We start from the raw sequence: 576,716 nt of genomic DNA on the forward strand, positions 1-576,716 counted from the left end.
GCACGTTCCGTGTCTGCGTTGACCCCATGACGCCTGACACCAGGGTTTGGACAAGGTAAAACGAGTGGGGCACCGAGTGAAAAAGGGTGAGTGGAGGAGCTTGGCTCGCAAATCAATTATTATTGTGAAATTTTTTTTACAAAAACAAAGGGATTGCATGTGCATCACTTGTGTGTTCGGTAGTGCCGGTAGGGCTGTCGTGCGAACACGAACTCACGGGGCCAGGATGTGTCGAATTATCATGCTAGTACTGTCTACTTGTCTGGGGTCATGGAAACACGGACATAAGAGTTTGCGTTTCAAGTTTGATTAAGGGTCTGTGTCTTAACAGTTGGGACGTGTCTTTAGAGTTCAGGTCAGTGTCTGGAGTTAACGCACGTTAAAGTAGTATCGAGGTCAGGTATTTTAGAGCAAAGGTAAGTGTAGAGAGGATGTCGGGGTGTAAGCGTCTGAGCTTGGGTTAATATGTATTGAGTCTGGATCACGGAGAACGTACGGGTCCAAGTCGGGGTCTGTGTTTTGAGTCCTATTTTAAGGTTTGTTTTTAAGTTGGGTAGATAGGCAATCTGCATTCATAGTTAAGAGTTGGGCTGTGGTTAAGAATCATTGTTTATAATAATGTATATACATTCATGTATCCAGGAAAGTCACACCGAGACTCTCCCTAAGGAGTGTTTGGTAATTCCATACATGTTTTGAATGCGAAAAGAAACAGTAGTACTTGGAGAAACACCTGCATACGGAAGGATAACATTCGACATTCTGCAGATGAACCCATACGTGTACATCAATTTGCTATACTCCACTGCCATCTCCTGAGTTGAGCAGTGAACAGATTTGCATAAACCTGCAGTTATTTCGATACTGTACAGTCATCGACTTATGAACACCCGACTTACGAACATCCGCAGTTATGAACCAGCTTCCATGAGATTATGTTTTAACATCGACTTGCCAACACTTGCTAACTGAACCGCTGAGTGATCCTCCACGAGATGTAGTCACGACCTTCCGCTGGGAGTGTGTGCGCGCGCACACGTGTGTGTAAAAGTGAGTATGCAAAAGTGAGTGTCCATGTGTGTGAAAGTGAGTGTGCGCCTGTGCACGCCCATGCCCCCATGTATGTGTGTGTGGAGCGGTCGTGCACTACCAACCCAGCGACACAAGTTCGATTCCCGCTTATGACCAACACCAGTGGCTCCACTATGTCACCTCAGCCACAAATGCGTACCTGGTGGTGTGGTGTGTAAACATCGCCACTGGGGAGTCAAAGGCGGCCGGGCGTGGTCCTGACCACCCTTCCCCATCGTGTGCCGTGTCGGCTTGCATCGGTGCTGCTCTCTAACAGCACTTGCCCCAATAGTCTGTTCAGGCTATATGAGGAACCAATGTCATTGTGTGCGCACGCACGTGACCCCGTGTGTAAGGAAAGTGAAACTAAATTGACTCCTCTACTTAAGAACGAGTTAGGTTCCAGATGTCTGTTCGTAAGTCGATTTGACTTGTTGTACGGCATGCCCATTAAACACGGGGAATGGCTTTAAAAGTTGTATAATCTGCTGTAGATGCCACTGGTTTATCAACGCTTTATCATGTCCACTTTATTTTCCGTCGTAATAGTGTGTCTCTTACTACCACCTTCGACACTATCACCACTCATGCTTCGGAGACAGTGGGGGTTGATGTTCGTGAAAAGCGCAGAGAACGTCGTAGTGAACCGCACAGCGACGACACAACAACAATGATGGTGGTGACCTAGGCAGAAATGCCGGGAATGCTGGGAAATGACACCAAACAACCACCGCTATCCATTGAGCGGCAGTTGAACTTACGACTCTTGGGACGAACAGGCAACTGTACATACGAACAGGTTTGTTCGTATCTCTGAACGTTCGTAAGTAGAGGAGTTAATGTAAAACTCTTTTTTTCTGTTACTTTCTTGTTTTAGTTTCTATATACATGAAAATGTACAATATTTGCTATTCGTGAGTTTAACCATGCTTCCCATTTTTGTTAACACGTAAGACATTTTGTAACACTGACCTATGTACATTTTGATTATAGTGTGCTGATCTTTAAAGGTGTATTGGAACTTTTTGATTCTGCTCCTGATACTCCTGCTGTTATGAAGTGACTCATGCAGCCAGCTATGGCTGCAAAGTTTGGTCGTACATGTTATGCATATCGTTTATTGTTAAATTTGAATCACAGTTCCTATAATTACTGTTATTGCTTTTATAGCAAAATTTTGGTGATTTTGAAAACGTTTTGGTTTAGCCATGTTTGTTTGTTGTAGTACAGAGTTAGCCTGATAACTTTAATCTACATTGTCTTATGATTGTTATTGTTTGACTTGCATCCCACTGGGATTTTTGCACACAACGTTTAAATACGGTGTTTTTTCTGGAAGACTTGTTTTTCCTGGATTTTTCTGTTGTGTGTAGTCACTTTAAGATGTTTCTTGTTCATGTTTTTGTTTTGTTGCGGTTGCACCTGAGTCAAGAGCCGCATGGCTCACAGGGTTATACCTAATAAATGAAACTGAATATACAGTACATTATTGCGTTCCTACTTACGAACACTTCGACTTACGAACGTATCTCGAGAACCAATCTCGTTCGTAAGTCGATGACTGTTCTACTCGATTACATGTGCACGCCACGACGCCCTGGGTAAGTGTTCGCGTGTAAAAAAATAATCCATGTTTGTATTTACGTATACTGGATAGTCAGTGTTTTGAGTAAGAGTTGGTGTTTTGAGTTGAAGTACAGTGTTGTTAATGTTTGGTTTAACTTAACAATAGAGTTGGGGACTTGGGATTAAATGTGTGTATTGTTTATGAAGGTTGGTCACATTCGAGGCTGAGTCGCGGTATAGGTCAGTGTTCAGCCAAGGCCTTGGGGTAGTGTTTACAAACTGTGTTTAGTGCAATGGCCGTAGTCTGGGTCCGATGGTTTGTCTGGCTTGGCGATTCGCGAGGATTGAATAAGGTTATGAATTTAATGGCTCGGGAGTAAATCTAGAGTCCGTCTTTTAAATCACGTACCGAGTAAGGTTTCGATTGCAGTCGTTTCACACCGCTTCTGTGAAAAGTGTTTATAGAATGCGTGTTTATACCGCAGCCCGCGTTTAGGCATCGCCTTGCCAAGCCCGCCCCTACAGCCCGTGTTTTTAGTGCGCGCTTAGGGCTAGTGTCAAGTAGTCGCTGTTCAGGGGGGTTATGCTTCATAAGCCCGTGTTCATGGCGAGTATTGATGTGTAATTGCCCGACGTTGCCCGCGGACGATCTTTTCTCGCCGCCTCCATCCCAATGAATGGGGGCCCACACTGCGGCCTAGCGAAAGCCGCGGCCTCGCCTAGGGCACGCACCTGATCAGACATCGTGAGCGAGGCGGCGTTGAGAGCGAGTCCCGCTGCCGAGCGCTGGCGACGGATTTTCCCTCTTTGGTCTTGATTTGGAGAAAAACAAAACTCGACGACAACAGCAAAGAGCCGCGGCGAATCGTTCGCCGCCGAACAAACTCGGGGCTAGGAAAGACAACAACGACGGCGGAGGAGGAGGCGCGATGAGAAGACGGCCCCAGCGGCTCGCGACGGCGTGACGTCACGAGTTGATTTCTTAGCGCGGATAAGCAGGCCGACGTTGACCCCCCCCCAAACCGCGCGCCCGATTGGTCGAGATTAGGCCATGTGATGCGTGTATGGGGGGGGGGGTGTGTGTATGCGCGCGCGTCCGTTGTGGGAAGTATTATCGTACCCCCGCCTGGAGATTTCGATTCGATTCTAGAAATCGGTCTACTGGAGTAATCGATATTTTGAGAATCGATTATTGTTGTTGGTTAAATGTTTGTATTGTGCCGTAAATAATTTAGATTAATTCGAGTTTTTTTTGCCGCTATAAATGTCCACATTATAAGCCACTTTGTTGAGCTCTCATTTGTGACCAGGTCACTTCTGAAAAAGAAGTTAATATCTCAGTGGCATTTACCTGAGAAGATACAACTCAAGTTTACTTTTACTTGTATATATTTTAAAAAAGTGATTTATTTACCTTTCCTATACTTTACACTTCTACCATGTTTTTTTGTATTGTTTGTTGTTGTAACGTTCTGACCCGCCCCTCCTGGACACCTGTGAAAAAGAGCTTTATAGCTCATCGCATTCCTCCAGTATGAATATCCCAATTCTAAATTGTTGCAATTAGTCCGTCTGGACGAATAATTATACTGGTAGGAACCTCCTGGTTACACCAGCCCACAGGGGATTATTGTGTCCGTCGTGCAGGGAGGGGCAGGGTGGGGAGGGAGGGGCTGGGTGGGGAAGGAGGGGCTGGGTGGAAAGGGGCTGGGTGGGGAGGGTGGGGTTGGGTGTGGAGGGTGGGGCTGGGTGAGGGGTGGGAGGGGTGGGGCTGGGTGGGGAGGGGAGGGTGGGGATGGGCTGGGTGGGGAGGGGCTGGGTGGGGAGGGTGGGTGGGGCTGGATGGGGAGGTGGGAGGGGTGGGGAGGGGCTGGCCCCGTGGTGCCCTTATAAAACTCAACGTTTAACCTACTCACGCCGGCTTGTGCCCGCCCTCACAGTCGGGCATATTTGCGGAATACACCACGCCGCCGTTGACCCTTGCCATTGACCGAGCAACCCAACGTTCCTACCAGCTCCATCCGCAGGAATGTGTTACGGGATATGAGCGATGATAGTAATTCTATTTTCATGTAGGTGGCGCCCAAATGCCTCAGCAACTAAAAGCTATTGTCACAGCCAAAACTCAACGTTTCGAAGGGGAGTATGGTGGTGGTTGTTGCTGGGGTTGTCGATGGTGATCTTCATTACCTGGCCGTTATATTCTTGGTTCTTTCGGTAAAGTCACGTAGAAGGGAAATAATAAAATAATAAAAATAAAACATAATGTAAAATTATCACGACGTTTCGGCCACAACGCAAGCAGCCGTCCTCAGGTGAAGAACAGGTCTGTCGGAAAGACAGCGTCCTAATGAACACTGCTAAGCTTGGCAGCGTATTTTTGTTTTGGTTGATACGTAAACTCCTTTGTCAAGGCTCTCTCCTCCTCCGACCCAGCTTAAGAATACGCTGCCAGCTTAGCAGTTCATTTTTTACCGAAAAACCAAGAATATGAATCCATGCAGTCACGAAAGCTTTAAATCGAAATTTACCTGGCCGTTAGTTACTTTTCCTTTGGGAGTGGGGGGATGTATTTGCTTGTGCTTTCGACACGGAGCAGGTTTCACATATCCTGTGTCATTACCGACCATGATCTGCTGGATTAAGGCCCCTTTTCCAAAAAAATTATGGTTGTGAATTAATTGTGGAAGTTTGCCGGCCAATTGTGGAAGTGAGGCCCTCCCAGTGAGTGGGAACATTGTGGGAATGGGTCAAAAATTTAATGGTTTGTGTGACGTGCGTGTGATGTGTTTGGTGGAGTTATAGGATTTAAAGCTTTCGTGACTGCAGGGATTCATATTCTTGGTTCTTTCGATAAAGTCACGTAGAAGGGAAACAATACAATAATAAAAATATAAAATAATACAATTCTCGCAACGTTTCGACTACAACACAAGCAATCATCATCATGTGTGAAAAACACAGCAAGAACATTTTCTTGCTGTATTATATTTTTTATTACTTTATTGTTTCCCTTCTACGTGACTTTACCGAAAGAACCAAGAATAGGAGTCATAGGAGTTCAGGGTTTGCGTTTATAAATGTAAGTAATTCTTGAATATGAAGATTGTTTTTACGTGGGATGACCCTGGATTGTAAATATATCTCTTTGCGGATTGTATTATAGGGTGGTTCCTTTATTGTTAAGCCTGCACGTCCACATTTTCGAACATTTCCCCCGATCGTAAAGTACAGGGCACGTGTATGTGTGTGATGGGATTATTTTGGGAAAAATTAAGCAACCGTGTGTGGAATTTTGGATCCTAAGTATTTGTCTGTGGGGAGTGGAGCGTGAGTTTGCGGATGTAGGTTTTTATTCATTTTTCGTGCCTTTTTTATCCCTCCCCCCCGTGGTATATTCCAGTTGTGCTGTCAGCATCATAATGAAATGGAGAAATTTCCATTTGGGTGTTTCATTGCCGCTAGCATTGCATCAGACTGTCAAGAGAACCACTGTGAAATTTGAAGTTACTGTACGTCAATATACTGTAACTCTTGATTTAGATGTTAAAGGCTTCCACCGGAATTTTTTTATTTCTGTACTACATTATATTTTCATATTTCTCAATCCAGTACAGTGTCGAAACTAATGTCAATGCCTTAAATGTTATTTTGTTTGGATTGCAATGTTCTGTATATTTAAATGTGTAGTCTATATATTTTAAACGTGTGGATAGTTTCTTATAAACGTGTATTTTAAGGCTGTGTGTTCCATTTGTGTTCAGCCATAAAATCCCTTTGGCTTGCCACTATCTGGAGAAATGTGTTGCAATTGATTATGAACGGTTAAAGTATAGCTGTGGTCTACTGCAGAAATCTACTAAAATAATGGTCATCACAGAATACCAATTTAAGTACTGCTGCATCGCCATTCCTGTGAAGGTGCAAGACACTCACGGTACAAGAGCGTGGCATTAAAAATACACAACTAAACACATGAATTGGGTATAAGTATGTTGTTTACATGAAGGGTGCAGTTGTTGCCAACGATGATGTGTTGCAATGGGGTCATGTTTTGTTTCAGTTAAGTTGTAAGGTTCGGATTAATGCACTCAAGACTCGAGTATTATTCACAGGTATGTCCATTGTACGACACTCCACTGAAACAGGCCATCCTTTGCCAGGCAGGGCACATGGCTCAAGAAGGTCATTGACTTATACGCGATGTTAATCGGTGTGGATTTGTGACGGTGGAGAGCATAGACGTGGGAGCATAGTATAGTGCAATGGATTTTGTTGCATGGCCCCTGCTGACAACGGAGCCTTGCAGTAGCCTATAACGAGCACGCTTATATAAGCGCACAACTTTTTATGTCTGTGATGAACGCTGCACTTTCCGTCATTTTCATGCAGGGGGCGCTGCAAACCTACACGCCCCCTGCATGGACGACGGAGGCACAGGGACAAACGTTCAATTACGTTGGAATCGATCTGCAGACGGCGGTCTTCTCGCACGGCCAGCAGCTCTATGTCGCTTTATTTCGATCCCGCAATCCCAAACAGATGAAAGTCCGCATCAAACCGAACCCCCAGCAAGGCCATCGACTTAACGACGAGAGAAAATGCACACGAAATGTCCTTTTCAATTAAGTCTTCCAGATGTAAAATGATATAAGCTTTTAATGAAGAAATACAATTATCTAATACAAAACAATACAATTCAAAGATGTTTCATTTTAAAACTTCAAAACGGAGCATTGGGTGCTTGTGTGAATGCGTCGTTCGTGTGCAATTTTGTTTGTGACTTTCCTGGCCGAAGGCCGTAAACGATTGTGAGGGGTGCCATAGGCACCCCCGAACAACCCCTAGTTTTATACAAGGTGGCCACCCACTCAAGCACTACATATATATTCAAACATGCCTAAAGCGTCCGAAATTGGGTGCATTCCAGGTGATTTGGTCATTGGTTTTTACGTAACTAGCTTTATTTTGCAACTTTTGAAATGCTGTTTCCTTTCAAAAAGCTTCAATTTGTTTTAAGATCGGGTTTTTTCCATGGTTATATAATTGTTATTACGGACTATGAGTTGCACCGAAGTGAATGTTGAACGTTGCTCATTTTAGTTGACAAGCCAGAGCCAGCTGTAGAAACTCCACATTTGTATTGCTTGTAGGGACCATGACTACAAACAATGCCGGTTTATCACCAAGCAAGGTTTCTCACTTTAGTGGCGCTGGAGCAGGGCCACCAAGCGAGGGTAAGATTGAAAACTCATTTCTTTAGAACTGCTTTTTGTTTAGCTTATCCTTCACCTCCGATTAGCACGGTTAACTACGTAGTGTGAAATAAGTCCATCATACATACATACCAAACGTCCCGATTTGGCAGAAAATCCGGGTGTGAAAAACGAGATTTTGGCCCTGGTTTAAGATTTTCTGGCTTCATGCTCGACTTTCGATGCTGGCAAAGGGTGGGGTTGATGGAGAGGGTTCTGCGAGCGTACCACCTTGTGTCCTAGTTGAGCTGGCCAGTTAAGCCTGGCTGGTGTTTGGACTGAAGTATTCGTAATTTTCAGTCAATACATATTTACAATCAATAAAATTTGAACAAATAACTGGGCATGTTGTTTATATTATCACAACAATCAGGTACCTTACACAAACACCAGAACTGCAATAATTACGCATGAGAAATTCTATCAGTAGCACAAGTGTCGTTTGTTGTAGAGGTTCATGGTTCTAATCAAGAGGCTGCATGCTTACTGCAGATGTATTAACCGTGAAAATGATCTGCGCTGTCTTCTTCGCAGTGGACGCTAAAGCACCCCTGATATTATTCGCAAGAGTAGGCCATTGTGTTCCAGTGTCAGAGTCCAAATTTTCCATATTCCAAAATTACCCACGAATGGCTCAATTGGGATTGGGATTATACATTGCAAAAATCGGCAGACCAAATGCCCCAGGCCACTATCCTGGGTCTCTTCAGTTCTCACCTTGTTAAACAAAATAAAATAAACTTAAGAATGACAAGAACAATCTCACAAATAATAAAACACACTCGTGGTTCCAGTTTTATTTAATTTATTGCTTTCCTCATTAAAAACGGGTCATTTCACATCTTTACAAAATACGAACGTTTATGTTTGAAAGATGTAGCTCAATTTTTTTTAAACAAACTCCACTGCTGGGCCCAGAGATAATGAAGCTAGGAAATGTTGGCTTTTTTTTGTCACATACACAATGTTACTGTTCACTGCTAACAGCATGGGACCAACAGTGGCAGTCAGAAATGCTGCATTGTGTATCACTGTGGACCCTAACAGTTGTCCCAAGAGCCTTAAAACTGGGCTCTTTGTACTGTGGATATTGGACGTAAACATGCCTTGTGGCACATATTTTTGTTAACTTTTATTTATTGGGCCAGGTCATGAAATACTACAGGAAGGCCGAGTATTCAAAAACACAGATTTTCACGTTTCTTGTCAAAGGTAGAAATTACACGTAGAAGCTGTTGAAAAAGAATCTTTAAGTACAAACATTAAAAGGAAGAGTTATACTACTTCACAGCCTAATTAATTCAAAAGAGCATTATAGATCTGTAAAAATCAACACCGCTTGATTGCAAAAAGGATAACTGGTGATCTTCTCAGTCAGTCTGGGAGAAACCACATTCGGACTTCTCATGGTAACTATAAATGTGTTATTTCCCAACAGGCAAAATTACTCTCACAAATACAATAGTTCACTTTACCTGGTGGGTAGATTCACCTGCTAAAACACAGTGTCAAGTGAGAATTATAGCCCAGCTTGCAAAATGTGGGGAAAAAAACCCCATCCAGGTCCTTTTAGTACAACTTTAACCCAAAACAGCCGAAGGAGTGCTGGGTAACAAAGTACAGCGATCGTGAAAATCACAACCACTCTACATATGGTCATTCTTCATTATCAAGTTTTCCAAAATTGTCTGTGTTGATCACACTTAAGCAGAAATACAATGGAGATTTGTTAACAAGTAAACTGCATTTATAAGACTTGAGTTACCTAGAAGAAACATAATTAAGGCGACTGGATCAAATGTTGGCAATGACTATAACATTTCTGATGCGCAATGTATAAAACATACAGCTTACAACAAAAGAAATATACACACCACCGTCACACCAGTGAAATCTCTTAAATAAATTAATCCTTAAAGGAGCATTCATCATCATCTGATAAGCATTTTGTTCGACAAACATCTCCCAAAAGTACCATAACGGTTTTCACCAAAATAATGTCGATTGTAGCTGTTATCTAAATATACAAAAATTATGAGTCAAAATTAAATAATGTATGATCGACATGTGCTGTAAACAAAAGCATTAAACAAGTATTACTCAAGGACTACGAGTAAGTGCTATTGAAGGAAGTACTGGAACAAAATACAAATGTTTTTTTTCATCATACTGATGTTATTCAACAGTGAATCGTTTGAAATTAAAGATGCGCTTAATTACATGGCAGTTTTACTTCAGAAGGAACGTTGCAGTCTTAAGCGATCAATGCGAGTCCCTTGGGAAAGGTACCCCCTGTCCATAAAGCTGCATCGCAGTACTTTGCAGTGATTTTTAATTCAAGCTTCTGCATTGCACAATTAAACCTTCCCAATGTAAATCAATGTGCATCGTGATCATCGTGTTCATTAAAGGTGTCGGTTTTTTTTTCATCAGGGCAACAACCGACCCCTTTCTCTGACACCTTATTTCCTTCTCATTGTTTCACAAGATTCAACATTTTTCATTGTTGATGAACGTGTGCCGACGACAAGTTACGAAGCCATGACAAATGAAACGCCATGTTGCTCTTACACGCCGAGCAGGACGAGACGGCACAGCAAGGGTGGCCAAGTGGGACTGGAAATCACAACCGTGGTGGAGGTGGTGGTGGTGGTGGAAGCCGCTGACTGCGAGGCGTTGTGGGGGCACCACGCGATACACGAGTCATCACACCGAGGTTTCCGAAGGTGCATGATGCTCGACACATCCTGGCACCAAGTTCACCTTCTTGCCAGGGTTTTGCCCGGCGCTGCAAAGTTTATCACGCAGACATGTGATGAGGCTGTAATTAGATTGTGTTATAAACTGCGCTGGCATTTATGCCAGCCAAATATATTTTTTGTTTTATAACAGTTGGTTAGAAATTACATTCAAGTACGTTTCGGTAATGCCTTTTAAAGAAACACAAGCTGCTTAATGCCATTCAACGAGAGGCGATCCATGGTTGTTCATCACCGCATGTCACGTCTGTATTTTCTTAAAGTCTTTCAGTCATGGCCTTGCATAAAAATGAAATGTTTTAATGAAAGTAACTGCATTCCTTGTGTTCAATTGTGATACGCTTTAGTCGCTAGCAAGGACGTACTGGTCATCTGCAAGTGATGGACTGCCTGCTCTGAAAGTATAGCATTGACATACAAATCTATATTTCAGTATCAAATATTGGCTCTTTCGATAGAGCTTCATACGAACTATTTATTCAGATTGCAGATGGAAATGCAGAACCATACATCATTACACTTTTCACTGGGGGCATCCACTATGTGCTGGTAAACATGAACAAATAAGCCATCTTCTATTAATATTTCAATATAATATTAATAGTCTCTCCAAATTGAATGGCAGTTAATTATGTTGTTACATATACATCATTCTGGAATAATAATGCATGCAAAATTAACAAAATAGCATACATGTGAAAATGAAAGAAAAATAACGAAAAGTTCACCAACTGATGAACATTAACAGATGCTGTAATCGTGTATTACATGGCAAACTGTTTTATAAGAGGGCATGCATCAGAAACCATGCAAACAAACTCAACGTTGGCATTTTACAAAATCGACACGCGGTGGCAGACTGGCTTACCATTTGTTAAACAGGGGAAGGGGATGAGCTGATGACGGGGATGGGAATGAGAGTGTCGGTTAATGCTAAATATTAAAACACGTAGAAATGTTTTATTCCAAATTAAATCTACAAGATGATACCAAGTTTGTTGCAATGTTCTTATGAATGGAACCGCATGACTCCGCACATCGTCGTGTTTTAAAATCTTTCATAATAATAAATTACAGCCCTTCATCAATTCACTGCTGGATGAAGGTCTCTCCATGCCATGTCAGCCATACTTTGCCATGTTGCTCAGTGGGGGTTGATCGAGGCAACCAGGACTGGTTAAAATATCACCCGCCACCAATGTTAGCTGCGGCCAGGAATGAAATTCAGATCGGTGCGGTGCATTAACCACTGCTCCACTCTTATTAAAGAGCCTGAATACATTTCAATAAACTTTTTTGCACATTCCATAAAAGTCATCCCATGTTTACCAACAGCAAAGCCAATTTCTTCTTCAGCCTTATCTATGGGTTCCTTGTAAATTCTTGATGAATATTAATGCACAACGGTGATATCCCAAATGTATAACATTTATGTATTTCACCGTGCTAAAGATATATATGCTTAGTTAATTTGCAAAACATAGTGATGTGACTCACCTCTCAACATCCACGTGAGTGTTGTCAGTATTGCCAGCCAGAGTTTTCCACACCGCCGTCTTGGACATCTCCTCCGAGATGTTGATGATGGAAGGGTCACGTTGGCTGAAATTCAAAAGGCCGCAAAATGGGCATAACTGGATTATCTGGGCACGATGGTACATGCTTCTAATCCAGCACTTTGTAAACAAGGATTGGTGAATCATGCAGACCTGAGTCTTACAAGTGCTGCAATGTTGGCAGATGGCCAGGAGATAGCAGCACAGCAAATGGGTTTGTCAACCCATCCGTGCAGTTGTTTTGTGTGTTATTCCCTTGTTTATGTGGGGTTTTTCTCCCAGTACTCCTGATTTCTCCCATATGCAAAACGTTTCTTCAAGTAATTGGGCATGCATCACAATAAAAAGGCTCTCCGGAAAATGAGTCTTGAGACTTAATGATGCTCTCCTCTACTCAAAAATTGTAAATGTTGTGGTTTCACGCTTCAACACACCGGTGGGCTAAAGCAGTAAACTATTTGTCTTTTGTCAACGTGGTACTTTTTGCTGATTAGCCGTGTCGGGTGGTGGAGGGTTACGACACATTTATAAATAACGCGATCTAACCAAAAAACGTTGATTATGAATAATATTGGTCGCGAAAGCCTACGTGTTAAACCAATAATATTATTATTGAATCTAAAGATGCAAACAATGAATTATATAAACCATTGAAATAAAGTACACAATATATTAAAATATCCAATGATTCATATTAATGGATGCGATGTTTAGGGGCAAAAGTTTTTCTTTGTATCAGAGAATATTATATATCTTCTTACCTTTAAGGCAGTATTATTGGTGAATGTATTGAGTTTTTGTTGTGCTCATGCACCAATCTCAACGCAAAGCATGTTTTTGTAAGCAAATACATAGCGCTGTGCAGGAAATTGTGCCGCTTGGCTGTGTATTACATGCAGTGTCTATTCTGCATTCATAATACCGAGCTGGCAAATAGGAAAGATGTGGCGTCACCTGAACTTGATGCCCTTGACAGGGATCTTGAGAACGTTTCCTCCTTCCAGTGGAACCTGCACAGTGCCGACCTCGGCCACCTCCAGCATGCGCTGGGTCTCCTGAGGCACACGGTCACACGCACGTTGGGACGATTCAACGACGAACATTAACCACAACGCGCCACCGTCGATGCAACTGCCACGACAGATCGCGCCCTTACGACACGCGTTGCCATTTTGCATGGACACATTTTTATAATCCAACGGCTAATATAAAGTTCGTGAGATGTATTTCTTCTTGAAAGTCTGATAATTTAAACACATTCCAGTAACCGCATTACTTGAACATGTAGGGCGTCAAGCTAAACTGAAAACGAGAATTATTGCCTTTCAAATAAGCAACAGAGACAGGTGGGCATGCAATCATGCAAGGGCACGCTCGGACATCGCCGTACACGCTGGACGTTATAACATACCCGGCTCCGGCTGCCTCCGCTGTTCCTGAGCTATTTGCGTAATGTTTGTGATGGGCCCAGGAAAAAAAAACAGGAAATAATGATGAGGACATGAGCCGCTGGTTCCCTTGTGCTGTGCTTATGGAGACTTCATTGGTGGAACCTTTTTGATAGGCTTGCCGCAATATGTCGATACCACGATATAAGGGGTCCACAATAATCGCATCGTTTGTTTAGCAAATAATAGTCTCACATCACGATTATCGATACTCGTTTTCTTTTATAACTCTAATGACAATATTTGTGAAATAACAAACATCATTTAATATTTCTAAAATACTGCACCTATTACCCGTTTAAAAGAGTGGTTTGTAAACGAGTGCTCTTTGTGGAGTAATCGAGGGTGGGCTTCATTGCTGTTTGCCCACTGTGTGTTACGCGAGGGGCGGTGGTGGGGGCGACGCACACACCTCGCTGTCCTCCTGCTCGCGCAGAGCGTCCTCCAACTTCTTCTTCCTGCTCTCGGGCATGAGGTCGTCGAGCCAGCTCAGCTCCCGCTTGGTGAAGCAGAAGTCCAGCAGCTTGCGGATGAACACCAGCGCCAGGACCTTCAGCAAAATCAACGAGCGCACGGACGCGCGCGCGCGCTCAGGAGTCGCTGAAGCCTCAGCAGAAAACCAAACATCTCCGTCATCCAGAGGATGGCAATACCGAGTGTTGGTTTGCGAATCTATGCATGGATCTTTGAGTATTATCCCCCGTTTATGCCTGGATGGTTATCTCCAGGTACTCCGGATTTCTCCCATATGCAAAACACTGCCTTAAAATGTAATTGGCCAAACATCCCAATGCAGGACCTTCCTCAAAAATAGTTGCATAACTCAGCGGGGCCTTCCTGGATTAATGACTATTTATGCCTGTGTGTCCAGAGAGCGGGGGATCAGGCTGTTATGCATAAAACAGCTGTTATATAAGTTGTGAGCAGCAGAGGCCAATGCAGCAAAATCAAGTCGCGTATCGTGCTACCTGCCTTCACCAACCCGCACTGACCAACGTGATAAAATATTGTCAAATAGCCCCCAAAACTCACATACGTCTGGGCAGGCCCTCATCCAGCAGTAAATCGATAAAAGGGTTGTGCATAAACATTGGTGTTTTATTAAAATCGTGCTTTTAGAGAAGCATGGCCAAAGAGGGTGTGGGAAGGTCCTGCTCCAGACTGTGTGGACTACAGGTCACTTGAAGCGTTTGCGAAGGGTAGCTAATATGGCGAAGAGAGGCCGTCATCCGGCAGTGGATTGACAAAAGGGCTGTCCAGGTCCGTTAATATTATTGCTGCAATGGCTGGAAAGGGGGGGGGGGGGGGATAAGGCCGCCGAAGGTGCTCGTGCTCACGACGGTACCATCATGGGGAAGACGATGGCGGCGGGCGACGCCTTGATGACCCAGAGCAGCACGAGGCAGGTGAACTGCACGGCGGTGAACAGGTGCACCTTGCGCAGCGGCACGTGGCGCAGGTAGATGAAGTCAGGCTGGTGCTTCGCCGGCATTCCGAATAGCTTGATTCGGTCGAAGAACTGTCACGACGACCATTACAAATGAGCAACATTGTCAACATCAACATCATCATCATCATCAGTGTGAGCGTCACAATCATCCCCCCATGGCTCGAATGGATAGTTCATCTTCTTGGTTCTTTCGGTAAAGTCACGTAGAAGGGAAATAATGAAATAATAAAAATAAAACATAATAAAATAATTCTCACGACGTTTCGGCCACAACGCAAGCAGCCTTCCTCAGGTGAAGACCAGGTCTGTCGGAGAGACAGCGTCTGAATGACAGACCTGGTCTTCACCTGAGAACGGCTGCTTGCGTTGTGGCCGAAACGTCGTGAGAATTATTTTATTATGGTTAATTTTTATCATTTTATTATTTCCCTTCTACGTGACTTTACCGAAAGAACCAAGAAGATGAATCCCTACAGTCACGAAAGCTTTAAATTGGATAGTTCATTTGAACAGCTATGAGGTGCTTAAAGTCATGATAACCCCAGATACTATCCATCATTACTGTAATAATTATAAATATTAATAGGACGATTTGAACTTGTAGATGTGAAAAGAGCTAACGCACAATCATTGCTTGTGTTCGCAAAGGCCAATTATTTTTTATGTTTTATGGTGCCCCGTTGGATGACACTGGTGATGGAATTTCAGGCAGAATTAGAGAATGCGCCACAAAGGAGGTGTTGAGCAATAAAATCAGTTCATGTGTAGGAGTGAGTTGGATTGCAGAATTGCAGGACTGTGATAGATGGTGAAAACATGGGGACGACTTCATCCAGCAGTTTATGAACAACAGCTGATTATCACGATTATTTATACATGCTTATATTCACGGGTGGAGCAGTGGGGCTGTATGATTCCTGGTTTCCTCGAGGGTAAATAAAGATTTTGATTCTGATTATCATTTCCCTGCCATTGCTGCCAAACAGTGGCGAGTGAAATCCAATCAGTGGCGAGTGATCTCTAAACTGGCCCTGGGCATCCTCCTCCACCAACCTGCACTGACCAATATGGTGAAATATGGTCACACAAAACAATGACCGGCATCGACGTCAACCATCAATGGATTGACAAGGGTTTGTAAATAACTAAATTTATTATTATGTTTAATATAGAAAGTAGTACAAGTAGGCATCTTTACGCGCAATGCCACATTCAGCAGTGTAAGGCGACACCGGAGTGGCACGTGCCTGAAAAGAGTGAGTCAGCCCCTTGTGATATGGGGCCAATAGCGCAGTGAGTGCATGACTCACAGACCCAGCATTATAACTCCAAGTAGTGGCATACAGGGCTGTACATTTATTTTCTTTAGTCTGTTCTCTTATAACGCGGTAGTTGTGTTTATGAAGAACACCGCGCTATGGATATATTGCGTTATAATACATAATATAGGGTAAAGCAGTCCGCGATAACGTGTGAGATACGTATGCAGGCTAAACAAAGACTGAGGCGCGTGGGTAGCATCTAGCAACAGCATCCTACCTTGTGTTGATGCTACGACGAGGCAGACGTACGACCGCTGATTCCTACTCTCCCAATGAAGTTCTGTTCACTCAATCGTGTGATATGCAATTCGTATCCGCGTTATATCCAATTCGCGTTATAGGAGAGCAGATTATACTCTCAGAAACTCATGGGAACCAGAAAGATTGCTAAGTGAGTGTTCAGTGCAGAGGGTGAGATGCGTAATTTCTGCCAGCGAGTGGTACCACCGTCATACTTAAGTTTTGTCGTTTAACCAGGTGGGAACTAACGAAAGAGACCAAGATAGTGGCATTCACCTCACCTGGATTCCCTTCAAAGAGGAGGCCCCCATGTACAGGAAGACTCCGTACAGCACCGGCATTGGGATGAACTGTGGCACAGGGCGGGGTTACATCAAACTGTGAAAATGCGTTAATAGCGTGTTCTTAATGTTTAAAACACGACTTAGCCAGGAACATTTTCTGTAAACAAAAACACTCGTATTCAATGGTTATCATAAGCTCCTCAATGCCAAACGCCACAAAATGTTGATGCACGGTACAATGTTATTCAAACTAAAAATACATTATTGTGTTCAATGTGCTTTTTTGACAGTTTAAGTGTGAAGCATGATTGTTCCTATTATTGTATATACATTAACACAATAAACCAAGCTTATAGGATTTTAATACCCCAAGCGAGTGCCCTAGTTTTGGTGCAATTGTGGAATTAAGTGCTATTATTTTTGCTTATTTCAATTAGTGTTTAGCCATTCCAGCATAGCGCCATTTGATGTAACCAATAAAATGACAATGAGGTACTGTCCTTGATATTCCCAAAGCAGCCCGACTCTGTGAACATGCACCCAATATAAAACGATTGTGAAAAAAATATCTCAGCAATTAGAGGAGAAAATATCCCCAATTGTATCCTGACTGATGAAATACTGCAGATTGCGCAGTGACTTAAATTATTACATGTGAATCGGGTCACGTCAAAATGTACTGCTGCTCAGAGCAGCAATGGGGCGGCCAAACTTCAAATTCGTTAGATAGCTGTTGACTTCGCCACAAAGGATTACTAATTTTTTTTTTATCAACTATGGCTGGATGACAAGCTGAGTTAACCGCTGACCTAGAATTGACCTTCTAACATTTCAATCCATCAGTCAAAATTTACCCAGAGCCACTAGGATGAATAGGCATTAACAAACGCATACAGTACACATAGACCATCAATGCTAATTATAATATGACCCAATCACATAGAAAGCACCTGATCACATAAAGATGCATGCAGCATTACCACCATGCATGGCAGGTTGTCATAGGTGAAAGAAGGGCTTTGCTAGGTGGTGGTCAGCAGAGGGCAGTGTAGTAAAATAAATTATTGCACACGCCAATACATTCGTGCTCCCCCCCTCCAAGTCACCAACCTGTATCGACCGGCATGGCCGAGCACGGTCAAACAACCCCCCCAAGGACCCGCAACAGCATAGGGAGAGTCAAGTCACCTTAAGAACACCGGTCATGAAGACGGAGCAACCCATGAGCACGAAGATCATGAGCCCTGTGACGCGCTGCTCGCGGATGCCCAGGAACTTGGGCTGTTCGCCGGGTGCGGAGCACTCCGACTCGACCTTGAGGCTGTTGACGTGCGAGATGGAGAGCACCGTGGCCGCTACGAACCACGGCAGCCCCATGATGGAGCACACGGCCAGCATGATGGCCACCCACAGCAGGTCCAGGTGGTAGCCGCAGCCCTTCTGCAACACGCCACACACATGGACGGGCAAAAACCGCGCGCTCAGCAATCGGGCCCTAGAGCGTCAGGCTTTCCAAGGAAGACGCCAGGTAAGCAGGTTCTGAGCTGGCACCACCCAGAATCTGGGTACGAATCCAGGTAAATGTAGTGAGTTGGTCTCAGCTTACAAAACACATAATGAAATTGGTTTTTCACAATTTGTCAAAAATGACAGCTCTGAGAAAAAAAGTTAAATTAAGTTTGAATGCCATGTAATGAACACTTTTATAGCAGGGTTTGTGGTTAAGTGCAGCACCTATCGTATGGACAAGGGCTCACTCTTGAAGGTATATCAGAAGTAGTTATGTGATAGTAAAATCCACGGGGCTGTTCTCTAAAATGAACTGCTCTGCAAAAGTTCTAAATGGACACTTTTGGCTCATGATATGGAATCAATAACAACTGGAAAACTGAAATAAAATACCCAACATTTAAAGAATTCTTCGTGCAACTTCAGACCATGACTACACAAAAAACATTGTATTAAATTTGTCTTGTGATGAAATGTACTCTCAGTGGCAGACTGGGTGGGAATGTGCTGCCCCCTACTGTGTAGACGATATGTCACTTGAATGCATCTCAGAGGTAGTTGTGGTATCCACGTAAATGGGCTGTTCACTAGCATGAAGGGTTGGACTGCTCTGCGAGAGATCAAGGTGGGTTTTTTGCCTCATGCTACGATACCGATAGCACAATCAGGATAAAATTTTGGCGAAAGAATATATATTTTAAGTATGGGCCTCCTTGCTCAAACAAGTAGGCAATGCAACAATACAATTATTCATCGATTAAAAAAAAGATATTCTTATGCTCACAATGTCTATGCATTTAAGAATAATTTACGATTTGCGCAAATAATATGCAAACATTACCTTTAGGCCAATGGAATCACAAGACTGAGTAAATGAGATTAAAATACAATTTGGATTGATCTAACCCCTAAATGAAACAACGTTCCAAGGCAGTGTATCGAAACATTGTACATATTTAGTTTATAGAGGGAGGGAGTCTGTCATAGGCATAGTACAAAAGGGAGATTTTGAGCCTGGACTTGAACAACAGCAAGTAGTTGAACATTTGGATGGTTAGGGAAAGGGAGTTCCAGACTAGGAGGGCACCAGAGAAGGGTGACTGAACTCAAACCAAGAAAAAGTTGAAACTGCATGGCGACAGTACAAACAGTCGAAAAAAATTTGATCCTTGAATCAAATCTTGACCTCAAGTGTATTTGTTTAAGTTCAAGTTGATTTCATAATAGCGGTTGCTTGGGTTAGATCGCGTAAATATATAAATGTGTCGTTAAAACCCGCCTTCACCCGACACAGCCAACTAATAAGGGTTGTCACGTAAACAGAACGTGGCCAATTCGTCACTAGTACAGCACACCGGTGTGTTGGAGAGCCAAGCCATAACATTTACAAACTGAGTACGACGTTTAACCCAAAAACCTCTATTATGGATGATATTGGTAGTGAAAGCCTACGTGTTGAACTCAAGTGGATTTGTTTAACCAGGTTAGAACTCAAGAGACCAGGTTGGGTCCCCTTTGCAAGTGTGACCTCAAATCAAGGCAAATGATTGCATTGTGGTGGGGGTTAGAAGGGGGAGGGGGGTGGGCAGGTGAATCATTATACATCTACTCATGAATAAGTGCCGGGCAGCGCTCTCGTCTATCGATGACCCAGGGATAATGGAGCAAAATCACATTTTCCTATGATGGGAACCGAGTTTTCTCATCGGCTGACGAATGTTCATTTCCCACAAAGCATTGTTTATTTTATTGGCGCTGGACGCACGATGTGTCTAGTCAATCCCCAGCCAAGTCATGCACTCCAAACTCGAATTCTGAGTCAGGCACCTTAAAGGCAGTGCCACCCAGCCTGATCGTACTATTACATGTGCAAGTGAATTATAAATTGCAAAAAAAACACACTTTTTGCTTTTAATTAATAATCATTAACAGCCCTTCGTTAATCCACCGCTGGATGAAGGCCTGGTTGGACTTATTCTGATCATATGTTACCATACTAGCCAGTGTAGGATGAAGGGGGGGCGGGGGAGGGGTGCCCAGGATCAGTTCAAACACCACTAGTCACTGGTATTAATAGGCATGCTTGGGATGAGAACTTAGGGAAGGTTGGGGGGCACCTTCATAATATCATTGTAATTGTTTACGCAAGTCAAGCCACATTGAGTTTTGAGACTTATTTTCAGGAAGGTCGTTGCTGTTGCCCAACAGCACCGAAGCCACGAATTCCACCGTAACCTCTGTTTCAACCTCTCGCTCATCAACACAGTACTGAGTTCGGGCCAGGTTTTTATTTTGTAAAAAAAGTTGGCCAACATTGCACAACATTAAGTAATAACTGCAGTTTTATAAATATGTTTTGGTGTAAAAACTCGTGAATAATGGATTGCAAATCACATTTGGCTTATTTTACTGTGGCCTTTTGAGACATTAAATATTAACACAGTTTAAATATATTAAAGTTTGCTCTTTGTCAAGCTGTCTTGGGCTTGACGTGCACATTCAATCTGATTGAAAAACCAATACTCATTTGGGCCATGTTACACGCAAGAAAGGTTAAGTATATTAACACGTGGTTTTCAATATGTTTGACCGCCTCTTGTAAATATGCATGTGCAGACGATTTCACATGTCACACAGAAACACAATCACAGGGTGGCGCAAGGAAACGCACACGGGAAGGTTGGGGGGCACCTTCAGCTTGTGCTCCTTGCGGTTGATGATGACGGCCGTGATCTGCTGGTCCATGAAGACCAGAATGGTGCAGAGAAGAGCAGGGATGGCAGCAGCCAGGATCGTCCACCACGGGTTGCGCCCGATGGGGTCCACGATCCAGCCCCGGTCATCCCGCGTGGGCTGGTGGAATAGCAAGGATGGCCAGGTTAACGCACAACCACAATTCGTCCCAAGGCCATGAGGACATCAGCCAGGCTTGGGTTCATGGCCGGGAACCATTAGGCCACGGTCAATGCCAGGAGACACAAGGAAGTCGAGGTCAGGGACCTTTGAAGTCGAAGCCACTGTCACGGTCAGTCGAGGTCAGGTCCTCTAGGCTGGCTGATTGGCTACATTGAGCACAGCCCGTGGTTGCAGTACAAAAACTGCCAAACACTTTGAAATAAAAACTGATTAATTACATTTTGCCACACCCCACAGGCAAATGTCAAGGACGAGAGCTGATAAAATGTCTTCAAGGACACGATCCTAATAAAAATGTGCCTGCACGCACAGGCGTGCTTCCTGCTTCTCAACCAAACTTATGGTTTCCATCTTTCTTGATTGGCAATCACATCATGTCCATTTATGTTGTACACAACAATACATATATTTTTTCCCAACGGTTCTGAGACCGTAATGGGTGGATTTTTTCTGCATTAGACCCTGCCAAAGAGTAGTCTGGAGGACCCAAGCCTGTGCTCGACTGTTATATCTGCCGTGCAGCAAATTTCCTTCTGATTTATCCGTTTTGGCATGAGTGTTGGAAATATGTGAACAATCCAGAGTGTAGAGAATATGTGCCAGATGGGTTGCATAACTTCAGGTTGCATTGAGCGAGTTTATTTCTGCACCAGGAACCATTAAGCCATTAAACCAAACTCACGCAGGCCAAGATCCACACGTTTCACACAACATTTCAGAAAGTTTTAACAGCAGCTACAGGTCACACAATTAATCTGAAGTGGAACGTTACATAATTCCAGTTATATATTTTAAAATGTTTATATGTTTTACGTGTTTCAATGTAAAATTAACTTGGCAGCAAAGTTGAGACTATTGTGAAGGTAAATTGAAGTGTCTTCTGCTAATACTACAAAAAAAAAACAATAGGGCCACACATTAATTTCCAATGCCGGCTCTATACCAGTGGTGGAAATTACACATTCCCATGGCAATAGCCAGACCAGTCAATGGGTGATCACTGTCAACCTGTTACAACGTGGTCGTGGATGGTAGGTCAAGTTGACCCCCAGCTGGAATTTGAACTTGCAGCTGCTCGATCGCGAGTCAAATTTCTCGAGTCAAAAGGCGCCCCACGGCTGGATTTAGAAGGCACGTTACGAATGATGATGACGACGATGAACTGTGTTTCACACCTGGACTGTGCAGGGGCGTTGCGAAAATCAGCAACCATATCTCTGTACAGTAAATTACAGTAGATACGGCACTTAACACACTCAGCTCGTATTTGATACTTTAGTTATTTTATGTTTCTATGAAAAAAAAATCATTAAGGGGCGAGAGGTCCGGTAACCTTGGTGGCCATTCAATGGGACCTCACCCCCTCTTTTAGGGTCAATTTCAAGGCAATGTCTCTCCCATACATACAAAATAAAAATACATTAAATAAAAAGTACAGCTCTGCAACTACTCATTCACACCACTGCTAGCAGAAGGGTCTCCACTAGTGAGCTTTTGAGAGCCCCTCTAGAGTGTACGTTGGCCTACTCTTCCACAGTAGCCAAAATTATTTTAAGGAGGTAGAAATTTTCACAATTTACCACATCACACGCGATCGGCCGATCGACGATAGAGGTACCCATTTATACTGCTGGCTTGGCAAAAGGCAGCTGAGGAGGGGGAGCATAAGAAACTTTCCCCATTGTTTCAACTGCCGCGCCAGGAGTTCGAATCGAACCGGTGACCTGTACAGCGTGCAGTCCTGCGGCCACCGTGGTTCCTGTACGCACGTGAGAGCACACGGCCGCGAGTGGGCCCCATTACCTTGAATTCGCTGGGAACCTGGAGCTTGGGCGAGGGGATGCCCAGGAAGTAGTCGATGACCACCATGCTCAGGATGGTGAGGAACACGGCAAAGTCGCTCACCGTGGAGCGAACCTGCACCACGATAGTAACGTCACCACCAGCATCAGCCATGATCGCTCCACTGCTGGATGGAGGCCTCAGCAAGCCGTCGCCACCTCTCACAATCCTACGATGCAATAATACGCTTCGCACTTGCACATGGGCTGAGTTTTCTCACTCATTCTCCCTCAGTGTACATCCTCTCGGGAGCAAGTTTCCTCCCTTAGCTGCCACTGTTATTATTCTTGATCATCGGCCATCATTCCTTCTAGCAACCTAACCTGCCCAAGCCCACTTACTTTTCTCAATAGTCAATCTGATATCTATAACCTATGTACGTTCTCCGATCCATGTCCCTCGTCGCGATTCCAAGGATACATCTGTCCATGCTTTATTGCACACTTTTTAGTTTTTGTTCTTAAATGCCCCTGTGTCCGATCCACCCCACAGACACATGCGCAGCAAAACGGCCAAATCACGCTGAACGCGCTCTGGCTCGTCAGGTTTCAGAAGCTGAGCAGATTCAGTCTGGACTGTAAATGGAAGTTAGACTCTGAGAAATAAGAATACTGGCAAAAAGGTCCGATGACGGAAGCTAGACTATCTGGGAATACCAGGCATTATAAGCTTGGGCTGCGAGGTGGCCAGGAGATGGCAGTGAAACAACAGATACTTGAATCTATCTGTGTGGAGTTCTGAATGTTACTCCTTCGATCTTTGTCTTTGTGGTGGGTTTCCTCCGTATTCTTTCGTTACCTTCCACATTAATGCAGACATTCGGTAAAATAATTGTCCAAACATTCCAACATAGCAAGATCCTCTTAAAAAAGGGTCTGGAGACTGAGTGAGGCTTTCCTGGATAAACACAAAGAGTTATTATCAAAAGTTCAAACAATTAGGACCAAATATTATAACATCGTGCTGGTGGTTCGAAACAAAGGCCGTTAAATGATTATTGATGGACCCAATGGGAGTCACTGTCATGTTCACACCTTGGTGGGAAAGTAGCGCATGGTCTTGAACTGCTTGAGGAATCCGGAGAGGAAGAACGTGGCGAAGAAGAGGATGATGGACCAGAAGAGCACGTCAGGGATGTAGGGCCCGTGGTGGCCACACGCCGTCCCCACGAACTCACCGTGTAATTCTAAGCATTTCTGCACGACGAGAGTGGACGAGGACACAGGGACGCCAGGACACAGACAGATGAATAAAGTGACAGAGACCGATATGCAGAGCAGAGACAGAGATGTATCTGGCAGACCAGATACACAGAGGGAAGCAGAGACACAGAGACACACAAGACAGAGATACGGAGAGACACAAATATAGAGATGCACACAGTACATTGGAGTCAGAGATGCCTGGTACTGAGCAGCGCAGGGCACGAATGGTAAGCCTCATGCATCATCATCACTCTGCCGAATTCACCAAACAAAAACGAACCAGCAAAGTTTTAAAATTGTGTGAACATTAAATAATAATAAACTAAAATGAGTGAGGCAAGTTCTACATGTGCTGGTTCATGTGTACACACAAGCCTGCTGTTAAATATGAGCAGCTATGGAATCACTAAATATAATACCAGTACATACCGCACTTAAAATAAAACTTAGGCAACTCTGTATGACGTATGCACTCTCCGTGGTTTTTATAATGTATTTATAAACATATTAACGCAAGTATTCGCAAGGGTGTCAAATAGATACAAAAATTCAGATTTCATATGCTTAAGTCCAACTTCAGATCTTTTGTAGATTTTCAGATCACGTAAGAATTAATCGCGTCTTCGTACTAGCTGTCACCCGATGCCGGATGATACAGCTTTTCGCGGGAAAAGCACGAAAGTGATGGAATGTAAGTGACGTCATTTCCTGTGGGGTCAAACTTTCGGATCGGTCCGAAACTCAACATTTGTTTATTTGGATCATCTGAAAATCCGTTACTCGGCTCAATTTTAAGATTTTTTTTTTATTAATCTGAAAATTAGCCACACGTCCTTAGTATCTATGTATATACATAAGACAGATACTATGCAAGCAAGTATAACAATTCATTGACAGACATAACCGTATTACGGAAGGCAGTAACAAAAAAAAGATTTTAAAAATAATTCGAGAAAAGCAAGTTAAATATCTTGGATAAGTAATGAGATAACAAGAGACTGAATATCATAGTTTGACTTGGAAAATTATCGGTACAAGAATCCGTGGATGACTGCGAATTTGAACAATTAGGTGCAACAAGGAGTATCTTATGCCATGTTCTTGAGGAATATCATGGGCAGAGTTAAATGGAAGAATGCCACGATTTACAACGTCTTTGAGAAAGGGCAAAGCACACAGACAGGGAGATTATAACGGACGTGTTGTCACCGTTGGGTCCGTGTACACCGGGGCAATGGCGTTAGTCCGCCCCCGGGGATGAGTGAGATTTAATAAGACACCGCCAAGAAGGAACACTCACACTGACTGTCAGGTTTCCCCAGGGAATGCTGTCCGCTGTGTGGTTCATACTGTCCCATGCGTCCAGAGTATCGTTGCTCGGAACACTCGGCTCGACGCACACACAGCTGCAACAGAAGTACACGTACGGACATATGCACGCATGCACGTTAAAAACCCACGCCTACAAACCTGGTTTCGGTCCTCTGCAGGCCGCCGCGCCGGGTACACTGGTAGCCGTGTGCTTACGGGCGGCAAGCGACACGACAGCGGAGCAGGACAACGTGCACTCTCTTTTTTTAAGGAATTGATGTGCGCATAGCTTAGCATCACGTAACAGCAGTGTGCAGCCCGGACTAGGTTACACTTTGTTGGCGAGACAAATGGGCGGTGTTAAATCGGTAATGTAAGCACACGTCTCTCAGTTACGTGCGACGTGATGTTAAACGCAGCTCCGTTGCATAACACACACAACGGGTTCCCTCTCCCTACGACACGGTGCGAGTTTATGAATAAGTAAACAACAAGCGGTGGAGAAGTGCTCCGCGCGCTGCACTGTGAAACCGGCAAACTGAGTTTCATTCCTGGCCACGACTAACATGAGTGTGGCGAGTCGTATCTCAACCCGGTCCTGCACCACCTCCCCTCATCACCTTCACGAACCGGCACTGGCCAGCGTGGTGAAGTATGGTCGAGCGAAGCGACACGTCACAATCAGGTATTTACCCAGCGGTGGTTTGACCAAGTGGCTGTAAAATATCAAACGCAACACGGCACCGTATTTCTGTTTGCATGCACGCATTTATTTCCCCGCACCGTCGTTTTCATATCCTTTCAATTTTTTTCGCAACACGTCGCCCGCTAAAAATAATTCACAAGTGGCAAAAGGTGGCAGGGCTACGTGACGACTGGGAAATGAAAAGTCTGCCGACGTATAACTGTACGGGTGACCTTTCCCTTGATCTTCTTGGGATGGCAAATTACACACCCCACTACCAGTGGCAAAGCAACAGCAACCCCCCACCGCCTGCCCACCCCACCCCTACCGCCCCCCCCCCCCCCTACTGATTAGCGTGCCTGCCAATCACGCCGGCATTACAAGATTACATCCACAATTAAAACTCTCTCTGCCTGGGCGTTGGTGAAGTGGCGCTTGTAGACGCGTTCACGTAGGCACGAGCTTATGCACGCGCAGAGTGATTTCCGCGTAGCGCACCACTTCTGTCCGCGGGAGGCATTTGCGGCCGCGATCGTAGGGGATTGTATTTCAGCCGGCGCACTCAGGGGCTTAACCGGGGCAGACGGCTGTGTGCGCGCGTACGTGCGGGCACGCGTGCCCGTGTGGGCGTCTGTGTGAGGGATAACCTGTGTGGTGTGTGTATGCCTGTGTCTGACTGTGGGGGAGCTGTGGCACAGTGGTTAGTGCATTGAGTTATGAACCCTGGGTTAGATTCCCATTCACGACCAACGCATCAGTGTCGATGTCTGAAATCGCCCTGGGCCTCCCCCCAGGTCTACTCAACCTTAAATGAGTACCGAGTTCAGTGAATACACATCAGCAATGAGGAGATGATGGCGACCAGGCGTGCTGCTGGCCACACTACCCGCGTGTGCAATAGTATGGCCTTCAAAAGTGCTCAATAACAGAACTTGCACCAACAGCCTAAAAGGTCTAAGACAGTGCACATTTGTCTTTGTTTCTGACTACATGCCACAAGCCTGGCCAGGATTGCTAGGTGCACCCGCAGTGCATTAAGGTGAACGCTGCGATGGCCTTTGGCTCCATATTTGCATGCATATGTTTGTTGCTCAATTCACGACTATAAGCAGAGTACAACCGAGTATAATTTGAAAACAACTCACAATTGTAAGAGGCAATTATGAACTTCAGAGGGCTCTCAGAGGATGAGCCAGCAACTCCACTTGACCTCCAAGTCTGGCATTTCCGCCATGCTCGGCAATGTTTCAGGGTCAATTATAATGAACCAATGCTTTGTGTGTGTGTGTGAGCGCGTGTTTGAATCCATGGTGTGCGTGTCTGCATGTGTTTAATTGTGTATGGGGAGCATTGGCACAGTGGTTAGCGCAAAGCATGATAAATCCGGCGACTGAAGTTGGATTCCTGGGCATGGATAAAATTAGTAGCAAGTTGTATCTAAGGTCGACTTCACCTTAAATGAGTACTGTACTTGAAGCAGTGTGTAAAATCATAATTGGGGAGACAACGGCAGCTGGGTTTGGTGGTGGCCACACCAACTCCTCAAGCGCCGAGCCAGCCTTAAGAAGAGGTGGTCACTAACTACACTTGTTTGAAGAGCTTGTCGAAGGGTATTCACAGGATCTTTGTCCGTATAAATGTGTCAATGTGGAATAGTGAGAGGCCCAGCGGTTCCCCTACTGCCCACTACCACTGGGACCTTGACTTGTACATGAACAGCAAGTTCTAAACGAAACTTCCTGGGCTTCCCTTGTGTAAAAATCAGCCTTAAATAGATTGCCTGGCGCAGTGCGTGGACATCAGATGGTTAAACCAGCCACTGCGCGCACCGTGCTAGCCTTAATAGGTGCTCGCCAATAGAACTCATTTCCCCGCCTCCCGTCTCCCCAACCACAGTCTGCAGGGCTAACCAGCAGACTTCTGTCTCGATGCTCGCGTGCGTGCGGGCGGCTTACGAGTATTGGGTGAGCAGCTCGGGGTCGGCGTGCATGTTGACCTCGTACGTCTCGCCCAGGTGCACGAGCTTCTCCAGCGCCTCGTAGATGAAGATGATGCAGATGAGGGAGGCGAAGGCCTCCTCGGTGAAGCGTGTGATGTAGCAGACGAGCGAGCTGGCGTCCGTGGCCACGAGCAGGAGGCAGAAGAACGCCGTCCACAGGCCGATGCACGCTCGCAACGACAGGTACGAGAGATAGTAGTCCCTGCGGAGGGCGGCGGGGGCAGGAGTGAGATGGTTTATGAAAAATATACCCACAGGGCAGGTCTGCTCCTTGGAAAACCTCGTGATCAAAATTATACATCATCCTCATGATACAAACGGGGTGTCACTTTGAAGGTGCAGCAAAAGCTCTCGAAGCCGAAACTCGAGAAACTCAGAATGCGAGGTAAGCTGGAAGGCTACCCAATAAATACCGAAAGACATTTTTTAAAAATATAATGTCAAGCCAGGACTGGAGAGGGATGGAGACAGAAAGTTATTGAAAAATGTTTTTCAACCCGGCAATACTTGGGCACAGAGAACCCGATGCCAATGATTAAATGAAAATAATTAAAAGTTGCAAATAACACTGTCACTTACTGCACGCATTATGCATACCGTCGAGTTATTTATCCAGAGGTGTGTGTATCTACATTACGCATTTATCTGCCCTTTTAACACAACATGAGTTCATCTGAGTATCATGTGTTATTCATTTAGCAAAAATAATTAATGTGCATTGCATAACAACAGTTTTTCTGCTGTGCAAAGTCATACGTGCAAACCGCTACCATTTCCGTTCAGACACACAGGCTTGTGCAGCGCGTTTTTTCCCATCACTAAATTCCCAATTAGGCTTAGTGTGTGCAGACTGCCACACGATCTGGCGTGAAATGCCTTTAATCCATAAAGAAAAAAAAACCCATCGACAGGAAATCCCGCAATGAATGACCATGGCAGTTTCACCAACTGCTGCCGTCATGTCGCAATCCTGAACCGAACGATTCAGCGGCGGGAGGCTACGGAGTGGGCTCTTTTACCACGAGCAGAATTTAGACCCGCACCGACGCTGTGCCGCACCACCATCCCCTCCCTCCCCCCCACCTCCCCCTTCCCCTCTAATTCCTCGCTCACCCACCCTCCCATCCCCACCCATCCCCATTCCTCGAACACGCGGGCTAGCGTGTGCGCGAGCCCGTCGGCCAATCCAGCTGGCGGTGGGGGGAAGCCAAGAGGAGGCGTTGACTGTAACTCGTTGCCATGTTTGGTCGGCGGCTCGATGAACGGTTTCACTGGGGTTGTGATCGCCGGGTGCAACACAGACACGAGTGATCTGCGCTGTACCGCGTGCGTGCTCGCTCAGCCAGAAACCCCGTACCCTCGCGAGCCAAATAAGTTCCTCGCTCACCGCGAGCGCTGCACGTCCTTGTCGCGTCAGGCACGAGCACCCCAAGGGTACACGGGGATCGTGCACGCCGCAGCATTCAGCGCTCCCGTCGGGCCACGCCGCACGCACAGTGGCGGCGGTGGTTCATGGCTGTGAGTCAGCGGCTTGGATCGAGTTAGGGTTGGTGGATCACATAGTGAGGGAGCCATTAAACTGCACAGTAATGTGGTGCCCAGAAGAGGCAGTTAAAACACGTCTCTAGCAGGTTGTCTAAGGGGTTTGATGCCACGTTTCCACCAACACTGGGATACGAGCCAAAGTGGTTCGTGAACCGTGCAAGTGGGCTCATGCCGTGTCATGTGGCCCCATCGCTGTAAATGGGCCACGTGGCTCCCTTCATTAAGGGAGCTGCACACCTTCACCAAGGCCACCGTTGGGACCAGTTGCGATGTCGTCACGGGGGTTAAGAGTGAGAAACATGAGGTCAAGGGCATCTGTCACTTAGGTCAACTTCAGGGCTGTGTTTTTGTTTAAATATAGGTGCCGTCCAGAAAGGAGATGAGGCAGGGGGCAGGGAACAGGGGTCAGATAACAGGGGATATAAGAGCAGGAGGAACTGAGCCCATAGAGATGTACGGCTCTCAATAATGACGACGACTTCGATCGTGCCGTAACATAGCACGCTATTATAAGGGCGCTGAACAATAACCAAAGACATTACACATGAGTCATTGGTCCAGTTCAATGAGAAGTAGATGTAGTGCTGGCTATTGCAAAGGTCAGTAGTTTTGCGTGAGTGTTTAAAACACTGGAGTGATGTCGGACATTCGTGCTTCCCCCCACGTGGATAAACTAAAGCAAAAAAATGGCCACTTCAAGTGAAAACAGCTTTCGATACTCAGGGGTTCTCATGTGGTGAATAAATAAATGATTACACATTGAAAAAACAAAGAATAACGTAAAGAATGAGAATTGTCATTGTGTCTTATATAATTTTGCGTCGAACTAGAGGGTTTTTGCCTACAACATCTGGCAGTTCACCTGAATTGATTCGGGCAGGCCAGACTCTGCTGTTTGAGATACTGTTTTGCCAGGTTATGCGCTCACAGAAGGCTGTGGGGCTGATGGGTGTGTAGAACAAATACGTTTAAGTTTTACGTGGAGAAACAGATGCATGAAGTACTGCCTGCTTATGTGCTTTGTCAACGTGGAGTCGGGGGGCAGCACTCACTTGCAGAACTTATAGAGGATCTTCTCAAAGACGAGCACAGGCCCCGTGCTGCCCAGGATGGTGAGCGGCTGCCCCGCGAACAGTGAGTACGCGATGCCCGTCATGGAAGCCCCGAACAGCGACTCGATGGCGCTCTGCGGGGAAAGCACGCGTCACCGGCTCACCGAGATGCACGCGCCTTCTGAGTCGTAGGACCCACGCCGGAAAAGTTTGCACACAAACACGTGCCTCTCCCGATCTCACGCCGTGGTTTTTAAATGCTTCCAGGTGCAAAGCGTTTATGCGTTAGCTCTTTCATTCTGTTTGTCTGTCCGTCTGTCTGTAAGGAGTCCACGATAACCTCTCTTAAAGAATATCCACATTTGATGAAAAGTATAAAGTGCTTTAAAAAAATCTCCTCTCTGAATAGTATAGCACATGTTGCATTTGCAGTCTGTAGTACACTCCACTGAACCACTCTGCTTTTACTCGGTTGTCTTGAAGCAGAAAAACGTGCTTCCGGACACAAACATAGCCTTGCGTGTGTGCTAATGTTCTTCTGTGAACTCTACACAGTCACACGGCTGTAAGCGAGCTCAAAGGCATCATTAACAATTTCAATTACCGGATTTAATTTTGCAACCTACATCCACCCATTGCACCTGGTCATGGAAAAGTTCAATTATTCATTAATTTGACAGCCGCTCGTGCCTTCCTGCCGGATGAACAAGCTCGCAAGGCAAGGCAAGACGTTTATGCGAGTGCTTTTTTTCACTTTGTGACTTCTCTCCGTTCTGTGCAAGCCACAAGCCACAGCACAACTGTGGCCATACAATCTAAACTACGGAATGTATAAATTTTGATTTAAAGCTTTCGTGTCTGCAGGGATTCATCTTCTTGGTTCTTTCGGTAAAGTCACGTAGAAGGGAAGTAATAAAATAATAAAAGTAAAACATAATAAAATTATTCTCACGACGTTTCGGCCACAACGCAAGCAGCCGTCCTCAGGTGAAAACCAGGTCCGTCGAGGCGACAGAGTCTGAATGTCGTGAGAATAATTTTATTATGTTTTATTTTTATTATTTTATTACTTCCCTTCTACGGAACGTATCGTAAATAAACCACTGCAGTCTGCGCTCCTTCAACCGACGAGGAATAGCAAAACTACCCGGACGCTCTCCTGAAGCCCTCTCGTGGCCAGCAAGACCTTGACGTTGGTAATTTAGCTCCCGAAATGCATTTGCTGCCGTACGCTCGAATAAAATGGATAAGCAAACGTCTTGAAACTGCAGTGGCAAAACCAAGTGTCGCGCGAGACACCAAAACAATGCAACGATAAGGATGATAATATGTATGTGCTGCTGACGGTCACAAACGAGAACTGCCTGCTGCAATATTTTTACTAAAATATATATATGCTGCCCCCACTCATTTCAACACTTGCCAGCAACACTCGTAAGTATGCAGAATATAGCTCATGCTAATTTACAACTTGCTTTATTTCAGATAATGAAAAAAGAGGATAGATTCTCACATCATCAATTTTTTTAGCAAATGCTCACCAATGGCTCCTTTACCAACAATGGGGCAAAATCGCCCAGGCAATGCCATGCGATGCATTTGGCCATTTCATCAAAATGGGAATCGTATTTACCTACACTGCTAAACTTTTCAATTTTCTCCCGTCATGTCTTATCCCAAATTACTTATAATTTAATTCAAGAAACCCATTAACTCTTGTCTAATTACAACCTCAAAGATGACATTTTATTGCTGATCACTTTGCGTTTTGGACCTTTTTTCAGCAGCCGAGATAGATAAATCAACAACAAAAAAACCCTGGAAAGCAGATGAAGACTGCAAATCGCACAACTGCACTTGCTGCTGAATCCACAACTTGTCGGGAGTGCACTGCGAGCATCGAGCCACTCACGATGCGTCCCTCGGTGGCCTCCCCGAGCAGCCCCCCGAAGGTGATGACTGGAGACATGCAGGCGCAGTACAGGAAGAGGAAGGAGGCGATGCACTGCAGGTTCAGGGAATCGCGATAGTCGCTCCAGTAGAACGGAATTTTCCGCTTGATGTCGCGCACCAGACCCCCGAATATCCTGTCGCATGCACGCACACACACGCATGCATTCACACGACGGATATATGAACGAATGGAAATTTAACCCCCACTGACTGAGCCATCACTCGGGACCGCATTTTGTTGCTCTGTACGTACAACAACAGGGGATGGTGGAGTGGTGGCATAGTGGTTTGCGCACTGCGCTCAGAGGACAGCAAACAGAATTTGATCTACGGCCACGGATAACACCGGTGAAGAGTGAAATCCGAACCGGTCCTGGACACCCCCTTCCTTCTGCCTTCATGAACCAGCACCGACCATCACGGTGAAATATGGTCAAACCAACAGTTGAGTAGAGAGGCCTTCATTAAATAGTGGATTTGCAGGATTCATGAGACCATCCCATTCCCATTAACAGGGCTTTTCATTGGCTGAGGCTAAGGATTTCCAGTCCCCCAACGATGGATAAAATATCCATTCCCAGAACTGTCCACTGTGCTGTGGGAACAACATGGTCCACAAACACAAACAGGAAAAACGTCTTGCCGGCCAACTGAACGGCTAAAGTCTAGAATAACCTTAAGTTTTTTTTGTGTTACATTGTTCCACAGAACTTGATTTATGGAGCAAACACACAATGCAGAAAATATGTGAACTCTGCGCTGCAAGGATTTAGCAAATAAATGTGCTGTTCAACTCTGCTTCAGTTTTCACTTCACTGTAAGGTAAACTATGGGTCCGAATGGTGTGTGACCATACGTATAATCCGAGGCATGAATCGGTGAAGAAAAAAAAGGGAACACAAATAAGCTCTGAAGGTAAAAGACGAGTGCACGTCTGCACACACAAGGCACACGCGCGAGCGGACACATCCTCGCGCTACTAGGCCGCTGCTTTATGACGAGGCTGTGACGGTGCACGCCGCAACACGGGGCAGAGTCATTAGCGGTGACCCCGGTGACCCGACGGTGGTCGGCCTCTCGCGCTGCGTCAGCTCTGGGCGCAAACGCGGCGCGGAGCGTCGAGGGTCAACGGACGCTCGTCTCTCGCGCTCCGCGAGGGGCGATGTTTGAAATCGAGAGAAGAGCAAGCCGTACCACCTCCCGCTCCAACGTTACACTGCATCTCATGTGAAATGTTGAGTTCTACGCTCAACCCTTATAATGCTGACGTGGAAGCAGTCTCGCTACACGTAAAATTTATTTAAAGATTCCACTGTTTTGTTTAATATTCTGACCTTTCATGGCATAATGAAGATTTGTTATTGCTTCATAACCCAGGTCTCCCTTATAAAATCTGAATCTCTTGAGCTCTCAGCTGCTTCTAATTACATTTTAAGAATTAATGGATTGTGCGTGTTGGTGGCAATGGAGGTGTTGCAGGATGAAAAGGCTGCTTGTGTTGCGTCCTGATTTACAGGGGCATGTGGTGGCATGTGGAGTGCACAGGCGCGTGCGGGGATGTAGAGGGGTACACAGCGGCATGCAGGAGCAAGCAAGGGTATATGTGGGAGTGTGCAGGGGTGTGTAAACGTGTATCAGACTGTGCTGTGCTGTGTGAGGGTGTGTCAGGCTGCGAGGGTGTGTGTGAGGGTGTGTGTGGGGGTGTGTGTGAGGGTGTGTGTGTGTGTGTGTGAGGGTGTATGTGTGTGTGTGAGAATGTGCAGGGTGCGTGGGGGGGATGCTGGCGGCCGACCTGCCAGTCCTCTGCAGCTCGGGTCCCGCGCCGTGGCTCTCGTGCTCTGGCTCCAACGCCTGTGACGCGCCGTTGACGAGGCTCGGCAGCTTGCGCTTCTCCTGCCGAGGGGCAGCGCGGGGGGCAGCAGGTGTGTGTGCAAGGAAAGAAAAAACAGGAGGTAAAAAAAAACAGATGGACGTCAAAAGCATGCTTCTGAACTCAACATAATGGTGCCTGCAACTGCATCAACCTGCAAATGCAGGCAAAAGAACTGAAACAATTTAAAGAGAGGTTTAGAATAGATCTAAATTAGCATATGGGATAAAATAAAAAGCAGTAATGGATATCAGCAATGTATTTCTGTAAAAAAAAGACAACGTACTGCAGATGTTACCACTAAGATTATTATATTTCACTGCACTTTCCAAAACTGAAAAACTGCACTCTCTCTCACCAACTCCCCGCAAGTATGAATCATTTAGCATGGGTTGTAGCACCTCGTGCAAGAGCCCAACCACAAACTACTGTGGCGTGTCAGTACCACCACAGAGTCAGTACCACACACATCTGGAGTCAGTTAAAACATGACTGCTTTGAGAGGTGGAAAGAATGGCTCAGGGGTCAGATTGCTGATTTGGCACCAGAGAGTCCTGGGATCAAATCTCGACCACTGCCTGTGATTGCACCAGGTCTGCAAGTGCAGTGTCTTGATGGTGGTCTCAGAACAAACTTTAACCAATCACATTAATTTTGCTTCCGAGAGTTAAAATGTCGGATTGGTTGTCGTGTGACAAGCATTAATCTCATAACGCAGGCTGAGCGAGAAGTTGCTGCCCCCTACTCTGTGGACCAGAGAGGTCACCTGAAGGGATCCGAGACAGCTCTGGGATGTTCACTTTTGTGGGGCATCCTCTAACGCGAAGAAATGCACTGCTGTGTGCGAATGGATAATTCGTCTGGTGACATGACGCCGACAGCACAACCGGGAAAATATTAGGGGGTGGGGGCAATGACAAAAAATATCTAAGAAAAAAAACTTCTTTGCATTGTTGGTAGTATAAAATGCTGTGCAAGCAGGATCGGTGCCATCGGTCAGACATTAACTTTCCACTCTATCATTTCATACTCGCAGACATTGTCTTTTCAATGCAACAGCCATCATCGGCAGGAGAGGGTCCTCACCTGAGAGGGGACATTCTTTGGGGGCTCTATCCGGATGGAGGGGTCCCACTCCCCGGGGGGGAGCACTGTCACCTGGTCCAGGAACTCGTCGATGCCCGACAGGAGGTCCTTCCTGTCCTTGGCCTTGTACGCGACGTCACTGAATATCTGCGATGTCAGGAGGAGGAGGAGAAGAAGCAGCAGCTGCTACAAACTGACAAAACAATGCACGGCACCTCGGAGCAACAGATTCCTCCTCTGGGGAAATCCCGGGCATTTACGACTCGTCCCCGAGCCAGGTGCCCGTGGTCGTGAAAAAATATTTCATAGTACACCAAGTTATAACGGCCACATGCTTTAATCACCCAGGTCTACCCTGAATGAGACATTTAGTCTCAGTGGGCTCACATCTGGTTGTAGCTACTACTGCTACTGCTGCTGCTACCTCACCTAAACCTGCACACTTGATACCGCTTGCACTCTGCGCATAACCAAATCAACGAAGATGCGCCCGATCTCGCCAGATCTCAGAAGCTAAGCAGGGCTGAGTCTGGACGGCGTTTTGATGAGTTACCATTTTGCTCAAACGGGTTGTCACTGTGCTTGGGGGTTACGTGGTCAGCTGTAGACGGTAGTGCGGCAACATCCATTGCTGTACCGCAATGCTAAACTCCTGCATCTCTGCTATACTGCCTGCTTTCATAATCCTGCACTGACCGGCATGGTGCAGTATGGTCAAACAACCCTCACAACCAACCCGACATTGGGAAGGCCCTCATCCAGCAGTGAATTAACAAGAGGGCTGCACATGCTGCCTACCGACAGAGTGCTCCCATTGCAGAATAGCCCTCTCCCAACGTTACGCTCATTAGCATGAACCCACGGGTCGAGTAGGCACACTGCTGTAGCCTTTAAAAGCCGATGACCTACTTTGGGTGGTCCTTTGAGCCGTCACTTAACAAGCAATTATCCCATATCACTGCCCTGCAATTCTCGGCCCTAAGTTGTAGTTTATCGCACGCCAAGCGCCAGCGCTAATTCTCAAATGGCAGCGTGCGGTCACATTACGTGCTTTTGCGCAATGGTCACTCTGTTACCAGTGCACGATGGCACGTCACGGAGGAAACGAGGGTCAACAGAGGAATGGCCATGCAAGTACGCAAGTGTAAGAACGCACACCCCAGCGCACGCACGTTACAACCTCCCGATGAGGTTTCCTGCGTATGCCAATTTGGTTACTTTGCTGCACCGAACGCCATGTAAATCCAGGATTAAATTACATAATTCTAATCCGTCCAGAGACTTATTTGCCTTAAAACCGCTCATTTATAAGCCACAAAGAATGTTTATTCCTGCTCATCACCCTTCCAGGAACACAACCTCCCTCCTGAGTGGAACGGGCTCAGGGTCGGTGTCAGGCTGACCTCGTCTGACATGAGGGTGGCGATGGATCGGCCGATCTCGTGGTACTGGGTAGCCTTGCCCGCCGGTCCCAGCAGAATGAAGAGGAACCTGCACGAGAACCAGAGGCCACATTTTCAAACAAGTTCAGAACAGCTGGGCTTCCGACCAAACATTATCCAAAATGTGTTTTTGCAGCCCTCTTACTAATAACATCCGGTTATTCAGAAACATTTTGTAAACAAGCAAAGCTGCTGATGAGGTCAAAACTGGTCCATATTTTGCTCGCTTAAACAAATGTTTCTGGATACTATTGCTCTGTAAAGGCCATAGGCTGAGGGACAAACAAATATTTGAACGTATTTTAGGCGACACAGGACAAAGTTCTTATTCTATTTACATTGACACCAGGGTTTCTGTGGCATCGGACACAGTCGCAGAGATGTTTAAAGCCTTCGCAATCCCCAGAGTGGCCATTACGAGTCGAGTGCCTGGCCAGCATCCTGCTGAGCTTCTGTCAGTGCCCAATTAGCAAGCGGCTGGACGTGCAAAAAGTTCAGAAAGAGGGGGCAAGTGAGAAAGGAGACCCAACCAGTAGGAGGGGCCCAAATATAGTCAATATAGTCGCCCCTGGCCCATGGCCGAGGATGATGATCTCCACGTGCACACAATCCAACCGGTGCCAATGTTGAAACTGCGTTTGACCGAGCTGTGGAAACAGATGTTCCATTTCTTCCAAAAAAGGCGCCCCATCAGTCATTGGGGTTGAATGGACATGTATCACACATTCATACCAACATCAACGCAGGACAATGTCACATATCTGACTCACTGGGAACGGTGGTGTTATCGGTGGATATGTTAAATGGCTGAACATGTTAACATCTCAAGAATATGACGGTTGTACTCAGCAGGCATAGAATAAAATATATTGTGCAAGAAAAAAAAAGTGCCAACTGCTTTAAACGTGAGGAAATGCTTAAGAAGTCAGCGAATGAATACGGGAATAACAATAACCGTACTGTGTGTGAAAAGGTGTGATTCAAGAACATCGATATAAAATGACCGATACAGCATGCACAAATATACTGCACCGAGGTGTGGGCAGTTCGTGGGTCAGGCCAGAATGTGTGCGCCGTTGTGCTGTAATTTGGAGGCCACGTCTATCGTGCGGCAGCAGTGGGTGAGGCGTGGTGGCATCCACAGCTTTGGCCACGATGACACGCCTGATCTTGGCTTAATTTACGACCTGCTCTCGCATTTGATTGTACTTTGTTCAAAGTGGAACCCTCGGCGGATATATATTTTTCCCCCGCTTTGTTGAAATCGCGCACCGCGTGGGGATGGGGACCTCCGCAAGCCCGGAGAGCAGCACGGCCGGAGAGAGGCGCACGAACGCGATGACCGGGCGCTCCAGGAAGTCCACCTCCCCCACCAGAACGTTCGACGCTTCCGCTCCTTGCGGGATTTTCCGCAGGAAGTTCAGGTCCACCTGAATCAGCACGGAGCGAAACTCGGCCACTCGCCAGCGTACGCGAAACAAAACCCCGCTCGTTTATCCCTACAATAAACAGCTGCCAACGGGTATCACATTGGCTCGAGCACAGCAGGGCACTGGAATGGTAGGGATTAGTTGTGATTGCAAGGAGCTTCGAGTTGCAAAGGTGTTTAAGCAAGCACCCTATAAATGCAAATCCTGATGTCCAGGGCTCAACTTCTCACTGAATATTTTTCGGGTCACTGGTAAAACTGTAGATGGCATGTAACTGCTAGTTGTCAGAGCCATAGCGAGGGGTATACTGGATGTCATGCGCCGGGTGAGGACATTGTTCTGGGTCACCGAACTCGGACTTAAACCAGAATGAAATTAAACAAAGTACATGTGTCTAGCTTCATGAATGTTAGTCCAGGAAACAGTAATTACATATTGATATTTTGAATGACAACATGGACACTGATAAAGGAAATGGAACAAAGCTGAAAGAGAAGTGCATGCAAGTAGCAGGCGCATGCTCAGAATGAGAGACAAAAAGGGGAACATGTGGATCAGAGAATGTATGCAAGTTAAGAAAAGTCACTTCAGAAAAACAAATGGGCTTGGACAGAACACGTGGGAAGAAGGAATGATGGAAGGTGGTCAAGACTAACAATATAGCAGCAGCCAAAGAAGGGAAATGTGCCCAAGAGGACATGCACCATGGAGAGATGAAATCAGTTCATTTGGCAGGTGCTAGATGGCTTGCTGCATCAAGAGCAGTGAATTGATTATGGCTGATGATGAAATAGAACTAAACCCTTTTTATAAGTGCACAAATGATGCGCACACACGCGTAAAAATGTGCCCAAAAATAAATATTCCTTGCTCAGCCTTATAAATGCGGTGGCTGTTGGAAAGCACCTATTAAAGCTGGCACAACAAAGGCGGAGGTGGTATGGCCAGAACTATAACCCCTTGCTTATTACTGCCCAATACAGATGCTTTACATAAGACACCAGGTACTCATTCAAGTTTGAGAATATCTTGAAGCACGAGGTATGTCCATAAACTGTATAAAGCAACAACCGTAGTGGTGAGGTCACCACGGCGCTTGTGCCAGGCGAGGTGCAATTTGAGGCCACGTCAAGTTTTGAAGGCTCGCTGGCAGATCACGGGACAGATTCATGTGTTATGGGTTAACTTACTGATAAGACTGGCAGATAGACGCATGCCACATACATGTAAACATATATACACACGGAAATATGTTCATGTCATTGAAGTGACATTCAACAACATGTACTTGGGCGCTTTTCCGTGTGGAGTTTGCATGTTCTACCCCTGTTCTGCATGGGTTTTCTCCTGTTTCTCCGGTTTCCTCCCAACAACTAAACAAACATCATACAATGTAACTGGTATCAGCCAAACGTTCCGATTGAGATGTTTTTATTTATCTACAGGTCAATGAATTTGGGATTGCACATGGCAACATCACAACATCGCCCCCCTTACTGTGAAAACTTGGAAGGACCTGCCTGAAAAAGTCTTCAGAGTGGTAGTAATAATAATAATAATCGCCATATATCAAACATGAACCCTTCCCCAGCATTTGACAATGCCACTTACGACAATGCCAGGCCATCCTTGGTCTGGGGAGATACAGCCACAATGCCATGTGGCTGAGGGCTGCTGCTGGTATAGATGCAGCAATCAGCAGCACAGCAGTAAAAGAAGAACAAGGCACGCAGAAGACAGAGGAGGCATTAGAGGCATTAGGAGATTCACACAGCAGGAGGGACAGACAGGTCACGCACAAGGATGTTAGTGCGGTAACTAGCAGGGGTTTGACCGTTAATGCTGTGGTTGCTAAAAAGGCATACCGCGATACTTTGAAAACAAACACATGGGATGCCTCATGCTGCTTCAAATATGCACAGGCGGCTGTGCGCTGTAGAAAACTGTGTAACCAAGGCGGTTACGCCTTCTTAACTGTTAATTGCAAGGTCTTCGGAGCTCTTATCCGCGCGCTCGATTATAACGAGCGACGCAGGATTAAAGGCAGAAACCAATATGACACCTTTGTAAAAAAATAATGTGTTTGAAAATAAAGAGATTATTTTATGTTGTATTAAAAAAACACGAACATGATCACAACTACACTATTATTTACAACTAAGCCTATAACACATCTGACTGCACATTTTTACTGCGTTTATTTAACGGGTGGACCCCTACCAAGATTTTCTAAATAAATTCAACCGTTAAACTCTTCCATGACATTTATTTAAATAGCTGCAGGATTTGCATGGCTGGCTGGCTAGCGATCTTTCGAAAGTTAATGTCGTACATTTAAAACTCACGAAGCCAAAACACTAAGGAGACAGCCTTTGTGGCTTACCCCAAATTCTGGCTTCATCGAGTCCCGGCTTCGACAGGTTTTACTGCTCGCTGTGCAGTGGGCCAATTTACACGACGTTTGGGATTTTGAAGGAGATGGTCACAGGGCATTGCAAACATGGAAGGAGGAGGCTCGGAGTCGAACCTTGCTGAAGTCCACAGTGCTGGACTCCCCAGCACGGCCCTCGCACACCTTGTCTTCATCTGCCAGGTTCCCGGGAGCCGAATGTGGCGAGGTCAAGAAGCCTGGCCCACGTCCCCACACGAGCACACACGAGCACCACTTTGATGGACATGGTCATTATGTAACGCCCTCCCATCGATGCGAAGCATCTTGATTATTCAGGGATGAGACGGGAACCTTTTCCTTACCGAGGGGCCAAACAGGAGTTTAAAATACCTTTTGGTGGGCAACCATACATTAACCACACTCTCCAATAATTTCTCTCAATTCAAGAGGTTCTTGTTTTTTGCAGTGACAGACATGACTAGAGCGGGTAAAAACGTATAAATAGGGTTGATAGATCGAAAGTTTTCCCCTCAAGTGCCGTGCTCGCAGCGACAGATAAATATCATTTGCGGGCTGTCTGAATTATTAGGCCTTACGTGGCCGTGGGGGGCTGCATGAAATGAAGGGGGGGTCCGTAACCAGTCCACGGGTAGTAGGTTCGCCACCCTTGGATATATCCAGACAGAGCATGCAAAGTCTTAAACAGTCCGAAAATTGTTATCCATTGGCACACCATGCACAACGTGTGCGCACTCTCACGCGGAACGCATTCATGCCTGTCGGGTTCAAATTAACCATTCCTCTCGAGCGTACCATGGGCCGTTACGGTTAGTATTCACACCGCCAGGATCACAAAAACACAATAATGAAGGCAATCTACTCGTGTTAATTGGCAGCCATTACACGTTCATCACGTTTTCACGCAGTTGCTGAGTAATGACCAGCAAGTGCGTTTCAAGTGTTGTATATTTAGCCACCCGTCAACTGCAACGCATCGTAGAAGACTACAAAACATATTCCAGTTGCGCTACCGGCACAATGGCACAAGACAAACGATAAATGTAGACATTTCTCAGAGGAGCGCAAACCCCATGTGTCAGAGAAAGGCTTCCATGTGACTGTTTGCCACACGACAGTGAAACCAATATTTCAAATTCTTCGAGTTGGAATTTTAGCATTTTTTGTTATTAATGACCAGGCTCAGAACCATAAACTCGCTACACTTGAAAGTCCAGTTTAATTATGGGCGGCTGAAAGCCAGATGTCGAACCCTGCTCAGCGCTCTGCTCTCCGCAAAGCAAAATTACCAATTGTGCGCATTATACGCACACGCACTACACGGACAAGTCTACGTTCAGCTGGGAGTTAAATGGACTTCGTGAACGCGTGAAAATAATCGCCGTCTCATTCGCAGAACCATTTAAACCGCAGATTAAAGTGTCAAATGACAAGTTTTGTATTAAATACGAGGTCATTGAAGAGGTCATTTAATTGCTCCGTTAGGGCTGAAGACAACAGTAATAAGCCATTAAACCAGGTTCCACAATCTTCGTGGTAACTGCTCAAACACACGTGGGGGAGTATAAATGGGAGCCCATCAGCAGGTACGCGGGGTTAAATTAGGCGAGACGTAAACGAATTAGTTCAAGGAGAGCGAGGACGTAATGGGCAGCCAAACGAAGGTCGGGCTCTCGACCTGACGAGCACAAGATCCTCGCTCTGTTGACATAAGTGTTTAACATCTAGGACGACACGCACGCGAATTACATTTTACTGCGACCACACGGCAGGGCGCAAAGGCCAGCGATACGCCCGGCACGGCCACATTGTGTTGGGTGGAGGGGGGGGGGGTTTGAAACTGGCACATGCTTCCATAAGCTGAGATTGCTACAAATATTTGCTCTCATGTCACCTTGAGGCAAGTTCACGTGTCAATATAGCCTCAGGGCAGAGTTTTACAATATTGAACTGGAATTTGCTCTGCGTTCAAGGCTTCAACAGTCTTACGTTGAAGATTGATAGGCACCCATGACGTCAAAGGTGTTCCTGGGTGTTTCACCCGTTCACACGCTACCACGACTTGTCCTCTGTGACCGCGCTCACCGCTGATGAGGAGCAAGGGCACGAGTCAAAGTTCTGCTCGTCTGGGGACTGCCACAGGGTGACAGCATGGACCTCGAATATAACGCTTCGGAGAGTCATAGAGGAACCACTTGACACACAAAGTGAGTAACCGGAGCATCTTCAGATTCAATTCTTCAGTTAAGTAATACCTGATGCGAAAAGGGACTTGCATTTAACTTCCTCGTATTTAAAGTCTGTAACGAGAGATAATGATGGGGATTCTAGACAAGCCTAACTCGTCGGTTTTTTGTTCAGTCAATATTTTAATCTTGATCAAAAATATTTGGCTCTGCTCTTTGTACAAACAACACACACATGGTGGAGTTGAAAACGATTACTAAATAAGAAACCCATCGAAAGTCTTAATTTTTTACGTGGCCGTTAATAACCATGTATGCATGTTGAACTTCTTTCGCACCGTACATAGCAAACCGTGCCAACCAGGCCACGCTTCAAAGAATGGGGGCTTTTGACCAGTGGTTAAAATTAAAGCATCACTCAAGCCTCGTCTATTCCTTGGACTGTAGCAGCTACACCCATGCAAGTAGTAAATAATGCTCATGCATTTCTGTTAACGCAAGCAAAGCATTCGTTTTTTATTATTAATTTACCTCTGCGACACACTTAAATGCACTTACTATTGGCCCCGGCAGCCAGGCGGCTCGGCTCCATGCAGGCTCTATAGGGATTGGCCAGGCACTGGCCTCCACAGCTGCAACAACCCTGGTGGAGCGCGGCACGTGCCGGCAACTCCTCTAGCACCACGGGGAGCACCACCGTTGAGCTACGGCGCAGCTCGTCCCAACTTTCGTCGTCGCCGCCGCTACCGTCACCACAATCGGCTCCGGCCGTCGAGCTACGGCGGTCTCCGGCAGGGGCTTCCCGCCCGCGGGAAGGTGCCGCGCCGCCTTTGCCCGCGGCCAGGCTACGGGGCTGCTCGGTTGCGTACTCGGTGGGGGCGGTGCCATCGGTAGGGAGGGGGCTGGTGGGGATCGAGGCACGCTTCTGGAGCAGGTTCGCACGCGAGCAAGTCAGGGAGGCCCGGTGGGCGCCGAGCCAATGGCCTTGAAGGTGGCGCGGGTGTGGGCCAGGGATGGTGGAGAAGGGGTGAGCAAGGTGCGGACAAGCGAAGTAGCCGGGTAGGGAGCCGGGGGAAAGGACGGAGGAATAATGGGTGGAAGGGGAAAGGTAGGGGCCACATGGGAGAGGAAAACAAGGGGTTGGACAACGGAAGAGGAGAATAAGGTTTAGGAAGGTGATTGTACAGGCACTGTCACGTTACATCGACGCAAATAAAATGGAGGTTTATTTTTTTCAAGTAAGGTCACCGCAGGGCTTTGTTGGTGAAACATTAACAAACCGTATAGACATTATTTAGCTGTAAATATCGAAAGATATTTCCGTGGCAGCTGCGGCCCATAATGCGCTGGGGCTTTCACCACAAAGATGAAAATTACATAATTGCATGACCGTTAACTTGCACTGTTGAATTGCACCGAGGACGCTTTAATCTGGAACATACATTTCTGGCACTGGTATTTATAAAGCACTTAATCCAGGCCATGCGAGTAGGGATTTAAAAATGCTACAAAAAAGGAGCAGTGGATAACTCATTACCTCTAAGCCTCAAGGGAACTTCATCTTCTCACTCGGAGAGAGAAAACATTCACCTAAGTTCTATTAAAATCTGTTACGAATTACGTTATTTTAATGAAGTGCAATGTGGGATGTTCTCGACCCTTCATTTCCTCTGTGAAGGTCATTATGAGTGACCCCGTGCCACTTGCGTGGTATCAGCCGATATATCTGGGGTCAATTATAACAGCAATGACAACAACAATGGGGTGGATGGGTGGGTGGCTCAGAGGTCAGAGCACTGAACTGGCACCACTGGAATCCTGGGTTTGGAATGTAGGCAGCTGTCCGTGATTTAACCAGGTTCAACATTTTGTCCAATTACCAAAATATATGCACTTTATACATTGTATTCATTATTATATTATATTATTATTGGTCTCAGATCGGTAACCAATGACTGCACAAAAAAAACCCGCAAGCCATTCAATTTGGGTCTGCACTCAATTTGGCTTCAATTCCAGGTCTGAGAATTAAATATTGCATAACTATTTTACATACAAAAGTTGGTTGTAGAAATGCTGCTTTCTACGATGTGGATCATAGTTCATTTGAAGGGATTCCAGTGGTAGCTCTGTGATGTCGACGTATGTCAGCCACTATCTGTGAGACTTCGGAAAGGATATTTGAATATACAATGGACACCTGTGAATAAGAGCTCATCGGATTCCTCCAGTCTAAATACAGATTATGATGCCGATATTTTATCTCAAGACATGACGATAGCACAATTGGGATAAAAAAAACAACAACAACATTGTCAACTGAATTTACAATCGCATTGTGATTGCAATCCATTACGGATGACACATTTACATTTGGAATCGACCCCAGGTCTGCTCAGCTACAACCGATAGTGTTGTCTAACAGAGGAGAGTAAGATGAAGTATCAGTCAAACAGAATGCTAAACTCCTCCAAGGAATTTCAACACCAGTGTTTTTGGAAAATAAGAATATTCCCTTGGACATAAAACAAGGCACCTTTCTTGCAACACAGATGAGTGGAGATCTCATGAGTAAGATCTTTACAGTGCCAAGGGAATCCACACTGCCAGGCCATTACATATATTTGCGTGTACTCGAGCGGGGGAGTGAGGAGTGGTGGCACAGTGGTTAGCTCACTGCACTATAAACTCAACGACCTAAATTATATTCATGGTCACAGCTAACACCAGTGGTGAATGATATTGAACTGGTCCTGGGCCTCTTATCTAACATACCTTACGAACCCATACTTAGCAGAATGGTGAAGTATGGTCTGGTATGTATAGAAAAAAAATAACCCCATGACTGACAAGGCATGGGCAGTTCTTCATCCAACAGCGGACCAACAAAGTTTTGCAAGTTGTTTTAAATAAGATTCCTTCTGACGGACTCTAGGTGCAACAACAGCCTCATCGTTTTTGAAGGGTTGTGTTATGACACTTGCACCAATTAAGCCTGTCTCCGTGGTGATAAATCACTAGCACAGGGTCACGCGCCCTGCTGTTCTCACTGGCCGTGTTTACAACACAATTACTCCACTGAATTCTCTAGGATCAATTTTCCTTCCCTCGCAAAGGTCATCAATAACACCATCCTGGGTTCACTGTCCATTTCCAATCGCATCTTGCTCAATACGCACAGCCCCAGTGTGAACCAATCATTCTGCCAAACCGCAGTGCAAGCAAAAACACATTTCACTTATGACCTTCGCAATTGGAATTTAAGGACAACAGGCACGGAGTCAATATATTATGTTACAACCACAAAAGTGCTAAAAAAATTGGCTAGATTAACTGTCTAATCATCATGATTTTCATCATGATTTTCTTCATTATTTTCTTCATTATTTTATGGTATTATAGATATTACAATTCATTTCATGTTTTTGTTCGTATAAGTGCCGCTTATTCATTTTTTTTTTGGTAAAAGTCATGAGATAAATAAAAAATATGCAGGACCTTCCAAAACACATTATACTTCACAATTAGGATAACAATTATATTCTCGATCATCTGCAGGTGACAGATCCCATCCAATCAGAGTCAGTTAGAGTCAGAATCTTTATCCTGGAGAAATCAGGACACGACTGCAAACAACCAACGCATAAATCACAGCATACGATACCTACCGGCAGTGGCTGATACATTATGGAACACGAAAAGTTACTCAAATCGCACAAATAGATTTTTATGCAACAAAAAGTAAAATTTTCTAACATCTTATTGGCAGCCCAGCAACTGTAGGTATAAAAATAATCGGGTTGCAAAAAGACATTAAACATCCAGTTACAAACATATTAAACATCCTGTTACAAATACATTATAGTCCCCCTTACACTCTACGTAGCATCAAGACAACGAAGCGGGGTCAACCAAGACGAGGCGGGTGTAAAGAGAAATCGTCCTGGTAGGCAGGGCCAGCGAGCGGGCAAGTGCGGCAACATGTGGTGGGGGCAAGGGCAGGAGCGACTGGGCAAGGGGAGCAATGGGTGGTAGGCAAGAACAGCGGGAGGGCAGGGGCAGCAGGTGGGCATTGGGTGGGGGGGGAAGAGGGGGCGGCGGGGGGAGCTGTGTGCTCCGTCTCACCGTTCTTCTCCAGCAGGTGCGTGTCCGAGTACTTCTTGCCCATGTCGGCGAGCGAGCGCACGATGGGGATGCGGTGGCTCAGCTTCTTCTCGCTCTGGTGGTGGTGGCGCTTGAGCAGCGCCTGGCGCACGCGGTCGCGCACGGCCACGTCCAGTTGCCCCGACGCGATCTGGTTGTCGAGCACCAGGTCTGACGCACACACGGCGGCCGCGAGATGTTAACTCCCTCGCCTGGTATGCAGGAGGTTTTGCGTTCGATCCCGACCCCGACGCCTGCTGTATATTTGGAGTTTGCATGTTCTCCCCGTGGTCACGTGGATTTTTCACAAATGTACATTTAGAATCAACGTGCGTTTGAGATAAGCCACTTCATTGCGCCGCCAGATCGCTTCTGAAAAAGAGCTATATAGCTCAGTGGGCCTTACTTGGTAAAACCAATAAAATATTTTAGTTTTAGTTTAGAACACGCTTGGCTTTGGCCACCGTTCTTACGGCGCACAGGGGCTGTCGCGAAGGTGCCACCGCAGGCGATGGGTAGAGGTACAGCCAGCCGAGCGTGAGCTCGCGCGCCAACCGACTGCCTGGCCAGGGGAAATGTTATTGGCGAGCGCCTGTGAAAGGTGGCCAGGAGGTAGCCAGGAGATTGCAATGCAGCGATGGATTCTCGAATCCATCTGTGTGGGGTCTTGAGTATTATCTCCCTCGAACTCTGGTTGGCTTTTCACATACAAAACACCCATGCATGGAATTGGCCAAGCATCCCAATGCAGGAACAGCCTCAAGAAGAGTCTTGAGACAACAGTGAGGCTTTCCTAGATAAAGGGAATCATTATCATACATCATCATCCATCATCATTTTCGTGATCCACTATTGGATGACACTTCTGCAATTTGTCACCAAGTGAGCAGCAGTCTTACATAAATCTGAAGCTTCATTAATGAGAATCAAACACTTCAAAGTTATATTAAAGCTCATTGAGATATCACCAGCAATGCCACTTCATTGGCATATTGCAACATATCATTGTGACATCACTCAAGTGTTCTAATGGCAAAATTGACCTAAACTTGCAAGTATTTTTCTCATCCACGAAGCTTAAACGTCTTGTCAGAAAGCTTAGGACACCCAGCCTAGGTGTGTAGCTACAAGATAAGAGCGTGTTTGGTTTTAAGATTACTATTTCGCTTAAAGCACACGCAGTTAATTGGATGAGATAAGATTAATTTATATTGTCATTTGACAGATGTGGGTTGCACAAAATACAATCAAAGATATATACCGGCTTAAAAAGAACACTATTTTATTAATATTCTAAAAGTCCAATTGCAACAAGAACTTTGGCCCGACTTTCGAATGGCCTTGGAAAATAATGCCTATATTGCCATCATCATAAAGCTATTTAGTATGCACAGATAAAGATTGGTTAAGGTATCTGCCCTCCAAAAGGATTTGTTATTTTATTGCAGTGTGCCAAGTACAGGTCCAAAGGCTCAAAATCCCAAGCAGCCATCAACAAAAGCACCATTAAAGTTGTAATAGATAAGAGTAAATGGACTTCTTGAATTGCGCAAAGTTGTACGAAATTGGAAAAAGAAACGACAGGGTTATTCCAAAGTGGAGGCAGTGCGAGGCGGAGAAGCAGAAAGAGAAGCGGTTTAGACCTATGGTGTGGCGGTGATGGTTGAGAAGAAACAGTCAGTATCTGGTAGACCTTGTCCTTGATATAGGTGGAGGGATTTATGCGTACATTTCAGAGGAACTGTATCCACGATGGTAGCGATAGAAGAGTCAAAAGGAGGCACGAGAACGCCGGTGAGCGAGTGAACTTGAGGGAATCGGTAAGCTCTGGCTCATCCACCAACTTGACTGCCGAACGCCGATTTCTTCACAGCAGAATATCCCCGTGAACCGACAATTACCGTGGCACCAGAATAATAATAATAACGCTTCATCCTACAGTGTTTGCACGAGCGATAATCTCAGCCATCGATACAACGTTGAGAGCAGAACTGAACCCAGGAAAGCACAACTCCGTGGCGTGTGTAGGGGGTGCTGTAAACTTAGCTCTGAATTGGGGTATAAAGGCAAAGGACTACCACTGCAGCAAAAGTCAAGAACCCCTTGATAAACCGCATGTGCACACATCCTTTACGCGATAGGGCATTTTCATCCTACATTTGGAACCAGTAGATACTTCAAAGTACGTGCACTAACGTTTAAACTGAACAAAAACATTTAAGGATGACCAGAAAGAAAAACACGCACGGCCTTTTTGGCAATCCACTGTTAGATGAAAGGCCTCCCTATAGCCAAGCGGGTTTTGGGCGGTTATTTGAACATACTTCACCAAGCTGATCACTGTGGGTTGGTGAAGGCATTGAGCATAGATGTTAGCACGCAGTACAGCGCAACAATATATTTTTCTACCATATCATTTGCTGGCCACATCGCCCTGCCACAGCATATATTTAATTTTATGCACGGTGGCCGCCCATACAAGCACTATCCAGGCTCAACTCAGCTTAGCTTCCGACATCTGACGATACTGGCACATTCTGGAAAATGTGTTAAAAACAAGCAGAATTTGTATTATTATCATCATCATCCTTTAAGTTTTCACAGGAGATTTTAGTCAAAATAAATTCCGCTTCACATCATGAAGATAAATGGTGTCGACACAACCGTGAATTTCACGGCAGAACGGTGGCCGATTGTTGAAGCGCAATCAACAACCGTGTAACTCGTTACCCCGCGAAGCACACAGCCAACTCTTGCGCACAAAGAAAGGATTCTGGTCTCCTGAGTTCTCACTTGGTTAAACAAATAAACCTGAGTTGACATGAACCTCGAGTTCATTCACCCTTACTCCGTGAGCGCGTCTGGGGTCACCTTGGGCCAATGCGTCCCCCCCCCCCCTTCGCTTACTTACTTATCGATTTCAAATATTTTGCCAAGATACAATCCCGAGGTGTGACATCTCATTTACAGTGCCGTCCTGGAAACGACACACATAAGGGTCACATGACATTTGTTACGCTGTGAAATCGTTGTTTTTTCTCCGATTCTTTTGATGATGTTTTCTTTGTACGTTTCACGTGCACACAAGTGCACATTCAAAATAGGCTGCCTGCATACACACTTGCTTTGAGATTCGTCGTGGTAGGCCTTTGCAGTTGGCAAAAAATAGACATCACCCACCAAATGTTGAGACTTAAGAACCTAATTGGTCAGGCGAGTAATCCGATTAAGCGTGCCGTAACCTAAACGGGTAGTTCTTCACGTCTCACGACCCTACTTTTCGCCTTTGACCAAATAATCTGGAATGGGCCCAGATCTCGTCAGATCTCGGATGCTGAGCAGGATCGAGCGGGGACGACGGCGCTTAGATGGGATGGGCGACTGCTCTGTGCACAAACAGGTTGCCATAGGGCTTGCGGGTCAACGAGGTGGGCAACAGATAGCAATGCAGTAAATACACGGTTTTACTGTACTTCTATGATACCATGCCTAATACTCGAGGCCTTAACCAAACCGCACTGGTCAGCGTGGTAAATTACGATCAAGCAACCCTCACAGGTGTGTGGAGGCCATCATCCAGCAGTGGATTGACAAAAAGAGTCATACGTGTGCACCATGTTCTACACACACATGCACGCACACACACATGTTCGTGTTAATAAAGGCATTTTCAACAATTTCCACAACTTTTCAGTTCACCACAAAGGGTGCATTATTTCTAGCTGAACCGCGATATTGATAGAGCAGGAAACCTGCGCTACTGACAGAGGCAGTGACAGACGGCCAATGAGCGAACGCCGTTTCCCTGCCCCCCTCGCATGTCCCACAAGCTACGGAATCAGAAGGCCTAATAACAACGCAAGCCAAGTCGAGCTGTACCTTAACACACTAAATAAATAAATACAACCATAACAATACACACTAGCACCAAGGTTGAGATTACGGGATAAGCAACACCAAGCAGAGTTACTTTGCAACTGGACTTTCACGCGAGTCGATTCGTTATCATGCAGTCATATTCTACTGGGTCCAAATTCTGCATTTAAATTCTTTCCTAGTAAATTGCCAAACCACCCACAATGTGCACGATCTTGCAAGATCTCAGAAGTGGGAATGAGCCTGGATAGTGTTTAGAGGGGCAACCGCTATGCACAGGTGTTGTAGGCTGCTGCAGAGCTACGTTATGGACAGTAGGGTGCAGTGCAGTAAAACCTATTGTACGACACTAAGCTCCAACGTTAATGCTACTCACCTTCACCAACCTGCATTAACCAGCGAGGTGAAGTATGGTAGAAAAATACCCCATAACTCCCACGATGTGGGGAGGCCCATATCCGGTAGTTGACACCTCGCAGCCGCCCTCACCCAGCCCCCGTGATCCCAAACCCTCAACCCCTTGACCTTCCTCACCAGCGATCTCGTCCAGCGTGGTGGCCTTCATGTCGAGCATCACGGTGCCGTTCATGATGCAGCTGCGCAGCTCGAAGAGGCTGTGCAGAGACAACGTCGCCACGTACGGCTTGCTCCACCGCTCTCCACCGTCCTCCACATCCTCCTCAAACTTCAGCCACCTGTAGCACGTCAAACACGGGGGGGTGGTGTGGGGGGGCATATGCTTCTGCACCATCAAACAGACCATCGCCGCTGTGTGACCCAGCAAAATTTGGGAGGGGTCTCTCCCTGGGCCCCCCGCGGACACCAAGCATCCTGTAAACGTACGTAATCAAGGTCGCGTGTTCGACCAGTCCTGTTTGAGGCGCAGACGTTAACCAAAGTGTGCGGCGGGGTGCAACTCGTCCGCACGGGAAGCGGAATTAAAAGTGAAGATTACAACGATGTGGGCTCTGTCGGTAACAACTGCAGGGACACAAGTGCAGATGAAGAGACGAGCAAGTGGAGTGGTGGCCGAGGGGTTCAGAGGTCACAGCATGGAGCCAGCATTTCCTGCTACAGAGCGATTGACTACTAACTACGAAAATTCTAAATGTAAATTCCTTCTTTTCGTGATACATATATTTTTAAAACGCAAACGCTCGACCCTTACCTCGCCGTTTCCCTCCACTCGCACTCCTCACCGTCGCGCATGCACAGCTCGTCCATCTCCGTGAAGAGGTCGTGGGCCACATGCTCCTCATCGTCATCCTCCACGCCCAGGATGAACTGCACGCGCTGCGACGGCGTGTCTGTGCACGCAAGCGGTGCACAGAACGGCGGGATTCGTATTAGCGCTATGGTTCCCGCAAAATCATTTTTTTCCCAACAGCGATATCATGTCCCCATTGGGGCGGTGACGAGACCGAGCGGTAGCGCATCTGCCGCTTGTTGCAGAGGTTCAGAGGTCGAGCCCAACATCAACCTTCGTCAATACTGCGGGTGTTTTAACCCATTCCGATGACGGACGTGTGCATCAGTTTTTATTCTGGTTTCGTTTTGATGACGTATGGAACCGAAAGGAAAAACAACTAAAATGCATTTATCGGTACCGAGGCTCCCACAAGGCCATGCGGGAAGGCGTGTGGCACAGTTTGGTGCCAGCTATCATAGTGCGGTCGTGTCACTACAGTTCTCTGCGGTGAGTACAATGTCTTTAAAACCTCTAAAATAAAATTAACGCCAACCGCTTGGGCGTTCCCAGATTTAGCGGTGAACGGGACCCACCCTGCAACTTGCAGATGTCTCGGAACGAGAAAGGGTGAACCATATACACGCACCGTCCTCTTCACATTGGACGTTTAAGATCCTGTGGCGTCCAAAAAGTTTAGGCCATGTGTGACGGCGGCGTCACAGTCCAAATTCTTTAGTTTACTCACAAATTACCTCATTGAGTAAAGCCACAGAGCAACATCGCCCCCTACTGTGACAATACCTCCGACGCTAACCATGTGAAACATTGCACCTTCATAACAGCCTTGCACAGCAGGAATGGCACAAATACCAAATGTACGCATGATTTCATTTGATTCATTTACATGACATGGAGATTATCACAATATCAGTTTCCCATGACTTTACGTTGTTAATGTACTGTGCTTGAATGAACTTCTAGTAAGTATAAGTAGTTCTTCATCTGCAGATCACTTGATATTGGTGTGCAAAAGTTCTTATAAAATATCGGTTAGAACACACAAGCTAACCGTTATCACCACACCGTCAATTACTCCCGAAACGTTTTTCAAGGCGGCGATTTTATGGGAAAATGGTGCGACATGCTGCATCGGCAGTAGTGCTCTAAGCAAATTTAATAGGAAACAGCAATTGTTCAGAACTTAAATTATCGTGTTGGTACAGAAAATAAAACACTTAAAAGAATAAAACAAAGAAAGAAAATTACAATGATTTGTGAAACCTAAAATATGATTACCGTGGATCTTGTGTTGCATAATATATCACAGTATCGCCACATCACGGCATCCATAACACTGGTCTACAATTATTTTAGACGTCGTCTGCTTCAGAGATGAAATGTGCTGTTTATTATGGATTTTTACGTGCTGAATTCAAATATGACAATTATTAAATTAATTTTTTGGCTACTGTTCCCAAGATATTTAAGTTTCTTACATTTTACGTCTATGTATAGTGTAGATAGTAGAGTTTTACTCATAAATTGTAAACCTAGATCTTTTCATGTGTTTATGGTTGCTTTACATGATAACATGTCACCTGTCCTGTTCATGTAACACTTAAAAATCTGCAAAAGGGTTATATAAATAAAATGTATTATGAAACAAAAGGCCAAAAACTATTATTATATATAAGTACATAGTTTAGTCCTTATTCAGTGTCTACTTTTGGGTTTGTCTCTTGTATTCATTAAATGGAGCATTTCTTGTCTCTGTCCAGCAATAGTCTACAAGCATTGATAGGCTCCATTCGCTCTGATAGCATTTCTCCATTGTTGCAATGTCCTGGTGACATCGCTCACCATGCTCGCCGCTCACTGCTCCGCAGTTCGGTGGGAGATAATCTCGATGAGAGTGCAAAAAATGTATCTTTAGTGACATGTTGCAACCAAGGCTTTTGTATGCCTTGATGAGGTTTTCCACCAACTCCCTGTAGTTGTCTGGCTTGTTGTTTCTAAGAAAATGTGTTGCCACTAAATGGAAGACGTTCCATGCCCTCTTTTCCTTGCCACGCAGTGCACTGTCAAATGCATCATCTCGAAGAAGTTCCCGAATCGGAGGGCCAACAGAGACACATTCCTTTATCTTAGCTTCACTTAACCTTGGAAATTTTCCACGGAGGTACTTGAAAGCTGCTTGTGTTTTGTCCATTGCTTTGACAAACTTCTTCATCAGACTCAGCTTGATGTGTAAGGGTGGTAACAAAATCTTCCTTGATTCAACAAGTGGTGAATGCTGAACACTTTTCCTCCCAGGCTCCAATCACTGTCAGAGTGGTCAATCTATCTTGATGTAGTGGGGATCTTTCGCACGACTATCCCATTCGCAGAGAAAACTTTGTGTATCCAGCCTGCAGACCCAGCAAGAGAGCAACAACCTTCAAATCGCCACAAAGCTGCTACTGATGTTGGTCATAGTTTATGCACCTCAAAAGTTGTTTCATGTTGTCATAGGTTTCTTTCATATGGACTGCATGACCAACTGGAATTGATGGCAAAACATTGCCATTATGCAGCAAAACAGCTTTAAGACTCAACTTCGATGAATCAATGAACAGTCTCCACTCATTTGGATCATGAACGATGTTGAGGGCTGCCATCACACCATCCACGTTGTTGCAGGCTACAAGATCACCTTCCATAAAGAAGAATAGGACAAGATCCTTTTGACAGTCACGGAACATGGAAATCCTAACATCACCTGCCAGAAGATTCCACTGCTGCAGTCTGGAGCCCAACAGCTCTGCCTTACTCTTGGGTAGTTCCAAATCCCTGACAAGGTCTTTCAGTTCACCTTGTATTATGAGGTGTGGTTTAGAAAAGGAGGATGGGAGAAAATCTGGGTCATGTGACCATGATGGTTCAGGACCAGAAGCTGCATCCTCTTCCTCGTCTGACTCAAGTGAGAATGATTCTGGTGCATCAGGAACCGGCAGCCCTTCTCCGTGGGGTACTGGGCGTATAGCTGATTGAATGTTTGGATAATGCACAGTCCACTTTTTCTTCTTTGGCACACCTTTCCAAACTGGAGGCGCCATGCAGAAGTAACAATTGCTGTTGGCTCTCTCCAAATTATTGACGCTGCAAAAGGCATAGATTTCCTTTTCCTGTTCAACTACTGGCGAAAATGTGTTGCACAAATGTCGAAGCATACATGTGGGGCCCACATCGTCCTGATCTCCAATTTTGCAGCCAAAATAAAGGTGATAGGCTTTATTAACCATAGTGGTTATACTGCGCTGTTGTGATACAAATGTCACTTCACCCCAAACATAGCAGAAGTTATCTGCTACGTTTGTGTTATCGTATATACCGACTCGGTAGTATATCTTGAAAACTAGAGCCAATCAACAATCTTAAGCATCATTTTCATTCTCAGTGACCCAGAATTAGTAAAGTTGGACTACATTTATTTCGGAAGCATTTTGGCTGTAGACCAGTGTAATTAGCGCCGCGCGCCGTAACCAGCGCTGGATGAGGTTTGAGGGGGGCCCCGGGGCTGCTCTGGTTTAGCGAGCCCCCCCTCTCTCTACTCAATTCCTTCCCTTGACTGTTTTACTGCTACCGATGCTCGATGTCAAATGATCCACTGTTACTCACTTTGGTTTTGTCAATTCCAGTTTTTATATGCGATGTACGAAAATGTCAAAGCTGAAAGAAATTAAACTATTTTAATTATTGAACACACATACTGATACCATGATTTTAATAACCAAATTACCTGCAGGCTTTATCATAGGAATGCGGTATTGCGTTTCATCCACTAAAAAGCAGTGTGTAGATATTTTTTACGGGTGCCTCAAAATCTAAAGCCCCTGTGTTCATTGGGAGGCAGGGTGGCGCAGTGGCAACACTTGTGCCTCACAGCAAGAGGGGCCTGGGTTCGATTCCCAACTTGGGTGCCTTTCTATAGTAGGGAGTTTTATGTTCTCTTCCTGTTTTTCATGGATTCTTGAGTTTCCTCCCATAGCTAAAAAAAACAGGCAATATTACTGGCATTGTCTAAACATCCCAACGTGGAAATATTGCTTGTAAATGACTCAACTAGGATTATACATAGCAACATTTCCTCCTATTGCAAACAGTTGGCTGGACCTTCCTGAAAAATACGTCTCAAGTTTCCTGGGTAAAAAGACAAAATAATATTAACAGCATATTTTTTGCTGCTTTCCCACCCCACCGCAGGTGGGAGTTCGTATCACCATACTCCCATATCACACAACCTTCGGGGGTATGAGAGCACTTTGCTACAGGGTCAAAAGGCTGTCAAATATTTACACGTTCCTATGTTAAGGACCTCTCTCTGTCCCGCGATTAAATTCCAAGCATGTGCCTCTCCAAGTTTCTTCTGTGGACTTTTCAGATTTAGTTATGGGTAGGGTCAAGGGTCATTTTCCCGTGTCAATATTTTCTGATCCGTGCATAATAGCAGGCAATGTACACCAATTAAAAATGTTCTACTTGAGTCACATTGGAATTTTGCCTTGTCATGATCAAGTTAGAGATATGATACTGAGAGAGAGCAAGAAGAAAACATGAATTAGCGAATGAACGCAAGCTGGAGAGATCACATTGACTGTAAAGAAAAGTGAGCGTGCTTGAGCAGAATACATCGCTAAAAAAGATGACGATGATGGCGGTGGTGGGAGACTAACGAGGGAGTGACAGCCAAAGGAGGGAACATGCCCGAAAGTAGGCCAACCACAAAAACGGATCGATATTAGCAGGAGCTGGATTGATTATTACATCACGTGACCATGAAGGATGAGGACAGCTGGAGGAAGGCTTCATCCAATATGGATGATTATGAGAATGGTGATGACATCATAGTAAAATTTGGCAAATATACCAAGTAGGACTATCCTAAATAGCATGCAGGGAGACCAGTCTGGATAAAATAAAGGTCATTATTCAAATAAAATGTGTTATGAGGGCTGTTGATGGATTGCGGGTAATGATTAATTAATTAATAAGACCTCACAATCGGGCAAGATCAATCCACTGCTGGATTGTTGTCACCATCTCTTACGATTCTGCGATTAAGACACTGCGTGCTTCACATTTCATCAGGTCGCTCATATCCATGGTATCCATGGTAGTGGATAGCGTTACACGGAACAGTCTGTTCCACAAAACAATAAAGAGGTTTTCTGCAGGTGGCAAAGGGAAGTGAATCCCAGGGTGTTGTGCTGGAGCAGTGCGTCGTCATTAGTGTTCTCGGTGTGTCAAATTGAATATCAAACAACAATTTGCACGGCCATTTTTTGTTACCACACCATTGTTTTTGGCAGCAAAAGTGGGCGGTCTGTGCGTGCTCGCGCGACGAATGCGTTCATTAATCATCCCCAGGCGAAGCCACCTGTGCACACACACGAGTGTGTCTCGCACGCAAGAATAACGCAATCGTCCTCCGCTCCACGCGCTCTCTGCGTAAGCACCAGCTCAAAGTGTAACCCCCTGAATGCACACGGCCACTCCGGCCACTACCCATATGAGAGATAAATAAAAAAAATCACAACCAGTGGCTTGGCTATCGATTGTGCAGGGTGTGCAACTACATTGGGGCAGATGAGCCCAGGCACCGCACTACAAAGTAGGGAGGGAAATTGAACAGGAAGTCCCATTTCATTCCTTGCACCAGAGCCGTTGCCAACCACGCTACGCGAACTAGCACAATGAAACATAAATGAAGATACAATGGTAACTGTTATTTCGAAAAGTGTATTGGTTTAGCCATATTTGTTTGTTGTAGTACAGAGTTAGACTGATGGCCTTAATCTAAGTTGTCTTGTGGTTGTTGTTGGTTGTTTGACTTGCATCCCACTGAGATTTTTGCACACAGCGTTGGTGTACGGTGTTTTTTCTGCAATATTTTGCTGTCTTTTCTTGGATTTTCTGTTTGCACTCAGTCACATATTCACTTTAAGATGTATTCTTGTTTTTTGTTTGTTGCGGTTGCACCCGATTCAAGAGCCGAATGGCTCACAGGGCTATACCTAATAAATGAACTTGAACTAACTCACGAGAGGTATGCGTGCTTTATTGGCACTGCCTTGCTCGCGCAGTTGCAATTTTTAGATCCTCAAGGCACTTTCCTGGAAGGTGGATCGCTTGGATAATTACCTGGCACGGTCAAGCGGGACGGCTGTCAATGCGTCGCGGAGTCGTCACAAATTATTCACGGCGCTCCTTTCAAAAAGCGTGGGCCTGGTGCCCGCTGCCGGCTGACAGGGTGGCGCTGCATATATTTAGAGCTCGTGTGGGCCCTCGTGGGATTACTTTGGCTTTCTCCGCACGTCAGGCCACCTGGCAACACCACCGTCTGGGCGGGAGAAAACAAAACCGGCAAACCCCCGCGATAAACCGCGGGGGGACTGCTGCTCATGACATCCCCCCCTCTAGCATAGACTGGCCCTGCAGCGTGACCTTGTTCGAAAGGGAAGCATGCAAAAAAAACTCAAGGAGGGGCATGGCATAGACAATGTTGGACAAACTTTAAACAAATATTAATGCGGAACAGAATGATCACGATGAGATCTACTTTTGTCTGTCGTGCATTCTGCTCTAGCTATCACCCACCCCACCATCCCCCCACACCCCCCATGCATGTAGAAAGGCTGCAACTTCCATGGCTTAGTTTTAGTTGTGCGCTTGGTATCGTGTCCATTCCAACTTCAACAATTTAGAATGGGGGGCTGAGCCTTTGGCAGACGTGGGGGGCGGGTGAGAAGGGCCGACCCCTCCAACCACTTCCTCCCCAATGCTTGGAGGCTGCCCGAGACACTCGTTTATCTATATGCCAGAGCCGAGGGGAATGAATGGAGATGTACCGAGATCAACAAATAGAGAAACGAGCTACCCTCAAGCAGAGCAGCATCACATGGTGGGGCAGGGCGACCTCGAACGCAGCAACACATGGAGCTCAGAATGCCCCTACGTTTGCACGTCACCATGGACACGGGGGGGGGGGGGGGATAATATATATTTTTTAAACAGTTGAGGGAATTTGCTTTTGATGAAAGTTAACGAGTGCACCCCTCGTGCGACCGACGCGCACTCCCCGTGTCCGAGCCAAGATTGGCGAGCGTGACCGCATGCGATCGTGACGCGAGGGGTCTTAGCGTGGAGGAGGATTTGTTCTCGCGGTTTCCCAAGCTTCTGACAGTCGGCACGTGGAGCCACAGCGCCTGCGCTAAAGGGCAACGTGACGTGCCCTCGTGGCTCCGAGTCACTCAAGTAATGCTCCCTGTGAAATCTTAATGACCAGCCTAAAGGCCAACCTAAACTGAACACCCGTATGGAATTATGTATACAAAAGCAATCCGTACATATATGTGTATACACAGGATATTACCACATGCTGAATACCAGACATGCTTTGCATAAATATTCTATGAATAAATAGATACACTGTATATGCTACAATTTCTCTACAGCCCTTTGTCTATGCCATTTGCTGTTTTAAAGCCGCCCCATGTTGTGTTAGTGGGGATGGTTTTGACCATACTTCACTACGCTGGGTCAGTGCGGCCTGGTGAAGATGGGGGCCAGGACCGGTTCACATATCGCTCATCACTCATGTTAGCCATGGCGAGGAATCAAACTCAGGTTGATGGGTTTGTGGACGCAGTGTGTTGAACACGTTAAATGCAGTACCAAAATAATAACAATGATAATTATGTTTTGATATAGAGCTGCCAGATACCCTGAGGCGTATCAGATCGCTTTACATCTGAAAGGGCACTGTATCACGTATACATTACTATTCAAAGTGTAGTGAGTCCAACGGAGTCACAGACGTTGTTCTTCAGAGGCAACACATTTATTCACAACACGTATATACAAAAGGGGTAACTGCCCCTTTACCAGATACAGCCTAGGGTGGTGACCACCCAGCTAACTACACTACACACAGGAGTTACAGCGACGATGGACCGGTCCCTCACTCGGGTCCCGGCCACGTGTTGGTGCCTCTTCAGACGTAGGACGTGGAGCTTCCAGCTTGGAGAACGAAGCGACCCCGGTCCCTCTCAGGGACCCAACTTTTATCCTCCCGGGTCGGTGCCGGCTCCTCCCTCGGCCCCACCCACCTTCGCGAGCATTCCAGCTCCCTCTCGATCCCTCTCGAGAGCTCTCCCCGGACACGTGATCACCCCCTAGCCCCCCCATCTGTGGACACTCCGGATCACATGCCTCCGGGGTCAACCAGAGTGCCATGGCCCCGGGGCAACCCTGTCCCTGAACTAACACTCTCTCGCTCCCCCCTGTGGGAACCCGCACCGCACGCCATGCGTGATGCCTACGCTATTCCAGCGCACACCAAGCCCCGCTAGGGCTGGTACTACACCCACCTACGGGGTGTACGCGGTGGCGGTGCATCGCACGCCGTGCTCTGCTAGAGCCGGCATCACTCTGTAACACACACGATGCTTCTTCTTGGTTCTTTCGGTAAAGTTACGTAGAAGGGAAGTAATAAAATAATAAAAATAAAACATAATAAAATAATTCTCACGACGTTTCGGCCACAACGCAAGCAGCCGTCCTCAGGTGAAGACCAGGTCTGTCGGGGAGACACTGTCTTGCGTTGTGGCAGTCACGAAAGCTTGCGTTGTGGCAGTCACGAAAGCTTTAAATCAAAATTTACACACGATGCTGTCCGTGACGTAAGTACATTGCACGCCACGGCCCTCCCGGGCCGGCACCCCACAGTGACATCCCCAATATCACTACAAAAGTATACCCTATATAGCTGCGACAGTTTAAATCTCTGTTCCCACACGTCACCGTAGGCACCTAATATAAATGTCAAAGCGAGCTGTGATTTACAGGTTATTCATGACGGGCGTTCGTCTCGGACTGCACACATATTAAAGATATTCACATTACATATTAATACAGTGCATGGCTCATCTCAGTTCGAGTGTACACACGCGCGTGAGTGTACATGTGCGTGTGTACACTCACACGAGCGTGTCTGTGCGCGTGCTATTTTGGGTGGAAGTCCCCGTTGTCGGGCGTGCTCACGAGCGAACGCGTGGCTGTGAGGCGCCGGCTATGTCACAGCTGCTACCATCTTGGCCAACAGCTGCCAACTTAGTCTACTTGAACGGCGCGGCTGAGATTCTTCTCCCCGCATGAAACTCCACATTCCCAATGCGTTGGCGGCGTCAGTGATGGCGTCTCGTTTCGTGGAAAAGCAGCTGGGACTCTGCGACCGGCGCTTGCTGCCGTTAGACGAGGCCGTAAACTCGCCACGTGCAACGCAGCAGGGTGAGAGGAAACTGGAAAGGAAAGTGGGGCAGTGGAACTCTCCGGGCTGCCTCCTGGTGTTTTGCGACGCCAACCGAATGTAAATGTTGGACGTCCAAGCTGCTCGGAGCAACAAAGACTCTGGCGTCTGTTCCCGTTTGGCTTGGGTCATTGCCCCGGAGCTGTGATTGACATCTGAAGCAATTTCTGCATACATCCATTTCATTTCGCTCCACTGCCCAATTTCAGTTTCACTTGATAATGAAAGCAATGTAGCATTGCGATTCAAGAACAATGTTTCTCACAAGTACAATATTACCTGGATCAGATGCGTGGACACGAACAAAATAAAAGAACAAATAAGCAAGGAGAAGGCGCATGCTTGGAATTACACGGACGGACATAAAAAGGAACACATGTATGAGAAAACATAAGCAAGTTAGAGACATCTTTTGAACCGTTAAGGAAAGTAAGCGGGATTTGGCAGGACATGTTGCTAGAAGGGTTGAAGGCCAGTGGTTCAGACCGAGATGCCATCCTTCATGGAGATGGAGCGATGAAATCAGCACGTGTCCAGGTGGTGGGTGGATTGTTACACCGCAGTACCAAGAGAGCTCGTGATGGCTTCAGGAGGCTTTCACCCAGCAGTGGATAGATCATTGCTGCTAATGCACATGGTGATGACGTTGCAAGCCCCTGGTGTTTGAGGCATTGCCTTTCAAGCGTGGAAGCTTAGCCCCAATATCGGTGTGGGTTTCTATGGGAAGACTCCGCATTTCTCCATCATTCTGAATAAAGGGCTGTGCCTACCTTGGCACCCAGACTCCGAGTCGTCTGCGTTGGCCTCTTTGTCACGGACCCGGCGACGGTGGTGGTGACGGTGGCCTCCGCGGTGGCGGTGACGGCGATGGCTCCTGCGGCCCGAGGGCACGTGTAGGCCGATGTACACCGTGCGGTGAGCTGCAAGCGGGACCGACAAGGGACAAGTGTGTTTAGCGAATGCCTATTAGAATCAGAAGAATCAGAGTCTTTATTTAGACTGGAGGAATCTGCTGAGCGATGTCCAGTATGGGCGGGGGTCAACAAGTTACAAAAAACGATAGGAGTGAAAAATAGTGAATAAGGTAAGCAAGTCACTAATTATAAAAAAAAAAATATGAAAGTAATACATTTTTATGAGTCTGATTGAAGGCTGGCACAACACGCGAGGTGGGGGTGTGGAGAGTTCCGCGGCTAGCCGCCTTTGTCTTCCCAGTGCCAGGGATGCGCCGACACACCTTTCAAGTTATTTTAGGGCTGAGGTGGCATAGAGGAGGCTTCAGGCCAGGTTCTGGAAGCAATTGTCACCAGCAAACTTGAGGTTCCCAAACCCATGGTCTGCGAAACTGTTGCAGGCAGTTACATTGGGGAAACTAAGCGACATGACTCAGACCGTGTTCGTGAACATAAGGCAGATCTCAAAACACGGAAGGACCAATACCTCGGCCGTGGCTTATCATTGTTTAAATGCGGTGGGCTCACACGAAATTGATTTATCTAAGACGAAGGTACTTTGCAAACCCACTGGCTATCAACAAAGATTTGTTCATGAAGCCATCCACATATACAGACACAATTTCAATCGAGAAGATGGGTATAAACTGAGCAATCATTGGAAGGACGTTATCAACCAGTTTAAGTGACTGTGATGTTCACATTCTACCACCTTCCGATGTTAGCTGTTATTTTCGGCTCTCTGATTTTACATTAACAGGTGAAATTTCCCACACTAACACAGCCACCTCGCTCGCCGAGCTCGACGTTGCTGCTCTGTGATCACCCATTAACATGCTCATCTCTCACATTAACATAGCCACCTCCACGCCCTCGTTGTGGAGGTTGCCCTCCGATCTTACATTAACATGCTAATTTCTCACATTAACATCACTAGCCCCACCCACTTCGTTTATGACCCTTGGGCTACACCCATTTTAAACCTTTAAAACAGTCTGTCTCAGCAGCTTCCCCCTCTTTTTTTATTCCTGATGACGAACGCTTGTGTTGCGATCAAAACGTCATAGTTTTTTGTTATTTTTTTGTTATTTTCTTTTAACTTATCTACGTGACTTTACCGAAAGACCCAAAGAATATGTTGCAGGCACCGATTGTTTTTCACAATAACATATTTTTTATTAGATAATAAAAAAAAAATTGTCATAACTTTTTTAATGAAGATTTTACAGTACAAGCAGATTTAGCTTTGAAACACATGTTATTGGTACACCATGGTCCACAAAAGCTTTTGAGGGTTGACGTTGGTTCGCAGGTCCGGGAAAGGTTGGGTCCCAACTCGAGGGATCGCCACTCTGAATACTGCCCTTGGCGCAAAATAAAATATAAGCTGTGGTTTCTACGGTTCTCAATAGTGGCTGCAAGTTTCGTTAACAAGGGGGGGAAATGCGCATGGAGACACGACTACGAATACACGGGATATTTTTTGTAATGGTGAATAAATCACAATCACAACACAACTGTCATTGCAATTTTAGCAAACAATGTTGTTGTAACTGGCCCAAGGTTTGGTCACCGTTCTTGTGGAGTGGCGGCTGGCAGCCTTCACGCGGCCCACTCTGTTAAGTGAGAAATCACGACTAATGCCTGTGTTAGCCACGGAGGTCGTGACAGGTTGATTTTTTTCATTCCTGTTGCTTTATGCTCCCTGTACCGTTCCCGCTCTAATATATGTATATTGAACTTCTTTCGCATCATACGTAGCCAACCGTGCTAATCGGAGGTGCGGTTATGTGCACCGATGCCTACTTTATTGAGAGCAATATTGGCACATTATATAAAGATTGATTGTTTTTTTAATGCCATAATCAACACAGCGACCGAACATTGGTCAACAATCTCCCAATCTCCAGAGCAACTACTCAACCATTATTGTGTATTGCCAGGAATTCAACTTGAGTTGCTGGAATTGTGCGCGAAGAACTACATTACTGGTTCCAAGTAAACAAACAAATAAAGTCAGTAAAATAATACTTAAGAAGTAATTCTCAACACACACACCCAAATATTTTAACAAGTCCAAGACCGCAACAGGGAGATAAAACAGCTCGTGCGACCAACACTAGACACCATTCAGCCTTCTGTCATTCACAAAGAGTGACGACCTTAATTTTATCAAGACGTTTCATGTCAGCGACTTCTAATAATTTTTCTTGGCAGCGGAATGAATAAGCGAAAAAAGCAAAAAATATTGCGGTTCTCTCCCGCCACAGTGAGCCGCCATTCTGTTGGACGTGCAGTGGTGGCTGTGGCAGAGGGGGAGGCTCAGAAGGAATGTGACAACAATGATTCAGCACAAATGTATATATCCTCAATGCGGTAAGCACTGGGAAAGTTCACGCGAGTGTCCTTGGCTGGCCCTGTTCATTCTCCGTGTCGAATATAAATATTGAAACTTGAAGGGACAACTCTGGAAAGTCATGGAAAGTGAACCTATCAGCAGACCTCCTCCGTTGACGGAGATGCTGACCCTTGCCCTGCATTTGAGACCTAACCACTTCCATGGTTTTATAAGCAACACTGTGAAGGGTTGTCAATGGGCTGTGGCAGGGTCTGGCTCCCACAGGGCCCGGTGGAGGGGTAAAGGGGGATGGAGGTGAGAGGGGATGGGAGAAAAAAATGGATGTGACGATCACCAACTCTAATCCTGCCCTGAGAGCTATACAGGCCACATTGTGAGCTTGGGGAAAATAGTTGTGACATAAAATAGGCTGTGGTTTCCAGGGTGCTTAGCTATAGCAGTGAATTTTGCTGACAGGGGGGCGATGGCGCACTATAACATCACTATAAATACAAAGGATTATTATTTGTCCTAGTCAGTGTTAAAAAGAAACAAGCATTATATTGGAAGCAGGTCTTGCGACTGGTTGGTCGAGTTTTTTTTTACTCTTCACAAGCGTCATGGCATTTCTAACATCGACCTGTTCGGCAAACATTCGGCAAGTGTATGCATTTCAGTAGCTGTGCCAAGTCTTGCGTGTCTAATAATAATAACACAAAAAAACAAGAAGAAACAATATTTCACGAAATTATTTTAAATGAAAACACATTCCAGAAACATTTGAAAAATACAGTATTTTGGATTATTAGAGCTCGCGGATGCACCTACCGTGTGCTGTAAAACAGCCACAGGGTTTTTGAGACAGATGGCAGCTTTCAGCTGGGATTTCCACCTCTGAGGCACAACAACTGGAGCATATCATGAATAGAAGAATATCTCACATCACTGGGAGAGGGAAGAATGACATGTAAATGCATGGGCTTGAGTGGTGTATTAATACTTAACTGTACGGTCCCAGGAAAACTTGCAGCGAAGATTACACCAAAATCCTGCCCTCAAGGGGCCAAGCTAAAGTCACTGCTGTGCAAACCACGATTCCACAGCTACCCCTGTAGCCACAGCAATTGTTGCGTGCAGAAAAGAACCGGATGGAAGAATGAAAATTTTACATCTGGGGCCGTTATGGGGAAACACAAAGGTAGAAAAAGCAGACTCATGCTTACAATCCAGGTCAACACAATCGACGGGTGAGCTGCTGTTTCCATAAAACAAACTGAGGCTCTCTTATTTAGTTTTTGTTTTATCTAGATAAAAAAAAGATATCCTGGCACAACAGTTAACTTATCCCAGCTGCTTGGTCTAGACGGTTAGAGTGCACGGCTCACAGTTGTAAATTGCGAGTTCAAATCCTGATCAGGTATCAACTGAGCCCACTATCCTTCAGGGGTGATTATAAAAAAAAAATCTACATTCTACATGGCTATATACGGTGCGAAGGAAGTTGAACATACGTGTACATACAGCCACTGTCGTGCTGCATTGGGCTACCGTGTCACCCAGTGCTCTCAATGACCAAACCGTACCGTGACCACAAGGTGAGCACACGTGGCCCCTTTGCTCACCTTCCAGCTCCTCCTTCTCGAAGTTTGTCAAGAGGATGGCGCTCGTCTTGCCCCGGTCCAGCACAGCCTCATCATCGTTCCTCTGAAACAGAGGCAATGGTGGTGGGGGTAGGGGGTAAGGTCGCCACGTTAAATCGAAACACTGTGCAGCAGGAGTGGCACCCGGTACAGAGGGAACAAAAGACATATTTGTCCAGGACCCAAAGCTAAAGTGGCCCATGGAAAAAAATAACTTAAAAAAAAATTTGGGCTGTTTATTCATACTATCAAATATGAACAATATGAGCATTACTACCTTCATTATGTGCTGTTAGATTGGGTTATTTTCATGCCCTTGTGCAATTTTCATTGTAAAATTCGCAGATTTTTACTTGCATTGGAGTGCTTTCCAGCAGCGATGGTTGGGGATTGTGTGTGTTTAAGTGTGTAGGTCTACTCGGCCTCAAATGAGTACCTGGTGCATGGTGTAAACATCACCACTGTTGAGACAAAGGCGGTCGGGTGCGGTGCTGGCCACCCTTGTGTGCCATGCCGGCCTTAATAGGTGCTCACTGAAAGCACTTGCCCAACAGTCTGTTAAGGCCATGTGAGGGATCTTTGTCTTTGTATGTCTGGGGCCCGAGGTGGTTGGGGAGTCTCAAATGCCCACACCGCCTTTAATGCGGGCACCTCTTCACCTCTTCACCCTTTACAATTGTTCCATTCAGCCGATGGTGTCCTCAAGGCATTTCAGGTTTTAAGACTGGCCATATCAAGTATAACGTCGAACGTTTACAAGGTAGACAAATTGTTGAAAGATAAGGTGTGCTTGGATTTTTTTGAGTCATTGCCAACTGAAATAAACCAGTTCAACGCTTGTCTGATCAAACGAGAGAAAGTCTAAACACAAGGCGAAAGTTTTCTGCGCGAGTGTGTAAACTTTTACTTGAGAGAACCACAACATTGCCGAGCCCGAATTATCATTCCATATTATAGTCGCGGTAGGTTTTCATGAATAATATAGAAACAATCAGTTTTATTAAAGCCACGGCAATTCCTATCGACGTCGGGTGTCGATGAGGATTGAAAATAAAACGGCGTGAACATCCACCCTGGGTACACCTGTGGCTTAGCAGCGGTCACAAGGCTCAAGACTCCGTGACACGTTAAATTGAATGCCCTCGCATCGTCTGCCACAGCTCCACGTAGAACAATGCAGATGGGTAACGTGGATATCGAAATGTGTAAATCGAAATGTGTAAAACAAGTACGTTCATGTACCACCCTTTTTGTAAATCCACTGCTGGATGAGGACCCTCCCCTTGGTCGCACAAGTCGTGTCGTTTTATTTTAACGTACTTCACCACTCTGATCAGTGCGGGTTGATGAAGGTGGGGAAACATACAAGCTCAGTACAACAATGGATTGTTCTGCACTGCCTTCTGCCATCAAAAGCGTAGCCCCACTGCCTACAACAACCTGCTGTGCCTGGTGGTCGCCCATCCAAGCACAAGCCAGGCTCAACTTCACTTGGCTTACAAGATAATGATGAGATTAGGCAACATTCCAAGTAAAAACAGAAAAACGTTATGAAAGCAGAAAAAAATATGTGTTAAGCTAAATATATAAATTACTTTGTGGTTTGTGAAAACTTAACGGAAAAAAATGTTGGTTGTGAGATTAAGCAGTTACGTGTAATCTAATCTTTGACCTAAGGGCCACATGTGAGAAACTGTTGCATGTGAATGAACATGCATAACATTCGTGGCCCATGAGTGGTGCTGCACACGAGGCAAGACGACCCTTCTTTCTGAAACTGAACCCATAATTGGGCTGTTGAGCTCGCTGAAGTGACTTGCTCATTCCCATCTCTATGGACCTATTAAATCACACTAGAGCTACCGAGAGCTGTCTTTCATGAGAATCTGAGCCCGTATGTGAATCCCATCTTATCTCTAAATGCGAAAGAGGATCGGTGGTAAAGGTTAAGGTGCAGCTCTGCAATTGCTTGGTCACGCCACTGCTAGCAGAAGGGTCTTTACTAGAGGAAGCTGTAGAGAGCCATAAGCAATGTATTTGGCCTCTTCCATGCCGGCCTCATGACTTTGAATATGCGGGGGGGGGGGGGTACCCAGACCGCACGTGATTGACAAATAGTGGTGCACCCATTTATACTGCTTTCTGGAAATGGAATACAGAATTTCATTTCAGCTCGGTCTGTCTGCGTTGGCAACCAGAAATTGTTACGCGCCTGGCACACCACATCCAAAACCTCACGCTATGGCCGTGGCTACTGGTCCTGTACCATCTACACCAGTCTACTACCGACCTGGAAAAATTACGTGAGAAATGAATCCCTGGTAATGCTGGAAGCCAACATTCTGCATACAAGCGACGCAAACAGCTAACGGTGCAGTTTGCAGGTCGGCACAATGCCATTTGTGCACCGCTTTGGTATTCAGATTTTTGTCTATCATACGAGATGTACAGTGTTGCGTCCCGGTATTTTATTGGTATACTCCCTAGGTTTCATAAAAACTTTGCTCGCGAACACAATCTACCAGGGCATGCTGTGCTTCTTCAAAGGTTGCTCACTTGCTCGCACGTACTTCCACACCCGGGCAAACCAGTTAAGTGAGGGTTCTGTGACTCTACCTGATGGTCGGTTCGGTTACTCGACAAATAGGACAACACAATCATTGGTGATGGGCGGAGCTTGGTGACATCATCAGCATCATCATCACGTCACATTGGACGTTGGTTGCAGGGGGGGTTTCCAGCCTTCAAGAGACAGGCTGTGTTTTTTTAAAAGGGCCCGAGTAATCAACTACAAACAAGTAAGTCAATTATAATTGTTAGCCAGTTAATTGACATAATCAACCAAGTGCCCGAGCTCTAGTGCTTCCCCTTACCCCGACCAGATTCTGAGATTCCTCAAGGCATGTGCGCACGCGCTGCTATCAGTAATGCCTCTAAAAACAATCATCAGCCACAGTCATTTCACTGCTGGATTAAGGCCTCCCCAAGCCACTGCCATTTCTCACAATCCCGTGATGTAATAATCGAACTAGTGCTTGCACACGGGCTGATGTGAATGCTTCGAGTCCATGAAATATATTGATTGATATCACAAGACAGCACAGACAGCGCATCCTTTGTGGATTTTTGGATCAAGCCTTTGGGGCGGGGTGGTGGGGAGGGGAGGTTGGTGGCATTGAAGGTGGTTTGGGTTTCCGACGGGAAAACTAAACCTGACGTTAAGCACTTCCAAGAAGCGATAGGAATGAGCTATGACCGTGCTTGGCAAGAAAGGTTGCACCGCATGTGTAGTGGGCTCAAATGAACACTCAGACGTACTCTTGGAGGCAACACATTTATTAATACCAACACACTAACACAAAGGGGTAACTGCCCCTTCACCAGATAATAACCTATGGTGGTGGTCCATCAGGCTATTTACACTAACTGCACTGGGAGTAGCTACGATGGACGGGACCCCGGCTTGGGTCCCGGTCCCCGTGTTGGTGACTTGTCTTCGGACGCAGGGCGTAGAGCGTAGAGACTTGAGGATAACAACAGCAGCCGCTCCCACTGGGGGGCCCGGCTTATATTCTGTGTGGCGGGGCTCGCTCCGCCCCTAGCCACGACCACCTTCTCGAATGCTCGAGGAGGATCTCCAACGTCACACGTGGTCCCCCCAGTCCCCCTTTGGGGGTCCCCGGGTAGACGCCTCCGGTAACGTGTCCTCCAGGGTCAACCAGAGTGCCATGGCCTCTTGAAACCCCGTTCTGGGGCCGGCACCCCCACACCCTATCCAGTAGGGCTGGCACTGCATGCAGCGCCTGGTGCCACTGGTTGCTGTCAGTCAGTGCTCCTGGAGCCCCGCTAGGGCCGGTACTGCATCGACCTTCGGTGGTGTCTGCGATGTCAGTACATCGCGCGCCGTGCCTATCCCAGACCGGCTTCACACAGTGACATGCAACGATGTCACTACACATGTATGGGTACTGGCCAAAAGTCCAAGTGATTTGCACCTCAAAATGAGCATTGAGGAGGCGTTCATCTCCTGTTTACCAACCCTGATCCAGTGGTGAAAATTCTACACTCCTGTGGTGGAGGTGAGCCTCTCCACGGGACAACCAATTTACTTCTCTACAAAACGGTATTCATTTAATGCCCCCTGGAGGGATTGATGGGCTCCTACAATCACCAACCAGGATTTGAACTCGCAAACCTTGTGATCGGGAGCCGTTTGCTCGACCACTGGGCCGGTTTCACAGCTCTTGCATCGGACCTCAAAGCACATTCGGTGGCATGAAGAAGTGAGGATTTTTATTTTCTGTAGAAATACTTTAAGAATGATCATTCCAATGCAAGAACCTTTTTTTGTAAAACAATGTCAACAGTGACAAGGCAAATATTTTTTTAAATACCTCATGGTAATCATAATTTATACTCCTTTGTAAATCCACTGCCGTATAAAGGACTTCTCAAGATGTTGTCGGTCATGTGAGTTTGTTTGACTATACTTCACCACGTTGGTCAGAGTGAGTTGATGGAGGGGGCGGAGGGTGCAAGACCGGTTCAGATAGCTCTCGCCACTGATGTTAGCTGTGGCTGGGAATCTCAATGGGATCACCACGTTCATAGCACAGTGCGCTAACCACCGCACCGGCGGTCCTCCTCAAATATAAAACAGCTAAATGTAAATTATATTGTTTAATTTCTACAAAGGAAAGGTTAAATGTGTTATTAAAGAATAATCCAGATGGAGAGACGGTGCCACCGTGAAGCGAAAGCATAACGTTTCAGCCACCGTTGCCACATTGGCGCTCACGATGGAAGGCTAAGCCCAGGGCAACTACTTGATTCTTAACGGTGCCCAAAATTGAAATAGCGTCCACGCGTCGTAACATGGAGTTCCCGTCGCAAACCGCCGTGAGAATTCCGCACACATCTCGTAGCGTCTCGCGCCGCCCCGACCGTTAAATAATGCACGGCCAAGGAACAAAAGCGCATGTGGCCAATCTACGGCCGATTGAAGCTCCCGTTGAGAGCCAAGCTTTCCAAATGCCAAAGGTGCGTTTGTAAATTCTAAAGGTGTGTACAATATGTACAAAAGATGCATTCCTTTTGGGAATATTCCACAGGAAGGGATGATCATCAGCCGGCCGGTGGTCGAGACTAACTACGGAGTGGCAGACATAGGGAGGAGAATGCGCTCAAAAGAACGTCCACCGCACGGAGGTGGAGCAATGAAATCAGTCCGCGTGCAGGTGCTAAGTGGGTCGTTGCATCGCAGGACCGCGAGGGATGGTGACGAATGAGGCGGCCTTCGTCCAGCAGTGGATTGTTTATCATGATGATGAAAGAGAAAATACTCTTTACAACATTAAACCCGATTTCCAGTTCACAGGAGGTATTCAATATAGATGTGCACCCATTATATATGTATGCAAAAGAATAGACCATTGTGTATCGTCATCAAAGCTGAGCTAATCAACGTGATCAAGTATCACTTGCAGCCTTTACGTGCCCAAGTATGTCCCTTTGTGAATTAATCCTCCACTTTTGTGCAAGCGTATCAATGCTTGGGCCTGTAGCGTCGGTGTATAAATGAAAGCCAGGGGTGTCTCTTACTTATTAAGAGAAGGTAACAATGCCACGTGCAACAACACCTCTGCTGTGCTGGGAACCTAGACAGCATCAATCCCAAGTGTGTATTGACTTTCCAATACACTCATCATCAGCAGCCATTCAATCCACTGCTGGATGAAGGCCCCCAAAGTCGTTGCCACTCCTCACAATTCTGTGATGTAATAATCCACTTAGCACCTGCACATGAAGTGATATAATTGCATAAACTCCTCGGTGGACGCACTATTGGATGCGTTCCATTTTTATTTTGAAGGATTATAGGATGCGGAATTTAAGATGTTAAGAGCAGGGGTTGGAATTTAAGACGTTAAGAGCAGGGGTTTGCTCATATTCTTGAGGAGAGTCAGGGAGGTGAAACTTAGATGGTTTTGGCACCTGTTGAGAAGAGACAAATAACTAAACTATTAAACATTGTTTTAGTTTACCAGGTAGGACCCACTGAGCAATGCAGTGCCTATTCAGAATTGACCTGGCCACAAATGATAGCCCAATGAAGTGGCGTATCACGTGGAAATTTAAAGCAGCCAAATACTCTAAAAGCATGTTTCTAAACGTGGAGGGAAAAACCGGAGGACCCGGATAAAAATCCACCTGACTACAGGGAGAACATGCAAACTCCAAATACACAAGCATCATGGTTAGAATCGAACCTACGACTTCCTGTATACCGGGCGAGGTAGTTAACAATTCGCTACCGTGGCGCCCATGTTTAGTTTAAAGTGTTTTTTATTTAAATGAAAACTTTTCCGCTATTGCAATTGCGCAATCTTATTTTGCATTTTCCCTTCAAGTTCTCTCCCCCCTTTGCTAGAGACGTGCATTGTAATGGTGAAGGTACGCAACACACACCACAAAAATAGCTCTTATCTAGTAGCTTGCAAGATGCCTTTGCCAGAAGTATTCCATCTACGCAATGGAGGCCCGTTCAATGAAACAAATTCGATAGATAACTGCTCCGTTGAATATTTAAACGAGATGTACATTTTCAAGATTGAAGATTGCTGTTCGAGTCGTAAAAAACATATCGCCTGGTCCAACATAGTATATTTAACTGTGAGCATAAAAATACAGTGCAGAATCCTTTGTATAGCAGTGAGTTTGAATGCAATATCGACACGCATTATCATACAACATAAAAAGAGAGATGCTCATAAAGACGAAGACGGATACAGAACATATTTTTTTTATAAAATGAATATAAACAAGCGTGTGTACCGTCAGCGATAGTCCACAGGAAATGTGTTTACAAGCCGATTACAATACACACCGTGATACTTAAGGTTGCAAGCTTTTATTCGCAGCAACAAACCAGTGGTGTGTGTTGGTCCTGGCTGTCCAGAGCCAGCAGCACAAGGCTGTCTGTCTGCCGTTTGCGTTTGTGGTTCTTCCAATTCAACCAAAAGCCACGCATCCAAGTGTCGTTCTAGTCCTGCCATGCAGCTGCCATGTGTCAGGGATGTTCTGAAATCCACCTCAGCTGAGACCATCAAGCAGAAAAACACAGACAGATGCAGACAGAGGGAGATGCACAAAGACACACAAACACTGAGGCATACAGAAAGAGAGACGCACAAAGACACAGACACAAAGAGATAAACATAGAAACATACAAAGAGACAAATACACAGGCACACATATACTACATATGGAAAAATACAGAGACACTTAGACACACAAATGCACACAGACTGACACACAGACACTCGCATACAGAACGATGCAGCGCTGAGCAGAGCACCAGCAGCCTCCTCATCCCTTATGCGACAGTAATGCGATTCGCCGTGCCTAATGGATTTGGCAATCATAATACAACATACAGTACCATATATACATACACACCGACACATACACACATCCACTGCCACACATACAATGATACCAAGGCACACACACCGATATACACACACATACACACACAGGTTTGCCAGGCATGCATCAATCTCTGCCCGACCTACGGGCTCTCCCGGCTTTTTTGTTATTATTATGCATTACATAGGCATCGTGATTTTGTTGTGGTTGTTGTTATTATCATCATCATCATTACAATTGCTATTATTATCGTAATTAAATAGAGCCTCTCCGTTCACTTACGAGAGGCGTTGCAGCTGCTTCCATCGTCTGCGCTGCATCCATGCCCGAGCTGCTACTGCCTGAACGCAATGAGCGCAGGGCCGGGAGGAGCCCCACTCTCGTTGTCACATCCGCGGGAATTGCAAGAATCAAATAAAAATCCACACGGCAGCGGGATTCTACAATTTACGTAAAATGAAAAAAAAATAACCTACGTATTTTTGAAGAGGGCTGGTTGCCAATAGATGCCACGCCCTGCTGATGAGACTGAGAAAATCGAAACCAGTTGCTATACCATTATCAGTCTGCCTTCACTATCCTGTAGCCTCCGCTCCCTCCCCCTGGTCCCCTTCATGTGCAAGTCCCCCCCCCCCATTTTGTAAAGCCTCTTGAGATCCGGTTGTATGTAGATGCGCAAGATGTATTGTGTGATGGTTGTGACTGAGCCACTGGGCCACTGGGCCAGGCATGCTGAACACTGGGTTCAAGTCCAGGTTCTAGGTGTAGGGCTTTGTTTTGTCCTTATACTCAGCTGTGCCACTGGCGTGACATTTTCGAGAAATGAAGAAATGTTCGTTTGGAGCTTTCACACAAATTATAACTGGAAGATATCATCCAATTACTTCCTCAAGTTTTTGGCTTCCCTCGTAACCACACTAGATATGCTGTACTGTCTTACGCACCCGGCTACATTAGATTTTTAACACGTCACTTCGACTAATATTGTTTAGTCCACAGAGTTGGAAAAATAATCCGATTTAACGCCAGAGAAAAAGTGAAAAGGATGGGATTTGTGTAATCCTTCATGACAACTGTCAATAGATCACTTAGAAACAAGGTGAGAGCCCTTTAACAACTCTCTTTTGAGGTACGAGATGATCAACTTGAGAACCCGTTGTTGCATCACGAGTGGCTCACCAGCACCAATGGCATCGACAGTGGCGACCTCTCCCATTTTTAATTTGACCGATCATCGGCAGCCGAGATCCTTCTTCTGCTGGATGAGGGCTTCCCGGCGACCAGAATTTGATTCTGGCCATTGCTAACACAGTGGTGTTCTCAACCACCGAATTTAAACCGTATTTATTTAAATGTAATATCATCACCGCCTTGTCACCCCCTTTGCCAACCCCCACTGGCCAGGATGGGGAAGCGCGGTCAAACGTGGTGAGAGTCTTCATTCAACAAGCAGTCGATTGACGAAGGGCTTTGAATATATATTATTTTAAACATTATATATTCCTTCCAAAATCACGGATGTCAGGATGTGGAAGTGAAGAGATGGCAGTATAAATGCAGTAAATCATTACTTTCAGAGTGCGTGCTAGGAAAGCTTCATCACCTTAATTACTGTGGATGTGTAACAGGGGCCAGACTAATTAAACTTGGTAATTTCCCCGATTCAAATTATTGCAGTGTCAATTACAAAGACAGAACTGCCAACGCACGTGACGGCTCGGGAAATTATGCAAGGTTGTCTCTACCTGAATGCATTCGATCATTCAGCCCTGTAAACTCATGACAGTTTTCATTAAAAAAATTCAAATAACCCCATATATATACGCCCACATCTTGCAATGCATTGTCGGAGGCAATAATAGACGCTCAGAACAAATACATTCTCTGCACTATGAATCACTGCTGACATTCATGCAGTATTAATGTAAAAAGTAAACGAAAAGCCCTCTCTGCAAATTGCTTGCTCACGCCACTGCTGCCAGTAGAGCGTCCAATAAAGGAAGATCAAGGCAGCCCCCCTCTGCAATGGCATTTCGCCTCCTCTTCCATGTTGGCCAGACATCTCGAGGAGAGGTGTGAGTGCCCCACGCTTACCCCCCCCCCCCACCACTTAGAACCTGCCCGACCCATGGATATACTCGTGGGTGGACAGAGGCGGAGGGATTAAAGTAACTTGCTGTTTCGCAACTGCTACGCCCTGCGACCCAATTGAAGCTGTGACCTTTCTAGTATAGATGCAGTGAGGTCACCATTATACCTCGGTAAAATTTCCTTCGTTGTCAAACGCCTAAAACATTAGTAAAAAACTTGATAGGTGAATGTATTCTGTCTCCTTCATTCAGTGGTATAAACTCCATTAGCTGAAAACCTTTGCCGCTCATCTGCTGGTTCCCTCCCTTCACTCTCCCTCTCCATTTCCCCGATCACACTAAAACACAGCATACTTGTACCTATACATTAGATTTTGTCTGGCACCTGTTGTTCTCATTATTATATTTGCCCTGTGTTTTTAGACTCGCGTGCGTTTTTTTTATGACTGTTAAATACCTAGATTATTTTGTTGTGCAATATTGCATAAGGCCTCTATTCTCGTTCACTGCAATGTTGGTTTTTTGCCTTTGTTTTGTTGTATGTACATGTAAGTATTCTGAACTTCTTTCGCACCGTACGTAGCCAACGGCGCGAATCGGAGGTGCGGGGGAAGGACAACATACTAAACACAAAAATCAGTACTCAAGAAATTAATTGGCAATCTACGTGCTCGCGCAGCATCACGGATCTCCCATTTAAAACATAGGCAAGCAACTGGCTAAACGGGATCATCCGTGCAACAAATAAAATAAAACTTTAACTATTACAGCCATGTGTTCATTAACTGCTGGATGAAAGGCCCCCCCATGTCATATCAAGTCATAGGGGTTATTTGACCATACTTGACCTCACTGGTCAGGTATGGGGGGGCTCAGGACCGGATCTGATATCAGTCGCCACTGATGACAGCCAAATAACTCGGATCACCGGGTTTACAGCAGAGTGTGCTAACCACTGCTTCACAATTCCACAACAATTTGCATATAATTGCGCAAATCAGAGTTCAACTTTTCAAGCTTTATTTCAGACACTTATTGTCAGCGAAATTTGAGCTTTTAAATTATAAAGAGTTACAAATCAGATACCACCCTGACTTGGCGATGCAGTGAAATATACTTCCGCTGTAAGATATACGGATGCCACCACTACTGTCTGTAGTTTGGTATTTTTTGCAGAAGTAACAGTGGTTAGCACACTGTGCTATGAACCTGGTGATACGAGTTCCATTTCCGGCCATGGCTAACATCACCGGCGACTGATACCTGAAAAGATTTTGGAACTCCATCCCCTTCGTTTGCCCGCACAGTGACCAGAGTGAAGTATGGTGAAACAGCCCTCATTACTGATATGGCGTGGTGGGAGGTTTTCATCCAGCAGGGGATTGACAAGAGAGCTGTAAAATCTTGACTTAAAGCTTTCGTGATTGCAGGAATTGATATTCTTGAGTCTTTGGGTAAAGTCACGTAGAATAAGAGAGCTGTAAATTATTATTTCAGCATTATTAAACCTATTTCCTAACCCCAATCCTATCCATCCCACCCCCCGTGTTTCAGACACGTAAACATTGCACCCATTACCATGGTCACTACAGCCCCAAAAGCAATTCCAATTGGTTACTGTGACACAAAAGGCCCTCTCGTAAATCCTTGTGCCCGGGACTGGACATCGCACTTGTCAGTACTACTTAAAGATGCTGAACTGTAGCAGTACCTACCTCGCGACTAATGTAGACACGATATAAAAAAAAAATGCATTATCACATAACTCTGCTTTTTGTGTTTAGTTTATTGTCCCTCCCGCACACCTCTGATTAGCACGGTTGTCTAAGTATGGTGCGAAAGAAGTTCAACATACATGCATACAACTAGCTTGTATTGGTCATATGAAGAAGTAACCGATGCAATTCATGTTTTACCCCCTCAGGTGGCAACGATATCAGCTCTGGGCCATGCACTAATTTCTTTGGCACGACTCTACTCCCGGCCTTGTGCACGACACAGCTGCTGCCACTTCCCACAACGTTTCCATGGTTCCCTTCGTTTGAGCAAATTGATGGCGGCATGTTTCATATCACACAGCTCTTGCCGACGTTAATATATCTTTTTTTTAATGGGGGAATAAGCCAGCAGCATTCCTGGAATTTGCATTTCTCACGTTTTAATGAAACCTTTCCCTAGAGCTTTGGTGTTGTGTCAGTGCACCTCACTCCTAAATATTCTCCGGATGTTTTATTTAATTCAAGGTTATATAATGTCTTTCTGGGTTTTTTCGTGCGTGTGTGCTGTCGCATAAATGTATATATTTTACAACTTGGCGTATTAAATAAGTCTAATTGTGAATTAAATTCGTTCGTACGTACTTTCAGCACGTCAGTGCAGTTCAGTGTGAAGAACGCAAGACATTCCAATGCACGTAAAGATCTGCAAAAAAACCAGAAGAACTAATCCCCTCGTCCTGCCTGTGACAAAGCCACGCACGAAATGCATCTCAGAAGCTAAGCAGGTATGAGCCTTGTTGGCACCCAGATGGGGAACCTGCCTGGAAATGCATTACCATGTGTGGTAGGCTTAGGATACGAGGTGGTGAGCAGCTGGCAGTCTACCAAAAGATTATTGAATATATCTGTGCGTAGCTTTGAACGGTATCGCCTTGCACAAAAACATTTTCTCCGGATACTCCATTTTCCTTACACGCACCAAATACTCGCGAACAAAAATGGCCAAGCATCCCAATGCCAGACGTTCTGGGGAAAAATAAAGAGTTTGAGAGAGTAGGTGAGGCTGTCCTGGACCATAGGAATTCTCCACTATGACTGCAATGGAGGTACGTTAACACAATTCAGGGTAAAGTACCGTAATAGAGTAACTCCAATCCCTCCTCGGTATGCAAATGATTGCTTTATGGAAGCCAACAAACTCGGCTCTCACCTCAAGAGAGACGCATTTTGCTCTTGCAAACATTAAACTTCATTATTTTAGCGGTTTAATCTTTGGGTAATACGGTATTCAAATTATTGCTGGACCAAGTCATTAACATATTATGTAATTATCTATTTTACATACGTGTGGGTTTAAAGTTGCCAAACATTGGCGAATTGACACTTCTTTGCAAGATTGATATTGTGGTGAAAGAGCAATGCAAAATTGCTCAGAGCTTTTTTCAAAGTCAGTCTTTTAAACTTAAGAGTTGTGAAAGCCATGCTTGTTTTATACAAAACGGACAATAATCAATAAGTGTAAACCCTCTGTGATATATCTGTATATAAAATAATTACGTGTGCATTCCGCCTTGCTTTATACTTCATGTAATGCTGGTATTTCAACAGTAATACTAATTCACAGCTCATTGCATCCATCCACCACTGGATCAAGGGCCTCCCCACGCTGTGTTGATCATTAAAGCTTTTCCATACTTAACCATGCTGATCAGTGCAGATTGGCGAAGGGGGAGGACCGCTTCAGATAATCACTTGCCATTGATGTTAGCCATGCCCGGGAATCGAACCTATTTTTACAGGTTCATAGATGTAGTGTGTTAACCACTGTGCCACCACTCTACCCAGGGTACAGAATGAGACACAAATTTGTCCTGTAAATTATATTATTGACAAAGAAGCTGCATGTTTTCCTGGAGGCACAATGTAACACGTTCCATAACCGAATGCCTTAACGTTCCTCCTAACTTTCCGTATTGGAAGTCAAATGTCCTTAGCCGTTTTGAAATCTCAATATTAAAACTCATATTTATTCACTGCCCTTTCTAAAATGTTTTCCAGTTGCTATCGTTTTAAGTTATTAATTGTATTTTGTTTAACACTGTACAGTGCTTTGGCACATTTGTTCTTGTGAAAGGCACTATACAAATATATATTATCATTCTAAAAAGGCTTAAGCGATCCAGCTTATACAAATGAAGCTATTTTGTCAATCCACTGCTGCATGAGGGCCTCTGCATGCTCTGCAGGTAGTGGGGATTTTCTTTGACCCCTGCTTCACGCTGGTTATTGCAAGGTTGGTCTTCGAAGGGGAGCATAGACGTGGGAGCACATCACACCAGATATTTATTATGCATTGTTCTCTGCTGCCCACTACCCAGCACATTAAAGCTCTAAATCAGCTTCAACACTGATTAGCTTCCGAAATCTGGACGTATCCCCACCGATTTGGTCAGAGGCTGGTTTTCCATACCATGAACCAAATGTGCTAATCTGTAACATTTTACCATCACTTCTTTTAACTGAACGGACTTACGAGGTTTCAATTTACCAGTATCTAAATATCACTCTTTATCGTTAAATGACTCTGTGCTGGCTACAAATTAGTCACAGCACTGCAATATAATATAGAACACTCACTGGTTAGCGCACTCTCTGTGAACCTGGCAGCGAGCAGTTACATTTCTGGCCACGGCTAACATCAGTGGCCAGTGATAGCTGAACTTGTCCTGAAAGCCTGCCTCCCCAACCACACACTTATTTTTCCGCAAACCGCACTGACAAGCGTGATGAAGTACAGCCAAACTGCCCCCATGACTGACATGGCATGGGGAGACTTTCATCCAACGGTGGGTTGAAAAGGGGCAGTGATAACTTTTTTGAATGAAAATACTGTCGTAATAAATGAGACACAGATAGATGAAAACGTGGTTTAGAGAACATTAGGTCCAGACGTTATGCAATCTGTTAAGTGTGCATGAGCAGGACTCATCCCTATAAGGTATGATGCCTTGGTGGTCAAGAATAGTGATGGAGTGGCAGCCAAGGAATGGAACGCATCAGAGAGAGCCCATCCACCGAGGAGATGGAGCATTGAAATCAATTCATGTGCAGGTGGATAGGTGGATTATTACATCGCAGCACCATGAGATTGAGATGACAGTGGCTTTGGGGGATTAAACATGGGTGCATAATGAGGATGAAAAATATAGCAGGTAGCACACGTAGTCAACTTGAACTTGTAACGTCACATTCAGACGTGTAAGGCGACACTGGGGTGGCAAATGCGCCTGAAAAGAGTGAGCCCTTTGTGAAATGAGCCAATGAGTGAGTGTGTGAGTGCCGTGACTCAGGGGCCCAAGCCCTCTCACTGCACGTGGTAGCATACAGTGCAGAACTAAACAGGGTAAGCCACCAGATAACGTTAAGATACGGAGAGGATTACCGGACTTGTTCGGCTTCCCCACCCTCAATAACCCATGCTGACCCGTGTGGAGAAGTATGATCACCGTAACTCCCGTGACCTACATGCCATGGGCAGGCCCTCATCCAGTAGTAGATTGACAACAACGAAAATCCCCAAACACCAAATCCTCGTATCCTTGCGCCAATGAAAGATGTGAGGCTTATTCAAATATTGTAGTTTTCACCCCAGTCTGTAATGTTAACAACACTGTATGCTTAAGGTTATGTACATAAAATTACAAAATAAACATGAACTCATACAGCATATGTATTTGTATTATTGAAACACGTGTTTATTAAAATTTCCCTTGCCTTGTACATAATTAAAACGAATTCAGGTTTGGTCAAAGCGTGTGTACGTTACAGACAGCTGCTGTGACACAATGGACAAAAGAAATAACCGCACTTTAAATGTACACTTTAGTGTTGACGTATAACAACTCTTTTACAACTTGGGGGGGTGGGGGTGGGGAACAAAAACCCGACGGTCTTCCTCGACCGGTGGCCGAAGTTCATGTCAATAAGCAGCAGCAGCAACACAATTGTCGCCACACAACTGTGATACCACCACCACCAGAGTGTGTGGCTGGCACTATACCACAAAGCCAGCTAGAAAGATTTAAGCTGCGTACCGATTAAAGGGGGGCTCTTCCCATGTGGTAGAATAAGATTGGTGGGGGGGGGGGGCGGTGCACCAAATATCGGCTCGAATTCAGGTCCTGATAAAATTAAACGTTAATTTATATAAAACGTGAATTAATGCCTCTGATATTCATCATCTGTACATCCCTTTCTGTCATTGTCCCCCCCTCTCTCCAATGAGCCAGCCATCAACAACAACAACCACCACCACCACCTGCACTTCCAAACACGGCCAACACCAATGACGACTGTGTGGGACCGGTCCCTGGGCATCCTCTCGGTCGACTCGGCCTCAAATGAGTGGCCTGGTGCGGTGGGTGGTGAACATCGCCACTGGGGAGACGAAGGCGGCCGGCCGTGGCGTCGGCCACCAACACCGCCTGTGTTGTACCGTGCCAGCCTGCATATGTGCTCGTTAACAGCACTTGCCCTCGACGTTTGTTTATAGATACCCGACTGATTACGGAATGACACTTTCCTCTCCACGGCTGTTTGACTACAATATTGAAAGTCAAGTGGAAACAACGTGCATCAATCAGGAGCGTGCCAAGCTTTTTCATACGCGTATTGAGATTGGTGGGCAATATGTCGAGGCTTTGAAATACAATTTAGCTTTCTAGTAAACTTTCTCCCCATCTTATATGTTTCTATAAATGGACCACACTGCAGCAGACAATTAGGGCCCATGAAGACCACGAGATATCAGGATATCTTGAGCGATGTGGACATTTTCCTGAAGGGACCTCCGTGCCAGACGGCGAAATTGAAGTTTATCTGAATGAACATTATCAAGTAGTACACACACACTGTTGGGTGACCATGATGATGATACCCCCTCTTCCCACCCTACGCCGTGTTGGACATGGGGTGGTGGTTTTTGTTGTTGTTGTTTGACCCTAAATCACCAGGCAGGTCAGTGGGTTCAGATTGTAGCCGTGGCCAGGAATCGAACCCGGGGTCACCGGGCTCAGAGGGCAGTGCCCGAACCGCGACGCCACACATCAAGTTCAAGCTCACACATCACGTAAAGCTGAAAATAGTCCACGTCGGGTTAATGTTACCGAGCTACGGATGGATATTCCAGAAAGGCTTGCTCACATTTGGCTACAATTACAGTCTTTATAACAAGACATCCAAAATGTTCGAAGTTGTATGAGACACAAACAATATGGAAGGGCACCGTTCGTGAAAGAAGTCACCGACCATTGAGTGTGGCGTTTAAAGCCGATACAAAGTGGGCTGAGCTGGCTTGCAAGTTATAAACTTATACAGTTCAACATGCTCGTGTGGACTCATTCACACCAGGGTACAGTTTTACCGTCTGCACACACACACACCATAATCATAACTTCCAAAACTGCCGGATACGAGACATACACCAACCACGTGTCTACACACACACCACAAGTCACACATGGATAAAAGACACAACTACAGAATTACGCACACGACACATACCAAAGGCCACACTACACATACACACATTACAAGCGCACTATAATTAGTACAGTACTGTAGACCACACGATACACACACACACTACATACCACACACTATGCACACACCGCCGATGGAGGCCACATTGCCATAACTTCCCGTTCCAAGATACGCAGCCACACACGCAAACTACGTGTCGATTACGAAATACCACTCACACACAATATAGACCAAACTACACACACACACGTGCTATAAGATCACCGTACCTACAAGGCGCACGTGGCCACGTGTCTGCACACACTACAGACACAACCACACACACTATAGACTCCACTGCCTACAAGAGACACGCCACGTGTGTGCACACACTATAAAGACACTACAGACACAACCACACACACACTATAGACCCCACTGTCTACAAGACACACACTATAGGCACAACCACACACACATACTATAGACCACACTGCCTACAAGAGACACGCCACGTGTCTCTACACACACTATAAAGACACACACTATAGGCACAACCACACACACACACTACATACCACACTGTCTACAAGACACAAACTCCACGTGTCTCTACACACACTATAAAGACACACACTATAGACACAATCCCAACCCAAAGAGACCATCATCTCACCGTTGACAGGAGAGGTTCCAGCACCGGCGTTCCCCGATGCTGCGCGTCTCTCCGTTCATAATCCATGCCGCCCGCTGCTCGCCACCGACTCCTCTGAACCCTGAGCGGATGGTGATGATGGTGGTGGTGCTGCTGATGATGAGTAACGACGTCGGTGGAGATCGCTGATGACGATAAACGGAGAAGCAGGACAGCGAAACGGCGACTGGCAGCAAGCAGCGAGTGGCGTGACCACCACCACCACCACTTGAACTCACTGAATTCGCGGCTCACAACTGGGACGCTTCATGCACCGGCGTGTGAAGGACGCGCGTGTGTGTGTAGAGTGTGTAAGTGTGTGTGTGTAGAGTGTCTGTGTGTGTAGAGTGTATGTGTGTGTGTAGGGAGAGTGTGAGTGTGTGTAAGTAGAGCGCCTGTCTGTGCGTGTGCGCGCTTGAGAGTTCGGCTCGAGCGCGCCGTTGGAAATCGTGAAATGTGGAAGGCGTCCGTCCCCCTTATGACTGATCCGCATCCACCACCCTCGTCTCTCCTCCCCCTCCTCCGATGGGCGTCCTCTGCTCGCACCAATCGCCACGTCGTGTGGGTGGAGGCGACGCTCGTCTCACGCTCGCGTTGCGTAGAGAGAGCGGGGTGGCTGGGTGGGACGTGGGACAGAGGCGTAGCTAGAATATTTTGCGCCCGGGGACGAACTATAAAATTGGCGCCCCCCCGTTTAATCACATTTTCCTATTACATCGAATAAGGAATAACAATTTCAATGAAACATTGTATTTAAAGGAGCAAATTTATAGAAATTATATTACATGGCTCACTCAGTCACTGTCGTAGACTGGTTGACATAGTCTACAAAAGATAAATTTTTCTTGATTTCACTGTCGTAAACTGGTCAATCACGTAATCAAAATCTGTTTTTTCCAATGTTTATCTTTCAACGCTAAGAAGAGCAAGATCACTGAGACGATCTTGTCCCATAGAAGCACGCAAATACGACAAAATAAGTTTCAATTTGCTGAACGACCGCTCACAGCTTGCAATTGAAACTGCTATTGTTAATAAAATTTGCAGTGAAATTCGCAAATTCAGAAATATGTCGTCTCCATAAAACACAATAAAACCAAGAAGATCCAAAGGAGTTTCTCGTAGAACTTCATCCTGGTTACTGAGCAGCATTTTGCAATCTCCAATTTCTGTGAAAAGTTCGTGGCCATTGATGTCGGTGTCATAGAAATTTCCAAAATCTGTGCAATTTCGACGAATTGCATCGACATCTGTGTCGGATAGAAGAGTTTTGACGTCCAGCAGAAATCCAAATTTTGTGTTCAGGTCTTTTAGTCGTAAAAACCGTGTTGACATCTCCTGTTGAAGTCGATAAAATACACTTCATAACGCGCACAATTTCTTCTGCTGAAAGTCCTGCATCTCTTGCCAGTTCTCCTGGCATCTTCCGACGTCGCCTAATTCTTCTGTCCACATTGATCCCCCAGGCTGTGCATCTTGTTTTGGCGTTTTCTACAGCAACTTGGCTCAAATCATCACGAAGCTTGACAAATTCATGCTCCAAAGATTCAAGATCAGATGCTGCTTCCTTGAAATTCATAGTAGGATCCTGTAAGCGCTTCTGAACACGATCAATTTTTCCAAGAATGACATTCCAGAAATGTAATAAAACTATGAAGTAAAAATGTAATACGCATGCCTGTAACTGTTCTGCATCACTTCTGGTTTCAGGCGTCATAGTTACGTCCTCCGATAATTTGTCTAGCAGCCCTACTAGTTCATCCAGTCCTTCAAGGTAGCTTTAACAGCTTCTGATCGTGCACTCCAGCGTGTTTCAGGCTCCAGCTTTACTGTGATGGGCACAGCTTTTTTTAACTCTTCCCAACGAATTGTTGAACGAGAGAAAAACAAATATATACTTTCAACTGTTTAGCTGAGTGTACTCCTGCTAAGTTTAAGCTGTGGTTGTCACAGTTGACAAACAATGCTCTGTGATTTTTGTCACATATTCGTTGTTGAAGGCCGGATATATGCCCAGTCATCACAGCAGCATTGTCATAACATTGTGCCCGACAGTCGGCTAGAGGTTTGTTGTCAGATTTCAGTCTCTCGACGATGACTATTTCTAGGCTTGCTGCATCTTTGCATGTATCTCGATATAACCTAAACATTATTCTTTGATAGTTACTTTTTTAGTTTGAAAATCCACATCCACAAATCTTATGACCTGAGAAAGATGTTCCCTATGTCCTAGATCAGGAGTTGAGTCAAGTAAGATACCGTAGTACTTGTTTTTCCTGATATCACTCAACAATTGGTTCTTTACAGTCGACGCAATTATGTGGATAAATTCATTCTGGATTTCCGGTTACAAATAAGAAACTGATCCCGGATTTTCTCCTGCGTGCTGTACGTGTTTTGCTAACAATGGGTCATACTGCGCAACGAGTTTGATCAGCGCGAGAAAGTTTCCAACATTTTTTTTCATCCTCATTCAAATTTTCCTCATGGCCATGTCGTGCCAAATTTTGTGAAACCAGAAACTTAATACAGGTGAGTATTCTTTGCAATATATCTCGCCAACGTTGTTTTTCCAAATGAATCTGAGCTTGAACCACTGCGTCAATTCCAGTACCATCAATTATCCTTCGTTCGGCTTCCTTCCGTGCGGTGGCTAGGATTGTTTTCATGAGAATTTCGTTTTTCTGGCTTTCTCCACTTGTTGAAACCGTTTGTTAACTCAAACGAAGCTTGTGAGTTTGAACTCGATGATGTAAATAATAGATAACAGAAACAGTAAGCAGCTTTATTGATTGGTGAATATAATAGCCACGAACCATTCACTTCCTCTCCGTTCGCTAGTCGGCGTTTAAACCATGCTGATGTAATTGAACGTTCTCTGGATACTGATGATAGATTGTCTCTGTGCTGAAAAGGCAAGGATCCGAGAGTAATCATTTCATTGCAAAGAGGTTGTGATATTTTCGATAGCTTTGTCGTTTTATCAAATTCTAAGTAGCCAACATCGTGAAACATTAGTACAGCAGGATCAGCATCATAATGAGTATTTTCAGCGTCTCTATCAGAAGATTCTTCTATCTCATCTTCCCCGTTACTGTCAACAAGTTCATCATCATTTCGTAGTTTCCGCCACCAAAAAACAGGCCAGTGACTAAGGCTGAAAGACTGCGCCTGTTTGTTGTTTGGGACGTTCTTCCATGTAAGTTCTTAATAGGCGCGCGTACCAAACTGTAATTACATGACATGTAGGCTGTGTGTGGCGGGATATATCAACTTTTAGGTTGAGGTGTAGATTTGTGCAGTAGTTTCAGGCTGCCGCGCCCGCCGCAATAAGTTCTAATGTGACGTTGTAAGCCTCATTTTGGCGCCCCCTTTACCTTGGCGCCCGGGGACACGTGTACCCCCCTGCCCCCCCCTCGCTACGCCTCTGACGTGGGATGACTGGGTGGGACGTGGGATGGCTGGGTGGTGGCTGGGTGGGACGCGGGGTGGCTGGGTGGGACGTGGGGTGGCTGGGTGGTGGCTGGGTGGGACGTGGGGTGACTGGGTGGTGGTTGGGTGGTGGCTGGGTGGGACGCGGTGGGCCTGGGTGGGACGTGGGGTGGCTGGGTGGGACGCGTGGTGGCTGGGTGGTGGCTGGGTGGGACGCGAGGTGGCTGGGTGGGACGCGGGGTGGCTGGGTGGGACGCGGGGTGGCTGAGTGGGACGCGGGGTGGCTGGGTGGGACGCGGGCTGGCTGAGTGGGACGCGGGGTGGCTGGGTGGGACGCGGGCTGGCTGAGTGGGACGCGGGGTGGCTGGGTGGGACGCGGGCTGGCTGGGTGGGACGTGGGGTGGCTGGGTGGGACGCGCGGGTGGCTGGGTGGGACGTGGGGTGACTGGGTGGTGGTTGGGTGGTGGCTGGGTGGGACGCGGTGGGCCTGGGTGGGACGCGGGGTGGCTGGGTGGGACGCGTGGTGGCTGGGTGGTGGCTGGGTGGGACGCGGGGTGGGACGTGGGGTGGCTGGGTGGGACGTGGGGTGGCTGGGTGGGACGTGGGGTGGCTGGGTGGGACGCGGGGTGGGACGTGGGGTGGCTGGGTGGGACGTGGGGTGGTTGGGTGGGACGTGGGGTGGCTGGGTGGGACGTGTGGTGGCTGGGTGGGACGCGGGGTGGGACGTGGGGTGGCTGGGTGGGACGTGGGGTGGCTGGGTGGGACGTGGGGTGGTTGGGTGGGACGTTGGGTGGCTGGGTGGGACGCGGGGTGGCTGGGTGGGACGGTGACAGAGACGTTGACGTTGGGGCAGAGGCGCAGCGGTGAATGGGGGGGGTGAGTTGGTTATCTGATAAAGCGATCCTGGGCTGCTCTCAGCTCTCCTCTCTGAAACATTTTCCGAATAGACACACACTTGGTGGGTGAAGTATGGTCAAACAAACTCCAACGACTGACACGACCTTGGAAAGGTATTTATCCAGACGAGGGGGGGGGGTGGTATAAGGGCCAGGGCCAGTTCAGATATCACTTATCCACTCATGTTATCCGTGGTCGGGAATGCAACTTGGGCGGGCGGGTTCATTGCGGAATGCATTCACATATGTGCGTAACGAAGGTGTGTGTATATAGAACCTTAATGGGATAATCCATGGATATTTCATTGATTTATTTTGCTTAAACCAGGCACATGCGCAACATGTATATAATAAAATATGATGCTGCGCACACGCACATTTAGTGCGGGTAATTCATATTTTAACTGCAACGCTATTAACGTCAGACTCAGACTTTATTTCAGCCAATAAGGTACTTTGAGATAAGCAGCTCTTTTACAAGGTGCGACAGCAGTGAAAGGGCATTGCGGGGAGGTAACGCACAAACGAGATGCCAGTTTCGAATATATTCGAAAATATAAAGTAACAGCTCCTCTATGACGGGTAAGTAGGGTCGATGGTGTGGAGGGACATCACTATTTCGAGAACACTCCCACGACACACACACACGCCATTCTGTAACACTCACACCGAGAATTCCTGGCAGTGCCCTCTAATTCACCGGGCACTGACATGAGTCCTCTGGTCAGTTGAATGTCTCGTGGCCACCCCACCACCGCGTGCCCGCAGTAGCGGCGATCCTAAGAGGTGCTCGCAAACAGAACTTTCCCCAACACCATTGCATAAGCAACACAGGGGGGGGGGGTGGTCTTTGTGGAGATGCTGTGGTTTTTATTTGGCACTCCGGTGACGCGCACTGTGAGCGCACCAACCTACAACCCCGGTAACGTGGGTTCGATTTCCGACCACGGCTAATAATATATTATTGGCGAGTGATATCTTAACCGGTTCTAATCCCTCCCCTTGGTCTGTTCAGTCATTAAGTAACCTGGTGCGATGTGTAAACACGAGCAGTGGGGAGACAAAGGCGGTTGAAAGTGGTGATGGTCGTACCACGTCGCCCTTGTACGCCGTCCTGGTGGCCTTCATTGGTGGCCACTAATAACGCTTTCCACAACAGCCTGTGCGACTATACACGGGGACCTTTGTATTTGTTCTAGCTTTAAACGCACCACTAAATTGTGAACCATATCTCATAAATACTCTCTGTAAATGTTATAGAGGGGAGGCAGCATCAAGATGTAAACAAAGGAACACATCAAAGAGTGGGTTTGGGAAATATTCCGTACACAAGATCACCTATATTGCCTTGTGTTGAATCCCAATGTGTAGTCCTAAAATATTTACACTGTGTGTGCGTGACTGTGTTTTGTTACAAACTCCCATGGCCATTTGGTGACACTCATATTCATCACGCGGAATGCGCGACAGAGATCTTTGAAGCTAAATGAGGGTTGAGTCTGGATGGCTACCGGATGGGTTGACCGTATTGTGCAAAAGATAGGTGCAATAGAAATTACGGACGCAAGAAGGCATTGCAGAAAGATCCCACGGTTGGTTTGCATTCCCTTGTCCCAGCTTCACCAACCCGCACTGACCCATGGCTCGCAATGCGTGGTGGAATGGCCCCCTCTCTCACCCAGCAGTAGATTTACTAAATTGGGCCGGACATGTCATTCAAACCCAATGTGTCTTTTCGACAAAAAATGTAGTTACATTTTCTGGAGTGAGAAAAAAAACGACACAAAGCATTTGCAATTCACGATGTGTGCAAAAATACACAATTGCGCGAAAAAACTATACAAAGTCGGTTAAATTAAAGATGTAAAAATACAAGTTCCCTGACCGGGAATCGAACCCGGGCCGCGGCGGTGAGAGCGCCGAATCCTAACCACTAGACCACCAGGGATCCTGTACACCGTCCAGGCAGTACTCTATGTATACAGCATTCCAACGTGAGTATATGGAAAAAAAATCGTCATTATAACGATTACTGTAACATGTAAGACTGTTATTTTGCTGAAAGTTCTACAAGATACAGACACAGAGTTCGTAGCGCGAAGAGGAAATGGCAGCGTGAAGGGAGATGGAGGATCATGGGATAGTGGAGTTCAGTTTCGCCCCCTATAGGACGCCAAGGGTGATGATGACTCCAATAATTCACACGTGCATCCCTCCTGTCCGATGGATTGAGACCATTCTTTCTTCCTTCCCCACGCCATGCGAGTTATTGGGCCATATTTCATTCACCACGCTGGTTAATATGGGTTCGTCTAAGCGAGGGGGCTTATTACAATGTCCAATCCACCAGTGGAATTGATTGGGCTGCCCTCTGATGCGCACAAAAGCCTACAAACATTGACATAGATTTAACAACACACAAAGGCGCCAGGCATTGCACGTATCAAAAACTACCAGCTCAACGTCACTGCATGTATGTGGTCATTTATTCGCTTAGAATGTATCCCACCAACTTCAAGGAGCTGAGAAAATGTGGCCACATCCCAACGGGTAACAAAGACTTTAGACCCGGTTACACCCTCATTAGGACCCATGAGTAGGGTACATAAATCCATGTTGGCCACGGCCACTTGCCTCTGGGAGAATCCGCATGTGTGCATAATGGTTACATTGGTCTCAAAAACAACTTAGAAAGTGGAATAACTGAAAAAAAAATTAGACGAAAAAATCAAGTTCCCTGACCGGGAATCGAACCCGGGCCGCGGCGGTGAGAGCGCCGAATCCTAACCACTAGACCACCAGGGATCCTGTACACCAGCCAGGCGGTGCACAACATCTCTGCTGAGCTTCTGAGATTCGACGAGATATGTGTGTGCAGGAACTTCTTTCACGCCGTACGTAGTATGTATGTTGAACTTATTTCGTACCGTACGTAGCCAAACGCGCTAATCCGAGGTGCGGCGGCGGAGGGGGGGAGGGGCAAACTGAACACGAGCAGTTATAAAGAAATTCGTTTTATACCTGTGAACCAAGGCAGTAACCATGGAGTCAACATTGGGAGAGACCACATGTTCCAGGGGGGTCTGGGGGTCCCCCCCCCCAGAAAAAAAAAAATCGAAATTTGAAAACTCATTTCCTGCCTAAAATATTTTTACAAGAATGTCTAATAGTGTATTGTTTTACATTGCTCTGTTTTTCTTCTTTACCTTTTCTTGTTTCATTGTATGTAATGGCAGAGATTAGGGATTATTAAAGTACAACCATAACCACACTAATATAAACAGAAATCTATGCATTGTTATATGAAGACAAGTCCAGATATTGTGGACAAGGTTTAGCAAATTGTTGTTTTCATTTACATAGCATAGCAATTATCTTTTTATATTTTTGATAGCAATATATTGGGGGGAGACATTTTGAGCACATTTGAATATTGGAGGGCATGTGTCTCCCCCAATATATACTATAATTACGGCCTTGCTGTCAACCCATTCGGTTTATCAGTATTCTTGTACAGGGACATTGAGTTTTCAGGTCCATACGGGCAAACACATATTTATTTGTGTTTCTCCCTTGTGAAAAGACTTTGTAGGATGAACGTCGAGATTTATAAGGGCACGGGGGTGACCAATACGGTCTGAATCGGTCTGTAATAAGGCAGGCACTGATAAGGGGTTGATAGGCATGACGTTTTCAATCTAGATTTAAAAGTGCACAGCTCCAGTGACTTCCTAATAATCGGGTACATTCCGGGAGATTCTTTCGCAGATTGACAATACGTGTAACATCAAAACATCAATACGGTACTGTAATCGTGATCTTTGTCTCGGCAAAAAGCTTGCTGAGTCTCAATACATTTAAAGTGGGGGGGGGGGGGGGTGGTCCTGCTCCGTTGGTTATGTTTGGCCCTATCTATTAGTGTTTGATTGTTGGAGTAAACAGGAAAGGCCGGAGTAAACCCAACACGCACATGAGGGATAATACTCAAAAGTTGTACACGTGATGAAACATATCCGTGCGGCGACCTCCTTCTCCTTCTGCATATCCACACGCAAATAGAATTTGATTCCACCGGAGTACTCTATTGGCCTTCCACCCTTACCTTAACCAGCAAGATGTGTTTATGTCAGTGTCATAAGCAAGAGTCAGCCTTGCCGAACAAATACTGCTCGTTTACCAGATGTTACTGGTAAGAGCACTCCCTCAAATCGACGGACCCCGTCAGCGCAAAGAATACGTTTTCAGAACTACCACCTGGACACCTCACAGCCCAATTCTACAACATCTGGGACAGGTGCAACACTCATCAGTAGTATTCCTATCTAAAGTACAAACCTTTGCTTATCTCTTGCAATCTGACCGAGATCCGGCACTTTGTGTAGGAGCGCCCCCTGCCTGCATACAGCTGTCTCATTGCGCTGATGTTTGATATTTATGGCCACAATCTTGACAACATTTGAGATGACGATCTAAAACAAGGCTTGATGCATTATACATGCAGTATCCAGCACTCACCCATTCACTCCAGTAACTCGCTCACAGAAGGTCAGTCGCATCCTTATCACTCTTCCCATGCCGACTGTCATGGTTACTGTTCCCGTGAATTGAGTTCATTGATTCTTCCAACCCGTCTCGGGTCGACCAGACTGCTTCGTCTCATCCGCAGTGTTCAACCACCATCACTGCAGGTCACAACGCTTCTGCGACTTTGGAATTCCCTCCTATCGTCTCGACCCCCCCCCCCCCCGCGCTTTTACGACCTTGCTCAATTCAAGGAAAGCTATTAACTTTAGTTTTAAAAAATGATAGTGCTCTTTATTGCTGGCCGCTTGATGTTTTTTGGCGGGTTGTCATGTGCTCAGAAACCGTGATTTTAAAAAGAAAAGTATAGTGATGTCACACTGTTGTGGTAATTGAATCAAAGGATCGGTTCAATTACCACAATCGTATGGTTCGCTGTCTAGAAATCGCCGTTTGCGTCTATTATCACTCTGATACTCACCTATTCACGAAAACAGAAGCCAGCAATTTTGTCATTAAAGTTTTCTTTTTAAAGCAAACATGAATCTACAAGAGTCTGTTTGACCACATATGAACAAAATGGCACTTTGGTAGTCCATCACTAAACGAGGCGTTGGTACAATACTACTAAGCAGCGTGTCATTCAGCAGGACAACTCTGGACTGGTTTCAAGATTACGAGTCTCATCTGCAGACCGTCGCCTGTTGACTCGGTGTGATCTATTGATGTCCGTGCATCTTTCATTTTCATTATTATACCCATCGTCTTCTAAGAACGATGTGTAAATATTGCATTGTCGTTTGAATGGAAGATTGATAAACACCCGGATAGGTGGAGATAGGACCATGTGTGGTTGGCATGTGCCCTTGTGTAAGGAATGAAATGGGCTCCACCTTTCCGCCTATCTCCCAACCAAATCCTCTTCGGAGCCCCGCTCCTTGGCATCTAATGGTCCGTTGGTCCTGGTGTTGTTGCACTGAATGGACATCGCGAAGCTACGCCGAAAGCGCATCCATCATCCTTTTACATAAGTGCAGTTTTTATAGAATCCGGCAGATGGCGGCTGACGCCTTACGACGCGATACTATCCATTGTCTTTTGCCGCCAGGGTATATATTTTTTATCCATAAATATCAACACGTACAGCACATACAATTCCGCACATTTGTGAGAATGTAATATTGGTTTGATAACTTCATAGATATGGCGTGCATTGTTATACGTGCGCCATTTGAAAAAAAAGCCATAATTTATCTTACACTGCGAGGTGAGATGTTAACGCAGGGCAATTCAGTTACCATATACACCTCCAGCAATCCAGGTGCGAGCCCTGGCAATGGTCATTCGCGCCTGGAATTACTGTTATCTGAGCCTGATGTGGCTTTCCTATAGATCAACTCGGCCCAAAATAAGATACCTGGATCGACGATGTGTCAGTCCCTCATTGGGGAGTGCGTCGTGCTTAAACGTGTGTCTTTTTGACCATTGGATAAGGACCTCTCCACGCCTGTGTTATTTGATCATCCTCCAGTGCGGATTGGTAACGGCGGGGAGCATGGACGTGAGAGCATAGAAGTACAGTACAACAATGCATATTGATGCACTGCTCCTTGCTGATCACCACGTAGCCTCGCAGCATCGAACGACCTGCGCGCGCATGGTGCTCACCCATAAAAGCATCATCCCGGTTCACAGCCGGATGAGCTTCCAAAGCCGTGCCATTTGGTCACAGACGAAGGACTACATTCTGGCGGAAATAGCCGTGGATATGAAGATCTCAGCTGGAGAAGAATGTTGTTGCCTGGTTTACTTAATATGTTGGGAAGTTTGTGTTTAGCCATAAGTTGGTGGCCTTATTTTCCAAATATGTGCAGGGTTTCTTCGAAACGAGATAGGCGTGTATCAAACTCTTATATTGTGCTCACAGGAAAATAAAAGTATATATGCAGCCCTGAAATAGCGAGCTCACGCCACTACTGACGGAGGTCATCCACTATAAGGAGTTCTAGAGAGCCCCTATGGATGGCATTTAACCTATAAAGCCCTCTTACACGCTGACCAGACATCTATAAAGGGGTGGGGATACCTACATTTTGTCCCACGACACACGACCTCCCGATCGGACTCACTGTGGCGTGCCTATTTATAAACCACTGACTGGGTGGACAGAAGCAGCGGGGGATTTAAGAGGCTGAATCACGTGTCAAGGCAATGTGTTAACACAACGGCTCCGTCGTCTTCGACCCATGAGAAACGGAGCTTTCTTTTTGACATAATCATTCACGTAAGTGCAGCACAAGTAGCATGTTTTCGCTAATAAAACATCCTGAAAGCACATATGCCTTGGAAGAAAATGTTCATTGTATTCTCTCTCTTTAGTATTATTAAATAAAAGCGCCAAGTGTTGATGACAATATGTGCCACAACCTGCAATCAAGCGCAATGAATACTAAGTATTCAGTTATAACCAACGCAGCAAATTAGTCTTGTAATTAAATGTAATTATGTTCTCATATACATCGTATTAACATCGGAAATAATTGTAATCTTCGCTGCAGCTGTCTGCTGGGACGGGATGTCCTTACCGCGTCTTTTCGTGTACTTTTTCTAAAACACAGCCTTACAGATTTGAGACGTATCTGTAACGCTCACAATAATTCGCAGTCATTTTCGATCCACTGCTAGATGAAGGCCTCCCAACGCCATGCCGGTGATGGGGGATTGTCTGATCGTAATTCTCCATCCTTCGTCAGTGTGGGTTGGTGAAAGAGGTGGGGTGCCCAGAAACGGTTTAAATATATCACTCAAGACTTAAACTCCAGAGCGCAAACCACCACAACACGGCTCCCCCAATTTGTCATCTATTGTTGCGCTTTATTTCAAATTAAACGTATCGTATGTTTGTTTATTTGTACTTGTCATGCATGATGTAGGTTACTGCAGTAGTTTTCTTCCTACTGAGGTATATATAAGCACCGTGTCAAAAGTTTTGAGCATAAGATATTGAGAATGTTCGGTACGGCAATACGCTTACATCCATCCCTATGTAAGTGCGTGTATGTTGAACTTCTTTCGCACCGTACGTAGCAAACCGTGCTAATCAGAGGTGCGGGTGAAGGACAAAAAGCTAAACACAAAAATCAGTTCTAAATAAATTAGTTTTCAATCTAAATGTAAAATTGCATAGGTTCAGTGGCTTTCTAATATCGGAAGAAAGAGCGTTCCAGACGGTCGCTGCAGCGCATCTGAAATCGCGCGATGCGGTGTCCGTCTTTGTTCGATGGATAGTGAAAAGCCGCTGCGAGGACGATCGGAGTTTGCGTGATGGTTTATGCCCCTTGACGAGATCAGCAAGGTGTTGTGGTTCCTTCGGCAACCGGTAGCTAATTCAGCTCGGCGAGCACTGGATGGACATGTTCGGATCTTGCGGTACCCGTCAGGCCACGTGCTAAATCATATTGTACACGCTGCAGCTTGGTGATGTTTTTGCCAGACGTCCCGTAGAGTGGTGAGTTACAATAATAGAGCCTTGTCGATACTATGCTACAGGCCACCGTGTTGGTTATGTCACGACTCAGAAGTGGTCGAATGTGTCTTAGAGCCCTGATATGAAAATTGCATGCTCTGACTATATTCTGCACGTGGTGATCAAACGACATATTCTGGTCGAGTATGGTGCGGAGGCTCTTTCGATGAGTATAAAACTGAATCCTGTGACTTGAAATACATGTTTGGTATAAATACATATAACGGCTGACATCAATGGCGAGCGGTATCTGGACCCAATCCTGCCTCACTTCACCAACCACGCAGCACAATCGATCGTGGTCAAACACGAACTCCAATGACCGATACGGCGTGGGGAGGCCTTCATCCAGCAGTGGATTGACCAAAGGTTCTGAGCAGAAACACAACACGTGGACGCATGCAGAGTTGGTGGCACTATATAACCTTTAATAATACAGCCATCAAAGCGCTCGCAACATCATTACGCTATACTTGATATAAATACTCCGATATGGTATTGTATATTGGTATTGTAACATTGCAATACTGCATTTAACGTTATGTACACAGCATACCGCTCGTTATACTATTACACAGTTCGAAACAATTGCTAGTGTAATGTAAAAGCGCGTAAGCAATTAATGAGAATACTAACAAACATATACGCCATGGCAAACAAAAACAACCGAAGAGAAAATCATAAAATGAGCATCCCAGTAACCCTGGCCGCGTGTCGCACATGCGGACGTGTTCTATAGCTGCCTGCACTTGTTATGACGTACAACGCTATTCGCAATAGCAGCTGTAGAGGAGCTCTCCAGGGGGCCCCCCTTGTATAAAACGGGGCGCTATGCTGATTGCATTTGCTGGAGAACAGTGGGCGCCCGCTCAATGGGAGATCGCTCCTTCTCAGCTGCCGCTTCTACAGTCTGGAATTACACCCCCACCCACCCATCACCTTTTAATCCGTGCTGCCGATTCCCTGCTCCAGTTGAAGTCTAGGCTGAATACCCAACGTATTTCCCCCTGCATTTGACCGTTTTCTATAATGTAGTAATTACAGTACACTACTATGTGGTTGTGTATACCCTCCCAGTTGTCGGTGCTTTCTAGTCATGCGCACGTGCTCCGTGCGAAACGCCAGTACTCGTGAGATGCATCTGGACTAAGACACAATGTACATCATATAGAAATCTGCCACGGTCACTCCACTGCTGAATGAAGCCCGCTCCAAGCCGCCGCCATATACCGCGATCTCGCAATGCCCCAATCCACCCAGCACCCACACAACGAGATGATGTAATTGCTCCATCTCCCTCGGTGGACGCGCTCTCGGACGCGTTCCATTCCATGGCTGCAACACGGTCACTATTCTCGACCATTGGGCCATCGTCCAAGCCCGCGATGCATTTTCCGAACAGTCGAAATCGTGACTTTTAACCTGCGTGATCACGTAAACCTCACAGCTCACGACGTGGTTCCGAGTGGCGTTCTGCGCTCTTGGGACTCGGTAAGACGCGTGTATATGACCCGTGTGTTTTTGTGTGCGTGTGTGGTTTAAAACGAGCAGCCAGTGCAGCGTGAACATCAGACGGCAAAAGTGGCCGAGCGTGGTTGGAGGCCCCAACATCTTCTGGTATACCGAACCTGCCTTAATAGGTCCATGCCCCCAACAGTCTACAAGATTACATGGGGACCCTTCGTGTCGTTGCTCCATGTGTGTCTGTTTGGGGAGCAGTCGTGCTACAAGCACCGGCGACGTGGTTTCAACGCCTGCCCGTGGCTAACACATCAAAAGGTGAGTAATACGTGAACCTGTTTTGGACCTCCCCTGGGTCGACCCAGCCTTGCACGAGTACCCTGTGCCATGTTGTAACCATCGGCACTTGATAGACAACAGCTTGTCCGGCGGCTCTGCGGGCATCTTTGTGTGTACTTTTTTTTTTATTATAAGCGCTCTGTGACTTTACACGCGGATATGTGACATGCAAGATTCACGGCGTCAAGGAGGAACGGGCTTGTTGCAGTCACCATACTCCACCCTTGAATGGCACACGCTGTATATTGCGCCCACACACACACTACGTGGGGTGTACAGTGATTTCGAGGGTGTCAGGCACATCTAACGTGTTGTTGGCGCATGGCTTCATTTCTGGTGGAAACCTGCCCCAATGTCAACGGTGCCAACAATGGGCGTAACAACTCCAAATGCCGCAACCCATCCATTATCGCCGTGATGGGCCATTCCACGGTGACGGAAATTGCAATCGGAGGAACGCGTGCGTTTTGTTCGATATGGCGATTAAATCATGGATCACACCGCTCTGTCGCGTGAAACAATTTAGGAATTATAAAAGTCCGAATGATGATTAACCCCCAAAGCAATCCGTCTTGTCGACTCCATTACCCCTGTTCAAGTCCAGGCTCCAAAACAAACCTTTTTGTCTTTTGACTGACCGCCTCTTGCTCTTTATAGAATAAATCTCCCCCCTCCCCCGCCGTTCCTGTATATCGTCTTGAGATGCGACCCCATTCAGACACTATATATAATTCCAAATGATTTTGTATATACAGTAGTTGTCATTGTCAGGTTCTCTTTCCAGCGCTGTAGTTCCACTCCCATCTCATTGATTACATGATAATTCAACGCAAATAAATACATATATTCATACATACACTTACATGGAACTATAACGGACAATTGCAAAATTATTTTCGTGTTGTTTCTTTTCGTCACGAATTCTTTCCAATCTGGCAAAACAAACATCACGACGAGACGCAGTTTCTACTCAGCATTATTGAGACACAATAAGCAGACACGTGCCATCCCTTGGCTTGCCACTCCGTAGTTTGTCTCGACCATCTGTCATCGATATTGTATTTCGATGTCCAAGAAAATGACGGTGGCAGGAAGCCAAAGGGATGGAACGCGTCGGAGTGCATGGAGGAGATGGAGCGACTAAATCAGCACGTGCCCAGGTAGGTGCTAGGTGGATCGTTGCATCGCAGAATAAGCCACACGTGGGACGACGTATCGTGGCTGCTGATGCCGACGAAGATGATGACTGAGTATTGTTATGAGTACTATTATTATTTTACGAGTCACCGTAGCGGTATTATATGTGTTGTATGCTTGTACACGTGCCGAATGTTGATGATAAGCTCAGCGAAAACATCGGTGCAGCATCGAACAGCGCTCGCTGCACGCGTGCTATCCTCACAACGCCTATGTACCGTACCGTGCGTGTGTTAACATTAGAGTAGATGATTTCAAATGTGCGACACACGCACGCGCACACATACTGTTCCTATACGATGTTTGTGTTAATCACGCTTTATATAGGCTACGGAAATATGATGCTCGCGAACTAAATTGGCGCACTTTGACAGCAATAAGCCTAATTTCTCAAATGTAACACTGCTGCTGCTGCTATTAGGTGATATGCGCCGATATAACCCTGAAAATAGCATATATCTGGCATGCTTGCATGCACACATACACTAACACACACACACATGCGCACACACACACGCGTACAGCCGGGTGTGTGTGTGCAACCAATGATAGAGCTTCGACGAGCTCGACTGAGCAACATTGATTATGCTACAGGTTATCGAGAAAAGTTCCGCTTAAGCTCATTTAGAACTTATTTTAGAAATGATTTTAGACCCTCCAATATACCACGTGATCCGCACGTGACGCTTGGGAAGTCTCATCCAGCAGTGTATTGACAAAAGGGCTGTACACGAGCGTGCAAGTGTTGTACTGTATATGCTAAATATATGTGGTTGGAAATAGACGACACGTGCTTAGGGGCTGTCGGAGCCCCGTGGTGCATTGGCTGCAGTTTACAGCCTACCCCTATTATAACAAAACCGATATGACATAGACCTATCAAGTGCTGCGGCCAGTCAGCCTCGAGCCGATACTCAAGTTTCAAGTTGATCTTGTTTAACCAGGTGACAAATCAAAGGATCAGGATACGTCTAATTAGCAAGAGTCAACTGGGTCATTGGTCTACCAGTAGTGGTGTGGATGTTTGGTATGTCTCATCGGAATCGAGTAATTGACGGCTAATTTTCGATTTTTTTTTGTAAATGTGGACCTGACGAACAGCCGACACAAGCGGTGAACGTCCTCTACCGCTTTACTATTTGAGCTGCGCACAGGACGATAGTTTTATTCAGCTATCGGTCGCACACGTTGCTCTTGTTATGGGGTAACAGTGCGAAAATAAAGTGCATTTAAAAACAACAGAATTCGACATAATTACAGGCGAAATAAACAACGAACGCGTTTTCACCATTGAAAAGAGAAGAGAGAGAGAGAGATACATGTCTTGGATTTTGAGGTTTGATTTTGAGTCCAGGCTCCTACACTCGCGGTTGTGAGATCCACGCGTAGTATCTTTACGTACACGTGTGTGTACTGTGCACGCATGCAGTCACATTTGTAAGGGAATAAATATCACATTCGTGGTTATGATGAGCGGGTGTAAGGATATTTTTTTCGAGCTACCGCTCACGCAATTGAGTTTTTAATTAAGTGTAACTATGCACACAACCACGAATACAAAGCAACACTTTACAAACCTCGGCGGCTGTGTGCGGTTTTTTGTCAGCAAGAAGGTCACCTATCAGTGGTCTCCGTGACTGATAGGCCGAGGTATAAATGATCGGAGTGGAGTGGCGCTACAATGGTTAAGCGCTATAAACTGGGGCGACTTATGTGGTATCAGAACCCGTCTTAGGCTATCTACCTTTCACCAACCGGTACTGACCAACGTGGTAAAGTATGACCAAGCAACCTACAGACGAAAGGCCTTCATCCAGCAATGGATTGCGATAGGGATGCGAGTTATTTCATAATTATTTTTTTTATAATCGAATGTTTATGTTCTAAAAGTGATTTCCCGTCTCTTGCAAAACCCCGTAGTCGTCTTATAAGAGCTGCTTACTTCCGAAGCTGTACAATAGGAAGGAGTCGATGTATTTAGTAACACAAGGCTTAAAGACGATTTCTTATTTTAACGAATTGCCCACTTAGTGTTACAAGTGTCCGGTATATTTTAGCGCATTTCTCCGGAAAACTTCATGGGTAATTACTCTAAAGGATGTTGACGATTTTACATTAAACTGCACCCACTTTCAAATCGATATATCGTTTGCGTTAAACACAATCTAGTAATAAAATCATGAAATCAAACGCCCGTATTATTAGGAGAAATCTGTCTCATCTTTTGCAAAACTCACATAAATCATACGTGTGTGTGTGTGTATATACCGTATACTGTATATATAAATCGAGCACGTCTTTGCAACGACCTAAAGTAATACTGCCACAATGTACTATATATATGAAGAGCGATAAATTTGTAAACACAACGAGACATCGTTAAATCAGCATAGGCCGTGTAACACGAATGAGGCCACCCATCAACACTGAGAATGAGTGTGTGTATGTATGTATATGCGCGTAAATCCTGCAAAAAACACCACTGCGTTTGTCATTAACACTGCCTTACAATAGAAACAAATGAACTGGCTGGACAAACAAAACATTATATAATACCGACGTTTCAGGAAATTACCCTTCTTCAGAACGGGACCATTCTATATATGTTTTCTCATGTAAGAGAGTGTTAGATCCATTATTTAAGGGCGTGAATGTCGATTGCGGCGATTTTATCTTTAATATATCTATGTTTGTGCTTGTGTACTACTAACACAGTTCCTTATTTTTTTGTATACATTTGTATGTACTTGTACATGTGTGTGTGTGTTTGTGTTGTATACAATGTCATCGTTGTGCCATCGCGTTCGCGGCTTGGCAAATGACCACCGCGAAGCTACTCGGCTCCGTAGTAGCCGTAGCACACCACATCTTTCAGACAGCTCTTTTCGAAATCGGTCGAGGCGGGGGGTCCCGTGGGGCCCCCCTTCGCCACGGCCACGCACTCCGCGTCTACCCCCGAGAGTCGCCGCTTCTTGCCGCCCCCACCCACCCCTCCGACACCGCTCTCGAACACCCCAGAGTCCGTGGACTCTGCCGACTTGCTGGATGGAGGACTCTCCAGCAACTTGTCCGGCCTGAGATCTTGCTCCGGGACGGGGCCGGCAGCGCCGATCTGCTGCAGCTCCTGGAACATGGAGCCACCTCCAGCCGATGACGACGACGAAGACGACGTTGTCGACGACGTTGACGGAGGCTGCGACGCACCTGCCACGGGTGCGATCACGGCGGAAGGCGCCGTCGCCAAACCCGACTGCTGCTGCTGCAGAGGCGACGGCTGCTGCAGAGAGGCCGCGTGATGGTGGTGATGGTGGTGGTGGTGATGGGGAGCGCGACTCGACCACGGCTTGCCCCAGTCGCTGGCCGCCGCCGCCGCGGCTGCGGCCGCCGCGGTGTCGCTCGAGTAGTAGCCGAGCGAGCACGCGGAGCTGGGAGGCAGCGCGAGCGACTTGAGGCCGTAGGGCAACTGCAGCGAACCTCCGGCTCCGCTCCCGACCCCGACGCCAACTCCGGCGCCGTTGCTCGCTCCGGCCGATCCCACGCCGCCAGTGTCCGCCTCGTACGCTTGCTGGAACGGTCCCACCAGCCAGCGCTGGACGGACGCCGGGCCGCACCCGCCCAGGTCACCGCGGTCGGCGTCGGAGAAGCCGGCGGCGGCCGCGGCGAGCTTCGAGCTGTACGCGGACGAGCCGAAGCGCTCGGCGAGCAGGGAGCTGCTGTCGTAGCGCGGCCCGCCGAGCAGCGAGTGATGCCGCGGGACGTCGTGAGGTGACGGCGTGAGGCGGTCCGCGTCCAGCCCCGGGTACATGCTGCGAATGGGCACGAACGCACGCGCGCGCGCGCACGTGTTAAGGACCCAGGGGCGCGCAGGTGCATACGCGCCTGTTGCAATCGCGTGCGATAATGAGCGGATAGAGCTGTGGACGTACGCACCCGCCCGTATACTGCCACGTGCGCGCGCGGGCAGGGCGCACACACAAACACACACACACACGTGCAAAGACGAATACAAAAATCCACTTATAGCCTAAATTAACTTTTGGGGCAAGTGTTGTTGGCGAGCACAAATGAAGGTCGGCACGGTACACGACGGGGTGGGTGGCTCGTCCGACCGCCTTTGTCTCCCCAGTGGTGATGGAAACATCACCGCACCGGTTACTCGTTTGAGGCGACCTAGGGGACGCCCAGGACCGGCTCAGAGAATAATTAATCGTCACTGCTTTTGGCCGTGAGCGGGAACGAACTCGGGTCGCTGGGCTCGTAGCGCAGAGCGCTCGCCCGTGTCACGATCACACACGTGTCACGATCACACACACACGCACACACACACACGATCACACACACACGATCACACACACACGATCACACACACGATCACACACACACGCATACACACACGCATACACACACGATCACACACACACGATCACACACACACGCACACACACGCACACACACACACATACACACACTTATGTACACAACCATGCGCAGCAGGTAATATGCACGCACGCAGTCGTGCATGCAAGTGTGTACACGTGCGCGTACACGGACACGTGCGCACACAGGACCGCGTACGTGCAAGTGTACACACGGGGTACGAACTACAATTGGACACAAACGCGTACGCCCACAGCCACGTGTACGCAGAGCCACGCGTACCCACATGCGCACATGACGCATGCACACGCACGGCCATATACGCGACGATGCATTTAGTCGACGACAAACGCAAATGCACGCGCGCACACACGTGTGCATTTACACGACCAAACACACCCACGTGCATACCAATGCGCAACCTGCATTATGCACGACCACACACGTGTCGACACAGGCATATTCAAACACGTGCTCATTCAAACGCATGTATTTGCACACGTCCGCACATATGTATGTGATCACACAGACGTGTGATCACATACATCACAGAAACATATGCGCTTACTCGACTATTTACACGCAACTATATAGATCATGCACGTGCAAGAGACATGTGCATTTACACAACACGGAAGGCATGGACACGCATGTACGCATATGTGCACATGCATGCATACACCACATATACAGCCATACATAAACGTATGCGCATACATGACCACAGACCCACATACACACAAATGTGCACACGTCTGCACTTAAATTTAAACAATTACAAAGACAAAGACCCACCCTAAAGCCTTAACAGACTGTTGGTGCAAGTGCAGTTAGCGATCACCTATGAAGGCCGGCACGGAACATAATGGGGTGGGGTGGCCAGCACCATGCCCAGCCGCCTTTGTCTCCCTAGTGTCGATGTTAACACACCGCACCAGATACTCATTTGAGGCCCAGGACCGGTTCAGATAATCGCCACTGGTGTTGACCAGCACTCCCCTGTCGCAAAACCTCACGAAGTTGCAAGCGTACACACACACGCGCAGTCATATGCATATGTACATAACCTCGCAGTGGTCACACACAACACAGCCGAATACAGTGATTCCACCCTATAGACATTTAGGCTGTTTGGACAAGCGCTGCAAGCGAGCACTTGTTAGTAGAGGACAACACCAGGCCGTCTTTGTCTCCGCAAGTGTCGATGTTTTCACATCGCACTGGGTAATGGTTTAAGTCTGAGTCAGCCTAGGGGAAGTCCCAGAACCGGGTTTGTCATTACTCGCCACTGACGTTAACCGGGTTCGTAGCGCAGTGCGCTATCCACTACGCCAATGCCCTCAACGCAACAAAGACAAATACCCCCCATATAGCCCTCACAGAGCGCTGGGGCAAGAGCTGTTATCTAGTGAGCGCCTATGGAGGCCGACACGGCGCGCCAGGGGGTGGGTGACCAACACCACTATACACACAGCCCCAAAGGGACAACCACGCACAACCCACCAACCCACACGCCGCGAGAAACGACTTGGGTGATGGTTTCATTCCCTCGTTTGGGATATTCGTGCGCAGCACGGCGTATGGAACTGTCCGATGTGATCCATGTTTCGATACCCCACTGATTTATTGAATGTTGTAAGCAAATACGACGGGCTCTGTTAGACCGAGTGTTATCAGGAAAGGGTTGACATATTTATTATGTGCATTGAGATTCGTGAAAAACGTGTAGAGGTTTTGAAAAAAAAATCGCCTCTATTCCTTCCCTATTGTTTTAGCGAGGTATCTATAAATTGATCACCCTGTACATGACCACTAATCAATCACAATGCATAGTGGTGTTGGCTTGTAAAAATGTATCTTAAACTCCCAAAACATTACATTGAGAATGTATTTCTGATTCAACTTCAATCCCTTTCGTATTTCTCGCGCTTCGATAAACCGCGAGTAAAATTAACAGAATACAAATTATCATTCATGTAATTGTATCCAGGAAAGCCTCGCTCTTTTCATGCAGGATCCTGCTACATCGTGACGTTTGATCACTCCCTCTTCAGGAGAAGGCCTCCATGTAGAAGGCAGGCCAATCACTCCGTGGAAACCCCACTCAGGTGAGTGGATAACACTAAAAAAAAGTCTGTCGCACAAGACGGAAAGACGGAGCCACTTGCTGTACTGCCATCAGCTGTCCACCCCCACTGCCCAGCAGGTATGGGAGGTAAACTAACCTACGTGATCCACCAACCCCTTGCGTGCAACGCGATCTTGTATACTGTTCTATATATCCTCTGCGCATTGAGTATATACTATATGTGTGAGTGTATCGCTTCGTGTTGGTGTCACGAGGACGGGCACCGTCGCACATTTGCGACCTATCTTCTTGGTTTTTTCGGTAAAGTCACGTAGAATGGAAATAATAAAATAATACAAATAAAACATAATAAAATAATTCTCACGACGTTTCGGCCACAACGCAAGCAGCCGTCCTCAGGTAGAGAACAGGTCTGTCGAGAAAACAGAGTCTGAATGACACACCCCAGGCTTGGAGCGTCTATTTTAGACCGAAATTTATTTGCGACCTAGTTATACCAAATAAACATTACCTTAATTTATCCAGCAATGCCTGAGTGAGTATCAAAAGTATTGTCCATGAGGGTCTTGCAACATTGGGATGTTTCCCCATGGAACTCTACGGGGCATGTGCCGCTAGGCGAAGACCCCGGGGCCGGCCCAGGACTTGCTGGCGGGACTATGTCGCTCGGCTGGCCTGGGAACGCCTGGGAATTCCCTAGGAGGAGCTGGAGTCTGTGGCCAGTGAAAGGGAGGTCTGCACCGCACTAGTCAACATGCTGCCGCCGCGACCCCCGCCAGGACAAGCGAATTGAGAAACCAACGAACCTTGACCTATTACCTACAGACCAATAGCATATGCACAGTTGCAGTGTTTACAATCGCTTACACTCTTTGGGGTGATATACAGCGTATACGACTAATCATAGCAAGACGAGTCCTAAGAAAAGGGCACTCCATGAATTAAGTGAAATAATGCTATTTTTTTTGAATATTTTTTTATATCATCATCATTATCGTCACCATCACTTGAACTGAATGCATTCATTAACACGTACATTGTGAGTTAAGCGCGCATGTTTACGTGGTTGTGTAGGCTTTTGATGAAAAATGTGATTGTCATGTATGAATTTTTTTGTTAATGAGACCAAATCGCAAAACTTACGAGTCGTAGTTGTCACGAAATCCCTTCGCGAACGGGTTGTGGTCGATTTTCAGCTGCGTGATCTGCGGAATAAAAAAAAGGTATTTTTGTCAGCATGGGTACGGGTGAGTATCTTTTCTTTCAAACTAGTTGAATAACTTCGTTATTTTTTTTTTACTTTATTAATATACACATACGTTGTACGTTTTGTTGGAATTACTATCCAGTGCAACGTCAAACATCCGCACTGATGAATTAACCACCCAGTTCAGTACAGAGTTTGTGCATGGTGTATCATAACCCATCCTTCACACATCCGCTTATAACTCAGTCCCCAGCGAGTCGGATATGCAACATCGCACTTACATACATGACGGGCAGTTTTAAGGTTATGAAAATAAAGAATGCTGTATGTAAACGTATTTCCTTTTCCATAACATTAGGATGCAGTCCTGAAATACTCTCTGCTGTTAAAGTGGCCGGGTCTGGAAGACCTGGACACGTAATTTACTACTATCATGAGCCAAGAATGTCTGTGTGTCCCGCGCGTGACGTCACTCCACGTCGGCCAGCCCCCCTCATTATTAATCATGAACAGGTTACGTCCTGCACATGGACCCCCCCCTCATTAATAATCATGAGCAGGGGACGTCACTCCACATGGAGCACTCCCCCCCCCCCACTCATTAATAATCACGAGCAAGTGACGTCACTCCACATCAAACAGCCCCCCTAATTAATAATTATTATAAGGTGACGTTCTCCAAATGGACCCCCCCCCATTCATAATAATTAGCGGGTGACGTCACTCGACATGGGGGGGGGGGTGAGGCGCCTGCCCCCCCTCCTCGGCGTCAACTCACAACCCTCACTACAAAGGCAGAACCCTCACGTCACGTGATCTCCGTAGCGCTGTTGAGACATAGAAGTAAAACGGACGTCACGATGAACAAGGGATTATAACATTAAAATGAAGTAAGTCTGTGTCACCGCGGCCTTACAAATTGCACACGAATTGATGCAATGAATATCACGTCGCGGTCTGCTTTTCGCTTGCAAGTTTCAGATTTACTGAATTGCACCCGTCCTTGGACAGGCAAAAGGCTAGCAATGTATATTTACTTACAAAAATGTGACCGTTTGATCCCTTTAGGTAATTCGATGTTAAATGTCTTGTGTGAGGTCATGCAAGAGCCTGCAGCATTTATAGCAAATAATCATGACGGGTCTCTTAGACATAGGGCCGCATCCTACGTTTACCAAAAATAGGTTCCTCTGTGAATATTTCGTCTTTTGAAGAAACCATTCTTAAAAGTGCTGCCCACATAATTTTGGCACGTACCACTACTAAACTTCTAACTGTAGACCCATACTGCATATACGGCGTGCACCTATAGGGCCATATACAGGATGAATACGTCACAAATATAAATGTCCTCATTAACCCACAAAAATACAACACGGGTCACATATGAAGCGCTGTTAATATATTGCTGCTTTGGCTCTTGTCTCCCAGGTGTTCATGTTGACAACGCATTACATAGGCCCCGCTTGTTTTTATATCGATTCTACCTAGGGGGAACGCCACATCAGGATCAACTACTAATTGTCACTGCTATCGTGCATCACGTTCGGGAATCGAACCTGGCTAAGTGGGGGGGGGGGGGGGCGTAGAGCACAGCACGTTCCGCTCCGCGCGTGCAAGCGGATGAGGTCTGGCTTGTCCCACATTCAACCGGCTTTAGCGTCACACTCCGAGGGGGGTGGGAGGAGGGGGGGGGATTGATTGGTTCACTGGTGACGGGGGACGTCTCTGTGTCAGTGTTTAGCACGAGACTTAACGCGATTCAGCACTTGTAATCTGACCTGCCCTATGAGTGAAACCAATCAACTTTCATCCGGGGCCGTACACGAATTCCAAAGTGTATATGTATATATTTTGGGGGCTTTTTCTAGTTGAATGCATTTCGACTCGACTATACGCCAAATTTCGCCATTCTGCATGGCCCTTGAAGAACGTTACAATAATTTGTCTCAGTTACCATCGTCTAAATGTATTGGATGTGTAGACTATAGGTGATATCAATCACCACTGCAATCTGTTCACTTTACACAAAACAAGGCTCATTACGATGTATTCAACGCACTGATGGTCGTTGCTGTATCCCAAATATCAAACGGAAAGTCCGTGCCAATAACAGATGGCAATTCACCGGCAATTTGTTCGAGAAATCCTGTCGGCTGATGAGCCATTGTTTCGTTTTCAGCTCATAGTCTCAGCAACGACTAGAAAATGCTTATGCTGTGTTTTTGTTTCAGGGATGTGCAGACGACGAGGATATCAGACGATGATAGCCTCCGTATGGCCGTACACAGTGTATAATGTAGAGCTGTCCAGTGCCTATTCAACCAGATACGGTGCCCGACGGTGGTGGTGTGGCTAGCACAACGCCCGACCGCCTTTGTCTACCCAATGACGAACTGTACACACCGCACAGGAAACTCATCTAAGTCTCAGTTGATCGAGGGGAAGTCGAAGGACAGGTTCTGATTCGACTTTCAGCTGGTCTTAAAATATAAGGAAACGGCTCTTAATCTTGTCGCTACATGTGTAACTAAGCTACGTTGCCAGGGCTCTCTAACACGAGTTGGAACCTTAGTTGGTGATGTGTTTTTACATTACTTTAAATCGTTCAACAGCGCTCTAGTGACATCACTGAGGAGCCAGACTCAGCAGTGACATTAATGGAGTGATCTTGGAATTATTTTCTAGTATTTTTTTTCTCATGAACTTAGCGTCAAACTTTCGTGAGGAAGCCCTGGGACATAATCATATATTTAAAAATTTGATCAAATAAATTATACTACTACATGTTACGTAAATATTTACACTATAAGCATATTCTTTGCGTCTTTCGGTAAAACCACGTAAATAGAAAAATCATAAAAATATCACGACGTTTCGATCGCAATTTAAGCAATCGTCATCAGGTGACAAAATATAGCAGGAGAGCTGCTGAGGCAGGATGTTATAAAGGTTTGAGATGGGTGTAGCCCAAGGGTCATCAGCGAAATGGGCGGGGCTAGAGATGAAATTTGCATGTAAATGTAAGATCGGAGAGCTGAGTTACCTCCACGATGACGAAGCTGTGGAGGTGGCCATTGTATTGTGAGAGATTAGCATGTCAATGTAAGAAAAACGAAAACCACCGCCACATCGAGGATAACGAGCAACGGTGGCCGTGTTAGTGAGACAACTCAAAGAGTCGAAATTAACTGCTAACATCGGCAGGTAGGATGGAAACATCACAGCTAGTTATGACTTAAACTGGTTAATAACGTCCTTCCAATGATTGCTTTACAGTAACAGGCTAAATGTCTCACTAACACGGCCACCGTTGCTCGTTATCCTCGATGTGGCGGTGGTTTTCGTTTTTCTTACATTGACATGCTAATCTCTCACAATGCAATGGCCACCTCCACAGCTTCGTCATCGTGGAGGTACATCAGCTCTCCGATCTTACATTTACATGCAAATTCCATCTCAAGCCCCGCCCACTTATCCTTGGGCTACAACCATCTCAAACCTTTATAACATCCTGATTCAGCAGCTCTCCCGCTATATTTTGTCGCCTGATGACGATTGCTTGTGTTGCGATCGAAACGTCGTGATATTTTATTATTTTTCTATCTACGTGGCTTTACCGAAAGACCCAAAGAACATTAATTCCTGCAGTCACGAAAGCTTTAAGTCAAGACGATAAGTATAATTAGCTTTGCTTCCTGTTTTAACCGTGGACTTCACATAGCCAATGATACCACTCATGTCATATGAAACACGTACAGTCTGGATCTCCCCGAATCTCGTCTTTCAGAATCAGAATCTTTATTTATACTGGAGGAATCTGAGGAGCTATAGTGCTCTTTTCACAGATCCTCAATAGGGGCAGGCCAGAAAGTTATAACAACAAACAATTCAAAACACAATAGGAGTGCAAAGTCTAAGAAAGTTAAGCAAATCACACCAAAAACTAAACTATTTTATTTTACGAGGGAAAGCCCACTCAGCCACACAGCTCTTTTTCAGAAGCGACCTGGCCACAAATGATAGCTCAACGAAGTGGCTTATCGTGTGTAAATTTATAGCAGCCAAATAATCGAAATAATCCAAAAGCATGTTTCTAAATGTGGAGGGAAAAATCAGAGGACCCCCGAGAAAAAAACACGCGATCATGGGGAGAACATGCAAAGTCAAAATAAACAGGCGTCAGGGTAGGAATCCAACCCCCGACCTCCTACATACCAGGCGAGGAAATGTGGAAGTCTTCCCGGGAAATTAACCCCCCCCCCTTGTTTTTGTCAGTTGCGCAATAATACACCACTCAAGATAATGAATTTACATGCAGTTCTCCCCCTCCCCCCTTTTGACATTGGGAGATATTCTTTTTCCCGTGATATGTCCCGGTTGTTTTTTTTCCCCTTCAAAGGTTGGCAACTCGACTGTGTGCCGAGTCATGAGTGAAACAGGGCGCGACGCGGAGCGGTGAGATGAGACGAGATACATCATCTCTGTAAGCCGTGGGGGTGGTTTTTTCCCCCATTCGCAGGGGAGGAAGGCAAAATGGGTTTTTAGAAATTATCTCGCGCCACTTGGAAGCTAAGATGAGCAATTAACGCACGGGCTAATTAAACTGCAAGCGGCTTCTGTAATTCCAAACACGCTTAGTCTTGTTGTTCTTTATTGTAAAGGTATTGCTGCATGGTATTGCTCTTTACAATGCTGACGGACGGGCGTGCCCGAGTGAGAGTTCTATGACCTCTAAGAGACAACCTCTAGAGAGTATAATATCATGGGAAGATTATTTAGGCCTACTCTTCCACTCCGGCCAGGCGTCCTGGAAGAGGCGGGATTATCCACACTTTATACTCCCTGGTTCTTTCGGTAAAGTCACGGAGATAGGAGAAAAAATAATAATAAAAAACACGACGTTTCGGTCGCAACACAAGCGGCCGTCTTCAGGTCACGAAAGATTCAAATTAAGATAATCCACACTTTATACAACTACAGTACACGCGATCTGCCGATCGACTGTGGTTTACCAATTTATATTGCTGGGTAGACAAAGGCGGGGATACTTAAGAAACTTGCCCATTGTTTCAATTGCCAACGTCAGGAGATCAAATCGAACGAGTGACCACCGGCTTGCGAGCGCGGGTGTGCTAATCATCACGCCAGACTGTTCATGGTGCTCCAGCAAGTAATGATATGTGGCGCGTATGTCAGTGCCTACGACACGCATTATTAAGGCGACGTCAATCAGTGCGACTCCCCACGGTCCGTCTTCGATTGTCTACGAATCGTCTGGCACGTTGCGCAATGCGCACGTGAATGGGGGACATTGATGCGTGGGGAGGGGAGCGAGATGGAGTTTGAGAAGGTCAGTGCAATTAAACGGCATCAAATATACGTGGCATGCTGTACAAATAATAATCCACGCATGCCACCAGATCAAGCCACCGCCATCCAAGGAGTTTCTTCCAATTGGGCTCCGCGAACAAATAATAAACTACAGTATTAAGTTATTAAGGGATGTTGCTTTCTGGCGATAAGAACTTGCTAATTGACTGAGTCCCCCCCCCCCCACCACGCTGAATACTCAGCCGCCCTTGTGCAGTTTTAGTCACCGCAGTAATTGTTGGCACACTTTTTTTGTTCGCACAATTAACGGTGGACGTCGCAGCCTTTCTTCATTCACACAGGGGGTGAGAGCCAGAGTGGAATGCATGCAACGCAAAAGCAGATCGTATCGTTGTTCATCCCTGTGTTGCGTTTCACATTGGTTTCAAGTTTATTTAAAATTCACCGTGGCGTGCGTGCCCCTCTGAATCTTAGTACCCCTCGCCCCCCCCCCTTAAGAAAAGGTGACACACGCTGCAGGGCTGCCTAATACGTCCAAGTCACGTTTTCAATGAGGGCGAGATTTTTCCTGTGAGCCCCTGAGCCCCAAAGTCGCAACGGCATTGGCTTAGTTGACGTGAGATCCAGACACAATACGCTCCGTGCAATGTGCGAGTGGACTGAGAGAATGGTATATGACGTGCGCCCCGATCATTTGTCTACACCCACGCAGCATCCCTTGGCTGCCTCCCCACAGGACCGACCTCCCCATTTCTATTTCTCACCACCCCCCAAAAAGCCTAAACCCTCTTCCAATGACACTCCGCCGACTCAATTTTCATTCGACCGCAGACTAACTCAATCGCATCTCAATTCAACTACAACAAACTCTATAGTTTTCAACTTCACTCCACCAAACCAATCTCTGTCAACTTCCACTACACCAAATCAATCACGTCTAAACTCCACGAAAACCAGTCCAAATATATCTTAACCCGATCTTTCCAACCACCACTCAATTCCACTCCACCAACAAAACCACTTCTCAACTTCACTCCATTCAGCCCATTCACAAAATGTACTGCACCATGAAGAGCAATGGGGCAACTTTCCTGTGTGTGATTTCATTGCAGTCTTCAAATGCTGCGCAAAGTCCCACGTCAAACAAAGTTGCACATCATTGACCCATGGTCATCTATGAGGGCCCATAACTGAACATTAACAACTAATTATGAGGCCCGCCCCCTATCCCTCCCTTCTCACCTAGGAGCCCTGGTCCAAGAAGCTCAGCAGGAGATCTAGGGAAGGAACGGGTTTGTTCGGCCGATAATAAAACAAAAAATAACCAGGGATTTGAAATAAATGAGGGTGAACGAAAATAACGAATTCGAGTGTGTTATTTGTCTTCATTAAAGACGGATTCATCAAATTTTCTCATCACACATTTCCTCGCCGTCACCTGCATAAGGAATCGGGCATGTTTAACCAGGTTGTCTTCACGAGCACGTGACACCCAGTCAGCTCGGAGCGCTTGTGACTCTGGTAGCAACACCATTTGTAAATGTGGTTGAACAAAGTTGTTTGGTCTCCGAGCAACGTGCAGCTTCGTTGACTCCGTGCTGAGGCCGTGTTAAACACAACAACACGGGCAACGCCAGAATATTGTTGATACAGTGATATTACGGGAACTTTTTGCACTGTTTGTAAAACCCCTCCATCAACAAACCTTTGCTCAAGATGAGGGTGCTTCTTTTCTGCTGTCATGTGGTCTGGAATTCCCTTTGTCTATCCGTACGCTCTGCTGATACCACCTGTTCAATGCAAGGGGATTACAACTTTCTTCTACGTTGGCACTCTCCTACTCCTAAGAATTATCTTCATACAATATTCTACCGTAACGTATATAATTCTACCCCCCCCCCCCCTCTCTCTTTGCTTAGAATACATTTCTCAAAACTCCCCTTCTTATTCAAAGTCTCCAGATGTGTATGTACTGTATTCCCTGTGTATGTAAAGTGTATTGAGATGTGGCCTAATTTAAAAGCGTCATAAATACAAACTTCATTGCAAATTGAATTGTTTAACCGGCCATCTGAGTTATAGCCGCAGCACCCGGCTATAAGCAGTGGCGATTGGTAGGTGAATCAATCCTCGTCGAGACCCTGGCCACACCTCACACCTTTGCTCCCAGCCGTCACCAAATCGGCGCTGACCAGCGTGCTGAAGTTTTTGTCAAATAACCCATCAGTGGATTGACTCAGAGCGGTAAATCTGTGCAAGTTTAACATTCGTTAAAGGGGACCACAATGCGCATTTTTTTCTGGAACTGCTAATGGTTTTTGCATATATATTCACATACGCTCTGTAATTTTTACACGTTTTTTTGTGGTGGTGATGTTGTTTGAAACGTATGGGTTTCAGTCCCGCACTATTATGATGGGGGGGGGAGGGGGGTTTCTCGTCATTTACAAATGTGATTGTTGGTGCAATCGACGGACTGGCGGGGCGTCTCACGTCCGTGTTCTGGTAGGCGGTGACCGCGATGAACTGCGTCTCGGGGAACGTGAAGGTCTGAGCTCGTCCCGGCTGCGTGGCATCCTCTACGCCCTCCTCGTTCACCTCCACCACGTGCAGCCGCGGCTGGTACTTGTGCAGCGACTGCAGCACGATCATCTGCGAACAGAAGAATCACATCCGCATGCAGGCAGCCGTGGCAGGGAGCACGGGGAGCAGATGTCACGAAGGTGTGTACAACGTAAAAGTGCTGTTGAGTGGCTGGCCACTTTGCGTTTTGGTCATGTGCTCAGCAACCGTGTCTGTTTACGAAAAAAACTGTAGAAGCCGGATATAAGCACATCCCTTCAGAGCAAGGCCAGCTGTGCTTATATCCAAAGTCGTGTGCTTATATCGAAATTTACCGTTTACCTCCCACCACTAGTGTTAATGTAAGCATGCGTTGCTTATAAGAGATGTGTGTGCTTAGCCGATGTAATTCACTGTCATTTTTCGCAGGCAATGGCGTATCGTGGTTGTCTTGAGCCTGGGCGCACGTCTAACTTCTTTCGCACGACTGATGTCGATGCAGGGCCACAACTACAAGTACACATTCAGGTGGTCAAGGCAGACGACCGCCACAGGGGCAGTGGAGTTTATCGCCGTGGTGATGTCTCCTTCGTATTTGCGGATCGGGCATCTCCTTCGTATTTGCGGATCGGGCATCGCGTCGTTAAATGTTGCACGTTCCGTTCTGGACGACCGCAATCGGACACTTGGAGAGTTTATAATTTTCCATGTATACATCATTTATCCGCATTTGTCATGGTTTGTAGGGATGCGGTTTAGGGTGCACCATGAGCTTCGTGGAAGATAAAATCAAGGATCTTCTCCGTTGGGTGTTTTTTCTCTCAAGGTGTTTGTTTGCGAGTTAAGTTTTCGTGCAAGTAATGAAATGGGACATCCTTTTTAATTCTCCCCCCACCTCCCAGTTCTTCGTAACCCGACGCCTGGGTCCCTCCATCCCGTGGGTCCCGGTGCCGTTTCACCGCTTGCACACTCGATTGCTACACCGCTTACGCAAGGGCGTTCATGGAAGGATAGGGGAAGCAACTTGGGAGCTGGGGATAGGGTAAGCAACTTGGGAGCTGAAGATATGACATTGCAAGACAGTTCTGGTACCGAGACGTGCACTGGAGAGGTCAGCGAGAGGTCAGCGACGAAGGAGAAGCAGAAGGAAGGAAGCGATGGCGATGCGCGGAGATATCGATGGCACATCCGGTCATGAAATATTGACCTTGAGTCATTGCCATGTATGGCATTATCATATAAAGTATATATGTGTGTGTTGTCATTTATGTACGGGTGTGTGATGTATACGTTTAGGCTTGTGAAAGAAAACCAACTAGGCAATACTAAAATACAACATCAGCATTTGCGTTAATGAATATATAATCGTATCAATAAATCAATGACAATTCCTTCAATGAAAGTTAAGTAGTGCATCATTTTTATTCGCATTGACCATTTTGTCGTTTTTCTGTTTGCTCAATTGAATGGTCGCGGACATCCATCGCTGTCCATTTCAGTTGTGATGCCTCCTCGTTGCGTGCTTCGCGGGGACAAACGATTGTGCGCCGCGCGTAGGGCTTAGCACAGGCAATGCCGCATACAAACACATCACGGTGTGGATTTACATCGCTTCTAAATGCGTTCGCATCTCGATACGCTGTATAACACCGGTGGGCATATTTATTCTAGAGACAAACAGAGGCGGGCGGTCACTTGCAGAGGGGAGAAATAAAGCTCCTGCGCCTGGACTTGAACACGGACAGAGTCAAGAGCACGGACGGCTGGGCGAGGAAAGGAGTTCCAGATAATTGGGGTCAGAAAATAATGGGCGACCTCCTACTAAGCGATGGCTGTCTGGGGGACGTAAGTATCGAAAATAGCTCAATTAACTTCAAAAACTCGACATGGGCAGGATAAGAGATTCAGCCCTTCAATTGCTTATTCAAGCCACTGCTGGTGGCCTCCAGGTGATGGGACTCGATAGTGCCCCTCTAAGGAGGGTATTTGGCCTACTCCTCCCCGCAAGCCGGACTTGAGTAAAAGACAAAGATTATCCACGTAAAACGAGGCGCAGACCGACCATCACAATCGGCAACCACCTTCCACGTGTGGAATCCACAGCAGGGACTGGCCGTGCAGGCTCGATTGACACAAGCAACACCCAGGGAGTAGGGTATGTATATGGTAATCAGTCAGTATTCAATAGGCGTTGCATTGGAGACGGGTGATGATTCATTATCAAAAGCATCATTCCAATGTTTTGCTTATTCGCCCACTTAGAGGAAGAAGGAAATTGTCATTGACCTTTTGCCCGACTGGCATTGTTTAGGAATAATATTTGATGACAAATTAAATAATTAAGTAAATAAACTTTGGATGAATGGGCTATGAAAACATATTTTTAAATAGCGACGTATTTAGTTAAAGTGAGGAATGCAGTTGTGTGCATGATGATCATGCAATAGTCACACCATGGTTAGATCGTATATTTCACTTCGTAGGGAAACGGGGTATGTATACACCATCGTCAAATATAATAGCCATTATTTTTTTGTGTTAATATGACTATTCGTGGGGTTTAGTATATGTGTTAACCACTGCATTTTACCGCATGTGTATTAAAGGCACACGCAAATTTTCACGAGCGACGAAATATGGATAAAAAATCACCTGCGCCAAACCCAACACATCGTTACGAATGTGAATATTATGATAAAAAAATAGAAACGTTAGGATACTGGGGGCGAGATCGATATTTAAACGACACGTGGATCTTTTTCAAGCGAAACATTGCAAGAGGCGTTGAGAAATAACGGGCACGGTAGACACCACGTTACGTAATCTCTGATGTTTGTATTGCCGAAATCGTGTTCTTTTTTTCTCCCAGAGACCGAGAGGGAATCTCTACCGATCTGCAACATTTTAAAATAAAAATCGCGAACTTGCCATCTGCCCCTCGGATGTGCTCTTGGGTTGTGCCTGAAGAATGTTCAATTCCCGAAGGTGCTCCGAGCACGTGGAGCGAAACGACTGACACGATGTCGTACGACACCGGCAAAACACATCGCAGATCTGGACAGCACGACGGCGAAGGTGTCCACGCAGTGTGATGTTGAAACACATTTAGCCCCAAAAAATAATCCACTCGAGTCTCCTACACGAATCTACTATAGCTCTCTGGCCTCCATGTGTATGTGTTCTAAAGAAGGGCCATTGCTCGAAACGTCGCCTAATGTATCCGTTGTATTTCAAGGCCACATAGTGTCATTGATGAACGTGTTGAGTTTTCATCTAACAGCCCCCACCCCCCGCCTAACCTAAGCGGCGTCACGAACACCTCAAAGGCCCCCGTGATCGAGACACGCGCTTCGTGATACAATGTGTTTAGTGCCGCTTGCGTGGAGTTCCCGAGGGGTGGATGTCAGGGTAGAGGCTGGCCGCATCATCTGTGTGTGTGTGTAATGGGTAGCGATGGGGCGCACCGTAGGGTCTGGGATGATGCAGCGGGCGGTGCTGGTTGTGGCGTGGGGAGGAGGACAAGGAGAGGGTTAGGGGTGGGAGGTAGTGGTTTACTTATCAGAGTGGGGGTGGGTTCGCAGGCGCGATTACAAGTCCGTAAACCCGTTTCTCACCACGCTCCGTTTCGCTTCGGCTGGCGCCTTTCTCACCCCTGTGCAGCAATGGATCGTTCCCAATTAAATAACTCCCTCCCCCCACTCTCCCCCCGCCAACCACTCCCCCCACCCCACCCCAGCCACCCCCCTAACACGCACACACACACACACGCGTGGAATCACATCGCTACACTCCGCAAAGCCACGCGTGGATGCACGCGTGCGGGATTTAGACCGCGAGCTTGCGAAGCTGCCAATCTTCGATGCGCTCGGGGGTGGGGGGGGGGGCAATGATGCAGGTCCAGATGTCTGTGTAGCAGGTGCAGTGGGTGAGTCAGGTAAGTTAACGGTGCTACGACAGTTCGACGTAGTGAGCGAGTTAGGTAGGGCAGGTGTATGTTGTAGAGCATGGAGGTGATGGGGCGATGTGATGATGTATGCAGGCAACACGTTACGTCAGTTCGCTCTAAGTAGGCGCGTTAGCATGTGACGTATTATAGGTGCGGTAGGTGCATTTATTATGAGTATTAGTCTGCTAGGTATGTTAAGGTAGGTACGTTTGTTTGTTAGATGTGTTCTATACGTCTATTAGTTTTCCAGGGATGTGTGCTCGTCCATTTTGTGTAGAAGATGGATTTCGAGGTGTGTACGTCACTTTATGGTGTCAGGGGGCTTCAGGTATGGTGTGCCCGCCTCTGTTCGTGTGTTAGAGGCACAGGGAACCACAGAGAAGCAGGAAGGCAGCCAGAACCGGGGCCAACAATTGTCCAAGCTCTGTGATCCTATACAGAAATGTTTGAGCAACTCCAGTAGTCAACGTTTCATACTATGTGAGAGGAAACCGGAGCACCCGGAGAAACTCCACGCGTGTGAGGGGGGCAACCCTTGTCTTGTACAGATGGACACAGATGGAGATTCATCCACTTGCTGTACTGCCATTTCCCGACGAGCCAGGCTATGGCGACCTCTGTGCCCCTACGGTATCGGAGGTTTCACGACATCTGCGTGAACCACCGAACCTCGCTGCTGCTTCCACATTGCTGGATCAGGAGGCCACGTGTAGTGTAACGACCACCGTCGTAAAAACGTCCCGCCACACGTACGCGAGTCGAGCTCTGCGGGTGGTGTGAGAGGTCTCTTGGCCCGCGGAGTCTCTGTGTGTGTGTGTGTCTGTCCGGCGCGGTGCGTTGCGTGCGCGCACCTGTCCCGTGTTGTTGGTGCCGCCTTTGTTGTTGGTGAGCTTCAGCTTTCCAAACGAGATTTCCTGGCGCATCCAGTGCGCGCCCGTGTTGGGCGAGTCTGGATGGAGGTACATGCGGTTCCCTGCGACACACGGCAGAACCAGTCTGCTTTGAAGGCATCCCGAGCGAGCAAAATAAAAACACGATCACCAAATACGAACGTCGTCGCTCACTTTGTCCGACTCTGCCGATGAGCCTCGTGAAGGTGGAAACCGTGTACAGATATTTTTCCTGGTCAAGTAAATGCTGCTGGGAAGAAAACGACACTCCCTCGAGATGGCTCGAGATTGCCAGGATGGTGGACTAAAACGTAACATTACATCTCAGAATCAGAATATGTATGTATACTGGAGGAATCCGATGAGCTAGAAAGCTCGTTTTCACTAATGTCCAGTGGGGGCGAGTCAGAACGTCACAACAACACATTTTTTTAGAAACAAATAATAATCTACAATAATTCATCGCGTCTATGCGTGTTGTTGTTATAAGGCAACGGTGGGACAATGGGTCGCGCAAAGCGCCACGAATCCGGCTATCTAGCTTCAATTTCCAACCAATGACAACATCAGTGGTAAGTGCCATCTCAGCACCAGGGAGACCAAGACAGTCAGAGGTTCCGCGGTGATGCCACACCACCCACCCCGTGTCTGCGCTCGATCTGCCCTTACAACTCGATCCGCTTAACATCATTTGCCCCGGCAATGTCAGCCCGTAACGGAAGGACCTTTGCCTCTGTACGTATATGTGTATATATACGTATATGTGTATACGTATATATGCATATATCGCTGTGCGCACGGTAAGTGATACCGATGTCATACTTTAATGCGACAGCTATAGACCAATACTTATAACGCCACTCAGTAGGTGTCACTCGCGCCCGCTTGTCTCATTTGCTGCCGTGAGAATGTCATTATTACTGCGCGATGAGATGCGATGGGCAATCGCTCCGGCCATGCGCGTTGAGTGCAGTATGCAAACAAAGACAAAGATCTCCCTTATAGCCTACAATAGACTGTTGGGGCAAGTGCTGTTAGCGAGCACCTATGAAGGTCGGAACGGGACACGGAGGGGGTGGGTGGTCAGCACCACGCCCGACCGCCTTTGTCTCCCCAGTGGCGATGTTTGCACACCGCATTTGAGGCTGAGTCGACCTAGGGGAAGCCCAGGAATGGTTCAGATAATCGTCACTGGTGTTGACCGTGAGAGGGAATCGAACTGGGGTGTCGCCGAGTTGGTAGCACAGCGCACTAACCGCTACACTACCGCTCCCCACACACGCGCACAGATCCAACCTCCCCGTTCCACTGCATCAGTCGTCAGGGGGCAAATGCTGTTAGCGAGCATCTATTAATGCCGGATCGGCTCACGACGATAGTAGCGTGGTCATCACCGAGCCAGACTGCTTTTGTCCCACGCAGGGATGATGATTGCACACCGCATCAGGTACTCGTTTAAGGTTGAGTCGACCTAGTGGAGGTTTAGATACCGCGTGCCATTGATGTTAACTACTGTGTCCGAAAACGCTAGAATCGCGTGTTTAATGGATTTACTCAGAGTGTACAAACACGTGTTCACACACACATTCACGCACGCTCACGTACATGTACCGTAGACACACGTGCCCTGCACAGACACACGTGCCCTGCACAGACACACGACAGACACAACTCCCCGTATGGCCCTTGAGACTGTTGGGGAACACCTTTCTTCGGACGTACGTGGCGAAGCCAGCTCCACGCCCGCTCGTCTTTGTTTCCCCAGTGATTACGTTTACGCACCGCGTGCTCGCGAAGCGTGAGATCGGTTCAATGCACGCGTGCCGCTGGTGTCATCCGTGACCGGGAATAGAACCCAGGCGGGCGGGCTCTAAGTGCATTCCGTCTCGTACACACACACATACACACAAAGGTACAAACACAGACCTGTACACAAATACACATTCGCACGAACACCTTATAGTACGTATAGATGTACAACCCTCACTCGCTCCCACGTATGCGTACGTGCACACAGGTTCAAAGACATACACACACACACATTCACCGTCACACACAAAGAAACAGATCACCCACGTAGCCTTTCACAGGCTGTGGGACAAGTGGTGTTGGCGAGCACCTATGAACGGGGTGGTGTGGCCAGAACGATGTCGGGCCGCCTTTGTCTCCCCGACGCTGATGTTTACGCGCCGCACCATGCCGAGCGGATCTAGGGGAGGTCCAGGACGGGTTCAAGATATTCGCCAGACCAAATGTTGCCTGCGAGCGGGAATCGCCGCGTTCGAAAGAGCAGTGCGCTAACCACTGCGCCACAGCTCGCTCGCGTTGCCGTAGAACGACCGCCGTTCGTCACTAAAGCGGCGGGTGACGTCTCTACGACGCTCGTGCCAGGCTAGGTGCGCTTCGAGTGCCACGCAAACGCTAAAACATGCACGATCCCTTTAATGCTCTCCAACACACACAGGACAACCATTTCCCGGCTAGCCTGAACAGACGTTTAGGTGCAAGTGACGTTAGCGCGCACCAGGCACGCAATTGAGGCTGAGTCGACCTCGTGGAGGCTTAGGACCCGTTCAGATAATCGTCACCGATGCTGACCGTGAGCGGGAAACGAATTCGGGTCGCCGGCTTCGTAGCGCAACGGGCGAACTGCTACACGACCGCTCCCCTATAGACAGAAGTACAAAGACAAAGATCCCCCCCGTAGCGCCTTAGCAGACTGTTGGGGCAAGTGCTGTTAGCGAGCACCTATGAAGGCCGGAATGGCACACGAGGGAGTGGGTGGTCAGCGCCACGCCCAGACAAACACACACCTCGTCACAGCCGCACTCCGACGTACGCTCCCAACAACATCAATCTCAATTCGCCTCCACGTTGTTGCTGCTGTTGCTGAAGCGACTGCGACGTTTGTGCCAGGCTAGGTGCAGGTGATACAGACACACACGCGCGCGCGCGCACACTCACCCTGCACGTTGGTGTCCGCCTTGCCGCAGGGCACCCACTTGCCTCCCTGGAAACGCCAGTGGTTGGGGTCTGCAAGAACGACGTCCACGAAGATGTTGTAGTGCGCCGTGGGATCGAGGCCGGACACGGTGAAGCTCAGGAAGGGAAACATTCGCCTGCGGGGAAGCGGAGAGACCCCATATCACTCACTCAGCTACATTCACTAATACCACTCATATCCCCACTCAGCTACATTCACTAACACCACTCACATCGCTCGCTCAGCTACATTCACTAACACCACTCACATCACTCACTCAGCTACATTCACTAACACCACTCACATCGCTCACTCAGCTACATTCACAAACACCACTAACATCACTCACTCAGCTACATTCACAAACACCACTCATATCGCTCGCTCAGCTACATTCACAAACACAACTCACATCCCTCGCTCAGCTACATTCACAAACACCACTCACATCGCTCACTCAGCTACATTCACAAACACCACTCACATCCCTCGCTCAGCTACATTCACTAACACCACTCACATCACTCACTCAGCTACATTCACTAACACCACTCACATCGCTCACTCAGCTACATTCACAAACACCACTAACATCACTCACTCAGCTACATTCACAAACACCACTCACATCGCTCGCTCAGCTACATTCACTAACACCACTCATATCACTCACTCAGCTACATTCACAAACACCACTCATATCACTCACTCAGCTACATTCACAAACACCACTCACATCGCTCGCTCAGCTACATTCACTAACACCACTCACATCGCTCGCTCAGCTACATTCACAAACACCACTCATATCACTAACTCAGCTACATTCACTAACACCACTCACATCCCTCGCTCAGCTACAATCACTAACACCACTCACATCCCCACTCAGCTACATTCACTAACACCACTCACATCGCTCACTCAGCTACATTCACAAACACCACTCATATCACTCACTCAGCTACATTCACAAACACCACTCACATCGCTCGCTCAGCTACATTCACTAACACCACTCACATCGCTCGCTCAGCTACAATCACAAACACCACTCATATCGCTCACTCAGCTACATTGACATACACCACTCACATCGCTCACTCAACTACATTCACAAACACCACTCACATCGCTCACTCAGCTACATTCACATACACCACTCACATCCCTCACTCAGCTACATTCACATACACCACTCACATCCCTCACTCAGCTACATTCACATACACCACTCACATCGCTCACTCAGCTACATTCACAAACACCACTCACATCGCTCACTCAGCTACATTCACATACACCACTCACATCGCTCACTCAGCTACATTCACATACACCACTCACATCCCTCACTCAGCTACATTCACTAACACCCCTCATATCGCTCGCTCAGCTACATTCACTAACACCACTCACATCGCTCACTCAGCTACATTCACTAACACCACTCACATCGCTCGCTCAGCTACAATCACAAACACCACTCACATCACTCACTCAGCTACATTCACTAACACCCCTCACATCGCTCGCTCAGCTACATTCACTAACACCACTCACATCGCTCGCTCAGCTACAATCACAAACACCACTCACATCGCTCACTCAGCTACATTCGCATACACCACTCACATCACTCACTCAGCTACATTCACATACACCACTCACATCGCTCGCTCAGCTACATTCACATACACCACTCACATCACTCACTCAGCTACAATCACAAACACCACTCACCTCGCTCGCTCAGCTACATTCACTAACACCACTCACATCACTCGCTCAGCTACAATCACAAACACCACTCACATCGCTCACTCAGCTACATTCACATACACCACTCACATCACTCACTCAGCTACAATCACAAACACCACTCAAATCGCTCGCTCAGCTACATTCACATACACCACTCACATCCCTCGCTCAGCTACAATCACAAACACCACTCACATCGCTCACTCAGCTACATTCACATACACCACTCACATCGCTCGCTCAGCTACAATCACATACATCACTCACATCACTCACTCAGCTACAATCACAAACACCACTCACATCGCTCGCTCAGCTACATTCACTAACGCCACTCACATCGCTCGCTCAGCTACAATCACAAACACCACTCACATCGCTCACTCAGCTACATTCACATACACCACTCACATCACTCACTCAGCTACAATCACAAACACCACTCACATCGCTCGCTCAGCTACATTCACATACACCACTCACATCCCTCGCTCAGCTACAATCACAAACACCACTCACATCGCTCACTCAGCTACAATCACATACACCACTCACATCCCTCGCTCAGCTACAATCACATACACCACTCACATCACTCACTCAGCTACAATCACAAACACCACTCACATCACTCACTCAGCTACAATCACATACACCACTCACATCCCTCGCTCAGCTACAATCACAAACACCACTCACATCGCTCAGTCAGCTACATTCACATACACCACTCACATCACTCACTCAGCTACAATCACAAACACCACTCACATCGCTCGCTCAGCTACATTCACATACACCACTCACATCCCTCGCTCAGCTACATTCACAAACACCACTCACATCCCTCACTCAGCTACATTCACATACACCACTCACATCGCTCACTCAGCTACATTCACATACACCACTCACATCGCTCACTCAGCTACAATCACAAACACCACTCACATCGCTCACTCAGCTACAATCACAAACACCACTCACATCGCTCACTCAGCTACAATCACAAACACCACTCACATCGCTCGCTCAGCTACATTCACATACACCACTCACATCGCTCGCTCAGCTACAATCACAAACACCACTCACATCGCTCACTCAGCTACATTCACATACACCACTCACATCGCTCACTCAGCTACAATCACAAACACCACTCACATCGCTCACTCAGCTACAATCACAAACACCACTCACATCGCTCACTCAGCTACAATCACAAACACCACTCACATCGCTCGCTCAGCTACATTCACATACACCACTCACATCGCTCGCTCAGCTACAATCACAAACACCACTCATATCACTCACTCAGCTACATTCACAAACACCACTCATATCGCTCACTCAGCTACATTCACTAACACCACTCACATCGCTCACTCAGCTACATTCACTAACACCACTCACATCCCTCACTCAGCTACAATCACAAACACCACTCACATCGCTCGCTCAGCTACATTCACATACACCACTCACATTGCTCGCTCAGCTACATTCACTAACACCACTCATATCACTCACTCAGCTACATTCACAAACACCACTCATATCACTCACTCAGCTACATTCACATACACCACTCACATCACTCACTCAGCTACAATCACAAACACCACTCACATCGCTCGCTCAGCTACAATCACAAACACCACTCACATCGCTCGCTCAGCTACAATCACAAACACCACTCACATCGCTCGCTCAGCTACAATCACAAACACCACTCACATCGCTCACTCAGCTACATTCACATACACCACTCATATCACTCACTCAGCTACATTCACAAACACCACTAACATCACTCACTCAGCTACATTCACAAACACCACTCACATCACTCACTCAGCTACATTCACATACACCACTCACATCACTCACTCAGCTACATTCACAAACACCACTAACATCACTCACTCAGCTACATCCACATACACCACTCACATCCCTCACTCAGCTACATTCACATACACCACTAACATCACTCACTCAGCTACATTCACAAACACCACTCATATCACTCACTCAGCTACATTCACATACACCACTCACATCACTCACTCAGCTACATTCACAAACACCACTAACATCGCTCGCTCAGCTACAATCACAAACACCACTCACATCGCTCGCTCAGCTACAATCACAAACACCACTCACATCGCTCGCTCAGCTACAATCACAAACACCACTCACATCGCTCACTCAGCTACATTCACATACACCACTCATATCACTCACTCAGCTACATTCACAAACACCACTAACATCACTCACTCAGCTACAATCACAAACACCACTCACATCGCTCGCTCAGCTACAATCACAAACACCACTCACATCGCTCGCTCAGCTACAATCACAAACACCACTCACATCGCTCGCTCAGCTACAATCACAAACACCACTCACATCGCTCACTCAGCTACATTCACATACACCACTCATATCACTCACTCAGCTACATTCACAAACACCACTAACATCACTCACTCAGCTACATTCACAAACACCACTCACATCGCTCACTCAGCTACATTCACATACACCACTCACATCACTCACTCAGCTACATTCACAAACACCACTAACATCACTCACTCAGCTACATCCACATACACCACTCACATCCCTCACTCAGCTACATTCACATACACCACTAACATCACTCACTCAGCTACATTCACAAACACCACTAACATCACTCACTCAGCTACATTCACATACACCACTCACATCACTCACTCAGCTACATTCACAAACACCACTAACATCACTCACTCAGCTACATTCACAAACACCACTCACATCGCTCACTGAGCTCATTCACATACACCACTCATATCACTCACTCAGCTACATTCACTAACACCACTCACATCCCCCACTCAGCTACATTCACTAACACCACTCACATCCCTCGCTCAGCTACATTCACATACACCACTCACATCACCCACTCAGCTACATTCACAAACACCACTCACATCGCTCACTCAGCTACATTCACTAACACCACTCACATCCCGCTCAGCTACATTCACATACACCACTCACGTCCCCCACTCAGCTACATTCACATACACCACTCACATCCCTCACTCAGCTACATTCACATACACCACTCACATCCCTCACTCAGCTACATTCACATACACCACTCACATCGCTCGCTCAGCTACATTCACATACACCACTCACATCCCTCACTCAGCTACATTCACATACACAACTCACATCCCACTCAGCTACATTCACAAACACCACTCACATCCACACTCAGCTACATTCACTAACACCACTCACATCCCTCGCTCAGCTACATTCACATACACCACTCACATCACCCACTCAGCTACATTCACAAACACCACTCACATCGCTCACTCAGCTACATTCACTAACACCACTCACATCCCGCTCAGCTACATTCACATACACCACTCACGTCCCTCACTCAGCTACATTCACATACACCACTCACATCCCTCACTCAGCTACATTCACATACACCACTCACATCCCTCACTCAGCTACATTCACATACACCACTCACATCGCTCGCTCAGCTACATTCACATACACCACTCACATCCCTCACTCAGCTACATTCACATACACAACTCACATCCCACTCAGCTACATTCACAAACACCACTCACATCCACACTCAGCTACATTCACTAACACCACTCACATCCCTCGCTCAGCTACATTCACATACACCACTCACATCCCTCACTCAGCTACATTCACAAACACCACTCACATCATCGCTCAACTACAATCACAGACACATCACCACTCAGCTACATTCACAAACACCACTCACATCCCTCGCTCAGCTACATTCACAGACACATCCCCACTCAGCTACATTTACAGACACCATTCACATCACCGCTCATCTTGCACTCACGGACGTGCACAGCCCCGCTGAGCTCCGCTCACGAACACTCGCGCACGACATGCTGCCCCTGTGCAAGACCGTAACCCCCGTCGTGGGAGATCTGCCCGCTTTCTGTCGGCTTCGTCGTCTGACTCCGCGCGAGGCACGTTACTTGGTTCACCGACGGCGGGACCCGTGTACTGTCTGCGTGCGACCTACAGCGACGATGGGGGAAACTTCATGCCGATCCATTCCCTTGGGACCAAGAGAGCGACAACTCGGATGTGTATGTGCGCTATACGTTGAGGACGCCACGGTGGCGAGATGTTGACTACCTAGCCTGGTTTACAGGAGGTTCGTGGGTTGGATGCCGACGCTGGCGCCTGCTGCTGTGTATTTGGAGTTTGCGTGTCTCTCTCCCCGTAGTCGCGTGGATTTTACTCCGGCCTTTGCCTCCACATTTAGAAAGATGCGGTTTGAGAGTGTTTGGCCACGATGCATCTGTGGACAGGTCGCTTCTGTAAAATAAAAAAGAGCTCCGTGGCTCAGGGGGCCTTTATCCGATCAAATAAAGATTGATTTCGCGCCCTGACAGAACATGCACAGAATGTACATCAGGCAGCCTGCACGATCGATCGATCGACTGCATTTAAAGACCGTGTTGCATTCTGCATGCGAGCAATTGAAGGATGGCGCGGGGAGGAGGCCGTTAGTCCAGCAGTGGACTGACAGTGGGGTTGTTAATCGTGGGTATGTGTTGACACCCACGTGTGTGTTGACATCCACGTGTGTGTTGACATCCACGTGTGTGTTGACATCCACGTGTGTGTTGACACCCACGTGTGTGTTGACATCCACGTGTGTGTTGACATCCACGTGTGTGTTGACACCCACGTGTGTGTTGACATCCACGTGTGTGTTGACATCCACGTGTGTGTTGACATCCACGAGTCTGCTGTGGGAAACGTGGTCACGCGCACATTGACGTACGGCGTGGTCCAGATGTGTTGTGACCCCCATTTAATCTTCTTAAAACTCATCATTTTTAAAGGAATGTTTATTTGAAACAGAAATGAATATGCAAATGAAACACATGGCAGGGGGTCAATGAATTGGGAGTCACACAACATCTGGATCACCCCGCACTGTGCATATCGCCAGCCTCTATTCTCCCTGCACATGCGCACGTGTGAATTGCGCGTTGCACGTAGCGGATTGGCCGTCAGTCGACAGACCACCGCTACCGCGTGCATCGTTTAGACACGACACAGACACAGAGACCGAGAGAGACACGAGACACGCGTAGCCTTGACAGACTTGTTGGGCCAAGTGCTGTTAACGAGCACATATGAAGGCCGGCACGGCGCACGACGGGGTGGGTGGCCTGCACCACCACGCGCGAACGCCTTTGTCTCCCTAGTAGTGATGTTTTCACATCACACCAGGTACTCAATTTGAGGCTGAGTCGACCTAGAGAGAGAGAGAGACACACACGCCTGAAATACGTGCTCATGTAACGCGCTTCGGGTAGGCATACAAAACGTAGATTTGAAGCTTTTGTGACTGCAAGGATTCATACTCTTAGGTTTAATCGGTAAAGTCACGTAGGTGGAAATAAATAAATAATAATAAATAATACAAAATAAAATAATCAATCGCGCCCGAAACGTCGTGATTTATTATTGTATTACTTATTTATTTTTCCCTACGTGACTTTACCGAAAAAACCTAAGAGTATAACAAACGTGTTCGACCATGTCACCATTGCAATATGTTCATCATTCACCGTGCGAGCGAAGCTCTTTAAATCATAACCAGCATCATCGTCGTGACGAATCCACAGTTGGATGAAAGCCTCGCGAAGCAGTCGCGGCGAGAGAAGAAAAGCGATCAAATGTTAAGCGAGTTAGAGGCCACGTGGGAGTAATTGCGTGCGTGTCCGCCGCAGCGCACGACGCGACGGCGATGCTGATCTTGATGACGCTGAGCAAAGATCGCGTCGTGAAATGAGGATTGAAGGCACCGCACGCACGCGCCAGGACACGCACGTGCTTCCGTTGCGCATTCGCATATCGAGCATTTGATTGATGGACGATGTTTCCAATCATTGGGTAAAAAAATAATTCTTTCGGAATTCTCTGTCAATCCACTGCTGGATGAAGCCCTACTTTGCTCTGTGTCAGTCACGAACAAACTTTGCCGCGCTGCTCAGCGCGGATTGGTAAAGGAGGGTGGGTTGCCCGCTACGGGTTTAGATATAACTTGGCAAGGATGTTAGCCGTGGCCGTGAATCTAACTCTGGTGGACAAAGGAAATAATAAAATAATAAAAATAAAACATAATAAAATACAATTCTCACGACGTTTCGACCACAACGCAAGCAGCCGTCCTCAGGTGAAGAACAGGTCTGTCGGAAAGACAGCGTCTGACCTGTTCTTCACCTGAGGACGGCTGCTTACGTTGTGGCCGAAACTTGGTGAGAATTGTATTTTATTATGTTTTATTTTTATTATTTTATTATTTCCCTTCTACGTGACTTTACCGAAAGAACCAAGAAGATGAATCCCTGCAGTCACGAAAGCTTTAGATCGAAAAAAAAAATGTGGTGGACAATTTCGGTGCGCAAAGCGCCGAACACTGCGCCACGGCTCTTCAAATCCCTTGAGACGATTGCATTCAATGTAAACTAAATTTACCTGAACAGAATGTGCATATATGTGTACACGCAAGTACGTGCGCTGGGGGATTTTGATCACACACACACAGGCGGAATGTAATCCTACATTAGACTACTGCCCGTTACAAGTTCTGAGCACAATCACAATTATTATTCTCATCATTTATAAGCAAATAGTTTGTTGCTGTTGCGTTGGGAGCGATGCACAAGCACGGTTAACAACAAATAAAACGAATTCGTCAATAACACTGTGGACTTTAAATAAAATAAAATGTTCATAGGCAACGTTTCGGGCGATAGCCCTTCTTCATAGCACATTAACGGTGTTCTCTGAATAAACTATGTGACGTTGATGTGCTATGAATTCGGGCCATTGACCGAAACGTCGCCTATTATATATTTTTTATTTCAAGACCGTGTTATTTACGAATGTAATTCTGTTATATATAAGCGCGGTCGGATTTACGAATTTAAACCAAACCAGTGTCACGTCTATAGGACGCGATGCTCATATATATAGCTATATATGACACTATATAGATAACGCCATAATATAAAAATGCGTTGTCTATACATTTCAATGCGTTTTGTTGTCGTTGTTGCTATCGTGCTGCGGTACAGATCTCATTACGAATCGGAATGTATGGCGTACAAAGCGATGTGTTAAATACGGCGTCAGTAAAATCGCCTCCACGCAGAGATGTGGTGATAGTCTCACTGCGGCTGAAGATGCGAACGTCATTTTAACTATTACACCAACCATTCGGCAATATACACCAGAGGGCTGACCCGATGCTCAACGATTTGTGCTTTCGTTTGTTTGTTTTGATGATGGTGATAATAATGCAGTAATGTACGTCCATGCAGTTACATTCCGTGGTGAAGTATGGTCGAACAAAACACGACTGACACTTCATGTGGGGGGTTGGCTTCACCTAAACAGTGAATTGACCGAGGGCTGTATATGAGTTGTAGTTTATTATCGTACTTATGATTTACATTCGTGTAATAAGGTCGAGGTTAGGCTATCGCTTCACTTCGCGTTCAAAGTCTCCGCCTTTCACCTCTTCACGCGATACCTTCGGTTCGTTTTCCCCATTCAATAACAACAACAGCAACAACTACACAACCACAGTATGTACTCGACTGTAAGCATTGAAAGAAATTAAAAGTAATCTGTATTTGTTTTTTTTAAAATAACACCGACCTCGTTATCAATCGATTCGTAAAGTGACGGGGAGAGAGAGAGAGAGTGCAGTGCGCTCACGCGCGCAAAGATCGCGCCTCGTAGTTAGCCCGTGCGAGTGAGTGTGTGGGTGAGGCGTGCAGGTGAGTGTGTGGGTGTGGGTGTGTGTACAGGTGAGTGTGTGGGTGAGGCGTGCAGGTGAGTGTGTGGGTGAGGCGGGCAGGTGACTGTGTGTGTGGGTGTGTGTACAGGTGAGTGTGTGGGTGAGGCGTGCAGGTGAGTGTGTGGGTGAGGCGGGCAGGTGACTGTGTGTGTGTGGGTGAGTGTGTGGTTGAGGCGTGCAGGTGTGTGTGCAGGTGAGTGCGTGGGTGAGTGTGTGGGTGAGGCGTGCAGGTGAGTGTGTGGGTGAGTGTGTGGGTGAGTGTGTGGGTGAGTGTGTGTGTGGGTGAGGCGTGCAGGTGTGTGTGCAGGTGAGTGTGTGGGTGTGTGTGTGGGTGAGGCGTGCAGGTGAGTGTCTGGGTGAGTGTGTGGGTGAGTGTGTGGGTGAGGCGTGCAGGTGAGTGTCTGGGTGAGTGTCTGGGTGAGTGTGTGGGTGAGTGTGTGGGTGAGTGTGTGGGTGAGGCGTGTAGGTGTGTGTGCAGGTGAGTGTGTGGGTGAGTGTGTGGGTGAGTGTGTGTGTGGGTGAGGCGTGCAGGTGTGTGTGCAGGTGAGTGTGTGGGTGTGTGTGTGGGTGAGGCGTGCAGGTGAGTGTCTGGGTGAGTGTGTGGGTGATTGTGTGGGGGAGTGTGTGGGTGAGTGTGTGGGTGAGGCGTGAAGGTGAGTGTGTGGGTGAGTTTGTGAGTGAGTGTGTGGGTGAGTGTGTGGGTGAGGCGTGCAGGTGAGTGTGTGGGTGAGGTGTGCAGGTGAGTGTGCGGGTGAGTGTGTGGGTGTGTGTGTGGGTGTATGTACAGGTGAGTGTGTGGGTGAGTGTGTGGGTGAGTGTGTGTGTGCAGGTGAGTGTGTGGGTGAGGCGTGCAGGTGAGTGTGTGGGTGAGTGTGTGGGTGTGTGTGCATGTGAGTGTGTGAGTCAGGCGTGCAGGTGAGTGTGCAGGTGAGGTGTGTAGGTGAGTGTGCGGGTGAGTGTGTGGGAGAGTGTGCAGGTGAATGTGTGGGTGAGGCGTGCAGGTGATTGTGTGAGTGTGTGTGCAGGTGAGTGTGTAGGTGAGTGTGCAGGTGAGTGTGCGGGTTAGGCGTGCAAGGTGAGTGTGTAGATGAGGCGTGCAGGTGAGTGTGTGGGTGAGGCGTGCAGTTGAGTGTGTGGGTGTGTGCAGGTGAGTGTGTGCAGGTGAGTGTGCAGGTGAGTGTGTGGGTGAGGCGTGCAGGTGAGTGTATGGGTGAGGCGTGCAGGTGAGTGTGTAGGTGAGGCGTGCAGGTGAGGGTGTGGGTGAGGCGTGTCGGTGAGTATGTGTGTGTGTCTGTGTGGGGAGCGGTAGTGTCGCGGTTAGCGCGCTGCGCTACTGAACCCGGCGACCCGAGTTCGATAACCGCTCACGGCGAACACCAGTGACGATTATCTGAACCGGTCCTGGGCCCTCCCCTAGGTCGACTCAGCCTCAAAAAGGCACACGGTGCGATGTGTAAACATCATCATTGGGGAGACAAAGGCGGTCGGGCGTGGTTGCTAGCCATCCATCCCCTCCTCGTGTGCCGTTCCGGCCTTCATAGGTGCTCGCTAACAGCACTTGCCCCAACAGTCTGTTCAGGCTGTACGGGGGTATTTGTCTGTGTGGGTGAGTGAGTGGAGATGCGCGGAATTTTGATGAAATAGCGTAGACCCCGACCTCTGGGCTGTGTTTTCAAGTACGATCAAAATATGTTTTAACCATCCGCCTAATAGCTTTGCAGACCAATATCATCCAAACGGCGTTGGTTTTGTACAGTACATGATTTAATTGATGTTTTACGTCGTCCATTGTCTCAATTGCAAAGGGATACCCCGGTAGCTGGCGTTAAAGTAGGAGGCAGTACTTCCAACGTTGTCCAATTAACTTGACATCAGGATGAATAAATAAAAACCCGACAGACTAAGGCCAATTGGGCGGCGCGCAGTGGTCATCTCTTGAGAATCACGACAGCATCGACTCCTTGACGACCACATGACACCGACCGGCGAGCCCTTTGTCATCGCCGCCGCAGAGGCATTCTTACTGCGCCGCCGTATCGGGAATCGAACCGTGAAGTGTTTGCTTCGAGGTGAGCGCTGGGGGCTTTTGTTGTTGTTGTTTAAAGTAGAGACCAAGAGAGAATGTCAGCGGCAGGTACAAGTAGCGGGAGTCTTTGCGAGTAGCGTGATACAAATTAACCTATTCATATCACACACACGATGTATGCATGGTGAACTTCTTTCGCACCGTACGTATCCAACCGTGCTAATCGGATGTGCGAAATCTTACAGTTTCTCATTCTTTTGATAAAATAAACGGGACACACCTCTGCCGATGAGACCCACAAAAGTCTAAACCAGCCCTAGTGGGTTTTTTTCCCCCCAGCTTCAACAACATTCTGCTGCAAAACATTGCCTCGGAAGGCTGATATTCTGATAAGCCATTATATAATTTTGATTTTAATGTTATAATACAACGTGTCTGTTAATATACAAACATTGTCTCACGAAATGGTATATATAAAAAAACAATCGATAGGCGAGTTGAATAATATTAGTTTATAAATGTCTAACTTACACAGATAGACATAGAGGTTTCCTCCACTAAGATGCACGAACAACTTAACTCGTTTGTGAATATCTTGCACTCACACAACGCGTAAATATAAAACCGTACATACCGTATGAATATACACACATACGCGCGCACAGACGACATGTAACACTCGCCTACCCGCTGTAGATCAACAGCGCACGTGCGTATGCATGCATGCAACGTCGCAGGTGCCCAGAGATTATTGTCCCACACTGACCGTTATATTAATCATACGATTACAATAGTAATCATCAGCCATGATCAATCCACTGCTCGATGACCGACTGCCCCCTCCCCACTCACCCTCCCTCTCTCCCCGAAACGTTGAAATCAGCTCGTGTGTCGATGCTAAGGTTGGGATCGTCCTGTCGCAGGATCGCGAGAGGCGCGTAATGAACACGCGCCGCACGTCACGGCACAACGTGCGCGCACGCGTTGAGCTCTCGAACGCGGGTCGAGGACGCGTTGACTACTTTCGTTCACCACTTTCCGATGGGTCGCTAGTCAGACTTGAAGTGGCACGGGAATGGCATCCACATCCACAGCGAAATGTAAATTGGATGCGGTGTTTCGGATGCTGAATTACACATATATACAAACAAACAAAATGTACTCCGGGCAGCCGACCAGAACAGCGCCGACTGGAATTGATCACTGACTGCCTCTGTACACACCGTGAGACTGATTGTGGCGCAATTCTGTAGTAGCGTGACTTTGTTTAAATGGATGGGGGGGGGGGGCATTACACAACTCATAGGGGAGAAGTACCACACGGTCAACGATAAACCAATATTCAACACAAAAACAGAATTAGTGCTGATATATGATCGGCATCTGTCTCTCATGCATATTGCTCTAGCGCTCACCCCATGTAGATATACATTGAAAGGCTGCGATGTCGAGCTTGTCTGTTAACTGACTATAATAATTTTAAGTCGGGGGGAGCTAAAATTTAATTGGGGGGGGGGGGGGGTGTCTGCAGCCTCCTCCCAACCACCAACGCTCCGGGGCTGTGCGGTAGACAGACGGTCACCGGCTTCGCTCGACATCGACTCTGTCGCGCGCTCACCTGCCCTGCTTGGTGATGATCATCTCCGTCTGGTGGCGGTGGAATTTGATCCACAGCGCGCGGTTGCACAGGTACACGTGCGCCTTGCCCGGCACCAGCCCCGCTTGCGGTGGCCCCAGCGAGTAGAAGGAGCCACCCTGGTGGTACCCGTGCGGGTACTGCTGCGGGTAGCTGTACCCGGAGAAGGGCTGTGACGACGACGAAGACGGCGGTGGTGGAGGCGCCAGGAAGGTGCCGTAGGGGCCGCCCGACAGAACCGACTGCGGGCCCATGTAGCGGCCGGGGCTGCCCATGGTGAAGGCGGGCGGCCCCGCCACCTGCTGCCCCACGTATGGGAACATGACCCCCGCGCCTGGCGCAGGGGGAGCCGGAGCCAAGGCGAATCTATCGGAGGTGTCTTCGAACGTGTGTCGCGTGTCGCAGCTGAGATCGCCAAAGAGGAGCGGGACTCTGCCCTGTTGTTGCTGCTGCTGGAAATGATGCTGCTGCTGATGATGATGATGCTGATGCTGCGCTTCTTCCACCGCCACCACCTCCTTTGGAGCCGCAAACGGGAACGCCCCCGCCTGCGCGCTCATGCCGAGTCCCAGCCTGTGGAGTGAGTCGACTGTGATTGTGTTCGGGGAGGAGCCGGGCTCGTCCCTCCAAGAAAGTTCCACCTCGAGGCCGGGCTGGTGATGTAAGCGCGTCGAGAAAGTGGGAAAACCCGACGCCATGCTCGAGGAGGAGGATGATGAGCAGGGAGCGAAGTAGGCTTGATGTGCCAGCTGCATCCTCGCGAGCGGGGAGGGCAAATGCCCGACTCTGGGCAACTGGGTGGACGATCCGTGCTCTTTCATGCCTCTCCCTCCAGCCACACAGAGGGCAGACAGAGAGAGAGAGGGGGAAAAAACGCACACACGCGTGCACACACAGCTAGACAGACACAGGCACGCGTACACACACGCTACTCATATAGCACCACCCTGCTCCATTGGTCAGCTGTCACCTCGCTCCATTACCCTCGGAGCCTCGTGTTACCGGAACTTGGCGGGGGGTGGCCGTGCAGGTTTGGTGGATGCTGCGAGGGTGAGCTCATTGTGAGTCAACCGCGCGGTGCGGGGACGGTGGCGTGAGCGAAGATTTGTTTTTTAATCGTCGTTCGCAAGAAATGGTTGTCAGAATGAAATATAGCATTAAAGAAACTGATTCTCTTTTTTTAACCTAACAACATTAATTAAAACTGAATTGTCTAACCCCGGGCGTTGGTGGAGACACGCGTAATTACACACTGAAACGTATACTTTTTTATTTTTTGCATAAACACAAATGCACGAACAGCTATTGGGAGAAAAAAACAATGGGTTGTTTACTTTTTTTAAATAATCATCTTTTTTTTTGCAAAAATCAACCGCAAAGTGGTATTGCTATTAAAGAATTCTGGCCAGATGAGGCTACTTGGAAGATCTGAGTGAACCTAATCCCCACACCTCCGATAAACACAGTTGGCTACGTACGGAGCAAAAGACGTTCAACATACATGCATACTGTACATGTGGAGGGGGATTGTGATAATTGACTGATTCTAATCGTGTTCTACAAAGGCTACAGAGCGCACAGTTTGCACAAACACAGTCGAGTCTATTACGCGCACAATATCTAGCGGAGGTACAAACCCAACAACATTTTTTTCAAAACTGGGTTCACAAAAACACTATCGCCTCGGTAGATTGTTTTTACTCATAGGGAAAGCTCGTCGTAAAGTTCTGCATAATCGCCCCTGCAAGTCTCGCGAACCGCACTTACAAATGTGCGCTCCACACAACATCAGCGAACAATGTAGCTTGCTTTTCGTCGAGTGTGACACCGAAGCCCACGGAAAGCTTGCACAGTCCGGCTACGAGTTCATAGGGACATTTATCACCGCTAACCTCTACCATTGTGTGACCGTCGACGCATCATTTCACCGTCTAAATCTCACGGTGGATTCCAGTTCACGGTCAGTTTTTCTTCTTCTTCTGTTTTTACCATCACACCGTTTCGTGTTTGAATAAGGCTAAAGCGGCCCAGGCGGATGGGGAGCGAGCGAGCGAGCGTTGGGGATGGACAACCAAGCCACGGTATCAGCGCGCGCTTAATCCGGCACAGAAATAACACCGCCCAGCCTTTCTCGATGTCTCTATGCGAGCGCGGATGCTTGTCAGTCCAGGGGACCATCCCCCCACCGTCATTCTTGCATGGGGGAGGAGAGGGAGTATAGTTTACGAGTGAAATACACGTATCAGTCAACGCCAGTTCTAAAATGCACGGTGTGTCCAGAAAGGTGTAATTTTATATATTTTTTTGCCGAAGCGAATTATAATTAGACAGAAGCTTGAGCTACGTCGATAAAAAAAAACTGAACACGCAAAAAACGCGTGCAAGTGTGCGAATGTGTTACCGCGTGACTTCTCGAACACTCTGAACCTCCACGTGTCGAGCCCGCGTGGCTTTGGCGACCCACGCGTTCGCCAACATCTCGGGCACTCTGCTCGTGCCGAATTCTGCTTCCGTTATTCCGTGCTGGTGCAGAACGCTCAAGCGTTCGCGTGTTTTTATTTATTTACAATAAAAAAAACACACGTGTGCCAGGTAAGTACACAAGCGATGCGGTGCCAACATTGCAAAACCGCAGCTCAATCGGCTAATTGTAATTTTTAAAATAACTGAATACATCTTATTGGTTCTTTCGGTAAAGTCACGTAGAAGGGAAATAATAAAATAATAATAATTCTCACGACGTTTCGGCCACAACGCAAGCAGCCGTCCTCAGGTAAAAAACAGGTCTGTCGGGAAGACAGCGTCTGAATGAAACACCACCACTGAATACATCTTAACGGGCAAACATTGTACACTCGCAACGGATGCTATTCCTGCACCCCGTAGTTTAGGACGCGTGGCGGCCGGGTGGCTCATCTGTTGGACTTAGACGCGCGGCTCCGGATGACACATCTTGGTTTAAGCGCTCTATTTCAGTTTGCCTGTATGACTAAATCACTCGATCTGGTCAGATCTCGGAAGCTAAGCAGGCCTAAACCTGAATCGTTATTGGATGGATGGGCGACCGCTCTGCATGAAACAGGTGTTCTAGGCTGCTGGGAGGGTATACGTTGCCAGCAGAGTGCAGTGTAACAAAAGTCTTCGATGCTACACAATCTACGCTCATTGTCTTTACTCACCCGCATTGACCAGCGTGGCGAAGGAACATCCCCATAATTCATGCGGCGTAGGGAGGCAGTCATCCAGCAGTGGATCCGGAAAGCGGCTGTCTTCTACAAATTTCTTGCCATTAGCGGTATGGGTTGAAATAGGGCCGCTACGTGACATCGGGGAGGGAGCGTTGGTGACAATGCGCCCGCTTATAGCAGGAGGCTGAGCAGACAAACACCTTCATCACAACTTAAAGCTTTCGTGACTGCAGGAATTCAAAGAACCTATCTACGTGACTTTACTGAAAGACTCAAAGAAAACCTTCATCACAAGTTCACTTAAACACGTTATTACCCTCACTCATCTCACTTGACTCGGCAAAATATCTCGATTTGAAGCTTTCGTGACTGTAGGAATCCGTACTCTTTGGTTCATTCGGTAAAGTGACTTTACCGAAAGAACCAAAGAGTTTGGCAAAATATCCCAAGGCAAATACTGGAATTATTCCGACTAATTTTATTTTCAGGACACGACAGGAATGCCCGTGGCGCCGTGGTTGTCACACTTCTCTACAAACATGGCCACACGAGTTCGATTCCCTGCCATGGCTGACATCAGTGACGAGTGATATCTGAACGGGGTCCCGTCTCCGCAACCCACTTCATAAGCCCGCACTGTCCATCGTGCTGAAGTACGCTCAAACACCTCCCACTACCGACACGGCATGGGGACTTCATGATCCAGCAGTGGATTAAAACAAGGGGCATTTAATCCCGGAACGCGCTGAATGCGGATCTCCTTTGAAAACGAGATGAGTCGTCTCAAATGGGATCTTACCTCGTTTTTGTTGTTGTTGTTGTATATCACGGTTGTTAAACATCATCTCAAAGGCCCCAAAACGCCAACGGTGGCAACCATCACTTTTTAAAGTTGTAATAGATAAGGTTGAACACGTCTCTTGAATTGCGCAAGAGCTTGGATGACGAGACGACGAGAGGGCATCCCACAGTGGACAAGTGCGAGGGAAGAAGCAGCCAACAGAAGTTTTGTGATCTGCAGTTTGGTGGTTGAACCAACTGTGTGGACGAGCCCAAACAGCCACTCAGGTTCAACCGAGTTCTCAACATTGGAGCAGGAGGAGGAGGAGGAGGATGAAGCAACGGGTGAAGTCACCATGGTAGTAGCGATAGAAAAGCGTGAAGTAAGTGACTGACCAACGGTGAGCGAGTGACTGGCGTGTTGAAGTGAACGTGTTTTCTGGATCGTCAATCAATGTGACTGCTTTACGTTGAACTAATAGACAGGAATGAAGAACGGTTGGCACGTGTGTTTTGTTGTGGGGTTTTTTTTTCTGCACGACGCTGCGGTGTTGAAAAAGCCTTTCCAGCAGCAGAAGCAGCCAGGGGTCAGAGCTGCACGAAACGAAGTCGCGAGTGCAATCCTCCTAAAATGATCGGTTACAGCCGTTAATTGGGCCGATGAATTTCGTAACTAATTAAAGCTGGCCTCGTTCGCATATGCAAATGAGCTCATTAATGTCAGGAGATTATTAGCGGCGTCTTTATTCTGAGCCACACACACACACTCCACTGCCGAGGAGGCAGGCGCACGTGACAGTTTTAAAGTCAAAGGTTGATAAAGGGCAATTAATGCCGAAACTTTTCCCCATCAGCCGCGTTTTTTTTCCTAATACATACGGATAATTAATTTTAGACAAGGTCATATTCGCGTTTCTCGACACAGAGACACACACACAGGCACGCGCGCGCGTATTCAATTCAATTATATATCCGTTCAAGACTCTTTGTGTGCAGGTGTGTAAAAGGACATGGGTCCTCTGCACAAGCGCATACGCACCTCATAACAATTCACCGATAGCTCAGCGCCATTCTATTTTGTGTGATACTGCGTTGGCAGTGGTGCTCGAGCACGAATTATACGACAACACCTAAACACATCCATAGCGGAGAGAAATAATCTCTATTAATTACAGTGATAATAATTGTGGTGCCCGTCATTGAACAAAAACGGTCACCGTGTTGCGCGCTTTCGGATGCGCTTCTGCGGCCGTCTGGAATGCTCTTCCTTCCTACATTAGGCAGCCACTGGAGCTATGCGCTTTTACATCTAGATTAAAAAATCATTTCTTTAGAACTGATTTTTGTGTTCAGTTTGTCTTCCTTCCCCCGCACCTTCGATTAGCACGGTTGACATCAGCTCGTGTGCAAGGTGCTGCTGTAAGGTAGATTGTTACTTCATGGAGCCGTGAGTCCGTAAATTTGGATGTTTGTCCGATTTCAGTGAACTCAGTGGCGTGACGATCGTTTGTCAGAGAAATTGTAATCAATCTGTCACGTGAGCCTCCTCCTACTCCTCGGGGTGGGCCTTCATCCACGTTCTGAGCATGGTTCTAGCACGAGAGTCGTTAACGCAGATTCCCCATGTCCTCAAGGATTAATTCAAGCCGCGCCTGTTCAGTGGGCCACCCGAAACATATATTTCATCCTATATTTGAAGCTTTCGTGACTGCAAGGATTCATACTCTTAGTTCTTTCGGTAAAGTCACGTAGGTAAAAAATGAAATTAAAATTAATTAAAAATAAAATAAACGTTGTGATTTTTATTTTATTTTTATTAATTTTAATTTCATTTTTTACCTACGTGACTTTACCGAAAGAACTAAGAGTATATATTTCATCACCTGACACACCGCATCTAGCAACATGAGCGAGACTTTACTGTACAGTTGTGTTGCTACTAGGATCCTGGCCTATTGCTATTAAAATTGGACTAACCCAGGAAAGCCTCACTACTGAGTCGCATGACTCCTTGTCAGTTGTCAGGAAGGTCCTGCCAAGTAGTTGTAGTAGGAGGTGATGGTTTGCTATGTACATTCATACATTCATATTGAAGTAATTTGCGGGTAATCTTTAAATTTTGAACCATTAAGCCTGCGCACAATGGCCTACTCCTGCGAACGACGTCAGGGGATCTTTAACGTCCACTATGAAGCAGACGGCGCGTATTTTTACGGTTATTACACCCAAGGTAATAATCAGGGCGGCCGGTGGATTCGAACTGCGAACCTCCGTGACAAATATCGAACACGCTGACGCTCGGCCACATCACGTAAATAAAACTACATTGATCAACGAGTCGCCTAAAACAATGAGACAAAAACGGCGACAAAACAACTCATCTTCTTGGTTCTATCGGTAAAGTCACGTAGAAGGGAAATAATAAAATAATACAAATAAAACATAAAAAAATACAAAACAACTCATGTAAGCCTCAATGCCCCATCCAATTACGCCATTGTGTGGCATCATCTTTCGACGTTACACGTCATGTGCCGAGTGATATCAAGTTGTTGTGCCACTTCAAGCGTAACGATAATACCGCAAATGAAATACTTCCGAGAACAAAGGCATCTATATCGGAAACCCGAACTGCAAAATATGAATATGCACAATATTTCTTTACTTACTTAATCAGATTCGAGCAGCAGTCTACCCGTTGAGATTTGTTGTCAGGTTTTATTTTTTTTAATAGACCTGGGAAAATTTTACGAGATATGAACAGATTACTAGTGGGCATAAAAAAATACATAAATTTGGCAATATTTCAATGATGCAGGAATTCATTTGACGCCATCATAATGCGTTTACTTATCGTATTGCATCCCGTTCGAAATAACTCACCAATTTCACCATTCACACAGCCTCGTAGCAAAACATATTGGCCGTAAAATTCCTTCCCTTAGTGGTGGCGTTCTTACATTGTGGAAACAACCACAGATTCATTTCTCATTTCATATTTCCACCTCCCTCCATCCACCCACCCATCCCCCCATCCACCCACCCATCCTCCCATCCACCCACCCATCCTCCCATCCACCCACCCACCCATCCCCCCATCCACCCACCCATCCTCCCATCCACCCACTTGATGCAGCTAATTCGGCTGTGACGGTCCCACCTGATGACGGAGACTTGTGTTGCCTCCGAAACGTCGTGATTTTTGTTTTTGTTTTTATTTTATTTTCATTAATTTTGATGTTTTACCTACGTGACTTTACCGAAAAAAACCTAAGAATATAATAGCACACAAGCTCTAACCCCTAGTAGCCAAAATGAGTAAAAAAACAAACGTCGCTGGAGAGCTTCTTTGCAAAGCGAGAAAAACCCAATGATGACCCCCCCCCCTCCAGTCCGTGAAAAAATTGTCTTCCACGAAACCGGTCCCTGGTGCCAAAAAGGTTGGGGACCGCTGATCTACATTACACATTCCTGCGGAGGGAGCTGGGAGGAACGTTGGATTGCTCGGTCAATGGCCAGGGTCAACGGCGGCGTGGTGTATTCCGCAAATATGCCCGACTGTGAGGGCGGGCACAAGCCGGCGTGAGTACGTTAAACGTTGAGTTTTATAAGGGCACCACGGGGTGACCAGCCCCTCCCCACCCAGCCCCACCCCTCCCATCCCCCACCCAGCTCCACCCTCCCAACCCAGCCCCTCCCCACCCTCCCCACCCAGCCCCTATCTACGTGACTTTACCGAAATAACTAAGAGTATATATTTCATCACCTGACACACCGCATCTAGAAACATGAGCGAGACAAAGAATGTGAACTGTAATGAAAGTAGAGTCAGCCTGCAGTGCGTATGGACTAGTGGCCACGGGAGGTAATGACAGGGGAGTCAGCCTGCAGTGTGAATGGACTAGTGGCCACAGGAGGTAATAATGGCGGAGTCAGCCTGCAGTGTGAATGGACTAGTGGCCACAGGAGGTAATGATGGGGAGTCATATTCTTAGGTTTTTTCGGTAAAGTCACATAGGTAAAAAATGTAAACTAATAAAGTAAAATAAAACAAAATAAAAAATCACGACGTTTCGGAAGCAACACAAGCCTCCGTCTTCAGGTGGAACCGTCACAGCTACGACAGCTGTATCAAGTAAATGAGAGATCACAAGAAATACCACCCCGTATATATAATGGTTGAGGGGGGAAGGGCCAGGAACGGCACACTTTTTATTAATATGGTAAGGTGAGGCTTAAGACTAAGAATAGACTGCATAACAAAGGACTGAGCCTTTGTTATGGAGAGGTGCGGTTTGTAACTAACACCTAGCATACGTAACAAAAGTGTGAAAAAAGAAAGCAAGTAAAAACTAAAACTGGTAAAACAACAAACTGGCTGTCTATCAATAACCTGTAATAGTTGTCTGTCAAATAAGATGGTCCAAATAAGTGTAGTTACATCTTTTTTGCATGGTTAATCACATCTTTCCAATGATTAGCCTGCAGTGCAAATGGACTAGTGGCCACGGGAGGTAATGACAAGGGAGTCAGCCTGCAGTGCGAATGGGCTAGTGGCCGTGGGAGGTAATGACAGGGGAGTCAGCCCACAGTGCGAATGGGCTATTGGCCATAGGAGGTAATGACAGGGGAATCAGCCCAGTGCGAATGGACTAGTGGCCACAGGAGGTAATGACGGGGGAGTCAGCCTGCAGTGCGAATGGACTAGTGGCCACAGGAGGTAATGACGGGGGAGTCAGCCTGCAGTGCGAATGGACTAGAGGCCACGGGAGGTAATGACAGGGAAGTCAGCTGACAGTGTGAAGGGACTAGTGGCCAAGGGAGGTAATGACAAGGGAGTCAGCCTACAGTGCGAATGGACTATTGGCCACGGGAGGTAATGACAAGGGAGTCAGCCTGCAGTGCGAATGGACTAATGGCCATGGGAGGTAATGACAGGGGAGTCAGACCACAGTGCGAATGGACTAGTGGTCACAGGAGGTAATGACGGGGGAGTCAGCCTGCAGTGCGAATGGACTAGTGGCCACAGGAGGTAATGACGGGGGAGTCAGCCTTAGTGCGAATGGACTAGTGGCCAAGGAAGGTAATGACAGGGAAGTCAGCTGACAGTGCGAAGGGACTAGTGGCCAAGGGAGGTAAAGACAGGGGAGTCAGCCTAAAGTGCGAATGGACTAGTGGCCACGGGAGGTAATGACAGGGGAGTCAGCCTACAGTGCGAATGGGCTAGTGGCTACGGGAGGTGATGACAGGGGAGTCAGCCTCCAGTGCGAATGGGCTAGTGGCCATGGGAGGTAATGACAGGAGTCAGCCTACAGTTCGAAGGGACTAGTGGCCACGGGAGGTAATGTTAGGGGTGTCAGCTTGCAGTACAAAGGGACTGGTGGCTACGGAATGATCGAGAATAGGAGCGTGGTCAGGTGACGGAAGAGAATGGTAGAGTCTGCTGGTGGAGCGAGCGTCCAAAGTCAGCGAGAAGGTTCAGGAACGGGGGGATGGCACACAGGATGTTAGGCGCGATGGTAGAAGATGCTTCAAACATAGGGTGGCTAAATCTAAGTCAACCTTGTCGTGTTTTTGATGCCCAATTACGCTCTGGTAAGGCCTCTGAGGTCTACCTAAACTTGTCAACCCTTGTCCTTTTGTATAGTTTGTGATTAGTTTAGTTTGTTCAAGATGTGCACACAACCATGGGCCCAAAAATGTGAAAGAACTCAAGGGATTAGAATAGTGCTTGTAAAAGTTACTGAATACGCGTCGCAAAACGTGTGTGGGCATTTTCAAGACATGTCTTTAAAGAAAGTGTAAACACAATAAAAAGGTATCTACGTGACGTGCAGAGGTAGAAGAGCATGGATGTGGAGATACGTTGAATTATCCTAAATTTAAGGTACATTTCAGATTGATGGTCTAGCTGTCGAGTGTGCAGGCAGTGTAACTGCACTGACACCCAAGGGATGGTGGGGCGTATGCGCAGGGCAAGAGGGGAGAGTGAACATTATTTTCCGATGCTCTACAACCACAAAGGGCCTCATCATTACAGTACCCTGCTCATGAAAAGTTAACGTTTCGGCCAATGACCCGTATTCAGAGTAGACAGCATAAAAGCAATGATTAACTTCATGTTGTCATATGTAAATAGCAATGCTAACAAGGGCACATTGAGTTTAGACATCCAGTCCATTTGATTCACTGATAGTTGGAGACAGTACTTGCACGTACGTCCTGTTGCCACACACACCGTTGCCATGAATCGTTTTGAACGTGCACGCAAAAAATGTTCGTATGCGCCACTGCCAACGTAGCTGGATAATATACTGGTAAATCTACAGGAGGGTTTCGCATTGGGGATTTTTGTCTAATTCTAACAATGAGTGTTTGGCACACGTGGGAGGAAAGCTGGATACACGAGGTGGTAAAACTTCGTACAGGTCGATTCAAGATTAGATTTTCGGCTATATTCTGACCGTGGCACAACCCGACCGTCAATGGAAACCTCCTTGCCACACGAACAATAGGAACCATTTGGTTCGCGTCAAGTTAAGTCGTGAACTCACCCAGCACGCACTACAAAAGAGGGACTCCCTTGACAATGTTGTAATTTGTCAATAGCATCAACTTATCAACAACATGAGTATACCATTGGAACATCATTTGCCAGTAAAAATATAATTGTTTTTTTACCCTTCTATCTGGCAACAAAACTGACACCTTTTAACAAGGAGTCATGTTTGCATAGACCACAATACCTGCAGTCATAATGCAAACAAAAAACACAACTCTGATAATGTGCACTGTCCTTGAAGTTGATTGGTCCACACGCGAGACAGCGTCATCTGGTCCAACCCATGTGAGACTAGGCTCAAAGGAAAGCTGTCTCGGTTGTGGACCAATCAACTTCAAGGACAGTGCATACATGATCAGAGTTGTGTTTTTTGTTTGCATTATGACTGCAGGTATTGTGGTCTATGCAAACATGACTCCTTGTAAAACGGTGTCAGTTTTGTTGCCAGATAGAAGGGTAAAAAAACAATTAACATGAGTATAATTCACATGCCCTGCACACTACAGCTGTTTCCTGAATCCACTGCTGGTTGAATTTCTTCCCCACTGTGTGTAGTCACGAAAATTGTGTGATCATATTTCATCACGTCCAAAAGCGGGAGAACCCAAGACCAGTTCACATATAACTCGCCACCTATGCTAGGCATTGAACCTGGATCTCCGGGTTAATAAAGCAATGGGCGATACGCAGTACCACCGATCCCCCCCCACCTCCCTCCCACCACTGCTTTACAACAGCAAAAAGGGCAGGCTGTCGTTTCGGGCAATTACCTGACTTCAGAGAAAAAGAGATAGCAGATCGATGCAGCCGACTGAATTATAGTTGGACTGCAGTTCATTGCATTCACGAGACTCGCTTGCAAGGCAAGCGCTCACAAGTGATGAGTAGTGGGGCTATGTGGACTGCACGTTTTTGAGAGCAGAGTTACCTGTTAAGTCGACTTGTTTCTGCCATTCCAAAGCTCGCTAAGGACCACTTTTCTCTAAGCCGCTATTACCCTCTGTCAGTCCACTGCTGGATGAAGGCTCCCGATAACGTGTCTACTGGGGAGTGTATTTGACTATATTTAGCAGGCTGGCCATTGCGGGTTCGGGATTTGTCTAAAACTCATCGTTCACGCTAGCCATGGGCGAGAATTGAACTCGCCGAATTCAAAACGCGATGCACTAACCACTGCGTCACCACTCCCTTGCAAGCTTCCAGGGTACTTTTTTCTAGATACGGTTATAACGTCGATTGAAAGCCTTCGGCATATATGCACATTAAAGGAAACCGATACAATTGGCTAAAATAATTGTGCCGTAGTCTCAACAAACGTGTGGAACCCGAACGCACGTTGGCACAAATAATGAGGAGATCGATTTCAGATTACAACCCTCTGTGTTAAAACGACTAAAGCCACGTTCAACCGACGACATTCTATCATGTACGATTATTGGAATACTAAGGTCTGCATTAATCACTGGCAATCACAACCGGGCACTGGGCTCATTCACGGGACGACTTCGGGCGACGACTAATGCAGCCCTGTTGCGTTTAAACGCCTTTAAAAGTCTAACGCCAGAGATGAAAGACAAAACGTCTGATTCAACCTTCGCCGCACGTGGAAAACCTGCACATTGATAATGGAAAGGCCGTTGACATTCCGAAATCGTCTAAATCAAAACCGCGGCATAAACAAAGGCGGGGATTTATAAATAAATGAGAATCGCAACACCTCCGCCTTGATTAATACATATGGCCCTTTTGCTCTCTGTCTCACGAAATAAGTTCATAACAAAACCCATCACCGGGCGTGAAATCCGCGGCTTTCGCATTCAAATCCTAGCGCGCCGGGACGGCGGCAGCGGCCGGAGCTATTCCCTACGGAGGCACCGCGCCCGGCAGGGGAGGCAACGGCCAATTATTTTTCTGTCTGAGAGAGCTCGTGATTCAGCCCGGCTCTGACAGCTCGCCCCGCGCCGGCAGCATCATTAGGAGGGACTAATAATCCTGCCGCGTAATAGCTTTCACAACGAGTAACATCAAAACCCCCGGCGCGGCGGCGGGTACCTGAGCCGCAACCAATGTTCCCCTTTGCGCGCCTACGAGCGTACAAGGGGGGCATTTTCGTGGTGTGTATGCGGTGCGTCGTGGTGGTGGTGAAGGCGACGCATGGGTGGACGGGAGGGGAAGGTGGTCGTGGGATTCATCAGCTCATTATGGGCCCCGGCGTGTGGGTCACGGGGCCCAAGACGCATAGGGCTAATAACCAAAGCAGGCGTTACGGGCATTAGGTGCGTGCAATTTAACACGACGCATAATAGACGGTGAAGCGATGCGTGTGGGGGGGGGGGGGCCATGGGAGATGCGCAAACTTTGATGAGATTGTTTCTTTTGTCTTGCTTTTGTTTTTATTTGTATATGGAACGCCACCTTTCTCGCAGCGTGTACGCAAACTGCGTAAAAACGTCGAGATGTTAAAACGATCAAAAGTAAAACGGCCACAAAAGAAATGAAGCGACAGAGACTCGTCGATGGAACGAGAAAATTGTTTTGAGTGTAAACTATAAGGCTTGTTGCTTATTTTTGTGTAAATATACGTCGTGGGTATTACAGTCTACGGATACTTTAATAACCTTCAAATAAAAAAAAGATTTTCAACGTATCAAAACAGCATTCACCTTTACATAAGTTGAGACACAAGGGGACCCCGACGCCACAGAGACAGAACGTCTCAACCTTTCTGTTGCTCCGTCACACCTTAATCAAACATGTCCTCGCAACTCACACTATGAGCCGTATGTATGCTGCATAAAACCCACAGCCAGCAAAATGGGGGGGGGGGGGGGCATAGGGGAAATACAATTCTAATTTGGTGGCAAAAACTGAACGTCTTTGAAAGGCAAGCTTATATTTTGTATTTTTCAGGAACGTGACCGTTATTTTATTATACATATGGATCGTCATGCCCTTGCCGCGTGACTTTAGCCATCGTACATAGCAGTAAGAGATACAAACACCAGTCCACTTTGACAAGCACATCGAGCCTCCCTAGTTTTACACGCTGCCACCGTGTTGAGAAGTGACCCAGGTGCATTTAAATACGAGGACAGAACCGACAGGCAAAAGCACTCGAGTCACATGTTCTCCAAAAAGTCAATCCCCCCCCCCACAATGATGATAAGGTTTACATGTCTTTCCCAATCAGATTACACGTGATGCTTTAACAACATTAATTTGCATCTGAATAGAAAACAATGGCAAAAACATGCTAAGGAAGCCCCATTTGCGGCGGCAGGGGGGGAACTTGTCTTTCTGTCCGTTAAGTGTGTTTGGCCACAATGTGATGATGTGTGCTCTCTGGAAACCCTAGGCTGGCTAATTTTTCCTAATCAAAGTGGCATTTAATTAATAATTGTCGTCTCGAAGAGCATGAGGCCTCGTCACTTGAAGACAACAGTGTCCAGCATGGCCCCAAGGCACTGCACGATGTTGGAGGACATCAACACGTCCACGTGCTCTTCCAGGTGTCGCTTGGGGTCCTGCGAGAGGCAACAGAAGCACATTTTACTCACTTCGTTAGAAAGCATGCCAATTAAAACAAGAAATTAACTGCACTCGTAGTTATCACAATTCGTTCAGAGTGCAAAGCAATGAGCGGATTTATTAATACATGACAAGCCCCGCAGGAAAAGTTAAAATGCATTAGGAGTGAAAAAATACAAGGTGTCCATTATGTGCTGTCCACATGTGTTACGAGGGACGTTTAAGTAAAGCACAGATTAATTAGTGTCACTCCTTCATTCATATATAGAACTTGGATTAAAGAAAATTATGCTTTTATACACCGCCCCCCCTACCCTGCACTTGCGTGCACACACAATTGCATCATGGACAATGGAGGCAGACACTAACAAAACTCCGAGCACGTTTAACTTTATTAATCTGTAAAATGAAAGCCACTCTCTCCAAGTGGCGGTGCCAGAGAAATTGACATGCACAACTACCGTACGCGAAATCAGTTTGCACACATAAAATGTCAACTATCCAAAATTGGCTTCTTCGCACATATTGAGAGTTCTGCTGCACAACATTTAAAGACGACGTTGGTTACTCTGGATAAATCATCACTTTGCCTGTCTTCCCATCGAGGGGTGGACTGCAAACGTTGGTACAGCAAATGCCTAAGTGCCCAAATGCTTGTCTGCAGCCATCGACGAATTTCACAATTGCAACGAGATATTTAATTAAGAGCCAATTCGCTTCTTGTGGGCGTACACAGACAACAGGTGTTACGATACAGTACGAAATTCCTTATGTGTACCGTTAACGTTACCAAAAATTGCATTTCTCTGGATTTTGCTTGAAAGCCTATCGTAAATAATAACCAGTCCAAAGGGATGCATTTGAGCAAATGCATAACCCATTCGAATCAATAGGAATGCAATCTCAAATCAAATGCTGACATTTTTGTGGCAACACTGCTTTGTGCTTTAAAAAGCATAACAATGAGGTTTTCGGATCATGTTTTTTTTCGTGTGGCATGCGAGAGTTGCAGTTGGAGTCCAAAGAAGAGACATAATTTATAATAATCTTCTGTCTGCGTATGTGTATCAAAATGCATCGTAGCTAAAAGAAACCAGGCACAATTACACCACATTAAGACAAAACACCGTTTGCCCAAACAAGTGCGTGCACCCACAATGCACGTAAATTACCTGTTTGCCAACATTCTTTATAGCCAGCTGCTCTGGAGTCATTTTGTCTTCCTCTTCAACAGCCTAGAAAAGACCAAGCCAACAATTGTGATGAGTACGAGGTTTCACATCAGCCAAATCCCCTTCCTGCTAAAACAGAATATAGCGGTGCTGCGTTGGCGTTGGCAATGGCGCGCGAGCACAAATAACCAAAGAAAACTCAATAAATGCGTCAACAGCACTGCCGCCAAAGAGGGAATATACACACACACACGTGACATTTAGAGCAATAGCCCTTCTTCATAGCAGAGAGGTATAGTGACCAAAGAGATTGAGTGAACAACAGTTATATAATGCACGATACGCCATGAGGCCTTCACTGAAATATATATACAATAATAATGTTCATAGATGAAGAGTCTAAAGGTCATATGAAAGTTATCCATAAGTATACATTTAGCACCAGTGAAACCCTTTAAAAGTAAACTAAAATGTACAGGTCAACTAATTTATATTACAAGCAAAGTGACTTGTTGCTCAAATGACCATTGAGGCGGTAGTCATGTCATGGTTACAGCACTGAAGCTAGTGGTGGAAATTCCACATTACTATGGCAGGGGTGAGAGTCTACCAATAGGGAAACCACCGTTGACTTCTCCACAACATGGTACTCATTTCATTGACGCTGGAGAGAATTTGAACTTGCAACCTGCTCACTCAACTGCTGAGCCACCACCTTGCTCATTTGTATAAAGAGTAAAGTTACGTATAATATGAAAAAGTTGCAATCGCTATGAGCCACTTTGAGGATTTCTGCGTGAGCAACCCGGCCACCACCTTATTGTAGCACTTGGCCAGATCCAACATCTCTTTGACGGTGTTCTCGTTGAGCTTGCAGTGCTCGTTGTACTCGTGCAGGGAAAGGCCATCCATCCAGCTCTTCTTATGTAGGTTGAGCAGCATCTGCACGCAAAGGCAAAGATCAGTCACAGTCTCGTCTAGACTATTGACGCAAGCGCTGTTGGTGAGCACCTACTGAGAGGTGTGGTCAACGCTGCGCCTGGACACCTTTGTTTAGCTCGTATTGATAATCATAGAATGCACCAGCTAGTAATTTTTAAGGCTGACTTAACCGCGGGGAAGCCCTGATCAGGTTCAAGAACAACTTGCCACAGATTTTATCTGGCGCTGGGAATTGAACTCAAGTCACCGGGTTCATAATGCAGCACGCGAACCGCCGACGCCACGTACGCGCGTAAAGCGCTTCCATTTTGCTCTTGTTGAAGAGCACCTGCCGAGGACAATGGGATAGCATTGCCAGCCCCACGCTCAGCTGCCCGAGCCTCCCCAGGGCTGTTGCTAACGCCACCACACTAGGTACAGTAATTACTTTGGCTTCTGTTGACCTCAGGGAGGATTGGGCCTGGTTCAGTTACGGATTACCCACTCGTGGTCTAGACGCTCGGCAAGGGAACCTAGGTAGCTAGGAATCAACCCGCCGCAGTGTGCTAACATCACGACGTCTCGCACGAAGAAACACGCACGTTCAGACAGATAAGGCAAACGCGTAGACATGCATACATCCACGGTATGTACTAGCGTAAAAAAAAACATCTTCGTGAGAATATTTAGTTCCTGCATTATTGTCGGGTGTGTCGCTCAATACTGAAGCAATCAACACTTTTGGTAGTGGAAAAAAACATAATATTGATACAGTGCTTTGATGCTTTGCTTAATAATGGGAAGCTGGTGAGAGCTTATTAATTACAGTATTTAGGCATTTTTTTAAAAGGTTCTGTCAGTCAAGCACTTATGTAAGGGAGCACTGGCTAGAAAGTGAATAATTGAGTAAATGAGAAGCGCAGGGCCCAAATGTGTGTATTCTCAATTTATATTGCAATTCATCAAGAGTCGCAATAACTGATGATGGTATTGATACTTAAAATCAATTAGCTGAGCATTTATTAATAGTGCAATACGTTTAGGATTAAAAGCAAATCATGAAAATTTAACTATGAAAATTAATAATAATTCTCTTTGGTCATTTTTTTCACTTTTATTCCCTAAATTATTGCAAAATATTAACATTTCCTTCACATATATTTACAAGAAAATTGTAGTAACCCTTTCAAATGTATATGAAATGATGGATCGATTGTATATTTATTTAACTTTTAAATAAAAAAAAGTGATAACAGATGTGTGTTCATTTGAGCTCCACTAAATCTCAATCTCTTTAGCCACTCATGGTTGCCAGAGGGGGTGGCTTAAACTTCCTCAAAGGTGCCGATTACGGGAGGCGTCTGGTTACGATTAAGACACTGCACACCACCATCTTCCGACGTATTAATACGCTCTCACCTTCTGCTCCAGCTCGTTTTTCCTGTAGTTGATGGATATTGAGTAGTAGTGCCGGTTGAGCCCATGAATCAATGCCTGCAAAAAAAGAAAATACGTTAGACCATAAGTGAAATCAACGTGCGTAAAACAACGTAACTTATGAAGGAAAAATAAAAATGAAGCAATCAACGCCGCGTCATGGCATCCGATGAAAGTGATTCAAATGGGGTTCAAAAAGACGCGTGTGAGAGAGAGGGACTTGTCGATGTACCTGGATCGAGGGCTTGTTGAGATGGCCGAGGTTGGAAGTGGTCTGGCGTGGTTCATGTCCGAGCACCATCATGTTGGGATTTATCAGTCGGAAGGCATCGATGACAACCTGCAGTGAAGACACGCAAGCTACAGCCTCTCGCGACACTGCATTCCAGTTCAGCCTGCCGTTTCAGTGGTGCACCAGCCCAAGGACTGCATTGAGACTTCACGCACGTGGAAGACGTTCGAAATTACACCAAAGGACAATGCTGCCGACATGCAACAGTGCTGCAAAAGAACACGACTTTCGTAACACCTTGCACAAAGTCTGCAGAAATAAAAAATGATATTAATGAAACTGCTACCCTCAGAAACCTGGTTTTAAACAAAGAATTATAAAATTAAATACCATATTTCTTTCTCACCCATCTCCACTTTTATTCGATACATTCGAAAATAAAGTTATACCCAATGCTATTTGCCAGATACCAAAAAAGGACGCCTCCTGATGCTCCATCTCCAATAGCATATTTTTTTTTACTCTTCGTTGGCATGCCCAGACAAGAATGAGAAAATGACTCGGGTACGAGTCTCAACGTGCCAATCCCTAAAAAAAACCTCCCTCCGCTATATCTACTTCCAATCCACTACTCACTGACTCCAAACTAGATTTTTGCACGGTACATTTTCTAAGTAAAATATATGTACATTTCACTAAATGCATCAGTGTATGTACAGCCCCCCACATGGATATATCACGATTGAAATGTAATTGTTCCAAACTAATAATTTTAACTTCCATCACATTGAAACCCTGAGAGTAGAAACTGGGTATTTTGGGAATCAACACAGGAAAATGAATGACATTAAAATTAACAGTCAATCTTCATCTCAGCAGGAGTTTAATGTAATTTTGCTTATACGCATCGAGCTCTTTTCACAAGGCACTGTAACATCTATCACAGCATTTCATGTCTGGGTAGGACTTGAAATGTTCAGCAGATATATTAAGTTTACAAAACTTCAAAATGACAGATATTTTGCAAGTTTGTTTTACTAAAAAAAATGTCTTTTGGAATTACTAACACACCCTTGTTTTTATTGTAAAAGGACAACAAATTAGATTTTTGGTGTTGTAAAAATAACCATTTCTGAAAGAAATAATAGAAATCAGGCAGTTTGGCTATTCATTAACCTCAGACAGCCTGCGAGTACCATATTCTAGGAGGAGGGAGGGATTTTTTTTCCAGTGCACTAATGAGCTCAGACGAAGGGGGAAGGAAAGCTGAGGTGTTAATTAAACCGTCATTATCGCACATGCCGTGTGGCTGAGAGACCGGCCCTGCTGCCTTGAATGGCAGGCGACTCTCCAACCACCCCCTCAGGGCGACTACCCGTACCCTCACGCCACAGCCACCCCCCGCTCCACCCTTACCTCCCACCTGAGGCCGAGGCCAAGGCCAGAGAGGGTAGGGGGTGGGGGGAGAGGCAGGGGCTGTTCTCCCAGTGTCATCCACCTCGGGCGTGAGTTCTGGGGCAATTTTTGCGCTGGGTGCCGTTCTCGTAACGGTTACATTCACACGTGAACCGCTTCACGCCTGACTCGAGAACCCATTACGGTAAAGCCTGCCAGCAACTGCGCCCAGGCACTCAATTTTTTGAGGACTTTGAACTGGAGTAGGTGCGTGTGCGGGCAGGCGAGCATGCAAACAGGCGCGCGTTTTTGGACTCAAACGTGAGTGTTGTGTGGGGTTACACTAATCGACCAAGATTGCCGCAGTATAACACTTTGGAAAAAAACTCTGAAATTAACTTTGTTACAATCGATGTGACATAGCAAAGAGGTAAAATATATATACCTAAAGTTTTACAATTTGCGCAAATGTTCAATGCGGCGGTCTTGCTTATTGTAGCTAGCATTTGCTAGCATAATTTCCTCGAAAGTCATTTTTTTAATCAAGAGTTTTACTTAAAATTCTTCATGACAAAAACTGGCTCCATGTTAATGTACCCTTACTGCATCTGGCATATTTTCGGGAATAGGTTCTCATTAAAACTGGTGATCGTGTGAATGCGAGGTCCACAATATCGCTTTTTGTTTAACATGTTGCATCGTGCACGGCTGCTCTGCACTTCACATTTTAAGTATCTAACCGCCGACGATGTCGTTTTATCCAGAGGCATGCCAGCCCTCCACACACGCTCTCCCCCACACACAAATCTCCTCCCTCTCCGTTCACGGCGTGGGACACGCACGGGTGAACTGTGCCCGCGGGGAACGCGAGCTCCTAGCCTGCTTGCGCATCTCAAACCTCCAGCCGCGCGACACCGCTGAGCTAAGAGTCGAGGGCTCCCCCTGTATTTGTTGTTAATTAACGTTAAAGCAGCTGCAAAGCACGCCAGATCGTAATGGATAAAATTTAGCCATATGGATATTTTACCCATTTGTGCAGGAATTTTATGGTGAAATACTAAAACACTGAGCCGCAATTTGAAAAATTTCTACGAAATGTAACAGCGTACAGATATCCATTTTTTTTTATATATAAATGCAAATATTCGCCAAATGGCCTCCTAAAATATATACACGTCAATAAAAAAACGGAAGTATATCATATTTAAATGTGAATTCCACGCAATAATTAAAGCCACTAAAAAGTAAACCTATTGTTCGATAAAACCAAAACGTATTGCCAGAGAAATTAATATTTTTTCAAAATATATTTTGTTTTGCTGACGGATAATTAGTAAACGTTCCACACTCGATCAGGTGAAATCTAATACTGCTGTGTTCCTGTCAGGCGCAATCTGATGGGCGGTATCAAGGTCTCCGTGATCAATCCGATATCATCACAGATGCCAATAACTGCAGTGTAACACGCACACTCTCTGAACCTATGGCGGAAATGAACAAGCCAGTTTTCTCTTACACCCTCCGCCTGCTGTATGAAATGACAGGAGGCGGCGGGAAGCGCAGTGGCACTGCCCGGGCAATGCACGTGCAGATTATAAAACCACCACCACTGCTGCCGCCGCTGCTGCTGCAACGCGTTGCCTTTGCTTCCAGGGATGTAATCTAACCTGGCCCTGTCCGAATAGCTTATTTTAACCCTTTACAGGTCAACAAACACCGGTGACACATTTTTACTATAAAATACACAGCAAGGAGGTTAAAACATGGTATTTAAATATGAAAATAATTCATCAATATTAAAAAAGATATACTTTCAACAAAACTGTGAACAATGTGTAGTTTAACACCTTGTTTTTTGTGTCGCATGCCAACTTAAGTAATCTTTACAAAATAACAATTATTTATTGTTATTTCATGAATACAATAAACATTTCATCTCCGATAGATGACTGAAGTTTGGTGTCAAACCAACTTAAGCAATCTTTATCAGATACATTGCAAAAATAGGACCATATGAAAAGAAAAATGACACACAGCACGAATGTACACGTACTGTACACTATACATATAAAAAGGTGTCATCTGCACGTTTGTGTACCATTTTTGGCGCTTCGGTGCTATTATTAACGGTGGTTTGGTTAAAGGTCGCTGGCCTGTAAGGGATTGAACGATTGCTGCCGCCCGAAGGCTCAAGCATGGCTGAGAGATTGCGCTTTGGGGCCGCTGGGGCCCAGTTTTTAGCGGCGGCAGCGCTGGGTGGTTGGATGGAGGAGGGGGGAGCAGCGGGTGGCAGCTGGTCCGGGGCTCACCGTGGCACTGTGGCCTCGGGCAGTTCACAATCACACTCCGCTCTGTGTGTATCGCGTATCCATTACGCTACAAGCTGTGAACACACTACCGGCACATAAACCCAGCGCTCTATTATAAACCCACGGCGAATCATCGCCTTCCATTGTAAAGATCTACGCAAAAAAAAAACGTAATTCAACATGAAAAATTAATTTGCATGTCTAAAATAGCCACGTTCGCAACCTTCAATCAAGTCCAGTTTTAACTCGCAAAGTGATTCACTGCAGCATGGTCAAGAATTCTTGAAGCGCTCTTCTAACCCAAGTGGTTAGCATCTATACATTTCAGAATATCGGTGTAAACAATCGCTCTTGCAAGACTGAGCAGCCAGTGCATATGGTCAGCACGTCTAATCCAACAAAACATGCAAGTTAATAAAGCCTCAGTCAAGGTACATTCACTGCGACTTTAGTTTCGGCACATACAATTTAGCAAGTTGCATTTGCACATGCATGACGGTTCTTTGTATATATATAAAAAAAATGTTCAATACTTAAAAAAATACGACAAAAATCAATTCCCTTCCCACAAACAATGCTCTTATCTTACCCCAACCACCCCGACTCTCAAGTCCCAACCAGAAAGAATCCATAAATAAAAAGGGTAGGGACTCGGCACCATCCCAGAGCACCTTTCGCGCCAAACTGAGCGGCAGCAGCGCAGAGAGGCTGCACGGCTGAGTGCTGACATTTAGCACTTAAAGTGCCCGATTTTTACGCGCGTCGCCGGCATCGACATGGCGGGACGTCACGGCTCCCGGAGGCCCACCGCTGACCTGCGCCAAACCCGGGGACGGGGTGAGTGGCAGGTCATGGGCAGGGGTAGCGACTAACCGGGCGGGTTCTGCCAGGCTGGAGAGGGCAGAGGAGACGAGGCACCGTGCGAGCGGTTGAGCAGTATCTCCAATGGGAGTGTAACGATCGAGTCAGCTTCACGATTAAAATATGAAAAGTTGAGATGACCGACGACAACCAATTGGCATTCGTGACACCTTGCGAGGTTTAACATTCTGCTGATAAGCTGGATCAGTCAACTGTGTAAAGATTAAGTATGGCAATGTTTTTGTCTGCAATTAAATGCCTGAAATTTTTTTTTTATTCTAACATGAACTTTATATAAATGTTGACGTTATACACTCAACATGTAAGGATCGGGAGTCAGAACCCAAAGTGATTTGCGCCTTGTGGAGTATGAAATAAAGTATCTTTTTTTTTTCTTACTAATAGTTTTCCTCGGTTCACATATGTACATTATCATCTATTGCTCGTATTCAACAAAGTATTCATTATGCAACTACTTTAGCAAGGTTACCGAGAGGCACGTTAACTGTTATGCAATAACTACATATTCTTTTGAGGTCTCGTATGGTCACGGTTCAGATACATGGCTCATTATAAACTAATGTCACCAGATGCTGCTGAGGAGCACGCTAACAGGCGGTGGTGTGGACAGCACTCTTGACGTCCACGGGCTGATTAGCTGCATTATGTCAGAAGAGAGATCATCAGAGGGAGCAGCACGATGGACTTCCCAGACCTGCCTTGACAGCAAGGGGTGATTCTGGCTTGCACACACTGCAAACCTTCACGACAAAAACCTCAATACGTCCAGTATAATGTTTAAAAGTCCCATAATCTGCACTATCGTCAAACAAATGCTTTCACTTGATGCACTTTTCAAAAGTAAAAAAACATTTCAGTGGAGGAGACACTGAAATGCGTGTAATTACCGCATACAACTCAACTTGCACTTTATGTTGTCGAGTTATACCATGCTGAAATTCTGTCTGCAGAAAATGTGTATCCTCGTAATAGTGCACCCTATTTACCGTCTAATGTAAAATATGCATTAAGGAACATGTGAAAACTTTGGATAGATTGCGGCAAGTTGCAAGCCGACATATAACAAAGGGAAAAAAAAATACTCAAAACTGACTTTGATGCAAGTAGGAAAAAAAAAAATCCGTATTAAAATTCAATCTCGCTAATCCCACGTTAAGCGCAAAAAAAATGATCTTCCAGCAACACAGCCGTTACGCAGTGCAGCCAGAGGCAATTGGTTAAATCCTCCGCAAACCACACTTTGTTTTAACATATAGAATGTTTCAAAAACTTGTTAGACATCAGGAGGATGGGAGGGATGTGATGCGACAGCCATCCCTGCAGGGATACCAGCAGACGTGTGCATCCTAGAGCAGCTAAGACATTGTAAATTACTGAGGCATGAGAGAGAGAGAGAGCGGCTCAGTTTGTGTATGCAAAACTGCGAGAGAATTATACAATGCAAATGCCACACTTCACATGCAACATTTTAAACCATTTCAACCATGCCATTAAATGGGTCAGATCCAAAATAGATATTTTCATGGTTAGCACATTAAGGGCTTAATGAACCTTTGTGATAAAAGACTTTGAAGGCTTCAAATCATCCCGCCGCCCAGAATGTACAGCTGACATTAAAAATAACTATAGTCGTTTTCACGATGGCTGGCAGATGAGCTATGCCACTTTGGCAAACGAGAGGAGAAGATAGGGTCTCTTATGTATTACTCCGACTTAGATGATGGACATTCACCTGCAATCTCGGCAGCAGCCCTCTCCACATGCCCGGTGAGAGGTGAGAATAGAACCTACAGGCGTTCACACCTCACAAATTAAAGCTTCGTGGTGAGCAGTGGCCAGGCCTGCTACTGTGCGTTACAGAGAGCTGTCGCAGCTCTCAATCCGACATTATGATTTTATATACGTCCGTATACACTGTATCCATGTATCTACTACCTACGTGTGTGCAATGTGTATTTTCTGGTGATTTATTTGTTCTCGAAGCTTCTGTTTTGCTATTAAGCCTTGTTGTTAATGACCATTGAAAACACTCAAAATCGGCACTTTGTTTAAATGAGATGACACCAAACAGGATTACGTTTATACGTGTGTTATTTGAAAGAAAAAAAACAAATAACAAGGTGTGAAAAGGGGACCCATTAATGTATCGCACTTCACAAGGTAAAAACAAAATTGCATTTCCTAAACACATTTCTCCATATTCCAAATTATAAGTTGTTGCCACATTGTGCAGCTTTCAGGCAACTAAAATCCATTGAGAACAAAGGAAATTTACTTTTGGGATTTATACATCCTGAGAGAAACATTTGTCCAACATTAAAATTAAATGTCACCACAAACTATGCCCAAAACCGAAGCTCAGATGATATCTTATATCTCGTTAATATAACCAAGCTAAGGAAATACACAAATACACCACCTATATAACCACACAACCCGAAGAGGCGTCTTCATTTTCACTGCCTGCTCCAGGAATAGAACCTAAACCCTCCTGGCTACCAGATAGACATTCTTCCACCTAGCTGATTACATGATCAATACCCAGGCTGCTGTGGCTCACATCTGATGCACCACCTGAAGACACTATATGGTGCTGCAGACAGGGAGGCTGTGGAACTGCTTGGGGGCTGGAAGCAGTGTATGCCTGCACAATTTGCCGAGCGCACATCCAGGCATTGGCTGAAGTGTCTGTGCCATATTCACAGAGCACTTCCTTTGAATTAATTGTTCACCATGCTGACAGGTATGGATAGGATAATATGGTCTCTCTTCCTTGCTGTTTAGATACTGAATAAAGTGTGCACAAAATATAATATTATTGAAGCGTACAACACATTGGCATGTATGAGAATCCTAGGTCTTATGCTTTGAGAAGAAGTGAAGTTCATTCATTGGATATTAATTTCTCATGGAATATTTTCCAGACCTCATAAAGTCCAACCAGGAATAGGGCAGGGGGGTTATTTTCCAAAATCTCAGCCCTGGATTGAATTGGAATTAAGTCAATTGCTCTCAAGAAAAAAAATCACTCAAGTTCTGGGCTGGCCAGGGTTCAAGGCAGGATGAAAACTCTCTCGTGTGTTCAGAAAAACAGACAACACAAAAGGGTCAGGCCGTGTAAACTCAAAGTGATACCTTGCCCTTGACGCTCTGGATGGGATCGACCACCACGGCGACAGCTCGCTCCGACAGCGCCTCAAAGCTCTGCTGTGTGTTGATGTCGACACCTGAGAGCCAGCAGCCAAACCCCGGGTGGCTGTGGTACCACCCGACCACCATCTCAGGCCTGGTGGTAGAGAAACACAATGTCTTGGCTCCCTGTTCGTCTGAGTGTACCTGACAATAATGCGCGGTGTAGTACAAGATTTTGTAAATAAGTTCTGAAAATATCATGCAAACACATGGTATATGTAACTTTTCCCAAAAAACCTGTCTTCAGATGTATTTATTTCTCAGTATGGAAGCTGACAGGTACCTGCGAGGTCAAAAGGGACTTCCATATTTGCAAAGTCCTTTTCCCTTTGGTTTGCCTCCAGGTTTTGGGGAACTTTTGATTGATGCGACCGGTTTTCCATTGGGTAAGCCCATAAATGCAACACAACTTTATATGATAGGTTCGTTCATATTCGATCATCTTTGCGAGAGATGTAATGCCCCCCCCCAATTATGGACATAATTAAATAATAAATACATCCAAACTTAGTTAGAAATCGTTAAAAACAGAACACATGAACGATTGCACATATGTTAATGACGACAATATTAAATGGTAGTCACGAGTAATCAATATATAGCGCAGTCACAAAATTAGAGGTAGATTAAATAAATAATCACTGTATGCTACCATGCTTTAAACAATGAGATATTGCACTCTTTACAGCCTTAGGCAAGTCAATGGCAGGCGAAAAGTCAGCAGTGTTCGAGTGCTCCCAACCAGCAGAGAGCTTAGTCCGTGAATCCCATGTTTTAGCACCTTGGCCTCACCCGCAACGAACGGCACAGACCATTTAAGAGTTCAATTATCTGCACAGCAGCAGTGGCAGTGGTAGTGTTTAGCAGGGGAGGGACTGAATCTTCACAGCTTATGCAGATAGCCTCTCGTTACTGATTGTAATTTCCCCGAGCAAAGGGGCAGGGTGGGGGGGGGGGAAAGCCTGGCAGCCAGGGGGTCGGCAAGCACAGACAGGGCTCTGGGTGTCCGACAAACCGATGACGGAGCGAGAATGGCTGGGTGTGAGTGCCGAGAGCTACGGGGGCTGCCGGGGTCTGGCCAGAGATGCTCACACTATATGAAGCATGCTCAGCCGTAGATAAGCGAGGACAATGTCAAGCGAACATTTGTTTTAAATATCCGTTTTGTCTTCTTCAACGGGTTGCTTCTTAAATGCATGCATTGCACAAAGTAAATACATTATTTCTAAGGTAGCCAATGCTATGCGAGTTGCCTCCATTAAAAAAATGCTTTGGCGATGGTGGTTGCAAAGCCAGCTCACCGGCCGGTTTGCTTGAGCATATCCAACATCTTGGCCTGAAAAACGGGATCCACAGCTTCGACGCTCACACCCTGCGCGATAAGACAAAATCCACACTATCACTGAGCACATTCGTTAGCGGTGGGGGGGGGGAAATCCACAAACCAACTCAATGAAAACTATTAATGTGCAGAACGATTGAAATCCACTCATGGTTGCAGCAGTACCTACTCAGCATCATGTGATGCACGGGCACCAAAACTGGTTTTACCGTTTAAACAGTCTTTATTAAGTTTACAAAGATAACACAATGAGGGAAGTCAAATCATCGTAGTCGATTCAAGACCAAACTAATTGACAACTCACATGGAAATGAAAATCGTCAACAAAAAACAAAGTGCATTCTTCTACGTAAAATCTAATTTAGACAACTAAATGCAATAGGATTTAAAAGCTGTCTGTGTGAAAATGTTTCTTGTCATATCTGCCCAAATCTTTGTTTGCCAAAATGTATAAGGACCAAAAATTGTTTAAAATTGCAATTGCTTTTGAAATAAATATTTAGATACCTGTCACAACGTGGACAGTGGTATAAAAAAAGATTAGTATTGTTTGAACGCAAGTATAATTGTGTCAAAATATCAGATAAACATAAATATAATAGTGTCTTGCAATGAAGTCAGATGCTTCACCAACAAAAGAGTACGTGTGGTGTATTTCACATAGCAAACACATTCTCTACATGCTGCACTTTGCAAAAAATGTGACTACGTTAAAATAAACGTGTACAACATTCCGGGACAAATTTCATTTACCGCAGCAAGTATTGTTGATAACGACAGCAACACTACCGCATACACGCTCATAAACATTGATTAAAAATGTAAACAAATAAAAGTGACATTTTCTGCCATGGATGTGACCTGTCACTGAGAAAGAAAATCATTGGCCGTGGTCATGGTGAACGTAAGAGGGAGAGACAGGCAACAGGGCGGGTTCATGTTCAGTCACGGCTCGCTAACGCGACCTTTGCAGGCGGGCCGCAGCAGGGGGTGACCGGGCCACGAATCGACGGGTGTGACCGGGCGCCAGCGTCTCCTACAGGCGCCCGCTCGAGATCAGATGCGTGGCACTTGTCGCCCCGTTGTACTCAAGACACGGTCAATTTTAAGGCGGCTTGTTGCTCACCTTGACAACTGCTGTATGACCAAAGGTAGGACTACAATTGGTTTTCACAGCTTATGCTGAGCTGCACTTCTCACCCATGCCAGGTGCAATTTTATATACCGGTGGGTAAACTTACCCCATCACAAATAATACACATGATCATAGCCAAGAAATAAGGAAACCACGACTCACGGGTACGGTACTTTCTGCAGGGATTGTCGAGACACGTGTTTAAATTCCGCTTTACTCAGCTTGTATTTGGCCATTTCTCAAGGTTTAAAATAATTGGAAACAAGACATCTTCATGCGTTTGCTCTTAGCAAGTAAGGTGGAGTAATGGCCAGTGATAGGATGAATTAAATGAACACAAAGACTTTTAGCCACAACCTAAAATGTGTTCATATAAGCAGGAAATAAATAAGTGGTGTGCAATATATATACAAACATGCACCGTTTTCACTTTGATATTAAATAAACTAATTTCCTACTTTAAGCCAAATGTAACATTTGTAGAAGAGTCTTAAATAATCCTGTGTGCAATGGTCAAGACAATTAATACCCAAACCCACAACAGACATGGGCATTTACACCCATAACATTACACATTTATGTTATGCCATCGACACAACACTTCACTGCTGTTTTAAATACTCCACACTTACATTAGGTGTTTATTAAGTGCCAAGATAAACGAAGAAACAATTGGAAAATGCTTTTCTCACCTCTTGCAACCACAAACCCAAGATAGCCTGACACAGGATTTTGACTATGTGTAAAGATTCACATTAATTGTTTAACCATTTTCACTGCACAATGCAGAATGAAAAACAATGAAATTGGTAACATTGTTTATTAGGTACTTTAACCACGCCTGTGTTCTACGCACATATCAGAGCATGTTATTTGTGTGTGTGTGTGCACATGTTGGTGTGAACGCATACCGTGCCGGACTGCGGCATGGCGAAAACGTCAATGACGCGGACTGTATAGTCGTCCACAAACTCTCCCAGCATCAGGCCCATCACCTCCATCGGCACACCTGCTCGCCCATGCTTCAGCATCTGCGAGTTGGATAAAGGTTCGTTGGTCAACACTAAACAACTTTACTCACAAGTGAAGCAAAAACTATACCGCTTTCACTTTACACCTTCGTGCACTCATAATCGCAGCACAAGAAATAATTGTTTCCCAGTGAGTCAATGTCCTTAGCAGTCACAATTGTAGATCAAAACAAATCTGACCAACAGTGTGAGGAAGATTAATCGGGCACAACAGATGGGATTGATTAGAAGTTACACACTCAGATGTGGAACAAAGAGAAAACATGTCGTTTGTATAGGTGTGTTTATAATAAACATGGAACTAATTTGAGAGGTACACCATTCCAAAAAATGTAAAAAAAGTGTAGACCTGTATCCGCCATGCTTTTCCGATCCATGTGTGTACAAGTGATAAGCCTTCTAAATTTGTCATGAATTACCCTGGATCGGATATACTTTGACTATTGGCTGGAAGGCAACAGATTTTGGCATTTTTTATTGTTTAAGGAATTTGTTTTGCTGCTCTGAACTCTGCCTTGCACGGGCTCAATAATCAACAGTGAGAAAAGAAACGACAAAAAACTGTCAACAGCTCGTGATCCCTTGCGATCCTGTCCCTTCCAATCTCCGGCAGGCCAGGCCGATCGATACTCATATCCAACGTGTGAACACTCCATCCCCCTGCAGCGGGGGGGGGGGGGCACTCCGCCACACCCAACCCAGCAGACAGTAGGGCCCAGTGTACACCTTGCACGACCTGCACCATCACGAGATGCTAAACTGTTGATTCTTTATGATAACTTCACTTGCAATGATGTGACATGTATTTTGTTTGTTTACATGTTACTACAACAGTACACCTACATCTGTTCAAATGCTTCGGTAGCTTAGTTTGGTAATTTGCGGTGTGATCAGTCTGGAATTAGTTTGCCCAAGCGGATTTACATTTAAGGGAATTTAATATTAAACTTTGTATTAACATTGGTTTATCTTTGCAATATATTGGATTCCTCATGGGATGCAGTGTTTTGTTTTGATTTATATTTCCTTAATTCCTGTACTTGATTGTTTTGCCTTTGTTATTTGGTGACCCAAGCATTATTAAACTTGAAACTGGGGTTGTTCATCCTCATCAAACATGAACAATTCAACGCTAGATTCAAGCCTTCCCAAGCTGTCGGCATGCTTCTTGGTCCAACGATCCAGCCAATACCTGCATATGTTGGAATCTCATCACTCCATCTCAGGAATGGACTTCCTTTTGGGTGCTTTCCCAATTTTTGGCTGACACCAAGTAGTTATTCTAATCAACTGGCCATAATCTCGTCTTGCTACGTGTCCTATCTAAGCACACGTACTTTATTAACAGTAAAAAATATGTATTTAACCTGCATAGGTTCTCGAATCCACGTGTTGCTCTTTCTGTCTCTCAGTACGATACTTTCCAGTTCACCTTTAACGCCGTACAAACTTACGCATCAGGAACATATTCGAGCCAGGTGAACTGGAAATATGTTAACGGCGACATTAGCAGCACAAAATACACCGCCTGGAGGAGGTGGTGTTATTTGCTGGATGCATCGCTGATGCATATGCATGAGCGACTGGAAAGGCAGGCGCAGCACTAGTAGCGCTGCAATTGATGCCAAGAAGAGCTGGAAGGGCAGCAGCCAAAGAAAGGAACACTTCTTTGGCTGCCAAAGACATCCATCCAAGAGATGGAGCAAATAAGTAGGCTTACATGCATGTGTTAGGTGGGGTAGATTATTGAATTTTAGTATTGTAAGAGACAGTTATAGCTTAGGGGAAGCATTATCCAGCAGTAGACAGATCATGGCTGATAATGATCATCATACATTATGTAAAATTACATGGTGTTCCATTACGTAATATTACAGCATAGGAAATAAAAAAAGTTAACGATAATTTAATCCTGGAAAACTATAAAACATTATACAGCTTAACAACTTTACACATCAGACACCACATTACTGAAAAAGCAATGCATGCAGCATGTACAATTGCAGCCACAATTGCAATATTACACTTGCATAAGCCACAACAAGCCCTGGAAAATTAGTACAGTGTGAGAACAAAAGTAAGAAAACATTTGGCTTATTTGTGTGCCGCTCCACTCCAGGAAAAAGGAGGCGATGCATGATGACGAGCTGGTGACGTCATGGCTGTTGCGTTGCTAAACCCCTGGAACTGGAAAAGAAGCTTTCTTCTGTGCAAGAGCCTGGCTGTGATGTTTACGATTTTCAGAGAGCAAACGTTAATTTTGCATTTTAAAAAAAGTGGAAAAACGACCCAGCATGCATCTCTCCATGCATCTTTGTGCTCTTTTGAGCATATGTTCCATCCTCTTCGCGAGTGTCCACCTTTCGGATCCATAAATTATAGCAGGTAACGCTCACGAAATTAAAAACTTTCCTCTTCAGATACACTGGTATGTTGCTTTTCATTGTGATGCTGAATGTACCAGACTGTGACTGATGAGCCCGGCTGCTGGCTGCAAATGCCTGCTGCTGCTGACAAATTACATTCAAATGCTCCGTTCGGTTTGAACTTTGCACGTGCCAATCAATTCAATCACTACTGGAATCGCATTGGATTTGATTATTGATTCCATGATTTTTGTAATAGTTAAATCGATTTCGAAAACAATGATCTTAAAACAAATATGAATACATTTTGCCATGACCGACTTGTGCAGTTCAGTCAAACTGTGATGCCGATGACGCAACTTGAGGTCTGCATGCAATAATTTTGTAATCAAAATGTTATTTTTAAGAATGCTGTTCAATATTTGAAAAAAATAAATAAGCCTTACATGCCGTGTTATTTCATCCGGCAATAAATATATTGGCCAACAAGACCTTCAATGCGACAATTTACTGGAGATGTATACTGCATCTAAATGCTACTGCACAGAGGTCGCAATTAGGTACCCGATACCCGTACCCTACCTGATACCCGGCTACCCGTATCCGGCCGGGTACGGGTACCCGTTTGCGACCCTGGTGTGGCTGGGTACGGGTATGGGTAGCCGCACATGACTCACCCCAACCAATGAGTGAGAAGGCCGTAAGTCACTGGTGAGTAACCGTTTGTCACTCATTTCCCAACGTCTTGTCTCTTCTCACAATTCAAGTTCCTAGAATCAACCCACCCGCGCCTGCAACATGGCAATCGGGTACCCGATACCCGTACCCTACCCGATACCCGGCTACCTGTACCCGGCCGGGTATCGGGTAGGGTACGGGTACCCGTTTGCGACTCTGGTGCGGTCGGGTACGGGTAAGGAATCAAAACCCGTTTGCGACCTCTGCTACTGCATTTCAAAACTTCACACAAATGGAGTGCATTGCTTATTTCATCTTGGAATAAGCTGTCCTGGTTGGGAAGCAGCGTGACGTGTGTTTTGTCCTGCATTAAATAACATAACTGGTGGGGAACACAGCACGGGTGTTGCCATAAGACAATGTGGTGTTTCACCAGCATAAACCTGAAGACCAAACTGGAAATAGTCAACAAGCAATTAAATTGTATGAATAATAAATGAGAGTGAATGGTCATAGCCGTGAAGGTTATGTACAGAAGACCTCAGGGTAGTCAATATAGTCCATTTCAAACCAAAGTAGGTTTGGCTTATGTGTGATTTATAATGGTACTTATTTACACCGAGTTCATCTTCATCACAATCAACCATGATCAATCCTCTGCTGGATGAAGACCTCCCCCAAAGCTGTTACCATCTCCCACAATCCTCCGATGCAACAACCACCTAACTATGTCTGCTATTTTTCGACCAGAGAAACCAAACCGCACTGTGTGCTTCAATGCGAGTACGCCCCTTGAGTAATTCTACTGCAGCGACAAAAATCACAAGGTGTGTGAACAATAACAAACCTTGAGCAAGGCCAGAGAAGAGATGTACACCTGCTCAGCTGTGTCCACAGCTGGGGCATCACTGGGAGGGCCCTAGAAGAGAACAGAAACAATTTCGGAGAATATGAAATGAGGCAACTGCTGATAAACGCCATGTAATATGAATTACTTACAACCACACCTGCCTGACATAAGAGTGAAGGATAACTTCTCATTGATGAAATATAGCCTGTGTATTACAAAATTAAGTTTACATTACCACATACAATATTTTAGATTGTTGTTTTTAAAGCTGTGAAATAACACTTGCATTAACCATGATCAAACAATACCATAATTATCATTTTAATAATCAAACTTGAACTTTGCGGCCAGGGCACGTTTCAATATTGCTATTCTGGATTCCTCACACCGCATTCGACAATGAATATTGTACAGCATTCAACCACATCACACACCACATCTTTCTCATGAGCCATGCTTAATCTTAAAATGCACTACAAGAAGCAAACGTATTTGGGCATAATTAAAAACTTGATTTTAAAAAGGGCAGATGGTTCCAATATGTTCAAGTAAGGGGCCATCCATTTAATACGTACGCAAAAATCTGTCAAAGCTTGATCCCTCCCTCTCCCCGTACGCACGCAGACTTTTTACACCCCCCCCCCCGCTCCTGCATACGTACGCTTAACGCCCCCCCCCCCCCATATCCTATAGAACGGCCGATATTTAATCCACGCAGAAACGATCAAGGATTAATAATATTAACGCGTTTAAGCAAACAGATAGTCCACTGCCGGACTATCTAACTCATTTGAAGGCCAATGTAGACAAATTATTATCGAGGCTTCACCCCCCCCCCCCCCATGCGTACATACATTGCCAGTAGATTCCCCATACGCAAGCATACATACGCATTTGGGTTAACCCCCCCTCCCCCTTCCATGCGTACGTACTAAATGGATGGCCCCTAAAATGACAAACCCTGTGCCACTGGGGCGTACCAGACAGGTTGGTAGGATTACCAGCAGATGAAAGTCTGCATGTTGTAGTGCTCTAGACTGGTTGAATGATGTTCAAAGTATTTGTTATCCAAAAGTACACGCTATCAGGAAACCACTTCTTTCAGATTCTAAGGCGAAAAGAATATGTTGTGGCAAAGCATGCAGTAGCATGTTCAATACAAAAGTGTAAAGTATGGTACCCAGTCTGATATCTCACGGTCACCTACCTGCCATCACCAGTCAATTATTTGCAGAATGTCTGCTACCAAGATGAGAGTGTTTATCGATTGGTCTTGCTACAGGTCCTGATGCATCATAGGCCAAATGGAGTGTGTGCCAAGCCAAAAGGTAATACATAATCACTTGTTTAACAATTGGGGGTGTGGGCTGCAAAACAAAGGATTACATTATGGATTTTAATGATTGCGGTCAAAATAATATCGTAATCGCAATTCATAAATACAACTGTAAAATATGGTACTAAGCTATGCACACATATGTCTATCTGGAGAAAAAAAACCAAGTAAAATAATAAAAAAGTTAAGGAATTAGATTTCAGTATACAAGTTATTCAGAAATCATTAGTTAAATCAAGGTCCAACACCAACTTCATAAGCTGCCTAAGTTTCTTAATTGCTGTCCATTTTTAGGAATCAAATTTCACAGTTTTGTCTGAACCTCACCAATGCCAAGACCTTTACAGCACAACTTTTTTTTTTAACTCAAACAGCTTTGAGAAGTTGAGATTAATAAGAACAGTGGTGAAAAACAAATTCTGCTTCCAAAAAAAATCGATGGCAGCCCCCAGTTATCCAGGATCCCTGCTGCGCCAGCGACTCATTTCAAATTAGCTCCCGAGTAGCCAATTATCGGCTCTGCACTTCCGGACGGCTGCTTGGCAGCACGTTACAGATGGCATGTTGTTTACACTCCTATATTATGCAGCCATAAGAAGCTGCTGCCTATGATCAACTTTGCAGTCGCCTTCACTCAACAAAACATTGCGGAAGAATGTGTTTTAATATATTTTTAAGAACAATATGGCCACAGTTTAGTGTGAATTATAACTATTTTAAAATTAACGGCTAAATAGCATTGATTTAAAAAAGCAACAATCATTACTTTAAATGGCTAAGAAAGACCATGTATGCAATGCTCAGTTATGTTTCTAAAGTAATATGGAACAACATATCTTGGTAATTGCTTTATAGAATTGCTTTTGAAACTGGCGTTTACATTTTTAAAAAAGACTGCGTTTGTCATAACTGCTTCATTTCGTGAACTGAGTGCCATACTCAAAGTCATTAATGCACAAGTTTAGTTTTGTACATGCTAGATCGTGGTTGCAGTCATCTCAATAAACGAAACACAAAGTGCCACGTTTATATCAACAAAGCATTTCAGACATATCCTGCTAATGAAAAAGCTGACCACAATTAAAACCCATCAGACCCTGTCTCGGCGCTGCGCGTTAGGATGAAGACTTTAGGACGTGACGCTCTAAGCAACAGAGAAAGCCTCAACGTGCAAGGCAGACCAGCGCTCAGCCCTGGGGAGCAGATGTTAGCCCCCACACAGTGATTAGAGCATGCGGCATGTCGCCAGCGGATTAGCAGGCGCGGCTAGCTAACGAGGCCTGGTGCTTCCTGCCTGGGACCGCCCGCTGCTTCAATATCACACCCCACAAATGAGCTCTTCGATTCCACACAGGGGAGGGCGGGAGGGAAGTTTAATCATTGCATTGTATACTAACAGTAATATCAACATAGGGGGGAAATAATTTAACTTTCAAATGACATTTTATTACATTAAATACAAAGAATTTTAATTAGAAAAAGAATCCAACACAAATTCAAAGCCAAAGCATTAATAACAGTGCCTGCTTTAAATAGTGGGGCATGGCAGCCCCCCGCTGTTCTATTTAAGTAAGCCAAAAGGAAGGCCAAATTAATTTAATAGACAAAAAATCATCTTACTAAATGTGCTAAAATTAATTATTGTACCCTGCAGTTTGAGATATAGGTCTGAAATTGTGAACTATGTGCAGTACACAGTAATACTGTCGTGCATAACTAGTGACAGAACTTTGAAAGAGTTGAAACAAATATCTTCGAAATAAAATAATAAAAGTGAAATATATATGGTATATAATGCATTTACACTCACTGACAGGCACAAATGTATACCATAAACATACAACCAATACAAATGCCATACACGGCAATCTGATTTGTGGATTTTTACATATAGACCCAGAAAAAAAAGTGTAAATTATTGTGATGATAGGATTGAGCTGCAACATTGTGTTTAATAGTTCATTGCTTACAAGCTCCTTGGTCTTTCATACGATCCACTTACACAAAAAAATATGAACTTCACAAATGCAGAATGTCACTTTAATATGGACACCAAATAAGAGCAGCACACACACTGGTGATTAAACCAACATTTAGATGTAAAAATACAATAAACACCAGTAACTTCTTTGAATGAGTTTCCCTTAAAGGTGTAAATGTCAATTTGCACTTACAAGGCAATCTAAATAATGGTTGAAGGGGTAATAGTATCGTGGACTACCAGGAACATATACACAAAAACAAGTGCAAATATGAAACGGCTGTTGCTGAGAGTTGAATCAAAACAGTACCTGGCCCAGCCCCGACATCCCACCAGCGCCCAGTCTCAACAGCCGGTCCATGGCTCTGCGGAACAGAAGGATGAATAATTACTTATGTACCACACTCCGCGTTCAAAAATTAAAAGTGTAATTAAACCACAGCAGTCGGAACCTTCAAAATCACACTGAGTGCACCCAATTGTCAGACCTTGAAAGTAAAGCAGGGTTAAGCCTGGATGTGATCCAGTCATATTAGTGCCGAGATAAGGTAAATTGAAGTCAAACTAAAAATTATGCTGCTGAATAAAAATGACCAATGGACGAACATTTTTTTTTATCATATCCGCGTTTGAGTGTCAGTGACTTAATTTGAACTAAATGTTTGTAATTTAACAGGATTTCAGTTAGTGTTGTGGTTTTGGGATTGTGTTAAGAGTTGTAAATACTGTAGAATTAGGGGTAGTGTTAGGTATGGGTCTGTGACCAAAGCGGCCGGAAATGAACTCAATCCCATCAAACCTCAATTTAAACATGATTTAGCCTGCATTGCGCATTAATGTGTGAATACCATGCATACAACAGGTGCAGTAGACGTATTGGGCAGTAGAGGCCATTGCCGTGAAATTAACCATTCTGTATGTCCCCCATCTTCACCAACCAACACCATTCAGCATGGAAAATATGGGAAAATAACCTTCATAGCCCAAACGCAGTGAAGCCCTCATCCAGTAGTGAATTGACAAAACAGGCTGAGCATGTATTGGAATCTAATAATAAGCTTAGCTGGGTTGAGGAATAACTTTAGTTAATTTAAGTTCACATGGGGTAGGGGTAAATTTAGTTGGCAATACAAGGCAATACTATTTGAATTTAATGCATTCAAATGTGACTGAATTTCGAGATGTTACATGAAAATAGGGGCACAGACAGGTGTAGGTTTAGTTTATGGGTGGTGTGAGGTTATATACAGTATATGAAAGGCTACAAAACTTACATTGCAATTTTTTCTACAGTGGACCAATACATTTAACCTCACTTATTGAACTGAATGATTTTACTGTAAACTATGGAATGTATTGTCGAGTCATTACGTCAAACAGACATTTCTGCTTCAGGCTGAGTCACGTTTATCAGTTCCATCCTGAGTGATTCTCATGTTATCTTAAATACTCCTTTATGGCACCTCGAGATGTACTGCATGGGATGTTGTTTAAATAATCAAGTACGATTTTGTGAACTTCATAATCTGTACTTAAGGCAGGATTGGGCGGAGTTAAGGAGATCAAAGAGAGGAGGACTTGGGACAGGGAGACTGGGCATAAAGGCCCCATGACAAGGGAGATTGGCCGACAAGAGGATCTGGAAAAGGGATGTAACATTGAAAATAAACAGGGCATGATAGCGGGGGAGAAATTGGATGGCACTCGGGGGGAACTGGTCACGAGGTTACGGGAGTCAAGAAACAGAGAATTGGGGCATAAAGAGCATTGTTAATAGGACGGGAATGAAAACGGGTGCAAAAAAAATTGGGGATGGGATTAGTGATCAACATGAGGGCCGATAGGGGGAACGTGATAAGGGAGACTAGACATTGGAGCGACTCAGAATCTTAATTTAGAATGGGTACAGTGAGTGGGGATAAAGGGTAATACGAGTTAGGTGGGTCGTTGGTTAAGGGAACCGGAATAAGGGGATCGAGTACTGTATAGGGGAACTGGGGAAATGGGATTTCGGAGTTTGGGAAAACAAGCTGTCGTTAGGGAGACGATGACTTGGAGGGATTGGGCTAGAAGTGCCGGACATAGGGGAACTTTGTAAATGTAGCCCGCCAGTATGGGGACTATGATAAGTGGAATTTTAAGTCAGGCCGACCGGGGCTGGGAATGGGGAGGCCAGGGCTAAGATCGCGCATAGGGTGGATGTGAGTTAGTGTGACTGTGCATACGGGGATTGTTTCTAAAAAACGGGATCAGGAATAACGAGATTGGGGATAGGTGGACCAGAGATAGTGTATCCCGATGATAGTGTGACACACGAGCTCGGGGGCTAGGCGAGTTTGCTTGGGGCAAGTCGGCGAAAAAGGGGCTTCGCGGGGTCAGGGCTCACCTCAACCCGGCAGCGCGACCAGACAAGACCGAGGCTCGCGCGCGGCCTTGGCACGCGCGCGCCTCTCACCCGCGTCTTAAGACAACCACACAAAGCGCGAGCGCACGCAACGACACTAAATTGCGAGACTTACGATCGTTTTTTTTTTGCGCGCGAGCGACAACCCAGAAGTGAAGGCGGACTTTAAACAAAAAGACGCAGGAGTTTTCCGTTCTTTTTTCGCGACGCGACGCGGCGTCGGTGAATGACGAGCAGAAAAATTAAAACGTAAACGGAGGCGCGAGGGGCATGACGGGAACAGGGGGGAGGGAGGGAGGGGGGAGTTTTGAAACCTCGAAACTTTATTGACAACACCAACAACAATAGCCTTTGTTTTTTTTATAACAATAGTTTTTGTATTCTTGATTCTTTCGGTAAAGTCACGTAGAAAGGAAATAATACAATAATATAAAATAGAAAGATATTTATATTATTTTATTATTTTCCTTCTACGTGACTTTATAATAATATAAAATATAAATAATAAAACAATATAAAAATAAATATATTTTATATTCTACACTATGGGAACCTCATTTGCGCCTTTTGGCGTCATCTGGTCCAACCCATGTGAGACTAGGCTCTAAGGAAAGCTGTCTCGGGTGTGGACCAATCAACTTCAAGGACAGTGCACATTATCAGAGTTATGTTCTTTTGTTTGTATTATGACTGCAGTTATTGCGGTCTATGCAAACATGACTCCTTGTAAAAAGGTGTCAGTTTTGTTGCCAGATAGAAGGGTAAAAAAACAATTATCATATTTTATATTGTTTAATTATTTCCCTTCTACGTGACTTTACCGAAAAAACCAAGATAATAAAATAAAAATATATATTATATTATTTTATTATTTCCCTTCTACATGACTTTACCGAAAGAACCAAGAATAAGAATCCCTGCAGTCACGAAAGCTTTAAATAAAAAAAATAGTTATTGTTTTTAAAACAATGGGTTTTTTTGTTACCATTTCTGGCAAAAAAAACAGGTGTTAAGATCCACAATACAGGTTTTTATTTGTTGGGTTCGATCGCGGAAATATATAAATGTGTCGTTACACGTTCGAAGGGGACACAAGTAAATGTTGTGGCTTTGCTCTCCAACACACCGAATTGGCGTGTTCTGTTTACGTGACAAACCCTATTACTAATTGGTTGTGTCGGGTGGTGGCAGGTTTAACGACACATTAATTTATTTACGCTATCTAACCCCAAAAAACCTCTTATGAATACTGGTCACGAAAGCCTACGTGTTAAACTGACTAACCTCTATGGGGAGGTGTTAAGATGTTCAAACGCCAAGTAGAAAACCTTTTGCAAGGAATCTTTTTTCATACTTTGTCGCTTGTTTTTTGGCCTCCCGGATTTTCAACACGTTAATGATTCATCTATACATAAATGCACATTGTTTATTAGTCGATTGACCGGATTGCGATAGGAATTATAGAAATAGACCGGTTGGTGTGGGGATATTGTTATATGTTGTGCGTGTGTGTTATTTGAAATACAGGACGTGGGATTGATCAGGCATGTACACGGATGTGAATTAATCGTAACTCTCACGATAGATACGTAGATTGTGTCGATTATTTACCATGCGCGCCACTATTACATACCTGTCAACCCATACGGTTTACCCATATTCATGTACAGGGAAATTGAGTTTTCAGGTCCAGACGGCGTACAGATGTTTTTTGTTTGCATTCTGATAGTATTGTGGTTCATGCAGATATGATTGATTCCTTATAAAAGGTTTCAGTTTGGTGTTTTGTTGCCAGAAAAAAGGGGGAAAACCTATTCTTATTTTTCTTTGTTTGTGTTTTTCCCTTGTGATGAGACTGTAGGATGAACGTTGATTAATCGATTCCCAGTACTCTACATGTTGCCACTCACCACACGCTTCTCGAATCATTGCGTGTGAAAATCGATTACTGTGCTGTATTTACAATACGTTATCATATTTTCAAACTATACCTTAAAAATAACTTCTTGCACGTTCCTCAATAACTGTTGCCTTGAAAGGAAACTAGAAATGGCACTTGATCGGAGGGTGTTTTTTTTGCTATTTGTGGTTGGGCACACTGCGAACGGCAGTATCACCAAACAATTTGTGAAAAATATTAAGCAAACAAGCATACATAGTATCCACAAATCGATTAAAATCTATTATTACGACCACGTCAGTGTACTTGACAGTCATCTCTGCAGATCGAAAGGGCACCCCCAGTGGCAGCTGCCCCTGTGGTCACAGAGGTGACGACTGCACGTGCCCAGCAAACGGGTATTCGTCTGCTAGCAGGGGGCGATGATTATGTACATTTATAACCATAATCATACTCTAACCCACGATTCAAATAAATGTTTTTTCTATCCACTACCAATACACGTATAGAACCGTGTACGAAATAGTCTACAGTAATTAACCATACAAACGAGATGGTTTAAACGATAAGAGAATCAATTGTTTGTTTTATTAAATCGTGACTCTTGATTGTGACAATAGATGAGAAACACGGACACCGACAAATACAATGCAAATGCCGAAATTCATGGTTGATGGCATTGATGCATGCTGGGAATACACCGACACAGAACAGATAGAGGAGGAGCCACTTTGGACCACGGAACAAATATGAGTTCGTCATTAAACATTTTGGAAATCTACTTGTTTATCCAGGAGAGCCACACTGCTGTGTAGGACTCTTTCCACGAGGGCCATGCACTGGGTTTTTATTTTAAGATATCAGCAAGTTTATGAATGTTTAAACAAGGGAGTAAACCGGAGCATTCGGAGAAAACCCACACACGCAAGGGGACAACACTATCCCTGTACATATGGAAGCAGATGGCGATTAGTTCACTTGCTGTACTGCCTTCTGGTGAGCCAGGGTATGGGGCACCTTGACGCTGAACCGGACGGAGCTTTGCAACATGTGTGATCCACCATCACTGCCTCCACAGTGCTGATTATACCACTAGAGACATCAAAATGACTATTGAGAAAAGTGGGCGTGGGCAAGACACATTGTTGAGAGGGATGACAGATGTACAAAAATAGTAACAGAATTGCAGCTTAAGGGGAGAATAAGCCCGAGAGGATAACCGTCCTGGAAATGGATGAATGAGATCCGTTCATGTGCAGGAGCTTAAAACATTGCAGGACCTTTAGGGATATAAAGTTGTGGGAAGGCCTTCATCTAGCAGTGTATAGATCATGATGGAAGGTGATTAGTAAATAAAATACAATTATAATCAATTGTCTTAACCATTTAGTCCAATTAACAACTGGGAACCCAGTAACTGACAATGTCCAGCACAATCACAACACAGTGCACAGAAATAAAACTCTCAACGCAGGTGATGACCCATAGATATCGTTACCTCTTACCGGTGGTACAGATATTGTGTGCATGTGGTGCAGCAACTGAACAAGAGCCGCACGGACCATGGGCTTCAGGCGCTGCGCAAGAGGGGGAAATTTGGATAGGGGCTCTCAATGTATTCCTTGCACCAAGACCCATGCCAACCACAACTACGCCACTGACGGAGATGAAGTCTAAAGATATGCTACACAGTTAGTAGTTTCCAAATACACAAACGATCTTGAGTTCAATTGTTTGAGTATATAACAAATTCACGATTGCATTGTTTTATTGTATCGGACTACATATCTGAAACATCACATAAAAGGGGCAAACATCGTAAAAACTTTGTAGCAAGTAGCATATTCAATGTCTCAAAGTGAATTCAATTGCATCTTTAACCTGCATGTATACAAGTGTAAACAAGAGGTTAAAATACAAGTAGCATGGCCAAGATTGAAATGTGAGCAGTTGAAAGGGGCTCTCAATGACATGCTGAAGATCTTAAAATATGGAAAGCATCTGTTATGTCTATCAACCCTTAGTTATGAGCGTAACACATGATATCCAGATCTTAAACTTGATATTAAAATCACAACAAAACGTGCGTTTCCGAAATACAGTAGAATGTATCGGTAAAGGACATGGTTACCAGCACTGTACATTTACATAGCCAAATACCAGCGAATTAATGTAGATATTACTATAATTGTCTGTATGCTATAACAGCATCCTTATGAAATGCTGAATAGAAATGTAAAATCTCGAAGAACAAACTGATGTACTGGCGTTCCCTCGCATAAACCGCCCCTCCCATTGCGCTAATTCGCAGTTACGCGATTCATATTTTAGGAATATACTTCACAGCTTTGAGTTTCAATTGTCAATTATACAAATTAAAAATTAACAAATATTTCTGATGGCGTCACCGTGGCATAGCAGCGCCCAGTGCCAAGGGTTGGGCATAGCATCTTAGATCTCCTGCCTTTTTCATACGTGCTGCTGCAAGCAGCCCACCAACCTTTTCAAGAAGCCCTGAAGTTACTTCTTATTAAGTAATCTTTGCAAGTAGTAATCTTTTCAATATGATTTATTAAACTCCTTAATATTAACATTGCACAAAATACTTAATAAGTATAACATTTACACCATTGGAACCTCCTTTGCCAGTAGCAAAATATGATAAAAAAAAACAATGATCAAGTATAACATTTATACGTATTTTGTAAATCCAGGGCGAAAACAATGCAATTACTTACATTTTCTTTGGAAACGCTTCCCCCCTTATAACATGTCTATGGGAAAATAGCATTCGTACAGCGCGATTCGACTTTGGCGCTGTTTTTCAAGAATGCCTGTCACGCGTTATGCGAGGGAAGCGAGTACTTCAACAAATCCAAAATACACTTCTTGCACGGTGGGCAAGAAATACTATAAACATTCTGCAGTTGCAAACTGCTAAGTAATCACATGTAATAGTGTCTATTGTGGCATTACTGTATTTTAATATCTGGAATTCAAATAACCGCAACCAGCGGTGTGGGGAGGCCGTCATCCAGCAGTTGATTAACAAGTGCTGTTCATTGCTGTTTTAACACCTGGTATAACATAATAATACAAATCACAACATTTGGTAGAATCAAGAGTCCTGTTATTTACATATTTTCATTAGTCATAAAAGGCTACGTTTTTATATGTGCTCCAAATCTGCCAATATTATTTTTTCACACCGTACAATGACATTCACACATGATGACAAAAAAGTGAACAGTCAAAATAAGCACAATTAAATTCTACAGATGTGGAGTGTACGGTCTGGCTGGAGTAGAACAAGGTGGCTTGTGATCACAACGGGTGGTCTGTGTTGCCTTGGGCGGATTTGACACGTCCTAATGAGGCTGGCGCGTCTGCCTCAATCCCCAGCCTCCCGGACTCTCATGGCACAGCAAGAACACATACTACAGCATATCTCTGTATTCATCCTATTTGTACAAATACATTAAGGAACGGTCAACATTGTCCTTATCTGCAGCAGATATTCACTAAAAATGTACACGCACACAATTTTGCTTTGTCTTATTTATTTTGAAGCATAAGTGTGATAAGTGAATGACGTGTTTTTCAGTGCTTTCTATTAGTGTACATTTTTAAACCATATGGTGTGATGACTGCAGAATTACTGTTTGCAGAACGTTTAAAAAAATTGTTTAGAATAAGCGGCAGCTGGAACTTGGAAGCTGAGAGGTTGTATCTAATCACAATGGTAAAATTACCGAGCACAACTGTAGGTTTTCATACACATTTACTCGTTTATCTATCACTCTTTGTGTAGTAATAATATTTACAAATCAGTTTCACATGATTCAACGGTGTTCTAACACACCATATGAAGCGTTAAATGGAATGGTGTTACAATATACGGCACTTATGTCAATGGGGTTGTGTAATAGTGCCCTCTCGTGGAAAGTCTGCTTTTATACCATGATATTACCAAAATCCAACTATATTTGCAATGCATATAGTATGACTCCAATAAAGTGCACTTTCATAACGAATTGCATAATTTTGTGGCTTTTCCCCTTCGGTGATCTATATATTTTGGACCGGCACGAAGTTGTTAACAAGCCAATTGTAATGGAAGAGGTCACATGATCCCAAAATGAGCTTGAAAATGCTTTCTGTATTCTTCCTTCAGCTCAGCGGGAAATGTCTGTCCACAGACAGCACACGCCGCTTCCGTCTCCTCTGAACACATGCTGGGCACATTCTGCAAAGTGATTAATTAGAAAAGGTGAACATTTAAATAATGAAGGAAATTAAAAAAAGGTGTTTCATTATTCAATACATCCTTTCAAATATGAAAAGTATGTTTTAAAAAGATGCGTGCATAGAAAATACTCGGCACATTTTTATACGCCGATGCAAAAACAAGTTACCTGTATGATTAACCTCTGCAATGACTCATTGTCTGAACAGCCTCGGTTGATCAAAGTGAATGTGTCTTCCAGGGGCAATGGGTCTGCTTTTCCAGATACATTGCTCTTACTCCTGTAATGAACTGCATTTATATGGTTGCTGGGTAAAACCACTTTAATGAGAGAATGGGGTTCTTCTGAGGATTGTAATGGAGCTGTGGCAGGAGAAACAAAGAATTGTTTTGTCATCACAATTGCAATAAACGAATGAGTCAAACATCTAGTGTATAAGTGAAGCATAGCGAGGATGCACAAGGTTTCCAAATGTACTTACAGAAACCAGATGTTTGCTTCTTTGCTGCCAGTTTTTGGAGCAGCCCTGATTGGCGTTTTGCCAATTTCTGTAACTTAGAAAACTCCTCACAAAGTTGGAGGTAAATGTCTTGCATTTCTGTCAAACTATAAAAAAGAACACAAGTAGAATAATTTAGAAGATAAGGCAAATGTATAACTATTTTACATTTGATGTAGCCCATTAAACAACCATCACAATTGTGTAACCATCATCGTGTTTTTAGCAACACACCATTTGGTAATATTTTCACTTTACCTATTGGATGAGATGAATTCTTGATCTGTTCGTGAAATTTCAGTTGTAAAGGAGTTAGGAACCTGCAATTTGAGTCGCTCCTAATTGCAAATAAGAAATGTTATATTTAGACCACAAGGAGCAAAACAATATTTTCACAATCACATTCTGATATATAGTATATATCACTATGTAGGAAATTATGTGGTACATCTAACAAATGCTTCAGCAATGTAGATCTGAGTCTTCATACCTTACCTATAACAAATGTAATATTAAGAAGATGTAATTGTCATAGAAATTAGCTAAAGACAAAGCACATATACATTATAATGTACTCAGAATGTGGGTCATATTGTGATTATATACATATATAATGTGCACAAGGATGCTAAAAAAAACGGTTACCAAACATTTTTGCTGTATTGTTACAAGACAACAGAAATAAGAACATGACAAGGACAAAAGTTCTTCTGATGTGTTGGCATGTCCCTTACCGTGAGCTGTAACTCTCTGTTGTGACTTGTCTCAAGAGATTTCTCTAGCTCCTTGACCTTGCTCTCTAGCTCACACACTTTGCTCTGATGCACCACCTCTCGATGCATGTCCACCTCAGGGGATGCAGCAAGAGGAAGAGACCTTTCCTGTGTTTGGGGACTGTACAGCTGGTCCCTTACTGCATACACACACGGCACATACTGAGTACAGTACTTAAAACATGCGTAATGCCAATATAGTGTGCGCTACTATGACTGTTTATAGTATATTGATTAAAAAAATATTAGGTTACAATTGGTATGAGGATACATACATCTGAAACTGCATCAGCAAGAATACTATACACACATCACTACATTAAGGAGGAATGCACAATGTGCAGCAACAATTTAAAAACAAGACTATTTCAAGCAGGCTATACAACAAATAAGGTTGTGGGCAGCCGAGGGGTGTGCACCAAAATACTGAACTATGCTTTCATGTCGATGCTCCCCACCTGTACTAACCTGCACTGACAATCATGGTGAAATATGGTCAAATAACCCAACATGACCTATATGGCATGGGAAGGCTCTCATCCAGCAGTAAATTGACAAGAAGGCTGGACATGTGAGTGTTCCGTGTTGAGTGAGAGTAAACTCGCACCTTTCAATGTCTCCGTCTCTGTCACCATCTGCAGGAGCTCTACCTCCCGAGCTTGCAGCTGCTCAACAGTCTTCTCCACCTCCATCTCCAGGCTCTCAACTTTTTTCTGCAGACCATCCACCTCATCGTTCTGTCAATGGCATATGCTTACCATGATGCATGCACAAGCACTGACAACTCCAATTTGACGCGACAGTATAATAAAAAAAAAATCTTACATTTTTAAATGAACAAACACAATTTGTACTTTTATATAAAATGTCCATGTGTAAATAAATACGTGAACATTTAAAACCAGTAAATGTAAGTCAGTTTTATATGTACTATTAGCTAAATCTTTACTTTAAGTGTTTACAAAACTGCTTTCACTTAATTGTTTAACAAATCTAGCACTAAGTACAGTGAAATCTTTGCAAATAAAAGTCTGCTTGCTTGGTGTGGATGTGTTTACAGGGCCTATTTCCTTGATTTCCTGCAGCTAACCTTTGACATTACTTCAGACTAAATGAAACCACAACATTTATCGTTCAGGTCAGTATTAAATGCTAACATGCAATCTATGAATGTTAGTATATTAGCTCATAAACATGTAATAATGAGTTATTTTTTTCACTTAGTCCATTGTGCATTGCTCTAGTAATCTCTGTGCAGTCATTTCACTGAAGAATGGATGAATACACTACTTAATAATGAGCGGACAGGCAAGACAATTTTATAATTTCCAAAATAAAAAACACAGTTGCATGCGCACTGCACGTAACCATTCACATCAGCGGAGCATTACAGTTTGAAAAAGCATGGCAAAATCAAAGACGTACTTTTGAAATCCATGCCAGTCATGGCTAACACGTAACATTGTGCCTGGGAAAATCAGCTGTAGACCACATGTTTCAAGGCTTACAAAGGGAAGCTTGATGTTGAGCACAACGAGACAAGGTGCCATTTATGTATGTGTACCGTCAGCTAAGTGCCATTAAGGAAATAACTGAAAAGGCCCGATGAGGAGCTTAAGAGAGTAATTTTGGTAATGACCGAAAAATGGTTTAAACAGGGTTATTCTTTGGCTCACAGTTGAGAAAGCATTTTTATAACCTTTACACTCGTGTTGAGAATAGGTGTATGTTGTGTATGTGTCACCACTGTTAGGACGACAGATACCAAATAGATTGCAGTATTTCATAACTGCATGGAACAATACTTTGCAAAAGTCAAATTTAATCTGGTTATAAACATTTCATATTTTAAATGTCTTAAATGGACCGAGTCTTGTTTCCATGGAGAAACCATAAACATTAAGGTATCAAAGGTCTGGGTCTGAACATGATCTATTCTCCACACAATAAAACTAGTTTTAATTTCTAATTTGTATTCAAAGTACATATTTTCAGTCTACACTCCTCCCAATCATGATATCCAAATCATATATGTGGGTGTACAAAGTGTATTATATCTGGTAATCCATTGCACTGCATCATCACCAGCCATTCAATCCACGACTGCATGAAGGCTTCCCCAAGCCATTACCATCGCCCACAGTCTTATAATGTAATAAACCATATATCAACTGCACATGGGCTGATTTCTTCACTCCATCTCTTTGGTGGACGTCCTTTTGGGATTCTTCCCTCTTTGGTTGCCACTGCTATTAGTCCCGAGCACCAGCTATCATCCTTTCTAGCAAATTGTTCTGCCCAATTACTGTTCTTAGCAGTCAATTTGATGGCTCGAACTTGCATATGTCTCTAATTTTGGAAAACTGGCACGGCGATTCGCACACTGTTCTATGAATCTGGAAACCTGAGCTCAATTCCTGACCATGGCTAAGATCAGTTGTGAGTGGTATCCGAACCGATCCTTGAGTGCCCACCTTCACCAACTCACTTGGAATAGTGTGCAGTGTAGCCAAACATCCCCTGTGACTGCCAAGACGAAGGGGGGCTTTCATACAGGAGTGGATTGATAAAGCGCTGCACATCATTATACAATGTGAATATGTTATCTCATCCATGTGCTCCTTTATATATATTTCGGTATGAAATGAACTACATGCAGCATGCTTTCTTTACCTTTGCCTGCAGGCTCTTAAACATCTCTTTCTTCTCCAAACAGTTATCATGATATGCTTGGTAGGCCTTGTTTAACTGCTCACTCACATGACCATTTTTTCCATCGCCAGATACCATTCCATTCTTCCCCTACAAGAATTTCAGAATACATTTTTGTTCAAATGTAGCATAGGCTATGTCGCAATGTATGATGACGCTGCAACTGTACTGTATTTCCTTGTTTGTAAAAATATCTACGCAGGCACATACTTGTATGCTCTCCCCAGGACAATGCTACTACGATACATCATGAACTATTTGTCTAATAATACAAAATGGGTCTTGATAAGATTACATGAAAAAAATACCAACAATATCACAATGCCAATAATTATGGCAAGCATTAGATTTTTACTAACATGATTTAAATAAAGTTCCCACACCTCCCTTATCCCAATATTTATTATTTTTTCTCATCAACAAATCAGACAAAATGCTATACCAATGAACAATTGTCTAATGCAGTTTCCCATATTCCAGTCCGAGCAACCCACAAAGGTCAGACTCTTGATGATTAAATGAAGCGTTTTCTCGGACATACGGGACATGCTTCCCAATCATCAGGCATGTGCAGCTTATAATGACTTCATCTGCATTCATATGGATATAAATGAACATGAAAAAAGACCATGGTGGGTGATAAGGACAGGATTATAGGACACTGACCAAATCTATCAATTTACCAATACGCTTTTAACACAGGGCGAGGAACAAAACTAGAGAACCCTTCTTGGTCTATCCAACACATATGCGTTTGATCGTGCACGCGTAAAGCGGTGTACCTGCTGCAGATTTTCCAACTGACGAATCTTGATGTCCTGCGTGCGCACAGTCTGTCTCAGGAACTGGTTCTCTCGCTCGGACTGCTGCAGGCGAGTCTTGAGATCTCCGTATGCCACCAGCAGCGCGCCATGCGAGCCCAGCCTGTCCTCGGACTCACTCCTATGCGAGAGTCCCTGTGATGGTGCTGGAACTTGCATGGGTAGGCGCAAAGGCTCCATGCCAGATGACCCTTCCATCTTCTCGCCTTCTAGCTCAGTCTGGCTGAGGATGGAGATGTCATCGTCCGAGCTGCTCTGGCTCTCTAACATGATGGTGCCGGTGAAGACCCTCTCGTCTTCTCAAGCAAGCCCTCCTCAACGTTTTGTGCTCAATGAGGAAAAGCAGTGTCCTGGGCAGAACACATATTATCGTTGTAATTATCAACATGATAGGTACGAGAAAATAAAGTTCTCCAATTGATGACGCTCCGGTGGAGTGGGCAGGACGGTGCCGTATCTTAAAATAACACAAGTAACTATTTACATTATTACTTTTAGTTTTAAAACGTAAATTAAATAACTACTTGACCGCATTGGCAGACACCAGGAGTCGACCTGGCTTAAAAAAGTGGCATGAGCAGAAACATAATTGTCAGCAAAACGTCGGACATAATGCTGGAAAACACTATACAACCCGAAAACACACCACAGTGATATATATAGCACAATTGCGAAAACCCACGAAGTAGAGTAAAACGGGTGTTGACGGATTGATAGGTCATTAACATGAAATAATTCAAGGGTTTAAAAGGTGATATTTCACAGTTAAAAGTTCATTGAATACTCCATGTGTACCATACACCGTTATCAGTAAGTTTATTCTGTATTATAGTAACTCTCAACTACAAACATTCTAAGGAACAGAAGAGGCTTTGTTAATTTAAAAAATCCCTAAGATTAGCAAAGTACGAACAGTCGGTCAGGTTGTTTGGCCAAGGTCGTAACAAAGCAGTCCGAAGTCGACTTTGTACGAGTAAAAATGTAACTTGCTGTGAGACACTTACATCATTTCTTGCAAAACAGATCGATATAAAGATGGCATAAGCTATGCAACACAGACGTAAGGTGAATCAAGACACCTTAAAACATTTTCCGACACCTTTTTTTGTACATTCTACACCGTGCATTACTCATTTCCTTATCTTCGATCCGGCCAGCGGCTTGCAAGTCGGAAGGTCATGAGTTCTCAATCGAGGTACAGGTGAATGACTCGGACCATCATCTTCTCCGGGGTCGACACAAGTACTGTGGAGGACCACTTTGTGGGGAAGTCAACAGTGGTCGTCCGCTGGAGACTTAAGGCATATGGAATTTCCACTACTTCGCTCAGAATTGTTAACATTAGTGCTCATATGAGCAACACATCACTTCCACTTTTCCCGAAAGTGCCATAATCGATTCAATTCCTACACGAGCACAGCATTTGGAGATTTTATTTCATAAGTAAATCCACAAATTGCGTATGGCCACGCAACTATTTCAGGGCAATAGTGGCTCACGTACAGCCCCCGTGTCAATTCACTGCTGGATGAGTGCCTCCCCGCAGATTGTGTGTTATTTGACCATACCCCGCCACTCTCGACTTAAAAGTCGCTCGTGTATGCTTTATCAAAGGTTATCTACACCACAACCTGACCAAACTTGAGAGGCACATCTCGCTAACAGTATTTATTTTAAATGTTATAGCAAACAGATTACACCCCACGGGGTCCATTCGATCAGAATTGCGCAAAGAGGGCCCAACAGTCGTGGACGGCCGCGAACCCCCAAAATGCCACAGCCGTTTCGTCGTCTTCTTTTACCTTCAGCTCCGTGACAACTCAGCCAGGCCCTGGGCCTCCCTCCCCCCCACGCCCCACACACAATCACCCGCGGTGTGAGCGAGTTTCCAGCCACGAGCGACGTGCAACTCACACGAGAGGAGAATTGAGAGTGGAGATGGCGGCGGTGGTGACGGCCGCTGGATCGCCCAGGCTCAATTTCGGCCTCCGTTCATCGTTACGCAACTCGTACGACGATTAAAACAAAAAAAACACCGCGACAACGGCCACGCGTATGTACGTGTTTTTGTTGTTGTTGTGAGCAAAAAATAAATCACCCCCTTCTCCATGAAAATTGTAGCATTCGCGTGTGCGAGAGGGCATCTGGATGCGTCGCTTCCTGCTCATGGGCTTGGCAGGAGGCCGCGGTTGTCAACACGTGATTACCGCACGCTGTCGAAACAACGCGCAGCGAATACAACCCAATCGCTCTTTCTTCTCTCTCTCTGTCTCTTTATTTTATTTCTCTTTTTTTATTATGAAGAAACAGCAAGTGGGCTTGGGCAGTACACGTTGCTAGAAAGGGATGATGGCCTATGGTCAAGAATAAATAATAGTCGAGTGACAGCCGATGGTTGGGGACGAGCCAGAGAGCACGTGGACCATGGAGACGGAACGATGGCATTATCTTGTGTGCAGATGCATCACGAGGTTTAGATGTCTTTGGATGGCTACGGGATTGGGAGGCCTTCATCCAGCCGCGGGTCGATCATGGCTGTGTTAATAATAACAGACGAAATGTGCAGCCCAGAGAAAGTGAAAACTAAACTGATCTCGAACCACCTTACATGGACACTATGCAATCTCTTTTACCAGTGGCAAAATATAGTAGTAGGTTTTTACCCTTTTAAACTGGTACAAAACTGACACCTTTATTCAAGGCATCATTTTTGCAATGACCACAACACAAGTAGTCAAAAAAGCAAACAAAAAGAAGCAACTCTGATAATGATAATAATATGCACTGTCCTTGAAGTTGATTGGTCCACACCCGAGACGGCTTTCTTTAGAGCCTAAGTCCCCATTGGTGTTGGACCAGATGACACCAGAAGGCGTACAACTCAAACACAGTGCATTGTTTGCTTTTTTGACTACTTGTGTTGTGGTCATTGCAAACATGATGCCTTGAATAAAGGTGTCAGTTTTGTACCAGTTTAAAAGGGTAAAAACCTACTACTACCACCTTACATGGCTTTCACTGAATGCATGATGGGCGTTTAACGTGGCTGACGATGACATACCTGGCAACCCACACGGGCTGCCCGTAGCTTTGTACATGGAAATTGAGTTTTCGAGTCCATACGGCGTACAGCCGTCTCAATAGGACATTTATTTGTTTATTGTGTTTCCCCCTTGCTATGGGACTTTGTAGGATAAACGTTGAGATTTATAAGGCCACGGGGTGACCAATAATGTCTGAATTGGTCTGTGATAAGTTGGCACTGATAAGGGGTTGACAGGTATGCGATGCCAGTGAATTCTCGCTCCCCTTATACATTACAATAGCACGCATAGTGATGTGAGTACATTTTGACAATCATCAGCCATTACCTTACACGTGTTTGTCCACGCCGTATCGATTTTTAGAGCATAACAAAAGTCCTCGTCGCTCAGAAATCGGCCACGTTGTGGTTTTGGATTTTCTTTTTTTTAGTGCGCCTTTAGCCCCATGAGTACGGTGCTGCGTCAGCGTCAGCCCCCAAAGTTCGTCATTGCTGGGATTTTCCCGTGGCCTTAAAATAATAAAAATACCACCAACCCCGAAAACGTACGAACTTGCACACGCACACATTGGCACAAAACAACTTGTGAACAACAGCACCGAAAATAATTCGAAACGCTCGGCCACGTTCGATTTCTATGAACAAGTTTGTGCGGATTGTGATGGCAATCGCAGAGGGTGTGTTTGATGTCAGGTTCTATTCTGTGGCAGCAGCAGCAATATGTTTAGAAGCTAAATGTCAATCTTCTTGGTTCTTTCGGTAAAGTCACGTAGAAGGGAAATAATAAAATAATAAAAATACAACATAATAAATACAATTCTCACGACGTTTCGGCCACAACGCAAACAGCCGTCCTCAGGTGAAGAACAGGGCTGTCGGAAAGACAGCGTCCGAATGAGTTGTGGCCGAAACGTCGTGAGAATTGTATCTTATTATGTTAAAATTTTATTATTTTATTATTTCCCTTCTACGTGACTTTACCGAAAGAACCAAGAAGATGAATCCCTGCAGTCACGAAAGCTTTAAATCAAAATCTAAATGCCAATGTCGAGAGGTCTTGCTCGCCGCGAAGACGGCTTCTCGAGAAAGTTAGTGGAGTTTTTTTTATATTTCTTCTTTGTTGCGGTCGCGCAGACTACGCTGGTTTTCCGTTTATGAAGACGTGCGCATCGGTCTGTCACGTTTCCTTGAAGATAACGAATACCGTCATTCATTTGATGTCAGGTATAATCCATAGACTCGTATACCGATGAGTCCATCATCATTCACGGCCAATCCACTGCTGGATGAAGACACCTCCCCACGCCGTCACCGCCGCCGCCTCCTGGCGATTTTACCACGTAATCAGTCTAACACGTAATTTCGGGACCAATATCCATAATAGAGGTGTTTTGGTTTTCTGTTTACGTGACAAACCTTACTAATTGGCTGTGTCGGGTGGTGGCGGGTTTAACGACACATTTATCTTTTACACGATCTAACAAAAAAAATACATCTGGGTGATTGTATTCATCGCTCCATCTCCTTTGTGGCCCGGCTCTCCATTCCTTGGCTCCAACTCCTTTCTTATTCTTCACTATCGGTCCCTGGCTAGTCAGCTGAATTAGTTTAACCAGGTGAGAGAGAACTCACGAAACCAGCTAGACACTGGTACTTTAGTCTCATTTGTTTTTATTCCAAAAAGGAATAAAACAAATAAACGTTGCTTGGTGGCTCCCCCTGCTGTACATTTGCCTCGCTTACAATTGACTAAGTTTTGGTAAATGTACAACGTGTAAGAATGCATTTTCCAGATATAAAAAAAATTCTAAATAGGTTTTGACCCTTTATGGCAATGAAACAGCAGGTGTTAATATGTTCAAACACCAAATATAAACCAATACCTGTCAATCCATCCGGTTTAGCCACATTCTTGTACAGGCATATGGCATACAGCCGTTTAAATACGGGCACATGTTTTTGTCTATTTATTTGTGTTTCTCCCTTGTGATGGGACTTTGTAGGATGAACTTTGAGATCTATAAGGCAACAGGGTGACCACTAAGGTCCGAATTGGTCTGTAATAAGGTAGGCACTGATTGATAAAGTTTTGACAGGCATGGAAACCTTTTGCAAGGAATAAAGTTTGCACGAACCACACGTATTTGTGGTGAACATGCAAACAAACATGCCCTGATAATATGAAAACATAAGAATAGGGTTTACCCTTTATGGCAATGAAGCATGTGTTAAGATATTCAAACACCAAATAGAAACCTTTTGCAAGGAATCATATCTGCATTAACCACACGTACTTGTGGTGAACATGCAAAAAACATTCTCTGATATCTCCATACAGTATATATAAAAGGCAAAGTTGTGAATATGTGTGTCTGTTCAAAATGTTTAGCGTACTTCCCGACATGCAACAAACTGGAAATTTGCCATGTGGGTGCTTGCCAGACTGTACACCATGCAACATTATAAAATTACACTTTTGTTTTTCTTTTTTTTTGGGGGGGGGCGGGTAGCTAAATAATGCATATATTTTTTGCACAGCAAGTGATCTGACGTCAAATCTGTCACGTGACCCGCGCACGTGGAAGCGTCGAACCCGGCGACCCGAGTTCGATTCTCACTCACGGCCAACACCAATGACCATTATTTCGACCGCTCCTGGGCCTCCCCTTGGTCGACTCAGCCTCAAACGAGTAACTGCTGTGGTGTGCGAACATTGCCACTGGGGAGACAAAGGCGGCCGGGCGTGGTGAATGCAAGTCCCGGGGCGAAGCCGGGTAGTAAAGCTAGTTTAATATATGGCATTGTCTTTGAAACTGATTGGCCTACACCAGAGACAGCCTTCTGTATGGCCTCGTCTAACCAGTGTCTGACCAGAGAACGCCAAAAGGCGAATAGTACAAAGACAATGCACTATCAGAGCATTTATTGGCTGGGGTGAGCAGCTGCAAAATGTAATTGTGTAGATTTATATTTGGTGTTTGAACGTCTTAACACCTGTTTTATTGCCAGAAAGGGTAAATCTATTCTGATTATGTTCCAGTTTCACTTCCCAAGTTGACCCTTTGTTGTACCACAGTAATCTACAGGACGCATTGCCATGCGGTTTCCCGCGAGAAAAGAATGCAACGGGACGGAAAGCACAATACTATGTTTGTTTTACTGTACAAGTAACATGGCAGTGTGAATGTGAACTCATAAAACAAGCTAAGCTGCATGTCGGACAAACTTCTATATACCAATAGATTTTACTGACTTAATTTATAGCAAGGTTAAATTAAAAGAACATCTGAAACTTGTTGATTTTAACCCACTTTAAGGCAATCATTATAATAATAATTATCAATGTAAGGTTATAATGAGTATGAACGCCTTTCCAAAAGCCACAATCCATCTCGTCCCTGCACATGAGCTGATCTATTTGCTCTGTCTCCGTGGTAATAGCGATCCCGGCAGGCGTCTTTCCCTCATTTGGCTGCCCCTCCGTCGTTAGTCTCGACCACCATCATCACCACACCTTGTCGCGAATCAGGGTGAGAGTCACGTGCAGAGTGAGAGGGTTGGTCACGTGCAGGGTGGGGGTCACGTGCAGGGCGAGGGTCACGTGCAGGGTGGGGGGGGGTTTAGTCACGTGCAGGGCGAGAGTCACGTGCAGGGAGAGGGGGTCACGTGCAGGGTGGGGGTCACGTGCAGGGAGAGGGGATCACGTGCAGAGTGAGGGGGTCACGTGCAAGGCGGGGGGGGTCACGTGCAGGGAGAGGGGGCCACGTGCAGGGTGAGGGGGTCACGTGCAGGGTGAGGGTCACGTGCAGGGTGAGGGTCACGTGCAGGGCGAGGGTCACGTGCAGGATGAGGGGGTTAGTCACGTGCAGAGTGAGTCACGTGCAGGGTGAGGAGGGTCACGTGCAGGGAGAGGGTCACGTGCAGGGTGAGGGGGTCACGTGCAAGGCGGGGGGGGTCACGTGCAGGGCGAGGGTCACGTGCAGGGTGAGGGGGTTAGTCACGTGCAAAGTGAGTCACGTGCAGGGTGAGGGGGTTAGTCACGTGCAGGGTGAGGGGGTCACGTGCAGGGCGAGAGGCGCGAACGCTGCGTGAGGTTCACGACGTCTCGGCAATGGCCACAGCCAAACGGAAGGTGACGTAATCGCTCCAAAAGCCCGAATAATAATTGCAAATACGCCTGATGGTATCATAATTATGCATTACAAATGTAATTGCCACTGCCAAAATACACACTAACACAGCATCTTGATCTTATTATTTCTTATGGCAACATTATACGTGTACAGTATTTCGAGGTTATTAAGCCATTTAATGGGCTCTGTGGGGGTGGGAGGGGGTTATATACGATCTTAATAAAATGTTTATTCATACAAGATTGTTATATTCAGACGCTGTACCATTACTTCAATACTTTATTTCTGCGTGTGACCAAATCGGCCGGAATCTGCCCGCCAGAACTCGGATGGGTTTGTCCAAAGGTTACACGGTGGCCAGCAGAGGGCAGTACAGCAGTAGAGAGCAAATATCGTCGTACTCAGATGGTAAATGTTGTGGCTTGGCTCTCCAACACACCGCTGTGTCGGGTGGTGGCGGGTTTTAACGACACATTTATATATTTACGCGATCTAACCCACATAACATCTATTATGGAGAGCAAATTATATTACTGGTAGGAACCTCCTGGTTACACCAGCCCACAGGGGATGATTGTGTTCGTCCGTCCGTCGTGCAGGGAGGGGCTGGGTGGGGAGGGGAGGGTGGGGAGGGGCTGGGTGGGGAGGGGCTGGGTGGGGAGGGTGGGGCTGGGTGGGGCTGGGTGGGGAGGGGCTAGGTGGGGGTGGGAGGGGTGGGGCTGGGTGGGGAGGGGCTGGTCACCCCGTGGTGCCCTTATAAAACTCAACGTTTAACCTATTCACACCGGCTTGTGCCCGCCCTCACAGTCGGGCATATTTGCGGAATACACCACGCCGCCGTTGACCCTGGCCATTGACCGAGCAACCCAACGTTCCTTACCAGCTCCTTCCGCAGAAATCTATTTGTCTCGTGCTTCCTCCCCGCCTTCACTGACCGGTGTGGTGAGGTTATGGTCCCAAAACAAAAATAAGCCGACGGGGTGGAAGGTTCTTATCCAGTAGTGGATTGACAAAAAGTATTGTACAGTACTGAACGTTACCATATATCCTTGGAGGAATGCTACATTTAACTGTTTGCAATAATAGATGGAAACATATATATAGGTATTCCACGTATATAACGAAATTTCGTAAATCGGAATGGCTTTTCCCATTCATTTAATGCTAAAACGTTAGGGATGTGTTTCGGACAGTCATTTCAACTCTACTCTTATTCTAAACATTTACATCTGCATGCCTTTTCACAATACAGAAACAAATATGTAAAGAATATGAACAGTAAACGATTGAGTAATTATTGATTTCAAACAAAAAAGAGAATGAACCTTTTCAGGGAACTCATTAACGATCTGCGTGTTGGAATTACTGGAAAAGTGATGTGGAGGCATTTGCTGTTGCATTGTAGGAATACCGTGACAATGTCGCGGATGGTTGACGCAGCCTGGCTGGGTGCTTCTGGTTTGATGATCTCGTGGTGCGTGCCATGTGCAATTCGTTGACGCGGAAATTCGATTTCGTTAATCGAAAAGTGTCCACAATTTGTTAATTGCGTTAACGTGAAATTTCGTTAACCGAACGTTCATAAATCGAGGGAAACCTGTAATTCCTATAGTACTTTAGTATTTTCTTAATTCGCCTCAATATAATTTTAATGTTCATATTGTATGCCTATATTTAAATGTCTTGCTGTATTTATTCTTAAGGTTCGATCTGCATGTACATTAATTGCATATGAACCCACCGACAGCATAATTAACTTAAAAATAAAGCAAAAAAAAAACGAATGTAAAAACGACTTCACAATTGTGCACTCACCATTCCATCTGTTTACAAGATTGCAATACCTCACTGGTGGCCCCGAGGGAATTGTCAGGTCACTGTCGGGACTACCCCTGAATTATTGCTCGTCATTAACATGTTTATAATAATCCACCTGCAATAATGAGATATATAGCATCTTCTATCAGTGCCTGGTGCTCACAAAGCCGTGGTCTAGGGTTGCCACCTCTTGAGGTACAAAAAACAGGGACATATTATGGAAATATTATCTTATAATACCGGAAGAGAGAACTACGTGTAATTTACAAAAACTGGGACTTCATTATTTTATAATCCGGGAGGATTTACAGATTACTCAGGACAGCTACTACCTCAAAAAGAGTAGGATCCTTGTCAAACCATGACAGGTGGCAAACCAATCGTGGTAGTGTGTGTCACATTTGTCGCTGCAGTACAACTCTTCAAGGAGAAGCAAGGGGCTTGGCGACCAAGAGAAAGAGGAGGACTTGGCCTGGGTGCAGTGTGAGCACTTGGAATGTCAGAAGTGGCGGTCCATCTCGGTCAAGGAGATGGCGTCCCTTGCGGTCGAGCTGCCATGGTATTGCCACATGAACGGCGACATTTCCCACAGTTCCTGTGAGGACCCTGAAGAACCCTACCCCAGCAGTGAGGAGCTCACCTGCCACGGCCTGGAAGTGGTGTTTTCTCATAATTACCAAACGGGCAGCCTCGTGTGGGCGAAAATGACAGGCTATCCACGGTAAGGGTTATCCGTGGTTATTTTCTTGCGTATTGAAATATGTTTAGGAGCTAAATGCCAATGTCGAGGTCTGCTAGTCATGAGAGAGATTCAGGAGATTATTGGCAACAAGACAGTGTCACGTTTCTTTGTTTGTTTTAAAATATGTATTTTCAGTTATTGGTTATTCAAACTTTTGTTGTTGGGCGATATAATGACATGATATTTCTCACTTTCTTTTTTTAAATGAATATAGCATCACATGATAATTTCGGTTTTCAATATAACTATTGTAATTTTCAGTGCTGAAATATGTAGATAATATTTTATGCAAGAGTAGTAACACTGCTTAAACTATTTAATAACATAAAACTGCTAATGTATTAATTCCAAATGCTGTTGTAAATTTTGTATATTATTGGGAAAACAACCTTTGTAAATGTTTAAATGTTTTATGGGAATGAAAAGTAAACAAAGATGCATGCATTGGATTTAATGAATATACAGAAAACAGAAGACGTGAATTAGGGAATATGCAAGTTAAAGGCGTAATTTTGACCTTCAAGAAAAAGTATGTGGGTTTAGGTAGGACACGTTGTTCGAAGGGTTCACGGCCAGTGGTTGAGACGAATGACAGTGGCAGCATAAGAGGACTTTCACCAAGGAGACGGAGTGAATAAATTAGTTTATGTGCAGTTGATAGATGTATTATGACATCACAAGACTGAGAGATGGTAATGGATTGAGGAGGCCGTCATCCATTATTGGATTAATAATGATTTTCCGATTGTGGAAACATGTATTTTATTGAAAAACATCTTTATCAGATGTTTAACATTTTATGAAGGTTAAGAAAAATGCACAGTCCCAGAATGTGCTAGGAACTAATGATTATGAATTGATGTTAATTAGCCAATGTTATATTACAGATGGCCAGCTGTTGTGTGTCCAGACCCAGACAATGGCAAGGATATGAACCGAAAACATAACGATGTCAGCTATCATGTGGAATACCTTGGTCAACCACGGAGTAGAAAATGGATTAACGTACAACAAATGGAACCATTTTCTCAACTAAAGGTATGCAAGCACACACTGAGTGAGATCCCTGAATTCTATTTTTTCTAAATGTGTACTCTACTTTATCTAAACACTGCCATCTTTCAGAATGTGCCCTCTAAAGCCAGAAACGGGGGTTGGCTGAACACAGCACTAAAAGAAGCGAATGAAATGATATCAATACCCTGTGAAGAAAGACTACATTTATGTCACTTTACAGGTAAGGAAGGCTGGGAATGCAAAGGCATGCTAATGCAATTTCTAAGACAAAAAATACAGGAACATCTCTCGAAGCTGGACTAATTGCCTTGATTCTGGTAACTGAAAACTATTAATGAGCAAATGCTACAATTATAGTACAATTACATGTCAATGTAATAAACACCTAATGAATATATGAATGCTTAAAATATCATAAAAAAGGGTTTCATCCTTTCCACAATCACTGAAACAGCAGGTGTAGGCTGAGTGAGGTTCACTGAATGTGGAAGGCTTATGCAATCTTTTGACAGGCTGAAATAATGTACTGTATTCTTTTTGTTAATGTAACAAAAAATTAGGGTAAGAGCACTAAGAACAGTACATGGCATCCATGGAAACGGATTTCAGAATCTATATTGTACAACATTTAAGTACAGTATGCAATTTCCGTTTCCTACTAGATCTCGTTTCATTTGCGAAGGAACAGTGTTCGGGTTGGATTTTTTTTGGTTGAAGCTTTTAATATTTGTTTTGGGTATTCCTAGCTTGCCCTGAGTTCCAATGTACTAGAGTCCAGCTTTGACAGGTTTTGCTATACCATATAAGCAATTTATGTCTTTGCACATATATCCATGAGTGTGTACCAGGATTGAATTCATGGTCTACTTTTTTTTTTGCTGCAAACTGTCACTTGAATGTAATGAATGAACTGATGTGTTTTTTTACGATTTCAACCAAAAGGTTCTAACAGCACAGGTGAAGAAATGTTGCAAGAAACATATCACTTGCTCATGGAGGTGGATGTATTGAATGAAAATATGATCGACAAAAAGACATGTGATAGTCAGGTTCTACATTTTTTTGCATATCATTCCTGTAAAATGCATTAATGGTACTTTATTATGGAGAATGCATACACATTTGAAATAACCTGATGAAGAATACCTGTTCAGTGACGTGCTGACATTTAACTACATTTGAAGTCTTAAATTAGCTATATAAACATTACGTTATTAAGATTATCTGTATTTTTCCGATATGCTTGCAGCCTTACACACAACGTTCATTTCACGAAGAGAGCTTTCAAAATGATGAGGACAGTCCAGAGGAGCTTGTGAAAGCTAAAACAATACATTCAGACGATTCTGTAGAAATGCAGCATTCTAGTCTATCCAATGAATATGAGGAGATGGAAAACTTGCTGGAAGAAACAGCTGCCTGGCTACAAGATGATGGCTAACACCACAGCATTTAGTATTTTAGCACTTGTGAAAAGAATGTCACATGTAAAAACACAACTGACCAACAAACTATGTTCTATTTCACTTATTCGCTGTGGAATTTAAACTTTATTTCCACGTAATATGCACAATATTACCTGGCAAAGTTGCATATAATTACATTGTAAATGTTAATGCTGCCGCATGTTATCTTAACTCACCGTTTCCGTTGTTATTACTGTGGTATATAGTCTATTCTGGCAAAAGGAATGCAAGCACTTCTTCTTGGCTGGACATGGTTAATAGAGCTAACATCTTTAGAGGGCATTTGTTTCGTCCAATTGTGCCGATAAATCTTGACATTTTCAAAGAACCAATTAGCCTATGATACTGATATGTATAGTTTATGTACTGTATAGTGTTTCCTTTGGAATACAGTGATGTATAGCGAAATATCACTTGCATTAAAAGTGTTATCTATACAAATTTGAACTATAACACCTGTTTTAATTTTCTATGCATTTTCTATATCATTTTGGAGCAGTACAACAATAATTTAGTCTATTTAAATGCACGAATTGCTGGTGACACGTAATACATGTACTTTTGCTGTAATTAATTACACAAAGGCCTTTAAATGCTGTAATGACTTGTAATTACAGTACAGAAAAAGGGCCTTTAGCTAAAGAGTGGGGCATCTATTGTAATTCATCAAACAAGTGTAAACTAACGGCACATTCTGCAGTTAGCCTGCATGTGGAGTTTACCATTAGGCTGTTATGAGGTGGAGATATATAAGCAATGACCAACTACAGATGAGATTAAATTTTCATCTCCCCACTGAAACTGAACATGTCAATTTAACAATTAAAACGGTTTATTAAAAATAAAAAAATGTGTTAATTGTGGATTTCACTTGTTTTCTGTTTTATTCTATGGTTTCTTAAATTGGCTTACTAATAAAATCATCATCCAAATGCTCTTTATTCTATGACAACCAAGTGTGTGTGTATATTTAAAGGCAACCATATATTGTATTCCCTGTAACCCAATGGATGAAACTAAAACTAGACAATTTTTATTTTACCAGGTAAGTCCCACTGAGCTATATAACTCTTTTTCAGAAGCGACCTGGCCACAAATTATAGCCCAATTAAGTGGCTTATCATGTGGATATTTAAAGCAGCCAAACACTAAACGCATGTTTCTAAATGTGGAGCGAAAAACTGGAGGACCTGGAGAAAAATCCACACAACTACGGGGAGAACATGCAAACTCCAAATATACAGGCGTCAGGGTCGGGATCGAACCCACAACCTATATACCAGGCAAGGTACAGTAGTTAACATCTCGCCACCGTGGCGCCACCGATGAAGGCCTCTCTATGCCACTGATGTTACTCATGACCGGTAATTGAACGTGGGTCACCAAGTTCAGAGTGCATACAAGAGAGAGAATGGGGTATAGAATTAATCTGAATTAGAAACATCACAGGCCTTGGGGAAAAAAAACCCGGTGTGAGTTAAGATGCAGCTGATAAAATCGGGACAAAAGTAGAAATGGTAATGGAATTTCTAACGGACAATGGGCAATACTGTAGTGCCAAATGCGGAAGTCTGCCCAACTGTGAGTGGGTAATAACCGGTGATAATAATCGATAGAAGATATTGTCATAGGAAATGTAATTTGTGCTATGCTTTTGCCCGAAAATTCATGAAGTGCCATCAAACACGACACATATCGATCACACTTTTTACACAATTTTCAAGTGTTAATCATGAGACACAGAGGTGATGCGTTCTAAACAATGAAACATTCTTTTCATAAACTGCACTGATAATATTTCCACACACATCAATTGGTGTTACGATTTAAATTGTTCTACAAGTTAAAACTATTTACATTTTTACATGAATATAAATTTAATTTCGGAATGATGACAGCATTACACTGAAAATGTTAAACTGAAATTCAAGCAGGAATAAAAAATAAAGTGCATCTTTATGCATTGCTTCACATGGGAAAACAATTACATTCATAGAGTAAAACAAGCAACACCGAAAACGTTTATTGCAACATTTTTATTTAAAACAATTGTCAAGGGCTGACAACAGAGTTGAAGACAGTTTGCAGAATTCTACAGAAGCGTGCACTACAGCTACCTACCATAAAATCGAAATAAAAACCGACAGCTATCTGATGGGGAGTAAAAGAAAACCTAAAACAAATAACCCTTTCCCTGGCAAGGTTGTGGCACAGGAACAGCAAAAATAAAAATCTCTCTGTTGTTCATATAGACATCTCTATGAGCATCTGTACAAAAAGGTCTCCTCTTTATAAATTAAAACTTACTTAACTTAGTAAATGGCTGTAAAATGAGATGGAACTGATTTTTTTATGTACAGAATTTTTTTACGGCTGTAGACTGTAAATGATGTTTTTTTCACTGCAGTCGCGTTTTTTAAGGGGCTTGGTAGAGTTTAATTAAAAGCTTACGCAGCGTTGTTTTTATTCAAACATTTAAATTAGTCCAAGGCGCTATATAAGTAACTTTCTACAAAATAAAAAACACAATACACTTCATTTAATGCAAATAAAAAAGATGAAGTACAACATTCGTGTGATGATTACAGCTGCAAAAACTTTTAAAGAAACTTTAGCAAGCCAAACATTTAGACTCTACACAATGCCACAAACAAACAACTGTGATTTTGCTGCAGAGGTTGGAAGTTAATTGTGTATAATTTACATACATTTTTACAGCATTGCCAATTATTTCAATTCTGCACCATTCCACGTCCAATCTTACAACAATCTCACACTTGTCGACCTTACAGCATCATGCATCAAGCGCTTTTGTTGCTCACAACAATCAACCAAGACATAACATCAAACCATTCAACCACTCATTTAAAAACAGTGACTAACAACAAAAATGTATCAACAAATCAACATTCTTTTTTACGTTAAAATGTTTCCTCAATGACAATTTGGAGCTATGAAATTACTGATTTCTCATAATTAAAGGGACACCTGTTAAATGTGTTATCTGATTGTCGCAGTCAGGCAAGCAGCTGGCATAACACCACAACCTGAGGTAGATAAATTGCAAGTGCTGCCGACTCAATTGTAGATGAAGTCAATTTAAAGATTTAATTGGAACAAACGACATACATCATGATGCGTGATTTATTGAAAAAGTAATGCTTTTTTTTAATACCTTTTGTGGAGAATGAAACTTAATTTCATAGCTTCAAAGGGGTTTTTTGTCACCATCTGTAGTGAAATAAATCTATAGTTCTTTGAACATGCGTATATATCACGAAAAAAGAAATAAAACAATAAAAAAAAGTAGAAGAAACATGGTCCGGCCAAATAAACAACAAAAAAAATAACATGTAATGCATCAAGAAACACATATCATCGACAGGGAATTGGTTTGCACATCTTTGGTACTGATCAGAAACGTCTACTCATGACAAGTCCACTGATTTTCAAATTAAATTCTACATTGTTCAATTCACAATTGTATACATTTAACCAAATCATCAGCTGCCATACTTAAAGCATGTATAATGTAACCACTGTATTTCATTAATTCCCAATGAATGACTTGAGTTTCAAGACATGGTTCATGATAATAAAAAGAAATCGTTTGCCCTCTGCTAATGCTGCCCTTTATTTGTCACCCATCAAAAACATTTCATTGGAAACGCCATATTCCCCATTTGATTTAAACTCATTAAAAAAGCTTTCTTTGAGATTTACAAAATGTTTTTCTTTTTTTCATTTTCATGTAAAGCAAACTTAAATCGAAATAAAAGCACCTCTAGTCTATGTTTCTAAGCTTAGCAATTGGGAAAAGTAAACTCTTCCACAAATGAAGATCTACTCTGAAATGTTGACAAAATGCTTTTGACTAAATTTGTGCCCCAAGCTGAGTGACCTAAACTAATGAATCATGTGTTATTTTCTGAAAAGATACTAAAAGTTAAAAAAGCTTAAGGCCAGTGAGAACAGAAAAAAAACATCTTTATCAAATATTCCCTAAGGAAAGAGAATCCAACTGCTCGTTAAAAAAAAAACATGATAAAAAATAGCAACTCGAAAAACTCTTCAAATTTCTAGTTCTTAAAACAAAACTAAACCTAATACTAAGTCTTATCTTGAAGGAAAAAAGGGGAACGAAACAAACTTAACATAATGCAAATAAAGAATGCATCTCTCAATAGTATACTTTTTAAACTCCAGCCTGACTCGAGACTTCACCCATTCAAGCCACTCGCAAGGTCTATATCTTTTCACTTGTTTTGTTTTTCAACCTAATATTTAAGTCAATACGTTTGACAGATTCTCTTTAAAAATAATTCTTCCATAGCAAAATAAAGGAATCTGAAGATCATAGCAATCAGATGAACTATTTAGGTTCTTCGAAAGAACTCATACCAAAAATAGCAGTTTTAGGTAATTGTTTCATGAAATAAAAAGTTCTTGTTTTCCTGCTTGTGCAAAACGGACACCTTCTACGTGAAAACTTGCTGTAGCAAAAAACCTTGATTGGAACACACTCTCCACATACTTTCTGAAAAACAAAAGTAAAACTCGTATTAAATTAACAAATCAGCCACATAATGATGTTTTTCGGTCAACTTTTTTCAAATATACATGTAAAATGAAATATATACATACATAGGTAATGTAAGAGGCTTATGTTTAGATTCTCCGCATTTCAATCACTCCTGCTCACATGCAATGTCATGCTGCTTTGTTATGTTGCCAGGCAAACATTTATGTTTCGTGCGTTGTGAAGGGCTATCTGTGCATTGCACAACATAAATTAGCAGCAGATTAACCATCATGCGTGAAGGGCAGGCAGAATGTAAATGGATAAATTAGCGCCAATGGGTACACACATCACCCACATCACCACAAAAGCACGGACGTTTGCAATATTTGCAATATGAAAAACGAGGCTATATTACGCATGTATTTTTTATTACATTGTAGCAATGCACTCTCCCATTTGGCTCATATTTCTGCATATATGCATTATCATCGAGTTAGTCTGCAGTGTTAAGTGCTTTGTTTGTTTACCTTCTTTAAAAATATGAGAGACTTTACAATTCAAACTGTGAGAATGTGCCAACATTTCATCAACTTAATGAATACTACTTGTGCTTTATATATCCATACAAGCAACACACTACATTTCTTACTTGTGTATGAGAACAAAAAAATAAACTGCATGCAGTGGAAAGAATGTACCATCATCCATTAAAATTTCCATGCATTTGAATTCACTTGTCCAGTTGGACAACAATGGAAAACTGTTTAGAAATTATGGTTTGTACTTTAAAGCAAAAAAAAAACTCTTACAAATGGGAAAATTTTGGCTAGGTGAATGTAGAAAAAAAAATCGTCTATATTGACCATGCTCACCCCTAACTCTGACTGTCACTTGCCCTGCTGATAGGTGTAGGCACCATGATCAGGTGCTGTCTCTACTTGCTGTTGCTGCTGACCTCCATGCTCCTGCAACACACGAATAGCGGACAACATGAAGCAGACATTCTTTGTTCGGCTCCTTTCCTCGTACCTGTGGTTGAATGCCTTCACGTGTATTTTTCATCGTATGAAGATGCTAATATGGTGAAAGACATAGGCTGGCGAGTGGCTCTAACAGGGCTTAGCACCATGAAACCTGTTTATCAGTTTGCGTTAATCAAACACAGCCTAGGAGGTAAAACCTCTCGAAGCACAAGATCACCCCAAGGATCCAAACATCGCACCTCCTGGCTTTGACATTCCTCGAAGACGATGATGTACCATTAACCACATCAGAACATCAACAGGCTGATGCACACACAGCTCCACACATGGAAAATGAAAGACAAGCCACAATGCTATTGTGGTCATGCAACCTAAATTATAGACCATATAGTATGCCACTGTAGTCTGTGCTCCGTCAATGGGAGGAGAAGCAAAACTACATGAACTCTCTTGTTGTGGCTAGCAGACCTTGACATTGGCATGTAGCTCCTGAACATATTGTCGCATGAGAAAACAGAACCATTGCGCCTTCTGTGTCTACCACGTGTGCTGCTCGTGACGACCTTGTGCTCTATTGTTTTCGATCAATAATTTTCAACATAAGAAATAAGGAAACATGTGCAACTTGTAAACATTTATATTTCAGCCACAATTATTTCCACTACCTATAGGTATAGGGACATAATTCTGAGTGCTTATTGCAATGAAACCACAAATGAGCAGCCACCATAATTGGATGCAATTCCTATATTTTTCAGGCCCACACCAAACTGAGAAAATAAATCTATTAAACGTTTTCTCTCTCGATAGACTCACTAAACCTCTGATCTCCATATTTTAAAGTCTAACATCTCTTCATTCACCTGCACATAAACTATAAACACCTCTCCCACGGTCTTAAAAATACTTCATGGCCTTGTTTATTATTTTCCTCTCTGGCCACATTTTTGCATTCTACTTCTTGGGAAGTTAGACAAAGGCAGCATTGGTTTAAAAGAACACACTGTGCTGATGATGATCAAAATGTTGAAACCAGTCCACAGTGTGCCTGTTTAAACAAATTATCCTGGAAAACACTGGTGCTGAAAGCTGACGGACCTAAACATTATGTTACGGTATAAAACAGACTTAAAATTTTGATTTAAAGCTTTCGTGACTGCAGGGATTTATATTTTTGGTTCTTTCGGTAAAGTCACGTAGAAGGGAAATAATAAAATAAGAAAAATATAAAACAATACAAATTATCACGACGTTTCGACTGCAATCATCAGGTGTGAAATCCACAGCAAGAAAATTAGAAAAATATTTTTTTCAAATTTTCTGAAAAAAGTCTTTTTTTTCTTTAAAAATTATTGCTGTGGATTTCACACCTGATGATGATTGCTTGTGTTGCAGTCGAAACGTCGTGATAATTTTTATTGTTTAATATATGTTTTATTTTATTATTTCCCTTCTAGGTGACTTTACCAAAACAGACTTTGTTAATGTGTAACGTTACTCAATTACTAAACACAAGAAGCAATGCAATATAACTGTGGTACAATTGTTCCCTACTGCTCAAAAATTATATAACATCCCTCTGTTTCATCATCAGCCATGGCCAAGTCACTGTTGGATTAAGGCCTCCCAAATCTGCCCTCATCTCTCGGGATTCTGCGAAATAACAACCCTTTGTTTACTGTTCACAATTCCAACTCTGTGCAACTGTTTGCAATCAATTGTGACATCTACCTACTCCCTACTGAATAACAAACAAAAAAAGTATCTGCTCCCTATTCACCTCAAGATGTAAATATTCATGGATCTACTGTACACGAGCCGATCTCATTGCTTCATCTCCACCGTGATCATCCTTTCAGGCATGTATCGCCCTTTGGCTGCCACTATCACCAGTTTCGACCATTATCCCTTCTAACAATGCATTTTGCCCAAGGACACTTACTTAATATGACGTCTTTATCTTGCATGTGTTCTCTAATCCCCTTCCTGCCTCTCAGTGTAATTGCCAAGCATGCACCTCTCCATGCTCCTTCGCACACTTTAATTCTTTTCCATTTTCTCTGTAAGCGTTCACATTTCTGATCCACACTTAGTGCCCTTTGGAAACGTTTTGAAATGAAATACCCAAAATAATTCACACCAACGCAATCCTAAGCCTATAGAAAAGACTCACCTGCAAATGCACTGCAAAAACCTCTCCCAATGTCTTCAAAATCGTTCACGACCTCGGTTATGTTTAAATATTTAAACATGACCGAGGCCATGGAAGATTTTTGCTCAAATATTATTATTACAGATGGCATTGACAAAATAGTAGCAAGAGAAACCAAATATTTCATATAACACTCACTTTTGTTTAACCATACCTCATAAACCTGCCCCTTTTATCACATTAATTCATATAAAAAAGTCATAAAATTTATACATGCAATTGATTTGCCTCAACATAATCTAACACGAACCCAACATAATTTCAGATGTTCCTGCATGTGTGACGTTCCTTGCATGATGCAGTAGCCATGCCAAACCGTGAGTCAGAGGAAATGGGCCTCACCTCCAATGTAACAGGTGTTGGAGGCACAGGGGTGTACTGAGGGATGTATGTGCCTTGCACAGGGCCTGTTGCTGGCATATACTTCAGAGACAAAAAGAAAACAAACGAGTGCGAAGATTAGAATAAACACATCAGCATCTGTTGTTTCAAACAAGAGCCTAATTTTATTCAAGCTCCATGCTAAATTCACACAGGTTATATTTGAGTGAGCAACATTGAGTAATATATAAAATACACATTTAGGAGACCTGCGTGCACACACACTACGGTCCTGTGTAATTCAAGTCAGAATATTATTTAAGAATTAAATCCACGTTTTCATCTTAAATTTGGCTCGGATGTCAGAAGACAAACATGCCATGTGATTGGCAATTTCACAAATGTATACCAATGTATTATTTATCTCTACCTGAAATTGTTTTTCTATCTCATCTAACAACTGCTTTCTCGTATGCAATGTGGTTTAAATGTGCAAATGGTTGCATACAAGGCATGTATATAATTAATCATGGCCCTTATATTTGACACTGCATAAATCATCCTGATTAATAACCCCTTTTCCAAGCTGTGTTTGAAGAAAACAGGTGATTACTCATAGAAAGCTGCTTATCTTACTACGGTAGTATTTTGATAAATAATCCCAGTAAGGCCCCTTCATCTTCCCAATATACGGTTCTAGATATGCTAAGCAATAACACTTTATGGTTTATTCTGTACAGTTGCATTTTATGAGATTTGTGCAACGCACAAACTAAAATTTGAACCGAGGGACACGACAATTCTTTTCCCATTTGGAATATTACGCGAAGATATTTGTATTTCTCTTTCTCCATTGTAAACACGAAAACTATTATTTTTGTGCCGTATTTTCCACATCATAATTTTGGCCCGTATTTGCGGGAAATAAACAAAAAAAATGAAATGTGTTGGGTAGAGAAGGAAGGAGGCTGCTCACTCACTGTGGCGGTACTGCCCAATGAGAGATGGGACATCTGCTGGGCCATTGGTCCCATCATGCCTGTCGGTTGCATGGACATTGCTGTCTCCATGGGGGGTGTCAGCACAGTGCCCTGGATTTGTGCGGCAAAAGAGGATAATTGCCGTCTGATCACACGCCACGCCATTAATATCTGCTCACAATATCAAGCGGCAAGCAATTAGTCCTTTGATGCGGAAATGGTGACAATGATAAAGTACGTGTTAATCTGGAATTATAGAGGCACATGCTTTTTTAATTTAAATCACTGGCTTGATCATGCACATACATTAAATGGCATTCCCAAACATAAATCAATGCGGTGTGTGTGTGCGTGGGGTTATGATTTGTGATAAGAAATGTACAATGGTTTTCAAGGGTTTCATTTTATGCTTTTGCAGCCAAAGCTACTCGTGATGTTCTGATGTCCTTTGTATTTGTGTCTACTACTTTGTGACCACACGGTGGGGCTAAGTAGACATTGTATTTCATCAGCAAAAATTGCATACAATAATATGCAAGATATGTTTTTTTTAAGTAATACATTAAATTGCCGTATAATACACAATCAAACTAAGAAAAGCCACCTATGTAGATCAATGAGGCACCCTTGCAAAAATGTTAGTCTGTGCTGGACAAGTGCCCACCAGATGCAGCTTCACCTAGTAGATGTAAAGCAGGGCCAGGAAAAATAATTACACTCTTACGTATCCGAGCCTATTGACTGCAAAGTTATAAGCACTGCAGGAAATCCTGAAGGTATGATAAACCATGGCACTTATGCCCCCGAAAAATCTATTAATTTGGCAGAAAGTGAAAATGTTAATTAATGTACAGTCGAAATACCGGGCATAGAGCACTTATGTTTAATTCTGCAAATATAAAAAAAAACTGACTCGGACAAAATTACGCTGTTCCACTATTTGCCCTTTAATTGAAACAAAAAAAAACTTTTATTACGGGCATTGGGGATTTACAGCATTTAAAGAGTGCGGCCATGTAATACATGGGGGATGTTTTAATAACATTTTCCATATGCGTCATCAAGAACTGATGTGCAACCATAAGAGAATTGTATTTCTAATTTATGGTTAATTGATGCATCTGCAGACTAATGTCTATTCTGTCCTAAGTGTGCTGTTTAGCGCAACATCTGCGTTCTCACAGCTGTTGGAGTGGAACAGCTACGTCGCTAAAGGCAGTGACCTCATTTTTTGTGTCGATGTACCCTTTATGTTCCCATTAATGAATCACTGTCTGAACATGAGCAGTATCAGAAAGCCCTTCACTGTAGATTATTGCCATTTCAGCAAATGATTCTGCCACTGGCCACGACCTGGGTTTAAATTTCCATATTCTGAATATTTTAGCGGAATTATGAAACATTTTACGATCCAGATAAATTGCAATTTTAGATGATGTACGCTAATTTAATGTATTCATCAGCTAAAGAAATTGTCCCAAATTCAATTGACGGCTGAAATAGTACAATTATCTAACAAGAACATTTGCATGCATTACATTGTATTTCCGCTGATAACTTTTATTTGAAATCATTCTATATTTAGACAATTTAAAGTACAAAAGGTAACGGATACATTTAGTATTATAATCAAATAACACAGGGGACATTTTAATTAACCTTATCACACCACCATAGAAATGGTTGTGATCCTGAGAGAAAAAAAAGTGTAAAAAAAAACCAACCTTGTGGCAATTGATTCACCTCGAAACCCTTTATGTGGCGTTTAATTAATTCGAAATACAGCAATTCTCAGTGCGTACAATGTGTACAGTATGTTTAACTCATTTTCACCTTGTGCATAGTTATGTTCAAGGTTAAGCTAGCTCTGCCAGGAACATTGGGTAACCTCCAGAGACGAGTATTTTTTTTTTACCAGCGGCTGGCTGACGCTGCTAGAATCAGCAGAAGACACCGGCTGGCTCCTGTCTGCCTTTTCACATGTACACATATTGCCATACCAGCCGCTCGACTGACGTCAGACAACCATTATCTAAATGACTTTGGCTCACTCTTGCACTCTCGCCTACCGCGCCTACCACCGATCGACCCCCAGCATTGATTCATTTGACTGTATCCGCATTTATGATTGGTGATGGGAAATGGCTGGCCTGCCCAATAATTCCGCACGGCCGTGCCAGGGCAGATGGCTTCATCGTCACATTCACCTTGCCCTTCATCTCTCTCCTCCTTTACCGTGATCTGGTTGCATTAACAATCGCAAGGACTCTGGAAAGGGGTGCATGCTAAGTGCAGCATAATCGGCTACTAGAGGAGGAAATTATATTTGAGGAAGAAATTAGTTTAGTGAGAAACTGCACACAAGTGCACATAATCACACATAAATTAATCAGGAGCCTTCAACTACAAAGCCATGTCCTTGCTTGGAATGGCAAATTAAAATTACTATATCACTACAGAATTTAACTTTTTGACATAATCTTGATAACATCGGTCGAAACATGCACCTGTAAGCAATGATTGTTTAATCATCGGTAAAAAAGGAGCCAAATGTGAATAGCATGAACAAAACTGCATAATGTCTGGCTTCTCGTGCACAAATAGACGGTGTCGTAGCAACGGGCAGATGTGTTTTGATTTTGTAATGGCCAGTTCCAGGCAAATGGTTTCAATCATGTGTGACGGCAATGAGAGACACACGTATACATGCAGTCTTATAGCCGCTATACCACCATGCAAGCCTTTGTAAAGTAGAACATGCATGCATCCAGTCTTTACTTGATTTAAAAGTAAAATGTACATACATTATGTATATACTTGAGGTGTTAATTTCCTTTTTTTACTGATATATTACATTCAAAGATTAAATCATCTTACTTTCGTTGTACAGTGAAATAAAGTTACGTGCTTAACTGTGTTGTTAAAGGAGAGTTGTTTGGGGGGAGGAGGGGGAGCAGGAGGGGGTGGGGGCATGCACATGCTCAGGTTCTGGTGAATGCATGCGAATGGGCACAGGTACGGTGAATTATTATGATATTTACATTGGTTTGGAGAGTTCTACTTCCGTTCTCTTCTATATAAACCAGCTGTGCAATTGTGATGAAAGCAAAAGAGGGTTTTCTTTCCATTAATCTTAACCATTTTGTTGGTATTCTATTAAATTAAATAGAATGATTAATTACAGTACTTACTAGCTTAAGTTTTAATCTACATGTGATAATATAAGCAATTTAATGAAAACATTAAAACTACATTACACAATGATGTTCATTGCCGAGATGAAAATAAAACAATTATATTTATCGGCTTACGATATTGGCAAATTGAATTGTTTTATAGTTTAATGTATCATTTTCCTCTATATGGAGGACACAACCTTTAAAAGCAATATAAAACAATACCCAGTGATGGCTATAAACACATGATCCATTGCCGAGGTCATATTTTTACAGGAAATAAAACTCTGCAGTTTGTGAGCCGAATACAAGAATGGCTGGCACCGCGCAGGTGCGGGACGTTAAACACGGTACATTCCCGTTACTTTATAGATATGATTCAGAAGCTAAAACCCCTTTCTCCTCCTCCCCTTATCAGATACTGATCATATAATTCGAGTGTGGGAAAAAACAGCATTATTTTACAAGCACATACCAATTCACAATTTACTTGGGCATTCTGTCCGCTGTTTATTTTTATGACGCTGTCACTGCCATTTACAGCTTCAGTGCGTTCGTTTTTTTTCCTTCCACTTTCCCATTACGGAATCGGTGGGACATCACGCACCGATGCAATGGTCAAGGCCTTGTTAATGTACAAGGCCAGGCTGTGGACGAGCTAAATTAGCAGGGAACATTCTTTCGGAGGCACCGATGGGAATTCTGTGGCTAATTTGCCATCACAAGAAGAGTGTGACCGCTAACCTTATCCTTCTGCAACGGTCATGGCCACGGTAAACGTTACAGCCAGAAGTACTGTGCTAACCGAATGACTGTATCACATTAATTCATCCACATTTGCAATATTTTTTTGAACAACCGGCAGCGACAATACAGACACCTCAAAGAGGCCTTTGTGCCAGTGGCAATGTAAGTGGTGCAGTGCTGCATAGTAATAGACACCACTGTGCAAGGGAGATTATAGGCATGGGTGGTGGCGAGCAGGTGGATCTTACCGCGGGCTGCATGACGTAAGGCTGATGGGGCATCCAGGATGTACTCTGCACCTACAAGGGGACACGAGCCACCCAATTGCTCGCCATGTTCCACGCATTGTACGCAAGACGTTGTTAAAAAATATAAAAGAACCACAAAAGGCTACTCTCTTCATACTGCAAAGTCAATTCAATTAGCAGGCATGAATAATACACGTGCAGTGTAGTTCCACTATGCTGCCATCTGTTTAGCTTTGACACAAAGCTTAATTAATCACTGACTGATGTTATTCTTCCATGCGCCCAAATGCAGCAGGCCATCCAATGTTAACCCGTTTACCCAGCGAGGACTACAATACTAGTTCTGTGCATTGCATCCGAAAGTTAGATAGGGACACAGAGTATTTACAAGAGGTATTCAAATTGCATGAGCAAACACAGAGATATCCCACTCGTGTGGAATTTCATTGTACAAAATGATAGGCTCTCAGTTTCCCATGCTTTGGTAGAACACAGTACCACATTTTTCCCTCTCTGAGATGAAGTATTACAAGTGTGTTTTTTTTTTTAAAGAATCTTGGCAGAGGTTCCCTCTCAGTCACAGCAAAATGGAATTGAGGAAGAATTCATGATTGATACATTTTTGAATAAAGGAATTTGAGCAAAACTGCAAATCATCGCAAAGCAATGTTTTTTTTCTCTGTACATGATATTTATATTTCTCAGAAAATGTGAATGACTGCTTTAGGGTCACTGCTAAAAAAATGGCTTTGGTTTCACCATCGCATAAAGGGGAATACGAAGCATCTTTCCCATGTTCATATATCAACTCAATGAAATACGCCTGACTCTGCTGATAAGACCCAGTTGGTCAAAACCGGTTCAGAGTTTGCATATTTAAACAAATGCTGCTTGATAATATTGGTATGAAAAGTCAAAAGGCCGATGGATGAAAGCATATTTATTTATGTGACGACACAGAATGGAGTTGTGTTTATTAAAAACTTTTACAAGTTCAATTGCAAACTCATTGGCAAGCAGCACCATGCAAATGCACACTCGTGGGCACTTTCATTTTCACAGCATGTGGGTGTTACACACACACTGCACACACACACACCTGGTAAGTGGAGACGGGGGAGGCTAAATACGGTGTCATGGACGTCTGCGCTATCATCCTGTTTGTCGCAATGCTGTACGGAGATGGGTAGAAACTGCAGGAGGAAAAGTCGAACATGCGCGGTATTAAATTCAGGTTTTTGGTAGAAGAAGAAGAAGAAGAAAAATAAATAAATAAACACCACACACAGCCCAAGTGCTGTATGTGCAGTTTCTGTGCACACCACAGTGGTTAATTTTATAATTTTATTCGCTGACAAAGTCGCCTCCACCAATGTGGGGATGGCTAGTGCGAGCAACCACTCACCCATTTTGGATAGCAGTGGGGTCGTATGTGACGGCGATGCCGGTCTGAAAGGCAGGGAAGCGTCGTGCGTTAAACAAAAAAAAACTCAGCTGGCCATGTCGAGCAGCGGGAAAAAAAGGGCACTGAATAAAGGGTTACAATTTATGCACAACTGCACAATGCACAGGCTGTCTATGCATATCTAGCAAAAAGACAAAACCCATCTGGCATGGAGTTAGCGAGGTGTACGCTTGTGTTCGTACCAATTGGCGGATGTCCCATTGTGCGCAGATTTAGTAAACACCATAAAACACATCGTGGAATTATTGCCGGATTATGTTTTGGAAATTTAAATTTAGATCCTTTTTTTAAATGTGTTCATTCTGGAATGAGAAAATCAAAACCATTCTCCCAAAATAAACTCACAAGGTGCTTTATGTGAACACTATACAAGGGAACCGACAGATAAAAACCAAACCCGGTGTGCACGATGACTGGATGTCAGAATTTTAAAGAGTTGATCCTGTAGCTTGAATCGTGACGAATTAAATGTAACGTCGTGGTTGAAAATTAAAAGATGGAATGTTAAAAGTACAAAGATAGCGTGGATACAATGCGAATGAAGGGACTTTGGAGGCAGTAAAGTGACATCATCTTCTGGGCTTTTTCTCCGATTCAAGGTGATGCACTGCTCACGGGCAAACGGTCATTCTGAATATTATGGTGCATATGTTATTGCGTATAACTTGCACGCATTGAAAACTTTTTGTAATAAAATGCAGCTCTATTTCATCATTATGATCCTGATCCGCCTTCAATAACTGCCCTAGAAAGACTCGCATTCAGACTTGATTTGAGCTGGTACGCCCCATTGAGCTGGCAGAATCTTTAACAAGGACTGCCTGCGCTATGTTTATTCAATTGTGTCCCTCCAACAAATATCTTAATTTGTAGCAAACTTGTTGGACGTAACTTTTGTTTTCCCATATTAAACTTAAGCCCAGCTTTGCAGCCTTCTTTGTTAAATTCTTCAATCATTTCCTGTAGTTAATTTTCACTGCTTGTTTTAATGACTCCGCCAACAGCAGATCCTCCAATATAGTAAATCTTTTCTCGTTGTGTTTACACCTTTTTTTCCCTCAATCCCATAAAAAAACAAATATCTAATATTGCTGGGAATATCCTTGGGACACTGTATGTTTTATTGAGCATTGTGTATTTTGAATCCTTTACAAACTGCATATATAAATTGGAATGTTTTTTTCATACAAAAATTTGATGCATGTATCAGGAGCTTAACAATCAATATTACGAGAAATTGCTTGTAATTGAGAAATCAAAACACCATCACACCCCTACATTATATATGTGATTATAAAATAAAATAACACAAATGCCAAATAATTAACTTCATATAAATGAAACCTGTCATTCTAGCACTGTTAACCCTCGGATGCAGACCTGAAATACTGTTCTGTCGGCCTGGTCTGGAGCACCCGTACAAGTAATAATGTACATTTGCTCACAAAACATGACCATCTGATCCCTTTATATAATAAGATGTTAAATGTCTTATGTAAGGTCATGCGTGTGTGCCAAAGCCTCCTGGGCTCAGGGCGGCATCCCTAGGGTTGAGAATTTCAAACATTTTGGTTGATGCGAGGACTTAAATTTAGCTGGCTCTGTTGAGGTTGCTGATGCAGTATACCCATCACCATGGCTGTAACCAAATAGTCATACGCTACCTTCAAGTCTATTGGCGACCAAGAAAATGTCCAGTGAGAAATGAAGCCCTGGTAAAATGGTTCGTACACCTGACTTGCAATTCAGAGGTTGCTGTTTCAGTCTCCACGGGCTGGAGTTGACACAATGGGGCAAGGTTACTCATTCCCGCCACCTCTGTCCACCCAGCAGTATCAGTGGATGCACCGCAGCTAGTCGAACGGCATGTTGCGTGTGGTGGGGTAAAGTGTGGGTACTCACACCTCTTTCCGAGACGTTTGCCCAAATAATCTCTTGAAAGGCTCTCTAGAGTGCCCTCAAGTGAAAACCCTTCTGCCAGCGGTAGCATGAGCGAGCGCTTGTAGGGCTGCACCTTTACCGAACACATCATGTCGGGTCTCTTGGACTCAGGGCTGTATCCATCGAATTAAGAGATTCATTTCTGTTCGCCTTTCGGTGTCTCTGGTCAAACACCGGTGAGACAAGGCTATGAATAATGCTGTCTCTGCTGCCAGCCAATCCGTTTCAGGGACAATGCATATATTGTCAGAGCATCTTTGTTTTCATGTTTTGCCACTTGGTGCCGTACAAAAGGTATCTATTTGGTGTTTGAACATCTCAACACATGTTTTATTGCCAGAAAAGGGTAAAACCTATTCTTATTTTTCATCATTGACACTGGCAAATGGTCCCATGGATAGTTTCATGTCGTTTGGCTGATGATGCATACAGAAAAGGACATATGGCAGACACGGGGACACGGAGAGTGCACACTCACTTCCCCTTCCCTCGGCCAGGCCCGGCCGTTCTGCGTGTACTTGCTCTGACTCTGCCTCTTCTTTTGCCCACCATCGGCAAACTTGCACAGCAGGGGCTCAGACGGCGCTGGAGAATGAGCGGGGGGGGGGGGGGAGCAAACGGCAGTCAGCATTTTTATTCTTATTCAGTAAATTTGGCATAAATCTGTTCCAACATCAACAAAAGAGAAAGCCATCATTTTAGAGGGCAGCCCAAGCGTATCGTTAGAGGTCTGTGACAAAGCGTGAGCGCGTAACATACGCGGGCGCCAAGGGAGACGGAGCGCGATCACGTGCCCTAACGTGCTCCAACGTTAAAATAGCTAAACTTAGGTAGGAGGGGATGACGTTTTTAAGTCGTGTCGCAATGCTTTTTTTAAATATAGGCAACTTACTGCAAAGTATCTTCGTAAAAATGACTTAAAGCTTTCGTGACTGCAGGAATTCATATTCTTTGGCTCTTTCGGGAAAGTCACGTAGATAGGTTCAAAGAAAATAACAAAAAATAACAAAAAACGGAGGAGCCTCTTTTTTTCTTCCTGATGACGAACGCATGTGTTGTGATCGAAACGTCGTGGTTTTTTGTTATATTCTTTGAACCTATTTAGGAGTGAAGTTAAATTGGTTTTGAACGAACCGTAACATTTTCTCTGGGTCTCCAGGAAAAAAAGGTAATTGGGGTTTTGTAGCTTAACCTATTTCAGCTTTCCACTTCAATATCTGTTCCAGGATAATGTAAAGGCGAGGAGGAATTCAGCATAACTAAGGATTGCCAGTGCTGTGCATCTCATAAAAAAAAACTAGCTCTGTGTGCCACAGTTAATATCATTTGAAATATTTCTTGCGCAAACTGCTGATTCTGACATTACATGCACCGCAGCACACTCACGGTGTGAGTTTAGAAAATAAATAATAAAAAGCCCAAACATTTCTGGTCTCCGGTCTGCGTCAAGGTTACCAAGTGTGACTCGTGCCGTGGAATCCATTTCAGAAATCCCCTAGCAGACAGCAACACTAAATAAGTTTGTCTCAGTTAAAGTACAACACAAATTTAATAACTTTCTCTGCATACCATGTCCTCCCACCCACATTCAAAAATATTAGGGTAAAAAACAGAACTGGAAAAAAACAAATGTATCTGCATGCACAGAAATGTTTTTTTTTGCCTTTTATTATATTTTAAAATAAAAGTACAGTTTTAGTGGATTTCAAGAGTACATTGTCATTTGTTATGAAATAATATGCTATGTGCTGTTAAAATATGAAAAATGCACTTTACCTTCTGCAGTATATTACAGGCCATGCTCTCCATTTTGAAACTTAAATTAATCAAGCGTAGAGGGCCAATGAAGAGCACATTTCTCGAAAAAAAATTTAATTCCAATTTTATTATTACTTCATTCTTAACTGGCCCAGGGTTAATAAGAACCATACAATTCTCACACCATCCTGGTCCCTATGGTGAAACGATGCAGATTTTAAAAGCCAAGGGGGTGGTGTGGCCAATGAAGCCTCTAGCTTCTCCTCCCCAAGTCCCCCGCCCCCCCAGTGCAAAAGGAACGCACTCTGCTCGTAAAACACTCTGCTGGGAATGTGCTGAAAGAGCAGATCGGGCCACATGATTCCCCCCCCACTAAATCTGACTGCTTTTGTGATGTCAGCAGGGCCAGGTATAATCTGCGATGGCATCTCACATGCCACACAAGCTGAAAAGGGTCGTCGGGACATCTTGATATTAAATTGTTAACTTCTTTATTGAATTAAACCCAAACGTTGGTAACGGTTCCTCCTGTATTAATTTGTGTGTGATTTTATGCCGAGCAGTATGAAACAGAAATTTCATTCCTGGCGGGTACAGAGTCCTGGCTTGAGCTTGGTGGAATTCATTAATACAAAAGTGACTCTTGCATAATGCCAACATTGAATCACTGATAGGCAGGTTTAATTTATACCCTCCTGTGAATATGTTGACATCATTCTTTTTTCACCTTTTTACATTTAACTTAATATTAATAACTAATCGGATGTTAACATTTTTCAGCTTTTAAATTGAGAAAAAGAGAGGTGCCAAAAAAAGGCTGAAACTACCGTACTGTAATTAACTTTGTTTAAACATTTAGCTTCCCTTTGAGACCTGCACACACAGGAAATGACAATGTGTGCTCAATATGTGTTGTACCCTAAAAAGAGGGCCCTATTTTTTTTCTCAGCCCAAATATAGTTTGTATGAAGGTGGCCAAGACTCGATAATGTCAGTCTCTCTCTTTGTGTATGTGGACGTGTGTTTGTCTACACGTGTTGTTGGGGTAAATATACAATTTTAAGCAAATAAGTGGCATTCTCTTGGGACAAAAGACACTAGAAACAAGGCTCAAATTTAAATAATTGTAAGCCTGGCTTTGAACTTCTACACCAGATGACAAATTCAAAATATCCCAAGTAAAGTCTGCCTTGAGTGGTTGACTTCGTGAATTAGTGTGCAACATATGCACTACACTACATGAATACCATCTCACCCATAATCCAGATAATTAAATATAGAAAACAACGCTTTAAAATAATTGCATGTGCATTATGTGTGCATTATTCAATGCATGTTTTTTTCTCTCTTGCAAATTAATGAGTTACTTATTAATAGCTACAATTGCATCTGTTTCACCACATTAAATGCGCTGTTTGATAATTTTGCCTCAATAGTGCAGGGACCTTTAATATTTTATTATTATTATAAAATGCTATTTGTTGAAATAATTGTTCGTCAAATGCAGCTAGGTACTCATTGAAACATAAAAGGTTACGTTTAAATACCAAGTTCATAACAAAAATAATGACTTTCGAAAAAAAAAGCAATTGATTTTAATTCCACGCATCTGTTGCGAAAAGTATTACGTGAATATATAGTCGGTACCGTGCGAACGTATCGGTAATGCAATTGCAAAAACGCAACAAACAGTCTCCAAAGTGAGGGTTTTGCTGGTGAGATGCTGCGATTGTTACCTGGAACACCAGGTGGGATTTGGATGAACTTGCCATTAAAATGCTGTATCACTGCTTCACATTTCTCCGTGGACTCCATTCTGTTGTAGGGAGCAAACTGCGGTGAGCTCAGCGAGCCGCACTCGAGCGCACGGCAACATTAACGCAGCCGGACATTTCGTGGAGCTTTCAAACAAATGCCGCAGTTAACGAATAACAAAAACAGCCAGCTCACAAACACAACAAAATAAGGAAGAGTAATACGCAAGAGGCGATATCTTGCATGTCACATCACATCACCATAGTTAGTATATAATTCACAGAGTCTTGTAGGAAAGTATAATGCAATAAAAGAAGAGCATAACATTAATGACCATTGAGTAGCAATTGTTTAATGGACCATACCCATCTGGTAAGGCTCAACGAAGTTGAAACTGGTACCAGAATATACTTTGTTTGAGCAAATATGAGTGGAATATGCTGATCTGGATGTGCCATCAGTGAACAGGGTTAAGAGCCAGTTTCAAATCTAGATTAATTGAGGAAAACACATCGCTTTGGCGATTTCCCCCATTGTGTATAATGAAGACATCAGCACGACCACGTAGGATTTCAAGGTTGTCCTGTTTCGCTCTCCAATTTGTTTTCGGATTGTACTGCTTGTTTAGCTCAATGTCCAACGTTCCGTTTCACACGTCGGGAGCTTTTTATGTAAACCCAATTCAGTTCAGTTCACATCGGACAGCTACGGCATTGCCACAATTCGACATTTAAAGGGGCATTTGCCATCATAAGAACCTGCCCGAAGTGTTCCTTCCTATTCACCAAGAAACAACACCCATTTACCCGCCACGCCGTTCGTCTTTTAATTTCTCCGCCCATGGAAAACCGCTACGATGCCGTGGGTGGACGTGGGGGACACGCCTGTGGCCTCAACGCACCAGGGCGGCGGTTGTCGTCGCGGTCGTGTAAATTGCGACCTCGCGAAAAGATGGGGGGCAGCATCTGGCGGTCGGGCCTTGCTCGGCCCCCCCCACCCCGGGCCGAGCGTGACTTACCGCGCGAAGCCGACCCCGCGGCTCGTGCCGTTGGCATCGCGGAGGATGCGCGTAGAAATGACCTGGCCGAACGGCTTGAGCATGCCCTCCAGCTCCTGCTCGTCCATGGACAGCGGCAGATTGGAGATGTACAAGTTCGTCGGGTCCTGCTCCTGTTGCTGAAACCGAAAAACAAAAAACTAATGTTAGTTGAAAATATAATTAACGGCGGTGCCACCGTGTAGGTTTTTAACTGTTGCGCTGTGCAGCATGACCCTCCGATGCGTTTTCAGTCACGTGTTGTTCGGTGCGATATCTGGCGTTACGCTTCACGTGCTGGGAACTTTCTCAAGAACTTAACGGTTGCTGAAGAAGTTGCCAGCACATGGAGTGAAAATTCGGGCATCATGCCAAACAACATGTGGTACAGCCAGACAACACGTTGGAGAGCTATACGGTACATAAGTGTCTCTACATTCACACAAGAGTTGGGCAGTCCTCATATCTACTGGTGCAAATTCCCCATTTTTATGACAGTGGCCAAGCTCTCTCTCTATATAAGATAACCGCTGCTGACATGCTACAAATTTGAGCTAATTCAATTTATCCCAGAGGGCGTAGCTTTGCGTGGTTTCAATGAGCCACTCTGATGCAAGGAATGAAATGGGGGCCCCCTGTACAATTTCCCTCCTCTTCGTAGCCCGGCGCCAGGACCCCTCTGGGGCTGTGGGCGTCAATGCAGTTGCACCGCCTGCACACTCGATTGCTTCACCATCTCCCCGGAGGGTAAGATGGACACAATCTGACCAAAACTGACAGAATGGAACCCCAACTGGGATTTGAAGTATTCAATAGTGGTCCATCCCCTGTGCTTCAAACTGCAGTGCCACCCAGCCAAATAAATTCAGCTTTGGATCACTTGGAGAGTAATGTATAAAAATGCGTGTAGTAATGTGAGTGTGCAAATTGTATTCTGCGAACAGAAGGCATATGCTTGTACATCATGCATCTATAAAGGGTGTTCATTAAGGTATCATCCATTATTATCGAATTATATTTAGACAGCAAGTTTGCGCAAGGTCGATAAAACGACACACACGTGCGCGCGCGCACGCACGCGGCATTATGAAGATTTTAGCGAATGAGTCTCGTGCCTCTAAATGCCCATATATTAGCTAAGGCATTGGTGATAGATGTCGTATTGAGGCCTTGGCGAGGGCAGGTGCCTGCCAACATTGCAGTTCTGATTGTTAAATATATTTAGGTTATACGTGCTGTTGAATATCACTGTAAGGTTTTCATATTTCGACACAGGCTTTGCCTTTCGCATTTTCTATTTCATTTACCAGGCAACTTCTACCAAGGTATCAGCTCTTTTTCAGAGGCGATCTGGCCACACACGGTATCTCAATGAAGTGGTTGCTATCATACGTGGGAATGTATAGCAGCAGCCTGATTATAATCTAAATGCATGATTCTAAATGTGGAGTGCAAAACCCGAAGGATGTAGAGACAAATCCACGAGACCAACATGCGGTGAGAGAACGCGCAAACTCCAAATATACAACAAGCATCGTGTAAGGGTCCGGGATCGAAACCACGACCTGCGTACTAGGCGAGGGAGATAACATTCAGCTATGCCACATAACCACAACATTCAACCAATCAGTTCACACGGCTAATTCTTTAAGAATGGATGATACCTTTATTTACACCAACGTATTGTATTGCATTACTGGTCATTAATAAAAAAAATCAAGTTCTGCTTTAAATACTGCATTTGATTTGCCTGAATAACCAAACAGAAACATATAAACAACCATATGGCTTTGCTGCTATGCATATTAAATATGAATGAATGTTTTTAATCAGTCGATAGACCACAGCGAAATGTTTAAAAACTGAGGCTGTTATAATCACTATTGAATTGCAATTACAAGTAGGAGGCAGGCATATGTATACGCAATATGCACATGCACGCATACATTTTTGCATTTATGGGTGCAGTTTATTTACAGCCATCTGGTGCAAACATAATCTTAAGAATAATTTCAGCGGCATTGTATATGCAGGTGGAATGCAGGATCATCTGAGAGATTGTATATCAAAAGACTGCTGATATGTGCTGTATTTCTACAGGAAACAAAGGTTGATGGCTGGTATAAATCACTTAAAAAACATCTGAAAGCATCCCAGTCAAATCAGACATGAAAGTGTGTCTTCTTTTGCTATGTCTGTTCTCTTTTGTGCATCAACCAACACCTTGGCCAAACCCGGTGCTCTGATTTACATGTCTGTGGAGGGAGACATAGCAGAGTATTTGTTGAGAATCGTTTCACGAACACAATGAAAGATATTTGTTGCAAGGACACAACTGTTAAACGTGGCAGATTATTGATGCATAGGGCAGTTATTGAAAGCAGACTGGGATCTAAATAACGAAATATAGATGCAGATGACAGCAGGCTTAAGTGGTTTTTGGAAAATTGAACTTCATAACGAAAATGCACACACCAACGTGCCTCAAGATGGATGTTTTAAATCAGTGTAGTATATTACCCACTACGGCATTTGGATTAGAAATATGGATATTGGCAAATAAAGTGGAACAAAGGATAAAACGTGAACAAAGAAGCATGGAGCAGTGCAAGCTTGCAATGACGTTGAAAGAGAGAAAGAGGAACCCATGGATCGGAGACAATGTTTGCTAATTAGAGACTTCATACTGATTACTGATTGTTAAGTGGGCTTAGGCTGGACAGGTCGCTAGGAGAGTTGATGGCCAGTGGTTGAGACTAATGACTGAGTGGCAACCAAAGAAGTGAACATGCCTGAGAGAATGGCCACTGCAGTTTTCGTGTGCAATTGCTAAATGGATTGTTCCATCCAATGGGAGCCGGTGAGCAGTGGTGACTGATTGGGGAAGCTTCCATCTAGCAGTAGATAGCTCATTGCTCTTGATAATGATGATTAATAGTACGGATTTATGTCAAAAATATCAAGCAAGCCAACGTACAACTTCATACCGAGTTGATTGTAATATAGCACATGCAGACATGGCCATGGAGACCGGGCTTGGATGAAGTAAAACAAAAAAGTGCTTCCATTTTATTCATCACTTATCGGAGAGTTTTACGGCCCTGATATTCACCACAAATCAAGACATGGAGACGCCAGTGGAAAAATAAAATCTGCTTCGAGGGCTGATGCAAACGATATGGCAAACCCGAGATGCCTCGCGTCTGCATCTGCCCACCTGCTGATGACCGTCTATGGGCATATGTTTCACTTGACATTGCACAGTCAGGCAGGCTGCCACAGAGCCGAGAAATACAATTTCCAAGCGGCGGCGCAGCACGAACGTTCTGCGTTGGTGCACGCTTCGACAGGACGCAGCTCCGGCAAAAGCCCCTCCGTCTCCCTACGTGATGCCACGCGCACGTGGCAGCCATCCAAGCACCTGCTCAAGATCAGCGCGGGATCGCAAGGAGCACTCGTGCCAGCTGGAGAGCTTGGGTTTATTTGTTCGTATTTAAATCGATGGATTATTCCGCAACGAGGAGAGGCCGGCACTTGAAATGTTTATATTGTTGAGGTTATAAGTGTCCACACAGTCACGGTGATTGCTGTGCTGTACTCAAGTGCACTTGTGGACACGCGAGAAGAGGCTTTTGTGATCTCTAGTGAGGCTGTCAAGTGAAGAATTTCCAGCAGTACGAGCTTATGGGGATTTCTTATAATTAAACACACGCACAATATGGATCAGCTCCAATCTTCCGCCTGACAGTTCTGCACGAGTTCACTTTTAGAGGGGGCGGGGGGGGACATGCAAAAGTTCCCGAATGCAAACTATGCACATCTGAAATGAGTGCGATCTTCTATTCAGCCATGTGTTTGATATTGTTGCAAGAAACCCCTCTCAATTTAAAGCGACTGTTTACCAATTGTGGGGCGATGTGTTGATTGGAATAGGATAAGTTAGACACTGAAAAAAACTCATAATCAACGTTTTTGGGTTTAGATCGCGTTATTTATAAATGTGTCGTAACCCTCCACCACCTGACACGGCCAATCAGTAAAAAAGTGTCACGTTGACAAAAGACAAATAGTTCACTGCTTTAGCCCACCGGTTGTGTTGAAGCGTGGAACCACAACATTTACAATTTGAGTACGACGTTTCGCTGGTAATTGCCATTCTGGCGAATTGCCCGATGATGCTGGATGCAATTACCAGCGAAACGTCGTACACAAATTGTAAATGTTTTGGTTCCACGCTTAAACACCGCGGTGAGCTAAAGCAGTGAACTATTTGTCTTTTGTTCATAATCAACGATTTTTGGGTTTAGATCGCGTTATTTATAAATGTGTCGTAACCCTCCACCACCCGACACGGCCAATCAGTAAAAAAGTGTCACGTTGACAAAAGACAAATAGTTCACTGCTTTAGCCCACCGGTGTGTTGAAGCGTGAAACCACAACATTTACAATTTGAGTACGACGTTTCGCTGGTAATTGCATCCAGCATCATCGGGCAATTCGCCAGAATGGTGAGGCTCTGCTGTGTCTCCCGTTCTTATATAGAGCAGCAGCAGGGTGACGTCATCATTAACTCATTAACTCATCAGGTGCAAAGATTTGAGGGGGGGGGTTATTGTAATTATGTACTTGATTAGTAATAAGGCTATTGTTACGATGCGAGTTGTAGATTAGTAATCATTTGGAATGTGTTCTATTGTGATTATGCTACATTAATAATCAGCATAATCACAATAGAACACATTCCAAATGATTACTAATCTACAACTCGCATCGTAACAATAGCCTTATTACTAATCAAGTACATAATTACAATAACCCCCCCCCTCAAATCTTTGCACCTGATGAGTTAATGAGTTAATGATGACGTCACCCTGCTGCTGCTCTATATAAGAACGGGAGACACAGCAGAGCCTCACCATTCTGGCGAATTGCCCGATGATGCTGGATGCAATTACCAGCGAAACGTCGTACTCAAATTGTAAATGTTGTGGTTTCACGCTTCAACACACCGGTGGGCTAAAGCAGTGAACTATTTGTCTTTTGTCAACGTGACACTTTTTTACTGATTGGCCGTGTCGGGTGGTGGAGGGTTACGACACATTTATAAATAACGCGATCTAAACCCAAAAATCGTTGATTATGAACAATATTGGTCGCGAAAGCCTACGTGTTAAACTATTTGTCTTTTGTCAACGTGACACTTTTTTACTGATTGGCCGTGTCGGGTGGTGGAGGGTTACGCCACATTTATAAATAACGTGATCTAAACCCAAAAACGTTGATTATGAATAATATTGGTCGCGAAATCTAGCCGCGTGTTAAACTGAAAAAAACCTAAGAGCCTTTTGGGAGAAGCTTCTTAAAGCAACGATGAGCGGTGAGGCTTAGGTAGCCGGTGACCAAGCCCAGAGAGCAAACGCAGTCACGTGCCGTGCTTGGGGCACATCAGGTGAAGAAGAATATCTCACAAGCGCGAAATTGAGGAGGACTGCATGTAAATGCATTCTCTGGGGTGGTGTATTATCATGCAACTAACAAAACCGGAACTTTAAATGATCCAGGGAAGACTTACATTCACTCTTTTTTACGTGCAATTTTCTTGAGGAACTTTGTGTTTTCTTGGTGTGGTTTGGGACTGTTCTTTCTGCTATTTTGCTGCCTTGCTCAAGCTTGGGAATTAGTATACTTATGCAATTTGAACACACTATTTTACATATTTATTGTGGATGATTTCCTTTCCTTTCCTACACTTTGCAGTATAGCCGTTTTTTTGTATTGTCTGTTGTTTTAACTTTCTGACCTGCCCCTGCTGGACATATGTGAAAACAGATTTATGGCTCATCGGATCTCTCCAGGATACATAACGATTCCGATTTTCCAGGACAACTACTTCAAAAAAAGAGTATGAATTTGGGAAAATTGAATGGGTGGCAACCCGAGCCATGGCGTTTACCTGGCTGGGCAAGCTTCATCATCCTGCAGATTGGTTATTGCGTTGCAGCAGGAAAGCACGGCCAGATACAACCGCACGCGATATTTCCATGCGGATGCAATTAACAGCTGGAATGGGCCTCTTGCAGGCTTTCCTGTGACCTTCAAAGTGGCGCCAACATTGCACTAATGCCACAGCCAAACAAAGTCTGTCGTTGCTGTAAAATTGATTAACTTTTTTTTTTGAGGGGGGGGGGGGGGGAAGCCAGGCATAAATCAAGAAAATGAAGAGGAATGGGTGGAAACCGTGCCGTCAAAGTTCATTATTTATTTTTAATTCATTTAATTCCGTGCAGGCATTAAAGCGTATGATCTTAATGCGGCCGCCTAACACTTCTCGCAGCTGGTAATGCGCTTTTGCTTTCATGGACAATTTGCGCTGCCAAACAGCATCAGCTTTACCGTTTGACTCTGGCTTTGCCGAGCACCGTGCATGTCACCGTCCTAGATTAACCATCAAAACATCATTCAAAGGCAAATGGAAAAACCGAATGCCTTTTTAAAACACTCCAGGCACAGCGGATGTTGAATCAGGCTTGTTTTTATAGCGCAAGCGTAGGGAGATTGCTTCCTCGTCACACGTCACTCAACTCAAAGGTCACCGCAAAACAACAAAATTATTATTATTATTATTCCCTCTAAATGCAACTGGAAAGGCACACTCAATGAGAAGAGTCGGTGATATTTAAAATGTGCTGGCATTTAAAAACATGCGTTCCAAGTTATGTGTGTGTGTGGGCACGTATAAATATATATGTACACAAATATCGAGATTCAATTCCAAAAAAGTTGTTCATTTTGAGTCTGTTTCATATTTTCAACACCTCACAATCCTCTGGATCTCATCATTGTTTGGACATGCAAGCTACACATTGTAATGTATACCATTGCACAATGCTGCACATAAAAGCATAAGAATCATGCAAATTATTATTTACAGATATCTGTCAATAAATTGCTGGACGAATACCTCCTAAACCCTGTCAGTGATGGAAGTTGACCATACCTCCCCACGCTTGTGAGTGTGGACTGAACTGTGCATATATGCAGAGTACACAGATGGAGAGCCGTTGTATTTGGCCACGCTTTGTATACAAGACCTTGTTAAATGAGATAAATTAAGTCCCATGTTATCATAAACTGCAGTCTGTTGAACACAATAACTGAAAGATACGTGCAGAATTGCAAAGATTCTACGTTCTACATAAATAATCTGTGACCCCAAGGATTAGGTAAAACAAACTTTGAGCTGTATCGAATTAATTTATCCTGAAATAGAATGTCCTCCCTTGTGCCTACACTGGTATGAATTTTCAGTTTTTTTTCTCATCGGTAGACAGCCAACCCACACGTCACTGCACTGGCGCACAACTATCGGGGCTGAGCGCGGGGGAAGGTCATTTTAAGTTAGGCTGATAGTGGTGGGCTTAGAAGAAGATTGTGCCCTTTTCTAAAGATGGCAGAAGAGAGTTGAGCTGCAAATCACTTCTGATAGTTACTGTGTTCTGGGAAGTAAGAAAGCTATTTCTGTCACCTAAGATTTAGCTGGGAAGAAAGTGTACATCAGAAATAAATTGGAACAGTTTTCATGTTTTCAAAGAACACCCGAGATTGCGAACATAAAAAACCCGAGTCAACACCAAATGTACACGGGTTTTGATTTTTTTTTTAAAGGAGGTTTGTTGCTTGTTTATAAAAAAAAACGAAGACCTATTCATGACCCTCGGAGTATGTGGCTCATTTCTGTAACAGAACACAACCCAATGGCACATTTCATCTGTTGTTTATCTGCCCACCATTGCATCTCACTGTGCTAGTGCTGCTTTCCTTTCTGGCTCCGCGGACTGTCTGGGAGCTGTAAAAAGTCTCACCAATGTACACCACCGTGCTAATAGACTTCCTTTGTTTGAAATTGGGAAGCACCCAAGAAATCACTCGTTTAACATTGCTTTTCCTCTAATTATTAACGTACGTGCGGAAGTGGGTAGTGCTGGCCACCCACCCCCTCGTGTGCAGTTCCAGCCTTCATAGGTGCTCGCTAACAACACGTTCCCCAACACTCTGTTCAATCTATACGGGGGATCTTTGTCTTTGTGTGCACCTACGGAGGGCGGTCCACCTGAACGTCATTTTGTTTCAAACCCCAAAAATGTTGCAGAGTGTATTGTTTAATGATTTATGAAAAGTAACCATGTAACTGAGTTATATGAATTGCTGCACATATCAATCATTATGTGCCATTGTGGAGAGTCTGCATACTAAAACCAGAATGACTCATGGTGGTGATGTGAATCAGTGCTTTGTTTAATTCAATTCCATTTTTACCCAGCAAAGCCTCACTCATTCTCAAAACTCTTTCTTGCAGGATGATTCTATTAAGGAAATGTGGCTGATTCCTTTGAAACATTTATTTGTGCCTGGGTAAAAAAAAAACATGAACTTAATCAACGGGTTTACATCCTACTTGCTATTCTGCCTTCTAGAGTTATCTCACTGTCCCTGCAGATGGGTGAGGCGTGCAGATGTCAGCGATGTTTACCAGCCCCTTGCTTTGCAAGTCACTGGGCTAGAGATGCCATGCAATTATTTTACATTTTTCTTTGATCTACACGAATAGGGTCCTGCATTAAAAAAGACTGATCCTAACTTGCACATCTCGACGCAGAGAAAATGTGAGCAGAGCGTTGTATCGTATGGCTCGTGCAGATGCCCCATACGGCGCTAACGCTTGCACACTTTCCAGGGAGATGGCCTGTCGAAGGGAATTTCAGTTTCCACCTTTCTCTGCCAAACGCTCTGGCAACAGCCATGCTTTCCTGTCAGAACTTTACCCCCTTTTCACGGGGTTTTGTGTTTTTTTAAGTGCCATTTCCGTGCCTTTAATCAAGGCCCTGTTTGGGACTCACTGCCTGAGTGAGTGCCTCTGGGTTCCTAGCAATTCACCAGATTAATGCAGGGGGTCCCGCTCATCGATGTGAATGTAACTGCTGCACAAAAGAACATGCTGGAAAATAATAGCTTTGTTTTAATGCAAATCCGTGCCTTTTCCCCGATCACTCAATGAAGCTACTTCCTTCCATTTTAATGCCATTCACTAAGCTAGAATCAACCGTTTCATTTTCTAAAGACGTTTCTACATCAATAACAGAGCTTAGCTCTCTTTCTCTCTGATCCCTAGCTAATAAAGAGCTCGGTGTAGCTGTTTGGAAGGAAACGTATGTGGGTAGCCAGGAAGCTTCATGGCCATTTACAAGCACTGGGCTGAAACCTCTGCCATGATTATTTTGGCATAAAGGCTGCGGAGAAGTCAAACGCGATATTATGCACCGTTTCCGAATTAGCACGCTTCAAACTGCAATTTCGTCTGCTAAACTTTCAACGGCCCATTTTTCAACAGCCAATTTTAGAGACTTGCTCTAACCAACCAACACTAATGAATTCCTTCAGCAGGAAATATTACATTTAATGTAAAAAAAAACTTTATATATATATGAAAAAATGAATGAACGAAAGTTTATGAGTGGCCATGTGCCGGCGCGATTTCCATGTGAATAATATTCTAGGTGTGAGAGTAAAGTATACTGTAACGCCTTTTGTGTCAGTGTGAACACTTTTTTAATGAATAACCTGGGCGAGCAATAACGCAGGCCCTGGCTAAATGACTTGTCAAGCTCGTGTTAATGGGTCCTCGATGCTGGAGTGGCTTTTGGACGAAAAGTATTTGGAGTGCCCCGCAAAGATCCATCTTTCCCAAATGCCACCCCCCACCCCACCCACCAGCTTGTTCCGGGCTGCATACACTGCCATTGAATGCTACTACAAAGCCTGCGTTTGAACCAGCCGCTGATCACTTGACATTTTCCCCTAACTGCGCCCATTGTCCTGCCAAGGAGCGCGAATGAAAAGCGCGCATTGTTGGTGGCGCTTGTGGGATAAAGGGGGGCGGAAATTTGTGTTTAGCTCTGCCAGCCCTTCCCGTTTTACTCCCTCCAGCTTTAGCCTGAGAATCCCGGTGGCTAAATCGCTCCTAGCCGATGCTGCGCAGGCATGGAGCGTCGCTTGAACCGCACCACTGTAATCCACCTCCACGACGCACGACAGCCCTAATGGACCACTTTGCAGGTGCTGTGAGGGCGCTAATCTGCAGGTGCCCGGGGAGCACCTCTGTGGGTGGCGTCACTCCGAGGACCTCGCGTGTAATAATATTCGCGAGGCGAAAAAAACGCCGCGCAAAAGCGCGCGTTGTGCGCGCACGGTTCGCGCCGCAGCGCCGCACATTGTGTCCCCGAGACCTTTGGCTTCACTTAATTTTTATTCGCACGCCGCTACGGTTTCGCCCTCTCGCGCGCCGCCGTGCACAATGAGCAGCCTTATGAGAAGTTTTCGCGCGCGGGCGGGGGGATGCATGAATGGACGGGCTCATTTTGAAATATCTTAACTGACGTCACCGTCCGTAATCCCCCACGAACGGGCTGTACAGTGCAATTTGTGTCATTTTATTTAAACGGAAATGACTCGAAGCCCGCAGCGCTTCTTGTAGGTTGCGACGTCCAGGAAGACAACGCTGTAGCCAAAAAAAGCAGATGCGGTGTCTTGTTTCTTTCAACTGATCAGCATTTGTTATCAGCTTCGGCGTGTAAAAATTGTCGGGAGGAATTTTGCCTGAGGAACGTGGGGGATGCTGGCGCCCAGCGAATAACTGGTCTCAATTTTATCACAGTCTGTTATTAAAGCTGCCAATTCACATTTGAAAACCAAGCCAAATTCCAACAATTTATAGCCCACCTCTAGCATAAACCAGAATAATAAACCTCTGCAGCAGCTAACCATATTGAAAATGCGAAAATATATAAATTTTAAAACTCCCATAAGACTATTTACACCTCCAGGGCTGTTGTAAGTGCTTTAACAGCTGTGGAGAAAAAAAGTGTAACAGGCAACATTCATTGTCCTTGACAACTAAGATATTCCATATTCGTCGTCATCATGTCATGCATGACACCAGCATGGTTTGCCATTGGTTTGTTATTTCCTAATCCAACTCATGGGCAAGGATGGGTGACCCACTGGTACCCTCTTTCCACTTTTTAAACGGACTCTTGAGATCCTGCACAACGTAATGCCAGGTACTCGTTCCAGGTCAAAATAACCGTTGTGGTTGAGCAGACGTCGCAAGAGAGGAACACGAACTGACGCCTTCATGCAATCTGGATGTGTGATGCAACATTGCACCATGGGCAGAGATTAATATGATACAACTGTTACGTCTTATTTCTAATTGAACAAACCGGCACAATGAAATGAATCGCACGCAAATTACAGTTCAGAATATGGCGACTTAATGCGATCCAGCCAATGACAGAATCAGCCAGAATGTGTCCAATCCCATCAGATCTCAGAAGCTAATCGTTTTTGAGTCTGGATAGTGCTTGGATGGTCAGCGACTTTAAAATTATGGGCTTAAACTAATTTAATTTGACCAGTTAAGGCTCACATTGAGCTATGTAGCTTTTTATCAGAAGAAACCTGGCCACAAATGATAGCTCATCGAAGTGGCTTATCATGTGGAAATTGAAAGCAGCCAACTACTTTAAAAGCATGTTTTTAAATGTGGAGGGGAAGACCCAGAGAACACAGAATAATATCCACGCGACCACCGGGAGAAAACTAAGATTCCAAATATACAGGCGCCATGGCTGGGGACGAACCCACGACCTCCTGCATACCAGGCGAGGTAGTTAACATCTTGAACAGAAGGTTGTAACAGGCTGCGGAGCTACACTGTGCACGGTAGAGGGAGGTACAGTAAATTTGTCATAACGCTTTTACTTCCATGCTTCCACATCTATGCTCCCCATCTTCACCAACCCGCATTGATCGGCGTGGTGAAGTTTGGTGAAGTAACCCCCCATAAACTACAATGGCGTAGGGAAAGCCCTCCTCCAGCACTGGATTGATAATGAGGCTGTCATGTACAATGAGGTCCAATATGAAGCGTTCTTTAGACAGAAGACCACACATTTTTAAGTTTACCAGCTTAGCGAAACAAAAGCATTTTAATATATCGGCATCATAACAACCAACATATTAGTATAGAATTAAACGAGCACGGATAGTTTCTGGCTGTGACGGCACACAGGGACAATTGTGAAAGTGTGAGCTGTAGCTCAAGCAACCGGAGAATAATTTGATTAATCAAACAAAACTTATAATCGATTACTTTCGCTGGTCAATTACTCAAGCCCCTTAAAAAATTATGGTCACCCCTATGCGCCAGGCCTAGTGTAACGTGGTGGATATGATGCCAATGACACGTTTAAGGCCTGCCCATCATCTCCAGTCCAGCATCACGTATGGCAACAGAGGTGAGACTTTTGTTTCCCCCAACAATTTTCATCTTATCCGATTAGTCGAGTAATCAAATTGATAATCAGTAAGAGTATTCGATTTAATTTCGATTTAAAGCTTTCGTGACTGCAGGGATTCATCTTCTTGGTTCTTTCGGTAAAGTCACGTAGAATGGAAATAATAAAATAATAAAAATAAAACAGAATTAAATAATTCTCACGACTCTGTCTTCTCGACAGACCTGCTATCCACCTGAGGACGGCTGCTTGCATTGTGGCCGAAACGTCGTGAAAATTATTTTATTATGTTTTATTTTTATTATTTTATTATTTCCATTCTACGTGACTTTACCGAAAGAACCAAGAAGAGTATTCGATTACTTAAACAGCTCGGTTATAACTGGGTGGGAACACAATGATTTAAATGACCACTTTTCTAGGCACAAAAAATAAACCTAAACGAAAATGAAAGAGTTATCATCATCAGTTTGTTTAACAAATTAAGTTTCAGGACATTTTCTAACTTTGGATTTGGCCCATCGCAATAATGTACCTTGCCCTTTACTGGAAGTGCACTCAGGAAGGGGAAATTGATGATGAGGGAGGCCACGAAACACATGCGGCACCAAGCGACCGATCACTCTGCCGCTGCCTCACGGCCTAAAATGACACAATCTGTGTTGAAGCTATCAATATGTCCCAATAGCAGAGCATCAATATGACATGGCAATGTCTTCGTGTCTCACTTTGCGGTGACCTACGTAACGCGTTATGCGACACACACGCACGCACATGCAGGTGTCAGACTCATTTTCCTTGTTAGACCAATTTTTACTCTCGTAAAATCAATTTGAGGAAGTCTCTTTGCTGACAGCTCCGTGGTTACAAATCTGAGAATTGCAATCAATCAATCGGATGGGATTTTCAGTTTCATTAATAGCGCTAAATACATTGCACACTCACAAAACCAGTGCAGACCTGCAATTATAAGCCACTGCTGGTGGAACGGCCTCCATGAGAGAGAGCTCCAGAGAACCCCTCCAGACGGTATTTGGCCTGCTCTTCCATGATGGAATAAGTGGCAATCCCCACACTTCACCCCACCACACGTGGCTTGCTGATGGACTAACTGTGGCTGTGGTGTACCATTTATAACTGCTGGGTAGACAGAGGTAGGGGGCGGGGGGGGCACATTTAAGAGACATGGCCATTGGTTCAACTGCCTCGCCGGGAGATCGAATCGAACTGGGGACCTGTGGCTTGCAAGTGCAGTGCGCTACCCATTCGATCACGGCACCATCCCCAGGACTCAATATTGTACTCAGGAGAACTGGTGCCCGTTGAAAAGGAAGAGGGTGCATGAGGTGCATAGGTTTTTACTAAAAGTGGACATGCTGCTGAGATGTGGTGATTTATAAGTGAAATAAATCTTCCATTTCAAATAAAATGACCGATGCAGACTGAGATGGCCAGCGATAGTCTACAGGCGATGCGATGGGCGATGCGATGGACAATGCTCCAGACAACGAACACAAGAAATAGACCCGCACCTCCGATTAGCACGGTTTGCTACGTACGGTGAAAAATAAGTTCAACATATATACAGAACGTGTCCATGCGGTAGGGTTTAATGAAGCCAAGCGTTGGACACTGGTTACTCTAGAAATTAACATTTATGATTATAATTTTCAGCTACAGTATTTGTAAATCCACTGCTGCATGGAGGCCTTATACCACAGCGTGACAGTGCCGGGGGCTGTTTGACCATACAATGGTCACCACGGGATCGTGTATAGGGTCAAAGGGGAGAAGCCCATGACTGGCTCAAACATGACTCGCCAAAGAAGTTAGCCATGACCAGGACTTGAACTCAGGTAAATGGATTCATAGCTCGTATGTTAACCACTAACCCACACGTGCCCATCCCCACCATGTAATGAAATTGAAGGAACAGTTGACTTTTACTATTTTATAGCTAGATTGCTAAATTATTTTCGGCCACAAAGTCTTACGGGATATGAAACAGTGGATACCAGTTAAGGCATAAAAACAAAATAGAGATTAAAAAACTTGCTTTTGAAGTTTTGAAGTCTGCTTTATTAAGTCCATGATAGAGTTTTTGAACTTCAAAATGTTGGCCTGATGTCTACCAACCCCCATCTGTTCCCCATATTGAGGATCCTGCAACAGCAGTGCTGATGGGCAGCTTTTAAGGGGACTTACCTTTGCCATCTGTGCCTGCACGCCATTTGCCTTGAGAGCCGTCACTGCCTTCTGGGCGGCTGCAGGGCTATCAAAATCCACGAAGCCATAGCCTGGGAAAGAAAGACACACACAGAGACCGCCACAATCACCACCACCACCAAATATCACACCACCATCATCACACCATCAAAATACCACCATTGCCACCACCATCGCCACTCGACGAAACTACCATCACCATACAAAACATAGTATTACCCACTTCACCAACGCAGCGGTATCATCACCACCTGCAGCAGCAATATCATCACGAGTACAATCATCATCAACAGTAATAGTATCAGCAATCAGCATGAGGTGCAAAAGCATTACGATCAGAAAGTACACTAAACTATTTTTTTTTTACCAGGTAAGGCCCACTCAGCTAAATAGCTCTTTTTCAGAAGCAATCCAGCCTCAACAAAATGGTTTATTGTGTGGAAATGTATGGCAGCCGAATATTCTAAACGCACATTTCTAAACGAGGAGGGAAAAACCGGAGGACCCGAAGAAAAATCCATGTGACCACAGGGAGAATATGCAAACTCCAAATATACAAATGTCAGGGTCGGGATCGAACCCAAGACCTCCTTTATACCATGGGAAGTACTTAACATCTCACCATAGTGGTGCCCCTAAGTATAATCAATAGCAGCAGCAGGACCATTATCAGCAACAGTGTCATCATCAGCAACAGCAGAAGTAGCAATATCACCTCTATCACTATCATGACATAAAGGTGTGACTCATTTGCCAGGTATTTTTTTCCCAGAGTGATTATTATAAGTAAATAGTATATGCAGTACAGTATATATTATCAATAACCATAGCAATCTTAAGCACAGCATGTATGCTGCCTAGAGCTAATATTGAGTCCAATTAATTGCCACTCGGATTTTGATAGATTTTCTAGCCAAAGAGTCTCTCAAGGTCACATCAATAACCAACTCATTTTTCTCAAATTTATCCGAACAATATATTCCCATTTATACTCCCAGTTGCTCTGACTGATGTGACCTTAGGCATACCATCCTTTCACCCGCAAATCTGACAATACGGCCAATCCAACAGAATACAGACTAGTCTTCTCCTGAAATTTCACAGGCGAACACGTGCACCTTGATCTGCAATCCGCCGCATAGTTTGACGAGACACTGCCATTTCACGTGAAAGCATTTTACAAATAGAACACCTGAATAAAATATATTTCAAAATTAATTTACAGCACTTGTCGATCCACTGCTAGATGTAGGCCTTCCTCACACCGTGTTGGTCTTGGGGATTGTTTCACCACCCTGGTCAACGTGAATTGGTGGGAGCTCAGGACCGTTTCAGATGTAGCTCACCATTTAACCGAGTTAGCCATTGTTGGGAATGGAGCTCGACCACCGGGTTTGCTAACAGCACAGTATGCCTAACCACCGCGCCGCCACCGTCCATGTTGCCACAATGCATTACCACAAACATTCAGTGTTTAAGCCTTTTAATCGCATGGTTCGTATGATTTATGTCCGAGTCCCATTGGTCTTATCAATAAAAGAGCAATGGACTGCAGTCAACATAATGAAACTCCACTTTTTGTATTTTATATGACTATTATTGATTGATAGGCATTCTATCAATAAAAACTTTTCAAATCACCGCATCACGATTTGCATTTACCCTTGCAATTTCCCAAAGATATTTCACAAGGGCAGGCAAGACATGCCCTTACTTTCGTAATTATTGTGGGGCGGGGCGTAGGAATTCACAGCTTGGGCGACTACATTTTAACTAAGGCTAACTGCACGTGAGTTGTTATCGTTCATCACTTGCATAAGAAATATATGAGAATGCAATTTTTTTGTTCAAACGTAATTTTGTTTCCCCTAGGAATTAACGCGGCATTGAAGCCGCGCCTCGTCACATGCCCACGCAACACGACGAGTGGACAAACGGGGCTGTTAAAATGCATGCACGGACATCCTCATTAATATGCGCGGCTGCAATGTGGCGCAGGAGATACAGCAAGATCAACCCTCATCAATTACTGCGCTTAGTTGCCCCCTGGGACCCGCTGTGTCCCGTACACAAGCAGTATTTCTGCCTTGCCTGCTCCAGAGAACATTTGATGCAACAGCAAATTATGCCCCACCCACTCCCCCTAATTACATTCGCAGCACAGGGGAACTGTAGGTATAATTAGAAACCACATTAGACAGTACGAGATAAGAGGCGGCACTCCAAGCCTCTTGGGTTGCCGTTTTCTACAAAGGTTTGCATCCCATTTTCTGAGGAATCAATAGCGGCTCTAGAAGGTAAATATGTATAATTGCTTGTCAATAGCACACTTATTTTATGCGACCGCGTTTGTTTTTGTATACACGCCTTGGGGACCCAACTTAACAAACAGTGAGAAATGTGAGCTAATGAGCGAGTGCGATACTGGGAAGAAAAATAAAAATGCAACACATTCCTGCAGTGGATCAACAAATAACAACCCAAAGTATTCATTTACACCATATGTTGTACAATTCTCCCCCCTTTCCAATATGAAATTATTAGATAACATCACAATTACCATCCCTCCTCCTCTAACACAATTACAAGCAATTTCCTGCGGTGACATCGGAAGCCTAATAGGTTCCTTCTCAAATGTCCCTTTGATAGGCTCGGCTCACAATTTCATCTCAGCCGCCGATTGCGCTGGGGCACGCCCGCACACACAGCCCCGAGCCAATGCCACATCCAGTAAAGTTGCATATTACTCCAGCTCTCGGCTGCGAGGCACGCCAATTTCAGACACTTTGCGCTATGTCCTTTTATACCAAGTTCACACAACTTCCATCTGACATCGAATGAGCGCGAGTGCTTCTTCAGCGGGGTTATTATATTTGTGTTTAGATACGTATGTCTATATGTATTTTTTAAAGACACTAAAATCGAAACAAAATCCCAAGCGCTTCACGTGCCCTTTGCGTAAATTTTATAAACCCCCCCCCCCCCCACTGCTTGCTGCGAGAGAACATATCGGAGAAGATGCCTTTAATGCTGTTGTGCCTTCCACGACCCCCCACGATCCTCGGCACCTGCTCCTAGGAGCGTGCACCCCACGCCCTGCCAAACAAAATCATCTATTATTTACCAGCGCCAACGCCACCACGGCGCCACGGTGGTGCACCGCGTGGCGTCGGTAAACGGCGCATTTCTTTGTACCGTGAAAACAACCATCGCTTCCCCGCTCGGCGACAATGCGAGCAGTGGGAATGCGCCCAACCTACCCAGCAACCCACCGTCACACCCGCTATCCCGTCCACACACCAAGGCCGACCGGCGATTAAGCTGGGCCCCCTCTCTAGTCTCAAAATATCTCAGGAATGCCACGTTTCCCCCTAAAGGCCAAAATGTGACTCGAAAGGAAAGCGTGCGCAGCTGAGCTGGCAACACAAGGTGGCATTTAGGTCGTTTAATAAATAAGCTCGCCGTTGTTACCCGGCCTTCACAAAAATCGAGGGTCTTTCACACAAAGGAAGGCAAACAATATAAAAGGAAGGCTCAGTGGCATGCGGTACATGGCCACAAACACTGCAAAAATGTTATGAGATTGAAGATTGGTGACCTTTCGTAAAGAAATGTGCTGACGAGCCATTTCACCGTAGCGCATTAAAGCACGCAAGGTTTTCTGTGAACGGGTCAAAACATTTTCTCAGTTGAGACAATTGCATCAATCAGTCAGTCGGTGACCTTTATTTTACCAGGCGAGATGCCTCGGAGAGACAAGAAGTCTCTTTCACAAATAAGACCCAGTCGTCATGGTCATTTGTAAAGATTTTACAGCAACTTGGCGATGTGTTTTTTTTCGTCCCCCCCCATCCCACTAAAACAATAACACGAAATAATAACAATAAAAAATAATAACCTCGTAGAGGAAATCCAAATGTAATAGGTAAATTGGAGAAAATGGATATGCGAGTCGTCCTGGGCACGCCGTTGCTGTTAGGCGGAGTGGAACATTGGATGGCTACAAATGCATTAGATGATTAGACAAGAGATATAACCCTGCTTGCTGGGCCAAAAAAAAGGCAGTTCTGATCTAAAAGAGCATTAATCTTGTGGGGGCATACGTTGCATGCAAAATGAATCCAGCACAGCCGTATTCCTGATACACAAAAGCAGCTGCCTTATGCGGCTACTAGAGAAAAGATATTCTGTCCGAAAACCTTTACAAAATATACATTTAAAAGAGACACTGACAGCTTTAATTGGTCCTGGATAAATATGGGAAGCCGTTGCCTTAGCCGCATTTGAACTCATTTTGCATAAGCGACGCAAGCAGTTCAATAACAAGATGATGGAAATTTAAGACGGGCATATGCAATTAGTTTAATGTAATCAATCAGGTTCTTATCTCAGGCAGGTGAGAGCTTAGTTTAATTGCACTGGAATTTCAGTCATTCTTTATCACGTGAGATTTGTTTGAGAAACCTGCTCCCATTAAAAGGGGAAAGAGGGCCACAGTCACCAAAAATTGATGATACGCTCTGGGAATCATTGACAACTTCAAGATTCAAAAAGGCGAAACTTAGCTTTTAAAACACAAATGGCTTGCTTGCATTCCCTCAAAGTGATGGATGTCAAAAGCTACTGAATACCACTCCGTAACAAATTCAAGGGTTGTTGCGTATGGAGAAACTCACCCCCACCATTGTAATGTGGAATTTTCACCACTTGTTCAGGGCTATGATCAGGGCATGAGCACTGCCTCAACGCTCATTAAGTTCAAGAAATCACTTTGAATTTTGACTATTCATACATTTATTGAGTTATTTAATTATTCAAACACATATGGATTTAATCGCACATCAGAAAGAGGAAGTTCATGCGGGGGTGCGGGCTGGCGTGCGTTTCCCTGGCTAGACCCCACACAGGAGGCTCACTCGTGAAGGTCAGCTGAGGCTACGGTGCAGCCTTCACTTTGACCACTTTAAAACGATCGCTGTGCGTTAATGCAAAATTAATAGTTACCGTGCATTAGCAGTTATTTGCGAAGCCCGTCTATCGTGACAGAGCCAGAGCAGCGGCGGGGACAGCAGAACGTCTGCCGCATTACCATTATCATTGCCATCGCCGCCACGCCTCAGTCTGTGGGAAGGCTCCAGAGCAGAGGTCGCAACTGGGTACCCGATACCCGTACCCTACCCGATACTCGGCTACCCGGCCGGGTACGGGTACCCGTTTGCGACCCTGGTGCGGCCGGGTACGGGACGGGTAGGCCGTGAGTCACTGGTGAGTAACTGTTTGTCACTCATTTCCCAACGTCTTGTCTCTTCTCACAATTCAAGTTCCTAGAATCAACCCACCCGTGCCTGCAACATGGCTTCATCCCAGAGGTCGCAATCAGGTACCCGATACCCGTACCCGGCCGGGTACGGGTGTAGGGTACGGGTACGGCCGGGTACGGGTACGGCCGGGTACGGGTACCCGTTTGCGACCCTGGTGCGGCCAGGTACGGGTACGGGTAAGGAATCAAAACCCGTTTGCGACCTCTGCTCCAGAGATGAAGCTGCTCCCCCCCCTTGCTCTCCACGTCGTCCTCTTCGCAGCTGCACCCCTTGGGACTTTTTTTCCCCGCGAGGTCACGCCTACGGCAACTGGCCCCTCCGAGTTTCGGCAGCGAAACCCATAACTACTTTCTTCCCCCCGGGAGAACCGCACGAGTTGCTCTGGAATCTACACGACGAACGGCCACTTTCTGAAGCCATTGGGGTGACGTAGAATTTATGCGAAACCTTCTAGCAGGGATTGCTGTTTTTTGCAATTTTGCTGAATTTAATTTGTACTGAAAGCTAAAAAAAAAAGAAACTTTTTTTTTTATTATCTCGAACGACAAATCAGAGAGATGGGTAAATGCTGCTCCTGCATAAACGTTATGCCAAAGCAGATCTAGATTGTTTGCCGCTAATGTCCGCATTTGCATTGGATACAATAACACTTCAATTGAGCTGCGTAGGTTGTTAATGAATGCCCGGGGCACGAGAAAGTCCGCATTTAAGGCAATTACTTCCACGTTACGGACAGGTAACAAAAACAACTCCTCTACTTTAATTTCTGGCGGCAGTTCTACATTTTGATTTTGTAGCCTTGCGGAGCATTGCCCAAGCAGAAAGAGAGAGAGAGAACACACAGCCTGACCTTATATACCTAATTAATAGGCCTAATCAGATAAAGTAGGCTGGCTTGAGCTGGCTGTTGCTTCAGGCAAATTTCATTATGCAGTGATATTAAATTACCATCCATTATTTACTGGTATATTTTGACTGGTTTCATTAGGAAAGATAAGCTTATTGCTTTTATTAATTTCAAGAATATATTAAACAAACCCAAATCGGTCGCCACCACTCCTTAACAATAGACAAACATTTGAATCCCACGACAATTCGCGTGGTATTGGTCCCATTGTTTGATTTCAATTTCTCCAGAAATGTATGGAGCCTACTTTTACTTTGGACGCTGCCATGGCGTAGCGGTTGGCACACCGGCCTTGCAATCTGGAGCACCTCGGTCCGATTCCATTTCCCGATGTGGCAGTTGAAAAATTGGGGCAAGTTTCGGAAATCACCCCCCCCCCCGGCCCCATCCCCTTACCTCTGACCACCTAGCAGAATAAATGGGCACTCCACAGTTCGTCGATCGACAGGTTATACGTACGTACGTACTATTCTATGGTTCTTTACGTATGGTGAATTTATTTCGTACCGCACGTAGCCAACCGTGTTAATCAGAGGTGCGGGCAAGGTGTGGTGGGGTCAAGTGTGGGTGCTCCCCACCCCTTTCAAAATGTCTGGCCTGTGTAGAACCGTAAGCTAAAGCTTCCTCTCGAGGAACGCTCCAGAGCTCCCTCTAGTGGAGGCCCTTCTTCTGCCAGCAGAGCAACCAAAAGAATTGCAGGACTGCACCTTTATTTTTTTTATCTTCTTCTTGGTTCTTTCGGTAAAGTCACGTAGAATGGAAATAATAAAATAATAAAAATAAAACATAATAAAATAATTATCACGACGTGAGAACAGGTCTGTCGATAAGACAGAGTCTGAATGACTCTGTCTTATCGACAGACCTGTTCTTCACCTGAGGACGGCTGCTTGCGTTGTGGCCGAAACGTCTGTTTTATTTGTATTATTTGATTATTTCCATTCTACGTGACTTTACCGAAAGAACAAAGAAGATGAATCCCTGCAGTCACGAAAGCTTTAAATCGAAATTTGTTTTTATCTTATTCCTCTACGAGAGTACAAGTCATGTTCTCATCATAGAGCAGGCGAGACTGCCAGATTTTTGCAAAAAACGTGTCGTGCTCTACAATAACCACCGTTTATGTTTAGAGGGGTAATGTTTGGTAAGGCACGCAATTCTACCATGCGCTGGTGGATCCAGCCTCACTTGGCTGCACAAGTAACGCTGCACTTTAGGCTCTTACCGTTGGAACACGTGACACACAATATTCTAAGTGCATCGCTATATTTGGAAGGCTTTCTTATGGCTCTGTACTTGACAGGCGAGTGAGCCCACCCAGTGAGCTGTGGAAAAAGGCCCTAAGTGAGTGCTGTTTGCTGTAAACTATGTGTTCAATGACATCAACTGGAGACCCAAATTTAGAACGCCACTACATAGCATGCAAATTAATCATGATTGTGGTCATTATGCTTATGTGTGCACAGACCTCATCAATCCACTGCTAGATGAAGACTTCCTCAAGCCGCGTCAGTCATGGTGTTTTTTGACCATACTTCACCATGCTGGTCAGTGCGGGGTGGTAAATGGGGCACCCAGGAACGGTTCAGATATCGCACTCCACCGAAGCTAGCCAGAGGCAGCAAGTGAACGCGTGTCCACTGGGTTTAGAGCACAGTATGCTAACCACTATGCTACTGCTTGTGGTAGTGTTACAGATGTTTATTCAACTAGGCAGAAAAAAATGGAAGGAAATCGGATAACATCTTGTTTCGAGCCACACTGTTATGTTTCCGTATGCACAACAACGAACATGTTTGTACAAGCGGCAAAATGAACGTTTTATTCATTTAGGAGTCGCCTTTCAGTTGTGAGTTGCGAAGGGTATTAAAAAGAAAAAACGTTTACTTGATCTAAGCATCCTAATGTGTGGCTTGTATGATCCTACATTTATCCCAACTACAATGCAAAACAAGTTTACGAGCTTAATAACTTTGCACCAACAGTGCCACTCTGGGAACATGAAGTTTTATTTTGGTTTCTTAAAATTACAAGAGTCATATTTTTTTCTGGCAGGTGAGCACACCACAATTTACCTATGATTGTAAGCATTCATTATCCCCAGCAATTCTTTACGACAACATTTTGTTGTCACAAGCTCATAAAAATCGTGCCGTCGGTCCCGTCGAAAAAATGTTCCGGGTTTACTCGGAGGCTCTTTCCGAAAGGGGTAAAACACCGCTCGGATCCTGCGCACATCGGACATTTAACGCCGCGCCACGACATAATTGCATGGCCAAAGAGCCCATTTTACAGAAACAGGCCTAGCGAGCACCACCAGATGATATCTTGTCAAACAGATGTATTTACAGCTGCCCAGTGGACATGGGGGGCGGCGGATGTGCAATACAGTGTGCAGACTTCAACGAAGTTTGACCGTGTGACGTTGCCAATTTTTTTGCACTGCCTGCATTTTATTTCGCCCCCCACCGCATGCCCCCACCTCTCACGACTTCCTTTCAATTCACATCAGTTCCACCCTCTGCGAGCAACGCTCGGAGAAATCTTAAGCGAGCGTACGGGGGAACTTAGTTGTTTCACGAGAAAATAGCAAAACCACAGAAACCGCATTGGAGCTCTCCATAACGTTATGCAATGAGTGACAATGCATACCATTAGTATGCATTTCACCGCTGTCGATGAAGGGATTTCGTTAGAGGAAAAAATGCTGAGCGCGGTACTTACAGGATAACATTGCAATGCAATGTGTGGTGCGCGTTGTGAAAACCACCCGACCTCCAGGCAGGAGGTTTTTATTTTACAAGTTCTGATATGATGCCTAACAACAAAGAATAATCCGTTTGTAAGAATTTCAAATGCCAAACAAATCTTCGCATGCGGCATGCAGAATAGCTGAAAAAACGCAGACTTGCGGATTATTTTTTACTTCTTCACTTAAGTTTAACATGGCTGATGCACGTACAAACGGCACACATCCCGATATGGATAGGGTGTGTTTTTCACAATAAGAGGATTTCACTAAGTTGGAATTATTTTTTTATTCTTTAATTTTTTAGTTCTCATACAAAACACGTACCTTTGCACTGGTTGGTATTTTTGTCCAATATCGCCTTCGTGGAAACGATCTTGCCATACCTAGAAGAGAGGATGACAGAAGCAAGAACCGGTTCGTTATTTCAGCAGCCGGTTTGCAGTGCAGCGCTCTCCATGTCAAACGCGGTTGTGTGCACGCACACTCAAGGCAGCGTGACAAAAAATTGGTGTGGGAAAGTCACGGCAAGCGGACATCTTCCTTCCGCTCTCACTAGGTTCTACATAGCAAGTTTGGTAAGAACACGACGCCTTTTGATTTTAATAATATGTTGGCTTTTGTAAATGCTCCGCCGGATAAAGTCCTCACCATGTCGTGTCAAGTCATGGGGGTTGTTTGACCATACTTCACCACAACGGTCTCATGCGAGTCAGTGAAGTGAGAGCCCAGACCGGTTCGCACATGGCTTGTCAATGATATTAGCCTTGGTCGGTAATCCAAATCAGAGCTCAATGCGCTCACCACTGTACCACCACTCAACTCGTCTTTTAAATTATGCCAGAAAATATTTTTTTTCACAAAGCGGTGAATTTTCCGTTGAATTGACTCATCAGTGTAAAGTGTGGGTAGAGAGGAAGATAAGAGGCATGTCACTAATCAGCCACGCACTAGCACACACAACACAGAATGATCCACAACTCACTCACAATGTCCTAACCGCTCGCTGCTGCTGCCGCTGCAAATCCAGGTGCAATCGATGATTCAAAGGCAATCCATTTTCAGCGCGGCGGTTGTGTAATATCACGGCAGTTCTTGCGCGCCATTCCATGGATTAGTTATGCATATTATCAAACACAACTAACAACAAAGCAGGTAAACGCACGTGTGGGGCAGTAGCAGAGGAGGGGAAAACGGCGGCGCACTTTATTTAAAACGACTAGAGCTGTAAAAGAAATTGAGCCAATTGACAGTAAAACGTGCTATGTTCTGAGCGTGGGGGGAAAAAAACGGTTTAATGTATCAAAAACTGCCCACTCAGTTAATTTTAAATCACAATTAACTTACCCTGCATGTGAATGTTTTTTTTAATTTCCCAATGTTAATTTTAAACTCATTTCCCCCAATAGCATAGGCAAGCCTTTAAACATATTGGCTTTGTCGTACAAGCATTTCAATTACACTAAAAGATCATAAATCTCATTCCATACGTATATTCAATACTTACAATCTGGGGAAGGGGGGTGGTGGAAGTGAACTCTTAAAAATGACATTTTTTTTAGAACCTATTTAAAATATGTAATGGGTTGGTACAGACTAAAATCTTTTTCCATCTTCTTTTATGCCCCAACCGGCTATCTCCTCTTTACTGCCCACACATTTCTCCTCCCTCAGCTGCAGTTCTCCCACTGCAAAAAACTTTCCGTGTCCCGTGAAGCCATTCTGCTTCAGGATGAAATCCAGTCATTTACGGGTCCCTATTAGCACAACATTTACTGGAAATCGTGCGATCTGGGGGCCTGCGCACGGAGAAGCGGCGTCTACGAGCACCACGCCGCTTGCTCCGTGACTCTGCCTCGGCCTCCCACGGTTCGGCAATTTCTGCTCTCTGAAAAAAAGATGTTTTGTTCCACGGCAAAACTCCCACGGTTGTGAAAATCAATCTTTACGTTTTATTATTATTTTTTCTTCACTCTCGTGCACAATAGCAATGCGCACCCTTCATTGCGAACCAATTTGACGAGCCAGTAAAATTGTAGATCGGAATTACGCGCGAAATGTGTGCGCGTGTGTGCGTTTTGTTTACTACGCAAATCTAAGCTTGGCAGAATTGTTCGTCGATGTGATGTGTTCACACACAGCCCTTTATTGGCATTTAATATCTCGTGTTACATAAATGTGCATTCTATGCAGTTTACCTTGCACAAAAACAACGTGCTGATTTACATTATCCACTGAAATGAAAACAAGCCTGAAGGTCTATTTGCCAAAGAGCATAGTTAATTTCAGTGTCACACGAGGAAATTAACTTGTACCTCACACCGCTTCTCACGTTGTTTTACTTGGCTCCTTTAAACTTGATTCTCCAGGCATCTCACATTTCCACTGAATCCTAATAATCTTAAGAACTCCAGGTTACACATCATCCGTAACTTGAGCGAGTGTTCTTTAGAAGTACTCCACCGCACTTCATAAAATAGAGCAAATTGATCGCGTACAAGTTACTCATCTCGCCAAGCTTAGCCGAGTCTCTGGTGAGCTGACAAGAAACACGAGAGCATATGCAACGCTCACTCTTATCCCGGCGATCATGAATTTACCGCTGCCTCCAAAACCAATGCTTATGCCCATTTTAGAGAGGTGCATACACCTGGGACAGCACTGCCTGCAATGAGTGACCAGTTCTGTGGTTAGAGTGCTGAGCAAAGCAGGAGGAAAACACGGAAAATGTGGCGTTTTGTGCGTCTGCAGATAAATCCCTCTCTGCCTGCCCCACTGGTCAATACAGCACAGTGCACGTGGGTTTATTATTCCCCCTGTTAAAAGAGCGCAAAATAGCAGCACTTGGCCTGGTGCAGGCGGCCCACACGGCCACACTCGAATGCGTGCTGTGACGTGGGCATACGGACACACATGCGGCATAATTTCCTCTGTCAAAGAATCAAAGTTGAAGTCATCATCACATAAGCGATAGAAGCCGGAAAATATGTCAGCTCTGGGGCTTCGGTGTAAGTTCGCCATGTGTGTTTTTTTGCTACTTGGCATTTTGTTGTGTTTCAGCTTGTGTGTCTGTAACTCTCATACAAGTACGCACAGAGACAAAGATCCCTGGTATAGCTTACACTGAGTGTTGGGTCAAGTGCTGTTAGCGAGAGCACATGAAGGCCACTGCAGCGCATGGTGGTGGTGTGTGGCCAGGACCATGCTCGTTCATCTCTGTGCCGCCAGTGCTGAGATTTGCACACTGCAGCATGTGCTCATTTAAGGCTGAGTCTACCTGGGGGAGATCCACGACCGCTTCATATATTGGTCGTCACTGACGTTAGCCACAGCCAGCAATGCAACCCAGGTCACCGGGTTTGGAGCGCACCGTGCTAACAATGACACACCATCGCTCCTCGCACGCACAGCCTCACACGCACGTGCGCTAGGCGGTATGGGAGCGGTGCAGATGACCCGACTGTTATGCACCAGCGGTGCATGCACAGCGGCCGTGAGTCAGGATAAATCATCCTGCCCCCTCCGGCCCAAAAAACGATCAGCGATGCACACACACACATTATGCGCATATGCCTGCATGAAAGAATGAATGAAATCGGGGGGAAACATTCCCACACACGTTCGACCGGGGCGCTGAAGACGCGCTTTATTACCGCTATTACTATGTTTACGCACATTCGTGTTGTGCAATACACTCGTTTAATTTGCAATGCGTATGGGGGTGTTGCTAATTCCCCACGACGGGATGAACAAGTCCTGCCCGTGTCTCCGGATCATTACGATGCACTGCGCCGCTCGCCCTCTGCTGCGCTGTGGCCTCGATACGCCCCGTTCGATGACCTCCGCCAGAGTCGATCAGATGTTAAACGAATGACATTGGGCTGCTTACAAATTCGAGGGGAGGTGGGGGGTGGGGGGCAATGTGAACGTGGAAAAAAATAAAAATTTTGACCCAACTGTGATATGGCAGTGCAAGAAGGTCCGCCTCCTACTAACAGGCGATCCAGCTTGCGATGCTTTATTATATAATGTATGTTTTATACAATCTACACTCGATTATCTATATGTGTACACACACATATGCAAGCATGTATACAGTATATAAGCATGTATTTATGTATACACTCCGGGCTAGGCTTCTCACCGAATAATTTGCAGGTTGCTACTACACCGTCGTAGGTGGCACGTGACGAGTAGCCACGGCCCACAGTGAGAAGTTTACGAGATGTGGTGTGTCGCGGGAAGAAATATTTTCCACTGACCTGTTCAGACCTCGCTGGGGTTGAGCCCTGTGTATACCGAGCAAGTGTGCCTCGCTGTGCATGGTCGGTGGAGCGGCAGTGCCGTGGTTCGTGCATCGCGCTCCAAATCCGGTGGCCTAAGATCGATTCCTGGCCATTGCTAACATTAAATGAGTGTGTAAACTTCATCACTGGGGAGATAAAGGCAGCCAGGCGTGATACTGGAAAATAATTGGGACAAAAAGGAAAATAATAATAATATGAGTGGAAATAAAATGACAGCCTAAAATAAGTGCAGTAGCCTATTCATGATGCATTAATGTTAGCACTAGGGAGACAAAGGTGGCTGGATATGCATGGTTCTTGCTTCAATGTCCCCAGGAAAAATAGGCATTCACTGCCAATATTCTACTCAATAAGCCAAAGAAGAGATTTTCCCAAAATTCCATTATGCTTTAAAACGATATCCATCACGTGCACAGGCATAGTGCACACAAACACACATGAATAAGCGTTTGAAGTTTAATTAGCAAATAATATTCACGTTGCGCGTGCATAACATATTACCTCATCAATGACTGCATAACCATGCACGGTACCACAGTGCATGAAAAGAGGATTTCCAATTTGCTCACTGGCAGAATTGCAATTGATGTAGTGTAAAAAAAAACATTATTTACAGCCCTTGTCAATCCACTACTGTGCTGGATGAAGGCCTCCCCGAGCGGGCTGAAAAGGACCAATCCAAGTATCACTTGCCACTGACATTGGCCGTGATTGGTAACAGAACTCGGGTCGTCTGGTCCAAAGTACGTTGCGCTAACCACTCCGCCCCACCTCTCCATCTCACCTAGTGTACTGCATCACTCTAAACAAACAATTCAAGGAACTGGTATGGTCTGATGGCCCTTAATTAAAAGTGCAAGAAACCATAGCTTCGGTGTGACTTCAATCATCACCAAATATTTAATATACGAACACAATCAAATTTTGAGCTCGCTGGACGATGACCTCTAGCAATTGCTCCCTTTATAAATGTGACCTTTTCCTTTCGTGCGGGGTCTTCACAGATTTATCCAAGGGGTTGCCGCTTCATTGCTTCCCATCCCTCTACAACTTCATTGGTGTCAAAGAACCTCTTTGACTAGAGGACAGCCGATTCCTCATTACCGGCAAATGGGTGTAATGCTCTCGATGTGCGAGGGTTGGGGGGGGGCTGGGCATTTGTAGATAAATTCCCTCCAGGCTTTGGCTTGGCAAGTCCATCCAGGAGGAGCGAGCCACATAAACGAGAGCGCTGCCCGCCCCCCCCCTCCACCTCCCTCCTCTTGACACTTCACGTATTACTCACTGCTAGCCTTGAGGCCATATCCTGTTATGGGGATGCACTGCATCACCCGAGACATTGCTGGCAAATCAAAATACGCTGAAGCACCGCGACTTTGACAAGTATGGCACTCCTGAGCAACACTTGTCAACCTTGAGAAGTCACTTTACTTTTTATCAGAATGAAAAAAACAAAGAGCTCCTGTTTCTGCCGTTCACACATCTTGAATATTATTAGACTTATCGAATAAAGTGATATGTCATAATAATTATTCTTGTTATAGGGGGACGTAACATTGATTCCTGGCCATGATTAACAATGTTGGCGAGTGATATCTGAACCGGTCCCGGGCCCCGCTTTCACTAACCCGCGCTGACCAGCACGGTGAAGAATGATCAAGCAGCCCCCAGTTCACCGCTTATAAATAATACTATTTAACCACACGTACCGAACCAAACAACACCGCGTTTAATGATAATTAAAACGTGTTAATAAAAATGAATAAAATTGGAAGCCGCAAAAGATCCCTAGACATTAAACCGCGTCAGTATCACACATCACATACCTTGCATAAAGACCTCTAATCTTCCGAGCCACGCGCCTTTAAACAAACCCCCGCACCCACACGGGGCGGCCACGCGAGAGCGGGGCGGGCGCGTGGAGGATTATCGCACTCGTGCACCACGGCGCAAGAGGCGGCGAGGGATTAGTCCACCCACCGCCCTTTGTCCGCTGCTTCCTTCCACTTCCACTCCCAGGGCGAGGTCCCTTTAACACTGAAGGGTGGAGGTGGCCCGGTGCCTCTGGGGGGGGGGGGGGGGCTTAAATACCGCGTCAGAACATCGCTCTGAGATCCGGGGTTCGGATCTGGGTCTAAGGCGTCCATGATTAAACCTGGTTCTTGCTGAGCTTGCCGAGTCGATGGCCTCAGCCCAGTCAACAAGACTGCTAAATATACCCGAAACATTACGCATTTTGTTTTTTTACTAATTTGGTAGGCTCTGCCATGCAACTAACACCTCTATAAAAAGGGAATGTGAGAAGGTGGCACCACCTTGCAACACGTTCTGACTTCAGTAGTTATGTGACATCATGTTCCCTTACATGGGGTGATGTTACACTGCTTCATGCAAGAGTTCCTTGTGACCCGGCATCAAATGGCACGATTGGGAGAGAAAAAGAACAAAACCTCAGGAAGTTTCCAGTGTTGCACGGTGGGAAGGGAAGCGCTGGCACTCTGTGGCGTCTGCTGGACCAGAAACATAAATACACAACTTTCTCTAAGGCTGGCTAGTGTAACCATTTGTAGCATTGTGCCGAGCGATGGCATTGCAATTCCCAGGCCGTGCCCTTATTTTTGCCAGCTCGCTTGACTTAAAGGGGCCAATGTGTCACGCACGCGGGGGTGCGCGCACGTGCGTGTGCAAAGTGCGTCCCCGTGTTCCTAAAAGAGTCCGGAGGTTATCAAAAACACCCGCAACAAATGTGAAATGCTCCCGAGTGAATTAGTTGCACTTTTGTACGAGAACCGTGTCGCATTGAAAAACCGCGGCTCTTCGCGCGCGGGCGGCACGCTCACGCCTAGCGCTTCACACGCTGCTTCTGCATGCCATCCACATTGTTCCATCGTTCTCTTGTGCCTCCTGGCATATGGTCGGCACTGTGTGATGCGCTATAAATGATCACGGGTGGACAGTGATGGTTGCCCAACACACAGGTGCGATGATTTTACAGCGGCGTGTTTTACAGTCGCAACTACGACCGTGGGATATAGCCTCGCACACGGCTTTTGTCAACAAAGCGACACCGGTGTTGGCAGTGAAATTCCCGCACTCGTAGAATTTACTGCCTCGTCTCGCATTCGGAAGGTCGCAAGTTCAAATCCTGCTTGGGGGGGGGGAGGGGGGTGACTCAGCCCATCACCCCCCTCGGAATTGTTAAAATGAGTACCACTTCATGGGGAAGTCAACAGTGATTATGTTATGAAAGACTCCCCCCACATAGGAGTGTGAAATTTCCAAATAATAACACGGGGCTTCTCATTAAAAAAAATGGGCGACGTAGTGACACAGTGGTTAATGCACTGTGCCATGAACTCGGTGACCCTGAATCTGATTCCCGACCGTGGCTTGCATCGGTGGCACCAACCTAGTCCCCTACCTCATACGCCAACTTTACAAACTCGCATGGACCAACGTGGTACGGTCAAACAACCCTCACAAATGAAAGGCATGTCTAGGATCCTCATATAGCAGTGGATTGGTGAAGGGCTGTAAGTTATTTGATTTATTTCCAGCAAATGGGGAATTGTATTCACTCGAACGGTCGGTGATTAGATGTTAAGTGTTTGCAGAGTGGCACACCAAGCAAAACATTTTGGAGGGAGAAAATCATTTGAGGAGACATTGTATAATTGTATAAGCGCACAACTTTATCTGTGATGAACGCTGCACTTTCCGTCGCTTTCATGCAGGGGGCGCTGCAAACCTACGCACCCCCTGCATGAACGACAGAGGTGCAGGAACAGACTTTTGATTACGTTGGAATCGATCTGCAGACGGCGGTCTTCTCGCACGGCCAGGAGCTCTATGTTGCCTTATCTCGATCCCGCAATCCCAAGCAGGTGAAAGTCCGCAGCGAACCGAACCCCCAGCAAGGCCATCGACTTATCGACTTAACAACGAGCGAAAATTCACACGAAATGTCGTTTTCAATTAAGTCTTCCAGGTGTAAAATTATATAAGCTTTTAATGACGAAATAAAATGATCTAATTCAAAACATAATACAATTCAAAGATGTTTCATTTTAAAACTTCAAAACGGAGCATCGGGTGCTTGCGTGAATGCGTCGTTCGTGTGCAACTTTTTTCGTGACTTTCCTGGCCGAAGACCACAAATGGTTGTGAGGGGTGCCGCAGGCACTCCCGAACAATCCCTAGTATAATATATACATGTAAAATAAATATCAACAGTTATCAATGATGTATTTACAATTTCATAAATGATCTACGACATAAAACAGCCGTCTAAAAATGCCGGGGGGGTGGGGGGTGGGGGGGGGAGAGGCAGGTGGGGGGCACTGGCCATTTTGACCCCCCCACAAACCCGTCCCTGCCTGGATGTGCCAATGGGTACTTGCTTGTATTAATCTCATGAAATACATTGGTTTAAAGTAAACTGAATTAATACAACCACGACCTCAATTTTATTTAAAAGTTCAAACCAACATGGGAATCGTTCTTGGGATTCAACGGAAATTCCGAAGGCTGACAGCCAAACTAAAGCACGCCAATAAGATGGCGGGCGGTGTGTTACAAGAAAGCGTGGACACCCACGCTTCAGAGGGAAACGTTCTTTCCTTCTGCAGTTACGCAGCTTCAGCACATAATTTCAAACACGTTTTTAATGGTTTATAAAGACATCCAGTTTCTCATCAAATTAGACCTTACAAAATAACTCTCAGATGGATCGTTAGGCCAGTACACAAGCTCTCTGTATATCGTCTGCGCAGCCTGACAAACCTCAGGGGTTACCATGACCTGGGGTTGCTAATCCTTTCCGTGTAGCTTAGAGTATAAAAATTTAAACATGACATCTGTCTCAAGGTGCATATCGGAAAACAGAAACATAACTGCAATTCCAGTGGCAGAAAGAGAATTAAATGCCACACCGTTTGGTATTGAACGATGACAAAGACACACACACACACGTGACCAAGTCAAGATGATATCTGAACCATGATGGCAATTGTGATATCACAGTGTGAAAAAAATGTTTATTAAACTAATTACACGATACTATATGGTAAGAAAAATATATATACAGTTTTTCTACCTCAGTGACAGACATTGCCCAATTAGTCAAGGACACCTGAGGCAAAAGCTTTCGATATTAGGCTGTCTTGTGTTAATTCTATTTCTTTAGCATCACAAGTAACCTGATTTCTGAAGGCCATGGCCTCTCTCAAACCCTTTGAAATTAATTATCGTCTGTGTACGGGATGAGGCAGCTTGCCCGGCTACGCAATGAATCTGCTGTAATGTGATTTTCAGAGGGTCTGCTTTGTGAGACGCTCCCCTAATCAACTTCTCCTCCCTTCCCATCTCCCGCCGGGATGGAATTTGCATGAGGAGTGCAGATAAGCTGTTGCTGTGGGCACCTTGAACCTGTCATTGATGGGAGCCCAAACCCGTGGTTTGTTGCGCCTGTGTTGCAGTGAGGCGCAAGCTGCAGATATGCTATATTTAGGGCAGGACTTTTCTTTTGAAATGGAAGCCAAACCATTTGGAGAAATATAAAATTGCTAAACCCGAAATGTCACGCTGTGGCAAACGTTACGAAAATGAATGGTACCACAAGCCAGCACAACTCGTCATGTTCTAACTGTATCCTTGGGTTCATCTCTTTCATTTTCCAAATGTACAAGTACATGTGCTTTTAAAAATATTGAATAATGCCATAAATAACGGAATTGCTTATACAAGAAGTGTTTTTTTCCCTTATGGTGATGAGTGTACGTTTATTTGAATAAATCACTCTGAGGGTCAGTACACATTCCCCTTTGGAAGGAGGAAAAGTGCATTTTGTTGAAGCCATTCGCAATTTTTTCCTGGCTGTATAGACCGGGTTTCCTGGCAGACCAACAGGGAAATACGAACAGCCCACCAAACTTCCGAGCACATCACCCCACCCCACTGGAAATCTTCTGGGAAACAAAAGAACATCCAAACTCAAGCACTTCCATCTTTAGTTTTACAATTTATTTGCCTTTTACCAGAGAGCCAGCCATGAAGGATGCTTATTTACTTTTTATGTATTTATTTTCCTACAAGCAAAAGAGTGCAGGCAGCGGCAGGCGAATCATGCATCAAGGACACGAGTTACAAATGTATTCATTTCAAAGTCCATCTCTTCCCTTGCATTGGATGATCAGCAAATCTAATATGAATGAATATCTGCAAGTAAGAGAGCCGTTGTAACGCTTTCACATTTTCATTTACACTTCAATCAGCGACGTGCACGGGCCCAACGTTAGGCTACGCTTTCTGCCAACGGAGTGAGATTTAAATTATGATGTTAATACAATGATGAATCACAGGTTCCATGCTACATTTATCACCACATTGAGAAAGCCAAGATTGTTTTTTTTTGCAATACATTAATGCGCATGAAATGAAATAGTTATTGTACCTTAAAGCAAAGCATTCCTGGATGTGTTGCCGCTTCTGCCGTGTATATAGATTGAGCTTCGTGCCCAAAAACACATAGAGATGGAAAATGTTTGTAAACTGTTGAGCGATGGGGCAGTTAAAAAAATTGTATCTCGGAAAAAAGTCAGAGCCTGGAAAATCCGCATTAAATTTTACATCATGGTATTTCCACTGAATTTTTATGCAACATGCACGGATCACTTCCCTGTCATGATGCAGACGTAGTGAAAAATCGTCCAATGCTCATGCACAAGTCTCGAAGTCTGTTCCCAGTTTCAAACCGCTAATTAAAAGTGTGCCAACTAAGGAGCCCAGAAAATGGCTTACGCTTGGGCAACGGTCGATTTGAATGTCGCTTTAAGTGCAACGCGGACTGGGCTGGGTGACGGTTCAGGGTTTTCTGCCCATTAGTTTTCTGTCACCTAAAATTCGTTAAAGTTCGGTGCCAAACCGCATGCCCCGTGGAGAAAAATTTGCATTCCTGTTTGAAACCGACGGGCGCGCTTATCAATTCTGCAAAGCAGGAGGGCTTCTCTCCCACGCACTGTTGCCGCATTCCAAGTGATTAGCACAACAAGTCGGACATATTAAGTTATGATGCATAATTTTAAATGCATTTTGTATGGAAAATTAAAACCTACATTAATTGTTGTCATACATTTCACGGAATATTATTATTATGGAAATTATTTCGAACGAGCAGAGGGAAGTGCAATGAACGGTTTTCTGCACACCCTTTTATATTCGTCTAATTATTACACCTAGCTTTTATTTACGACTTGCAATTGTAACCCCCGTCAGCTTATACGCAATTCTGTCTCCCCAATGCGTGCTCGTTTTTATAAACAGCATTACGTACTAATTTGATTTTAAATATAAAACAATAAAAAGCAATCCGAACTGCATATTTCTCTCCCAAGAAAGATTAATACGTATAGTTTCTGCGACTGCGTATCGTTATCACGGAAATGCAGGCCGCTGGGAAACACTTTGTATGCAGTGTTTTTTGCAGGAAATGAAAACCAGGAGTGCTGACTGCTCATGAATATGGCCCATCATGCAGGACGAGAGGCAACATCTCTTGTCAAGCCCAACTGCCACGCTTCAGAGTGGATCACAAGCCCCATGTGCCGATACGTCGATCACTCACTATAATAGCGTGCGACGACACGCACAAACCTTGTCTTCTGCGCCAAAGGCATAGTTCGATCAGGGAACCCTCAAGACCTTCCCCTGCAATTGTGTGCTTAAAGGAACCCAAAAAAAAACACACACACACACCACCCTAGACCACTGCGCCAGTAATTGAACAGGCTTTCACTTTGGTGAAAGGCAACGCTGAAATTTTAGAAAGCCCAAGCCGGATCAATTACAGTTGCTTATCTGCTGTGTTTAAGAATCCTTCGATATTGCAGCACAGCTGCAATCCGTTAAATTCCGACATTGCTTTCCAAAGATAATTTCTGTTCTTTGTCCCGGAACCGTGTTTATAATGTCGTGACATGGGTCTCTGCAAATGTCCTGACATCTCATCTTAAAAGACGCTCAGGTCACGAGCCGAATTTCAAGGGGCCTTCAGACAGTAAAAACTTAAATACATTCGGCGTTATGCATCACCCACTGCTAAACTAAATTCGGCAAGCTTCGGTCCCACATACGTGACATTTTTTTCTTTTATGTTTCTTTTTGTATTCAACAATATTTTTTCAAAACCATTAAACCTTGCTCAGTAAACCATCGCCATGTAATCCGGGAGGTCTCACGCAAGGATGACTCAGATTAATGCGTTAAAAATCAATAAACTGTCACAAAGTGTCTATTTTTTTGCCGTTTTTGCTTTTAGTGATACAGCCCAAGTGTGTTGCTTTCAAGTGCTTCGCAAATCTGTGAATCTCTTCGATTCGCCCGTTACAGCTCTCAGTCGGCTGTGCATTAATGCGGTGGCTCCAAACCATATTTAAAACATGACCAATGAGCCCAGTGGGTTGTGAGTAGCAATTTGGGAGTCCTATGCATACAATTATAGGTGATGATGGCTTCTTAAGAGTACATTTCATGGTACTAATCCTTCACTAGAGGGTTGTTCTCGTGGGCTTTTTAAAAATAAATATCCAGATGGCTCTTCTAAATCTCGCAGCATTAAAGCTGAGTGTCTAGGGGGACTCTGTCTAACTTTTATACAGATATCCCAAAAAAGTGTCACGTCTTCCATCATCACAATTGAAGATATCCAGATATCCATGGGACATTGCCAACCATGTACAGTCTTAACGGATATATATCCGAACGACCCTGCCAAAATTGCCAGCTTTAACGCAAAAAAGTAGGACTTACTGCCAATGCTTCCAAACTCAAATGTGTTCTGAGGGTAAAGCTAATATATTTACAACTTTACAGTAAATATTGACCCCCTTCCAGAATTACCTTACATGGATGGTCTGCTATCACACGTAGCTGAGGCAGAAAATCAGACGCTGAAAAATATTTCCGCTCAAATGCAATGGGACTCGTAAAAGAGCTGATTTGAGCATGGACACCTTCAGTGCTGAATGTGTGGTCGGTTACACATGCATTTGCTGCTTAACATATCTCAGAAGCTAAGCAATGTTGAGCATGGACAGTGCTTGGATGGGAAACCACAGTGCATAACAGCTGTTAGAGGCTGCGGGGCTACATTTTGGCAGCAGAAGGACGTGCAGCAAAAGCCATTTGTTATACTGTACTTCTATTCTCCCTCGACTACGCTCCCCACGTGACATCTGAACTAGGCCTGGGCCCCCCAACTTCAGCGATCAGCAATGACCATTGTAGCCAAACAAGGCCCTAAAATCCACAGAGCATTGGTAGGGCCTCATCCAGCAGCGGATTGACAAAAAAGAAGTCTCGACATGCACACACGCACATTTTAATCTCATGCGTGAGTGCACGGGTGCGAGGGCAGAAAGAAGAAGAGCAATTTCATATCTGGATGTCTGCAAAATGCCACCAGACCACTTGTTCAAACTACAGACATTGCTGTGTACCGTAAGAATATGGCGCATCTGCCAGCCCTAATGAGTCACGCTTTGAGGATATGTTTTTTTAACCGTTGAAACTTTTACAAGCTTCTGATTGGCTCCTTTGGAATGCAGGCCCAGCAGCCTCAGATGGGTTTTATTTTTCCCACACAACCAGAGCCGGCTCCAACACAAATAACAAACACGTGCAGCGTTACATAAGGCCCTGCCTGGCTGCACAACAGGTGTGAACAATTAACTGGTTACCGACCCGTGTATTTTATTTATATATTCCCATTGCAGGGGTGGAGCAAGTATCGGGGAAGGCCTCTCCCACTGCACGTAGCGAGGGAAGTTCTTGGCGAGACGACCCTTAAAAAGCATAGTCCTGAAAACAGTCGCCTCTTTTGAATCACAGGTAGGCTTCAGCGTAAACCCCACGGGAATTTGTGGCTAACACATAAATCCTATAACCTCATAGCAACATTGCAAAGGCCCCCCCACAGCTGGGTCTTTCATAGGACACACAAGTATATCCATTATGTGTGTATATTAACTCCGCTTAGCTTCCTTGCTCTTTCTTCGCGGGATAATAAAGCTGGATAACCTCATTTCGGTCATACATTGCCCACAGCCTTATATGCAATCTTGCGTTGTCGTGGCGCAGTGTCGTGGTGATCAGTCAGAGTGGCACGAGTTGCTTTTGCTCGTGCCAGAGAAAAAGAAATAATCCACGGGGCCCCTTAGTGTGGTAAAAAAAAACAAGGGCAAGGGGTGGGCTGCTTTCGGCGAACAAAACCCACGCAGCATCGCTCTCGTCGCAACGGCCTGGACGGTCAACTGCAATTCCCTCCTGCTCGACGCTGTGGCCCCGTCTCGCTTTTTAAATCCTTTATATTAAGTTCACTTGCTTGCTTGCTTGCGCGCTTACGACCGTGCAAATCTTTCGGTCGTTTTTTAACCCACTTCCCGTGATCCAATCGAGCTGACATTTTGCACACAGACTCGTTGTGCGTGGCAATTTATTTTCGTGAAAAATATTTTCCAAAATGTTACACTTTTTAGGAAAAAATAAATTATATTTAATTACCAATTGCTTAATGGTGGCAGGCAATCATCTGACCCATAGGTGGCAGCCATCTCAAGCCAGAGGACGAGAGGACTCTAGCCGCCACGCATATAAAGGATTTATAGCGAAAAACTTTGTTTTTACGGGTTAATTTTTTAAGAAGGGTTCTGCTCAATAAAAAAAAACGACGGCACGTTTAAACGATTGCAAGGCTCTTTAGTGAGATCTGTAAATGATGAGAAATACCCATCGGAGTGGAATATGAATTAGTGTTGGCTGGAAAACGGAGGGGGGGAGGTGGCAGGGGGGGGGCACACACACTCTGCAGTGGTAAGCATTGGTGGCTCTATTGTGCTGATGAGTCCTACTAATGAAGAAACTAGTCCACAGTTGTGCATCACTGCTGCTGTCAGTCGGTCATGTTGATGGTGATTTAAGACAAGAAGACCACAATGCACTCCTTCAGGAAATGCCATGGACACATGGCTGTTTGTGTGTGTTTGAAGCTTAAGGCTCTATGTGTTGTGTGTTTCCTTTGTTAAGTAGTGTTATAAACTATATGAATTAATTGTGCAGTGTATACACGGTACATATAATATATATTGTATTATATGCCGTATGTATGAACAATATACATATCATAGTATATATTATATTGTAAATACATATGGTAGGTAAATACAATTCAAGAAGATATTAAAATATCCATATGTAATATGTAAATATGTGTGAGTTTGTGGCCGGCAGTAAAGCAGTTAGCGTGCTGCCTTAGGAACCCAGCGAAATGAATTCCGATACCCTTTCAAGGCCAATGCCAGTGACAATTTGCTGAACCGGTCCTGGGCCTGCCCTAGATCAACTAAGGAAGGCCACTGAAAACATCAGCGGCGAGTGATACCTAACCAGCAGGGTGAGCTTTGGTCAAACCATCCACGAAACCGAAATGTTGTGGGGAAGCAATCACCTAAGCAATGTATTGACGAAGGGCTGTAAATATTAACGAGAATGTATCAACGATAAACAGTTGGAGCGTGCGGTGTGTTGGGCCATGATTTATATTGAGTAAAAAACAAACAGTCATTGCTTTCATTGCTTTTATTTACCTATTTGGAGTGAAATCCCATAATGCGTGTGGTGAGCAAGCAGGCAGCTAAATCCCACGCGTGCATACGTGAGCCACAGGCGGCATAAGTGCTGCACAGCAGCAGTAGTCCACATAAGCATAAACGCAATTAGTATGGACCAATAACTCCTTTAGCCATCATAATTCGTTAACCCCAGTTAATTAGCAGCTCGGCGGACATGGGGTCAGAGTTAAAGCCGGCTACGATAAATTGGCTAGGCGAGTTAAAGAAGGTTAACAAGGCACTTGTCCACGGCAATGTGGCTTCCAGTGCTCCCTCTATTTGCTCACCACAACTGTTTCTTTGTGGCCATGATAAAGGCATCTTTATGCCAGTTACAAATGTGCACATTTAGGAGAGTCTTTTAACACGGCCAACAAAGCCACTTTTGTGCCATCACTGGGTGATGGAAGCACGCTAATCCAGACTGCTGCTACTGCTAACAGCGTCTAAGCGCTTCAACATATCGAGAAGGTAAAGGCGGGGCCCTGCAATTGCTTTCCCGACACCGCTGCTGGCGGAAGGGCCTACGCTGCGGGAATATCCAGAGAGCCCCTCGTAGAGGGTATATTGGCCTACTCGTCCGTGCTTGCCAAACGTCTTGGAACACATGGGAGGACTTGCACTTTACCCCACCACATGATCGACTAACTGTGGTGTTCCCAATTATAATACTGGGTGGACATGGACAGTGGGGGGGGGGGGGGGGTTAAGAAACGTTCTCACTCTTTCAACTGCTGAGCCAGGAGGTGGGATCGAACCGGTGACCTCTGGATTGCACGTCCAAGCGTGCGAACCATTGTCATCGCAGCAGCAACAGCATCCCTCAAAATATTTTACGCTTGGTTAATAATAATAAGAGCAAATACTTATGACTGTCAAGAAAATAACAAGGTTACCTTTTACGATGGGGTTATTTTCTCTGACTGATGTGACGGGTGGACAGAGCATTGCTGTTACTGTGGGGAAATGTGCAAGTTGGATGTTGTTGCAGTCAAGGCCAAACCTCTTTCAGCTCCCCCTGCAAATCCATTATCAGGCGCTCGCCAATGGAACAGGTGCACGCCGTTTTAATGGATGCTGCACCTTCAGGCTTGCTCGATTATCAATTCAATTTCTTTTAACATTTAACCAGGCGAGGACCCATTGAAATACAATATCTATTTTTCGAGAGGGACCTCGTTATCTGCGCAAGAAATGTGCGGTCTGTCGGCATTTATTTATTCTCTGGCTAAGTTTACGTCTGAATTTTTCCTTTTTTGTCATGCGCGATTCTGGCTTTGGGAAGGGGCACTGCGTTGGGTGACGAGACTGGTGGCAGAATAGCAGCCGCAAGAGCGGAGAGAGTGCCCAAGAGGACCTGACCACCGTGGTCAGGTCCTCTTGGGCACTGTGTCTCGTGCGTCACGAGTGGGATTAAATTGTGGAGTCACAGGGCAGCGAGGAATAGTGGTGACGTTGATAGACATTGATATGCAAGCAGTGGAAAGACAACAGTTAATGGGGAGGTAAAAGTTACAGGTGGAAGGTGCAGCCTCGCAATTGCTCGTTCACTCCACTGCTGGCAAAAGGGCCCCCCCCCCCCACAAGAGGGAGGTCTAGAGAACCCTTCCAGATGGTATTTTGGCCTCTTCTTTCACACTTGCCAAAAAATATTGGAAGAATTGGGAGTGCCCACACTTTACCTTACCGCACGTGACCTGCCGATCAATGAAGTTGCGGCGTGCCCATTTGTTTCTGCTGGCCGGACAGAGGCGGCGGAGATTTGAGAAACTTGCCCCACTGTTTCAACTGCTGCGCTGGGAGAAGGAATCGAAGCGACGACCTTTGCATTGCGACTCCCGTGTGCTAACCATCACCACCGCTGCAGCATCCCGGCAAAACAGCACCGTGAAGGATGGTCATGGCGTGGCGACGCCTTGACACGCAGCGGAGAACAGATCATGGACAATTGTTACGACGGTGCTGGTGGTGCAAGTGAATTGCTGCTGCTGCGGCGGCACTGTGCGCGAACTCACGGCTGGCACAGCTTGGTGAGGTCCTGGTCGGTGGTTCCGGGCGGAAGGCCTCGTATGTACAGGTTGGTCTTGCTCAGGTGGTCAGCCAGGATGCCGTTCCCTCCGCCCCCAGCGCTGGTGCTGCCGCTGTTGCTGCTGAGCGTGCTCGGACTGGCAGGAGCCAGGGGGTGGCTGCTCGCCGCATATGGCTGCAGAGTAGCGGAGAGAGAGCGGAGGACACGGGGCACGTGGAGAGAGGCGGAGGGAGAGAGGACAGAGAGGAGGACAAGGTCAGGCATACATACAGCTAACGGTGTGTATGTGTACAGTAGGGTTGCTACCGGTTCCTGGCTTTCTCAGGGGGTCGTCTTCTTGTTGAGGAAGCTGTCCTGGGATATCTGCAAGTCTTCCTGGGACATTCAAAGTGCCGTTTTTTTGTCAGTTGCATTATAATACACCACTCAAGGCAATGCAATTGCATGCAGTTCTCCCCGATTCTGGTCTTGGGAGATATTCATATTTCAATGACATGTCGGTCCCAGTTTTTTTGCTCCTCAGGTGGAAACCCTTGTATACATCCCTTTAGGGGAATACCTAAAACATTACAGAACTAAGCGCTCTGTTAATTTCATGTAGGGTATGTTTATGTTAAGCCACGATTTGCCAATCACCAACATATAAAAAAACATATAAAAATAAAAAAACATCGTATAACCAGAGAAGCCTTATCAGGTATCAAGGTTCTTTGTCAAGATAGTCCCACATTTGGATGTTTTGCCAATACCTTTGTTTAGTTTGCCTTACATGTGAGATGATACGAGAGTATATGCACGGCCCTTTGTCAATCCACTGCTGGATGAAGGCCTCCCCAAGCCAATGCAGGTCAGGGGGTTATTTGACAACAATTCGACATGTTAATCAATGTCGGTTTGTAAAAGCAGGGACCACACAAGTGGTAGCTTATGAATGGAGTGCAGCAATGGATTTTGCTGCACTGCTCTCTGAGTTATAAAGTATTTTTTTTTCCAGGACACACTCCAATCAGGAGTTTAGATTCGGTTGCGTTCAGAATTAGATCGACGCAATGTTTGCGCAAAAATTTGGAAATGGTCAGGTGAAACTGGACCGACTGCGGTCGAATCTGAATGTGACCAATCAACAGTGGGTCACGTCCTGACCGGATTTTTCTCTTTTTACAATTCAACAATGAAGAATTAAAAACAGGCTGCAAGAATGATGATTTGTGAGCCTGTCCATGTGCACCTTTGTGTGTTTATCCCACCTCGCATGTGCGATGTGGCTTGCCTGGGTTCTATGGTTGTTTACCCACACAAGAGGTAAAAACATTCCTTCATTAAAAAGGCAACGGTCAAAACATCCCAATGCAGGATATCATTGAACAAGAGCAGCGATGCTCCTTGAATCCGTCTCCGGACATACACTGTCTACGCAATTCATATGAATTCAAGTCCAATGTATTGGGGTGGATCAAAAGACTGATCCAGGTTACAGCTGCTGAATTGTGCACCGGATTCGATGGGGGTTCAGAATCAGATACTGAGACGAATTCGTGGAACTAGCCGTGCACCCTCTACCAAATATAGTGACGTTTGGGAAAAAGACACTCCCACTATTCTGAGAAACTTGTCTGATATTTTAACGATGGGCACAAAGATTGAGAGTGGTTAAGCATTTCCGCAAGACATGTAACAATTCATCCCCCACAGAACAGAGTTTAATCTTGTTTTTTGCGCATATATATTTCTTTGTTTCTCATTTTTTCTCGGTACAGTTAGTTGACCACATTAGCCTAAATGTTTCACAAGCATATCATTAGCATACACTCAGCATACATGGAAACAATGAATTCGTACACAAGCCGATGGATCTACACGTATCATGAGCATACGAATTAGCGGGTGTAATGATGCATACATTCATCAATTTATATTGAGCCTTCTAGTTCAAATCGCATTTGTAAGAATCAATGTTTTTACGTGTATGTTTTGCGAAAAGCCTCACATGACACCCCTACAGCCACTAGAGGCCGCTACAATCACCGCACTATTTTAAAAAAATGTGGTTCTTGATTAAATTGCAAATTTGCATTGCAACAATGATTCAATCGTTAGGGAAGGCAAATCACTGCGCATCTTATAAGAATACATTTTAATCGATTAATCAATACCACATTAATTTATGAATACCCACATATTGCCCCATCGCAAGGGATGGGCCCATCTCTGTACTGCTCTGGGGTAGTATTATTATTATTATTGAAATATTGTTGCTAAGGTGTTTGTCAACATAACTATTATAATAAACAAGACAGGACAATCCAAAGGAATACTTTTCATTACGCAAAAAAATCCCCACGGACACATCCACAACTTTGCAACTGTTGAGAATAAACAACTACCAGGCATTTACAAGATGCACCAGAGCTCGGCGTACATTAATAAGGCATTTCATTGCATTTAACAACCGAGGCTGCACCCTTCACTATTCCCAAATCCATTTCTATACTGATGGCAGCTTCTGCAGTGCATGACCCCTGTTGCCCTTGGAAGACTAAAGTTTCCGCGCTGTTCTAAACAAGTGATTGAAGCTGTGTACGGACGCTGAAATATACAAACTCTTCGTGTTATTTCCAGAAACTAAAATATGTATCACTCCCACTAGAAAATTGTATTACTCTGTTCGTTCCCCACTGACCAATTATTCTCAAACACATATCTTGACATCTGGATACACTCAGATCAAAATTTCCAGGAACGTGCCGAAGAAGTCCAAATTAAACTTAAAATTACATTGAGGTTTTAAATTTTTTATATTTTATGTAACACGATTTTCCCTCTCCGCCCACAAACATTTGCCAATGGCCTGCTTCACACTGCTACTTGTGTTTGGGGTCAGTTGCACAGTAGTCCCAAGCACCGAGTTGTCAATTCCTCCTGAATTTCAACAATGTCTCAACAATTGATACTTGTTTTGTTGTTTGCAAATATTGTCTTTTCCCCAATTCATTCCAATTGCTGTCGGTGTCATGTCACAAGATAAAATTTCACGGAACGGTGAAACCCTGTGTTTTATAGAATGCATCCCAAAATGACATGGCATCAAACCGCTTGTGAAATTCATCCAAGTGAGCCCTTTTATTTGCATGCCCTGCGAAATAAAAATGTTCATAGCATGGCAGTCAAACTGATTTTTTTTTTCATTTGAATTTTCGAAGATGGAATTTAGCCAAATTTAATGAAAAATCTCAACTTGTACCTAAGAACCCTGTTCATTGTATGGAATGACTGGCCAGATTCGATCCCAGGATCTCAGTGATGTTGGCTCAACACCCTGATCTCAATATCTGAGCAATATCTAATGTGTCTTTCTTGTGTCATCTTTATATGAATGCATAGGCATACTGACCTTTACATTCAACACCTATGCAATATCATCCCCACCCCCATCTGTCAAGTTTTCCGATCAACTGGTTTGCAGGTGTGTTGTCGAATATTTCATCGGAGAATCATGAGAGATAGCAGCAGCCTCTGCATGCCATCATCCAGCAGTGAATCAACCGATGCTCAATATGATGATGTATATGGATGTTGAACTTATTTCGCACCGTAGATAGTCAACCTATGTACAACCGTGCTAATCTCAAGTGCGGGGGGTGGGGGGGAAAGACAACATACTATCAATACAGATATTAATATATTTCAATCTAAGACAGGGATCAGGTCTGCTTTGTAAGATCATGCTACATTCAACAAATCTGTGCAATGAAAACCTTCTCCTCTGATGTTTCAGTTCCGTCGAATAATATTGTTAAACACTACGATCCACACCCACACACACACACGCGACCCCCAGAAGCAGCACTGGGAATTCCACAATTGATACATACAACCCCTCTAAATGTCTCCTGTTGATACAGAATTGGGAAATTCTTATGAATGCTTAAGTTACGTTGAGAAACAGCCTTGGAATGAATACAAATGGAAGCAGCAACGCATTCACTACAGAAAAGGCACAACAGAATCCACGTCAGACTTTTTTCCTGAACGCTCCATGATAATACAACAACAAGAAATGAAAAAAAAAACGCCGTTACCCTTGTCAGTGGTTATACAGAGGACACAATGCAATGTAGATTCCTGGGACCACACAAGCAATGCGGAGGCACAGGGAGAGTGAGAGAGAGGTTGCATGCTTGGCCACCTCTGCTGCTAGTGTTTTTGCTCGCAAAAAAGGGCAGCCAAATGCCGCACAGGTAGCGAGGGAATGAATAGCGTGCACTGTACAATGAAATTTATGGTTTGTATACGAGCCCTTTAAACAAAACGCCCACGGAACTGGAGCGTGGCATGAAAAAAATGCACAACCGGTGTCCCTGTTTCGGGCGCATGTGTCCCGCGTAATGAAAACAAATGGAGCAGTAATCATAACAATTTAAATACGCCGGCTCGCGTCACCGAGATGTGCACCGTGAATTATGGCAAAAGCCGGCCATTAATCAGGCAGCCGCAAACCCAAAGACACAACAAACTAAAGTAGACTTATCTGAGATTTCTTTTTTTTAACAACCCATGACACTATTTAAAACCCCAGATACTTGTTTTATGGTGTTCTGCTGTTGATCAAAGGGCCAGTAAAAGGTAGAAACCAAGACATTACATCACTGTCAAGTAGTTCATGCATGCTCCGTTGCAAGTGGGTCCTCTATGTCAATGCCCAAGTAGTGCTAAAGGACACAGACCCGATGTTTCCTTGCTCAAAGCCATTAAGCGAAATAAAAGAAAGAAAATTCCCTCCATTTCCCCCATCCGATATAGCGTCTCATATGGCCAAATAGTAACGTAAATTGATGCTCGATTAATAACAATTATCCACTGCTGGATGAAAACCTCAGGGCCTCCTCATTTTGTCAGTCATGGTTGGTTGTTTGACCATACTTCACCATGTTAGCCAGTGTTGTTGGTTCGTTGGATGATGATCCATCACAGATATCACTTGCTACTGATGTTAGCCTTGGCTAGGAATCAAATTCAGGTCACCAGGTTCCACAGTGCAGCGCAAAAACCACCGGGTCGCCAGCGTTAAAATCGCAAGTGCCTCCATGGGGTTGCACACCATGCACACTCGCTGAATTAGACCAAGCCTAAAATGCGGACCCGGCTGTTAGTACCTGGCAATCAAAAGCTTGGTAGGAAGTGATCATTCTTGTATGGAGCAGATCACGCTGTTCCGAACAACCGTTTGGCCTTAGATGGGTCATAACTATCGCCAACTCATAGCGTGACTTGTTTGAAACAATCAGGCAACATATTTTGGCAAGCTGAACAATGTATTAATTGGACGACCGGTTTACCTAAACTGCAAGACGGGCCAAGATTTTACGAGCAGAATTTCCCCCAGCAATATTTCACCCTGTGCAGGAAATTACTGCGTGCGTGTGGCTGGACTGCACGACATCGCTGTGGCGTTCTGAGATTACACAGAAATTCGAAAACATAACACGATGACGGCCCATGCCTGCCAAGAGGAGTGCGGTGCAGTTCAGGGACCGGGGGAGGGTTTATCTTTTCTGGCCGACAGGGTCATGGAAAAAGACTTTCTGCTGGGCAGTGAAATGTGGCCGCAGGAATTAAGGAGATGGTTTAGTCTGTAAACTGCTGGCTCTTAGACAATTTGTCACAAGGTCACGCGCTCAAACACAACCAAATCAGCGACTGGCGTGCACATCGCACGTACGATGCGAGAAAATAAAGTGGAGAGAAGTGAATTTATAAGGGAAAGGTTGTGGTGGTTTTGTGGCCGCAATCTACTGCCCTGATTCCTGGGTCACTCATCCTGTCTGATGAGAGCTGCAGGGGTCCGCTTTCATCTGTTTACCAGCCAAACTGATTGTGCAGATTTGGCGACAACAGGCGACCAAAGCCATACATCAGTGAGCAGACACCCGCATCACTCTTTAAAGTTACATAGCTAAGTTAAAGAGGCTTCCCAACGAGCAATGCATTGCGATGTTGAGTTGTTTTCCACTTGTCAATTAAACCAATGTGTTCTCTGCCCACACTTGGTATTCTTCTTATGTTTATCATCCCAAAAGGAAGCTGTCAGTTTCCCATCCCACTCAAACGCAATGGAATTCAAACAATCCATTGCCTTTAGAAGCTGAAGTGATCCAACTGAATTAAAACGTTTATTTTGCAAAGAACTTGGACTTAAGGATGATGGTAATGATGTTACTGGCACCATTGTGTCAGATTTTGTTTTTGTAAAGCCGCCAAACACCGATTCACCAGTAATATGCAAACAATACACAAGCCAGTCTTACATGTTTGAAAAAAAAAATACAGTTAAAATGATCCATTCACCTGCGAAGTAAACATTCTACTCTGCTGCATTTAATATTTGATAGTGGTTTGCCTGTGAACTTGATAGTGGTTTTCCTACTGCTGTTAAGTTCTGAAAACTGTCAGGCAACATTTTTGTAAAACCTCACCCCCACCCCCCCAAACTTATCCCCCCCCCCCAACCTACCCTCCCCAACCTACCCCCCCCAAATCTTATCCCCCCCCCCAATCTACCCCCCCACCACCTACCCCCCACCACCAAACCTACCCCTCTCTCCCCCACCGGTAATGGGCCGAACAGCGCGCTCTCAAACTGTCCAAAATGAGAAAAACAGCCATACACGAAAACCATTATGCGAAGTGCAAAGCAATTACAGTGGCAAATTACTAAGCAAAGAATTTTAATTGACATAATCCTACTCACACTCCCCATAGTCGATAACGCACTGTCAATAATGGTTGTGTGGAAAATGAGCCGGGATCATTTGTGCGAGCGCGCGTTTTGCATGGGCACATTGAACCAACCCAACCGGATTCTCTAATTCTATTTCAGGGCCCGCGCTCCTGTCATTGTGCAGCAGAGGATGATGGATGATGTAGTCCCTTTGCTGCTCTACAGAGACTTATGGCCGCAAATTCTCTTCCCACCCCCTCCCCTCGCACTGCACGCGTTCCCCGCCCCGCGATCCCCTACCAAGTGATGCGCAATGAGCAGCTCTGCCCATCGCGAGAAGATGCGACCAACGAGCTCGTCAGGTCTGCGTGTTGCTTTCATAATTCCCCAGCCGAAATTAATTTTTTCAAAAAGTAAGAGAGCTCCCCCTCCTCCCCCCCCCCCAATATTGTGAATGACACTCCAATGGCTTCGACAAGCAGTTGAAGAATGTAAAATGTCTTGCCCAGTGGAGGAGTCCCCCCCCCCACACCACCCCCAAGCCGTTGTTTTTTTTTTCTACGTGGCTTTACCGAAAGACCCAAAGAATATGAATGTAAATAACGATCACCGTTCTTGGCACGCACGGTTCTATGTCGTGTGCGTCGTTTGCTCAAAGTGTGAGCGGCAACCGCGGTGCATTATGTAATGCAGATAATGCAAGGGTCTACATTGTTGGGTTGTTTATATATCGCTGCGGCGTAATTAAAACGAAATAACAATTAAGTCAATTTCACCTCTTTAAAGTACAGTCTCGCGAAATATAAAATGACAATTACAGGGCATCCAATTACTTTTCATTTTAGTTATGCCAATTTGTCGCAACGGAGGTAGACATGGATTCAATGAAAGATTTTGGGCTTTTTTTCTATCTCAAACTTATTCAATCTCTATTTTTTTTGGTATATCCACACGCCTCATTAAGGCAATCCAACGCCAAACAATCCCTACCCCCTGCGGATGGCCTTGCGAGCACTGTAATGAGACTCAATTAATGCAGCCCTTGAACGCGAGAACACTCTGCACCCTGATTCTTCTCCCGAATCCATCTCCGCCCCCAGCACACACAACCCAACCCCGTAACCCACCCACCACCCCCCCAACCTCTCTTGACACGGCAAAAGGCCCGGTCAACACGTCGACCAACCTCAAGGGGCGCCGCAAGTTGGACAAACAGATGAGCATCTACTGACCAGCGCGTCTGTCGACGGCACTAAACGCCCTCCCGGACGCAACGGTGGTGGCGCTCCCATTTGAAAGCCACGCGTGTGGGGACACGGACACATTTGAAATTGCATTGTCGTGTTCGATAGAGGTTAGAAACTCAATTTGAGAGGTTAGCAAACCAAGTGCTCTGGGACCTATGCTGATACTTAAAAAAAACACACCGCCACAGCCACATATATGCAGGCAAACGCTGCGTGTATTTGCGCGTGAAATACGCTTGTTTGCGGGGTATGTTGTTGTTGAAGACTAAACGCGTTTAGGTAAATGCAGTATCTACCGTTAATAAATTGCCTATACACACAAATGTATTTTGTGTATAGTGGCTAAGCACTTAGTCAATGAATGGGAGAGTTTAATGTAATTTCTCTCGCAAGAAGTGAGGATATTTTGTTTTCAAAGAAAAGAAGTGCGAATGGCGCGTGCTTGTGTATGTACATAAAAAAAACCCACACAATTAGGGAGCCAAGTTATATCTCATCATCACTGTCTTCATATTTAACCCGTTTAGCATTCCAGGTGAATGGGAGCCAAGGACAATTAAATTGCAAGATATGTATGCAGAATACGCGATTCATGTGTTGTTCCGTCCTCCGAGATTAGGCGAACAAAGGCATGCCATGCGCCACTGTAAGTCAATAAATAATGGCACCGAATACTATTTATATGCATACAATATCCAGACTTGTTAATTTGGAAAATAAATTTCCCTACCAAAATCATTTGTTTCGAGATTATATTGAACATTTAATAGCTTGTCACTGGCGAGCATGTACATTACAGGCACCTTATCAGAGATGAATGGATCCTCCACGCTCCAATGAACACCTTCACCTTCACATTCCTTTTCATTTTCCTGTCCATTCTATTCCATTTAATTCTGTTCCATTCCTCTCCCACTCCAATGCCATTTCAACCCAAATCAGTTCAATCCATAACAATCTGTGTCAGATTCTGTGATACTTTATTATTTCTTAAAGGGTACAATATATGTTTAATGATGTGACTGAAGTCATTTTTTCTCCCATATAATTTCCTCCTCTGGCTATTCTCTGCTGTGTCCTGCAGTGAAGGCTTCATAATTTTTGGGTTAATTCTGTACAATAGACTTGACGCATTGAGTCTGATCGCAACGTATATGCAATGTCGCATGTATTTACATACTCGTGAATAATAATAATAATGTGTGGCCCTTTGTCAAAACACTTCTGCATGATCGCCTCCTCATGTTGTGTTCATCATGGGGATTTGTTTTAGCATAATTTTCCATGCTGGCCAGTGTAGGGTTAGTAAATGGAGAGGTCCTAGGACGATTCAAAAATATAATATACCGCTTACATGCGCCAATTACAATCACGATTTGGAGTTGTAAAGCATCAAAATGTGATCGCAGCTCAAGACATACAGTACGTACAACTCAGGTGGCAAATTGGAAGGGTTTGGTGCATTAAATGTTATTTTTGCTAGTAAAGCACCTGACATTTTAAAAGTGAGCCATCACTTTATGCGGATATTACAATAAGTGTATCGCAGGCATTAAAATGTGTCACTGTATTTGTACCGCAGGCATTATAACAAGTGCACTCCCCGAGATAGGAATTCGTTTATAAAATACAAATAAAATACCGTGCATCACAACCAATATTTACTTTCATGCGTATAAAAAATATTAAAGATGTAAACCCGTTTTTGCCAATACAAATAGTAATAATAATTTAGAAAGGCACCCTTAAGCAATGAATCTGAGAGCACCATGCATATAGACGAGCAAAATAAGAGAGCAGTGACCGGAGTAAGAAAGACGACAGAGACAAGATCGAGAATGAGACAAAGCGGCCAATTTAAACAGGTGGTAGGGTATTCAGCTGGGACTTCTCCATCGACCGCGAGTTCCTTGACCTCCGGTGGCAGGGAATTCCATAGCCTGGGCGCCATGCAAACAAGAGCCAGGTGGGGTCACCCTAGGTTCGAAGCCTGGAGCGCGGTTTACGCTGAGTTAGGGCATGATCAGTGGATCTCATCTCTGCTTTTGATCTTCCACGAAGCTCATGGTCCACCCTAAACTGCATCCATCAAAAGCCATGGCAGATGCGGATACCTGATGCACAGATGGAATATTTAAAACTCTCCAATGTGTGACTGTGGTCATCCAGAACAAACCATACAACATATAACGATACAATGCCTGATCCACATATACAAAGGAGAGATTACAGTGATACACTCCACTGCTCCTGACAAGGTTATATGGTTTTACCACCTGAATGTGAAATTTTAGTTGTTGCTCTGCATCTACATCAGCCATACAAAATAAGGTGGATCTCAGAGATCTCCATGGAGGAGTGTGTGGCTGGGTAGTGGAGTGTGTGGCTGGGTAGTGGAGTGTGTGGCTGGGTAGTGGAGGGTGTGGCTGGGTAGTGGAGGGTGTGGCTGGGTAGTGGAGTGTGTGGCTGGGTAGTGGAGTGTGTGGCTGGGTAGTGGAGGGTGTGGCTGGGTAGTGGAGTGTGTGGCTGGGTAGTGGAGTGTGTGGCTGGGTAGTGGAGGGTGTGGCTGGGTAGTGGAGGGTGTGGCTGGGTAGTGGAGTGTGTGGCTGGGTAGTGGAGTATGTGGCTGGGTAGTGGAGTGTGTGGCTGGGTAGTGGAGTGTGTGGCTGGGTAGTGGAGCATGTGGCTGGGTAGTGGAGTGTGTGGCTGGGTAGTGGAGTGTGTGGCTGGGTAGTGGAGGGTGTGGCTGGGTAGTGGAGTGTGTGGCTGGGTAGTGGAGGGTGTGGCTGAAATCAACTGCTAGATGTATGGTGGAGCACACCCAGTTAAAGCTTTGAAGTCATGGTAATGAGAAAATAAGACAAAAAAGGGAAAGAGCAATTTTTTTTTTATAAAAACACTTGTTTAGTTTCGATTTAAAGCTTTCGTGACTGCAGGGATTCATATTCTTGGTTCTTTCGGTAAAGTCACGTAGAAGGGAAACAATAAAATAATAAAAATATAAAATAACATTTTCACGACGTTTCGATTGCAACACAAGCAATCATCATCAGGTCGTAAAAATGATTTTGTCTTATATTTTTATTATTTTATTGTTTCCCTTCTACGTGACTTTACCGAAAGAACCAAGAATACTTGTTTAGTTGTTTTCTTACCTTTGTAAGTTTGAGTAAAAAAATCTTAAATATACTAAATAATGACTTCATCATTTAACTGTTCACCTGAGGGCATGCTATTTCATTTAAATTTGGGAAACAATACATTGAATGCTACACTGATACTCTATTTTTTTAATAATGGAACTTAGCCCATACATGTTTACATCTATACATTTTAATTTAAATCAGGCACTAACTTTACTCTTCATTTACTACGCAACAACATTTTAACACAGTGGCTGAAAAAAGGTACATACTGCAATACTAACGCGCTATAGCATAGCAGGCGCAAAATGTTCCATATATTTTATACATTATAAAAGAGGACAGATGAAAACCATCTGATGATGATGTCGGCACACACAATGTGGCGTTGATGTGTTTGTCTGGAACATTTCCTTCTGCATGACAATCACAGGCATGGGCAGAGGTACGGACCAGAGGCACGTGCCTTCTTTGAAATCGGGCAAAATGTTATTTCAGTCATCTTCACCGTAATTCGTATGAGGTGACTTTATGCGAACGGTAATCATCACGAAGATTTTGTTTTACTGTTGTAATGGAAGGTTTTACTTTTAGACGTTGAAGGTTTTTTTTTCCATAACACTGTGTAACATTTTTTTTGTCCCAGGGTAGTAAGTGTTACTTCATAATTGCTTATGCCTCAAAAGTAAAAAAAAATGGCTATTGTTCCCCACAAACTTTGCTTTTGTGACCAGGACAGTGATATTTAGAATTTTTTCTATTTTCCAGAACATTCCAAATAGATTCAGTGCTGAGTAAACTTGGAGTACCTTCTAGAACTTTCCAGTAATATAAATAGTAGTATAAATACAGGGGCCTTAAGCCCACTAGTTCAGTTTAGTTCCAACTGCCTAAGTGGATACATATTTGCATTTTTCTGAGATGGTATCAAGAGGATGCAAGCATCCGGCCTGCGGGCAATTTATCAAGACAAGATCAAAAACGTAGTCTGTGGAAGCATCTGCTAAGATGTGTGAGGCCTACAAGGCATATTTCAGCATGCCTGTTGGGGATCAAGACAAACCCTGGACACCTGATTTCATCTGCGAGCAAAGCAAAAAAACTCTTGAAGGTAAGATTGACAATTTTTGCGCGGAATTTAATGTTATAACATTTGTAAAAAAAAATTAAATTGTAAAAGTTTTTAATTTTAGAATGTTTTACAATTTTAAATGTTATTGAAAAAAGATATCGTATATGAAAAATGTTGCGAGAATCTCTTACACATTAGTCATGGATGAAATAAATGTATTTTTGTAGGATGGTACAGAGGGGAAAAGAGAGCCATGAAGTTCGCTATCCCAATAATTTGGTGGGAACCCACTGACCACTCAAGCTACTGCTACTTCTGCATGGTGGATTCTTCCAAACGTCGAACTGGCAAGAATGCACCTACTATCACGTATCCGGACCTTCCTTCATCCATCGCCCTGGTGCCACACTGCCATGAGCTCCCCATACCCACTCCTTCAGAGAGAGCAGCCGTCTTTAGAAGAAAGCAGCAAGTCAGAGAGCGAAGAAGACGTTGTAGATCCAGATGACAATTTCAGAGGAGGAGCTGAGGAGAGAAACCTATACTACCCCAACCAAAACGACCTCAACGACTTGATCAGAGATCTTGGTCTCACCAAGTTCAATGCTGAGCTGTTGACGTCTAGACTCAAGCAGTGGAACTTGTTGTATGAAAGTGTGCAAGTCGCATATCAGAGGAAGCGTCACCAACCTTTTTGCAGCTTTTTCACCCGTCAAGATGGGCTCTGCCTCTGCCACAATGTGACCAGTCTGTTCGAGGCAATCGGAATCGCCTGTAACCAGAATGAGTGGCGCCTCTTCATTGACAGCTCACCCAGGAGCCTCAAAGCCGTGCTGCTCCAAAATGGTAACAAGTACCTGTCTCTTCCCCTGGCTCACTCGGTGCACCTCAAAGAAGATTACAACAGCATCATGACCTTGCTGGACGCCTTGAAGTATGATGAGTATGGCTGGGAGGTCATCGGAGACATCAAAATGGTGGCATTCCTGATGGGTCTCCAAGGCAGTTGTACCAAGTTTCCCTGCTATCTTTGCCTTGGGACAGCAGGGACACCAAGGCACACACCACAGGCGGGACTGGCCACAGCGGACCGAGATCTCTGTGGGGAGGAACAACGTCAAGTGGGAGCCACTGGTGGACCACTGGAAGGTGCTGATGCCACCACTGCACATCAAATTGGGCCTAATGAAACAATTTGTCAGAGATGTAGATAAGGAGTCGGCAGCCTTCAAGTACCTACAAGACTTCTTCCCTAAACTGTCTGAGGCAAAGGTCAAAGCCGGTGTCTTCGTCGGACCACATATAAAGAAGATCCTAGAGTGCAATGAATTCCGCATGAAGCTCACTAGTAAGGAGAAAGCGGCTTGGAACAGCTTTGTCGCAGTGGCTCGTGGCTTCCTGGGCAATCACAAGGTCGAAAACTATGTGGAGCTAGTTGAGACTCTGGTGAAGAACCACGGCTCAATGGGCTGTAGGATGTCCCTCAAAGTCCATATCCTTGATGCTCATCTTGATAAATTCAAGGAGAACATGGGAGCGTACTCAGAGGAGCAAGGCGAGCGCTTTTACCAGGATATACTGGACTTTGAACGCCGCTACCAAGGACAGTATACCGAGAACATGATGGAAGACTACATTTGGGGGCTGATTCGTGAAAGTGATTTACAGTATAATCGTAAATCTCGAAAAACTACTAACTTCTAAATCTTTTGTAGTATTTTTTGTATTACTTTAGTATAAATACATGTTAATTTTGATTCATGTTTTTTTTTTCTGACTTTATGTGAACGAAACGACACAAATTCGCCCGTTTTCTCATTGAAAATAGGTAAATTTCAAAATATCACTGTCCTGGTCACAAAAGCAAAGTGTGTGGGGAATAATAGCCATTTTCTATACTTTTTAGGCATAAGTAATTACTAAATAACACGTATTACCCAGGAACAAAAATTGTGTTACATAGTGTAATTAGTTGTCTGTGTTTACTCAAGGGTGTGAGAAAAAAAAAATTTACACTTACGAATTCATTTCCGCTGAAAATAAATTACAAAGTTAGTCAAGGATTATGCGACGGACCTTTATCCTTGAAACTGAATGTAAAGTTCGGGAGAATATCTTTAGAGAGTTGGTAAACCTACATATCAAGAGGTTTGTTATTACGTTCATATTATGCCTTTCAGTGCTCGCAATGCATTTGCTTCGGATAGGTGAAGAGAAAATGTATGTTTTTTTGCAAGTATTTTAACATGAGCAAAATCATGATTATAGATTAGATTATAGATTAATTCTTGGACACAATACCGTGAGATTCCTTTTTGGTAGAACAAAGATAGTAAAATGTGATATTATAAATGTAAAATAAATATTAAATGTAATACTGCCAATGTGTTACTGGTAGATGTACATGGCTGTGCTTATAATAACGGTGTTAAGTATGTCAAAATAGAATTTTTATCCTATTCTAGGATAGTAAGGTGGTTTTACACATAAACGTATTTGTTGTTGTCTATTTAAATCAAATACCTAGTTTAACCGAGACAAGTATCGAGTGTCACGTGGATTTTTTTCTGTAAGCACTTATTTTAAACTGTCGTAAAACATTAATATTATAGTTTTTAAATGTCAAGTCTCCGAATAACAAATCACGTGTTCAAACCAATATTCATTGTGTCTTGCCCGTGACGTGTTTGCACACAATGTTTCATGTGCTTTAAAAATGTGGGAGAAAAAATACATCATTTGAGCAAAAGAAAAACCATTTACTCAGTAAAGTATATGGAAAACTTAAGTAGCTATGCTAGCAAGCATTGAGAAAAATGAAGGCTTTTTTCCGTTTCAAAATTGGCGTAATACACTTGCATTATACCAGTGTTGCTAGATAAATTCTTCCCCACCACTAAATGGAATTGTGGTAAATGATGTTGTTGAAACCTTTAATAGGACCCAGCGACACTGGAGAGAGTGAGAGGGTTAGCACAGAGGTAGATTTGTGAGTTTTTCAAAATGATTTTTTTTACACACCGTTAAAGAAAATACAAAAGTTTAATGTGACCTAAGGATATAAATGGTTTATTAAAAAGAAAAAAGAAAAACCTTTCAGCCTCTTGAGGCGGCTCTCGGCCAGAGAAGCCGCCCAGCGGATGAAGAATCGGTTGCTTTGTGAGGAACTGTATTTATTCGCTCTTCAACGTCCGTGAGCGTGGCGCTTGATCTGATAAAGAGGCATTTTTTGACCGCATATGATTTGTGCACAAATATTAATTTATTACAAAACATGGCACCCAAGTGAGATGCGGCTCACAGCAGCCATAAACTAACACAATTTATTTGGCCGTTCATCAAGCGACAATGCATATAAGAACACGACGTCGCACGTGCCACTCAAAACAACCCAGGAAGTGCCCCCCGAGATGATTATTTATGCAACTTCCAGGATTCTGACAATGTAGGCCTGCGGGCAGAGCCATTTCTCAAGGATAGACGCACAATTCAGTGCAAGGGAAGTCTCAACGTTCCAGACAAAACGGCGTAAGATAAAGCGAGGCAGGTAAGGAGTCGGCTGGTTACCAAGCTGTCTAATTAAGCTGTTGAGGCGCACGGAACCACGGCACTGCAGCCCACCAGCTGTGCTCAGCCGAAAACCCAGAAATTGCTCACAACACAACTAAGTTAGGCCTCCATGGACGGGGGGGCGGGGGAGGAAATAACACAGTGCTGTGTACACAAAGACAAATATCCCATGTGCAGCCTACAAAGGCTGTTGGGGCACGATTGGGCGATGTGGCTGACAGCCCACATCAGGGAGCTGAGTCGATATAGCAGAGGCCAAGGATCCGATCAGATGTTTGCCACTGATGGTGGCCATGGCCAGGATTCGAACTCGGATTGTCGAGCACGTAGCGCAGTACGCTAACCGCGACATTACCACTCCCGACATGTATGAGGTCCTCGTGCTTTGTGTGTGCGCACACACACACACCTAAAAAAACCATAATCCCTTCCACACCGCATAGCACTGTCCTGATAGCCCTGTGCACCTTCACCACGCCTCCTCCCACCGAAGTCTGGCTTTTTCTCTCCCGCGCTCTCGCTCGTTCTCTCTCGCTGAGAAGTCGGCTGCTTTCGCCCTTGGTGGCAGCTTTTATTTAATCGCTTGACGCACGATGCTGAGATTGCGCCGCTCCTTTCGCGGTTCAAATGGGGAGGGCGACTTGCTTGTTGGGGGTTTTGCACAAAGCAGATAGGGAGAGCGTGGATGGGAGAAAAAAAACTGAAGACAAAAAAAAATCCGCTTATTCCACTGAAGGGTTTTGTCTGGTTATACGAAAACCCTGTCAAAGCTGTGAAATTGCTCTTTTAAAAGCTTAAAGTTGTGCATTTGATTCAGTGTAAATATCAGCCTGTATCACACTGTGACAGCGAAATCCAAAGGTTCAGTGCATTAGACAAAGGGTGTTTGTATGAGCACACACACATGCTGCACACACTTCCTCCGGGCACTTAATCCTTAAATGACAGTCAACTTTTGCCTTTCAAAGCCCGCATGCTGTACTGACCTCTGCTGCCCTTCCTTTCCCATCAAATGCATGATCTCATGTTTTACAAAGATGCTTTATTTTCATATTTTCCCCTGGATATCGAATTTGAGTACATTTTGTCCATGGCTATACAATTTGCCGTTTTCCATAATGAAAGTGGCCAGGGGGGGGGGGGAGGTTATTTGTACTTTTTAAATCCAGATGGAATTTGTGCAGTTAACATTTTTTGATTATTTATGCAAGCTATACCTGGCTTGCCAATTTAGCAAAAAAAAAAAGCTCTGTATAATAAAAAAAAGTGTATTTCTAGACTGTAAAACTTTTCTTTTTTAATATATTTTACTTTTGTGTCCAATTTGCCAACGTTAACACGTCTAGCACGTGACACTTTGTGAAGTAATTTTAGTTTGGGACCCACTTGGGGAATCTCATTGCCCTTCCATTAAACGAAGAAACAACAATTTGCAGAAATACTTCCAAGTCTGTCTGGGAGTATCCTGTCTGTGCACGGACAAATTAACTGGTGAGAGTTTTTGGAACACCTAACATCAGCTGTGACTGACAAATTAAACATGAGAAGCAGAGAGAGCTATCAATCATTCAATTGGACACGCCTGACGTTGAACTTTTGCAAAATGCGTGCTGCCTCTTTCGCAGATGTGCGGAATGGAGTTTTACTCCAGTGAATTGTTTTCAGCTGTGAAGCATTCACATTTAAAACCCCCCACCCCCCATTAATTTTACAAACGTGTATATAAACAAGACAACGATGATATCAGCTCATGTGCAGGTGCCACGTGGATTATTATACATTGCAGGAATGCGAGAGATGACGGTGGCTTAGGGGAAGCCTTCATCCAGCAGTGGATTGACCACAATGATTATGATTAACCACACTCACAGATGATCGTCACATATTAAACGATGGCAATATACAAGAACACATTAGTGTGGCGTGGTGGTGCAGTAGTTAATGCACGGTGTTATAAGCACACTTCCATGAGTTCGATTCCCAACCACAGCTGATGCCATTGGTGGGTGAAATCCTTGACCAGTCCTGCGCCCCTACCTTTCACCAACCCGCACTGATCGGCGTGGTGAAGTATGGTTTAACAAACGGACGAAGCCGGCACAGCACGGGAGAGCTCTCATCCAGCTGTAGCCCGACAAAGCGGCTGTGAATTAAACATTATTTATTTATTTGTACACAAGAACACATTCCATTTTTTTGGCTCGGAATGGCTTTAAAAAAAAAAACATGATCAAATATAATTAGTGTGTTTGCTCTAACAGCTTTAGGAGCTTATTGGACTTGATGTGCACCCCATAGCCTCTTGCCCAGTACACATCACCCCTCCCAGACACGCTCGCTGTAGGCCAAGCCTCGCGCTCCGGTAACAAATTCCCTCCCACTCACAAACCCAAAAACAGGCAGCTGGCTGGTCACGCATGATGAATGAAGTTCACCCCCCCCCCTTGCACCCTCTCAGTTCCCGCTCGAAACACAGCCATCAGCTTGGCCGCACTCTCCTCTGCTGCACCAGGTCGCGTTTACCTTTGCAGCCAAGAGAAACTAGAGCTTAACCCGACACACGTGTGCAACTCATGCCAAGGGGCCTTTCTCGCACATGCGACAAAGACGAAGATTCCCCCCGTGTAGCCTTCACAGACGGTTGGGGCGGGTGCTGTGTGCGAGCACCACGCCCGACCGCCTTTGTCTCCCGAGTGGAGATGTTTCCACACCGCACCACGTACTCATTTGAGGCCGAGGCTGCCTAGGGGAGGCCCAGGACCGGTTCAGATAATTGTCATTGCTGTTGACCGTGAGCGGGAATCGAACCCGGGTGGCCGGGTTCGTAGTGCAGTGTGCGAACCACTACACTACCGCTCCCCACTACCGCAACATGCGACACACACACGCAGGGAAATCTTCAAACTATGGCTGCTTATCACTCAGGGTGGGGTTGGTACACTGGGTAAGTGTGCACCATATATGCTGGTCTGCTGGTTCCAAGTGTTGACATACATGCACCTCTTCAAGCTACACCTGGTGTCACGCATGGAGGGCACACTGGTATGTGTATATGCAAGACTGCAGGTATGAAAGCATGCGCAAGAAAGCATGCGCACGTACATACACGCACAATCACTTCTTAAAACTGTGGGCTGCTGTCACTCAAGCTGACCACCACACTGTTACGTGTTCATAACACATGCTAGTCTAAATGCGTGTGCCAAGCATGTACACCGACAGCATAGAGCCACCATTTGCCACTATTTGGCAGTGATGTCACCACAGAGCTTGTGCCAAGCTAGGTGCACTATGATGTCACATGGAGCGTCAAAGGATTACTGGCAGCAGGTCATGGGACAAACCCAGGTATGATGGGTTAAATAGCGAGATTACTGGCGTGTGTACACAAAGACAAAATAACCCCCGAACAGCATTTAACAGACTTTTGGGGCAAGTGCTGTTAGCGATGACCTCTGAAGGCTGGCATGGCAGATGAGGGAGTGGGTGGCCTGCACCACACCTGACAATCTTTCTCTCCCCAGTGCCGATGTTTTACACTGCATCAAGTACTCATTCAAGGCTGTCGACCCAGCTATTATTGGTCCTGAGCGGGTATTCAAGTCGAAATCGCCAGTTTCGAAGTGCAGTGCACTGACCACGACACGACCGTTCCCAAGACAAAATACAAAGATCCCCTGCATAGCCATCACAGACTCATTTGGCAAGTGTTGTTTAGCAAGCGCATATGAAGGCCGGCACGGTACACAAGGGGGTGGGTGGCTAGCACCACATCCGGCCGCCTTTGTCTCCCGAGCAGCGATATTTACGCATCGCACCAGGTACTCATTTGAGGATCAGTCAGATAATCGTCACTGGTGTTCGCTGCGAGCCCGGGTTCGTAGGGCAGCGTGCTACCCGTTGCACTACATGCACACACACACACGTGGGCTTCTTCAAACCACGACTTCGCATCACGCTGGGAGATGTACACAATACATGCAGGTCTGCATGTACCCAAGCACACGAACATACACACACTTCCCACGCGCATCGTTCGGCATACTCACGGGAGCTGACACCGACACAAGCGAAGGCGTGCACAGACAGACGCACACGTTGACTATAATTGCTGTTTCATGCAAATAATGAGCTTGATGGTTTATTTTCCATTCAGTGGTTCATGTAATTTTTACAACGCTGTTCCCAATTACTGGCACCTGCGGGGCCTGAGAGCTGCACTATTTGTTCTGAAATGGCGCACCTAAGACACGGGATAAGAATGCAATGAGATATGACGTGTAGGGTTATCTCCCGTGCGATGTAGAAGCATCCCCACCTCTTCCCAGGCATGCGTGGAGAGAGAGAGACGTACACCATTTCCCGAAACTTCGCCACGCACTCAAATATTTAACCGATTTTTGCCGCATTCGCAGAGTGAAGGCAACTTTTGTGTTGTCATCGCACGTCCAAATTGACGCACGCACACGCACAGCGTAAAGTCACATTCAATTCGCAAGTCGGTTAGATATTACCAGTCATACAAATCCCCCTAATATAAATATATATAAATAACGGAGCACGTCAAAACCACAGCTGACATTGACAGGCATGATTAGTATGCACAAATTTAACAAACAACAATCTGTACTCGTATGCCAACTAACAGGCAACTGACATGGATATGCAGATCTGAACTGAACAACATTTATCGGAATAAACAAAGCAACGCCTTGTCTGCAGATCGCAATTGGGAACACTTTGTTCCTCGTGTAAATCAAATAAATAAAATCGCAGCTGCTATTACAAAGGAGGTGGTTATCAACAGAGAACTATTTAAAACGGTTGACAGCAACGGCGCTGATGATTAACAATGCACACCTCAGTTCCCTGCTCATCCGTAAGCTCCTTTACCCACATCGAGATTCGAATAGGCATGAAATGTCATTAAATGCGGAAAGCCCTCCGATGTCCTACCTTGCGTGCCACATACATCCCGTTCTGGTACTGGATGTATCCGTTCCTTGCTAGAGTCAAAACCATTCTTCTGGGACAGCGACTTCTATTTCAGAGCTGTAGGGTCCAGATAACGTTAAACAACACCTAACACCGATTCTTGCGGAAGACTTGCAGCGACTGATTTTTTTTTGTTTCTCTCTCTCTCTCTTTACAAATCAAAGCTGACTTCTTTTTCACGAGAGGCAAGAGTACGGCGAGCGGTATTACCGAGCGGGTGGGAGAACACGCGACACGCCAAACACAGCGGGCGCACACTCAAGACAAGCTGACCGGGGTTGGGCAGTCGGGCAGGCAAAAGCGGACCGACGAGCGGACAGGCGAACAAAAAAAAAGAAGCTGCAGGCAAAGAGGGGCAAGGACAGACAGACAGACACACAACTCGCGTCGGAGCCAGACACCAGGGCTGCTTATGGGAGCCAGACACGCTTCGCTGGCAGTAGTCGGGACAGCTTTGCTCGGGCTGAGGAATGCAGCCTTCTCGCAACGCCACCGCCTGCCACGCCTCGCCGTAGCACACACACTCGGGCTTCGTCCCGTTCGGGAAACCCAAGCAGGGCGGAGGGAGGGGGGTGCTGGTGGTGGTGGTGGGGCGCAGGGGAAGAGAGGTGGGGGGGTGTAAGAGGCTGGGCTGAGTTCGAGGTGCAGAGGATTGGGTGGGAGAGGGTTTGCGTGAGGTCATCAGCGAAGGGAGGAGCCGCTCGTTCGAGGCCACTCCTCGTGCGTTGGTGCGCGTGCACCAAATGTGGTGTGCACCCCCCCCTCGCCTCCCCCCCTCGTCCCCCCCCCCTCGCCCCCCCCCTCGCCCCCCCCCCCTCGTCCCCCCCCCTCGCCCCCCCCCCTCGTCCCCCCCCTCGCCCCCCCCCCTCGTCCCCCCCCCCTCGTCCCCCCCCCTCGTCCCCCCCTCGTCCCCCCCCCCTCGTCCCCCCCCCCTCGTCCCCCCCCCTCGTCCCCCCCCCTCGACCCCCCCCTCGCCCCCCCCCCTCGCCCCCCCCCTCGCCCACCCGCACATCTCTCAGCGGATCGGAGTGAGGTCATAAGAGTGGGCTGGGCTCCGGTACCCAGCGCCACTCGTGTTGCGATTGTCAGTGGCAATTTAAAGGCGGGCTGGCTTCGCTGTTTGGGGGTTTGGCGAGGTGGTGCGGCGTCGGCGGCGGCGGGGAGGGAAGCGATGATCCATCTGAAACGCCACACCCGACTGCTTTCTGCTCCAATCACCGGATATCTGTGTGTTCTCACTGTGGGAGGGGCCAGGCTTACATCTGACAGCACTTAACATGTAGCGTGGGGGGGGAGAGTATGCGTGTGTCCGTGCGTGCGCGCGCGCGTGCGTGCGAGCAACGCATGCGTGTGCGCGTGCGTGCGTACCGCGCGTACATGGAAATATTTTAATAGCAAACACTACATCATTGTCAGAGCCAGGCTAGAGTCTCATGTACTGTGCGGGACGTTCGTGTTATTTTTGGCGGAGGACAGTTCGTGTCGAGTATGACTGGCCAACGCTATATATTAAGATGATTTTTTTTTACATTTAATAACTGTAATACGTCTCGTGCGCACAGAATGGAACATATGGAGTAATTTAAAATGTGATTTTAGAAAGGGGCCATGAGCTGCAGGCAATTCCAGGTTTTTAAAACCCCACGTGGCAGCTGTCCGTGGCGCTAATTGATAACCAAACTGCGCAAGCCAAATAAAACGGGTGCGCCGAATTGGGAGGGAACATAGACAATTACTGGCTTTTCATCTGTATAAAATGTAATAATTAATTGCACTTTCGTTCCGTACTATAATAATGCATGCTAAAAGTCACAGACAGAAAAGAACCCAAATAATATATGCTATTAAAAAAGGAAAGTAGAGATCATGTATCCACGCTGAACTCAGATTATCACGATTGGCTACGTACGGTGCAAAAGAAGTTCAACATACATACAGCTCTCATACAGAATCGGACCTCTTTTGTTTATTTCGAAAACTACCATGTGCATTGGATTCAATGCGAGGTCCCCATAATGTTCGCCACCTCGAGCCAATTTGCCAATTGGCCAAATGCAGCCATTTCTGCGATGAGTTTCAGGGGCGCCCTCGAGTGAACTAACTTTTTCCCAGATTTAAAATGCCTCGAAACGGGACACCAGCCCATTACCTCTGGATTGTAGGTCCCTATCAGTGGTGCATCTATTGAGTGTGCAACTGCCCCAGAGGCCAGAGGCTGGTAGGGTCCAGGGGTTGTTGGGAAACAAGGAAGGGGAGTCGGTGGGGGGGTAGGTTGGGAATTGGACAGGGGCCCCATTTCATTCCTTGCTTCAGGGCCCATGCCAACCGTGCTACGCCACTGTTGTCTACAGCACAGCAGCTGCACACGATAGTCGGGAGAATGTCTGAATCTGAGCCCAGTATAAGAGCGCACGTTGTCACATAATAGCGCTGACAAATAGGCCGGAGGCGAAGTGTTCAATGCCATCGTTAATGGCGTAAATGGGCACGGCCTCGTCTGTCAGCCTTGCCAGTGACGTCTCCGAGAAAGCCAGTCCGGAGCATGTAGTCTCGCTGGCACTGGATCAGCAATCGCGCTGAGGATGTGCGTATACGATGACAGCCTATGACACACAGAGCATAGGTCGAACACCACTCCAATTACGACCGAACTAGCCCCGTAGCACACCAATATTATCTCGCAGAAATTGCTTAAGCGAGCAAATTCTGAACCAACGTATGTATAATGTTCCATAACAATTTTTCGATGTAAAGCTTTCGTGACTGCAGGGATTCATTTACTTGGTTCTTTCGGTAAAGTTACGTAGAAGGGAAATAATATAATGTTTAATTTTTATTATTTTATTATTTCCGTTCTACGTGACTTTACCGAAAGAACCAAGAAGAGTTCCATAACAAAGCATAATACGTTTTTATTCCACTTAACAAACGGCAAGAGGAAGTTGCCACTGTGTTCCTCGGTAAGCAAACGCACGTCAGCCTCCTAGGGCCAGACACCCTTACACTGCGCATATTCCAGGTCCGTACACTTGATATAATGCAACAGAATCTGGAGTTATAATAGCAACTCTCAAGAAACTGTAATTCATCTCACAGAACACCCATGTCTTGTGTCACGCTCAAGCCATCTCATAATTGAGCTGTGTAAACAACCACAACTCGAGTTTACGACGAAGGTCAAGTCACATCCAGCTGGGCGCTCCGCAGTGCCACGTCGACACCCTTACTCCTGTGCTGGATCAAGGACGGACTGGACACCAATTCATCTTGTTACACTGCACAACCGTGCCATGCTGGGGCCATACCAAACCGACGCAGCATGGCTCAGGAGGCTCTAGGATTTTCCACTGCAGCTGTACTGCTGACGTCACACGGAACGTACGCGTCATTAGCGTCCTGCCCCCTCACCCTGCTTTACCCCGAGCAAGATTCAGATGTTTCGTGAGGCCGCCGTATCACGGTTTTGGTTCTGGCTCGGCACTGCCAAATAGCCAGTGGAAACCTACCCACAACCGGGGGGAGGCCCCCATGTTCACTCGACTCGGATGTGCCAGTGGAAGAGGAGGACAAGATGCGCTCAGCAATGAGCACTGATCTCTGCGCAAGGCCCGTCAATTGTGTATCCAGAAACCATCAATGACACCGGAGCAATCGGGTGAGCATCTGGGCCAATCAACGCTTCAATTGGTCAAAAAAAACGATTGCACGCAGTCCGCATGTGGGGGCGCAAACCTCAAAGACAAACAAGATTAACTGCGAGCAAAATTACTCTAATCCTTTTCCGTCCTATTTGATTCCGCAATAATTGAAAAAAAATAAAAATTAGTTCTGCAGTTGTTGCGCGTGAGCATGAGAGCCAATGTTAATACGAAGCAATTATTATTAAATCTACGGAACAGAATAGGCTATCAGTGTCAAGGTTGTGCCTTTATTTGCTATGCACTGGAAAGTGGATGATTGGAGAGTGGGAGGAGGAATATAGAGAGAATATTCGCCGTTCCACCTCATTTAACACAGACTCACGTCGGGTCACCCGCACATACGAGTGCGGCGTGTGAGTGTGTGAGTGTGAGTGCGTGTGGATGTGTGTGCGTGTGGGTGTGTGCGTGTGGGTGTGTGTGCGTATGGGTGTGTGTGTGGGTGTGTGCGTGTGGATGTGTGTGCGTGTGGGTGTGTGCGTGTGGATGTGTGTGCGTGTGGGTGTGTGTGTGAGTGTAAGTGCGTGTGGATGTGTGTGCGTGTGGGTGTGTGCGTGTGGATGTGTGTGCGTGTGGGTGTGTGTGTGAGTGTAAGTGCGTGTGGATGTGTGTGCGTGTGGGTGTGTGCGTGTGGATGTGTGTGCGTGTGGGTGTGTGTGTGAGTGTAAGTGCGTGTGGATGTGTGTGCGTGTGGGTGTGTGCGTGTGGATGTGTGTGGGTGTGTGCGTGTGGATGTGTGTGCGTGTGGGTGTGTGTGTGAGTGTAAGTGCGTATGGATGTGTGTGCGTGTGGGTGTGTGCGTGTGGATGTGTGTGGGTGTGTGCGTGTGGATGTGTGTGCGTGTGGGTGTGTGCGTGTGGATGTGTGTGGGTGTGTGCGTGTGGATGTGTGTGCGTGTGGGTGTGTGTGTGAGTGTAAGTGCGTGTGGATGTGTGTGCGTGTGGGTGTGTGCGTGTGGATGTGTGTGCGTGTGGGTGTGTGTGTGAGTGTAAGTGCGTGTGGATGTGTGTGCGTGTGGGTGTGTGCGTGTGGATGTGTGTGCATGTGGGTGTGTGTGTGAGTGTAAGTGCGTGTGGATGTGTGTGCGTGTGGGTGTGTGCGTGTGGATGTGTGTGGGTGTGTGTGTGAGTGTAAGTGCGTGTGGATGTGTGTGCGTGTGGGTGTGTGCGCGCGTGTAGGTGTGTGTGTGCGCACGTGTGGGTGTGTGTGTGCGCGTGCGTGCGTGGGTGCGGGTAGAATGTAATAAAGCACCTCACCAAGGGGCAAAGCTAACAAACCAAATGCCTCTCCTAAACTACAAAAAAACGCAAGCAGCACTCCACGCAAAAGAAAAAAAACCGGACAGGCCTTTAAGTATTAAAACCTCGGGGGAGGTGGAGTCATTAGTTGGGAGCTGGGAGAGACCTTTTTTAATTGAGTCTAAAGTCCAAACAGCTTGAGATTGACAAGGTTATGAGAAGGTGGCTGAAGTCTGTATATTCCAATTCAGCGCTTGTAATTAGTCCCCATGCCCCATGGTACGTCTCCTTTTTTTTTCGCTTCCCGCATTGCATGCCTCTTCGTGTTCATTTGTCATGGCCAGTGGAGAGACATTCTTCTCCCTCGTCGCTTAATAGTTGAGCCGTTACGAGCCAAACTATCTTAATATTAATGGCGGGGGAATTCATGAATTAATAATCTCTATGCAGGATGCTATTGTGCACGTCCACAAATCAACAATGGCTTTTCTCGTGCCAATGCAAAAACTGTACGCTATTATTTGCAGGGACAATGTTTTACTTAGAACTGTAGAAACATTTTGCTTGCTCGATCACATTCCTCTAAGCCTCTGTGGGCAAGTGCGGCTGAGTTCCCATGCTAAACCAAACCATCTGCAGCTCGCAGCATCTCTCTGTGCTCATGCCATCATAATGGATTTAATTTCCCAAAGGCAATAAATTACATAGGAAAGCCGGCGCTGCTCGCGAACAATGCGCTTTTACATGAAATAATAAGGCCGCCAGTGTCCAGACATGACTATCTTGTGGGGAACTGACAAGCGATTCCAGCTTTTATTACTCATACTCGGGGACTTGCATCCACGCAGCTTTTTGCTACATGCATTGATATCCAGGGGAAATCGTGTGTAGCTAATGACAGGAAATACAAATGTCCAAGCACGCGGCACAACCAGGCACATGGTTTGCGTGTAAAATAAGGTCACGGCTGAATCATTGCTGAAATAAAGTCTTACAAACGCACCCGGGGTTCATGTTTCTCAAAAAAAATAACGCAACCTCACAACTGCACAAATACCGATGTTGTGTTTTTTTTTTACCCCCCTCCTCCCCCCCCCAAAAAAAACTTGAAGACGTACAAAAAAGTGAGGAATGGGTTTTTTGAGGTCAAAATAGTCTGAGATGTGGCAATACTGGGAATCACTTTCACGTTGCTAAAACCACGTGCTTTACAGGAACACTTTCTCACAGGAGAATAACAGGATGGATTTATTTTCATAATGGCTCCAAGACGTGATGCCAACCGGTAATGGCAATTGCAAGGTCTCCACAGAAAAATGACACCCGATGCAGAATTGATATAACATCCATTAGATGATATGCTTTGCCAATTCAGTGCAGGACATGCACATGTGAAAAATAGACACACACAATGTAAGTGGTATTGGCCAAACATTCCAATATGCTGAGAAAATTAATTGAAAATGTTTCAATCGAGATTACACCTCGCAATATTGTCCTCGTTCGTAACAAAAACCTTGCAGAATCCTCCTCCTGAAAAAATTGTCTTGAGACTTTCCTGGGTAAAAGAAAATGTAAGTTATATAAAATGAATGAATTAATAAAATTCCGGCCACAAATCTTCCGTTTATGAACGTGCAATCACAATAATGTGTGAAATAATTAACTTGAAAAAGCCTCACTGAGCCGTTTGTAAATCCACTGCTCGACGAGGACATGACCACTCACTGCGGGTTGCGGTGGTTATTTGACCATACTTCACCACCCTGGCCAATGTGAGTTGGTGAAGGTGGGGAGCATAGAATTACAATACAACAATGCATTTCCTGCACTGCCCTCCGCTGCCCACCATGTAATTCTTGTAAACTAGACTACCTGGAGAAATCCATATCCATATATATGATGAGGGTATATGCACAGGGAAGTTTATATACCCACATGCTATACGGTCAACTCGAGGTCACCTCACAGCCCAGTGAATCATTTGCAAATTTCACAAACCAGCGTCATCCACTAACTCTGACTTCAAAGCGCTGGATGAGAGGCATGCACCACCACATCTGAAATCTGTTGTCATCTGTCAAACGGTGTTTGATCGATTCATGCTTTAAACATAGCGTGCACGTTCACTACACGGTATTTAACTTTAGGCGCTCAAATATACAGGGTACATATATATTTAAAGGATTTTTTTTAATAAGATGCGTACACAAATTATATATCGCAAGTCTGTCATCGTCATCATCATTATCAGCCAAGGTCAAACTACTGATGGATGAAGTTGCCCCAAGCTGCAGCCATCTCTCGTGATCATGAGATCTAATAATAATCCACTTCGAAACTGCACATGAACTGATTCCTTAGCTGCCACGAGGTTATTATTCTTGACCATTACCACAATCCCTTCCAGTGACGTACCCGTCCAAGCCCACTTACTTTCTTAACAGTTTGAATTATGTTTGTTATCCTGCATACGTTTTAGTATGTACGTCACGTAAACTGCAGAGCTATAGGGGGTTGTTTTGTTGTTGTTGTTGTAAACGAATTCAAATGAAAGCAGCTCAAAAAAACAACTACTCAGGACCGCGGTTTAAAATGTGCTGAGATTACAACGGCAAACGCGCGGGAGATAAAGATGGAGAGCCACCAGCCATGACTTCACACATCTCCATCCGACACCGAGTGAGACTCGTGACTGCCCTTGTGCGGTAGAACACAGTGGCATCCTTGCACACAAAAAGACAACAGGGCGGCGCACGTTATTAGATTCCCGTATAATGTGTGTAATGAACATTATATAAACAATAAAAGCCAAGACGTGAATTAAAGATGGATATTGAGGCAGGTTGAACAATAGCAGCTGGAAGCCCCCTTTGGCAGAGATTCAAGTCATCAGCTCTGCCAAACCCATCGCAGTGGGATTAGGACTTATGTTAGCGGCAATTACCAGCTTATTAGGCGCTTACATCTACCAAGCAGTGTCATCCACGCACACTTCATAAATGATGCAAACACAGATTTAATTCAGCCGGCACAAAATGCGCCTATGCTATTGCGACTCGGCATGAGGCTGTGCATTAGGACATTATTACGTTGCCTTGCATATTGGAGGCAATAACCACAGTCAAAATTATAAATTGAAACTATTTTTCCTGTAATAGCTGAGCTAGCAAGCACCGCTTGCTACCGAACGTCTTAACGGCGGAACTGTTTGACTCGCTAACACTTTTTTTTACGTAACGATAAACACCACTTTGCATTGCTCCCTTTAAATTGGCAACGGCAAGGGCGCCACCATTTTCAAGCGTGTTCCGCCGTTGCAAGGGGCAGTAATGCCATAGTTACCGACGTAATGGCCAACTCATAGAAAATATAAACGAACAAAGGATCCCATTCTTGCGCACGGTTCCTGCTCTTTGACACCTATAGGGAGCACCGCAGGCTAGAGAGCCCAGCTGCAAATGAAATGCAATCCTGAGCCATGGGAGTAGCCAATTCCATGCTGCGGAATGCTTCTTTATGCGCGCTACGTCCCGGAGTTGTCAGCCACAGTAAAAAGACGAAGGCGTTGGCAGCTTTTCCCTCGCCACCTGCGGAGAAGTTAATACAGAATTTCCCATTGTGCGTTTGTGCAGTTGCGCAGATTTCCAAAGTCAAAGAAATTTCAAGTGGCTGCGTTTCAATTATATAGAACAGCTCGGAAGTAATGTATGGTGCATGTATTATAAATATGACCAAATAACACTAAACGTGCCCGATCTTGTCAGATGTCTGATGCTAAGCAGGTTTGAGCCTGGCTAGGGCTTCGGTGATGATGACTTAGGGCTTGCCAGGAATTGTATCCATGGATTTGTGAGATGGCTTGGAGATGGCAGTGCTGAGTGTGGTATGCACCATGGCTTTTTTTCCAGGTTCTCTGGCTTTGTCACACATGAAGCCAAACTCTTCTTCATGGAATTGACCAAAACATCTATTTCTGAATCCTCCTCAAATAAAATCTTGAGATTAAATACTCAGTATTTCCCGAGTAAAAGATTTTCATTATTAATATAACTGTTAAGTCATTGATATTATTGTTATATAATTTGTTATACTTAATGAGAAAAAAGCTTCGAAATTAACTAAAGTGCTGATAAATATAATGGCATAACAATGTTTTTTGGTCCTTTAAGCTTTTAATTTTTATTTAAATGTTGTTTAACTAGGTCATAATGAGTCTCATTTGACGAGTCTCATTTGCAAGAGTGACCTGGGGCATAAGTGTTCCAGTAGGGAGCGATATTTGCTGTGTATAATCCCAATTGACAAATTTTGCGGGGAATGTTTTGAATGTGAAAAAATGTTGAACCTTGACGCCAGCGCACACAATGGCCGACTCTTGCGAAAGACGTCAGTTTCGTTCGTTTTGATTCGTTACACGGATGATGATCCCGTCTAGCCAGTTGCTATTCTACAGGGAGATCCGTTGTGAGTGAGTACAGCAGCAACAAAAAACAAAAACAGGGGATCTTAGTGTCCACTGTGAAGTAGACGGCACTTACGTTTATGATATGCGCGGTAATAATAATGGCGACCACTTGATTTGAGCCGTGAGCCTTTGCTACAAGTGGCGAATTCGCTACTGCAGGGCCACGCCACCTTTTCGATGTGAGATTACATTTGCAGACTGAGTGCAATACTGATAATTGGTTTTTTATCCTTCTATCTGGCAACAAAACTGACACCTTTTTACAAGGAGTCATGTTTGCATAGACCGCAATACCTGCAGTCATAATACAAACAAAAGAACATAACTCTGATAATGTGCACAGTCCTTAAAGTTGATTGGTCCACACCCGAGACAGCTTTCTTTAGAGCCTAGTCTCACATGGGTTGGACCAGATGTTGCCAGATAGAAGGGTAAAAAACCAATTGTCATTTTGTACTGGCAAATGAGGTTCCCATAGTGTAGAGTGCAATACTGTCTTGTAAAACACCGCATACATAGCGGCACCAATAATCAGCCGTGATTTATCCACTTCTGCAGCAATATACAAGCATAATATAAACAACTACGTTTACAAATGTTCTCTATTCACAGATATTTAAACCTGACTGATACAGAGATCCAATATCGAAAGCGAGGCGACCGTGGGAGAGACATAGGACAAGCGGTGACCTCCAGTCATGTGGGAATTGACGTGTCAAGATTGAAGGGAGTTGATAGAAGATAAAGAGATATTGAAGACACGTGATAACCGTTGAAGGATTTGTAATCCGATATAAGAAGTTTCGTGCATTAGTTTAGAATGCGCATCCAAAGGATTACTCATTATCCAGCTTTCAGGTCTTAGCTCCGTAACTCTCCTTCGTGACCTGTCATCAACTGCGATATGTAATCGTTTGCTTGTTGCAGATTATCAAGGTATCGGGGAGCATGAGAGGTTTCAGATGCTTCGGTTTGAATAAAAAAAAATAAGACGGGGGCACATCTCTCAAGGCCCTTCCTTTGTAAGAGCAAAAGGCCTTTACACACCGCTACATCTGGAGAGAAGAATTCTGCTTTGCAATCACCGAGCAGAATCCTAGACCCTCCAGCGACACTTTATTTTTGGGAAAAAAAAAAACGATAGAAGAGAGGAAAAAAAGCCATCAAAGCTGACATCCAGAATTTGTGAAATCGGTGGTCACATTACATGCCACAAAAGGGAATCCATGGAACAGCATGAAGTGAAACCACAACATCGCGCTTAGGAGAAAAATATATATATTTTAAAAAGGGGGTCGCCCTTCGTGGTTTGTGTCTGTCACTACGGCAACCATCAACACCTGAACCAAAGCGCAGCGGATGGGTGAACCTGCCCCCTTGAACGCGGGCGTGACGTGAAGACGCTTGCTGCTGAGAGAGTTCAGACTTTTCCCTCTCCCCGCTGGTCCCCATAACCCCCCCCCGCTCCCTTCATACTCCCTTTCCATTCTTACTTTGCGTGTCCAAAGGTGGGAATCACAGCGCCCCAGGCAACGCTAACATTGCAAGCATTCGCAGGTGGGAGGCGATGGTGGAGGAGCTAGACGGTAGCGTTTTCTAACAGGGGGGGGGAGGAGGAGGAGGGGCGGGGGGGGGAGGAGGAGGAGGGGCGGGGGGGGGGGAGGAGGGGCGGGGGGGGGAGGAGGAGGAGGGGCGGGGGGGGGAGGAGGAGGAGGGGCGGGGGGGGGGAGGAGGGGCGGGGGGGGGGAGGAGGGGCGGGGGGGGGAGGAGGGGCGGGGGGGGGAGGAGGGGCGGGGGGGGGCGATCCTGTGGGCGACGTTTTCCAGTTGGCAGTTCAGCATCAAAACGCTCCCCCGCAGTGCAGCTTAGCGAAGAACGGTTGATGTAAGATTTACTGTAACGTGTTGCTTTTGTGTGTTGATGCGATTTGCAAAATTAACAGCGTGTGCAAGGGAAGGAAGCATAAAAAAAACTAATTTCGATGAAATGTCAGGGGATTCTCGGGGAAGAGAAGCTTAATGCTGAAAAATAGATTAGGAAACCTATCGGGAGACAAAACAAGCACGCAGGAACTGCAAACAGTGTAAACACTGAGCGCAGTGAACAAAATCATGTAATTTTAAATCCAGATTATTTATTTATTTCCCAAGTTAAGTTTTCGGCCTCCCACATTAAGCATATTACCGCCTCCGGCCATTGTATTACTCTGCACTGTGGAGGCGGAGAAAACTGGGCCTAGGGCTCATTTCTTTTGGGGATAAGAACACACGAGCGATACAGCCCGTCACACCCATGGGCTAACGCCTTGGGCTTAACTTCCCAGCTGTAGCAATCGCCGCAGCTTTTGCTGCTAATTACAAAGCGAGCAAGCCATGATTGTGATTAATGAAGCTAATCTGCCAGTAGAAAATCCATGCGGCGAGGTGCTGGCTTTTTCAGAGAAAGAAGGGGAGGGGCGCACGCAAGCAGCGGAATTATGGTTTATCCTAGGAGCTGTGCCCAGGGGAGGACACTCATTTCAGTTCATCTACCACAACAACAAAAAAACCACGGGGCAGAAGCCACAAAAATAGGCCACAGATGGCCGTGCGGCCAAATGGCCGAGTTTACAAGGAAGCTAAAGGGAAGCTCTCAAGTAATTAACAAAGGGTTTGCTTCCTGCATCCGAAGCCGACGCTTTGGCAGCAAACCTGGAAGAAGATCACACTTTGGCGAGCATTTCAAACCAAGGCAATTCTGAAATTAAACTTAGAGCCGTGAAAATTTTCAAAGCGCCATCTCAGCACTCCACATTCACTCCAAAATGCACATAAAAACGATCGCAGAAGACAGGAACATCCAGTTTTATTTTTCCTTAACGTTTGAATGTGCCCACACTAAAATATAAATTAAATGTTTATCCATCTTTTAAATAATAACAACCGTAGAGAACACACCTGCTTTCATATTTCCCAGGAATGCATTATTAATTGGAACCCATCAAACAAAACATCCAACCAACTTCACCATTCAGCATTTCTGCCCTACGAAAGTTTCAACTTTTCTTCAGAGGTACGGCAGCAGAATGGCCTGCAAACGTGCTTGCATACGCGGCGCGCACTCCACCACTGGGATACATTCGCAACTTGAGAGCAACCGGCTTCTTCGCACAGTCTCCAAACGGCTTGCCTTCACTCACAATTAGGGCTGCGGACAGGGTCTCGCTGTCCACCTGCTCGGCAGATGTGCCCGCTGCTCCCATACGGGGCCTAGGCAATTAGATGGGAGCGCTTCCTGCCTGCCCACTAGGGTTGCCACCTGAGGTACACAAACATCCAGGACATATCATGGGAAGAAGAATATCTCACAACAGCAGAAGAGAAGAGACGCCGCCATGATTTAATGGTGACCTCTGGACGCAATCCAGAGGTTGCCAGTTCGGTTCAATCTCCCAGCATGCCAGTTCTCAACCCCGCCCCCCCACTTCTGTTCACCCACCAGTATAAATGGGTGCGTAGCAGTTAGTCGATCGGCAAGTCACGCATGGTGGAGAAAAGTATGGGTACTACCAACTCTTCCAAGACATCTGGAGAGCATGGCACAGTCAACCAAATCCAATCTAGAGGGGCTCTCCAGAGCGCCCTTCAATGGAGGCCCTTCCACCTGCAGTGGCATGAGCAAGCAACTGCAGGACTGCGAACATTTTCTTTATATTTTGTTTTACCAGGTAAGGCCCACTGAGCTATATAGCTCTCTTTCAGAAGCGACCTGGCCACAAATGAAGCGGCTTATCGTGTGGAAATTGATAGCAGCCAAATATTCGAAACCTATATGCAAACGCATTGTCTCGAGTGGTGTATTGTCATCCAAACGGGTTAAAACAGGGACCTTTAATGTCCGGGAAAGACTTACAGATTTCGCAGGACAGCTGCCTCAAGGAGAGGATGTGATCCTGGGAACGCCAGGACAGGTGACAACCTTACTGCCCGCCTGCCCACCTGCCACCTTCTGTGGGTGAGTAAAGTGGAAGAGCTGGGCCCCAATGTGAGAACGAGTTGTGGGGCCACAGTGAGCATCACGACAATTACGTCTCCTTCGTGCTGTCACACTACAATGTTTTTAAAGGAATTAGCGACACACGATGAATCATATAGGGCATTGAGCTGCAACATTACATCGATTAATCGATTAATATCAATATTTTACGATCAAGTCGTGCTCGTGAGAATTGAATATTTTCAGTGTGCTGCTTGTAATAGATTCGCACGATTCCTGCAGCCACTGGTGGATGCTAAATGCACTGTTACATTCACAGCAATGTTGAAAAAGACACTCAATTCTTGAATTGCAAATTGAACTCAGGTCACTGGGCTCAAAGTGTGGTGCATTTACCGCTGTGTGACTGTTCTACCAAGTTATGCAAATATTCATGACACTGAAAGAAAAAAAGAACTTCAAGTGGAGAAAAAAAATCGCATATGACCTATAGCAAAATATAATTAGCGAAATATATTTGTCATCTTTGCACAAACCATATCGTTCACTTAAAAACGCAGCGCGTCTCAGACGCGAGTAGCAAGCTCTTGAGAGGCGCAAATTGCGAGCGCGTTACGTATTCAACAGAGAAGGACGGAGAGCAACGCGGTACGCCCCCCTCAACACCCAGAACTAACGAGAGCCACCTTCAAACGCAGACTTGCCACGTGGAAGTCGAGTGGTTTATGGCTGCATCCCCAATTATTCTCAAGATGTTCTGGGAGAAAGAGAGAAAAAAGAGTCCTAAACCAACGCAGCGGCCCTAACGCTGCTTAATATTACGTAGGCATTCCAGGAAATTAAATTAAACGCGATTAAAAACTTGGCACAAATGTGCTTTAACTCACTTAAGTCGAAATGAAAAATGAATGAGACTGTTATAACTTATTTCTAAAACAGCTATGGCTTTGTTTTATTGATATAAACGAAGTTTAGATTTTTTTTTCACGCAATAATGCGTCACTCTGCAAAAGCACATTAAACACTGGAAGAAATGTAAATATGTGGTAAATGGCAGCCAGAGGCATGCAGGATTTTATATGTTGAGCAGTCTACGAGACATATGTTGCTAAAGCAATCTCATAAAAAAATCTCAAATTAAATATCTACTATACAGTGTCAACACTTCAGGCCTGAAGGAGGTTTTTAAATGATTTCCAATAATCCTTTTAGAATGGCGCTGCCAGCATCGGCTGTATAATTTGGTTAAGACGTGTAACATTGTGAGCTTTCTGTGGACAGGCCCATCTGCAGCACAATAAAAAAAGTGTGAGTTTTTAATATGACTGTCTTATCATGAGGGAGCGTGCTACATCATTTCAGAGCCGCACGGTCACTTTCATTCCTCAGCGCTGCAGATAAGAGACAGGTTTGGTCAGGCATTCAGCACAGACACAAACCGTATTCTCCTTTGTGTTTTTGTACTTGAGAAATAATAATAATAATAATTAGTTGTACCACCCAACTTTTGGCTGACAAGCAGACACCAGCAACGATGATTAGTTTAGGGTGACAGGCTGAAATGTAAAGAAGGCTCCCGCAGGCGTTCGTACCACAAACAAGCGTGGGTCCCGTCGGGTGATTAATGGATGATGCAGTTGCATCGCTCCCCTCTCCCTTTCCACTACGATGTGACCACCTGTCCAGGAACACAAGAGGCTGTGTGAATGTTGCTGCTTGCCTCCTGGTACCACCAGCTACCAGACCCCCCCCCCTGCCGCCTCAGCCGGTTCAGTCCTGGCAGAGGGCACGAGCTGAGCCTCTGTACTCATGATCTATAACCAGTACCACTCACCCTCCCCTCCACCTTAGTGCCGACGAATGCTTGAGCCATTGGTGAATGTTATAGCCATTGGGGGTGAGGGCTGGGCTCACCATGTGGCTTTACTCTTGGCCCACGCGCTCTCTGTGGCCCTCGCGCACGAGTTACGTCCAGGCAAATACGGACGATTTATAACTTCGTGGAGAATTTACAGCCTTAAAGGGCAAGTGCAAAAGACTTGCCAAAAGGCCAACTTAGCGCCCTGTTTATTAACCTTTCCATGAATTCTGTAACCTCTCTGCAAATAACTGATATGCGTTGTGTAATCATCAGTGAGTAGATTTGATTGTGCCTATTAACTGGAACTTTAAAACGAAAGCATTCACTCAAATAAATAAAAACATTTTAAGTACTGTATTTATTTGTGGAATCACTTTAAGTGCTCTGAAGCGCACTGCCACATCAGCATGGAAAGCAATTAAAATATTCTCCGCAATAATATCCATTATTAAAATATGCATTTGCACTGAACGCAAATTAAGTAAATCGATTAAGTTGTATATTATCTGAAGTGCTAGCATGCAGCGCTGGTTTTTAGTTTGCTCACAAGATATATGAGACGCGAGAAAATACTTCAATCATACGCAGCCACAATATGTACGGAGGTACAAGGGTAACCGATTACAGCAAAATTTGATCAACAAGCGACCACTCCTTCAAGAAAAGAAAGGGCCCTGTGCACAATGTGGCATGCTATTTAATGGGTGACCCGAGGCAGAATAATTTCTATTCAATTTCTGATAGGTAAACAGCCCAAAGCCCTATCTGAAGCTTATTAGTCTTGATTGTTTCAATGATTTTGGCATTTTCGGTAATCCAGTTACGTTCAAAAAGAACCTCACAATAGTGGCGCAGAGTGGGTCTGCGTTGCCATTGAATGCAATATTTATATCGAAACGCTCGCACGCTCGTCGCTTACAGCTTAAGCTGCTTTTAACCCGTGACATTTAGAGTGTAAATTCCACTACGCGCCACGGAATGTATCCACATATGACTCATTAATTCTATTCCATCAGCTGTTGAAGACTACTATTATCCATAAAAAACGCGTTACTTTTGTCACATCACATCAGCCTGACAACCCCTCCCCTCCACCCAAACCATCTCACGTAGTACGGCTTTGTGTGCGTGTGCCTGAAGAAAAGGTACAATTTAATATTTCCTACGAGATTAACTTTTTTTGAATTTGTTTGGTAAAATTGTAATTTGCGCTGCCTACACTTAATAATCATGTTTTGACAGCACTGTTAGTTCAAATGGATACGAGCAGATGGCTGTACAACAGAGCATGCACACCCAGCTGACTAAAACAACACACAGCCAGTAAATTACTTTGCACGTTTTGCACATGCTCGTGACTTATTCCCTAGTTTAATATCCAAAAACAACCTATGAATATGGAAATAAATAATAATATACATAAACATTTTTATACATTAAAGGAAAGCAGAACACAAAATATTTTTTGCAGTTTTATTTCCACATGGCAAACTAGGCTATACATTCAAACATTTACCAATTATATTCCCAGATGAATCTCGCCCTCTGGACATTTTGCAAATGCATAGGTCGTGCATAAAGCTATACCTAATTGGAGGAATTATGCTGTCTTAACCTCATTTGTGTGCAGCTTCTAATGTTCGGTAATGCCATTACCATCGGAAGCATCAAATGGCAAAATCATTACCGCAATGTAAATCTGATGGCCAAGCTGCATAATTCCATTTGAAGCAAGAGGCAGACAGTGCCTCATTTGGTAGTTGTTGGGTGGTTATTAGCAAGAAAATCAACTGTCAAATTTAGCCATTGTGGGAAACAATGAAAGCCATTGAAAAACAGAGTCAAAAGTGCATCTTCGCTGATGACCCACTGGCTTCTTTCATTAGTGGTTTTTTTTTCTGCTGAATTCAGTTTGGGGTGTTAGAAACATTGTGATTATATGTATAATGGGAGCGCAGGTGAACAATTTGCTCCAAATTTAAATGTTATTTTACTTTCAACTCCTTCTTAAAATGATCCACTTCAGAGTATTGCAGTTGCTAGCACTCTCACTCAAGAAACATCAATCAAAGATCTCAATCCAACGTGCCATATACAGCAAGAAGTTGAGATAGAAGTGCATTGAGGTCCTTCGCAAGTCAGCAATGGCATAGCCATTGGGCGTGCAGGCGGTGCAACTGCACCGGGCTACGTAGAGGGAGAAAGAAATGGTAAGGGAGGGGGGGGGGGCATTTCATTCCTTGCACCCGGGGGCCCATGCCGGCCACGCTACGCCAGTGCAAAGCAGAGTAGCAAAGTGGTGGTATGTGCGTGTTGTACAGTTGGCACAACGAAGAAAAGGGTCTCCGTGCCTTGGCCTTGTCATCTGGAAATCCGAAAGGAAGCCATCTTCACCTCTTCCTTCCGCTCCTGCCTGCCTTTTAGAAAAATCAGCAGGAAGCTACATATCCTGCCCACATCCTGCTGTCAAAAATGTTCCCGCAGTCCGACAAAGAGAGAGAGCACACAATGTCTCCCAAAATGCAAAGCGCGCTGAAAATAAGATCCGCCTGCAAAAACAACTGAAATTATTTGTCAATATCCATCCCCTCTCTGTGCAATGAAAATAAACCGTTACAATGCGTCGCTATATGTGCGCTTAAAAAAAAAAACCCTCCAAATATGTGCGATGAAAATTTTAACCAGCGCTCTAGCATTACATGAAAAATGAAATGCATATGGAAAATAACTCAGTCGCCTTTGTAATGTCAAATGCTTTGCAATCTCATAAGAAACACATGGTCCATTTTCCCATTTGGGAAAAATAACCCATTGGCTCCTAATGCTACCACCGCCTGCTGGGACGCTGCTCTGAGATGCAAAGGGAGCGGCGTTGCCTCCTTGGCCTGCAATGGCCTCCATCCTGTCCCCGGAGGGACAAATGATTCTCCTGTGAAGCCGCTGGATTCAGGAAGATCCACATCATTCCAAGGTCAAGCGAGGGATGGATGCGGGAAATTCCTGGCTCATGTGTCAACGTTGTCGGGAGCAGGTCATATCGCCACAAAGCGATCTACGATGCAAGCACTACCCCGATGGCCCAAATGCACACACACACACGCTGTCGTGAAGAATGTTTCTTCTCCAGGCACTTACCGTGCAAGCTAGACGCTTCTATATAATGAGTAAAACGTATTCTTTTAGGCACAATGCAGAATTTTTTTTATATTACCCTATGCATTTTACTCAACACTATGCATATAGAATTACTCCTCTGCAGAGGTTAAACACAACAATGAGAAACCTGATACAGCATTGCTGGGGCCGTGCAAGTTATTCAAAGTCATATGACATTGGAATGATTTTAAAAGTACGAAGGAAACAAGAAATCAATTCTAATCTTGTGACAGATGCTCGGGTCAGCTAAAAAGACAGTGCGAGGCTTGGTTGCAGAAAAAGTGCTCTTTCAAAGGCAGAGATTGAGCTGCAAAGAAAGCAGTCTTCATTGGTCACAATGGCCATAGATCTGCGTCGCTGCGTGCAAACTTAACCCTGTCCACTGCCAGATTTTATCAGGCCCCTGGCCGGGAGGGAGAGGAAGCGATTTCGCGAGGACGGCACCATGCATTTACTCCGGCCACAAATGGGACATGAGCGAACACGGGTTTTGCGGCTACCCTCCGGCCAGCAATGGCAGCAGCTGTTCAGCGTGCAGGTGGTGCAACTGCGCCAGGGCCCAGAGGCCAGAGTAGCCCAAGTTCTGGGCTAAGAAGATGTAGGGGATGCGGTGGGGGCAGAATTAGACACAAGGCTCCGTTTACATTTTTTTGCACCAGACAGGGCCCATGCCTACGACGTTACGCCATTGTTGGCAGGCATTGCTGCATTGTGCTGGGTAGTGTCACACACACACACACAACAGTGCTCTGGGCATTTTGTTATGGTAACCTGGGACTTGTTCAACGTATTAAAGAAATAATTGATTCAATATATTTAAACATATGATAGACGATGCTGCAATGATGTAATGGTTAGAAAATTATACTCCTGAGGTCGCCGATACGATTCGATCTCGCAGCGCAGCGATTGAAACAATGGGTCAGTGTCTTAAATTGTTCCACCCAGCAATACATATGAGTAGAATACAATTCGTATGATCGGCAGGTTCCGTGTGGTGGGGTCAAGTGTGGGTGATCCCACTTGTTCCAACTTCCAGGCTGTATGAATGGACATGAACGAGACGTACTCTTAGTTCTTTCGGTAAAGTCACATGACTTTACCGAAAGAACTAAGAGTATGAATCCTTGCAGTCACGAAAGCTTCAAATCTAGAATGGACGAGACGGTCAAAATACTCTCTGGGGGGGGGGGGGGACTCTTGAGAGCTCCCTCCAGCAAGGGCCATACGCCGGCAGTGGCATGGGCAAGCAATTGATGGGCTGCACCTGTAACTTCAACTCTCACAATAACTCTCGTGATACAATTACAGTACTTACTTACCGCGCACGAAGAAGGCGCACACGTGAAATACGCTCTGCAATATTTTCTCACGGATTAATTTGACCGTGTTAACAAAAATACCGTTGAACACAATGCACATTTAAGATTCCGTTTTACATTTTACAGAATTTAAACACGACTTGTCGGGCAACAAAAGTTACAGCATCAAAAAAGAAACATTCCCATGTCATGATAAGAGTTTAATATTTTACCCTACCATTTAAAAAAAGAAGGGGTGCAGAAAAGGGAAAATCAACTGAGTGTGTCGCAATATTTGCGGAGCTAACAAACTGAAAAAGTGCCATAAGATCTATTTAACCACAACCTTGTTTGATCTGAAGCCAATCTCACTTATCACGCTCCCCAAGGGCCAGTGCTACTGATCTCACTCTTTAACCCCAATAGTCTAAGGAGTGCAGTCACCCCTACGGGAGTGTGTGTACACCAGCCAGCCAGTCAGAGAACCAGCGAAGCTAGTAGGCCAGCCAGTGATCCCGCAAATGAGTCCGGCAGAGAGCCAGCCAGCCAGCTACATAGCCAACCAGCCAGTCAGCTAAACAGCCATCCACCAAGCTAGCCAGCCAGCCAGCCAATCAGTCAGTCAACCAGTGAGTCAGCCAGCTATCGAGTGAGATAGCCACTCAGCCAGCCAGATACCGAGCCAGCCAGCAAGTCAGCCAATGAGTCAGTCAGATAGCCAGCCAGCTAGCCACAAAGCCAGCCAGCCGAAGGGGCAGTCAGCCAACCAGGTCGTCACACAGAGGTTAGGTACCATTAATAAATCACGAGGATCAAAGCAGAGTTAAAATCAGACATGTAATTAGCTGTTCTCCATGCTGCAATTTTGCGCCCGCGTTCGTTACGGACTTGTGCGCCCTATTTGACATGCCACAGGAGCTGCTCAGCTCCGAGGTCCAACAGAATACAATATACAAGCACTAATCACCACGGCTAAGATGGCTATAGCCACAGGTATTGAACTACGGCTGTGGTCTTAAATGATTCCTTGACAGATATATCGGTCAGAGACATGACTTACTGGCGGTAGAATACGATTAAGGTGACAGATTGGCATTTTTGAATAATTTGCTAACACGATTTTATTTAACCTCTCTTGTATATGCTAACTTCTACATTTAAACTGTAATGCATTGCTTCTTTGGGTAACACATTCGAAGAAAGACAAAGACGCTCATGAAATTGTGAACAGTTTAAAAGGAGCGCTTAACAGAGCCCCAATCTTATCTCTTATCCTGAAATCCAACACGGCACTTTACTTTAATGGCTCAGTAATGCAGTAGTTTTTTTCTGTATTTGGGAAAGTGCAACTTTTTAAATTCCCGGCAGAAGCCTAATATAGATAGATGTTTCGTTCCATTCGCACAGATCTCTTTCTTCTTTAACTTTTTTTCTTCAATTCCAAACAAACAATGCGAAGCAGCTAGAGCTAAAAAGTGCTGCATTCACATGTCATATGTGTGCGTGTATGAATCAGCATCAGCACAATATACTCGAGTTTTTTTTTATCCCTGATCACAGGAAATGGACATCACTGTAGTCCTTGGAATAATGACTTCCCGTGTTGGTCCAATACCAATCAGTGGTTTATAATGGTTGCACTCCAAGATTGCTATCAATTGCAAACCAAACAGCTCAGAAGAGATGTGCATTAAGGCAGTGGAATGGAAATTGATTTGCTTGGTGTAACTTGTGCAAGAACGCCTCTTTGCAAGATCCCAATCTTGATCTGCCTTCGGGGTTGGACAAATGAACCATGCCATACGGTACTGTGCTATACGGAGAAATCACCCAATGCGCTAAAACCTAAATCACTTTACACCAGTAGGCAGCCATGTAGTTACCATCTACGCAGCTCCATAGAATAAGCATGAACCAATGCCGGCTATACCGATAGTCTTAATTCAGTCGGGTTTGTCTGACTTAGTGGCCATGAACATACTTCCACACCCGGCACACCACGTCCAGTATACATATCGCTGTGCCTGGCTACTGATAACATGCCTCCTGCAAATTTACCAGCGACCCTGAACATATTCAACGCGAAATCAAGCCCCTGGCGATGCCAATTTACTTTGCATGCAAGCGCACTGTTAAATCTCCCTGAATATTCCCCACTGTGGCTCAGCGGCGATTTGTGTTTGTTGTTATATGCGCGGCTTAAGAAACACGCACACACGTAAACTGCCCGGAGCCCATGACGTGATCCTTAATTCCTGAGCGGTATCGGCGGCGGCGGCTGTGGTGGAATTTGATGAAACCCGCAGCTGTCAGACCACATGTCCCAAACGCCCCTGTCACAAGACGGCCAATTGCTAGGACGCCTTTTACCCGAGCTTAAATGTTACACAAACATCGGGGGGCCGGGGGGGGGGCCGGTCCGGCGAGCTGACCGCACACGCCCCCACAATCGGCGCCACACATGTTGTATTCCCCCACCCCCCCCCCTCAACAAGACGTTCCAGACGGAGGGGAGTTGGCCTTACAGCGCAGTTGCTTGCCAGAGAGGACCACGCTGACGTTGATTTAGAGAAGTTACGAGAGGCGCCTCTGAGTGGGTGGAGTTGGAGGGGGTGGAGAGGGAGGGGGGTTGGAGAAGGCGGGGGTTGGGGGGGAGGTTGGGAGGGGGGGGTAAGGGGGGTTCAGAGGGGGGGGGGACAGAATTATGTGCAGCGCTCTCCCCTGGGCTTTCGACGTGTAGTTTGGCATAACGACGGCACTGTGCTTGGGAAATGTAAGCGGGCAAAGCGCTCGATTTTCGTCCGCCGACAAGTGGCGAAGGGAGGGCGTGCGTTTTCGGCAAGTACCCCTGTGCAGTTCTCATTACCCCTGCACACACAAAAAAACACGCTCTGCCCTTTCAAAAGTAGGACGAGAACATCAGCATGTGGAGTGACACATTGGTTTAATTAGGATTAGTTGTCAACCCTATCAAAGTTGAAGACACATTGAGGCTCCCTATTATCTTTGTCTGCTCATGTGTTAAACAGCTTACGCAAAAGGCTATTTGTTTCTACCTGGAGAAAATAAAACGAGTGAATTAGCGTGCACCATTTCTCATGGCTTGATCCTGTGGGTTCCTCTCCCGGGTATCCAAAGTCCATGGAAGCAGGATAAATGAAAACTATAGTTCCCACCGCCTGGCCCGTTGCAGTTAAACTACTGGGCGATGGCTCAAAGACCTCATGTTGGTGGCACAGCAGTCGAGAACAGCCTCCGGTCACGTGAAATGTCTGCCAGCTGTGGTCTCGGGGGGTGGGGGTTATAGCAAACAGAGGGATCCATTAAGGACTATTTCAAGGCCCCGTTGCCAGGTGTAGCAAAGGATTTGGCTGTATCAGGTGTGCGGAATATGCCTCGGCACTTATCTGCGCGTTTGCAGGAGTTTCCGCCACTGCTTTGAAGGTCGTGAGTTGCCCAGCCACCAAAGTCGGAGTTTCCCGCCCCCTCTCCACCCCTCTCCACCATAATAATGCACATTGTGTACTGTACGTTGCATCAGGTGTGACTTTATACACTTTAAATTCTTGAGAGATCACAAATTGGAATGCAGGAATTCTGGTACGCGCCCTCGTTTGGAGACACGTGTGGCGTTTACCCATTACACGCAACCAAGTGCATGTATTCAATGTATGCTGCCCTTTTTTAGGAGTAGTATAAAGAGTAGCTGGAGACAACAGATGAACAACAATAACTGGCATTCGCCACGAAGTGGCCGTGATGTCGCCACGGTCCTTGTACCAGAATTGGTGCATTTCAGGTGCAGACACATCACACATGCAGGTGGGAATCAGCATTGTATTTACGCAGCATGGAGATAGCACTTCTGCAACTAAATGGAATTGATAGCATTTCATAATTTCCAAACATTTTTGATAAGATAAGAGTATAGAATAGTTGTCAGCAAAACGTAAATGCCCCAGATACCAAATATATACTTTCCAATAAATTGTCACTATGCCCTGCCAACATTAAGATAACACGACCTTTCAGTGTAATGTTTAAAATAAGCCCAGTGACTGGCAATAAGCACAACCGTGCATATATACAGACGATTATGATCGTGGCCTAAGGGTATAATTTATTCAGTAAAATAGGTCTGACAGATTAACTTTTATTTTTCCAGTGGGTCTAATGTCCATAGTGTAAGCAGTATATCGTATAAAAGCCATGTGCAAGATCTTTCCTTTGGCACTATTTGGTTACAGGACATCCATCCTTCCGCGAATTCCGATAAGAAACCCAAAACAGAATCAACGGGTTTCTTTTTTCCCCGGTCTCTGTTTTTAGCTTTGTTGACACAGCCTCCGTAGCCTGTAGATACCTTTGTACCGTTGAAATGTGCGCGTTTATAAAATCGCCTGTTTTAATCGGCTTGGCTTTACGGGCGCGCAAGCCGGGAGAAGAGGTGGCGTTTGTGCTTCTGGATTCAAACGGCAGCATTCTCTTTGAGTGCTCGTGTACGGGGCAGTACACAAAGCCACAAAAACACAACAGCAGCAGAGACAATAGCATCACAGAGAAAGAACTAATGAAGGGAAATGTACATTGTCTGAAAAAAGCAACCACTTTATTAACTTTACTTTTATTTAAAATCGCGACATTTATTCAATCTTAAGTGCTACTTTCTATTTTTGTTTACTTGTTAACTAACTTTAGAATGTTGGTGAAATATGTACTGGCAGATTCAACCAGTGAACAGCACAGCCTAGTCACGTCAGGCCATACATCACACGAGCAGCAGTCATTCGTTGGCGCAGTGTTGTTCGTAATTTATTTTGCGTTGAGTTCCTTGCTCATTTACCCAATGCAGTGTTTATTTTTTCTTTAATCATTCATTTATTGATTTGTCATTAAACAAATAGGCACGTACTTCCACACACACACACAGCAGGGTCCACACACCAAAATATGATTAATTGCACAGCTACTAAGTAACACAAAGTGCACGTATCCAATTTCATTTTCGTAAAATAATCAAAAACAAAGAGCACAATTCAAACAGCTTCAAATCACGAGAATAGAGTCTCAGTGCCACCCCCCACGTTCTCTGTACGGGCGACGGTGAGCACATGCGCTTGAGATTTTTGTTTTAAAACACAGTTCCAGCAGTCAGCGTGCGAGCCCTGTTTGAAGTCACAGATGCCTCGGAGTGGCCAAACGTAAGACTGCCTTGCTAATTGTGTTGAAATATATATATAATGCCACGACTAACGTTTGCCAATGAAGCACAGCGGTCTCTATATGCGGAAATTAGTTATTCTTCCATAATTGTGTGAGATTAGAGAGGCCAACCTTGGTGGTGTATTTCAGAACTAGCTTTGCTTTGAAGACATAATGCTAAACATACTCACAGTATTTTTACTGTGCACAGTGAGCATATTCAAATGAGTTAATTGATTAAAATTAGCCCTCTTAAAGCATCGGTGCATGCGCGCCATAATCTAACAATTAGTACCATAGGACAAGCAGTCAAAATGTTCGCACCACGTCCAACCAAAAAGGGTATCTTTAATTATCTGACAGGTAAAGTGTTTACTTGCCATTGTTGATGTGAAACATTGGCTTTCCAGAAGGGTATTGGCACAACATCTGGCAAGTCGCCAAATTGCTCTATTTTACTTGACATCAATGCCACCATAAAAAAAAACCAATTCTGTTACTTCTGCAAATTGATGGGACAGCCGGTGTCAAGCTTTTTCATCGAGTATTTCTGAACCCTTTTATATCCTTGATCTCCATGCAGTACCCAAGTTGGGCTTGCCTTTAAAACCGACAAACTTCAGAGTGAGTGGCATATGCCATCCCTCCGGGACCACACTACCAATCCATGATGCGGCAGTGTCTGCACATTTACTTGATTCTCTTTTGTACGCGCAGAGTCGAACTATAGCTCTGAAATTAAAACCGTGAGCTCCGAATTATTTAAGACCCACAGAGCTCTGCTGTAGATTTTTGCGTATTCCTCTTCTTCTTTGCATTAGCTGTTAACAAAGCCCAAGAAACTTGGACAAACCGTCCATCAGCGATGAGGCAATAAGCCTTGTCAACAATCCGTGAGCCAGCCAATACACTCTGCTTTTCAAATAAGAGCCGAGCATTTTGTCACGATGACTGAGGAAAAGGAGAGTAGTAAGGCTCTCCCGGTTTAACACAGAGTCTGTCCTCTGGCTGCTGCCTCATTAGGAAAATTTTGCTGACACCGCTCCACCCACGCGTTTACAGCTTTGCCTAATGGAGTATGCAAAAGCAATTCACGAATTTCTGTAGGAGCCTCGGTTTAAATCAATCGCCTAAGCCCAAGGCAATGGCAAGGATTATAGAAGGTTGCCGACCACGCAGATTTTGCATTGATTACTCGCGCGCGTTAGCTTATTGATGTTGACAATTTCGGATTTTAAACTGAAGGCGTCGCACGCATAACGGAGAGGGTCGAGTCTGTTTGCGCAATCCTTCAGCGTTTTCGAGCGATTAATTGTTTAACAAGGTGCTTCAGATTCCACATGCACGCTCTCCGGTTTCATTGAAATTCTCGATGGTCAAAACCAGCAGTGTCCCGTGCTTTCCAAGCGTTAATTACATAACACGCGGCACGGGGACATATTTAAATAAATAACGCGCGTACTTTTTTTAATTTCCGCAAGGTAACTGAAGAACGAAAGCTGAAATTCAGGATGCGACAACAACCATTTAAGTGCCACAGTGGTGGCTTGGCTAATGGAGCCTTTGCAGTTGGACCGAGTGCGTGATTTATTTTGTTACGAGTGAGCAAAGGCAGGACAGCTCCATGCGTTGCTATACATGGTCTTGTGTGGCCAAAAAGCCCTTTGTGTTTTGCCCCAAGTGTGATGCGAAACGTGTAAATATGTTACTTGGCAAATTCTCAGTTGGCAATGTAGTGCAAACCTCCGTATCGAGCAGATGTTCATAAAAAAAACTTGCACAAATTATTCAACTAGCGCTAACACCATCGCGCGATTAAAGCGTTTTTTTCTTTCTTTCATGTCACGAAGGAAGGCCATCGCTTTCAAATAACCGGAAACAAATGTGCAGTGTTTGTGCACGTGCGTGCAGGAGCGTGTGTAATAGCACATATTATAAGGCTATTTCCTAAAAAATAACATGCACTTATTTTGCACAAACCATTGAAAATTTGCTCATGACATCATAATCACAGCCATCAACTCGTGATAGTCGGCCTGTATATAGGCCACGTGAGGACAGCACTTTGGTCTTGAACAACTGTGTTCGGTTGCCTATTATTTGACGATCGCTGTCGAGTCTTAAGACAAGACGAGGAAAAAAGAAAACCCCTATAAATCTATCCTAACAAGATGTTTCCACTGACACTGTGGACCCTTCGCATGTTTGATTTTCACCCGCGGCTTTGCTGCTCAATATTAACGTTGAGATGCTCATAACCCATATTTCTGGAGGCATAAGCAAACCTGGAGGCGTCAGCTACCTGCAAATTAAGTAGAGTGGTGTGTGCCACGGCCGACAAAATACCGTCATTGCTGGATACACGGGCCTGCCTACCATTTGACTCGAGTCGGCCGTTTCTGTACGTGGCATAAAAAAAATCAATAAGACCGTGCTTAAGCGGGCCGTCGGTGCCCAATGTCACACGCAGAGCAGCTGGTAACTCACTGGTGAGAAGAGAAGAAAGAAAACAAGCCCCGCTTATCTTCTTGGTTCTTTCGGTAAAGTCACGTAGAATGGAAATAATAAAATAATACAAATAAAACATAATACAATAATTCTCACGACGTTTCGGCCACAACGCAAGCAGCCGTCCTCAGGTGGATAGCAGGTCTGTCGAGAAGACAGAGTCGTGAGAATTATTTAATTATGTTTTATTTTTATTATTTTATTATTTCCATTCTACGTGACTTTACCGAAAGAACCAAGAAGATGAATCCCTGCAGTCACGAAAGCTTTAAATCGAAACCCCGCTTAGTCGCTGATGATAATATGGCAAGCCGAATAGTCCCTGTGTGACAGGCGCGCGTTCGCACAACATGCACGCTGTCGCACGCATGTAGGCGACGGAGGAAACTTAACCAAGCACCAAGACAACGCTCGCCAAAGAGCAGATTGTTCCATGCGTCACGGAAGCACAAGAATGTTGTGCCTCGGCTACACTCTGCCGGGTCAAATACCTTGGCATTGAGTCTCTCTCTCTCTGAGAAGAAGAAGGTTTTAAAGCTATACTCAGTATTAACTGTGCTCGGCGTCTAAACTATTGACGTAACTAATGAGGTATTTTTAAGCTAGTGAACCATTAAATGAAGCGGATAATGTCCCCATGAACAGAAATGACTTCACGCGCATGCGTGCTTTAACTTGCAGTTCCACCGCTTTTACAGACATTTCCAATCCGGTTCCCGTTCAAAAAAAGTGTGTTTGTTTTTTCTGATAAAAAAAAACATTCCCATTGTGTTGTGTAACTTATCGTGACATTCACGACTGGAATATGCAACCTAAAGCATCCCTATTTGTTAATTGAGCGGCAATACAACAACAAAAAAAGCTCAATAATGATGCGTTTGCTATCATTGCCACAATGCAGTCCACCACTACCCCAAGAACGAAAGAGTCATAAAATATGGCCCTGCCTGACTCTGGTCGAAATCTAAATCAATAAAATTTAGAACTACTGGTTTCTGAAATTCTATAGACATTTGTCCACAATGTGTCTTAGGACATATATCTGGTCTATCTATCCCTATCCGAGTGTTAACTCGCATTGACTCTCCCTTTGGAATATTTTAGCAGCATTTTTCATTCTTTTGAGGATTGTAATGTTCAGCGTCTTCCCTGCAATCGCGTGCACATTTATCTCTTCGATAATTCTTTACATTGACTTCCTTTCACCCATCATTGGCCTGAGAAGTGTGATATATATATGGTCGGTGAAATTACTTGATAGACGTCTTCATTTAAAAGTCCTGTCTTTCGCACAATATGAACCAATCAAACAATTACACTGTTAACCTCGGGCGTAACATTGTGAGCGTGGCGATAACCTTTTATTCCTAGATTTCAAAAGTTTCATGAAACAAAAAAAAATATCGCCAGTTGCACCACAATGACTTGGGCACTGCACCATGAAATCGGCGAAGCTGAGCTTCGTTCCTGGCCAAGGCTGACATCGGTACTGAATGATATCTGAAGACGAACCTGGGACCCACCCCCCCCGCCACCACTTCACCAACCCGTACTGATTGGCTTGCTAAAGTATAGTCAAACATGACCGAAAGGCATCGGAATACCTTCATCCATTAGTGGATTGACAAAAGTCATGCATTATTATCATTCGTTTTTTATTATTATTATTATTATTATTGACAAATAGGGAGAATATATGTATGGCTATATGTTGGATGAGTTATAAGGTGACTTGTGATTGTCATCATTAATTCACTTATGTGATTACCTGTCTAAATGCATGTCTTCCCATTTCTCGTTTATTCCCAGCATTGTCAAGTTGGACTGCTGTCTTCTCTCCCACTTGACTGGTGTGAGTGCTGACCTACTTTTCATGAATAGGATCTCACTGTTTCGGTTTATCACCCTGTTTATTCAAATCAAACTCACAACTGGCAGCTTTTGTACTTTTTAAAAATAATTTATTTTTCACGTCTGAGAAATTAACGCATTGGAAAAAAAGAATTTTCTTACAATTTCACATTCCCATCTGGCCAAGGATTTTTTTGTCGTATTTTCCTCGATGAGACTAACTGGATTATACCATTAGGCTTCTCTTTGGGTGTGCATCAGTCAATTAAGCAAATTGTGTAGTTTGTTAGGTGTATATGTTTCCTTGGCTGTTGAAACAGACCATTCTGTTTTACACAAATTAGGCTTATATCCTCTGTTAGTCATCCTAAATATTTTCCCAGGCTGTGGCAGAATATTTTTAAATGGAGTCCCTAAGGAGAAAACAAGGTTAAAAGGTCTACTCTGTGGCTGAGTTATGGTTCTAGTCTCCTAGCGATATGCACCCCAGAGCATCATTTATGCAAAAGCAGTGGGAAGGCCTAGGCTTTTTACGCCACAGCCTAGCAATGTGCTGATTGAAGGTCTTACTGATGAACATTTGTACTTTCGTCAGCATGTCATTAATTCTCTGCTCTCACTCACGCACATTATCTCAACCCTCCAGCTTCCTCACATCAATTGTCTTATTCGTCTACCTGTGTTACAAGCGCTTTGGTTGCGGCTTAAGCATGATATTTTTTGACATTCACAAACAAACACTGCACCGCTAATGGCTGTGGGGCAGTGCGGCGCCACGGCGGATAGTATGAGCTCAGTGACCTTGAGCGAGATTCCCAGTTACGGCTAAACATGAGAACCGGTCCTTCCTGCGTACGCTCCCCTCGGATTCCCTCCACTTTGACATCCCACTCTGACCACCATGTTGAAACTATGGTCAAACAAGAACATGGCGTTCATCCAGTAGTGGGTCGAGAAAGGGCTTTAAATGGACATTATATTCCTACGAGTATTGTGAACAATTGTACAAACTCACCCAGCAGCTTTGACTCATAAAACCTATGTGTAGTTATTGCCGTTTACATGCATCCTGCTTTTTTGTCACCGAATCCCTTGATTACCACATTTATGGCCAAGTTGAATGGTAGTAAATTGTTTGTTGCTAATTACCAGCCTTTTTTACCGACAGTAAAATTTCCAGGAGGAGTTTTCAAAATCCAAATACCCTACAAGCACAGACTAATCGCAGCATAGGCTTATGCTAATTTTTTGCTGTTAATTAGCAAACAATTCTGAGAGCATATTTACATTTTCATTTAAACACATAGGCTTTCGCGACCAATAGCATCCATAATAGAGGTTTTGTTTTGGGTTAGAGCACGTACGTATATAAATGTGTCGTTAAACCCACCACCATCTGACACAGCCAATTTAATAAGGTTTGTCATGTAAACAGAACATGGAAATTCGTTACTAGTACAGCACACCGCTGTGTTGGAGAGCAAAGCCACAACATTTACAATCTGAGTACGACGTTTCGTAGTAATTACAACTAGCTTCATCAGGCGATAGCCAGATTTGTTGTAAATGTTGTGGGTTTGCTCTCCAACACACTGGTGTACTGTGCTAGTAACACATTGTCCACGTTCTGTTTACGTGACAAACCTTACTAAATTGCCTGTGTCGGGTGGTGGCGAGTTTAATGACGCATTTATATATTTACGCGATCTAACCCAAAAAAAAAACCTGTATTATGGATTACATTTTCATCTGGACTTTTTTTGTGTATCTTTTGAAAATTGCACCGGGTCTCCCTCTGCACACTGCAATAGAATCTACACAAAATGATCACCTCTAGTTCACGTGTTTCACTGATTTTGAAACTATTTTGCCAGTCTATTTTTTTTCCCCCATTTACCTCATTGGAACTTAACGGTTTAACCTCTGCTTTTACATTATAATGTGTATCATGACGCTACACATAACAATTGTTGTAAAATAATTTCAGCCAACTGTCAATCCACCGCCGAAGGTCTCCCCACGCTTTGTCCGGTTAGAGGGGTTGTTTGACCAAACTTCTTCATGGTGATCGACGTAGGTTAGAGAAGTGGGGGTCGCGGGCTCGGGGCTGGTTCAGATATCACCCACGAATGATGTTATCCGTGGCCAAGGATAGAGCTTAGGTCATCAGGTCCTTAGCGCAGTGCATCACTGCTGCGACCCCAGTATATGTTTTCACGCGTCTATATGTAAACCCCCATTATGTGTCTAAAATCATGTGTGCATGTAAATAAAATATAAATACTGTTATTAATAAAGTTATATTATTTCACCTCCACTTAATGTGAAAATTGCATCGAATCAACGACGCATTATAACTTCACCTCATTAAAGCAAGATTTGAGTCAGGCATTATTTACTTTGCTTATACATTATTTTGATTTCCTGCACATTTCAGGTAGAATCTCGATCTGAACCAATCTAGCAAATCGTAGTGCACCTCCATAAATCTTGAAGTCGCGTCTTAGCAACGTCTCTACAATGTCGTGAGGTTAGCTTGTGACCTTCTTTTTCATAAATAAATTCTCAAATAACGTAATCATTTTTTTTTCATCCTTTGGCTCCGACTATGCATATCAAATTTAGTATCAGCCAGACTGCCTAGCTCATCAGAGCCTTTTCCACCAGCTGGGTCCCATCCCACAACGGCCCCTGTGAGGCCAATAGCATGACTACACTGTTCATATTTTCAGCAAAAAACATTCCTGTCAGCGTGACCCAATCCTGTCCAGGGTACGTGCTCGGTTTCTGCCTTTACGGCTCCACTACTGCACACTGCCAAATTGCATGCACGTTCATAGGTAACACCCTTTTCTGTGTGCTTCCAATTAGTGTTTTTTTTTGGTTTGCTGGCAAATCACTACGATGCGGCTCAGTGGTCTAATAGACACTTGCTTGTGTTTGATATCAGCATTGACCAATTTGAGCCTCTGGTTTGGCCCCGCTGATAATGTGTTACGGGAGGATTGTCAATAAACCTACCATCCTCTGTGAGGACATTAGACCCTCCACTCGGATTCCGTAGAGGTATGACACTCTGTTCATCATGTGCTGGTATTCCAGCCAAATATGCCAATAAAATGAGCCCGGCTGCAACGTCCTCTTCCCTCACCTGCCGAGAGAAGACGCCTTTCTAAGAAACGACGCTGGGTGGATTGTTGCATCACAGGATGATGAGAAACAGTGACGGCTCGGGGTGGCCTTCATCCAGCAGTGGATTGTTCATCGCTGATGGTAATAAAAAAAACCTTAAGGACAATTCCCTGCATAAACTATTCTCCAATCTTCACAACAATTTGCACTGGCTTTGAAATAATTTATGGCAACTGTGGGTGAGGTTAAATCACTTTGGGAAAAGGTGAAAAAAGTAATGCTGAAATATTGTAATTCAATTTTAATTAAATGAATATTTTAGCACATTGAAATGGTATCTATGCTTTGACATTTTCACACTTTAACGACCACGGGGAGGGAGACATGCACACTCCAAATATACAGGCATCAGGGTCGGCATCGAACCCACGACCTCCTGTATACCAAGGGAGGAAGTTAACATCTCACCACCGTTATGGAGGAGTGGTGGTGCAGTGCTTACCGCACTGTTCTATAAACCCAGTGACTTGAGTTTGACTCAAAGCCAAGACGAATATAAGTGGTGAGTGATATCTGAACCGGTTGTGGACCTCCATTCATAATATGTACTGAATAGTACGGTGAAGTCGGGTCAAAGAACCACCACGACCAACATGACATGTGGAGGCCTTCATCCAGCAGCTGATTGACTAAGGGTGATACATTTTTATTTTACATTCAAGCTGAAGTTAAGAAACGCCGTGTTCTTCCATGGCGTTTTGGACAAAAAAATAATCAGAGCCAGCCGCAAAGTCAAGTAAAGTGCGCTCAGTGACCTTAACAACAAAGGCAACGATAGCATTTAAATACAGTTTTAGATCGCATATGGTGTAGCCAGAGCCCCGCTCATTTCAGGGAAACAGCTGTGGACGTTTTATGGATCAATAGGCAGACAGTGTTCGAGGAGACGAGGATACCGCACTGGGTACGTAACCTTGTGGCTGTTCTGGAGAGAGAGAACCTGGCACAAATGAACAAATGAGTTTAACTGCCCGCTGAGTGTCTGCCAGAATATGTATTCTATTCCCACAGCTCAATACTGGCCGCTTGGTCCAGCTGTTTGTGCACTTAACAAAAAAATCCCCAACAAAAATGGTTACAACTATTGCGCTGCTCGATGTGCAGAGCTTGTCAAGAGTGTGTGGCCGATATCGACTTAATGCACGTGTATATACACACACCCATAAGAAATCAAGCGTCTCTAAATGTCAGCATTTTGTTTAAAAAATGTGAACGTGTACACAACAATGCAAGAACACGGTGTACAGAAGAAGAAGAAAAAAAATCAACTCTGCGCTTCGAAAAAAAAAGAAATTCCTCACATCTCCGGTCCGGCCCCTTGCCATTAATACAGCCGCACATGCCGCACCCACCCCACACACACCCCCCCTATTCACATCTCCGACAGAGGCGGCTCAAATGGCCAGCTTCATTACGCGCACTGAGCGGCACGGGGAAAAGCCTGCGTTTCCCCGGCTCTCGTGTAATTAAACCCCGCCAGCCCCGGAGCTGGCTCAGCATCCAAGGGAGCCATCAATATCGGGGCGCGCGTGAGGGTGCGCCACTGCCGTGTAATATCAGCCAGACACCAACTTATTGCAAGGCTCAACGCAAGCCACGTTTGACCGGGCGCAGGCGTATGGCGGGGGTTTGCGTGCACCACACGCTGCACTCGAAGGCCAAACAAACAAAAAAAAAGAGCCGGAGCCATTGCGTTCGAGCAACGTTTCGGCAGTGAGCAGGGATGAGCTCAAATGACATCTGCGCCACGGGGCTTGCCACGTCACTGCCGTAGAAACGGCACTGTACATCGTAAGATCAAATTATATCGCCAATTCCCGCGGCTCATCCATCAATGCTCGGAGTGCATTCGCCGCGATTGCAGAGGCCAAATATGCTTCGTATGGCGGGGAATTGATCAGCAATGTTGCTATGCTCGTGTCGAGGTGGCGAGTGGATGAGCCTGTGGACGGTTTCAGGAGTATCTTGGTGAATATCTGAAATGTGGCCGGAGAATGATTACAGCAGACAGTATTGTGCCATTGTGCTTTTGCTGCAAGTCACAAACACACAGGTGTGCCACATCTTGGAACTGTGTTTAATTAGACAGACACATTGTTTTGAGCTCTCGGTGTGGTTTTTAATTTTAGGTACACATTGGTGCGTTTAGTAGAAATAGTTTTTCTGTGATAAATGTATGTTCACAATCATGTGACAGCAAATGGAGCACTGAAAAGTTTGCATCATGCTGTACAATACTTTAAACGTATAACGTATTCCATTGCTATAAGAAATATGTTAGAGCACAATGCCGTTTCATTTCTATTTTAAAGCACAATGCAGTTTCATTTCAGTAAAAAAAATCCACGTATAATTTAAAGTTGGCCATAACCCAACCAAAGCAAGTTGCATGCTGTCGAATTTTTATTACTGAAACAAGCTAGGGCATGACTACAATACGTCAGGTTATAACTGCAATCTGTAATAAAAAATTTAGCTCACGGCTCTCTTTCACGTTACAATATCAGAGGACAACCTCATTAACTTGATGCCATAAATGAAGAAATACAATGTTTCATCTCCCAGAACTGTCGAATAGCATGCTTGGGGAGGTAAAAAAGAAAAAAAATATATAGCTCAAAATGAACAATAAGTTTCCGCAATCCACGTATGCCGAAGGCACTGCGCCCAACCTTTTTAAACCAATTAATATTATATACACGATGTGCCTATGTTGTATAAAACAGTTATAAAGGCAGAAAAATTTGCCACTGCTGGCAGTACACTACCACTGACAATATAATGCATTATCGTCAGCATGAAAGCGGGTAATTACGTTTTCTAGCAGCAATATTTAAATACACACAAAGTGATATTTTAATTTAACTCCTAATGCTCCATTACGGTGACAGAATGGCATAATGCCTGGCGTTCCCGCAGTGTATTCCTTATTTGTATTGTCACTTACGAGCGTGGTGTTGATGAAAAGCATCCATGTTAACGTGCTCTCATCTCAGCCAGCTCCAGAGGAGAGGGCCGTAACGTGGTGATGTTCACCCCGCACCTCCTAGCAGATTAAAAACTAATGTCTAGATTGAAAACGGATTCCTTTTTAGCTGCTTTCTGTGTTTTCGTTTGGCTACGTACGGTTCAACGTGTACACCACGTACATAGCATGACACAACTACAGTATGTCACGGAAACGACGGAGGGGCTTTTTTTATTTATTTCTGGAGTAATTAAGGAGGTGCTGATCTCTGGTATGTAAACGAGACCTTGTCACAGTGACACCCGTCTATCTCCTAATCCGCTTTGATCCTCAAACCACATTGCTAACATAACACGCAGATTAGCCGGCAGATTAGCCGGCAGATTAGCCGGTGTGTGTGTGTGCCAGAGACCCCGAACCGCAACCCCGAAGTATCCACGGCTGCGACAGTACGCACGGTTCCCAGAAAGTGGGAAGAGGGCACTTAGATTTCATTTTGTGCCGCGCCGGTGACGGCAAGATTAGCGATGTTAGATAAATGGTCAGCTCATGATGTTCCCGAAAGCGGGAGAAAGCGGGCTGTGAGAAAATAAAATAATTGCCTAAACGGAACACTTGGAACATTAACTAAAGCGAAAGAATGTTTGGAGAGCTGAAGGTTTCCCTCTGCCTAATCAGTTAATTCGTGCAACTTAATGACCTTGTGTAATGGCGTTGATGTGCTCTCCTTGGGCTAATTCCACTTGGGTTAGTTTGTATGCTGTGATTAAGGTTATTTTTGTTGTTGTTACGTAACTCCCCTCTGTACATTATATTACGTATAAATAAATGTTGGTGGTGTACTCAGTTACCTGAATTCAATTCCTGGCCGTGGCTAACATCAGTGTGAGGTGGTGTCTGAATGTGGGCCTCCCCTTTACCAACCCGAAATGATCAAACAACCCCCATTACCAACACATCGTCGGGGGTGGGGGGGGGGACTTCATCAGACGATGATTTGACAAAGGGCTCAAAAGTATATATATATTAATTATTGTAGTTGGAGAGGAAGGGCAATTTTCAAACCAATACATGTTTATTGTTGAAGCCAACTCTACGCACACGCACGGTCATCTTTAGTTGAAAGAATCACATTTGAAGACTATCAAAGCATGAGATGGTATTTGAGTGCACATGCAAATTGAATATCTAATTTGTTATTGCATACCCGAGAGGCCAGTGCTATTAGCAAGCCCCTATTAAGGTTTGCACGGCAAATGAGGGTGTGTTGTTGCCATCGCCACACCACGTAAGGTACTCATTTTAGGCCGAGTTGATCTAAGGAAGGTCCAGGTCAAGTTCAAATACAATTTGCCAAGGATGATGTACATTAAAGCCAGGAATTAGACCTGGGTTGCCAGGCTCATGCACACATTCACAGAAATGACTCCGCCCGCCCGCTACCCCATATGGCCGTATAGATTGCTGGGGCAAGTGCTGTTAGCGAGTAGCTATCAAAGCCGGCATGAAATATGATGGGGTGGCATGACCAACATCACTCCTGGCCATGTGTGTCTCCCCCAGTGTTAATGTTCACACACCACATCGAATACTCATTTAAGGCTGGGTCAACCTACAAGAAGCCCAGGACAGATGATGATGATGATGCCACCGATGATAGTCATTGTCAGTAATGGATCTCAAGTCACTTGTTTCACAGCGCGGCGAGCTGATCACTGCACCACCACTCCCCATGCTACACACACACACTAAGACTCAATTCATATAAAATGCATACACTCGATTATATATTAAGTGCAAAAAATGCATTTTAAATGGACCGTTAATGCACTAAAATTGATTATCTCTTTGCTCGTTGAAATGTAACATAAAGCCCATTCCTTCATGCCCGCCGATGCCACAAGTGGAGCTGAACCTAAGCACGACGGTGATTCTCAACCACCGAAGCGACAGGAACTAGCGTCAAAAAAACACTCAAGTCTCTCCCCCCCCACCCTCCACCACAGCCCCAACTCACCCCACTGGCTAGCAACCGTCATATATCAAGCTACAAACTCCGTGTTATGAATTGCGGACATAACTCTGGGCTCGCCTTTCAGCCGAGGAATGCGCGACAGACACATCCAAGCGGAACAGCACCAGATACTGGGCGCTTGTTGTGCATTAGCGTGACAAACAGCCCGAACAGAGGTTTCTTTCGCTCGCGTTACAAAGTGCAGAGTACAATTCCCCGCTGTTTTCGTTGACATGCTCGAGCATCGGCGCATTGCATTCTGTTTGTCTGTCCGCCTGTTAGCGAGCACGCGGGATTTACCTGTGCGCCGTCAGCCACCGCCAGCCAACTCGCCAGGAACAAGCAACAAAATGTGCGGTGGTCGTCATTTCTTTAATACTTTGGATGTGCGTGTGCGGGTGTCAATACGTGTTTTATACACTGCATATATATACACACAGAAATGACGGGCAGCTAAAAACATTGTTTGTGAGCGTATATATCGCGCTGCGAATAATGTTTTTGCCTGTCTAATATTCAACGGATGTCTTGAATGAATTATCTCGCTTATAACAATTGTAATAAAATATGCGCTGACAGTAAATAGAAATGTTAACTGTAACAATGCGACCGAGCTTATCCAGCATGTGAAGACACAGACTTGACAATGTTTAAACAAGGAATCATTTACTTGGCAATATTCTTGGGAAGGAATAACACAGTCTATAGAACCTTGTTATTCTTTAACATTGAATGATCACCATTTAGTAATGATCTTATACAAATGGCGTACAATAATATCAATGACGTGTCTTCCCCAAAAAATCTAAATGTTTGCGTATACATTTAAAAATCCACGATAAACTTGGTTTGACCGCAATCATACATTATACATAAATATATATCATAGCGCATGGATGGCATTTGCTTTGCATGTACAATATCAGCTTGGGGGTGATAAAAAATAATACACAGCTTGGAAAACTAAATCCCAGAAGGTCATCAGACCAACAAAACATCTAAGACCAACGTAACAATTAGAAACCATGACTCCTGTGCCGAGGAGCTGCATAAGCATCATCACCCCGACCATCTCCACGTGGAGGCAGCCGACACCCCGAAAATCACATTGACACTGATGTGCCTCCCCTTCCCAATCGACACCAGTGCAGGACCCTTTACTTACATCGGACAATGATCGACAAATTAAGTTACACGTGGTTTTAAGCCCGTGGAATTCTTCCACCGTCCGTAGCCATGCCACCGACTCAATGCTGGGCGGCAAAGCAGAACGCAACGGCGGACCGATGCGCACGTAATTATTACACGACATACTTGGGGCGAACGTTCCCAAGCGTGCCAACACAGTTCACGTACCTGTAAGGGTTAGATCGTCAGTTAACAATGCTCACTCTAATGCACCGGACGACTTTCCTGCAACGTAAGAAACCACTGCACAGTTGTCAACAAAATATATTGCAGCAGCGACTGCAGCAGGAGCTGCAACAGCAGCCCCGCGACCAACGACCGAGCAGCTGGTCCATCTCCAAACATTCCATCACTTTCTTCCTAAGAATAGCCACTCTGCTGAACGCACGAGCCAGCCTTGCGTTTTTACTGCACCTTGGCGGAGAGGCACGACGGGTAGTAGTAGGCGGTGTACTGGGGGAACATTGGTTGCTGCTCCAAGCGCTTTCCCATGAAGTCGGCGGGACACATTTGGCGGTCTCCCGCTTGTGGGAACTAATCGCCTCGGCCGGAGCTCTGGAAAGGAACGCTCGCTCGTCGTTCGTGGAATACAACGGCGTGGGTCGGCTGCTGTCACACGCGCACGTGCACGCGTGCGGCTCTATCTGTCTGGCTTGTGTAGTCTCTCACTCACACGCGCGCGCGCGCTCGCTCTAGCCCAATTTGGCTCTCTGCTGCCACGCCTGCTTGAGCGCGGGCAGACGAGGATAGGCTGCGATCGGTAGCGTTGCGGGAACTTCCTCGATTTCCGCACCCTCCCCTCGCAGCGTCCACTCCGGCTAAGGCAGCAGAACACACACGCACGCCAGCGTGTGCGTGCAATCCCCAGTGCCCCCTCTGCTGTTCCGTTACAACCGAGTTATAATGAAGCGAGCCCGCCGGCTGCAAGTGCAGCTGATGCCCGCGTTGTGAGTGAAGCAAAAGGAGATGGGCCAATGTCAAACAACGGGCTCGTGCTCCCACTAACAAGCCTGATCACCGCTGATTGAGCGGCTATCGAATAGCCACAGGAGCTCAGCTACAACCGTCCGGAGCACTGCTCTAATTAAATTAATGCCCCTAAAGGAGCCCGACACGTACACTGTAGACTCAAAAAAAGTAAGTGGAATGGAGTACATCAATATATAACTTATGCTTGCCCTGTGCATAAAATAAAGTTGTTGTTTTTTATAAAGCATAAAACTCGATTTTTTGTCTCTCTTCCCTTTGGCTCAAAGGTCAAAGAGTTCACGTTTCCAAAAGAGGCCGCATCTTGCGTGGTGCCCTCAAGTTGACACTGGCACAGAGATTGGACAAGGGGTGGGTCTGATCACTTCTGTGGCTTCTGGAGCTGCCTGTTCAACTGCAGCAGGGACATGCTGCAGTCGGAGAGGGGAGGAATAGGACAAGTCAACTGGATAATTTGATGCTGTACTCTTCGACAGTTCTGGCAAAACCCTGGCTGAGTGTTGTTGGCTTTTGCACATAATGGAATTTTTTTTACAAGTGCCAGTAACAGCAATTTCCTCATTAGGATAAATTATAAGCCACAGCCCACGTCAGTTGCTGAATGGTATGTAAATATGGCGTGTAAAAGTAAAGCTGCCAAAATGTAGTGAGTGAAAAAAATTCCATACTTGAAAAATCCTGCATAAATTATACTGTGACAATTTAATGTACCACTAAGATTAATCATTCGCTAATGCATGTGCTAAATCTGACAACACTAGAAATGTCATATTTTCTCAAAAGATTTATGATAGGGGGGAGTAGTGGCACAGTGGTTAACGCAGTGCGCTATGAACCACGACTAACATTGACGGGAGATTCTAGCCCAGGGGTCGGCAACCTACGGCTCCGGAGCCGCATGCGGCTCTTTATGGGCTGCTTCTTGACAATATGTACGTATGTACAGTATGTACTCAGATGCATTGCGGCTCTTGAAATACTGAATTTTGTACCGAATTGGAAAGAAATGGCTCTTCTTGTTATTTTGGTTGCCGACCCCTGTTCTAGCCGAACCAGTCCTGTGCATCCGTTCACCAACCTGCACTCACCATCGTGGTGGAGAGAAGTTGAATTTACCCGTGACTGACACAGCATGGAGATGTCTTCATCCAGCAGTGTATTGGCAAATGGCCATCAAGTATTATTATGTAGTATACTGCGAATACATAATAATATATAATACTTAATTATTCAACTGAAAATTGTACTTATTCCGAACATTTGTTTTCATGGAGCGATTACATAAAATAATTAGTGAATTGAAGTTGAAAAGTTTCTAAATTGAAAACTAGAGAATCAAGCGTAAACCTGTGTTAAAGTGTAATACCCTGCTTTCATGAACCCTTTTTGACTGATCTTCATCTATAAACCATGCTCCTCTGAAGGCAAAAAGACCATTATGGCATTGTCATTAGCAAACACCGCCTTTCGTCCTGAAAAATATATAAGCTAATGTTTAAGCAAGGGAAATGACCCATATTCATGCTAGACTTTCATTTTTTTTACTGCTATATCATAAACCGGTACATTATGGCGAGTTAATTTTATACATGCAAAGATAAGCTCAACAAAGACAAAGATTATATGTGAAGTCAATGAGAGTAGTGTGTCTAGACTTTTATCGACTGAGCCAAAAGTAAATCAATGTTAAATTGCGCCGAAACAATTAGCAAATACTTTTATTTTCATATTCTTCATCCTCAGTATACGCGGAGCGTTCAAGAGTATGAAGTTAATTGTTGTTTACGCAGCACACACACACACACTTTCACGGACATCTGCAAAATTTCACAGGTGCAATTTAAATTCTAAATTCTGCAGTGTGCCCCATTTCAGTGCGGAATATATTTATCACGCTTGTTTACAAGAAAGGCCTCGCTGACTCTCAAGACTCTCTCTTGGTGAGGAGATACTGCCAAGTCTCCGCAGGAAGGGGGGCGATGTTGCTCCGTGTATTCCCAATTGAGTCATTTGCGGGCAAAATTTTCAGCATTGGCGATGCACATTGCACGCTTTATTTCTTTTTAGCTTTGTGAAGAAGCCGAGATCCTCAAGAAAAAACATTCAAAACTGAGGCAGGGCGTACAAAAAAACCCTCCCCACTGAAAGACACCCCGAGTCAGGAATCGAACCTGGGACCTCCTTGCTGTCAGGCACGAGTGTTACCACTGCACCACTCTGCCTAACCCCAAACCCCCTTCCTATCCTCACCCCGCTCCGACCCCTTTCACCGACACACACAGACCGGCATGGTGAAGTACAGTGAAGACAGCTCCCCATGACTCACACGGCATGGGGATGCCTTCATCCAGCAGTGGATTGACAAAGCGCTGTAAATTATCATTCTTATTATGCTTGACACCAAAATGTGGATAAATGCAGGGTTACTATTATGGAATGCGTGGAATTTGTGCCGTATGCTACGGCAACCGATTTAACAAACTCCACATCGATTCGTTCCACATCTGATTTGCATTGAAACTCACCATTTATTAATGGCGTTTTATGTCATGCAAAGCAATTGCATGTGCGGGATGGTAATGCAGATATTTTAACATTTTACTTACTGTTTCATTTACATCTTTCCCAGGACCAAGAATACTAATTTCTGCTTTCATGTTGCGGTTCATGAGATAATGGTAAACATTTGTCACAACAGTCCGACACTAATCAGGCTCAGAGAACAGAGAAAAAAAAGGGAGCTATTGAACCTGGGACCATGCTCCTGCAATAATAATAAAACATTGTCACAAGTGCCACACGATTGTGCAAGGCAGTCACATGAGGCCCCTGCTATCTCGGGAAGAGTCCGGAAAGGATGGGTCCTGCCGGGAACTGGCACTGATGGATGAGATGCTTTGTTATGCTGGGACTTGCACTAAGAGAGAATTTTCAGCATTCGCTTAAACACTCACCTATGAGCGCATCTGCGCACGCGTGTGCAACGCGCGCGCGCACGCTTTGCACACGCGAATCTTTGCAATGACAAAAAAAATATTTGTTGCCGCGTCTTCGCGAAAATAAAATTCAAATAAAACCTGCACCCCCATTGGTTGCATTGCACGGTGCAGACATGCATGCAACACACGCATTATTTACGGCTTTTGACGGAACATGCAAACGTGGATTTGTGGCATTGTATTAAACTGCAGCAGCGTGTTACAATATATCTAAACCAAACATTAAAAATACGGTCGGAAGCACGTCGTAACACGGCTATTTGTTTTCTGAAATGGTCTAAACAGAAAAACTAAAATGTATTAGTGGACCTAACAATTCGAAATGAAAGTTCTTTAACTTCCTAATGCATATAAATAGTAGGGTAACGAGGCTGCTGGATTGAGGAGGGAAAATAATAACGTAAAAAATATATATTCTAGTTTGAAGCTCCTTCTGGGAGGCTGTAAAACATGTAGTCTGACAGCAGAAATAGCTAATTAAATACGGTCACAGCCCCCCCTTTTGAACGTACCGTGCAGCCTTGCCTTCCAATTACCCAGGCTGCCTTATGTTTCTCCATCTTGACCCGGTCCCCTGGGCACAGGATTAAAGTGGCTCGCTGGAGGAAGACGTTCATTTCTGTAGTTTTGCAGCCGCTTCCGGGGCAACAGCCACTTTAGGTAGCCCGGCCCAGCGCATAAGCACCTTCTTTATTATTACAATGAAACGCAAGGCCATTTCCCCTTATATTGTGTCAAAACACCGCGTACTCGTATCGCCTGATGATGCACAATCGCGGCGGGGCAATGCACAATGAGGGAGAGGCGAGGAAACAATTGGATGCAAACACACATATATCTAGAGATATACACGAAGATATCATTATATATAGACGTATAGGCAGACACAAATATGATTCTGACGTGTATCTGATGTGGCTCAGTACACACACATATCACTCTACTCCCCGCTGACATGCTCTCCGCTCCAGTAACCGAGGCCTTCGTTCTAAACCCTCCCCAGCCTCTGCTCAATCTAAGGTCGCTCCTTCGCTGCTGCTGCCTCTATATTCTAAAATTCCACACCCCCCCCGGCCATCCATGTTGTTGACTCACTGGCCCCGTTCAAGTCTCGGCTTAATATATTTCCCTTCAGAAAATGACTGATCGCTATAATAAACATGTATATGGATGTGCATTAGAACTTGTGTAATCAGTCAATGAGGTTTATTCATAAACCAAACCATTTAATCGACTACTTTTTTATGATTGATTAATTGGGTCTCTTTAAAAATTATGGACACTCCGATTTACTTCCAACTGAAGGTGGGAAACCCCTGCGATCCATGCCCGAAGTTTCACAGGTGCTAAAGATGATTATGTCACCAAAACCTACCCATCACCTACCATTCAACACCCCACGTGGCAATAGCGGTGATACATTTCCCCCCAACTATTTCAATTCAATCCGATTAGTCTAGTCATCGAACCAATAAATGGTGGAGTAATCTATCAGTTAAATGTACACATTATATCCGTTTCCGAAAGTGCTCTACGATGTGTATGGCATACTTTCTGTACAGTTTCTTGAGATGCAGTTGCATTTTGACACGATATAGATGCAAATTTTTATTATTAATTATACGATATGCCAATCACCCACTAACTCATTCCTTTGTCCAGTCATTCGTTCAGGTGTTGGTTCATTTCGACGTGTAGCAGAACATGCACCGCTTCATCTGTCCTCTCATTCATTCGGCAATTCGTTTTGGACCAAGCAGATATGAAATACAAAAGCAACTGGAGTAAAAATAATTTTAACAAAAATCAATCTCAAGTAATAGAGAAGAGATACGGTGGGTCTTTAGTCTATATCTGAAACCACGGAGAAAGGATCCGGCAAACTCAACATCAGGTGGAAGGCTATTCCAAACTGTTGTGGGAGCAGCATATCAGAGGCGCGGCTTCCTGTCATTCAGAGATTGATAAGAGATTAATAGAGAAGGGAGTTTTTGCTGTGGCCGTTGAAGCTGGAGGGAGAGTGGAGGGAAATTGAAAAAAAAAGAAAAAATAATGTGCAGACTCAGTTCTGCTTAACTATGATGTATTTTACATGTTTCTGTAATGCTACGGTGCAATACCTTTGCGTAAAAATACAGCATTGCCTTAAATGGTATGGGAAAAGTAAAAATTTCACATTAAAATGTTGTACAATGTGTTTTCATCATAACGACTTCACAAATTCGGAATTCACATTGGTTGCTGTACTCTTGGAGACAGAATTCCCCAAAGTGTTCACAACAAGCCTAATTGAAATTTGTGAAGCAGAAAAAGGCCAAAATTTTCCAATTCACGATGCCTTCTTTTTTTAACTACTGCCATCAATTTATTCGGCCAGAGTGCACGCGAAACACTATTATAGCTGACAAACCACGACCTAACAATTCTACGGTATAATTTCAGCTCCAATAGTTGTGATGACCGATCAATCAATCAATCAATTCAATATTATGAACCTCCAATCGTCTCTCAAAAGCCACTGGGCAATATGGGGCCCTATTAATGACGGTTTGGAATTCCAGGAGGAATTCTTGACATGCGTTCCCGAAGCAAGTGAAGGGCACGTGTGCTATTGATGTAGGGAATCATCCTGTGTATTCAAACACAGAGACACCTTTATTGAATCATGTCCACCTCTGGGAGTACCTACGCTTGCACAATTGTAAGCATCAGGCGGATTCACGAAGCTGTTGTGAATTTCCTTTGCCCGAAGTCAAACGCAACGCTGTCAGTCTTTGTGGCGAGCAAATGTATGCGCTGCCTGCTAAGTGCAACTGCACACTGGTTTTCCCATCAGTGAGACAAGTACAGTTATGCTATTACATAGGTCATTATACACAGCAAGTCACTTAATCTTGATGCCTTATTCCCCTTTTATGTGATTTACCCTAAAAAATCCACTGCAGTCAAGTTTGACGTCACGGCAAAATAAAAAGACTCCTATCTCCCCATGCATCCCCAGCCACTCATCCCCTCCTTTCGCACGATGAAATTATGCGAATGAACGAAAGCACACGGGACAGCTTCGTGATTTCAAACTTAAATTGTAGGTGTTCAAAACCAGAGTGGTCTCATAGATTATACAACACGGCCAGACAGCTTGGCTGTTATTTATTATTTGTCGGCGCTGCCTTGAACTGATCACTTAATGGAACGCTACCGCATTCATAGTTTAGCACAGTGAGAGAGAATTTGATTCTGAACGAGAAGAATGCATTGTGCGTGCGGGGGTCACCTGAGAATACCAATTTATCCACGTCCACCGGGTGAAGTGACAAATGCTCAGAAAATACAATATCAGAAAACGCACCGCGTAAGATTTCCACTGACGCCCCTGGTGTTGCCGCTCTCAAATCACACGAGGCGCTTGTGTTCGCGCTTTGCATTCATAGCGACGGTACAATTGAAAGAGAGAGAGAAAGAGGAGAAAAAATGTTACCGCAAAAAAAAAAAAATCCCTCCAACACAATTCATGAATATACTGAATAATTTAACCACAATTCAAAAAAAGAAACGCGGATTTTTTTAGGTCACCCAGAGCTGCCAGCATAAACATGTGCAGTTTAGAGCCAGAGTATTTGGTTAGGGCATAGTTTTAAATGTTTGCCGCGGCATTTCTTATGATAAGAAACAGACGTCTCGCCCAAGCAAGTGGGGTGCAGGGAGAAAGGGCATGGAGACCTCGTATGATCTGGCTGATGTTGGACTGTTCAGCTGCTTCATATAAACAATTAGGCTCCAGTTAATGCGCTCGCGATTTACGACGACCCCCGCTTACAGAATTACTACAGAAGCGTTCTTTATTGCCTGAGATCTGTGTTGTATTCCAAAGGGATGTTCTATACGGTCCTCTTAAGCAAGAATCAAAAAGACGTAAATGAGGTCCTTGAAGTAAGTGGATTCTCCGATGCCTTCTCATTCTTTAAGCATCACAATTGTCTGGGGAGTATAGCAATAGCTAAATGACACTGGCTATCACAAGGCGGAGGCTGCTTTTAAGATCTTGCTGCTAGGCAAAATGTTAATGAAATGTTAATACAGCCGTTTTATACACCCTTCAAACCTTTCTGACTGTTCAGCCTTGTACGCACTGTGGATATAACACAGAGAGCCACAATGCCACCTTTTTAGGACACCTTAGAGTAATTGCTGTTAGCGAACACCTATTACAACCGACGTCAGAAACAACCAACATTTATCTACAGACCACAAGTGATGGGCATACTGCACTAGACAGAAACTCAATATCGGATGACTGCACATCTGTTATTTATAAATCAATGTAAGAGATATACATATTCCAATAATAATCATTATGATTATTCATTTACAGCTCTGTGGAAATCCACTGACAAAAGAAGACCACACCCATGCCATGTTGGCCACGGGTGTGGGTTGACTGTGCTTCGCCACGCTAATCAGTTTGGGTTGTGGGTGGGGGGCACCCAAGGTGTGGGGTACCTAAGGTGGGGGGCACCCAAGATCAGTTTAACACCTAGAAGGGTTTCACGACCAATATTATCCACAATAGAGGTTTTTTAAGGGTTAGATAGCGTAAATATAAATGTGTCGTTAAACCCGCCACCAGCCAATGCAGCCAATTAGTAATAGGGTTTGTCACGTAAACAAAACATGCCAATTCGTTACTCGTACAGCACACCGGTGTGTTGGAGAGTAAACCCACAACATTTACAATTCGAGTACGACGTTTCGCCAGTAACTACAACTAGCATCATCAGGCGACAGCCAGAGTTTAAATATCACTCGCCACTCATCTAAGCCATGGCTGGGAATTAAAATTTGGGTTTCAAGGTTCACAGCACCACTCCACCATATAGATGCCTAGAATTTGTATCAATTACCTCCATTGTACATATGGCCATGACTAGGATTTGGGTCAGAGATATGCTATTATGAGTGATTACTGCTCATCATGTAATGGTGCATCAATTAATCAATGAAACATATACTTTTTCATTCATTATAGGTGGATTAAATCATTCGTCAGATAATTGAATATACGATTTCTGCAATTGTTATGCGAGTGTCACATTGGGTCTAATGGAGGGGATAAAACTGTACAAAGAAATGAAAAGAGACAGAGAAAATAAGACAATAGAGATTTGATTCTTGAGTTTAATTTGTCATCATTAGCCACGATCAATCCACCGATGGATAAAGGCTTCCTAAAGCTGTTGCCATCTCTCACAATCTCGCATAGCACCTCCACCTTGCACTTACAGTGAGGGAAAATAGTATTTGATCCCCTGCTGATTTTGTACGTTTGCCCACTGACAAAGAAATTATCAGTCTATAATTTTAATGGTAGGTTTATTTGAACAGTGAGAGACAGAATAACAACAACAACATCCAGAAAAACGCATGTCAAAAATGGAATAAATTGATTTGCATTTTAATGAGGGAAATAAGTATTTGACCCCCTCTCAATCAGAAAGATGTCTGGCTCCCAGGCGTCTTTTATACAGGTGAGATTAGCAGCACACTCTAAAAGGGAGTGCTTTGTTACCTGTATAAAAGACACCTGTTCACAGAAGGAACCAATCAATCAATCAAATTCCAAACTCTCCACCATGGCCAAGACCAAAGAGCTCTCCAAGGATGTCAGGGACAAGATTGTAGATCTACACAAGGCTGGAATGGGGCTACAAGACCATCGCCAAGCAGCTTGGTGAGAAGGTCACAACAGTTGGTGCGACTATTCGCAAATGGAAGAAACACAAAAGAACTGTCAATCTCCCTCGGCCTGGGGCTTCATGCAAGATCTCACCTCGTGGAGTTGCAATGATCATGAAAACGGTGAGGAATCAGCCCAGAACTACACGGGAGGATCTTGTCAATGATCTCAAGGTAGCTGGGACCATAGTCACCAAGAAAACAGTTGGTAACACACTACGCCGTGAAGGACTGAATCCTGCAGTGCCCGCAAGGTCCTCCTGCTCAAGAAAGCACATATACATGCCCGTCTGAAGTTTTCCAATGAACATCTGAATGATTTAGAGGACAACTGGGTGAAAGTGTTGTGGTCAGATGAGACCAAAATGGAGCTCTTTGGCATCAACTCAACTCGCCGTGTTTGGAGGAGAAGGAATGCTGCCTATGACCCCAAAAACACCATCCCCACCGTCAAACATGGAAGTGGAAACATTATGCTTTGGGGGTGTTTTTCTGCTAAGGGGACATGACAACTTCACCGCATCAAAGGGACGATGGACGGGGCCATGTACCGTCAAATCTTGGGTGAGAATCTCCTTCCCTCAGCCAGGGTATTGAAAATGGGTCGTGGATGGGTATTCCAGCATGACAATGACCCAAAACACACGGCCAAGGCAACAAAGGAGTGGCTCAAGAAGAAGCACATTAAGGTCCTGGAGTGGCCTAGCCAGTCTCCAGACCTTAATCCCATAGAAAATCTGTGGAGGGAGCTGAAGGTTCGAGTTGCCAAACGTCAGCCTCGAAACCTTAATGACTTGGAGAAGATCTGCAAAGAGGAGTGGGACAAAATCCCTCCTGAGATGTGTGCAAACCTGGTGGCCAACTACAAGAAACGTCTGACCTCTGTGATTGCCAACAAGGGTTTTGCCACCAAGTACTAAGTCATGTTTTGCAGAGGGGTAAAATACTTATTTCCCTCATTAAAATGCAAATCAATGTATTACATTTTTGACATGCGTTTTTCTGGATTTTGTTGTTGTTATTCTCTCTCACTGTTCAAATACACTTACCATTAAAATTATAGACTGATCATTTCTTTGTCAGTGGGCAAACGTACAAAATCAGCAGGGGATCAAATACTTTTTCCCTCACTGTACATATAGAGCTTATTTCATTGCTCCATCTCGTCAGTCAACGTACTCTCGGATGCATTCTATTCCTTTGCAAGAATTAAATGGCCATCCCGGAATCGTGACAATTCAGTGAATCACTGCGGGGGTGAATCTACATGCCCGCTTACTTCCACGATGCTAAGACTAGTCATCAATGTACGTCGAATAATATGTAAACACACATCACATGTTTTCACGTAGGTGATTGTTGAAAGGAAAAAAAATCCTTTTCCACATTCATAAATTATAGAAGTCAAATACACATGACCCAGCAGACTGCACTTCCTGCAGAAGGCCTGTGCTTATATAGCACTATCTCTACAAGGATTAAGCTGTCATTTATAATGAACTTGTACGCAGCTGAGCCATTTGCCTGGCTGGAAATATCTCCGACTCGGAGACACTTTACAGGGGATTAAGTACATAATATGTTTTTTTTTCTCTCTCTCCCTATACTTCTTTTAAGCCCGATTAAGCATTTCTCCGTGGGTATTCACAGGACTACGTGTTCTTTAAATATCGCGCTAATTTTTTGAGGACGCACAAGGATCTGAGAAATCGAGGTCTCAATGCCGCGTCCTGTCCGCACTAACACCCCCGTTGATTTAGTGCTCGGTAAGCACTTATGCCCCTACCGTGTAAAATCACTTATTGGTGCGAAAATGCCATGCGGCTGGTAGTGACACTTGCGCATGACATCTGTTAAACATCAACTGCTAAGTAGATGTTAGGCGTACGCAGCCCTGCAGAGATGTTTTTCACAGTACCTTAATTATGGGCTACATTTACGCATCTGTGAGCCGTAATTCTCGCTTCCACTTCTATCAATTTGCCATTACCAGCGATTTGTTAATTTCGCATTAAAAGTTAGGCTGTTTGCAGTTTAGCAACACGATGAGCACACTGCGTTGTGGCGGTTTGGAACGAACCGTTTGTATTTAAGGAACCAAGAGCCTTTTGTAATATTATCATCATTCAGAATACTAATAATGTTAAATAACACTACATTTTAACAGTCGTTGGACTATCATCCAAAATCATTGCTTAGATAGTGCAACATTACCATATCCTAGAGACGGCTGGTATCAGATGATCAATGCATGTGGATGTGACACAATGGAAGATCAACACACAATAGATCCACCAGGAGGCAAGGTAATGCATTGGGGAAATGTAAAAGAGGACTGCTGGCATAAGTTGTTCCAACAAACAAAAACGCAACGCTCAGCGATATCTCAGCATTATACTAGCAGCGTACACATTTCTAAAACAATACATGCCTGGGAATATGTTTTAAGTATAAATGAACACTCTCACGCATGAGACAAATATATTATGATGTCTTGGACCGTGCCCAAACATAGTTTTTATTTTATTTTGCTGCAAATACCACACCACACATTTTAATGCAAAGCACACTACATGAGAAAACATTTGATTTCCAAAATAGCATCTCTCTTATAATGTGAACAACAAAAAATTGCATATTTCAGAAAACAAATACAGTAATGTGTACACAGCATTGTTGTGCAATGTATATATATATTTTCATCTGTGGAATACTCGTTTCAGCACTGAGGAATCTTCCCATCGCAAAGTTTAACATTGCAATTTCCTCCCACGCTGAAAATTGCTAAGTGGACTTGCAGTCTTCTTAACTGCTCCCCAAATGTCATGATTAAACAACGATAAATGTACATGAGGTCCATATATGTCTACCCTGCCAAGGAATATATGACCCCGTATTTATGAGCTTTCGTCAATAAATTCAGCAGCAGAAAATTGGACTTTTAATGTTGAAATCGAAATGGCTCGAAAACGATGTAAATCATTAGTATGGAGAAGAAAGCTAATGTGTGCATTTTTTGTAAATGTACGAAACGCATTCATTCATATTTTAAATTAAATCTTTCTTTTCACCGTCATGATTTCCATGTTCCTATCTATGCATCAATAAATAAAGCTAGTGATTTAATAATGCAACTATCTTTTTTTCGTCACCATGTGCTCTAGAGTGTAAAATATACCAATTTTTAACTAAAGACAAAAATAGACTCTGTCCGCCATTACACGCTTGTCCATACCACACACCAATGTGTCTCCACAACAAAAAATATCGCTAACACTGAGTAGATTTTTGCGCTTGTGCCGTATAAGGGCGCCGCAGTGGCGAGATGTTATCTCCCTCGTCTGCTACGCAGGAATTCGTGGATTCGATCCCGAGCCTGACGACGCCTGTACTTGTGGAGTTCGCGTGTCCTCTCTCCCAGTTGTCGTGTGGATCTTTCTCCACATTTAGAAACATGCATTTAGATTTTTTTGGCTGTGACTATAAATCCCACAAATGATAGCAGCCATTTCGACCATGTGTGAAAAAGAGCTAAAAGCTCAGAGGGCTTTTCCTGGTAAATAAAATAGTTTAGTTGAGTATAGTTCAGTCCAATGTGTTACGGGGTTGTTTCATGTGTTATTTGTCACGGTGTCTGATGTTTCGCTCCGCGTGATAGGAGCTTATTCAGGAAGCGTGCGTTATGCACAGGTGCAAACCCTACAACGGAGATCAAAAAACTTGCGCACAGCAGCATCAAATGATGCGCGACAAGCCTCAATTTGACCTCCACAAACGCATAATTGCGAGCACATTCATCAAGCGAGCACGCGGATTGGGTCCTCGCACACCTTTAACCGTCTTTCGTTGCTCGTTTTTAAAGAGACAATAATACATTTCAATGCAAATTTTCCTCCTTAACCTCAATTTGCCTTTGCATTGCACGGGTAAGAATCACAAAGTGGGCCTCCGAGCCGCAGAATCGGCAAAAGAAAAATGATCTCACCTTTCAATTCGTTACCTAATCGTCGTTTTCTCCAGTTCGCTCAAAAATTGCGCAAAAATCAGGACATGTATTTGTCTTCTTGTTGGAAGTCAGAATTTCCACTTTTGCATTGTGCTCGGCTGCTTGGATTTTCTGTCTCCAAGTGCTTCTATTCTGTGCCTATTCTCGAGTCACAGCCACTGTCCTCACATCTCGTTCCACCGAATCCTCCCCTCTCACCCTTGGTCTCCCTCTCCTCCTTCTGCCCTGCACTGGAAGCATCTCCATAGCACTACGAATTGCACCTTCTTTGTCTCTTCTCAACACGTGCCCACACCATGTGCGCCTTGCTTCTCTTACCTTCTTGAGAACAAGTAACGCCCGTTCAGGGCTTTAACTTTTCAATTCCACTTTCCCTTTGAGATATTCCCAAGAGCCACCACAGCATTGTCATCTCTGCACTTTCAAGCAATCTGCCTTTTTAAATCCTTTATATTAAGTTCGCTTGCTTGCTTGCTTGCGTGCTTGCTTGCTTGCGTGCTTGCTTGCTTGCTTACGACCGTGCAAATCTTTTGGTCGTTTTTTAACCCACTTCCCGTGATCCAATCGAGCTGACATTTTCCACACAGACTCGTTGTGCGTGACAATTAATGTTCGGGAAAAAAAATTCCCAAAATTTTACACTGTTTATGGAAAACAAATTAAATATTTTATTACCAATTGCTTAATGGTGGCAGGCAATCATCTGACCCATAGGTGGCAGCCATCTCAAGCCAGAGGATGAGAAGACTCTAGCCGCCACGCATATAAAGGATTTATAGTGAAAAACTTTGTTTTTACGGGTTTACTTGTTTATTCCTCGATGCCCACGTCTCTGGCCCACATAATAGCACTGGTCGTATCACTTTGCTATACATTTCCAGGACATTTCTAAACAGATTTAAATTATATGTGTGGATTTACCTGCTGGGTATCTTGAGAACTAAACAGTTGACGTGAGCCGCGGTGTTTTTATACCTTTGAAGGCCTCGTGGGTCTTTTAATTAGGCAAACTTTGGAATGACATTGTTAATAGTACAGATGACCTTTAAAACGTAATGTCAGCCACATTTCATATGGGATATGCAGAACAAACTCGTAGTCCTAGGCTTAAGGCAATTACAGAGAACCCTAATAATGACTAGATAAAACAACACGTTATTTGGTTATGCTTCGTTGGCAGTGGTGCACGAAGAGCATTACTGTAACAACAAAGAACTCAGCACACTCGTCAACAACACTGCCATAAAAGGGCCATTGCTTGATACGTCGCCGAATATATATGTTTTCTTTTAAGGCAGTGTTGTTGGATAAAAAAAAGAATGTCCGTTTTATGCCATTGCCAACAAGGGAGATCTAAATCCTTCGGCCGACTGACCTTCACATTTAAATGATAATAAAAAAAAATGTGTGATACTGCATCAGCAGTGGTGCAGATGCACAAACATCAAAAGCTATGGAGATTGGCCATTGCCAGAAATGTCACCTACTATATATATTTTCTTCATGGTGGTGTTATTGAGGAATGTGTGGAGTCTTTATTCACGTATAAGTTCACTGAAGAAGCAGCAACTACATAAAGAAGATGCACGTCGGTTCTAATAACCCAAAATGTATCCTATATTTAAAAACTTCCAACACACGATACAAAAAAAAACCTAATTTTATGGGCCATAGACAACAAATGGTTGTTAAATGAATTCAGGCCGCTGGGATAATAGTGCAGTGCATTAAACACCACACACTCTATGCACAACGCTTCCGTAGAGTAGTATAGACTGTTGGGTCAAGTGTTGTTAGCGAGCGCCTATTAAGGCTATCGAGTGCACTTACGGGTGGTGTGACTAGAACCACGCCCAGCCACTCTTGTCTCCAACAGCGCTGATTTTAAACAACACGCCAGGTACTCATTTGAGGATGAGTTCCACCTAGAGCAGACCCAGGACTGGTTTAAATATCACTCACCACTGATGTTAGTCGTGGCCGGAAATTGAACTCACGTCACTGGGTTCATACCGCGGTGGAATAACCGCACCCACCCTCGTCCCCCCTTGTCTACATAATAGGACAGGATAGTGAACCACACAGAACACATTTTCACTTAAAACTTTCGTGACTGCAGGAATTCATATTCTTTGGTTCTTTCGGTAAAGTCACGTAGAAAATAATAAAAAGAAAGTGATTAAAAATAATACTGTAGCCTGGTTCTTAATCGGAGTGAGTGTACTGGCAGTCTATAATGTAGACTGTAGTCTGGTTCTTAAGTTTGGTGAGTGTACAGGCAGTCTATTATGTAGACTGCAGCAATAGTTATTAAGCCGGGTGAGTGTACTGGCAGTCTATAATATAGACAACCTCGGTGGGCGTACTAGCAGTCTATAATGTAGACTGTAGCCTGGTTCTCGAAACGTCGTGACTTTTTCTTTTCAGGCTACAGTCTACATTATAGACTGCCAGTACACTCACCGAGGTTAAGAACCAGGCTACAGTCTACATTTTAGACTGCCAGGACACTCACTCCGATTAAGAACCAGGCTACAGTCTACATTATAGACTGCCAGTACACTCACTCCGATTAAGAACCAGGCTACAGTATTATTTTTTCTTTTACAATTATTTTTGTTCACTTTATTTTTAAAAAAATTCTATCTACGTGACTTTACCGAAATAACCAAAGAATACACACAGAACAACTTAATGATGATGAGTCACGAACAATAGTTCTTTATTTGTATTCCATTTTGAATGTTACCTGGCTTATACTCCATTGAGGTAAGTAGATATCCCTCATTTCTACCAGGTGAGAGGCTATTCAGACAAGTCTCTTTTTAAAGCGAGACGTGACATACAAAAGAACATAAAACAATTTCCACAATGGCTTGTATTTTAAAGCAATAGTAGAACAAGACAATACAACCAGATATCCAATTTTTTTTTTTACAAATTTACATTTTCAATGGTAGTGCCTGCAAAAGGTACTTCGTGAAATTGTGCAACGTTTGAGGACCAAGGAAAGATGATAGCTCAGACAGCACGTATTTATCTTATGCATTTAGCAAAAGCATTAACGATATGGATCCCTATTTTAATGTTATCGACATTTTTTGAGAAAAACTCAGTCTGGATGTCTGTGAATGTTTGCTGCTCAAATGGATATTTTTAATTAAGAGTAAATAAGTTTTAGCCCTAACTCAGGACCACCAACAGAAGCAGAGAGATATTACTTTTATTTTGAGCTTTGGGACACTTTCACTTTTAACCTGCGGTAAATAATAAACTTACCCTATTAAAGAGGCAAGGCGCTCACCGATAAACATTTCCATTTCATACCGATTTAAAATATACACCGAATGCTATACTGGATATTTATACGGTGGCGGGACACCGAAGAATTTGCCCGTCATTCAGTTAACTGTCAAGAAGTGCTGCAGGTTCATAAAAATGTGGCCCATTGTTGGACGAAGGGGGATTTTTTTTCTTTTTTGAGAGGCTCCTGGACTGTGCTCTCCTGGCTGTGTGTCTTCTATGGGAGCCGTCATGCGAAACTGACGGTCCTTTTCTGCTCGCAAATGCCAGCCATTCACCTTTCATTTTACCTTGTCTTGGCAGGGGTCAAAAAGGAATGTGCTGAATGCTCTATACAGTTTGTGTGGCGGTCTAAAAGTGAATGATTCCAAACTCCCAGCCTCAGCTTTCGTTATTGTTTTCGCTCTGATGTGTGACAGATGCACTAATAAGTCAAAGTGGGCAATCAAGAGGCTGTTTCTGTTGTCGGTATAACACTGACACGTGGCTTTTCAAAAAAGTGCCACGTTGCAAAATGGGGAACCACGAAGAAAAATAAAACAAATAGTTGCGCTAGTCGTGTGTTAGACAATGCATCAATTCGTTGATTACAATCGATTTTGTTTATTATGTATGTTGAACTTCTTTCGCACCGTACGTAGCCAACTGTGCTCATGATTAGTGCGCCGAATTCTGAGTGTTAGATTCTTGCAATTCACAGCTTTTGTGTATAATTAGTTCACGTGACCCATGTGGCCACTGTCACAGTGCATTACAATGTAAAATAAAAATATGATCGAAACTGTGTCGCCTGACTAAAAACGGACATACCGAGTTGGGTGATATTTGTGACGCCTTGAAAATTTGAGAAGATGCCACTGCACGTCTTGGTAAATGGAGGAACTGTTTATTGCGCGATTCTAACTTTATTTTCAAGGAATTGATTCACGAATCACATTGTGACAACAAGTCTGGTGATAATATACGTAAACAAACCAAAAAAAACGCATGTATTCAAAAGCAACAAAGTACTGCGATCTCATCATCATAGTAACATTGGTCCTCCCATAACTGCTAGGCCTCAAACATGGATCCCGTGTAGGTGAACCTCACTAGTTGCCAGTGCACTCGTGATTTCACGCTCGGAGGCCGAAAAAGTCGGTGGGGAAATGTGGCCTCCGGCTTGGGAACGGTGTCGCAGCATGAGACTTTATCGTGCATTAGAGAAGTGGGCATTGTGGCTCATATTTGAGTGGTGGGGGGGGGGGGAATATGGCCATCCTATTCAACAAACATTTATAATGCATTTAACAGTACATCACTTTTACATGTCAAAGTTCAAGCTCTAAAAATGATTGGTTACTCCCCTCGCCGCACGCTCAGCACAAAAGAGCGAACACTGGGTGGCCGAGGCAGCATGGCCGCCCTCCCAGGAGGCAGTCTCCTTTCAGAAGCAGCACTGATCCAGCTCTAATGGACTATGGCTTGAACAAATCTGTGTGAGTGTGTGTGCGTTGTGCGTTGAGCGGTAGCGTAGCGGTTAGCGTGCTGCGCTATGAACCCGGCGACGCGAGTTAGAATCTCGCTCACGGCCATCAACAGTGACGATCATCTGAACCGGTCCTGGGCCTCCCCGAGGTCGACTCAGCCTTGTACGATGTGTAAACATCGCCACTATGGAGACAAAGGCGGCCGGGCGTTGTGCTAGCCACCCATCCCCTCGCATGCTATGCTGGATAACAGCACTTGCCCCAACAGTCTGTTAAGGCTATAGGGAGGATATTTGTCTTCGTGTCTGTGTATCGGGTGGGGAATGGTGGTGCAATGGTTAGTGCACTGTGCAATGAACCGCGGAACTCTATCCCAGCCCATAGCGAACGTCGGCCTTTATGAGTACCTGGTGCAAAATGTAAGCATCAATACTGGGGAGACAAAGGTGGCCAGGTTCATGAATGGCCACACCACTTGCTCGTGCACCATGCTGAACTTAACAGGTGCTCGCTAACAGGGCTTTACCAAGCAGGCTATGTAGGCTACACGGGGGACCTTTGTCTGTATGTGTACAGTGTGTGGTGGTTAATTCATTGCGCTATGATTCCTGACTATGATGCACAACACATGTGGCATTTGTAAGTGAACATGCCCACAGTCAACCTGTTCCTTAGGTCATCATTATCATCATCATCATCCATGATCGGTGTGCTGCTGGATGGAGGCCACCCTGAGCTGTCACAATCTCCCACAATGCCGTGAGATGTAATAATCGACCTGGTCACTCCACACGGGCCGATTTCATTGCTCCATCTCTTTGGTGCACGTGCTCTTAAGACGCATTCCATTCCGTGGCTGTCGCTCCATCACTATCCTAGCACATCGTGTGATATGTCCTGCTCAAGACCATTAAAAAAAAAACTCTTCGGATGATATAATTTACCTGCTTATGTTCTTTCAGCCATGTAATACTCTGCTATGAGATACGGCCCTTAGGTCAACTCAGCTTAAAGCATGAACCTGGTGGGGCCTGATCAACATCAGCATAGAAATATGGGTTGAGATAAGTGGAGCGATAAAGAGACAGTCAGCGGTTTGTGCTGACATTCTATAAGACTTAACAAAGAATCTTTCCATTCCTGTGCAATAACCTATATATCTTGCAATGGTTCACAATGTGTACATTCTCCCGGTGATGGTGAAGTAAAACGACAAAACCAGATGAAATGTTTGCGTACTGTGAATCTCGTGAAAAGAAAAATAAATTCTAATGTTTAGAAGCTGCGAGAATGAGTAAGTGCCCATAAAATAGTCTCCACGGCAAATTCAAGTGTCTGATAAGCACAGATTGCTTCATGGCCACCTGCCCTCTCGCTCACAGTTGTTCACATTTTCAGCCCATCAACGTGTGATTTCCAATTAGCTAAACACCTTTAGTTAGCTGTGCGGAGCAATTAGCACTTTTTTTCAATTCCATTCTGCAAACTCAAAATAACTACAATAATTTCTCCTCACATTTATCACGGCGCAAATGCACTGCCCACATGTAGACACAGAGCAATCGTCGACAAAGGAACTGTATAATGCCGCAATGTTTCCTTCCTCGCTAAAATGCACACCCAACTTCAAATGACCCTTGCACAATTCAAGAAACCATATGAACTCTAATATATCGAGCTGAAATCCCAATTGGGGGTTGACTCAGCCCATTATCCCTCTGGGGTCGTAATGTGAGTAACAGTTTGTGAGGTACAGTAGTCAACAGTGGTTGTTCTCTTAGAGAGACTCAACCCCCACCACAGGAATGTGGAATTTCCACCATTGGCTAAAGGGCTGCAAATAGGAGATAAGCACCACATAACCACCACCTCAATGCTCATTCGAGCAGGAAATCACTCGGACTTGTTTTACTTCTACCTCAATTGTCTTGAATGTTGCTGGCCACGTGGCATTTTGGGCCTTTAGACTTGTGCTCAGAAACCGTGGAAAAAAAAAACACCTGCTCTAGAGAATTAATTTGTAGAAAAAGTCCCGTGATCGATTCGTTACAAGGGGTTGTGTGGATAGACACTACAGCAGGAGGTATCTTTAAGCGTGAAGCCTCGAAAGGAATCCTGATGGCCACATTTTATCAGGTGGCTTCTCACGTGGGCATTGCCTCCACATTCCATCGCGGGCCCCATGTAGAATTCCCCGCAGACCCGTAGCAAACATTTCTCATTTAACTGACCGGCCACTCCACCAATCTCCATTCCCAGGCTTCCCAGCTATGTGTGGAAACCTGAGCCCACAAGTTGGATGACCTGAGCCAGTCCCTGGGAGTGCTACTAGAGGCCCCGTGTGGGCATTACGCTGCCTGGGGTCACAGTCTCCTATGTCCCTTTGAAGTCTCGGGCAAGTGTACATTACTCTCCATATGCTGCCCACAACATACAGCTTCTTTTCTGTAACTGCGCGCGGCTTAGGTTTTGTTATTTTTCATTCGTTTTTGTGACCTATCGGTCGGGGAGCAAATGTTTTGTTCAAATGAGCAGCGAGATTGTGTACAATAAAACGAAAAGTAAGCATTTGACTGCGAGGGCATTGCTGGAAAGGTTATATTCACTGAACAGCTGGCATCTTATGTTGTATTATACTTGATCGAGGCAAAACAGAATAACATTTCATTATGTGTGCCTGTTTGTGAGCGGATAAGACAATTCCATTCCATTACAATATATATTCCTTTTACCAAATCACCCAGAATGGGTCATTTTTATCTATTTATTGGAAGCTAAGCAGAGTTGTACTTGGGTAGTGCTTGGATTGGTGACCACCATGCATAACAGGTGTTACAGGCTGTGGGGTTATGTTGTCGGCATCAGATGAAAAGGCAATTCTTGTACAGTACTTATATTATTCCATGTATATGTTACCGACCTTCCCCAACCCACGGTGACCAGTCTTGTGAAGTATGGTAAAAAAATATCCACACAATCCGCACGGCGTGGGGAAGTTCTCATCCAGCAGCAAACTGACAAAGGGCTTTTCCATAATAGAGGTGTTTTTTTGGCTTATTTAAAAAAAAACGCTCTATTATGGCTTTTCTACTACCACTGTACTCAAATATGTCCCCGTACGTGTATGGACAGACCTGTATGTGACTGTTATGCTTTGTCTTTAAAGAATGTAGACTACGTATGTATGTGTGAATAGTGACAATTGTTTGTGCTATACACCACTCCGGTATCCGCAGGAATCGTTTTTTTTTTAATCTGGATCCATCGCTGTGCGTTCAATCGCGTGAATTTGTTGGCAATCACAGCTCGCGAACTGAGAGCCTGCGAATGCGATGCAAATAAGAAGCTAGGAGCGAAGTTAACGAAAGTGAAAAGACGGCTTAATCAGCCCCAACATCAGCGTAACAGCTGAGCGTTTGGTGAAAGTCCTAATTACTCACACTAACGAGCCGCGATCTTCCCATCATCGTCACGCGAAGGCTGCGCTCGCAAACGCAACGTGGCTCTCGAAAGTGGCCGCGGATGGACGAGACTAAAAATTACCCCTCGCCACCGATGGCGGGCCTCTAGAAGGGCCGCGAACTCGGTAACACTGTCAGCGACGCTTCCCCTGACAATTCATCATGAGGACAGCGCTGCCACGGACGCCCATAGCCCATAAGCAGCAGCAGATGCTCACGATTGCATGCATACGTCTGCTGTCACAACAGAGCAGATTAAGAAAACCAGACTGTGTCCCGAGAGCTAAATTCGATGGAGCAGCTAAGTGCAGTTGGCAAAAACCAACAAACAAACAAAGGAGATAATTCGATACGAGAGGCAACGCTGACTTAAGTACCTTTTTTTCCTTCTCCCGAGTACAAATTAATTTCAGCTTGGTGTGTATGTATGTTGAACTTCTAGCGCAGCGCATCCAGTTTGCCTCTCGCTGTATATACCTGTTGCTATGGCCGTGGCTACGAGTATTCAGTCACGCGCCGCCTACGCCGGCCAAACCCTGTGACCCGGAAAATATTCATCGAGAAACTTAAGCGCTGCTCGCAAGTGCAATTTGCACGTGGCTCCTTTGGATGGACGTGTAGAAATGTTGACCAACACCTGACCGTGCGTCAAGTGGACCTTGGCCGATGGTTGGCAGGAAGAAGGAAAGTGGTAGGAAGCAAAAGATCAGAGCTACAGATGATTGCATCAATTTGGTTGCAAAAAAAAACTGGAATTACTATAAAGGCTTTATGGAGCCTGTGGTCCCCTGGGTTGAGTTACGCTGTTGCCCTACAGCCGTGGCAGTGACCCCAAGTTGCACCGTTCTCACGGGAATCGCACCACTCATTCCACACTGCATTGGGCAGAGCAATGACTTAAGGCGGAGTAATATATATCACACAGCACATGAGGAATGTGTTATATGTACACAGCATTTTTAAAGCCAATTTCATATTTATTGTTATAGCTTTACCAAATTAGCCATTATAATTACATGCATTTCATCATGCAGCAACCTGACTATTATATATATTTGTAAAAAAAAGTCTGGCCACTTTCAATACACGAATGAATAAAGGTCTTCCCACGCTAAGCAGTCATGGGGGTTTTTGACCATACTTCACCATTCTTGTTGATGTGGGTTAGTGAAGGGAGGGAGGGCAGGACTTGTTCTGATTGTAGCCGAGCAGTGGTGGCTATGCATGCCTGCAATGCAGCACTGTGGAGGCGAAGGTTGGTGAATTGCACAAATGTTGTGAACTCCCTTTCAGTGGGAGTCGTGGTGCCATACCCTGGCATGCCAGGAGAATTCTTTACAGAAAATGTGGATTCCACATATTCCATCTATTTGAGATAGAGTCTTGCTCCCACACACACAAGTGTAGGGTTTTTTTCAGATGCTTGGGTTTCCAACCACATATAATTAATTGGCCGATAATACCTTAATATATAGAGGATCACAGAGCTTTGGCAGGGGAGTAATTTTCCACTGGCTCACCACCTGGCTACCTTTCCACTTGCCTGTGATTCCTTGCACCTTTGAGTCGTTCTCTCTGTTCGAGAGTGAGCGAATGCTGTGTGCGTTACAAGTTAAAATAATAACAAAAATTATTGTATGACGCCACTTGCCACTGATGTTAGTTGTGCCCACGTATATAAGTCAAGTGGCTAGGTTGATAGCACAGTGTGCTCACCACCACACCACCCCTCCACCCAACAAATATTATACAACCAAAACATAATTTGCAACCTCTTTGTCAATGCACTGCTGGGTGAAGGCCTCTCCACACCGTGTCAGTCATGGGGGTTGGTTAACCATACTTCACCATAATGGCCAGCATCGGTTGAACGGGGGTCCAGGACCAGTTTAGATATCATTCACCAATGAAATTTGCTGTGGCTGGGAATTAAACCGAGGGTTCATAGCTCAGAGTTCTATCCACTGTGGCATTGCTCCACCCCAAGTGAATTAATATTATGTTTTAATTAGCAGACTTATTGATTAACCTACCCCCTGAACAATTAGATGAGTCATCACAATTCGAGGTCGAGTTTAGGTTCAAGAATCGATTATTTTTTAAATCTTGCTTGTGTAGTGACATAAAATGGGTCACTACGGCGCGTAGCGCTGGTTGCTGGCAGAAAGAGGGCATCTGAGTACATAGCAGCCTGATCGGCTAACAGGGCACGCGATAGGCCGGGATGTAGGGCAAAGGTGACAGAGGGGATACGTGGGGCATAGCCCAGAACCTTCTGGTAGGTTCCAGAAGGGGGCGTGGCCGAGGGCGGAGGCAGGCCACGCTGGGGGGCATAAAAGGGAGGTCCCGAGGCTGGATCGGGGCTGTCGTTTGGAATGGAACCCGTCGTGCTACGTCTTCGTCTCTTCTGTGTCGTGGGTCAGGCAGCATCCTGGCTGTCCTGACCCGTCTGTAGTTATCCCGTGTGTGAACAGAAGTGGTTAAGTGTAAAATAAAAGTATGTGCCTCTTATTATTAGTCTCTCTGAAGTGACTCACTACATTTGGTGCCAGAAATGTTAATGATAAATAAAAATTTAGTTACAGTGTTAGTTAAATGTCAATGTTAACGAGGAGGAAGACCCTTACAGTGGTGTCCTCGGACGAAGAAGACAGTGGGGAGGTGATCCCCCAGACAGCCCCGGGTCCCCGGAGAATAATCCTGAGGAGGCACTCCCAGCGGAGCGGCGGGAGGGAAATGACAACTCCGCGGACCTGCTGTCTGTGGTGGCAGAACTGGTGGTGGAACTGGAGGTGGAGGAGCCGGAGGAAGACGCCACGGTTAGAGAGCAGCGGGTGGACAGCCCCACTGCCGCCATCAACCGAGTGCGGGAAATGGCGGAGCCCCAGCCTGTGCGGGCGACCGCCATTTTGTCGACTGGGCGGGAAGCGGTTCGCACCAAATTCGACTTGCCGACAACTTTACGTGCGGAGATGCCCACCCTCAAGAAGCGGCTGCTGTTCGTACGGGAGTTTGCAGTCGTGGGGGGCGATTGGGCTGCCTTTCAACAGCGTTTTTCTGCTACGTGTGAGCTCGCGGGATGGACTGATGTTGAGGCGCTGCGAGCGCTCCCTAATACCTTGGATGACGATGCCTTGGCGGCATTTTATGCAATTCCCCCAACGGACAGGACGACGCTGTCACAGGCATACGCCCAGATGGCGGCAATCTTCGATCCGCCGTCCAATGTGCACCAAAAGTTTGCAACACGAAGACGGGGGGAGATTGAGACACCCCTCACCTTCTGCAGTGTGCTGATATCACTTGCTAAAGCCACATACCCGAAGATGGAGCAGACAGGGTTGGACTCCCTGGTGCTGGAGAGGTTGTTGGCGTTGGCCCAGACATTTTTCTGCCTGACACGGAGGAGGACGACCTGACTTCGATTAAGGTGGCTCGATGCATTCAGGCCCATTGTAATACGTGACGGCAAGTCGGGGTGGCTGATTGTGCAGAACAATCAGGGGAAGTGGACGAACCGGAGAATAATGAAACCCCTCAAATTTGTGAATCGCTCGCTGGGAGTTCGAGCGGGAAAGTCGACGCGGGACGGCAATGGGAGCCGGAACAGCAGGGTGGAACCTTCCCTCCACCAAGGAGGGCTCCCGTCACCTGTTTTAAGTGTGGCCTGTGGGGCCACATTTCCAAGGGATGCCGCGCCGATCTTCACGCCTTCGCCATCTTCCACCCCAGTTGAATATTGAGCCGAATAAAAAGAGAGTCACTGTGCCGGGACTTATGCACCACACCCTTAAGCGATTGACGGAAGCGCAGGAGGCATCTCGAGGAAATTCGGCCAAGCGGCAAGCTGCGAAAGAGTAGCTAGCAGGGCTCTGGGAATCCAGAAACCCGTGGAAACCTGGGCAGAAGGCATGGCTGCATTGCCCCCAGGTACCCTTGGTCACATCCCCTAAATTGTATAAACCATGGTAGGGCCTGGTTGAGGTGATAGAGGTCAGGAGGCATCAGTGTGTTCAAATCCAGGTTGGTCACAGGCGTTGGTACATGCACCCGTCGTGGCTGAAACCATATTTCCCGCCTTGCAAGGTTGTTTCATCCCCATTACCCGAAGGCCGGGTGTCTGATGTGTCTGACGAGCCTGGGTGTGCGACCATGGAGGTTGTGCCTCAGCAGATTTCTATTCCTCCACCCACAAGATCCCAGCACCTGACATCCTCGGAATCACCAGTTGAGCCATCTGAAAGCCGGCCAAGGAGGGCCGAACGACCGACACCCGCTTCTTCTTCTTCTTCCCCCCCCCCCCCCCCATTAGGCCATTTTCAGGTTGTCCCCGGGGTCCGCGGAGAACCCACTCTTGTCCCACCTGGGGGCCCGGTGATTTGGACCCGTTCAAGAACTGTTTGTTTAAAATAAACCGCCTCAGTTGTCCTATTTATTCCGAACACCGTCTGGCAGGTGGTCACAAACATAAGCCGGGCTGTGTTTGCCAGTTGAACTGGGTCCTTCCTGTGCTCATGGGCTGTGGCGCGCCGGCGGTCGTTGGGTCTTGTATATAATCTGGGGGTTGGGTTTATTACTGTGCGTTCGCGAATGTTTTTATTTATTGTTTCTGTTGATTGTCGTTGTTAATTGACTCGCTAGGGGGATGATAGTTGTTGTTGTTGTTGTCGGGTTTGCTGTTGGTTGGTTGTTGCTATCATCCTGCTACGCGAAGTATGGAGGTCAGCCGGGATGGCTGTGTTTTTTTTCAAGGGGGGGGGAGAGTGATGTAGTGACATAGAATGGGTCACTATGGCGCATAGCGCTGGTTACTGACAGAGAGGGGAATTGTGGGTGTAGCAGCCGATCTGCCAGCAGAGCATGCAATGCCATGGAATGGGTCACTAGGGTGCGTAGCGCTGGTTGCTGGCAGAGAGAGGGCATCTGAGGACGTAGCAGCCTGGTCGGCTAACAGGGCACATGATAGGCCAGGGTAAGGGATGTAGGGCAAAGGTGACAGAGGGGACACGTGGGGTATAGCCCAGAACCTTCTGGTAGGTTCCAGAAGGGGGCGAGGCCGAGGGCTGAGCCAGGCCACGCTGGGTGGGCATTAAAGGGAGGTCCCGAGGTTGGATCGGGGCTGTCTTTTGGAATGGAACCCGTCGTGCTATGTCTTCGTCTCCTCGGCATCGTGGGTCAGGCAGCATGCCGGCTGTCCTGACCCGTCTGTAGTTATCCTGTGTGTAAACAGAAGTGGTTAAGTGTAGAATAAACGTATGTGCCTCGTACTATTAGTGTCTCCGAAGTGACTCACTACACTTGTATAATTTCTCACTTGTTCTGTTTAATGTGTGGTTGCATTCACCCCCCATTAATGCACATTTCTCATGAGCATATAATTAGCATATACATTGCATACATTGTAAATCATCTATTCTTACGTGCACAATGCAATGCATGTACCATGAGCACAAGAATTGATATTAATTGATTAAACGAATGCGTCATTACATTCCTTATTATTTTCTCCTTATTACTTTTTCATGCCGTCATGTACTGGGACTGTTTTTTGGCTTCCAAACATGAAACATCGTGATCCTGGGACACTCCGTACCAGACTGCATGGGGGGTGGAGGGTGGCTGATGACTTACACACGAAGAAGGTGACTTTGCGAATAAGAGCCCGGTCTTAATACAACACAAAGAGTCAATCCCTCACCCAACTGCCAATCTCCAGATAAAGGGCCAGTCCTGCCATTCGTATCGTCACACCCAACCACCCAACCACCCAATCCCCCCCGCCCTGTCCACCCCAAGCCAAACACAGCCCCCCCCCCTCCACATGACATTTATCAGCAGGATCCAGGCCAGGGTCGCGGATGCCATGTAGCAGATGTGACAGCCCACCCGTGTGAACTCCAGTTATCTGGTGCTCTGCAGTGCAGGGAGGGTATTGCAAAGGCCGGTCACTGCGGCTGCACAGTTTCACAAACAGCAGGCACTAATGCCCCGTTTGGCAACTACGCCGGCTCCTTAGCGAGAGTGCGGGTATTAAAAAAAACTTTTTTTTTTTGCGCCGCAAGCCATGCTGGAACGTCCAACTGGTGTCAGCGTTGCGCGCGGTACGCTGACGTAAATTGATGACACCGATTTGGCTCGCTTGATTATTTTGGGGGTGAGTTGAAGTTGATGAAATTAAGTAACGCTCCATGTATTCAATCCCTCAGCATCACTGCTCGGAGCCGGGAACTCTTTCATCAGCACCAGTGTGCTCCGCGTGTGCCCGCACGCACCTCCAGTTCAACTTGCCATTTCTGTTGACGCCTCACCAAATCCACCGTCACGAGTATGCATGTTTTTCTCACAACATGAGCACATGAGGATTCAAAACACATTCTCATTATGTGCACCTTGCTCTGCGACATGTGCACACCAGCCCAGCAAGATAATAAATGATGCTATTAATTTACTCAGGAAAGCTTCGCTGAGTTTCAAGACTGGTTTGAAGAGGATCCTGCATTGGCATATTTGGCGACTTCCATGAATGGGTATTTGGTATGTGGAAGGAAACTGGAGTACTCTGAGAAAACCCATTAGCACGATTACGTAACAAGCAAAGTTCTACACAGATACATTCAAGAACATATTGCTGTACCGGCATCATTTGGCCCCCTAAAATTACGTAATGTGATTTTCCAGGCAGTCTCTGATCTAGGAACTAATCAGGCTTAACCTTGCTTAGCTTCCGATATTTGACGGGAAAGAACTAATTTGGGGAGATTTAGACATAATGTGCCACATGAGACCAATCTGTGGGAGCCCCTCGCATCCACCACCACCACTGCTGGTACCACTACCACTATCGCAACCATCGTCTCCACATCCGTCGCTACCACCACCAAAGACAAAGATCCACCGTGTAGCCTTAACAGACTGTTGGGGCAAGTGCTGTTTGCGAGCAGCACCTATGAATGCTGGGACGGCGCACTAGAGAGTGGGTGGCCAGCAACCACGCCCGATCGCCTTTGTCTCCCCAATGGCAATATTTACACACCACACCACCACCACCACCGCCGACTCCACCACCAACCCACACCGCCCCGGTGCCGGTCACGCAGCTGCGGCGGTAGGGGGGCCACGTCCGTGCTTGGGCACTCCGCCGCTTTCATCGGCAGCCAAGCCAAACAGCCCTGGCAGTGCCACGTGTCTGCCGCCCACGGGCGCCAGCGGTGCCACGGGCCCCCTTTAACGCGCATCCGGTGGAAGGAACCAGCACGGGCGGTGCGGAAAGAGAAGTAAAAACGTGAACCCCCGGGGGAAACCACACCCCGGTGGTGCTCCGCAACCAAGGCGGGGCTGCTTAGCAAGGGGCGTACGACTCGACCCGTTGTTAAGGAACCTAAATTGTGGCAACGTGCGCATTTAATGAAGGCAGGGCACATTTTATTGGGGGGGGCGGGCGGGGGTGTTTCTCTCTCTCTCTACGGTATTAAATCTATAAATAAGTTTAAAAGTTTCATGTTCGCGGAATTAGGGTGTTATTTTCTAAGTTGGTTGTTTAAAAGTGTCCCCCCCCCTCCCGTGTGTGCGTGTGCGTTAATGTACACAGGAAGTGGTGGGCTAGTGGTTAGCGCACTGCGCTACAAGCCCCGCGATCGTAATTCGATTCCCGGCCGCGACTAACATCGGTGGCAATTATCTCAACCGGCTTTGGGCCTCCCCGAGGTCGCGGCGTGTAAACATCGGCACTTGGGGGACAAAGGCGGCCCTGCATGGTGCTAGCCACCCCACCCTTCGTGCCGCCGTGCCAGCAGCCTTAATAGGTGTTCATCTGCAGCACCTACGTCTGTTTCGCCTATAGGAGGATCTTTGTTCTTTGTGCGTGTATACGCATGTTCTCAACAAATGTCACATTCTTGAGTGTGCGAATTCTATTAAATGTGATTCATGAATAATTTGATCCGAAATTAATTTGTTTCTGAAGCACATCTTTAAGGAGTACCTAATTTGCAAAATGGAATGAGTTCATTAGGACATCAATTCAAACCCAAGCCATTAGTCAGTTCAAATATTTCACTGGTTCTCAAAGATTGGTGTCACTACTCAATGAACACTCCGTAATGTAGAAATGCCAAAGCAGCAGCAGCGTCATCATCCGCGGTCTATATACTGCTGGATGTACATATCCCCATGTCATCTCCATCCCTCATGGTCCAATGATGTCGCAATCCATCTCACTCCTGCACATGAACTGATCTCATCCCTCTATCTCCGATACGGCCATCCCTCAAGTGCATTCTCTCATTTGGCTGCCTTCTGACCATTGGCCAATACCCCCTCTCCAGCGATGTGTCGTGAACAATCGGCTTTCTTTCATAAACAATGTGCTGTCTGTGATTTACATTTTGCTCCCTATTCTGCCCTTCAGTATAATTCTAGAACGCTCTTCTCCGTATTGCTGTGTGCACTTTTCAGCCGTCGACATGCAATGGTTGAAAACTTTCTTCTCTCGTTGCTGCTTTTCCGTATAACTAAATACGTCCAATTTCCATTTGGTCTTGTAAAGTCAGTGTGATTAATTGCTAATCACAGGTATTAACATTTCACCGAATCACAAAAAAAAACCCACCCACTTGCCTTGCAAGCGGAAACTTTCGATTGCCTGCAAACGTATGCATTGCATCACATTTCTGAATCCTTATTGGGATTCTGTGGGTGTTTAAAGGTAGAAAATAAATAAATGTTCGTGCCGAAAAATATTATATGAATTAATACAAGGAAAGACACAAAGTAAGCAGACAGTCAGGGTGACGATGCGATTTCAGATTGAAATTCGGCTTAAAAGTGGACACTTCCATATTGAAATCGTAGCTTCAAAACATATCCGTCAACGCTATAAACGGGACCGGCTTGCTGTGCCCTACAGACATGACGGGGCACGTTAAACCAGGCATTTGGTAAACACTGGATGCGGTTGTTCGACTGGACGGAACGAGACAGGAAAAAGACACTGCTCCACAGACATCAGCAATCATTGGAGCGGCTTTGTAACATAAGGTAATTACAAACAAGCGGTCTTGTATTATTTTCTGCAAAATCACCATAGTATAAACACAACTGGAAATGACTTGAGGTTTTATTTTTTATTTTTAACTCCTTGGCTCTAGAAAGTGCCTTTGGAGTCCCATGCCTTGGGCCTTTTGTTGGCTGCCAAAATTCTGCCTGGCGAGCGATTTCAACATAATTGTGCCACGCCAGGCAGATCAGAACAATGCAATATTCACTTTATGCCCTCGCCCGGGACAAACCCCCCAATATAGCAAGGACACAACTAATGCTCACAGCTACAGCGAATTAAAGTGAAATTACTCATCTGCAGACTCAGTGTTAAATTTCACCTCATTACAGGAACTGTGAGCACATGCCGTGAAATTACTAACCCTCGTATGCATTCCTGAACACCGGAACGCATTTTTAAAATGTGAAAGTTTGTTAAAAAAAAAAGTATATGTTTGATAAATAAATAAATATTACGCCGACTGTGATATTGTTTCTTAGCTTTGTAAAGCAAACACATTATTATTATACGCCGCCATCTCGCTGCCGCGTTGCCGTTTTGCATTTTTGACTTTTGGATGCGTACAAAACAAAATGTGTGCATGCTATCCAAATGAGATGCTCCCAGATTTTATTAAATAAATTAAGCGGCACAACTTACATCGGCAAGGGAATACAAATAACAAAAAGTCAATTGACTCTATCACTCCATAGGAAATTAACTGCTCGGTAATAATCTTAAAATTTAAACAAAATGTTTAAAATGTACACTGTTTCTTGGCCTTATTCCGTTGAGAAATTTATTCTTGTGCGAATTCAAATAATAATAGCAATAAAACAATTCCCGGAAAAATGTCTGGAAACAACGTACGCATGTATGTTGAACTTCTTCCGCACCGTACGTAGCCAATCGTGCTAACCGTAGGTGCGGGGAGAAGGACAACAAACTAAACACGCACACAAAAGCGAGAACTTCGAATAAAACCGCTGATTTGCTTGGTCGGTTCTTTGGCAGTGTAAATTATTTTCACGGCGAGGTGACTGGTCAAAGGACAGGAAATTGCATCACAGCTGGTGGCGTTGTGCACCGTTATCATCACTGGCAGACGGTGCCAGCTCTAAATCACCAGCTCTCCTACTCCTCCTCCTCCCATGCAGAGCCTCACAAGCTCCCAAAATTATGACGTGGGGAATGTGCAGGCAAAACCACCCCCACTGCGTGCCACACGCGCTCGCAAAATTTGCAATGTCCATCTCCTCCGCCGCATCGTGTGTGCCATCCTCCTTGAGCACAATTCAAACCTGCCCACCCGTGCAGCATCCGTCCCCAATTTATTACCATCTGTCCAACTCCTTCACACCCGGCTGCTCCTCAAATACATTGCCACCGCACTGTATGTGTACACGCCTTTCAAATCTTTCTCAGTGCTCAGTGGAGTATTCCACATTTTGATAACGCTCGGCTGTAACCTTCGTAATGAAAGTCTGTTGTTCACATTTAGCTGCAGATAAGTAGGCGCATCGACAAGTACAATAATTGGCAAGAGCTTAAAAGATCAGAGATAATTGTGTGGCGGGGACAATATTTTTTATATTTAAATTCGTGTTCTTGGATGGACTACACATACTCTGATTGAATACGGCTGCTTAACAGTGGCTTAGGTCTAATCTCCTACCTTCCTATGGCATTTGAAAAGCAACTGGCAAAATATTATAACTCTAAATTGAGATTGATAATCCATTCGATGGTATCAGGAGTTGCATGATGTAGTTGCGTTCGTACTCTCTGTACGAGTGCTTGACGAGCACTGATCGGTTACTCCACGAACAATGGCCAGTGGTCGGTTATGTGAAAAACAAATTGAACTTCACATTTACAATAGGGAGGGGGCCTTAAACCTGACGAGGGCGTACTGCGCAAAAAAAAGGCGTTGACCAGCAGGAATTCTTTGTGGCTCCGCTGTAATTCCGTCTTACTTAACTAACAACGGCGCCTAATGGTTGCCGCACATTGTGGTTCCAAGCGCGGCGCGGTGATTGATGCGCATCGGCGAATGCAGCAGAAATAGTGGCGACGGAATGAAAGTCCGGCTCCTCTCAGCCACGATCTCAGGGCCACTGAACCAGCAAATTCCTCACTGGGGACAATCCGCAGCCTTTACTTGTGCTGCACTCTGCATGCACAATAAATCACAATTAGTCAGCCAATCTCCTCCTTCCTTTCTATTTTACAGTGAATATATTATGTGCTGTGGCCAGCAAGCTGTAACTCATCCGACCAATAATTTAGATAGTACCGCTGAAATTAATCTTTCTTTTGTCCAAACATACTGCTGTCACCTTCAGTAACTCCATTACTTGGGCACTTATAATGTACAGCCTATAAACAGCAGGACGCAGCAAACGGTATTGTTTATAATGTTTTGTATTGAATTCTAAAGCGGTAGTGTAGAAACACTTTCAATAGCGGCTTTCATTCGAGTCTTATTGGTATTTGATAGAAAGCCATGAATTGTTAAATTGATTCTTTTTTGCTTAGAGTGAACAATGTCTGGGGCAGGACTCACACATGGCTACTATATAACCTGCGAATACATTTAAAGGATTTAAGTTGATTAATACTACACAGTGAATTTGTGTTTACACTTTTCATCGTTATATACTTATGACAAGTGCAATGCACCCTAAAGGGGCACGAATAGCACGGACTCACTGTCGTTCCTTACATATGCTGCAGGGTCATGAAATGACTTTGCAAAACTTGTGTGATAACTGGCTATTAATGTGCAGTGAGCAGAACAGCGAAAAGTTTAGCTGCCTGAGGTCATGGAGTGCACCGTTGGATGTTTTTGGCAACTGCTGAACATTACGGCAGTTTTCTCATCACCAGAATTGATTGAATGATCTCAGAAAATCTCGGACCTTGGTCGTGAGCCATTATGCTCAGTATCGCGCTGACATTTTTAACCAGAAACATTACCAAGGGTATGTGTGTGCGTGCGTGCATGGTGAGTGGGGTTTTTCCCCTTTAACAACCACAAGGAAGCACCCGAAAACACAATAGAGGCATGATAAATCAGCCAACGCGTCGGTACTGATATCACTGGGCGAAATGACATAAACAGGCACCCTGCCTGACATGAAACGCCCGCAGATTATACGGAAGATGACAATTTGAAATCAGTATTTTTTTTTATTTAATGCGATTATCTTTATTATTACAGTATTTACTTCCTCCCGCAAGCATCCAGCAGTGACATAACGCTGCAAGTGGCGCGGTAAGTCATTGGGCCATTGCCTGCCGTTCGAGGTCGTGCCAGGGATTGTGTGTGAATGTGTTCTTTTTTTTTTAAGAAAAAGCCGTTTAAGCAGTGTATTGGAACACCCTTTACACGTCTGCCAATTTAACCGTCCTCCCTGGGGAGCTGGATGCGAAAGGTTAAACCGTCAGATCAGCCACAGAACCACGTTTGTTGTCCCCCCACAAACGTTCCCCCCACCCCCCCATTTTCCAATAAAACTTCGCAGCCTTTCCTCTCCCTCCATAAATTATGGAAGAAAACGTCACAGTCCACCGTCCACAGGATAAGCCGCAAAAGAAACATTGCATCTCGATGGACTCGAAATTGGTTATAAATAAAGGTTGTATGTATATATATATCTGTCTTTATGCAACACGTGATACGTATTTGTTCAGAGAGTCCTTTTAACGAGTTATCCTTGACCTCACACATGTTCACGGTTAACAGTTCGCCCGTTCCTCCCCACACTCGATTCGCCGCGAACTCCCACCCAGGGTGTCCATCTCTTGCTCACACACACACACTGCTGCCCTCTGAACACTACAGCAAATCGTTGGTCATCGCGCGGAGCGCAGGACGACGCGTGCCCCGCGTGAATTGAGTAACTCGTTAAATATGCATACATTATCGGATGTAATAGCACGGCTGAGACAAAGGCAAAAAAAGCAGATATACCAATATCGCAGCAATTAGTAGCTACTTACTATGCTTTACCTAAATGCTCATATTTTTTCAGTGCAGTGCATTTCCGCGATATATTTCATCCATTTCATGTTCGCGTTATTATCCCCAGCGTGTTATTTTATTTACATACCCCGCTCCTTACCCGGCATGTAATTATTCCATTACAGCATTTTTGCCTCTGTCCGTGAGATGCCCTCTCTTAGCGCTTGTGCACCGCTGGGTCACCCTGGCGTTGGCTGCGTTTTCCGCATTAAAAGCGAACGCCGCAGTAAATCATTACCACTGGATGCATTTTATTATCACTGTAGAATTCTGCTTCAATTCATTAGAATAATGAAAATGTCTGCTTCGCGGTGCTAATGCTCGCATTGCCGTACGTGCGAACGCACGCACGCACGCGCGAATGTTGAGGAGTATCTCGTGGAACGACGGACAATGACCGAGTCAATTTCCCGACATGTTTCGTCGCACGCAGGCGCGTTAAGCTGAGCGATTTCAACACGTAACTTGCACACCGTCGACGGCGTATTTCATGCATCCTTGCCAATGGCATAGCGGGTTATTTTGCAGTGTGCCAATTCATGGAATCATAGCCAAATTACAGCCTGTTGAACGAAAAAGATAGTCAGTCCTTTTACAGCTCTCAGCGGCAGATTGATGGCTGTCTGATGTTGGTGCTGAGCAGAGACACAGACACCACCACTGCACGAGTAGACCCAAATTACCTGCGGAAAGTTTTTTTTTTATCCAAGTGTTTGTTGCGTACGCTTTGCCCAGTCTCAGGCATTTATTGTCGTGACAAGCAGTCTTCCTTTTCCGAGAGCTAATTTCTGTCAGAGTATCGGTGCTAAACTCCAAGCCGGCATTGTGCAAGCACATGCAAAATACATATGCCAAGTACGTTTTTAACAAAGTAGATTAATGATAATTTCATTTTATATTTTTCTTTAACCTTTGATCAATATGCCAGCAGAGGAGGTGGAGCGACGGTGCAGTGATTAGCGCACTGCGTCATGAACCCCGTGACTGGTGGTTGATTCTCAGCTAAGGATAACATCAGCGGTGAGTGCAATCTCAACTGGTGCTGGGTCGTCATCTCGGGACCTTACTCACCCCCCTCTTCACCAGGCCCGCATTGGCTAGCCTGGTGAAGTATGGCCAATCAATCCCTGTGACCATCATGGTGTGGAGAGGCCTTCATCCAGCAGTGGATTGACAAAGGGGGCTACAAATTGTTGACAAGTTGCTAGTTTGCGTGTAGTTTGTGTGTTGCTCAAAGGGCGATACATTATTATTCATATTTTTGTTTGATGGCAGAGCTGCATGTCACTGTGAGGAAGAAACTCAGAGACATGGAAGGATTCATTCCTATTGTTTAACCTCAATGGGACTCATTCAGCAGCAGCTACTAAACCACACTTGTCAACCACACAGATGAATTAATAATTCACCCTGCATCTATTTTCTTTGAGCTGGTCTTATGAGGAGCAAAGCTGGATTGAATCAAGTAAACATTTATTTTTATTTCAATATACTGTACAGCCACTGTGTCAAACCAATGATAGATGACGGCCTCCCAATTAGGGAGGTGTTTGACCATACTTCACCATGCTGGTCAGCGCAGTTTGGTAAAAGGTAGGGGGTGTCAGGACCAGTTCAGATATCCCTTGCCACTAATGTTGGACACGGGCAAGAATTTAACGCACGTCGCCAGGTTTGTAGCACAGTGTTTCTAACTACTGCTCCCACTGCTCCACATTTCTTTTTAAATATTGAGTTGTTTCTCGACTCTAATCAGCTCGGTGTATTAAATGGCCTGCACACAAATGTTATTTTTGTTGCCCCAGAGGGCAACCAGAACGCACCCAATGGTTCACTTCTCATTTTTACTTCCCCACACATGCAATTTGATGAATTGTCACAATTCAGAGGCAACAATTCGATTTAACAATCGATTCTTTGTTGGTGGGGTTCTGTTATTGTTGTTTTTGTATCACTCATTCATTTGAGCAGCCTCAAGGCACCACTTGCTAATCGTTTTCACCAATCGTAAACGATCAATTCTTACAACTCTCGAACAGGGGAGTAGCCGTGGCTGGCATGAGCCCTGTTGCAAAGATGCATTTGCACTCCCTGTCTGCCTTCGCCCTTCATTCTAGCTTGGCACCCATGGCCTCTCCAGTTCATGGGCCCTGGCGCAGTTCCACCACCTCCACACTCGATAGCTAACCACACCGCGAATGACTTAATGCATGCCATCGTAAGCATAAATAATTTGAATGAATAAATCAATGAATCCTTACATGCCTGGCAACCACAGCTCAAACTCAGGATTGCAATGCAATGGGCAACAGCGACATAAGCTAACCGCAGTAACAACCTCCTCCACTCTTAAAGCCACAAATCAGAGTTCATCTTCGTTGCTGCATTTCACTCACAACGGGCACCATTTTTATTCGTCTCGTTTCAGAATCATATTTCAAGCTCACAATTAAAATCGCAGCTCTATCGATTGCATATATGCCCAACACACAATACGCATGAAATCCAAATTTGCACAGTCACGTTCCAAGGTAGAGTGCGCGCAACGCACTGCACACACCTCTCCGCGCCGACTCTGCAGTTTGTCAGGATGTGAAACCTTCCCCTTTTAATTTCCTCCAGTCTATTGCCGAGACTTCCTGTCTGCAACCAGACACCAAAACACAAACTGCCACCCAATACTTCGGTCTGGGTTTGTGCAGCTGCGCCCCGGCGTGAAAGCGAACGGCTACGGGGAAAAGGCACAAGAAAATCATCAAGCGCCTTCACCGGTGATGTAGTGCGTGGCGGTACAGCACAGCCACTTTGACTGTGAAGGGATATTTAATATAGTGTTTCCTGCTGGCTTGATGTGGGCGTCGGGGATTTTAAATTACAAATAGCAGGGCTGCAGCATAACCAACAGGGGCATCAAGTTCATTCATACGTCAGCTGCCCCCCCCCCCCCCCTTTGACCGCAAGGTCAAAAGAGGCGCAGAGGAGGACATCCAGATAGAAAGAAATATTCACCTTGTGTGTTTTTTTCTGAAGGGTTAAAAATAAGAATTAGTTAACGCGTTGTCAAAGAGCTGATGGGACTGTTTAATTGCACTTCGTACAACGTTGTCAATGAATTTATTGAAAAGTAAATGTTTCCTTATTCATGCTTGTCTGTTGGTCAGTGAGCAAAGTCTTGCAACATGCTGTTCTGTTTAGCGGTTATCAGCCTTGGCGTTGCTTTTGCTGCGATGTCACCATGACAGCCATGCTCACAGTTGAGATCCGTTTTGCTGCAACCGAGGGATGGTTTGCAATTCCCTATTCCCTCTGTATGTGTCGCGTTCAAACACGCACCATTGCACACTCTCTGGTATTCGTTCAAAATCTATTGCTTTGCGACTCGCAGATGGCAGTGAGGCAGGCGGTGGTCAGTGCTCTGTTCTCTTTATTCGGCGTTTTAGCCTGCCCTCTTACAAAAGAAACGTGGATTTTGAAAGGAAGAGATTTTATTTGCTGCTTTTTTTTGGTGCACTGCTCATCGTCGCAACACATTTGGTTCTCAAGTTATAAGCAGAATGAAGAACAGGCATCTTTTAATAAATCAATAGTAGTGCGATTTCAACACTTCAGTGCTGTTAACAAAGCATATTTTAATGGATAACACCTACATTTACACACAAACATGCCGCTCTTAAATTGTTCTAGGTACGGCACAATGAACGTTTATCTGTTCACATCAAATTACCACGCTGAGACTGAAAAGAACATTTATATGTGAATAGCTGGAGGAACTTGAAACAAACAAATAATAGAAAGCATTGCAAACACGTCAACAATAACACAGTTGGTTTGTACAGGGTTAGTAGTTTTAATTCAAAATACTGTAACTATTGTTTGATAATTGTAACATTTTCGGCCAGGATTGATTGCAAGATGTTAAAACAACAATAACGCTTCCAAACATTGCAAATGGAGATTCAAGAAACCTCTTTAAAACACTTAGCTCTCAGATCATGGCCAAATCTACCAATGCTAATTCAATTTATAACCCATTTCCCACAATGATACTGCACTTTAATGCATCAAAATTGCAAAAGACTCGATGTAAAATTACCATTTTGTCACATAAGAGTAATTCTATCTGGCTAATATTTCCAGAACATTGGCAGCTGGATTCATGGAAGCTGGTGGCCCTATCTCTACAAATTACAAATTGCTGCATTAATTTCCAGTCTAACTCTGCCATACCGTGCAATTAAGTAATGATTAGTTAAGATTCATTACCATAATACTCACCGGAGTTATGTAGCTTAATCAATTCCTTATTAACATTTAACCCATATCTTATAAAAAGAGGGTTTCTAGACGGAATGATACTATGAATTTGGTCAGCTTCCAAAAGTGTGGTTATCTTCCACGTATACGGAATCGCTGCGTAATGCTCAATAAATGGACAAGCGTGGTTTTGTGTTGTAATTGGACGTGTGGTATTTGCTTTAATAAGAAGACCTACGTGATTCGTAAGAGGATGATAGGAACATGAGCTGCCTGGACTCCATAAATCAATGTCTAGTTTTTAAATAAGCAGCATGGCCCCATCGCTTGTGCTCGGATTCTTCACATTCTTCATCTGAATGGTAGAGCTAGCAGCTCAGGTGAAGCTTTTGCAGAGGCGAAAAGTAAATCCTGGCATGGACGCAGGTGGAACCACCACCACCATCATCGTTATCATCATCATTAGCCATGATTTAACCACTGGTATAAAAAGTCATCTCCATTTATCGTGGCACTCCCGATGCAAAAATCCATCTAGCTCCTGCATACAAGCGAATTTAATAGGTCCATATCCATGGTGAATGCATACTGAGGCGTGTTTACTTCTCTGGCTGACACTATTGTTCGTCTAAACCACTGGCCATGCTCCCTATATGTCCCCACCCCCCGATTGAGGTGGCAACATTTAATTTGTGTGGTCCGCACCGACTGGACTGGAGCCCCCGATTAGGCAATTTTGCTGCTGCCCCCTTCGAGAGCTGTTCAAGTGGACTTCAGTGCACTCGGCAGGCCCAGTCTCAGGCTCGTCAACGCATGGGCAGTTCCACAAATTAGACGACCTCGCATTCCAACAAAAAAATCATCATCATCATCATAATAATACATTTCACCATAATGATTACATATATGTAATTTAGAAGGAGTTCGTCTACAGATGTATAACATACAGCTTATAATGGAAAAGGTTAATGGTTTGACACATACTGTATACGAAATTGAATCCACATTCACCATCATCTCAGCATGGGTTAAAAAAAAAGTCGGTTCATCTGATTAGGTCCGACACCGTGGCAGTTTTAGCATTTCTAGCTTATTATTAAACGGTTGACAACTTATTGAACAACTTATTTCTACGTGAATTATAGTCCTAATTGGTTGATATACTATGCCCAAGTAAAAAAGAAAAGGCTTTATGCGTATACTAATGATTACCCGCATATTTAAAGTGTCTGAAATGTACGTCCAAAATTGGCAAACAGCCCTCTCGTAAAACAACGCAAATCGCCGGTCTCTCCAGCCAGCAAACCTGGTGTACGTGGCACACTTCAGCGTGGTTTATGTTCTGCCGCTCTACCTAGAATGGCCTCTTAAAAAAAAAGTAAAAAGGAGGATCCGATGACATCATTCTCGTAATGAATATAAGGGTAAAATATTTCAAAGCCCGTAATTTATCGACCAAATAAGGGTGGCGAATGAGGTGTACGAGTGCATTTACGCTTTGATTTTCAGCTTCTGCTTATGTTGTTGAGGGCCCTTTTTATTTTATTTCCCACCCAAATTTCACGCAGCGTGAAACACATGCCAACGGGTAATTTGTTGATTATGCATATTATCCACGAACTAACGCAATGTGTTTTTTTCTTCCAAATGGATGTTATCAGCATGGAGTGCTCGCTGAAGCTGCGAAATCGTTCGGCGCATCCTCGTGAATGTGCTATATGTTGGTTTGGCCTGAATGTAAATGACCACGGAGACATTCACACTCGCCACAGTCGTACGCTCACGCCCTATTAGGGAAACGCAGTTTAATCATCTACAGGCGATCGCTAACATTGCGTCGGGCATTCATCTGCGCAACCGCGGCACTCCAAAAGAGGAGTTTCCTGTCAGCCTCCGATTGTGCTGCGCTGGGGAGGCGGTCGATCCACGGCTGCCATTGCCTTCCAATGATTGTCCAGTTTGTGTGTCTTCGTGCTATTCATCGTGATGCCTGACGTTTCGATCCATGTGCTTTCAGACTTCTTACGGAACTTATTTCCATTCGTGAAGAAGCCTCAAGGAACAGAGTTCACTTCCTCAAGGAGCTCCCAACAAACAGCGCACGGTACAACCCGAAAACCCATGGGAGAGATGTGCAGCAGCACAACCGCGAGAACTTACACGATAGTTCTAGAGCAGTGTTGTTGATCAATGGCCGCATGAATGTAACTGGCGTAGAGTGATGATGTCCAAAATGTGTTAAATTACGTGGGAATGTGAGCGAGCTTCCCCGAACCTTACTCGCAGAGCATGGCAGTTTGCAAAGAATGTTTCAATTAAAATAAAATAAACAGGTCCCCTTTATCAAAATGGATGGCCACCATTCCAACCCTTCCTCACTGTTAATAAATGCACTGACAAAACTACGTGTTGTTTTAGGAATATGACACTTTCTTGGGTATGTTATCGCAATCAAGTTTCTCAGGGCGACCTTTGACCTGGCCTGTAGGACTCGTGTAATCCAATCACTAGCGGGGTTCATCCCTTTTCAGGATTTCGACAAACTGTGTAGTGAAGACTCGAGGACACTTTTTAAAATAAACAACATTCCTCACATTCAACCGGTTGGCCCTGAAATCCGCCACTTTATGCACGATTCACTGGGATTCCACGAAGAAGAAGTTCGAGAAATATCACCACGTCGGGTTTTCGCGGTTGTGTTGCTCTTTCGCACTCCTCTGGCTTTTTGGGGTTTTACCGCCACGTTGTTTGCCACGATGTCCGACATTTCGCATCACGTGCTCGGAGCTAATTTGTAAAAATGCATCGGTGAGATGAGCAGAAGGAATTGCTCGGCTTACTCGATTACAAATATATTCGTATGAGTTAAGAACCTTCCGTTTTCCGTAAAGGCTGCCACTGTCATGGTGTGGCGATCTTGATGATTATTTATGCATTGCTTGCAGTTTTTTCCCGACTATAACTGTCTGTAATTTGATATAAATTAATCTCTTGTAGATTATTTCACGTTAAAATGTATTCAACGCATCCCGAAAAAGCACTACTTGACAGTATGTAATTGTATACAGGGCACATTTGTATGATGTTTGCAAGTAGGATAGGTTTTTTTGGAACGATGTAATATTTATCGTCGTATTTCCAAGTAAGTTTCATTGAAACAAATGGCATTTAGTCAATTCTCAAATTTAATTGGAAACCTGGGTACACTACCAAAATAATGAAAATATAATCGAGGCATTTTGCACTCACATCAACGTTCATAAAATTCTCGTTGTGTCTGCTAACGTACTCACATTTTTGACATAATACTACCACGCAAGGATTCTGCACTTTAAGCACTCATCTTAAAATAGTGTTTACATTTTTTGGAGTCTTTAACATTTGAAACTGGCTGTAGATGACAGTAAAAACAAAACTCATGAATATGTTTTCGGAACATTCAGTCAAGCTAAACAATATTGGTAAAAGGAGAAAATGTAGCAAGCTAAATACACGTATCGCATTGGCAATTACTTTCCAAGACACTCCGCTAGATTTGTACAACATTATACTGACAAAACACACCTCGATACTGAAAAACAACCAAGGCAGGATTGCATCGCAAAGAGCTTAGGAATCATATGTTGTTTCACTGTTGGGGTGGACGAATCATGTTTCCCTGAGCATGAAGGCATGAATACAATATTTTTGTAAAGCCACAGAGAAATGTAAACAATGTCAAGTCCATTGCCATGGAGACCAGCAAACAGTTGGTGGCCGAGTTAAGTGAAGGCACGCCCTGGTTGGGGGGTTGTTGTCTAAAAAAGAAAAGCCCAGTGACTCACCTTGCGAAAATGGCATTTTCATGCTATTTATTGAAAATGCAGGTGGGCAGGTTTCTTGTGATGGTTCGACCCTCATTTCACAAGCCACAAATGCCTCGATCTGGGGTATGCTTTGACGTCAACATTCCACAACGCAGTTCAATGAAATGAGAAAAAAAACCCACAATCTTATCACCTTGAAACATGTTTTTTTCCTGGTGAACTTTTAAAGTTGTTCTTACATTTTTATAGAAGAAGATACCGTTGGAGTGGAGAGATAGTGGGAGGAGGTTGGAAATGCAAATGCCATTCAGATAGAATGTACGAACTTCGATATCATCTTCTCAGATATCAAAAGATTCCATTTGATGACTCAAAGTATGAACTGAGCTTGTTCGTATAGGCGCCACACCACAACACAAGTTTCCCAATGCGAAACCTTTGCGGCCCGTTTCAACAAATCTTTAAATATTCACGTACTAGTTCAGGTACTCGTCCGCGTATACTGTATTCATCATCATCATAATAATACATAATACAAGGTCAAAAAAAAAGAAAGACATTACATGTAACTTGACAAATTTGCATAATTGAATCGGCATGTCGGCACGATGACTGCCACTTTTGTGGCAGGGCTTCGGGGCGTTAACACACGGAGACACATTGACACACAGAGACACACACACGGACACACACACACACACGGACACACACAAAGAGTGACTCTGCCTTGTCCAAGGGTCATTTTGTGTAATCGCTGGGTGGTCGCAGCGGTGCTGCGGAGACAATGCGAGAGCTCATGATGCTTGATTTAGTAGATTACACGGGGGTCAAATGATGGAACGCTCCAGTCAATCACAGGCAAACTCTGACCGAGAGATTTCATTAATCGCGGCCAAAGTTCACAATTAGCGATGTGTGATCCTCCTCAGATGAAGACATTGACACTGAATACTTAAAACATATATATAATTATATTTCCTGGATCAAACTCATGAGGAATGAGTAGTGAATGGAAATTACTTTTTATATATATATCATAATATACTTGAGAGTAAGTTATGCCCAGCAATTTATCATTTTACGGTGCTGAGAAACATTTCACTGTAAGTGGCTACTCATGCAATTAAGGGTTTGCAGCTCTAGTCATGTTTTATTCATATACCAGTATGATTAATGTTCTCACGCATTAATAATCAGTTAATTACCTATTAATAAACGCATTCAGAAACCATGTATAAAAAGAAAGAAATGTAATCACATCGGACACTTGAAATTTAGTGACGAACAGTTCTGAAAACGCAAATTGTTTGCTGATGTTTTTTTGTCAAGGGATGTTTGTTAATACCTGCAATAATTTTCACAAATATCTATCAGGTTGATCATTTACCTCCGTTAAATGTTGAGTAAATAATGTTTGAATAAGTGGTGGCCACCTTTGACGATTTAACGGCGATAAATCTCACGAGCATAAATTCATCGCAGATTTTTTTTTTTTGGGGCGGTGGAATGGGTGGTAAATAACAGTGCGAATCAATGACATTCGAGCCATGCTAAAGAACCGCAGTGAGTGAACCGCAAACGGCGCGACTCTGTGCAATACGTCATTCCACGTTCGAGGTAGAAGAAGGAAAAAAAACAGCGCTTCTTGCTAAGCGAAAACAGTCAACGCATTTAAAAGGCCAGTAAGCGGACTCATGGCTCGTTTAAGACGTCTTCAAATGAAAGCAGCAGAAAGATTCCGACGCGAATCCCGCTGTATTTGTTTGCAGTAGACTCACAGTGGAAACGGGGACAAAAGTCAGAAAGACTTCATTGCTCTTAACTCCGATTAGCGGAGTCCCGCATCTCCGATGAAGACGCGGTTGGCTACGTACGGTGCGAAAGAAGTTCAACATACACAAATATGTACAACCCCAGTCACTGCAATTTTATTCCCCCATTTCCCCCTCTCTTCGCACAAAGGAGAGGAATTGCCATTGGATCATCTCAAGAGGTGCGTGTGCGGAGCACACCCCCAGGGTTCACAACGGGGCAGCAAATGTTCCGCAAAGGAATCAAATGTGGACTCTCCACAGGCATCAGATGACTTAAAAAGCCATAAACTCGCTTGCACAAAAGCTGTCGCATAGCCCGCTACACGGGCATCTATCTAAAAGGTAAAACAACAATATGAGGTTATTACATCACATGTAGGTGTTGATCCTCCTTGTCAGTATTGGTTTGAGATGCTGTACAATTGTTATTTGGTAATATAAGCACTGCCCATACGACCTGACTGCATGCCTGTACGTGGTTACTGAGCACAATCGACAGTGCGTGCACAATGTCCCATCACCCCCAATGTATAAGTAACTTGTGATTTCAATATAGATGACAAGTAACACAAGACGATTGAATGCAATTGACGTCTTCCCGGCAATTATTTTCACTCCAGTTGGGTCAGATATCCTGGTCCTCTGCCTTCACGTGTGTTCCTGTCTGGTCCATCTCCATGCCGACTCTGCAGTCCTTCACACCCTGGATTCACCACTCCGAACCGCCTCTTTCTAGGCCTGCCTCTCAGTCTTCACCCTGCTGCTGCTGTTGCTCGAAGGGGCAGAGACCCAGAACCAGAGGTGGGACAAAGTCATTGTTATGCAAGTCCAAGTCGAGTCGCAAGTCATCAAATTCATGACTCGAGTCTGACTCGAGTCCAAGTCACATGACTCGAGTCCACATCTCATAGGTGGGACAAAGTCATTGTTATGCAAGTCCAAGTCGAGTCGCAAGTCATCAAATTCATGACTCGAGTCTGACTCGAGTCCAAGTCACATGACTCGAGTCCACACCTCTGCCCAGAACCAACAAGGAATTGATAATATAACGAGCTTTGTCGATCCACTGCCGAATATATGTATGTTGAACTTCTTTCACACCGTACGTAGACAACCGTGGTAAGCGGAGGATCAAAGCCTACCCATACTGTGTCAGTCACAGGAGTTGATTGATTATACTTCACCGTTCTGGTGAGTACAGTTTGGTGAAGGGGTGGGGGGGAGGGGGCTCAGGAATAGTTCAGATAATGCTCGACTCTGATTTTAGCCACGGCTGAGAAGCAAACTCTGGTGTTCTGTAGTAGTAGGTTTTTACCCTTTAAAATGGTACAAAACTGACACCTTTATACAAGGCATCATGTTTGCAATAACCGCAACACAAGCAGTCAAAATGCAAAAAAAAGAAACAACTCTGATAATGGTAATGATATGCACTGTCCTTGAAGTTGATTGGTCCACACCCGAGACAGCTTTCCTTAGAGCCTAGTCTCCATTGGTGTTGGACCAGATGACGCCAAAAGGCGTACAACTCATAGTGCAGTGCACAATCCACTGCATCACCACTCCACCCCTTAATGGGATACATATTAGCGTGACTATAGCGTGGGATTTTTTGCACATTTTTGTACGCAACATAAACAAATGGTGCCTTTTCTGGAAGATTTTATTGTTTTTGTAGGGGATGTTTCAATTTGCGTACAGTAAATTTTAAATGTATTTTGTAATTGTATTGTTTGTTGTGGTTGCACCCGAATCAAGAGCCGAATGGCTCACAGGGTTATTCCAAATAAATGAAGCTCAAAACTAAATGAAAAACTGACTAGAATACACCTAATGCATCCTTCCCTAATTTGTGTGTCTGTGCAAAAAATTTAAAGTATTTTTTTACACAATCCATCGGCCGCATGGCCTTCTGGGACCGCAGCTTATCAACGGCAAACTCTGGACGAGTTTCAACATACAGTGGCTCATCAGTAGTCACACTTGCTTGAACCAATGTTGGCGAACAGCCTGATGCTTGTAGGCAGGGATCATATTCCAATGGATCACTTACACACATTTCACAAGGTCCCAGCACTCGCAGCTTTCACATTCATTGTTACTTGTCCCGGGGGGTTAGTATGCATGTGCCATCGTTCTCGTGTCAAAGGATTTTATCCAACCCAACGACTTGTGTGATATTGCCCTTGTACCTGCCATTATACAGGAGGATCAATTTATAGATACTCCACTGGTTTCTCACGACCCTCTTTTACTTTCAGGTCAATGGTCGATTGAAAGTTTTGAGCAAATCGCACGAGCTATGTTGGATATTTTCTATAAGGAGAGTGTAAAAATGTGTAATGTGTGTATTAGGATTAGGCTTACTTGAGTAAATGTGTTATGTTATCTTAGAATGTATCCATATGATTTTAGTGGGGTATTTATAAATGGATCACATTCTATGCTTAACTGGCAAGCACAGGTCAACTAAACACAAACATAGGCAAAACAGGACATTGCGGGCAAGGCTGTGTACGTTATCTGCAACCATGCACAGTCCCGTGAAAAGCAGATAAAAAATTCCAGGAAAGTAGAATGTGAAAGTCCACGAGAAGCAATTTGAGGGTGCAGTAATTAAAGAGCATTCAGCAAATTGTCTGGGGTAATTCCCACACGTCTAGCCATGGGGTTGCCACGAGGATGGTTTACTATTATAATTTAAATTAAAAAAATGCACGAGAGGCATTAATTTCCCCACGAACAAATATATAAACAAAGCCAAATATATAAACAAAGACAAATGGAGAAAAACGTAGGTTCGTGTGAAAACAACACCTACAATTAAGACTTGTACACAGTCTTTACTGCTATTGCTTATTTTTGCACTACTGTATGTAAATGGAATCCAGTGGCATCGCTTCAGTGGGCTGCATCCTGCTACGAGACTCTCACCGTAGTTTAAACCAGCCCAAGGGTTCCTCATAATCAACGTTTTTGGGTTTAGATCGCGTTATTTATAAATGTGTCGTAACCCTCCACCACCCGACACGGCCAATCAGTACAAAAGTGTCACGTTGACAAAAGACAAATAGTTCACTGCTTTAGCCCACCGGTGTGTTGAAGCGTGGGCAATTCTGGCGAATTGCCCGATGATGCTGGATGCAATTACCAGCGAAACGTCGTACTCAAATTGTAAATGTTGTGGTTTCACGCTTCAACACACCGGTGGGCTAAAGCAGTGAACTATTTGTCTTTTGTCAACGTGACACTTTTGTACTGATTGGCCGTGTCGGGTGGTGGAGGGTTACGACACATTTATAAATAACGCGATCTAAACCCAAAAACGTTGATTATGAATAATATTGGTCGCGAAAGCCTACGTGTTAAACCAAGGGTTCCTTTGAAAAATAAATCAAAATTGTATCCTCATTGTGCTATTGGCTTCAAGTAATGAGATGAAGTAGACATTCGCAGCTCTCGTAGAGCAGTGTGACCCTTGTGAGACCCGTTAACTGACCTCAGGACCACACAGCAGAGGGCAGGACTCTCCCACCTGTTCTGTATATGAGATAAATCGAGATAAATCTTCATTGCATGACAGTCGAACCGATATTTCAATTATCAGAGCTGGAGTTTAGCCAAACTAATAATTAAATTGGTTCTGCACTCCATGTAGAACCAAATTATTGTCATGGCTTTTTTGTGTCTGCAGTCATTTATGACCAAGCTGAGACCAGCAACTCACTGCACTTGAGAACGTAGTTGAATCACAGAGGCAGTTGCCAGGATTCAAACCCAGGATCTCAGTAGTGCGAAGTCACCGCTGTGACCAAAGCCACCTGGTCACCTCATGAAACGCTGATCTATTGGGATAATATGTGTGTACAACTTCACTGAGGACTCTGGTGGAGCATCAAGGACAGTTATTATTTAAAATATCCACTTGGGTTAACTGATGGAATGTAAATACGTTACAGTGAGATTAAATAAACTTTACTTTCAGAAATTAAATTGAAGGTTTAATGCATAACTCTCCACACACCTGCACAGAAACACGCACGTATGCATGCACATATGCATGGGTAGTTTTTATATTTTTTTCTTCCAAAAGGGCTAAAAAAAAAGGATAGAAATACATTGCAACAATAAAATCCAATGGGGTCTCCCGTTGCAAAATAAATAAGTGTGGGGTTATACCCTTCATATTACACAGAGCTCAGCCCCCATGTGCAGTATAAACACAATTAGGCCATGTGGAGCGGGATGGGTTATCCAATATGACCTGTACAGTTCCACGTTATTGAATGTAATTCATTTAACAATAACATAAAAAAATAACGTATTGTTTTGTCTATTGCCTATTAATGGCAAACGTCCGAGAGAATGCTCGTCGAGGAGATGGAGTGATGAAATCAGCTCATGTGCAGCTGCTGTTCGGATGATTGCATCCCAGGATCATAACATAATGGAAACGACTTGGGGAAACCTTCATCCAGGAGTGGATTGGTTGCTGTTGCTGATGATCATGATGATTGACCTATTGGCCATCCAGACTTACATTAACCATCAAACTAAATACATAAATAACGCCTGCATTCAAATTTTGGAGAAAATATTTTAAAAAATGTAGTTTTAGCTACAAATCCAATTGATGACACACATGCTGACAGAACATCTGTTGGGGGCGTGGGGGATGGGATGTATAGTTGATACCCATATAAAAAAATGAAACATGTTTCACTGAGACACCCTGATTGATAAAGGCATTGCTGGGAGTCCGATATGGCTCTGAACTCCGAAACGTTTCTTAAGAATACATTTTCGGTCACGGTGCCATTTGACCATCGCAAGTTATTTATTAAATATCAGAGGAAAAGAAGCTCCAGAGACGAAAGAAATGAACGAAGCCGAGAAGCCAACGTGCACTCGTCATGTGCTGCCACAGAAAGCGTGGACCGGTAATGGCTCGTGTGTGTGTGTGTGCTGGGTTGACGATGTGGTTTACTGAGAATGGAAAAAAAACCTCAACTGCACGGTAATAAATGTGCCTACAATAACAACTTCCTGGCCATAAATTTAATACCTTGAAGCTTGTGGGACCATATGTTATGTAGATAAAGAAAACAGACTCGGCAAACAAAAAAAACATCGGAATTCAAAAGACTGACATAATCACCAACGTGTCAAAATCGAGATAGATATCAGTAAAAAAAATTATCTTGTGAAATGTTCAGGTTCTAATTTTATTTAATTGAATACACGAAAGAGTAATAAAACAGAACAATAATGATCTACGTAAAAAAACACGTGGCAATCATGTGGGGTGTATATGTATATTATTTCTTAAAGGGATTTGCCGTGGTGTCACGGTTAGCACACTGGACCTGAAATCCAGAGTTCACCCGGTTCAGATTTCAATCTCCCGGCGCGGCAGTCGAAACAATGGGGGCAATTTTCTTAAATCTCTGCCGCCTCTGTCCACGCAGCAGTATAATTGGGTTCACCACAGTTAGGCAATTGGTAGATTAAGTGTGGGTACCCCCCATCTCTTCCAAGACATCTGGCCAGCCTGAATAGAGGAGGCCAAACACCCTCCGTAGAGGAGGGTCTCCAAAGCCCCCTCTCGTGGAAGCCCATGCACCAACAGTGACATGAGCAAGAAATTGCAGGGCTGCACCTTTCCCCCCATTTTTTAGCTCGACGCGACGCAAAAAAATTGAGGCTGCGCCGCTGACTTCACCTGTGGTATCTGTAGATGTTACCTGCACATCTAGAATTGGACTGTTCCCCCCATTCGTCTACCCTTCATCACTCCCTGACCCTCTGGCTCTTTTGACTCCCTGTCGCTGACCTCATACATCGTGACAACGTGAGACCGAGAGAGACTATAACTGCTTTTGAAAAAGCGTAAGTGATGATGCCTGACTGTCACTTTCGAAGAAGGCAAAGTTAATCACAGTGGCCTTTTAAAAGTGTGCCCTGCAGTTCAGTGCGTGTCTGAAAACTTGGACCAATGTCTGAAACTTGATGGTCTCGTTCACTCAGCTTGTATCCGAGCCTCACGTACATTACCATGTCTGGATATATTAGTATCGCTGTGGGCTGCAGTCAATGTGTAAATGGGGGAGCAGGCATCGACGACGTACATGATATGCGACTTTGCTCTTTGATGTTTAATATCTTCCAGTTTGAAGGCATATGCACAGACTTTTTTAATTCAAAAAGTGAAAATATATTATTTCTGTGTAACAAACAATACGCCGCAAAAAGGTCACCCTGGAATTGCTTAATTTACGTTAATAATGTCAAGTGCTGTTTTTATCGCGTTTTTACGTCCATATTGTAACCACGATTTTAAAAGTATTAAATACGACATGCCCTGTGTAAACTGCAATTTCATACTAATCACTGGTATTCAATGTAATCATTTTAAAGCTGTGTTTTGTCAAGCAATAGCAAGTGCATTAAAAAAATCCTATTAAACTGCGGGCAAAGAATATAACTGCTTTGAATTGTATGCTCAAATGTTTCAGACATAACGCAGAGGAGATAATCTATGGCTTGAAAAAATAATTGGGTGCGGTGGTGGCAGTGGGGGTCTCACCCACCGCGCCATGAATCCAGCAAACCTGAGTGGGATTCCCGGCGATGGTGTCATCACCAGAGCCAGATCTTAAATCGTTTCTGCATTGCCCCCTTCACTAGCCCACATTGACCAGCGTGGTGCAGTTTTATCAAACAACCATAGTGGCTGACACAGCATGGGAAGGCCCCTGTACAGCGGTCGATTAGCAAAGGGTTGTACATTGTAATTTTTAAAAATCATTATTATCATAATTATGGGATTTTTGATCAGGAGCAGCAAAAACGTAACGATATTCTACCAGAAACGGCAGCCAATGAGCATTCCTCACCAGGCTATTTGACGCGTCACTTTTAGGCTGCATTAGGCACATGATTAATAGCCACAGCAATAGCTAAATGTGTATACTGGATGTGTTGTACTGGGTACGTGAATATTGTCCAGGTCAAACCTGGTTAAAATTAAGCCATGTTCGCAACCTTCACAGCTCCGACACTCCCTGGCTGCCGCCATTCTCCCCAGCTGTGGTCGGCACACACCGCACGCTCAGCTCTCGTGACCAACGACTCGTGAATGTGCTGCAATCCAGAGCCAGGAGAGCACCGCCCGCCGGATGGGATGAATGACTTCCCCCTGGCACCTGTCACATGCGCTCTCCCTGAGCAGATTGCCACGAAATGCAATCGCTACCCCCGCATCTTTGTTCGGGAGGAGGCTGCCATTATTATTTTTTGTTTTGTGATAGTTTTGTTGTTGTTGCCTTTTGTGCTTTTAGTCTGCAGTCAGCAGTGACTGAAGCAATACAAGGCCATGAAACTCCCAGCAGATAAGAGGCTTTTTGTAGAAAAGGCACATTATGTTTTTGTTATATATATGTGGATACACATACTTTCCTCTGAGTTTTGTACGCTGGACCTCAAGTTAATATCATACAAGTGCTTTGGCTAAATAGTGACCCAGTCTACTCGTCATAGTCTTGAACTACGCAAAAGTTAACGCATGTGCCATTCGTGCATTGCGTTGCACCCATCGCAATGGGGAGATGCATTTTCACTAAGATACCATGAAAAGGTGAAGCGAGGAGGAGTTAGAAGGTATGTTGAGATATGAAACCGATAAACCTGAATTCGATTCCTGGCCATTGCTAACTAATAATGTCAGTGGTGAGTGATATGTGAACTGGTCTTGGCTCCTTCTTCAAAAATCCACACTCACCAGCACGGTGAAGTGTGGTTACAAAAAAACAACCCATAGCTGACACATTATGGGGAGGCATTCATCCAGCGTTGGCTTTACAACATCTGGAAATTAGAATTATTCATATGCAACAAAAAAAGGGCGAATACCAATTGCTGTAAATTTTTTACACGTTATTACGACACGGGGGAGTAGAATCGATTCGATTTTGTGTCGGATTTAAATTATAAAAAAATGGAGAATAATGATTTTATTTTTTTAATATGCTGGTATCGATATGTCAGCTTTATTTGCCATTGTAAAACGTGTGACGTCAAGCAATATGCGTTGATATACGTCTCCACTTTTATTGAGATGCTCAAATGCCCTATATACCGTTCGCACTGAGAACACTTTCAGGCAATTTCCTTTGCAAGTCACTGCTAAATACATTGCTTAGATTCCTTCACCACTCAGTAAATCGGGTTAAATGTAAAATGGTTAGGGGCCATAGAAACAAAACGTGTTGTTATTCAGAGCGCTTCACGTGTGGAGATATTAACATTGTTTGATGCTTTTCATGTTTTTTGTTGTAAACATTATCTTCCCATTTTGCCAGTTATATTTCACTCTTGCAATTGGTCTCGTGTCGCAAGACAAATATGTCTTGATTTGGAAACTCTCACAGTGAGCGACGTGCTAACATGTGTTAGGAAAGTGGCCCCGGAAGATGTTGTCGCAGAATGACTTTTACAGGTATGGGGAAACTTCAAGAGGCCTCGTTATTATCCACACTGGAGGCCCACCTTTTATATGCCCTGCAAAGAGTGTTTTTTTTTTACTCGATGTAATTGTGAACAACAGCCATATGAGTCATTCATACATATAACACTGGTCAACAAAAAAAAATCTTTTTTTTCCGGCCTGGACTTTTGCAGCTGTTTTAGACTAATTTCAGGGTGCTGATTCCAAATCTGATCTCATATTTTCTCTATCACATCTTATTTTTATGCTATCGGCATACCTCATTTTCATTTATTTTACCCGAAATTAACTCTGTCACTTATGATTGCAAGTTGTTGCGAGTCAGTGACTGCTTTAGTGTTAAAATATGGTGCTGTATTTTTAGATAGTGTGTTTATAATATCATTTTATGTAGATATCCACATTTATTTAATATTTTTCTTTTGCAGTTTTTATTGAAAATGCAATATTTGATATCTCAAAAACCTGATGTGATAGACAAAAACTGATGCCAGATTTGGAATCAGCACCCCAAAATTACCTTAAAACCGTTGGAATACCTTATGCCAGAAAAAGTGTGTTGACCAGTGTAATCGGCATAATGATTGGTTCACTGCAGCTCAAAGACTCACTCCTACAAGGCGTGTGGTGAAGCTATGAGATGTCCATGTGCTCGGCATTTGAAGGCCTGGAGACCAGAATCGGTGATTTCGCCGACAATGTGCTCAGGGAGGCAGTAACATATCCTGACATCAGAGTGTATCAATCAAACCAGCATTTTGAATCGTCAGAGTTGGACTAAGCTGCATTAAGTGGAAAGTAAATGTTAATGTGATGCGTTATTTTGCGTTCAGTCGTTTGTGACCTGCGCTGAGACCATCAACGCAGTGCACTCGAGAATCTGGTGTGATCGAGGGCGCCCGTTCAAATTCAAACACAGAATCCCACAGGTGCTGGCTCAAAGGGTCTGACGTAGCATGAGCCCGCTGGGCCACTCAGTCTCGCCTGTTTCGACATTTTCTTCCAAACCAAAAAAATCTCCATTGCAACTCGGTGGAAGGTACAAGCGTAGACGAAGCCGAACGTTGTTTGGTGCAGTGGGAATGTGAGATGAAGCACACAGGTTTTGGTTGCCGTGATTAGCACTGACTGTAAAAGTGGCAGCTCTGGAGCATTCTCTCCGATTGAGAACCCTACAAAAACATCGGACCGCTCTCTCTCCGCCACCCTTCCGTTGTCTTGCGCATCCCCACACGTCAACAAATCCATACTTCACTCTTCCTACCTTTATCACTTCCCACCCCCTCTCCCCACACACACTCTTCTTCTTCTTAGCACTCCGCCTGCCAGCAGGAAGAAATCCCTTTGATCTGAAAGCCTCCGCACCAGCTAGGTAATGGCCAAGGCCCTGTGGGACACACTGTCGAAGCTGCATGAGGAAAACAAACCATTATCTCCTTCCTTCATGCGTTAAAAGTACGAATTACGCTTAAGCTCACCCTTCCCTTGGTCTTGCTGCATGAGCTCCACTTTAGATCACAGATCCTAAGCTCTCATGTCTCCAGTGATGTGATCTATAAATCACAGAGCTGGTAACTTGACCATTTTTTCCATCGCCAATGGAGAAGCTTCAGCTATCCCGATAACCATAATCTCTCTCCTCCTCTCTGTCTGTTTCGCTCCCTCATCCCGTCGCCTCCCCCTGCCACCCTTTGCCTCCATAATGCAGAAACCCTCCCATTCCCATTCCCTAATCTTCACTTTTCCACATCTGATTAAAACGCATCAAAAACACAGCCTGATACTGTGCCAAGCGCGCAGCATTACTCTCTCCGCCATTGAAGGAGCGCTGCAAACAAGATAAGGATCGTAACTTCAAAAATAAAGCCCTATATTAAGGAGTCAGAAGAAACAATACATGTGCATGCATTCAATAATATGACTGCTTTAGGCATAAAAAAAACTAGAGTCAACATTTTGCTTTGATGTTTTTTTGATTAATGGCAAGTAGTTGGTTAAAATGATTTAAATATAATGTTTATGTAGCCAGTGTTAATCTTCACCAAAGGGCCTGTGACTTCATAACCATAACATTCTTTATTTTCTGTTTAACAAACGTGGCATTGACACAATCTCTGCATTTTCTAAAAGAAATTCCGAGGGACTTTTTCACGTTGCAAAAGGCAGAACATTACGTCGTTGGCACGAGGAATCCAACTGTTCCCACATTTATTTGTGAGCCGTGTCATCGGCTAGGTGGTGTGAAGGCGGTGGTTGGAGGAGGGGGGTGGTAAGAGAAAGTGGTGATGCAACAGCCATCATGACGATAGAATTATTTCATAGGTCCCTAATCATGCGTGATAAAAAATATAGAATGTTTTTAGAGATGTTATGCTTTAGAGAGAAAAAAAACTAAATGTGAAAACATAACCATGCATTTCTTTCCTAAGTACTGCACTGCATGTCTATAAAACGCTGCATTGTCTGTTATTTCCATTTATTCGATATTATCCGCACGTCATCAGAATGTTAGTGTCAAATGCAGGTCACTCCCATGAATTTGAGGTCTCTGAAATCTCTGCATTACTGAATACGTGTCCCGAGAACCCTATGATTTGACATATAATTACAGTAATTTTCTTTAGTAAATGGATGGTATGGTTCTTCAAAATTACATGGTGGTTTGTACACAATATTTCAAAAATGTTTTTTTTCTTCATATTTCAATGTGTTTGTATGTTTTTGTTAAACAAACATGATCCACTCAAAGCCCTAAACAAATAACATTCCCCACCGTCTTTCTTAGCATTGCCCTTGACAAAGGAGAGCAGAATCATCCTTTAATTATGATGTATAGCTGGCACAAATCCTAATTTAATAAAATTACACATTGCTATTGTTGAAATCCATCAAAAGAGAAGCTTTATAACATTCACAAATGATTCGCAACACAGTCCATCAAAAGGCAAGAGGTAGCGCACCATCCCAATTTTCGTGCATTCAGCACTGTGCCCCCACAAAGCCGTGGCAATTCCCTTTCATATTTGAAATTATGCTGTAAAGTTCAAGGTCAGAAAGCTCACCCTTTCATATATCTCCCATAAGAGAACTGTAACTTGATCTGTGTCACAACCTGTTTGTTTCTACATCAAACCGCCGTGTGCACTATCTCTGCAGTCACGGGAGGTTGTACCCTAAGGCCTTTCATTCCTAGCCAAAGCGTTTCTCTCCCAGCCTGACTGAAAGCGTTTTTTTTTCACCCCCTCCTCCTCCTCCTCGCTTAAACCAAATATTTACATTAGACGGAGGCTCAGCAGCTTCTCTCCGCCTCCCATTTCCAGCAGCTTACGGGATAAGTCACTCACTGATGCGTGCAGTGGCTTTTGAGAGCAACTCGCAGTGAAATAAAAGGATTAGGCTGGACGACGGAAACAGCAGAGCATAACAGCAACATCTGAGCCATCGGCGCCCGGCAGCACCTTCCATTTCTGTCACGGGAGAGCGACAGCTCGTGAAGTCCTCATGCTGGCTCCTCGCTCTTGTCTGTCTGTCTGGCACCAACGCTACACGGTCATCCGCTATCTCGACAAAACAGTTTTCCTTTTGAGGGAGCAGTTTGAACAGCGTGTCTTCGGATAGACGTCGCATGAGGCTTGCTTAAAGTTATGAATTTGGCGCGTTCGCTTTCAGAATCAATGCACTGCTTTGCATGGCACTAGGAGAAATAAATGAGCTGATTTGAATAATTGACGTTTCGTATTTGATCAGTTGAGTAACTTGCTGTTTTCCAAATTAAAATGTATTTCTCTCTTTGACGAACACTGCGGGGATCACGTGCTCTGGTTTTTTTTTACAGTGGTGGCCGCGTTGTATAGATCCGTGACTGGGCAGGAATCCATCACGTGTAGCTTATTTTGACTTAAAACTCACCCAATATCCTAAAATAAAGTTTACAAAACAACTCATTCGCGGCATCCAAAGGGCATTTACATCCCGTGCACACGCGGGCAAAGCTTTTCTGGAGAACATATACTTTTATATCCACCCTGACGATTTTCCAAAAAACTTTTTTCAAAATCAACAGCACTCATTTAATGTGGATACGTCAACAGGATAACTGAAACACAAGCGCACGTGGCATTTCGAGCTGCAGCCTTTACTGCTGCTGTTATTATACCTGTTGAACGTTTGTTATTATTTTCATCACTACGCTTGTTCACCCAGGAAAGCATCACTGACTCACGACTCTTTCATGGGGGCGGAGAGAGGTACCTGCCAAGTTTTCACCGCAGTAGGGAGCAACGCTTGCTATGTGTAATCCCGACTAAGTAATTTGCGGGGGGGGGGTGGGGGGGGAATTAAGTCTGCAGGGATGACAGCGCATACGGGAAGAGGCCCATTAACTTAGAACTGCGCTGCAGTCTCTGCGAGATTACTTTGTGACTTTGTTTTTTTTTGATGAAGCAGAACAATGGACTGCCCAATGCCAACTCGTGTTTTGACCACCTTCTCTGATAACAGCACAAGCCCACAGTGCACTTCCTATCATTAGGCCCGTGTTACTTATCACACCAACCTCGTCTCCCCGACTCCCCCTAATTATAATTATCTCGTTCCAGCAGGGCGATTAGCCCCTAATGACACCAGAGCCAAGTGGGTAAACACACGCGATATCCGAGCAGCCGGCCAAAAAGCGGGGGTCATTATGAGAATTACTCGACCCAAGGGTCCCCCCCCCCACTCCCAGATAACTGCCGGCGTCTTTCCTCCCGAGGCTCCTGCGATTTCCCGGCACCAGGGGAGGCAAGGGGAATGTGGAGTTACGCAATCAAGATTCCTTCCAAAGAGAAAAAAAAACGAATGCCCCCCCCCACCCACCCCTCCACACGCATAACGCACACACGTGCCGGCCGAACACTCCACAGAAGTTCAAGTTAGTGGTGTGGTGACCCACGCCAGTAGGTATGGTTGTGGGTTGCCACGTGCCCTGTTTTTTTTTGCAGGATAGTCCTCTATTTGCTGGAGCTGCCCCTAGGAAATCGGCAAGTCCTTCCGAGACACGAATAGTCCAGGTATTTAGTCGGTTGTGTAATTACAATACACTACTCAAGACAATGTATTGACATGAAGTCAGTGATGAATTGCTCACGGAATATTTTGTGGGGGCCCCAACTCCCAACCCCCAGACCCTGCAGGGGAAATATTTTCTCGAGCTCAGCTCAGACAACTGTGGCTGAAACTTAACGCTCTTTTTTTTTCTATCTCCGTGACTTTACCGAAAGACCCAAAGAGTATGAATTCCTGCAGTCACGAAAGCTTAAAGTCAAGATTTAACGCTCTTGCATGTTGTTCTTCCTCCATCTGGTACCGATATGTCCCGGTTTATATTTAATTGTGCACCTTAAGACGTGGCAAAACCCCTGGAAGACGCGGTGCGCCCCGTCACGTAAACGTACCGCCAGTGCGTAAGTGTAGGCGGTGTGCGAGGGCAGGCAGGGCGAGTGAGCGGCGTGGTGGAGCCGCGGAAGCTGGTAGCCGCCCCCTCCCCAGGTGGCGAGGCCAGAACCCCACTGCGACGCATAGGCAGGCCCCGTCTTGCTCCCACAGTGCGGCCTCATGGCGTGGCCACCCACCTGCGGAGGAAGAGGAAGAGAAGGGGGGGGGCGGGGTCACGCATGTAGAAACCGTTACGTGAAATGTGAATGGTGTTCTCGATTTGAAGCTTTCGTGACTGCAAGGATTCATACTCTTATGTGTTTTCGGTAAAGTCACGTAGGTAAAAAATAAACTTAAAAGTTAATAAAAGTAATAATGGAAATAAAGTAATATAATAATAAAATAATAAATCATTATTTTATTTTATTTCCATTATTACTTTTATTAACTTTACATTTTATTTTTTACCTACGTGACTTTACCGAAAAAACCTAAGAATATGTGAATGGTGCTTTGTCAATCTGTAATCATCATCATCGTCATTGGTGATGCCATTTGATATCATCATGATCATTGTCCAACGTCCTGACATTGTTTTTTGCATTTTGACACATTAGTAATATTATAATGTATTGCATCCTTATCGTCGTCATTGCCATCATCATGATCAGTGTCCAGTGTCGTGAGATGCTGTGCGTGTAGATACTTTGTAAATTATCGTCGTATTATTGTATTGCATCCTGCTCAACAACATGATCGCCATTATCGTCATCATCATCATATAGCATCCTGAAATATTGCATGTAGACACTTTTTAAATTACAACTGTATTGCATTGCCTAATCTTCATGGTCATTATCATGATCACCATTATCTTCTCAGCGGAAAATCACCTCCGTTTGGTGTGGCTACACTCATTTAGTGCACTAAAGTCAGCAGCAGTTGTCCAATGGATGGACTGGTTCCTGCTACAGTGAAGCTTTAACACCAACCTCGTGCTCGCTTGAACATTCACGCACTAATCACCTTGTCAGAATTCATAGAAAAGCTGTGGACAATTTCTGTAACACGCATTATAAGCTTTATTCTTTCAAGCCACTCAGACTCGCTCGAACTTATACAGCAATGTTAGCCAGCCAACACGAAAGCCTAATAACCCTGGAGTATACCGTCATGTCAGTAGTGCTTCTTGCAGATTCATATACTTTTCCTCATGTGCCAATTAAAGAGAGAGGCAGCCACTAAAGTGCAATAATGGAGGGCCTAACCACGACTTTAAATCACAAGAACGACGCTTCAAACCCACGCTGAAAAGCCAGGGACCCACAGTTTTGGTATACACGAATCCTGACTAAAGCTGTTGTTAACACTTTCCAACTAAGTTTGAAAGTGTTCACGCATTAGCTATGTCTGTCTGTAACATGGGACGCGTCAACTCTCACAACGATGATCCTATACAGTTCACATTTTCGTATTAAGTTGCATTGCCCTACATATACGAAAAAAAATGCCAAAAATGTATTGAAAACCAGCACTAAATATAAAAGCCTTTTTGGCCGGGCCCAAAACAGCGCACACCGTGCGCACCCTCGGTGGGTCATGGCTTCGACCCGCGACATCACGCATCGCGTGCCCTCATCTCGTCGTACGCCTCGTCGGCTGTAAACGTCGTGACAATTAACCAAAGACCAGAGGTCGCAACTGGGTACCCGATACCCGTACCCTACCTGATACCCGGCTACCCGTACCCGGTCGGGTACGGGTACGGGTAGCCGTTTGCGACCCTGGTGCGGCCGGGTACGGATAGGCCGTGAGTCACTGGTGAGTAACCGTTTGGTAGGGAACGGGAACCCGTACCTGGCCGGGTACGGGTACCCATTTGCGACCCTGGTGCGGCCGGGTACGGGTACGGGTAAGGAATCAAAACCCGTTTGCGACCTCTGCCAAAGACTGTACACCCTTGGACAAAATGCATGCCGTTAAAGGCAATACAGAATCAATGCGAACGCATGATTTGTTTTGCTTCCTCGTTCTAGTTTGCATTTTCCTTCAAAAATATTAATATCAACACAATATAAAATTAGCTTACGATTGAAGGTAATTCTGCATTATTTTCTTCAATGGACGAGTGCACCTATGTGTTGCATGATTGTGGGGGGGGGGGGGGGTTTCCCCTATAAAAAAAAAGCCGGGGACCTTTGATCACTATAGAAAAGTTATTTATTATTGACGCCACAGCTATGTTTGAGACAATTGTATTCTCAACGGTGACCGGCAACAAACACAAGCCAAAGCACTTTTATGTTCTAGCACCAATGTCCCTGCTGCTTTTTTGACAGTAAAGAACTCTGTGCTTCTACTCGTGTTGTGAAAACCAATGCTGCAGAGATCACTGTGGTACATTACATTCCAACAGCGGGAACAAACTGGCACCTCACAGATTAACTGTCAGCATCAAGTCCCACAGATCTCATCGTGTTGTTGTCCTCCTGCTCGGTTGTCCACATCCATGTCATCATCATCGCCAGTCGTGATGAATCCACTGCTGGATGAAGGCCTCCTCAAGCCACCGCCATCTACCGTAATCGAGTGACGTAATGTGTAATATACCATCTAGCTAGCACCTACAGACAAGTTCATTCCATCGCTTCAACTCCCCAGTGGACATCTCAGATATCGTTAAATGTCTTGGCTACGACTCAATATAAATGATAAAATTAGTAATACATTTTTTTTTGTTATTTGGTAAACATAGCCACCTCTCGTGGCTGCAGCAATCACGTGAACCCATTGCGTACAACATACAAATCTAAAATAATCAATTCTTACACATGCAATTCCATACATGTATCATTTATAGGTTAAGAATCAATATTAACGGATGACTTGATACACCATGGATCTGCATAACAGACACAGTAATTTAATTACGTAGGAGTGATTCTCACCAAGTCCTTTCATAATCAGTCATGTTCCATCCACTGCTGCGAGAAAGCCTCCCCGCGCCATCACCGTCCGTTATGATATTGCGATGCCACAACCCATGTCACTGCTGCACATGAACTCATCTCATCACTCCGTCTTGCATCACCGCTCTCTCTGACATTGGTCATCACCCCTCCTGCCCATGTGTCTTGCCCAAGCCCATTTACTTATTTCTAACAGTCAATATAACGTCTCGAATTTACATTTGCTCACCGATCCATGCACTCCTCTTTCTGTCTCACAGCATCATTCTAAGCATGGACCTCTCCATCCTTCCAAATGTAGGCATGGACCTCTCCATCCTTCCAAATTCTTTGTCAATGTCCATAATTCGCATCCATACATATACGCAGCTAGGTATATATGCTCCGATAAAAAAAAAACTTATTCAAGCCCCTTGGCACGTTGCTTTTCACGATCAAATCAATTCCTGGTCTCGTTCACCTCTTGAATTCATCATTTTAATTCCGATCCTGCTTCGATATTTTCCCCGAGGCACGAATACTCCGACACCGTCACCATTTTATAGTTTTGTCTCCAACAATTATTTTCTTTCTCTGCTTATCAAAAAGGTCCGTTAATTATAGTTAATTGCCCGAGGCTGCTAGCCGTCGCCGGATTGACATCATTTATGCTGCCCGGAATGCTGGGCATGCCGCAGTCGTTGCCTTGCTCGGCTGATTTAACGTGGAAATAGCAGCACAGCAGGATTAACGCACAGGGCTTCAGGCGCTGCAACCCAGGGGCTTCGTTTCCAAGGGGCTTCCAAATATAATGATATAATCACTGCTGTATAACGGTTCTAACGCAAAACTGTAGCACGATGATACATTTTACAGGTCGTTTTGGTAAATACAGCCATAGCATCACGATCCGTGTTACGACCAGTTGTGTGCAGAAATGTAGATTGGTTATCGTTTTTTTTTTTACCTTGATTCAGCTTGACGATTCATATGCCACATTTACAAGCCCGAACTGAAATAACCAAAGAAAATAACGACGGAGTGTTTTGGCGTCAGGCACAGGTGGGGGTTAAACAGTGAAGGGAAGAAATTTCCCCGGGCCTCCATAGAACGTGATCCAGCCCTCGTGGGCAGAGGGTGAGTAGGCGTGGGCATGGATTCCACCTCTGAGGTACAACAAAACAGGACCGACCTATCGTGTGAAGAATACTCTTTTGTTCTTTCGGTAAAGTCACGTAGGTATAAAATAAAATAAATCACGACGTTTCGGGCGCAACACAAGCGTCCGTCATCAGGTGTTGCGCCCTAAACGTGGTGGTTTATTGTATTTTATACCCACGTGACTTTACCGAAAGAACCAAAGAGTATGGATTCCTGCAGTCACGAAAGCTTAAAATCAAGATTATTTGAAGAATGTCTCTTAATTCCAGAAGAGGGAATAACTTCACGTAGATGCATTGTCTTCAGTGGTGTTATTATTACACAACTGACCAAGAACGGGACTTTTGATATCCTGGGAAAAATGACAGATTTACCAAGGCGGCTACCTCACAAAGAGGATGACCCTGATTAAACAAGGACAGGTGGCAACCCTAGGCATAGCCTGAGTCCGTGTAATCAGGGATGGTTCCCAACTGCCTCGTAACAACCCGGGACGATGAACTGTGAACGATGCTCCAGACTCTTACATTCTTGAGATAAATCACGCAGCCTTAAAAACTGTGCATACATTCACCCTCACATACAATGCGCAAAGCGTTCGTAAAGAGTTGAAACTTTCGAGAACAAATTTTCTTTTAGAATTATTCAGGGACTTTGTGAAAGGGAGAACGTGTCGGGCTTGCACCGTGGCCCCCCTTGCGCACCACAACACGCGCGTCGATTTGTGGTATTTTTCCCCGACCCCCAGGGACTATTTTCCGAGAGAAAGTTGCCTTTGAATCATGGGATTCCCCCGCTGGTCAGGCCGGAAGAGCACGGTGCCGAGGCCGCGTCCATGCATCACGGATCAGCCTGCTCCGCGGATGGGCCACCTGGTTCATTGCCTGCTCCCGAGTTCACGGAAAGCGATGGCCCTGTCAGTTTTTTTTTATTCGCGACGCAACGTCGCCAGGGAAGCAGCGTCAGGTGTCCCTTTGATGGCCACTGATTGCCGCGTGCAAAAAAAGGAATTAAAGATTGTTCACTTTGGTTAAAGGTTAAAATGAGAAATTGTGCAAAAAGGAAGGTCTGTCAGGTGCTTAAACCCACTCTTCAACAGGCAACCAATTTTATTGATTGTTTAGCAGCCACTAAGACATTAAATTAAACATTTTTACAAGACAAATAATAACTTTACTTCTGCTATGCTTACCCCAGAAGACCGGTATAATAAAGAATCTAATAAATACTAAAGTGCTGCTATTCCCATTTTCATTCAAATGCGAACACTTTAGATGTTACCCTGGGCCATGCAGCCACTGGGGCAATCTGCATGCAGCCTTCGACACACTTTCCATTAATGCATGCAATGATGCATATGTGAATCAATTAAAATAAAATCTTATACGCACGATACATGCGTCAAATCGTCTTCGTAAGCATTTTTCAAAATGTACAAGTTATGCAAGTCAAATGCAAATCAGAAACTAATTTTGTATTTAGGTTAATGGTGTGGACAATGCTTTGAGGCTGGTGCGGATAAGTAAAGTGAGGTTTATAGATGGCCACGTGACGAAGCTACCCTCTTTCTGGTACAGGATATTTTTCTCTTTCAGTTTTCTGCGGTGGCAGCTCGCGCAGATGGCAATTTGCTGTCACAGTTATGAATATGGACTGACACTGTCATAGAAAAGCTATACAAACAGGACATAAAACATGCATGCATTTCTAACAAGGTGGACATAACTTCGATTATATTTTTACTCAAGAAATGTTTTTGAACTGTTTATTCGTATTATTTAAATATGTTATAGTTTTTTTTTTTAATACTACATTTAGAACCTTTATTAATTATTTAAGTGGAGAGGGGAGGAGAAGGAATACGTCTTTTTCTGCTCTCATGTCCAGGTCAAAAATATCTAAATCTGGCCCTGGTTGTGACCACAAATCGTTAAATTATTAATCAAATCGCTATAAGCTTGGGGCGGTGGGTGGGGAGGGGGGCAAATTGCTACACGCCTACATGGCAACATACTTGTGACGTATAACACACACACAGATGGTAGACCACTCCCTCCACCCCTGCACCCCACCATCATACCCGAGTATTGTGTGTGGACACATCCACATGAAGCGAGGTCTCCTGCAAGGCACGGGACCGTGACCTTCACCCTGTGTCGAGCTTCCTCGCGATTACCTAACTTTGTCTTCCGACTTTCCTGCCCACACAGCCGTTTCCAAACTTACCAAACAAATCAATAAAAACAACGAAATCTATATATATATATTTTTATCAGGTAAGGCACACTGAGCTATATAGCTCCATTTCAGTAGTGACCTGGCCACAAATGATAGCTCAGCAAAGTGGCGTATCACGTGTAAATGTATAGTAGCCAAAGAATGTAAACATACGTTGATTCTAAATGAGGGAAGAACCAGAGGACCCAGAGAAAAATCCATGCGACCACGGGGAGAATATCCAAACTCCAAATATGAATGTGTCAGGATCGGGATCGAACCCACGACCTCCTGTACACTAGGCGAGGTAGTTAACATCTCGCCTCCGAGCGGCAATAATTATAAATTAAGCACTAACGAGTCCTTTAGTATCATAGACTGTAACGCAGAGAGCTCCAGATAAGATTCATTGGTCTTAATTCACCATTTAATTTTGACACTGGCACAGTGAATAGCGCATTGCGCTATAAACCCTTTGCTTCCTGAGCTCCATTCCTGGCCGTGGCTAACATCGGTGTGGAACGATATTGGGACCGATCTTTGGGACACTCTCCTATCCCTTTACCGAGCTGCACTAAGTCAAGTATGGTGGAGGGATGGTCAAACAACGCCCATGACTAAAACGGTGTAGGCCTTCATCCAGCAGTGAATTGGGAAAGTGCTGGACAACAAATAAATGTTTTATTACATTGGGACACTGTGCGAGCTCTGTATTTTCAGCTGGTAAAATGTAACATTGAAGTCACGGGACATTTTGATAAATACTGTGCAATCGTTGATGCTATGTCTTTGGGACATTCATTATCTAGAGCCTTAATTTTTGACTGCAATGTTACTTTTAACTGATGTCTTCAGTCTTGCTCTTATAACAGAAAACACAAGACAACAGTTACTTGTATTTGATTGAAGTGCCTTAATTTGCTAAGTGTATTAATAATCTAAATTTAGATGTCATACGCATTTCTTATATATTTTTAATGCGTAGAATGCTCAGTGCGCATGGCTTATCTTGAGCAGTGACCATGACCAATCGGATGAAAAATTATATCGCAAAGTTGCACACGATTGCATTTGTTAGCTTTGGTCACAACCGTAGCAAGTAAATAAATAAGTAAATGCGCTAAGAAATTGTGCGATTCGACTGACGAACATGACCACTTTTCACATGAATTCATTCCTAGTCCAAGAATAAAATCCCAAAATGATTATGCTCCTATAAATCATCATCATCATCATGCAGCAGTAACCACGGTCAATCCACTGCTGGCTGAAGGGCCTCACACCCACACCCCTCCAAAGCCGTCACGATTCCTCTCGCAAACTATAAATATTACACGCATAATGTACACCCCACTTTGCGGCATGTGCATGTGCGGAGGGAGTCACATGGGCATTCGAGCTGTGATGTACTGTGTGCAACAGTTATTTTTGGGGAGCTTATTAAAGTGCTAATGACGACCCATTTAAATTCAGTCCCCTGGCCGACACAGGAGGTCCAAGATAAGTTAGTCTAGGATTAGGGGCACGACAGAAGCCACGATTCCATTCATCACTCTCTGAGCAGGTGAGCGTGCAGCATGCCTTTGCTGCAGAGGCTTTTGCTCTTTGTTCCGAGCACCAGGCAGAGAGGTACGAGCGTGGCTGCCTAATTGAGCAGAAAGTAGCTACAATGGCAGCAATGAATTTGTCACAGCGGGCTTTACATTTTCAACCTGTCAATCACTGGCCAATCCCAATGCCGTGCCTATCCACGTACGCAAAGCATCTGCGCGCCATATTGCATGGACTTTCAGCGGGCTTGTAGTTACCACGCACTACATGTATACAGCACGTGTCATTTGTACGCCAAATGTAGTGTGGCGATTAAGTAGCCGTTTCTAGAACCCACAGAGAGGCATACACGCGCACAATTTGAACGTATATGTTTATCACGTGCTGTTGCATGCAAATTCATCATTGCATAAATTATAAAGCAGCGGAACGGTTTCAATTTATTACAGCTGACATCCGTTTTGCTTCGCGAATGTGCACCTGCCAAAATACAGCAACGGAAAACGTATCAGCAACCAAAATAAACTTCTTGGAAGATTAGTCTCTGCCACAGTCTAACACCTGTTCAATCCCAGCCAGCAACAAACAGCAATCGCTGCCATTCACCATTAAATAATGGCGACGTAAACCAAATAACTACATTAGTGCCTTGATAAGCACTGACAATGGCTTGGGGTGGTCTTCTTCCAGCGGTGAATATATCATGGCTGATGATGATGATGAAGCACTGCTTGTATCACGATGCATCGATACGTATCGAATCTACTGCATTGCATGACCTCTGTAAGAAACAACATTTTCGCAATGAATATTCGTTGCATATAATCAGTTTTGCGTAACCCATGCAGCCAATAGATGCCACTACATTCACCATTTGCGCTAAGTATGCCGCCAGGCCACGTAGGGTAATGAAGGCTCGCTGACAGCAGGTCACAAGCCAACCCAGAGGTTAAAATTTTACAGAGTGAGGTAGACATTGCACACACACGGGACCCAACAATTACCTCTCGCCCATTGCCGTGAGAGCACGACCCTCCAGCTGCCGCCTCAAACAGACGTTTGGCCGCTGGGAAGCAGCTCCGTTCGAAGTAAAATATATATGGTGACACCACTGGCGCCAGCCTGCGGAAAGTCTATGCAGCTTCAAGGCCATCCGCTCCACATGAATCCACACTCCACAATTCTACAGTCATTTGCCTCCTGCCCCTCCCAACCTCAATTTTGTCGAGGCTTATGATTCCATAATTGGAGCCAGTTGTGGACTCTATGAAGCTCCACAAAGCATTCGAGTTTGTGTTTAAAATCACTGATGGCATATATGTTGGGGGGGGCCCAGGTAAAAGCCACGCGGTAAAACAAACTCAAAGCGTTTTCTTTGCAGCACAGCGGAAACAATGGATACACCGAATGTCTTCAGCGTTGTGATACACATTGCGCAAAGTATACACAACGGTACAGATCCTCTGCATAGCCTTTCATAAACTGTTGGGGCCAGTGGCGTAGCTAGGATATTTTGCGCCCGGGGACCAACTATAAAATTGGCGCCCCCCCCCCCCCCCGTTTAATCACAAACCAGAATGTAATTACATGACATGCAGGCTGTGTGTGGCGGGATATATAAACGTTTAGGTTGAGGTGTAGATTCGTGCAGTAGTTTCAGGCTGCCGCGCCCGCCGCAACAAGTTAAAATGTAACGTTGTAAGCCTCATTTTGGCGCCCCTTTACCTTGGCGCCCGGGGACACATGTACCCCCCTGCCCCCCCCTAGCTACGCCTCTGGTTGGGGCGAGTGCTGTGAGCCAGCGCCGACGAAGCGCGACATGGCTCACGGGGGGGTTGTCATGTCGCTACACACACACACATCCAGACAGAGAAAAAAATGCATTGAGGCATGCACGCACGCACGCACACGGGCGCGCGCGCGGAGTACATCTTTCAACACCAAGTGAGCGGGCACGAGCCCTTCTGGCCAACGTTAAAAGGCGAGATGAACACATCAGCACGGTCGTTGTGGGGCCTCCACTAAAGGCAACTCCCGGCCAAGACGCCAGGCCGACTGGCAGCACTGGCAAGAGATGCAAGCGGGGAAGCAAGCGCGGCCATAATCTCGGGGAGGACTGCCTGCCTTTCCAGGCCACGGCAGACCCACAGCCACAATGCCGTCTTTTAGTGCCACAAAAGAAAGTCTTTCTCCGCTGGTGCCCCTACGAGCTGCGCTCTTAGCCGCTGGCACTGCACAGACGGGCACATTAAGATGCCTGGGGAAGATCAGCCCCCTTGGTACACTGGCTCTGACATATTTATGGCCCTTTTCAAAGCATCCCGTTATGCATTACTGATTCAAGCCTTCAAAAAAGGGGATCTTTCAGTAGCATGAAATATTACCAAGCATCGTTGGTAGACGCAAAAGGCAATTTTATACAAGAAACACAAAGCCTACAAAATAGTCGCATTAGTCTGTCAGTGACAGGGCTTTTTACAATGTTGTACGTGATGTTTTCTACGATAATTTTTTATTTTATTTTGAACAATCCACCATTGTTTGCTTCATCCTGAGCAGCGTTTTTTCACCGATTCTAAGATGAAGCAGCTGTCAGTCACTACAATGGATTAGTAAACACATTTCAAAACAGTGTCATATATCACGTCCCGTTACTTTTATATCACAGCCTACATCCAACACCTATATGGAAACGTATGCCTAAAATATATACAAACTGGGGAAAAAATAAAAACACTTCCAGAATTTCTGATAAACAATTACATTTCCTATACTTAAAAAAAAACATTTCCGAATCATAATATTTTAACAAGGAAGTAGAGCAGTGACACAATGGTTATCCCAACAGAGCTATGAGCAATGGCGAACTGAGTTCGATTCCTGACCGTGGCTAACATGACGTGAGTGATATCTTAGCTCGATCCTGGGACCCCCATTCACCAACCCGCACTGACCAGTGTGATTACGTTTTGCCAAACAGCCCCCATGAACAACAACAGCGTGGGGAGGCTTTCATCAAGCGATGTATTCAAAAAGGGCATCATTATCATAGCATTATTCCTTTCCGTATGTTTACTGCTAATGCAACAATTAATACAGAAACAACAAATACATCAACACGGCTGGATGCGTACATTCCTTAATCTATGTTCCTCTATCTGTCTCTGAGCAGAATTTCCAGCATGCACCTCTCCATGCTTCTGTGCGCAATTTTTTCAGCTTCTATTCCATCTTCTCCATCAGTTTGCGCACTTCTGATCCATGACACGGCCGGTAATATATACGTACCGAATGAAAAGTGCACGACGAAACACGCATAAAAATAAATACGACACCGCCATGAGCCAGAAGCCTACTTGCTGCACTGACGCGTGTTTAATTCTAGCAGGGCGGCAGCGGCGGTTGAAAGCTCCGACGACGGCGCACTTCCCGGTCGCCCGCACTTCTGCAGTGGCCCGCGGTCGTGCGGCTCCATTTATGACCACGAGTGGCAAAACTAATTACCGCTTACACCTCGCGTAACGGGCGGCAGTCAATGCAGTTTCCTGCTCATGAGCTTGGCAGTTTGATTGCTGTGTTCGGGAACTGCAGGCAGCAGCCACGGCGAATGAAGAAAAAGTTCCTGCGCCTCATCTCTGACCATGACTGATTGACGCTGCAATTATTGTATACGCTTTCTTTCCGATTGTCAGTCAGTCTTTTAGCTGCGCACAGATGAATAATTGTAAAAAAAAATATTCTAATAATAATACACAGCGCTTATTCGACGCGCTTCTGGACGAACATTGTTTGGCCATATTTCACCGGACTGGTAATTCACTGGCTGGTGAATTGAGTGCAGATGATTGGTTTAGATATCACTCTCCTCTGATTGATGTTAGCCTCAGGCGGGAATCAAACTCAGCTCACCGGATACATAGCATAGCCTGAAAACCTCCACTTGTGAGATTAATAATAAAAGCACATTAAATGCTTGTAGTATAGCACGTTTTACAGGGACTGGTCAGGGACGTTCCCTGCATTTTAACGCGCTCTTAACTTATGCTGGAGGACATGTTTTTGTCTCTTTAACGGTGAGATTTTTCCTAGCGATAAAACTATGTCGCAAAGCAACGCGACTCGCCATCGAAAGTTTTCGCCGTCATTCAAAATTGAAAGTGTCACCTGGTTTATCCGTGTTTTTCGACTTTGCACATTGCAGAGTAATACGATGTGTCATCAAAACTTATCACGCGGTGCCATTCGATCCAGGGTCATAACGGGCCAATTTATCACGATGCCTGCGTGCCTGGAAGAGGACTAAAAAAATAAATAAAAGTTGTCCTCGCCTTAATTCTCTTTCAGACTACTTCCCGCCCCCCCCCATATCTCTCTATAAATAATAAACTGATGGCATTTTAGCGCAAGGCTGCAACGAGCCGACGAACTAGCAGAGCACGAGGCAGCGCCTCTCGACGCACGGAGATGACTCCTGGCAGAGCAAAGGCCGCCCGCGCGACCAATTTCCCATCGCTCGCGTCCCTCCGGCCATCACGTGCGCTGGCATGTGTCGCTTAAAAGGTCAACCGCTGAGAAGGTTAAGGTTACGAGAGCCCGTCGGGATGCGCGCCTTTTGTTACTACCTTCCAACGTTTTGCGTTGTTTAAACTTGCATCGGCGGAGGCCTTTTTAGAAGCGTGTTTGTTAGTTTGTTGAGTTGCACCGCCCCCCGCCCTCAACCACCCACATCAAACAGCAAAACCGAAACAATTTCTGCGTTAGTCGACCACTGCATTATTTCACTGACGCGTGAAAAGAATGTACGTGGATGCCCTCTCGGTGCGCTGTGTCACTTAGAGGCTCCAGTTTTAGTGGACGGCATGATCCTGCATCTCAGGTTTTACATTCTCGGCTGTCACACATGCGCTTCAGTTAAATACGTGGAATAGCGATCACAGTTGTTTCATCATCAGATATTCCTGTTGCTGGATGGTAGTCGACCGGTTCTTCCTCCCGTTTCCCTTCAGGAGCACCGGTCTGGTAATAGGCCAGCGCAGATTAATCGTTATCACGCATTGCTGCTTACTCGTCCTCATGATTCAATAAATCACCTGCACTCATCGCCGATGAGTGGAAGAGACGAGGCAAGAGATCCCCCCCCCCCCCTTCAAACCAGAGGCATGAGCCGTAGCCGCCTCCAGGATACGTTTGGCAGCGTGACGCTATCTAAAAATTCGGGCTGCAACGGAAAATGTTATCGTCACATCAGGAGCACCGCATCCTGAGCTCTCCTGCCCCCACCGACCCTCCACCCCCAGCTCCTCGTCTCCCACCGTCACCCGCGCATTTGCAGGTCTGCCCCCTCCTCGTGCCACAAAACACAGCGGCATCATGTGCACTCTGCAGGGCAGGAGTCGCTGCAGGCTGACAATTGTAAATTTCCCACAGAGGGGAGTGCATCTGCAGGCACCGTGCAGCTGTCAGTGCCCGCCGCCCCCTGTTCCCTCTGCTCATATCCTGGCTGACTAACGCAGTTAACATCCGCTGGGTTAAAAGGGCAGTAAAGTCCCCCATGGTTTTCCGGCCATGTGTAACACGGTCCGGTCCCGACTTCGATCCTGTTGGTCATATGCCCCCCCCCCCAAATAGTAAAGTGTATGCTTCCGGGAGGTTTCATCATTTCAGTGGTTTTACAAAAACACACACTGTCGTTTTGAAAGATCAAAGGAGCATTCCCGTAAGATGTCTTTTTTTCCTACTTGTTGTTGTTGCGCTTGTTTCAGTTTCACTTCCTATTTTCCCAATGTTTGTGCGCTGCAGCGTATTGTGATGTTGGACAATTTTGTGCCCAGAACTTATGAATGTTTTCTCATTGCCGTAGGTGGACAACTGCATCGCGAATATAGCCACACGTGTTGTTTTTACATAGTACAGTCAGTAAAATATTTCAACAATCAATTTTAATCGGTGTATATTACCTAGTATTAGCTATTATGACATATGGATCAGAAACATAGACAATAACAAATAAAATATAACAAACATTTTTTTTTTCAAAGAAACATCGAGAGGTGCATGCCCATAATTATGCTGAGCGGCAAAAAGAGGAGGACACGAATTGGAGAATATACACAAGTCAGAGACATCACACGCGTGCCACAGTGGCGAGATGTTAACTACCTCGCCTGGTTTACAGGAGGTTGTGGGTTAGATCCTGGCCCTGACGCCTGCTGTATATTTGGAGTTTGCATGTTCTCCCCGTGGTCGCATGGATTTTTCTCTGGACCCTCTGGGTTTTCCCTGCACATTTAGAAACGTGCGTTTAAAGTAATATGGCTGCTATAAATCTCCACGTGAAAAGCCACTTTGTTGAGCTTTCATTTTAGACGAGGTCGATTCAGAAAACGAGTTATATAGCTCAGTGGGCCTTACCTGGTAAAATAAAATAAAAAATAGTTGATTGTTTAGTTTAGGAAGAGTTCGGAAAGGTTAGCGGAGCTTGGCAGGACACATCGCTAGCATGAATCTGGGCAGGTAGTCGAGACTCATGATGGAGTGGCAGCCAATGGAGGGAGCATGCCCAAGAGGATATGCAGCGGAGAAGAAGCAACGAAATTATCTCATGTGCAGGCACTAGATTCATGTTTATGTGTATTGCCAGACCATGAGTGATGGTGATGGCTTGTGGAGGCTTTCATTTTGCAGTGGATTGATCATGGCTGATGATCATCATCATCATAATCATCTGCAATGAGAGGCCATTATCACGGCACCCGTGCACGTTCTGCACGCTGTTGAGCCAACTTGCCGTCAGTGAGCACAGAGAGAAATGCACATCAAGCACCTTGCTGTCACGGCACCGCAAAGTGCTTAGATCAGACACGAGCGAATATTTACACACACTTCCCTGCATTAACACATTTATTAATAATGTACAGTACAGCTATTGGAAATGTGAGGCAAACAGAACCGATTGAGATATCACCTGCGATTGTATGTATGCCCCGCCCCCCTCCCTCCCGATACGTTCCATTCATTGGCTACCACATTCTGATGAGCTCCCCCCCCTCTCCTCCCCCCCTCAACTTGCTTTTAAGGGATTACATCTTGAATCATTGCCTCACTTGATGCAGCTAATCCGGCTGTGACGGTCCCACCTGATGACGGAGACTTGTGTTGCCTCCGAAACGTCGTGATTTTTTATTTTATTTTATTTTTATTAATTTTTGATGTTTTACCTACGTGACTTTACCGAAAAAACCTAAGAATATGTTGAACTTCGTTTTGCATCGTACGTAGCCGTCCATGCTAATCGGAGGTGTGGTTGATATCAGCCGTGGCTGGTTAATATCAGCCGTGGCTGGAAATCAACTTCAAGTTGTCCGGGTTCTTAGCGCAATGCCGCCAACCACTGGGCCACCGGTCCCCATCTCTTTCCTGCGTTGGCCCCTTTCAAAATTCCACACGCCGCAGCCTGCCCCTTGGCGTCGGCCACAGAGTATGCAGGCCAATTGATTCCTTGCAGTCACCTCGGGTTTACATTTATCAAACGTTTTAGGAGAGGCAGGCACGAGCTAAACCATGTAGCTGCACCACTCGATCTTGTTTGTAGAACATTGTCCCAAACACGTGCAGTTGTAAATGCCGTAACTATTAGGGTTGCAATTGTAAGCACCACTTCAACATGTGTGTGTTTGCCTCGAATGGGTTTCTATTTAAAACGTTTGTAAATCCCCATTGGCCTCGAATGGAATTTCCAGTAGGCACGCACATTAATAGCACGGCTTCCTGTTTAATTGTTAAATTGGAAAAGGACTAATGCACTCGTGCATGCTGGCCCATGTCGGCCTCTTGTGCCGCGCTTTTGCCCATTTTGCTTTACTTTGTTCTAAAAGTCTGGAATGTTCCGTACTACAGCATCCGGCCTCATTTTGTTCAATGTCAAACGAGGCAATGAGACAAAAGCCTGAGTGATGAGCGTTGTTTCCAACGGTAAATTAAAAAAAACACCATCCGAGATACTGCGAGCCGTTGTTCGGCCTACATTTATAAAACGCCACGTTATCCAAACAAGTCGTTTGCACCGTATAAGCAAGGGCAAATACTCAAAGGCCAAATTCGAGAAAAGGGTGTCAACCCTATTAATTGCATTTGGGAGTACACGTGTTTTTTTCTCTCTCTCTCTCTCGTCCACTTTTAAATTGAAAAACACCAGCACGGGATGTCAGCGACCCCTGTGCGACACGAACTGGCAGCCGAGGCAGTGCGGCGCGCCGCGCGTCCTTCGGGGGCCTCTGTGATGGAGCCGCTGCGCATGCGGACACGTGGGTACGAGTTTTGTCTCCCGCATGGGGCACGGCGCGGACCCAACAGCGACGGTTCGGGAATGACACCGTTTTCAGTAGCGTTGAAAAGTGTAAGGAAGAGCCACGCGAACAACCCCCCCCCCGCCCCCCCCCAGTGTCAACCGTTCCCTCTGCCCACCCTGACCGCCGTCCTACGGACCCCCTCACCGCCCCCGCCCCAACCCCCACCCGACCTAACCACACTGATCCCTCAGGGCAAACAGCTGGCTCCAGGAATGTTATGCAACAAAGTTCTTACAGGCAGCCATTTAACCGTAAGACAAGCGGAGAGGATCTATTCGTGCGTGTGTGTCCCTGCTGCAAAGTAAGATAAATTGTGCTTATTAATGAAATGTCAAATTCATGATAAACGCAGCCCTCTGGCCAACCCAACAGCCGCTCCAACGCCAGGGGCCATTGCATCCCCACTCACTGTTCAAAGCCTTTATATGGATATTTATAAACTCACGATTGTGTTTGCAAACAACGTTTGAGAGGATTTTTTCTGCTTATTTTGTTGCACTTTAGCTCGACAAACATTGACTTTTGCTGAGCAACGCTGATTATAAAGTTTGCCAAAATAAAATCTCACAACGGAAAAGGTCAATAGAAATAGGGGGGGGGGGGGAGGTGGGCGGTGGGGTGGGATCCCCCCAAACGGGTAAATAAAAAAACATGTACACCTCGTCACAACTGGAAGTGACCGTCATGCCCTTCATAGCTAAGCTCGAAATTTGCCAGACGCCCGTGACAGTGATGATAGAGACGATGATGAATATGGTGGTGACAAGGATGACAATGAATTTATTTCATTGTTCAATGCGCCAGGTTGTGCTGTGGGAAATGTTATTCTCATTATTCTGCACACGTCATTCATCTACCCTGAAGCACACCATATTGCACATCAATAAACACCGGCATGTCTGTCTGGCTCGGAGCTTTCCCAAGGTCCCCTCTGAGATTCTGTTCACATACAACATTAAAGCCACGAGGAAAAGGAGGACGAGGAGGAGGATGATGAGGCTATCACGTTAAGCAAAGAATCCAAAACATTCAGAATGTTCAACAGAGGCGCTACTGCTTGATGTATTAGCATCATTTCAGCCTGTTCTTTCTCGTGGATCCCATTTGCTTAAAGGTGAAATTTGCACTCATTCACCTCTGCTGGCCTGTTGTCTGAAACTCCCTTCCCCAGCAGTTTGGAAAAATAGCTTTATATCTCATTGAATTCCTCCAGTATAAATAAATATTCTGAAAAATAAATATTCAGAGTTTGTGCTGTAACCTCCATGCACGTGGGCAAGTTTAGGCTCAAGAAGACATACCTCTTTTGTCCTTTACTCATGACTGACTGCCTCTATAAAATAAAAATGCGCACGGGTTTCTGTACAGCATCTTGCGTTTCGGTTGAATTTAGACACAATATAAATCCGCGTTGTGTTGTATAACTTGAGTGGAAGTGAATGCTCGAGTTTTATATCCTGGTCCAGGAAAGCTGCCGTGGTGCAACAGAGTTAGCACACTGGACCTGAAATCCAGAGGTTGCCAGTTCGAATCGATCGTTCCAACAATGGCCAAGTTTCTTAAATTCCCTCAACCTCCATCCACTCAGCAGTATAACTTTGGTACACTTCGTGTTTTTTTGTTGTTGTTTCATTTATTATAGTAGGTCATGCTTGGTGGGGTAAAGTGTGGATACCCCCACCTTTTCCAAGACATCTGACCAGCGGTGGAATAATACATCAAAAATACCCTCTAAATGAGCTGTCGAGAGCTCCCTCTTCTGGTAAGCCCCTTCTGTCAGCAATGGCACGAGCAGTAAATTACAGGGCCACCACCTTTACCTTCGCACCTACATTTTACTGGTGCAGCGGCAGCACCCAGTGAGATGTCCACTTTGAGATGCCAGGAGAACAATGCAATGCCGGTTGTTTTCATAAAATGAGGCAGTTATTTGGAAGCACCAGCCGCTGGACATTCTTGATTTGTTTTTTTTCCTGATTTGTACCGGGGAATTCCTAACAAATGAGAATAACGCCAACATCGCTATATATGCTTTTTGGTAAAATTGCTATCGCTCGCGATATTTTTAGATGCTATTGTGTGATCTGGCATGCAATAAAATAAAAGCAACAAAGTCCAAAATGGGTAAGGGAAGCGATGCGTATAAATTACCATAACAATGTGAACATTGTAATGAAAATAAGGGAGAACTTTTGCATGAATTCACCTCAAGGACAAACATCCAGTCCTTTTGAAGCAAAACTGAAACAGATCACAATCACAGGACTTTTCATCGTTTTTTGGCTAATAGCTTTCCTCAGCATGTGGCTTTGATTCATGTTGCTGCGAACCCATGGCGCAGCATTCCATTCCTCTGATGCTGCAACCGACACAGTTGATGCTTTTGTGGCAAAAAAACTCCCAGTTACATCTGTGTGAGCGAAAAAAGAAAAGACAGAACGCATGGTAGCATTCGAAAATGGATGCGGCATAGTTTAGGGAAACAGAGAAATTAAAGCTAATAAAACAAACTCTGCCATGTTTGTTGCATAAGTAGCCAGTGAGCTGCTATTCCATCTATATGTTAATACATTAAATATAGAGCAACGATACCCCAAATCGGGACCCTTTACTTCGTGACACGCTGCTGCATTAAAACAGGCCTTTCCGAGCGATGGCGAAGATTGAACTTCTGACTGCTAGAATGTCTAAACGCCTCAAACAAACAACGCCGCCTTCATTTCTGTTACAAAACAAAGCGCTTGAGGGGGTCACGATGACTGCTCAACTTTTATCCACGCAATGGTTTGATTTAAGTTTTGTTATTATTGCTGTTCGGTGGAACAGTTGAGTGGTGGTGCAGTGGTTAGTGAACAGCGTTATGAAGCTGCTGACCCGAGTTCGATTCCCAGCCATGTATATCGTCAGCGGCGAGCGATTAACCGAGCAGGTCATTTTGCACCCACAACCTCCTTCACCCAGTTTCATCAAACCGCATTAACCAACGTGTTGAAGTATGGTCAAACAATCCCCATGAGTGGCATGATGTGCGGTGGCATTCACCCAGCCGCGGATTGACAAAGGGTTGTAAATGAGTACAGTACAAGTGGTGATTTTGTTATTCTCCTTTGAAAACTCTGTCATTATAACATAGTTTTGTTGGCGGAAAAAACTTACGATCGAAATAAGGCAATGGCAAAACATGAACAGATGATCCCTTCTTCAATGTAATGGGTTTGCCTAGCCCACAACCTGTGCACTCGAGAGCAGATGAAGGGCAGTGCCTGCTACCTCTCCGACCACTTAAATCTCCGAGGGATTCAACTCTTGTTCTTAAGAGACGCAGCAACTACTCGCATCTGGTCGAAAGACTCGGTAAACCGAAAGCGCAATCAAAGTGCCACTGCCTTCAACATTTCTACAAGTCCTTCTGAAATGGTTAAGGGTGCAGCCCTGACATTGTTTGCCCAAACTACTGCAGGCAGACGGGCCTCCACTAGAGGAAGCCCCCTGCGGGGGGGGGGGGGTATATTATCCTACTGCTCCACACTGGCCGATCCTCTTGGACCTGCCGATCGACTGTAGTGTACACATTTGTACTGCTCCGTGGGCAGAGGCGGGGGGAGATTTAAGAAGCTTGCCAAGTTGTTTCAACTGCCGCGCCAGGGGATCTGCTTGAACCGACGACCTCTGCCATTGCAAGTCCCGTGTGCGTGAACCCATTCCTCCCCGTCCTTCCAAAATCCACGGGAATATTCTCATCTCCGGAAAGCGCCGAGCGTCTAATTAAATACAAAATTAATACTCGCATTGATTTCATTGACTCCAGGCTTGATGAAGTTGAAGAGGACTATTGGCAGAGAAACTATTTAGGCTTCGCATCGGCAGATTTTAATTAAAGTGCATTGTTTGACCTTCAACTGGGAAGCGTTCATCACCTGTACATTTCGAGACAAATTACATAATTTGCAAAGTGGACGTTGCAGTTATAGTTGATACGCGTACAGCCCTTGTCAAGTCGCAGCTGGATTAGGGCCTCCCCATGCTGTGCAGGTCTTTATGTTTGGTGTATAGGCGTCTGCTATCCGCCGTGTGACCTTGGAGCCTCTAACAAATGGTATGCACGGTGGTCAGCCATCCAAGCCACTATCCAGGCTTAAACCTGCTTATCTTCTGAGATCTGACATGGGCAGGTGCATTTTGGGTAATTTGTTCAGAGGTTCGAGTTGGTGACTCTATATTTGTTTCCACAACTGAGTCTTTCAGGAAGCAAACTGAAATGTTGCACAATATCAAGCATGACAGTACAGGGCCCACATGTACATTTTTTTTATGTATCAGCGTCACTGATATTTTCACAGCCGCTCCATTAAGGATGCGCTCTTTTTCCACTCATTTCACACTTACACATCAAAACAGGGGGTAAAGCACTGCTAAGCTGGCAGCGTGATGATGTAGAACAAGCCTAAATGACTTTTACGCCCCCCCCCTTCAGTGCGTACGGACACAGGAGATTAAAGGGCTAAGTCTGTAGTCGGCCGCGCTGTCGCGATGGCCCCCCACCCACCCTCGGCTGGCTTCACATTCCATCGTCGGTGCTGCCGGGGCCACAAAGCGAGTGTGAGCCCCGGAGATAGACACCGCACGTGCGGGAGGGAGGCACTTTGCGAAAGCTTTCACACGCCTTTCGGAATATGCGAAGCTGCTCTTTTAGGACCAAGACAGCGGACTAAAAGCAAGCAGCAGCAGCAGCAAGCAAGCAGCAGCGCGTCGTGGGGGGGGGGGGGTGCGTGAAGAGGCATTGCTGCCATCGTCAGGGACGGAGGTGGTCAGAGAGTGGCCGGAAAACTTGGCGGGTAACCCGCGCGAGCTCGGTGGGAGGTATATGGCGCTGACCGCAGGCGTCGGCACCTCTCAAAGACCCTGCCGCGGTCGCCCGGCATTAACTTCATCACTTTGTAGCAAACAACGGCAGGCTGGGAACAACAAGCAAAGTGTGCTCCTCGGTGGGGGGTGGGGGGGCGACGCGATTCTCGTCGTCGCAACAGACGCGGGCACCCAGCGTCAACCTGGAGTCTCCTCCTCCCCTGGCCGAGATCCCCGTGCCGCTGATGCGTTAATCAATCAAGCTTCCGCTGCCCGCCGCCTCCTTCTAACAAAGGGCGCGTGCGTTGAGCAATGCGGCGGTTTGAGGGCACAGGATGTACACCCCAACAACGCCACGTTGATTTACCGCCGAGAAAGCGTGCCCTCCAGCCCCGCTGACCGTGTGAGCTCTTTCTAAAACGCGCATCCTCCCGCGTTTTAAATGTACGCTTAAAGTATTCACGGCATTTGACATTAATCTGGGGCGGGGGTGGGTGGGGGGGGTTTCTAGAGCTGCCTCTCGTCGAGATCGTAGCTGCCAGCAGTGGAATGAGAAGGTAGTTGCAGGTCTGCGCCTTTACCTTCTGTATTAATTTACAGCCCACTGTAAATCAAGTGATGAAGGCCTCTCTAACTCTAACCGTGTTTGGTTACGGGAATTACTTGACCACACTTCACCGTGCCCACGGTCAGTTAAGGTGGACGAGGAATCAAACTCGTGGGATCAGCTTCAACAACCATTGTGCACCACTGTTCCAACCCCCCCACCCCAACAATCGTTTTAATTTAACACAAGTCTCCAAGTGGTGTATACACTTGAGAAGTCACCTTGAGCGTAAATTCACCATGCTGGTCAATGCACGATGGTGTCGGTGCGAGGCTGCACGGCATGCACGATCGTTGCAGCCATCACTCGCTTCTCATTGTCACAGCGGCTAGCCATGGGCCAGGGAATCGAACACAGGTCGCTGGGTTCACTGCGCAGCACGTGAACCACTGCCGCTCCTGACACCCCTCCCCCCACCCCATCCCCTTCCGTGTTATTGGATCCAGAAATTGTGTACACTAAGTGCATATAAACGCATCCATTCGGCCGTACTCAGCGGACGCCGTGGAGAATAACTTTCCCAGCGACAGGCCTCTTATCGCCTGCGAGTGAATACAAAACATGTGTACGCGCACGCACGCTGGCGAAGAGGTTGTGCACAGCGCTGGTCTCCGTGCGTGCAAACGCTGCGAGTGCCCTTTGGGAGAGCGAACAGCAACTTATAAACATTATTGAACTTTACACTCTATTTAGAAGGACATTTAATTTTTTTCGTAGGCACTGCAAAAGCCAAGTTGTTTTTGCACGCTTGCCAATGATACAAATGCTGTGCGGTTGGTTTTCCTGCAATCGTCCAATGGATTTTTTTTTGTTGCAGGGACATATACCAAGGAATGTTGTCTGCTGTGATGTGTGGATCATTACCGACCACAAACTGTTCTCGAGAGCAAGCCATGTCACATCGTTACAATCAGAGATTCATTTCTCACCAAATATTTTCCAGGTCACTGGAAGACTGGAGTTGACCATGGGCATAACGAGAAGTCTACTGGATGTGTTGTGCCGAGTGTTAAAATATTATCCGAGTTGCTTTTACGCATGGTTAAAATTAAGTTAACGGTACAATAAAGCCAACGACCTGAGTTCAATTCTCAGCCATGGCTAACATCAATGGTGAGTGATATCTGAACCAGTCCTGGGTCCCGCCTTCACCCGCCTGTACGAGACTTTACCACTACTGTGGTAAAGCAAGCCCCATGGTGAACAAGGTGTGGGGAGGCCTTCATCCAATATCTCATTGACAAAGGACTGTCAATTATAATATTTATTGCTAAATAAACGCTACATCTAAACTGCATACATGATTTAACTGTCCCCACACAAGTGTGGTTATTCAGTAATTGCATCATAAGACCATGATGCATGGCAATGGCTTGGGGAGGCCTTCATCCAGCAGTAAATTGATCATGGCCGATGATGATGATCCTGGTGTAGCGCACTGGGATGTACTCAATGTCAATTGCCTCTAATGCAGTTGAATGAAGAACACAAATCGATTCAAGTAAAACTCACCGTATTAAAAAAAAAAGATTAAACAAAAAATGAAAGACGAGCGCAAGAAAACAAACAAACGTCCAAACGAAATATGCTCGAAAAGTTCCGAGTCCCCTTCGTCTCGCCGTGTGTGTCAGGCACAGCCCCCGCAGGATGTCTACCTAATCAGGGTCCTCTCCGTGCTGCGGGGATGCATTTTAGAGGAGCTCTCAGCTTCATTTTCCACTTAAAGTCTGTCCCGGTAAACCAAGCGACCGGGCATGCCTGTGATTAATGGCCCTGCCGCAGTAGCTTCCGTGTAAAGATCTGGGTTTTTTTGGGTGGTGTGTGGGGGGGTGCTGCTGCTGACAAGCACTTTTAGAGAATTAAATTAGTTGCATCTCATTGTGCGCTCCAGCTGGCGCCACGTCACTTTGACACGGCCTCGTGGTGGTTTTCATCCGTGACCTTTTAAGAGGAGTTTACCGTGCTGCGTTGTGTAGTTGTGTTGTGTTTGGGGAGCAGGGGAGCAAGTGAGATAGGGCTGTGAACGTAGCCCAAAAGTCCCATTTGGAAATCCGATTGCCATTTTGGAAACACAAAATGTCAAAGAGGGTCTAGCAAAAACGTCGTCTCCTTTACCACACATGTAATATTGTTAATAGTTATCTTTGTTCTCATTTACATGTCAAACCAACGTACTGATAAAACAAATATTGTACAAATTCTCTTGCTGTATTACTGTCTTCCAATGTCATGCCAAAAACGAGATTCCTGACCACACTTCAATTGAATGATCAGTGCTCTTCAGTGAAGGAAGGGGGCCCAGGACTCTTTCAGAAATCACTTGCAAATTATTTTAGCTATGGCCAGGAAACAGACTTAGGTCACCATGTTCAGAGCACAGTACGCTAACCACTACATAGAAACAAATAGAAACGTGTGTTCAATTCAACGTGTGAAGCCATTGTGGTATGTTAAATGTTAAGCCATGTTTGTTCGAAGAATTTGATTAAGTCGTCATTCAGAATTGTGACGTGACTGCATAACCTATTGCTTTTTCTAACACTGCAAGGAATGGTAGCGCCTCTAATGGCTGCAGCGGTGATGCCAACTTATAACATACAAGGACAAATACATATTGCAAAACATCAATACTTACACATGTGATTCAATACAGTACCATCAGCTTTAGAAATTATTAATCGATGCATCATTCAACCCAAAGCGAGTTATTACAACTCTAGAATCAAATTACCTTCCAATTACTTTTGTTTAGAGGCATTTGATGATGGTCTCCCTACACTGAGTCAGGCAAGGGTTGGCTTGGTGGAGGTGAAGGCCCCAAGGAGTGGTTCAGATAGCCACTCGCCACTGAAGATAGCAGTGGCCGCGAATGAAACTCAGATGAATTGTGGGTGGAGCAGTGGCGTAAAGGTTTGAGCACTGCGCGATGAACCCCCGTGATCTGGGTTCGATTCCGCGGCTAACATCAGTCGTGAGTGATATCTGATCTGGTTGTTTCCCCCTCCCCTTCACTAACCTGCACTGACCAGCCTGGTGACTCACGGTGAAACGACCCCCGTGGGTTACAGCATTAGGAGACCTTCGTTCAGCAGTGGATTGACAAACGGTTGAAAATTGTTATTTTTCGTGTGAATAACAAATGGCATTTAAACGACAAAAAAATGCCTCGATCAAACGAGCACACTTCCTGGAGGTCAACGTTACTGTGCCCCCCATGCCTAAGTGTTGATCGCGATGTGCGATGTGAGGCAGAGTTGCAATGCCTGAGAACACACCACCCTTTACAAACGGTATCATGGACTCGACAATCTCAACCCAGCCGACTGCAACTCTTCCCATCTCCCCCTGTTCCCCTCCACACGCTCTCTACTCCAGCAACCAAGGCTATCTTTCAAAGACCCCTATTTGAACCTTCACTTGGTGGCAGGCAGGTCGCTCATTCCCCTTCGGCTGCCCCATTGGTCTGGAACTCCCTTCCCCCAGACATCTGTGCTGTTGACTCCCTGCCCGTGTGCAGGTGCATAATCAAGTCCTTTTTTTTGCCTACGGCTGACTGCCTCTTTCTCTCTCTCTAAATATAAACGACAATTGCCACTGATTTTTGCACACCGTTGTGCGATGCGGCCACGTTATACAAATCCAAAATTAGATTGCGATAGCAATTAAGCACATAGAGCATGAAGACTCAGTGGCACTTTTTTCTTAACAATACTTTATATTGCCTCGTTATAACAAGATAACCACTAATTACTCTCAACATATATCCAATTATTTAAAAACGGTGCTATTTCAGTGTGGGGGCTTGCATTTTCAGTTTCCTCTTTGCAATGCCCATTGGTTAATGCATTCATTAAAAAAAAGTGAAATATCTTAACACTCAGCTACTGAATATGGGTGTGCGATTACAAAAGCGACCTGGGTTTCTGTAATTTGTATTAGGCTCTAGCCTCAACTGTAATGAGTACTGCAGTGTTTCCTATAGAATTAATTTGCGTTGAAAAGTAATGTAATTGTCTAATTGGCTCCCTTGTTGCCGCTGATAATTTTACGAAAATGTGACAGAGATAACTTTACAGTGCGCACCTTGCAACGAATACTTCACGTGTATCCTGCCCCGATGTCATTAAAACATACTTAGAACACGTGCTGTATTGTAATAATGAAAGCGTTATGTTTCTATTACTTTACTAAGAAATTGTATGCAAAATTGAATTAGCGTTATTCCTCATTAGTTTCAATTGGTTCAGTTTCTGTGGTTATTGCTTCGAGCGCCCTTTTTTTTGGTCGCCGGGAGAACTGCGCAGCGTCGACAGACACATTCGTAAGTGCGCACAGGGACACGTGGACAAACACAGGCACATGTACAGGCAAAGACAAACATCTCCCGTATAGCCTTAACAGACTGTTGGAGCAAGTGCTGTGGGGGGGGGGGGTGGACAGCGCCACGCCCGGCCGCCTTTGTCTCCCCAGTGGCGATGTTTACTACACACATCACCAGGTACTCATTTGAGGCTGAGTCGACCAAGGGGAGGCCCAGCCCAGGACCGATTCAGATAATCGTGACTGGTGTTGTTGATGAACGGGAATCAAACTCGGGGTGCCCGGTTCGTAGCGCAGAGCGCTAACTACTACTCCATCACTCCGATTGCATAGACAAAGACAAGATCCCCCGTATAGCCTTAACAAACTGTTGGGGCAAGTGCTGTTAGCTAGCACCTATGAATGCCGGCTGGCACGGCACACCACGCACGGCCGTCATTGCATAACACTTTGAACGACGCGCGGGCAAACAGCAGGAGAGCGACAAGGACAGACGCATGGACTGATGCATTGGGAGACACAAGGGCAGATACCCAGAAAGACACAAGGACAAACGTATGAAGAGATGCAGACACATGGACAAAACGGAGAAACACAAGAACACACGGAGAGGCTTAAGGACACACAGAGAGAAATGTGGACACATTGAAAAACACAACGACAGACGTGCAGAGACAGACACAGGCATACAATGATACAATACCTACGCCGCTGAGACAAAAAAATACATTTACATGCAGAGCCCTTCTGCCAATCGACTGCTGAATTAGGGCCCCTTGACAGGTGTATCTGACTATACTTCACCACACTGGTCATTGTGTGTTGGTGAATGCGGGTGGGCATAGACGTGAGAGAGAGTAAAAGGTTAGTCCAAGAATGGATTTTGGTGCACTGCCCTGTGGTGTTCACACCGAAGCTCCACACTTATTTCTGCATGCTGGTTACCTATCTGGGCATTATCCAAGCCCAAACCTGCTTAGCTTGGAAGGTCTGTTGATAACACTTAAATCATGAACGTATTAAATATTTTGAAATGAGTAATATACCATTTTTTCGCCATCATAGCACAGACAGAAGAAGTGCATGATTCACGTTACTCGGTTCAGTAGACCTGATCTCGCCTGTTGCCAAGTAAGAGTGTCGTCCTGAAGATTTTTATTTTTTAATAAAAAGTTTGGTTCATTATACAGCCTACTCTCTAGGACCCAGGCTTACTTTGCACAGTTGAAAACAAAACTGCTGAATATCATCCACAGGGAAATTATAAGAGGGCATCGAATACGAGTTAATACATTCAATAATTAAACATGAAAGCTCCAAGTGGCCACAGAAATGGGAACAAAAGCACCAACAAATGTACCCACTGGATGCTGATGTAAACCCTGCGACGGAGTTTTTGTTCCAGAGCGAAAGGCGACCCATCACCAAATGGGTCTTGGGAGGCGAGCAAAGGAAACGGTGATCCCGAGCTGATGGATAAATAAGCAACGAGGCTTAGGGCAACCGCGGAATCGCTCGAACCATGAGCCGGAGGTTTATTAGCGAGTTAGCCCCATTGCCCCAGAGCTCTGTATGGGCCACAAGGCATGCCTGCCACGGTGCTGTAATAGAGCCATTTATTCCAGGGCGGCCTTGTAAACAAAGCCGTTTGGTGTGATTCCGCGCGTTACTCGCGGTTGTAAAAATCGCAGCTCCGACACGGGGTGCACTTGGCACGACGGGCCTGAGCGGATTATTTATGAGGTGCAAACTGGTAGAGGGGCCGGCGGCGTGGTTACGTGTGTCTGCTGTGGGTCAGCGGAGAGCGTAACGATCGCTGTAAATAACCAGCGGGAATGCGCAACAGGGTCGACCCCGGCACCGGCAACACCTTGCGTGCGAAGTGCGCCCCACCATGTCCCCCTACTCGCCCTCTCCCCCCGAATCCACACCCTGTACAGTAAATTATAGGTTTACAAAAAAAGACCCCATCAATGTCAGCGCACCGGAATAGAGCGCTGCTTTAAATAGACCTCGAGGAACTGCACGTTCAAGGGTCTTGTGGAAAACGCCTTAAATTGAACACCGATATATCCCAGAAAGTTTTCTGTAAGGTCATTCAGGGTTCTTGATTTTCACAAAAATGCTGCCACTGTGCCTGTGACATTTACTCATATGTGAGAATGTCCTTTAACTTTTTGAGATGAAATAAAAATTTGTTGAAACAATGTGACTTTTTACGATCAGTCGTAATGATTTATATTTTTACCATTATTTAAAAGTACTGAATGGAAATGGAAATTTTAAAAGATGAAGCGAGTGGTTTGAATATGGAAGACGTAATGCAATAAATAAGATTAATGTCAAGATTTGTAAATGTGGACGAGCTGTGAGTGACAGCTAAGACATTGCAGAGCCTTTTTTCCCCAGGTCATGACAACGTGAAGTATTAAATTAACAGAGGACACGTAAAATTGATGCAACAGATTTCATTTTCTGTACTTTTTCGATATGGTTAAACACCGTCGAAAAATCTAATTTTTCAAAAACGTTCATCGCAGCACCAAAACCTATAATGAATCTAAACATTTGTATCCACCCCCATCACCAATTGTACTTCAATTTCCATACCTTTTATTCGAGATACATTAATCAGATACCAACATTTTATCAGAAGTCTTCATTTTGATGAAACTAATTTTTCACCTCCTATTTAATGATGTTGCGAGAAAAAGTAATTCTCCATCTGTCTGGCCTCAGGTGGCCAGCACAAGCCAGTGAAACCAGAACATCAAAGGTCTGCATAATCTTCGCATTAAAGTGTGCGAGGGGGGTCCCCGGGAGTCTGATGAGCTGCCACTGGGAAAGCAGAAACTGCAGATGCTGGCAGGCCATCTGCTGGAGAGACCCTGGAGTTGTTTGGATGAGCGGAGGCCACAAAGCACAATTACCATTTGCTAAACAACTAATCTCCTTCATTAAATAGGTCGGCGGCATACGCACGAATACTCCTGGGATAAACATTCACGCTCGCCCACGTTTGCAAACACCGGAGCTCGTATGCCAACGTCGTTTGTCATTTCATGTTTTGCAAATCAAATGCACAGTGAATTGCTGCTCAGTGCAGGCATTTTATGGTCGGTATAAATTGAAACCCCTCGTCATTGGAAGGCAATATTTTATTCCCGGAAAATAAATTGTGCAAGCATATACAGGTCAATAATTGTATCGTAGCAAACATGTATGTGTCCAAAGGGAAGAGGGTTGGCTAACACCAGAAGATTGCACTTATAATTGGGAGAAAATGGAATGAGTAGTGCAGTGGTGCAATGGTTAGTAGACTGCACTATGAAACCAACAACCTGATTTCGATTCCGGTTATGGTTAACATAAGTGATGAAGTATATCTAAACTGGCCCTGGAAAACCATTTTCACAAAACCAAAAAAAAAGCAGAACATTTCAGAGCAACATCTCATCATACCAGAAGAGGGGATAACTAAATGGAAGTCAATTGTCTTGAGTAGTGCATTATTTAACTTCCAAAACACAGGACTTTCAATGTCCTGGAAGGACTAAACACATTTCTCTGGACAGCTACCACGAAAAAAAAAGACAATCCTGGAATAACAAGGACAGGTGGCAAGAGCCAGGCGAGAATTGTCACGAAGCCATGTGGACGTTGCATCGAGTGGGATTCTGGGGTTTATACACAGGGCCTACATTTCAGCCAGGTCTGTCCGGGTCGGTGACCCATAAAATATTTCCGCACCCGGCACACTGCATGCAGTGTACCTCTGACTCTACAGCTGTGGCTACCCAGTGAAGTGCCAACTATTCCAGTCCACCAGCGAGCCAGAGCATTCTTCGGCCAGAATTTTAAGCCCTGGTCACGTGGTGGCAACGGCTGAGTGGCCGCCCGTGGGACCGCACCATCTCACTCCGGCGCGGAGCGATGGCCCATGAAACAAGACGAGCCCCGGTCGGCGCTGGCGAGCCTGGGCAGCATGGGCAGGAGGCTCTGGAAACTGGATTAGCGGTTATCCTTATCAATATAAAGGGATTTTCGTGAAAGTGATACCTATTGAACGCGATATGACGGCAAGCTTTGTGTGCATCCGAAGCCCGTGTACTCCTCCAAACAGAACAAAGTGAAATAAAGCACCGACGACTGAATGTCTCTGGCAGCCTGAACAAATATTTCCTTTCGGTGGCTTAGGATACATTTTTGGGGGTTTTGCCAGAGCTGCTATGTGAATCTGGAGAGTGAAAAATTCAGCAATTAAAGTTAACTCTGAGGAGGGAAACACATAATTGAGTGGTATCCAGTGAAGAATAGAAAAAAAGGCTTCCTGCGATAATATGGAAATCCGATAATATTAGGCCGTGACAGTTGCCCGAGTGCAGATTTTTTTTAAGCGAAGCAAATTTCAGTTTCAGGCAGGCTGAAGAACGGCTCATTAAAATGGGGATTAGTGGCTCTAATGGCTTTCATTACTGAATTATGATGGCTTCACTGTTAAGAGCAGGATATCTCAACACGGGTACCTGCCACGTTCGCACATTGCCAAGATGACATTAACATTCAGCGGAAACGATCTTGTGTGCCCAGGCGGCAGTGTGCACACCGTGCCACGCTGCAACAAATCAATGCCGCATGAAATAGTTTAGAAATTAAATATACTGGCATTTCTTTTTTTACAAACTTTTGCAAATAACACTGTAGTATAAAGCATTTTTAAACTGATATTTGAATCGTGCCAACTGACCAACACTATTTAAACACTTGTAAATTGAATTAAAAAAACGCGATAAACTCAAGATGACATTGATATAACAAGCCGTACTTGTGACACTGTAATTATTAGAATCATAAACAGCCTTGATCTATCAGATGCTGGATGAAGGCCATCCCGCTTTCTGATGCAACGATCTGTCTAGCGCCTACACGTGAGCTGATCTCATCGCTCCATCTCCGCTGTAGTCGGCCCCCTGGGTGTTTTTGCCGCTGGCTGCCGTTTCATCGTTAGTCTCGATCATCGGCCATCGTCCCCGAAAGCCATGTTTTTTACCCAAGTCAAATTGCTTTTCTTAGCAGTCAATATGATGTATCTGATTCACGTGTTCCCATCTCTGTCTCTCAGTTTAATTCCAAGTGTGTTTCTTTCCACGCTTCTCTCCGCACCTTCTAGCTTTTGCTCAATTGTCTTCGTCAATGAACACGTTTCTGATCCATGTGCCACAGCACATAATGTACACTGATTAAAAACTTTCTTCTTCAAACACACATTGCTCTGTTGCTGTTCATTATTAAGTTCAGTTTCCAAAAGCACCCCGACTGGCTCTCATGCGAGGGCAATTTCTCTTATACCCTTGCAGGCAAAACTCCAAATCCCATCTCAAACTGCATTCCTTATGACCACGGCTGCCAGCCGCCGGTACATTTTATCTAAAGTTGCCAAAAAATGAAGTGTGCCCTGGCTCTGTCCAGTTATTAATTATCAAAAGTGTCAGTGCTTTAAATATATATATATGATTTTCTGCTTACCAATCTCCCGAAACGAGAAAGGTGTTGATTGCTTTAGGTGATGGCTTTCGTGTATATTCTCAGTTTTCTCCGATGCCCGCCCCAAAGGAAGGCATTTTCTGCTGCAATCCAAACATGTAACTGTGATGTCATTAATGTGCACTGATGATGTCATAATGATGCCAATATGATGAATACATACAGTGTGCCCTTGATAAAAAAAACAGGGGTGGATATACTGTGTCACGCACATAACAAGTTTTATTCAGGACCTCGAAAAATAAAAACATTGAAATAACTGAATCTCGCTCCCAAAGCTCAAAAGCTGAACAACGTGCAAAGCGATGCTCACTTGTTGATAGCATCATCTCCACGCTGCACCAAACCGTCACGCGCCAGTGCAGCCCCAGTTTGCTTCCATGCTGAAGCGTTCGCTTGAGCATTCCAGAATTGGCGTGGGACTTCCTCGGTGGTTTTAGAGGTATATATTTTTTTTTATATTGATTTTTTCCCCGAATATAAAAAAGCAATCTTAATGCCCTTATATAAGCTGTAAACGGAATAAATATGGTTTTCATGGAAATAGCGGGGTGATGTTAAGAAAATGGATAAACCGGGGCACCTCACCCCTGTGACGGCCCGGTAATTTTAAGGTGCACTGTAAAAAGGTGGTTTCAGTAGAATGAAGCCATCCTCTGCCTGCGTGTCAGCTATAAATCAATGGCAACCACTATAGGTGTAACAATGCACCTATGCACGGATTAATATCGATTCTTAAGCTCATGATACATGCATCAAGTTGCATCTGTAAGAATCGATGTGTTTGGATACATACACGCAGACAGTAATGGGTTCATGTAACCTCTGCTGCCACGGCTAACCACCACATTCATCACAATGTAAAAAAAAAAGTTATTTTCTTCAAACGAATCGTGACCCTTGGTAACAACTCTCACAACTAGAACATGATCTCGACCGTGCACGCGTGCGGGTGGTAACAGCGTAGTGCGGCGGTTAGCGCATTGCGCTCCGAACCTGGCGAAACCAAGTTCAATCACCGACCCTCAGCAGTCTGACAATTGTCTCAACCAGTCCTGGGCCTCGCCTGGGTCGAGTGTGCGCTCACAGCCGTGGCGACAGGGCCCCGTGGACGCGGATTCTCCCCGAATTCCAGTGACCTTTTTTCGTGCTTCAGTTTCGTCGTCCGCTTACCCGCGCCTACGAAAAATTCTCACGATATTAAGGAGATGCACTTGTACGTTGCGCGGTGTACGCAAGGATTTCTCTGATCTTCATTCGTTTCGCCACCCCCCCCCTCACCAACTCACAGAGTTGCTTACTCATTTTTGTTCACGTTCACCATTTTTTCTTTCCTCCAAGTGTTATTTTCGCCATTACCAGATTTCACGTGTCCGATGATTCTCAGACGTAGCGTGAGCACCTTACAAGGGTTGGAATCGGAGAAACCCCCGTGTCTACTATTTTGCAGAGGCTTTTAGGCGCAAGGAAATTAGATATTTAAATATTTATATAAGACGCTCGTAGCCCTGCACAGCATTATAATGACTCGCGATTTAAAGTGAAGGTGCCACGCGTAAACGAATTTGTCATTGGGATAAACTACTTGGAATGCGCGGGATCGGTTACCATCAATGACATTATTTGAAAGGGAAACATGTTCACGCGATTCCTTTCCGTGGCTCACATCGCTCCGGGAGTTTAAGCCAACAGTTTCGCTGCCGTTCTGCTACGATCACATTGCCCACCTCAGTACATGCACATGGAATGTGTAGAGCCGCTTAGGGTGAACGGCGGATGGGGATAGAGTGGCGCTTGTGCTGCAGAGGAGCTCTACCTTACCTTGCTATGGCCACAATGGAAACTGATTGTATGATATTGTATTACCGCTTCTCATGAATATCGCCTCTGGGATATGAATCGGGATTAATTTAGACTCAATGAAATGCGGCAATGACACATGTTCTGCGTAGTAATCACGGACGATCCTATTCGGCTGTAATTAATGTGACGAAATAACAACATCGAGGGAGTCATTTTTATCCCCGAGAAACACTTTGGGTAATTGATTTATAACAAATCAGCAAATTAAGCAAACAAATGACACGTCGCAGGTGCTTCATCAGATACGAAATAAAACCACAAAGCCTACCCGCTTGCCCGCCGCCGGCCGTCACTCTGCACTCTTCCATGCGGAAAAGTAGAAAGCACTCTCCCTTTTCAAAAGCAAAGAGGCACGCAGCGAGGCTGCCAAGGCACAATGGCAAGCGAGATAAAAGTGACTAATTTTAAAACTCATTTCCCCTCACCGTCCAACACAATTTGCGGATTGCCGTGGGATGAGCCACGGCGAGTGTGGGAGGCAGGGCCAGCTAGGGAGTTGAATAATGGAGCATACATCCTATCCATAATAAATCACGTCGCTTTCACTCAAATTACTTTCCATGCCATGTGCTCACGTGCGCCGGTGGACTTTGCAAGAGGGGCGCGCAATGAAGAAAAGAGAGGGCATTTGTTTTAAATTGAGCTTTCTGCGTGCATATTGATGTTTTCTGCGTGTGTGTGTGTGTGTGCACGCTCGCGCATAAACATGACTTGCATGAATGTTTTATCATCTGGGCTTTTTGAAGGCAATAGAAACAGGCGAAGAAACTGCATGCACAATTGACATTGTGTTGGAAGCAGAGATTCGCGACTTTCAAGGTGTTTCGCTTACATTGTAGCCAACTGTTTGTGGTCAGCTGCGTCCTTGACAAAGCTCACGTAGTCCTGAATAATAACTTACAGCCCACTGTCGGTCCACTGCTGGACGAATGCCTCCCGGCCCCCTTGTCATATCAGGGGTTATTGGGCCGTGATTCGTCACGTTGGTTAGTGTGGGCTGGAAAAACGAGGGGGGGGGGGGGGCGGTTGCTGAACCAGCTCAGATGCCACTCTCCACTGATGATAGCCACGGCTGGGACTATAATTCGGGTCACCAAAGTTCACAGCGTGGTGCGCTAACCACTGTGTCAACGCACGCCCCGACCGTGTCACATTAACGCCTTTATATATATAAAAAATTCTACTTTGCACGCAGTGCAAATGTGAAAGGCTGCCAAAACCTTTCAGCGACAAGCACATTTCAACTAGCGATGGGATGAAGGGGAAATCCGTACGGTGAGTTTCTCGTGAGAAATATATTTGCGTCTCTGGGCAACTACTTGTATATTATCCATATAAATCCCAGATCTCTTCACAGGGTTCTGAGCGTGAGATTAGATGCAAGAACAGACTTGTACACGTTACAATTTAATTTTGATTGAGAAAATCAATGCGTCACTCTTAATGCACGATTAAAATAAATTGAAACTTCTCTATGCAAAGGCGATATGCCAGTGTGGCCGTTTTGAGTTTGGTGAATTCATTCGGCCAATCTCGTCAGATTCTGAAAGCTAAGCAGTGTTGAGCCTGGATACAATGCTTGGATGGGCGACCACCATTATATAAAGCAGGTATTATATACTTCTGCGGGGCTATGCATTTGACAGCAGAGAGCAATGCAGCAAAATTCATTGCTTTACTTAACGAGTGAGATACGTTCCAAGCAAATTGCTCAGTAATCTAAAACGTGTTAAACGATCATCGTTTTCCCATTGACTTCCAAGCTAAAAGTTGAGCTACGTTTCAGCCCCAAAATACTCCACTCTTGAACAACTTTTTTAGGTGAGAAATACAAATTCGAATTTTTGAATAAAGAAATAAAACATCACGTGCAACACTTACCGCACACGAAGAACCACAGTGCTTGCAGGTGCCTGTTCTCAACATTTGCACTTATTACAGCGTTGCCACCCACCCCACTGACCCCCCCCGACCCACTCATTACAGTGCCACCACGAGGCCTACCTCCCTCCATACGACGAAACACGCGGGTACGCAGCACATGAGAGCTGGTAAACAAACAGCTGTGGACCCTCCTGCCACCACGGCATGCATTCGATCGAATGGGTCTCTGCTCGCTAAACGAACATTTTGCTAATTTAGCAAACAAATTGGTCGAAATTCAAATCGCTCGTTATGGCGATTTTTCACAGAGAGAACGCTCATTAAGCGAGACACGCTTGTACCCTATATGCTCCCACGTCTTTGTTCGCCCACCTTCTCAATGGCCAGCATGGTCAAGCAAAGGTCAAATAAAGGTCAAATACACCCATAGAACCGTCAAGGTTGTGGGGAGGCCTCATCTAGCAGAGGATTGACACGTGCACGAATTTCATTCTCACATCTTACTGGAGACCCTGGCAAAAGGAGAGATGCTCCTTCTCAAGAGATGATCCAGGTAAAAAAAAATGTTTTATTAAAATACAAATAAAATACTGACCAAATGAGACGTGTGTGGCCTGGTGGATGTGTGTAATTTATAATGCAGCTCTTTAATTCATGTGTGTTTTTGTAAGTGCGAGCAGCCTTGTGGGCGGCACGTGCCCCCCAAGAGAGGGCAGGGATTTTCTGTTAGACATGAAAGGGAGCGGAAGCCAAGTTCAAAAAGTAAAAGTGTCCAATTTGGTTAAAAATTATAACCCAATAATTTCCATTTTGAAGTGCTGGATGCTCAAAATATGTACACGTGTGTTTGCTTGTGTGCATGCATGTGGGCAGCGGTGACATAGTGGTTTGGTTGAGCTATAATTTGTGGCCAGGTCGCTTCTGAAAAAGAGCTTTCTAGCTCAGTGGGCTTTGCCTGGTAAAATGAGAATTCGTTTTGTTTGAGTTTTCGCAGTTTTGCCCCCTAGCCCCTTCCCCCGACCACCGTCACCAACACGCATTGAACAGCATCGTGAAGTATGGTCGCATTCACTAACCATGTTTACCCAAGACTGTGGATACATTTTTATCAATACAGTCGTGTTTAAACATCTGCATTGGGGAAACAAAGGTAGCCAGTGTACTTCTTGGCACACCACTGCCTGTGCACCGACCATAATAGGTGCTCGCTAACAGCGCTTGCACCAACAGTGGCATGACCTAGTCGGAGTGCGTTCGTCCGAGGTTTGAATCCAACAACCGCCCGGATTAATACCTATGCGTGTTGTTTTCACCGCAAAATTACGCGCCGTCTATTTCACGGTGTACATTTTAAAGATCCTGTGACATCATTCGCAAGAGAGGGCTTTTGTGGGCCAGCATCATTGACCAAATTTGACAAGTAAAAAAAATAATACCCACAAATTACACAATGAGAATCTACACGGAGGTAATCGCCCTCTGCTGCGATTAAGTTGGCAGGACCATCCTCAAAATGAGTCATTACACTCAGCAAGGCTGGGTAAACAAACGTAAGACTAATAACAACAATCTGTGTAAGCTACATGGAGGGGGAGGGGGGGGGTCTTTCCTTATTTATGTGTGCGTGAGAAAGAGAGTTTCTGCTCATTTACTGTCTGGAAAGACAAAGGTGACTGGGGGTCGTTGTAGCCACACCACTGGTCTTGAGTGCAAATTTAACCTTAATAAGCCTTTGCACTGATATTTTGTTATGCTATATGGGGGATATTTGTCTCTTTGTATTAACACGGTAGTGGGTAACACCCAGCCAATTAGGTGGATTGAGATTGAGTCCACCAGATAATGTCAAATAGCTATAAATAAGCCACAGTACCATGAGCATGGCCATAACAATTTGTTGATTCTTTAAATAAAACACAACACGAAAAACATGGACAATAAACTCAACGCCTTCATGTTTTAGTACTGCCTGATAATAACGGTACATATTGCCGAGGAAAATAGCTTTATTAGCTATCTTACAACCTATTGGCAGTGCTAACAAGTTATTAACCAGCTCGTTACATTGGGTTGGACGTTTGCGTGGTAAATGATAATGTAAAAAAAAAAGGTTTCAAATGCACCATCTGCGTAAGTGAATACACGTGTAATTACTTAATGAAAATCCATAATGAGGCACAATGGCAAGAGCCGTCCGCTGATTGAATGGCCAACAGTCGTCGTTCAGTAAGTATCGACGCGGAGAGTGCCACGTCAAAATCAAATCTTTACACATCGACAACATTTTTTGTAAAATTGATGGTGATTTGCACATCCTCGGGGGGCTGCAGTTGAACTCGCGGTTCCATGTTCTTTTTCAATATTAAGCTTCGCAACACAACCCCACACTGAACATCACGAACCCCAGATCTTGTTATACACACATTTATTTTAATTAATCCGTGTGGAGTGTTTGTGTTTTTTTTTCTGGCAAAATAAACAAAAAGGTGCAAATGTACAACCGAAGCAAAACAACAACTGTGTGTACGCAAATGTAAACACAGATACACGCTTTCTGCATACGTGTGCATTTTCGAGGTGAACGAAAATGTAGGCGCGCTAATGAAAATGCAGATGAATTAAATTATCAGTGTTGCTGTGTCGCACATCGTCAGCAGCAGCAGCAGCAACAGCAGGGACAACAGCTCCTAAGACTTACGCTACAACTTCATATGCTCGATTATAAGGCCCTGCTAACCTTTCCTGCGACATCAATCGGAGCCAATTTGTCAAATTATGGTGAAACCTGCAGACGTGCGTGCGTGCGCATGGATTCTCAGCAGGCACACCAATAACAGGCCAGTTAAAGACCCTCCATGGAAACGCGCCTTGCTCAGTTTCATTAGCCTGTGCCATGACCCTCTAATAAGCATTGCAAGCCACAGAGATTAGCAACTTACCATCAACACCTTCAGCGCATGCAAATTGACTGGCCAATATATGCATGCAGCACGTATGGATGTGTTTTGGAGAAGAAACAAATGTAGAGTTTTTCCAAAATGTATTTAACGTGGTGTGATTTGCATGCATAGACATATATCTGATTAATCAATATATTTACTTTTTTACATTTTTTTTTATTCGCACGGGGCATTACGTGTTTAATGATTATGACCGTAGCGCGTTCTAATTAAGTTTTAGTTTACGGCAGGCAGTTTGCATTTTCTTTTTTTCCGAATGCCGATTAACACGTCCGATCAAATGTGCGTATTGAGACACGCATACGTCTTGCGACACACTCAATCGGTACTCACCCACACCATTTTCCTGGCTGCGCGGCAACAGCATTAATAGCGAAACATCGTACATTACAATAACAGCACACCTAGTACGTAAATAAATAACTGCACTAATTCATGCATCCCACGGTGATGTACAGTGCATGTTTTCTGCAGATTGAACTCCAGGGACTCTTCGTGTTGGCTCCATTATTTATTTATATGTGTATATTTAGAAAATTATGTTATATTTTGCACAGAATTTACTGAAGACCAAGCGGTGGGGGGTGGGGGGAGGTCTGGTGGGTCCCATGCCTTGGTCACCGCGTTCGTTACACCAATAGCTGCTGCTGCTGCTGTCCGTGGTGCTACAAACCCAGGGGTATTAGACCGTGTGAAGTTAGTGAGAAGCCCCGGTTGTTTTATTACCCGAGTCCTCTCTTGCAAAAGAGATTTTGCACTTCAATGCGTTCTCGCCCGGCTATAAATAAAGGATTTGATTGACTGCTCGCGCGTCTCCTCGTGTGCGCGGCGCGTGGCCAAGGTCTCGGCATGCCCCGGCAACCTGTGTCGCCGAGGGGGTGCATGGCCAGCTCTTGGCCGCTCGCCGAGTAAACACAGACAAAAGCCACACACAAAAAAACACGGCTCAGCGAAACCTTTCCCGACAACGTTTTTTTTCCACATTGCGCGTAATCCGGGAACATTTTCTTTTAAATTTCGGTCACGTTTGTTGTCACGATTAAAAAATATAAATGACCACTGGTTTGCCATCTGTTACAACCGTCCCCACCTGAAGGAAGTGTTCTGCCAGTGGCCCTTACTGAAATCCCCAAGATATTTTGCTGCGTTGAATAGGAAAAAAAAATAAAAATAAATTGGTGCAACTTAATTAAGCCGCAAGCATGTTTTTTTTTTAGAAAGCCTTTTCCCCATTTCTATTTTATGAAAAATTATCAATGCACTATGCACATGTGCAGCCCTTTGTCAATCCATCGCTGGATGAGTGAGGGCCTCATCGCGCACCACGTGAGACGTGGGGGTTATTCGACCATACTTCACTACACTGGTCAGTGCGGGTTAAGAGAATGCAAGAACAGTAAAATATATATTCTTGCACTGCCCTACGCTTCCCACCGTATCGCACTGCAGGCCTACAACAACCTCCAGTGCAGGGTAGTCACGTATGTAAGTAGTATCCAGGCTACAACTCGCTTAGCATCTGAGATCTTATCAGATCGGGCCCATTATAGGTGATTTGGTGGTACACTATATGTACTTACTACGTTCAAATCGTGCCAATCGTAGCAACTTAGATCAATGGCCAGCATCTGTATGTACTGTACTGTTATCAGTCGAGATCAAGAACGGTGCCATAGTTGATGTTTGTAAATGTATAACCCAGAATACTCCATCAGAGTGAGTGATGAGTTTATTTATATTGTACTATGCACTCGGGAGTCTTGCTTTGTTAATCTTGCATTTAGCGCAGAATGGCTGTAAACGCTGTTATCATTATCTTCTTCTACAAATAAACAAATAGGATAGCCGTGGCAATGAATGCCTCTTGGAAGGGAAAAAAAACAATGGTATAAGATTGACATTTTCAAACTAAAAAAGAACATCATCTTGAACATGATCTCATCGCCATTTCTATTTTCCACGACAGTTTTCCAAACCTATCACCGCGATGGTGCCTGGTGCTCGATCCCAAAAATCCCAAATGCTACCGCCACTGTCATATGTACACGAGAACATTGTGCTAAGCTCCGATTTTATAAACGTGGGAGATGAGTTGCAATTAAGCCTATTACTGCCGTGTTCCTTAATCCAATTATTCTCAACCTCGAGTCCTCTCGTGTCCCCCATGGCCCTTTCCTTCTGCCCCCCCACCCCGCCCCCCATGTTTACCAATCAACAGATGTGCTCACCGCATCATTACCTGATTTACATTTGAATTGGCGAGTATTGGTAAATGCGCAAAGGCGGACTGCGGGGAGGAGGCGTGAGAAGTGGAGTGTGTGAGGCTTGGGCCCATTCCAGTGCTCAATGAGGCCGTGCAAAACTTGACAAATTGCCGTGAGAAACTTTCCCGAATAAATAAATAGCGTTTACCAAAAAAAAAGTGTGCAAAAAAACATCAAATTGGGTCATTAGCTCTCGTACAACGTATAGAGTTTAACTTTGTTCATTTGTAGTAATTAGCAGCTAAAATGATGAAAAACAAGCACAGCAATTTAACACATTAAAACCGTTAAAAAATTGCTGAAAAGCAAGCCTATTAATGGTTGACTATTAGATAAACGTTAATGAGAATGTGTTAGATGGAGAAGTAATTTTGTAAGTACAGCTACTTTCATTATGGAGATGTACTTTACATCACTTAAACTTAACCTTAGCACCCTTCTCATGCACTGTTATAATTTCCGTCGCTCTGAACGTCTCTGCTGTCTTGTGTGCACTTAGTTTCCACGTTGCCCGCCATACAATTATGGAGCACTTCGCCATTTGCACAGGGCTGCCACGATAACATTATCGTTAAAGTGTTGGTGAACCTTCGGTGCGTCTGAAATTGAAAAAAAAGTACTTGAATGGAAACAATTTTGCAGATGATTTGCATATATTTGCCAAAACTACTTGCCAAAATCTATGGAAATGCTGATCTGTCAGTGAAGAAACGCGATTTTGTTTTGTATCACGAATACAATTGTGATGGCCACTGAGCCCACACTGGTGCAGATCCGTTCGTTCGATGGCCTATAACTCCGTCTGATATTTTGAAAGACAAGAATGGCAAAGTAAGATAACACAGACCAGCGTGCCCACTTATTCTATTCTAACAGCCCCCTTTTCAGTTTAACACGTAGGCTTTCGCGACCAATATTGTTCATAATCAACGATTTTTGGGTTTAGATCGCGTTATTTATAAATGTGTCGTAACCCTCCACCACCCGACACGGCCAATCAGTAAAAAAGTGTCACGTTGACAAAAGACAAATAGTTCACTGCTTTAGCCCACCGGTGTGTTGAAGCGTGAAACCACAACATTTACAATTTGAGTACGACGTTTCGCTGGTAATTGCATCCAGCATCATCGGGCAATTCGCCAGAATTCTGGCGAATTGCCCGATCATGCTGGATGCAATTTTCACGCTTCAACACACCGGTGGGCTAAAGCAGTGAACTATTAGCCCCCTTGTCGCCTCTCCCCGCTAGTTGTTGACCACACTTTACCACGCAGGTCAATGCGGGTTGGTGAAGGGAGTGTCCAAGACTATTTGAGATGTCACTCACCATTGGCATGAGCTGTGGCCAAGAACTGAACTTCGGTCACCAAGTTTAGACAACCATTCCACCCCCACTTTTTTGCTCTCGAACCAAAAAAAAAATTTAGTTTTAAGAAACCAGCGAGATCTCGGAGTTCTTATGAATATTGGAAGTCTTTGTTGTTCATTATTGTTCGAAGATGCCATAACACGCTCTTAAGAATATATCTCTTGCCTCAACTTGAAATTAAATTTAAATGTTTATGTATCACTATGATATCATCTTTAATTGGTCACATTTGGTGAACATTGTTTTTTTTTACGATTCATTTAAGAACTGTTACTTGGAAAAAAGCGTGCTCAATAAGTCAGCTAACGACTCGGTTTCTTCAACAGCAGCTTTAAATATCTTACTAAGTCAAATCAAAGGGCGTCAACTTACATAGGCACACAGTCGCGACAGGACAGCCCGACAATTGTGTGCACTGAATCACATTGGCGGCTGACATTTTCAACATTCGAACGAGCACTTCTTGAAAAACCTATGATTTTACTATAACAGCTCGTACTATATAAGTGCTACCGTTTTTTTGCTGTTGCCTTGCTTCATTTCAGTGCAGCGGCAGCCGAGTGCCCAGTCCAAGACTGGCACAAAGTCACCTGGCACCGCGCCAACTCGAGGGGTTCCCCGTGGCCACCACCATCCATTAGGCGGGGACATTCCTGCCTAAAAAAAATGGCCCTCTCCGAAACGCCAGCGCAAGACTGCACGGGCAAGCCGGTGCTTTTCTATAATCATCGTCGTTATTGTTGCCGTGCATTTCTCCAGCCGCTCTGTGTGTCCACGATAAACAAATTACACGGCGAAGATAAACCGTTTTGTCCTTCCCGACATGTGCCGAGCCACGCGTGCCTGCGCGCACGCAAAGCACCCCACAAAAGCGCCGGCTTAGCCCAAACTCAGTGGTCTCGAGGATCAGCTCCAACTTTAGCGGCGGCTTTTGTGCAATGTACGGCTGCTGCGCGCTATTTATTAGGCTGCCAGGTGCTCCGAGTGAGAACACACATAGTACAAACAAACATGAAAAGGGCGCGCTGCTGATAATACCTTGAGCAAACTAAAATAATTGACCGAATTTCACGGTTGTTGTTGGGAAAGGGGTGGTGGTGGGTCGTATATTTTTACACTCGATCTTTGCTTCCATGTGGGATCTTCAGCAATAGCACAAAGTAGAGCCGTGGCTCTGAGCTGCAGCGGGTCATATTTGAAGCAATTTAACGCACACAAAAAAAACCCCCATGATGTATACCTATAATAGATTCAATGGCCCCAAGCGTAAGTGGCCATAAATGCGGAAAGCACGGCGGTAATGTCACTCCAAAGTCACTGCACATGCACATGTGGAGCATGGCTAAATGTCCCATTGTGTGTACTTTATTTACATGTGGTGCACAGACATGTAGATCTGTGGCACTTCAAGTCAATCTGCTGCTGGATTAAAGCCTCTACATGCCAGGGATATTGAGCACAACTTCTCTATGCTGGTCAGTTTGGGGAGGTGAAGTATGGCGGAGGGGGTGGATTAGAATGAGTTCAAATGTCACTCATCACTGATGCTAGCCGTGGCCTGGAATCGAACCGAGGCGAGCGATGTATAGCACGGTGCGTTAACCGATGTACCACCACTCCACACCGCGTTGTATAATAAAATAATGAAATGAATAAAGTAATAATAATTGTGCAAAGCTACTCGTACATCTACGAAAGAATGTTCCATTGTCTATAGAGAAGAGAGAGCTTGCAGTGTCTCAAATACATATTTCTTGTTGTATCCGCTTATCACGTCTAATGAATGGAGACAGAAAGACGGACGAACACATGTGAACACATCTCCTCCTTGTTATCATTGTTTTTTTTTAATATAGGACCTTTCATAAGCGAGCCTCAAAGCACAGCAGACAGCTGGGGGTGGGGAGCCAGGAACGGCAGCAACAGCAGCATCATCATCATCGTCGTCGTCGTCGCACGCAAATCTGTGCACCTGAACGAAGGGAAATTTTGTAATTTAGTCACAAAATAAAATTGGAAATTAGATCACGTTATTGGCGGGCGATTGTCGACTCTTGTAAAGGGATATGTCGTGGGATTTTGAACGCCCGATGGTGTGGCAGCTCACGCGGTCCGGTGGTCTCTGGCAGGAATTACTGAGCATCTGAAGCAATCGAACTGACGTCTGTGCATGTAAACGACGGCGCCTGGCGAGCACCCTTTCTGCACGGCATCTTGAGAAGAGATTACATTTCGTATTTTTGTTACTGTACGCTTGTTTACCCAGAAAAAAATAAAAGGTCTGAGCCTCGCGATTCTTTTTCAAGAGGGTCCTGCCAAGTTTTTACGCAGTCGAGAGCGACGATTGCTATGAAATTTCTCGTTTGGGCCGTTGACGCCGGCTAGACAACGGCCTCAATCTCGTGAACGACGTCGGTGGATCTTTAACATCCACTGTGAAGCAGGCGGCGGGTTTTCTTATAGTTAATACACCGGCAGTTCGAACCATCAACCTCTGCAACAAGTGGCAAATGAGCGTAACCGCTGGGCCAAGTCAGCGTCCAGACCATCATATGTATACACTGTATACATCCACAATGATATTGCATTGTATTGAGGATTCATATTCTTAGGTTTTTTCGGTAAAGTCACGTAGGTAAAACATTAAAATTAATAAAAGTAAAATAAAATAAAAATCACGACGTTTCGGAGGCAACACAAGCTTCCGTCTTCAGGTGGAACCATCACAGCCACGACAGCTGTACTTGATACAGCTTGCAGTCACGAAAGCTTCAAATCTAGAATGAATGTATTGAGGATGCCAGTAACTCGGCCACTCAGCCATTCCTTTGCTTGGCCTTCGCTACTCAATGACCGTTTTTTATTTTATATATATTCTAGGTACAGCTGCCGTGCTAAGAAGGCATCAAACCAGCCGCATCGCTTGGGTGGGTGTGCATTTTGTCTCCTAAAAGCGTACCCACTTTATTTTGTTGCCAATTGTGTCACGTACGTTTGCGTTCCCTTTCTGCACAATGTGTGTTGAGACAGTTTGCCAGACGGATGGCCAATGTAGCAGTAAACATTCAATTTATACATGCCAAAACTTAAGCAATTATTTATCAATTTGGGAATCTAATTTTCCTAACTGATGGAGTGATAATGATGTAATTTACACATCAGGCGTGCGTTCCATGCTGCGGGGAAAATCGGTGAATTAAAAGATTATTTTTGGTTCCGAATGCCATGCAGACTCTCAACAAAGGGAAATGCATTACTGCAGATCTGAGAATGTGGAATTACAGTTAAAATCGTATTGCCACAGACATATGGCAATGGCTGATTGTATATCCTGCTGCAGCAGTAACTTTTCATGAATGTTTATTCATAAAGGGAAGTGTCTTGATTATATGTTTTCTTATATAACGTTACGTGGCTGTAAAACTGCAAAACCTGTACAATCCTGAAACGAGACAACCGTTGACCAGAAACAATTAAGACTCCACTGCCACATCTGGAAACAATTATCCCAATTTATTCAATTGAGATAATTGCTGTGACTTTAAATTGAAGTTATTCAACCCCACAGGAACATTTTATTTGTCACTGTGGTAGTTCGAGAATGGCAGCTCAGCTTGCAGTCACAGATTTTGGAGGAAAAGAAAATCTTGCAACGTAAAAAAATATATGCCAAAGTCATGCATAACAATCCAACTCTGGGGTGATGCAAACAACCTTTCGGACTCGGAGCACGATCTGGGAGGAATTATCAGGGAAATGTGATACGGGTTTTTTTTTCTGTCACAGAGGTGACCTCTGTGGATGGTATAACTACAGGGGATGCCGGCCTTGACCAACACGGGGCTGTGGTCCACCTCTCTCTCTCTCTGGATGTAAATATTACAAGCAGGCATGTGCAGCCGGCACGTACTTGCCAGCTTTGATTATGTACGTGCTCCAACGCTGCATTCGCAAATAACGGTTACAGCAGGGCACCATGAGGAAACACTCAAAGCCAGCCGCCACTCATAAGATGCTGCGTCGGAGCCGAGCTGAGGAAAATCGCGCCGGTGTTACGAATTAACGGGGCAGCCACTTTCCTTTGTACCACCCTCTGCGATGTTTATAGATGCTGTGGGGTTTTTATTTGTGCAGAAATGCGGCCAATATATTCGCCACTGCGCTTTTACACTTTGCATAATTTCACCCCGGTCAAAACACAAACTCGCTTAAGAAAATAGTTATGCAATTTTTGACTTGCAAATTTTAAGACGTGTTTTTGATAGTTATTGGTGCGTAAGGTTTTACTGGAAAAAAAATGAAAATGTGAAATGACACTTACAAATGTGCAATGATGTATTATTTTTACTGAGGGAAAATATTTAGCAAAAATATGAAAGAAAAATATTTCAGCAAACACATATCTAATAGTGCCTCATATGGGCATTGGAGTGTGTAATGTTTATTGAAGAGAATTTCAACTCTGCATGATAATAAAATGCTGATGCTTACAGCAGATGTTCCAGTAACATCATCCAGATTGTAAATTTTAACATCCAGATTTTAATGGGCAGCATTTTAATGGGCAATAATTTAATGGGCAATATTTTAAAATGAGAAAACTAAGATTTAGGAATTAAAAATGTGACTTACAAAGACCTAATTTTGAAAAATTATCGAAATTTCTGTATCAACCAATTCCTCTTCAATATTTTTTATACAATTCTTCTACAGATAAACGTATCAAATCTACCAACACTGCCCTCTAGAGAGGAGTTCTGGTGTATAACTGCATTCCAAAGTGGCTTTGGTTAATGGCGTTAGCACTTCATTATGGTAGCATTGTAAACGTACGCATTATACATTTATAGACTTATTGTACGTTGACCTGCTAATCACTGTGAATTAAAAGGAATGACTGAAACAAGCAGTGCCCTTTGCATGCATCCATTCCCTATAAACTGCTCGCCCACACATTATGACGGTAAGCTCCTTGGCTGGAAGCTCTCGTCTTTAATACAACTCTGCCTAACTTCCTAAACGCGCAAGGTAAAAGCATTTAGCCTTAAACCTTTAATGCTGGTTTCTTTACTAAAGCAGCTGCAGAGCCTTGCGATTAGCGCGTTCACCACCGAGTGCTCCTGCTGCGCGCAGAGCCCCGCGGCTCCAACTGCAACAGGCAACGCAACAGCAATCTGCTGAACAAACCATCAGCATCGTCATCCATGCTCAATCCACTGCTGGATTCAAGCCAACAATACACAACGCGGCATCCGCACACGAGCCGATTTCATTGCTCAGTCCGCTTTGACGGACGTCGTCCCGAGCGCGTTCCAGTTGCTCGGCCGCCGCTCCGTCATCATTCTTGGGTACCACCGACTTGTCCTGCCACTGCCCCCCCCCCTCCCCAAGACCCCTCGCTTTTCTTCACGGTTTGGATGACGTTAATGCCGAACGTAAATGCCGCAAGGGGAAGAGAACGCGATGGGGTTGCACGCTTCGTTGCTTTGACGGTCTGGCCGGCGAGAAACGTTTCCCAGACAAAGATCTCCCGTGTAGCCTGTAACAGACTGTTGGGGCAAGTGCTGTTTGCGAGTAGCACCTGTGAAGGCCGGCACGTTACACGAGGTGGGGAAGGTGGCCAGCACCACGCCCGACCGCATTTGTCTCCCCAGTGGCGATGTTTTTGCAAACACCGCACCGAGTGCTCGTTCGAGGCGGAGTCGACCTAGGGGACACCCAGTACCGGTTCAGATAATCGCCACTGGTGTTGTTCGTCGAGCAGCGCGCTGACCGCTACACCACCGCTCCCCACAAGAGGTTTCACAGCAGGTGGTGCGACCCACTACGTCGAACTTCGCCAAACCACAAGAAGACAAATCACGTGAGTGACGTTAGGGGGCTTAAACCTTTAATGCTGGTTTCTTTACTAAAACAGCGTTAGGGGGCTGTTTTTATTGTTACATATGTATTTGCAAAACAATAGCAAGAGTATTCCATTGGCAATCTCACCAGAAAACCATGAGAATCTGCACGTTGGCATTGCTAAGCCGTGCGACGTTCTTGGCGTTTGGTTTATGGGTTTTTGGTATTTTGATGAAAACATGTGAAGTGGTTTTTGCTATTTTGATTAAAGAATGTGAAGTATCTTTGGTTGGAGAGACGGGCATATAAAAAAAATGTGCCTATCGGTGTTCTTTAAAAAAGGAAAATATACCCTCCCACCACACCATATTTTGCACAATACCACGAATAAATCTCAATGGCCTATCGCCAACATAAATAAAAGACCCTGACTGATTGCATGATGTTGCTTTTAAAAGTGAGCTGCCTTGAGGGTCTCCAACCATGGGATAGATAACTCTCTCCCTGCCTCCCTCAATGCTTTCTAATGCCGGCGTAACCCACAATCTCAGACGCTAATCCACATTGAGGTTTATCCTGGCAGGATGTTTAAGCTTTTTTGATTATCTGATTTCTCCCTCCTCGCCTATTTAAATTGTCGACATGGCTTGGTTCGCCGCTGTTTGGTCTCGTTGTCCGGGCCGTCGCCTCTTTCGCCATCTGCGTATATCCCGAGCACTGTTCAGGCCCACCTGCGCGTGCAATGCTCCCTGCTCCACACGGCTACGCTCCAGCACAGCATGCACCGCAAATCTGATAAGGCACTTTGCCAGAGCCAATGCATTATTAAAGCTTATCCGTCTGATTACTGATATTGGGGTCCGGAATGCATTGTGCAGTGTATGCGTGTGTATTGTGTGTGTATTGCAAAATGTGTGTTTTTTTATCAACTTTACAATACTTTATTACTAAATTGCTGGGGTTTTTTTTTCTCCCAGACTGCCACATAATTCAACGTTTGTTCCAGTCTGCCAGACTAAGTTGGCGGAAAGTATTGGCTTCACTATGTTCTCTCGTGTTTTTATTTTCGCGCAATATGTTTGCTTTACGTTCATTTAATATGTCCCCCCTCTTCTCGGGGACGAAAACATAAATGTAATCTATAATTGTTGAATGTTTATATTTTAATAACACTTAAATTTGGAGTTTTAAAGCTCGAAGACTTGCGTAACGATTTCTGGCCACCTCACGACACCTTTTAATAACCTGTCGCCAGCTGCACGACGCAACTCTGGGTTTGGAAGTTAATTGTTGTATTTCAATTCAATTCTTGCCAACTTCACCACAGAAAATATTTTGTTCCCAAGGATATACATAAACACACGTAGCGTCAGATCCAGTCTATGGGAACGCAACTTGTCTCTCTTCAGAGTCCGTCCTCAAAGCCAAAAACCAGCGCACATGAATGTTATAAATGCCTCCACTTCAGAACGCTGCCCATGGTTCACATGGGCTCATCGCTGCTCTTCACTTTTTGCCAAAGGGAGTAAAAAGAGGAATCTCTGCCTGAGGTTTCGATTATTTTTTTAGCAATTCGTGGTCGAGATTATAATCAAGAATCAAGATTTTTCTTGTCTACTTTTACCCTTCTAGGGACGTCCTCAGAATCATGTCGTGCGCAGGTTCTACGCGGATTATTATATCGCACGATTTTTTGAGACGATGGCGACTTGGGGAGGGCCTTCATCCAGCAGTGGATCGATCACGGCTAACGATGATGATAGCATTTTTACCATCCCATTTTTTTTCCTTGCTCCGTTTTCTTCCCTTGTATATGTTGTCTCGGGAACGGCAGCGAAGCCCACCGCGAGTTTCTCAGCGTCAGGTGATAATGCGGGACACCGGTAGATTCATTGAGAAACTGACATGGGCTCGCAGTGGCGTCATCGCTAGCGCTTTCTCACATCAGGACCCGTAGACTCACACGAAGACAAATAGATTCACACTGAGACCCAGAAATTTAATAGTGATAGTGAGACTTACATACAGACCCAAAGACTTGAATAGCAACAGAGAGACTTACATAGAGAACCAATGACTCCCAGAGACACAACAGACAAAAAACAATTAATATTTTACCAGGTAAGGCCCACTGAGCTATATACATCTTTTACAAAAGCAACCTGGCCACAAATGATAGCTCAACGAAGTGGCTTAGCATGTTTATAAATGTGGAGGGAAAAACAGGAGGACCTGGAGAAAAATGCACACGACCACGGGGAGCGAGACACATGCAAACTCCAAATATACAGCAGGTGTCATGATCGGGATCGAACCCACGATCTCCTGCATACCAGGCGAAGTAGTGAACATATCACCACCATGGCGCACCACATAGAGACCGTGTAGGCTTACACAGAGACCGACAGACTTACCTACAGACCCAGAGACTTAAATACCGTAGAAACCCAGAGTCTTAAATCGAAAACGATAGACTCACATAGAGACCCATGGACCGATATAGATATCCATTGAGAAACTTGAATGTGATATCAGTGGCTTCTTCGCAAAAGACGGGAGAGCACGCAGCCCACACAGCTTCCCATGAGAGCTGGTCTGTTGGGAGCCCAGCGCCAATGCAGCCTCATCATCATCATCATCGCACGTTGCCTGTTTGTTTCAATTATAAATTAACAACGATAAAAACCCGAGTCAAACTTTGTTTCCATCATAATCCTGGAGTCACAAACAACCGCTGGCACACGCAGTGCCCTGATTTACTGTTTGAGAAGTCGAGCATGCCCAGTCAACTGCTGGAAGCTGGTTAGGCTTGGCATTGGCAGGTACTCTAGTGGCACGTAGCTTTTCAAGCTATTGCCACACTGTTGTTCGGCACAAAGTGCAAAGTTTGACCTCCAAATTGCTGAGATCTTCAGTTCATGCAGATGGAGTGAAATGTTTGCAGATCGTGCCTAACCACGCAGCTTCATTTCCTGACGAAGCTTCCCGGCACGTGGAGTGAAACGACGGACATCGTGCCGGACAACACGCGGTACAACCTGTAAACATGTCGAAGAGGCAGGCTTCTGCTATACAACCTGTCACTGCAGGCGCTATGCGGGAAAGCCCCGCGAGATTGTGTTGCTGCACGGATTACATTGCTCTCCCCTATTTTTCACCACTGGACACGAGGTCCACCCGAAAGGGTCTGCCCTTTCCAAGTCACCCTGTTTTCCATTTTTCCAATCAACAACTTGTCGAGTGCCGCTGTTTTCACTCCGACATTCTCACGAAGCCTAAACTTGGCTCTCTCGCCCTTTCTGCCACTCCAGTTCGTGGGGAAAAAAAGCATCGGTAATTGGTATGTGCAGAAAATAAAAGTCTTATGTTTCATTCCCTCGGGACCATTCCCAAGGAGGTCCAAAACATTTCTCCCGATTCTTAAGAGGACTCTCTCTCTCTGCAACGGTTTCTCCTTTTGAGTTGTCCCTCATCGAATATATTTATACCACGGCTCAAGGAAGCTGTTGAGGGCACGTGCAAGGGAATGGTTCAAAAAGTTACGAGCCTAATATAGAATGAAATAACAGAGACCATTGATTTTGCAACTACCTATGCAGCATGTTGCATTGGCTTCCAGTTGCTGAATGAATACATTACGAGGTCGCACTCATTACACACACAAGCGCTTGCCACAAATGTACCACAACACCTTGTTGATCTCGTCGAGGAGTATAAACCATCACGCGAACTCCGGTCATCCTCACAGCAGCTTTTCGCTCGCCATCGGACAAAGACGGTCACCACATTGAGCGCTTTCACATGCGCTCTGCGGCCGTCTGGAACGCTCTTCCTTTCAATATTAGGAAGCCGCTTTAGATATGCACTTTCAAATCTACATTGAAAAGTAATTTCTGTGAGAACTGCTTTTTGTCTTTAGTTCTTTGTCCCTCACCCCACACCTCCGATTAGCACGGTTGGCTACGTACGGCGCGAAAGACATACATGTTGACTCCAGCCAAACAGTCAGCGCACAATTATTCTGAATTGCTGTGTCCCTTATTCACGCGTCGTCTCTCCTGCAGGTAGACGGTGATGGATGCTGAAAATCGAACATTGTGCTGTCATCTAATTGTCGTTACTAAATAATGCTGAACCATACATCGAATGAAAGTACATCATGCACACACATCAGAAGGAATATAACACTCGTGTTAAAGTGCATACTTGCGTATGTATATATATATGTGTGTGTGTAGCTATATATCATACGCCAATACAGTTAGCAGTCCCTGAGGTTTAACCATGCACAAACTGGAATGTCTCTCTCATACCAGCGGTTAATTGCTTTCAAGTGGAATTTTGGGAATAAAATGTAAAAAATGCACTGTAGGTCAAATGGAATTGTAGAAGAGTGTTTGGTAGGCATTCAACGGTGCGTCGATTCCTCAATTAAAATGCATTCATACACTCTGGATACATAAATCATTTAGTGCACGTGACAATCGCTTATTTTGGCATGACATATCGCTAAAAAGAGATGACGGTCAATGGACAAGACTGGAGACGATCGCTACGGAGACGAAGCGATGAGATTAGCCCACGAGTAGGAGCGAAATAGATGGTGGGACCATGTGAAATGGTCCCCACCATCTATTTCATCCAGCAGTGGATAGAGCATAACTGGCGATAATAATGACAGGGTGATGAAAAAGCCTCTGTGCAGTGAACCCAAACATCTTTCACACCCTGGATAAACCGATGATGAAAACAAAGACAAAGCACCCCCGTGTAGCTTTAATCCACTGTTGGGGCAAGTGCTTTTAGCGAGCACCTACGAAGGCCGGAACGGCAAACAAGGGGGTGCGTGGCCAACAGTACGCCCGGCCGCCTTTGTCTCCCTCGTGCACAACACATGTGTTAGGGGGCATGCAGCCAGAGGGATTGGGCCGTGCATCTCAGAACATTTTTCGGGCTTGTGAGGTTGTGCTTGGATGTCAACGGTTCCAAATTCTGGCAACTGCTGTGGATCTGTGATTAAAACAGTTCTGCTGCACACAGACTCCTTCATCACCATGTGTATGCGAATGATGCGCTAACGTTGAGTTTAGGATTGTACAAAATTGTGCAAATGCGAGAAAAAAAGAACCAATGCGAGTTTGAGACGGTAGAAACAAGACAGAAATAATCGATTATTACATCAAATCATAATCACGAAATGTGAAAATTAATCGAATCACTGTGGGGGTGAAGGGATGCCATGCCTCATGCTCATCCCAGAGTTATATGGTTGCGAGTTCAATTCCTAGTTGGGAGTTGACCCAGTTCATCATCTCTCTCGGGTCATTTATCTCAGCTCCACATTTTGGAAAGTTCATAGTGGTCATGCGATGTAATTCCTGGTCCTTGCCATAGGGATTTGTAATTTCCAACATTGGCTTCAGGATGTTTAATGGTCATAAGCTCTGTACAATTCACATGTTCATTCATTTACATACTTTATATATATATAACCAGGTAGGATTCATTTCAGATTAACCATGTTTTATATTCACCCATTCATTCATCAGGTTTATTACCCATTGATAATAACTGCTGTATCTCTTCAATGAAGGCAGATCTGGGTAAATCAGATCAACAGTAAAATTAAATAAAGGAGTGATAACAACCTTAAATAATATGATTACATTTTTTTAATAATAATTCGAAATAAAAGGCAACATTTAATTAGAACTTCAGATTTCAGTAAGATACCTTGTTAAACAGGATGCAGTATAAGTTAGAGTATAGTTAAATCACTTACATTCATATTGACCGAGCAATGTATGCAACAGCATCCTATTAACTCCGAATGGAGAAGGGGTGAGGTTTAAACATAGAGGAGAAGCGATCTTATTTCATGTATGAGGACACATACTGGTCGAAAATACAGATTCTAAAAGCACCATAGTACTACATAATTGCTGCTTGGAGCCCAGAGATGTTTTAACTTGAATTGTATAAAATTTCGATTTAAAGCTTTCGTGACTGCAGGGATTCATCTTCTTGGTTATTTCGGTAAAGTCACGTAGAATGGAAATAATAAAATAAAAAAAATTAAACATGATAAAATATTTCTCACGACGTTTCGGCCACAACGCAAGTAGCCGTCCTCAGGTGGAGAACAGGTCTGTCGAGGAGACAGAGTCAGAATGACAAGCCCCAGGCTTGGAGCGACTATTTAAGGCTTGGAGCGACTATTAAAGCTGGGATGGAGGGGCGAAGAGCGCCTTGACAAAATAATTTGCATATCAAGAGGAATTTAGCATATTTATGGGAAATGCAGATATGCGATTACTCCATCCCAGCTTAAAGTCGCTCCAAGCCTGGGGCTTGTCATTCAGACTCTGTCTCCTCGACAGACCTGTTCTCCACCTGAGGACGGCTACTTGCGTTGTGGCCGAAACGTCGTGAGAAATATTTTATTATGTTTTATTTTTATTATTTTATTATTTCCATTCTACGTGACTTTACCGAAAGAACCAAGAAGTTGAATTGTATTCATCGTCACTCTCTCGCTTGCGGTGAACTCGTGTGGCAACGAAGTGAAACTAAAACTAAACTATTTTAATTTTACTAGTCAAAGCCCACTGAGCTATATTGCTCTTTTTCAGAAGCGACCTGGTCGTAAACAATGGCTCAACAAAGTGGCTTATCGTGTGGAAATGTATAGCAGCCAAATACTCTCAATGCATGTTTCTAAATGTGGAGGGAAAACCCGGAGGACCCGGAGAAAAATCCACGCGACCATGGGGAGAACTTGCGAACCCCACATATACAGCAGGCGTCAGGGTCGGGATCGAACCTCCTGCATACGAGGCTATCGAGTTTACATCTCAGTTCTGCGGCGCCCAAAAACGCTCCGCACACATTGGCCAGCTCGGAGTGTTCTAACAAACTACGGCGGGCGGCTCGCTCATGCTGGTCGTGGTGGTGATGTTATTAAGTGATGTTATTAATGTGGTGGTTGTGTATTAATCGAGCTGGATATTGTGGTGGTGGTGGTGTTATTAATGTGGTGGTTGTGTATTAATATAGCTGGATATTGTGGTGGTGGTGGTCGTTTATCTATTCATTATGCTATCACCGGGGTGGTGGTGGAAGTGGTGGTATGACGATAGTATTTTCCAGATGTGCCAATATAATGACTGTGTTTATATGCAAGAAAAGGGTATCACCTAGAAGTGGTGGAAAATGCATCCAATCATATGTCTGTGTTCACGACTGAAGAGACAACCAGACAGTCTCCCATACATTTGTAATATTTTTCTGATTATCTGAGTGTATCTGCAGGTAACAGGTATTAACCTGAAAGTGGCAGCAAATTCTATGTATGTACATGGGTATACGGCGATCTTTGTGGTACGCGTGTGCTGCAGCATAATCACGGTAAAACATGACCCTGCATATACAAGACTTGAAATGTTTAGTAACTGTACAACTCTTTTGCATTTGTTTGGTGACAATCTAAACACGTTTTACAAAACACGCGAGTAAAATGTCATCGCAACCGCTCCAAATATTTAGCACATTTATCAGCAAAGCTATTTACATTTTTTTCCTGCACAAAAAAACACATTTCATGGAATTCATCCAAAAGAAAAAAACCCAACTGACATCATGATCAGGGATAGACAGGATAATAACTGCCATTCACACATGAGTGGTTGGTGACCTTACAGTAGTGATTGTGCCATGCTAGGTGCACTTTGAGGTCATGTAAAGCATCAAGGCATCCTAGCACGAGGAGATGGGACATCCCCCCACCTGGTTAAATAAAATAAACCTGAAACTTGGGATCCAGGTTTTTGTGGGGTTAACTGTCTGAGATGGCTGGCAGGTGGACCACCTGTGCTTCCCCAACTGTACCTGACACCTTGCTGTGTTTTAGCAATCTGCTTATTGCTATGAGCGTCGCTTTATCCACCTCCCATTGTTGCCAAGAGGGCATCTGCCACCAATAGCCCCATAGCATCTCTCACGAGCCCCTTCCATTGTAGAGGGCACCACTATTACCCGTTTTTGGCAGGTTTAATCGTTTTCAAGATGTCCTGTATAACATCAGCTCATATTTTTTGGAAGCCCATGTCGCAGCCATTTCGTCCTTTTCATTCAGTGACAAAGAACCTGCATGGGCATGTGGTGGTTGGGGATGTGGGATACGTGACCCGACCAATGCAGCCGCATTTGCTGAAGGTGCCCACTGATGGGACTGTGTCCAGACTTTTCAGGGATCTGTGGGTCCATCACACAATCCAACCCGATGATGCTCAGGATCGATCACAGACACGCCATCCTAAATATTTCAATCCAACGCAGGTGTTCCTTTAAAAAAAAAGGACCCAGCTTTGCAATCATAGGAAAGAAACGGCATGGAGCTTCATTTGGATTGACAGGCCAGGCATATTCCATGCACTGTCAAACAGTTGATGAGAAGATAATGCCGCTTGATTGAGCCAGAGTGAAACCTCTGCTGCCAAACAGGAGCTGGCTATGAGCACACTGCAAAGTACAGAAACGAACCACCCGCTCTCTACAACCACCCCATTGTTCATAATAGATGTCAGAGGGTGGGGGTGTTTTGTTTTGGAGGGACTGATGGTAAAGTCCCACCTATGTGGCATGCTCCAGGTTTAGTAGCAGTCTCCTACTCTGTATCAGACTGTGCATCAATGTCTAGGTCATCAACATGCATAGCAAGGTTGAACAAGACGGAGCCATCTCTCGTCCACAAGCAGGTATGAACCACCCTCCTGTTGTCACTTTACCCAATCTATCCATCAAACTCAGCTCCCTGCGAATGCAAAACTTGTCTCACCTTTTGCTGGGCTCGAACCCAGATGCGCTCAAGAAACACTGGCTCAGTGCCCCTGGCAATGGAATCAAACCCCACTGAGCCACTTAGGCCCGTCGTCACGTGGCCATGTTTTCCGCTCGCAGACAGCCAATCGGGAATTCAATCGAGCAAAATGGTCTCAGCCACTCGGGAATTCAATCGAGCAAATGGTCTCCTTACAACGGGCGGCTGTGTTCAGTCTCAGAAAATGTTGCCAGGAAACCTAACTTGCCAAGAAGCTCAAACGTCGCCAGAGCTGCACCCATGATGTTACTGCACGGTCATCTGTGAAAGGATCTCAATTGCCAAACAGCCCCGCGGAGGCCTTTTACTCCACGACACAATGTGCCACTGCACAGATCTTCCATGAAACTTGATTTGAAGCTTTCGTGACTGCAGGAATTACTCTATGGTTCTTTCGGTAAAGTAATGTAGAAAGAAAATAAATTAAATAATAGATTACGACGTTTCGATTGCAACGCAAGCAGTCGTCATCAGGTCGAACTAAATTTGAGAGAGAGACAAAACACAGACACGGAGACACACAGACGGACACACAAGCTGAGAGAGACAACACAGAGACACAGAGAGAGAGAGAGAGTATCTCTCTGTGAGTAAAAACAAAGTAGAAATTGTGCAGCACTGCAATTGCTTTCATGCCACTGCTGGCCTGTTGATGGCTGGGTTCCCACGAGAGGGAGCTCTAGAGAGTCCCTCTAGAGAATATTAGATATAATCTTCCACACTGGCAGACACCAACACTTTACCCAACCACAAGCAACCTGTCGGTTCAGCTCACTGCACAACCAAACAGCCATGACGATGGCATTTTGGTTCACGACTCGATACACGGTATAGAGGTAAACAAATGCAAACTTTTAAGGAACGAACTTTTAAGGAGTGCTACCGTAAAGTTTTAATAGATGTGAGTGCGCACAAGAGGCAATCTTCTGCGGAATATACGACACTCAATGCTCACAAAAGATACATTTAATGAAAAGATCAACAGTGTTTATGGAAGACCGTCGAGCACTACAAAAATAAGTTATAGGTGGTAAAAATGCAATGCATTACTAAGCATCAAGTCGGATAATAAAGTCTATTCATACACTCACGATGTAGTGCATCGCATGATGTGCGCGATAATTTATTCTTTTAAATTCATGCGTTTTTGTACATTGTTGCTTCACATTGACTCCTTCAACCACAAGAGGTTGCTACATTTGCAGCACAATGTTTATAACGTCATTTATTCTTGAGACGGAATAACGATTCATCAACCCACAACAATTCATCGAATGATGAGGATGAAGGTGCAGCCCTGCAATTTCCTGCTCACCCCTCGTTGGCGGAAAGGGTCTCCGCTGGAGTGAGCGCGAGAAAGCCCCTCTAGAGAATATCTTGGGCCACCCTTGCACGCTGGCCAGATGTCTTCCAAAGAGATTCGAGTACCCACAGTTGACCCCACTGCACGCAACCTGCGGAATGACTAACCGGGGTGTGCTCATTTATACGAATAGGCGGATAAAGACGGCAGAGTTATCAATTATGAAACTCACCCCATAGTTTCAAAGGCCATGCCAGGAAATTGAAGCGGAAACCTCTGGACTGCAAGCCCAGTGTGTGAACCGATGCGAAAGAAGTTCAACACACATGCGTACAAAACACCGCTGCAGTACTTAACATCACTAACGATACTCTTTGGTTCTTTCGGTAAAGTCACGTGGGTAGAAAAAATAAAAAAAATAAAAAAAATCCAATAATAGTTACTTTTTTATTTCCTTTTATTTTTCTACCCACGTGACTTTACCGAAAGAACCAAAGAGTATGGATTCCTGCAGTCACGAAAGCTTCAAATCAACACTAACGATGCATTGTAGACGTATTGTGTGTCAAAGTCTCCACAGTGCATGTGCGCGCTTCGTAACCCAGCAGACATTCACGCAGCTGAGGGCGCACACAAACCCTTCGGAACGAGCGGCGGGTTTGTTTTCCGATTTGGACGACATTCAATGAAGCCATTGTCCTTGCGGTCCACACGAGTCCCGACCAGAACGGTGTCATCGCAAATTCGAGTTCGCCTCGGGGCTGCATCGCACTGACCTACGGCTACACTCCTTCTCGTAAAGACACGACGGGCACAGCGCTCATAACTCACGAGAGCACATTTATTAGTTTATTCGCAAATGTGCATTCCATTTCCCGCGGCACAGCCACTCCGAAAATTGCCACTAGGTCTGACGAGCATGGCGATGCGGCAACACAAATACCGCGAGACACGGTGTGTGCTCAAGCGCTTTGATTTCCACTTCTATTTGGTACCCTCTCACCAGCCGTCCCCATCCACACGTCCCCTGCTAACCCTTTGCCTGCCCAAAGTGTTTGGCCAGCAAGACTTTTGGGGTTTCGAGTGCAGTTGGCTGGCACCTATTTAAGGTCAGAATTCCGTATTATGGGGTTGCTGTTTTAGCAAGCACCGTGTCAGCCAACTTTGCCTCTCCGGTGCTAATGTGTATACAACCGTACCAATTTGCTTGTTTAAGGCTGCGTTGACCTAGGGGAGGCCCATGACTTGTTCTAATACCACTCCCCACCGATGGTATCAGTGGCTGCGAATTAACAGTGGTTGAGAAGTGGGCATATAACGATCCATCGATTCATCAATTCTCGAGCCAGCGATACATTCATTGTCTTCGTCTGTGTAACAATCGACGTGTTTTTGTGAGCGTAGATTGTATGCAGTGTAACTTTTACCCGTGGCAAACCCCAGAAAGGAGAGTAAAGCCAGTTGCGCAAAAAAGGGCAGATGGCACGAGATGACCAGGAAAGGGGAAAAATGCCGCGACAAAATCTCCCCAAAACAGACAAAGAGGGCACGGCTCCGGATGAGCGGCAGGAAGACAGAAGAAGGGCTGGGCAGGAAAATGAGTGGGCCAATATGTCAGGGATGAGAGGCTGATGAGAGTGGAGTGAAAAGAGAGCGAGAGCGAGAAGGATGGAGCAAGCAGGATTGAGCCGCACAAAGAGAGAGAGGTGGGATTCAGAGTGGCGTGGCCACGGAAGAGTCACGTGATTGACGGGAGGATTGAGCTGATTAATATTTATAGATGGGTTTCAAAGTACAGTGCTCCTGCAGCCACTGGAAGCTCTACATTCACCGCAACATTACAAAAAACATACATCTATCCTTGAATAAAATCAGGATTCTATTGGGCAGCGCAGCGACACTATCCACTACACCACTGTCACACACCACTTTTCACAGCTCCACACATGCACACGTCACATGTGCTTGCACACATCTGTACAGGCTCCGGGTAACGCACACATGTGAGCATCCAGCCCACAGTCCATTTTGCTAAGCACCCTCTCCGTGTCATAGCCAAAGTGAAATTGTGCACAGACCTAAAGATGCCCGGGTCCAGGCGTTTCTTTGTTAGATCATCTGGAGTCTCGTGAACAAAAGAGCCGCTGTATTTTTTTCTGCGTTATTTACGAAATTGTTGCAATGTTCTCCACAGGGAGTTCATTGTGGTTTGTTGGGCAGTTTTGTTGCTGGATATTCCAATTGGGACACTTTGAAGAAGTCAGCTGATTGTTTTTAGAGGTGACAATATCCTCTAAATTACACAAACCCAGCTGTCACTCCAGGGGTTATTATGATGGGAGTAGATATTCTTGTAGCTGTTTTTGACAGCTAGATTTATATATTTTTATTCAAGTTAACATGGAGAGATTTGACATTTTATGTTTTTCAATATTTGAGAACCACTAAATTATCTTATGATGCATTGGAGTTTCGTAGCAGTAAAACTCCTCTAATCAGTCCCGAGGAATATGTGCACCCGTAAAAATCCACGCATATTCCTATTATATTTTTATCTGTGCATTACATTCTTATTGTCATCTGAACAATTGCACGGATACGTGGAAAGGAGCTGGAAATACCGACAAAGTCTTTGTGCAATTGCACCACCCAGAAGTGATCTCCTGGTATTTTATTTCTACTATCCATGCCACCGTGCGGATAAGAGGAAGTGCTCCAGACGCAGTGGGAAGTCCATCCTATTATCCGTGTTTATCCACACTTCACCACTCGGATAAAAGGGAGTACAATCGTATACGAACACAAATAACTGCATCTGCCCATTGCACCTCCCTTTTCAAACAATATTAAAAAAAAAGTTTTCCTGTACTTTATATTCATTTGGACAAAAAAAGAAAACCAATTTCACTGCATTTTTTCTTTCGCAAGGACTGGTTATGTTTGGCGATGCCACCATGCACTAAAAGCCAATCTTTTTTAAAGGACCCTACTCCAGGCGAACATTGAGCGCATTTATCAACTCCCACTTGCCTGGTCGGCCGCACGGAGCTGATGTTGTTTCATATCTGCAAGCGAAAGCCCTCTGCACGGCATCTGGCAGGGCAAGGCGCTGTCTGAACGCTCCACACCAAGCAACGACCCCGCGTCTGAGTGGGAAGCGGTCTTTTTGGTTTCGTCAGCGACGCCGACCCACACGAGGCTTGCTCTGGATGGAGCGACATGCACGCAGCAGCCACATAATGGCGCATCGTTTCATCCGTTCAAATCGATTCTTACACCATTGTAAACACTCATGAATTGTCCATGAGAGGTTTTCTTTTTTAGGTCAGATCACATAAATGTAAGTGTGTCTTTAAACCCTGCCACCACCCAACACAGCCAATTAGTAAGGTTGGTCACGTGTACAAAACGTTCCAATTAGTTACGAGTTCAGCACACCGGTGTGTTGGAGAGTAAACCCACAACATTTACAATTCGAGTACGACGTTTCACCGGTAATTACAGCCAGCTTCATTAGACGATTAGCCAGAATTTTGGAGAATTCCTCTGTTTTAAATTCATTAATTGGCCGATAACACTTTAATATGTAGAGGACCGCAGACTTTTTGCGCTGGTATGTGGCTCTGCACGCCTCTGAGTTGTTCTCTCCAACCTTGGGGAGTTGAAATGATTATTGTTATTATTTATATTGATGCCCGCATAAAATCATTACTGTCAGAAGGGACGTGTCTTTTGATATATGCAAGCTTTATCAATTAAAATCAATGCTCGCAATGTGTGCATATAATCGTGTAAATATGTGTGGTTCACATCACCCCTGCAGCCACTCGCTGTGATATTCATCTGAATTGAAATAAAATTTTCGATTATTTGTTCAAATATTCCAGAGCAGGTTCCTCTTCAACTAAAGCCTCGATCAGGTACAAATGAAAAAGACAAAAAAACTAGTAAACTTAGAGATATAAAGTAATACAACACAGATAGTCGGCTAACATAACAATCAACACCCTACCTGGTTGATTACGTTCTTCCAAAGATTGCTAAATTTAAGAGAGAGATTAAACACAGAACAGGAGACACATATCAATCTTTGGAAGAACGTAATCAACCAGGTAGGGTGTTGACTGTTATGTCACGAAAGCGCAAAATCAAGTTTAAGCCTTGATACTCGCTGAGGATTTGCCGGGAAAAAATAAAAACTCCAGTTAACTCTTGAATACCTGTAGGCAGATTAATTATCGACACTGCAGATTAACCGTGCTTACGACAAAAAAATGAACGAAGCACCACTAAGCACGCTTGTTTACTTATTAGCTGCTCCTCATTCGTCGAGGGTGAGTGACGCGGTGCCCACGTGACCGCCAACACATTGGAAAGTAACCCGAATTATGTAACAATAAAGCCAACCACTCATTAATGGTACGTCTTCACCCCCAAACTCTACGTCGATGCGCTACAGGAATATTTGCACAGCCTAATCCTTCACAGCTTGTGAATTGCCCCGTGTATTTGTTTCACGTGGGTCACCCCGCACCACTCATTACCCCCAAGGTGGCCGAGATTTGACTGCATTAGCGTGATTACTGAATGCCAGGCAGCCAGCCCCCTTGCTCATGCGAGACCACGAGACGAGCACCCTACGAACGCCTGACACCGACAACGGATGATTAACACGACGGCCAAGTTAAGGGTTCTGTAATCAGTTTGGCAGCTTCGCAAGCTTTCCATCGATTTGCTTGCTTACACACACGGCCAGGCGAGACAAAGGCGCCCTTGTTGGCATCGCTTATGTAAGAGGGGAAGGGCCCTTAAAGAGCATTGCACCTTCAACGTGAGCTGCATGTTTATGTACACACATGCACGTGGGTAACATGCATGCGTGTATATGTATGTACCCACATATTTGCGTGTCCATATATATGCATTCTTCTGCCAAAGGGTACTTGCCTTGATATGGCGAAGAAGCTTGTGGTGCCTTGTAGACCTGGGGAACTATACTCGATGGGGGCAACCAGACCGGTCTGGGTACTCTGCAAGAATTGATACAAAATGTGCTCCCTTTGGCCAGTGTTGGTGAAGTATGGTCAAACAACCCCATCCCCTCCCCCCGTGCCATAACTAACACGCCAAGTGGCGGTTGCTTCGAGGAGGCCTTCATCAGTGGATTGCTTGTGGCTGATTATGATGCATGCATGAATTCGAGTACAGACATTGAAACCACACGCATGCACAGCGATATTGTGTGAGTGTAGTTCATGGGGGCATCTGCTGTTAGTGAGCACTTATTAAGCTCGGCAAAGCACACACAATAGAGGTATCGGCAGCATTATAGTTCCCCATTGCCAATGGCGACCAGGGCTGTAACAGGTGCATGTTTAAGGCCGAGTTGACCTAACGGATGCGCAGGATAGGTTACAATGCAAGCTGATAATTTTGTTCTAGCTGGAAAGTAATTTAATCTGGGTCACCAGGTTCATCACATGTAGACTCACACCTGTGAACACACACCTGTGAACAATCACGTTCAAACAAAGACAAATATTTCCCATATAGCCTTTATAGACTCTTAAGGCAAGTGCTATTAGTGGGCAACTCTTAAGAATGGCATTGCGCACCTTGCCTGGCCACCTTTGTCTCTACACCGAACGAGGTACTCACCTAAGGCCTAGTTGACCTAAAGGAGTCCACGAGCTGGTTCAGGTATTCATTAACGATGTTGGCCGTGAGCAAGAATCGAACTCAGGTCACCACGTGGTCTGCACTGCAGTGCGCTAACCACCACGCCATTGCTCCCCACACTGATGAAAGCACACTGATGCACAGACATGCACACACAGCCTCCCTGCCAAAAGGGCTGTTAAGAATGAGTGGAGGTGTGAGCTGATTTTCCATGCACTGTGGGAGGGATTGGTGTGGGATGGGTCACCCAGAGTTTACATGATTATCCATTTACTCCGAGGGAAGCAAGAAAATCAGTGCTGCCTGTTAAGGCTGGAACACAGCCCAAACTAACACATACCGCAGGTCTCACAGATACACTGCAAGTGACTGGAAACCCCACGCACGAATAACTCCCTTCGCTTAAAAACTGATGACGAAAGCTTCAACGCAATACGCAGACGATAAGAAAGGATAAGTCTGATCGGTGGCGCAATGGTTAACGTGCTGCCACGTGAACCCGGTGACCTGATTTCGATTCATGGTCATGGTTTAACACCAGTGGCAAGCTATATTTTGGTGACACCTTCACCAACCTGCACGGGAAAACTAGTCAACCCATTGCCTCTAATTCTTGATCCCATACGACTGCGTAGGTTGTAGCGGGTTGTGCTCGAGCTCTCGTGTTTTATCTAGATAGGTGGCTTAATGGGAGCCGCGGTGGCGAGATGTTAACTACCTCACCTGGTATAAAGGAGGCTGTAGGTTCGATCCCGACCCTGACGCCTGCTGTATATTCTGGAGTTTACATGTTCTCCCTGTGGTTGCATGGAATTTTCTCCGGGTCATCCGGTTTATCCCTCCACATTTGGAAACATGCGTTTAGAGTATTTGGCTGCAAAAATATGTCCACGCAATAAGCCGCTTCGTCGAGCTATCATTTGTGGCCAGGTCGCTTCTGACAAAAATAGATACATAGCTCAGTGAGCCTTACCTGGTAATATAAAAAAATATAGTCAAACAAACAATACGACATGACGTCCGATGTTTCACGTCCCCGTGCTGGGGGTTTCTTCAAGAATTTAATCTTTATTTTATTGAATGACAAAAGAGTAAGTGCACAATGTTACGTGCAAACTGTATTTCTATATATTACGTACATGGTATATGATGAAATCAGCTCATGTGAAAGTGCCAGGTGGCTTATGGCGTCACAGGATTATGAGCGTTGGCGACGGATCGGAGAGGCCTTTATCACTGGAGTGGATTTATCACGGCTAATGATGATGACGATGACATTTTATGAAAGTAGATAAAACCATTCTCTGAGAACGTAACATTTTGCTTGAAAAGGCTCTGAAAAATGAACATTGCCGACTTACAAAAATGATCTTGCTTCCCATCTTGCATTTGCTCACAATGTAATAAAACTAACGTACACGGTAAACTATTAACGCAATTTATGGCCGGCTTACCGATGAGCAATACAACATCTGAATAAGGCAAACACGATGGGCGCGCCCGATCGGAGGCGAGCGAGCGTGCGTGCGTGCGAGAGATCCGGCGAGCGGGCTCCTTATTGGAGGCAGATGGTGGCGGTGGTTGGGTTTAACCAGCCAGCTGCCAGAGTCGCCGCGCCGAGCCGAGTGGCAGTTCGCCGACGCCAGGGCACCGCGGTCCACTCTGCCACGTGCCCCCGCGTCGTTCCGGGCATTGAAGGCCCGGGCACCCGCGGTCACCGCTGGCAAGCCCGAGAGTTGCCTCCCAGTGGGGTCGCTCTACCCAGCGGTAAACGTTCGGCATAAGCAACGTAAGCAAAGAAATAGAGAGCCCAAGTGGATCAGGGGGGATCTCGTGTTGGCTCCTCCGTGGGTCACTGTGCCCAGTGGTGGTGCTAAGCACGGGCAAACGAAGCAAAAAAGTAGAGCACCGAATAGCGCAAGGGGCCCCCGGATTCATGAAGAAATATGGGTGCGCGAATTCAGATCGTAATATATTTAAAAAAAGCGAATATTTTTTTTACGAACGCTATTAAAAAGTATTTAATTGTAAACAGTCCATTAATGTAACTATTTTACGCAATTGCCCATCGCGTAACGTTTGTGGTTATATGCGATGCACCCCCAAAAACATGAGTTTCTGCTTATGACCCCAGTGGGCTGGCACCATCACGCCGGCTCAGGCCCAAGCCTTGGCCACGGCCGCCGTGCCACGTGAGGCCCCCTCCCGCTGCGGCGATGGCCACGGCCGATCCGATTGCCGCACAGCGGAGAGAGAGCCCTCCCACCAAAAGTTGAGGGAAAAAGAATCCCTCACTCGCAGCTGCCATCGACAGAAGCGACAAAAGGGTGAGGCAATCAGAAGAACAATGGAGATGCCTCCAATCCAGTGGCGGCAGTAGAGGGAGAGACCGAGGGTGACATTGGGAGGGATGCGACGAAACGAGACTTGGAGGACGGTGGATGATGACGAGAGAAGAGGAGCAGAAGAGATAAGTGCAGTAGAACCCCCTCTTAACGATGGTATAATTGGTTCCAGAAAACCTGTCGTTAAGGGATTTGGTCGTTAAGCGAGTTTAGGAAACACACGTTCAAAGGCTTAATTCGTTCATCGAAAATTACCCCCTTTTCACCCAAAATTGTACATTACAATATTTAAACAAAGATACTAACAACGAGATAAACACATCATATTAAAAGAAACATTGTTAATCAATTCCTTAATTAATATTTACTGTACCTACAACAATCTGTCGTCAGCAGAGGAATGGTCGGTAAGCGAACACGTTGGGCTCTATGGAGACCCGTCGTTCAGCGATTAGTCGTTAACAGGGGTGTTCGTTAAGAGGGGTTCTAAGAGGGGTTCTAATGTACATGTCAAATATGAGCAGCTGGACCCATGCAATTACACGACTTTTGGTTTAGCAGCAGGTTGTCATTAATCGTTGTTGCTTATAAATAGGGGTATAAGATGATCCACATATCGAAGTGCGCAAGATTGTAAGTTTTACGAACATTCTTTGGTGCACTTGGAGACCTAAGTCACAAATCATCAAATCGCTGGGAACGGTAAACCATGACACCCCTAAGTATAACACAAACATGTATACGACAGAAAATAAATTGAGGAGAGCATAAATATTTTCTCCAACTTATAGAGAGAGCATTTTGCAATGTGGTGCCTTGAAAACATTGAGTTGCTTGGAGATAAATGCAATTTATCTTCTTGAGATGCCAACGCATCTCAAGAAGATGCCAAGGCATCTCAAGAAGATGCGTACATTTGGAGATAGTTGACGAGTGAGAAGTGTTCTATTGGCTGACGCTGGCTGGACGCAGATCACTCGCAAAACCATCATCGGTGGTGTGCACATCGTGTTGCAGATAGTACATTCCACAGGGTGGGGAAACCGACGTTGCATCAGAAATGCACAGATGTGGGAGCAGAACAGTACAATACAGCTTTCGTATTTGCTGCACTGCCCTCTGCTGTCGACTACAAAGCCCCACAGTCCTAAGACAACCTGCTTGTGCATGACGACCAAGCAGCCAAGCACTTATCCAGGCTCAAGCCTGCTGAGTTGATGAGATCTGACGAGATCGGCACATTCTGGGTGGGTTGGTCAGAGGCAATGGACCTCTGACTGGTTATAAACAAAGGGAATGTATTCACGATGCGTAGCATAAAGTTTCACCAACACCAAATTAAGTGTTTATTCTCCAGTCGAAGGAGTTATCTGGGCATTTGTTATCAACCACGATATTGAGCTGAAAAGTTAAAATACAATATTACCTTAGCTTATTAATGTCCCCTTCTCAAAGCAGTTTGAACACTCCTTGTGTGTATGTACACACACACACACACGGGGACGGATATAAAAAGACATGAGGCACAACCAGATGCTCGGCGAAACAGGAATATCGCAGCCCCCAGAGGAGAGGCGCTGTCTGTGAGTCATACACCAGCGCCAATTAATTGCTTATTTTTAAAGGGCACGAAAGCTGCCCTTCTATAAACAGACAGCCCCAGTTAGCCCCATAGACAACACCACCAGTGGTGCGTAGAGCCGGGCATTGAAAGTACGTATGCCATATGGGTGTCGTAGAAAAGTGAACCTCACAGTAACGGAGGAAGCCAAACAAATCTGTGTTCTAATTTCAAACAGTGAAGGCACTTTGATTATGGTTTGGCAGTAGATGTTAGGAACACATTTTTATTTTAATTAAAGACTCCTCAGGCATTAAATATGCATAACAAAAAACTAAGCTTTTGTTCATCCGTCTATTATGTTTATTTTTGCTCGAAAATATCCTTTAAAATGTTGCCTATAGGGAGGCAATGCACACACATCCATACATAAAAACACACACATATACATGCATACATATGGCGTTTTATACAGCCATACAACAGTGTGCCACATCTAACGGCAGCTAAAGTCTTGCACACATGGGCTGTCGAATGTTAACGTTGTCAAAAAGTCTTCCATAAATATTTTATTGCGAGAGATTTTCTTTCTTCTAAGCAACGTTTCAGTGTTATTTTGAAACGAGGGGGGCGGGGCGGGGAGGGTAAAATAAAAAAAAATTGAGCGATTAAAGCGGCAATTTATTTAAGCTCAGGATGGCTTCTAAACAACCCACAACAGAGAGTGTAAGTCATCATGGTACTTTGTTGACGTGTCCTTCGTTACGAGTCATCGTTTGTTTCAGTGGATGCATTTTGTTGCGTCACGATTTATGGCGATTCATATTTTGGTTGTGGGTGATTTGTTTGGCTTTGGTTGTCATTTTACTCGCTCTCACCAAAAAAGAACACTCCAAACATACTCCACTATCGACATTCATCATATCAAAATGAATACTGTACATTTTAACACTCAACTTACTCTTTGCAGCTAGCAGTGCATCGCCGCGTGACAGCGACTGACCACGGAAAATGGTAGAAGACAGTTTTTTGCCCTAAAATGGGAACAGCAAGTTGACTTCTTGAGCGCCGCACGCAACCTGTCTTTCCACATCCGCCAATCTGCTTCAGTCGCTTGTGAGTTGGCCAAAAATGATCCGCGTGATCGTGTCCGTCAGTTGCAGTGGCAATATGGACTGTGACGCCCAAAACCAAAGCGTATTGACGCTCAATTCACAAACCACGAAGCCTGGACCGCGTTAGTTACCCTGCGGCCGTCTGGAACGCTCTTCCTTCCGATATTAGGAAGCCACTGGAGCTATGCACTTTTAAATCTAAATTGAAAACCAATTCATCTAGAACAGCCTTTTGTGTTCAGTTTCTTGTCCTTCCCCTGCACCTTCGATTAGCACGGTTAGCTCCATACGGTGCAACATAAGTTCAACATGCATATACCCACCCTGAGCTCCGTAGCAATCGCTAGAGCCACTATTGCTGTTCCCATTGTAGTCACGAGGAAAACTGTATTGTTTAAACATCTTTGACGGCCATAAAAAAAGCCTCTAAATAAATTCCGTTTTAACTCAGCCATCGAGTACCGATCACAGGGGATCGATTCTTCTCCCGCAAATGACTTAGCGTGCAGCTAGACGTGCGAGTTTAGCGTCGGGTGAATTTAAAGTCCCATTTTGTATACGCACTATAAAGGGTGATCCATTTATAGATAGCCCACTGATTACTAAAAACCCTTTTGTCCCTCTCTTTCACTTTCTTCCCTAATGCTATTGCAAGAGGTGTACTGAAATTGGTGGTAGACATGTAGAGGCATTGAAATGAAATGTTATTGTGTCTACAATTTCTCCCAGTTATTTCAGTTGGGAACCTATAAATACATCACCATATACGTTCTTTCGTGTGTGTGTGTATATATCTCTACGCCAAAGTAAGACTGGTGCTGTTTCATATGCAGATTCAAACATTTTTTTGTACCACCAAGAATGAAGAGTGCTTAGTTGTCCAGCCTGATTTCGTTTGTGAAAGTCAAACAATATTTTCACATCCTCACATTCGTGTTTTACATGATCATTAGTTAAGATACATATCAATGAGGCGCATGCAATCGTGCTTATATTTATACCACCTTCAGAAAGTATTTATAGTTTATCCCGCCGCTATATAATAATGTCGACCGCCTTTACTTTTTGAGAACAAATACTTTTGCAAGGCTAACTTTAGCTTTGCTTAAAGCCTTCGAAAATAAAAGAGGAATTAATAACCATCATGAGGTCTGTGGACTCACAATCATACAAGGTGGCCAGTGCATGATGGGACAGCACACACATTGATTCCATCTGTGCAAAGCAGTGAGCATTATCCCCTTATATGAGCGGGTTTTTTCTCTCTCCAGGTATTCTGGTTTCCTTCTACTTGCCAAACATAAATACATTTGGCCAAACAATGCAAGGCAGGACCCTCTTTAGACTCAGACTTTCCCCGAAAAATAAATGACATTTTTATAATTAATATTTTTTAATAAATAAAGAAATATGAAGCCATTATTTTACGTCTACATGAGTCACACGCATAAATATGTTGAAACCACAAGGCCACAAATATAACAGCGATTCCAAGTTCTTCATTAATGAAATTAGATACATTCACGTCCTACCCCCTTAGTAATGCAATTAGCAAAAATGATGAAAACCCAGGAGCAGTGAAGTTTCGTTAAGATGCACAAGCAATTAGATTCTGCTCACTGTTGGGTCAAAACAAATTAAAATTGCCATGTCATCTGTATTCATTTGACCAGAAAAAAATAACGATCTGGCCTGGTAGCTGCAGATATTAATTGCGACGTGTATAAATGGTGTACAGAAAACACAACCTTTTAACCACCATCAAAACAAACACAGCAGTGATCACTGAATGTGCGCATTGATGTGCAAGAAGCAAAATATATAAATTAACTTCAAAACTACATTTTCCAAACATGCCATTACTAATATTTAATTGCTATTTACAAGCATATACACTCAGCATAGTGTTTAGCTTCAAATTAAAAAAAAATCCTCATATTTCAAATTATGTTAAAATGCATTTACCTACGAGTAAAGTAATAGTGATTGCCTGCTGTTCAAATGAGCACCGCAGCGGTGCTCACCTCCTGTTTATAGCCCTGAGCCAGGGGTGGGAATTCCACATTCGTATGGGAGGGTGGGGGGGGGTGAGTCTCTCCTCCATAGGAGAACCACTTTTGCCTTCCCCACGAAGTGGAACGAAGGAGGTTTATCGACTCTGGAAGGGAGGGATGATGGACCGAGTCAAACAGCAACCGCGATTTGAACTCGCAAACCCTCCGATCGCGAGTCGTTTAACGTACCAGCGGCAGCAAACAACAAAAAGCCCATACTCTTTGGTTCTTTCGGTAAAGTCACATAGGTGAAAATAAAAAAAATAATAAATAAAATAAAAATAACTAAATTAAATCACGACGTTTCGGAAGCTATGGCTGTCCTACCTGATGACGGAGGCTTGTGTTGCTTCTGAAACGTCGTGATTTAATTTAGTTATTTAAATTTTACTTTTATTTTCACCTACGTGACTTTACCAAAAGAACCAAAGAGTATGGATCCTTGCAGTCACGAAAAACTTCAAATCTAGAACAAAAATCCCATATACGCTTACGTTTTCTCAAATATCTATTTTCACGTTGTAGTGAATACATTTGTCTGTCTGTACAAGTGTCGTCGCACCAAGTTGCTGAGGGCCCCCCAAGGTCACTGGAGCAGACCTCTGACTAAACCCTTCCTGAGACAAGTACAAATTGCCTGATCGAAAGTCATTGCAAGCTATTTAAGGAGAGCACAGGTTAAGATGCAGATATGCGGAATTGAAAATGACAACGGTCTTGGAATTGGGACAACACGAGGTTACAACTGTAATTTCGGATGTGCAAATATTGTAGTGGCAGGGAATTCATTTCTACCCTCTCGGCTTTGCAGAAAGTCATTATATTGAGTTTTTTTAGTTTAACACATGCAGAGCAGCAGAGATTACGCACTTGAAACAGGACCCCTGGGTTAACACAGCAAGGGGCATGAAAAGGATTTATTTAGGCACCTGGCAGACTGTTCAAAAGTTCTACCAATCATAAAAAAACCAATTTGTCCACGTAAAAAAAATTAAATTTGATAATTATTTCAAGGCATTTAAAAACTGTTTCAAACGTCAAATCAACATGGGTAGCTTTACATCGTAATATTATACATTTTTTTGAATTGTTGGAAGCAAAAACTGAGGTGGCATGTTCTAAATCACGCCGAGGAACAACAGGAACAGGAAGTCGTCGATTCGAGGACGGACCGCATCGACGGCTAAGAAAAGGGTTTGGGCGGGACACATCACGACGGCCGTCGGTCGAGACTGATGACGATGTTTGTACATTAATCCCCCCCTCTGGTCTTCGCACACAATTGATGACATCACATTTATCTCTCTTATTTAAGAACGAAACAGGAGGAAGATTTCTCCACAATTCTGGCTGTCGCCTGATGATGCTGGTTCTAATTAGCGGCGAAACATCACAGTACTCGAATTGTAAATGTTGTAGGTTTACTATCCAACACGCCGGTGTGCTGAACTAGTAACTAATTTCTATGTTTCTTCACGTGACAAACCTTACTAATTGGCTGTGTCGGGTGGTGGCGGGCTTAAGGACACGTTTATATCCACGCAATCTAACCCCCCGTCCCAAACCCCCCCCCCCCCTCTATTATGGACGATGTCTGACGCCGCGTGTCGCCGCATGTGCTGGGAAGCTTTCTTGCGCAAAGACTGCGAAACCATCGCGTCCTCTTACGGTGCGCGCGCTTCACGGCGGCTTTGACGTTCGCCAGTGACGTCATCCAAACCGTTGAGAAAAGCGAGGGGGCGAGAGCGGGGGGGTGGGATGGGATGGGGGGCAGAACAGGTCACGAGAGGAGAGAGCAGAATAATGACGGAGCGACGGCCCGAGGAGTAGAACGCGCTCGGGACGAAGTCCGTCCACGAGGCCGGAGCGACAGTGCCGGTGTTGCGCGTGGATTGTTGCACCGCGAGACCATGCGGGAGATGGCGATGGCTTAGGGAGGCAAACAAACGGCGCATTGCAATTTTAGCTGGTGATTTAAGGTATTTTTTATACAACTGCAAAACCGTTAACACTGTTTGAAAAACGGACCTACATTTGTATATTTGCATGGTTTTTTTTTTTTGGGGGGGGGAGGGTGGGAGTTCCTATCAGAGTAAAAATATATTTCATTATGCAAAATACATATTTCGTACAAAATCTTTGGAATTAAACGGGTTTTAAACAGTCACTGGTCAATATATTGTATTAGGCACGCAAGCCATGGCAAAACTGTCAGTTTCATTTATGGGTACGGCAGATTATTATTATTTTTGTAAAAAAATCACAACATAGTTAAAATGCACCAAACGTGTAATTGATATCACATGTAATTATTTATCTGAAGCTGCACTGCAGCTCATTAAAAGTAAATATGCTTTTACATGCTCTACCATAACTGTGCTGGCATAGTATGCATAGCAGCAGCACTGCAGTAATGACTCAATCAAGATATGCACAGCAACACCTCGGTTACAGGGTTGCAGAATTTAATAAGCGGTATAGCGCAAAACACAGCCATAAATTATAACCAACTTCTTGATGACGTCACCCTTAACGTGCAGATTTTCTTTTTCTTGGTACACTCAACCATTTTCAAATGGTAACTCGGCAGCCAGATGACAACATTTATCGTCATTTCCAACGATGATTACGTAAAGAGAGCAACACAAAAAAATCGGAGACGAATCGCATCGGCGGTTCGTGCCACGGGCTAAGGAGAGCGAAGCAAAGTGAACACTTTGGCGAAATGCGAGTCTGACACGCGTCATTAGAGCGGCCACAACACGACACGCGCAGTGTCGATAATAAAGTGCAACAATTACAGATTTGATCATTAGAACAACAAACACGGCAAACACGGTATTAACACAGTCATAAAGACGAGCGCAACACACTTTTACGTTTATCGCGTTGGCTTTCGCTACCAATATAATCCAGATCGCGTAGATATAAATGTGTCGTTAAACCCGCCACCACCCCACACAGCCAATCAGTAAGGTTTGTTGGAGAGTAAACCCACATTTACTATTGTTGTGAGTTCACTCTCCAACACACCGGTGTGCTGTACTCCTAACGAATTGGCATGCTTTGTTTACGTGACAGTAGGCGAAGTCCGCCTGCATACGTTTCGTGTGACCAAGCATCCACCCGTGTTTACACCTGGTGTTGATAAGGGCACTTATGAGCAAACGTTGTTGGTATTGTTGATACAAACAACCCGCACGTGACCATCCATCCGTTCTTCCCTCCCTCCCAGCCAATCTTACATAGAGCCCTGTCTCTCTCCACCTTTCTCTTCGCTTCTCTGTACTCGCCCAATGTATCTCAATTTCTCGCGGTGTCTCTCTTTTATTCCTCTGTTCCATCTTCAAACTCTCTCTCTCTCTCCCTCTGCATTCCTCTCGTCCGTCCACTGTATCTCACCCTCCCCCCTCCCCATCTCTCTGTTTCTCTCACCTCTCACCCTCACTCTCTTTATTCCAATCTCTCCCATCTCAATCCCTCTTGCCCCTCCATAGTCATCCCACTGCTGGTCGCTCTCCCCTTTCTGTTTTGCTCTCTCTTTTAACCTCTCCGTTTCGCGTCCTTTCACTCTCTCCCGGGCCCTCTCCTCGACGTTCCTCTCTCCGCCTCTCCCTCCCTCAACCTCCCTCCCTGCTGTATCGCATTGTCGCGGGTTATACGGAGGGGTGACACCAGCACCATGCACGAACCTCTGGCTCAGCGCTGTGAGATGCGGGTGACGTCACCATACAGAGACGTGCACGGTGACGTCACCGCACGCGCAATCACGCTTGCTCACGTGCCAAGAATCCAGTCGGCCATCCAGGAATCCCAACCAGCCAGGAATACAGACAGTGGCAGAGGTGCAAAAGTCGTTATAACAAAAACCTCAACGCACTTGTCAATAACACTGCCTTAGAGAAGGAGGAAATATATGATAGGGCAATTTGCCATTTCACAGCAGAGTTATCTATCTCTGGCCTGGTGGTGTTTCATTCAGACGCTGTCTTTCCGACAGACCTGTTCTTCACCTGAGGACGGCTGCTTGCGTTGTGGCCGAAACGTCGTGAGAATAATTTTATTATCATTTATTTTATTATTTCCCTTCTACGTGACTTTACCGAAAGAACCAAGGAGATGAATCCCTGCAGTCACGAAAGCTTTAAATAGAAAGATATCTATCTCTTTGCCCTCTTTAGGGCAATTCGAGTATTCACACACCTTGCATTTAATAGCTAACGTAATTTTCAACAAAGAGAATCATTTTGGAATCGAATAGCGAGGCCAAATCACGACAATGTATTCGATTGCGAGGTGGGATATTCCGTTGCAGCCCCACTGCATCGATACACAAACAGCATCGATACACAAACAGCATTGAGAGAAGCCTTGCTCGATTCCAAGAAGCGCTCGCACCGGAGCGCCACGAGCAGGAAGGGCCCCAAAAAAGTGACTTTCTTTTTAAGATGGGCGGTGACGCAAACGTCCATATTTCCATCACTGGCCGGAGCAACTACTGAACATTTCATGTCATGTGTCTGGCATTCATCCACTCAATGACGTTGCTCTGTGGTTCGGGTGGCAGAACCGAACATTTACACCGCCCTGTCCACACAAACTACTAAGTTACGTTAAGTTACCAACGTTAAGTCGGAAAATATGATTCCATTCGATTTTTACCTACATAGGTGGTTTCATGGGCGCCTCGGAGGCGAGATCTTAAATCCCTCGCCCGGTATACCAGAACGCGTAGGTTCGATCCCGACCCTGACGCCCTTTATATTTGGAGTTTGCATGTTCTCCCCGTGGTCGCGTGGAATTTTCTCCAGGTCCTCCGAGTTTTCCCTCTACATTTAGAAACGTGCGTTTAGAGTATTTGGCTACTATACATTTCCACATGATAAAACCACTACATTGAGTGATCATTTGTAGCCAGGTCGCTTCTGAAGAAGAGCTGTGTATCTCAGTGGGCCTTACCTGGAAAAATAAAATAAAAACTTGTTTAGTTTATATATTCTCATACACTTTCTACCCTAGTTTTAGTAAATTGTTATGACGATGACTTGCTGCCCATGGCCTTCATCTTCTCTCCAATGCATCGGTCACCCGCGCCTTTTATCCACAAACATAACCACACACATGGCAATTTAGACACCGATCGCTCAGTGGGCCTTACCTGAGAAAATAAAACATTGTTAAAATAGTAAATGGCTCAGGGGTCCGATCACTTAGAGGGCACGAAGATTTTGGGTTTAAAACCAGTCTTTTAGTCACCTATATTCTTGGTTCTTTCGGTAAAGTCACGTAGAATGGAAATTTTATTATTTATATGAATATGAATCCCTGCAGTCATGAAAGCTTTAAATCAAAATTTTTGTCACCTGTTAACCCTTCCCGTTCCGAGACGACTGCAAGTTTCAAGGTGGGTCTCGTTCATCGCTGAATTTCGGAAAGCGTAAGCGGTTCAACGTTAATTTTATTTCGAGAGGCATAGCGCCGTTGTTTTTAAAGACACTGTACTCACCGCAGAAAACTGTAGCGACACAACCACACTTTTTGATAGCTGGCGCCAAACTATGCCACACGTCCTCCCACATGGCCTTGTGGGAGCCTTGGTACGTACGTGTACCTCATCGGAATCGAACCGTAAGAAAGAATTATGTCATCCAAGTGGGAAAGGGTTATAAAGGGTTAATAAACCGGGTTCTCAAATGTAAATTATTGACTTATCACAGCTTGGTGGCCCAACGACTGTACACAAAAAATCCATCCTGTTAAATTTTGGTTTTCACCTCGTTTTGGTTAAATTCCATTTACGTGTAATTAAAATGTAGCGATTGAACCGCCATAAGCCGGAACGTTTCCCTGGAGCGGGTGAGTGTGGCCTAGTACGCCCAATGCTGGGTGACCCGGCGCTCTGCGAGGGTTCCGGTGGGACACGTCGTCTCAAGGCGGCAGCACTACTGGAATAAACATTAGGAAATGCACACTCTTTAGATGACCGAGCTACACAAAAATGCAACAGAACCACAACACGTACCCACACGAATGAGAACACAGAAATTACGACCACCTGACTCTTCCCTTTTCTCCCCCCTCCCAAATCCGGTGAAGACTTTGCTCACCAACGAACATCACGAACGTGACTCTGTCGGGCACAACCTATGCTCATTTTAAAGAGACAGGGAGGGATGTCGCAACTTCCAGTCGAGTGATTCGTACCGGTCCTTTACCTCGACTTGCAAGGCATAATGAGGCCCCGAGCTTCATTAGAGGGACCGTGGCACAGAGAGGGCTTGTGGAGGCAACAATCGAGTGTCTGTCCGTCCACCCAGTGGCCACGCTGCTGCACACAAAGCCTCTGGCCCGACAGGACACCGCACGGACCCGCAGGATCAAGGCCCTTTGAACCCGGAGCTCCCGGAGCTTTTTAATTGCAAATGAGTGGTCAATGCAGACAGAGGCTTTAGATAAATCAATGGCCGCGGGTGGAGGTCTTTCATTTCAGATCTCCAATGCTGACCTGCATTGGAGCATGGGCCAGGGTGGAGCCCTTTTGGTGCCGCAGTTAGCGGTGCCACCTGTCCTTGTTTTTCCCAGGATCCGTACTCTCGTTGAGATTGCAGTCCTGGGAAATCCGTAAGTCTTCACAAGACGGTAAAAGTTTCCGATCTTCGTCAGTTGCGTAATAATCCACCCTTCAAGGCAATGCATTTGCACGTAGTTCTACCACCCTCTTCGAGCTCTGCGAGATATTCCTCCTCCGATGATTTGTGTCGTCGGTTCACTGTACCTCAACGGCGGCAACCCTAGCTGCATTGCCGGCGATGAATACGTTAACATTGGGTAAGCAGTTCTGCAAATTGGGTGACCTCACTTGTCGAAAATTTCTAAATAATCCCAATAATACGCACAATAATTACAGACCTGTGTCAATCCACTGTTTGATGAAAGCCTCTCTGAGCTTTTCGGGACTCTCGTCAGTGTGGGTTGCTCTAAAATAACGACACGTGCAGCATCATTTTGAAAGTTATTATCTATGGCTTTACAAAGTCAGGTTGTGCAAGTGTGTCCGACGTGGCGGTAATTTATGGGCATTTGTCCCTTATTAAGAAAGGAAGAAAAACGTTTTCTATCTGAATCGCCGTGCCAATGGTATGACGCAAATTATGCCCAAGTAAAAAGCCACTTCGTGAATATGCTAATGGTCACCCACGTCTTTGAAACGTCTCAAAAGTACGTCCAAAACCGTGGGACTACCCCATTCCGCAGGATGCACTTTTGACTACTTAGATTTTTCCGACTGCATTATGAAACACCAGCTTCGGGATAAGTGGCCGGCTACAGCATTTACATTTCATTTTCCCAACGTACAATTGCGCTAACCGGACGGACCTGCATAGTGCTTACAATGTAATCTCTTTGGCAGGCAAAGTGCTTCTGTTCACCGCACAAGACAAAATCACGGGCAACGGAGACAAAATATGCAAAACGGACTCACAATGATGGCCTCTCCCCCCTCCCCAAATAATTCAGTGAACAGCACACAAAAACCGTCTCAAAAATACCTCCGCTTTCCCACATTGCACGGGCGTACGCATTGGCAAACTCACAGTCTCCGTTGATTTTTTTTAAAAAACATGTTTTTGTATTGTGCGATCTGTGATGAATATTTATCGCCGCGCTCGCCGTACTCGTCACGCGGGTGTACTGACTGTTTTAAATGACATCAAACTTCGGCATCCCCCTCTGCGCCAGTTGGCGTAGGAATCTTAACCTCAATATCCCCACGCCCCTCCGCTGTCGATGCGGTGGCGGGCGATGTTTTTTGCGAGAGAAAAAAGCACACAGACACTCTTCCTCTCGGACTGACGCAACTGCTGCAAAGCCTGCAGCAAAATGCACTCCGAGTGCAGCACAACGGGCGTCTCGAGATAAAAGCACCAGTTGGCACTAAAGGTAGCTTTCCAGTCCGGCCTGTTTAATATTTAAATACAACCCTGGTCAAACAATAGCTTACTCAAATTTTTATACGCCCAATGTGTTGAGAAAATGTTCGCGTTTCTGGCCCACCCCTATAATTTAAACTCTTATCATCAAAAAGTGTCTTCCTCGGCACTTGCTTTAGAATAATTGCGAGTCGCGCCGCTGACGGCGCGCGGACGTTTTTCTCCTCGTTAATACGTGCGAGCGCTAATTGTTTCAGCCGCAATTAATGCGCGGGGGAAAATATCACGTTGCGAAAACGACGCTCAATTAACGAACAAACGGTGGTGCGTGCAATTTCTCTCGTCGTAAAACGTCGCGCTGCGTTTTTTTTACGCAGCTGATATTTCATTAAATTTACTCTACATGCTAATGGAAACATTATTGTGGAAGATAAACACCCTTAAGGACAGCGAGGCCGGTCTATTAATGGATATGTTCAAATCCAAATGCTTCTTTGTGTCAAACAAATGGCTGAATTTAAGTAGTGGAGGATGCTATTGACTTTCAATCACTTTAAACCCATGACAACTGGAGGGCTCTCTTCCCTTGAGTGGTGAGAGTGGAGGGCGCATTAGTGTGTGTGTGCATGCGTGTGTGTGTGCGCGTGTCAGAGGAGGGAGGATGAGGGAGAGTGTATGTTACCATTTCAATACTTGGGAGTCTGTTTGATACTTCTAATGAACTTCTCCAAAGAAGTACAGACACTTTTAATGCCACAAAGAAGAAAAGCTGTCTGGAAACTATGAAGTTGAACAGACCACGGCATTCGGGTGTTTTTTTTATCATTAACTCAGCTCAATGCAAAATGTAACTTAAAATTGCCGAGACAGTGACAGCAAAAGGCATTTTGAGATGTGATTGATGCGAATTTATCAAACCAGCAACAGACCATCTATTACGTGTCATTCAAATGTACACACATCTCCTGTCTCACTTAATTGCATTCTCATTACGGTTTTAATAATTCAACAATATCCTTTATTCTTTAAATGGCTCTCCAATATAAAACGATGCACGATTTTTCAAATCTGCCCAGTTTTTTCCCATGACTTTATTTTAGTATTATTGGATTGTTCTTAATGTGCAATTAGGGTAACCCATTGGACAAAGCCTCGTTTTTCAGCTAAAAGCACTCAATCAACGTGGGATCAATCACGTGGCTTATTTTCCAATTATTCACAAAAATCCAATAGGAAACCAAGCGATGCTGTCCATTTTGCAGGATACATCCACGCAAGCTTTAAGCCTTCAGTGATGCTCCGTGTAGCTGCCCAAACGTTCAAAAATAACTACAGCGTGACACGCTCTCATTTAACAATCATTATTGCATTGCAAATCAGCGTAACCTGATTAACCCATGGCGGTGCTTTGCAACGCGCAGTAAAGGTCAGGGGGGCTCCTCTGAGCAAAAAGGCATGGCCAGCAAAAGACGGCAGAGCTCACGCCGTGTGCGATGACACAATTTGAAGAAGCAAAGGGAATGAGGAGTTGGGAGCGGGGGGTTGACGGGGTTAACCGATGGGACTGCGTAGGTTTTAACGGTTGTGCCGAGCGACTTCTCCGACGTGTTGCCGGGTTTGTTGTGCCAGCGCGCGTTGCATGGCGTCATGTCCGACGTTTCACGCCACGTGCTGGGAGACTGTTTGGCCAAACTCGACGTTTGGCTCCTGAGCTCGCCGTTTGAATAAAAAGAAGCCAATAATGAATGCGTTCTCAATGGGTTTATTTCAGCCACTGGTTAATAAATAAAGCGTACTGACTTGACTGGCAGAAGAAACGCCACCAAATGCATGGAAGGGTTAATGGATGATATAACAGGAGGTGGGGAGGGTGGGGGGCGAGTGGTATGAGGAGTGTGGGGACGGGGAAGAAGTGGTCCGGGCTGAGGGGGGTGGGGCTGATGAACACCGCAAGTGTTGTCGGGAATAACGAATCGCCGCATGGGGGCGCTGTGACTCGTGAATTGGGCCGCGAAGTGGCTGAATCTTAGGTCGTGTCCTGGAAAGTCGTGTTCAACAAAACAAAATCGGCGGTGGTAAAACTGGATGATGGCCTGTGACGGTACCGAACAACGTAACTTAGTCGAAGACCCGACGCAGGAATGAGCTGGTCGGGCAACGCGTGGCAGACTACCAGCCTCAATTGTAGAGTTATAATGTCGCGCGGATTTCCTTTCAAAATACAAACTAAAGAAAGACCAACAAAATCCCATTGTGCCGAAAAGTAGACTGTTATTGGGTCTACACCCAGGTGATTTAAGTGGATTAAAATGTGATTCTGTTTATTGTCAGTTGGGAGATGACATAATGAAAACTAACAAAAGTAAATTGTAAAATTCGTCAATTAAGACACTTCTCATTCAGTGCACCTCGGGGACCCTGGGGTGTTTCATTCAGACTCTGTCTTCTCGACAGACCTATTCTTCACCTGAGGACGGCTGCTTGCATTGTGGCCGAAACGTCGTGAGAATTATTTTCTTATGTTTTATTTGTTATTATTTTATTATTTCCATTCTACGTGACTTTACCGAAAGAACCAAGAAGATACTTGCACCACATCACGCGCAGACACCTGGTCACAATCCAAGTGCAGCCCAAAGTGGCCAGCAGCGCACACGGCTAGCGGCTCGCTTTATCCACGCACGAAATATCCGAGCTGCAGATTGACCGCGCTTGCGTCAACATCCTTCGCTGCTCCTCATTCATCACGGGGGCAAGTAAAACTATGAAACTCTTTTTTTTATCTTCTTGGTTCTTTCTGTAAAGTCACGTAGAATGGAAATAATAAAATAAGAAAAATAAAACATAATAAAATAATTCTCACGACGTTTCGGCCACAACGCAAGCAGCCGTCCTCAGGTGGAGAACAGGTCTGTCGAGAAGACAGCGTCTGAATGCGAGAGACCTGTTCTCCACCTGAGGACGGCTGCTTGCGTTGTGGCCGAAACGTCGTGAGAATTATTTTATTATGTTTTATTTTTATTATTTTATTATTTCCATTCTACGTGACTTTACCGAAAGAACCAAGAAGATGAATCCCTGCAGTCACGAAAGCTTTAAATCAAATTTTTTTTTATTTTACCAGGTAAGGCCCACTGAGCTATATAGCTCCTTCTCAGAAGCGACCTGGCTATCACAAATGATATCTCGACGATGTGGCTCGTCACGCGGAAATGTATCGCAGCCAAATAATTAATCTAAACACAAGCTTATACATGTGGAGGGACAAATCTACGCGACCACGGGGAGAACATGCAAACTACAAATATACAGGCGTCACGGTCGGGATCGAATCCACGATCTCCTGTATACCAAGTGTGGTAGTTAACGTCTCGCTACCGTGGTGCCCTTCTGAGACTAAGTGCCCAGCTGATCGCGAACATGTCGACTGGTAAACCAATTACTCCAGTTCTCCGTAGTTAATGTTTTATCGCTTATTTAACGTGTGTTTTTGCATTTTCCGTATTTGTTTCATCCTGGGACAGCCCTCCGCTCTATAACCCTGGATTGTCGAGAGTTTAGTGCACTTGCTTCACCCGAGACACCCACAGGCTGAGTGTCGCTTCAAATTGTTGTCAATTTGAATTCAATATTGCTGTAAAGCAGAGATCATGTGACCAATGTTAGCCAATTAAAATGTAAACAAATTATTTATCTTCCATTAAGAAGGAGCATCGCCCGAAACATCACCTATTATAAATGTTCACTTTAAGGTTATGTGATTGCCAAACGTGTTGTTTTTCAATTAAAATGTGTCACCATTAGCAGCAAGGTCAGTCACCAATCAGCAGGTTGTACTTTTTACAATGGAGGCAGTTGACTGACAAAATAAAAAAAATATCAATATCATTTAGGAAACAATACATGTTATTATTTTTTTACCATGGAACGCTTTCAATATTTTTTTCCGGAATTTTTGCAAAATGTTCTTACTTCGGTTTTACATATCTAACATAGTATTTTGCCACTTCAAAGTATTTGGGGAGACACGTTTTCTCATCTTGAGAGTTTAAAGTGAACAAAACTGATTTTCGGGAAGAGAGATGGATTGCTTTGGAGTACAAAGCTGCAACAAAACAGCAACTGGCATGCTGTGCCCAGTCAGAGAAGCCCACACTGTGAGTTAGCATCTACCGATGAACACCAACTCATCAATTGAAATCGATTCTTATACTCACAATACGTGCATCAAATCGGGCATGTACGAATCAATGATTTATGATTTTACTGATCACATGGCCATGCTACATTTTGGCTAACTGAGCGGACGCACCCGATTCAGTGAGTCATCACACAACTCACTCCGAGCCCACGTTACACCTCGCAGTTATGGCTTTTAATAGCACAACTTATGCATTTACAATTCTGTGGCCTATTGCTCCAAGCCTCGAACACCCCCAACACCTATTCACACGCGAGTGTGAGGGAGTGCGTGTCTCCACGTACGAGACTGGTTTGATAGTTGCTACGCTGTGAAGAGGGAAACAAAAACTGGGCCGATCGATGCTTTTGCATCATGAAATCACACACCCGTGCATGCACGGAGACAGCTTCACACAAAGGAAACTGTGCCATTGCCCGTCAGATGCACGCTGTGATGATATTGAAGTGCGGGGGTTGTAACGGAGGGCTCAAACATGACTATACAATTGCAGCCGTCAAACAATCCGTTCACGGGACATGGTCAATGCAGGCTGCTACCCAAAGTCTTAAGTTCTTTGTATATTTTGCTGTCCTGTATCACAGAAGCCTTCTGTCCGGATTTATGCGAGTTTCAGTGCCACATGATGTTCAACGTCGAAGGTGTAAGCCGAAGCAATTGCCGTCGTCCCTTTACGTAACGTTGCTGAGAATTTTTCAGAAGAGGCAAGCTCTACGCATCTGCGATGCACAAAGCGCCATACCTCACACTCAACTCCATCAGTGGAGATCAAGAGGTCATCAGTGTGCTGCCGCGGAAATCAGTCTGTGCTCTCTCTACAGTCTCTTGCTGTTTTCCTCCACAGCACACACTCTGCTTGCTGATATGCCCTGTATAAGTACACAAGGACTTGCCACAACACAGAGCATGGCCAACATTGTGGGGCTACATGTAGTCAAGCACACACACACACATCCACTGGAAAGCCACACAGCCAACTGCGATTAGCCAACACCTATTCACGTTGAAATGGCACAAGAGCAGGTGATGTGGCTAATACCATGATCGGCTACCTTTGTCTCCGTTCTGCTGATGTTGACACACTGCACCAGGGGATAATATAATGCTGAGATGACTTAGGGGAGGGCCTGGATGAGTTCTGATACCACTTACCACTAATGTCACTAATAGCACATACATATTTAACAAGCTTTCACGAAAAATCCTTATTCATAATTGAATCACAATAACTATTGTTAAATGTCGATACTTGCTCTCCAACACAACGATTTGCTGAAGCTGTACAAAACACTGGCACGTTTGCTCACGTGACAACTTTAGTAATCGGCCATGTTGGGTGCCGGAGGGTTTACAACATGCATTTTACTTGTGTAATCTGACCCAAATATCAATTATGAAACGCACACATATATACATATATACACGTAAAACAACCACAAAACAAACAATTTTCGCCAGTAATACTCGGTACAGTGTTATGGGCAGTGTCATCTGGCCCTACACCAATGGGGACTAGGCTCTAAAGAAAGCCGTCTCGGGTGTGGGCCAATCAACTTCAAGGACAGTGCATATTATTATCCTTATCAGAGTTGCTTCTTTTTGTTTGCTTTATTGACTACTTGTGTTGTGGTCATTGCAAACATGATGCCTTGAATAAAGGTGTCAGTTTTGTACCAGTTAAAAGGGTAAAAACCTACCATTATACACAGTACAATTGCAGTAACATACACAGTACAATACACGGTACAATGTTATGGACAATCAAACCAAATCTGCTTCCTGCACATGCATTATAGAAACATCAAAGTTATAACAACACGGCGTCTAATAACAAACAAATATGAAAACTTGTAGAAAACATCACACATTCAGCCGCATTTTACGGGTCTCGCCACAGCACGATCACAGATGTAGTTCTATTTAAACACCACATCTATCAAAATGCAGATGAAAGGCACAATGTATCAAACAGATGAAAAAACAAAAGGCCTCTGTTTCAAACGCAGTGTATCGGGGAGTAAATTTAAACGGGGGTCACCCGCGGATGAAATTATCCGAACACATAAAAAGAAGCTCACGATGGGCTAACATTCCATAATTATAACAATGTCAGTCTATTTCCCGCTCCGTAGCAGCAGATTAAAATGGAGCATTAATTAACAAAAAAACAACCCTACGCGGGCTGGGATGACAACGGGTCTCGACAAGGGATGATGTCTGAGAGGACGTCCACGGAGAAGATGGAGCGACGAAATCAACTCCGGTGCAGGAGCTCGATGGACTGTTGCATCACGTGACCATGAGGGATAGCGACGGCCTGAGGAGGGCATCATCCAGCAGTGGATAAATGATTGCTGTTGTTGGCAGTTATGATTACACAAACTTTATAAATGAAATTCAGGGACGAACCTCCGTATCTGACGAAGATCATCATTTTCGGGGACAAACCATAGAGGTGACCCCAAAGCAAATATGACAAATGAGTTTAATAAAAGTTAGATTTCTGATATAATACATATATGTTGAAAGTGAAGATGATATGTTGCGTGAAATAAAAGTCCCTTTCTGCTGAGGAAATACGACCACAACATTTGGAGTCAGGTCTGCGGTTTCCCCACCCGATATTGTGAAGTCGATTAAACTAAACTGAAATAAAAGGAAAAATGAATTATTACAAAAATTGGGGTTTGTGTTACTGGGAAAGTACTTTTTTTTTAAAGTTGCCAAAACTCTTCTACTTTCAACAGCAGTTCCTGAATCGGCACAAAGGTGTGAACCGCATATGAACCAAACAGCAGAAGCGCTTGATGTATGCGACAGACAAAAACGTAATAACAAAGGCAACTTTGTTAACCCATTAACTAATTCCCTTTCATTCTCTGGCTGTCAATAGTTTTAGATCAGATATTTTAGTGGCAGCAAAATATCGGAGAACGTTTATGTCATTCAAAGAACCTTTATTCGGCTGAAATAAGGGAGTCAGATGGCAAAAGTAGATCCAATTATGAGCTTTATAATAGACATATGTGACTGAAGACCACTTAGTGAAATACTTTCGGAAATGTGGTTGCACTTAGCAAATTTGTTTATGGCGGTGATAGCATTTCAGCAGTACACGGTGCAACTCAAAGGTGGGCTGTATTCCAAAGCCACACAATTATTAAAAACTGTAAATAAGGAAGTTATTTACGAACGTAAAAAGTTATGTATTTTTAAAATTATTAATGGGTCTGTAAGATAAGTCAGGATATATGCGCCAGCATTCTGATTATTTACAATCCAATTATGGGCCCAATTGGTTTATCTGTTTACGCTAATCGAACCCACTTGATTTAATAATTATCAGGCAGATTCAACGTATTCTCAATATGTGAGAAAAAATATGTGGGATCATTTTACAAATGTGCGTCATCCTACGCCGAGACAAATGATTATCCGCTGCAAAGTTGTAGATAATCTGGATTGTTGATTATATTCCTCAGATAGCATTATCTGTTAACTATCCATCGTCAAATAACATAATGTGAAAACTATCATACACTTTGATGATAATGAGATAAACATACTTTAAACACCGTGTCAGTAATGTACAATGTGGCACATATTACCAACCCTGCTGCAATTTCAATCGACCCGCAGTACTGCTGCATTACAGCTGTAATGATGAAAATTAACAATGAATTACAAGTGCTATTAATAAAACAGCATTGATTTCAATCTACGAAAAAATGTGTATAAGATAACAGCACTCACATTCAGTCAACTGTGCCTGTATGAAATATTAATTGAATATGAAAATGTGCAATTACAATTTCATTGCTTTTTGGCAATAAATTATAAAGACAAATTTCCGGACCAAGTCTTATGCATGCCACATTACTCAAAGACTTAGTCATCAGACTCCAAGTCATCAATACTTCGAGATGTAAGATTATCTGATACACTGACACTGCGCACAATCTGTGCCGCTGCTGCGTTATGGAAGCGACGGGCAGTGGCACAGTGCTGTGAACCCAGCAACCTGGGTTCGATTCCTGGCCACAGCTCTCGGTCGCGATATCTAAACCATACTCTTAGTTCTTTCGGTAAAGTCACGTAGGTAAAAAATTAAATTAAAATTTATAAAAATAAAACAATATTAATTTTAATTTCATTGTTTACCTACGTGACTTTACCGAAAGAACTAAGAGTATGAATCCCTGCAGTCACGAAAGCTTCAAATCTATAATTAATATCTAAACCAGTCCCAGACCCCCGTCATTCACCCACACTTGTAGTAAAGTATGGTCAAACAACCCCCATGATCAACGCAGCCGATAATCGAACTATTCGGGTTTGCTGGGCGTACTGCGATACCCACTGTGCCATCACTCCTTCACTGAAATACTCTGTCCAGCTCTTTGTTAATCCCCTACTAACCCTCAACATGTCAGTCATGGGGTTTTCTTGACCAAGCCTCGCCACGCTGGTCAGTGTGGGTTTATGGAGGGGGGTGGGATGGTTGGTGAAGTGCGGTACGCCAACCATTGTACCGCTGCTTCACCCACTGAAAGACAATACACCTCATAATATATTCATTTCAAAGAGCCAGAGGTTATGAAAACTGGACAGGTGCCTCCCTATGCGAAAGCAGTGTTTGTCTTCACCTACTTTTCTTTAGAATATACAGCCATTGACGGTGGCGTTAAAGTCGTGTGGATACAAGGCTCACGAAACGAACATAACATTTCACATGACAGTTTGAGAATAAGAAATAAGGATTTTAAGGTCGATATATTAATAGACATCCCCCTCCCCCCCGTCCCCGTCCAGACAACAACATTGAAAAGGATAATTTTACGTTCCATCAATATTTTGGGCAACATTATCTGCCGTGTGTTTTTATTTTGGACCCTATCCTTAAGTCGTGCATCGTGGTTGAAGTTCTATTGACAAGGTTCCCTGACACGGTTGCCAGGAAACAATTCCTCACGCAATTGTTATATTAAACACTATTTAAACTATTTTGTGTTTTACCATGTAAGGCCCACTGAGCTATATAGCTCCTTTTCAGAAGCAAGCTGGCCACAAATGATAGTTCAACGAAGTGGCTTACCACGTGGACATTTATAGCAGTCAAATACTCTCATCGCATGTTTCTAAATGTGGAGGTAAAAACCAGAGGATTCGGAGACAATTCCACGCGACCACGGGGAGCACACGCAAACTCCAAATATACAAGCGTCAGGGTCGGGATCGGACCCACAACCTCCTGCATACCAGACGAAGTAGTTAACGTCTCAGTACCATGGTGCCCTATATTTGCGCAGGAACAGCAAATTACCCCCTTGTATTACAACTCTTAAATGTCGATAAGTATGGTATTAGATAGACGGTATTTGTAATCCGGAATTATAGTGTAGGGCAGTGACGCTTCATGGGTAGTGCATTTGCTGCTCGTTGCAGAAGTTTGAGGTTCGAACCGCCGGCGTGCCCCGGCTAGTAACCGCGGGTGTATGTAAGTATCGTCCGCTTCACGATGGATGTTAAAGGTTACCGTGGTGTTATTTTAAAAGATAAAAGGCAACGTGTACTGGCGTCATGGCCCACATTTGGACAATTATTCGAAAATTACTGGACTAGAACAACCAATAGCAACTCTTTCCCCAACATGGCAGATATATTAACGTCCATTTGCTTGCTGGTGCTTTGTTCACCTTGTGCTGCACAGCTCTGAGACGTTTTGTTCCATCATGGGTGCAATATAAATGCAGATGTTATTGTTATTTACGAGTACACAAAAGAAAATGGAATTTACACCAAAGTCTCCCATGAACGGGAAACGGGGAGGGGCACAACTGGACCAGGGTCACAAGCTCAGGGAGCACCCTCAAAAATTCCAAGCATTTATTTTAAACATGGGAAGGGATGGGGGGGGGGTCCCCCAGCCAGCATTACTTTGTGAGGCCCCAAATTCCCCTCAATAGGCCCTGTCCACTCACGTGCATAATCAGACGCCCTTGCAGAATTGGCGTCTCGTGAAGGATGGCCAGTGGTTGCGGCAAAGAGGGCATCTTTGACTTGCTCTCGATTTAACAAATCAATCGCTATCAATGGCACGTCCAGACGAAATGGAAGGCAGGGCAGCAGGGCAGCGTCAAGAACACTTGTTCTGGTGGGGCGCGAGGCAGCTTAATGGCAAATCATGCTCTCTCGGTCCCATCACCCACACACACATATAATCAGAGGACACATACAGTGGGCTACAGCATGAAGATGTACACGTACAGCCCTTTTGTCAATCCACCATTGGATAAGGGCGCAGTAACGCTGTGTGCACCATGGGAGATATTTAACCTAACTTTACCACGTGGGCCAGTGCAGGCTGATGGAGGCTGGGAGCATAGATATATTGCAGCATAGTACTGTCGTCAGCATCATTGTCATCAGCCATTGTCTATCCACTGCTTGATGAAGGCGACCCCACGCTGTCACAATCCCTCACAGTCCGAGGCTGCTGCCATCAATGACTCTCCTGCACATATGCTGAGCTCATCGCTTCGTCTCCCGCGATGTCATCCTTTTGGACAAATCCTCTCCTTTGACTGCCAACCCAACACCAGCCCCATCCGCCGACCATCATCCAGAACAACGTGCGGCCAGAAATATGTCTTAAGGAATCCGACGATCAATCTGATCAACATTATACGGTGCGAAGAATTGACACCCGATCTTGGTGCAACGTAACATGCGGTTGACAGAGCGTTACAAAGCAATGTGCCACCGAGGGCAATCCCCAGGGCCTGAAAAAACAAGCAGCCACGGGGAGGGGAATCGGAAGGGGTCCCTGAATGATGAAGGTCTCCGAGTGATGTGCTGTGCAAAATCAGCTGGTATTCTTCACTTGTGCCCCAAAAATCTCTGGTAACGCCGGGTCCAGTGCCACCCTGCAGAGAGATCCGACGCCTTGCGTTGATTCCAGGGGTGTGCTGTATGAACCGAAATGGCGCGCGCTGTAACTTTTTTCCGCTACGTCGCAAATTCGAAGGAGGACCGTATGATGAATGAGGACATTTCCACGGATCTGGTGAAAAAAACTGTTTGTTGTTGGTACTGTGGAAGTAAAATTCAAGCTTAGGCTTTTATTTTCGAAGGCGTTATTTATTTATTTAAGACCTACCCGGTTTTTTTTTTAGCAATGCACCAGCTCCAGGAGTTAATGCAAATCAAATGCATTGCTAAATGGGATACGGACTCTAACAGCTGGCATAAGTTCCACTGAGGTTTCTTACGATGTATCAATGGAAAAAAATGTATATTGTTTAAGTCACCTGAGATATGATGAGGTAGAGCTATATAGAATTATATGAATTCATATGAAATTATCTCTCTGTTTCTCTTTGTATTATAATTACTCCCCCCACCCTGCCACAAAAAAGTGTATAGTTTTAAAATATTGTAGTGTTAGTATCCTTAATTTAACCCAAATCAATATATGCCTGGAAATACAAATGATACATTCCTCTTTTAAAAGGGTGATCTGAGTAACCATAATGTAATAATCATACAAATTGAGCCCTAAAACGGCCAAGAAAAGCATAAAAATTCTGTATGGAGTGTACAAAATGTTAATTCAAACCCTTGTGATCTCTATTTCAGGTTTCAAGCACATTTTGTTTAACCAGGTGAGAACTCAACATCTCTACTTGCTTCACAGAATTCAGGTAGTGGGTACTTACAGCAGCAAGAGGACGAGAAAGCACCCACAGCAAATTGACCGTTGAGACATGGCCAACAGAGAGATCACGTGGGTGAGGAGACTCCAGCAAAACCAGTGGCATAGACCTGAGACAACACAGCCAAGAGCCTGAGATGGAACTATGGGTTTCAGCCACCACTGGTTAAACTAGGTTCTCAAGTCTAGTGAGTAAGTACATGGGTTCATTGTGGTGAGCAATGATTGCACACAAAATACACCTATAATTATGAAATATTCATTTCAGGTTGATTACAAACACAATATTACCTTGCAACGAAATGAACACTGCTGGCAAGACATACAGAATGTATGCCACCTGACATCCAGAGCTCTTACCAATAATATCGGGTAACCCAACAATATTTATTTACCTAGCTTGACTGCTGGTCAACACCCAGAGGGTCAAAATCGGTCCAGAGTTTGCTCGCTTGCCAAATCATTTCGGTCTCAAAAGCCAATAGGCCAATGCTTATATATGACAGTCTAAATAAGATATAGTTTAGAGTAAATAATTGTACATGGCCTGCTCTCTAAGACAAGGCAGTGCACTGTTCACTATGAGAGATCCAAAGGATTTATATTTGAATCTCTCCTAAGGCTGAAAGCACAACTGGAATATAATTGGGGGCGCAAAGAGAAAAAGTGTGGAATCGCAGGATAACGGTCTTATTTCAGTTTGGAATTTCTGCCGATGAATGCGTCAGGGTAGTAACTTAGTGATGGACTCACAGGGAGGGCCAGCTGAGGAAAGTTTCCAAAACGTGCTTAATTTTATAAAGCTTAAAAAATTATTAAATATTTTGGCGTTAAACTATTTTAAGTTGTTAATTTATTTAGATTATTTGTTAAATTCTAATCGTTTTCTCATTCCGTATGCATTACCTCTTATTGGTTTTATGAAATAAATTCTAATTTTAATATTGCCTTCGCAAGCAAGAGTCAAAAGCCTGTTTGAAATGTGTCTACTGAGAGGTAAGTAGGCAAGCGAGAGACATGGCTTAGCACCGGTTTTCAAATTCCTCATGCCAAGGTTAGCTGATAAGATAATTGAGCATTGATTGCCTAACCAAACATTTACATTGCATGTAATTTGTATCAGTGGGCCATCGAATGGGTAACTCTGAAACACTTGAGTCGGATGGCTTTTGCAGCACACACAATATGACCGGCTTGGTGAAGTAAGCAGCGCCGAGCCTGGACAGTGCTGGGATGGGCAACAGCCATGGATTACAGGCGCCACGGTGATGAGATGTTAACTACTTCACCTGGTATACAGGGTGTCGAGGGTTCGATCTGGACCCTGACGCCTGTACATTTGGAGTTTGCATGTTCTCACCGTGGTCGCGTGGAATTTTCTCCGAATCCTCTGGTTTTTACCTCCACATTTAGAAACATGCGTTCAGAGTATTTGTCTGCTGTAAATTGAGCTATCATTTGTGGCCAGGTCGAGTCTGATAAAGAGCTATATAGCTCAGTGGGCCTTACTTGGTAAAATTAAAAAAAATTGTTTAGTAATAGTTTAAATAGTTTAAGGATTACGGGACGTTCATTAGGGCGACACTCTGGGCAGCAGGGAACGGTGCAGAAAAAGTCAATGTTATACTGTATGCTCTATGCTGCTTGTCTTCACAAACCTGTACGAATGAAGTATGGTCAAATAACCCCGATGACCCGCACGGTTGTGGGGAGGCCCTCATCCAGCTTTTATTGAAAAGGGGCTCTTCACGTATCACGGAGAATCTTCAACATAATAAACTTAAACGACCTCGATGCAAAATTAATATTTTTTGTTAATGCTATGAATACATGCTATCCGGGAGGACCTCTGCGTTTTCACAGTAATTGCTAACTGTGTATGTGTTTCAGATACAGTACTTTACATAAATGCGTAGCGTGCAATACACTGACACATGTAGGCTAATGAGAACTGCAAGGTCAGAAGCTACAGTATAATTTCTGCAGAGCCTCTAGAACCAACTACTGTACAGGTCTCCTTCGCTTTATGTGGGTTTGGTTTGTCCGGTTTCGTTAATATGCTCCTCACCTATTTCTACCCAAAACACGCGATATGCGGCAAACATTCACTCATATGCAGGCTATGCGGTCAGACGTGGACAGCACTGTTTGTGTACTGTGTGTACTGTGTGTACTGTGTGTGTACCGTGTGTACTGTGTGTGTACCGTGTGTACTGTGTGTACTGTGTGTACTGCGTGTGTACTGTGTGTACTGTGTGTGTACCGTGTGTACTGTGTGTACTGTGTGTGTACCGTGTGTACTGTGTGTACTGTGTGTGTACTGTGTGTACTGTGTGTGTACTGTGTGTACTGCGTGTGTACTGTGTGTGTACTGTGTGTGTACTGTGTGTACTGTGTGTGTACTGTGTGTGTACTGTGTGTACTGTGTGTGTACTGTGTGTACTGTGTGTGTACTGTGTGTGTACTGTGTGTACTGCGTGTGTACTGTGTGTGTACTGTGTGTGTACTGTGTGTACTGTGTGTGTACTGTGTGTGTACTGTGTGTACTGCGTGTGTACTGTGTGTGTACTGTGTGTACTGTGTGTGTACTGTGTGTGTACTGTGTGTACTGCGTGTGTACTGTGTGTGTACCGTGTGTACTGTGTGTACTGCGTGTGTACTGTGTGTGTACTGTGTGTGTACTGTGTGTACTGCGTGTGTACTGTGTGTGTACTGTGTGTACTGTGTGTGTACTGTGTGTGTACTGTGTGTACTGCGTGTGTACTGTGTGTGTACTGTGTGTACTGTGTGTGTACTGTGTGTGTACCGTGTGTACTGTGTGTACTGCGCGTGTACTGTGTGTGCGACTTGGCAAGCAGCTGTCTCGTGCGGTTTCGCTTTGGGGGCCCTTTTTTGGAATGCATCTACCGTATAAAGCGTGGGGAATTTTAATACAAACGGAGGACCCCAATTGTGATATACTATACCAGGGGTCGGCAACCTACGGCTCCGGAGCCGCATGCGGCTCTTTACGGGCTGCTTCTTGACGATATGTACGTATGTACATAGATGCATTGCGGCTCTTGAAATACTGAATTTTGTACCGAATTGGAAAGAAATGGCTCTTCTTGTTATTTTGGTTGCCGACCCCTGTACTATACCCATCGTATCATGTATCATATCATCAGGCATAATCTATCCACTGCTGGATGAAGGCCTCTCAAGTTTGTTTTGGTTTAAACAGGCTACAAATCTCAAAGCCATCATAATCTCCCGTGGTGTTGAGATGCGACAATACTTCAAGTTGCTGCACACTAGTTCACGTAATCATTCCATCTCCACCACGGATGTGCTCTCAGATGCGTCCTTTCATTTTTCTGCTGCCACTGCCCGGTTAGGCCTCGACCACCGGCCATCATTCAGATTTAGCAACGTGGCCTGCATGTCCAAACCCACGTTACATCTGTTCTTAGCAGTCAATACGATGCCTCTAACTTACATGTGGTATCGAGCCCGCTAGCTCCCTTTTGTTTCGTCTCAATGTAATTCCAAGCATTGCACATCTCAAATCCCACAAGGGATGGTAATTTCACACAGAGTACAACCTGTTCATTTACCTGTCCACGGGGCTTAAGGATGAGTTGATTTTTTTTTTTACAAATTTGAATATTAAATATTGAAATATCTCACCGTTTTTTTTTTTTTACAAATCGCTCATTCTTGAGCTGATGTAATTACCGCTCTTTATTGCGTTATTGCATGCATTCCGGTGTGCAGAGTTAATAATTGAATTGAAAAAGCCGTTCTTGTTGGCCTTGCCGTGAAAGAGACCCAAATCGACTCCGACTCCGAGCGGCGCGGCTCGAGGCGACCTCCTGCTGTGGCCGCCGCGTGTGAACCTCGCGCGCGATGATGACCAGTGCAGCCTCGGGGGGGGGGGGGGGGTGATCTCCGGCCCCAAGGACCTGGAACACCGCGACCAACTCACGTGCAGGATCCATCCCTGAGCCTGAGCCAGTTCTGCAACAGACTCAGAAACGGTTGCTGTTCTTTCAGAGAGCCGACTTCATGAGTCAAGTGATGGACTTGACTCATAAGAGTGCGCAAAAACAAATGTTCTTGCTTGCTTACTTAATAGTCTGCGGTGGTGCTTTTGGAAGTAAAGTAAATACACGGCGTGGTCCCCGCGTGCTGGCTGCGTTTCCGATGCGCGGCTTGGCTGGCTGAACTGACGCAGCAACAAGGCTTCCACTCCCGTCCAATAATTATTATAACTATAAATATTCCTTATTTTTAAAAATGGTGACGTCCCCCTCCCGATGAGTCTGAGCATCACCGCGTGTCGTCGTCATCACCGTCGTCATCATCATCTTCGACAGCAGCAGCAGCCGTGATCTATCGACTGCTGGATTAAATACTCTCAAAAGTAAATAATAGAGCGTGTGGCGTTGTGCTCTGCGTGCTACGGCCTCCCCCCGCTTTCAACTTTAGGATTTCGTCAAAACGTCCCTCTCTATGCGTCTCATCATCACAGTCTGCATGTTCCATCCACTGCTGGACGAGGACCCCCCCCCTCCCACTGAGCCGTCGCCATACCTCACGACGCTGCGATAACAACAACAACAATATACCCAGCATCCATCCGCACGCGAGATGCTTTTATCGCTCCATCTCCGCGAAAGATAGTGGACGTCCCCTCCTCCGGCACTCTCTCTTCCCTTACCCTTCCTTGGCCCCCACTCGGATGCGAGGAGTCTCGATCACCGCCAGCCATCACCATCATCATCCATCGACGCGTCCCGCCCAAACCCCACTCACTTTTCTCAACGGTCAATATTATGCCACTAAAGCCGCGTTATGTGTTCTCTAATTCACGTTGTTCACTCTTTCAGCCTCCCAATGTAAATCCGAGCGTGTCGACGGCGATAGTGCACACCAATCGCAGGTCTTGAAGACGCTGCATTGAAGTTCAGTAAAAAAAGAAAGCGCATCAGTTTCCCGGTCCGCTCATAAACGTATTACGTCTTAGTCCTGAGACCCATGCGGCTTTTCAGACCAATATTAACCGGCAGCATTTGCCGACAAAAAAAAATCGTGATGAAAAACTCATCAGCCGACCCTGTTTGCTAATACAAATACATGTCCGTCTGGGTTTCCTATATTTTCCACAACAACAAATATCATAATGAGTTTGTAAATCAATTGTATCACGCTGTGACATTGTGTATATAATTGTTTTTTTTTTCATTGGGTCATTTATCAAAACAAACAGACAACATGCATGACATGTGTGTGTTATGTGTGTCCGGCCCTGTATCAATGCGGTGTGTTTGGTGTGGCGAGTGACTATGTAGTACCGCATCGACGACAACACGGTCTCTCATTGCGCGACAACGTGAATAGGCAATTATAAGTGGTTCGTTGTACTCGTTCTCCGAGTTTACGAGAGGTCTCTACAATTCTTGATATACTGATATGAGCACGTGCATTGCAGTCACATGTCACCCGGGCCACATGTATACAGTCCATAAATTAGCTGAAATGCGCGTATAATTCACGGTACAACGTGCGCAAACATAAACATGCCATACCGTGCATAATATACACACACACACATTGACTGACATACAGACTACATATTTATTCTCCACTCATACTTGCGAACGCATGCACGCTTGTGCTGTGCCATCATTTCCATATTCACATACACGCGCACACATACAAAGATGACCCGCATAGCCTACACAGGCTGCCGGGGCAAGTGCTGGTCTCGAGTACCCCCTATTCAAGTGCTGTTAGCGAGTACACACCCGCGCGCGCGCACACACACACAATAAACGCACGCACAAGAGACACAGGCACACACGCGCGCGCGCGCGCACGTCACCTTTCGCTCGTCCTTGTCGTGGGGTCGCCTGTGCTGCTGCGAGTCTCCGGTCTCCTTGTTCACAGCCGACTCGTGGGGCACCGTTGAATTCGCCGGGGCACTGATAGGGGCAGAGGGCACGGGGACAGGTCGAGTAGGGTTAGGGGTAGACGTTGCTGCTGGCTGCTCCTGGAGCTGCTGCTGATGCTGCTGATGCTCGAGTCCGTTGCGCTGACAATGAATGATCCCGGCGCCTCGCTCCGCCTCGCCTGCCTGCGCGGACAGCCTGCTCATCACCACCTCCTCCTCCTCTGTGCCGGGACGCACCCTGTGCCTCGGTGACCCCGACCAACGCCCGCCCGCGTGCTGTTGCGAATAGACAGCAAGCGCGAACACCCTCCTCCTCCTGCTGCCTTTCACTCCCTCCCTCCTCCACTGCGCCCCCTCTACTCCACCCCAAGTAACCCCCCCACCAGCACCAGCACCACCACCACCACCACCGTATCCCAGCCCCACACAGTATACCACTCACACACACGCACCCCCTGCCTCCTCTTACACCACCACAACCACTACCACCGAACTACCACCACAGCGCCTCCCCACCACCCCCGGAACCCCCCACTACCACTACCCCCCCCCCCCTATCAGCACGACCGTGATCTCCCCCCACAACGCACCACCGACCACACGCACAAAGCACTCTCGCTCCACGCCCTCTTGGCCAAGTGCTCCTCCCTTTATCACGCCCAAAGCCACGAGCACCGCTCCACACACACAACCACCCACACCCCAACCACCAACCACCCTGAGACAACCGGTTAAGTCAAGAGTACAGCGTTAAACAACCAACCCCTTCTCTCTCACTCTCGTTGTGTTACCGCGTGCGACTGACTGTGTTTCAGTGACACGCACGCACAGACGCATCCTCTTCCCACTCCACCCCACCCACTTTAATGCCGGCCCATGACCTCCCCGTCCTATTCCCGGAATGGATGCACTGATGGATGATTGGGTAGATAAATAAGTCATTGGAAGAATGAGTTCAATGATGGGTGGGTGGGTGGATGAATGAGTTAGATGGCTGAATGATGAGTGAGGGGATGGATGAACGAGTGAGTAAATGGATGGATCAATTAGTGAATGGATGGATGGGTGGGTGGATTAATGAGTGAATTGAAAGTTGGCTAAATTAGTAAATGGATGGGTGAATGTGGGAATGAATGCATGGGTGGATGGATGAGTGAATGATGGATGAGTGAATGATGGATGAACGAGTGGAAGGATAATTGAGTGAATCTACCACAGCGGGGCGCTTGGGGGCGACTCTGCGCTGCTGTCCAGGCAGGCGCGCGTGAAGCTAACCGTGTCATAGGGGGGGGGGGGGGGGGGTGTGAATATCAGTATTATTATCAGTCATGATCAATCCACTGCTGAATGAAGGCCTCCATAAGCTTCTTACCATCGCTCACGGTCCTGCGATGCAGCAGTCAGTCGAGCGCTCGCACAAGCGCTGATTTCGTTGTAATATTGGGGCGCGTTCCATCATTTGGGCGACTTTTCCTCCTTCCGTGTCGACCACCGCCCGTCATCCCTTCTCGCAAAGTGTCCTGCTCCCAAGCCCTTATGAATTGAACAATCTTAACAGTCAACGTCTAACACCGTTTTGAGACTAGGCTCAAAAGAAAGCTGTCTCTGGTGTAGACCAATCTGTTTCAAAGACAATGCATATATTATCAGAGTATGTTTTTTTTTGCATTCTGACCACAAGTATTGTGGTTAATGCAGACATGATTCCTTGTAAAAGGTTTCAGTTTGGTGTTTTAACATCTTAACACAGCTGCTTTGTTGTCATAAAAAAGGGGAAAACCTATTCTCAGTCAACATTATGTCTTTCACTATGCCTATATTCTCTGATTCATTTTGATGAGAAGCGGATAATCGCGGAGAGAAATATGGAGTGATGTATTCTCGAAATTACATTAAGACAAAACCAGAGAGATCTAAGAGACATCCATCTCATCGTGTGCGTAGGAATTGATTTTTTTTCTAGATTCGTGTATGCTCTTCGTGAACGGAGGAGCGGTGGCGCCGTGGTTAGAGCACTGCACTACTAAACCCAGTCATCTGGGTTCACGTCCCGTCCATGGCTAACGTCAATGGCGAGTGATATGTGAAACCATTCAGTCTTGAGCCCCCAATTTCACCAAAGCATGGTAATGTATGGTCAAGCAACCCCCATGACCCAAGCAGTAATCAGCAGTACGTAGTTATTACAATTAACTGTTTGTACTGAATGTAAAAAGTCACTATCTGCAGCCGTCAGAGACCGCTACATTCACAATGTTGAAAAGTGAATACAAATTTTTGAGGATTCGTGAAATCGAATCGTAAATAAGTCGATGGATTAAAAGAATGCCTACCTTGAATCGCAATGATAAATTTAATAGTTGTGGGTGATAATTGGAGCGCCTTAATCGTACACTCGTGGTCTGTCCCCCTGAATTCCTCCACCCATTGATCAGCGTGGCGAAATATGGTCAAATATGGTCACACAACTCGCAGCTGGTCGATTCATCCAGTAGTGGATTGACAAGGGGCTATTAAAACCAAGCCGTAGACTGACGAATGTGTCACGTTTTCGGGTCGGCCACACAGCACAAACATATCCATTATTTGCCTAAGTTTTAAAAATAAACGCAAAATTAGCGTGAATAATTGCTCTTCTAGCTGAGCTAAAGTGCTTTTATGTGAACAGCGCATCGTCAGACTTCCACGAGTGTCTCTATCACGGGTGGCGTGGTGACATCAGCGATTAGACACGGTTCATAGGCCAGGTCATGTCAAATTAACAACAGAACAGCAATTATTACCCTACAACCAAGTACACATCGCGACGAACGTGCCCGATCTCGGAAGCTAAGCAAGGTCAAGCCTTGACAAATAACCCGCACGACATCCCCCCCCCCGCCTCCACCCCCCGCCATGCGGGTCGTAGGGGTTATTGTTTGACGCTGGTCAGTGCGAGTTCGGCAAAGGTGCGCAGCAATTAGAGGTACAAACACAGAACCAGAGAACAGCCGTGGATTTCGCTGCTGCGTTGTCCTTGTGTGTCCATCACTCATTCCCGCAGCGCTCTGGCAGCATGTCTGTGCTGAATAAGTGGACCACTTATACAAGCGCTGTCCAAGCCCCAACCTGCTTAGCTTCCGAGATCTGACGACACATTCTGAGCGATTTCGTTCCACAGTGGAACGGAGAGGAAAATGTGACGAGTTACAGAAAGATAAGCGTCGCAGCATCAAGACACCCACTTAGTACACATCAATATTGTATTGATGTCAAAATATACCACGATGTATTTTCGTTACTAAAAAAAACCCATTATTTTACAAACAAGTTTCCCTTTTATATGAGATTGGAAGCGGTTTATATTTGATGGGGGGGGGGGGGGGTTGTCTTCCCATTGTTATGACGTTTGTGTTTTTCGGCCTCGTATATCACGAGACGAAGGACGCATTCGGATCTCTGGCAGAGCACTGCAGCGGTTCGTGTTGTAGAAGATCGGCAACCGATATATTACAGAGCAACCTCTCACTTCCTTTCAAGTGACATCTGTTCCACACAGCAAGGGGCAACACTTTACACCGATATCTTTACGCTTGGAGGTGAAAATTCGCCAAATAAATTGCAAAACCAAATTTAAGGCGATGCTTTTTTTAAAATCAGTCATTGTTCCAGGCTTAGACCGTCAACTATCTAACCTTGAGAACCCAGCGTACGCCTTTTGATGCACAGGGACGGTTATCACTATGGGGTTCCCTTGGCTAGACTGAAGGGCACTGGAATGGTTGAGATGAGATGTAATGTAAGGTAGGGTGCTTCGAGATCCTAAGCCATTTAAGCGCGATGTACGTGAAATCAATCCTCCATGAGCAGGTTTCATCGTTACATGCGCCTGCCTGGATTCGAACCCAGGCTCTCAGCGGCGTGGGCTCAGTGCTCCGACCTCTGAGCCGCCTGCAAATTGATGTCTTAGGGACTGTGACACGCAGCGAATCGGGCAACCCATGCGTCAAGGAATGGAGTGGGACACGCACATAAGGACGGAACGCAATCAATGCAACAATTCACACCTCAATTACATGTGATGCTGCCCGGGTCGTAAAAGCTGTATTTCTCAGAGGGGGGGGGGGGGGTGCAGGTGCGGGTGAGTGTGGGCGTTGTGGTTGAACTTGCACATAAAGATTGTGACCGATGTTGTGTTCCCAAACGCGAGAGTGTCGCTGCAGGGCAAGACTAAATTACACACTGCTCCACTGCGGCCCCCTTGTTTGTGATCGGAGACGATCTCCAAGTTGCCACTATGTCTCGCCAAGATATTCCACGGATAATTTCAGGTCCCAAGCTTGGAAATAGTACAATGAGAGACAGAACAAGGAACAAATGGATCACAGCACATACGCTGGGTTAAATTGACCGTTATGCCTGTTAAGACAAGGGAGGGGGGGGGAGTTTGGCCAGAGTGCATCACGGCTTGATGGGATTCTAGCCAATGGTCTAGAATACGGCAATGAAGCAGTGGCAGCCAAGCGGAGGAGGCGTGGGGGGGGTAGACGTGCCTAAGAGTACGTAAACCGAGGAGATGGAGCAATGTATTCAGCTCGTTTGCATGTGCGATTTCAACTATTGCGCCTCAGGATCGTGTGGGGATGACGACGGTTGGGAGAGATTGTATGATGCTTGACATTACACTGAGATGGGGAGAGAAGAACACGTGGATAGGGCGACACAAATATATATCAGACGTCGCATTAGTCTTCATGCAGCAGTGCGGTGACCAATCCCCTAACGGGAACCTTGGAGAAGCCGATCTTGTTGTGTAGCTGTTCTAAATGAAGGCACTCTTTCGTTGGATCCAGCAGGAGCGGCTTCATCGTGACCTTGCGATGCGGGCTCAATCCCTCCTCACCCTTGAACTTTCGACAGGACCATCACTCGCGAGCGGCGTGCGGTGCCGGGAGCATATTGGCACGGCAACGCTCTCTGTGTTCGTGTGCGGGCCCATTAGGGCTGCGACGATGCATCGATTCGTGACATTATACTCGTAGATTTTGTTGTTGTTTCGATTTAAAGCTTTCGTGACTGCAGGGATTCATCTTCTTGGTTCTTTCGGTAAAGTCACGTAGAAGGGAAGTAATAAAATAATAAAAACTAAACATAATAAAATAATATAATTAAATCATATTTTATTATTTTAATTATTTTATTAGTTCCCTTCTACGTGACTTTACCGAAAGAACCAGGAAGATGTTTTGTTGTTGTTTAAAGATCGCAATGTGTTGCTATATTTGGTATGCGATAGGTTTCACTTGAATCTCGCAGCCACCATAATTCGCGAGCTACATTCATCACAGTGTTAGAAAACATCGATTATTGTATCGCAACGCGAACAATGCTTTCCGACAATTCATGAGAATCACACACGAATGCACCTTATTCACGTCAACCACAACCGTACAACCCCCCCGCCATCTCTATCAATTGATTATAAAAAAACAAAAGCTTTAACAGCTCCTTTTCAATCCGCTACTGGAGAAGAAAAGACTGCGCCACGCCGTGTCGATCGCGGTGGTTGTTTGACCATACTTCACCACGCTGGTCATTGCAGGCTGGTGAATCGATCGAGGTGGGTGGTGGGGTGGCCGAGACAGTGTGTTCAGATTTCACTTTGTTTGTTGGCCGGGGTCTGGAATCGACTACAATTGGCCGGCGTCATCGCGCGAGGCGCTATCCAACCGCTCCACCATCACCCACCGCGACTATTGACGGGTGAAGTTTAGCGACTGGTCCCTAGTGGCTGCTTGTGGCGCATCGGGGATTCCCCAAGCCGTGCAACTCAAGAGGCAAGCGGTGTCTCTATGATGACGGTCACGCTGACATAGACGCCTTATTTACAGACAGTCTGAAAACAGGATGGCTTTTTATTATGTGTGCAATATAACACGCGCTTGTAGGGTATTTTAACTGCGTGTATATTTTTAACAACACTCAAATATAATAGCAAATTACATGCACAGCAAATTAGATGTATTCTATACGAAATAAAAAAAAAGACTTGAATCTGTTAATACGTGAATACCAATGGTTTAATTATAAATGCAGGAAACCCCCACAAAACTGCCACGCCAGCAGTTTGACTTTCATGAAAACTTTTGTGCATGAAGAATGCAATAACCTTGAAAAGGAATTATGAAACAGTTGAACAACAAAGAGCATAAAACGCTATTCTCTAATTAAAAATCACGATGGAACCGGAGAGCAAATGCATTTTTTCTCAGACATAAAACAATTCAATTTCTCATCAATGGAAACAATGCTCGCGTGCATTCTGTATTCATAAATATCATGCTCACTATAATGTAACCCTTCCACGGCATGTATAACAAGGTAAAGGTGCAGCCCTGCAATTTCTTGCTCATGCCAATGTTGGCGGAAGGGTTTCCACACTGAAGCTAGAGAAAACCGATCGAGAGGGTTGGCACCAGACGTCTTGGAAGAGATGGGAGTGTCCACAGTTTTTTTTTACGATTAATCTAAACCATTTTTACGTAATATTTATTTTGCCAGGTAAGGCCCAATGAGCTGTATAGCTCATGTTTCAGAGGCGACCTGGCCACAAATTATAGCCCAATGAAGTGGTTTATCATGTGGACATTTATAGCAGCCAGACACTTTAATCGCATGTTTCTAAATGTGGAGGGAAAAACCGGAGGACCCGGAGAAAAATCCATGCGGCCATGGGGAGAGAGACACGCAAACTCTAAATATGCAGCAGGCGTCAGGGTCGGGATCGGGATCGAACCCACGACTTCCTCCATAGCAGACGAGGTATATATCTACGTGACTTTACCGAAAGAACCAAGAATATGAATTCCTGCAGTCACGAAAGTTTTCAGTCAAAATCCATACGAGGTAGTGGACATCTCCGCACCGCGGCACCCACTTTTAACCCCACTCCACGCGACCGTCTGATCGACTGGCTGTGGTGTTTCCCGTTCTCCTGCCGGATGAACAAGAAACGTTCGCCACTGTTTCAACTGCCGCGCCTGGAGGTCGAATCGGCGGCATCTGGATTGCAAATACATTATGCTCACAACTACAGCACGGAAGCATCCATCCATCCAGTACATCGACAAGAGTGACTGAGTGGCTGATGACATTTCTACTCAGGTTCGAGGAGTATAAAGCTGAAATTCGGCACAAATATACTACCATACTGTAGTCAAGTGTGCGCTTTTAACGAGAAAAATCCTAAACTCGTCATATATGTTGGAGCTTCCCCCACACACAAAAAAAAAACGTCAAGTGGTTGATAGATTTCACTCATAGGGAAATCTCAGCCTAATGTTCTACACATGATATCAAGTATATATCATCAGTGAACCAAACAATTAACCTCCCTTGGAGTATGACGCTCAAGCCAATACGAAGCCACATAGCTCGGGTGACTGGTACTCTGTACAATAATAACATACCTCACAGCCCTTTAATAATCCACTGCCGGATGGAAACATCACCACTCTGCATGTGTCGGCCATGGATGTTGATTGACTATACTTCACCACAATGGTCAATGCTGATTTAGTGAAGGTGGAGACCAGAGTCGATTCAAACATCACTCGCCAAAGATGTTAGCCCTGGCCAGAAATCAAACTCAGTTCGGCACCGTGATTCCTGGCTGCCGTCGCTGCGCGCCATGCAGCACGCCGTATGTTCGAGGTCACGTTGGTTTCACGATGCCACTAAGAAACAACGGAAAGGAGTAACAGAGTGCGGCGTCGCTGGGAATGCTGATGTCTCTTTGCGAAAGCCGGAACTTCCCAGACTTGGGAGTCGAGCGTCGCGCCGTGGCCCAATCGACCTGCGCGTTCACGCACAGCTGCCCCGTGTCGCGCCTGTGCAGGAGACATCTCCACAGACCGAGCGCCGAGGCGATGCTGCTCCTCCGACATATAACCATTGTGATTTATTATTACCCAGGAAGGGCCTCCCGAGTCTCATGACTGGTTATTCTTTTTTTCATGAGGGTCCTGCCAGCTTTTTCACGGGCAGGGGCAATGAGTAATTTTTTGTTTTATTTAGACTTTGTAAATTTGGACCGTGACGCTGGACGTCTGTAAACAAGAGCTTCGCAGCTTATCGGATTCCACAAGGATACATGCATATAAAGAGTCTGATACTCTTGGGAATGACGTCACGGGATCTCTAATGTCCACTGTGAAGCAAAAGGGCCGTGTTATTATGGTTAATACATACGTGGTATTAACCAGGGCGGTCGCTGGAATCGAACTGTGAACCTACTTATAAACCCTCTGTCCAAAGCATTGTAGGAAAATAGGACACAGTAATAGAGGGTTATGTAACACAAAATAATCATTTGCGTCGTTGAGAATACAAATAACGACGTAGATTACGTCGTCATTTATATAATTAACATCGCTCGCTATTATGTTGTGTTTTGTCACGTAGAATGTTGCGTTGAACTATAAGACCCATATGTTAGAGAGAAGGGTCTTGCCTACAACATCTAGCAGTTGGCCCGCGTTGCTTCAAGCAAGCCTGACTGCTGATGAGACACCGGCACAGAGTTTGGTTGCGTTAAGCCAACGGTGCTGAATTTATGCGGAGACAGACATATGGAGATGCACTGTCTGACCATGTTTTGCTACTTATATTCTCAACAACGATGCAACAAAAGTATGATGTGTACAACTCATACAGCTCATCATAAGGAAGAGCATCGGTTTTGATCAACATTCTAGAACACTCTTACTTGAATGAGTTTGACACGCCACATCCATCTCGTGTTTGTTTCCATATGTTTGTTTCGTAAACCTGTTCACATTATTAGAGGAATATAGGCCCGGTAAAGAAATATCAGGTCATTATTAATATGCGCACCTTGTTCCAGAGTGGCAGTGCCTTACGCCGAAAGTCTCTACTCCAAGCCAGCCGAACGACATTTCGGAAAATATCGAGCGAGAAATTAAGCCCTGCGTACGCTATTATCATCAGCCATGATCAATCCACTGCTGGATTAAGACCTTCACAAGGCCGACGGCTGTCCTCCCGAGCGTGTCGTCCCAACGATTGATGACGTGTCCTGCCGCAGCCTATACTCGCTTTTCATAACGACAGCGATGTCGCACGCTGACTCTGACCCGATCCGCCCCATGCACTCACAAAAGCAAAACAACGTGGTGTCTCCAATGTGCGTATGCTCTTTAACCCACGTGTGTTCCTTTCACCCCCAGTGCCATTCCAAGCGTGCCCCATCTCCACGCTTCTTTGGGTACTTATCACCTTTTCATCGTTTTTCTCTGTCAGTGTTCATCCGTCTTGCAGGCAACGTGCACCGGTTAAACGCTTTCTTCTTTGACTTTGTGGTTAATACATGCGTGGTATTAACCAGGGCGGTCGCTGGAATCGAACCGTGAACCTTCTTACAAACGCTTTCTTCTTTGACTTTGACCACATCCTCACCATCCCCCCCGTATGCGTCTGCACCGACGTGCATATCAGGTGTGGAAGGTTTCGGGGCTACGTCGTGGGCAGCAGACGTCGGGTACATGTGTGCTCTCAGGCAACAATCATTATAGTAACTATAATCCTTATAGTAACTATAAGGATTGTTTCATCTCAAGACCACGATAGATTATGACGGCCTTGAGGGTTTTCACCTGGTTGAACCAACAAAAAAACCTTGAGAGACCTTCATCCAGCAGTGAGTAGATTATGGCTGATGATGGCATGATACGATGGTAGGCCTCGGCAAGGTAAGGTAATTGTACCCTTTTTACCGGGTAAAAGGGTAAAGGTAAAGGGTAAAGGTGTCGACATGCCAAGGGGTAAGGGTAAAGGGTAGGGTAAAAGGTAGGCTCGTTGCTTTTTACCTTTTACCTTACCTGCTAAAGGGTAAAAGGTAGGGTAGAGTGATTGTATTGTGGTAAGGTAAAAGGTAGGGTAAAGGTAGGCTCGTTGTTTTTACACTTTTACCTTACCTTGCCGAGGCCTATACGATGGGTAGAGAGTATTGGGGAGATGGAGCGATGCGATCAGCTGCTGTGTTACAAGGTGCTTGGTGGATCGTTACATTGCATGGCCAGTGCAAGGTGGTGACGGCTTGGGGGGGCATTCGTCCAGCAGTGGAATGATCACGACTGATTATTTGGTGAAACATTGCTGACGGGTTAATGGTACGAGGGAAACGCTCTCATGCTTTCAGATATTCTACAACTCCACTTGAAAATAACACAAGTGCACCAGCCTACGTCCCGTCAAAAGTCGACTCCATTTCTGAACTTTGTTTTGTTAGTTTTGGCTTTTGTCAATTTGGTGACCCACTTCACCCTCGCTATTGAGACGATCCCGGTCTCTTGGGTACTCGCCTAGTTAAACAAAATCAACTTGAAGGTATGAACGGGCAAACCGGTTTTGATTTTTACGAGCACTCTGAAACAATTTCCCGCAGGATTTTGTTTTGGTTGCTCTGCTTTTGTGGGATGCACCGTGTGTATTGTGCGTGTGCATACTGGTGGGGAGCGGTGGCGTGGCGGTTAGCGCTACGCTGCGCTACGAACCCGGCCACCCGAGTTCGATTCCCACTCACGGCCAACACCAGTGACGATTATCTGAACCGGTTCTGGGCCTCCCCTAGGTCGACTCAGCCTCAAATTAATACTTGGTGCGGTGTCTGAACATCGCCACTATGGAGACAAAGGCGGCCGGGCGTGGTGCTCGCCACTCACCTCCTCGTGTTCCGTGCCGGCCTTCATAGGCGCTCGCTAATAGCACTTGCCCCAACAGTCTGTTAAGGCTATGCGGGGGTCTTTGTCTTTGTTTTGTATCCGTACTATAGGACACACATACGCCATGTCCTGGGATGGAGTCGTCCCGTGCCCAATTACGTGTTTCACTTCACTTTGCGCCTTTGTAGTCAGCCAGATCAAAGTTATCTTACGCCACGGTAGAATGTGGCGCAGTGGTGATCGCGCTGCGTTACGAACCCGCCCGCTTGAGTTCAACTCCTGGCCACGGCTGTCGCCGCCGGCAAAGTGATACCCCAGGTTCCTCAGCCTCCTCCAACACGCACTGACCCCCGCGATGAAGTATGGGGCCGTCCATAAATGACGTCACGCACCTAGAGAGGGGGGTAGGGTCAGACATTTGTGACGATGTGTGTCGAGGGGGGGGGGGGTTTGAGAAATGTGACGTCACATCAAAATGCGCAACTTGAAATATATATAGACAACACGTTCTACTTAATTAAATATACTTTTTAAAATGTTTTCTCCTACAACATCATAGTGCAGCACCACATTAAATACGCACTACAATCACAATAGTTTAAAGCGATTTGAAGCATTTTTTTTTTTAAAATGGAAATATGGATTGCGGGGGAGGGGGCAGAGCTTTGTGACGTCATATTTGAGGGGGGGTCTGAGTTTTTTGTGACGCCGTGTGACGAGGGGGGGGGGTGTCAAAATCGTCCAAAATCGCGTGACGTCATTCATGGACGGCCCCTATGGTCAAATAACATCCATGAACGATATGGCATGGATGGGGGGGGGGGCTTTATTCAGCATGGATTGGGAATGGGGCTGTAAATTGTTATTACTCCGCCACTCTCGACCCAATAATCTGCCTCAACTATCTCACTCTAAGATGATAGTTGCTCTAAATCAGTGGTTCTTAATGTTTACCGCAGCCTTGCAAGCCCGTTGGTTCTCAATCGTATAAAAAATATGCACTGTTAATAAATACATAGGCTTGCTGAAACAAAGTACAGTAAAACCTTGGATTGCGAGCATAATTCGTTCCGGAAGCGTGTTTGTAATCCAAAGCACTCGTATATCGAAGCACTCGTATATCGAAGCACTCGTATATCAGTTGTGATCACGTGACGCTCGGCAGACAAAGCGTATACACGTACTACTCGTATTGCAAGACCTCGCTCGTTAATCAAATTAATATTTATTTCAAAAAAATTGCTTGCATTGCAAAACACTCGCAGACCAAGTTACTCGCAATCCAAGGTTTTACTGGAGTTGGTCTTATGTGCCCGTGCTTAATTTGTGTTTCGATGATGTCCCTTCTAAAAAAAAATATGTCCAAGTAATATGAATGGCCGTGTTTTGCGTTACTTGCGGGGGTTGATGTAGTAGCAGCGGTACGAACCCAGCCACCCCAGTTCAATTCCCGCTCAGCCTTAACTGAATACACGGTGCGGTGTGTAAGCACCAGCACTGGGGAGACAAAGGCGGCCGGGCGTGGTTGCTGACCACCAACTCCGTCGTGTGCCGTTCCAGCCTTAACAAGTGCTCCTCTAATAGCACTTGTTCCAACAGTTTGTTCAAGGCTATACGGGGGATATTTATATATTGCGGGGAACAGTATATCTAGTTTATATCATGACGCATTCACAGCGCTATGTGGAGTGGAGCGGCCGCGCAGTGGGTTCGGCATTGCGCTATAAATACGACGGGAAGAGCTTAAAACCCACGACTCACATCAGTGGCGAGTGATAACCAAACCGGCTCTGGGTCCCACGCTTTTCAGCAACCCTCACTGACCAACTTAAAGTATGGACACACATCCCCAAGACCGCCAGGATCGGGAGATCAAGAACTGATTTTTGTGTTAAGTTTGTTGTCCTTCCCCCGCACCTCCGATGGGCACGGTTGCCTGAGTACGGTACGAAAGAAGTTCAACATACATATCCTGTATCTTCATCCAGCATTGGATTGACAAAGTGGCTATCAGTTATAAAGTAATCTGAGTTTTCCTTCAGTGGAGATACATGTCTTTGAAGAATTGCCACAGGCAGTATTAAAATGTACCTGTAATAGTGTATTAGTGGTTCATTGTGATTTAAGTAGATTGATTTGAGGTGCGTGAATAATTTGTGAAAGAATAATGATGTTATCTTGACACGGTATGCTGGGATTGCCTTGTATGTTTTGCTACCGAAGACGCCTATATAGATACCATTTAATCGTGTATGTTACGTCCAACAAAACTCTGAGAATTTAAAATATTGCTTTGACTGTCAGGCAATGCACATATAGTAGGGCAGGTGCATCTCCGATGAGCATGGTTGGCTATGTACGGTGCAAAGAAGTTCAACATACATATGTATTGACCTTGACAAAAACTAGATAAAAAATGACATTGTAAAAAACTGACGCGGTACTCATACAGCAGTTGGTGCTACCCCCCAGTGTGCATTAGAAGGTCACTTAAAGGCATCTTCAAGAAGTAGTTCTGTGATGTCCGCTTCCATGGACCGTGCTCCAACAAAAGGGGATGCTCTGCTCTCTCTGCGAGAGCTCCGATTGGATTCTTCACCTCATGACACGACTCCCAGTGCACAGTTAGGATCATACTGGGGAAACGGACAATAAAAAAATAACAACCCCAAAAGACAAAACTTTCCCGAGGTTTGTTTTCCTTATTGCAAATCATTTTATGCACGTGTAGTGTAATAGTGCCGGCTGGTGGCCAGGGCGGCAACTGTGGTGGACAAACAGCACACATGCCGGTGAGGGTGTGCACGGTGTGTTGGCAGAGAGGAGGAGCTCGGGAAAAGGTCACGGAGGACCTCATCGGGAGTCCTCTGGAACTTGCTAGCGGGTTCGAGAAGGAAGGCACCGTCAAGGCGGAGTCAGGCCGCGCTGGGGGCATAAAAGGAGCCGAGAGTGGGAGTTTGAGGCTGCCGGTTCTGGGAGTGGACTCGTCTCGTCGTTGCTGTCGTCTCCGTTAGCTATTGCGCTATGAAGGATAGCAGTTGGCTATGTCAGTGTTAGACGGCGAATGTTGTGTACAAGCTGGGCTGAGCTGCTGTGGAGAGTGTGCGGACGAGACCGTGGGAGTGAATAAAGAAGGTGCCTCCTATAAACTCCGTCTCTGAATCGTTGACACTACACACGCATTTATTTATATGCACTCTACCAGGGGCGACCTGGCCAAACATGATAGCTCATCGAAGTGACATACGTGTGAATGTTTAGTCAGAGCCAAATAGTCTGAGAATCTGTTTCTAAATGTGGAGGGCAAAACCGGAGGACCTGGAGAAAAATCCACGCGACCACCACAGGGAGAGAGAACACGCAAACTCCAAATAGATAGGCGTCGTCAGGGTCGGAGATCGAACCCACGACTTTTTGCGTACCAGGCGAGGCAGATTACATCTCGCTGTTGAGAACACAAGTCCCTTGCCTGTGCATTTCCATAATCACAAAGTGTTCCATTGTGTCTAGCAGGTCTGCAGAGATGGATGACGTCTTTGCTGCTTCAGGACCTTTGGCGACCATGGATGAGGAGGCGTTGCCCCTCAACTTTGGCGTACGTTCATCCACTTCGATCGCAGCGGATGGCTAGCTGCATGTGCAACGTCTGCATATACATTACATTAGACTAAGTTGTGTTTGCCTCTAGTTTGTTGTGATAGCTGTAAATGTACACACGATGCATTTACTTTTTTTTAATACAGCTTTTCTAAAACCCAGGTAATAATTGGTATGTAATGATTCATTCCACCCCGGCCATCAATTCAATGCATTATCATAATTTTGGGTCACAAGTTATAATTTTTTTGTACATTTTTGACCATCTTGTTCATATTATTGTATATTTTCTGATTCCTTTCTGCAGTGTATAGTTCACTCAATTATCATGAATGTAGCATTATCATATGTTTTGCATATAATATGCATGGACATAAAATAAATCAATTCTCACGCATGGCTCGACGGATGTGTCACGAGTCTAAAAATCGATGTTAATGGATGCATCACTCGGGGAGCTGCTGCGGTGTAAAGGTTAGCACATCGGGCTCGCCGCCACACAGAGGGCGCTGCTTCGATTCGGTCTCCCCGTGCTGCAGTTCAGAACCAGAATATTTATACTGGAGGAATCCGATGAGCTATAAAGCTAATTTTTGCACGGATGTCCAATCGGGGCGGTTGAGAAGGTTACAACAACAAAAAATGCAAAAAAACATGATGAGAGTGTAAAGTATAGGAAATCACAAAAAAAATTTGTGTTTTTATTTTACAAAGTGAAGCCCACTGAGCTTTGAGCTTCTTTCTCAGAAGCGACGGGGCCGCAAATGATTGATCATCGAAGTGGCGTATCATGTGGAAATGTCTATCATCCAAATTATGAAAATAATTTAAACGCATGTTTTCTCAATGTATTGAAACAAATGAGAAATGTGTATTAAATCCCCCCCCCCCCCCTTTACCATGTATCTGCACCAAGCAGTATAGATTTGGGTGCACTCTAGATTTCGCCAATCGGCAGCTTGCGTGTGCTCTTGTGAGCATGAAAGAGCAAACTAAATTCCCTCCAGAGCTCACTCTGCCGGCTGTCGGCGTGAGCAAGCAATTGCAGGGCCGCACCTTTGCCACCTTTACCCATCACCGATTCACGCTTTTGAAAAGTCAAACAAATCAAATCTTTCTCCAACCCACTAGAACATGGGTCGGCAACCTACGGCTCCGGAGCCGCATGCGGCTCTTTACGGGCTGCTTCTTGACGATATGTACGTATGTACAGTATGTACTCAGATGCATTGCGGCTCTTGAAATACTGAATTTTGTACCGAATTGGAAAGAAATGGCTCTTCTTGTTATTTTGGTTGCCGACCCCTGCACTAGAACATTCACGCGACGCACCAAGCGAGGGTGAAAATGCCAGCTCAGCACCGCGTGTGTGTGACAGCAGCTTTGCGCGTGAGGACGCGCCGTCAGAACGGTGACAGCTCCAGCTACAGAGCGAAGGAGCGAGCGCGCACTCCATCCCGTTTAGCAACTTCAGCGACCAGGACGACGAGATGGAGATCGACGAATAACCAAATGGAGGTGGCCGAGCAGGGGCTGCAGGGAAAGAATTGCATCATTTACTCTGCCAACGGGCTCGGAGAAGACTCGCGTGGCTGTCTGCATCATCAAGAATCACCTGGAAAAAAATGTTCCGCGAGGCAAGGTCATCTTTTTGGTGAATCAGGTGAGATGTAAACCTTGGAGAGAGCGAGAGGGGGGCCCTCCCACGCCATCAACTTTGTTTCACGTTGCTGCTCTGTAAATACAGTTGATCGTCGATTATCCGGAGCGCGATTAAGTGGATTCCAACATTATCCGGCGGTCCCGGGCTGATCCGGCGGAACCGTCAAAACCGCTCCAAATGATCTACTAGTACGGCGATCGTCAAACACTTGCTGTTGAAACAAGAGCGTAGTATATTCTTGGTTCTTTCGGTAAAGTCACGTAGAAGGAAAACAATAAAATAATAAAAATATAAAACAATAAAAAAACGGCACTTTTATCAGATGTTCTTGCTGTGGATTTCCTGATGATGATTGCTCGTGTTGCAGTCGAAACGTCGTGAGAATTTTATTGTTTTATATTTTTATTATTTTATTGTTTCCCTTCTACGTGCTTTACCGAAAGAACCAAGGATATGAATCCCTGCAGTCACAAAAGCTTTAAATCAAAAAGAGCGTAGTACTTACATCGCCCCATGCAGTCTTCGGGATTGGAGTGGTAAGTAGGGTACATTAAATATGGTAACTTTTAACAGTAGGACATTCGTCTATTTGTATGTTTATACTAATTTCATATAGTAAACCAATTTGAAACACTAAAAACATACACAACATCTCAAAACATAATGCTGTGCAAGAATGTGCAAAAATAAGCAGATTATTTTCCGGCGTTTTTGAAAATCCAGTGGCCCCTTCCCCCCGAAGCCGCCGGATAATAGATGAATTACTGTATCCACCTCGCACCTACATGCAAGCTGAATTCATCACTGCGTCTACACACGGACAGCGCTTGCCACAAATGAGCCACAACACCTTGCTGATCTCGTTAAGGAGCATAAACCATCACGCGAACTCCGGTCATCCTCGAAGCCGCTTTTGGCGAGCCGTCGGGCAAAGACGGTCACCGCATCGTGCGCTTTCAGGTGCGCTTCTGCGGCCGTCTTGAACACTCTTCCGATATTAGGAAGCTACTGGAGCTATAGCACTTTTTAATCTAGATTGAAAACTAATTTAATTAGAGCTGATTTTTTTTGTGTTTCGTTTCTTGTCATTCCCACGCACCTCCGATTAGCACGGTTGGCTACGTACGGTGCGAACGAAGTTCAACATACACACATACACACACTGAACGTTCTATCGGACCTGTTCCCCTCCTTTGGTTGCTACTCCATCAATAGCTTTGAATCCACCGGCCATCATCTCTTCCAGCACTGTGTCCTTCCAAAAACCCATGCATGCACTTCCCTTCACAGTAAACACGGTGTATCCATGTGCTCCCCTCCGTGTCTCTCGGGGTAAATCCAGTCGTGCATCTCCCCACGCTTCTTTGCACACCGTTAAGCCTTTGTTCTATTTCTTTGTCGGTGTCAGCACTCTCTGATCCACACATCATGGCAGGTAATGCGCAGGAGTGCGTTCAACGTTGTCACGTCTCGAGAAGCTAAGCAGGTTTGAACCTGGATAGTGCTTGGATGGGTGGACCCCCATGCATCCAGTATTATAGGTTGTGGGCCTACTGAGTGGGCAGTAGAGGGCAGTGAAACAAAATCCATTGCTGCACCAAATGTCTCGGCTCCCACATTTATGCTCCCCACCTTCCCCAACAAGCACGATTGCTGATGGCTGATGATCACTCAAGGCGCTTGACATAACCTACATAATGGTGGCAACATAGAATGATTCAGATGACAGGGGCGTACAAGTATTGAGGAATGAGTGACAGCGATAGAGGGGGGTGTGTGTGTGTTGAACTTATTTTGCACCGGACGCAGACAACCGCGCTAATCGGAGGTGCGGGAAATATTTAGGAATCACAAAAGGGGGGGGGGGAGAAAGAAGTAGGGGGGCGAGGGGAGGAAAGAGTAAGCGAGTGGGCAAAAGTTAATGACGACAGAAAAATGTAACCTGTTGAGGTATAAATGTTTCTTTAGAAAGGGCTGACCCCTCCCTCCCCACCTCCCCACATCCCCTCCCCCTTCCCCCCTCCCTCCCTCGTGTCTCGTTTGTGATGTGGATGCTTTTCCAGGTTCTGCTTGTGGGAGCAGCACGTGGATTAGGAAATCAAGATATGGCTGAAGGGAAAGTACACAGTGCTGGGCTGCAGCAGCCCTTCTCGCCCATGGTCAGGGACAACGACATCACCATCTGTACGGCACAGATGCTGCACCACGCTTTGGTCGGGGACAAAGACGATCAGGACGACAACGAGGACGAGCGAGAAAGCCCTGAACATCGGTTCTAACATTACTCGCCACTGATGTTGCCCATGGCCGGGAATCGCACAAAGGGCTAACCACCGCGCCACTGCTCCACCCCAAATGAAATGAAAATGCTGTCACTATATTGATGGCAAAATGAAATTGTATTTACTTGTCTATTGGAAAGGTCTGCGCCAATTTAGATGCCTGGGGAATTGAAACTACCAAAGTCAACAAAATGACACTGGGAAAAAAGGACAACGGAGGTGGCTGATAAGAGGAAAGAGTTGAGAGAAAAAAACCCGTAAAAGACAAAGAAAATATTGGCAGAGTAGAGAGAAAAATCTACATTTTTAATTAATAATATTATTTTCGCCAAAACGCTACAGTCGCACTTTGTTTCACGGCGCGTTTTCGAGATATATACATGCACGACAATGAAACGTGCCTTTTGAATTATTCACACGTGGACCAGAGCAGGAATCCCATTTATTATTGAGTCGAGCGCTGTTTCATATTCACCGGGCCCTTAGTGAACAAGCCTGAGGCACCCGTTTGGAACTTTACACTGAGTGGTATTCAATTCTAGCATCGCGTGATGCCACGTAGCAGTGCCAAGAGACCACTGTCCGCCCAGTTTATTCCTCGGCCGCGGTGTTATTAATTTGGCGCAGGTGAAAAGATTAGTTTTACTTTCGGCCTTGTATTATTTCAATTTATTTCATCTGGCGTGAGTGATAAAAAAAAACAGAGAGAAAATAGTGCCGCTGCCAGACTTGGACACTGAAACGCATCTTGGGGTCGGGGGGAGGTTTGAATGGGCAGTTGTGACCCCCACCCCGCCCCAACTCTGCCCCTGAGATACATAATATACGTAAGCAAACCAAATATCTGACTTTGTTGTCATTGGCCTTGGTCGTGACTGAAGACGACGCCGCTGAGGGCATCGTGTCTTCCGTCTGTGTGTGACTGTGCCACGAAGCCCAACGCGCGAGTCCAAGTCTTTCCCACGAGTGGCCGCACACGGAGCTTGACGTTTGAAGAAAGGTTGCCAGTCGAGACTCCGGTTGTTGACGTGGCATTCTCGGCAGGAGAAACAACGTTCAAGCCCTGCCCGTATTTTGAGCTGGGCACACCAGCCACTCACTGCCTGGACGCATGCCTCTCTCTTCATTAAACCGTCGGCCGTCGCTGCTCCCTTTGCGTTTTGTGTTTCTGCCCACCTAGCGGCGGCGGATGTTTTCTGGCAGTACCCATTTGGCGACAAGATTGATGAAAAGATTATCCAGATCCAAAACTATTGCGGCATCGATTTTTTTTGGACACGTTCGGCACTCAGCAGTACGAGCAACGAGTGGTTGAGCTGGAGAAAAGAGGTGACGCACTGCGTGCACGCTGCACGCCTCGGGATGTTTACCATGAAAGAGCAAACAAATTGCATTCACCAATTGATTACCATGATCATCATCATCAGCCATGGTCAATTCACTGCTGGATAAATCCCTCCCCAAGCTACCACAATCTCCCACGGTCCAGCGATGTAACACTCGACCCAGCACCTGCACACGAGCTGATTTCATCGCTCTACGGACATCTCTCTGGGATGCGTTCCTTTTCCTTGGCTGCCACTCTTTCAATTTTTTTTACCATCGATCATTAATCCTTTACATTCCACTTACTTTTTTCCAATTGTAAAAACTGTATAAAACCTCAGTGGGTTTTCTAATCCTTGTATTTCCTATTTTCATCCATTAACTGTAATTCAAAAACACGCATCTCTCCGTGCTTATTTGCGCACTTTTTACAGTTTTTGATCAATGTATACATGGTAAACTTGTAAGCTTTGTCTGAGCAGTGTGATATAATCACTGCACCCAATTGGAAAATAACGCTTACCCTGTGTCGCATGAAGGTGTGAAGGAGAAAAAGAGGCACCTGCAAATTGGCGCTGTGTACCTGCGCAAGTACAACGATGCCTTGTTGATCAGCGGAGCCGTCCGGACGATAGATGCCTACAGGGATCTGGAGCAGTTTCACATTCAACGGAGCCCCAAAAAAATAAGGATGAGACTGACCCATTTATGTCCAGAATTTTTTGAAGGTTCGAAAACAGAACGTACAATTTGCACTCTACATTTACATGACTTGCACGTGTTTTCAAGTTTTTACAGGTTTACCCGCATGGGTGACCTTTAGCTAGGATCGTATCGGTGTAATATCAGTGTTTTACTATCACCCTCCACCACCCGACAGAGCCGATCATATCAAGTTTTCACGCCGTGGGAAAGTATACCAATTGGTTTGGTTTATTATCACCTAGTCCAATTAACTAAAAACATTAATAACCGATCAAGGGACATATTTGCCTCGTGTGACATTATAAATGCCATTCTTAGCTTCTTAGCAATGACCAGGAAAAAAAATGGTAAGAGTAAAGACCTCGTGGCTCAGCAGACGGAGCAGAGTCAAAACAACAATAATACACACAATTTATAACGCGCACATAGTTTACGAATCAGACGCATAGTTCCATCGAGAACCCAGAGGAAGTTTCGATTTAGCATATTTCGGTTCCTGAGGTCCTAGGGGGGGCAGTCCATAAATGACGTCACGCGATTTTGGACGATTTTTTTACCCCCTCCTTCCCTCGTCACACGGCGTCACAAAAAGTCAGACCGCCCCTCAAATATGACGTCACAAAGCTCTGCCCCCCCCCCAAAAAAAACATGCTTCAAATCGCTATAAACTATTGTCGTTGTAGTGCGTATTTAATGTGCCGCAGCACTCTGATGTTGTAGGAGAAAACATTTATCAAAAAATATATTTAATTAAGTAGAACGTGTTGTCTATATTTATTTAAAGTTGCGCATTTTGACGTGACGTCACATTTCTCAAACTCCCCCTCATCACACATCGTCATAAATGTCTGACCCCCCCTAGGTGCGTGACGTCATTTATGGACGGCCCCCTAGCTTTGCATAATAATAATAATACAAATTATGTGTTTGTCTGCTATGTGATACACATCTTTCGAACAGAGCGGGTGGGAAAGTGCAGCACCCCTCTTCTGGATAAGAGGTCACTGGAACAAATTTCAAAAGTAGTTCTTTGATATCTCATTCAGTGGACCATATTCTAACGCGGGGTGATAAATTGCTCTGCGAGCTATCCGAATGGTATATTGAATGAAATTGCCGATTAGACGAAAACAGTTACATTATTATTTGAAACCAATGGTGTGTATTTCTTTTTCAAAACACATTGCGGATCTGCATGCCCATGCAATCGATCCTCGATTTGAGAATTCCAAGCTAGAGAAACTGCAGATCGCGCTGGTCCGCAAATTCATCGAAAACCCAAATTCGTGCGGGATCATATTCACGCGCATGCGCTCCAATGTCCACGCGCTCACAGACTGGGTCACCAAAAACGAGCTCTTGCAATGTGTTGGACTGAAAGCCAGTGACATCACAGGCACAAGCAACCAGGCGGGGCACATGACGCAGGTGACCACCTTTACACGTCTTCTGATCACACTCGTTTCCAGCATCTGGTCAACTGTTTCAGGAGAGTCTCGCTGTCCTCCAGCTCTGCACAGATGGATTCAGCCTACAGACCCAATCCAATGAGTGGACCAAATCTAATTGCAGCCATTGCTGTGCTGCCATCTCCTGGCACCTTAGAGCCATTCCAGCACCATTAAGTATTGATGTGTCACCTATCCAAGCAGTTATCCAGGCTCAAGCCTGCTCAGCTTCTGAGATCAAGCACATTCAGGGTGATTTTTTTTTCAATTTCCAAACCCATTGGGCTGCAAGGTGGTGCACAGATCACATCACAGCGAATGGGTTTTGAATTAACCTGTGCGGACTTTGGAGCGTTATCCCCTTGTGCCCATGGGCTCTCTCATGGTGCGTGTGTGCTCTTGTATACAAAACACTCCAAACTCAATTGGTAAAACTTCCCAATTCATGACCATCCTGAAAAAGACTTGCGAAAGAGTGGGGCCTTTGAGGATAAGTACATTGCATTATTATTATAACATTGCATTATTATTACTTGTGGAGTATGTCTCGTAAAAAAACGAAAACAAATCAAAGTGAAATACCCACTTTCATCTTTCTCCCCCATCTCCCCTTTTATTTTATTTTAAAGTACCCACAAACCGAGACGCTGTTGTCATTTTCTCGTGCTTATTGTTACATGTTTAATGGTTATCGTTGACAAACGAAATAAAACATAATCTGTGATGTGGTTGCTGAGGCAGGTCTTGCTGTCGCATCAAATCTTCACGGTCAAGAAAATATTGTAATCTATTCACTGCGCCACCAGCGCTGAGTTGTAACCAATAATTGCTTGTGGTGTTTTTTTGTGTTTGTCTGTTTTGTTTCTGCTTGGCTTCCAGGATGAGCAAAGAAAGGTTATCAACAACTTTAGTAAGGGGAGCATATACCTCCTTATTTCCACCACCGTGACTGAGGAGGGCCTGGACATCAAATTGTGTAACTTTGTAATCCACCATGAGCTGGTTACCACCGAGATCGCCATGCTGCAGGTGAAATAACTTTTTGTTCCCTGCGTCCTCCTCGCTCAAAGCCACTCATTAGTCTTGGTTGTGGCCATGCAACTTGGAAATAATGAAACGGCGTAATGTCGGCTCACGCTTTATCCTGCAGTTCCAAACGAAGCGAGAGTGGCTTGGGAGACTGTTACACGGGGTCTTGGTGATCAGCATGCTCGCCAGCCGACTGGGCCTGTTTTGCTCTACCCTAGCTGCCGCCTGGTAATTCCCCTTAAAGAATTGGCAAAGTCTGCTGATCTGTTGTGCAACGTGGATATTACATATCGAGTGCCATTTACTTTTGCGAAAGGTTTTTGTCGGTTGTGCCGCGTAACTCTCCGATTTATTTTCGGGTCGTACCGCGTGTTGTTCAGCACGATGTCCGACGTTTCGATCCACATGCCGGGAGCGTTTAATCATGTCGAACAGCCGCAGTACAACCCAAACACACATCGTAAAGTTATCTAATAATATATTCTTCAACTTCAAACTTTTTTTTAAAGATCGTGAATTTAATTTCCTGGCTCAGTGAAGGACAATTAACTGAATGTGTTGTACAATCGCATTGCCACAACAATTTGGAATTACGTGGCGTCTAAATGTGATCACATCTTGAGATGCTGCACAGAACAGTGGGTGTATTATTTTACGTTTTATATGAATAGGCAGTTTGTCAACGGCAGAGGAATAAAGGAGAGTGTTGAGTCTGAATCTGAAAGGGGGTAAGGGAGTCAACAGCATAGATGGCAGGGTGAAGAGACTTCCAGACCGGCAGTTGAGAATGAGCGACCTCCTAGTGAGCGTAAGATGTATTGAGGCTCTGCGAGAAAGCCTTGGTTGCTGGAGCAGAGTGTGCATGGTGGAGAGTAGAGTGAAATAACAGGGGAGAGGTATGTCTGTTGATTTTTTTTAGAACGACACGTAACCGTGCTACCTGCATTCATTCATCACGCATAATCAGCAAAGGACATTTGCGCCAAACGTGTGACCTCTTGCGACCGCATACGCATAAACTTCTGCTGTCATACAACGGCGTCTTCACTTATTTGTTCGATCCACGGATCACGAAGTCGGGGGGGGGGGATGGGGCGACCACGGTGGAGGCGCCATTCCTTTGAGGATCCGAGTCCACTTGGAACGTCGACCGCCAACTGAAGTGCGCGATTTGCAGGAGGTGCAGGTAGGCAGAGGCGTGTGCATCGAGGCGTCGTGCGGATGGTGACTGCGATGTTGGAACTGGGATGTGACAGCACCTCCGTGCTGCTGACCGGGGCGGACTCAAAGATGTTGGAGTACGAGGAGACAAACAAGCATCGCATGGAGCTGATGAAAAGAGCCATCGACGAAATTCTAAAAATGACGAAGGAAGATTAGTCAGTGCCAAGCCCCCCCCCCCCCCAGCCCCCAGCCCCCAAACATACAGACGTGCACTCATAATTTCCCAATGGTAAATAAATGTGTACCTGCAATTGGTAAGCGGTTAAAGGTGCAGCCCTGCAATCGCTTGCTCACGCTACCACAAGGGCCTGACCTAGAAGGAGCTCTAGAGAGCCCCTCTACAGTGTACTTTGCCTACTCTTCCGTGCCGACCAGACATCTTGGAAGAGGTCGGAGTACCCACATTGTACCCCACCACACAAGGCCGATTCATCGTCAGGGGTGTACTCATCTATACTCTTAGGTTTTTTGGGTAAAGTCACGTAGATAAAAAATAAACTTAAGAGTATGAATCCTTGCAGTCACGAAAGCTTCAAATCTAGAATTGTACTCATCTTTACCGCTGGGTAGACATAAGCGGGGGGATTTAAGATTTAAGAATTTTTTCCCACATTGCTTTAACCGCCGCGCAGGGAGATGAACTCCAGTTTGTGTATTATAAAAAATATGTGCAGTATGTGGGTGTGAATTACAATAGGCAATCCGAAGTCATTGTTGAAAGCTCAACTTTCCTCTGATGGAGGATAGTTGAGCTCTATAGGATAATGCACAGGTGACTTGCCACTAAATGTTGCTTACACCAGGTGCCTTTCATTTTTCAGGCTCTGGATGAGTGCTGCGTTGAGTGCACCCTGACCCAAATTGTACCTCATGGCCCTTTATAATCAAGTGCCCAGTGCTCTAGCACAGTGTTTCTCAACTCCAGTCCTTGTGACCCTCCACCACCACCAATACCCCATGGTACACCTGTCTGTGATTATATACCAACCATTGGGGGCATCCCAGGTGAGGTGGCTTCACTTGCATATGAAGAGATAAGATTGGCAATCACGAGGAATGGAACAGAGAAACGCTACCCGAGCAGATGGGCCGCCTCTGCCATATCTGTATTCCCGTACAGCTCTCATAAAGTTGAACACAAACAAACCTTGGCCCCCCTGAGGACTAAATATATCACCTACGGCTCACCCAGCCACCCAAATAGGAATAACGAGGCAGACCGCAAGACGGGGGTCGTGGCGAGCGGCACAGCAATTGATGAGCTTCTAGATTTGAAGCTTTCGTGACTGCAAGGATTCATATTCTTAGGTTTTTTCGGTAAAGTCACGTAGGTAAAAAATTAAAATTAATAAAAGTAAAATAAAAATCACGACGTTTCGGAGGCAACACCAGCTTCTGTCTTCAGGTGGAACCGTCACAGCACGATAGCCGTGTTGCCTCCGAAACGTCGTGATTTTTATTTTATTTTTATTTTACTTTTATTAATTAAATTTTTTTACCTACGTGACTTTACCGAAAAAAACTTAAGAATATCAATTGATGAGCGTTGCAGGTGGTGCAACTGCCCAGGTGCCAGGCTACGAACGGGGAGGGGGCGGCGGGGGGCGGCGGGGGGTGGTGGGGGGTGGTGGGGGGTGGGGCAAATTTGGATGGGGCACCACATTTCATTGCTTGCGCCAAGCCCATGCCGCAGCCTATACGGCACCGGGTCACGGATAATGGCTGCCCTCGTTGACTTTCTCTGCTGCAGATCGAGAGACTGCAGCTGTAGGCCCTGCGTCAACGTCAGATGGAGGAGGAAAAGAAGTTGGCGAAGCAGAATGAGAACCTGCCCGAGACGGTGCTGATGCTCTGCAAGAACTGCGACCAGCCCCTTTGCCGGGGGCAACCACATTGAAAACATGAACGCCACGCACCACGTCTGCACTCTCCAGGGTTTCAGGTAGTTTTCATTAGACAAAGGTTTGCTGTTTGTGCGCGTGTGCGCGCGTGTGTTTCTGCGTGTTTGTGTGAAATGTGTTCAATGCGTAGCTTTTCGTGCTGCTGCGGAGGCTTTGGTGGGTGCGCTGCTGTGTAGCAGCCCCCTTTTGTTGTCAGGTTTGTTTCGAGCATTTGTTCGGCATGACGACCGACATTTCACTCCCCATGCTGCTGGGAGCTTCAGTCGGAGATGTCACTCACTTGCTCGTGATCAGCTGAATTTCCTTTGTCACCAGGACGTCTCCAAAAAAAATCCTTCACGTGGCCTTTCTTTATCCTTCACACAGTAGGGAGGGCGGGGGGGGGGGGTCAAACTTCCTGATAAACTCTGCTATGAGATTGTTTGTCAAGTGACAGTCAAACCAATACTTTTATTAATTGTCAAAGATGGACTTTTGCCAATAAATTGCAGAACAAAATTCAATACAACATGTATTCATTTGTGGTCAAGCAGTGACCCATCGACTGGCTGCACTTGAGAACCCGGTTTAACCATGGGGTGGCTGTCCATATTTGAACCTTGAGTCCAGCAGTGCCGGTTCAGCACCCTGACCTCTCAGCCACCCAGCCACCTCCATTATCGAATTCTAATCAGATAATTCACTCGGCTGGTCACAACGTGACCCCGTGTATAATCCGGTGACAATCGGAACTATGCTCGGATGCTTCCATGATCTAATCCAATGCAGATTTTTTTTTCTGAAAAAGATTAGTGAATCTGATTCGAAGAAAACCAAAATGTAGCTTCACGTGATTTCTTTTCCAATACTAAAAATTGATTGACTAGCCACACCTTGAATGTCCATGTTTCCATATTGCTAGCTGCCGAAATCAAATGCTGTAACATGCAATGTCTTCTGTTTCGCAGAGATCTCCATAATTTAGGGCCCCAAATCCACTTTGAGAAGACATTTAAAGACTGGCAGTCTGTGTGCATCATCTGTTGTGGCAAGTGCAATGAGGTCACGTACCCTACATCGCCATCACTATCATCATCATCAGCCATGATCTAACCACTGTTAGTTGAAGACCTCCACAAGCTGCTGTTTTCTGTAACGGTCCTGCGATGCAACAGTCTACCTAGCACCTGCACATGAACTAATTGAATCACCGTGGTCGATTATCCCCTGTGGCGTGTTGCCTCCTTCGACTGCCACTCCATCGTTAGCCTGGACCACCAGCCGTCATCCCTCCTTCAAAACTATGAACCGTTTTTCATTTAGCAAGGAAGGCCCACTGAGCCATGTACATGTCGCTCTCTTTCAGAAGCGACCTGGTCACAAATGAAGTGCACCAAACACATTAACTTTCCCCCACAGTCCGTAGGATGTTTGGACTGTTTCCCATTGTAATTATTTTCAGCTTTTGTTCCATTGAATGCATATTTATATATAATTCGTTTTTACGTACCCTATGTGTTTATTAAACGTTCAAAAAAATGTTACTGAATGAATCAATGTATAGGATAACAATGAAACTGTCACGTGGTGTTCCGCACCAGGTACAAATGGGACGCCTTCTGAATGTGACCATTGTCATGTAGCGCACGCGGACTCTGTTGGGTGATTCAAATGTTTTATTTAAATGAAAGCAGACTTGGTGAAAATAAACTGGGATATCGTTGGAGAAAATGAGAGAGCTCTTTACATTTAAATAATGGAAACCTTATCCACCGTCGAGGAGAGAGGTGGATGTGGCTTGGGGAAGCCTTCATCCAGCAGTGGATTGACAATGGCTAATAGTGGTGATGTCAAAGTAATATTGCTCTCTTAATTCCATTGCAATTATGCATGCTATCAAAACTATCCACGTTTGAAATGAACCAACATTATTAGCTCTGTTAATCCATTTCTGGATGAGGGCATCCCTACATCATGCGGGTTGTGGGCTATTTCACCATACTTCACCACTCTGGTCAGTGCGCTTTGGTGAAGTTGAGGATCATATTTGTGGGACCACAGAAACAGTACAACGTGGGGTTTGCCACACTGCTCTCCTTGGTGTAAACATTACTCATTTCGCTTGGCCTTTAACTAAATTAATTCAAAGCATATATGGGGCATGATGTGTGGGGTCAGATTTAGGATTAATGTGCCGCTACTTTCATGACTAACAGAGCAAATTTGGTCGTTTGTTCTTCTGTTGCAAGAGGTCACACGTTTGACGCAAAGGTCCTTTGCTGACTACGCGTGAACAATGAATGCAGGTAGCACGGTTGGCTACGTATCGTGCGAAAGAAGTTCAACAGACATACTTCTCCCCTGTTATTTCACTCTACTCTCCACCATGCACACTCTGCTCCAGCAACCAAGGCTTTCTCGCAGAGCCTCCATACATCCTACGCTCACTAGGTCGCTCATTCTCTCCTGCCGGCCTGGAAGACTCTTCAACCTGCCATCTATGCTGTTGACTCCTTACCCCCGTTCAGATTCAGGCTCAACACTCTCCTTTATTTTTCGATTTAAAGCTTTCGTGACTGCAGGGATTCATCTTCTTGGTTCTTTCGGTAAAGTCACGTAGAATGAAAATAATAAAATAATAAAAATAAAACATAATAAATAATTGTCACGACGTTTCGGCCACAACGCAAACAGCCGTCCTCAGGTGAAAAACACCTGAGGACGGCTGCTTGCGTTGAAAAACACCTGAGGACGGCTGCTTGCGTTGTGGCCGAAACGTCGTGAGAATTATTTTATTATGTTTTATTTTTATTATTTTATTATTTCCATTCTACGTGACTTTACCGAAAGAACCAAGAAGACTCTCCTTTATTCCTCTGCCTTTGACAAACTGCCTATTTATCACAGTTTGTAGCTTGTTTTAAGTAGGCCAAACGGTTTTGGCAGTGTCTCATTAACAAGGTGCAATTAGTTCTTCTTTCGTGCGGCGTGTTGCAGAGATAAGCGATTCATTTGTGGAGCGGCAACAAATGTTGTAAATTGGTGCCATTTGACGGCATGGGCCGGGAGCTGATATGAATCGCTTTTGTGCCGCCGTGCGGTGGTCTTGACGGGCAGGCAGCACTCCACCACGTGCCCCATTGTTTTATTCCGCTCCACAATACCTTGCTGATCTCGTCAAGGAGTACAAACCATCACGCAAACTCAGGTCATCATCGCAGCGGCTTTTGGCTAACCACCAGACAAAGATGGTCACTGCATTTGCGCGCTTTCAGATGCGCTTCAGTGGCCGTCTGGAATGCTCTTCCCTTATTTGGAATCCACTGGAGCTATGTACTTTTAAATCTAGATTTAAAACTAATTTCTTTTGAATCTGCTTTTTGTTTTTAGTTTGTGGTCCTTACTCCGTACATCCGATTATCACGGTTGGCTACGTACAGTGCGAAAGAAGTCAATCATCCATACACATAGATGGAACTATCTGCCATCTTCCACTTGGAAGTCTTCAGCGAAACGTTCCGACTCTCAATGTAACACACCCAGCCCCGTGTATTAGAATTGTAACAGTTGAAGCTCACCGCAAGTAATGTGATGAATTGCCAGAATTTGGCTCCATGATTTGATTCAAGATTTCATTATTTTCGTCCGTCTCGGTTTTGTTTCATTTTTACCAGCGCGCTAATATTTTTCCTATCTTTACCATACATATTTGTTCACTTAATTCGCATAAATGTAACATTTGCGTCTCATTTGCGTACGATTTGCGATGATTCTGTGTGTGTATCACGGGAGTAGTAATTAATTTTATTCGATAAGGTAACGCGTTGTTGCTTTCCAGCCATGTGTGTGTCCGTATAATCATTAGTAATGACCAGCTGTTCTTATTGTATTAGTGAGCGTGACCTTTACATTACTGTGTTTGTCGGCAAATGAGAATCATAAAAGCATTTAAATTTGTGGACAGTATTATCCGACAAAATAATTTGAAAATGCTTATTTGTCCAGATACATGCAGCAGTAACCTTAAAGAAAAATCCCGCTAACCACTCTTTTAACTGTGCAATTTAAAAAATTCTAAGCTTGCATCAAAAAAATATCAGTTTTGCACTTTTAACTTTTTACATTGTCGATGTTTGCATGCAGCGAATGGTTGATGAATTAAAAACAACGATTGTGAATCAATGTTATGTTTTCTTATTCTCAAAATCGACGGTACATTTGGTATTTGCGCCATTCTCATCGCGCAGGCTTATCATGAAGGGCGCTATGTCTCAAAGACAAGTATCGAGTCTGCAGTAGTTCCACGGTTTTTGGGTGTGATGTTGCTGTGTGGTTTCACCCAATTGGGTAACCTACGAGTAAAATTTTGATTTAAAACTTTCGTGACTGCAGAGATTCATGCTCGGCCGGTTTGAGCTTGTACAATGCTTGCTTGGTAGGGTGGCCACCTGCATAAAAACAGGTGGTATAGGCCGCTGCAGAGGGCAGTTCAGAAAGAAATGAACAGTCGTGCGGTACGATACTCCCACGGATATCTCCACCCGCAGCCCGCGCTGAACAGCGTGGTGAAATATGGTCAAATTATGAACACAAAACTGGCTGCTGCGTATATACGTGCATTTGTAATCCACAACACCTTCACCGAGTGTCAACAGTATCTTCATGGTAGTTTGCTGCATTGGCCTATCCGGCTATTACCTAAATAAGCATTTTGTACTTTGGAAGAAACGCGCACCTGGATAAACGCACTGAATCAGCGGACAAGTCCAACATCCACAGAGCCAGGCAGCGTTGCCAACTCCTTCAAGTGGAACGTTGCCTAATGACCATTGACACAAATCTCCGGATGTTGCTTGACGGTCAAATATGTCACTGGACAATTCACCAAGTATTACGCACGGTGTAAACTCATGACAGGACCCTGGATAGATCATCAATAAGTTGAATCATGTCGGTGGACAGTTTATTAAATATTTAACACAGTAAAACTGATACAGGTTGCATACATGGGATCGTGTCACTGGAGAATGTACTTTAATTATTGTGAATTTTGTAATATCCGTAATCTTTTGTCAGAAAACAAAACATTAATACAAATGAAACCATCAGCAGCGGCAATCGCGATGTAACATCACCTAACAAAACCACACGAATGCGATCGCCGTCTCTTTGACTGTACGCGAAATCGCGGCGGAGCGCGTGAACGAAACATTGCAACGACACGAAAAAAAAACCACACACACACATCGCAACGGTCCTACAATTCATGTCGGCGCGCGCTCGCGTCGTGAGCGAGACACCGGCTCTGGGATGTGAACTGGGGCCTTCGTGGCTCGGTGGCCGTGGGGAAGACTTCCGAGGCAATCGTGCGGCGGGCGCCTGGCGCCTGCGAGGCGTCTCGCGCAGCTGAACTTTTATGCGCATCACTGCCGACGCAAATCTCGCCGGCCGGGCTCACTGTTTGCCCACGTGCAAGGGGATGTAGCGATGTATAAACCAATTAAGGGGCTACGTCAAGAAAGCGAGGCGGCGTTCGTCACGAAACTCGCCACGTTCAACGCCTGCTATCTTTGCTCTGACGAAGGGACATTGCCTCAAACGTTGAGAATATTACCGGGTTTTTTTTGTTCCATTCTGGAATGAAGATTAATACGCTGAACTTTTTGTTTTACTTGCGTAGAATGTAATAAAATACCATGGGGACACTAAAACAAGGACCCCAATAAAGCGATAGCATTGACATAATGCAAAGTTGTTTACATTAGTAGATTGACTTGGTTTCTAATGTCCCTTTGTTATCTGTACAGCAATATTATTTAACCCAGGACGGAGCAGTGGTAAATTTGGTGGCTTACTGCGCTATATACCTGGATACCCCGAGTCCCATTTCCTGCCACGACTAACATCAGTGGCGAGCGATATCTGAACAGGTCCTATGATACCAGCCTTTCACAATCCACACTGACGGGTCTGGTGAAGTATGGTTAAATATGCCCATGACCAACACATTGTGGCGAGGCCTTCATCTAGCAGTGGATTGACAAAGGCCTCTACATATTTTCATCATCATTAAAAACCGAATTAAAAATTAAACTACTTCCGTGGCTTAACAATATTGGGTTCGCTTTCCAACAAAATGAATATAGGCATGTAGTACCAATAACCCATCTGTTTTAATTATATCACGTGACAGCGGAAAGCGTTATTTGTCTGTATATCCTGCAGTGTTCCAGAGTCGTGTATTACTTAGGTAAATTTAAATGAAGGCGATCGCGCACTTTATTATAATTGTGTTTGCAAGAGCATTGGCCTCTCGATTTAAACAAATAAAAGTGCGTTCCCACTCAGAGTGAGTTGCAGAACTCATCTCCAGATTACAACTCAAAGAAAGTAGTGGTAATTCCATCTTCCATGGCAGGAGGCCACTTTATACCTGACAAGCACCATCGATAGACTAAAGGATTCGGTCGTTTATGAGTGACTGACGGATAAAGGCTCCCCCCCCCCCACGCCTTGTCGGTGATGGGTGTTGTTTGACCATACTTCACCACGCTGGTCACTGCGGGTTGGCAAAGCGAGAGTTCCGAGGGCCGGTTCAGATATTCCACTCGCCGCTGATATTGGGCCGCTGAGGATATTACAACTCTACCACCTGCGTTTTTTGCATTTCCTTCATGATATAACAGCTTATATATCAGCAAATAGCAACAATGGCATATGGTTTTACGTGCACCTGTTTGCTTTGCCTAAGTCGCGGAAGAGGGCTGGGGGAGTAATTTGTTGAGCAATCTGTGTAATAGACCGTGAAACTAATCGAGTCGCGCGCGTAAGCAAACCGCACGGCGTCATTAATCCGTGCAATTGATTGCACGGATGCTGGGGCCAGACGTGAGGACGGAGGGCTATAAATGAGGAGCGGACCACTCTGTGAGTTCACGAACCGGCCTCTCCGGCAACACCCGACTCCCGCCGCACATTCGCTAGCCAGCAGCACGTCCGGCAAGTATTGACGGTGACGACGCCGCCGTCCGCTGAGCAATATCTGTCGACCGCTCCGCAGGAAGGGATGACAAGTGTCGTTGTTTCTCCCGCGTGCGTTTTCGAGCCGTTTGTGTCCCGTGTCGTTCGGCGTGATGTCCCCGCCTCGTGAAGCGAAACGTCGGACGTCGTGCAGTAGTGGTGTTTTCGAATTTATTTCCATGCATTTTTGTTTTTTTACGTGCGTGTGAAAGTTGATGTCGCGGTTAGTGGACTGCACTGCGAGCCCAGCGAAAGCTGAGTTCGATTTCCAGTCATGGTCAACGTCAGTGGTGAATTTCTGAACCAGTGATGGGCCTCCATAAGTTCGACTCGGTCTTAAATGAGTACCTGCTTGATGCGGTGTTTAAACAATACAATTGAGGAGACAAATGCAGCCGGGCGTGGTGCTGGTCACATCAACCTACTCCTACATCATGGCAGCCTAAATAAACGCTTGCTAACAAGCACTTGCCCCAGTAGTCCGTTAAAAGGCTATACAGGGGATATTTTACTTTTGTGTGTGCGGAGTTTGTGTCGGAATTTATCACGAACTTTGGGACTGCTTGTAATCACCATAGACATGTGTGACATCCGCCATAGCCTGCACAAAATAAGCACCCGTGCTAGGTTAGGGAGAGCACTGGAGTATCTCTAATCCACCTTGAGAAATATATAACCACTTAAATTATACACGTCCAGTCACATCCCTTTTTTGTCAATCAATTGTTGGACGTTAGCCTGCCTCCCCACACCAACGTAGCCCTGCATTCAAGCGCGACGATGCTGATCTTCCGAGAACTGAAGCTAAGCAGGGTGATTCGGACGTAAGCTCAAAACCCGTGAGGTTATTCAGAAAAGCCATAATGAGTGTTAAAGTCTAATTTCAGGAAGGCCCTTCAGTTGGACTCTTGGGCGAATACTTGATTTTTAAAAATTGTATTGTTGTTATTGTTTTCCCGCTAAACCTTGCGATGTACATCTGCCCTGCTACTTCTGCCAATGACCATCGGTTTCTGCAACACCCCCGGCGCGCCTGATGATGTGAATGGTTCTCCCCGTAGAAACAATGAGCGACGCGGGATTCCTGGCGGCACCGGTGCTGCTGCTGCTGCTCGTCAGCCTGGCCTCGGCGTCTCTGGAACAAGCGGGATCGCGCGACGATGATAGGTGAACCCACCGCCACCTACCCCGTTCATCGGGTGTCACGCCATGTCAAGGAATAAACAAACGGGAAGGGTAAAAAAAAACTGAAACACTGTAGGGGCAATTAAAACAATCCTACCGAGCCTGCGATTGGATTGCAGTAAACGACTTGATGTTAAATATTCGCTTCTCGTCTCGTATAATTCGGTGTAAAATAAAACATAAATTTCATTTTTTGGAGGTATTTATGCAACCTGACACCAGCGCTGAGTTATCGATGCGATCTAAACAAAGGTGGTGACTTTTTGCGACCAAAATTTGGTGCAGAGCGTGGAGGGGCTGTTTTGCCAAACAAAATCACAAGCAACAGGACTGACGTCATTGTGACATCTATCTCTTACATTTTAATTCAACGTCAAACGCAGCCGTGCCATCATCACAGCACTATGGCAGCACACTTGACATTACCGTGACAATAAAGCCTTTTTTTTTGCTTAGCCATTAACATTCCAACACTGAACAAACGTCTTCCATTCTGCACAGTTTCTTGTCACCTCCATCCAAATATTCTAATCTCATCCATAGGCCTCATCATGCTGTCTCCCACTCTCTCTCTCTCTCCTTGCCTGCGTTGGCCTCAATCCTGTCGTTAATCTCACCCACTCGTCTGTCATCTGCTGTCTTAGCTCGATGTGCTGCCCAACTCCGTTTCAGTTTTGGTTCACTTTGTACATTCCATCAGTCGCCACGGTTTAACTTCTCAAATCTTCATTTCTAAGTATTGTCTTTCGACATTTCGTTCTAAATCCTTCTTTCCTCAACTCCTTGGCAACCTCGTATCTCTCTTGCTTGTTCCAGGTGCGTTGCCCTCTAGGTCACGAGTTGCATTATACAAGAATCTAGAAGTTTCACTTTTTCATTAACTACGTTTCAAACTGACGCAGAAAATCCTCGGACACAGAGCCTGGGTACTTTATTATAAGATAAGAACTGTTTAATTATTGGGTCACACGTTCCTATCAGTGACATCCGGCGGCAGACGCTTAACACAGAATAAGTAAGTGTCGACTGTTTGGTTTTCCACCTTCCCTGCCGGACATGTACACGTGCAGCCCTGTTTGTCAAACCACTGCTACATGGTGACTTTTACCGCACAAGTTGTGGCTTATTTAACCATACTTAACCATTGCTTAGCAGTGCGCGCTGTTGGTGAAGGCAGTGAATGCGGTCGTGGAAGTATGGAAGAAGTGCAGTCGATACAACAAGGGATTTAGCTGCACGCTTCGAATACCGCCCGCCATGTAGCCATGCTGCCCTGTAACAACCCATGTTTGCATGGGGCTCACCCATAAAAGCACTATCCAGGCTCAGCACTGCTTAGCTTCCGAGATCTGACGAGATCCGATACATTCCGTGCGATTTGTCCATCCCTAACTCTACTTGAAGCCAGGTCTCACACCTGAGCGATCATTCTCGCAAAAAACAAAATCTCTGAGCAGATCGATGATCGCGGCTGCTCGCGACTGCTCCCAACTGCTCCAAAAAGACATCCACATAGAAACTATTCAGTTGAAACACAGCCGAGTTGCTCAGGTGGGTTGAACCCGGATTCATTTTGTGTTTTTTGTATTCACCACATTTGCTCTGCCCTCGAACCGCGCAGCGCCGAACGTCCGCTGAGCAAGCGCCACTCGGAGGGCACCTTCACCAGCGACTACAGCAAGTACCTGGAGAACAAGCAGGCCAAGGACTTTGTACGCTGGCTCATGAACGCCAAGCGCGGCGGGTAAGGTCATGGTGTACCACCTGCACAGGCCAACGTTGGTCCAATGGCTGCAACCGCACGCTCACGTTGGTCCAGCGTTGCACGTTTACCGGGCTTCTGTCAATCCACTGCTGGATGAGGGCCTCCCCCGGTCTCGTGCGGGACGTGGGGGTTAATTGACCATACTTCACCACGCAGGTCAGTGTGGTTGCCTTTGCGATACATCAGACCACTGACTCGCCCTTAGAAAATTGTTTGCCGTAAAACTGAACGAAACTCCTTCCCTTCTACGTGACTTTACCGAAAGAACCAAGAAGATGAATCCCTGCAGTCACGAAAGCTTTAAATCGAAATTGAACGAAACTTGTTTTTGTAGTTGAGCATAATCATAAAAAATGTATTTGTTTATTTTCTGACAAACTCATCATTGGTTTTCTTCACTGAGATGGTTTGTACTATATTTTGTTCGCAACTCAGGTCTCCCTTGTAAAAATATCTACTTTTGTCTTGATTGTCAATGAGGTTCATGCGATCAAGTTTATTTCATAACATGCAGGAAAATAGGTGTCCTCAACGGCAATGTCCATCCCTTCGTCAATCCACTGCTGGATGAATGCCGCCCAAGCCGTGTCAGTCACAGGAGTTATTTGACCATACTTCACCACGCTGCTCAGTGTGGGTTAGTGAAGATGGGGGTGGGGGGGACCCGGAAACTAGTTCATATATCCCTCGCCAATGAATTTGCTGTGGCCAGTAATTGATTGTGCAGTGCGTTAACCACTACACCACTACTCCAACCATCAACAGCAATACATAACGTATGATGCTTTGCAAGTTAGCAGGGCATCTCTTTGCTTTCGCATATTATACACAGCCTTGGAGAAATTACATGAGTTTATTTCACGTATGAATTTGTCATACAACACGTGGCAGGATAACCAAATGCACACATCCATTGACCCTCGGGTTGTAGAATTGCACAGTGGGGGCCCCATCAGGGAACGTGCATTAGAAGTCCTTCCTGGGGCAAAGGAGGGAACGTGCCCGACAGGACGGCCTCGGCACAGATGGAGCAACGAGTGTGGTTTTCTTATTAATGTTTTTGATTTTTGTTTGTTGCGGTTGCACCCGATTCAAGAGCCGAATGGCTCACAGGGCTATACGAAATAAATGAAACTGAAACTGTCTTCCCGGCTGGGCCACGTGGCGAGCAAAATCTTCGTTCACCGTGCACCACGCTCGACTGCCCGCGGTAGTGAATGAATTGCGAGTGGCCTGCGAGATCCCACGTGCTAACTGGAGCGATGAGATGAGCTCGTGTGGAGGAGCTACAGACGGTTCGTTGCATCGCGTAACAGCAGAGAGCGGCGACGGCTTCCTGTGGTCTTCATCCAACGGTTTATAGATCGTGAAATGATGATGACGCCGGGACCGTGAGGAGGTTGTGCCTGTCCCTCCTACAGCAGTGAGATGCAGCGGAGGCACGCTGACGGCACCTTCACCAACGATATGACCTCCTACCTGGACGCGAAGGCTGCCCGCGACTTTGTCAGCTGGCTCGCCCGCTCCGACAAGTCGCGCAGGGAGTGCGTACGCGGCATCGCGTGCATCCGCAGCGTGCACTGACATCCGGCATGCACCGCTCACCACCAGCACGCACTGCTGAATCTCCAGCACGTATCACTAATCCCCAGCATGCACCACTAACCTCCAGAGTGCACCAGAAACATCCATCATGCACCGGTAATCTTCAGCATGCAACAATAACCAATAATCACCTACATGCACCACACAACACCAGGATGTACCGTGTTTCGTTTTTTGCCCTTCTCCCGCACATCCGATTATCACGCTTGGCTACGTACGGTGCGAAAGAATTTCACCATGCATACATTACATACGTACATAGCACAAATCGCCAACATGCACCACTCGCCTCCGGTGTGCACCGAAATGAGAGCGCTAAGCCTGTGAATGTCACTCACGATGAGCCTCCCCCCGCCCCCCGCGTGCGCAGCGGAGGAGATCACCTGGCCGAGAACTCCGAGGACAAACGCCACGCGGAGGACGTGAACGCGCTGCTCGACAGGACGATGGCCAAGAACTTCATCGAGTGGCTGGAGAAGCAGAACGGCAACGACCAGGCAAGGGCTGAGCAAACTACGAACAAACCCAGCTGGCGGGGACAGGCAAGTCAGTCGTCTCTCAGGGCCTATAGACTATGGCCTAAACCGGTGTTCTTCATTGCAAGGCCCGCGAGCAACTGACGGCGCCTCGTGGCCTTTAGTGCGGGCCCTGACGTGCAGCTCCCGACAATGCACAAATGTGAAAGCACCCTATCATGCTGTCAAATCAAATGGTTTCAAATGTGTGGCGGCCCTCGCACTGATGTTTTATGGGCGAAAGTGGCCGTCCTTTGAACATTAGTGATGAACACTGGCCTGAACGTTGTAACTAAAAGTGGCTTTATTATTGTTTGACTCACTCCTGCCATGGGCGTGTGAAGTTTCCATCCCTGATCGGGGCTGTAGACGGTCGGGGAGCACCACTCCACGCTCGTTCGGAGCTGGGGGAGAAACAAACTTCTGCTTTTGATTAAATGTAAGGACTATCCGTGAGCATGTCGTACTCGGATTTGCTGTCATGGCCAGATTTGTGCTCCATAATTCTGTTCTGTTCATGCGTATGGCAGAAAAAAATATGTTCAGGATCTAAATGCCAATGTCGAGATCTGGTGCGGGCAACAACGAGAGAGCTTCAGGCGTGAGCCTGTGCAGTTTTGCTCGTCCTACGTTAACGGAGCACAGGCTACAGTGGCTTACTATACGGTCTGTGGTTTGGGGTTGTATCGCCACAGTCGCACGACTGTCGCTTGTTTTAAAATTTACATTCATAAATGAGATGAACGCGTCAGCCTGTTGATGGTCTGACCTGGTTAATGGCACCAGAGCCGCGCTCGGAAATCATACATTACAATAAGGCCGTATTCTCTTGAATATAAGACTACATTTTTGATTTAAAGCTTTCGTGACTGCAGGGATTCATATTCTTGGTTCTTTCGGTAAAGTCACGTAGAAGGGAAACAATAAAATAATACAAATATAAAACAATAACATTCTCACGACGTTTCCACTGCAACACAAGCAATCATCATCAGGTGTGAAATCCACAGCAACTTTTAAAAAAATTTCTTGCTGTGGATTTCACACATGATGATTGCTTGTGTTGCAGTCGAAACGTCGTGAGAATTTTATTGTTTTATATTTTTATTATTTTATTGTTTCCCTTCTACGTGACTTTACCGACAGAACCAAGAATATAAGACCACACTTATATCCCTGAATTTTAAGCAAAATTTAGGTGTGTGGTGACTAGATTTGTCTCGCGCCATCTCACACTTACGCTGCCCACCTCCTTCACAAACCCGCACTCGACTGATGAGCTCGGTGAAGCAATGGTCAAATAAATATACAAATAACCTTCCCCGCCACGACCCGCACGCACGGCACGAGAAACCCCTTCGTCCGGCGGTGGATTGACACGCGTCCACTAAAGTCGCCCGTTCGGTGTGTCCGTCCGTCTCTCGCAGACGGACTGAGGTGGGGAGAGAGACGGAGGGACGGAGACGAGGGAGAGAGGGGAGGGGAAACCCGCTCGGCGAACTCCTTCGCGCCGAATGTTATTACGTTACCCCCGCGCCGCCCGCCCCGGTGGCCTCATCGGATTAAAACTCAGCCCTCCCGGCTGCCGCAAATTCGCATTTGCCTCCTACCCACTAACCCCCCCCCCCCCCCCGTGCTTTTACGCCTGTAAATAATTCATTACAGAAAATGGCAATAAATTAAACATGAATCAGTTCACTGCGTCTGTTTTGGTATAAAGTGTATCTCGCTGTATTATGGGATTCCTGTGCCAATAGTGTGTTTGTGTGCGTCAGGCCCTCATATATTTGACGAGATTACGAGATACAAAAATATATTACTATTAACCCATGTGATGCAAATTATTTGTCAGATTTGAGATGTATTTTCTGACTATGAATGCTGTAGGTTGACCCATGACCTCTTTACGCATAAAATGCTTAAAAAGCAACGCTAGGCTGTTACCATTGACTCATCACCGTGTTAACATTTACGCGTATTGTTACTTCCATCCCAATGCGTAACTGCACCAAAGATAGGTGAGGTTAAACCGTAATATGTTTTACGTTGTATGTATACGAGTTTGTACTCGTGAAGAAGGTTTTAATGTAAAGGGCAGGGACACGTCACTAGGAAGGATGATGATGATGATGATGATATCCGATGGTCGAGACTAATGGGGGAATAAATGAAAAATAAAAGAATCGCCCAACTGATACTGTGGAGAAGTCCAAAACCATCAAGCACATCACCGATGAATGCTCCACCCGTGCTTATCCTGTCGGTATCGCTGAAATCCACACTGCATCAACCACATCATTGGACTGGACGAGCAACGTTTGCATTCATTTATGACGATCATTAAGAAAAAAAAAACTAACTGCTGCTTTTCACAATGCCATACGGAAGGATGGAGGAACGACACACGTCGGAAAGGACAAACACTGGAGTGGTGGCGCAACAAGATTAAGTCAGGGGCAGGAGCAAACCTCCCGAGCGATGGTAATGACGTGGGAAAACGTTCATCCAGCAGTGGATAGATTATGGCTGTGGTTGGTGGTGGTGATGATTAGTTTGGCGATAATATGGTATGGAGGGTGGCACCGGTGACAGCGTCTCCCAACAATTCCACACCGTCTCCCGTGACCACCTATTTGAGATGTATGACAAATCACTGGAAATATGCCTGCTCCCATTGTATTTTGCCAGCTAAGATCACATCAGATGTTGGCAGCTAAGCATGGTTGGAGCTTGGATAATCCTTGTGGGTGGGTGACCATCACGGACGCGAGGTTGTCATAAGCTGCTGCAGGGCTGTGGTGCTTGCTGGTCAGCAAAGGGCAATACAGCAGCATTCGCTATTGTATTGTACTGCTATGCTCCCACGTCTATGCTTTCCGTATTCATCAGCCGGCACTTGACCACCTGAATATAAAATAGTTGTTGCTCTGTATCTACATGAGCCATACCAGATGAAGAAGCCCGCATCAACCAACGTGAAGTGTGGTCAAACAAGCCCCATGACGACACAGCGTGCGAAGGTCTTGATCATCAAGCGGTGGATTTGCAAAGAGGTGAAGGTGGACATTGCAGACCTCGTGCCTGTGGCCCAATGAGAGATGTTCGCCGCCTGGCGGACAAAGGCGCGGTACTGCGTTTAATGCGCTAAAAGGTGACGGTTGGCAAATTCTCACGAATCTTCACGTTACTCAGAAGCGCAGTTTCATTGGCGTTTGCAGGTTTTTAAAAAAAGACAACGAATCAACTCGCCGGTAACCGGTCTGTGCGTTACAAACGGGAACCTTACGCCTCATACAATGCAGTGGATGAATGGAGGTGTTGTGTGGATGTGTTCTCCAGGAAACGTGGCACATCAGGCTAACGTTCTGACGTTGCATTTTTTACTGGATCTAGAGTTGTCTGGATATTAGTTTGCGGGTATTTGTCAACATACTGCCGATCTGAAAAAAACATCGCCGCAGCCAAAGTCGGTTTGGGTTTTAACGAGCGTGTTAATAATGGGTGTCGCCTTACGAAAACATTAATAATCAGCCGGAGCTGTTCGAGGCTGAGCTTTGTAAAACATCTCTCGCTCTCCGACGGGAGAGAAATTCCTGAGCATGAGGTGGTGGGGGGGGGAGAACCAAGCGAGGCGGTTTGTGCGGTGTTGGTTTTTAGGGCTCACGAATTGACCGCAGAACTCACATTTTGCTGAGCGTCAGCGTTAATGTTTCACCACAGCGCCCACGTGGTTCGCGTTTTAACTGCTCTCTGTGAAGGCATGTGACCGAGTGCCGGGCGAGGCTGGGTTCGACCGAGTTTGCTCCGCTGTTCCTGCCTCTTGCAAAGCTTACAAAACCGGTCTCGGCTCAAGCCGATTCACCAGCCCCGCCATGTCCTCCTCCTCTCTCCTGTGGTGCTGCTGTTGCTGCGTGCCTCCCGAGGGCTCGCGGGACGAGGTGAGAGGCGTATTTGTGGAAGAGAATGTGATGGGGCTCAAGCACGCCGTTCGGTGATGCTGCCTGCGTTGGCAGTGGTGCACAATGACGGATAACACTAAACACGCTCAACACATTTCGTCAATACACACCGGCTTCAAACGAAACATATTCGAGAGGCGACGTTTCGGGTAATGACCCTTCATAGCGTGCTATGAAGGCCATCGCCCGAAATGTCGTCTGAGCATTGTTGCAGCCATATTCGGTTTGGGTTTCAATGCAGCGTTATTGACCAATGTGTTGGAGTTATTCTTTCTTCGTAAGCTTACCGTGGTTTGCTGTATAGCATTGCGATGTGTTTTCGGGTTGTACGGTGTGTTGTTCGGCACGATGTCCGACGTTTCGATCCTCGTGCTTAGTGAGAGCTTCTTTAATTCTCTTCCTGAAGAAGCTCCCACCATATGATCATCTTCTTTACACGTTCGCTAAGTATGTGTGTATCTCGGGCGTGTATACCTCGGGCAGTTATTGAAGTTGACCCTGGATCAACATTCTGAGAGGTGCGTCCGCATGTTTAATACTATAAATACCATTTGGATTTACATAGCGTCGAAAAAAACCAACGGCATCCCAATACCCCGTACATGCGCATATATTTGTTTTACGCATATATATACTGTATAATATGTGCAGCATGTACATCCTGGAAAATAGGCAAGTTCTGCCAAAGGCAGCAGAGAAGCAAGAAGCAGGGCATTGAGCCTGGACTTAAACAAGGGCAGGGAGCCAACAGCACGGACGGCTAGGGGGGGGGGAGTCGGTTCCAGACTACAGAGAAGCACGAGAGACCATCTCACTGAGTGAACGTTGACCGAGGCTCTGCGACTTGAAAGCCACGTTTGCCCGAGCAAAGGCAGGGATAGAGATTCATTGTAACAGAACGTCGCTATCACCGGCAGCGTTAGCAGCAACGGGCACGCGACGTCCGCGCAATAGTGTCGTCTAAGCGCATTTGCGGTCATCGGTGAATGCTGCCTGCTGGTTAAAGTTGTGGCCGTTGTTTCCTTTGCGATAGCAGTGGAAATTTGTCGATGTGTGCGATCGTGGGTCATTTAGTAAGTTCAGCAGGTTTTTTATTTTACGGGTCAAAACAGTAGTTGTACTTGCTAACAGGCAGCGGCATGTCTTAGTAAACACGCGTGTGGAGAGGCCACAGTCCAAACATAAACACAAAACGCTGTACCCAGCGCTCGCAGAGATCTCGCTCGCTCTCGCCATGTGCTCCGGATTATTGGACAAATTTTTTCCCCTCCCACAGTAATTATATTATCAGCCAAAGTTTTGGGTGGAGCGCGCGTCTAAAACATCCGTAGGTTGTGTGTGTGTGTGTGACCAGATTTGTATAGATGCGCAGTAGATTGTGTTTACATGGGGCACACATTCTAGGATGAGCGCGTCTTTATAATTCTGGAGAATACGAAGCACGCTCACTGTGCGGTTCTGTTGCGTAATGGTGCAAGTTGTGTTGGACTCCAGCCCGCGTGTGTGTTTTTTTTACTGAGTATATTTGTTTTATTGTCAAGCGAGTTACTTGTGCTCCAATTAATCCGGCTCTTCCCGGTTTTGCCACTCGCTGTCATTATGCATTCGGAGTTTGGTGACATTATGCCCCATTTAGTTATTATCGATTGCAATTAAACCCTGCTGTTTCTAGTTTAAGTAATATTGTTTTAAATTAACAATAATAATATAATAATGAATTGCCTGTGACTGACACGGAATGTGCCCGATGTCGTAAGCTAAGCAGTACTGAGCCTGGACAGCGCTTTGGATCGGCGACCACTATGCATAACCGGTTGTTATAGGCTGCGAGGCTACGTATTGGACGGAAGAATGCAGTTCAAACTAAATTGTACTGTACTCTTTCAACTACACGCTCTGGCAAGCGTTGTAAAAAGTGCGGCCAAACAACAGCCCCCATAACAAGCGGTTTTGGGAGCCCTTCCCCCAGAGGTCGCTTGACAAAGGCGCTGTAAGTTCAGTAACTCATTGGCTGTCACGAGCCTGTTCATACGCACGAGAAATTCAAGAGGTCACTGCAGGCAGATGGTAACATCCCAAGCAACACAGCGACGTGGCCGTGCTGGTCACGTGTATTTGATTTGCACAAAGCAGCACGATTTGAGTGAATGTTGGCTCTTCAGTAGCATATAATTTATACAGCAACAGGAACCCATTTTCATATGCTCCTCCCCATGACGCACATGGCATGGGGAGGCCCTCATCCAGCAGTGGAGCTCCGTAGCATCGGGCGTCTGGAGGGGGGGGGGGGGCTGAAGGCCCCCTTCTGAAGGCTTACATTCTTACAGTAAAGTCAAAAAATATTGCTACCAAAACTATTTGGCAGTAATTAAGCGCTGGGGTGTCACGGAATGTCCTCAACACACAGGGGGGTATGCGCTAAAACACAGAACCCATGACAGACACAAGCAGATCATATCATCACTCGTTCCGTCGAGCATTTAACATCGGCTTAAAGATCCTTCACGATACCTCGGGTCCCCTTTAACTGCTTCCTTTCTCTCCACCCCTTGCTCGGTCCCTCTCCTGTACTCCATGTGTAATTCTGTGCTCTGAGATATTTACTACCTCTTGAGGGTATTACACGTGATAATTGTTTTATTACCCTTTTATCTGGCAACAAAACTGATGCCTTTTTTTAACAAGGAGTCATGTTTGCATAGACCACAATATCTTGCAGTCGTAATGCAAACAAAAAACATAACTCTGATCATGTATGCACTGTCCTTGAAGTTTTGTTGCCAGATAAAAGGGTAAAAAACCAATTATCATATTTTTTCTTCTGGCATATGAGGTTCCAATGGTGTAAATGCTTACCCCGAGCTCTCATACTCTGATGGTGCATTGTCTTTGAGTTGTGCGCCTTTTGGCGTCATCTGGTCCAACACCATGTGAGACGAGGCTCTAAGGAAAGCTGTCTCGGGTGTGGACCAATCAACTTCAAGGACAGTGCATACATTATCAGAGTTATGTTTTTTGTTTGCATTACGACTGCAGGTATTGTGGTCTATGCAAACATGACTCCTTGTAAAAAAAGGTGTCAGTTTTGTTGCCAGATAAAAGGGTAAAAAAACAATTATCATATTTATTATTCTTGCAAATGAGGTTCCAATGGTATTACACGTGTCAGCTTTGACGAATGTTTGTTCGGCATTGTATCTGCTGTGCCCCCATATTGAGTTGGTGTATGTCCCCCCCAGCCCGTTGAAATAAGAACACGGTGCAGGGTGGTTGTAGCAGTGGATCGGCAGACGTGGCTGCACATGTGCACGTGCACGCGCAAGCACGCACGCATCCGCGATGCCTTGGGCTGGCATTTGGGGCCCACGTTTCGTGTCCTTCCGTGAGCAATGCAGAGGGAGCGGCTGGTCCACCGGGGCGGCTCGCGCATCCCTGCCGACGAGCAGGCCGGCTACAGCGGCGACTCGGCCGAGCCGCCTCCACCCAACCGCGGGCCCGTGGTCTCCGCCCGCAAGACGCGACCTCCTCCTCCTGCTGCTGCTGCTTCCGCCGAAGGTCCGAACCAAATATGCTCAAAATGCCCCCCCCCCCCCCCCAATATATAGCTATAAAAAATTTGCTATGCTATGTAAATAAAAACAATTTGCTAAACCTTGGCCACAATATCTGGACTTGGCTTCATATAAATCAATGCATAGATTTATGCTTGTGGTTATGGTTGTACTTCATTAATCCCTAATCTCTGCCATTGCATGCAATGAAACAAGAAAAGGTAAAAAAAGTAAAAACAGAGCAATGTATTACAATACATTATTAGACATTATTGTAAAAATAAAAAGTCCATCCCATGTGTTAGTGAATTTTTAAAATATTTTAGGCAGGAAATTAGTTTTCAAATTTAGATTTTTTTTTCTGGGTTGGGACCCCCAGACCCCCTCGAAGATTTGGTCCCCCCACCCCAATGTTGACTCCATGGCTACGGCCTTGGTCCGAACCGCCAGCGTCACCGAGACTGACCAAGCAAACCGGTGCTTGTCGTGACTCTCGTCGGGACGACATCGGTGGAGTGCTGGCGGGCTCTGCGTGTCTCTCATCCAGCACCGTGGAGGCAAGGGGGTTGGTGGACCACACAAATGTTGTGAAACTCGTCTCCTGTAGGCGTCGAGGAGGTGACATAACCCTCACTCGCCAAGAGATGGTAGTTCGAGCAAAAAAATGTGGACTCCACATTTTCCGGCTTTATGGGATGTAGTAATATCCCCCCCGGTTTACGTTGTAGATGCGGATCTCCAAACGACGTCAATCAAAGCAATTTGATCTACGAGAGCTGAACAAAGACAACGGAGGGTACCGTGTTAATGCGCGTATCTTCATCCTAGACGTACCCACAATGTTACATAAAATTACTTAAAATACTGTACACAACACTGTATAACACAAATTATACAGGGCACAATATTATACAGTACACTATAAAAATAACTAAATACATAAATAATATACAGTACGGTACATTTCTGTATGTGCGAGAGCCAAGTAGTTTGTCTACAGGGTAGGTGAAAGCGAAGGCTGAGGCGACGGATACGAGAAAGCATGGATGATGCTGTCAGCGACGTGTGGATTCAGGCGACGCAAATCTGAGGCAACACGACCACACTCAATGATAGCTGGCGCCAAACTGTGCCACATGCCCTCCCGCAAGGCCTTGTGGGAACCTCCATGTACCAATAAAGTAACTTTATTTCAGTTTTTCTTTGGGTTCCATTCCAATCATGTACATGTACATCATCGGAACGGCAAAGGGTTAATGCAGGGAACTGCAGAGCTCGAGTCATTCTGTCGGCGCTACAAGTCGAAATAATAACAATTATTGGTGGGCCCGTGCCCCACATAAGTGATTCAAAAAAGCCACGTCAATCCGGTTACATTTTTCACCTTTGCCCATTCCGTGGTGATGGCCACACTCGCTGGCTGCTTTCCGCAGCACTTGACAGGCACGGCGGAGAGGAGGATAGAGGGCGAGCGCTGACCGTGCGTGCGGTCGGGGTGCCCGACGTGGACTCCCGCGTGACGGACGCGGCGGAGACGTTCGCGAACCTGCAGGCCGAGCACATGGGGGTCACCCGTGCCCGGCATGACCTCTGCAAAAGCGCGTGCTGTGGCACCGCCACCAGCCAGCACGGGCTTGCCGAGTGCCTCCGCAACCTGGAGCTCCGGCACGGTGAGAGATGCCGCGAGGGGCATTTTGTCCGATTGGGAATATTGGCTCGGACGTCGGCGATGGAGTTGAACAATGCTGGTCGCGTTTGAGCACACGAACTCGCCTTTGTCATCCACTATTTTTCTTACCACTGATATCTCCATCGTGACCAGCATTGTGATTTTTCAGAAGTGAAGTCTGTAAGCTCGTGTCCATAATCATGCTATGGCTTATAATTAGGTACTTCTATTATATGACATGTTAAGAAAGTGGGCTTGGGCAGAACATGTCGCTAAAAAAGATGATGGGAGGGTGGTTAAGATAAAGTTATGGATGCCAATGAAGTTAATGTACCCAAGATGATATCCACTATAGAAATGAAGCGATGAAATTTTATCATGTGCAGAAGAGCCTATCATCCAGCATGACGAAGACGACCTGACATGTCACAAATGCTTAACAGATTAATATTACAATACCAAGTTCGTTTCAGTGAATTTGTAAAGAATATGGTAACAGATTTTATTGAATGTTCACATTTTTTACATGAAACAGTTCTATTTCAAAATCTTACATTTTGTACGTGTTTGTACGTAACCTGCAAATAACATTTTATCATCACTGTCCCCATGAGTTTACAACTAAAATTCCCCCCCCCCCCCCCCGTTACGTACTGTATTATTTTCAACCCTACAGAGACGGCGCTTAAGATAGAGCTCAAGGGCTACAACTTCTCGTTAGTGATGAAAGACGGCGGCGTGGACATGCCGACGAGCGTGCAGGAGGCTGCTCGACTCGTTTCCGAGTTGAGCACACGGGCGAGAGCCTTCCTGGGAATGAGCACGCGGCTGGACGAGATGATGGCCGCCCTGCTGCGCACCGAGTCCACAATCTCCAAGGAGGTTTCCGAAACCAACAGAGACTACGCGGACAACGTGCGGACTCACGACAACATGCAGAGGAGCCTGGCCGAGTTACGGCGGGGACGCAAGGACGTCGCTCGCTACAAGGAGGAAATAAACAGCCTCTTGCTGCAGGTCGCTCAGGTAGCTGGGGTGATGGAACAACCTTCCGAAGACTAAGGATCAGATTTCTCACGTTGCAGAATTGGCCAAACCACACGTCGCCCTAATCTTGGGTAGGTAGGAGTGGCGGAAACAACAGCGCTCACCGCGAGCACAGGATAAGGGAGAGAAACCGAGACAAAGGAGTGAACAGAAAGGGAGATGGAAAAACACGGAGAAATAAGCAGAGAAAAACTAAATCGGGCATATGGAGTCAGGGGGGGGGGGGGAGAGAAATAGGAAAACTCGACTCACGTAAAGAGACAGAAAACGAGACAATGAGATAGTGGGAGACGGAGGGAGAGACATTGACAGAAAAGGCAGAGAGGTAAACAGAACTTGTTATTAGATAGTGGTGGGGGGGGGGATAAGACAGACTTGATAATTAAAAAAAACGATTCAGCTTCAATTGATTCTGAAACTTAGACAAGGTACGTGGCATTCAGTCCGATAGTCAAATGTGCTGTACGGTGCACCCTTACTTCTTGGTGTCGGAAACACACCTTTTGGCAAAGAAAACAAATCTTTGGCTGGCCAATAATATGGAACGAATTATCACAAATGTGTTATATTTTGCTATTTTATCCTGTTATATTCTACGTAATCATATAATTATAATGCAGCTACCTTAAGCACTCCTGCACAAGCATAAATGAAAACATTCTTTTAATGTAAGTACTAAATACCAATATTCAGCATCTTAAATAGGTATTGTTGCAAAGAAACCATGACCTTTTTTTAAAATATTATATACACTTTGCATGTTTGATTCGATCATAAGCTTAAAGTTTTGCACATAACCTAATATCGGAATTTAAATGTACCCTACAATTGGGTTGTGCAAATAAGTGCTTGAGTAAGTTATATTCATTAGCACTGCATTAACCCAACATGAAATTATTAATTACTGGAAACATATCACGTGTCACGGCTTTTATTTCATAAAATAAACATTCCAGGGTTATAATATTTTTTTCACGAGCAAATGTACAAAAAATGCTACTGCCATTAATGTGCCCTTTAAAGATGCAGAGGACAGCGTAGGATATATTCAGAACGTCCTCGAAATAACGGTGATTTTTTATTAGCAAAAAAAAATGTGCTCCAGAAGATCAAAACATCAGAACAGTATGCAAGGGAATGCGGACTTGCTAATTAGCTGCATCTTTGGAATATGCAGAAACTGTCACGTGCCAAGCAGTCCCAGTTTTGTATTGAAGAGGTAATGTAGCTTTCGACTGTGCATTCCCGATTTAGTTTGTGATTATGTTCACGTTTTTTTTTTGTTAACTTTGAAATAGTTTTTTTATTTTTCTGAACATATAACATTACAAATTGTAAATTAGATGAATCTGATCCTCATGGACATAACAGGGTTTTGTTAGGAAATTTATATTTTACCGGGGTACCCTTAAATTGAATTAAGCCGGTATTTTGACAAGACTGTAAAATGCGCTTTAACTCGACTCGTCAGGCTTTGGCTCCGTTGTCTGCTGTGAGATATGCTGCTGAAATATTTGGGTGAGGTTCTGAGCAGGTTGTTGGAGCACGGAGCTGGTCTGCGAGCACACGTGCGACAGCGTGCCCACCAGTTGGCTCTGTAGCACCTCCAACTTTGGCAGCTTCGAGTAATCCAACAAACTTTGCTTGCTCATCAGCACATCGTCTACGCAGCCCCCTGGGAGGTTTGGAAAAACAAAATTACACAATGGGACAATGTTATGAGGTCGGGTAAACATTATTGTTTTTAAAAGCAGTTCTAAAGAAATTAGTTATAAATCTATATTTAAAAGTGCTTATCTCCAGTGGCTTCCTAATATCGGAAGAGCGTTCCAGACGGCCGCAAAAACGCATCTGAAAGCGTGTGATGTGGTGACCGTCTTTGTTCGAGCATGGGGTGTTGCCTAACTTTTAGTTTTTACAGCCCCGAGCCAGTATTGTAAATTAAGCACTACTTTGCCAGGGGTAAGGTTGTCAAATACAACATACACACAGCCCTCTCTGTCAATTCACTTCCGGATAAGGGTCTCCCCAAGCCATGCGGGCTGTGGGGGTTATTTGACAACCGTCAACGTGAAGGTAGGGAATGCAGACGTTAAGTGCGTAGAAACATTGTAAAACAATGGATTTTTATGCACTTTCCTCTGCTGCCCACCACAGCTCTATAGGACGATTGTTGGACGACCACAAAGTGGAACTCGTTTTTGTCAACTCCAAAGAGATGACACTCACATCTACCGCAAACTGAGATTTCAACCCGCAAGTGCAACTTTCCAATTACGAGCCACACGACCTAACCCCACTGTGCCAACCAGCTGGCTGTGTATGAGAAAGGGTGCAACGATATTGTCCTTAAGGAGTGCTCACCTAAGAGAATAACCTGTGGGACTGCACGCAGCACTCGTAGGAGTTCCCGCACGCGAGGTTCATGACTCACGACCAGAACGTTATGGCAAATGAAGAGTGGTTTCAAGTTCTTGTATTTGCTGTCATTCAGGAAATACTGTACAACCTGTGAACACATTTTGTGCTATTAATAAACAAAAACATTCGCTTTGCCTCTAACTACATTTTAATACAATTGTTGATATATTTTTAATTTTAGACACGTTCAATGGCTATAAAATATTTGCGGTCACCTTGTTTGGAAATATCTTGGCATAAATGTCGTGCTTTCGAAGGTGATGCCTAAACATCACCCAGTCTTCATCCTTCATCGGTCCAAGCTGGCATATGGTGACCATGCGATTTTCACGGAACAACTTCTCCACCTCCCTTTCCAGCAGCATCTCAAGTTTGTTCTTCTGCTCTCACAGACATGCAATCCCTTATGCAACCAGTGGTCAAAATGGCTTTGAGGATTGCATATTTTAAAATGATGCAAATGGACCATAGGTTTTTTTTTTTTCAACATAGCCATCACAAATAGACAATGCTTGAAGAATACCATATGGTAAATGCAATCTCTTTTGGGTACAATGTTTAAATTACCATATTTGTCCCGACCAAAGATAGTGTATTCTTACATGGGGCTGCAAATGAGCATTGTGCATTACATGATCATATGTGTCAGAGAATATATCAAAAGTTATTGACGTAATTTTTACTGTTAACAAAAGCGGGCTTGTGTAGGACAGTCGCCAGAAGGGATGATGGTGAGTGGTCAAGATTACCGGTGGAATGGTATCCAAGGGAGGGAACATGCCCGGGGGAACATTGTATGTACGTTGAACTTCTTTTGCACGGTACGTAGCCAACAGTGATGATTAAACGGAACGAGAATGTCTGTCCTTACTCGAAAACATTACGCCTGGAATAAGACAAGACGTACCTCTTCCATCACGTCGGCAGACTTGATGCATTTAGGGGGCACGAGTGGCTTTGGAGTGATGACTTTCGTCAACTCGAGCACTTTTTGCTTCAAGTGTGGAATGGGCCGTTTGTGGCGCGTCACTGCCCTGGCGTTTCTCACAAACTCCAGCCGCGGAACCCAGCCTGTGGGTCGACCCCACAAAAACAAAGCAGAGCAAATTATTCAACCGTATTTCACACGTCAATGACCAAAAACATGTAAAATGCACCCAATCTCATCAGATGTCAGAATCCAAGTGGGTATGGGCCTCAATAGTGCTTGGATGGGCGACCCCCATACACAACAGGCATTATCAGCGGCTTTGGGGCTATATTGTGGGCAGAAGCGGGTGGTGCAGCATAATCCAGTGCTGTACTGAACTGTTTTGCTCCCACATCGATGCTCCCCACACCTCCATAACCAGCATCGTGAAGTATGGTGAAATAACCCTCACGACTCGCACGATGTAGCGTGGCCTTTATCCCGGGAGTGGATTGATAAAAGATAGAAACTTGTACCTCACACATCACATTACACCTCATGGATGGCTATTTACATATTGACAAGTCGTCAGCAAGTGAAATCTCAAAATTAGTTTTTCAAACAGTACCAATTGCCTTGCATGCGATATGCGTGAGGATCCATATTGTATTACTGAATTTCAGAATCAGAATCTTTATTTATCCTGGAGGAATCCGACGAGCTGTAATTCAGCAATGGCCACAATGCTCCATATACACATGAGTAAAACTAATATTGTACAGCCCTTTTTCAATGCACTGCCAGACAAAGGCCTCCCCATGCTGTATCAATCTGGAGATTATTTGCCATACTGCTAAGAGGGAATTGGTGAAATGGGGGGTAGGCAGGGACAGGCCATATTTATCTCAATAAACCTAGGTCTATCAAAACTGTGCAGATAGAATTCGTCATCGAGATGAGTGGTCGCTGCAAATATTACTCAGGTCGCTAAACTCAAAGTGCAGTGCGTTAACCACTGTCACCACCACACACATTAGTGCCATGGAGGAAAGGTACTGCAATTGTATAGAGGATAAAATATAAGAACAAATCCATTAACGCAAGACTTGCAGAGGCACAACGTACAGCACTTTGGGCATTTTTCTCATTTAAGTAAATGTCAGCTTTTGCCACTAAACCTCACAGTAATGCTAATATATTAAATGTACAAACCACTATCACAACTACTAAGCTGATGAAAAACAACCGACATCACTATGAGCAGGGTTTTAAATCTTAAACCAATTTTGGTGAGAGGCAACAAGCAAAACCTATACCACTTCGCATAATTACTAGACTTAATAACATCTCGGGAAAGTGTTGTGCATATGGACCCGAGCGGTGAAACTAATTCCCCAAATCAATTAGGGACTCAAGAGTAGTGTAATAATGTTTTTATCCATTTTTAGACGTTTTAAGTATAATTCCATCAATTGGTACATTTTTTTCAATTCAATTTCAATACAAAATGTCCCTATTAAAAAATGCATCTCAACAGTTGTAATGTCAATTTTCACGTGATCGTAAATCACACTGCCATAAGATATTGCACGGTAGATACAATAAAGTTTTGCTGGCTGTCGGGCGGGCAAGTGCACGGCAGTGACGTCACTACGCACGCCTGCGTGATAACGTCACCCGCATCCCCCACACAGCATTGATTCGGGTTCGTGCATGCCAACGTCAATCCTCCCTATAACAATAGGTGTTACCCTTTCTGGCAATAAAACGGGTGTTAAGATGTTAAAACACCAAACAGAAACATTTTACAAGGAATCCCGTCTGCATTAATCACACGTACTAGTGGTGAACATGCAAAAAAAACATGCTCCGGTAATATATATGCATTGTCTTTGAAACTGATTGGTCTACACAAGAGACAGCTTTCTTTAGAAACAAGACCAGAGAACGCCAAAAGGTGAACAGCACAAAGACAATGCACTACCAAGGCATTTATAGTTCGGGGGCGAGCAGCTACAACATGGGTCCCATATTGTGAAGCCTCCCCTTCAGTCACTCGGCCACCACGGCCCCGTATCCCCCGCAAATGCGCTGGCAGTGCTCGTCTTGACCTAACAACGACTGTCATGCTACTGATGATCCTATTAGAATCTGTGTTTATTCCGGAGGAATCCTCAGGGTTGTTCCATCCACATTAAGAAACATGCGTTTACATTACTTGGCTGCTATACATGAGCCACTTGAGTTATCATTTGTGGCAAAGACCGGTTCTGAAAAATAACTAATGGCTCAGTGAGCTTTAGCGGGTAAAATTTTTGTTTAGTGATTTTCTTACCTTTCCTATATTTTGCAAACCTATAGTTTTGTAGTGTTTGTTGTAACTTTCTGCCCTAACCCTGCTTGACATCGGTGAAAAAGAGCTTCACATCTTATCTGATTTCTCAAGGATAAATAAAGATTCCGACAAGCCTATGACCACCTCACCCGGAATGATTACGCCCGTTTGCTCAACAAAGCCTGAGTCTCAAGACTTTCGGGAGAGTACTGCCAAGTTTTACGCAAAAGTTATATCAATAAGTGAATCGCACGAGTAATTTGCAGGTAACGTTCTAGCATTGGGATGTTAGGCCAATAACAGTTACATTGTACGAGTTGTTTAAGCCATGGGTGGAAGCTAGAGAGCTTGGGAGGAAACCCATTCAGAGCAAGAGGGGGGGGGGGGGTCCCACGAAGAAAAGTGCCTGAGTCGTGAACAGTGGTCGCAAACGGGTTTTGATTCCTTACCCGTACCCGGCCGCACCAGGGTCGCAAACGGGTACACGTTACCCGGCCGTACCCGTAAACTACACGTACCCGGCCGGGTACGGGTACCTGATTGCGACCTCTGGGATGAAGCCATGTTCCAGGCGCGGGTGGGTTGATTCTAGGAACTTGAATTGTGAGAAGAGACAAAACGTTGGGAAATGAGTGACAAACAGTTACTCACCAGTGACTCACGGTCTACCCGTACCCGGCCGCACCAGGGTCGCAAACGGGTACCCGTACCCGGCCGGATACGGGTAGCCGGGTATCGGGTAGGGTACGGGTACCCGGTTGCGACCTCTGGTCGTGAATCAAACCCAACAACCTCCTTGCTGTCAGCCACAAGTGTTAACACTGCGCCATCCTGCCGCCCAATTAATGCGCCAATCTCGTCAGATCTCGAAGGTTAAGCAGGTTTGAGTCCGAATAATGCTTGGATGGATGACGACCGTGGGGGAAAAAAAACAAGCTGTTGTTATATGTTCGCGGGGCCACGTTCTGGGCAGTGGAGTCAAATCAGTGCTGTACTGTCATCACTCACCCAGTGACAGGCGTCAAGAATGGTTAAACCCCCACAAATCCGCACGGCGTAGGCAGCCTTTCGTCCAGCAGTGGATTGCCAAATACTGTAGGTCGTATATGCGCATATGCGGACAGACCTCTTAGCCAAGTAACATGCAATTTGCTTGTGCGGTATTAGTCATGACAGCTCACTCACGACGCTGCCTGCATGCCAGCTCGAACTCCTCGACCAATTGCGATACGAGATAAGCGAACACGGCCACTACTTCGCACGTGAAGTGTCCAAGGCTCGCTGACAAGGATGTCTCGGGCCAGACCCAGCAGGTGCCATGGGTCGGCTGACTGAGATGACCGGTAGATGCACCACCAGCTGTACCGCCTACTGTGCCAACTTTGTTGCGTTTTATCCGCCCGGTGCTCCGCCCGTTGTTGTGAGCGTCGCTCCTCTACCCTCCCCGTTGTTGCTGGAGGGCGACTGCCTTCAACTGCCCAGCAGCAGCGACCTTCACGAGCCTCCTCCACAGAGGTCGATCTCGACACCGCTGGTTACCAGTCGTCCGCATGTCCACTCAGCTCCACAGCCTCCTGTAACCGCATCAGCTCCGTCTCTCAGTCCAGCCCACGGTCGTGCCCGTTTAGCCCCCTCTATGCGACCAAACGTTCAACAATGAGGAGTTTAATTACGGACGCTTATACACAAACACCCCACTCGGAACACACACAGACACAGAGATGAACGCACCGCGGGCCCACGCCAACCCGCTCCTCGTGAAGGTCGCCATCTTACTCCGGGGAAGTAACCCCCCCCACCACGCATCACCTCCCACAACGTCCGCGCTTCCCAATGGCCACGCGTCTCGACCAATCGGCGCTTCGCGTTCTGAGTAAGCCCGCCTCCTATTGGACCAAAAAAACAAAACAAACTCAAAAACAGTTTCAGCGGCGACGGCTGCGGCGCGTGGCGCGCGGCTTCGGGTTTCCCCTCCCCCCTCACGCCTCACCCCCTTCCCGCCTCCGCTGCATTATTTATGTCGCGGCCGCCGCCGCAGCGCTGTTATCTCATCGCTTGTGTCGCCGTTCGTCTCTGGCGAATGTTTCGTCGCGGCGTGGGGACGAGTCGCAGAGGCCCCAGGTGAGTTTCGGCGGTCTCGTGTTTGGGGGTAGGTGGGGGGTTGGGTTAATCTCGGTTTAGATTTCGCAGAGTGGATGGGCGTCGCGAGGCCTCTGACTGGCTGAGGGGTTGCAGCTCGCCGGCGTCGCTGACCAATGGGAGCGCGGAGTTGGGGCCGTCTCGGTCGACACGTTGTACGGAATGTAAAAGGCTCTGGCTATTTTTATCATTGCGATTTGCATTCATCTAGCAGTGGACTGACTCACACAGCGGCAGTGACTGGCTTCTATCTCTCTAACAGTGGACTGACTCACACAGCGGCAGTGACTGGCTTCTATCTCTCTAGCAGTGGACTGACTCACACAGCGGCAGTGACTGGCTTCTATCTCTCTAGCAGTGGACTGACTCACACAGCGGCAGTGACTGGCTTCTATCTCTCTAGCAGTGGACTGACTCACACAGCGGCAGTGACTCGCTTCTATCCATCTAGCAGTGGACTGACTCACACAGCGGCAGTGACTCGCTTCTATCCATCTAGCAGTGGACTGACTCACACAGCGACAGTGACTGGCTTCTATCCATCTAGCAGTGGACTGACTCACACAGCGGCAGTGACTGGCTTCTATCTAGTAGTGGACTGACTCATACAGCGGCAGTGACTGGCTTCTATCCATCTAGCAGTGGACTGACTCGTACAGCGGCAGTGACTGGCTTCTATCCATCTAGCAGTGGACTGACTCACACAGAGGCAGTGACTGGCTTCTATCTCTCTAGCAGTGGACTGACTCACACAGCGGCAGTGACTGGCTTCTATCTCTCTAGCAGTGGACTGACTCACACAGCGGCAGTGACTGGCTTCTATCTCTCTAGCAGTGGACTGACTCACACAGCGGCAGTGACTGGCTTCTATCTATCTAGCAGTGGACTGACTCACACAGCGGCAGTGACTGGCTTCTATCTATTTAGCAGTGGACTGACTTACACAGCGACAGTGACTGGCTTCTATCCATCTAGCAGTGGACTGACTCACACAGCGGCAGTGACTGGCTTCTATCTATTTAGCAGTGGACTGACTCACACAGCGGCAGTGACTGGCTTCTATCTATTTAGCAGTGGACTGACTCACACAGCGGCAGTGACTGGCTTCTATCTATCTAGCAGTGGACTGACTCACACAGCGGCAGTGACTGGCTTCTATCCATCTAGCAGTGGACTGACTCACACAGCGGCAGTGACTGGCTTCTATCTATCTAGCAGTGGACTGACTCATACAGCGGCAGTGACTGGCTTCTATCTATTTAGCAGTGGACTGACTCACACAGCGGCAGTGACTGGCTTCTATCCATCTAGCAGTGGACTGACTCACACAGCGGCAGTGACTGGCTTCTATCTATCTAGCAGTGGACTGACTCACACAGCGGCAGTGACTGGCTTCTATCTATTTAGCAGTGGACTGACTCACACAGCGGCAGTGACTGGCTTCTATCTATTTAGCAGTGGACTGACTCACACAGCGGCAGTGACTGGCTTCTATCTCTCTAGCAGTGGACTGACTCACACAGCGGCAGTGACTCGCTTCTATCCATCTAGCAGTGGACTGACACAGCGACATTGACTGGCTTCTATCCATCTAGCAGTGGACTGACTCGCACAGCGACAGTGACTCGCTTCTATCCATCTAGCAGTGGACTGACACAGCGGCAGTGACTGGCTTCTATCCATCTAGCAGTGGACTGACTCACACAGCGGCAGTGACTCGCTTCTATCCATCTAGCAGTGGACTGACACAGCGGCAGTGACTGGCTTCTATCCATCTAGCAGTGGACTGACTCACACAGCGGCAGTGACTCGCTTCTATCCATCTTGCAGTGGACTGACACAGCGGCAGTGACTGGCTTCTATCCATCTAGCAGTGGACTGACTCACACAGCGGCAGTGACTGGCTTCTATCCATCTAGCAGTGGACTGACTCACACAGCGGCAGTGACTGGCTTCTATCTCTCTAGCAGTGGACTGACTCACACAGCGGCAGTGACTGGCTTCTATCTAGTAGTGGACTGACTCATACAGCGGCAGTGACTGGCTTCTATCTCTCTAGCAGTGGACTGACTCATACAGCGGCAGTGACTGACTTCTATCTAGTAGTGGACTGACTCATACAGCGGCAGTGACTGGCTTCTATCTCTCTAGTAGTGGACTGACTTACACAGCGACAGTGACTGGCTTCTATCCATCTAGCAGTGGACTGACTCACACAGCGGCAGTGACTGGCTTCTATCCATCTAGCAGTGGACTGACTCACACAGCGGCAGTGACTGGCTTCTATCTCTCTAGCAGTGGACTGACTCACACAGCGGCAGTGACTGGCTTCTATCTCTCTAGCAGTGGACTGACTCACACAGCGGCAGTGACTGGCTTCTATCTATCTAGCAGTGGACTGACTCACACAGCGACAGTGACTGGCTTCTATCTATTTAGCAGTGGACTGACTTACACAGCGACAGTGACTGGCTTCTATCTATCTAGCAGTGGACTGACTCACACAGCGACAGTGACTGGCTTCTATCTATCTAGCAGTGGACTGACTCACACAGCGGCAGTGACTGGCTTCTATCTATTTAGCAGTGGACTGACTCACACAGCGGCAGTGACTGGCTTCTATCTATCTAGCAGTGGACTGACTCACACAGCGGCAGTGACTGGCTTCTATCTATTTAGCAGTGGACTGACTCACACAGCGGCAGTGACTGGCTTCTATCTATCTAGCAGTGGACTGACTCACACAGCGGCAGTGACTGGCTTCTATCTATCTAGCAGTGGACTGACTCACACAGCGGCAGTGACTGGCTTCTATCTATTTAGCAGTGGACTGACTCACACAGCGGCAGTGACTGGCTTCTATCTCTCTAGCAGTGGACTGACTCACACAGCGGCAGTGACTGGCTTCTATCTATCCAGCAGTGGACTGACTCATACAGCGGCAGTGACTGGCTTCTATCTCTCTAGCAGTGGACTGACTCACACAGCGGCAGTGACTCGCTTCTATCCATCTAGCAGTGGACTGACACAGCGGCAGTGACTGGCTTCTATCCATCTAGCAGTGGACTGACTGACACAGCGGCAGTGACTGGCTTCTATCCATCTATCAGTGGACTGACTCACACAGCGGCAGTGACTGGCTTCTATCCATCTAGCAGTGGACTGACTCACACAGCGGCAGTGACTGGCTTCTATCCATCTAGCAGTAGACTGACTCACACAGCGGCAGTGACTGGCTTCTATCTCTCTAGCAGTGGACTGACTCGCATAGCGGCAGTGACTGGCTTCTATCTATTTAGCAGTGGACTGACTTACACAGCGACAGTGACTGGCTTCTATCTATCTAGCAGTGGACTGACTCACACAGCGGCAGTGACTGGCTTCTATCCATCTAGCAGTGGACTGACTCACACAGCGGCAGTGACTGGCTTCTATCTATCTAGCAGTGGACTGACTCACACAGCGGCAGTGACTGGCTTCTATCTATTTAGCAGTGGACTGACACACACAGCGGCAGTGACTGGCTTCTATCTATCTAGCAGTGGACTGACTCACACAGCGGCAGTGACTGGCTTCTATCTATCTAGCAGTGGACTGACTCACACAGCGGCAGTGACTGGCTTCTGTCTATTTAGCAGTGGACTGACTCGCACAGCGGCAGTGACTGGCTTCTATCTCTCTAGCAGTGGACTGACTCACACAGCGGCAGTGACTGGCTTCTATCTATCCAGCAGTGGACTGACTCATACAGCGGCAGTGACTGGCTTCTATCTCTCTTGCAGTGGACTGACTCACACAGCGGCAGTGACTGGCTTCTATCTATCCAGCAGTGGACTGACTCATACAGCGGCAGTGACTGGCTTCTATCTCTCTAGCAGTGGACTGACTCATACAGCGGCAGTAACTGGCTTCTATCTATCCAGCAGTGGACTGACTCACACAGCGACAGTGACTGGCTTCTATCTCTCTAGCAGTGGACTGACTCACACAGCGGCAGTGACTGGCTTCTATCTATCCAGCAGTGGACTGACTCACACAGCGACAGTGACTGGCTTCTATCTCTCTAGCAGTGGACTGACTCGTACAGCGGCAGTGACTGGCTTCTATCCATCTAGCAGTGGACTGACTCACACAGAGGCAGTGACTGGCTTCTATCTCTCTAGCAGTGGACTGACTCACACAGCGGCAGTGACTGGCTTCTATCTCTCTAGCAGTGGACTGACTCACACAGCGGCAGTGACTGGCTTCTATCTCTCTAGCAGTGGACTGACTCACACAGCGGCAGTGACTGGCTTCTATCTATCTAGCAGTGGACTGACTCACACAGCGGCAGTGACTGGCTTCTATCTATTTAGCAGTGGACTGACTTACACAGCGACAGTGACTGGCTTCTATCCATCTAGCAGTGGACTGACTCACACAGCGGCAGTGACTGGCTTCTATCTATTTAGCAGTGGACTGACTCACACAGCGGCAGTGACTGGCTTCTATCTATTTAGCAGTGGACTGACTCACACAGCGGCAGTGACTGGCTTCTATCTATCTAGCAGTGGACTGACTCACACAGCGGCAGTGACTGGCTTCTATCCATCTAGCAGTGGACTGACTCACACAGCGGCAGTGACTGGCTTCTATCTATCTAGCAGTGGACTGACTCATACAGCGGCAGTGACTGGCTTCTATCTATTTAGCAGTGGACTGACTCACACAGCGGCAGTGACTGGCTTCTATCCATCTAGCAGTGGACTGACTCACACAGCGGCAGTGACTGGCTTCTATCTATCTAGCAGTGGACTGACTCACACAGCGGCAGTGACTGGCTTCTATCTATTTAGCAGTGGACTGACTCACACAGCGGCAGTGACTGGCTTCTATCTATTTAGCAGTGGACTGACTCACACAGCGGCAGTGACTGGCTTCTATCTCTCTAGCAGTGGACTGACTCACACAGCGGCAGTGACTCGCTTCTATCCATCTAGCAGTGGACTGACACAGCGGCATTGACTGGCTTCTATCCATCTAGCGGTGGACTGACTCACACAGCGACAGTGACTCGCTTCTATCCATCTAGCAGTGGACTGACACAGCGGCAGTGACTGGCTTCTATCCATCTATCAGTGGACTGACTCACACAGCGGCAGTGACTCGCTTCTATCCATCTAGCAGTGGACTGACACAGCGGCAGTGACTGGCTTCTATCCATCTAGCAGTGGACTGACTCACACAGCGGCAGTGACTCGCTTCTATCCATCTAGCAGTGGACTGACACAGCGGCAGTGACTGGCTTCTATCCATCTAGCAGTGGACTGACTCACACAGCGGCAGTGACTGGCTTCTATCCATCTAGCAGTGGACTGACTCACACAGCGGCAGTGACTGGCTTCTATCTCTCTAGCAGTGGACTGACTCACACAGCGGCAGTGACTGGCTTCTATCTCTCTAGCAGTGGACTGACTCGTACAGCTGCAGTGACTGGCTTCTATCTAGTAGTGGACTGACTCATACAGCGGCAGTGACTGGCTTCTATCTCTCTAGCAGTGGACTGACTCATACAGCGGCAGTGACTGGCTTCTATCTAGTAGTGGACTGACTCATACAGCGGCAGTGACTGGCTTCTATCTCTCTAGTAGTGGACTGACTTACACAGCGACAGTGACTGGCTTCTATCCATCTAGCAGTGGACTGACTCACACAGCGGCAGTGACTGGCCTCTATCCATCTAGCAGTGGACTGACTCACACAGCGGCAGTGACTGGCTTCTATCTCTCTAGCAGTGGACTGACTCACACAGCGGCAGTGACTGGCTTCTATCTCTCTAGCAGTGGACTGACTCACACAGCGGCAGTGACTGGCTTCTATCTATCTAGCAGTGGACTGACTCACACAGCGACAGTGACTGGCTTCTATCTATTTAGCAGTGGACTGACTTACACAGCGACATTGACTGGCTTCTATCTATCTAGCAGTGGACTGACTCACACAGCGACAGTGACTGGCTTCTATCTATCTAGCAGTGGACTGACTCACACAGCGGCAGTGACTGGCTTCTATCTATTTAGCAGTGGACTGACTCACACAGCGGCAGTGACTGGCTTCTATCTATCTAGCAGTGGACTGACTCACACAGCGGCAGTGACTGGCTTCTATCTATTTAGCAGTGGACTGACTCACACAGCGGCAGTGACTGGCTTCTATCTATCTAGCAGTGGACTGACTCACACAGCGGCAGTGACTGGCTTCTATCTATCTAGCAGTGGACTGACTCACACAGCGGCAGTGACTGGCTTCTATCTATTTAGCAGTGGACTGACTCACACAGCGGCAGTGACTGGCTTCTATCTCTCTAGCAGTGGACTGACTCACACAGCGGCAGTGACTGGCTTCTATCTATCCAGCAGTGGACTGACTCATACAGCGGCAGTGACTGGCTTCTATCTCTCTAGCAGTGGACTGACTCACACAGCGGCAGTGACTCGCTTCTATCCATCTAGCAGTGGACTGACACAGCGGCAGTGACTGGCTTCTATCCATCTAGCAGTGGACTGACTGACACAGCGGCAGTGACTGGCTTCTATCCATCTAGCAGTGGACTGACTCACAAAGCGGCAGTGACTGGCTTCTATCCATCTAGCAGTGGACTGACTCACACAGCGGCAGTGACTGGCTTCTATCCATCTAGCAGTGGACTGACTCACACAGCGGCAGTGAATGGCTTCTATCTCTCTAGCAGTGGACTGACTCGCACAGCGGCAGTGACTGGCTTCTATCTATTTAGCAGTGGACTGACTTACACAGCGACAGTGACTGGCTTCTATCTATCTAGCAGTGGACTGACTCACACAGCGGCAGTGACTGGCTTCTATCCATCTAGCAGTGGACTGACTCACACAGCGGCAGTGACTGGCTTCTATCTATCTAGCAGTGGACTGACTCACACAGCGGCAGTGACTGGCTTCTATCTATTTAGCAGTGGACTGACTCACACAGCGGCAGTGACTTGCTTCTATCTATCTAGCAGTGGACTGACTCACACAGCGGCAGTGACTGGCTTCTATCTATCTAGCAGTGGACTGACTCACACAGCGGCAGTGACTGGCTTCTGTCTATTTAGCAGTGGACTGACTCGCACAGCGGCAGTGACTGGCTTCTATCTCTCTAGCAGTGGACTGACTCACACAGCGGCAGTGACTGGCTTCTATCTATCCAGCAGTGGACTGACTCATACAGCGGCAGTGACTGGCTTCTATCTCTCTTGCAGTGGACTGACTCACACAGCGGCAGTGACTGGCTTCTATCTATCCAGCAGTGGACTGACTCATACAGCGGCAGTGACTGGCTTCTATCTCTCTAGCAGTGGACTGACTCATACAGCGGCAGTGACTGGCTTCTATCTATCCAGCAGTGGACTGACTCACACAGCGACAGTGACTGGCTTCTATCTCTCTAGCAGTGGACTGACTCACACAGCGGCAGTGACTGGCTTCTATCTATCCAGCAGTGGACTGACTCACACAGCGACAGTGACTGGCTTCTATCTCTCTAGCAGTGGACTGACTCCTCATACAGCGGCAGTGACTGGCTTCTATCTATCCAGCAGTGGACTGACTCACACAGCGGCAGTGACTGGCTTCTATCTCTCTAGCAGTGGACTGAATCATACAGCGGCAGTGACTGGCTTCTATCTATCCAGCAAGCAATGGACTGACTCATACAGCGGCAGTGACTGACTTCTATCTCTCTAGCAGTGGACTGACTCACACAGCGGCAGTGACTGGCTTCTATCTCTCTAGTAGTGGACTGACTTACACAGCGACAGTGACTGGCTTCTATCTCTCTAGCAGTGGACTGACTCATACAGCGGCAGTGACTGGCTTCTATCTCTCTAGCAGTGGACTGACTCATACAGCGGCAGTGACTGGCTTCTATCTCTCTAGCAGTGGACTGACTCACACAGCGACAGTGACTGGCTTCTATCTATCTAGCAGTGGACTGACTCACACAGCGGCAGTGACTGGCTTCTATCTCTCTAGCAGTGGACTGACTCATACAGCGGCAGTGACTGGCTTCTATCTATTTAGCAGTGGACTGACTCACACAGCGGCAGTGACTGGCTTCTATCTATTTAGCAGTGGACTGACTCACACAGTGGCAGTGACTGGCTTCTATCTATCTAGCAGTGGACTGACTCACACAGTGGCAGTGACTGGCTTCTATCCAGGAATGTATTGACTCCGCAGTAGTGACCCGCTTCCATTCAGCAGTGGATTGAACTTGTCTTTTAACGATGAACTCTTATAGCGCGTTGCGTTAAAGCAACGCTACTGTAAAACATTGGTGCAAGCGATGTTCTTGTAAACTAAAATTGTTTAATGCAGGGTTTTTTTGGATTCGGTCGCGTAAATCTAATATGGATGACATTGGTCGCGAAAGCCTCCGTGTTAAACTTTAATGGTCTCACATCACCACTGTGGTTGGAGCCATGAATATGAGACGGCCCTTAATAGAGAACGTGACGAAGCAGCTAAGTGGGCAGTCGTGTTATTTGAGTGGATTAAAGCTCTGTGACCCCTAATGCATTATACTACTGCGCTATTAAAATTACTCCCGAGTTTCCCGACTGGCAGCTGGCTGGCCTCCTCTCCGCCCCAACACAAACTATATGAATGACTGCGGGCCATTGGCAGCAAAACTAGCTGGGGAATCGGCTAAACGGAATTTCCCGTGTAACAAATAAACATTGGGTTGATTTGAAACAGGGGAATAAGTTCCGGAAGGTATCTAATAGGTAGCGAGATCGAATCGCTGGGACTAACGAGTACAGTTGGCTGACAGGGTCAATGTAAAATTAGTAGAACTTTTGTGCTCCTATTAACGTAATTATTTTTGCCAGAATATTCTTAGTACTCGAGCTCATTTCATGCTAATCTCTCTCTCCCTAATCTCCGCCATTAACACAACTGACGTGCTTGTGTCCGGGGATGGAATTCCTTTCCAACTCAGACCCCGCTTGCTTGCCCTTCGCCACATATATAACCGCTTGTTGTACAGCTCTCTCGCTGGTTCAGCAGTTCCACTGCTGGATTATTTTTTTTTGTCTGAGGACGACCGCTTGTGTTGCGATCGAAACGTCGTGATATATTATTTTTTATTTTATTTTTCTGTCTGCCTGACTTTACCGAAAGAACCAAAGAGTATGGATTCCTGCAGTTACGAAAGCCTCAAATCAAGATTGATATAAAAAGACACTAACAATAGATATTATCTTGGCACATTCCTTCAAAGCGATTACTTTTAGTGCTTCGAGTATAGGATTGTGAGAAGAGTGTGAAATATACAGCTGTCTGTTCTCGTCTGTTGCAGCCCAATGTGTTCTCTGCTTGTTTTTAATTATTACGCTTGTTTTTGTTTTATCAAATCCAAAAACATTCTTCTTGGTTCTTTCGGTAAAGTCACGTAGAAGGGAAGTAATAAAATAATACAAATAAAACATAATAAAATAATTCTCACGATGTTTTGGCCACAACGCAAGCAGCCGTCCTCAGGTGAAGACCAGGTCTGTCGGGGAGACAGCGTCTGAATGTCAAGGCGCCCTTCCCCCCTTCCAACCCAGCTTAAATATACGCTCCAAGCGTGGTGGTGTTTCATTCAGACGCTGTCTCCCCGACAGACCTGGTCTTCACCTGGGGACGGCTGCTTGCGTTGTGGCCGAAACGTCGTGAGAATTATTTTATTATGTTTTATTTTTATTATTTTATTACTTGCCTTCTACGTGACTTTACCGAAAGAACCAAGAAGATGAATCCCTGCAGTCACGAAAGCTTTAAATCGAAAAATCCAAAAACATTATTTTGTTGTTGTGGTTGCCGACCCCTGGACTAGACAATGTCGGACGAGACTTATGAGTGTGTTCTGGTTGGCAAGTTATGGTTAGTTATAAAGTCTGGTTGGATAGTTAGGGTCAGGGATAGTGCCAATATATGTATGCAGAGTTAGGGTTAGCGTGAGTGCTAGGCATTGGTTGGCTAGTTAGTGTCAAGGTTCAGGCTACTTGTTTAGTTTGTTCAGGCTAGTAGTGCACAATGTATGGGTGCGTTAGGTCGGGTTCGTGCTTGGAGAGCTGTCTGTTTGTCAGGATTAAGGTGATTGCTGGTTGACTAGTTAGTGGCAGGGTTATGGCTATTTCTCCGGGCTGTATGGCTGGTTTGTCAGCGTTAAGGCTAGTTGCTCGGTAGGTTCTGATTGTTCTTAGCTTCTGTTTTTCCATTGCCAACGACTGTATATAACCATGAGCTTTTGTGTTCCATAATTTCCTTTTCATCAAATGTTCCTTTTCGTTTGGATTCTGGTGAAGTGGGAAAATTCCAAAGCAATGTGTTGTAACAACTTCGTCAAGATCTGACTCCAGGTGTGGTTACATTTAGAAGATATATGAATAACAGTGTTCTTCTTGGTCATTGCTCACACGTGCAAGTGATTTATATGACAATGACATTTTAAATTCTAACATTGAAGAAACCTTTTGGAGTTGGCCGTAAACAACATTGGAAGTGTGCAGGCATGTGCAAACACTTTGCAAGTTGTGAACAAATCTACAAGCAGCCATGGGGATCCGTCTGATGTAGAGTAGCTTTGAATACTATCTATTGAGGGGGGCCAGCATACGGTCTACCCCTCTGCACAAGAGTTGGAAAAGCAAATATATCATTGAATCTCACCCGATATAATAACACAATAAACGGTGTGATTGTGACTATAACACCGGTCCTCCCATTATGTCTTGCATATCACCGCCGATTGGCACGGTTGGCTACGTAAGGTGCGAAAGAAGTTCAACATACAGTCGATACAAACATCACGTGACATCCACGTATATATCGGCCCACAGCCTTGTTTAAGACCACCAACTCTTAAGCAGCCACAATTTTGTCCATTCTATTTTAGACAGCAGCAGCAGCAGGGGACTCCCTCATGTACCACGTGCCATTACCCAATGAATTTTGCACCGCACTCAAAAGATTGCGTTTCTACAAGGGTTTGGTTGGATTCCAAAGCCATGAATGGCAAGTATCTGCAAGTGACCTTGTGAGGTCTGTCATTGCCGTTCACCGTAAATTGCATCCACAAAACACCATTGGAGCTGTTAACCAATACACGATTGTACACAATTGTACGCAGTTGTGTTGTGAATGCATAGATATACCGCTGGCTTGCAGTGCCACGAATTACAGACTACAGTTAGGTACACTTTTTTGATGGCACCAAAATAACACTAGAAAATGTCACAATAAAGCATTTGTCAGCACAGATGAGTAACCGCAGTAGTCATCATCCAGCCTGTCGATAGTATAAAAATAATTCTGAAATATGACAACCATAGTGTAATGTGGAATCCAAGTAACAGTGAGATTTTGAGATTTCTTAAATTGTTCAAGTATTGGCTGTACTTTGTAGTGACAGTGAAAATGTAAGATTCATGTTGTAACCCACGAGATGTAAAACATTTCAATAGGAAACATTTAAAAACTGAAATGTATTGCAACAATTGACTCGATACCTAGCTATAATTGATTGACCTATTTGACAGCACCCGTCACTGGATCGTGGTAGATCAGGAGGAAATCAAACATATTTTGTTGCTGGGTTTTTTTCTCTCACTGTGAATGGAAATTGAATTTTTATATTCGTATCAAATGTGATAGGGTTCATTGCACATGTACAGCCTTTTCGTCGATCTACTGCTGGATGAGAGCCTCCCCACACCATGTGATTTGTAGGTGGGTTGGTGAAGCTGAGGAATGTAGACTGAAGCATCGTAGAGTACAACACATTATTTTGCATAGCCACTCATCCTGTTAATGCTTGGCGGTTGCCTATCCAGGCTCGATTATGCTTAGCTTCTGATCTCGGGCATGCCGGTTCATTGTACCACCAGTTTATTAGATCTTTACTCGAAATTTAGTGATGGCACTCATTATTTCATCACAGTTACGAAGCATCGCAGTTATAAAAGCAACTGTCATTTTCACAAGTGCACGATAGTATAAATAATTGTGTTGAAGTAAGCTCAGTACCGTCACAGTTACTCTTCCGTGTTTTACTTTGAAAGATAGCAGAACTGTCAAGCAATACGGTAATTGTGCTACGGTCATGCCTTGCAAATGACTCCAAGAGCATCGGTATGTTTCACCACATCAAAATGTATTAACTTCACTTGCAATGAGGCATGCATTGGATGCATAATTATTGCAATTTTGGCATCTTAGCAGTTCAGGAGAAGGATAAAAGGCTGATCATCAGGGTCACAATTTGAGCATCATGTGCCTGGGATCCTATTATACTGATGTCATTTTCACGCAGTCGGATTCGAGTGTCCGCATTGCCACTTTTCTAAATGCAGATATATACAAGAACCTCCTTGAGCAATGCAGTGGTATTTATCACAGTCGTGGGACTCCTTTCACTCTATAATTATGTTCCGTAACATTATGGTATTTAATATGACATTGCTTTTCTAATGTGTATGTCAAGTTGCGTTTGTGACTGCAGTATTGTCACGATTAAGGGCTTGTATGCTCTTGTATAAATAAAATACCAAGAGGTTCCCGAAAGCAGGTGTGCACTTAAAGTTATTCTCAGATGCTCTCTTTTTGACAATTTAAATGCATTGCTTTTGATTACAGCACATTCAGCGAATGTTTAACACCCATTTACTGATGCATATGCATGTCGTTAGCTCCACTGTATATGCTGCTTAAAAAGTGTAATGGACCGATGCAATAACGATATTGTAATTGTCTTTTCCCTCTGCAGTGCTGAATAGGTCATTCATTCATTTTTGCGTGAGCATTTAACTTACCAGCTTAAGATAATGTCATTTGACAACTTGCACATAAGAGCTGTGCTTCTAGTTATTCCACGTTTTATTTAGCCACTTCATTAATGCAGTATTAAAATGAAAGGCTCAAAGACCAAAATAAATGTTGATGGATACTCTGTGTTAATCCTGTTAAGCAGAGGGCTGCTGGATTATCCAGCGCTGGCATTCGCTCTACATTTGGAAGCTACGGAAAGTGCTCTGTACGAAATGCTTGGAATTGTGTGTAAGCACCCCTGCTGCCTAGCGTTGTGAGGTGCGTGACGCTCACAATACGTGCACAGCAATCTTGTATGCAGTCAGCTGATGCGTGACGTGCTCGCTGGGGAAATCTGCGAGGGGGTGGGTGGGTTAGCACTTGTGTAATGTGTCTCATCACAGTGCTATCTTGCTATTTGGGCAGCTTGGACATTGCTCTTATTACCACCGAGTGCAGAGGCGCTCCGCAGTAGTCGGCACATGCATTTTGGCAGCAGCAAAAGGTCAGTGGCGGGGGCAGGCATTTGACTGTGCTTTTGTGGTATAGCAGTGCTGCATAATGTACAACGTTATTTAAGATTTTTAGATAATTTTTTGTTAAATGCATTGGAAGTTTGCGGCTACTTAGAATACAATTATTGTCGATGCTTGATGTCTATTGACTAGCTTGAAGGTAATTGTATTGCGTTGATTTACATAGGATTTTTTGCTTTTGAATACGTTCTTCCTCGTACATAATTGCTAATAATAGTCAGCCACTGCTAATGTTGTCATCCTGCTTTAGGTTTGTGCATCTCACTCGTCGGACACACTTGTACAAAGCCTGGATTTGAATGAATGCATGCCATGCGGCGTTCGGTTGAATTAAAAAGAAAGAAACCCGTCGGATTTTGTTTGCAACAGCAGTAGTTATTTTAAGATTAACTGCATACGGGCCCGATCCTTCGTTTCTTGCCTCGGTTGATGTTAATTTGCAAATTTCTAACCCATTCTGGGCCGTGTATCTTGTTATATTGGCAGAGCTAATACATTGGCACGGGTGGAGCCCTGGTATTAGGATTTTGTCATTCTTCTCTGTTGGAAGGCGTATTCAGAAAAACAAGTGATGCAAAGCGCATTCGTACATGTTTTTTTGTTTTAAACCTCACCCATTATGGTATTTGTGCTTTCACAGGACATAGACCATGGATAGCTTGAGAAAAAAGGTGTTCACCATGGACAGGGGTGTTGTGGAAGACTGGCTGTCCGAGTTTAAGGTACAGCTTTACAATGTTATATATTTAATTCTAGATTTGAAGCTTTCGTGACTGCAAGGATTCATACTCTTAGGTTTTTTCGGTAAAGTCACGTAGGTAAAACATTAAAATTAATAAAAGTAAAATAAAATAAAATTCACGACGTTTCGGAGGCAACACAAGCTTCCGTCTTCAGGTGGAGCTGTCGTGCCTGTGACGGTTCCACCTGAAGACGGAAGCTTGTGTTGCCTCCGAAACGTCGTGAATTTTATTTTATTTTACTTTTATTAATTTTAATGTTTTACCTACGTGACTTTACCGAAAAAAACCTAAGAATATGTTATATATTTAAATTCACTGTCCAGACATGTTTTCAGCATTGTTCTATATGCTTGGTGGAGCAATGGAGCAGTTGTGGTCGGTGCTGTGCACGATAAACACGGCGACCTGAATTCTGTATCCGGCCATTGTCAACAGCATCGGTGAGTGATATCTGAAACACTTCTTGACCTCCCCTTCACCAACCCCCGCTGACCAGCGTGGTGAAGTCGAGTCAAACAACTCCCCAGCCGTGGGAAAGGCCTTCATCCAGTAGCAAAATGACAAAAGGGCTGTTAATATTTGAAAAAATTGTGTACTTTCCTAGATGCTTTATAATAGCATTTTGATCATTTACCATATGTTTGCTAACATGAGCTTGAAGGATCGTTTCCATTTATGTCACTGCTGCTGATATCATTGTCTTTATGATTAATATAATTTGCTTTCTCACATTAAGTAGACGTTTTGTCTTCATGGGTGTCTTTATTGCTTTTGCGGGGGGTAAATTACCATGTGCTACGTGGCAGACTGCAACGCTGCTGTAACTATCATCAAACTTAATTATGATAACACAAGTGGATATTTTCCCTCCATTCCTCATTTTCAGGCCCTGCCCGAGGCCTCCATCGGCAGCTATGCGGACAAGCTGCAACAGAAGATGACGCTCATCTCGGCACTCTACAAAGTGATACGAGAGGCGCACAGTGAGGTTAGCTTGTGGATGGCACACGAGGCTTGCAATCCAGAGGTCGCACCGGGTTCGATCTTCCGATGTGGGACTTGAAACAATGGGAGTTTCTTAAACCGTCCCCCCCCCACCTCTTGTTCAGGTTGTATGTGGTGCAGTAAAGTGTGGGTATTCTCACCTGATACACCATCATCACTCGTCGGGCAAACACTGCACACGTACACAAACCCCCTCCCCTGACATCACAAAATAATATATATAGATGGTTATCTACAGGCTTATCTCATGCTAATATGGTAGACAACCGTGCACACTGCTTGGTGCTTGCCACAAACCTCACCCCCCCACCCCTTGACCCCCCCCTCACACCCTACATAAACACGGTGTCTCGTAATAACTCTCTTCAGACGCCTCAGTAATTTTTGCTGGAGCAGTCAACACCTGATGACGGCTGCTTGTGTTGCTTCCGAAACGTCGTGATTTAATTTTATTTGTTTTAATTTTAATTTATTTTATATTTTTTACCTACGTGACTTAACCGAAAAAACCAAAGAGTATTCTCACCTCTTCCAAGATGCCTGGCCAATGTAGAAAGATAAGTCTCTTTAGAGCTCCCTCTAATGAGCTGCCTGTCATGGAAGGCCTTCCACCAACAGTTGAGTGAGCAAGACATTTCAGGGCTGCAACCTTTACCGCATCAACAACGCCCAAGAGTAACGTGCACCATGGACACTGAATCAGGATTAGGATCGTTCAGAATCGGAATCTTCATTGAGACTGGAGGAATCCGATGAGCTATGAAGCTCTTTTTCACAGATGTCCAGTAGGGAAAGGTCCTAAAGTTGCAACAACTACAAAAACCGATAGGAATGACATCAGCTCACATGCAGGTGCTGGTTGGATTGTCACATCGCACGCCCCTGAGAGATGGCGACGGCTTGGGGAGGTCTTTGTCCGGTAGTGATAGCGATTAAGCATTTTTAAAAAAACAGTCCTTGTTCTTGCTCGGGGTGAAACACGTTGTCTTCTTGAGTAATTTTAAGGTCCCAGCTCTGTTGTTGATGATTGTTTAAAATAAATGGCATATAGGCTATCGGCTCATATTTTATAGATATGCAGCTTGGCCTTTGCTGTTGGTTACAAGTTTGAACATTTTATATATATGTGTAAAAAATACTTTAAAGCTTCAGTCAACCACACCACCATAATGCTCGATTGAGGCCACTGTTTTGATCTATTAAAATTCATGAGAGTGACGTTAGAGTGATGTCACTCGAGTGTTATAATGGCATGGTTGAGTAACTTCAGTCTTAATTTAGCATTAACAAATATTCAAACTTGTCGTACAGCCCAGGATTTTTACAGCCTAGGTGAGTATCTACAAGATGATGGTTATTTTGCTCCCTTTGACATGATCCAGTCCAGCTTTAATTATACACAGTGTAACAAGTTTTTTTTTGTTCCTGGGTAGTAAGTGTTATTTCCTAATTGCTTATGCCTCAAAAGTACAGAAAATAGCTATTATTCCCCACAAACTTTGCTTTCGTAACCAGGACTGATATTTAGAAATGTATCTATTTGCAATGAGAAAAGTGTGCATTTGTATGCACTATACTTTTTAGGCAAACGCACTTAACAAATAACACTTACTACCCAGGGATAAAAATCGTGTTACATAGTGTTATGTGCCAAGTAAATCACTCACCACTCCATATGGTTGGTTTCTGGAAACCGAGCCCAATTGAAGGGAGGGATGTCGAAGAATGTCCTGTGGGTATCTCTCCCAGGAACATCGCCAGTTGCCGCGTGAAACAATTCTGTCTCGCAAGGGTTTCAATCGGTTTAAGAGCCTGGCTCTTCTGCTTGAACACGTTTTCACTTCGTCACCATATTGTACAGGTTCTCAAGGCATTGGTAATGGTATTAATGGTAATGTTTATTCCGCCTGAACTTAATCCTTTTAAACATACACTGTGCAATGCGGATATACTGTGAGATAAAAATTCTACAAAATTCACTAAATATGAAATAAAGAAAAACTACGGCTCGTCATGTTTTTTTTGCTTCTTTGAAATTAGGTACCCGATAGCAACCACCACATTATAGTGCTTTTCCACCATACCAAGTGGCATCTTTAACAAAACGCTATTATGACATGTAAAACAAAACCGTTGTATTTATTACACAATTATGTATGCAGACGTGACCTCCTGGGTTTATTTTTAACGAGATTCTCTCCGTGTGCTTAATGGCGTGCCCTTTGGAAACAGCTGCTGGAGCCCGTGTGTCACCAGCTGCTTGAGTTCGCCCGTAGCGGGGAGCCGCGGCTCCGTCTCTTCACGCTGCAGTTCCTGCCCGTGCTCGTCGACCGCTACCTGACGGGCCTGGCTGCCGCACAGGGGCCGCGCCCTCGCAGCGACGGCTGCGCGGAGGCCCTGCTCCTGGGCCTCTATAATCTGGTAAACACTTACAGCGGCGTACGTTTTTTTGTTGGGGGTGGGTGGGGGGGTATATTTGACTGCAACAAAATATGCGCACGTTGTTTAGTTTGTTGTGGGGGAGCGGTGGTGTAGCGGTTAGCACGCTGTGTTATGAACCCGGCGACCCGGGTTTGATTCCCGCTCACGGCCGACACCGGTGACGATTATATGAACCGGTTCTGGGCCTCCTCTAGGTCGATTCTGCTTGGGGCGACCCACCTCCTCGTGTACCGTTCCAGCCTTCATAGGTGCTCGCTAACAGCACTTGCCCCTATAGTCTGTTAAAGCAATACGGGGGGTGGGTCTTTGTCCTGCCCGCTCCTCTGATTAGCACGGTTGGCTACGTATGGTGTGAAAGAAGTTCAACATACGTTTACAAAAAATTAATGCACGCATTAGGCAGCGACTAAAATAACTCCCATAGAATGATCTGAGCTACTTCAGAGTGGCTTGAGACAACTTGAGTGTATGCTAATATTTTGGACCTTGTTTTTTTTGTCCACGTACAAATCACTACATATACAGGGTGTGTCAATAAGATGGACCCGATTTAAAATCGCTATATCTCTGCAACCACGAACCGCCCATGAATGAACCTCTTACCACTTGAAAGGGCGGGGCATAGAGAGGAGGGCGGGGCATAGAGAGGAGGGCGGGGCATAGAGAGGGCGGGGCATAGAGAGGGCGGGGCATAGAGAGGGCGGGGCATAGAGAGGGCGGGGCATAGAGAGGGCGGGGCATAGAGTTTCAAATGATTACCACTAGATGCATCTCCCAGCGCACAAACAGCCCCTAGCCTCAGTCATTCGCAAGATGGTGACCCCGCAACACAAGGGACGTTTTGCGTTTTGCAGTTCCGCAAGACTGAATCCGTAATTGCGGTGCAGCGTGCGCTTCAACGGCGTTTTGGCATTGATCCGCCAATGTCAAAGAGAATTCGTCGTTGGTACCGACAATTTGAGGAAACAGGTTGTTTATGTAAGCGGAAGAGCACAGGGCGACCACGTACCTCAGAGGAAAACGTGAGAAGAGAGGCGTTTGGGACGGATTCAACTATCGTCTTGATGTTGTCCGTACAGCTGGTGGAGGGCACATAGAGCATTTATAAAATGGTTAGTAAAACTTGATAACTCATTAAACCGTTTGTAACTTTTTGTGTAATTGTAACATGTTCTCTTCTTAGGTTTTTTCGGTAAAGTCACGTAGAAAGTAAAATAAAATAAAAACAAAAATCACGACGTTTCGGAGGCAACACAAGTCTCCGTCATCAGGTGGGACCGTCATAGCCAGATTAGCTGTATCAAGTGTGACTTTACCGAAAAAACCTAAGAAGATGATTCCTTGCAGTCACGAAAGCTTCAAATCTAGAATTGTAACATGTTGCCATCGTGAAATATACTGCTTTGAAATTGGGTCGATCCTTTTGAAACACCCTGTATATACATGAACTGATGAGTGCAGTGCTGAGTAGGAACGCACATGAAGACCAGAACAGTGCACGGGGGTGGGGGGCTGGTCGGCACCACCACACCCGGCTGCATTTTTGTCGTCTCTGTGCAGATGTTTACGCAACGCACCAGTTACTCGTTTAAGGCTGAGTGGACCTCGGGGAGGACCAGGAACGCTTCTGTTATCACTCGCCACTGATGTTAACCGTGGCTGAGAATTTAACTCGGGCGGAGTTCATAGCGCAGAGTGCTCACCAATGTTGTTTAGTGGTTTATTCTCTAAGACAAATTGTAGAAGAATTGACGAGCTACTTGGATGAAACCATTGTGAATAAAACTGTGCCTAATTTTTTACTGAATGCATATTTTTGTTAGCATTCATATAGATATTTTGCAAACGCTACGCGCACGTAACTTGTGTTAAGCCCAGTATTGTGTTTGTGTTATCCTAGAATTCTTTCCAAGAATTGGCTGTTTCTGTTATTGCACAGTTTACAGCAATGGCATGGCTAAAATTGCTCCTCTTTTATGGTAACACGTTTAATGTCTCTCCCTCAGCAGGTGATGTTTTCTTACTGGCTGTGTAGTATATCTGATGGAAATGCTACGGTTTGCTCCCCGCTGGACTCTTGGCTAGAGAACATCCCAACAGACTTGGATAATGATTTGCCTTAGTGAGATCGCTTCCTTTGGAAGAATACATTTTTAATGAAAATAGCTCAAATGTTGCTTGGTTTTCTAGGCAGCTGTTAAAATGCATGAATATTTTAAGTATTTATGCATGATGTGTTTACAGCAAGGAACATTTCCGACTGTAATAGTATTATCATTTTTTTTATTGTGGATGTCATGATATAAAAGTCGTTTTTTGGTTTCAGAATGGTGTTGTCAAATCGAAAAGCAAATTTTATTTCAAAGTTTCACACATTTAAAATACGTGCCTTCAGTGTAATGAGTCTTGTTTTTCAAACAATATTTGAATGCATTTTTGTTCATTGATTAGTCTAAGAATTGTTTGGCATACACGGCTTGGTTAAAAATGGAATAAGTTTTAAGTTCAAGTCTAATAATTCACTTGACCTACATACCAACTGTGTACAGCTTTATAAGGTCACTGCCTAGGAATACCGAACCAGCACTTTCATCTTCCTTCTATGCTACCAGTCTGGGCGTTTAAATCATGAATGTAGCAAGCTTCTTATGGTACAATCCCTATTCATGGTTTCCAGCTGTGCTGTAAGATTGCTATGAAGAGGAAGCTACTGGCATGAGATATGAGGCTGTAAAATCATTCGGATGATCGAAAATCACAAGCAACCTAATAATAATAGGGTTTTCCCCTTTTTTCTGGCAACAAAACTGAAACCTTTTTTTACGAGGATTCATGTCTGAATTGACCACAATACCTGCAGTCAAATGAAAACAAAAAAACACACGATGATAATATATGCATTGTCCTTGAAACTGATTGGTCCACACCAAGGGACGGCTTTCTTTTGAGCCTCGACCCAGTTGGTGCTCGACCAGAGGACGCCAAAAGGCGTCCACAGCTCATTTGACTGCAGGTATTGTGGTTAATGCAGACATGAATCCTCGTAAAAAAAGGTTTCAGTTTTGTTGCCAGAAAAAAGGTGAAAACCCTATTATTATATTTTGGTACTGGCAAAGGAGATCCAATGAAGCAACCTACTATTCACGAAGACGCATCAAATGAAACATTGGCTACCTTCCGTTCACATTCGGCAGTACAGTTATCTTGTATTTAGAACATATCTCGCCATGCTTGTTAATGCAGCCAGGCTTCTAAACTATTTGTAGAACTTCAGTGAGTAATTAGGAGTCTATGGTTTTTGAGATATTGAAATTAAAGTCATTAGCTCTGTATTATTAAACAAGTAACGTGCACTAAAACATGTTCACTTTTTTTAAACTAAAAATTGCAAATGCAACAAATGATAAAGCATACAGTAAAAGCAACAAAAGAATTGCTTAAATTAAACCCATTAAGCTTTCTTTGAAAAGTAACGTACAATATCCATACACATTTATACAATTCGATATTGTATTACAAGTGTGGTGATTTCTTGATATAGCTGTTGATTCACTGTCTCTAATAAACAAAAACATACTTTATTGATTTGAAGCTTTCGTGACTGCAGGAATTCATACTCTTTGGATCTTTCGGTAAAGTCACGTAGATAGAAAAAATATTAATGTATCACGACGTTTCGATAGCAACAGAAGCCATCGTCTTCAGGTGAAACAATACAGCAGGCGGACTGCTGAGGCAGGAGGTTATATCTGTTTGTGGTGGGTACAACCCGAGGGTAAGTGAGCGGGGCTAGGGATGGAATTGTCAAATAAATGTAAGATCGCAGAGCTCGCATACCTCGGCTAACCTGGATGGATCGATGGATAGATGCATGCTGGGAATTACACTGGGGCACCGCAGTGGGGAGATGTTAACTCCCTCGCCTGGTCTGCAAGAGGTCGTGGGATTGATCTCAATCCTGACGCATGTTCTCTCCCCGTGGTCGCGTGGATTTTTTTCCGGGTCTTCTGGTTTTTCCATCCACAAATAGAAACATCCGCTTGCTACAAATTTGCACATGATTAAGCCACTTCGTTGAGCTATCATTTGTGGCCAGGTCGCTTCTGAAAAAGAGCTGTATAGGTCAGTGGGCCTTAGCTGGTGAAATAAAAAAAATAGTTTATTTTTATTTTAGACAGAAAGAAGAGCACACAAATCATGTAAAAATGCTAATTATAGATGCCTTGTTGACTTTAGAAACGTGAGCGGACTTGAGCAGGACACATTGCTAAAGGCGATCGATGGCCAATGGGTGAGACGGGTTATGGAATGGCAGCCAAAGTTTGGATTACATCCAAGAGGGTTGACCACTGCGGAAATCAGAGGGATGAGATCAACTGATGGGCAGGAGCGAAGTGATGTGGCATCATAGGACCATGGAGGATAGCGACGACATGGGGGAGGATGCCTTCTCTCCAGCAGTGGATGGATAACGGCCGATGACGATGAATGCCCCTGTATTGTGTACGCAGTATGTTGAGACGTAATGCGCATGTTGTTTGCAGGAGATCGTTGAGAAGGATGCAACCAGTAAGGTTTTGGCATTTACAATCCCATCACTGTCTAAATCTTCCATCTATCATGAGGTGAGGACATTTTTGCAAATTGAAGAACTTAACTTGAGCGATGTTCTCTAAATTAAATAAGGAGATACAGGTTCTTTAAATTTATTTTTTGAATTGCGTACTGAAAGCAATTTAACACCAAGAAAGGTGTGCCTTACTAATTGGGTTTAACATTTACTAAAATATGAAAGCAAATTAGTTTTTTTCTGAATATCCCTTTGGGAAAATCAAATACACTCCTTAAGCATCTGCCGCACAATATGCATGCACGTGTTTGATTTATTGGCACTTATTCCACGTGTATATACCTGACATTGCTCTCGATATTTCTCCTCAATGTCTGTTCTTAATGCATTGTTAATGGCTCCCATCCTTTACTTGTAATGTTTCCTTGTTTGTTTCACCATAAACACACGCGCGCACATATTTTGGGCCCAGGTATACGACAAGTCCAACTACACTCTGCTCAATCAGTTCCACCCATGTCGTGAATGCTTTTCTTGCATATGCAGATTTTTCCCTTTCAAGTTAACACTGAACAAGCTGTGATGGTCGTGTTCTAAGCCAGCGGACTGTGTATTATCTCTTCAGAATGAAAGCGATTGAGCGGTGCTTTTCAGCATTTGTCTTTGAAATCGGACACGATATTTTTTATTTGTAAAAATGGTAATGGGTAGCATGATTCCCTAAAAAAAAATTGCCACAAAACGAAGCTGATTAATTTTACTGCAAGCTTTTTAAAATCACCTATCTGTATTTAATTTCCAACACTAATACTGTACTCTCAAGTATCATGTATTCCTTAAATTGTTTTAATGTAAAGTGCATTTATGGAGTGGCCAGCTTGGCCTGTTGCTCACATTTCTTGTTACGTTGAAAAAGCAAAACATGTTGTGAAATTACATGGGGTGCTTTGATATATTTATAAAAAAACAACATTAACAAAGACTGCTGCTTCCAGCAAGGTCACAACAAAAGGCCCTTTCAGTAAATTATGCATCTCACTTCCATTGGCTTGTGTGGTAATTGAAAGAATATGGCTCTGCAGCTGAGATGTTTTTTTTTCTGAAATGACAAAATGCTGGATGTGATGAGTGGAGGCTCTGCCATTAGGCAAGTGGTATTGCACTAATGCATACGATTGTTTATAGGGTATGACCTATGGCAGTGATTGTGTGGGATGTGACTTTGTAATAGCTGGCAGCGGTCATGTGACATTAAATAAAATATAGCCTTCGCTTACAAAATAATAACACTTTTGCCATTTCTTAAATGTGGGGAATATTTTGTAGTTGCCATCTAGCCAAGGATTAGATAACACGTTTTTAGCATACATATGAACACATTTAAAAATGTTTATTCTCACCTTGGTGCAATATTCCCCAAATAATCTCCAATTTAAAACATACATGCTGTGTTGATAATGAATTCCAAATTCATGTTATAAATACTGTACTTAATTTAATGACTGTACTTTAAGGTTGCGATTGTTTAGTCACTCACTTAGGCTGTTTTACATTCTCACCTCCGCTCCATGCTTAAATTCTTATGTTCAGATGTTCTTTTTAATGTATGAAAAAAAAGGGTCATCACAGGACATGAGTCGTTAGCCTTTCGTTGTGCACAAGCAATATTGTGCATCTGCTGAGTGTCTGACGTTACAATGCCTCCGTCAATCTGCCAGCCGGTCTGGCACTGTTGTTTAAGAATGATCCATTTTAGGAAATACTCTTGCAGCTCATGCTCAAATTTGCAATTGCCACTTGCCCACAACTTAAAAGAAAAACCTGCAACTAAACAAATAAAATGCTTTGATGTTGACTCGTTAACGCAAGTCTTTAACCAAAATGATCTGATGGCTGTATAATGCTGTTGTTAAGCTAGGAAACAAAGTGGGAAATTCAACGAAGCGTTGAACAAATACACAGTTTGTTGGTTGTAACTCGTGGTTTTGATTGTGTCGGTGTGCATGACCATGCGCCCAGCCGGGCAGCATGGGCTCCGTGGCCATTATGGAGGCCACGTTGTCTGGGCGAGATGTAGTGAGAGTGGCCTATGCAGGACCCCTGCCACACAGAGATGTCTTTTCTGCACAGAACAGGTATGCGTGCATGCGCGCAATGTGTGACGCACTACATGTACAGCCAGTCAATTCGCTGCTGGATGAGGGCCTCCTCTTGAAGCGCAGGCAGTGAAATTTATTTGATCATACTTCACCCGCTCTTCAGTATGGGTTGGTGAAGGTTGGGGGATGAACTACAGAACGATAGATTGTGCTGCACTGCCTAGTGCCACACTGCCTCGAACACCTCTTTTGTATGTGAGGCGATCACCCATCCAAACACTATCGAGGCGAAATTCTGCTTAGCTTACGAGATCGGACGGGATCAGGCTCATTCTGGGCAATTTGGTCAGAGGCTGATGCACACAGTACATTGCAGTGCATCCTGGGAAGTGTGTGGTGGTTTTGTTGTCCATTGACTTTGGGTTTTTCCATCAACAGGTTTGAGGTGCTGACCTTCCTGCTCGTGTGTTATAACAGCGTCGTGGTCCAAATGCCCTCGTCCTCTTATCAGGCGCTGTGCTCAATGTGCTCGCAGTGAGTGTCTCTCGCTTCGCTTTATTCAAACGCAGATTTTCTTTTCACCCCCCCCCCCTCCCGAAGCACCGCGGTTGCATTTGATGTCATTGTGGAGTGGTCTCCAGTGTTATCCGTCTCATGAGATGCCACTCTTCCCAGGGTGTGTATCAGCGGATTTCCTCGGCAAAAGCGGATCTGGAAGGAGCGACGCGCACGCATAGCCCTCTCCCCAGAGTTTATGGTGCAGCTGCTGACTGGCATCTACTACACCATGTAGGGATGCACACTTCATCACTCCGTACTTCATGTTATGCTGTCAGTTTAGCGACGTACACTTTTGCGCTTGACTCATTACATGACTGCACTACTGCGCCCCAAACGTCTTTGCGCGTGTGTGTGTTCTTTTATGCAGATATAACGGTGGTTGGGATCTGGGCATTGAAGCACTGGACAATGTGATATACCGAGCTCAGCTGGAGTTTTATCCAGAACCCCTGCTGGTTAGCGTTTGCACAAACCTTATGATTTTTTTAACATCTCTATAACCAATTTATCACCGATTTAAAACTATTTACTGCTTAAAAAAATAAATCCAAATGGTATCTCCATTGCACTGTCAGTATTATGAGACAAAGGACCCATTCGTATGGTCACACTGCAGTTCAGTGCCACCCTCCGATGCTCGAGAACGGCCCACACACGTGGGGTACCGCAGAACTTCTGAAGATCTCTTCAGGGGACCTCTTTTCCATATAGTATTGGGCAGCACTTTCCATCACTTCACAGTCAAATCCCGATAATTATTCTAACAGTTGAATATTTGCCAACTGAGCCCAGGCTGGGACCATCTACTCACTGCCACTTGGAAACTAGTAATCACGGGCAGCTGGCTGGATTCAAACCCAGGATCTCGGCGGTGCCGGCTCAACGCTCTGACCTCTGACCCACCTGGCCACTTCTCGCTCATGATGCTTTAATTCCCTTCACCTTCTTCTTGGTTCTTTCGGTAAAGTCACGTAGAATGGCAATAATAAAATAATAAAAATAAACATAATAAAATAATTCTCACGACGTTTCGGGTGGAGAACAGGTCTACGTGACTTTACCGAAAGAACCAAGAAGATGAATCCCTGCAGTCACGAAAGCTTTAAATCCCTTCACCTTGTGTCGCGCAGGTGGGTAATGCCATGAAAAACTCGCTGCGCTGGGATGCTCCTGACTCGATGGACTCGAAGCAGCAGGTGATCCAGGTGGAAGTGACGCCCACTCTCCGCAGGCTTTCCAGAAACGCCGTCACCAGCGCATCCATACGGCGACACCGCTGGCGGAAAGATGGTCCGAGACACATGCGCGCACGCGAACATGCAACACACAGAATATTGGATACTGATAATCCTTTATGAATGGTTGCAAAGGCACTGCACTATTTGCTAGAGAATTACTTTGTAAAATTACTTGAAACTCCCATCTCATCTGAGCTGCAGTCTGATGTGTGGACATTTAGTATGCTAATTTGGAATATGCCTAGATGTGGCTGCTTTCATTCAGTTGTTGATGCCAATGTCTTTTCGATTACTTTCAGTGCTTGAGGGGAAGCCTGTGGAGGAGACCCTCGAAATTTCCGAGCCTGATGAAGGCTTTTCCTCGGGAACATCCAGTGCCAGCCATTCTGCCGCCATTGCTACCAAGTTACCTGGCCCATCATTTTACCAAAAGGGCCTAATTCGGAGAGGCGTTTGTCTCATAGGCAACTATAGTAAAGAGCCAGCAGGGGAAACCCAGTCAGAATTCGGGAAGCCATTACCTGTGCATCCTTCATCTGAGCCTGGAAAACCATCTTCATTGCGAGCCGTTCTTGAATCTGGTAACCAGCCGCCCCAGAAGGAGGGCATGGCTGACAGCTACAAGCCACCTACTGGACAACGGATAGCCAGTGAGTCCGGCAGGGCCTTTTCCCTGCATACAAGCAGCAAACCATCCCCGCCTCCCCGCTCCGTGACAGAACCCGGAGGCAGACACTCAGTAGAAATGTCAACACCGGCAGCTCTGCTCAAGGCAGGTGGAAAGGAAGTATCCTGGCGTGCCCTTAATCCGAGCAGCAGCCAGTCCTTGCTGCCACACAAGGATGAGGATCCGGGTCTGGCTGGCACATCGACCGCCGCCCTGAGTCGCTCGTTTGAGTACGTCGGGGCATCCGGAGGAGCGAGCTCCGAGCCCGTTGCCACGGTTTGTGGCGGGAGCGCGGCAGGCAGGAAGCGGGGGAGCCGGCATTCGACGAGCAGCCTGCAAGAGGAGCGCCTGGCCTCGCAATGCACCGACGCGGAGTTCCTGTCTCCTAGCCGGCAGCATGGGCAGCAGCAGCAGCAGCCGCGCTCTCCCAGCTATGGTGTCCAGCTGGTCACGGAGGTCTAAGCAAATTAGTATGGCTCATGGCAGTTGTGCAGTTAACAGCCGATGCGCTTTGCAGTACAAGTGTACGCGAGGATTGTGTAGGATAATTACACAAAATGTCCTTTAACTCTTAGGTGTTTTTGGAAAATTCGATTTTTTTTCAGTGTTAACGAGTTATTGTCTGAAAAATGCAGTTTATGCCTTTAAATCAGAATAAAGGAAATGCCAGGAACATTACTTTACTAACTATTTTGTGGTAATTTTAAAAGAAGTATGCAACCCCAAAAACAAATAGCTCTTAGTCTGCAGATACACACGGAGGCTTTGTGCCCTTGGCTGTCCATAAACAGTTAGAAGCTTTGTTCATTAGAATAAAGAATGTCAAGTGACTGGAGATTTCTAGTGACATCATTGCAGTGACCATTAAAGAGGACAATTCATGCTCCAGTGATGTCACCTTGAGTGTGTCTGAAAATTACTTTACAAATCTAGAACAAATTTAGAATTTCTTTACAGTTGTTTTTTTTCTCATGAACAGTGTTAGGCAGCCTGTGACACACAGCTTGAGTATCTGCAAGAGTTGTTTGTCTGTTGAATTGCTTATTTATATAAAACATAGAACATTGTTTGTAAGTAGATGGTAAATTATCTCAACCATCTCGACCGTTTTGTATACATGTATACAATGCAATTTGGATTTATTGCAGTGTCTAAATACAACCAAATGTCAAGATACTGTACAGAACAGTTCGCATATATTTGATAGAAAAAGATAGTGACAAGTAGAGAAAAGGGGGAAGGTTTTCAACATGGAATTAAACACGTGCAGGGACTATTCTCTTGTGTATAGCAATATGTTGAGCTAAATGCAAATGTTGAGGTCTTCTAGCCACGACGAGAGGGCCTTGAGAGAGTTAGTCTAGTTTTGCTATTTTACTGTGGTCCATAGTTTGGGTTGCATGGCCACACTGGCTTACCTTTAATTTTCCATTCATGAAGGAGATGTGTGCATCGGCCTGTTGATGTTCTGATGCGGTTGATGGTACACCAGTGTCTTCGAGGAATGTCAAAGCCAGGAGGTGTGATGTTTGCGTCTTGAGTGAGGTATTTATTCTGGACGTCCACGTTGTTCCATTCTGTTCACCAGTGTTCCTTGGGATCTAGCTGAAATTCTATGATGGTGACGGTGAACCTATAAGGGGAAACGCGACTTGAGTCTGCAGCAAGGTACATTGTTGAGGTCTTGATTGATGAGTAGGTGGGGCGAGGGCTTGCCAGCACAGTTTGCTAGGGGTGGAAATAGTTCCAGAAGAGGAAAATTAGCAAATGTTGACTGGGGGCTTCGACAAATGGCCTCAGTTGCTGGAGTGGAGAGTGCATGGACGAAGTGAAGCGAGACGGGAAAGTAGAGGTAGGTAGGGGTCAAATCCGTGGAGTATCTTGAAGACGTTGAGTGCGATATTGGTATTGATACGGAATTGAATTGGGAGCCAGTTGAGGGATTTCAACACTGGGGTGATGTGCTCTTGTGGGTGAGAAGTCTGTCCGTGGAATTTTTGCATCGTCTGGAGTTTCGAGATGAGGAATTTGGGGAGGCCGTAGAGTTGCAGTCGTTGAGTTGGTATGCGATGAAGCCATGGATGAGGGTCTCGTGAAATAAGGAAGTGGCAGATGTCGGAAGTGATGCGCAAATGGAGATATGAGGTCCTCCAGAGTTGCGATTTATTGGTAAGGGATGACAGATTTTTCACGCTCTTTGCCGGTAAAATATAGCCGTTGCTGGGTGTAAACGTTGTGTGGATGAGCAAGGCAATACTTCCGTTTGGTGACATTTAGGTGGAGGAAGTTGATAGCAATCCAAAATGAGACCGCATAAAGGCAGGATGTGGGAAAAAGGCCTTTGAGGTTGGGCCCATGGAGTCAATGGCGATAGTCACGTCATTGACGTAGAAATGGTTGACATTAAAACCGGAGTTTATTTTGCCCAGCAGGAAGAGAGACTGACGTGTACACATGCACGGAACCATAGCTGATGAGATTTTCCTTTGTCTCAAATGTGTAATTTAATTTTCCGACGTATTTATTGTTAGTTTATTGGACAATGATCACTACGAAATACCAATACTAGTGGTACTTGTCCTCACTCTTTTATAGTCAATTCATTTCTGTGATATATGACTTATGAGTATTCTAAATCTGAATAATTGTTTCTTTATTTTCTAAAAAAGTTTCGTTATACTGCATTTGTTTCTGGACCCAACGCTCTTAAGTAACGTGTCACGTAGCACGAACTAAAATGTACATTACTATTTTGGTCATGTACATTGACTTTGGTGTGGGTTTTTTTGTATATATATAGTTTCAAAATATATATCTCGCGAATGTGACTTGCAGGTGACTCGCTGAAATGTATGCAGCGTCGCGTAAGAATGGAAAAAGCTGTGATGTGGGGTAGGGGGCATGTGCACAAGTTGTGAAAGTTCCGGCAGCTTTCTGTGCGTCGTTTGTTAGTGCGTGTTGCAGCGCGTTGTGTTTTTTTTTATTTTCACAGGCATACCTGTGTGATACGGAGCATACCAATCATCCGTAGGAGTAAGCTGATGTAAGAGTCGGCCTTTTGCTCTGGACTTCCGTTTCAACGTGTGTTATTTCACAAGGACATATCTGATAATTATATTCCCCATATTTATATTTGAGAAGTCGAATGAATGTCGTGCAGTGTCATGGTTTCTTTTCAAAACGTATGAATTTATATTGAAAGTTTGCCACTAATCGTTTTTGACATTCCATCTCATTCCAGTGCAACATTACACATTCCGTTTAGTCCATGCAATATGGTTATTTACGTATTGTAATGCATATTTATTTCCCTGTATACATTTATTTTTCATTACTCTGTATCCTAAGACCGACTTGATGTTTCTTTTGTATTTGATGTATTTTTACACTGGTGATGTCGACACCCCAGTTGTAAGACCTGTCACTGCCGTAGCCTGTATAATCGCACCTCCGATTAGCACGGTTGGCTGTGTGCGGCGTGAAAGTTATTCTGCATACATGTATTGACCTTGACAAAAACTAAATAAAACAAAAACATACATTGTACAAACTGACGTGGTACTCTTACGGCAGTTGGCTTACATGTTCAGGAGGTGGCGTCAGTGTAACATCGTCGCCCACAAATAATGCTTAGAAATGGCTGCATTGACAAAATGACTGCATGACGGACATTTAATGATTGATTATGTCTACTCTGCTGCACCTTGCCCATCTCTCCACCATGATTAGATTCAAGAAGAGATTTTGTCGCATTTGTACGGTCTCATTTGTATTGTCTGTTGCATACGTTTTGTCGACACTGTCTCTTTTGTTTCCATTAATTTGAATGTCAAATTTGAATCTAATTTTGGGTTAATTTTAAGTTATTCTTAAGCATGCAATAAGGGCGCATGTTATCACGAGCATAAGAATAGATTTCATTGATGAACAATAAGCTGCTTTGTTCTATTTTACATCCCTTCGTCCATCCACTACTGGATGAAGACCTCCCCTCGCCCTACAGATCATACATTCCCATGCTCGTCTGTGTGGTTTGAAGGTTTGGGGAACACATAGACATGGGGGCACAGCAGTGTTGTACAACAATATATTTTGCTGCACTGCCGATATGCTGCCCATCGCATAGCCCCCCCCCCCCCCATTGCAGTGGGGGGGACAGGAAGGGCTGTGCAGTGGTGCTTACTTTATATGGCTGCAAGACAAATCGGTTTCACATGCTGGAACTCGTACAGCTCTTCTGGGAGCTGCTGCCCCGTAATGGTTAGCACACTGGACTTGCAATCCAGAGGTCACCGGGTCAATTTCAGCTTCCGGCATGGCAGTTGAAATTATGGGCAAGTTTCTCAACCCCCCCGCCCCCCCCAGCAATTTTGTTCACCCAGCGGCATGAATGGGTAAACCACAGTAGATCGGTAGGTTGCGTGTGGTGGGGTGAAGTGTTGGTACGCCCACCTCTTCCAACACATCTGGTGAATGTGGAAGAGTAGACCAAACACCCACGAGTAGACGGCAGTGGCATGCGCAAGCAATTGCAGTGCAGCACCTTTGTCATATTTTAATACAACCTTTGACTTTTTTTTAATTACTTGCAAGGACAAATTTAAAAGTTTAAGGTTTACATTCGAATGGAAAATAATTGCCAATATGGAGAGATTGACTGGTGAGATATATGAAATGAAATAACTGAGAATCAATTCAAAGATTGTTTTTAACCAAACCATTCTGACATCTTCACCCTGCTGCTACTTGCAAAGAAAAATCCAATGTGGATTTATAATTAGCTTTTTTGGTACCTTGACTCATTGACAGGGGTGGAACATTGGCACAGTGCTTGGCACACTTTGCTGTAATATCCTAAATGTGTATATGTATGAACTTATTTCGCACAGTACGGAGCCAACCGTGCTAATCGGAGGTGCAGGGGAAGGACAACAAACTATGAACAAAACGCAGTTCGAACGAAATGAGTTTTCATTTAGATTTAAAAGTGCATAGCTCTAGTGGCTTCCTAATATCGGAAGAAAGAACATTTCAGACGGCCGCATAAACGCATCTGAAAGCGCACTATGCAGTTTGATGGCCAGCCAAAAGCCGCTGCAATAGTGACGTGGCAGTGTTTGCCATGTTTATTATTTCAGAGGGTCTCTTAAAAGTGACACTTTCGTGAATAGTGCGTAAAAATCATTCGCGCAGCACTATTAAACCCGCTTGTTTTGAACTTGGCCCGACAGCTGTGTTCTTGCTAAACTGTCAGCTCTGTGATCGGTTGTTGGCAAGCGAGTTATGATTTGTTGAGGAGCTCAGTGCTGCACTGTCGCGGGAACAGCGGCGAAGAGGGGGGACACTGAGACTTGAGAAACAGGTCCTCGTGGATTTGGCCACAGCAATCATGTTTTTTGTTTGTTGCGGTTGCACCCGATTCAAGAGCCGAATGGCTTACAGGGCTATACCTAATAAATGAACTTGAACTTGAACCATCCTTGGTTGCTGCGACAGGACGCTCGCTCCGTTCATACGGAGAGAGACGACGAACCAGGGGGAACCCAGATGAATCGTAAATCTCCATTTTACAAGTGGCAATGCAACTGGGAGTTTGCTATTATGCGCTTGAACTCCCAGCTGTGCTTTGTGATTAGTTTTACTATAGTTATTATTTATGTTTTGGTTATTTTCCACAAGGGCGTGTTCATTGCGCAAAAGGGTCTGTTTCACATTGCCACTGTGACGCAGATTTTCTGCGGAGTGGTTCGCATTAAAGCGCAATACTTTGAAAGTACAAAACGACACGTCTCGTCACAAAACTCTGAAAATAACGTGAGAATTGCAACAAACCCATGAGTCCTTCAATGTGCAAATAAGTACGGTGCTAAGCTACACAAAACACTCTCCGCTTACGATCCTCTACAGCCAAGGTAACCGTGTTCATGTCGCACTCCAGTCTGCAGGGGAAAGGTGTTTGCCAGTGGAGGGCTGTCGATTCACATGTTTGCCACGTGCTCAATCTCTGCAAGTGGCGTGTGTGTGCTCCTATAATAGCCAGTATCAGCACAAAGGCCTGGATAATGACTTTTTTTGTTGGCACCTCAGCACATATGTCATTAACACTGTCTTCAAGGCCTGGATAGGATGTTGTCTTGGCTGGCTCAGGAGTTATGGGGTAAGGGGCCATCCATTCGAGTGGGTACGCAAAAATCTGTCAACTTGACCCCCCCCCCTCCCTGTACGCACGCGGACTTTTTACCCCTCCCCCCCCCCGAATCCTATAGAACGGCCGATATTTAATCCACGTAGAAACGATCAAAGATTAATAACATTAACGTGTTTAAAAAACAGATGGTCCACCGCCGGTCTATCTAACTCATTTGAAGGCCAATGTAGACAAATTATTATCGAGGCTTCACCTTTTTTTTCCCCCCGTTTCCTATGCGTATGTACATTGTCAGTAGACTCCCCATACGCAAGCGTACGCATTTGGGTTAACCCCCCCTCCCCCCTCCATGCGTACGTATTAAATGGATGGCCCCTAAAGAGGCTTGGTGGTTGCACCATTGGCTGGGTCAGGTGTGAGAATGGGGAAAGTCTATATGGTGACTTAAGAAGCTGCCGATCCAAGTCTGGCTGCCACAGTCTATTGCGATTCTCATGGTTGTCTCCGTACGGTGCGAAAGAAGTTCAACATACATTAAGTAATGTCTGTTTAAGTAGGGGAAAGCGCAAATTGATTTTAGCCCAATGTATTTTTTATACACGTCCCTGCATATCGAGCACTATAATGGCTGTTTCGGGCAGTTTAAAAACAGAACTTCTGTGCTGCCTTTGACCAAAACACCTGGAACACATCCAATTTTGTCTGTGTGATCTCAAGAGCTAAGCATGGTCGGGCTCGGATTGTTGACCACTGTGGATAAAACAGGTGTCATGCGCTGCTATGTTTATCTTCAGGGCATATACACATTGCAGCCCCACACAGATGTGGCCTGATTTATCATTCATTCCTATGCTATGCTCAAAATCATAACTAATATATTCAACACTCTGACATCTAGAACCTGTTCTCAATGTCAAATGGATTGCTACTAAGCTTATCTGGGGGGTGAGGGTGGGAGATATGTGTCACAGAAATTAGGGCACAGCATTGAACCTGGCCATGCGAGTTTGATTTCAAGCCTTGCCTCACATCAGCGGCGAGTGATGTCCGAGCCAGTCCTGAGCCCTGTCCCCTTCACCGACCTGCACGACCGTAAGTCGTGGTCAAACAACGTCCGTCGCCATTCAGCAGTGGATCATCAAGACACTGGGTTTTTTTAAATCCTTTATATTAAGTTCACTTGCTTGCTTGCTTGCGCGCTTACGACCGTGCAAATCTTTCGATCGTTTTTTAACCCACTTCCCGTGATCCAATCGAGCTGACATTTTGCACACAGACTCGTTGTGCGTGACAATTTATTTTCGTGAAATTTTCTTCCGTAACTTTACACTTTTTAGGGAATTTTTTTTTATATTTAATTACCAATTGCTTAATGGTGGCAGGCAATCATCTGACCCATAGGTGGCAGCCATCTCAAGCCAGAGGACGAGATGACTCTAGCCGCCACGCATATGAAGGATTTATAGTGAAAAACTTTTTTTTACGGGTTAATTTTTTTTAGTTTCTCTCGTATAGTAATTTGAAACAATAAATATCCTTTTACTTAAGATGTACCTCAAAATCTGCATGTTATGTTTCAAGAATTAATACTGAATAAGGCAATATTTATTTTAATCAATGTTTCCCATACGTGTGAGAATGTTGCATCTGATTGAAAAACTCGTCCTTACCAGGACATTTTAAATTATCAACTAGATTCACGTCACGAACAATATTAAGATAACTGTCTTGACCGATACTAAATGTTTTCATTCCACACTCTAATCGCACTATTTAACTCAGTTTATTGCACTATTTACAGCTTTCATTTTGTTACCTCAATTTAAATTGAAGGTTTTATTTAGTTTCTATACATATGCACGTTATATTTCGTTTTATCTGTTAATTCTTCTGTATGCTGTGCTCTAGAACCAAAATACACTTAATCTCCCTTCATTTTAAATATACACATTGATTCATTAATGTAACCCGCTAAGTGCTGTGTAGCGATATTCACACACCAACAGTGTCTAAACAAGATTATAAATAGCTTCCAAGATTATTTAGTGCTGCCATATCAAAAATACGGAGACAATCTCTGTATCATGCAGCGCAATAACAAGAAAATAAAAAAATTATGACCAGACATATGTTGACGTCTTCCTGGGATCTTTGTATAAATTTGCGCTTTTACACACATAGGCTATTCTTAGTGTTGTTATTCAAAGGTTGACATTCATATTGTATGCCAGTTCTTAAATACACAAATACAGGCATCCGAAACTGTGCCAGTTTTGTAACCTGGTTAATACTAAATTGGGTGACGACCGGGACTTTACAGGTGCTGCGTGTTGCTGCGAGGTGAAGCCAGGCGATGACAGTGCCGAGTGTCATCCCCTTGTACACGTGGTCGTTTTTCTCCGGGCACTCCAAGTTCCTCTCACATGAAAAGCCAATCCCTCATTTTTGGAATTGACTAAACGTTCCCAATGGAATGGCCTCCTGAAAAAAAATTGTCCTGATGCAGTAAGGCTTTTATTTGGTAAACAATTTGCATTGTGATTTAAAGCTTTCGTGACTGCAGTGATTCATATGCTTGGTTCTTTCGGTAAAGTCACGTAGAAGGGAAATAATAAAATAATATAAATATAAAACAATAACAATTCTCACGACGTTTCGACTGCAACACAAGCAATTTTTGTTGCTGTGGATTTCACACCTGATGATGATTGCTTGTGTTGCAGTCAAAACGTCGTGAGAATGTTTATTGTTTATATTTAGATTATTTTATTATTTACCGTCTACGTGACTTTACCGAAAGAACCAAGAATATAATTTGCATTGTTATTATCATTGTTATTAACAACTGGCGTCAGCATCATTTTTATCTTCACAATACTGATAATTCATTGCAGGCGGCTGCCGAGTGGTTTATGATGCACGTCAAATGTGTTTCTCCGTCGTTGTGCAGTGGCGCGTCCGTGGCTCGCGTCCGGGCAGGAGACGCCACCTCTAATTGAGGAAGTGCAGGCTTTGATGAAATCAACTGCAGCTGTAGAAACACGAGTAAACGTCTGGCAGTTTGGTCCCCCTGGCGTAGCGGACACATGAAAGCTCAGTGTTGCAGCCTCGCGGTTCAGAAAAATGACATCGGCACTATAATTTGGCCCGGGCAAAGCGTGCGAATGAAACGCCGAGAATTGGGCCACGGCAAAGTTGTGAACAAGAAAAATATACTTGCTGACCACATGATCGTGGATCAAGCAATGGCAGTGGTCCACAACAAGCCTGCTCTCTACGGAGCAGGAGAGAGAGGTCAAGTACAATGAATTCAGATGACATCGATATGAATAACAAGAACACGACTCACCGAGGAGCATGAGAACGTTTGACCATCAGAGGAGTTATCTGATGGCAATGCCAACTGTTCATTCTGTAGGTTGGTTGGACAATACATTCTTGCAACGTTAGGGAAATATTTACAATTATATTATTTTATATATATAAAATGTTAGTATGAAAACAATGAGAATAGGTTCTATCCTTTCTGGCAATAAAACAGGTGTTAAGATGTTCAAACACCAAATAGAAACCTTTTGCAAGGAATCAAGTCTGCATTAACCACACGAACTTGTGGTGAACATGCAAACAAACATGCTCTGATAATATATATTGTCTTTGAAACGGATTGGTCCCATGTAAAATCTTGTTTCACCTTTATTTAAACCAAAAGAATATCATGCTGGCGAGAAAGACTCCGTTCATTGAAGATATTGGCGTAGTGGTTAACGCGCCACACTGTGAACCCTGCGACCTGATTAAAATTTCTTGGCCACGGATAACATCGGTGGCGAGTGATAATGTGCACGGACAAACGTGGCGAAGGGTCAACAACTCAACCAGCAAGATCCACACAGGATGAGGAGGCCTTCATCCAGCCGTGGACTTTTCGATTGTCGATGTGTCTTTTTGAGATTTTTTGTCAGTTGATCACAGACAATGAAATTAGTATACAAATAGAAGTTCACATGGCAGTGCAGTATACCGATTTTATTTCACGTTTCCGTTTTATTTAATAAAGAACAGATTTATTGGGTGCAAAAGTTTGGTAAAACTGAACATGCAAAGCATTCAGATTTATTAGATTTTTTTTATACAGATAAAGTGTTTGCCTCTCGTATACCTGAGTAAAATGTTGGCATAATCTTTAATACAACATAGGTATTGGTCATACGGTATTCGTAACATACCTAGTGTACTCAAATTTCATTTAAAAAATACCTTACATATATTTTAGTGCTTTTTGAGAAACTATGTATTTACACTCACGATACCGCACTTTTCCCCTCAAAAATATAGCATTGGAGCATTTACAAATTGACGTCAAATATTGACATTTTCAGTGCATTAAAAATAGACGGTCCATTGCTGTCACAACATTTGTTTGCAACAGAACCCGCCATACAAACCAATCTGTCGAATTCCTCCTTTCTTTAGTGCTGCCCCAACTAGGCAGCCGAAGACTGTCCTGCTGTCCTGGTGTTAGGGTTGCCATTTCTGAGGTACAAAAACCAGGACATATCATGACAAGGAGAAGCATATCTGACAATACCAGAAGAGTTGAGAACTACATGTAAATGCATTATCTCAAGTGGTTTATTAGTACGCGACTGACAACAAAAGCCAGGACTTTTAATGTTCTGGGAAGACTTACAGACTTCCCAGGATGGCAAGCCACTTCAAAGAGAGGTTCCTGGGAAAAGCAGGACAGGTGGCCCACGCGGCAGTCTAGGACGAGGTTGTCCATGCACGCGCGTGCGCCAACCCCCCCCCCCTCGCCGCACTAGTCCTCGAACACCTCCAGGAAGAGCGGAGGGAAGAGCTCGCTTGGGCATTCCACCTTCATCTTGAGGAAGCGGTCCGTGTGGCTGGCGCTGATGAGGCGCAGGTCGGTCACCTTCATGAGCAGCTTGGGCCAGAAGAAGGGCATGCCGTGCTTGCGCCGCCGCACGTAGCGCTCGAAGGCCAGCAGGTACCGCTCCTGCATCCAGTCCACCTTGTCTGGCCTCGACAGGCCGGCGCGGTCTGCGACGAGGACGTCAGACGTTTCACGTCCCGCTTGGCTACGGTTGAATGCATTCGTACGTGAGCTCTCTGTCCGTCTGTAATGGGTTGGGGGCCCCCACAAGAACTCTTTTAAAGTTGATCCAGTATGAACGAGATTTAAGTTTGAAATTGTGTTGATAATTACGGGGCTTATGCTATCGAACAGCCTGGGTGGGCTGGAGGGGGTGATTTGACCATAATATACCACTTTAGTTAGAACGGATTGGTGAAGGTGCTCAGGATCTCAGTTCAGATATCACTCGCCACCGATGTTAGCCATGGCAAGGGATCGAACTTGGGACTCCAAGTCCATAGCGCCATGTGCTAACCGCTGCACCGTCGTTCAAGAGGCGCACACATGTGTCAGTGGAATAAATGCATTTTTTGTTATCCGTTGGATGCGTTGAAAAAAGTTCCCGCCTGTATTCACTTACATCACTGCACTGTATATTCAGCATGTAATTCGCGATTGTCTGTAAGTGCAGATAAAGGCTGGTGAATGACCTCGTGCGTGCAATGTGCGTATAATGGTACAAGATAAACGATGTGGAGCGCATACCGACTCAGCATTGATGCACTCACTTCGGGGACGGTGCGTGTAGATTACAAAGAAATCCAACAATGCGACAGACAAAAATAAAATAAAAAAGCACTCAACTGGCTTTTCCTACAGCAGGCACAAGCGCACGTTCGCCGTGTGGGCACAACACACACCAAGAAGGGCGCTTTAAGTCGCCGGGACTATTTCTAAAACCAAACTATTTTAAATTTTACCAGGTAATGCCCACTGAGCTAGATAGCTCTTTTTCAGAAGCCATCTGGACACAAATGATAGCTCAACAAAGTGGCTTATCATCTAAAGCAGTGGTTATTAACCTTTACTGCAGCATTGCACTCCTTTGGTTTTCAATCGTTACAAAATATATAATGTTAATGAATGCATAGAGGGTTTGATGAAACAAAAGTAGTTGGTCTTACGTGCACGTGCTTAATTTGTGTTTCGATGATTTACCTTCTAAAACAATCTGGCCATGTCTCCCACCCACAAAAAAGGGCATCTCGCACTCCCAGGATGTGCGTGCACCCCAGGTTAAGAACCACTGCTCTAAAGGCATGCTTCTCAATGTGGAGGGAAAATCCGGGGGGACCCAGATAAAAATCCATGCGACCATGGGGAGTCCATGCAAACTCAAAATATGCAGGTGTCAAGATCGGGATCGAACCCACGGCCTCCTGTATACAAGGCGAGGTAGTTAACATCTCGCCACTCTGAGACTGTTGAGAAGCTAACGAGTTTGCGACTATGTGAAAGAGCATGCATGCATCTGCAGCTGGGATCGAATGCCATGTCAAATGTTACCAAACGTGAACTCCGAATTGAACAACGTGGACCTTTTTGGAATTCACGGTCTCAAGTGGATGCCTTCTCTCACCACGAGCACCGCCGCACCCATCTCCCCCACTGCAACAAACGCTTCAATCCACTATTGTTCTTCACGCTTACGATGACGAACGTGAGTGAGGAGCTGGCAATGGGCCAGCTCGTTTCTCATAATGCATTTTTAAAAGGCCTCATTAAAGTTGTGTGTTGTTAAACTGCTTATTTATTTAAGTGCTTTAATTGAAATTCGTATTTAAACGATTTGTTGCCATTAAATTAACGCACCTGACTCGAGGTGGCTGGGATGCCCAGGGGTTACAGAACCACTGAGACACTGGCTTTTGCATCCAGGTTTCAGTCAGCTATGGATAAACCAGCTTCTCAGGTGCAGTGAGTTGATGGTCTCAGCCCGGTCACGGATGACTACACACAAAAAACATCACATCAATATTGTGTTTTCACTTCATTTGGTGACATTCCAGCTGTTGAGAATCTAATTTTTTTGTTTGACTGTCATGCGACGGACAGTACTTGATAGCCTGGGTACGTGGGAAAGTGCAGTGCCCTAGTATGTGGGAAATAAAATCACTCGAAGGGACATCAGCAAGTAGTTCTGTGATATCACCTTCCATGAACCGTTCTTGAACACAAGTGATGCACTGTCCCTGTGAGAGTTTCCAAACGGACACTTCACTCCATGGCATGATGCCGATAGCACAACAATCAATATCAGGGGGAAATAGGAAAAACAATAAAAATAAGTGACATAAATTTTTTTAAACCCATCGCACCTGAAGACATGAGCAGCACGGCCTGCAACAGAGCCACCTCGGTGTCGTCGAGCTCAAAGCTGACGAGCGACCTCCCCAGCTCGAAGATCGAATCGGAGATGTCTCCCAGTCCGCCGTGTTTCAGTTGCTGGCGCCTGACGGCCACCTCTCCATTGAGCGTGAGCGTGTCGCTGTCGGCGTCGTAGCGAACGGCGGCGCGCAGGGACATGATCTCCATGCAGCAGCCCTTGAGCAGGATGATCTGATCTTCGCACGGCAGCTGGGCGGGCACGTGCACATAGAATCGAGTCACGCGTACGTTTGGTGTTGGAGTACAAGTACGTCGGGCACCTCCGATTAGCAAGGTTGGCTACGTGCGGTGTGGAAGAAGTTCAACATGTATACGTCAGCTACCACCGTATTCCACAGACGTAGTCTGCAGGAGCGTACACAGCCAGGGAAGAAGGTGCCATGTGGTTCCCGAATTGAGTAATTCGCGGGTAATATTTTACTTAAATTTGGACCGTGACGTCGTTACACATGGCCTACAACTTTTATGAATAACGTCAAAGGCTCTTTAACATCCGCTGTAAAACAGGCGGCACGTATTCACGTTAATATACCAGCAGTATTAACTAGGGCGGCCGTTGGGGCTCAAATTGCGAAACTTTTCAATAAGCGACAAACGCGCTGTAACAGCACATAATGAATCGGCGACAATTCATGAAAAGTGTTACATTTTCATGCCCGTATATGGAGAAATTGGGCGTGGCTTTTCCCAAATACGGTTATTGGGGTGTTTTCTTGCCCAAATAAGGAATAGAGCAACGGGAATCGTCAGCTATGGTCACTCAATGCTCAACCATAGCTCGATCACCTCTTGATCAATGATTGATCACGCCCAATTCTTCCATATATGGGCCTAAATTAACATCATTCATTCTGTCGCTGATTAATTTATCATCAATTCTGCCGCGGATTTGTTTATGTCCTCCTCGGCCATGTCACCGCCCCCCACACACACAGACGGCTTCATCTCAAGGACCGGGCCAACGACCGAGAAAATACTTCCACGCCCGGCACGTCCACATTCAGTATACAGTAAAACCTTGGATTGCGAGTAACTTGGTCTGCGAGTGTTTTGCAAGACGAGCAAAAATTTTAAATAAATATTAATTTGATAAACGAGCGAGGTCTTGCAACACGAGTAGTACGTGTATACGCTTTGTCTGCCGAGCGTCACGTGATCACAACTGATATACGAGTGCTTTGATATACGAGTGCTTTGGATTACAAAGACATTTCCGGAACGAATTATGCTCGCAATCCAAGGTTTTACTGTACCTCGAGCTGCGGCTGTGAATACTAGTCACTTGCTTAGCCCAGTCCAGCAGAGCCTTTTACACACTGTCAAGGAAAGTGCTGTTACCAATCGCCTGTTAACGTGAAAACAGGGCATGGAGAGGTGGTGCGTCCAACGCATGCCCTGTCTCCTTCGTCTCCGTAGTGCTGACGATGACTGCACAGCACTGGCTATGTACTCATTTTAGGCTGAGCTGACCTACTGGAGATCAAGGTTCACATTCTAATTATCGCTGGTGTTATAATGGTCAGGAATTTAACCCGAGTTCTTTGAATCAGCCGACAAATACACGTTTGTCAATCCACCGCTGGATGAGGGCCTCCCCACGCCATACTTCACCATGCCGGTCAGCGCATGTTGATGCAGGCGGTGAGCAGAGACGTGCGATTCTAGGATCACAGTCGAAGAATTTGATATTGCCGCATTGCACACTGCTGCCCACCACGTAGCCCCCGCAGCAGTAGCCTCTAACACTTGCTGGTTGACTCAACCAAGCTTTATCCAGGCTCCACTGAGATAAGATCAAGCGCATCTCGGGTCGTTTTTGGGGGGGTGGGGAGGTCATGGGACAGTCACGAAGAGTATCGCGCGGTCAAGCTTCTACCTCCAGGAATCCCGTGAGCTTCTTGGCAAAGTCGACCACTCTGGTGATGGCCGGGGTGATGATGCTGGTGAAGAGGCTGAATGCGGCCAAGTCCACCATCTCTCCGTTCTGTGCCGAGGGCCGGCCTACCCCATCAGGCTGCGGGGGAGACAGCGTCCGTGAAATTCTCTGCACCCGAAGGCGATTTGATTCTGTTTGGCAAACCTCAAGTGACGTTTCTCCGAGATGAGAACTCCAGAGGAGTGGCTGTCCCTGCAAAACGGAAGACCCCAAGTTCGTCTCGCTCTTCTGAACAAAAATTCATGGCCGTGTGGGATTTCCCCCATTAAATGACAGCACAGCAATTACACCCAAAACACATTTGATGTCTTAGTCTCTACACAAAACCATCACATGTCCACAACCATCAACTTGAAGACAAATGGGGTTTTTTGTCCCCGACGGGCAATAAAGGATTGTAACAGGTTACCGAAAGAAGCGAGAGCCACTTCCCCTAGCCCTACATTCAAAATATAATGAGCAAACAACTCATCGGGAGCAGACAAAGGCACCGTGCGTCCACCACACTCCCATGCAAGTGGAGGAGCGACGCGCGGCTGGTACGCTCCACTATCGGCGTGAGCTGCACACGACGTGAAGGTGCCTGGAGCACTGCTATTCCGAGTGCACGCCGAGTGCCACTGCAGTTACACCGCCTGCACACTCGATTGCTCTGCTAACGCCTAAAGGTCCGTGCCTGAGCCATCGGTCGTGCAACCGGGCTGCACGCGACGATATCGTTTATATGTTGGGGGGCGGAAGTCTCTGCAACCGGTTGTGAGCAGTTGCGCAACCGGTCGCTCACGGTAGAGACTTCAGGCTCCAAGTTTGAAGCGGCGATCTGCTCAGCGGTTTGGCTGCGGCGTGAACCCGCCGTGACGTGCAGGTGAGAGGCACACGACCGTGTAGGGCTCAAGCCACCACGATACCCCCCCCCCCCCCCCCCCCCCAGTTGTACCAGGAACTTTCTCTTGTGCCTCCAGTCTCCGCCCTGAGCGTTGGAGGAGGTGTGCGCCTCGGTAACATTCTGGATGAGCGCCCACTCCTCGGGGCTGGGCACTCCCCACGCGTCGCCGCTCATCGTCGACGACTCCCTCTGCGCCAGCTGCTGCTGCTGCCGTCGCCGCTCCCGGTTTTCCTCGATGAGACGACGCTTGGCCACGCGCTTGCGGTCGTCCAGCACCACTGCACGTGCGCGAGAGAAAGAGCAACCACCCTGAGAAAACCTCCACGGGCACTGTCGGCAGATTCCTTGGCGGTTGGCACGGCCGGGCAGGAGCGCATTAATCACTCAGTGCAGAAGTTCCCCCGGTTGGAGCCTAGCGGCAGCCCTGGTTAATGGGACAATCACGAAAAAAATGCGTGCCATCTACTTCGCAGTGGACGTTAAAGAATCCATTATGTTGCTTAACCCTTTCTAATTCTGATGACGTACGTGTACGTGTACGTCATTAGTCAAAAATTAAATAACTTTATTGGTACATTTTTAGGTCGGAAAACGTGGCGAGGCTCCAACTAGGCCATGCAGGAGGGCGTGTGGCACAGTTTGGTGCCAGCTTTCATAGAGTGCGGTCGTGTCGCTACAGTTCTCTGCGGTGAGTACAATGTCTTTAAAAACAACGGTGCTGTGCCTCTATGAATAAAATTAACGCTAACCGCTTGCACGTTCCGAGATTCAGCGGTGAACGGGACCCACCCTGCAACTTGTAGACATCTCGGAGTAGGAAAGGGTTAAAAATATATATCGAAGGCTGTGTGTGCTGGCATCACGACCCAAATTTGCCGAAAGAAATTAGGAGTTGCAATTTACCGAATTGGGCAAAGCCACACAGCAACATCGCCCCCTACTGTGAAACTGCTGTACAGACTACCCGTCTATAAAACATCGTTCCTTTGTGATAACCTCATGCTGTACGAATGTCGGGAACACCAAATGTACGAATGTTTTGTTTTGAATTAAAGGAGCACGGGTTGGTTCGTGGACCACACAAATGTCGTGAAACTTCCTTCCCGTGGCTATCGAGGTGTCATACACTGGCTTGCCAGGAGAAAGCGGTGCAGCAAATGTGCACTCCCATCTGTTTCATCTGTATGGGATAGAGTGTTGCCCCCTCGCCCGCATGGGTTTTCCTCCGAGTACTCCAGTTTTCTCTCACATGTACTCATTCATTGACTGATAACACCTGAATGTGTTTTTTTCCAACTTCTTTCACACCGTACGTAGCCAACCGTGCTAATCGGAGGTGCTGGGAAGAACAACAAACGAAACACAAAAAAACAGCTATATAGAAATTAGTTTTCAATCTATATTTAAAAGTGCATATCTCTAGCGGCTTCCGAATATCGGAAGAGATCGTTCCAGACGGCTGCAGGTGCGCATCTGAAAGCGCGCGATGCAGTATATATAGAGGACCTCAGAGCTTGGGAGGGAATTTGGCACCGGTTCACCGCCTGGCTGCCTTTCCCGCTTTTCCGTGGTTCCTCGCGCCTCTGAGCCGTTCTCTCTCTTCCAGAGTGTGGCGGGTTACAAGTTGATACTATTATTATTATTAACGAACAGCAGTGCCCCCTGTGCCCCCCCCCCGCCCACGTACCCCCCCCCCCCCCCCCCGGGGGTAGGGAGGCAGTACATGTCAAGTTATCGAGGTCAATGCAGCCAATGCCGGTATCGCTTCCTTCCTTCTGCCAGATCCGAAAGCAGTTGCACAGCCGACACCCGATCTCCAAAGTATGCACTTACAGTGTACCACTTGTGGAGTTTTATTTTGAGGGTGTGAATGTCAGCCCCCCCCGCCCGCCACCCTCCCCCTCCCATATTGAGTGCCCTGCTCCCCCCCCCCCCCTCCGTGATGTCCCTTGATCACCGAGTCCTATAATCGAGGTGGCTTATGGCTCAGGGTTTAGAGGAGTGAGCTGGCACCATTGAGATCGTGGGTTCGTGTATGGGTTTCCATTCCG

At 45.1% G+C, this 576,716-nt stretch overlaps 11 protein-coding genes, 1 long non-coding RNA gene and 2 other non-coding genes across 26 annotated transcripts in view; 4 read left to right on the forward strand and 10 right to left on the reverse strand.

Moving 5' to 3' along the window:
* Positions 1 to 3,630, reverse strand: part of SUMO1 (small ubiquitin like modifier 1) — a 9,405-nt gene extending 5,775 nt beyond the window's left edge. Inside the window, exon 1 of the mRNA XM_078598140.1 lies at positions 3,370 to 3,630. Within this exon, the coding sequence (XP_078454266.1) occupies positions 3,370 to 3,381 (12 nt within the window). The 5' untranslated portion in view covers positions 3,382 to 3,630. The remainder of the gene's footprint in view (positions 1 to 3,369) is intronic.
* A 5,050-nt stretch (positions 3,631 to 8,680) lies between these two features.
* LOC144720948 (electroneutral sodium bicarbonate exchanger 1-like) lies at positions 8,681 to 84,823 on the reverse strand. 2 transcript variants are annotated; one of them, XM_078598142.1, is made up of 26 exons: positions 84,310 to 84,823; positions 66,860 to 66,941; positions 62,717 to 62,866; positions 52,580 to 52,718; positions 51,946 to 52,106; positions 47,518 to 47,706; positions 43,951 to 44,376; positions 41,324 to 41,424; positions 38,639 to 38,796; positions 37,328 to 37,415; positions 35,925 to 36,071; positions 34,761 to 34,861; positions 32,928 to 33,102; positions 31,016 to 31,149; positions 28,375 to 28,620; positions 25,724 to 25,829; positions 24,253 to 24,414; positions 23,180 to 23,293; positions 21,152 to 21,313; positions 18,140 to 18,391; positions 16,949 to 17,017; positions 15,001 to 15,174; positions 14,068 to 14,205; positions 13,162 to 13,262; positions 12,149 to 12,253; positions 8,681 to 10,680 (listed from the first exon to the last, which is right to left on the reverse strand). In XM_078598142.1, the coding sequence occupies exons 1-26, from the start codon at positions 84,373 to 84,375 to the stop codon at positions 10,599 to 10,601; spliced, it is 3,828 nt and encodes a 1,275-aa protein (XP_078454268.1). In that variant the 5' UTR covers positions 84,376 to 84,823; the 3' UTR covers positions 8,681 to 10,598. The 2 variants fall into 2 exon arrangements, with proteins under 2 accessions (XP_078454268.1, XP_078454267.1); XM_078598141.1 differs by lacking the exon at positions 43,951 to 44,376 and having other exon boundaries at positions 84,310 to 84,820.
* A 5,708-nt stretch (positions 84,824 to 90,531) lies between these two features.
* Positions 90,532 to 90,603, reverse strand: TRNAE-CUC (transfer RNA glutamic acid (anticodon CUC)). Its single transcript has one exon. It is a non-coding gene; the product is annotated as a tRNA-Glu (tRNA).
* Positions 90,604 to 91,388: 785 nt separating this feature from the next.
* Positions 91,389 to 91,460, reverse strand: TRNAE-CUC (transfer RNA glutamic acid (anticodon CUC)). The gene has a single exon. It is a non-coding gene; the product is annotated as a tRNA-Glu (tRNA).
* Positions 91,461 to 100,848: 9,388 nt separating this feature from the next.
* Positions 100,849 to 123,219, reverse strand: LOC144721157 (eomesodermin homolog). Its single transcript, XM_078598550.1, has 5 exons — positions 123,069 to 123,219; positions 120,066 to 120,187; positions 115,200 to 115,358; positions 107,309 to 107,370; positions 100,849 to 103,505 (listed from the first exon to the last, which is right to left on the reverse strand). The coding sequence occupies exons 1-5, from the start codon at positions 123,217 to 123,219 to the stop codon at positions 102,533 to 102,535; spliced, it is 1,467 nt and encodes a 488-aa protein (XP_078454676.1). The 3' UTR covers positions 100,849 to 102,532.
* A 26,124-nt stretch (positions 123,220 to 149,343) lies between these two features.
* On the reverse strand, positions 149,344 to 175,445 carry PSMD14 (proteasome 26S subunit, non-ATPase 14). Its single transcript, XM_078598143.1, has 11 exons — positions 175,280 to 175,445; positions 173,071 to 173,125; positions 169,441 to 169,512; positions 165,430 to 165,549; positions 163,343 to 163,413; positions 161,985 to 162,135; positions 154,264 to 154,371; positions 154,014 to 154,088; positions 152,490 to 152,615; positions 151,674 to 151,736; positions 149,344 to 150,497 (listed from the first exon to the last, which is right to left on the reverse strand). Exons 2-11 carry the CDS (start codon positions 173,119 to 173,121, stop codon positions 150,399 to 150,401), a joined length of 936 nt encoding a protein of 311 aa, XP_078454269.1. The 5' UTR covers positions 173,122 to 173,125; positions 175,280 to 175,445; the 3' UTR covers positions 149,344 to 150,398.
* A 5,162-nt stretch (positions 175,446 to 180,607) lies between these two features.
* On the reverse strand, positions 180,608 to 188,315 carry LOC144720950 (5-azacytidine-induced protein 2-like). 2 transcript variants are annotated; one of them, XM_078598144.1, is made up of 9 exons: positions 188,031 to 188,315; positions 186,078 to 186,466; positions 185,257 to 185,385; positions 183,191 to 183,320; positions 182,545 to 182,723; positions 182,069 to 182,148; positions 181,793 to 181,917; positions 181,480 to 181,673; positions 180,608 to 181,310 (listed from the first exon to the last, which is right to left on the reverse strand). In XM_078598144.1, the coding sequence occupies exons 2-9, from the start codon at positions 186,384 to 186,386 to the stop codon at positions 181,188 to 181,190; spliced, it is 1,269 nt and encodes a 422-aa protein (XP_078454270.1). In that variant the 5' UTR covers positions 186,387 to 186,466; positions 188,031 to 188,315; the 3' UTR covers positions 180,608 to 181,187. The 2 variants fall into 2 exon arrangements, with proteins under 2 accessions (XP_078454270.1, XP_078454271.1); XM_078598145.1 differs by lacking the exon at positions 185,257 to 185,385 and having other exon boundaries at positions 188,031 to 188,282.
* Positions 188,316 to 195,478: 7,163 nt separating this feature from the next.
* Positions 195,479 to 199,157, forward strand: LOC144721158 (uncharacterized). Its single transcript, XR_013585846.1, has 5 exons — positions 195,479 to 195,831; positions 196,740 to 196,890; positions 196,978 to 197,089; positions 197,812 to 197,918; positions 198,119 to 199,157. It is a non-coding gene; the product is annotated as an uncharacterized LOC144721158 (long non-coding RNA).
* Positions 199,158 to 202,616: 3,459 nt separating this feature from the next.
* On the reverse strand, positions 202,617 to 476,127 carry LOC144720951 (RNA-binding motif, single-stranded-interacting protein 1-like). Of its 7 annotated transcripts, none has more exons than XM_078598146.1 (16): positions 475,592 to 476,127; positions 379,240 to 379,416; positions 261,024 to 261,211; positions 243,366 to 243,424; positions 234,041 to 234,132; positions 219,462 to 219,619; positions 218,425 to 218,504; positions 215,409 to 215,515; positions 212,930 to 212,973; positions 212,624 to 212,717; positions 211,525 to 211,575; positions 210,395 to 210,439; positions 207,354 to 207,464; positions 206,395 to 206,475; positions 203,730 to 203,822; positions 202,617 to 202,872 (listed from the first exon to the last, which is right to left on the reverse strand). In XM_078598146.1, the coding sequence occupies exons 1-15, from the start codon at positions 475,862 to 475,864 to the stop codon at positions 203,745 to 203,747; spliced, it is 1,638 nt and encodes a 545-aa protein (XP_078454272.1). In that variant the 5' UTR covers positions 475,865 to 476,127; the 3' UTR covers positions 202,617 to 202,872; positions 203,730 to 203,744. The 7 variants fall into 7 exon arrangements, with proteins under 7 accessions (XP_078454272.1, XP_078454274.1, XP_078454275.1 ...); XM_078598147.1 differs by having other exon boundaries at positions 202,736 to 202,872; positions 207,350 to 207,464; XM_078598148.1 differs by lacking the exon at positions 210,395 to 210,439.
* A 32,348-nt stretch (positions 476,128 to 508,475) lies between these two features.
* On the forward strand, positions 508,476 to 515,320 carry GCG (glucagon). 2 transcript variants are annotated; one of them, XM_078598154.1, is made up of 6 exons: positions 508,476 to 508,534; positions 509,617 to 509,722; positions 511,362 to 511,484; positions 512,927 to 513,049; positions 513,481 to 513,607; positions 515,053 to 515,320. In XM_078598154.1, exons 2-6 carry the CDS (start codon positions 509,622 to 509,624, stop codon positions 515,059 to 515,061), a joined length of 483 nt encoding a protein of 160 aa, XP_078454280.1. In that variant the 5' UTR covers positions 508,476 to 508,534; positions 509,617 to 509,621; the 3' UTR covers positions 515,062 to 515,320. The 2 variants fall into 2 exon arrangements, with proteins under 2 accessions (XP_078454280.1, XP_078454279.1); XM_078598153.1 differs by lacking the exon at positions 508,476 to 508,534 and having other exon boundaries at positions 509,601 to 509,722.
* Positions 515,321 to 517,327: 2,007 nt separating this feature from the next.
* Positions 517,328 to 526,413, forward strand: LOC144720954 (uncharacterized). The gene is made up of 4 exons (XM_078598156.1): positions 517,328 to 517,563; positions 520,980 to 521,139; positions 522,569 to 522,805; positions 523,481 to 526,413. Exons 1-4 carry the CDS (start codon positions 517,498 to 517,500, stop codon positions 523,864 to 523,866), a joined length of 849 nt encoding a protein of 282 aa, XP_078454282.1. The 5' UTR covers positions 517,328 to 517,497; the 3' UTR covers positions 523,867 to 526,413.
* Positions 524,767 to 531,649, reverse strand: LOC144720955 (large ribosomal subunit protein uL10m-like). Of its 3 annotated transcripts, none has more exons than XM_078598158.1 (5): positions 531,249 to 531,649; positions 527,180 to 527,343; positions 526,488 to 526,652; positions 526,216 to 526,360; positions 524,767 to 525,526 (listed from the first exon to the last, which is right to left on the reverse strand). In XM_078598158.1, the coding sequence occupies exons 1-5, from the start codon at positions 531,286 to 531,288 to the stop codon at positions 525,306 to 525,308; spliced, it is 735 nt and encodes a 244-aa protein (XP_078454284.1). In that variant the 5' UTR covers positions 531,289 to 531,649; the 3' UTR covers positions 524,767 to 525,305. The 3 variants fall into 3 exon arrangements, with proteins under 3 accessions (XP_078454284.1, XP_078454285.1, XP_078454283.1); XM_078598159.1 differs by lacking the exon at positions 531,249 to 531,649 and adding an exon at positions 531,057 to 531,232; XM_078598157.1 differs by lacking the exon at positions 531,249 to 531,649 and adding an exon at positions 529,967 to 531,021.
* On the forward strand, positions 531,432 to 561,922 carry LOC144720953 (hyccin 2-like). Its single transcript, XM_078598155.1, has 11 exons — positions 531,432 to 531,638; positions 545,684 to 545,765; positions 546,673 to 546,774; positions 549,024 to 549,212; positions 553,778 to 553,858; positions 555,823 to 555,938; positions 556,341 to 556,436; positions 556,578 to 556,691; positions 556,831 to 556,918; positions 557,594 to 557,753; positions 558,001 to 561,922. Exons 2-11 carry the CDS (start codon positions 545,694 to 545,696, stop codon positions 558,828 to 558,830), a joined length of 1,848 nt encoding a protein of 615 aa, XP_078454281.1. The 5' UTR covers positions 531,432 to 531,638; positions 545,684 to 545,693; the 3' UTR covers positions 558,831 to 561,922.
* A 6,602-nt stretch (positions 561,923 to 568,524) lies between these two features.
* The window catches only part of LOC144720956 (thyroid hormone receptor beta-like), a 12,904-nt gene continuing 4,712 nt past the window's right edge, over positions 568,525 to 576,716 (reverse strand). Inside the window, exons 4-7 of one of the 2 annotated variants that reach the window (XM_078598161.1) lie at positions 574,717 to 574,943; positions 573,720 to 573,857; positions 571,774 to 572,032; positions 568,525 to 569,580 (exon numbers count right to left, since the gene is read on the reverse strand). In XM_078598161.1, coding sequence (XP_078454287.1) covers positions 569,339 to 569,580; positions 571,774 to 572,032; positions 573,720 to 573,857; positions 574,717 to 574,943 — 866 coding nt within the window. In that variant the 3' untranslated portion in view covers positions 568,525 to 569,338. Of the gene's footprint in view, positions 569,581 to 571,147; positions 571,406 to 571,773; positions 572,033 to 573,719; positions 573,858 to 574,716; positions 574,944 to 576,716 lie in introns of those variants that run through there. The other variant, XM_078598160.1, reaches the window with a different exon arrangement.

This window comes from Lampetra planeri, chromosome 10 (assembly GCF_965212315.1).
Source record: "Lampetra planeri chromosome 10, kcLamPlan1.2.h2, whole genome shotgun sequence".
NCBI lineage: Eukaryota > Metazoa > Chordata > Hyperoartia > Petromyzontiformes > Petromyzontidae > Lampetra > Lampetra planeri.

Coding starts and splice junctions, on each gene's coding strand:
- LOC144720948 (XM_078598142.1), bottom strand. CDS start 84,375: ATGGATTATGAACGGAGAGACGCGCAGCATCGGGGAACGCCGGTGCTG. Junction 28,621..31,015: donor ATCCTCTATAAGTTCTGCAA/GTGAGTGCTGCC, acceptor CGCCCTCCGCAG/GGACTACTATCTCTCGTACC. Junction 13,263..14,067: donor GCGAGCAGGAGGACAGCGAG/GTGTGTGCGTCG, acceptor CGTGTGCCTCAG/GAGACCCAGCGCATGCTGGA.
- LOC144721157 (XM_078598550.1), bottom strand. CDS start 123,219: ATGTTTCCCTTCCTGAGCTTCACCGTGTCCGGCCTCGATCCCACGGCG. Junction 120,188..123,068: donor GGCGGACACCAACGTGCAGG/GTGAGTGTGCGC, acceptor CGTGTGTCGCAG/GGAACCGCATGTACCTCCAT. Junction 103,506..107,308: donor TTTCGTGACAACTACGACTC/GTAAGTTTTGCG, acceptor GCCCATTCGCAG/CATGTACCCGGGGCTGGACG.
- LOC144720951 (XM_078598146.1), bottom strand. CDS start 475,864: ATGAGCAGGCTGTCCGCGCAGGCAGGCGAGGCGGAGCGAGGCGCCGGG. Junction 379,417..475,591: donor ACGACAAGGACGAGCGAAAG/GTGACGTGCGCG, acceptor CTTCCTCCGCAG/GTGGGTGGCCACGCCATGAG. Junction 212,718..212,929: donor CCCACTGCTATCCAAAATGG/GTGAGTGGTTGC, acceptor TTCCTCCTGCAG/TTTCTACCCATCTCCGTACA.
- LOC144720953 (XM_078598155.1), top strand. CDS start 545,694: ATGGATAGCTTGAGAAAAAAGGTGTTCACCATGGACAGGGGTGTTGTG. Junction 545,766..546,672: donor ACTGGCTGTCCGAGTTTAAG/GTACAGCTTTAC, acceptor CCTCATTTTCAG/GCCCTGCCCGAGGCCTCCAT. Junction 556,437..556,577: donor CTGTGCTCAATGTGCTCGCA/GTGAGTGTCTCT, acceptor CACTCTTCCCAG/GGTGTGTATCAGCGGATTTC.
- LOC144720954 (XM_078598156.1), top strand. CDS start 517,498: ATGTCCTCCTCCTCTCTCCTGTGGTGCTGCTGTTGCTGCGTGCCTCCC. Junction 521,140..522,568: donor TGCTGCTGCTTCCGCCGAAG/GTCCGAACCAAA, acceptor TGCTTTCCGCAG/CACTTGACAGGCACGGCGGA. Junction 522,806..523,480: donor CAACCTGGAGCTCCGGCACG/GTGAGAGATGCC, acceptor TCAACCCTACAG/AGACGGCGCTTAAGATAGAG.
- PSMD14 (XM_078598143.1), bottom strand. CDS start 173,121: ATGGACCGGCTGTTGAGACTGGGCGCTGGTGGGATGTCGGGGCTGGGC. Junction 165,550..169,440: donor CTTCTCTGGCCTTGCTCAAG/GTTTGTTATTGT, acceptor TCCAACTCGCAG/ATGCTGAAGCATGGGCGAGC. Junction 162,136..163,342: donor ATGCTCAAGCAAACCGGCCG/GTGAGCTGGCTT, acceptor CTCTACCACCAG/GCCTGAGATGGTGGTCGGGT.
- LOC144720955 (XM_078598157.1), bottom strand. CDS start 530,081: ATGGCTTCATCCCAGAGGTCGCAATCAGGTACCCGTACCCGGCCGGGT. Junction 526,361..526,487: donor CCAAGATATTTCCAAACAAG/GTGACCGCAAAT, acceptor ATGTGTTCACAG/GTTGTACAGTATTTCCTGAA. Junction 525,527..526,215: donor CCCACAGGTTATTCTCTTAG/GTGAGCACTCCT, acceptor CAAACCTCCCAG/GGGGCTGCGTAGACGATGTG.
- LOC144720950 (XM_078598144.1), bottom strand. CDS start 186,386: ATGTTAGAGAGCCAGAGCAGCTCGGACGATGACATCTCCATCCTCAGC. Junction 183,321..185,256: donor TTAAGAGCCTGCAGGCAAAG/GTAAAGAAAGCA, acceptor TGCCATTGACAG/AACGATGAGGTGGATGGTCT. Junction 181,674..181,792: donor GAAGCAAACATCTGGTTTCT/GTAAGTACATTT, acceptor CTCCTGCCACAG/CTCCATTACAATCCTCAGAA.
- GCG (XM_078598153.1), top strand. CDS start 509,601: ATGGTTCTCCCCGTAGAAACAATGAGCGACGCGGGATTCCTGGCGGCA. Junction 511,485..512,926: donor ATGAACGCCAAGCGCGGCGG/GTAAGGTCATGG, acceptor TCCCTCCTACAG/CAGTGAGATGCAGCGGAGGC. Junction 513,050..513,480: donor TCCGACAAGTCGCGCAGGGA/GTGCGTACGCGG, acceptor CCGCGTGCGCAG/CGGAGGAGATCACCTGGCCG.